General features: G+C 41.2%; 21 protein-coding genes, 3 long non-coding RNA genes, 1 other non-coding gene and 6 pseudogenes across 41 annotated transcripts in view; 12 read left to right on the top strand and 19 right to left on the bottom strand.

The window, feature by feature from the left end:
* Window positions 1-74,417: 74,417 nt before the first annotated feature.
* On the bottom strand, window positions 74,418-76,532 carry LOC146511035 (uncharacterized; annotated as a pseudogene). Its single transcript, XR_014876257.1, has 7 exons — window positions 76,511-76,532; window positions 76,083-76,254; window positions 75,921-76,014; window positions 75,481-75,820; window positions 75,236-75,352; window positions 75,063-75,154; window positions 74,418-74,690 (listed from the first exon to the last, which is right to left on the bottom strand). The product of XR_014876257.1 is annotated as an uncharacterized LOC146511035 (transcript).
* A 377-nt stretch (window positions 76,533-76,909) lies between these two features.
* On the bottom strand, window positions 76,910-81,487 carry LOC146511034 (uncharacterized; annotated as a pseudogene). Its single transcript, XR_014876050.1, has 3 exons — window positions 81,407-81,487; window positions 78,936-79,532; window positions 76,910-78,584 (listed from the first exon to the last, which is right to left on the bottom strand). The product of XR_014876050.1 is annotated as an uncharacterized LOC146511034 (transcript).
* Window positions 81,488-90,017: 8,530 nt separating this feature from the next.
* On the bottom strand, window positions 90,018-161,010 carry LOC146511028 (protein NLRC3-like). 2 transcript variants are annotated; one of them, XM_085172458.1, is made up of 9 exons: window positions 160,775-161,010; window positions 160,517-160,633; window positions 157,204-157,282; window positions 101,846-102,074; window positions 99,913-101,707; window positions 99,264-99,437; window positions 95,931-96,104; window positions 91,558-91,604; window positions 90,018-91,385 (listed from the first exon to the last, which is right to left on the bottom strand). In XM_085172458.1, the coding sequence occupies exons 1-9, from the start codon at window positions 160,861-160,863 to the stop codon at window positions 90,856-90,858; spliced, it is 3,234 nt and encodes a 1,077-aa protein (XP_085028584.1). In that variant the 5' UTR covers window positions 160,864-161,010; the 3' UTR covers window positions 90,018-90,855. The 2 variants fall into 2 exon arrangements, with proteins under 2 accessions (XP_085028584.1, XP_085028585.1); XM_085172459.1 differs by lacking the exons at window positions 157,204-157,282; window positions 160,517-160,633; window positions 160,775-161,010 and adding an exon at window positions 102,198-102,445.
* LOC146511033 (uncharacterized) lies at window positions 102,530-110,637 on the top strand. 2 transcript variants are annotated; one of them, XM_085172457.1, is made up of 4 exons: window positions 102,530-104,337; window positions 104,437-104,499; window positions 104,598-104,660; window positions 104,764-110,637. In XM_085172457.1, the coding sequence occupies exon 4, from the start codon at window positions 105,310-105,312 to the stop codon at window positions 109,378-109,380; it is 4,071 nt and encodes a 1,356-aa protein (XP_085028583.1). In that variant the 5' UTR covers window positions 102,530-104,337; window positions 104,437-104,499; window positions 104,598-104,660; window positions 104,764-105,309; the 3' UTR covers window positions 109,381-110,637. The 2 variants fall into 2 exon arrangements, with proteins under 2 accessions (XP_085028583.1, XP_085028582.1); XM_085172456.1 differs by having other exon boundaries at window positions 102,530-104,499.
* Window positions 117,806-119,723, top strand: LOC146511032 (uncharacterized; annotated as a pseudogene).
* LOC146511031 (uncharacterized) lies at window positions 128,899-133,908 on the bottom strand. Its single transcript, XR_014876057.1, has 2 exons — window positions 133,258-133,908; window positions 128,899-131,186 (listed from the first exon to the last, which is right to left on the bottom strand). It is a non-coding gene; the product is annotated as an uncharacterized LOC146511031 (long non-coding RNA).
* On the top strand, window positions 137,531-143,702 carry LOC146511030 (uncharacterized). Its single transcript, XM_085172520.1, has one exon. It carries the CDS (start codon window positions 137,812-137,814, stop codon window positions 138,682-138,684), a length of 873 nt encoding a protein of 290 aa, XP_085028646.1. The 5' UTR covers window positions 137,531-137,811; the 3' UTR covers window positions 138,685-143,702.
* LOC146511029 (NACHT, LRR and PYD domains-containing protein 3-like) lies at window positions 154,067-155,228 on the bottom strand. Its single transcript, XM_085172521.1, has 2 exons — window positions 154,773-155,228; window positions 154,067-154,611 (listed from the first exon to the last, which is right to left on the bottom strand). The coding sequence occupies exons 1-2, from the start codon at window positions 154,999-155,001 to the stop codon at window positions 154,082-154,084; spliced, it is 759 nt and encodes a 252-aa protein (XP_085028647.1). The 5' UTR covers window positions 155,002-155,228; the 3' UTR covers window positions 154,067-154,081.
* LOC146511014 (leukocyte elastase inhibitor-like) lies at window positions 156,305-414,889 on the bottom strand. The gene is made up of 10 exons (XM_085172525.1): window positions 414,675-414,889; window positions 412,218-412,399; window positions 411,580-411,720; window positions 411,230-411,309; window positions 409,993-410,179; window positions 409,343-409,420; window positions 409,129-409,218; window positions 401,102-401,282; window positions 397,387-400,494; window positions 156,305-156,649 (listed from the first exon to the last, which is right to left on the bottom strand). The coding sequence occupies exons 2-9, from the start codon at window positions 412,392-412,394 to the stop codon at window positions 400,250-400,252; spliced, it is 1,179 nt and encodes a 392-aa protein (XP_085028651.1). The 5' UTR covers window positions 412,395-412,399; window positions 414,675-414,889; the 3' UTR covers window positions 156,305-156,649; window positions 397,387-400,249.
* On the top strand, window positions 172,867-176,147 carry LOC146511027 (uncharacterized; annotated as a pseudogene). Its single transcript, XR_014875961.1, has 2 exons — window positions 172,867-173,873; window positions 174,292-176,147. The product of XR_014875961.1 is annotated as an uncharacterized LOC146511027 (transcript).
* LOC146511026 (uncharacterized) lies at window positions 180,897-192,514 on the top strand. Its single transcript, XR_014876056.1, has 2 exons — window positions 180,897-184,918; window positions 191,466-192,514. It is a non-coding gene; the product is annotated as an uncharacterized LOC146511026 (long non-coding RNA).
* Window positions 204,386-207,177, top strand: LOC146511025 (uncharacterized; annotated as a pseudogene).
* Window positions 207,631-219,773, top strand: LOC146511024 (uncharacterized). 2 transcript variants are annotated; one of them, XM_085172497.1, is made up of 4 exons: window positions 207,631-209,105; window positions 210,471-210,575; window positions 214,736-215,332; window positions 216,178-219,772. In XM_085172497.1, the coding sequence occupies exons 2-4, from the start codon at window positions 210,558-210,560 to the stop codon at window positions 216,856-216,858; spliced, it is 1,296 nt and encodes a 431-aa protein (XP_085028623.1). In that variant the 5' UTR covers window positions 207,631-209,105; window positions 210,471-210,557; the 3' UTR covers window positions 216,859-219,772. The 2 variants fall into 2 exon arrangements, with proteins under 2 accessions (XP_085028623.1, XP_085028621.1); XM_085172495.1 differs by lacking the exons at window positions 207,631-209,105; window positions 210,471-210,575 and having other exon boundaries at window positions 212,739-215,332; window positions 216,178-219,773.
* LOC146511023 (uncharacterized) lies at window positions 229,613-240,470 on the bottom strand. The gene is made up of 4 exons (XM_085172498.1): window positions 240,118-240,470; window positions 237,561-237,665; window positions 233,645-234,241; window positions 229,613-230,921 (listed from the first exon to the last, which is right to left on the bottom strand). Exons 2-4 carry the CDS (start codon window positions 237,576-237,578, stop codon window positions 230,241-230,243), a joined length of 1,296 nt encoding a protein of 431 aa, XP_085028624.1. The 5' UTR covers window positions 237,579-237,665; window positions 240,118-240,470; the 3' UTR covers window positions 229,613-230,240.
* Window positions 248,975-257,181, top strand: LOC146511022 (uncharacterized). Of its 2 annotated transcripts, XM_085172494.1 has the most exons (4): window positions 248,975-249,227; window positions 250,609-250,713; window positions 254,842-255,438; window positions 256,281-257,181. In XM_085172494.1, the coding sequence occupies exons 2-4, from the start codon at window positions 250,696-250,698 to the stop codon at window positions 256,959-256,961; spliced, it is 1,296 nt and encodes a 431-aa protein (XP_085028620.1). In that variant the 5' UTR covers window positions 248,975-249,227; window positions 250,609-250,695; the 3' UTR covers window positions 256,962-257,181. The 2 variants fall into 2 exon arrangements, with proteins under 2 accessions (XP_085028620.1, XP_085028619.1); XM_085172493.1 differs by lacking the exons at window positions 248,975-249,227; window positions 250,609-250,713 and having other exon boundaries at window positions 254,143-255,438.
* Window positions 268,845-270,285, bottom strand: rps20 (ribosomal protein S20). Its single transcript, XM_085172522.1, has 4 exons — window positions 270,126-270,285; window positions 269,449-269,548; window positions 269,194-269,267; window positions 268,845-269,068 (listed from the first exon to the last, which is right to left on the bottom strand). Exons 1-4 carry the CDS (start codon window positions 270,126-270,128, stop codon window positions 268,886-268,888), a joined length of 360 nt encoding a protein of 119 aa, XP_085028648.1. The 5' UTR covers window positions 270,129-270,285; the 3' UTR covers window positions 268,845-268,885.
* LOC146511021 (small nucleolar RNA U54) lies at window positions 269,338-269,403 on the bottom strand. Its single transcript, XR_014876273.1, has one exon. It is a non-coding gene; the product is annotated as a small nucleolar RNA U54 (small nucleolar RNA).
* On the top strand, window positions 271,934-281,463 carry anks6 (ankyrin repeat and sterile alpha motif domain containing 6). 2 transcript variants are annotated; one of them, XM_085172461.1, is made up of 18 exons: window positions 271,934-272,636; window positions 273,454-273,672; window positions 273,765-273,966; window positions 274,066-274,216; window positions 275,777-275,821; window positions 275,917-276,121; window positions 276,403-276,509; window positions 277,022-277,173; window positions 277,262-277,499; window positions 277,633-277,682; window positions 277,763-277,957; window positions 278,057-278,219; window positions 278,310-278,536; window positions 278,656-278,848; window positions 278,987-279,054; window positions 279,205-279,321; window positions 280,143-280,239; window positions 280,334-281,463. In XM_085172461.1, exons 1-18 carry the CDS (start codon window positions 272,308-272,310, stop codon window positions 280,381-280,383), a joined length of 2,808 nt encoding a protein of 935 aa, XP_085028587.1. In that variant the 5' UTR covers window positions 271,934-272,307; the 3' UTR covers window positions 280,384-281,463. The 2 variants fall into 2 exon arrangements, with proteins under 2 accessions (XP_085028587.1, XP_085028586.1); XM_085172460.1 differs by having other exon boundaries at window positions 271,935-272,636; window positions 277,630-277,682.
* Window positions 291,525-355,198, top strand: ahrra (aryl-hydrocarbon receptor repressor a). The gene is made up of 9 exons (XM_085172471.1): window positions 291,525-293,547; window positions 294,028-294,120; window positions 296,021-296,202; window positions 339,171-339,289; window positions 344,208-344,297; window positions 347,285-347,429; window positions 348,346-348,479; window positions 349,720-349,928; window positions 352,411-355,198. Exons 2-9 carry the CDS (start codon window positions 294,059-294,061, stop codon window positions 353,552-353,554), a joined length of 2,085 nt encoding a protein of 694 aa, XP_085028597.1. The 5' UTR covers window positions 291,525-293,547; window positions 294,028-294,058; the 3' UTR covers window positions 353,555-355,198.
* Window positions 357,996-366,815, bottom strand: pigm (phosphatidylinositol glycan anchor biosynthesis, class M). Its single transcript, XM_085172502.1, has 8 exons — window positions 366,024-366,815; window positions 365,024-365,197; window positions 364,776-364,902; window positions 364,443-364,692; window positions 364,080-364,183; window positions 363,693-363,847; window positions 363,495-363,596; window positions 357,996-362,684 (listed from the first exon to the last, which is right to left on the bottom strand). Exons 1-8 carry the CDS (start codon window positions 366,192-366,194, stop codon window positions 362,517-362,519), a joined length of 1,251 nt encoding a protein of 416 aa, XP_085028628.1. The 5' UTR covers window positions 366,195-366,815; the 3' UTR covers window positions 357,996-362,516.
* LOC146511016 (leukocyte elastase inhibitor-like) lies at window positions 366,939-376,180 on the bottom strand. Of its 2 annotated transcripts, XM_085172500.1 has the most exons (10): window positions 376,029-376,180; window positions 375,344-375,525; window positions 371,489-371,587; window positions 370,607-370,747; window positions 370,317-370,434; window positions 370,011-370,153; window positions 369,277-369,354; window positions 368,237-368,326; window positions 367,965-368,145; window positions 366,939-367,816 (listed from the first exon to the last, which is right to left on the bottom strand). In XM_085172500.1, the coding sequence occupies exons 2-10, from the start codon at window positions 375,518-375,520 to the stop codon at window positions 367,590-367,592; spliced, it is 1,254 nt and encodes a 417-aa protein (XP_085028626.1). In that variant the 5' UTR covers window positions 375,521-375,525; window positions 376,029-376,180; the 3' UTR covers window positions 366,939-367,589. The 2 variants fall into 2 exon arrangements, with proteins under 2 accessions (XP_085028626.1, XP_085028627.1); XM_085172501.1 differs by lacking the exon at window positions 371,489-371,587.
* Window positions 382,200-387,297, bottom strand: LOC146511015 (uncharacterized; the record flags this gene model as incomplete). The annotated part of the gene is made up of 3 exons (XM_085172523.1): window positions 382,200-382,866; window positions 382,960-383,085; window positions 386,934-387,297. Coding segments are annotated over 3 exons (648 nt in total), but the record flags the coding sequence as incomplete, so codon positions are not given.
* A 1,669-nt stretch (window positions 414,890-416,558) lies between the features above and the next one.
* On the bottom strand, window positions 416,559-438,769 carry LOC146511013 (leukocyte elastase inhibitor-like; annotated as a pseudogene). Its single transcript, XR_014876051.1, has 9 exons — window positions 438,702-438,769; window positions 426,968-427,149; window positions 425,814-425,954; window positions 425,426-425,543; window positions 422,251-422,394; window positions 421,583-421,660; window positions 421,367-421,456; window positions 420,379-420,559; window positions 416,559-419,768 (listed from the first exon to the last, which is right to left on the bottom strand). The product of XR_014876051.1 is annotated as a leukocyte elastase inhibitor-like (transcript).
* Window positions 438,770-439,470: 701 nt separating this feature from the next.
* Window positions 439,471-441,000, bottom strand: LOC146511012 (uncharacterized). Its single transcript, XM_085173605.1, has 3 exons — window positions 440,723-441,000; window positions 440,323-440,616; window positions 439,471-439,823 (listed from the first exon to the last, which is right to left on the bottom strand). The coding sequence occupies exons 1-3, from the start codon at window positions 440,772-440,774 to the stop codon at window positions 439,471-439,473; spliced, it is 699 nt and encodes a 232-aa protein (XP_085029731.1). The 5' UTR covers window positions 440,775-441,000.
* Window positions 441,001-455,249: 14,249 nt separating this feature from the next.
* On the bottom strand, window positions 455,250-464,799 carry LOC146511011 (leukocyte elastase inhibitor-like). The gene is made up of 9 exons (XM_085172524.1): window positions 463,799-464,799; window positions 463,267-463,448; window positions 462,095-462,310; window positions 461,636-461,753; window positions 460,337-460,479; window positions 459,711-459,788; window positions 459,490-459,579; window positions 458,211-458,391; window positions 455,250-457,606 (listed from the first exon to the last, which is right to left on the bottom strand). The coding sequence occupies exons 2-9, from the start codon at window positions 463,441-463,443 to the stop codon at window positions 457,362-457,364; spliced, it is 1,248 nt and encodes a 415-aa protein (XP_085028650.1). The 5' UTR covers window positions 463,444-463,448; window positions 463,799-464,799; the 3' UTR covers window positions 455,250-457,361.
* A 26,937-nt stretch (window positions 464,800-491,736) lies between these two features.
* On the bottom strand, window positions 491,737-500,561 carry LOC146511010 (leukocyte elastase inhibitor-like). 3 transcript variants are annotated; one of them, XM_085172506.1, is made up of 9 exons: window positions 499,864-500,561; window positions 499,317-499,498; window positions 498,172-498,312; window positions 497,781-497,898; window positions 496,476-496,618; window positions 495,854-495,931; window positions 495,637-495,726; window positions 494,283-494,463; window positions 491,737-493,673 (listed from the first exon to the last, which is right to left on the bottom strand). In XM_085172506.1, exons 2-9 carry the CDS (start codon window positions 499,491-499,493, stop codon window positions 493,435-493,437), a joined length of 1,167 nt encoding a protein of 388 aa, XP_085028632.1. In that variant the 5' UTR covers window positions 499,494-499,498; window positions 499,864-500,561; the 3' UTR covers window positions 491,737-493,434. The 3 variants fall into 3 exon arrangements, with proteins under 3 accessions (XP_085028632.1, XP_085028631.1, XP_085028629.1); XM_085172505.1 differs by having other exon boundaries at window positions 499,870-500,561; XM_085172503.1 differs by having other exon boundaries at window positions 491,739-493,673; window positions 499,860-500,560.
* Window positions 500,562-501,156: 595 nt separating this feature from the next.
* On the bottom strand, window positions 501,157-520,939 carry LOC146511009 (uncharacterized). Of its 3 annotated transcripts, none has more exons than XM_085172474.1 (8): window positions 519,258-520,939; window positions 519,079-519,114; window positions 506,504-506,833; window positions 505,544-505,819; window positions 505,143-505,436; window positions 504,279-504,602; window positions 502,890-503,015; window positions 501,159-502,796 (listed from the first exon to the last, which is right to left on the bottom strand). In XM_085172474.1, exons 1-8 carry the CDS (start codon window positions 519,340-519,342, stop codon window positions 502,528-502,530), a joined length of 1,740 nt encoding a protein of 579 aa, XP_085028600.1. In that variant the 5' UTR covers window positions 519,343-520,939; the 3' UTR covers window positions 501,159-502,527. The 3 variants fall into 3 exon arrangements, with proteins under 3 accessions (XP_085028599.1, XP_085028600.1, XP_085028601.1); XM_085172475.1 differs by lacking the exons at window positions 519,079-519,114; window positions 519,258-520,939 and adding exons at window positions 506,928-506,957; window positions 507,102-510,032; XM_085172473.1 differs by lacking the exon at window positions 519,258-520,939 and having other exon boundaries at window positions 501,157-502,796; window positions 519,079-519,251.
* Window positions 520,940-525,420: 4,481 nt separating this feature from the next.
* On the top strand, window positions 525,421-530,962 carry LOC146511008 (uncharacterized). The gene is made up of 4 exons (XM_085172499.1): window positions 525,421-525,555; window positions 527,529-527,632; window positions 529,176-529,772; window positions 530,075-530,962. Exons 2-4 carry the CDS (start codon window positions 527,615-527,617, stop codon window positions 530,750-530,752), a joined length of 1,293 nt encoding a protein of 430 aa, XP_085028625.1. The 5' UTR covers window positions 525,421-525,555; window positions 527,529-527,614; the 3' UTR covers window positions 530,753-530,962.
* Window positions 530,963-531,882: 920 nt separating this feature from the next.
* LOC146511007 (uncharacterized) lies at window positions 531,883-542,223 on the bottom strand. Its single transcript, XR_014876052.1, has 3 exons — window positions 541,044-542,223; window positions 532,935-533,004; window positions 531,883-532,735 (listed from the first exon to the last, which is right to left on the bottom strand). It is a non-coding gene; the product is annotated as an uncharacterized LOC146511007 (long non-coding RNA).
* A 7,696-nt stretch (window positions 542,224-549,919) lies between these two features.
* Window positions 549,920-553,731, top strand: part of LOC146511006 (uncharacterized) — a 3,907-nt gene continuing 95 nt past the window's right edge. The window contains exons 1-4 of one of the 2 annotated variants that reach the window (XM_085172514.1): window positions 549,920-550,202; window positions 550,338-550,445; window positions 550,562-550,595; window positions 550,809-553,731. The exon at window positions 550,809-553,731 is cut by the window's right edge and continues 95 nt beyond it. In XM_085172514.1, coding sequence (XP_085028640.1) covers window positions 550,113-550,202; window positions 550,338-550,445; window positions 550,562-550,595; window positions 550,809-551,452 — 876 coding nt within the window. In that variant the 5' untranslated portion in view covers window positions 549,920-550,112 and the 3' untranslated portion in view covers window positions 551,453-553,731. Of the gene's footprint in view, window positions 550,203-550,337; window positions 550,446-550,561; window positions 550,596-550,706 lie in introns of both variants that reach the window. The other variant, XM_085172513.1, reaches the window with a different exon arrangement.
* Window positions 552,138-553,731, bottom strand: part of LOC146511005 (leukocyte elastase inhibitor-like) — a 13,255-nt gene continuing 11,661 nt past the window's right edge. For both annotated transcript variants that reach the window (XM_085172491.1, XM_085172492.1), the window contains exons 6-10: window positions 553,561-553,703; window positions 553,103-553,180; window positions 552,856-552,945; window positions 552,599-552,779; window positions 552,138-552,476 (exon numbers count right to left, since the gene is read on the bottom strand). In XM_085172491.1, the coding sequence (XP_085028617.1) occupies window positions 552,250-552,476; window positions 552,599-552,779; window positions 552,856-552,945; window positions 553,103-553,180; window positions 553,561-553,703 (719 nt within the window). In that variant the 3' untranslated portion in view covers window positions 552,138-552,249. The remainder of the gene's footprint in view (window positions 552,477-552,598; window positions 552,780-552,855; window positions 552,946-553,102; window positions 553,181-553,560; window positions 553,704-553,731) is intronic.

The raw sequence follows: 553,731 nt of genomic DNA, 5'->3' as shown, positions 1-553,731 counted from the left end.
GACTTTAGATCCACTTTAAATATATTTTTATTAACCCAAACTAACCACAGCTAACAGAGGCTAACAGTGGCTAACAGAAACGCTTAGGATATCCTCAACAACTACCTAAGTACTGTTGTTATCAGACAGAAGTGAGATTAAAATGACAGCCCACACTCACTACACATGAACAGCGGCCTGCTGTAGCTAGGTTTATCTGCTTAAACTAAAGTAATTTCACTAGATTCTGCAGTCTAGTAATATCTAACAAATTAACAAATTTCCCATGTGTGGGACTAATAAAGGTTATCTTATCTAGAGGTGAGATTTCAAGCACTGTAACTTCAGTATAGCTTGTTTACTTTATATGTAGGTACATAAGAAAGTATACCTCTGAAGAGGTTGACTTGAAAGCCTGTAGCACCAAGTATTGAAAAAGGTGAACATCCAGTCTGACCTTGTTCAAAAATCCCCTTTAACAGCCCCCCATGTTGTTTTTACTCCCGAATTGAAGTATTTATGCTAAATAAAGCAAATACCTGCTATCCACAGCTTCATATTTTTTCCGTCTTATCTCACACCAACCAAACAAATATATTCCCCCAAATTTCAAGCAATTTTTTCGCGACTAGTCAAAGCTGTCATTTACTTTAGATCCAGCAGTAATCACTGCTACATTTTTTAATCCAGACACTAAAACAGTTAATGCTTCTCGGCTGTCACCGCTCATCCTTTATACTACACTGAACATGTGAGTTCAAATTATAATGGGAAATTGATTTAGTATCACTTCCTGTTGTTTTATGGATGGAACTACTAACCCATTAATCAAGAATACAATCAAGGAACATAATTACATGCACTACATCTAGTATCAATAATACATTTAAATTAGTTTGAAAATCCAGAGCAATGTCTCACATTGCCGCCAGATATCCAGTATTCCAGTCCAGCTTCTTTCGGTGCCAAGTTAACCTTGTCAACCTTTTGGAAGATTCATATGCTGTTCCTCCTCAGAGAAGTAGTTTGTGAAGCCTCCTGGTAGACAAATGTTGAAGGACTGACCTTTTTCAGCTCTCCTATGCAGCTAAAAATAAGCACAGTAATAATGTACCTGACTGACGGGTGATGGTGAGAAATCAGAATGATTCAAAATGTTCCCTTGCATTTTTCACAACACACAACACAACACATCAAACTTTTCAGTGTGTAGTTCCAAGAGGATGTTAATTTGCTTGCAATTTTCAAGAGTTTTTTCCAACCAGGACCTCTTCCAACAGAAGTACAAGTCAGACATTAAATCCAGTGAACCATGCAAAGTGCTTGCAAGTAGCCAGAGACACTTCAGTGGAAAATGTTGTATTGCAATAGGACTGGAAGTCTTCCAGAGCTTCTGACAAATATGAAAAGGATCATAAAACAACAGGTTGCTGTTCAGTTATCTTTTTTTATTCTGCCCTAAGGCAAACTGTCTAAGGTACACTCAGAACTTGCTGAATCCCTGCATTGCAGCCATAACTGCTGCTTGCGCATCAGTATTGTGGAAACTTTTACGATGACAGTGCACCTGAAGTATGAGAGCAATAATAATAAACCTCATCCTAATATGCAGAGAAGGGCTGTAAGAGGACATTAGCCCCCTGCTGTTTGTGTCACTTGCTTTAGGAAGAAGCCATGAAAGTGTCTCGAAGAAAGAAAAACACCTAATCATCATCAATAAAATCCTTATACACCACTGCTTGTGTAGCAATGCCAGTTATGAGAGAACATGAAGATTTTATGAAGCCAGAGTATGCTGCGGCATAAAAATCAAGCTGGTATGATTGCCTTAGGGGAGTGTTTTTATATCCAAACCCTGAAAAATTGGACACGCTGGGGGGTTATGAGTGTTATCAACCCCAGACACTCTGACGAAGATTGTCAGAACAAGTCCCATCTTCCTCTGTGAGTCCTGCAGAACTGTAGATTTTCAGCGGGGTCGCAGAGCACTTATAGGAGCAAGTAATTGAGTAGAATTTGATTCAACAAGCATGCCCCTCACCAGGTAGGAAATGCTACTCTGAGTCTCAGGGGGAGGTCAACTGAGACAGTTTACGATTTAGCTCAATATGTGCGATGAACTGCACTCGAGCCAAAAGGACAGAATCTCTTTCACTGACGAGTCTTGCTCGGAGTAGTCGCATTGACTTTGCTGAACAGACTCAAACTCAGCTCCTGACAATTTTCAGTGTGGACTTGGTTTGTCAAGCGTGGGAGAGCTAAATAACATGTATGTGGCACTCACAGCTGTGCCCTACACTTCAGTTATAGCCCTCGTGTCTCTGATAGAGGGCTTCGGCCGACTGACAGCATCTCATCTGATCTCACTCTCCTCTTAAATCCCAAAGCATAGATATGTGTGACACGTACCAAAAGTGTCTTAAATGTGGGCAGATAGACCAGAAACTGATGAGCAGATTTAGCCACAAGACACAAACATATCCTGGTGTCACACAGACAGAATCATCTCATTACACTCTGACTTTCATGTCTGAAGCCGGGCAAACACAAAAGAGGAGAGAATGGTAAATCAGGCCTTGTAAAAGTGTTGACTCGGCAGGGATATTATTAAATAGAAAGAGTTCGGAATAACTATTTAAAAGTAATACAGAATACCAGAGGGTCTTGCTGTATAACACTCCAGTACAGGTTATGTGTAATTTACATATAATTATATTTCTACTATACAGTGATGCAGAAAAGGTACAAAAAATTGGTGTACAAAACTCCACAAGAATGCAAGAAATGGAGGTGATAATATGTCTCACTGATTGCACAAATTAAATCTATGCTCATGGTTAATCTCTTTAGGTTAGTGCTTCCATAGAGACTACTGTACATGTTCTTGGTTATATCCTTGTTTGTAACTGCAGGCTTTCTCAAGGGTAACCCTGCATTCAAATGGCTTATTCTTCATGTGAGTGACTGGCTCAGTGAGACAGTGAAGAATGCCATCTATTCAGTAGCCCCTCGAGGTGAACAGGACGACACTCTAGGAAAGTCAGGCTATAGATTCATTCAATGGAGCTTTTTTTCTGTAATATGGCAGTAGTTCTTTTTTGGAGCAATTGGAGCAAAGAACTGAAACTGGATTTTAGCTACATGCTGCCAAGTTTTGTAAAGTGTATTTTCTAATACGGAGAGGAATAGGCCTTTATTTGATGTCTTAGTTACAGTCACACATCAAAAACAGTGTTTAGAAAACGGAGCACTGACAAAATTATTGTGACTACAGTGGGGCAAAAAAGTATTTAGTCAGCCACCGATTGTGCAAGTTCCCCCACTTAAAATGATGAAAGAGGTCAGTAATTTGCACCAGAGGTACACTTCAACTGTGAGAGACAGAATGTGAAAAAAAAAATCCATGAATTCACATGGTAGGATTTGTAAAGAATTTATTCGTAAATCAGGGTGGAAAATAAGTATTTGGTCAATAACAAAAATACAACTCAATACTTTGTAACATAACCTTTGTTGGCAATAACAGAGGTCAAACGTTTACTATAGGTCTTTACCAGGTTTGCACACACAGTAGCTGGTATTTTGGCCCATTCCTCCATGCAGATCTTCTCAAGAGCAGTGATGTTTTGGGGCTGTCGCCGAGCAACACGGACTTTCAACTCCCGCCACAGATTTTCTATGGGGTTGAGGTCTGGAGACTGGCTAGGCCACTCCAGGACTTTCAAATGCTTCTTACGGAGCCACTCCTTTGTTGCCCGGGCGGTGTGTTTTGGATCATTGTCATGTTGGAAGACCCAGCCTCGTTTCATCTTCAAAGTTCTCACTGATGGAAGGAGGTTTTGGCTCAAAATCTCACGATACTTGGCCCCATTCATTCTGTCCTTAACACGGATCAGTCGTCCTGTCCCCTTGGCAGAAAAACAGCCCCATAGCATGATGTTTCCACCCCCATGCTTCACAGTAGGTATGGTGTTCTTGGGATGCAACTCAGTATTCTTCTTCCTCCAAACACGACGAGTTGAGTTTATACCAAAAAGTTCTACTTTGGTTTCATCTGACCACATGACATTCTCCCAATCCTCTGCTGTATCATCCATGTGCTCTCTGGCAAACTTCAGACGGGCCTGGACATGCACTGGCTTCAGCAGCGGAACACGTCTGGCACTGCGGGATTTGATTCCCTGCCGTTGTAGTGTGTTACTGATGGTGACCTTTGTTACTTTGGTCCCAGCTCTCTGCAGGTCATTCACCAGGTCCCCCCGTGTGGTTCTGGGATCTTTGCTCACCGTTCTCATGATCATTTTGACCCCACGGGATGAGATCTTGCGTGGAGCCCCAGATCGAGGGAGATTATCAGTGGTCTTGTATGTCTTCCATTTTCTGATGATTGCTCCCACAGTTGATTTTTTCACACCAAGCTGCTTGCCTATTGTAGATTCACTCTTCCCAATCTGGTGCAGGTCTACAATTCTTTTCCTGGTGTCCTTCGAAAGCTCTTTGGTCTTGGCCATGGCGGAGTTTGGAGTCTGACTGGTTGAGGCTGTGGACAGGTGTCTTTTATACAGATGATGAGGTCAAACAGGTGCCATTCATGCAGGTAACGAGTGGAGGACAGAAAAGCTTCTTACAGAAGACGTTACAGGTCTGTGAGAGCCAGGGATTTTCCTTGTTTGAGGTGACCAAATACTTATTTTCCACCCTGATTTACGAATAAATTCTTTACAAATCCTACCATGTGAATTCATGGATTTTTTTTTCACATTCTGTCTCTCACAGTTGAAGTGTACCTCTGGTGCAAATTACTGACCTCTGTCATCATTTTAAGTGGGGGAACTTGCACAATCGGTGGCTGACTAAATACTTTTTTGCCCCACTGTATGTGAAATAAACTTGCCGTCTTGTTGCCGTTTAAATGGCTGATTCAAAGATGGGAATGTGGTTTGCGACTGTTGTTGTCATCAGTCAGTCTGCTATCAGTTTGTGATTCGATTTGCTCAAGTTGGCAATCTGTTTGTGGTAATACGGTGATTAACTATGACAAACTGTGATAAATTCACAATATGTTGCTGTCTGTGTATACAGAAATTCATACTAATGGCTTACATTCAGAGTCCTGCCAAAACTTCAGAAATGACAAAATTACCCTTCAAATAGTGACTAACTGCAATATGGCATAGGAGCTCAGCAACCTTGCTTTTGTATAGGAATATAACCAGATCATAAGCAGCTCCCAGCTCAGAGTCGAGTACCTACCGCAAATCGACGCATTGTAGATGAATTGTAGTCATGTACACAGACCAATCTGGATACAGTCAATCTGAGTAGGACTACCTGTGCAGTCACCTTGCGATAGAAAGTTGAAGACTCTTGGCAACTAGGTGGTCGCCTCAGTAATTTGTAATCAGTCACAGACAGCAACAACCACAGATTTTTCCTTGTCCCAGGGAAGTCGCCATCCTGTTTTGACTGCAGTGTGACTGATTCATTTGCCTCCATGTGCAACACTGTAGCCAGCAGACATCCTTACCGTCCTGTGCACATATTTTTTAGGAAAGACGATACATTTATAATGTTGATCAAATGCTTATCAAATGACAGCTGATGATTTTGAGAGTGCATATCAGCAAATTAGTTCTTATGCTCTGTACAAAGAGCATTTACCTGTGTAGATCCAACACCAATAGTACTGGAGCGCCAACAGGCTACAAATGAAAACCAGGAAGTTTTCTGTACTAACAAGCTTGGATTTTACCAATAGATTCTGGATATTCAGACGCAGATGCCGAGGTGCTAGTTGTTAAAATCCATTTTTGTCCCAGTTGTGTGTTGGGAAGTGTTACCTGTCACAGAGTTCTGCTTTTTTTGAAGAATCATCCCAGTTCGATTCTTATTTTTGGCTTCTTGTCGTTGAACGCATGTGTATGGAACTTGTTGAAATACTGGATTTAAATGTTGTTTCACAAAGCATCTTTAAAATTATGAAAATACCATCACATATACAAAATATTAAAATATTTTAAAATATTATATAGATTTTTCTGACACTGTTTTTCAGCTAAAAAAGCAGATAAAAATATTCTAACTGCAAATAACTGGCACATAAGTAACCAGGTGATGGTAGTTGATTAATGCTATACCAAATCCAGCTGTAATTCACCCACAAGGTGCTCAACGAGTAGTTTAGCAAATGTCTGTATGTCAGAACTGCAATAATAAAAACAATACTAGCATCAATAGAGTTTTGCTAATGTTTTTTCTTTCTGGGTGGTTAAGAATTCAGGATATGATAGACAACAGGAATGTGGTTCAATCTAAATAAAAAGTTAAACCTGCTATATCAGTAATAATATACACATAGTTTGTGGTGGCAAACGCTGGCTGCTGTTAGATCAACGATCAGCTTTCGTTGTTGCTGATGGTGGCTTTGGTGTGTAATTTCACTAATACTTATACTACATAATAATACATATATAAAGATATTTTAGGACAATTTCAAAACTGTAATAATACTCTGTGCATTTTCTCTCAGGCAATTTGCTCGAGTTTTGCTCCCTTTGTGACTATATTACATTTTGTCTCCATTGTTCGTTATTCAGATATTTCACTCCCACTGCAGTCACAAAGGTTATGACAGCATACGCGTTTAGTCATTTTCTCATAAATATGGTTATTTAACACACTCGTTTTGATGAATCCATCATTTGATTGAACAAACAGAACAAACACCACACCTACACCTTACACATGTCTCTACTGATCTTGTTCCCTAAGGTTTCTATTTAATTTTCTGGAAAAGCACATCTTTGATAATCATCGCTCCTGGTTGTATAATTGCCCATTTGGTAAAAAAGTAGTTGGAAGTGTCAAAACATTCTGCTGCTTATCTCAGCAGCAAGAAAATGTTCCTTTTTTTCCCCTTCACAGCCTGAAAGGTTCTTGTTTTATCCATCTGGTACTGCAGTCTTGGGCCAAACGGCCGATGACGAGATACTGCCTGCACTGTGCACTCTACGGGGAGAGAGACGAAGAGCCGAGGAATCATACATAAGACAAGGTGGGTGGGTGAAGTCATCACGGCCTGTCCAGTGAGCATCAAAAACAGAACATTTGGGCCAAAGTTTTTCAGCTCAGTCTGATGGCTTTACATCTATACTCGGTATTTGGCACGATGCAGTATACACAGCATGTGTGTTTGATTATATCAGCAACAAACTGCTTTTCAGGAAATGTTTTAGGAGTTGTTTTTTTTCTTGGCCTACATAAGACTATTTCATGGAATTTGCCTTTCAATTGCTTTCTATATGCTTCACCACAAAAATGCATCTGTACTTTGGAGCAGTCGTTACACATGAAACGCTGAGCTTTCGTGGGTCCCTTCAATCAGCGTCAGTTAAGATGAGTAATTAACGCTGGGCGGTCAGGGTTTTTGAATTGTATATTTGTGCCCAGTTAAATACAGTACCTTCGGACGAGGGGGGTTTTCTTTTAAATGTGGAATGCATTATTTTTTGTTTTTGTTTCTGACTAGCAGTGCAGTGTTTTAGCAGACAATACTTGAACTTCTCAGTTCAGAGAAAGCTGTGAGTGACTCAGCATGTACTGAAATAACAAGCCAAAAGTAACATCCAGTGGACACAAGTGTCTCCAAACTAGGGCAACCAGCTTTCCATTTCTGAGTGAAAGATAAGAGCACCAAACTTTGGTAAGAAATCAATAACTGAGAGAACGAGTGCTATGCAGAAATGTGCCAAATGAGTCTTTTGCTCTCTTAAACAACAGAACGGTCATTAAAATAAATATCTAAAAAGTGTGCTGTGAATATTTTTTAATCAATATTCTTTTTATGCACTTCCTACAAGGAGTGATTTCCTTCAGTATTTTTTCCACAGACATTATAGAGTCATGAATTCAACTGGTTAAATAACTTCAACAGTGAAGGTTGGATTTCAAAGTCTTTCTGTGCAGCTGTAGTGAGGAACTCTTCAGCAGTTGTGGATTATGTAAGCTTGTTGTGTGCCCACTGCTCTACATCCAGTTGTAAAAACAGAACAGTTGTTAGTAGCCTTGAAAAAATGTCCAAATGTTCAGAATTCTGACTGAAGCACATGTTCAATACAAGCAAATCATTGTCAGTTTCTCCTCAAACTGCCTGCGTGTTTCAGTGCGTGGAACATTCTGGCCTTCCCGAGCAGAACTAAGTCTAAGTCTCTCCACTCGAAACCGTTCTGAAAGATGAATCTCAGTGACGAACAACGTCAGACTAGCTTTTCAGCTTGAGCAGGTGTTTTAGCTTAAAAGCTGCAGACACGAACAATGGCGATGATGTTCAACACAGACACAGAGGATCCCTCTCCTAGAATGGTATTTCCCCTTTTCTGTCGAAGCTGGAAGCAATTTTAACAAAATGGGTTGGCCAGCTCTGTCTCTCTCTTTCCCTACGCTCACAGGCATATCCTATATCACAGGATCTCTGTAATGCACTTGCACTCGCATATATAGATCTGTCTACTCACACACACGTGGTCCCTATACAGTATTTCTGCTTCTTTGCAGTCTCTGTAGCTCTCCGAGATTTCCCTTTGATCTGCTTGACGTGTTTCTGTTTTAAAGACCCATTTATGGTTTTTGGATAGAGAACGAGGCCAGATGAGGATCCAGGAATAAAGTGAAGAAGGTTTAGAAAATGTCTGAAAGTCTGAGATGACCTCCTGCCACTAATAAGATGACGAACTTGCACTGTTTCCATTAAGATTATGGTCAGCTGATACCACTCCCACTTTCAAAACTCCATTGGTTTGAAACAGTGTGGCTGAAGCAAAGTAGACAGATGAATATTTACTGTAAAAGATGTTGCCTAAGACATTTTGCACCATGTGGATTAAATTTAGGCTTGAGTGAGTGCACCACTGCAGACTAAAATGAAGTCCCGTGAAAAAAGAATGTTTCCACAGGACACTATGTGAAAAACTTAGTATGTCTTTACTGTTTTCATAGAAATTAACAGGGTAAGTAGGAGCTTGTAGAGAAATGTGAGCTTCTTTACAAAATCCATCCATCTTCTTTTGGATACAGGTGTGAGCCCATCCCTAAGCCTAGCCTATGTATATATGTAATGACAATATATTTACAGGGACACATCAAACTCCTTCCAATTAGATCCACTTCAAGCACTTTTAAAAAAATTCAAACATGTTTGCCAGTTGTCCAACAACCCAGGTTAAAATGGAACTATTTATATTATTATTATTATGAAAAATTGATAGCATGGCATTTGTTTCCAAATCCAAACTTTCACAAAGCCAGAAGATTCTCTGTGCATAGCTTGAAAAAAGCGTCCTAATTTTGTGCTCTGTTTATTCTCAAACAGGGACGTATAGAAGGAGCTACAGTTGTAAGTCATAACTGTTCTGAAGGAAACCTCTATGAACCAATAATATATACAAAATTACACTTCAGAGTGGTCTAGTTTGCATGTGACCTGGTTACTTTAAATTCATTCCCGAGGTCTCTGTAAGGCAGTGCTGGATGGGACTGAAGCTGAATATTTAATAACTACATGTTGTTTCATTGATTGCTTGTGAAACGCTGTTAGCCCAGTTTTGCAAGAGCATGGACTTTCACTCTGTGCACCGGGGAGGGCTGTGTGTGAAAGAACACGGGTGTTCTCCCCGTGACAGAGTGTGCATGCTTAAATAAAGAGAATGACAACTGGAAATGTCTGCTTCTGTTGGTAAGCAGTGGGAGAAGTAGCTTTGTAGTAGCTTAAATTCTTAACTTTCTGTTTTTACAGATTAATCAGTGTGGGATAAAATGTTATATAAACAGAACACAATGAGTTGAAACATGCTTCTTAAAAAATGGAATATGGTTTGTTTTTTTGTTTTTTAAGTTTAGTTTTTATGCTAAGCTATGATATTGCTTGCTAGTTGAAGACTCATAGCATAATGTTGTTAGCATACCATTGTGCTAAAAGTGTTTTGCTTAAGTCCTCACCAAAAAATGTTCAAATATACATTCACTCATTTTGTTAGGTGGGTTCAGCTGCTCATTAACACAAGTATCTACTCAGCCAGTGAGATGCCAACAACTTAATCCCAGGAAAACATGGTCAAAACAAGGGTCAGTATGGGGAAGGAAGGTGATTTAAGAGACTCTAAATGTGGCATTGTTTTTGGTGCCAGGGGAGCTGGTTGAAGTATTTCAGAAGCTGATCTACTCCCACATAATCACCTCTAGAGTTTACAGAGAAAGAGAAAATATCCAGCAAGCAGCAATTCTCAAAAATGTCTTGTTGATGCCAAGATATTTTTGATGTCTTGGCATCAATAAGATAGTTTGGTCATTCTCTCCAGAGGTCAGGGGAGAATGACCAGGCTGCTTCAGGCTGAAAGGAAGGCAACAGTAACTCAAATGACTACTCATTACAACTAAGGTATGCAGAAACTCACACCTCTCCCATCACCTAAGAATGGGAGTCATCAAAATTGGACAACATAAGACTGGGAAAACACTTCCTGGTCTTCTGAATCTCAATCTATGTCGCAACATTTGGTAGTTACGGTCAGAATTTGCAATAATTAAAGCATGGATTCCTCCTTATCTTGTACCAGCAGTTCAGGTTGCTGGTTGCATAATGGTGTAGGTGATATTTTCCTGGCACATGTTGGTCCCTTTAGTACCAACTGAGCATCACTGAAACACTGCAGCATACCTGAATATTGTTGCTGACCATGCCCATTGTCACCATGATTACTGCATCCAGCAGGGTGATACGGCACATCACAAAGATCAAATCATCTCAAACTGGTTTGTTGAGCACTCGAATGAGCTCTACAGTCACCAGATCTCAATCTAAAAGACCTTTAGTGATGTAGTGGAACAGGAGCTTCGCATCATGGATGTGCAACTCATAAATGCTATCATGGTAATATGGATCACTGCTATCTGAGGAATATTTCCAGAACCTTGCAGAGTCTATGCCACAAATAATTAAGGCAGTTTTGAAGGCATAACAGATTTATTTCAAGGAAAACTTTCATTTCAGGATGATGCATCTTAAGGGTGTCTGTAGTAGGCACATAAAACATTAGCCTCTATAGACATAGAGCAAATATGCACACCCCCAAAAACATGTCAGTTTGAGACTAACCATGCATCAGGTTATCCTTAAAAACCTCTGCACAGGGCGCACTAAAGGTTATGGGAGGCACTGAAAGGGCGACAGGGGTCTCCATGTTTATTTAAGGTGAAAACATCACTCAGTTTACATTCCTGCTTGGACTGAATGGACAAGGAGGACTGATTTGTTTTCATAACCAGTAAGCTGGTCTGTAGGACTTTTGTGGGTGCAGAGAGCGGATCTTCTTATAAAATTCTTTATTTGGTCCCAGCAGGAAAAAATAACTACAGTCACTCACAGAAGGACACTTCATACTGGAAGAGGAATGCCTGTTAGTTAATCAGCAGCAGAGTTAGTTTTTCTCTGCTGCTGATTTCTGTGGCCTGGCTGTTTTACTTGCATCCGTACAATGAAATTTACAGAGATAGCTCCAAAGACAAGAAAAAAGTAGTGGTTCTTAAGATTTAAAAGAAAAAAACTTCCAGTGATGACATTTTTTTTTTCTTTTTTAGCCACATGTGGTTTTTGAAGAATATTTCACTGAGCAGTCCTGCTGTGCTGTTGATTGAATGGCTGTATAAAAACTGATGGAAAAGTGTGTCAGAGCCGGTCACATTTAGAAATCTGTGGGAATGTGTGGAGAATTGCTACCTCTCAATGGATTGCATTGAGAGGTAGGAATGGGAGTTGACAGAGATTCCCCCCTCAAGAATCTCTGTTTGCCCCTGCTCTCTGACCACCCGAATGTCCCCTGATCACATTAAATATTTATATGACATTTGACACAAAGCCGGCATCGAGAGAGGCGGTGTGTTCGGAGGGGTGATACAGGCTTTGCCCTGAGCTGTGTGGGGACACAGTAACACATAACTGGACTGCTGGCCAGGCTTTGCTTTGACTCAGGACCCTGGGGTGTCTGCCATCTGCACCCTGGCATCAATGCATACTTTATACACATTGTGTCATGAAGTGCCATCGGGGATGCAGTTACTGCTCCTTTGAAGACAGCACGCACCCTTGAGTATGTACCCCGATCTCTGGCTATGACCTGTCCCATCTTAACACTAGCATGTGCTGTTAACAGTGTCTGCAGCATCTATTCCAACCCAGGGGTGCATACAGTAGATGGGTGGATGAATGAAGTTGAGATAAAAACACTAATACATAGAATAATACATAGAATCACCAAGAAGAAAAGCAACAAGTGCTGCAGAGTTGTGTTTGTGGAGGAAAACAATGCAACTAAGTTAGTCAGCCGCCTGAAAAGACACCACAACTTCAAGTATAAAGAGTGCATGAAGGCCAAGATCAAACAGTGCAGTGGTTGCTAACATGACGTGTACCACACCAACTCAAACATCCATAATAATGAGCGTGTACGGAGCATCAAGTTCACACGCTGAAATCACTAACCAATCGCATGTGAGCAAACAGGGTGAGTAATGATGGCTTCAGGAAAATGATCAACAACTGGAAAAAGATGAGTTAACCGCCGATGCAATTATTTTTCCAAAGTGTAAAATGTGCACGGAAATAGCAAGAGATCTCACAGCTGTGAGTACTTTACTGCAACTTTTATTCACATCCAGAGAGCAGGTACAGTGAATGAAGTAAAAGATTATATTTTACTTCTAGGATATGCAGTTAGGTCAGGTGAATAAACATCTTATTTGGCTGCATAGACTAATTAACAGGAATGTAGTATAATGGAAAACTTTAAGCAGTACCAACAATTTGTCACGCTCCTATGCGTCTCATAGTAATGCGAAAGGTCCCCTTCTGCGTCCTTATGAAACGCTCTGGGTTCCCATGTGAATCCAATAGAATGCTGCTCGCTGCCGTAAGACAGGCTTCAAGCATCTGTCCATTACAGCCCAAACCCGAACCTTAACCCGAACCTTAACCCTGTCACATAGTGTTTTTCCAAGTGATTCAGGATCAGAACGTAAAACACATTTACATTTATAGATTCATTCCAACCGGCTCTCATGCCTCCAAACCTGTAACGACTATTTGTCACATAGAGTTGGTATGTTACACGTTGGAATGAGAATGTGTTGCACTAGTTTTAGGTGAATGATTAGGGTCAGTTTGATTTTCATATACAAAGATTTGTACATCGGCAGTAATGCTGCACAGCACTGATGTGAAAGCAGCGTCATGCTTACAGTGATGTGTCGGTCGCGAACGAAACGGCTCTTAGAGCCGGCTCTTTGACGTGAACGACGCGAGCCAGCTCCTTATTGGAAGCTGTGGGTGTTTTTTTTTCTTTCTCTCACCCTCTCTCTCGCCCTTTTTTCCGCTTCACTCTGCACGCGAGCCTTGTGCTTTGCACTGGGAAGAAGGGGGAGGGGTAGTTACACGGTAGTTACACTTGAAGTAGCACAGGAACTGAGCCGGAGGGAAAGAGAGAGAAAGAGAGCCAGGGACAACAACGTCACATTAGAAAGGTATAGTAATCATCCACAACTATTGTCAGTTGCGGATGATAAAGGATACAGAAAGTTTATTCATGCAGGTCCATATGACAGAGAATAGGCATGTTCTTTTTGTTTTCATATTTTAATTTATATTTAATTGTGTTGTGGTTTGCAGTGTTTTGTGTTGTTTCACTTTAAATTTGTTTAAAAGGAAAAAGATGAAAATCTAAATAGTTAAAAGTTGAAATGTGAATAGTTGGTTTTTGTATTATATAATTCATTTATTACATTTTATGTGAAGTGAATAAATAAAAGTATATTTACGGTGGCCCTATAGAGACAAAGCATGTACAAACTTCAAAACACGTACAAAACACAACAGAAGTGCTCCAGGATGCTAGGCGCAGTGCTGAGCTTTTGTTACCTAGTGGCTACACAAGCCAGCAAGTACCAACGACCGGATTTGGTGTGTGGTAGTAACAGGTAAATAAACTTTTTTTTTTAATTATTTGAATATATATGAGTGCTTGTGTATAAATACACAAACAATACACATATGCTTTCAATTGTGTATTTTAAGTGATCTAGTAGCTCTGTTTTGAAGTTCAGTTAACTCTAGGAATGTGTTTTGGAGTTTGTACGTGTTGTTTCTAGGGGCCACCGTATATATTTATATATAAACATATATAAATAAAAACACAGGTTTGTTTTTTTTACATTAGTAATTCCTTTTGTGCATAATTTTATATTGTTGTTAAAAATAAATAAATTAAGGCAACAAAACAACCTGAAGAGCCGGTTCTCTAAAAAGAGCCGGAAATCCCATCACCACATGCTTACTTTTTTGTCATTTTTTAATCATGACAAATAATCATGATGTGTAAGCCCTGATCAAGGCTTGTGAAACGTAACAAAAACAGCAGCAAAAAATGACGTTTTGTGTTATTTATCACGGTCGTTGTTCATTAGGAAGAAGCCTTTATAGTCATGATAACTGGCTGGTTAGTTTGTAATGGAAATGGAAAAAGATGAAAACTGTAAAAGAATAAAAAAAAACAGATTAGTTAACTGCCACTTTACAAATACATGGTTTAAAAAAAAAATTAAGTCATCGGTGTGTTTAACAACATACAATAAAAAAATTTAAAAGAAGAGACAAAAGTAAAACAGCTCGTAGTTACAGTTAAGCGAGCTGACAGAAGCACTAGTTAGCATAAAGAAAATGAATAATTGCGACAAAGCTAAGAGAGTACAGTAGTTGAGATGATCTAAAACACTATAAAGCATTTTACGGTATTTTATAGTAAAGTAAATATTAGTTAACTAATACTAATAAGCAGCTATTCAGAATTAGATTTATAGTCTTATTGGATAGCACTGTGAAGGTACAGACGAAGAAAACAGCAACCGCTACACATTATCTTTATCTGGCTTCCTCTTCTTCTGCATATAGACTACTGGGACTTTAAACACCTTTGCTTTTAAGTTCTGCTCTTGGGTATTGGCAGGAGATTTCCCTTGCTCAGGATGCTGATCAGCGGTGTATAATGTGCATTATCCTCTGTAAGAAGTATTAAGGGCTTATTTCGGTAAGACACTCCAGCTCTTTAAATCAGAAGCCAGTCTGCTTGCTAGCTTTCTCTACCAGCTTCATTCAATAAAATGCCCACCAAAGCCAAGAACATTTTGGCAGAGGATACAGGGTTTTTTTTTTTTTTCCATTATTCTAATTGACTTGAACCTGTAATCAATATTTATGGCACAGGCAACCTAAAGGCTTGGAGGACTAAGCGTTTCTCCCTCTTCTCTCTGATTTGATTAAAACTGTAGCTTAGAGGGAAAGGATGCTTCCTGGTTACACTGTAGCTCAGGACAATGGGATTTTTTTAGCATCACAATGTGACATAATGTGATCTTCACTGTACTTTTAGCAGAATGGATCGTCAAAGAAATCTAATGGCACGGCAAACTGAACAAGCTACTGAGATGCATCGATAACTGACATCTACTGTTTATTGAAATGTAAAGGGCTAAAATCTGAGAACAAAATGAAAGGGCTGCGCAAAAGAAAAAACAAGGTGAAGTGTGTTGACATAGATGAGAGCGTGAAGAAGAAAGAGGGTAAGTGGGATGAGGGAAGAGAGGAATAAGGGTCGGTGAAGGAGAAGAAACAGTGAGAAATCAAGTCTCCAGAGTGTGAAAGGCCAACAGCCCACGCTGTGACTCCATCTGGCCTCCTTGCTCAACGTGTGTGTGTGCGCGAGTTTGTGTGTGTGTGTTTGCAAGAGTGGAAGAGTGCCAGCGTGAGACCTGACCCCGTATATGCGTTTGTGTATGTAAGTGCAAGGCTGTGAATGTGTGTTTTTGTGCATGTACATGCCTGTTTGTCTGTGTTTGATTGCAAGTGCATGCAATTGTGCATACAGTCTCAGTGTGAGTGTGTGTGTGTGTGCACGCGTGACGTGAACATGGCCCTTTGGCGCTACAGTGTGTGTCATTGCCTGACCTGTATACATACAGTGAAACAAGTCAATGAGGACACTGTGGTTCTGACGTGAAACACCCGGAGCTGCTTAGTGAGTGGGTGAAAAACATCAACTTGATTATTTGAGCTTTGTTGTTTAGAAATTTGCCTTGTAAAGCTGATGTGCAGATTTGAGGACCACAGGCATACATAAACCTTTTAAACAAGACCTGTTTGTTTCACTATTTCTAAGAAACCAATCCTGCATCTGCACACAGACAAATCAGTTTGGTTTATTTTTAATTTTCCGAGTGACTTCATCTAATTGGATCACTAAAACTGAATCAATTTCTACAGTTCAAACATGACAACACCAAAAGGAAGCTTAATAAAGCAAAGAGGTGGGTTTGCATTTGTACTGTATATTTATTGTATGTTCGTCCTCTCACAGAATTTTGGAGTCTATATGTGGAGCCCCAGATAGTACAAACAAGCCTGGCAACACTAACTATCGAAGCAGCTCATTATGTAAATAGCTTACAGAAAGTTGGAAACCTCAAAAGAATCTCTTGCATTATACAGCGCTTTGCCCTTTTGGCCCAATTCGCCTGGAAATAGTAAACATCCGCACTCGATAATGCTTAAAACTGTGATAAAAAAAAATGCAAGCCTAGCACCATAATCCCCTCTGCATCAACAAACAGCTCTTCAAATCCCGAAGAAGCTTCCCTTCCTCATTCCCTGCGCTTCATCTTGTCCCTAAATATCCCCTGACCCACTTCAGGCTTTCGCTGCAGACAGTTTAAACTGTCTTGCATAAAAGGCAGTCTGGGCTAGTTGCTGTAATAATGTCAACAGTCTGAGGGGTTGATCTGCCCCAACTGTGTTTATGGAGATGTGAAGAAAACTGTTACGTTTTTAATAACTGTTAAAATTTAAGTAAACAAAAGAGATGAAGCTTGTTTGTGCAGGTCAAGTGGTGGCTGTGTGGTAGAGCAAGGAGACAAGTGTAGGATTTGGCTTAAAATGCAGCTTTATTGCAGGTAACAAAATGAATTAATAAATGAACAACATGGCAGGAACCAACTGACTGGCTGAGAGACTAAGATTAATTGACAAATACACAGCAAATGATGACAAGGTGAAAAAAACAGCAGGAGGCTCAGAAAATAGATACGGAAGAGGGAATCAGGGAAGGGAGGACACACCTGGGAAACACAACTGAACTGAATTTAACTGACAAGACACAGGAAGTAAAACGGGACGTAATGCAGATGAGACAAGAGACTATCAAAATAAAACAGGAAACTACCACTGAGACACACAGACTTGGCGATGGTAGAAAAAACAGTGATAAAACTCACAGCAAGAAGGTCTTGAGTTCAGTTCTACCAACGAGCCTTTCTGTATGGAGTTTGTATGTTCTCCCTGTCTTTGTGTGGGTTCTCTCCCACAGTACAAAGACATGCAGTTAGTGGGGATAGGTTAATTGGTTATTCTATTTTCTCGAGTCATGGATAGATAACTGACTACAGAGACACAGCACAGAGACATGACCGGGGAAACAGACAGGGAAGAAAAAAGAGCAAACGATCAAGTGTACCTAATGGAGGTATGGGGTCTTCACACACCCCCGTTCTCTGTTAGCCATCGGGCGGAGGGGCTGGGCAAAGGTGTTGGCCTTCCAATTGGGGTCAGGGATGCAGGGACTCCCTGCTGCAGGGCCGGGGGCGGTCTGCTTGTCTCCACCCTGGGGGAAAGGGTAACATCTCCTGGGTCTAGGTGCGATTTCCTCCTCTGGGGCGAGGGTACCTGGACCTGGGGTATAGAGTATGCTTGAGGAGTGTGATTGTGTGTACAATGTCCATAGAATGCCCCCCCCCCCCCCCCCCCCCCCTCGAAAAAAAAAGTGTAGCTAATATCAGCAGAAGTTTTTAGTTGCTCTTACAATTCTTATGTGGAAGATCTAAAGTGCCAAAAATAAAATAAAAAAAACACTCCCCAAACTGCAAAATAGAGTCAAATACAAACTTTTATGTATTTTACCGTTATGTGTGTAGCTGCTGTGTCAACGTCTGATTTTTGACTGTTCATATTTATAGCTAAGCTGATTCCTGTAAGCTGTCTGCAGGGCCAGAGTGACAGTAAGTGAAAGGCTGCACAATAAACAGCTGAACAAAAACATGAGACACACGACGTGCTGGAAAATGTTAGAATTTGTTAAATCTGGACAGTCAATAAGTTGCTTTAAATCAAACCTGGATCCTTGATCTGAAATCCAAAAATGTTGACTTTTCTGCATCAGATTGGTGTAAAATCAGCTCACATAGTTGAATTATTGAATAATTAATATAAAAACACCACCGATGTAAATGGGCAATAAATAAATACACTGTCATATTCATAAATGTGAATTAACTGAAATCATTTTTAAATCTGTTTTTATTATGTGTGGACAAGTTGATACTTTCTGAGTTATTAGTATTTAAAAAGTAAGATTTATCATTGTATTTAAGGAATTATGAGTTAGGCCTCCTTCTGTATGCATGTGTCAAAACCACAGCTTCTATTTCCCTGGTCTTGGAAGATTTTAATGTGCATCGATGTAGGAATGTGACTGGTTACTTTGTATGTCTTGTGAACCTCTTGACTGATTTAATATGATTTCAATAATAAATGGCTGATTTTAATGCAGCAGAAAGAAGATAAAGGTCAAAGCCTTTAATATTTCAGCTTTTAAAATGTGAATATATCACACTTTTCACACTACATGCAACTGTCTAGTTTAATCAATTATATGTACAATGAGTCCTATTTTCACCCAAGTTTGAACACTTCTTTTTGGAGGACATTTCTTTAATTCTTCAGTTTTCTGGGGTTACGGTCTGATCCGCTGCCACGTAACATGACTCTGTGAGAGTTTGTCATCTTTGGTCTTTACATGAGACCAAAGAAGACAAACACAACTCTTGATAAACATATTTTTGTGACTGCTTCTGTTGCAGCTCAAATGGTAATTTGAAGTGCCAGTAGTCACTAGCTGGCGCAGCTGAGATGAATTCATTAGTAATTTTAAACATGGTGCCAAAAACTGTTGGCAGATGAACATGATGACAATCAAAAGCCAACGGTTTCATCGCCCCCCTTCTATAGTTCCTCCAAACCCCCGGTCTGCCTCGGATTGACATTTACTTATTTTAGTTATCTTAGTTATTGGCACTGAACAGACGCCGCTCCAGTCTGCTTCTGTACACCAGTGACCTTCCTGTGGTGCGTCACAGATGAGTTACAGGAAGGAGAAATATGGAAAACTGATTGAAAGGCGAATACAAATAAAGACATTTTGTCTGCTCTCAGGTGGCCCTTTAAATGTGTCTTTCACAGCAGCCGAAAATGACATGAGTACATCTTTAATGCGACCATCTGAATTCATTGAAATCCAAAGAATTCCAGCGTGCTGATTTGCACAGTCCGACCAGATGCTGCCGGAAAGATTTTTCTTTTTCTGCCTGGTGGATCCAGACAGAGTGGCCTTTCACTGGGCTGCGGTAAAGAACGCCTGCCTCCTCCAGCTATTCATTATCTTAAGTGTGTCTGCTGCAGACAGTGAGCACCGAGCATTCAAATGCATGATGGGAAGGACTGCTGCAAGCAGCGTTTTAAAAGGGAAGCTCTCACAGGACACTATTAATGAATGAGAGGATGTGATGATGCCTCTGAGATGAGTGACATGTCCAAATCGTGAATTTTAAAGTCACGTTTTACTCTAATTGATTTAAAAGCCTCAATTTTACTTTAGAAATTTCCTGTTTTTAATTCCAGGGGATATTTGTGGTCCATCAGTACCAGACCTGAAGAATATTTACACCCTTCACAACAACAGATTGGAGTGTAGAGAGATAGAAAAGGAAAAGCAGCACTACTTACTACTACTTAAACTGGAAATCCTTTGTGGTGCCTTGAAAAAGAGAACATGCCATGCTGGGAAGTTCATGCTTCGCTTGTTTTTTGTCTAATAAATAATTTGGTCAAAGGGGTGCTTCAGTTTTCTGTGATCACTGAAAGTCAGTTAATTACTGTACTTTAAGTACAAATTAAATTCTGTAGGATACGTTCTACAGGATAGGATAAATGAAAGTAAGCAGACTCTGAGTCATGGTTTAGATAGGACTTGATGAAGAGCTCTTTGAGGTTGATATAGGTGGGGCTGCTATGGACATGCACCTCGACATGTGTCGGACCATTAGTACTGTATAATGAGCCAAGAAGAGAAGCAGGTCGGAGCTGATTACACTAATCTTATAACAGACTTCCTTCATCTTCTGCTGATTAAAAGACCATAAATGTTAAATGGCTGCTGTTGCCTAGGTGTGTCTTCTCATCCAGCAATGTTACGTCCTCATTACATTCAAGATTTATTTATTTTTTGTTCTTTTGGTCATCAGCATTAATTTCCACTTTGATTCTGGTTTGTATATTTGACATTAGATCTCCATTTAACTGTATACAGTTAAATGGAAAAGCCCTCAGGATGAATGGAAGGTAAGTCATTCTGATCAGGAAAGTGTTCACAGATAACTCTCTAATCTGTGGAGGAGGTGCAGGGAAAGGTTGGTGGTTCAACCCTCGGTCTCACCAGTCTGCATGTTGACGTATCCTTGGACAGGATACTGCCCAAGTGGCTGTTGGAGTGTAAAAGATAAAAGGGTAGAAATGCTGTATATAAGTACCAGCCCATTAGCCTTGGAAAAGTTTATTTATATAACATCAGTCGCCATACTAGTGTAATGGAGGGAGAAAACCCCAACAATCAGAAAACTCCCTAAAAGCAATCACATGGTGATAATAGGAAAAAATATTCAGGAGAACCAGGCTCGGGGAGAGGCATCCATCTGTCGTGACCGAGTTAGGGTAAGGGGAGAGCGACAGGACAACAGATACGTTGTGGAAGAGAGGCGGAGCTTAAAACTGCTCAGGTTAGGAACCAGCAGGAACAAACACTCCTCCTCCTGTTCCTCTGAGTTTGGGTTCCACTACTTAGAGTTTTAGAGATCAGGTCAGGCAGGTAGGTTTTTTCAGCTGTTTCTTCTTCTGGTGTGTAATAACCATTAGCCCAAGTGTATTTCCAATTCTGTTCAAACACTTCCGTAGCTTTATTTTCCAGACATTTGGCCTAAAACACAGAAACCCCTCGGAGGGATGAATAAAGATTTCTGAATTAATTTACACTAAAGTGAACTGAACTTTAAGATCTCACAGTCACATTATGATGTTGGCAGCAGCAATTACAGCGGAGCAGCAGAATGTTGATGTCGCCTAAGAGGCAGGCTGGAAATTATATATATATATATATATATATATATATATATATATATATATATATATATACACACACCAGGCAAGACCCCAGGTGCAGGCTGTGTAAAGATGCCCCAGAGACAATCCAGCACATAACAGCAGGGTGCAAGATGCTAGCAGGCAAGGCATACATGGAACGCCATAAACAAGTGGCCGGCATAGTGTACAGGAACACCTGTGCCGAATATAACCTGGAAGTCCCGAGGTCAAAATGGGAGATGCCCCCAAGGGTGGTGGAGAATGACCGAGCTAAGATCCTGTGGGACTTCCAGATACAGACGGACAAAATGGTGGTGGCTAACCAACCGGACATAGTGGTGGTAGACAAACAGAAGAAGACGGCCGTAGTGATCGATGTAGCGGTTCCGAATGACAGCAACATCAGGAAGAAGGAACACGAGAAGCTGGAGAAATACCAAGGGCTCAGAGAAGAGCTCGAGAGGATGTGGAGGGTGAAGGTATGGTGGTCCCGGTGGTAATCGGAGCACTAGGTGCGGTGACTCCCAAGCTAGGCGAGTGGCTCCAGCAGATCCCGGGAATAACATCGGAGATCTCTGTCCAGAAGAGCGCAGTCCTAGGAACAGCTAAGATACTGCGCAGGACCCTCAAGCTCCCAGGACTCTAGTAGAGGACCCGAGCTTGAAGGATAAACCGCCCGCAGGGGCGTGCTGGGTGTTTTTATATATGTACATATATATACGTATATATATATATATATATACATATATATATATATATATATATATATATATATATATATATATATATATATATATATATATATATATATGTATATATATATATATATATATATATATATATGTGTGTGTGTGTGTAGAGAGACAGAGAGAGAGAGAGAGCGAGAGAGAGAGAGAGAGAGAGAGAGAGAGAGAGATATGCTTACAATACAGTTCATTTGTAAAAGTACCCACTAACCTGGAAAGGAAAAATAATTTGCTCTTCATTTATTCCTACAGCCTTCAGCTGATACGAGTTAAATTTCAGAACAGCAGTAGCTGAAGATTAGCAAAAGTCAAATGAGGTGAAAGTGTTTCGTAGCCTGAAAAAATGCACTGTTTATTGCTGTGAGTGTACTTATAAGAGGATTGTTGTTCACTCTAAGCAAACATCTTTGAATGTGGCAGCGATGCACCCTTCCAAACAGGTTTTTGATTTATGTGCATCATCAGAATGGGCTGTTATTCAAAAAAGGAAGCTAATCAGTTTTGTTTGTACTACTCGATGAGAAAATGTCACGTCGAGCCAAGACAGTCAATGTTTTCGGGGGTGTTTTTTTCCTTTTGTATGGGAGGAGTATAATTTTAAACTAACCGAGTGCTGATTTAGGATCAGATCGTAATTTACATGTGGAGGCTTCTGGAAAATATTCACAAATCATATAAAAGGCAGAGCAGGGGGACGGGAACATTTGTTTAAATTGGTTTTAAAACACTGATATCTGCTGGTGGTGGGCAGATGTAGAGTTCGTTTAGTTCATGTTCATTAGCATAGCCGGTGATGAAAAAGATTTTTTTTTAAAGATTTCAAAAGACATCTTGGACCAGAAGTACAATAAAACAACTTATTGTTGGGTTTACATCAATCAGAGCGAAATTACCTTCCAATCAAACCAAACAAAGAAACCATTTGGGAACAAAAGAGAAGGACACAGATAGAAAGTTGCCTCTTGGGTTGAAACAAAATGAGTGTTTTCTTTGAATGTGCGGTTTTCAATTTTCACAATAGCTCGAAAGGGTTAGGGAAATGAAATTACAATCAAAAATGAGAGAAAGGCGACATCTGTTTCATGTCGTATCTCTTCTTCGCTCTCCGTTCGTAAGAGTCGCCCGTGCTTTAAGCAGCACAAAGCCAAGGAAATCCTCTCAGACAAAAAGAGGTCCTTATCTTGCACTCTCCATAATAATGGAAATCCAATACATTTTATTACTTACAGAAATTCTAATTAATGCCGGGTTTATAAAATGAAGGCAATCAGTCAGTATAATCAACAGGAGGAGGAATGAAATGCAGTTGAGGCAGTGGAGCAAAACAAGGACTCTGAAGATGCAGAATATAATATATCATTTCTCAGTCAGAAACGTAGGGCCGGCGCTGCAGACATATCAGACTTCTGTGCTGAGAACAGCCTGACGCTGCATCTCAGGCTGATTCTTTCTGCTTCACTTCACTCACTTTGCAGATGAGGTTGGCAGCAGCGGCCCACTCCGTATTTCAGACTAATTTATGACCTCTGCAGAGGAGGGTGCATTAGGATGATCAGCTGCATCAAGCCTTGCATTGCTGCTACAACTGGACGCGAGACGGTTGAACAACACACCACCACGGACACGGCGTGGGCATTCGATTAAAGCTGAGGTTTATTAAATTTACACAGATTTAGCCGTAATCCAAGTCGAGCGCCTCCTCAATCCGTCAAAATCTGTTTACTGGTCGTCTTTGCTGATGTTCAAAAACAAACAAATAATTGTAAAAGAGTTGTTGAGTCATTTCAGTAATTTAGAGTCATCAGTCTTATTGCCAGACTCAGTCGTTCAAAGCAAAAAGGGATGAGATCTGCACACCCATCCATATCCACCCTTACCTCCTCCCTATTACTGATTATCAGTGAATGAGACAAATTTAAAAAGGTTGCATGCACAAATTAATAAAGTCAAAAGCAGCTGAGGCTGAGATTTTTTTTTCCTCCATCACTGGTATCACCCCCCCCCCCCCCCCCCCCCCCCCCCCATGTTCCTATATTCCCTGTGCAACTTCACAGCTTACACAGGCATAACTTTATGACCACCCCAACCCATCGAGGCACGGACTCCACTGGACCCCTGAAAGTGTGCTGTGGTATCTGCACCAAAATCCTTTAAGTCCCAAGTTGTGAAAAAGCATCCACATGGATGGCAGGACCCAAGGTCCACTATACCTTCACCGACTTACCTTCTTCCCATAGTGCATCCTGGTGCCTGGTGTTCTCCAGGTAAGTGTTGCACACACACCCAGTCATCCACATGATGTATCAGACCAGACCACCTTCTTCCACTGGTACTGTACACGGTCTAGTTGTGATGCTCACTTCCTCATTGTTGATGGTTTCAACAGTGGGCAGGGTTTAGCATGGGCTGCCTGACTGGTATGCAGCTATACATCCCAATATGCAACAAACTGTTGTGCACTGTGCATTCTGACATCTTTCTACCAGAACCAGCACTAACCCTTTTCATCAAATTGAGCTTCAGTAGCTCGTCTGTTGGACTGAACCACACGGGCCAGCCTTTGCACCCCATTTGAATTAATGAGCCCTGACCACCTATGACTTTGTAACTGGTTCTGACCAGTTACTGACCACTGCACACTGCAAACACCCCATGAGAACTGCAGGTTTGGAGTTGCTTTGACTCAGTCGTCCTGCCGTCACAAGGTGACCCTTGTTTAACACACTCAAATCCCTATGCTTCCCCTTTTTTCTTGCTTCTTACACATCAACTCTGAGAATGAAAAGGTTCATTTGCTCCCTAATATGTCCCACTTAGTAACAGGTGCCATAATTATAACTCTGAACTGCATTTTAGGACTCTTTACAGAACGTTACAACACCCGCTGATCAAGAAAAGTAATGAAAAGGAATAATGTGTAAATTAGGGGAGTGCTCCTTTAAGGCAAGTTTTATTTTGACTGACTTTAATTGACAGTTTGCTCAGCAGACAGTTCTACACGATGGTCCAATCATCCCTATTTTCAGTTCATAACCCGTCTCACCCCTAACCAGGATGGGGAGGGCAGATGTAGCCAACAGAACACAGCTACTCTTTGCCTCCAGCACTGACCTCCTCCGATGACAACCATATGCTTCTATATTAAATATGTATGGGTGTGGGAAGAAATACATTTCAGTATGGTCCACCATATAAATGAGTCAGAGCGGTGAAGCCTCATGCTCCCATATGATCTCATGTAAGAGCTGAACGTACTGACACATTTAGCCCCAGAGTACAGACTTTCTATGTACCCCCTATGCTATGAAAAACATATACTTGGCATTCCTTTTCTATTTAATTTATCTGTTTTTCATTACAAACAAGCTATTGATAAGTGGTCTGTAACATTATAATACCTGCTAGCAGGATTTTCTTTTTTCAGTGAGATACTCTCCTCCTGTAAAACAGAATGGGAGAGAAAATAGGCCAAAAAATTGTCAGATGATTACATTTTTTTAGGTCATCGTAGGACTATCTTTCATAGTGAGTAGGGAACATAGTTTTTAAAAAAAAGAACCAAAAGTCAAGACATGGTTGAGATATGTAAGCGCAAGTGTCTGCCATCTGCAGAGCCACAAATCATTTCCTCATGATGAAAATTAAACTGTTTATGTAGTAGTGGAGACGTAAAGTGTCTGAATACACAGATTTCCACCCACATGACAACTCAAGAGGTGCTACTACACATATCTCACTGTTATCAATATAAGGTAATACAGTATCTGTACTGCAGATGAATACATTAAACTTCAATGGCCAACCCAGTGATGCTGCTCAACCAAGCATTTGACTATCAGTTTCAGTTACTCTAGTCTACTGTTGGCAAATATCAGCACACAACCACGAACAATTTAGTTGACGTTAAGCTGTTTTGACCTGTGTGTTATTTTTGAGAGTGCAAACACAGACTGTGCACAAACACTGGATCTTGCAACAGTGGCACCACCTTCTAGTCTATAGCATTTTAATTGCTTTACGATGGAAGATATCGTGGTGGACCACCAGGTGGCTCCACTCACATCCAGTGTAAGCAGATGTGAGAGGGCGAGGTTTTGGGGCTTTGACTGCTCAGCTGTGTGAAGCCGTGAGTAAAGTTGGAATAAAATGTTGGGATCTCTCGTGTCATCTTTACATACCTCCACAACATCATATTTTGAGTGGAGTGTCAAGTTATCAGCTAAAGCTAGGAAACTATTTCCACCAATCAATCATTGAGTTGTTATGGAAAGGGTTACTATCCAGAGAGGCTAATGATGTTTTTTTATACCATGCTGTTAAGTTAGTTTTTAACATGGGAGTCTACAGGGGCTGATCTTCTTGATTATAGGTTGACGGTTTATTCCTGTTTCAATGTCACTTACTTTTGGTCATGTCATATCTAAGTTCCTGTCTAGTAGAACAGAATAGAATAAAATAGAATTCAACTTTATTGTCATTGCACATGTCACAAGTACAAGGCAACAAAATGCAGTTTGCATTTGCCATGTGCCTTATCATCAGTGCTTTCGCCATGATGTAGATATATTACAAAATATATATTAGCAATAATATAGATATATTACAGAAATAGGTCTGTTATAGGTATGAGGGTACAAAATATGGGTCTATTATGGGTATGTTACAATGTACACGGTATGAAGGTATGTTATGACTATGCTATAACTATAAGTATGTACAGGCTGTAGTGGGTGTACAAGCTATGTACAGGCTATGAAGAGGATATAAATATGAAAACTACACAGAAATATGAACTATGCAAGTTATAAACAGTTGTAGAATTATAATTATCGTATTGTACAGAATGATTACAGCATTAGTAGTTTTAAGCTGAACCTTTGATAGGATGATTTATTCGAGTATGTGATTTTGTATATTTGTTTTCTTCCTTTTAGCTTCTCTCTTTTTTTGGTGATTGCTGCTCACTTCCTGTTTTACTTTTTCAGCCCGTTCTCTCCCATGGCCTGTGTCTTGTATTTACTTTTACTGCCAAGTCCCATGTTACCCCTCTCTTTCCACTTTCCTTGACTTTCCTTCTCTGTATGGTGTACAGGTGTGTACATGATGTGTACTTAAAATCACATCATGATATTTGAAGGAAATTGGCAATAATGATAGGTATGCCTGTATTAAAATATACTAACAACATTTTATCAGTGTTTGCAGCTTGCAGACAACAGCACTTCTTAGTGCCAAATTTTACATCCTTCTTGTCCAATCAGCTGCTGCCACTCATAACAGACTACTTCATTTGAAGTTTGAATCTTCTGAAACAAAATGCTGTAGTGTGATAGCAGTGCGACAGCATGTAAGCACAAAAGTAGCCCAGGTAGTATTTTCCCTGGATATTTTAAGTAAAAGTACAAGATAACTTCTTAACAACTTCATTTAACAAAATATAATAAATAATAAATAAATAAATAATAAAATAACTTCTTGCATGGCGACCTAGCATTGTTTTACTCAACAGTGTGTTTTTTTCCTCAAGTGGTGAAACAAGTTTGTTGTTTCCACCTTTAGGATGAACAATTTTGCATATTTTAGTAAGTCTTATACTTTGTTGGACGTTGTTAAAATAACTCCCTTTTTGCAAAATCTACATCGGGGGCTGGTATGTGGCTCTTGCTCTCAGACATGCCAGGGCTTGTCTCTTTGTTGTGTACATGGTGTTACTATAGCAATGATAGCAAGATAAGGCACTTTTTATTATCACATAAAAATTACACCGCAGTATTCTCACAACAATATGATATGGCACAGATTTAGCATGGTGTCAGTCTTCCGTCTGTTCCTTTCGTTACATGTCTGTATGTTCACTGTTGTCTTGTCTTTTTTCAAGCCCAGACAATGGTTCATATATTACAAGCTGAATGAATCACGCCAGCCTCAAGTGGCTACGAGAGGAACTGCAGTTATTTTTTCTTGTAATGTTCATCCCATCTGAATGGAGCTTTAGTCTTGTATTTGTAACAGACCCAGAGTGTGAACTATGAAGTGCATCAGATTCATTTGTACACACTGCATCTTTTACCCGTCCATGCTGCTCAGTAAAGAGTGGACCATCACACTCCGGCCAGTGGCTGTGTTTTTGTTTTTCCCCTGCCTCTGTTGGCTGCAGATGGAATTATATTAAATTATATTTGGGTAATTTTATTTTTTTGAGATGTGGAGATGCCTGTTCATTGGAACTGAGTGGTCAGTGATGGATTACAAAGGGTTAACACCCTTTACTCTATTCTCTGGTGCTCTGTGGTGTCACGCTGCTGTGATGCACCTTTGATGTCTCAGGTTTCCATCATTTTCAGATCCAGTATCAGGTTATTAACAGGCACATCAGAGGTGTCATCATCCAATAGAAGTTCACTCCATGATATCACTCCGTGAGTACACCTCTCTGAGGACAATATGGATCCATACAGGGTGTACTCACAGTAATATGATATCACAGTGGGGAGAGCAGTTACCGTAAAATACGTGTATTGAAGGGGGAAGCCTTAAATGTCAAACACCTCCTGCAATGTTTGTTTACAGAGCATAGGGGCAGCAAATCACAAGATATTACTTTATTAGAAGCACTATAAGTCAACAAATAATCTGGAGAACACCTGAAAGCTTCATCAGTGGACTGTCATTTAAACCTCCTACATTTCTGGCACATTTGTGAATGACAAGCAGCTATTTTAAGAGCTAAAAAAAAGAGCTTAAAAGAAAACAAAACAAGAACAAAAAGGCAACAAATAGTAAGAAAAATGAGAATGAATGGGGAAGGAATGAGAATGGAGGGATACGTGCACTGGTCATTGTCCTGCATGTTCCATTTTCCAACTCTAAAATACTTTAAACTTATTTTTTCGTTGATACATAGACACGGTGACGTCAGCATGAGCCGCTCAGAGACAGGTGTGAAACTGTTGGCAAGTAAAGAATAGCAGGACACATGAAAACAGAAACTGTGGGAGGAGATTGCATAACAACAGTGCACCAATTCTAATGGCTCTGAAACATTTGCATCATACAATCAATTTAAACATTTAGAGAGAAGTTAATGAATCCAAAATCTGAATTCTTTCTTATATAAACAGGCACACTCTGTATAAGTCATGGGTCTGTTTGTGAGAGACAGAGGACACCGGAGAGGTGAAGCAAGTCATTCTGATGCACATTAAAGTGGCATTACAAGGGCTTTGACCTTTAAGCGCTTCATCCTCGACAAAATACCAAAACACTTACGTTAACCGCTGTGGCACCAAGACGACGCTGCCTTCCATTTACCTTAATAAATGCATTAAATCTGCAATCACAGTGGCTTCACACATCAGTGCACGTAATACACACACTACACAAACAAGTGCATGTGTAGACTGTATATGCATTCATGTATCCTCCGTATATGCCTTTGTTTAATGCCACACTCTTAGTGTTTAGTCTGTTAACTGAATTGTTCTGTTCGGTGTTCGATTATTTTCTGATAAATTCATAGCTATTTTTGTACCTTATAGCAATCACTCAGATCAATTTCTGACAAATTCATAAATGTGCAAAAAGCTTTCAACAATGTGTGTGCTAGCGTTTTGTTAAACTTTGGGGTTTCCTGTCATAATGGCAATGTGCTACTTATACATCATTGCAAAATATCACTAATGTATTTTACCCTTCTAAATGTAACCTTGGTTCTCTGATTAAATAAAAAACATATTTATGTTTGTTTTTATGATATTTATATGATATTATGCCAGAACCCAATGTGAAGATACCTAAAATTAGGTCTCTGTTTAGCTTTTGCACTACGCAAAAGTTCTGAGCCACTCCATGAGCCAGACTTTCTTGTTATGTTTTTTTAAAGTAGTCTTGAACAAGAGATCTTCAGACTTCTCTGGAGGTCTTTTAAAGTTCTTCTTTGGGCATTGGCTGCTTTTTCACTCATTTGCCACCAAGTCTTTGTACCTATGAGTGTTGTGTCTACACATAAAAGACAACTTTGACAAACAAAGTGATGTTAAGAAGAACGTCTTTCAGCTGAGGCTCCTCAGTAAGGTGAACACCTACCTCCCAACCACATGACTTTGAGAGAGTAATTCACTTTGATTACTTCTTGTCTAGACTTTTGTAATCTTCTGTATGTTGGCTCTGGTCAGTCTGGTCAGTCATTACTTCGTTGCCTACAAGCTAGCTATTTGCTAAAATGAAAAGTAGTAAATTCTTTAATGTAACACCTGATGTACCCGCTAACAAACCAACAAATCATTCTTTTAGGTAATAAAGCTGAAACTAATTACACTGAACAACATTTCACTTAAAAAAAGTTAAAGTAATGTTAAAAAATATTGGTGTATAGAAATGGTTGAAATTTATTTATGGTTTAAAAAAATGCCTCCAGATCTAAACTAATAACACTGATTCTTCCTCCATACATGAACCAGATGCCATACACCAACATAACGAGTCACTACTCTATGGTTTATCAAATGAGCCGATGATGATAATAGCAGCACTTAAGGAATTATGTGCAGTACAAAGCAAAAACATAATAACATATTAAGAGAAAGCAAGATGTCTCCCTTATTTAAGAAAAACAACAACAAATTCTTCCATTTTCCTGAGAGTCCAAGTAAAGCTTCTGTTGTTGTCTTAGTTCACAGGATGTCATATTTGATGCAATCAGTGGTGATTATGTGCAGAGTCACCACAACAGGAGCTCAGAAAGAAGCCTATGAGTCATGGGCTGAAAAAGGTTAACTGAAATGGACATTTAGCAACGAGAAGGCAGAGAAGAGAAGAGAAGAGAAGAGAAGAGAAGAGAAGAGAAGAGAAGAGAAGAGAAGAGAAGAGAAGAGAAGAGAAGAGAAGAGAAGAGAAGAGAAGAGTCCTGGATCTTCACCATAAAAACTTGCTGACATCTCCGGCATGATGTTGCACCCTGATGATGAAATGACTACAACTTGAAAAGAGACATAAAGCTACATGCTGGGAACGACGTGTGATAAGTGTTCTGAATTGTTAATTCTGTTAATATCGATTAGATTATCTGGCAATAATCCAGGCTTATCTGCAGAGGATTATGCAGGTTGGGGTATGCATAACCAACTCAGGGGGGCAAATTAAAATAACAATCTTTTCCTAATGAATCGTGGAGATGAACATGCAGAGTCATTCACCTTCCTGTAGAGCAGAATGGAAACTTTATAATTTGCTGTTTCCATCGCCCTCGGCAATCAGGTTTCTTATCCGCATTGCTCGTTTCTTTTATGGCATTGTTTGTTTGGGGGATGTGTTGATTTTGTGATGATGTTTACTGCAGTTAAGTGGACGCCCAACAGCTCACCACAAACACTGCCGTGTGGGAAAACCCTTTATTTATTTTTTCTTCCTTTGTTTTTTTTGGGGTTTTTTTTTAACATAAATCCCCGATGGCACTGAGAGCTGCTTTGCGACCCCATGGTCTGTCTGTTATGTTTATCTGCAGCAGCACATCTCTTTGGTTTTTATAGTCTCTGTTTCTCCTTAGGATCTGTTTATGCCTGACTGGGCCCCACACCTTTAAAATGATGAAGGGGAGTGCATAGTGTTTAGGATGGCAATCTTTTATTTGTATGAGATTTTTATGGTTATTGTTTCCATTTGTTATCGGTTCGCAGCAGCTGGATACAGATGTGTGAGGAGAATTAGAAGGAGAGTAACAAGTTCAGTCCAACTGATTTGTTGGCTCTACTACAGTGACTGACATCAGGCGTCTGTTCCAAACTGCTGCAAAAGTGAGACAACCTCATTCAAAAGCCCGCTGGCATTTCTAGTAACTCAGAAGCAGCTTGTGCACCTTCACTCAAAACAGTGTAGCGTGGTTTAATCCTTTAGTTAGATCGGAACTGTTACAGGTTAAATATTAGCTATAAATCAGTCAAGTAATCACTGCTAGTTCAGACTGTAGTTTTTGAGAACCAAATGGACCAAATTACATGTGACCAAATGCAGTAATGATGACATAAGTGGGCTTGGTGCTTCCTGCTTATGAATATGCAGAATCTGCAGACATGGAACAAGATGTTTTGTAATGGGAGCTTTTGGGTTTCCCTTTGTAATCCTATGGCTCTTTCTTTGTCTTGTGTTTTTTGAATGAAGCAGCAGCTTGTGACTATTTCTTAATCACCTTTATCATTGTGAAACGGCTACTTTATGTTCTGTAAACTGTCTCTTTCTCCAAGTCTTCTCATGGTTTTTCTTCATATTATACTCTTCACCAGCTGATCACCAGTTTGACACCTCAGAGAGGAGCTACGGGTTTGAGGCTGGAAGTAAGTGGAGAATAAGATAAGGTAATAGAAACTATGTTTTTCAGCTATCATCATGAGGGATATGAGGTCGTGGGTCGGTATGATGGACAAGCTTGGTGAGCTGATTAAAACCCAGAGTTCAGAATGTGTTTCACAGACACATTTCCACACTCGTGCTTCCTGGACCACAGTGTGAATGTACCTGACTTGGGGAGTTTTTAGGATGAAGACATGAGGAGGGACTGCATTAGTTGTGACTCAAAAGTAGAGTTGCTGACATGTTACAGAGAAGAAGAGTTTTTGTGGCTTGAACAATGAACTGATAGCTGCAGGAATACATGCATATTGGTTGCTGAAGAAATTCATGATCGTTGTGTTTGAATGGTTGCATTTGTGAATTCAGTTTGCATTCAGGTTTGAATCAATGCACCTTTTGAATTCCTCCATCCAGCTGCACTGCCACAAGGACAGAAACAGGAACTCCTTCCTGTCTCACACCACAGTGCTTACATCTACATGTCGAAGTTTTACTTTTATATTTTCATTAGTTCAGTTCATTTTTTGTGCATGTTTTTTTTTTTACTTTCTGAGTAATCTTGTTGTTTGATAATGTATGTATTTATTTTTGAGCTAGTTTGATTTTCATGTTTTGGTCCTGATGTAGGTGGGATATATAAACAAAATATATTTTAGCTTATCTTGCTTTTATTAGGTAATCACTTTAGCACAGATTGGTGGCCTGCAGGCAAAGAGCTCTCTGGAGAGGAGACACTGATAGATTTTATCTGATGATGATTTGCTTTCGAGAAAAATTACATTTGCAAGCAAAGACCAATATGCAGAAGATTTCTCTTAATATGCTGTCAGCCGGTGATCAGCTGATCGCCAGCTGCTCGCCAGCTGATCACGGGGCCGGGTTTAAAAGAGAGACGCCACCCACCTGTTCGCCGCTCAGACATCGTTCTCCTCGTGTCAGAAGCTCCAACTCTTTGCCGACGTCAGTGTCCTTCTGATTCAGCAACCGTGAGTGTTTTCCCTCTCGATTCTTTTTCTGTAACGCCAGTCCGAAGCCACGCTTCGTGCACTGACGTTACTAGATTAACTGCGTGTCTGTTCCTACCCATCGCTAGCCTTCCCCGCGTTTGGGTCTAACCAGCACGCCACACGGGCACGCCGAATTACCGTGCGTAGCCCGCCCGTTCGTGACAGGATGTCTGAGCCGCGAATAGACCCAGCGGAATTCGAACGGCTGAAAGCCGAAGTGATATATCTTCGCGGTGTGGTAGATCGGATGAGCACGAAAATGGAGTCCCTCACCGAGAACCTCCTCCAGCTGTCCACTTCCGTCACCAAGCTGCAACGCCAGCCAGCGCCGGTGAGCGCGGAGCCCCGGATCGGACTACCAGATAAGTGGAATGGAGTCGATGGCCGGCCTGATGGGTTGCTTGCCACTTTAGACATGCTGTTTGAATGTCAGCCCACTAAATATGCCACCGCCCGTGCAAAAGTGGCAATGCTGACTTCTCTCTTGTCTGGCCAGGCTCAGGAATGGGCCGCGGCCCTCTACAACAACAAATCTGCAGCTTGCAATGATTATGCCCTGTTCGTGGAGGAATTAAAAAAGACATTTGTCCCCCCGAGCAGTGAAGTGGAAGTGGAGTCACAGCTGCTTCATTTACGCCAAGGCAGTCGACCCGTCTGTCACTTTGCTTCCCACTTCCGTACCCTGGCCGCTAAGCTGAAGTGGGGTGACGCCTCTCTACGCTCCATTTTTCTGGAGGGACTGGCTGGTTACATCCGAGATGAGATGACCGGCCGTGAGGCCCCCAAGACCCTGGATGAGGCCGTGGACCTCGCCCTGAAGATCGACCAACGCGTGATGTCGCGGCCTCGCCACACCCCCCGGGCCTTCAAACCCCTCCAGCCTCAGAGGGCCACGTCTTCGCAGTCTCCTCCCCCCTCTGAAGGAGCTGCTGCCAGCTCACGCAGCGCATCCAGCGAGGAGCCCATGCAGCTGGGTGGACTCCCTAAGGGAGAGAGAGAGAGACGCTGGCGAGAGGGCCTCTGCGCCTACTGTGGATCAGCTCGACACCGCCGTCCCCAGTGCCCGCTACGTCCGGGAAACGACGACGCCAGGTAGGCTGCAGGGGAGTCCCACCTGGCCCTTCACACTCCTCTGGCCCCTCTCGTTTTCTGTTACCAGTAACATTCCACCTGAAACACCGCCAGTTCTCCTCTGAAGCCCTCCTGGACACCGGAGCCGCTGAAAACTTCATCGACCAAACACTAGCCTCCCGACTACGCATTCCGTTAACTCCTGTCGATCGATTTCTCCCGGTGACCTCAGTCGATGGGCGACCCCTCCAACCCTACCCGATCCAGTTCCAGACCCAGCCGGTTCACATGTCTATTGGGGATCATCAGGAGGAGATCCGGTTCCTTGTAGTCTCGGCCACCACCTCTCCTCTCATCCTTGGATACCCCTGGTTCCGTCAACACGACCCCCACATCTCCTGGTCTTCCTGCCAGGTCCTGGATTGGGGTCCCCAGTGTCCGCGCCGCTGCCTTCTCTCTCGGACCAAAAAGGACCCGGAGTCAGAAGAGGCCTCACCCCCGGAGCCCACTGATCTGGATAAGATCCCTCCGGCTTACCATGACCTGTCTGAGGTCTTCAGTAAGAGGCGAGCCTCTACTCTACCGCCTCATCGCTCCTACGACATGACCATTGAGCTCCTCCCGGGAGCGGTCCCTCCTCGTGGTCGCCTGTTCTCTCTGTCTCCCGCAGAGAATAAGGCCATGGAGGAGTACGTCGCTGAGGCTCTCCAACAGGGGTTTATTCGCCCTTCTACTTCTCCTGCTGCTGCTGGATTCTTCTTCGTCAAGAAGAAAGATGGCGGGCTCCGCCCCTGTATAGACTATCGGGGCTTGAATAAAATCACCGTCAAGAACCGCCATCCCCTTCCTCTGCTATCCACCGCCCTCGATGCCCTCTCCCAGGCCTGCGTCTTCACCAAACTGGACCTACGCAGCGCCTACAATTTGGTGCGCGTCAGGGAAGGGGATGAATGGAAGACGGCCTTCATCACCCCTCACGGGCACTGGGAGTACCTGGTGATGCCCTTCGGCCTCTGCAATAGCCCTGCTGTCTTCCAACATCTAATCAACGACGTCTTGCGGGATATGCTAGGCCGGTGGGTGTTTGCTTATCTGGATGACATCTTGATCTACTCCCGCACCGAAGTGGACCATGTTCGCCATGTGAGGGCTGTGCTGAGCAGGCTGCTCGAGTACCAGCTGTTCTGCAAACTGGAGAAGTGCGCTTTTCATCAGCGGTCCACCTCCTTCCTAGGCTTCACCATCTCCTCTGATGGCCTGACCATGGACCCGCAAAAACTCCAAGCCGTGACCCAGTGGCCTCAGCCCTCCAGCCTTAAGCAGCTACAGAGCTTCCTGGGCTTTGCCAATTTCTATCGGCGTTTCATTCGGAATTTCAGCACCGTTGTCGCCCCACTGACATCCCTCACCAAACCAGCTAACCTGCCTAAGCCCTTCTGCCTCCCCCCAGGCGCAGAACGGGCATTCCGCGACCTCATCCACCGGTTCACCACGGCCCCCGTCCTGCTCCACCCTGATCCTGCCAGAGACTTTGTGGTGGAGGTGGACGCCTCCGATGTCGGCGCTGGCGCCGTCCTCTCTCAACATGGTCCGGATGGAAAACTTCACCCATGCTGCTATTTCTCGAGGAAGTTTTCGCCCACGCAGCAACGGTACGGAGTCGGGGACCGAGAACTCCTGGCCATCAAGTGGGCCTTAGAAGAGTGGCGGCATTGGCTCCTGGGGACGAAAGACCCTTTTCTGATCTGGACTGATCACCAGAACCTAATCCACATTCGGTCTGCCAAGCAGCTCAACCCAAGGCAGGCCCGTTGGGCCCTGTTCTTTGAGCCTTACAACTTCCACCTCGCCTACCGCCCTGGTTCCAAGAACGCCAAGGCAGACGCTCTCTCCAGACAGTTCGCCCAGGATGGCCTCACGTCAGACCCCGGACCTATCCTACCATCTCAGTGCTTCGCCGCCCCCCTTCGGTGGCCCCTGGAGGACTCTATCCGGGATGCCCTGACTGCCGAACCGCCTCCGCCTGACACCCCTGCTGGGAGGCTCTATGTACCTTCCCGCTGCCGTCAGGAGGCCTTGCTCTGGGCTCACTCCTCCCCGCTCTCTGGTCACCCGGGGCCGGACAGGACCCTGCAACTCCTCCGTCGCGCCTTCTGGTGGTCCTCCATGGCCCGGGACGTCCGTGAATTCGTTTCTGCCTGTGACACCTGTGCTCGGGCCAAGTCCTCCACTCAGCCTCCCACAGGCGACCTTCACCCTCTCCCTGTGCCGAGACGTCCCTGGTCCCATGTCGGCCTTGACTTTGTTACCGGCCTCCCATCCGTGGGCGGTCTTGACACCATCCTCACCTTTGTGGACCGGTTTTCGAAGGCAGTGCACCTGGTCGCCCTGGCTGGCCTCCCTTCTGCCAAACGGACGGCCGAGCTCTTCCTGGACCATGTCGTCCGGCTTCACGGGTTCCCCAAGGACATCGTCTCCGACCGGGGGCCCCAGTTCACCGCGAGGTTCTGGAAAGCCTTTTGCCGCCTGATTGGGGCCTCTCCCAGCCTCTCGTCCGGCTATCACCCGCAGACCAATGGGCAGGTTGAACGGACCAACCAACAGTTGGGGCGCTTCTTGAGGTGCTTCGTCTCCGCCCAACCGTCGCTTTGGCCTCGTTACCTGCTGTGGGCTGAGCTGTCACATAACCTTCACGTCTCTTCTGCCACCGGTCTCTCGCCCTTTGAAACCTGTTATGGTTTCCATCCTCCTATCTTCGGCCATCAGGAGGTGGAGGTCGACGTTCCTGCTGCTGAACAGATGGTCCGCCGCTGTCGTCAGGCCTGGATCAAGGCGCGGGCGGCCATCACCCGAGCCAACGCTCTGTACGCCAGACAGCATCGTCGCCGCCATCGCCCGGGTCTTCCCTTTCAGCCTGGGGATCGCGTCTGGCTCTCCACGAAGCACCTGCGGCTCCACACCGAGTCCAGGAAGCTCACTCCCAGGTTCGTTGGTCCATACGAGATCGCTGCCCGGCTCAACCCCGTGACTTACCGTCTCCGGCTTCCGCCCGCCATGAAGGTCCATCCGGTGTTCCACGTCTCGCAGCTTAAGCGGCGCGTTACTTCCTCGCTGGCGCCCCCCTCCCCGGCCCCGCCCCCGCCAGGTTCGTCGATGGGGGCCCTGTCTACGCTGTCCGGCGGATCTTGGGTTCCCGTCCCCGGGGTCGGGGGGTCCAGTATCTGGTGGACTGGGCTGGCTACGGTCCTGAGGAGCGCTCCTGGGTGCCGTCCCGCTTCATCTTGGATCCCTCCCTCATCTCGGATTTCCGTCGCCGCCGTCCTGGCCCGTCGGGTGCCGGTCGTCGGGGGGGGGGTCCTGTCAGCCGGTGATCAGCTGATCGCCAGCTGCTCGCCAGCTGATCACGGGGCCGGGTTTAAAAGAGAGACGCCACCCACCTGTTCGCCGCTCAGACATCGTTCTCCTCGTGTCAGAAGCTCCAACTCTTTGCCGACGTCAGTGTCCTTCTGATTCAGCAACCGTGAGTGTTTTCCCTCTCGATTCTTTTTCTGTAACGCCAGTCCGAAGCCACGCTTCGTGCACTGACGTTACTAGATTAACTGCGTGTCTGTTCCTACCCATCGCTAGCCTTCCCCGCGTTTGGGTCTAACCAGCACGCCACACGGGCACGCCGAATTACCGTGCGTAGCCCGCCCGTTCGTGACATATGCATTATTAATATGAGCAGAAATCTAAATGTCTTCTCTGTAGCAGTGGACCTTCCCTGGGTCCAGGCCACATCAACTACCCAGTGAGTGTTCCTTTTTAAAAAAGCACGTCACCTTTACCAGAAGCACTTTGAGAGACTTTGTACAGGTACCTGGTGGACTGGCTAATGCTTGATAAAATTAAAAATTAAAAACTTGACTGAGTAAAAATGCATTTTGAATGTTCTTTGGTTTAAAAAGAAAAAAGGAAAAACTATTTTTCTCAAGGATGCTGAGAACTAGTCCTGGATTGTTTCCAATTTAATTTTTTTTTTTTAAATTCTCTAATCTACCACTTGTCACTAAAAACAGAACATGATTCACCTCCTCTGCCTTTATTGACCAGCCTCCTATGATATTTTTAACACTAAAAACTTTGGAGTTTCCTAACTTGCTCGCTGTGATATATCTTTGCTGAATGCTGTCACGATAAAGTCATTTGTGCTACACGAGATTTTCTTCCACCTCTACCCCCATGCACTCTGAATTTCTGTGAAGTTACATATCCAATCAATTGTAAGTGAATTTAAAATTTTGGCCAGTCAAATATCAGCAACATGACACTTCTCCACTTCTGCTCTGCACTGACATAAAGTCAGAGAGAGTGAGGTGAATTTAATCAAATGATTCCCTGTAAATGAAACCTCTCATTACACCCACTCAGTCAGAGAAATGTGGAGCATTGATATGGGCAGCAGTTGGTTGCCACACTCAAGTGCTGTTATAATTAAATTCACCTTAAATGCATTTTACCATCAGCTGTTGACATGGTGTCCACATTCTCCACTATCTTCCCTCAAGACACATCCACTAATGGTCACACCCCAGCAACTGCGTGTTAAATGACTGGACATAATAATAATCTTTATTGCTTACTGGATAACAGCCAAGAGCTATACTGACGTTTAAGACACTTAAAGTGGGAACAGCGTGCTTCATGTTTGGGGCTTCACACAGTCCTTATTTTGCTGTCGTGTTATGTATTTGTGTTAGAAACTGTCTGGTTTCGCAGTGACTTTCTGCTAGTGACTGTTGCTTTCCTGTTTATTCTTCCTTTTGAGGACATCCTGCAAAATGAGTTATTGTGGTTCTGCTGTGTGTGGGCTGTCTGCTGAATAAACTAACACCTCTCTTTATGAAGACACTTCGTCACGCTGGCCTACTCAGAGACAAGTTTGTATGAGTACACCCAAGAGAATATTAAGGAGTGCTATACATGTTAACACCCCACCTCCCCCACCCACTCTCCCTGCAAACCTTGGATTCCTTAACCCAGTTCTTCGTTCCAGTTTGCGTGTGAAAAAACGCACTAAAGTGCTGTACAAATACAGGCCATTTACCATTTTACTTATAAACTGTGTTCAGTCAGAAAATGTGACCGCTGAAGCTGTAAGTGATCTAGCAGCTGATTCACCGTGTACATGTGCATGTGATTGTTTTTGTTAATGCCACCATCTCCAAGCCATACATCATAGCAGGTCTCACTACCATCTTGTAAACCTTCCCTTTTACTCCCCCTGACACTCATCTGCTCCACCCTGCCTTCACTGTGCACTCTCCGTTGCTTGGGATTTACCATAGATACTTAAACGTATCTACCTTCACTAACTCTACTCCTTGCAGGTTTTCTCCCACTTATTCACACACACTTTCTGTCTTGTCTCCACTGACTTTCATTCCTCTTCTCTCCAGAGCATACCTCAGATCACAGTGTTGTCTGCAAACATCAAAATCCATGGAGACTCCTGCTTGACCTCATCTGTTAGCCTGTCCGTCACCACTGCTAATAAGAAGGGCTCAGAGCCAGTTCTTCGTGTAGTCCCACCTCCACTTTGAACCCATTTGTCACTCCTACCGCACACCTCACCACTGTCTCACTGTCCTCATACGTTTTCTGCATCACATGCTTCTGTCACTACTGACTACCTCATGCAGTACCCCATGTTGAACTGCATAAGCAGGGTCTCTTGCAGCATGCCATTGCTGCTGAGGTGGGACACAGTAAGACAGTCATTTGGAATTTCTTAAATGATCCTGAGGGTTATGGAACCACAAAGTGATGTGGAAAATCCAAAATAACTTCACCAGCACTGAGCCAGAGGATCCAACTGGCTGTCCGTCAAGGCACTGGACGAGCACCTTGACCCAAATTAAAGCCATTACTGGTGCCAACTGCAGCCCCATAACCATTAGACAGCATCTGAGACCGAAGGGCTTCAAAATCAAAAAACATCTTCATAGACTTCGTCTCCTTGAACGCTAACAGAACTGACTGTTTGGACTTTGCAAAAGAGCACCAAACATGGGACTGGGATTGAAAGGTAGAAGAAAGTTTTATTCTCTGATGAAAAAAAAAATGTAACCTTGATGGTCCTGATGGTTTCCAACGTTACTGGCATGACAAGCAGATCCCACCTGAGATGTTTTCTACGCGCCACAGTGGTGGGGGATCCATTATGGTCTGGGGTGCTTTTTCCTTTAGTGGAACAGTGGAGCTTCAGGAGGTGCAGGAGCGTCAAACGGCTGCTGGCGATTTCCAGATATTGCAGAGAGCATCCTCATGACTGAGGGTCCTCGTCTGTGTGGTCACGACTGGGTTTTTCAACAGGACAACGCTACAGTACACAATGCCCAAAGGACAAAGGACTTCTTTCAGGAGAATAACATCACTCTTTTGGACCATCGTGCATGTTCCCATGATCTAAATCCAATTGAGAAGTTTACAAAAATGGAAAAGAGTTCTAGACAGTAGATTCCCTTCGTGCAAACGTCTTCACCACTTGGAAAAATGTTCCCTCTCACCTCATGGAAATGCTTGCATCAAGCATGCCGCAATGAATTTTTGAAGTGATCAACAATAACGGTGGAGCTACTCATTACTGAGTTCATGTTTGAAACTTTGATTTCTGTTTTGTAGGGGTTATGGGTTTTTTGGATGTGTGGTCCTAAACTTTTGATCAGCTGTAAAACAGCCTGTTTCAGTTTAAGTGTTGTTTTCGATAAATTGTATGCTCAAAAAAATGTTTTGCCTCACTCCCATTTATTCTTGTTGCATGTTGAAGCTCTACTTGGATCCTTGTTAAGATCCGACCATGCAAAATAGGATTTCTTTGCCATTTTTCAAGTGGTCTTAAACTTGGGACTGTCTTTAATTCTTGGCTCTACCTTCACTCACTTTCTCTTTTTGGTTTCCAAAGCCGTCCTACAGATTACCATACCAGAATGCCTAGCTGCACCACCTTGTAGTCTGCTACCTCTTTCACATTTTACTTTGTGCTTAATGGCAATCTAATACTGTTTATTTTTTTCTAGCAGGACAGTTCAGCTCATATTGCTCTTACATCAGAGATCGAAGGTCAAAATCTTTGAGTATCCAAGCTCTCGAATCCATCGGAGTGTCCCGAAAACTTATCTTTCTGCAACAAACAGCAAAGCAGAAGTTGAGTGGATGGCTGAGACCGCACATTAACTCTCCAAACAAGAGAAATGAAGAATGCAGCAATTCTGCAGCTGAGGGATTATACCCTAATGTCCAAAGTCAGGCCAAGGTTTCTATGGACTTTAATCCCTGTCTGATGTGAAATCTGTTTATGTGGAGACACTTTCTTTTTCACAACTTTTCCCAATTCCCTCAGAGCTGCTGTTGATGCCGTTCTGGAGGGAGTGGACTTAAATCTCATCAGGACTTTTGGGGGAGATTATGGGTAACACTTGGGGTTTGAAGCCTGATCCCTGAACAGCCTGCAGCGTGAATGCGAGCGTATCCACAATCTGTGTCATTAGGACAAACACAATCAAGCGTCTGGCCTGAATTCCCCCCAGCCTATGAGCAAAAGGCGGAAACATATTTAGCCTCCTGGCAGCCTTTACTTAAGGAAATCTTAGGTTTTACTTGACCTTATTCAGCAGTGCAGTGATAAAAGAGAGAGATAAAAGATCCTTTTCTCATATGTAGTGTGATTTATTACTTATAAGCTCAATTTCTAATATGATGATGAAGAGCTGATCAGTGAGCATAAAGAAACATAAATCACAAGAATCGCTGATCTTATAGATCGTTAAAAAATAAGCACAATCAGCTAAAAGATGTGAAAGTGTGAGATGAGACATTATTTGAACCCAGTGTACTAAACAAATACATGCATTTGACAACAGTCAGAGAAGCAGTTTTCACATGAAAACAAAGATCTTTAAACCTACAGATGACTCCTACACACAGTCAGAAGTATTTCTATTTTGCCCTCCCTGCATCACTTTCTGCAAACGGACACACACACACACACACACACACACGCTTGCACATGTGTTTGGTCAGCCCTAGGGAGGCATAAATCAAAGCAGGACTCTAAATGTGCCATGCTAAGTGAGAAGACTAATTTCAATCTTCTCAAAAAGTCTATCCTGCAGCTTTTCCCCCTCGCTCGCTGTATAAAAACATCTTCAGCAGATGAAAAACACAAAAATGGTAAAAAGGAAAGCTAACAGCCCAAAATAGGGCTTTGCTGCTGCCACTCGGAAGAAAAAGACTGACATCCGTTTGCGACGTGAAGACAACTGATGTGTCTTGTAATTGAATTCCTGTCAGATTTGCTTAATGTGCTGGCTGTCAGCTTGTCAAGACGTTGTCATCCGCACATCTTCCAAAACTTTCATTATGCCTGTTAGTGTGCCCACACAATTGTGCCCGCATGGAGAAAGACACAGTTACGCACGCATATACACCCACAAAGCGCTTCACGTCTTTTCCTTTCAGCAGCACTTCCAGGCCTAACCATCCGTCTTCTGCTGCGGTGGTCTTTATTCAAAGCAGTGTTTGACGGTTGCTAGTTACAGTGTCATCTGACTTCCCTGTGATTCACTCCAGGACCACAGATGGCTTTGCCTTTTTAGATGCCTTCACAAGTTGCAAAAGCCATACCATCAAGATGTTTAGCTAAGCTCACGCCTTGTAAGGCATGGGGAAGGCTCTTCGGAGATGGCGCGGAAGCTGGGTGGGGGTGGGGAAAGCGACAGGTTATACTTTGTTTACGGCTGATCTCTCAGTAGTGTCAGTGCAAAGGAGTGAATGGACTTACTGCAGTTTATATCTGCAGGCGCTGGCGCTTTGATGTACTCCAAGCTGGAAACAAAGGTGGATTAAAAGGGAAAGCCTAAAGAAAATATCAAAAAGCCACACAAATTGAAATTTCGGGGATGGAGAATGGAATTTTATCATTTCTTTCACGTGCACTGTGATTTTGGTAAATTGGCCCACCATAGTGATCATTTGTCTTTTTGTCTTTCCTCCAAAAAGCCTGCTTTCACCTCTGCCAGGGATTATTGACACATGAATGAAAAGCATGTATAAATTAGCAATGCAGTGTGCCACTTCAGGTGTTGGGATGCAAGAAAAAAATTTAACTTCATGAGAGCCTTTTGTGGAGACGCACAATAGCTCCAAACGTGATCACACACTCACGTTGTTAGCAAACTGGGCATGGGTAGCAGGCAAAGAGAATAATGAGAGGCCTGATGTAGCACTGCAGACTCTCTGGCCACAGACTGATGGGCCAGGGAACTCATTGCATTAGGGAGAGAAGGGGATGAGGAGTAGAGCACTACACAGTGTAGCAGTCACCACACATACACGCACATCACTAGAAAAGCATCCCACAAACACAAATTACCTGCCAGCATCAATACCAGCCTCTGTATGTCACGTTTATGTGAAAGGTTAAACAGAAACAAATGGCTGATTTGGTGCGGCGCTGGAGCTTGGCGGGGGACAGACTCTATTTCTCCGAGGGGATCCCAGGACAGAGGTGACCAGAGGCTGAGGGAGGGGGGGTCACGATCCACTGTGAGGGCTTAAGTGCTGATTTAAGAGCCACATTGTAGAAAAATGCAGAGCTGTGGCTTGGATGCAGATGAACTGAGCAATATAGTTTGGTTTCTAGATCCAGTTTACTGTGACACCACTGTCTCGCCTTCACTCAGAGTTTGAGGTGAAGGGTCTCAGTTAACCTCAACTCGCAAATCTGCCAGTAGTTTTACTGACTTTTCACACCCCCACATTCCTCTTAAACGAGGAGCAGTTTGACACTGAAGGCTCGAGGTAAAACAACAATAAATAGGGAGTCTGTGTACTGTAAGATAAACTGTATAAATAAACACTTCCTGTGAGGAGTGTAAGAGAGTATTTAATTTGTGGTTTATAAGCTTCTGTTTTTATACACCTTAAACTGGAACGGCAATGGTGAACACATCCATGCAAAACACCCGCACGATTTCTCCCACTGCTCGTTCCCTGCCTGTTCATCAAGTTTCATGAAACTTGCAGACAAAACGCGATATTTTCACCTTAAAATGGCAGATTTTATTCAGACAGAGTCAGCCCAACTAGCATTCGAGCATGCTAGCCGCTGTAACATGGGTGTGAAACCGTTTGATCCGTGCCTGTGGCAGTGTGACTGCATATCATGGGTGACCTACATTCCCTTTGAGCACCTTTTAATTAGCAAACTATGAAATGCATTCACCACTTCGCTAACATCTTATTAACAAATCAGTTGCTCAAGTTTTAATCTTTTAGATTATTCGTAAACTAAAGCCGGGAGTGTGGGAGGCAAACATGTTTTTTCAGCACATGCTGTCACAAGTGAGGAGACTTGCCAAGAGTTCTTGCAAGTTAGATATACAACCACTGGTAAGCCTCTACAGGGAAGCTCCACTGATGTCGAGGTCTTACAGTAGGAATGAACGCAGCAGCACAGAAATGGAAATGAATCCCTGGGAGGCTGCGAGAGCGTGAGTGGGCACTACTGCTGGATCAGTTGTACTTTATCCCTCTCAGACACTGAGCCTCACCCACCTACTGCTCCTACTGAAACAGCTACTACTACTGATGCTAAAGCGACTCATGTTGCTGGTAATACCCTGCCAGTGTTGGGAAGGTTACTTTTAAAATGTATTCCATTACAGAATACAGAATACATGTCCCGAAATGTATTTTGTAACGTATTCCGTTACGTTACTCAATGAGAGTAACGTATTCTGAATACTTTGGATTACTTAATATATTATCATGCTGTTTACAACTACATGAATGTACTATTGCTGTGATTTATTACTGTTACTGAAGGTCCGCGGCTCCGAACCGTAGTAAAGGGACCTCTGGCTAATACGGTGGGTTCTGTGTCAGGCTCGTAGCCGAAAACTAGCTTTACTTTGTTGTCTGGGTCAACTTTGCTTGCGAGAAACAAAGAGAGGCGTTGAACGGCTGCTCCAAAGGAACTTATTGTTTTCAGAGGAAAACACGAACACGGTGTACAGTCGAGTCTTAATAGCTTACTTACAACTGGGCTCGTCAGGCACTCTTCTTGGCTGCAGTGGTTATTATTATATTTACATGCTTCCAGCTCCCGTTTTTGCTCGGTGGCAGCTCGTACTTTTCCTTTATCTCCCTCCCTCGCTCACAGACACATAACGTGTATGGCAGTCCATTCTCCCTGCAGCACGGACTACACTGCCTATGATGCTACATTCTTTAGAGCTATACCTGTAGCATTCTGCCTATTAGCTTAGCACAACAACAACAAAAAGGCGCTCTCTCACCCAGGAAACACGCAGAGAGAGAGCGTCACCCTGTAACCATGGCAACCGTAACGCTGCCGCCTGGAACACCAGAACGTAGCTGTCAAACAAAACCCAAACAGGCCTGACCCTCCACAATATGAAACAGGAAAGTACCGCCGTGTAATCCATTTATTTCAACAAAGTAACTGTATTCTAAATACCACCTTTTTAAACGGTAACTGTAACAGAATACAGTTACTCATATTTTGTATTTTAAATACGTAACGGCGGTACATGTATTCCGTTACTCCCCAACACTGTACCCTGCTGACACTAAAAGTACTGCTGCTGATTTTAAATACTGCTATTGCTAATGGTGAAACAATAGTACTGCTGCTGATGGTGTTGGGGGGAAAAGACCAATGACAGAACATTTATTACTGAATGTCATTAAATGGGTTTAATAAGAACGAGCAAAACAAGCTAACGCCTTATACGTGGATAAACCGTGCTGAAGGATTTCTTCAACAGAGTTAAGACGGCTGCAAAGAGCCATTATTTTGGTCTATTTTCATAGCATTTTGAGATTTAATGGTGGGTAAACACAGATGTTACGAATCCCATTAATAAGGCTCTGTACCTCATTAGAACAGGACCTTCATTAATATGATTTGTTACATCTGTGTTTATCTACTGTTGTACCTCAAAGTTGCTGCTGTAAGAATGGCTTATTGATTCCTCCCTGATTAATTATTTGGTCTAAAAAGCCCCATAAAAACTCTATGTTCAGCCTTTTGTATAGAAAAGTACTTAATGGTTTTGATTCATTATTTGGTGATCGCTTAATCAATTAGCGACCGTGACCTTTGGAACAAAGTTATGTTGCTGAAACTGAAATAACCTCTGTTAGTACCGCTGAAACCAAAAACCACTGCTGCTGCCTGTGAATCTGCAAGCACTCACTCTACAGCCTCTATTTTTTTACATGTTGTTCTTATGTATAGTACATATTATATAAGCTGTTTCAAATATGTGGACTCTGTGCAAATACACCCCAGATTCAGCAGCTTGTACAACCACTTTTTGCAGCAATAACTTGAAGTGATTGTTTTCTGGTCGACTTCATCAGCCACTCGCATCGATGTGGAGGAATTTTGGCCCACTCTTCTTGACGGCATTGCTTGAGCCCTCTTGAAGTCAACCCACAGCATTTCAGTCAGTTCGAGGTCTGGGCCATTGCAGCACTCTGATTCCTTTCTTTTTCAGCTGTTCTGTTGTAGATTTGCTGCTCTGTTTGGGATCACTGTGTTGTTGCATGACCAAGCCGAGTTTTAGCTGTCAGACAGATGGCTTTCCACCGCCATGCTGGACAGTTGGTATGAGGTGTTTGTGCTGATATGCTGTGTTTGGTTTCTGCCAAAAGTGTGGCACTAGACATCTCCACTCTGGTCTCATGTGTCCAAAGGATGTAGTTTCAGAAGTTTCATGATTGTTCAGATGCAACTGAATGCTGCATGTTCGTGTTCTTTCTCCAGACAACTCTTCCAAACAAGCCATGCTTATTTTGTCTTTTTCTAACTCTACTGTCATGAACTTTAATGCTCAACATGCTAACTGAGGTCTGTAGAGTCTGACATGTAGCACTGGGCTTTTTTGACGTTTTCTCTGAGTACCGTGTTGCAGGTTGATGTTACAAGGAATTTGCCTCCTCCTGCTCCTTGGAAGATTGTGTTGAGACACACTCAGATGCTCCCAACCAGCAAAACGCCAAAACTTCTCCTTTTATAGAGGTGGTCACACTTGCTGATGATCTGCTTTTTGAGCTCATTTCATTAGCAGCATCTGGTTGCTACTCTAGAAATGGAAAGGGTTTATTTTTCCTGTGATTGTACAACTCCTCCCCTTCTATATGTTGTACGTTTTACAGATAGCCTGCTACTAGATCTACTACTTCTAAAGTTACAAGTATACCAGTAAAACAGCTGCTCCCACTTAAGAGCTATTAGAGTAGTGACTATGCTGCTGACTAATACTGCAGCTACTAATACTGTCATCTGAACTGTAAATGATCTCGTAAATTCATTAAAGTAGGATTACGAGTTGAAGCTGTAATCATGGTTTTAAGTCTACAAATACAACAACCCAGTGGTCTGAAGGCTTTTTGCGCTGAAGGTGATTGATTTCTCACTAAAACTCAGGGAATTACAATAATCAAATCAGCCTCGTACTTAAACTTTGGGCCTCGGCATAAACGGGAACACGGTGGCATTTCCAATGTGCCGGCTCATTCCTTTCCCCCTTTGTATTTCGATTTTTCTTTTCAGCTCAGCCAGATCAGATGTACCAATGCACTGACTCAAAATGTTGTTATTGACGTCTTTGATGAGTTAATTGCACATTTGCATAAAGGTCACAAGCATGAATCACTGAAGTGTATACACTGTAGGGGGTCCACCCCTCCTGCCGTCCTCTACCTACACCACTTCTCCTTAGCCAGCACTGGCTGGGGTTTATTTTCACATATCACGTCATCATGAATGGCAGATTGATCCGTTAATAGACATTGACATTATCCAGTGTAGCAGGCTGCTAAAGTGATGCTGGAGAAAACGGAGCATGTTGACGAGCTCATCAACTGAATTAAATCAGCAGTGTTGATGTAACAAAACAACACCTAGTGCGATGTCATTTACAGTACTGTCAGTGGTAATGTGTTATAATAATATAATATAAAAACTGTGGTCCATCACTGAGGTCGTGATTACCCTGTTATGAAATTAGATTTCACTTCAAATTACAATGTAATAATTTACCTACAAATACTTAAAGGTAGGCACAAAAGAAAAAGAGGGTAAAAATTCAGATTTTTACAGGAAACAAAGAAATAATTATACTCGCAGTAATTTTAAGTACTAGCTCTGTGCAATTTCATGGTAATTTTGCAGAAAACCAAACAATTTTCCCATCTTACACTGTAAACATGCCTTTTTTTAGGGTCACAGGGTGTAATATGGATTGGATTAACCCTTCATTTTTGCATATTCTTTTTATTTGCTATACAGTGGTCCCTCGTTATTCGCAGCCTCGCTGTTTCGCAGATTTTTTTGTGCAATTTTGCAAGCTTTTGTTTTTGTTTTTTTGTTTGTTTGTTTGTTTTTACAGCGGATTGTGTTCTGCGTCTTGATTGGCTGTAGACCATTGTCAGTCGATGTCGTGTCCGTATCTCCTGTACAGTACAGAATGCGTTCAGCTTGTCAAATTTACATAAATCTTCGATCGCTAGCAGTGTGACTCTAAAGTGCTGCACTGTATGTTTGTAAGTTTTCTCCCCAGCAAACACAACAACGTCGACTAAACGCTTTGCACCATCAAAGGCGCCTGCAGTAGCACCCAAAAGGCAGAGGAAGATGCTAACCATCACACAAAAAGTTAGACTTCTGGACATGTTAAAGGAAGGTAGCAGCGTATTTTTCGGATTATAAGATGCATTAAGTGAAACAAAACAGCAAGGTAAGTCAAACTTTACTCAACTCATTCTTCTTGCTTCCTCTACTTGCGTACCAGTGATTCATTAATGCTGAATTCTCTCACAGCTGCTGTATTCCCATGTTCTGGACCAGAAAACAAGGTTTGATCTTTGGTTTCCTTCTATAATACTGGACTTTTTTTTTTTTTTACAAAGGTCTAAACTTTGAGAGTGTTTAAACAAGAGAGAAAAGTCTGAAAATGTTCATGCTTGTCTGAGAAAAAGTGTATAAAGTGTGTAGTGAAGGGTTTAATAGCCCTAAAACATCTATAATTAATGTTAAAAAAAATAAAGTTGGCTACTTCGGATTTCACCTACGGGTTATTTTTAGAACGTAACTCCCGCGATGAACGAGGGACCGCTGTATTTAATATTCATTATGTTGATTTGCATGATGGCTTTTCTATTATCAAATTCAATTCAACTCAACTTCAACTTTTTTTGAAAATGAATGTGACAACGACTGATCTCCATTACCAATTCTCAAGAAAAAATAATACCATCAAAATGTGCAAGCTTATGTGGTCCTATAATGATGGAGTCAAGTCAGACTTACTTTTTTCTTCTTTCAGACTCACTGTTCAAAAAAATGAGTGTGGAGGAAACAAGTGTCTCCTTTCTAGTAAAATACCTGAAAGTACCAAACTTAAGCCACTCTGTCACATGACCTGAAAGGCAAAGTGTACTCATAATGTAAGATCGGGAAATATTGATTGTTTTCCCCAAATTACCAAGAAATGACACAGTACTGAAAATTACTGCATTTAAAATTAACAGTGTAAATATTTGGTTCCTGTAAAAGCCTGACTTGTCAACTTCTTATTTCAGCGTCCCATCATTTATGTATTTCAAATAAAAGACACTGAAAGGGGAATTACTCCCTCAGTCATGGTCATCAGTTACTGTACAGTTACTTAGTCAACATGACAGTTGCCAGTAGTTTTTAGATTATTTCTCTTGGCAACTGTGTTTTTTATAAACTCAGCTTAAGTAACAAACTAAATATACCCTCATTTATTGGTTAAAAACAGCTTCTATGAAGGAACACGTGTGAAAATCAACACTTTCAAGTCCTACTTAGCAAACTTACCACCTTCAACAGTGGGAGTTGCATACTTTGCTACAACAGCTGTAGCAAGGTTGAGGTGAATATTCTTAGTATTGAAACAGAGAGTTTTTCGGTCCGTTTTAAGACTATTTATGAGGATGAGCAGACACAAAGCCAGAAAGAGTAAGATATGAAAACAAACAAAAAAAGAACCGGCCATGCTGAGCTCACTGTGTGGGCTGGAGTAAAACTGGGTTAGGACAGTCTACAGGGCCTGAGGAGACATTGAGCTTTGGAGGGACTTCAGAGCAAAAATGCGATCAGAGTAAGACAACACCTACACCAAGACAAACAGAAAACTCACCTGCAAGGAAGAAAGACTGAAGAGAACCCAGGAAACAAAAAGACAGAGAGGGAGACAACGAAAGAGTGCACTCCCTGCTGGAGACACAGCAGGTAACGTAGCAAATCTGGAATACAGGGCAAGGATGCAGAAGGAAGCATTGATTCGAACAAGAGTGACAAATCATTAAAGCCTAGCATTTGCACTGTGAGAAACACAAGAAGTTCATCAATTCCCTGCAAAGCCCGGGGATCTGGGAAAGGTGGTCGATGTCAGCAGTCGGTCAGCTGAGGAGTCGGCCTCAGCTAAAGGTTTCACAGCAATTACATGCCAGCCGTCCGTCCAACTCTGTGGTTTTCCCACACTGATGTGGAGCAGTTTCAGGAACCACAACCCAATGACTAGTCAGGGGATAACAACCGCTCAGACTGCTTTGCAACACAGAAAGTGCAGTGCTTAAACGTGACTACCAGCATGCTTTGCAAACTGTAGCCTGTGGCACTGTCGAGCAATATTTTTTATGAGTGGGTCCCAGTTTGTTTGCATTATGCAATCACAAAGTGGGTGACACAATACAGCAGTCACGCTGTTGAGTTCACATTATTCCGCTGACAGTTAGCAAGCAGATAACATGCAGAAAACAAAACCTCAGTGCCAACAAACGCAGCAGGAAAAAAGACTGTAAATATGCTTCTCAGCAAGCTGGGGTTTAAAATTTCATTGTTTCAGTTTTCTGTGATAAAAGAGTAGAATCACACACTGCATTCTGGTCAGTGGAAGCACAAAGTAAAATGAATACTTACACAGGTTATGCATGTTCATGCTACTGAGCTTTAACTGACTAGATATGTTTTTGGGTGACTGAATCGGATTCACAGCATCTCAAAATATCACAATGAGCCTTTTGCTTGTTTGCAGCGGTATCTAATATACTGCACTTATAACAATGAACTGATGATGGCACAGGTTGCATAGTACCGCGTTAGAAGGTGTATGACCTGATTCATATGATCATCTCCAAATTGTTCTCATGTGCACATAAATGATTGGATTATATCAAACTAATGCTTTAGCCGCGTGAACCCACTCTCTTAGACGCTCTGCTGTCATCACACTTGATGGGTGGTAGATTTGTGACAAAGTATAACAAACTGACAATCCATTATAAAAGCATCAACTCTCATAAACTTAATTTTAAAAAGAGGTTTCTTAATAAGCTTCTACAGTTTCAGACCTACCTTTGTGCACTATAACACTGTATCTTTACTAAATGTGGTACAACGTGGCTCCACAAATGCTGCCGTAAATTATTCATTTGAAGTGAAGGCTTGACTCTTTAGTCTGCCATGTAGCAACTTTTTTGCGTGAATAAAACAGCTGAGTCTACTTAATAGCTTAAATTATTGAACTCGTTTTTTAGGTTTAAAACTACTTCAGAGGGGACCTATTATGCTCATTTCTAGCTACATATATTTTATTCGTGGACTCTAATTAGAGTTCTTTTGTATGATTCACAGTTTAAAATTATTCCTATTCACCTTATTCCGGGCGTCATTGTAGCGCAAATCACCCACTGACTAATAGAAGCCACTTTTGCTAACGTCCCCTTCCACTAATGCCAGCTTTCTTCAGATTAGCTTTCCCTCACAAAGACAGCATTTGAACGTCAGGTGGGTGGGGCTTCTGTACAGTCTGTCACAGCCATAGCTGTGTGCCTGAGATGACAATATTAGGGATAATCGCTCGTAGGTCATAGAGAACCATGCAGAGTCCGATCATTTACAGTCTGCAGCCTGAGCTTTTGGCTCATAGGAATTACCTGCACATATGCTGATTTAATTGATTAAAAAACTCTGACCATGTGCAGTTTGAGCATCCGCCGTTGAAGCAGTATATACTGAGTATGACTGAAAATAGGAAAAAGCATTTCAGATCTGCTTTATACCTCATTTCATTAACTATATTGCATATTGTCATTGACATTGTTGAAATAGTGTCATTTTGATTATAAATGTTTACTGAATTACATAAATAACAATACTAGTATATGGTCATCTGCTTATAGTATAGTAGTATTATGTCCCATAATATAATATTACTAGTACACTAAACACCAATGGCAGTATGTAAGCAGTAATTGTAGTTAATGTCTCAGTCACACAAGGATGAAAATAAAGCCGCCCTGCAATTAGGAAACTGGATTCCTGGTGATTGCACAGAGTTTTATTTGCATTCAGCTACTGATTGCATGTAGTTGCGGCAACCAGCTAATCAACATCTGAGGGACCAGTAAGTCATCATAGCTACATGTGATCCCTTTCAATCATGGAGTGTTTACACCGCTCAGCTGATGGGAGGCAACCTGTTTCCAAACAATTGCAGTCCAACTTGGACCGACAGCAACGACTTTCAGACAGACGAAGGTTTGTAAATAATTGTCATCTCATGCTACAACTACTTTACAGTAGGTGACACCAGCCAACTGGTTTCCAACTGGTTGTATTGTGGTTACATTGCTATATAAATGTAAGGCTGCTGGGTGCTGATGTCAGCAGCAACTCCATCACTACTTATGGAGGAATTTCTGAATCTATATTTCAAATCTATGATGTTGTGGCTGGCTCTGAACGTCAGTAGTTAATGAGAATTTCTGCTTACCTATGACCACAGATGTTATTATTATTGTTATTGCCTTTTTACTAATGATGGTAAATTTGATTCTTTTTACTGAATCGAGCTTTAATGAGTCACTCACCATAGTGAATCGGGTTTCTTGAGTCATTTGAGTCACTGAGTCAGTTGACCAGAGTGCAAAAATGTATATTTTCACTCAAACTTAATTTGTTTCTCTTTTAATGTAAATCCTACTGCTAAGATGAATGATTGTAAAAGAAAACAACTATTTTATAGAGAAAAAAAAGAGCAAAAAAAATTCTAAAGGGAACATTTATTTATTTTTATTTTATTTTATTAGTATTTTCCTTAAATGTGTAAAATATATTTTCTCATTTAAATGTCCACTGAGCTGTGAGCCAGGGGGCAGTAATGCGCCTTAACATTGGTTGCCAACCAAGAAGAAGAAGAAGGTGTGCGCCAGGAGGGAGGGGGTGAGTGAGTGAGTGATTCGTTTACGCTATGATTCAGCACAGCAAGGGAGGGGATGAGTAACTCAAATGTGCTGTTCGCATGTTAGCTGAGCGATGTTACTGTGAACCGAGGAGCTATTGTCTTGATGTGAGCTTCTACTCAGGGTTTTTCCTTCCAGTTCAGAGCAGAAATGTTTTTGTTAAGAAACTGGCTGTTGTGTTTTTTCCCACACAATTTTAATTGTAAGCTAGATATATTTCTACTAATGGAATTAGTTTGCTAACAGCAACAGGAATGAGTCAGTGAGTCAGTTGCGCTTGTGAATCATGATTCATGACTCAGTAAAGTGATTCTCGAGTATTGAACGATTTGTTCACGAATTGAACATCACTACTTTTTACAGCCATCTCTTTGCAACAACTTCTCTTGAAGACTGCAACTGCCAGACCTGATCCCAGTCTTTGAAGCAACGGTTACAGACATTTCAGTTGCACTGTGGTCTCCAACCACTGTTTTCCCTAATGTGACTGTAGCATAACCTGATGTTAAATATCAACATTTCACAGAGTTCCTTTGATTCCTCAGAGGCATCTGATGGAAGACAAAACACTGCTCAGTAGACCATTTAACGCTTTATTACTTCTAGATGGGAGCTGCGTCCTGCATGACACGTTTCCGCGGATCTCAAAGTGGTGGTGTGCCCCTAACAGTTTTATTACCAGCTCTCTCACTTTAGTCTAAACAACAGTGTCTCAGTAACTTTCCACTAGAGATGGTTCCCTGTTATCCACAGGCATGCGTGAGCGAGAGTCTACAGCATTCCACTCCCCAAGGACACATATTCTAATGCCTTTATTTTTCAGGGCTGTGTCCACTTAATACTACACTATATAACTTTATAACACTTATTAATAAAAAGCATAGCATTATTGAAGCACTTCAAATAATTTTATCTCAACACTGACTTCTGTCATGGTAACTCAGCCTGAATAGAGATATGTAGCTAAAACACTCAATAAAAGTGAGCTGTGTAGTTAGTTCCATTAGGTTTAGGTTTATTTGTGGCATTCGTAAAGAGATATTAAAAATATGCTCTTCCACAAAAAGAGTGAGACAACATTAAAACTTGAGCAGATCCATAACATACAAATACACAGTTCACATACAATACAGCATGTCATTTACTAAATGTGAAGGCCTGCAGAGGCATCGTGGGACTCTATTCTAACTGTGATAAAAGTTCTTCCTGGTAAACAGGCTTCATGGGGACTTGTGGACACCAGCTGTATCTGAAGGACAGAAAACAGCAGTGAGCTGAGGGTAGGTGGCAGGTACACATTTCCTGCTGCGCTCTAAAAAGTGTGGGGTTTCATCAGGTCACCAGTTCTCTCAAGAATCCAAGATTTCAAAGACACAGTTTAATGTTCAAGCTACATCTCTTTGTAACATTATAAAATAAAACCATTTTCTGAACAGCTGTCTCAGGCCGACGTGTACACTTTTATAGTGCAGTCTTTGTATATTGCTGGAAAGTATTTAACATTAATGGGAAAATCAGCCAAAACAAAATCCAAGCGGCGGTGTTTACTGTGAGTTATAACTCAAGTCAAAACTGAACATACAGATTGATATGCAGACAGCAAGTCTAAATTCTGTGCTCTTTGTGAAGGAACATCAATAAATGAAAGAAAGAGATGCTGCGTAGTCCCGCTGAACTTTCTGGAGAAACATCATGTCATTATCCCTTCATTCAGAGGGACACAGTTGCCTGAAAATGGGCTCAGCAGTGTCTGACTTTGATAAATAATGGACCAGATGGTGTTTACCGTATAATCTGTAGGGGGGTAGGGTTCATTATAGCATCAGAAGTATTGTATTATTGTTAAAGTCATATTAAAAATTCCCTGGTAAATGACACGACAAAGAGTTGCTCTTAAAAATTCAAATAGATCTGTATGAAGCTGCCATGAATTTAACAGCAAAACAACATTAGGCTCCTCAGTGAATCTTTAAACTGCTAAGAGGTTGAACAAGTTGCAAATAAAACCAATAAATCAAGGACTGACTTTTTTCCAACAGCACTTTCACCCTCTCTGTGTTTGAGTTGTGGCCCATTGTACTTGGCTGAGGTGTATAAATGGGAGGTGTGCAGTAAGAAGAACGACGTTTAAGTGAAAAGTTTCTCCAAACAAGTGCTGTGCCTCCGAGGAATTCTCCTCGTGTCCTTGAAAGGCATCATGGAGTGTGACTTAAAGACTTTTTATTCCTCCTCCGCTCCCTCATTTCACCCCTCCTCCTCTCCTCTATACTTCTCTGTCTTTTCTCCTCCTCCCACTACTTCATGGTTGCCGGAGGGGGGTCTCTCCACGCTCTGATTGGTTTTATTGGCAGTGGTTCAGTTGTGGAGGATGCCAGCGTAGCTCTGGATGTTGCGCTTGATAAAGATGGATCAGCACATAAAGTTGGGCAGAGCAGTTTTCTTTTCAATCTCATTAAAAAGACAACATTCAATAAGAAGAGGAACATCCTGCAGTGTCAGAGAGATTCATGTTGGCTTATTCATCTCCTGACTGTGTTTTCTACAATGTCACATGATGTGCTTTTTTAAAACAGCATAGAAGTCGTGGCACAAGTACTACATTAAAAGGAGGTTTTTACATGAGACGCACAACCACGTGTCTCCTTTTCTAGTATTAAAAGAGTAAACAAACAGTGGAGTCATGTCTGGTAAGATGAAATTTAATTATAAGATTTGATATACTGTGTCATGCAGTCTTGGGAGCTCTCGGTATGATACATTTTCCATTTGTTCAATAAAGACTTATTCACTGTTTCACTTGTTCTGCCACACAGAGGCACCGAGTACAGTACCACAGGAGCGATGCACTTGAAAAGAGAGCATTTAAAGGTTTTACTTTGTCGATGCAGGAGCTTCACAGAAGTATGCATTATCTCTACAAACCAGATATGTTGCCTCAGATGATTCCAGCACCTTTTAAGTAGTTTAAGAAATCTAACTTTAATTATTTAGCTTCGAGGAGTTTGATGAAGAGTATTTACATTTTTCAAGCTGTCTGCCAGTCTGTTTATTATTCATATTCATGTTCAAAACTGTTTGAAATATTGAGTGACACTGACTACGCAGCACTGGGCTGGACCTCCTTTTGCCTGCAGAACTGCCTTAATTCTTCATGGCACAGATTAAAAAGGTGCTGCAAACATTCCTCAGAGATTTCAGTCCATATTGACATGACGGCATCACATAGTTGCTGCACATCCTTGATGTATAGTTCCAGCTCCACCACATACCAAAGATTATCTGGTGACTGTGGTAATTTGAGTACAGTGGTTTAAAAACCAGCATGGCATTATTTGAGCTCTGTGACACTGTGTGTTATCCTGTTGGAAGCAGCCGTCACAAGACGATTACACTGTGGTGGTAAAAGGATGGACATGGTTACAACAGTACTCAGATAGACCGTGGTGTTAAAATATGTGCACCAGAAAGTGCTAAGAATATATCTGCACATCATTACACCACTAGCAGCCTGAACCACTGATATAAGGCAAGCTGGATCCATGCTTTCTCCTCATTGTGATGGTCAGTTTGTTTTCCAAGAGGAACATGAACATGTCTACATGTTGCTGATTGGCTAATTAAATGTCTGTTAATGAGCTGTGAAACCTAATAACATGTATCTCACTTTGTCATTTAAAGATATTTGACTGAATTCAACAAGAGGAACAAGATCCTATTTCATTAATTGGTTAAAAACACACACAACAAATAATCAAGAAACATCAACTGTATCTAAAAGATGGATGTAACCAATGTGAAGGTGTTGCTAGCTTGAAGTGACCATATTTAGATGCAATAGTAGACTATTGTTGCACCAGAAAAAGCAGATAAAAATGAGTTGCAATGTCTAAATTTAACACATGGATAGAAAATTGTTGTGGTCCTGAGTTTCTGAAGTAATATTTTGAATTTTCTGTGCTACTTCAATTTCTGTGCTGTCCTGGTCTCTGTGTTGGTCAATTTCTTTTTTATTTTGACAGTTCCTCGTCTCATGTGTCTCGTGTTCAGTTTAGCTTCCCCTGTTTCGTTGGTTGGATTCTGTTCACCTGTGTTCCCCAGGTGTTTCCACACTGCACTAATCCCTCCTGTGTATAAATTGTGTGTCTGTCCTGTGTCTGTTCCCTCTGTTCTTTGTTGCACTCTCCTTCTTCCCTGTCAGTCTGTTTTGTCTCGTCTCTCTTTATGTCTCTCTTACTCTGTTATTGTTTCTGCTCTTGTTTTCCTCGCCTTTATTCCAACGTTAATAAAAGCTGTGATTTTGAGTTTATGTTTGCCTGCCAAGTCCTGCATTCTGGGTTGAGCCTGTCTCGCCTGTTTACATGACAGAAAAAGGGTTTTCCTTTTGTTCTTTTTTTCTTTTTTGTACCAGATCATAGACATTTTTTTCCTGTTTTAAAATTGAGCATATTTACATGAATGTTTATGTTTGGGAGTTTCCCTCTACTGTAGATATGTTGGTTAGTGTCATTATTTAGCCCCAAACATTACTGCTTTGAAAAAAATAGTAAGGTTGGTTAGCTTTAGCTTTAGCTTTAGATTAGAAACAAATATCTTACCTGCTAGCATAAGCTAGCTAACTTTATCATAGTTAAGCCTCGTTATGTTGGCTTTTTACTGTTTTGAGGTTTTATATGACAGAACAAACAAAATATGTGTGGTTAATGCATTCACCTAACATGACAAGTTCTCAAGACCAGGAAGAGAAACAAATTACAGGGAGGGTTGTGTCCAGAACTGCATCCAACGTGAAAATCAGTGCCAAATCAAATATGTGGATCCATTTCTCTGGGGACCCCTTGTGAATAAGGGATCAGCAGAAGTAAGCTTTTATATAATAAAACATCTGCCAACCCCTACTGGGTCATTATACAGCATGTACACAGTTTGTAGTGCATTGTTATGGTAGTAATACAGCATGTCTCAGCTTGTTCTTTGTGTTTGCTATTGTTTTGCAGGTCTGGAAAAGACTATGATAAGTTAAGGGAAAAAAACAAAACAAGATGAGAGTGACAAATAGATGTGAATGAGGTGTTTTCAGCAGCAGATGGAAAGATGGAAGCGGTCAAGAAGGCAAAGCAAAGCCGAGAGGGTGTTTAATGATTGAGTGGGAGGTGGGCCTGTCCTAGAAGGCGTGGGATGCAGGTTCGCATTGTGTTGCTGCACTTGGACTGATGGAGAGATGTCCACCCCCCACTAAGAAGGAGACATGAGGAGTGAAAAGCGGGGAGAGTTTAACACCCACAACAAATTGATGTTAGGCTGCCCGCTATCAGTCAAAAATCAGAGGAAGTTTTGACTGGATAAATCATGCATCATCACAAAGGATTGGCACTATGACCTGTGCTTTTTCTGCTTATTGAAGACTTTGGTTTTTTAAAACAGTCTAAAACTCAAGTGGGTTTTTTTAATCATAAAATGTCCTAAAATAGGAGGGTTGGGCGGGGGAAGCCTCCAGTTTTCCTGTCAGGGGGTGCTGCTGAGGCGCAGACCGTCAATAAAAGGCCTGAAAGAACCAGTGTGGAGAATAGCATCTACCACCCACTGAGGCTCCACAGGAAAATAGCTATTTGAGTGCAACAGCTCCAATCAACGCCTATTTAAAGACCGTAGCATACAGAGCGTGGGCAAGTCCATGACGATGCTCTGGAAGGAAACTTTGTTTGTTGTTTACCATATACAGGTCAATGTGAGGGACTTATTTTAGCCACATATCTGGTGGTTAATATGGTGGCTTTCCGTGTTAATTGTAAAAACAATGTTTCTATATATTGTTTATAAGCTACAATACTTGTGTCTATGTGCATTCATTTAGCTCGATTAAGTGCAATGAATGCAGGTTGGCTGATCATTAGCATTAATTAAGACCGATTTCATTCTCAGTAAGTTGAAATGCATCTGTGGCCATGGCAACCCACTGCCAAATGGTGAGTGGCAGTGAGGCCCGCTGCATCTCTGTTCCCCCCAGCAGTCATTGTGATTTGTAGAGCAATTACCACACAGCTAGAGGAGAAGGAGCACTTCAATGAGACAAGTCGGTGTCCCGCCTAATGCGTGACATCCATCGAGGACTAGAGTCTGGAGTGGAAATTGTACCACATGTTACGTTTCTGTTGAGGCTGCAAGAAGGTGAACGGCATCTATGCACACGTTGCTTCATGGCTGCCGTAAAAAGCAGAACGCCAAAGCTGACACATGAAATGTAACAGTAGCATGATCGTTTTACCTAACATTTAAAAATAGAAGTGAGGCTAAATGAACAGTTTCCTGCAACAACGATCGAGTGGTAGTGTGTGTGGTAACTCTTCTCGGCAAAGCAACTCAACAAAATCCAAACACCAAAACCAGGCTTATCTGAACAAACTTGAAAGCAACATTCAGATACTTTAAATAAGATCAAACAGCTAATAACCACAGTGAGAATGTAGGTAAATGTCCGGCATTTACACCTTCTTTAAGTAAAAGCATTTACTTTGAATATGAAAGCTACTTATATATTATAATTATGGTTTACACATTCACCTTACAAGTGAAACAGGTTTGATTCCAGGAAGACAAACCCAGCCTCCTAATCTGTGCCAAGGAAAGACATGCGGATCCATCCGTCTGCTTAGAAAATAACTGATATGCCAAAAGTACCTCCTGCTTCTTCTTTCTTATTGCAACTGTATCAGTCTTTTTTTATTTATTTTTTGAACTTTAAAGCTTTAGATATTTAAGGTGGAGTGATATAGATTGACTCTATATGCTGTTGGGTAGTTTAGCAATGTGTCATATTCAGTAAGATTGTCAACTTTTTATAAGCTAGTTGACAAACAGACCAGATTTCACATTTTTGACTGAGCATGTGGTTCTTACTCCGTCAGTTTATCACAAACATGCACACTGGGAAAGAAAAAAAAGATTTATACCTAGCTATTATACTTATGAGTACAGAACTCATCTTGATCCATCATGACCCTTAGACTGGTTGAATACTTAATGCTCCAATCATAATCATAAATGCTCAGATGCTCAAACTTGAAGGTGAACTTCCTCTAAAAAAAGAACTCATAATGGACTTAAGGGGGCACATATAGGTCCACTTCCCTCTGGCCCAGCAGCGAATCCACTTCCACCATGTCAAAAGGGCTATTCTATTCTATTCTATTCTATTCTATTCTATTCTATTCTAAACAAACAGCACTAAGTCATGTAAGGCTGAATTGTGAATGTATTTAGAGCAGCCTGGTGGCTGGACCACCACGGTTCACCGTGGTTTTCAGGGTTTTTTCTTTACATCATAGTACCCGGTACAAAAATAGTTCCCACTCAGCCTCCAAGTGTTCTGAGCAGGTACTAAAATGTAACATTGTCAGACTGCATGACACTGACTGGCTGGTCATGGCATCACTCCATAAGTCAAAAGATTGTCTCATTCACAAAAGTCAAAAAACCATTTTTGAAACATGGCAATGAGGGAAATGGCTATACAAAAGAATGCCGTTTTCTCTGAGTTTGACGAAAAGCCAAAGATCGAGCAACTGGTCTATGGTCGCCTCGACGTCCACCTTTCATGATGCATGCTAATTATGTCATGGGACTCTTGGATGTGTTGCTATAACAACGACCACGCACATTAGATGGTACTCAATTGTAATGGAAAACCAGTAGATCCGACTTGGTGCATGGTGAGTTGTGGGAAGTCGATCCAAGTAGGTACTAATGGAAAAGGGACTTAAAGACAGCAGCCCCTTGATCTTGTGATATAGTTCACCTCCTTCGTTATAAAACCAGAGGGTTTTCTTTGGTTTAAAGTTCTGTTGCCTACGCAACATGTGCACTACTGTTTCCCCCACATATTCTTGTTGTTTACACTGGGATTAAGTAAAGAACACATTTCTATGCTTGGGGAAAATGTTTACAAAGAGAGGCTCTTTGTTCATAATGTTCATCAGTGGGGAAAATTAGCAGCCAGCACAATATCACAGCTCCAGTGCAACCTTTGACTGTCTTTTTCTGTGCTACCTTTAGGGGTCGCCACAGCAGACCATCTGCTTCCATCTCACCCTATCCCTAGCATCCTCCTCTGTTACACCCACCCTTTGCATATCCTCCTTCACTATATGCTTCAATTTCCCCAGTGCGCTTCGGCTTTTCCTTCTGCCTGGCAGCTCCAAATTCAGCATCCTTTGTATTTACTATCCTTCATCTGAACAAACCATCTCAGCCTTCCTTCTCTAGCTTTGTCTCCAAACCGCTCAGTTGCCCCTCTGATATACTCCAAATCATACATCATAGAAGAGCTGTGATGAACTATTTCCAAACAGTCTACAGCAAAGATTCATTTTACATTTTGGGCCACATGCAGCCCACTATGATCTTAAGTAAGCCAGATGAGTGAAACTCCCTTTCCTGTCAGTGTAAAGAAGTTTAACTGCACATATAATCCCTGAGATCTTAACATAAGAAAAAGAAGTGCAATTTCAACAATACATTTCACTCTTTTTACATGATAAAGAAATGCTCTTTTGGGTTTAAAATGTAAGAAATAAATGTGTAAAACTGCAGAAAAAGCTCTGTTAGCTCAATGTGTAGACTGTCCTGTAACTATAAAATTGAAAATTTTTGGTTAATTGACAGAATTTGACTTTTCCTTGTTTATAGTGTGAGTTCACTGTAAAAATTAAAAATTTCTATATAAAAACATTGTGTTATTTAATTATTTATCTACTACTTCTATATATTAGTGTAGCAGGAAATGGGGAGCTCTTTATCAGTAGAAAAAGCTGTAAAATGTATAAAAATACAGTTAAAAGTCTAACATTTATATCCTCCCTCGAATTTTTCAAAGCTGTCCAAAAGGCCAGATTTGAGTCTTAGGTGGGCCAATTCTGACTCCCAGGCCTTATGTTTGACACCCCTAGTCTAAAGACTGTACTTTAGAACAATGATGGTCTGAACTAAATACTAATATACTCACTACGACTATGTCAATATCCAGCTGTTTAGCAGGTGTAGGTGTTTGGCTAGCATGCTGACATTTGTCAGTGGGACACCTGCAACAGATTTTGTGGCAATTCAGATAACTGCTGAAGCACATATCATTCAAGCCCTAAGAGGTGGATGAGCTGACACCGGCTCTCCATCCTCAAAGCCACACCAGCGTACTTGGCTTGAAGGGGGAGCATCATTCCTGCTATAAGTGATTACAGAATGTGATAGAAAGGTGGAGTCTATATACTCTGATAGCTTAACTATAGTGTGGAGTACCCTACCACACAAGGGTACATTAACTGTAAAAACTGGCAGCAGGCCACGATCAAAGATGCGATCAAAGCGCATTTCTTCTCCAAGCACAGAGTGCAACTGAAAATGTCTTTTTTTACAGTTACATAAGGTCGATGATTTTAATGGTAATACTGTATGTTTTCACTTTGCATATATATCCCGTAGGTGTATCCAAATCTCTTCTTTAACAACGGTTCCTTGATCACTATGAATCATACGCACAAACTTACCTCCTTTGTACAAAACAACAATACATTACTCATTCACTGAATCCACCTCAGCTGTCTTCTTTTCTCAGAACTCGCCCACAGACTGAACTACACCTAATTACTCAGTAGAAATCTGCACACTGTACTCTTCGACTCACCGCACTTGTGTCGCCTGCAGTTTGTGAGACAGCTTAGTGTTAATGACTTCTATGCTTGAGGTCTAATTTTAATTACTACATATTGTTGTATATGATGGTTTCCTTCAGCACACATCACCAGAGCAGTGCACTCTTTTGTACTGAAGGATTACATCATTTTAGGCATTGGACTGCATCTCATTTGGTCCAGCACGGGCAGCATTGCTGGACAGGTCAGCAGGGATTGGATGGGCAGGGTGCAAACAGGTTTGCTGTATTACAGTATGAGTTGCTGCTTCCAGCTGACCCACGAGGATGGCTATTTGTTGTCGAAGGCAGCATTGTGAGCCTTTAACAGCCTCGGGCTAAGCTGATTTCCAGTTATGTATGCCAAGGAACATGAGGCTCTCTCCTGAGTTTCCTCAGGCGCTAACAGCAGAACGTCCAGGGCCGAGGTTTTACCAACACAAGACCTGTTTTTATGATCTGGATCAGAAAGTGGGTTAGAAAGAAGCTGGGAGGGGAGGGGGGGTAATCCGGGCAGCTAAATTTGGATCCATACTGCCATCTTGTGGTTGGAGACCAAATGTAAACAATGCTGCTGCTGTTGCAAAGTGAAAGTCTGGATCATTGTTTTACACTCTGTTTGACAAAATAAACGAGGAGAGTACCAGAGAGGTGATCATTGCACCATTTGTTATCTTAAAGGGCCACTCCACCTGTTTTACACCTGGACATATCACAGTTTGTGTTTGTGGGGAAATCTTACATGTATAAATTGCATTTAAAAAAAAAAAAGAAAAAAAAAAAAGGGTACCCTGTTATCGTGCTTGTAAACAAACAGATCTCAGCCGAAAACATGCAATACAATAAGATTACATCTGTGAAGGTTCTCAGTCATCCAGGTCATCGTAGTCAAAGGAGCTTGCAAAGAAAAGCGTCTGGACTTCTTTAAGTTACTTGAAGACGTTTCACCTCTCATCCGAGAGGCTTCTTCAGTTCTAAGGTCAAATGGTGGAGAGTCCCAGATATAAACCTGGTGGGAGTGTCCCCCCACAGAGGGACAAAAGGACCCCCTGATGATCCTCTAATCGCCTGAGCCAAGGTGTGGAACTGGGTGTGGGTCCCAATCAGCCAGAGTTTCGGGTGAGCTCATTGTGAAACCTGGCCCCACCTTATCATGCGAATTCCTGAGGTCAGATGGCCCAGGGTGTGAGTGGGAGTTAAGGCGTCTGGGAAGGGATCTCAAAACTGGATTATAGATGGCAGAGAGTTGGTGTCGTAAACCACCGCCTCTGTTCAAAGATGGTCGCTCACAGTGGACATAGATGGCTTCTTTCACTCCTCTTTCAAACCATCTGTCCTCTCTGTCCAAAATGTGAACATTGGCATCCTCGAAAGAGTGTCCTTTATCCTTAAGATGCAGATGGACAGCTGAATCTTGTCCAGTGGAGGTGGCTCTTCTGTGTTGTGCCATGCGCTTGTGAAGTGGCTGTTTGGTCTCTCCAATGTAGAGGTCTGGGTTTTCTCCTCCTGAGGTCTGGGCACTCAGGAGGAGAAAACCCTCCTGAGTTTCTCTGAAAAACTCAGGAGGGTTTTCTCCAAGCATGACATCCCGGTGTACTTCAGACCCAGCAACACACTCGGACAAAAACTGGTTCACCCGAAAGACAAAACGCCAAAACACAGACTTAACAATGTGGTGTATGCCGTACAGTGCAGCGAGGAATGCCCAGACCTCTACATTGGAGAGACCAAACAGCCACTTCACAAGCGCATGGCACAACACAGAAGAGCCACCTCCACTGGACAAGATTCAGCTGTCCATCTGCATCTTAAGGATAAAGGACACTCTTTCGAGGATGCCAATGTTCACATTTTGGACAGAGAGGACAGATGGTTTGAAAGACGAGTGAAAGAAGCCATCTATGTCCACTGTGAGCGACCATCTTTGAACAGAGGCGGTGGTTTACGACACCAACTCTCTGCCATCTATAATCCAGTTTTGAGTTCCCTTCCCAGACGCCTTAACGCCCACTCACACCCTGGGCCATCTGACCTCAGGAATTCGCATGATAAGGTGGGGCCAGGTTTCACAATGAACTCACCCGAAACTCTGGCTGATTGGGACCCACACCCAGTTCCACACCTTGGCTCAGGCGATTAGAGGATCATCAGGGGGTCCTTTTGTCCCTCTGTGGGGGGGATACTCCCACCAGGTTTATATCTGGGACTCTCCACCATTTGACCTTAGAACTGAAGAAGCCTCTCGGATGAGAGGTGAAACGTCTTCAAGTAACTTAAAGAAGTCCAGACGCTTTTCTTTGCAAGCTCCTTTGACCAATAAGATTACAGTTTTGTTTCCTTTTTCTCTTTTTGTATTTACTTTCCTAAATCACACTGCATATCCTTCACATCTGCTTATATCTGTATGATTGGATGCTTGTTTTTGCCAAAACTACTGTGAAACCCAGTGATAGAAATTTCTAAAACATAAAAAAATAATTAATTTTAAAAAAAATTAACGGCAGATGTGATCACGTGGCTAAGTGAAGTCCCATTATGTGGGTTTTCTTCTTGGCTTTCTTGGCGTTTTGAAGCCGGATGTGACGAGTGAGGAAGCGTTGGCCCGGATTGTAAAACCGTACTCTCATTGGTTAACAACTTGAGACTGACAAGACATTAATTACTGGACTAATTCATTTTAACGGACGCGTTATTCATTCCGTATGAACTGAAATTAGCGACTGAGCCCATAAAGTAATGTTTACTGAGGTCACAGAGCCAAGAAGTCAGGGCCCGCTTTCCCTTAGGCTTCAATATAACCAGAGGTTTTTCCACTCTTTGCAGAAATTAAAAAGAAGTTAGGGTAACTCAATTCAACGCTGGCTACATTTTAGAATAGCAAAGCTAGACAATGGCAAGTGTTGTGTGGCTCAGGGGAACACATCTGATGTTACCACGGGTATGTCAGGCTTAATGCAAAAGTGTTACAAAAATAAAGGATGGAATTTGAAATGCAGTTTTAATTAAGCTTATCAAATACAGACTTTTATCAAACATGTTGATTACAAAGGGAACTTTAAAAAAAATTGTTTTCTTAATTAGACCCTTGTGACACAGGAAGATGTCTGACCTTTCACAGTAAAGGTCTCAGCAACACAATAATGCCGAAAAGGACAGATTATAAGGTAAGTGAGTACTATGTCTTGCCCTCATTCCTTAGGCTTTTCATATATTTTATAGTACTGCATTAAAATGAATAATATTTAGCTGCACAAAAGTGTCTGATGAATCCCTTACACTTTATACATAATGATTATAATAGCTGGTCATGTTTGGTTTCTACAGGTTGGCTACAGCAATAACGCGATCAAAGTAGCTTTAAAGTGGTCAAAGGAGCTTGCTTTAAAGTGCAAGCTGTTTATGATGAAAAACACTGATTTGGCTGATTTCCCATAAGAGTAAAACATGTAAATTTTAATCATTTGTGAAGTTTTACATATTCCTCACAAAAAGGAGGAGGGGGTAGAAGTTCACATCTGAGGGAGTGAAGCTTCTCTGCAGACGTTCTGTTTCATCAGATGGTGTAGGGTTGCATCAGCAAACAGCTGGATTCTAGTTCATCAATGAAGCAGTAAACTAATCCACCGAGTTCTGTCACTGCAGATCTGAGGGCCCCAGTTTGATTAAAGGAGGGGACCAGGGGAAATGGCTTTAAATAAAAGCATTATCAGTTATTTATTCAATACATGGGATGATTACTTCAGGATAACAAAGAGGTGAACAGACCTATCAATACCATGGACACAAACGAATTATCTAAACGTTACTCAGTGTTGCTCAAACGTTACTGGGACATAAAATCTGCACGTGAAGGATCATCAGTCAAATCTGGTGATAAAAAAAGAAGAAAAACATCTCCCATCATCAAAACATCTCTCTGCTATAACAGCTCTGAATCGGACAAAGGGACTTGATGGCCGGCGCATGCGCGTCTGCCTATGCCCTCATCCACCGAAGTCCAGCGAGGAGCCATGGAGGCGGCTCTGCTGCCTGTGTGCGGCTTTAACATGGTCACACTCGCTCGTATCGTGATCACACACAGCTACGCCACACTCCGGTCTCAAATTCATTTACCTGGAGACGCTAGAACCACTCATAATCAGTAGCGATCACACGTGCACGCGATTGGTCAACTTCTCCCTTGCCGTGACGTATTTTTCCCAGCATGCTCTGCAAGACCAGCTCTGGCTCAAATTTTCATACACGACGCTATTAAATAGCGGTAGAGATCTTTTATTGCAAAGTGGACGTGCTCCGGTTACCCACGGGTGTAAGTGGGCAGGGGTGCATAGAGACAGTCACCCCTTTGTAGAAAGTAACGCTAACACAGGGCTATAAATAAGCCCGGACAACGAGCGGATGTTCGGCTGGTCCGATGGTGGTGAGATTTCAATTGATTGCTACAGTGAGTTACAGAACCTCTACGTTTCTTCTCTCCCCTCCCTCACCTCCGGCATTGACTAGCCTTTTGTGGGATTTAACAGACTAAACTAAAATGTGAGATATACTTAATCACACCAGCTTTACTGCAAGTAGAAGATCAGGACATTTTAAGAAAATGAATTCTGCTTTTTCCTTTTCAGGTATTTCCTTTTCCACAGATTTATTACACCTGACAGTGCAGCAGGTGTACTGCAGAGTCTCATCATCTAATACTTTTGTCTCTAAAATCTTGGCTGAATTTTCTCTTCCGGTAAATCTTTGCGTTTTTATAGAACTTTTTTCAACGATATGTCTGCCACACAAGAGAGTAGGCAAGATTTATAGCATGACCTGATAGACTTCCCCTGGGGCCTCAGAATATCACCATGACACACTGACTACGATAAAAACACTCAGAGGAATCTTACTCTGAGTGGATGAGCAGCAGCAGAGACAAGCTGATAGAAAACACAGACACAGTGACACTGAACACTGGATCATAGAGTGTATGTATGAGAATACAGAAGCTCAACATCTATGTTGACTCATGTTTGTGTGATTTACAACAGTACTTCAACACAGCTCACACTGTTACACTGGAGGCAAAAAATAACCCCCCAAAAGAACAAAGCAGGTGATTCTATCAGCTGTAATGGTGTCATCTGTCCACAAGGTGTCAGGATTTATTGGTCCATTCACTGTTCAATCCTTTGATATCCATGAATTTGAAACACTTCTTGAGGCTATTACATCAAAGTGTGAATGCTTACACTGGGAACATTAAAGCCAAACTTTTCTGTCTTTTTTTAAGGATGTTTCAAAACCAATATTTGCAGAAATAATGCAATTTGTTTGTCTGTGAAGGTTCTCAGTCATCCAGGTCATCGTAGTCAAAGGAGCTTGCAAAGAAAAGCGTCTGGACTTCTTTAAGTTACTTGAAGACGTTTCACCTCTCATCCGAGAAGCTTCTTCAGTTCTAAGGTCAAATGGTGGAGAGTCCCAGATATAAACCTAGTGGGAGTGTCCCCCCACAGAGGGACAAAAGGACCCCCTGATGATCCTCTAATCGCCTGAGCCAAGGTGTGGAACTGGGTGTGGGTCCCAATCAGCCAGAGTTTCAGGTGAGTTCATTGTGAAACCTGGCCCCACCTTATCATGCGAATTCCTGAGGTCAGATGGCCCAGGGTGTGAGTGGGCGTTAAGGCGTCTGGGAAGGGATCTCAAAACTGGATTATAGATGGCAGAGAGTTGGTGTCGTAAACCACCGCCTCTGTTCAAAGATGGTCGCTCACAGTGGACATAGATGGCTTCTTTCACTCCTCTTTCAAACCATCTGTCCTCTCTGTCCAAAATGTGAACATTGGCATCCTCGAAAGAGTGACCTTTATCCTTAAGACTGCGCTGTGCACATTGAAGAGAATGGCAACCTCAACATCGAAGTTTACCGGAAGCCCACACACACGGACCAGTACCTCCTGTTTGACTCCCATCACCCTCTGGAACACAAACTTGGAGTGATCAGGACCCTACACCACCGGGCAGAACATGTTCCCTCTAAGCCTGAAGGGAAAAAGAAGGAACACAAACATGTAAAGGAAGCACTCAAAACGTGCGGCTATCCTAAATGGGCATTCTTAAAGTCAGCAAAGAGGCACAGAAAAGAAGATCAGACACCAGCGAGGGAGGATAAGAAGGACAGACGCAACAACATTGTCATCCCCTATGTAGCCGGTGTATCAGAGAAACTCAGGAGGGTTTTCTCCAAGCATGACATCCCGGTGTACTTCAGACCCAGCAACACACTCAGACAAAAACTGGTTCACCCGAAAGACAAAACGCCAAAACACAGACTTAACAATGTGGTGTTTGCTGTACAGTGCAGCGAGGAATGCCCAGACCTCTACATTGGAGAGACCAAACAGCCACTTCACAAGCGCATGGCGCAACACAGAAGAGCCACCTCCACAGGACAAGATTCAGCTGTCCATCTGCATCTTAAGGATAAAGGACACTCTTCCGAGGATGCCAATGTTCACATTTTGGACAGAGAGGACAGATGGTTTGAAAGAGGAGTGAAAGAAGCCATCTATGTCCACTGTGAGCGGCCATCTTTGAACAGAGGCGTTGGTTTACGACACCAACTCTCTGCCATCTATAATCCAGTTTTGAGATCCCTTTCCCAGACGCCTTAACGCCCACTCACACCCTGGGCCATCTGACCTCAGGAATTCGCATGATAAGGTGGGGCCAGGTTTCACAATGAACTCACCTGAAACTCTGGCTGATTGGGACCCACACCCAGTTCCACACCTTGGCTCAGGCGATTAGAGGATCATCAGGGGGTCCTTTTGTCCCTCTGTGGGGGGAACCTCCCACCAGGTTTATATCTGGGACTCTCCACCATTTGACCTTAGAACTGAAGAAGCTTCTCGGATGAGAGGTGAAACGTCTTCAAGTAACTTAAAGAAGTCCAGACGCTTTTCTTTGCAAGCTCCTTTGAATGCAATTTGTTGTTGTTGTTATTATTATTGAAGCTATTACAAATGATTAAACTGCTGCTGAAGCAGTTTTCATTGAACAAAAACTGAGCTGAGAGTGCTCCACCTGTCCACCCGGAGTCTGCTTCTGTCTTGGTGACACAGGTCTGTCAGTTTGGTTTAGGGTTTGGCTTTGGGTGAGAGGGGGCCTGCTTTCAAATTCCATAGGAGCCCATGTGGTCCTTAGTTAACTCTATGAAAATTTATGCAATCCTTGTTTAGCTAGCAATTGATCCAGGTTTCGTCAGTGTTTTACTTATGTTACCGGCAGCTGCAATTCACAGATGTTCACTGAACACCTTATTTAGGGTCAAATAAGAGGTGTGAGAAGAAGTTTCCAAAATACAAGAAAAAAGTCATTCAAACAAATTAATTCTCAATTAAAAGCTCTGTTACATCCCGTTTGATGAGCAATGTGTTCTGATTATTACAGTCCTACCTGAGGAGAAATGACCTGCTCTCATTATACAGAGTGAACAAAGAAAACAAACAGTGAGACCTCTCATTCAAGAGGCTTCTTCAGTTCTAAAAGCAAAGGGCTGCTTTTTTAACCCTAGTAGGAGTTGTCCCTTAAAGAAGTCCCATCATTTTTCTGTACAGTGACCTGACAACTAAGAACAGACAGACAGCATCTACTATCTTTTAGACACTACTGGGATTTGAGCCCGAGGACCTCCGGCTTACTATATTGCTTTCTAGGCTGGCACTTTAACCAACTTAGCCACAGTGCAACCTAACCTCCCACAAAGATACGTAGCTAATCAACACTGAGAAATCAGGTATGTAAAAGCTCTGCGCTACAACCAGATCATCAGGATAACAGTCTGGTGAGGAGTAGTGGTGGAGACCAGGAGTGCATGCCAAAAGTACCTATGATCTCCAATTCCTAACCTCTTTGAAAAGTTGGTAGGGGATTTGCTAAGGACATAGGAAAAGAGAAGAGACATTCAGTGAGATTTGGAGAGACCTTAAACTAGCCTGTCCTTAACAGTGATGTTCACCATTATGAAACTACAATTTGCATAAGATAGGCTACAAAACAAAACACTCAGTCCGCACACTGAGCAGAAATTAAATGAAGCTTATGCATAAGTTCAGTAAGGAAGATCTGTAGTCATTCATATGCCTGCTTTCCTGGGTGTTTGGTATCACATGTCAGCGCAACAGGGACAAATGTCAACATAGTATACTCAAATAAAAGAAGAAATGTATCAATTAAGTTCAGTAAGCGTAGTGTTGTGTTTGGAGTAGTTTGGGTTACTGTCCTGGAGCTGTATATGAAGCACACAGGGAACACCGGTAGCTAGAGTTGTAACAAAGATTAAATTATTCATGATGGGGTTTGCTATACGCTGGCAGAAAACTGCAGAGTAAACAGTGAAAACCATGAACCCAAATCACGAGCTCCTTGAATTCCATCTTTTTTATCAGCAGAAACTCCAACAAGTCTGTGGCCAAATTCTGACTTTAATAACATGAACAGTCCAGTCCAGCAGGTGGTGGTAATGCACCTTAGAGCTTTAACCGCCAATACACCCAAAAGAAGAAGAAGAAGAAGCCGCGTTCCCGCTTTATGGCCTTTTTCTTTCAATTTAATTTTGGGTACGACTGCCACAATTAGTCGACTAGTCACGATTACGTCGACTATCAAAATCGTCTACGACTAATTTAATAGTCGACACGTCGTTTGAAGCTTTGTAAGATCCCAAAAGACGCATAGTACATAAGACATAAGTATTTGGGGGGGTATTCTCTCATACTTTTCTCCCCAGTTTCCCCATGAGGATGTTTGCAGGGCACCGTTTGGAGCCATGGGCCAGTTTTGTCAAGCTCAGCACAAAGTGTGCAACGAGAATCCCACTGAGGACAACCACCAGGGTAATACAGGATACCAGCATGCTGAATTAGGCAGTGCATTGTCTGCTGTAGATTCAGTATCAAAACCACCCCAGATCAAATAAGTTTCTAAACAGAGATAGAAAGTTGCATATAGATTTTATGTCCTGGAACATTATACCCACTTTGAACTCAGAAATATTAGGGTGACCATATTTAACAGTATTTTGTCTCTATCTGCCACTGTAGAAATTCATCTAATGTAAACAATAATTGGCGCACAGCGTGATGTGAAAAAAGGCACACACCTTTGACGTTGCGTGACGAACTCTGTATTCCTCATCCAAACGTAAACACAAAAACTGAGTTTTAAAAAATCTCCATTTTCAGTGATTTGAAATGCTGTTTATGTGTGGACGAAAGGCCTAAACACATAGAAACAGCTACGTTTTCATAAATACCTGTGTAGGTGTGGCCGTAGCGTAAAAGAGTTAGTAGTGTATTTTATTACTACCTGTAATTTATTGCAGTTTACTTTTATTTGTTTAATTGTTTACTAAATGTTTGACTCTGAACCGAAGCCTGAATTTTATTTAAGGTACCAACTATTCAGGCAGTAAACGGCTAATATGAGAACCCAGTGTCTTAAATATAAGTACCAGCGGTATTACAGTTAGCTAACCAAAACTTAACAAACATCAGCTAGCTTATTTACAGCAGTCATGTCAAAAAGTTCCCTTGTAGCCGGGCAAAGTAATGCTAACGTTAACTTTAATAATACCTGCTGAATAACTTCAATGTCAGGCTGTGTCAGCTCTGACAGAATCTGTTCCAGCTTTTCTGTCATCTCGACCCCTCAGCTACCACCTTTGAGATGATGGTTTTGTGATGATAACGTTACCGTTAGTTAACGTTGACTCGTACACAAAACGAGTTGCCTCCACTTAGTGTGCCTTCTTCCGAAGTATGCGACAGCTGCCAAATATATCAGCAGAGTCTCTCCTGGTAGTTTTGAAAAAATCTGCTCGAGCTTGAGCCCTCAGCACTACCACCTTTCAGATAACTGTTTAACCTATAGTCTGCGACACCTGCCAAATTTGTCAACAGAGTCTCGCTGGGTAGTTTATAAAAGTTAGCTACCGAATTTGCCTGAGAGGAAAATCAGTTTTAAATAGTGAGGACCAAAAATAAAGACTAAAAGATTCAAGCATCGAAACTCAGTCCGGTCTGCCAACGCTCCAACTGCCAGCAGATTTCAGGGTTTTTTACATCCCCCACTTTGCCATGCCAGATGTGCCACCTCCTTCAGCCACTGAGCAAGTCTTTTCATGATTTTGTGTTGACTATTTTTCTACAAACAAGTAAAATATAATGCCTGCAAACTGTAGTTGTGTACTGTCTATGGGGAAAAGTGTCAAAAATATCAGGTGAACTGATTGTGTTCATTTTAAGCAGTTTGGTTAGAAATGTTAGACACATATTTATACTTGTTTAAATGCATTGTGTTATGCAAAAACCTTTATCTTGTGTTGTTACCTACAACAGTAGTTCTGTATTCTTATCTTGAATGTTTTAATTCAATATTTTAATGTTTTGTACAACATTTGTTTATTACATTCTGTAAAAAGTGAGTGTCGAATGTGAAAAGTGGTTCGCATCACTGCATTAACCGGGTCCTTTTGACTGTACTGGGGGCTGTAATTCACACAGTCAGTGTCCTGTTGCCATGAATATGATCTGAAACCAGCAACTGAGCCCATAAACTCATCACTCTCTTTCCTTTACTTTCTCAAATAAAGTTGGCATTAGAAGCATGTATATTTTGTTTAGTTATAACTATGAAGGCTGGTGTAATTGTATTGAGTACTGCTACTGCAAATCAAAATCAAAAATCTAAGGTTCATTGAGATGTGCGAACTTGTAGTACTTTTTTATGTTGAGACTTAAAGTTTCCATTATTATTATTATGTAGTATAAAATTTAGAATGTTATGACAAATACGTTAAACATAATTTATGGAAATATGCTATAATTTAATGACCAATACATTAATTGTCTTTAGTGTATAGAGATGGTGGCATTTGGACTTTGATTGATTATTATGTGCAGATGAACTGACTGAAATTTTGTATGTATGCATAACTTAAATACATACTTTTAAATATGTCACTGGCAGGATGGCTCTTTCAGGGTATCATCATAAGTTGAAAGAGATTTCCAGTGATGGTCCATCTCTCTAACAACAATCTTCTTTTCCTCCTCGAGTCTTCTTACTGCCATGATGATATCGAATGCCCTTCTCTTTGCTCTGAGGCTGACAGAGTCTGAAATGCATTTAGAACAAAGTTAGAGATCAGTTCACAAAGAACGTCTGAAGTCGTAAGTGATTTTAGGTTGACAGCTGAAGCTTGTGCTTCACGTGTGCTTGTTGTTGCTGCTTACAAGAAATAAGATAGTTGCACTTAACATAAAGTCATTGTGCAATCAGCATCAAATTTTTGAATCTGTTTTTGCTCAACTTCTGCCCACTCCTTTACATCACTGACACAGTCATCCAGTTGACTGTCAGTCACTGCCAACTGAAGCTGGCTTAGAAGAGCTTTTGTGGCCCACATTAAAAAGTTGGGATTAAAAAACAAAACATTAAAGACATGTTTACTCCAAATATTTAGAACACAGAGGAGTAAGCATCTAAAAATACAATACCAATATCATTACCTTCTGATATTGGTGGGTCAGAGAGGTGGCCAGGTTGTCTAACGTTTGTTGGTTCCAGTGCATGGCCATAAGAGTTAGCATGTCTGTCCTGCAAACAAAGGAAACATAATGTTACCATTTTCTCTTATCATAGTTAGACACTTCAAATCTAGTGCAGGATTTGGCCTTCTCGCGTGCTTTGGACTAATGTTTTGTGGTAACTGCAATCCTTGAAAGAACGACATTGCTCCACCTCCTCTCCTAGTGTCAAACCAGCCCTATCCTGATGTGCTCCACTCCATTTCACCTGGATATAAGCACACACACACACAGATGCACATACACACAGAGACAAAAGAAAAATAAATGACTTAAAAGGTGTTTGTGTTGCTGTGCAAGTGTTCAGATAAAGTGATTAAAGTCAGAATTCCATAACTGACATTTGAAATCATTGACTTTGGCATGAAATACTGAAAGAAATGGCTTCATGCTAAGAAGGTGCTGGAGCTCTGGACAGCTTTTTGTTACTCTTTCACATTACGGCCAATACTCGCAGACAACATCCATGCAGAAAAAGTGATATGTCTATTGGCCAGCTTTTGTTGCAGGTACAAGGCATAAGCAAAAATGTCACCCCTGTACATATTTAGAGCACTGAGCAGCACTCCATACCTACACACTGCAAGCTCCAGTCCCTCGTCATCTACCTTGTTGCTGGATCTTTGGGAGGTCTCTCTGGCTGCTGACCACTCCCCTCCACAAACACCTCGTCCACAGACCTAAAATGCATTTAATTGCTGCTGACAATGATTTACGCAATCTCTTCAGGGTTAAAGGTTACCGTAATTCTATCTATGTAATTATAGTGTTCAGTCTTACATGTCTGGATGTGCTGTGTATGTAGTCCGCACATCTTCCCACATCTTCATCCTTTGCTATGAAGCTGCCGTCAAACATGGCCTGTTCCTCGCATCTGAACAAAACAGCAATACATAATACATAATGATACAAACATTGCTACTACACATATTTTTGCTGTACCCAGCTGCATTCTTGAAATGGTAATGCTTGCGGTTTCCATCCACTGAAATTGGAAGCATGTCTGGGGCACATGCATGACATGTGAAGGGATCCTCCTTTAAAATCTTGTCTAATTCATATCACACGGCTTCCCACTCAAAACAACCTTTCTGACAGTGGAGATCTTCCCCATCTGGTTTAAAATGAAAGACGTCAACAGAAAACAAATACGCTATAAGTGACTTTTAAATCCCCAATAAGATTCTGTGGTTTGTTTAATGTGCTTTTGTGTCAAAACAAACAAATGATTTTCTTGTTTCTCTGTACAGATATTTCAATTAATTAATACATTAAATGTATGGATTTGTGTCCATACAATCTATATCTTCAAATTATCTTGAATGAAACAGTACTGACCCTTATGTGAGTGAGTCCTGGTTGATCTTGACCTCGCATAGAGTCCATTTCCATCTTTCTCTTTTTTTCCAGTTTACTGTTGGTTCAGGTGGTTTCACTGGTACTGGAGCTTTCTTTTGCTTCAGCTCACCAAGTAAGTCATCAAGGTGTTAAAGCTCATCAATTAGTTCCTGCTGATCAGTCAGATTATCTAGGACAATTAAAGGTTGTTGAATTTTGAAGTCAACCATGGCAATAAGCAGAAACACACACACACACAGTTAAGTGTGTTAAGTTGAAAAAACCCAACGTTGGCTCGGTCCATATTTGACCCAGCGTTTGGTTACAAAATACACAATTTTTCTTGTGGTATATTTGAACTGGAAGGCTCTCAACCAGTTGTGTGTGCAGTAATTAAAAGACTGAAATTGTGTCTAAAAGGATTGGATTATAATAGTTGGTGATTTTAATATTCATGTCTGTTGCCCTGATGGTCTGCTTACTCAGGACTTTTTAAATTTATTCAGTCTTTTTCCGTTTACAGTCCGTTGAAGGCCCTACACATCAGCAGGAGCACACTCATGACCTGGTGTTATCATATGGTTGTAATTGACATTTCTCGTGTGCATGAGTTTAAAGCTCGCCGCTGCTCTCTTCTCCTCCACTTTTATGAAGAAAATCTTTACCGACCCTGAGATTACTTATTGGGCCCACCCCAGATGAACTGCTTTTGCAGTTCCAGGAAACCTGTACTCAGACCCTGAACACTGTGAACCTATTAAAAACCAGGCGCCCGAAACGTATTCCACAGCCCTGGTTAAATGAATCCACCCGAGCAGTCAGACGTCAGTGTAGGAGAGCAGAGTGAAAGTGGAAGAAAGACAAATTGCAGGTTTCTTTTGAAATGTTAAAAGAATGTTGGAAATTTGATCAGAATACAGTGAAAATGAGAGAAACAGATATTTTTCTCAGATCATTGTGTTAAATTGTCATAATCCCTGTGTTCTCTTTAAGACTATCAGCTCTACTCTAAACAACCCTGAAAGCCTCTGCTGACACATGTAATCAGTTCCTTTCTTTCTTTGTAAACAAGGTCGAGTCTGTCAGGTCAGCAATAGTACTTCCTACAGATGACCCATCAGTGTTTATTCCATGACTGTAAACATGTTTCCATTTGTTACTTCAGTCTTTACTCTGAAATACAGGAAATGACAACATGGCTCAAAATCTTTGTCGTTAAACCAATTCTTTATTTAACATTTTTTAAAATTTATTTAAGAACTTTATTTAATAAAATACATTCAATAAAAACTTGAGAACAGGAAACTGATTTTTCATCCAACCACTGAAAAAAAAAAGGTGACCACTGAACACAAACAGAAGAAGAACAATTTCTAAAGATTAACATTGAACTACAGGAACATTTTGATTCATAGCCTCATTAGATCTTTAAGGAGAGCCGATCTGAACTCTGTGGAGCCTGATCTCCAGGGTTTTAAGTTGGACCCTGAAACCAGAGGATGTTTCTCTTTCTTCAGATTCACTGTCGTCCTGTGATGGGAACGATTTCAGCCCTGCGTGATCACGCTGATGTTTGCACAGAGCAGATAATGAAGTGAATGTTTTGGCACATTGGTAACAGTGAAACAGTTTATTAGTAACGTGGGATTGTTTGTGTGCAGAGTATGAACTGAGATTACTGAAGCTCTTGTCACACTGCTCACAGCTGTAGTTTCCTTCCATGTGTGTACGTTCATGCTCGTTACGACTACCTGAACGTGAGAAGCTTTTGTCACAGTGTCTGCACTTGTATGGTTTCTCTCCTGTGTGGACTCGTTTGTGTGTTTTAAGCTGACCTGCAGTGGTGAAGGATGACCCACACTGATCACAGAGGTGCTTTTTGACCCCACTGTGAAAGAGTTCATGTCATTTTAACTCACTTGATGTGGGGAAACTTCTCCCACATTCTTTGCAGTATTTCAGTTTGTCTCCAGTGTGTTTACGTTGATGTATTTTTAGGCCGGCTTGCTGACTGAAAGTTTTTCCACAGATGTCACAACGAAAGTCTTTCCCACCACCACAGCGATGACAGGGTTGAGAAGTGGATCCATCTGTGTCGCTCTGCTTCTAAACAAAGACACAAAGACAGTGTAAGTCAGTCCTTCAACACTTTTATCCTGAACGTCGCCTGAAATAAAGAGCATCTCTGCAGACGTCCAATTACATTTTACTGTTTCAATTAACACACTCAGTTTACTGGGCTACAATAATTACAATACTACCACCATAATACTACAGGAATACTTATTTAATATTACAGTAACATCTGACGTACACTTAAATGAAATGAAAATCTGAATATTGGCTCAGAGCTACTCTTCGATGCAGTAGAAGTGCTAACATGCTAACACAATTTAATGAGCAGACTTGTTCCAAACAGTCAGACTGAACTTACAAGAATAAAATAAAAATACATACCTCACAGTAACTGCACTTGTAGAGTCTCTTTCTGGTGTGGATCTGTTGGTGTTTTCTCAGGTACTGTGGAGCTTTAAAAGTGTTCTCACACAGGTCACATTGATAAGGTCTCTCCTCAGTGTGGGTAAACATGTGGCTTTGTAACTGTGCGTCTGTTGTAAAGTATTTGCCACACTGATCACACCAGTACACATCTTCTCCGGAGTGAATGCGTAGGTGTATATTTCGGTACTCTAGCTGGCTGAAAGTTTTTCCACAGATGTCACAGCTGTATGCCTTAATTCCAGAGTGGGTAACTAGATGACTCTGTAAACTGCTACTGTGAGCAAAAGCTCTGCCGCACTGATCACAGCTGTAAGCTTTAACTCCACTGTGGACGACTTGGTGTGTTTTCAGGGCTTTCTTCCAGGAAAACGACTTTCCACACAAGTCACAGCTGAACGGTCTCTCTCCAGTGTGGACGAGCTGATGTTGTTTTAGTTCAGACTTCCTAGTAAAATCCTTCCCACACTCATCACAGGTGTTTTTTTTCTCTCGCTTTCTTCTGTGAGGTTTGTCGGCCTCCTGAGAGCGCTGACTTCTCGGTCTATGTTGGTCCTGCAGTGACAGAGATACAAGCAGAGGCACTGAGTGAAATGCATTCATCAAACAAACTGAAGCTTTAAACTCCCTCCGTTAACACTAGTCAGGGCTTGCAAAATTTCCAAATTCCTGGTAGCCCTTCGGGCAGGGACTCAGACAAAACAAACAAAACATTAATCAAAAAATTGTTGAAAAACAAATTACAACATTGTATAAAAATTACAATCATCAACTCAAATACTTGGTTCTAATTGAACAGAAATTTCTATGAACTTGCAAGAACTGTGTAGAACATGAATCAGTCTGTGTCAGATCCTGAATTTGACATTTCCACTGAAGGGCAGAGATAGATTTTGGTAGCCCGACTGGAAAAATCGCTAGCCCCGGGACGTCGGGCTAGCGATTTTGCGAGCCCTGCTAGTTTTAAACCTGAAGGTGGAGTGTGGCACCAAACACCTGAAAGGTCTCTTATCCCCACCTACTGGTACTAGTACACATTACATCCAACCTGGTGTTAAAGATAATTAATCATTGTTCAAACACTCTAAAATCATGCCCATCTCTCCTACTTGTACACAAATATTAATGCTAACACTCAGAATTGTAATAACTGTTTACCAGGTCTGTACTTTTTTATATTTCCTGTTGCTCTTTCCTATTATGTATTTCTATAATTATATATATAATTGTCTAATTTATTCAATAATAATAAATCAAATGTAACAGTTACTAGCTTGATTCAGTGAAGGATGATGTCAGAGTCTGACTGTAACCTGAGGGGTTTTTTTTACTTTTACTCGCTACATAAAAAAAATAATCTGTATTTTCTACTCCTTACATTTTCAAAACAGGCTTGTTACTTTTGGTTTAAGTCATTTGAGGGGAGTTATTTCATCACTGTGGGCATCAAAGATCAAATTGATTTGAGCCTAAACAATAACATATGAAATCCAATCCTGATCATGTACTAACGATAAGAGATTAAAGAGGCAAAACTGTGTCCCATAATCAGGGGTTAAAATGGGCCAGCGTTTATGTTTTTTGGCACAGAATCTGAACGACTGCAGGTGCTGATAAGTTGCGGTCGCTGTATTTCAACATCTAGTTAACAATACAGAACACAAGCGAGAATAAATGGAGTAATATTTTTTATGTGGCAGGTAATTTCAATTGCAGCGATTCTATCAGCCCAATAAACATCAGCAAACACACAAACTGTTTGTGTGCAGTTTGTCTCACAATGTGATTAAAGACTGCAGTAAAATCCTCTGCAGGTTAGTGCAGGATAAGCAGGCAAGTTTACTGTACTGTGATGGATTTAAAGTAAAGAACAGTGTGTTACTGGTGCACAGTGACTGTGGTGCTCATGTCAGAGTTAGATTACAACAAGTGTAGCAGAGATTAACTTAAACTTAAGCTCATGATGCTGACATTCATTCACTGAGCTCCACCCACATACCAACAGTTTAGTGTCTGATATAAAGACAGTGTACTGTCAGTGCAGAGAATGGAAATCAGCCCGGACAACTCATGAAACATCTGCTGACATCTGGATGAATTCACAGAGAGCAGCAGGTCAGCTGATCACAGCCTGCACATTAAAAAAAATCTACTGGAGCTCTCAATAGAAATGATTGTGAGCTGTGATTCTTTTCCCCACACTGAGACACTACAGCTGATTTTAGGGTTGAATCCTGCTGAATCCCACTTTCACCTCTTCCCTGCTCATTTTGATGTTTAGAGGCAAAGTCATGTAGGCATTGTATACATTGTATACATTATTTCTACATTACATTAATATTGCACAAGGTTCACTTAGTTTAGCATAAAATATATATATCAGTACTTCAGCTTTTAACTGAGTATTTCTTAACACTAGTATCTGTCACCTTCTGTGTTGAGCTCATTGTTTTCTCTGCAGTGGCTGAAATTTCCTCTGCTGCTCCGTGAGACTCTTCTCCTCCTATTGATCAGCTGGGACAGAAAACAGAACTTTGTTAAGCTCCACACTGCACTGAAGAGTCAAAGTGTCTCATATGTTCATCTGACAACACAAAGAACAAATTTTAGCTTCCTTGGGTGGGCAACTTGTTTGAAACAAACACAAAAGTTTTGAGCACCGATACCAAGCAGTATGGCACACCAGTACCAGGAGAGCAATTTCTCTTTACAAAAGGCCCTGGCAAAAAACGAAAACAGAACAATCAATGGAGCTGCATAAACGAGTAGAGTGTTTCCCAACCACTGTGCCGCGGCATATATACGTGTGCCGTGAGAAATGATCAGGTGTGCCGTGGAAGATTATCCCATCTGAGTGGGTGTAGAAATCTGAGCCATGATCTGAGTAACCCCCATCACTCAGTCACACTCCGATTCTCTACTTGTATCAAGTCCACTGTACTATTTTCAAGCATTCTGCAACCTGTCCTCTAATGTCTGCCTTTCTCTTCTTTGTATATACTCCTCTTATATGTTATTTATTCTTGCTGTCTTACTATTTATATTGTTTTCCATGCACAGTTGGTGTGGAGCACCCACAATTTAGCTGAATATGTACAAAGACAATAAAAGACTATTTTATTCTATTCTATATATCTTTGTTCCTCCATTTCAGTTTTGTTTGGAGCTTTAAAAAATCTGCAGTACATTTAAATGTGATAAAATTAGAACACAGATCCCCTCTTAGGGTTCGAGGCTGTATTTGTTTTTAAAAATGCATCTCTGGTATCTCTGGCCTATCATTATTATTTTGCTAACAGTTAATCAGGCTCATTTACTAAATACTGATCAGAATATATCAAATCATCTTTGAAATGATTCTAATAACAGGCCTCTCAGAGTGAGGCCAGTTTTTACAATCAAATGCCCTGTGGGCGACACAAAACACAGCTGATAAAGGCAGCTGTGTTTTAGCCTGGAATACATTTATTTTTACCTTTCTTTTAAATGGATTTCATTATAGCACTTATACCGCCAACATGTTGGGTCTTTTGGAGCCGGAAGTGACCTTATATGGATGAACAGTGGCGCTAGCTAGCTTGGTTAGCAAGCTGCATTCATAAACTGTGCAGGTGCCACAGAGATGCTAAGTAGCGCTTAATAACAGACTAATAAAATAACAGAAACTCTGATTACAATAAGCTCATATAAAAGATTCTCTGTGTTTCACAAATTTTTTGCTGATATCTTTCTGTGAATTAGTTTATAGCAGCTTGATTTAATTTAGTCAGATTTTTTTTCAACTGGTTCACAAAAACTTGAGAAGAGACACAGAAGAGCAACAGAAAGCCTCATTCAGGAGCTAAACTCAAGATTAACTAAACTCGGATTAATATTAGCTCGGTGCTTACCCTTAAATCAGTCTTGACAATAAACTGAGAGAAAAACGCCATAAAGCGGGAACTCGGCTCTTCTTCTTCTTCTTTTGGATTTTTTTGGGCGGTTAAAGCTTTAAGGCGCATTACCGCCACCTGCTGGACTGGACTGTTCATGTCCCAAACATCATCAATTGGCCACAAATTTGTTGGAGTTTCTGTTAATGAAAAAGATGGAATTCAAGGGTCTTGTGATTTGGTTTCTTTGTTTCCACCATTTACTCTACAATTTTCTGCCAATGTATAGCAAACCCCACAGCTCAAATCAATGAAGAATTTAGTATTTTTAAAATATTGCTTAAACTGGAACCAGCAGCTATATAGGCCTAATTTTTAATCCAAACATGTGATAGAGGTTTACCACCAGGAGAAGCAGACTGTAAATAAAAGACTGTGCTACTGAAAACCGTTAGTCTGACTTTGGATTGTAAATATGTTTCCATTTGTCACTTCTGTATTTGTATATGCAGTAGCGGTTTTTGATACGCGCGACACGGGCGGTTGCCCGGGGTGGCATAGTGGTGGGGGGCGGCATCACGGGCATCGGCAAAAAATAAAATAAAATTAAAAATTAAAAACAGCTCGTACTCATGCTGCCCCGATGTCATGCCAGCGCATATTGGGAATGGCATAGGCACCAATCGGTTTTCTATCGCCCATTTGCTGGGAGTAAGGGTGCCCTCCGTTTGCGAGGTGCGCCTGCTGCTTGCGGCACAAGGAGGAGAGGGCGGGGTGGCGGGGGATTCTCTAGCTGCCTGGAGCAGCATCTAACAACCAACTCGCAAAATAAAACAAAATAAAAACAAACTAACAAACACCAGAGATTATGATACAGACTTATCATTTGCACCGATGTTTTTTTTTTCTATACGCGAAAAGTGAGCGCTGCTGAAGTCAAAGTAAACTTTATTGTCATCTCCACTACATACAGTACAATATATAGAGAGAGGAGACGACGAGGCTCCAGTTACAGCAGTGCAAGTAAACAAACAATATATAAAAGAAGAGTAAGAAAATAAACATGCACTTTAGGACTAGGGGTAAAGGGATCAATGACAATTTAAAATTCATAATTTACAGTTTGATGATTTAAAGTCTCACACACAACCCGTCGAAAGGGGAGGGGAACCCTGCTGCTTCCAAGTAGAGCACATTTCATTCATAATGTTGTGTAAAATCCCAGACATAAACCCTAGACAAAGTGAATCTGTGAACTAAGGTGTAGGTCTATTAGGTTATGTTGTGGTGATCCCTGAGTTGGAGGATGGGTGTTCATACTAGAGTGCAAAATTAAAACCAATGGAAGATGGACAAGAGAAGTTCAAAGCCATCATGCCTTCAGTTTAGAAAAAAGAGAAAAGAAGAGGAGGAGAAACGAGCAAAAGATACAGGTAAGCAGATGTGTCATTGGATCATGGCAGGTCATCCTGAAACAATCAGAATCAGAATACTTTATTAATCCCTAAGGAAATTATGTGGATTACAGTTGCTCCAAGAAGAAATGGTAAAAATAGTAACAGTAAGAGACTAAACTCCAAGCAATACATTTTGTTACAGATTTTAATATTAATTAGTCATTGTCAGTTGTTCATTTGTTCTGTTCTCATTGTATGATGAATTATGATGGCTGTTTGGTAGCTGTTTGCATACTATGCATACTCTCTCTCTCTCTTCATATGTGTGTGTGTTTCTCTGGTGAAATTCAGTGTGGTTCCGACAACAGTTTTATGTTAATGTACAATCCTTAATATGCTTTATGTGTGTGTGTGTGTGTGGTGTTGGTGTTGGTGTTGGGGGGAGGGGGGGGGCTGTAGAATGCATTGAGATCATCCAGAAGACCACCTGCAGAGCTGATGGTGCTGGTGCTGGTGTTGGCCCTATACTCTGTGATGTGCTGCAGGCCTTGCCACACCCGCCTGGGGGCAGCAGAAGAGTAGAAGCCATCCAGCTTCTCTCTGCACTGCTTCTTAGCCGCTGTGGAAGTCCATACTTCGCAGCTTTGTACTCCGTCTCATTGCCTGATCTAAATGCGAGAGACCGAATGTGTCGTTTGTTCTGACTTGTGTGGTGGGTATAATATTGTCAACACAGGTGCGGATGTACCAAGTCACATATTCAGCGTAGTCCCGTATGTTGACAGAGCAGTTCTCCATGGTGGCTGCAGTTTGAAACACATCCCAGTCTGTTTGGTCAAAGCAGTCCTGTAGGATGCTCTCAGTCTCTGGGGTCCACAGTTTAACAGGTTTGATGACATGGTTGGATTGTTTCAGTTTCTACCTGTAAGCTGGGTACATGACCAGAGAGATGTGGTCAGACTGTCCAAAGTGGGGGCGTGGTGCAGCCATATATGTGCCGTGTATGTTGGTGTAGACATGATTCAGGGTGTTCTTGTCACGGATGGGAATGGCCACGTGTTGGTGGTATTTTGGGAGTACAGTCTGTACAGTCTGTACAGTCTGTACTCGTTTAGACGCTGTAAAAACAGCTACTAAGTAGTCTCTAATGCGCTGATGACGTCATGGAGTTTGCCGAGCACTGCCGCGGAGTCAGCTGGTAACGGGATGTAAACAATGGCCAAAACCACAGCTGAGAACTCTCGCCGCGGATAGTAGGGGCGGCCTTTCAGCATTAAAAACTCCAAAGAAATGAAGTGTCTTTCGTGTGTTGAAAATCCCTCACTCTGTTAAAAAATTGACAGATTGTGCATCCAAGTTGTGTGCTAAGAAAACACATACAGATCATTCAGTTGGCTCTTACTTGCAAGACAGTTTGGACATCATTCATTTGCTATCTGATCCTCTGCTGGACGACACAAGAGGCTGAGACCACTGAAGACTGTCATCAGAACTGTCTAAATTATCTGAATGGAAAGAAAAAGGTTTGAAAAGGGTTTATTTGTACCATCAACTACTTACAGACTAACAAAGAGCATCAGGAGAAGAAAACATGGAGTAATAACGTGAGCAGCAACCAGCAGAGGGTGCACTATCCTTCAGTTGAGCTGCTGAGCAAGGTGAGCTGTAACGTCCTGTGAATATTTGAGCAGAAATGCTGCAGCATCCACAGGTTTCCTTCTTGAAGACATGTGATCTGACAGGCTGAAAGTTTCCTTGGTCCAAAAGAAGAAAAATCTGATTGAAAGTTTTAACCCTCTCAAGGCAGGCGTTGCAGATTTGCAACAGTTAAAAGCTAACAAACTGATTACCCCACATACATATTTTATGAGTTATTTTTTTTACTCAGAAGTACCACTGCACTTATTATTTTGTGCATTAGCAACAAAAACTTAATTTGAGCCTGAGAGGGTTAACAGGGAGAACAGCTGGACAACATATGGAAACACAAAGAAATGAGAGGTTAGGGATTAGCCTGCAACAGAGGGTAAAGATGATTGCGAAAACTGTTTAAAAACGGCTTTGGAGACACAGGTGAGAATGAAATGGTTTCAGGTGACAGAGAGGCAGGATTTCAGGGGCCACATAGAAACTGTTGAACCTGTCACACCATAAGTCTTTGTCTGTGGAGGTTCTCAGTCATCCAGGTCATGGTAGGATAAGGAGCTTGGAAAGAAAAGAGACTGGACTTCTTTAAGTTCCTTGAAGATGTTTCAAACACCCTTTTGAGAAGCTTCTTCAGTTTTAAAACCCAATGGTGGAGAGTCCCAGGTATCAATCAGAATTTTCTTTTTTTTTTTTTTTCGCCTGTCCCATTTGGTTCTTTAGCCGTCAGAATTGTTGTCTGAAGACCAACAAGGATACCCAATGGATTTATTTTGCCAAATGGATCATCATGGCATTGCCGTATTGGTCCATTTGATCGACCTTTGTTTTTATTATTTATTTTATTTTCAGTTGTTACAGACGGGACAGACATGAGTGAGGGATAAGAAAGGGAGAAAGAAAGAGGAAGGAAAAGAAAAACAGAAGGGGAGAGGGACAGTGAGAAAGGGGGGAAGAAAAAATATCTCCGGGATCACCTGTTGAGAGAAAAAGAATAGAAAACAAGCAAAAAAACAAAAAACAAAACAATGCAACATACTATACACAACACCATCGCATTAATCTAGCTAAGTGTAAACAGCAGTAAATACTAAATATTGAATGTTGTTGTGCAGCACGCAGGACATACAGCGCACAATGTGCTTTGAAGTAGCAGCCAAGAAAGGTGTGATTTAAGTCTACGAATAGTGAACACCCATGTGCACACCTGTGTGGATCGGCGCGCTTGTATTCAAATGGTTTCCCCATGTAATGGTCTGCTAGAGGATGTAGAGAGCCATAGCCCCGTCCCCCAGGGCATGAAGCAGGCATGGAGGAGATCCAGGCCCCAGACATCCAGAGGCCCCAGAGTGCAAGAGCCCAAGGAGGACCACCGGAGGGGCATCCGTGCCACCTTCATGGGAAGGGCTGAGGATCCCCAGATGAGGGGTCACCCAGTAGCCACCGGGCAGAAGCTAGAGGGGGCTGCACCGGCGTGCCCGCCGGCTCTGCCGGCAGCCAGCTGTGCCAGAGTGAACCGAGCCGCAGGCACAGAGGCCGGAGGCCCGAGGGCCCCCCGCGCCCCGGAAGAGGCCTGACCGAGCAGCAGGCGCCAGGCCCCGCCAAGTAGTCACCGGGAGTGAGCTGGTACATACCTGAGCGCCCAGCCCCGGACACCAAGAACCACCAACGCACCGACCCCTGAGGGCATCAGTCACCGGCAGGGAGTGTGGTGAGGGGAGATAGGCCTCCACACTTTGGAGGGCCTTGGAGTTCCCAGAGAGGTGAAGTCTAAGACCCGACCTGACATATAGACACAGACAAACAGGCACACACAGACACAGACATGCATTCCCACCCTCATGCACACATATACAAACACTCAGCACTCACCCAACGCAGGAATAAACGTAAATGGACATGTACACACAATCACACTCCCCAAACATACTCTATACCCCGGGTCCAGGTATCCTCACCCCCAGAGATGGAAACGGCACCCAGACCCAAGAGATGTTACCCTTCCCTCCGGGGTGGAGGCAAGCAGACCGCCCCAGGCTCCGCAGCAGCAGGGAGGCCAATCGGACAGCCAGCATCTCTTCCCAGCCCCCCCGCCCCGATGGCTAGCAGAGAACAGGGGTGTGTTAAGACCCCATACCTCCCTCCTCCCGCTCAAGTGTAGTGTTGCTGCGTGTTGCTCTAAAGTGTATTTAAAACAAGGGAGAGCATGGTGCTGCTGCCAGAGAGCAGCAGGTGTTAGCACGGCCCCTCCCGAGAACCAAGATCAGAAGATGAAGAAAATCAGAATTTTCTTCAAACACGACCTCCCAGTCCACTTCAGACCCAGCCACACACTCGGACACAAACTGCTTGATCCCAACAACAAAACTCCCAAACACAAACTAAACAATATAGTGTTTGGTGTGCAGTACAGAGAGGAGTGCTCAGACCTATACATGGGAGAAACCAAACAGCCATATAATTTGGTCCAAGAACGATTTCAGCTGTCAAATACTTGTCATTTTTTCTCACATTTTTAAAACATTTTTTTCCCTTTCCAATTTTCAAAAATACACAATGGCAGTAGAACAATATCAACATCCATTGTGTGTGTGTGTGTATGTGTGTGTGTTTTCTTGCCTTGTCTCCTCACCATATAGAGTTGTGACAGACTTCCTGTTTCTGGCTTTAATCCCTCCACATAGCTACATTGCATTTTGCCCACTGCTGACTTTACCGTCTTCATTACTTGAAACTGAAATCAATCTTCTTCTTTGTGCTTTGTCCAGGCTGCTTTTTTCCTCTGGCTGAGTTGTGTCTTTTGTCACCGCACACCTTCTCATTGCTTCAGTGATCGGGGTTTACAGTTGGGGATGACCTTCCAGCCAATTTCTCAAATGTGTTGCTACGAGCTCCTTTGAGAGCTTAGTAAGAAAGAGCCATCATGCACTGCTGATGTAAAAATGGCCATTCTTGAATTCAAGGTGCTGAGCAGTTGAAAAGGTGTAGGGTGGCAATGTAAACTTGTACCACAGCACCATGGGCCACCTCTACAGCAGCCACTCCTTTCTTGTTCTCCATCTTCTACAACACCTGATTCATCTTCTCAGTCATGTGACCTGCCTCCGTCATCCAAAGGTTCCCCTGAGTGGGTCCTGCAGGTTCAGGGATGGACTGGAAGGAGACAGCATGGAGAGGGCCTGAGAGAAGTCCACACACAAGCAGCAGTGTAATGCTGTGATTTTACTATTGGTTCTTACAGCTGCGTTATTGAACATGGAGTTTCCTCTCAGTGTGTCATGTTTTTATTAGACCTGAAACTCATTCGGAATATTTGGCCTCGTAGATATCATCTTGCTCTCTACATAATTTGGACTGTTTGAAGCTCGAGCAGCTCATAAAATTGAAGGTTTTTAATTTGATTAAGAGTGAGTCAGAAGCTTGATTGAAGTCAGTGTTATTAATGATTTTTATTGCTCTTTGTTGTAATATATATATATTGGTTAGAAATGCTCTTCATTAAGGACACCACCTGTCACTGGTTTAATATCATGCAGTTCCTCACTGTGACCACCTGAGGGCAGTAACATGTCATCAGTCAGTAAATCTCTGCTGACAGTGTCAGTGATTCTATCAGTTTAATAATATCTGTGTTCACATATAAAGCATCATTATCACACTAATGAACATTAGTGCTGAAACACTGCAGTGAATGTGTCCTAATGCCAGTATTATTGTATGTGAAGAGTAGTAGTTGCTGACAGTGACCACTGGAGGGCAGTGATTCTGATAGTTTCTCTGAAACAGTCCAGAAGCCTCTCAGTGAAGCAGGATTGGACGCTCAGCCACGTAACTTCAGCTATAACTGTGTGTTTTCACTGTGATGAAGGTGCTTCATTACCATGGAAACCTCACATTCACTAAATACTCTTTATACAAGTTATACACTCTTAGTTTAATACTAGATAGATTCAGACATTTCCCCCAATTCAATCAAATGTTTTTACAGCTTTTCTGTTTCTTATCATGGCTTTTATTGTGAAACATCAGCAGCAAGAAGTGTGTTTTTCTCTGTGAACACAAACGAAGTGTAAATCTGTGTGTTGGTGAGTTCACAATCAGTGATTGTGCTTCTCTTTTCTTTCCAAGGCCTCAGAAATGCTCTCTCTGTTTGTACATCACTTATTGTCAGCAACAGAGCTCATTCTGCTTTGTGGACATAAACACATCTGTCATCACTTCCTCTTTGTTTTTCATGCAGCATTTTATCAAATTGAAAAACAAAAAAAAACAACAAATCTAATGTCTGTCAGAAATTTCACCAGGACACTTTGTGATAGTTTTCATATTTTAGACAAACTAAAGTGAAACACAACATATGCAAACATATGCAACATTGGAAAAACACAAGACTACTTTCAAATCAGGATTGAAGCCTTTGCTGTTTATTAGATAAGCCACATGCATCCATCAAAACAATCATATTCTGGTTACAACTGCATTTAAAACTATTGGGCCAATATTTTCAGCTTATATGGCTGAAACATTTTCAAATTATGAGCTTCCAACAATGAGTGAAACAGTAAGAGCATGTGGAGACTTTGGAAAAATCCCATTAAGAAAGAGAAATCAAACATTTGGATTCATTTTAATGAGCTCAGGCTTGATGAAAATGCAAAGGAGCTGGTTGTGAACTGAGCTTCAGAGAAAAACAACAAACTGATATTCACTGTGAAGCTTTGAGTGAAAAAAAGACAGAAAAACAAAATGTGGATCGTGAAATAATGGTAGCTTCCATCTTTAAAGGCCTGAAGATGAAGAAATTTACAAGGAATCAGTCACTTCATCAATCAACGGTTTAAAACATCAACTGAATCCATGAATCTGAAAACGTGTTTCCGAGTGAAAGAGACAGACATGTACAGACTGAACTACCTGTTCAACAGTCAGTGTTTCTCTAACAGGAGGACACTCTTTACACTCAACTCAGCACAGACACACTGAGGCACCCATAAAGACTTTTAATCCAGGATAAAGAGGTTCAGTGAATGTGGTGTTGAAGGTGTGGAGATGGATCAGAGTGTCAGAGGAGACTCTGTAGAAGGATAGAGTGCCAGCAGGAGAGTCCACATACACTGCTACTCTGTTAGAGATGGAGGAGGAGGAGGTGGTGGTGGTGGATACGAATTTGGTATCGTGACAAACATACATAGGACCATCATTAGTGCAGTACAACCTCCAGGAATGATCATTCTCTCCAAAATAACAGTCATAGCCGACTCCTTTCCTTCTTATTCTTCTGTAACTCACTGTCATCCAAACCTCTCCTTTCCACTCGACCTCCCAGTAACAACGACCGCTCAGACCATCTCTACACAGCAGCTGATGAACATCAAATCTGTCTTCATGATCAGGATACGACTGAACCTCATGCACATGTGTCACCTTCCTGTTGTTGTCAGACAGTTTGAGGTTTCTGTGTACTGTGTTTGTGTCAATTGTGAGTTGACAGGAATCTGGTGGAGAGAACAAACACAATCCAGCTGCAGTTATTGATCCATCATCTGTTCACTGATTGACACTTTGATGTCTCCTGACATCAGAAATGTGAATGAGTGATGTGACAGTTTGAAGATGGTTGAATGTGTGCTGCTTTGTTTTCATGAATCACATTAAAAACACACTTACACTTCCTCAGACCTGGTCTCAACCACTGGACTCCAGCAGGCTTCACCCTGAAAGGAGGAGGGGGGTCAGACCAGCACAGTCTCTTTCAGCATGCACACATGGACATTACATCGCTGTCATACACATAATGTTAGACACTGATAATGGAACAGTCCAACAGTTTCACAAATACACTTCAGTCCCAACAGGTTCTCCCTCCCAAAGCATAACATTTTACGCTAGGTGAAAAATTGTCAATATATTAGGTTTCCGGGCACCCAACACGTCCCCATGTTAGGAGATCGGAAAAATGAGGAAACATGAGGGCTGTTTGGAATTAATCTACGGATAAGGTATAGGTAAATACCGGAATTGATGGCTGCAGCCAAGTCTCTGTGAGTAGTACAATGCTGCTGTCCTGTACATTCTTGTTGACTGCAGTTTGTAATCTCAGTTTGTCATTTTTGTTGGTTATGGACCTGACGTTGAAGAGGAAGATACTCGGAAGCGGTGGCTTAAATGTTTTTTTCTTTAGCCGTGCTAGTGCAGCCACGCTTTTGCCTCCTTTGTTTATGTTTCCTCTTTGGCTTACCGCTGGGAAGAACCAACCATGGAGACCCTGGAGTTCTTATTATGTCCTCCGGAATGCCATGGAAGTGGTGATAGTCCGACATAATGTTCCTTGCACAGTGTAAACTCAAAAGGTCCTGACAACTGCAAGTGGAATCCACTTGATGTATAGTAATAGAAAACACATACACCCACACATATACATATGGAAAAAGTAAAAAACAAAGAACTGAACGTGAGGAGCAGTGAGCCGCTGCATCTGTGTGTGGCAGCATCTTTAAATTTTCTGTTAAGTAGACTGAACTCAGTTTTTATCAACTTGTTATTAGAACTCAGTTTAAGTAAGTGTTACGTCCCTCTGCAGCCTCTAATCTGCTCAGTGTGTTCAGCTGGTGCTAATTGGCCACACCTAGTCAGGTGTGGATAAAAGCATACCTGAGGCAAGCTTCCCAGGGAGCTCACTTGTCTTTGCCTTGGTGGCACCAGCCATTTTAGCCGACCTGATATTCGATTTTAAGACAAAACCTCTGTTCACCTACACTCTGGTATTCGTCTCCTTTTTTTTTTTATGTTGCGGCTTTGAGCCGGGTCGTAACATAAGTGGGGGCTCGTCCGGGATATTTGGACATTTTAGTGGAGATTGAATATCAGTTTTTTGTATTGCTTTTAAGTGGGTGAGTGATGGTGTTCACTGTAATTGAGCAAACTCCCTTTAGTAAGTGTGTTTCAGCTGGGTAGCTGTGCTGCCCTTCCAGCGAAGCACTTGTTTGTTGTTTTGCTTTGTTGTTTTAATTTGTTGTGTTTGGTGGCTATCCTGGGTGGGGGTACGCTTCAGAGTTTGGTAGGAGACTAAAGCTGTGGTCTGCTGCCTGCTCTCGAGTTCGCGTTTAAAGTTGCCTCGAGCCTGGTACACCACTGAAGACTAGACAGGTAAAGTTTTGTTTTAGCGTTTTAGGTTGGGAGTTGCTCATAGTAAATCAGTGGCACCAAACTTGGCTAGAGGTTTGAGACCATTCAATAATTATGGTCTTGTGGCTGAGGCAGGTAGACCATTTTTAAGTTGGCATAATGTGTACTGTGTGTGCATATGTCAGTGTTGATGGATGCTAATGAGATCCTCATGAGGTGAGTGTGACCTTTAGTGTTGTGGGGAATATGGTATTTTGTTGGATCACTTGTGAGTGTTGTTGGCCAGGTGATGGCAATAACACTGTGGGGTGCTGAACCACCCTTGATGTGATCATTGTGTGGCCATAGCTCTCCATTTTGTGGTTGGTCACTAGCATGCTTGCTTTACTGAACTTTGTGGATTAAGTAACTTGTTGTGGTATAGGGCCACTCATATGTGACCGTTTGTGTGGTGGAGACCACAGATCACTTGTGTGATTATTCATGGCTGCTTTCATTTTGTGTTGTTGTAATGGGCTGAATAATCATTTTGGGTTTGACTGTTGTACTCCTTTGTGTTGGTCACATGTTACTTTTTGTGTGTTCAGTGTGGCAACTTCAGATCCTCATGTAGGGGCATCCATGCTTAAAGATGCCAACTTATTTTTGAGGGATCAAGGCTTCAGAGGGACTTTTAATTTGTTTAGGGGTCCTAGAGGAACCCTTTTAAGGGAGGAGGTGTTACGTCCCTCTGCAACCTCTAATCTGCTCAATGTGTTCAGCTGGTGCTAATTGGCCACACCTAGTCAGGTGTGGATAAAAGCATACCTGAGGCAAGCTTCCCGGGGAGCTCACTTGTCTTTGCCTTGGTGGCACCAGCCATTTTAGCCAACCTGATATTCGATTTTAAGACAAAACCTCTGTTCACCTACACTCTGGTATTCGTCTCCTCTTTTTTTTTTTTTTTTTTTTTTTTTTTTTTTAATGTTGCGGCTTTGAGCCGGGTCGTAACAGTAAGTTACCAGTACTTTTCATCCAAAAAGTCGATTAACCCAGTTTATTTGAGTTGTCTTAAATTAGAAAACTAAGTAAGATGGAAATTTTGCTTCTCAGTGCGGAAGGACAAAACAATATGGTTTGAAAATTCCATGTCACTGCTTTCCTCCTCTCTGACATAGATCAGTTCGCATGTTCATGGTGCACAGGGTTTTTTTTTTCTTCTGAAATATGATGAGCAAACCTGGAGAAGCTTCACCCTTATGAACCTTTATAACATTACATATTCTTAAACCCTGTATTTATGTTAAGGCTTTTTTTTATTGCTTTTAAACATCTGTAGCATCTATTAATGTCAAATCTAGCCTTTTTTTTAACAACATAAGCAATCTGCTTTTATATTTAATGAACATTTCTGTTTAATTACATGTTAAATAACAGCAATAATAATAATATAATATTTTTTATTAAAACAATGTGTTTAGATACATGTTTGGTTGTGAAAGTGCAAAGCCATAAACTAGATTAGTGGCCTGTTAAATAGTTAAAATCTACATTGGCCTTGGTAATTCTCTTCTCTATGGTCTACCTCATTAATCTCTTTTACAAGGTGTGGGGGCAATTCCTGAAATACTTTTTCAGCCTTCAGGTTGAGAACCTGACTTCCAGCATTACTCAGTAAATCTCTCCCCCCCTTTTTTTGTCTTTTTTTTTTAAAGTTATTTGTGTGTTTGTTTTTGTTTCGTCCTGTTGTATTTGCAATAATGTTTTTTGTTTTTTTGTTTCTGTTTTTTGCTTCTTTGTTTTTTACCTGGCCTAAAGGATAGGGCTACTGTGTGGTATGTCTAGGGGATAAACTGGTAAAAGCAATTACCAGATTTGTGAATGTGTCATTAATCTGTATTCTATTATTTCACTTCAAACAATCATTGTAAACCCTACTTGCTTGTTCTTCAACAATTCTGTGTGTATCAGTTTTTCTTTTAACCCATCTAACCCTAAAAATATCTTTGAGAAAAAAAATATAGTGGATAAATATAGTAAAAAAAATGCTAACAGACTACTGGTAACAGTTGCATTTAATGAATTTGTGTGTAAGCAAAAAAAAAAAGTAAATTAACACAAAGTTCTTTTTTAATTTAGTAGAACTTGATATTTTTATCAGTAAGTAAATGATTAGTATTTTACCAACAAAAACATCCAATTATTCTTAGTACTGTGTATTTGCAATGAATAAGTTGTCTTAATGTAGATATGTTAACTAAGCTTTACTTAGTTTTTTTGAGGCAACGAGTTGCATATTTTTTTAACGTCTGGAAAGTAATTAGATTTTACAGTGAAGTGGTTAAATTAATTTGTTTGGTACTAAGTAATTAAGTAATGTACTGCATTATTTTAAGGAAATGGACAATGACTGTGTAATACATTACTGACCACAACACTAATAATGATAATTTATTGTTATTTTTCTCTTATCATTTTAATCCCCACGTTTTCCTCTGCTCAAATGCGTTAATTGTGGACTGAACATAAATGAGTACCCTCACATTGACTACATGCAGCCACATTTAAACCTCTCATATTTTCTTTACCAGCTCTGTTTTGTCAGATTTTTGTGTTCAAGTATCTTTCCATTTTCATGGGATTTCGTACTCTACTTTGTATGCTGTATTTTTCAAAACAAAGTTTAAAAAGAGGCAAAAGCACAGGAATTTATTATTTGTCCCAAACAGACTTGAGGCTGTAATTGCTGCCAAAGAAGTTTCAACAAATTGAGCCACAGCTGTAAATAATTATAGTTAAATAATTAAATATAGATAGAAGTTTGCTGTGTGTTTGTTTATGTCACATCTACATGAAACAAACACAAATTAAAGAATTAAATTATTTAAAGAAAATGTTTTCAGCTCTTCCTCCTCTATCAGACACTATTCCCATACCTGAGAGTGTCGAGTCTCCAATTTGGATCCTTCAGTTGAGATGAAAGGAGCTCCACTCCTGAGCTCCCCGGATGATTGTAGCTCAGGTCCAGCTCCCTCAGATGGGAGGGGTTGGAGCTCAGAGCTGAAGCCAGAGAAGTACAGCCTTCCTCTGTAATCAGACAGCCTGATAGACTGCAGACAAAAGTAAACAAAAAAAAAAGAAAAAAACAATCCATCTGTGAATACTGCACGTAAGGATTGTTTTATTTGTTCTTCTCATCTCCAAATACAGGGCCATCCATCCATTTGTCTAGATAAGACTTGTTATGTAGTCAGATTATCACGGGGGTGGCTATAGCTCAGGAGGTATAGCAGGTCATCTGCTGATTGGAAGGTTGGTGATTCGGTCCCTGGCTCCCACAGTCTGCATGCTAAATATCCTTCGGCAAGATACTAACCCCCATTTGCATCCATCAGAGTATGAATTTTAGAAAACAGTGCTTAGGTGAATGTGGGATGTTGTATAAAGCGCTATATAAAAGTTAGTCCATTTAACACTATTGTTTCAAGTTTAATTATCTAATTCTACTTTTTGGAAACACTAAGAACCACAATTTTAACCTGCAAAAGTGAATATGCTATTATTGTTTGTTTATGGCCTGATCATTCGGGAAATCATGAGAAAAGGATTTTTATAAACTCTGAATTTAAAAGGAAACCGCAGGTTTACACGGCCACTCAGGGGCTCACTCAGTGAGCTAAACTTCCTGGCAGCCTACAGGTGTCTCGTTCACGAGTTCACTCTTGCTGCTCCTCTGTCCAAGGACGGTGCGGAGTGGCTGCTTGGCTCTCAGGACGGACCTTCGGGTCACATCCCTTGCTCAACCTGCTGTTGCAGGCTGTGTCCCCTGGTGTGTTGCCCGTGGTTCGCCGGTTAACGAGCCAGTCGGAACTCACTGTGTCTGACACCTCAGCCAGCAGGTGACAGTTCTCCATCCTCCACCATCCTCTCCCTATCTAGTGTATTGCCCGCGTGTCATGGGTTTGCGCGGCCAGCAGGGGTCCCAGTCAGTGGTGAGCTACACTTCTGCTCCTGATGTCCCAGCCTCGGGCCGTGTCTGCAGACAGTGTGGGGCAGTTTCTCTGCTCTCGGGATGGGCCTTTGGGTTGCATCCCGCAGGCTTTTCCCTGACGTTCCGATCAAACTATCACCGGTGTCATGTTTGCACAGCTGTTTTAACTAAGCCCGGGAAGAGTGCGGCTACATCTGCAGCCAGTTCGCAGCTCAGACACAAGCATTTCACTACATGTTGTACTCATGTTGTGTGATTGTGTATGTGACAAATAAAGTTTGTTATAAGGCACAACTTGTTGTTGTGCCTTATGATCCGGTGCACCTTATTTATGAAAACAGACCCATTCAGTGACAGTGTGCCTTAGAGTCCAGAAAATGGGGTAATAGAAGCTATTATGGGAGAAGTACAATCTCTTTTTCAATGCCCGTGTCTCTGTAATCTCACTGCAGCATTTTGGAGAAACTGAAAACTTCTGTGGGAGCATTTAGAAGATAATGATTACCGTCAAAGTCAAACCTCAAAGTAACAAATGCTCAAACTGTTTTTTCAGCATCACTTTGAGAAAAAAATCTTTTCAATTTTAGCAGGAATATTTTCAGAACAGTGAAGTACCTTTAGTGTTGAAGAGGCAGATGAATAACTAAACATTTGACACTGAGCAGGAAAGTGGTGGTGACACAGCTGGAGAACCACAGACCATACTGCTACTGACATACTAAGAATTTAATTTGCTGGTGGTTCAAGTGAAACTTTGCTCTCAAAAGCAGATGTAGATCACAGTATAAAATAAGTCAATATGTAAAAGTTTGCAATTATTGCGCTGAAAGGTTTAAGCAACACAAAACACCACATTGTGTTGTAACAGGAAGTAATACATTAACACAATGAAAGCAAAGATTACAGCACATATGTTATTAAATCTTCTCTACCATAATGAAACACCTATGGGAAGGACTTACACAGTAAGACAATAATTTATACTACCATTCACAGCTACAGCCAATTTACAGCCATCACATGACAAGAGTAGCCAGAAAGAATTCACACAGGAACAGGGAGAGCATGCAAAATTGCTTTGTGGCCCCAATTTATCTGAGGCAAAAACATATCGATTCTCAAGGTGGGATACAAAGGTTAAAATGGTAAATGGCCTGCATTTGTATAGCGCTTTAGTAGTCCCTAAGGACCCCAAAGCGCTTTACACATCCAGTCATCCACCCATTCACAAAGCGCACTGACAGAGGCAAGGCTGCCGGACACTGGCGCCACCGGGCCCTCTGACCACCACCAGTAGGCAACGGGTGAATTGTCTTGCCCAAGGACACAACAACTGAGACTGTCCAAGGTGGGGCTCAAACCGGCAACCTTCCAATTACAAGGCAAACTCCCAACTCTTGAGCCACGATCGCCAATCCTTAAAAGGAGTAACCAATTGATACGCATAGATTCCTATATAAAGACACAGAGGTCATCGGTTATGGTTAATGGCTATATATCGTAAATTGATAAACCGGACTAAATTCTGCAAAAGACAAAAGAGCACTTTATCTGTTTCAACTTCATTGCCACAGGATCAGATATGGAAAATGTTTCCTTTATTATATTTAGTGCCTTGTTTTGTGTAATTTTTGACCTTTCAGAGCAATTTGTTTGTGTTATTGAATGTTTTTTTAATTTATTTTATCCATTTTTACAATTGATAGGTGCTGTTGATTTCTTTTTTTACTGCCCTAAGGTTTTGTCAATACACAGGTTATGCTTTTATTTCTTGTGTTAAAAACATCAAGTTTACAGTAATGAAATGTTCTGTTATACAAGCATGTTATACACACAGGTTCATAGTCAATGATTTAAATAAAATGATGTGAAGATGAATAAATAAAATTTGTAAATCAGAGGCTAAGAGTCTTGGTCGTTGTGTCGTTGGGCAAGACACTTCACCCGTTGCCTACTGGTGGTGGTCAGAGGGCCCGGTGGCACCACTATCCGGCAGCCTCGCCTCTGTCAGTGCGCCCCAGGGCAGCTGTGGCTACAATGTAGCTGCCATCACCAGTGTGTGAATGTGTGTGTGAATGGGTGGATGACTGAACGTGTAAAGCGCTTTGGGGTCCTTAGGGACTGAGTAAAGTGCTATACAAATACAGGCCATTTACCATTTACCAATTAATATAAATATGAGTAATAGGTCAATTTGGAATTTAACAATGTTTTTCTTTGATCAATAATATAATCCAGATTATAAACATAAATTAATGAAAAAAGCTTTAATTCTTACCTGAGAGTTTTCAGTAAACAGCTTGGACTCATCAATCCAGCAGATAGAAGCTTTACTCCTGAGTCACGCAGGTCATTGTTACTCAGGTCTAGTTCTCCCAAACTAGAAGACAGGGAGCTGAGAACTGAGCACAGATCTTCACAGCTTATCTCTGTGAGGTTACAGCCAGGCAGTCTGAAATTATATTTGTGATCAAATTAAATAACTTATTTTCAACTTGGAAAAAAGAAAGAAAACAGAACTTGCTTCAAAATATCACAGTTACACCAATGTATCTGTTAAGCAAGTGGAGATCTAGTACTTTTAGTGATTACAGATCAATACCCACAGGCATCTATACTTTCCTAATTAGAGTAGGAGTGATTGCTGTTGCTAGATACAGTTCAAAATAATCCTTAATTATCACATACTGAACCTTGATGAATCCACCATTCATCCTCTGTTAGAAAACAAGTTGCCTTAGCTCTTTCCAGGAATTTTTTAAATAATTTTCTTTTTATTTATATTAGTTTTTGAAGAGTTAAAGAAAAGCTCTGGGTCCACTTTGATAAAGGTTAAATACACAAATGGTTTAGAAATGCTAAGACTTTCTGTTGCTATAAACCGTACTTGCATAAACATTTCAAAGTGTATATAGATGCATACATACAGAGCTTTGTTGGAGGCTTTGACCACTGGCAGCAGCCTCAGAAGAGCCTCCTCTGAAGCAGAGTATTTCTTCAGGTCAAACACATCCAGATCTTTTTCTGATGACAGTAAGATGAAGACCAGAGCTGACCACTGAGCAGGAGAAAGTTTATTTTGGGAAAGTCTTCCTGATCTCAGCGACTGTTGGATCTCTTCCACTAGAGAACAATCATTCAGTTGATTCAAACAGTGGAACAGATTGATGCTTTTCTCGGCAGACAGATTCTCACTGAGCTTCTTCTTGATGTACTGAACTGTTTCCTGTTTGGTACTTTCCGTCTCTGTCAGAAGGCCTCGTAGGAGAGTCTGATTGGTCTGCAATGAAAGACCCAGGAGGAAGCGGAGAAACAAGTCCAGGTGTCCATTTGGACTCTGCAAGGCATTGTCCACAGCACTCTGGTAGAAGTGTCTCCCTGCAGATTCTTCTCTTCTTTCAGACATCTGGGATGTAATTGCTTGTTCTACCAGCAGATTGACTCCAGAGTTGATGAAGGTCAGATGGACATGAAGAGCAGCCAGAAACTCCTGAACACTCAGATGTATGAAGCAGAAGACCTTGTCCTGGTACAGTCCTCTCTCCTCTTTAAAGATTTGTGTGAACACTCCTGAGTACACCGAGGCTGCTTCGATATCGATGTCACACTCTGTCAGGTCTGATTCATAGAAAATCAGGTTTCCTTTCTGCAGCTGATCAAAAGCCAGTTTTCCCAGAGACTCAATCATCTTCCTGCTGTCTGGAGTCCAGTGTGGATCTGTCTCAGCTCCTCCATCAAACTTGACCTTCTTCACTTTGGCCTGAACCACCAGGAAGTGGATGTACATCTCAGTCAGGGTCTTGGGCAGCTGCCCTCCCTCTCTGGTTTTCAGCACATCAACCAGAACTGTAGCAGTGATCCAGCAGAAGACTGGGATGTGACACATGATGTGAAGGCTTCGTGAGGTCTTAATGTGGGAGATGATGGTGCTGATCTGCTTCTTATCTGTGAATCTCTTCCTGAAGTACTCCACCTTCTGTGGGTCAGTGAACCCTCTGACCTCTGTTACCCTGCCAAGACATTCAGGAGGGATCTGATTGGCTGCTGCAGATCGTGTGGTTATCCAGAGACGAGCAGAGGGAAGCAGTTTCCCCCTGATGAGGTTTATCAGCAGCACATCCACTGAGGAGGACTTTCTAGGGTCAGTTAGGATTGTAGTTTTGTGGAAGTCCAGAGGAGGTCGACACTCATCCAGACCATCAAAGATGAACACAACCTGGAAGTCTTCAAAGCTGCAGATTCCTGCTTCTTTGGTTTCAGTAAAGAAGTGATGAACAAGTTCCACCAAGCTGAACTTTTTCTCTTTCAGCACATTCAGCTCTCTGAAAGTGAATGGAAATATGAACTGGATGTGCTGGTTGGCTTTGTCTTCAGCCCAGTCGAGGGTGTATTTCTGTGTTAAGACAGTTTTCCCAATGCCAGCCACTCCCTTTGTCAGCACTGTTCTGATTGATTCTGATTCTGATTCACGTGAGTCTTTAAAGATGTCTTCTTGTCTGATTATTGCTTCTAGACTGTCTGGTTTACTGAATGTTGTTTCAATCTGTCTGACCTCATGTTCATTGCTGACATCTACAGTCCGTCCCTCTGTGATGTAGAGCTCTGTGTAGATCTGATTCAGAAGGGTTTGGTCTCCTGCTTTAGCGATCCCCTCAAACACACACTGGAACTTCTTCTTCATGTTAGATTTAAATTCATGCTGATGCCACTGAGTGCAGGTTTCTGAGCGACACACACCCACACACAAAATCAAGGATTCATCACATATGTTGAATGTATTTTTTTCTATTACTTGAAATATTGTTGAATGTTTTAGCATGTTTTTTTAGAATGTTTTTTTATTTAGAGAATAATTCTCACCTCTCAGCAAACACTCAGCGAACTTATTCTGCTTCATTCTCTTCAGGAAGTCCACTGTAATCATCATAAATGCTTCTCTGCTGCTCGTACTCTGTTCTTCATCCACACTCTGTAATACAGCCTTTTCCTCACATTGACTCTTAAAACATTGTAGGTCATCTGGACTCAGACCTGTCTGGATCTTCTTCAGCTCGTTCTTCACAAAAGAGATTATTTTGTCCTCCAAAATCTGGAACAAAATATTTTATGAAATTCTGTTCAAAGGAAAACTCACTCGAGCTTCTGAGCCAGAACCCAGCATGAGTTCTATGAACAGAATAGATGTAAAAGTAATATTTGTATATGTACAGACCCTAAATATGGAGTCCAGGTGCTGCTGGGCACCTCTGAACTTTCCCGGTCCACGCTGTGGATACATCATGAAGACTCAGAATAATACAACATAACTAAAAAGAAAAACTCCTACTTGATAATGGCTATTAAAATATGAAAAGGTAAAGACTCAGTATCCTCAAAGAATTTGCAATAAAACTTTGACATTTTTCATAGATATTATCAAGAACCTCAGCAGTCAAAGAGAGGAAGAAGAGTGCCACTGATTCCAGTAGTAGTAATACACCTGCACTTTTTTTGCCCCCCCCCCCCCCCCCCCCCTCACCCCCCTCACCCCCCACCCCACACCTCCCACCCCACACCTCCCAGACATTGAGGAAACAGGACCTCCAGACTAGGTGTCTTTTGTCTCTTCGAGAACTCTGGGAAGTAGCTTGGGGAGTGTGAACCTTAAGGTGTGAAGCAGTTGTGTACTGAGGCTAGACTAATTTTATAAATCTGACAATATCTCAGCTTGCTGCGATGCATGCAATTTATTTTGAAAACGGCACAAGTGGGAATTTCTTCCGAATGGGTAATGTCGGCATGTTCACAAGCGTTTTATTTAATTTAACTAGTTTTCTTTACAGGGTTGATGCGATCATTTTATTTAAAAATCGGGATTTCGCAATGTTGAACTAAGACTTTTGTCTCTTCGAGAACTCTGGGAAGTAGCTTGGGGAGTGTGAACCTTAAGGTGTGAAGCAGTTGTGTACTGAGGCTAGACTAATTTTATAAACCTGACAATATCTCAGCTTGCTGCGATACATGCAATTTATTTTGAAAACGGCACAAGTGGGAATTTCTTCCGAATGGGTAATGTCGGCATGTTCACAAGCGTTTTATTTAATTTAACTAGTTTTCTTTCCAGGGTTGATGCGATCATTTTATTTAAAAATCGGGATTTCGCAATGTTGAACTAAGGCAAACCTGTCTAGACAAATGGTAGGGGGAGGGTGGGGTGTAGTAAGGTTGATGGTGGGAAACAGGACCTCCAGACTAGGTGTCTTTTGTCTCTTCGAGAACTCTGGGAAGTAGCTTGGGAGTGTGAACCTTAAGGTGTGAAGCAGTTGTGTACTGAGGCTAGACTAATTTTATAAATCTGACAATATCTCAGCTTGCTGCGATGCATGCAATTTATTTTGAAAACGGCACAAGTGGGAATTTCTTCCGAATGGGTAATGTCGGCATGTTCACAAGCGTTTTATTTAATTTAACTAGTTTTCTTTCCAGGGTTGATGCGATCATTTTATTTAAAATCGGGATTTCGCAATGTTGAACTAAGGCAAACCTGTCTAGACAAATGGTAGGGGGTGGGGTGTAGTAAGGTTGATGGTGGGAAACAGGACCTCCAGACTAGGTGTCTTTTGTCTCTTCGAGAACTCTGGGAAGTAGCTTGGGGAGTGTGAACCTTAAGGTGTGAAGCAGTTGTGTACTGAGGCTAGACTAATTTTATAAACCTGACAATATCTCAGCTTGCTGCGATACATGCAATTTATTTTGAAAACGGCACAAGTGGGAATTTCTTCCGAATGGGTAATGTCGGCATGTTCACAAGCGTTTTATTTAATTTAACTAGTTTTCTTTACAGGGTTGATGCGATCATTTTATTTAAAAATCGGGATTTCGCAATGTTGAACTAAGGCAAACCTGTCTAGACAAATGGTAGGGGGAGGGTGGGGTGTAGTAAGGTTGATGGTGGGAAACAGGACCTCCAGACTAGGTGTCTTTTGTCTCTTCGAGAACTCTGGGAAGTAGCATGGGAGTGTGAACTTAAGGTGTGAAGCAGTTGTGTACTGGCATTGTTCCTGGAGAAGGTATTTAACCGAGACCTATGCGAAGCTCAGGGTGAACTCAGCATTCGTCGCGACAACATCACTTTCTTTGAGACCATCAAAACTATCATCGTTCTTTATAACATGGACATCTTAAGCGGTAAGTAAAACAAAACCTATTATTGTATTTTTAAAAGTGTTATGTTAACATATTATAGGATATTCAAACTATCTTTTTCCTAAAACAAAAGCTTAATTTTCAGGAGTTCGGGAGAACGGCACAGCACCCTTTTCTTTAGAAACGGTGGATTTTAAAGATGGAACAACATCTCTAACAGGCACAAGGTGTGTACAGAATTACGCGATTTTTAATCGTATGTATGTTTTAAGCTTGCGATTGTTTTAAATTATATAATAACAGAGTTTTTCTTTGATTTGTTCCAGGGTTAACAAACTGAGCAGGAAAACATTCAGACACCGCGACCACAGAGCCCATCCTTACAAAAGGTATGTATACAACGGGGTGTATAATTGTGTATTTAAAAAACAGCAAATGGGTTTAAACAATTCCAAATGTTCTAAAACCGACCGTTTTACACATACAGAGCCACGCCAGAGAACCTTATGTGCGGAGAACCAGGGCCGTCAGGAATAACGCACACTACAAGGTATATATATAAATTAGATAAAAAGAGATAGAGAGGGAGACACGCTTATTCTGTTTGAAATGGGTGCTTGTATAAATGTTTTAACACATATCTATCTTCACAGACTGCAGCACAGTACCCCTCCACATAATGATCAGGACACCGTACTCCAGACGTTTTTGGAATGTTTAAGCAGTATCGACCTCCCAGAACAACAAAAACCTGGAGCTTTGTGCAACAGTGGAGAATCAGAAGCGATCTTCATCAGCGGTCCTGCAACACCCCCGAGTGAGTGCTTGCCTCGTGATTTCTCTGATGTTTTTGAATACAGTATATCAGATTTCGATCTTGTTCATATACCCACCCCACCAGAATGTGTCAGAAATAGCATTGATTCACACGTAGATTTTGAAGACGACGGTATAACAGACTCTCAAATATCAGCGGCGTATGATGCTTACATGAAGGTTTCAGACGCTCAACCTGTTGAACAGAGTCATATAGCTTCATTAGTTGATAAATTATGTTTGATTGAAGCTAGACTCAATCAATACCACCAAGAAGCACAGATACAAAACCAACAGTTTATCAAATTCATAAAAAAAGTGTGTAGTACATTAGACATCATCTGCAGCAAAATTTCAAGTCCCTGACTTTTAAAATCCAGACCATGGACCCTCCAAATAAATTATTTAAACATAATAACGGAACCTCCAGTCCTGTTAGATGTTTTGACTTAGAGGCTTTTATGCAGTGGGCTGAAGAAACAGATAACAAATTAGACAATATTATAGCTAGACTTAATAGTGTGCCTGCATCAGCCTCATCTGATACACATCCTCGTCAGACTGTTCCTACGCCTGCTATTGCTGATGGGTCTATTGTTGTTGTTAATAATAGTGGTAGTACATCAGGTGATGCTCGGACCACTGTTGTTACTGATGCTAACCGTATTGCTGCTGCTGCTGCTGCTGTTATTGAGTCTGTTACCGCTTCTACTAGTACTACAGACGCACATGCGTGTCCGGGCACCGCTGCAACACCACACACCCCCTCAGTCATTGTAAATTTCTCACAAAGTGATACTATCGTGATTGAGCCCGTTGTGCAATCTGGATCTGGCAGGCGCTCCCAGCCACACATTAGAGAGATACCTAATTTTAATGCTCGCGAATTGCGTGAGCGCCTTGATTTTAGGGGTATAAGTCTTGATCATCCAGAACAAGTACCTGCGCGAGTGCGCGAGTGCTTAGCCAATGTGGTAGACCGAGCTGTGGCTGGATCTCAACAGGGCAGCGTTCTAAACGTAGTCCTGCGTGGCCCCTCGCTGGCTTCAGATGTTCAGGCTGTTTTAAACGCTGATGATCGGTATGATCCGGAGCTGTTTCTCGATCGAATTGCACAAGTTATGCAGAGTAATGATGAATCTATCGGTGATGATGAATTAGAGTTTATTGTCACGGTAGCTCAGAACAGTAGTGGTGGGGCTCGCTTAAGACTGGCACAAATCCCTTATGATGAGATTCTCTCAAAGAAAGGCAGACATTTATACACACCAAACAACACACACAACAATTTGTGCTTCTCCCTATGTATAGCACATTCATTAAACTCATCAGCCTCTGAGCTAGAAAAACTCGCTACAGCTAAACGGATGCATGCTGAAGTAGGTCTATGCGACAAGCAGCAAGTATCATTCACAGATGTCAGTAAATTTGAGAAGCACTTCAACATTAAGATTGTAATCTATTACCACACAGAAGGGCGTAAACGCCTGGAATGTTTTTTCACACATGAAGAGCCAAACACAAACACGTTGATGATGTATCTCCATAATCAACATTACCACATGATTTTAAACCCAACCGCTTTTCTTGGTGCATCCTATGTGTGTAATTTCTGTTACAGTACATATAATTCACCATTACATCATTCCTGTAAACATAGATGTAACACATGTTATACACTCTGTCAACACCACAGGGGTCCCACAGTGAAATGCAGCGACTGTAACCGCATCTGCAAATCACAACACTGTTACCAGCAACACAAATTACCAGAATTAAAACACAACATGATCCCCTGTGATAATATGAAACATTGCATGCACTGTGGCACCACATATAAAGAATCCAAGAAATCGCCACACAGATGTGCCCAGCCTAGATGCGAGCACTGCCACGAGCCTAAATTAACCGGAGACTCCGACCATCAGTGTTTCATACAGCCTGTTGAAAAACAGAAGCCTACCGATAAATACATTTTATATGATTTCGAGACTAGGTACCACAACGGTAAACACGAGGCTAACTTTGTGTGTGCGTCTGATCTGAAGGGCAATAAGTTCACATTTAACACATTAAAGTGTGTGGAGGCGTTTGTGCAACATTACAGACGCCCAAGGTTTCGTGGGTACACTTTCATAGCACATAATGCATCTGGCTTTGACAACTACATACTCCTCGAGTACTTTGTCAGACAGTGCATAACACCTAGTGTCATAATGAGCGGCAGCCGTGTGATTTTGATGTATGACAGGGACTATGACCAGCGATGGATTGATTCGTTCAGCTTTTTGCCCATGGGCCTTGCCAAAATACCCTCTGCTTTAGGTTTTCAAGACCTGCAGAAGGGCCATTTCCCACACAGGTTTAATACGAGGGATAATGAGCATTATGTGGGCCCGTACCCAGACCCCTCCTTCTACGGCTATGAGTACATGTCTGAAAGCGATAAGGTGCGATTCATGGAATGGTACCAGGTTGCCTCACAGAATCCCTTTGATTTTCAGGCTGAACTCAGGCGTTACTGTGTTAACGATGTTGATGTCCTGCGTAAAGCATGCAGCATTTATCGTGACACGTTACTGGGTTGTACACAAGTTGATCCATTCATGTATACCACCTTGGCTGCATTTAGTATGGGTGTGTATAAAACGCTGTTTCTGCCTAGAGACACGCTCGCTCTCACGTATGACGGGGCATACGTTGAGCAGAATAAGACGTTTTCTAACGTCTCTATCGAATGGCTTCAATACGTGTCCCACACCACCAACAAAGTGGTAAAACATGCTCTCAGAGGAGGCGAACAGAGGGTTGGACCGTATTTTGTGGACGGTTTTGACCCCACAAGTAATACAGCTTATGAATTTGCAGGATGTTTTCACCACGGCTGTGTTAAATGTTACCCCGAGAGCGAAGTTAATCCTGTCAGCAAAGCATCCTATGGACTGCTGCATCGCATGTTTTGTGACAAAGTTGATGCACTGAGATCACAACACAGTGTGAACGTAATAGTGATGTGGGAATGTGAATGGGCTGCCTTGAAGCAGACAGACCCTGCAGTTGTGGCTTTCATGCACACATACAGAAAGCCAGAACGCATGAATCCCCGAGACGCTCTTTTTGGAGGTCGCACAAATGCTATAAAGCTGTACCACAAGACTGGTTGTGATGAAAAAATATTTTACTACGACTTCACCAGTCTCTATCCCACAGTGCAGTCTAAAAAAGACTATCCTGTAGGACACCCTCAAGTCATTTACACCAACTTTGACAAGCTAGAAAATTATTTCGGCTTTGTTAAATGCACAGTGCTCCCCCCTAAGGGTCTTTTTCACCCCGTCCTTCCCTACAGGTGCCACGGAAAACTGATGTTTCCACTCTGCAGCATGTGTGCTGAAGACCAAAACCAGCATACTGCATGTGGGCACAGGGACAGTGAGCGGGTATTGAAAGGCACTTGGGTCTCATTTGAGCTTGAAAAAGCTGTTGAGAAGGGATACAGGGTTATTGCTATTGATGAGGTGTGGCATTTCCCCAATAAGACCGACACATTGTTTAAAGACTATGTGAAAGCCTTCCTAAAACTCAAACAGGAGGCCTCGGGGTATCCTGAACACGTCAAGACACCTGACGAACAGAAGAAGTACATAGACGAGTATTATGAGAAGGAGGGAATAATGCTAGACCCATCCAAGATTTGTGTAAATAAAGCTGTTCGTAACTGTAACAAGCTGTTGCTAAACTCGTTATGGGGTCGTTTCAGCATGAGGTCAAATATGGCATCATCTGAGCTCATTACAGACCCTTCCAGATTTAGCCAGCTAATGTTTAGCGACCAGTACGACGTGCGTCAGTTTTGTTTCATCTCTGACGACGTCGCAATGGTGCAGTGGCGGCATGCTGATGGTAGAGCTTCCCGTGTTAAGGACGTTAATGTTTTTGTCGGGGCCATGACCACTGCACACGCCAGACTCATGCTGTATGATTTGCTAGACAACTTGCAGCAGCGCGTGCTGTATTGTGACACGGACAGTGTCATTTTCACGGCACGCCCTGGCGAGTGGATGCCTCCTCTAGGTCCGTTTCTGGGGGATCTCACAAGCGAATTAGACTGTGGAGAGGGTGGTGTGGAGGATTACATAGCGGAATTTGTTTCCGGTGGGCCAAAATGCTACGCGTATCACACATCGTTGGGCAAGACCCAGGTCAAATGTAAAGGCGTGACACTGAACGCACTAAACTCAAAAGTTGTCACCCATGAATCCTTGAAAGGTTTAGTCCACAAGTTTGTAACCAATCAGACATCAGACGCACACCTAGTTGCCGTGTCTGATAGCATCAGACGCGATAAAAAGAAGCTTCATTTGAAGAATAAAACCATTGTGAAAAAAGTTAAAGTTGTTTACAATAAGCGCCGTGTGCTCCCAGACTATACAACCGTACCTTATGGATTTTAAATTAGAACAGGGGTTTGACGCCCGGTTGCAGCACCCGTTCAGTATGGTGGTCAGCGGTCCCAGTAACTGCGGCAAGACTTTTTTTGTTAAAAGCATAATTGAAAATTCTTCCAGGATTATATCATGCAGCATTGACAATATTGTATATATATACTCATGCTGGCAGCCATTATATGACCAGCTTCTTAAGATAAGAGACATAAACTTTGTTAACGGTATACCCGAATCTCTTGCTGATGACACCCTTCTTCCTGCAGAAAAGAACAATTTGTTAATTATAGACGATGTAATGAACGATGCAGCTAACAATTTAGAAGTTCAAAATGTGTTCACAAAGTATGTGCATCATAGGAATTTGAGTTGTATATATCTAGTTCAGAATTTGTTTATTCAAGGAAAATCCAGTAGAACCATTTCCTTGAACACTAACTATCTAATATTGTTTAAAAATCCGAGAGATAAATATCAGGTTATGCTTTTAGGTAGGCAAATGTTTCCGGGTAATACTAAATATTTTATAGAAGCGTTTAATGATGCCACATCCACAACATACGGGTATCTTTTAATAGACTATAAAGCTAAGACCCCGGACTATTTAAGACTCAGAACAAATTTACTATCAGAGCGTCCGGTTGTTTACATTCCAAAACAAAAATCAGCAAAGAGGTGAAAGGATGTCATCACGCATGCGGAGGAATCTGTCTCTGTTGGAGATGATATACAGGGCTCCTCCTACTCTACGCAGAGTTATTATTAGTAATTCAAACTTAGATTTTATCAATGCGCTGTGTGAGATAGCCTTTAATGTATTGCATGGTAACATACCACTGACCAATCAGCAGTACAAACAGCTGAAAAAGAAAAAATCAATAATCAGACTGATTGCAGACAAAAAAATAAAAACTTTGAAAAAGAGAAAGACAATCAACCAATCTGGAGGGTTTTTACTGCCGCTATTAGGGGCTGCAATCCCTTTCATAACCAGTCTGATAGCAAACAGGTGAAAATGGAACATGTGCAAAAGATGTTTTTGGTACCCCAACACCAGTTGGACTTAATAAAGCAACAGCAGCAGCAGCAGCAGCAGCAAACAGACAGCATCAGACAACAGTCTCAGAACGAGTTGGACAAGGAGATGTTACAAGTGTTACAAGATTCTGACATAGATGTGTATGAGAAGGCTAAAAAATACAGCGATATTCTCCAAAGATACCTTACCCTTGTGAGACAAGGTGCCCGTGAAAAGAATGTATTGTCTTTATCATTACCTGAACAATTTAACAGGGATGTGCAACCCCAGTCGACGGACACATCGCCTGTTCATGGTGATGCAGGGGTGAGGGATCTTGTTGCGGAGAATGTTTTAACATACATACCTAAAAGGTGTAGGAGGAATGCAGAACTTATTCTATCAGCGGTGAGCCGTTCGCCACACTTGATCTCTTACAACGACAAAGGCGAAATTGTTGTTGATAAACACACCATCCCTGGTTCACACATTTATGATCTAATTAAAGGCGTCACAACCACACACGCACCCTCTGAGGGTTTGAGACCTATCGGCTGGACAGAGTTTTTAAAAGCTGTCTCAGATTTAAACGTACCGTTATCAGCCATATCTAACACAGGCATACGTAAGACCGTCGCCATGTATAAAACCGATCACACACTGTCTGAAGACCCTGGTTTTTTAAAACACACACCAAAAAAGATCACCCCTGGTGGACCGCTGCGACATAGTACACTAAAAAAAATAAAGAATAAAAAAAACAAATTAAAGGGGGGTCCTGTAGAGTGGTTGGATTTTTGAATTCAGGTTTTTTCTTATTGCACCTGAAATTGTTTTTCTGCTAAAAATATTTGCTGTTTGGTGTTTTTTCTACTGTAATGTTTTTTTTTCACTTATTGCTGCTAAATTGTTTTGTTTTGTTTTATTTTATTACTGTTAAATATATTATGTCTTTATTATTGTTAAATATATGTTTTTCTTTTTTATTACGGCTTAATGTTTGATTTCTTTTATTTATGTTTAAACAATGTATGTTGTAAATCTATATATTTATATACGAGATTTGATAATAAATACCATTGACTCGATTATCATGCTCTCATGTTGTTTTTATTATTCTCATTAGTACATGTCAGTATCCGCATTGCACACACACGTAATCACTGCATACAGCAACAGGTTGTATGTTGTTGACAAATCGACACACCATAGCATCATTACAAATTAAATCAGACCCATACATGTTAAGCACACGCTCATAAGATACACCATTTTGCACATGATATAAAAAAAATACACAATGTTGACCGCATGTGATGGAGAAGTCGTTCTGCACTTGTTTTCCTGAATATAAAACAGTGGAACAGTTTTTTAGAAGAAACATCTTTATTGCTGGGGGAAAACTGTCTAACGAGTGACCAAAACTATCAAAAAAATAACCGCGTCTGTCTCTCGAAATATAAACAGCAAGCCAATGTTCCCCGGGCATCGTAGAAGGGTGGGTGTTTACAATACTCATAGCAGGGAGTCTTTGAAGCCGTTCAGTGGTTAGCTGATCATAGGCTAACACGCCTAGGAAATGTGTGTTTTTATTGATAATGCTGCCGATCACGGCTGATAGTTCTATAGTGTTCATGACCGTTTTTGTCTCAATAGTAGTCCAAGAGCACCTGTCTCATGTTAGATATTTCAATGACTGAATCAAATACCGAATAACACAAGAGGTTCACTGTACGGGGTAGTGGATTTCTGAAACGGGTTTCCAATCTCACGTTCCCTGTTTTAATTAACGACACATTCCCTGAATGTCCTTCGTCAGCTTCCAGATTGAAACAGAATAAAGTGTAGCCGTTACCAAAGTCCGCACGCGTAATAGCTAAGGACCTGTCCTTTAAATGTCTTCCTGTGGTTTGTATCAGCTGGTAAAATTCTCTGGTATAGTGTTTTCTCTGGAAATTGGGCTGGAATGGTTTAGCAGGATAAGCCTGACTATCAGCATATAAAGACATAAATTCTATATCGCAGTTTTCAAAATGAAATGGATTACGCTGGTAGGAGCCAGTGTATGCTTCATTGTCTATAAATGCAATGATCACAAATTTAGGTATCCTACCCATAAATAAATTGTCATTTGTTGATATTCTAGCCCCTGCAGGTATGGAGAAGGTCTTTAAAGACACTCTGTCTACCGTGTATTTTGCGTTTGCATGGTGCAATGCCTTGCTGTGTGCAAGTCTGACGGTCGGTGATACACTAACTTTCTTGACAAAGAGACTGGCTGAGACAATTTTAACTCTGTATGCATTGGCATCCGCTGTCATGAGAGCAAATTCGTCTTTAGAGCGCACAAATTTCAGTGACAGGTCGATTCCATTAAGTAACAGTTTTTCTTGAAAAAATAGGTCTGCATGTACTGGTGCAATCAATTCAACAATACTGCTATTTGCTGTGTAGCCACCTCTGGTCACCAGGCCCTGGTTCTCTCCTTCTATAGATGTGTCATTCATGTGTGATGATGTATCCTTACAGAATAACCCGGTGCTGAACTGTGTGTCTAAAGTGTCCTTATTATAATTGATAAGACATTCTATCACACCTCTGTATGGATATGTGTTGGATGATTGACTAATGAGCCGGTCTCCCAAATTAACATCAACTTGACTAAATATGCTGCATCCAGGATAATTAATAAATCCTACATTAGCGTCCCTAGCCAGGTTTGAGCCATCAGCGTTTGTGATTCTCACACGTGTGTAGATATATGAGTCATTTAGATCCAGGTAATCTTCACCGGACGATGAGATGTAAAACTCAATCGGCCCTCCATCAGTGATTGCAGATACAGGTGGGATTTCGATAAATGTACTTTTCTCAATGCTAGTCTGTGTGTAGGGAACAGTAAACAGGTCCAGCTCTGTTTTTACACATTCTCCAGAATGACTGTGTAACAGTGCCATTTAGAATATGTCAAACGCTGCAGTTTTAGAACGACTGGTTCTGGGTCTTTTCACTCTGCGTGGCGGTGTCCGTTTGCTAGCTCTCCTGCTAGGTTTTGTGGTTTTACGCTTTTTAGACAACGGTTGCCCTGGGGGTGGGGTCTTAGATGGTCTGGGCGTATACACATACAATCCGCTACCGTCCTGCTTAGTGGTTGAGGGTCTGGTTATGTTGGTTATGACATCAGACACTATGCCCGATGCGGCTGTTTTTAGGTGTGGTTTGACTATGCTAACTCCTTTTTTAAACAGTGGTACAGCAAATCTAAACAAGCTGCGGAACAAACCACCCAGCCCTGACCCATATTGCGTACTGGTCCCAACATACCCTCCGAGCTCTCCACCAGCCTGTGATAAGTAGTATTTTACATATTTTGAGTCATCAGTGTTGTAGACGGCCATCCTTTTTTTCAAAAATGGTGGGTTATCGGTCGGAAGTGTAACTTGACAAACACCTTGCCGTATAAAAAGGGTATGTGTTGATTTCGATCGTCTTTCAAATCAATTTCTATGTCGTCGATCAATGTCTTTGACACAGGTGTGTAGTGTGGGCTGTCAAATTGTAGAATAGGCAAGCGGCGGTCATCGTCCGTGATATTTATAGCTCTTAATAGCCTCGCGTGGGCGTCACCCACAAGCTGGTAATCAACGATATCTGCATAAATAAAGATGTTATATTTTCCCCCGTATATGTCTGCGGGGTGCGGGGCATATGTGTTTTTATAATGAAGTACAAACGGCTCTCCTGTTTCGAATCCTAGGATTTCCGCCAGTCTCCCTCTAAATGTGAGAATAGTGCCCCTAGGTCCCATAACACAGGCATGGTTAGTAACTGTGTTGTATTGCATTTTAAGGTCTCCAGTGGTTTGGTACTGCTGACATTTAAAATTAAATTCTTTTATTATCTGTTCCACAGATGCATAATGACCCACAGACAGTTCGATCATGGTTACGGCGATGGTTCCATCTTTGACTGGGTCATGAATTTCCACTTGCGAATCTGATTGTGGAAAAGACATCCATATGCGTGGGTACTGTATCTCTATAACAGCAACCTCATACGGCTGATCCAAAACGATAGGTTTTGCTAGCTTTGTTCTAAAATTAGATATCTTATTACCCGGGTAAACATGCGCCGAAGCATTCGAGAAGAGGCTTACATAGAAGCCTGCATTGTTGTTGTTCTTTTTATTCATGCTTTCTCCGTCTATGCTCAGTGTTGAATGAATGTGTGTAGAGCTGCGTCATCTGAGTTAATTACGCCTCAACGATGTCTTTTTCTGGAATCCACGAATTAAAGCTGTCGGGCCATCCTAGCCATTTCACTAGCACATGCTTTTTCCGACCCACTTTTTTTCTAGCCAATATGTTTTCAATTTTAAATGTTTTGTTTTCATCAACAACCACACGTTGTATCTCAGGCTCATAAAATGACCCTTTCAATACCTCTCCAGCTAGATCCGCTAGTCTGTACACTGGGGGCTGTCTCCCTATACGTTCCTTGACTGTGAAAATCTCATCGGTGTAGGTCTGCTCGTATCCTTTTCGAAACTTTCCTCTCAGTTTTGATATTCGTACAGTGTCGCCAATATTAAATTTAAAGCACAGTTCCCTCTGAGGCCTCGTTTTGTACAGCGCGTTAAACACCGACTTCTCATTATCCTTATTCACCTCTGCCGGAGCCATTTGGATAGATCTGTGATAAGCATTGTTATATGCTTGTGTGAGATCTGGTATGACATCTACATATCTCCGGGAGTTGGCTGATGTTAAGTACTTCCACATTCTACCCTTGAAGCTACGATTGAATCTCTCGACAATACTGCATTTAACCTCGCTAGCTGTTGAGAAATGTTTGATATTATATCGCTCCATTAGGTGTTTAAAGGTTGTATTATAAAACTCTTTGCCTTCATCTGTTTGTAGTTTCACAGGGATCCTACCCTCACTAAGTATATCCTCAAAAGCAGCTGATACAACATTCGCTGTCTTGTTTGTTAGGCATCTAACCCATGCGTATTTTGAGAATACATCTATACATGTTAGCAGATATCTCACATTATCATTATCTGACACATATTCACACATGTCAACCAGATCGGCTTGAAACTGTTTGTCGATCCCTGTCACCAATACTCTATTTCTGGGGAAATGGATCCTCACAGGTTTATGGAGTGTGTAAGTGTCGTCTTGTTCTAAATAATGTTTGACCTGAGATATTGGAGGTGTTACACCTGATGCCTCCCCTGCCGCTATACGTAGCTTATTTAAACTGGCCAACCCCGCAGGATGGGCTGGATCATGATATATTTTATGCAATGTGCTTTCCATGACTGTGCAAACCACAAATGACTAAGAAGTTGGTGTTAACACGTCTTTTTATTTAATTTTCACACAGACACAATCACAGACAATGGATACTTGAACAGCACACATTAAACCAGGTGTCTCCCACCCCAGTAGTTTCCAATCATGCGGAGCATGGCTGGTTTAACACGTCGGGCGCAAGTACTTGCTTCTAGCAGGTCCACAATGTTGTCATTAATGGCGCATACTATATTTCGCTCTGATCTCAGTTCACACATGAGGTGTTCTGCAACTCTGCGGATTTGTGTTCCAGTCCCATCTGTGGTGTTTGAGCGTACAAACAGCTGGATGGCTGGGATGAATCGGTCAGTCTTGAGCCTTATCATCACATCGTCATAGTAGGTGTCGAAGAAATACTCAGACAATTCCTGCAAGCAGCTGTGTTGCACCTGACTGGGGTGGCCTGTTTGGCATCCGTAACATGTCTCTTGTAGAAACTCATTCAGCGCCAACATCAACAGGTGGAGAGTTGCGAGTTTGATGTCGATTACAGTTTCCTCCCACAGGTCTGATATGAGGGGGGTCCTGCGAGCATGATGGTGAGGGTGGTGGAGTCTGGGGGGTCGGGATTAGCAGCCCTATTGATGGTGACTCTGACAGGTCCCACGACGGCGAGTCATTCTCTGTAAAATGAAAACCACAAGCTCTTAATTTGTCACATAGATACACACGCAACCCCACACACACCCCTCACATTAAACCTACCAGTTTATTGTTTAGTTGTCGGAAGGTCTTATGATTTTAGGTTTGCACAGGGTAGCAGGCAAACCAGTCTTCGGACAACTCGCCAGATCGTCAAAAACAAGGCGTTTTCTAATACTCTCGTACGCAGTGTTGAGTCTGTCCCTCTTGATCGCGTCGTCAATCTGGCTAAACAGACGCGACAAACCTCTCCAGTCGCACCACTGTATAAAAAACAAGTCCTTAAACCATCTTGTGCGCTCTTCAAGGTTTAGAGGGTAAGGATTTAACCTCCAGTTTTCAAGCCCTCTGGAAGCAATAAGACTATCCCTGTCATCACATGCACTGAGAAAAATAAAGTCTTCAGGGTTGCGATTGAAACGATCAGCCTCAACCCTGTAAAGCTCAGGGCCTGATGCACTGTTCCACTGGGAAACATACAGCACCTCTGGGAAGCCCACATTGTCCAGGTCCGCACACACTACGGTCCGGAAGAGCTTCCAGTTTTTGGTAGAGATGCTTTGGGGTTCCCCCCAAAACAATCCCTCGCCACAATCTACACTAAGCACAACTGTCCCTTCGGTATATTTAATGGTATACACATACCCTTCAGCGCCGCGATATTCTAACTTAAATACAGTCCCATCTACGGCATTTTCACAGCGTTGCTTTTTACGTTGAGGACCCCGGCTGCATACTCCTGTAGACATACCTAGAGCGGCTGTGGCATGGGCGATGTCCTGGCTGGGTGTCATGGTTGATACAGATGGTATTCTGTGCTCCTTAGGTCGGTGAGTCGTTGGGGTCCTTAGCGCGATGTGTCTGTGCTCCTTAGGCCGTGGCGGTGATGGTCTTAGAATGTGAAAGGATCACTTTTATACCTATATAACCTAAGCCATCCCACTAGGAGGAGTCGATACCGCCCAGAGGGTGTGTTTTCACACCTGAACGCGCATGCGCCGAGCACATCTGAACGCGCATGCGCACACGCACGAATCCGACCAAACGGGGTGGGAGGTGTGGGGTGGGGGGTGAGGGGGGTGGGGGGTGGTGTGGGGGGGTGGTGGGGGGGGGGGGGGGGGGGGCAAAAAAAGTGCAGGTGTATTACTACTTCCAGTGTTTTTTGTATGTCTGGAATGTCACAGAAGACCACTTTCTTAAACAGAGCTGGCTGCTCTTTTTGCTATTTTCACTAATTCATCCAGCATGAATGGTGATCATTTCGTGTCAGATGGGCTATAATGTTTTGGGGTTTTTTGCCTCTGGTCAGTTACAGATATTTCAAATATTAACAAGTCGACTGCTTGCTTTTATTTATATACGTAAATCTTTATCTCTTATATCCATAGATAGATAGATAGATAGATAGATAGATAGATAGATAGATAGATAGATAGATAGATAGAAATCAAAGGCTTCTTTTTAAGAGACAGTTTAAATGGGATTGAGGGAATGATTTGTTTGCACTGCAGATTATATACAACAACACCAAGCAGTTAAATCAAAGAGTTCATGCAATTAACAGCTCACATTTTTGCTGCAGACAGATGCTGGTCTTTAAATTTAATGCCCTCTTCTTTAGACTTGTCACTCCATAAGGACTCACAGCTGGGTTCACGTCCAGGTTGGTTCCTGTGAATAAAGATGGAGCAGTGATGTGAGTGCTGGGTTGTGACATGGAGAAGAGTAATGGAGAGTTAGAGGTGGTCATCTCACCTCTGAGCTTTGGTCTGGCTCTCATATTCCCCACACAGAGTGGGTTTAGAGGGAGGGACTCCCTCCTCTCTGTACTCACACTGATCCATGCTGCTGAATTCACATCCACATCAGCTCACATACACTTTCTACCTTCACCTGTAGAGGAAACACAAATCATTCATGTGCACATCAACAGAAATCCTCCTTTCGATCAGCTGCTGCGGTAATAATATTTAAAACATATTTTGAAAATCTGACCATCAGTAATTGTATTTCTTTATAGCATTTCTTCTGTCTCATGGTACGTGGAGTGGTTCTTGTGTAGAGCTCTTTCAAAACGCTGTACACAATTAGTCTCATTGACTTGAGCCCTTTTTGTGTCTAAGCACCCTCTACCAGACATTCACACTCTGATGGATGCATTGGAGAACAACTTGGGGTGAGTATCTTCCCCGTTCGCTCTCTCTGCGGTAGAGTATCACTTCCTGTTCCTGTTTCAACACACAGTGGTGTTTTGAGTAGCTTATCTGCATAGCAATTTCATTAAAAACTTTTAGATACCTTCTTTTTTCATAGTATAATCTTCATGTGCTTCATCCGAAGCACACTCTCTGTGTACTCACTCCCTAACTTATAGCCAAAGTATTCACCCACTCTGTCTTTACTGTTTCGCTAGCTTAGCTTAGCTTGTAGCCGACTCGCTGGCACCATGACCTCGTCACCTGTCCCTCCTGCACTTTCCTGCTCATTGTGTCAGATGTTTAGTTACTCCTCTGCCTCCTTTAGCAATAATGATACTTGTAACAAATGTAGCATATTTGCAGCTCTAGAGGCCAGGATTACTGAATTGGAGACTCGGCTTCGCACCCTTGATACACCCGTAGCTAGCCAGGCCCCTGTAGCTGGTGCAGCCGAAGGTAGTGTAGGCCCCGCTAGCTGTTCTCCAACAAGCCCTGTGCAGCTGGGGAAAGAGGACGGCTGGGTGACGTTGAGGAGGAAGCATAGTCTTAAACAAAAGCCCCAGGTACACCACCAACTTGTTCATGCGTCTAACCGTTTTTCCCCACTGGGCGACAGACCCGCCGGGAGTCAAACTCTGGTAATTGGTGATTCTGTTCTGAGACATGTGACGCTAGAGACACCAGCAACCATAGTCAATTGTCTTCCAGGGGCCAGAGCAGGGGACATTGAGGGAAATTTAAAACTGCTGGCTAAGTGTAAACGCAAATTCAGTAAAATTATAATTGGCATCAGCAGTAATTACACATGGTTATGTCAGTCGGAGGTCACTAAAATCAATATTGAATCGGTGTGTAACTTTGCGAAAACAATGTCGGACTCTGTAGTTTTCTCTGGTTCCCTCCCCAATCAGACCAGGAGTGACATGTTTAGCCACATGTTCTCCTTAAATTGCTGTCTGAGTGGTGTCCTAAAAACAATGTGGGCTTTATAGATAATTGGCAAACTTTCTGGAGGAAACCTGGTCTTGTTAGGAGAGACGGCATCCATCCCACTGTGGATGGAGCAGCTCTCATTTCTAGAAATATGGACAAATTTATTAACCATCCCAAAGTGTGACTATCCAGAGTTGGAACCAGGAAGCAGAGTTGCAGTTTTTCACTCCTCTCTGCAGCTTCTCTCCTCTTGCTACCCCCCCCCCCCAAACCCACCCCCCCATCTCTATAGAGACTGTGTCAGCTTCCAAAAAGACAGAAAACAAACTAAAAGCCAGCAACAAACAACTTAAACATAAAAAATTACAAAGAAAGAACAATACAGTATCCACATCTGAACCAAAGAATAAAACAGTGAAATGTGGATTATTAAATATCAGGTCTCTCTCCTCCAAGTCTCTGTTAGTACATGACTTAATAATTGATCAACAAATCAATTTACTCTGCCTTACAGAAACCTGGTTGCAGAAGGATGATTACGTTAGTTTAAATGAATCAACACCCCCAAGTCACTCTAACTACCAGAAATCTCAAAGCACAGGCTGAGGGGGCGGTGTGGCAGCAATTTTTCACACCAGCCTATTAATCAACGAAAAACCAAGGCAGACTTTTATTTATTTGAAAACCGGATGCTTAGCCTTGTCCACCCCAGCTGTAAAACTCAAAAACCAATCTTATTCGTTATCATCTATGTGTCACGGTCGTGGCTCGGTGACCCAAGGTTTTGAGTTTCTTGTGTCTGAGTTTTTGTATTATGATCTTAGTTCTCTTTGTTGCCCCAGTTTATTAGTCTAGTGTCTTAGTTTGGCTTTCTTGTATTCTCTTTAGTTTTCTGAGTATTTAGTTAGCCGCCCTCTGTGTCTCCTTGTCATTGTTCTCTGTGTTTCTTACTTGCTCTGTCTCCCCTAGTCAAGTCTGCGTCTATGTTACATTTCCTGTTTTATTTTGAAGGTCTGTGTCCTACGTGAATGTATTGAGTTTTGCTTCCCTTGGGTCTCGTTATGTCCGATTTCTCCCAGCTGTGCTCCCCTTCTGTGTCTCATTCCCCTTGTTATTTCCCAGTGTATTTAAGCCCTGTGTTTCTCTGTGTCAGTGTCGCAATCTCCCTCATGCTGTATGTGAGTCTCCCTGTATTTCCTGGTCAGCTTTATATTTAGTTTTTCCCAGTTTAGTTTTTTATAACTTGTGATCTGTTTTTCCAGCAATAAAGCTGTGCTTTTTTAGTTTATCCCCCGTGTCCCTGTGAGTTTGCATTTGGGTCCAATTCTTGCCTGCCACACAGCTGAATCATGACACTATGTATGTATGTATCATCTACATGCTAAAAATGACAGCCTCAGCATGGCATTTAATCTGTTTAGACTTAATCGGCTTCTCTCAAAATGTAAAAGAACCCACCCACCACTTTAATCACACTCTAGATCTTGTTTTAACATATGGCGTAGAAACGGAGCATTTAACAGTGTTTCCGTAACCCACTGTTAATTTGGATATCTGATATTGTGTGATATTCAGTATATATGTATATATCTATATTGGGTGTTCAGTTCTAAAATGTTCTTCAATGATTTTGAGTTTTTGTTATTGCTATTGGTTTGCGGCTGCTTTACGACAGTCGACTGTGGTAGTACATCCTAGCGGGAGGGGCTATGAGCTCACGTGGCTTGTAGCTGTGCCAGAGAGCAAGCTTGGGTGAGCTAGCGGGGAATATCTCCTTCTGCAGTAGCCTTAAAAAAAAAGACTATTGTTTGTTCTCCTGCCAGCCGCCTCGCTGCTGTGTTGCCTTGCTGTCTCGCTGGTGCCATTAAAGGACCGGCAGCTGCCATCCATTCATCCATCCGGACCTCGATTACTTGGACCAAAGTACTCACACACACAGCTAACATCATTGTTTGTTTTTTTTTCTTTTTGCATTCACAAAGACTATCCAAAGACATTTTGGTTATTGTCAAATAGACACTCTCTGATTACGGACTGAGGAGGTTGTGGTGTTACAACCCCAGGACTGAGAAAAAAGACTCTTTACATAATATATTCACTTGTCTCCTGGTTAGAAGAAGTGGCTATTGATGAAAATATTTTTTTTTCTTTTCTTCTTCTTGTCTTTGTCTTTGTTTTTAAGTTGTTCAGGTTGAAACATTTGCACTTAGAGTTGGTTAAGTTTCCTTTGATGTATCAGTGTCAAGCTGATGTTTAATAGGGTATGTTAAGGACAGATGTGCTCCAGTCCATCAATCCTTTAAAGTGCTGGACACCTATGGTAAATTTCCATCAGACCCTAAATAAATTGTCCTCTGCTGTTATCCATATTGCTTCACTTATTCTTTGGTGAGTAGACGTATTGGTTACAACTAAAAGTAGTAGGAAAAATTGGCGCCCAAACAGGTATGGTTTTGATCCAGAGTACACTGTTTTGTTAAAAGGGGTTAAAGCCAAGATTAAACTACAAGAGGTGCAAAGAGCATTCGCTTTGCTGGATCACGTTGTCAAAATCCAACAAATAGTCTCCCTGACACTATTTTGTGTCAGTTCACTGAGTCCATTACCCCAATGCTCTTAGATGGAGAACATTCAGCAGATGGGGAGTGTTGGGACCTCTTCCTCTACACGTCACGCACACTTTAAGTTTCGATCAAACACTCTACTTAGTTTCACTTTCTGCCTGCAGCTCATATTCTCTGCAAAAGCATGCAGTTTCCTGTCAGCCTGCGACCTAGTTTTACACCCAAGTCTGGGCCACTCATAAAACAATCTAATCAGCAAATAAGCATTAATAATATATATTTATTTCTTATCACAGATCATCTGCAGAGAAATGGCTTATTTGAAGAGTTTCAGTCAGGTTTCAGAGCTCATCACAGCACAGAAACAGCTTTAGTGAAGTTTACAAATGATCTTCTTATGGCCTCTGACAGTGGACTCATCTCTGTGCTTGTCCTGCTCGACCTCAGTGCAGCGTTCGATACTGTTGACCATAATATTCTATTAGAGCGATTAGAACATGCTGTAGGTATTACAGGTGCTGTGCTGCAGTGGTTTGTATCATATCTATCTAATAGACTCCAATTTGTACATGTAAATGGAGAGTCCTCTTCACACAATAATGTCAATTATGGTGTTCCACAGGGTTCAGTGCTAGGACCAATTCTGTTTACATTATACATGCTTCCCTTAGGCAGCATCATTAGAAGACATAGCATACATTTTCACTGCTATGCTGATGACACCCAGCTCTATCTATCTATGAAGCCAGATAACACACACCAATTAGTTAAACTGCAGGAATGTCTTAAAGACATAAAGACCTGGATGGCCGCTAACTTTCTGCTTCTTTATTCAGATAAAACTGAGGTTATTGTACTCGGCCCTAAAAAACTTAGAAATATGTTATCTAACCAGATTCTTACTCTGGATGGCATTACCTTGGCCTCCAGTAACACTGTGAGAAACCTTGGAGTCATTTTTGACCAGGATATGTCCTTCAATGCACATATTAAATAAATATGTAAGACTGCTTTCTTCCATTTGCACAATATCTCTAAAATTAGAAATATCTTGTCTCAGAGTGATGCTGAAAAACTAGTTCATGCATTTATTACTTCTAGGCTGGACTACTGTAATTCATTATTATCAGGAAGTCCTAAAAAATCCCTGAAAAGCCTTCAGTTAATCCAAAATACTGCAGCAAGAGTCCTGACAGGGACTAGAAAGAGAGAGCATATTTCTCCTGTTTTGGCTTCCCTTCATTGGCTTCCTGTTAAATCCAGAATTGAATTCAAAATCCTGCTCCTCACATACAAAGTCTTAAATAATCAGGCCCCATCTTATCTTAATGACCTTGTAGCACCATATCACCCTATTAGAGCACTTTGGGAGACAGACACTATCTCTACTTTCAAGATTAGGCTTAAAACTTTCCTTGTTGCTAAAGCATATAGTTAGGGCTGGACCAGGTGACCCTGAATCCTCCCTTAGTTATGCTGCAATAGACGTAGGCTGCCGAGGATTCACATGATGCACTGAGTTTTTCCTTTCCAGTCCCCTTTACCACTCACTATGTGTTAATAGACCTCTCTGCCTTGAATCATATCTGTTATTAATCTCTGACTCTCTTCCACAGCATGTCTTTTATCCTGTCTTCCTTCTCTCACCCCAACCGGTGGCTGGTCCCAGACCTCCCTCTCCCCAGCCACCTCCTCCAGCTCATCCGGGGGAACACCAAGGCGTTCCCAGGCCAGCCGAGAGATATAATCTCTCCAGCGTGTCCTGGGTCTGCCCCGGGGCCTCCTCCCGGTGGGACATGCCTGGAACACCCCACCCAGGAGGCGCCCAGGGGGCATCCTTACCAGATGCCCAAACCACCTCAACTGGCTCCTTTCGATGTGGAGCAGCAGCGGCTCTACTCTGAGCCCCTCCCGGATGGCCGAACTTCTCACCCTATCTCTAAGGGAGATGCCAGCCACCCTTCGGAGGAAGCTCATTTCCGCCGCTTGTATCCGCGATCTCGTCCTTTCGGTCACTACCCACAGCTCGTGGCCATAGGTGAGGGTAGGGACGTAGATCGACCGGTAAATTGAGAGCTTCGCTTTTACACTCAGCTCCCTCTTCACCACGACGGACCGGTGCAGCGTCTGCATTACTGCAGCTGCAGCCCCAATCTGTCTGTCGATCTCCGGCTCCCTTCTCCCATCACTCGCGAACAGGACCCCGAGATACTTGAACTCCTCCACTTGGGGCAGGACCTCATCCCCGACCCGGAGTGGGCACTCCACCCTTTTCCGGCTGTGAACCATGGCCTCAGATTTGGAGGTGCTGATCCTCATTCCCGCCGCTTCACACTCGGCTGCGAACCGCTCCAGTGCGAGCTGGAGGCCCTCACCCGATGAAGCCAACAGAACCACATCATCCGCAAAGATCAGAGATGAGATCCTGAGGCCACCAAAGCGAAAGCCCTCCGCCACTTGGCTGCGCCTAGAAATCCTGTCCATAAAAATTATGAACAGAACCGGTGACAAAGGGCAGCCCTGGCGGAGCCCATCACCCACCGGGAACGAGTCTGACTTATTGCCGGCAATGCGAACCAAGCTCTTGCAACGGTTGTATAGGGATCGAATGGCCCGTAGCAATGGGCCAGACACCCCATACTCCCGCAACACCTCCCACAGGACACCCCGAGGGACACGGTCGAATGCCTTCTCCAAGTCCACAAAACACATGTAGACTGGTTGGGCAAACTCCCATGCACCCTCAAGTATCCTCGAGAGGATGAAGAGCTGGTCCAGTGTTCCGCGACCAGGACGAAAACCGCATTGTTCCTCCTGCATCAGAGGTTCGACTAGCGGACGAACTCTCCTTTCCAGCACCCTGGCATAGACTTTCCCAGGGAGGCTGAGGAGTGTGATCCCCCTGTAGTTGGAACACACCCTCCGGTCCCCCTTCTTAAAGATGGGGACCACCACCCCGGTCTGCCAATCCACGGGTACTGCCCCTGATCTCCACGCAACATTGCAGAGGCGTGTCAGCCAGGACAGCCCTACAACGTCCAGAGCCTTCAGGAACTCGGGGCGGACCTCATCAACACCAGGGGCTCTGCCACCAAGGAGTTGTTTAACTGCCTCAGTGACCTCGCCCCCAGAAATTGGCGGGTCATTCCCCTCATCCCCAGACTCTGCTTCCTCCTTGGAAGACGCGTCAGTGGGATTAAGGAGGTCCTCGAAGTATTCCTTCCACCGCCTGACAATTTTCTCAGTCGACGTCTGCAGCGCTCCGCCAGCACTATACACAGTGCAGGTAGAGCACCGCTTTCCCCTCCTGAGATGCCTGACGGTTTGCCAGAACCTCTTCGAGGCAGTCCGAAAGTCTTTTTCCATGGCCTCTCCGAACTCCTCCCACACCCGAGTTTTTGCTTCAGCCACTGCCCGAGCCGCATTCCGCTTGGCCTGTCGATACCTGTCGGCTGCCTCCGGAGTCCCACAGGCTAACCAAGCCCGATAGGACTCCTTCTTCAGCCTGGTGGCTCCCTTCACCTCTGGTGTCCACCATTTGGTTCGGGGATTACCACCACGGCAGGCACCAACCACCTTGCGGCCGCAGCTCAATGCAGCAGTTTCGGCAATGGAGGCGCTGAACATGGTCCATTCGGACTCGATGTCCCCCGCCTCCCTCGGAATGCTGTTGAAGCTCTGCCGGAGGTGTGCGTTGAAGATCTCGCGGACTGGGGCCTCTGCTAGTCGTTCCCAGCACACCCTCACTACACGTTTAGGTGCACCAGGTCTGTCCAGCATCCTCCCCCGCCACCTGATCCAACTCACCACCAGGTGGTGATCAGTTGACAGCTCAGCCCCTCTCTTTACCCGAGTGTCCAGAACATATGGTCGCAGGTCTGGTGATACGATTACAAAATCGATCATCGACCTACGGCCTAGAGCATCCTGGTGCCACGTGCACTTATGGACACTCTTATGTTCGAACAAGGTGTTCGTTATGGCCAAACTGTGATTAGCACAGAAGTCCAATAACAAAGCACCGCTCGGGTTCAGATCAGGGAGGCCGTTCCTCCCAATCACGCCCCTCCAGGTCTCGCTGCCGTTACCCACGTGAGCATTGAAGTCTCCCAGCAGGACAACAGAGTCTCCAGGTGGAGCACCTTCCAGCACCCCCCCCCCCCCCCCCAGGGACTCTAAGAAGGCTGGGTACTCCGAACTGCCACTCGGCGCATAAGCGCAGATGACAGTCAGGACCCGTTCCCCGACCCTAAGGCGCAGGGAACAAACCCTCTCGTCCACCGGGAAAAACCCCAACGTACCGGCAGCAAGCCGAGGGGATATTAGAATACCCACCCCAGCCCGCCGCCTCTCACCAGGGGCAACTCCAGACTGAGACAGAGTCCAGCCCCTCTCCAGGAGACTGGTTCCAGAGCCCAAGCCGTGCGTAGAGGTGAGCCCGACTATATCTAGCCGGTACCTCTCAACCTCACGCACTAACTCAGGCTCCTTCCCCACCAGAGAGGTGACATTCCATGTCCCTATTGCCAGTCTTGGCAGCCGGGGGTCAGTCCGCCAGGGCCTCCGCTCCTGGCCGCCACCCGGCACACAATGCACCCGACCCCTATGGCGCCTCCTGCGGGTGGTGGGCCTGCGGGAGGATGGGCCCATGTCTCCTCTTCGGGCTGTGCCCAGCCAGGCCCCATGGACTAAGGCCCGGCCACCAGACGCTCGCCCTCGGGCACCCTCCCCGGGCCTGGCTCCAGGGCGGGGCCCCGGTAACCCTATCCCGGGCAGGGTAAACTGTTCCCTCTGTGTTTTTTTCATAGGGGTCTTCTGAATCGCTCTTTGTCTGGTCCCTCACCCAGGACCAATTTGCCATGGGAGACCCTGCCAGGGGGCAAATGCCCCCAGACAACATAGCCCCTGGGATCCCTGGGACACACAAACCCCTCCACCACGATAAGGTTGCGATTCACGGAGGAGTGTATGTATTATTATTACATAATAATAATAATACATACACTCATAATAATAATACATACAGTATGTATTATTGGCATTATATAAATAAAATTGAATTGAATATAAGGATACTTGGCTTGTAGACCTTAAGTAGCCAGGAATCGAATCATCATGGCACCAGTTTTAGCTGCTATGTACTTCTCTATTTTAAATTTTCTTGTCATTAGCAGACACATGTAAATGACCAGTTGGAGCTGCCATGGAGTTGAGCTGTGTCACATTTACAAAATCCCAAAATCATATGAATGAAACCTCTGCTAACAGGTTTTTTACTGTCTCTGTACAAACTGATGCCTGAAGTCTGTTTTTTAACCTTTATTTATACACATAGTCTCATTGAGACTCAATGTCTCATTTGCAAGAGAGACCTGTTCCAGACAAACAAAATAAAATTACAACAAAAAAGCCAAGGCTGTCTAATATACGCAGTCATATTAAAAAAGAGGAACAAGTTCCCAGAGATGATTTTACAAAAACATTGCAAACCAGCTATCTGAGAAATGAATCTTTAATTGAGGCTCATGAATTCATTGTATATTTGAGTGAATATTTATTTTCAATTTAATTACATATTTTGTTTAGCCTGTGCAGCATTTTGTTCAACTAAAGTTGTTTAAAATATGCCAAGGAATATTTTAATTAATTTAACACAGATCATCCTCTATATGAAAGCAAAGGATGAACTGCTGAGGAAGAAAAAAAGATTTTCTCATTTGTCATTAGAATTATTATTATTTTTATATTACATCAGTACATTTTGAAAGCAGAAATATTAGAAACTACAACAGCACAAAGATCTCAGCAGGATGTTTGGGAAATATTCCAGTCATTCCCCTGAAGCTGGTTGGCGGACTAAGTCAGTGCTTTATCAACAGATCCTACAGCTTGTAATATGAAAACATGTTCAGCAGCTCTCTGTTCTCTGATATGGAGAACACACTTCTAACTCCTGTCAAATCTGATTTAAGCTTTCAGATTCAGATAAAAACTAACAGACTTGATCTGGTTTTGGATTTCAGATCTGAGCCTCACATGTTTCTGGTCCTGGGAGTTTAACACAACAGAGCCTAATTGTCACAACCTGCAGATTCCTTCTCACAGACTCCTGTTTGAAGATAAGGAGCCACATAAAGCCACACAAAGAGACATTAGATACAGAAGGACTGGCAACATAAAGGGAGCTGCTTATTGAGAGAAACCCAAGAAAGCAGAACACACAAGAAGCTCTCTTCACTGTCTCACATCATATTCATGAGAAAAGGATTTTCTTTATGATGATGGGTGTTTTCAGTCAAGGAAACATTCTTCTACTGAAGTTTAAACTAGAAAAACTAGTAACTGCATGCAGCATAGTTTATAGCTTGAAGCACGCCTTATCGTTGTGAAGCATCAACAGTATCAACGTTATTTAACAGAGCCATGAAAACACTAACACACATCAGGGATTTGTTTGGTCATACATTTTATGATTATATATCAGATTTATTGTACTTTAAGTACATTTGTATTTCTAAAGTTCCTAAAGACAAACTGTTAAAGGAGGAAACAAATCAAACTTACAGTTTCTTCAAACACACACACGAACAACAACCTCCACTCCACACCTCGACACTAAACACGGACACACAGGTGAGCTGGAAGGAGGCAGGACTCCACGTGAAACATGACAGTTGGGAAGAGGCAGAATTTCAGAAGACTTTCAGACTGTTAAACTTTGTGTTTAGAGATTTAAAGTGGCCTCAATCTTGTCTCATTTCATTCCTTTTTCCTCTGAGCAGTTTCTGTTCTTAATTTTTAAAAAAATGTATCTTTGTCCAAATTCATAATTATCATCCAAGTTCACAAAAGAATATTCAGATTTATTACCTCAGTGTAAAAAAATCAACCTAAGTAGGTAGTGACAAATAAACTCTTTTTCATGTCCGTCATTCAAAGTGATAGAAGCAGTTGTTCAATTCAATTCAATTCAATTTTATTTATATAGCGCCAAATCACAACAAAAGTCGCCTCAAGGCGCTTCATAGATACAGAGAAAAACCCAACAATCATATGACCCCCTATGAGCAAGCACTTTGGCGACAGTGGGAAGGAAAAACTCCCTTTTAACAGGAAGAAACCTCCGGCAGAACCAGGCTCAGGGAGGGGCGGCCATCTGCTGCGACCGGTTGGGGTGAGAGAAGGAAGACAGGATAAAAGACATGCTGTGGAAGAGAGACAGAGGTTAATAACAGATACGATTCAATACAGAGAGGTCTGTTAATACATAGAGAGCGAGAAAGGTGACTGGAAAGGAAAAACTCAATGCATCATGGGAATCCCCCGGCAGCCTACATCTATTGCAGCATAACTAAGGGAGGATTCAGGGTCACCTGGTCCAGCCCTAACTATATGCTTTAGCAAAAAGGAAAGTTTTAAGCCTAATCTTAAAAGTAGAGATAGTGTCTGTCTCCCGAATCCAAACTGGAAGCTGGTTCCACAGAAGAGGGGCCTGAAAACTGAAGGCTCTCCCTCCCATTCTACTTTTAAATACTCTAGGAACAACAAGTAGGCCTGCAGAGCGAGAGCGAAGTGCTCTAATAGGGTGATATGGTACCACAAGGTCATTAAGATAAGATGGGGCCTGATTATTTAAGACCTTGTATGTGAGGAGCAGGATTTTGAATTCAATTCTGGATTTAACAGGAAGCCAATGAAGGGAAGCCAAAACAGGAGAAATATGCTCTCTCTTTCTAGTCCCTGTCAGTACTCTTGCTGCAGCATTTTGGATTAGCTGAAGGCTTTTCAGTGAGTCTTTTGGATATCCTGATAATAATGAATTGCAGTAGTCCAGCCTGGAAGTAATAAATGCATGAACTAGTTTTTCAGCGTCACTCTGAGACAGGATATTTCTAATTTTAGAGATGTTGCGCAAATGGAAGAACGCAGTCTTACATATTTGTTTAATATGTGCGTTGAAGGACATATCCTGGTCAAAAATGACTCCAAGGTTCCTCACAGTGTTACTGGAGGCCAAGGTAATGCCATCCAGAGTAAGAATCTGGTTAGATACCATATTTCTAAGCTTTTCAGCACCGAGTACAATGACCTCAGTTTTATCTGAGTTAAGAAGCAGAAAGTTAGTGGCCATCCAGGTCTTTATGTCTTTAAGACATTCCTGCAGTTTAACTAATTGGTGTGTGTTATCTGGCTTCATGGACAGATGGAGCTGGGTGTCATCTGCATAGCAGTGAAAATGTATGCTATGTCTTCTAATGATGCTGCCTAAGGGAAGCATGTATAATGTAAACAGAATTGGTCCTAGCACTGAACCCTGTGGAACTCCATAATTAACCTCAGTGTGTGAAGAGGACTCTCCATTTACATGCACAAATTGGAGTCTATTAGATAGATATGATACAAACCACTGCAGTGCAATACCTGTAATACCTACAGCATGTTCTAATCGCTCTAATAGGATATTATGGTCAACAGTATCGAATGCTGCACTAAGGTCAAGAAGGACAAGCACAGAGATGAGTCCACTGTCAGAGGCCATAAGAAGATCATTTGTAACCTTCACTAAAGCTTGTTAAACTCTGAAAAACAGCATCTCTGAAAAGCATGGACTTTATACTCTAAGTTTCATATGACTTGACCACACACTGATCATGGGAAGTCGTTTTTCTTATGAACTTTGTCGAGACCCATGAACAATCCAACAGGACTACATAAAGATGGTGATCAGGATGAGAATTCAGAAAACTGTTGATAGAAAAAGATCTAGGAGCTGCTGAACTATTAATAACTCTCTGTTGAAACTTGTGCAGAAATAATATTAAACAACAACAGCACTGGTATGTACAGTGAACCCCCCCGTAATAAAAACACAGAGATATAAGCTTATATTCATGCAGTCATTAAAACAGTATTTTTTGGTAGGAATACCAGAGGAGCATAACACCAGCTGCTGGTAGACCGAGCAGTTGTCTGAGACTGCAAGACCAGGCTCACTAACCTTTGCACTGCCTGGATGCACTCCAAGAAGGCTTATGACTCAATTCTCCACAATTCTGGATCGTGGAAGAAATATGCCGTCTGACTGCTCAGACTGAGTCTCAGTCAGATTAACATTCACATGCTGTGTTGGGATGGTTACTCAAAAAGAAAGTAAAGTATTACACATTACTGGTTTCTTAAAAGTAATGCAGAATGTTACTTAATTACTTACAGGGGTAAGTAGATTTTTAAACCTGGGCTCAAAAACATAGGTGAAAGACTCTTTTTTTTTTTTGGTGATTCATAATATTTAGACTGCCCTTTCATATGAAACCTGCCTAATCTGACTTTCAGCTCTAGTTGACCAGTACAGGTTTGCTTTAATTGTGTAAATACAGTCTTATTTACTTCTATTATTGTTGGAGGGTCACTTCATAACAGAGGTTTGTATTTTAGTGAATTTTGAAATTCAAAATAATAAATTCTACCCTCTCTTTAGTCTAATCCAGTTCTGCCAGAGAGCCATTTCAGTTCTCCTCTCTCTGTTTAATCCAACTTTCTTCTCATTGTTGCTTAGATTTTGGTCCAAAATATGCTGCTTGAGGGCAACATCTCCCCCACCCACTGCAGTGGAGAGTCAGTAAAATATATTTGAAGCAGACAAACAAACGATTTTCTCTTTTGTTAAATCACGTTGTTTTTCTTTTGTTTTTGTTTATGATGACACAGAAAATCAGACATGATCAACCAGCAGTTTTGAACACACTAGAAGGGAGGAGACAGAGCTTTGGCTGTGATTTCTATTTCATCATGATTTGGATTAAAATACAACCTTTAGCAACATTGACTGGTTATGGGTGAGGATACATATAAAGCAGACAGACCAAGAGCACCTTGGGAGAGCCTTCAGTTTTCAGGCCCTCTTCTGTGGAACCAGCTTCCAGTTTGGATTCGGGAGACAGACACTATCTCTACTTTTAAGATTAGGCTTAAAACTTTCCTTTTTGCTAAAGCATATAGTTAGGGCTGGACCAGGTGACCCTGAATCCTCCCTTAGTTATGCTGCAATAGACGTAGGCTGCCGAAGATTCCCATGATGCATTGAGTTTTTCCTTTCCAGTCACCTTTCCCACTCAGTATGTGTTAATAGACCTCTCTGCATTGAATCATATCTGTTATTAACCTCTGTCTCTCTTCCACAGCAGGTCTTTTATCCTGTCTTCCTTCTCTCACCCCAACTGGTCACAGCAGATGGCCCCGACCCTCCCTGAGCCTGGTTCTGCCGGAGGTTTCTTCCTGTTAAAAGGGAGTTTTTCCTTCCCACTGTCGCCAAAGTGCTTGCTCATAGGGGGTCATATGATTGTTGGTTTTTTCTCTGTATCTATGAAGCGCCTTGAGGCGCCTTTTGTTGTGATTTGGCGCTATATAAATAAAATTGAATTGAATTGAATTGAATTATAATACAATCAGAATTAATACTCTAGACTTTACTGATAGAAAAAAAATTAATGTGCAGATATCAGTTATTTACATCACATAATCAAATGAATTGATGGACACAGACAAAGAAGTATATTATACTGAACAGGCGTGGGTAGCAAACCCTGATCTTTTGGACACAACCAGCTGATCTATGGTTCTGATCTTCAGTCCTGAACATTTCCAACAGACTAAGATTCACTGAGTGTATGATACAGAAGGATAATCAGTGCTGAGTAATGTTTATTTTTGATTACTTGAGCTTCTGATTGTATCTTGTGTGGTGACTTTAACCATTACAACATGAGTATACCTACTCTAAAGAGACAGACGTTTCACAGAATAATGTACTGGCTGCTGAGCACAGACTGAAGGTGAAAAGACTCAGTGGGCCTCTGGTCTTATCTAAGAAATAAAATTCACAAAGGGACAAAAAACCACCAAAGACCATCTATGTACAGTTATTTTGTGTTTAATTTAAAACAATGAATTTTAACATTCATCAGTTCAACTATTTATTTCATCTAACTGTACCATTGAGTGGCTATATAAATGTATTTGATATAAGATTATTGACATTAGCTGGCAGAGGTTAATGCCAAATCCAGGACAACTGACTCAAATAACATCAAGCAAACCTTCATTCAGACTGAAAACTGTTCAAAAGGAACAAAATTCAAAGTGTTTATAAACAAGAAGGGGAAACACACAGGCAAACACGAGAGACCAACTATTAAAGATTAAAACCTTCAAACGCTAAAAGAAGAAAACTCAAACTCAGATCCACTGATTAAAACACAACATTTAAAGTGAACATGACTGCAATACGACACAAAACAAGTCCAAATACTTTCCTGCACATTATGTATGACTGAAGTCACAGCCTCCATATGAAGGTATATTAAGGTTCAGGATTTTTCAAAAATGCTGTAAATGTTAATGGTGTTTGTAAAATTCTATATTTTCTTTAAATGAACTTTGTTTGCAGTAACCCTGAACTGAGCTGGAGCTGCTTTATTTTGTATTTTTTCAAAGTCACTTCAGTAAAACCTGAATGTTGACTTCTTAAGAACGAACCAATTTTATCTGGTTGTTTCCAGTTAAAGGGAAAAACAGTGTCTGATGGGTCTAAAGTTTCATACAAATCCATTTAAGTTGTTTATCATAGAAACAAATGTTCCACTGCAGAGTTACTGACTGATAACTAGTGTGTATTCAGTCGGTCAATCTCTAATCATGTGGATTTGTCTTCAAACACAAGAGTGATCAAAAGTTTGTCCTGAAGTAAGAGCTGAACATCTGATCCAAACATTACAGAGCAGAAACAAACAGTAAAGTTGTTAAAGGAGGAAATAAAGCAAACTTACAGTTTCTTCCAACACACACACAAACAACAAGCTCCACTCCACACCTGGACACTAAACATGGACACACAGGTGAGCTGCTTCCTACAAGGAAGTGGGATTCCACCTGAAGACTGTGAGAGAGCCACACCTTCATATGCTGATTTCAAAATATGTCGTCTGACTGCTCAGACTGGCTCAAACCGAGCCTAAGTCAGCGTAAAGTTCACATGCTGATGTGTGAAGACATGAAACGTTGTTGTAGATTGCAAGTGTGAACACGCTGATCACTGATCAGCTCTGCTATATTTAGAACATGAACATTTCTACTGCAATGCTTTAAATGTTCAACATGTTTCCCTGTTTCCAGTCTATAGATCCAGTCACACCTTCTACCTTCATCTGTGCAGAGCAGAGCTAAAACCAACCGTCCAATCAATGAGCAGCATCAACCCCTGAACTTCATCCAAACTCTGTTATTGAAGATGTTGTTGTGTGAATAAAATGAGTGAAATGATGTAAATATTCAAACATGTATCTTGCAGTGTCAGGGTTAAATTAAAGCTTTGTGGGCAGGTCAGCCAATGAGGATGGTGGCCCTCAGCCAAATATGTGAAACGTGTAGCCAGCATCAAAAATCAAAAAGAACTTTTCAAAATAAGAGAAATTTACAGTTTTAACATTTGATCTGTAGACTTTGAACTATTGTAAATAAACATCAGATTGAAGTGATTTCACATCATTTCATTCTGTTTTATGGACATTTTCCAAAGAGTGGAGGCACAAACACACCCTGTAAACATGAACATAGTTGTGCACATGCGAGCTCACTCTAAAAACAATGAAAGATTGTTCCATGTTAACAATGTTGCGTGCAGAGTTGTGGAAAGCTTTTATGCTTCTCCAACCCTTTTTTCAAGTTCAATATTAAATAATATTTATTGTCCTTTTTCTCAATCATTTAGGAGACTCGACTCCAAATATGAGACACAAAAACTCAAATGAGAACAAAAATCAAACAAATGAGAAAAGGACTCAACTTCTTGTGTGTAGAATGAAAACAGAAGGAACACATCAGGTTTCAAACACTTTATACATTTATTGCACAGTTACATTCAGGGACCTTCTGGCCTCCCAAGAGCTGTCTCTTTCTCTCCTTTTGTGTTTCAGCTCAGCCTCAAATAAAAAGGTGTGAGGGTTGAGCTGTGTGGCAGTCAAAGTGGTACCCTTAAGGAGACAGATCAGGGAGAAAACTAAGGAGTAAACATTCAGGTGGTTTGGTAGATGGCCGGCGTTGGTGTCGCTTGGCAGGTGCCTCGAGACAGAGCCCTAGAGCGGCTTGGCTGAAAGCTCTAGCAGATCATTACACGGAGAAACCTTTTGAATACAAGCACACACAGGTTTGCACACAGGTGTTCACTGTTCATAGACACAAACCGTACCTTTCTTGGCTGCTACCTCAAAGCACATGCGCTGTTGGTCCTACGTACTGCACAACAACATTCAATATTTAGTATTTACTGTTATTTACACTTAGCTAGATTAATGCGATGGTGTTGTGTTTATTATGCTGCTCTCTTTTTTTTTGCTTCTTTTCTTTTTTGTCTCAACAGGTAATCCGGGTGATTTTTTTTTTCTTTTTAAGTGCAACCTGAATATTTGAAACAAACTCAGTAAAAGAAACAAACAAAACAAAACACAGTGCTAAAAAATTAATCAGTTTAATCAGATTAATAAAAGGTTACTGAAGTACAAACTTTTCTTAAGTTGGCGTTATTGTCTTTACAGATGTGACAGATGTGACCTAAAACATGCTGCTCTTTGCACATATTTAATAATCAGCTCTGCACAGGAACTGAAGGAGAGTCCAGTAATTACAAAAGATCCTCTCTGGATTGTTGGATTTACGGTTTTCAGCATGAAAATGAATCGAGCCGTGACGGTTCTCTCACAGTGAAGCTTTTATAAGGATTCTGTGATTATCCGCTGAAACAAAAAACACAGTTCAATACAAAAAATGCTGGAGTCCACGGAAACAGAATCCAAAAACCAAAATCCCAGTTGCAAGCAGTGTTGGTCAATTTACTTGAAAAAGGTAATCAGTAACTAATTACTGATTACTTCCCCAAAAAGTAATCCTGTTACTTTACTGATTACTTGGGCGATCGTGGCTCAAGAGTTGGGAGTTCGCCTTGTAATCGGAAGGTTGCCGGTTCGAGTCCCGGCTCGGACAGTCTCAGTCGTTGTGTCCTTGGGCAAGACACTTCACCTACCGCCTACTGGTGTTGGCCAGAAGGGCTGATGGCGCGATATGGCAGCCTCGCGTCTGTCAGTCTGCCCCAGGGCAGCTGTGGCTACAACTGTAGCTTGCCTCCACCAGTTTGTGAATGTGTGTGTGAATGGGTGGATGACTGGGTGTGTAAAGCGCTTTGGGGTCCCTAGGGGGGACTAGTAAAAAGCGCTATACAAATACAGGCCATTTACTTAGTTACTTTTTAAAAACATGATTTACAACCTGAATAGGTGATAAAGCGATAGATCTTTCAGCCCAATTCTACTTTTTCTGCATAATCCACAGTGTTGGGTAAGTTACTTTAAAATAGTAACTTAGTTACATTACTAGTTACTTCTATCAAAAGTAACTCAGTTACTTCAAGTTACTCGTTACTTTCAAAGTAACTAGTTACTAGGGAAAGTAACTTTGGTTTTACTCAGAATTCTCTTATTAATGTGTTGCTTCCATAACTTTGCCAGTCTTCTAGCTTGCTTACTTGCCACAAGTGCACTGTGCCACCTACCAATAGAAAGGAAAAGATAATACATATTTCCACGAGAGAAATCCCACGCCTGGACCGTCATTGACTGCTGCCATGATTCTAGCCTACGTCACAGCGTCATGTGCGCTTTTTACATCCAACACAAAAACTGCAGTCGTGGTGCTTTTGATTGTACTCAGAACTCAGAAATTCTGCCTTCTGAATAGGAAGATGTAGGTAACACCAGACTGCAGATGAGCTGCATACAGGGCTGGACTGGGACAAAAAATCGGCCCGGGCATTTTGGCTAGAGACCGGCCCGCCATTATTGGAAAAATCATAAAGTCTTTGAATGAAAACAAACACTGTTGTGACAGTGATGTACACTGTTCTGATGGTATATATGCATCAATCTATCAATCCTTTGTTGTAAGATTCAGATAATTGTTTTTTAAAAGCGAGACATTTTAAATGACAATAAGAAAGAAAAGTATTTCTTTGTGCCCACCTCTCCCTGTTAATGCCCTGCCTGGCCCCCCTGGCAAAACTTAGCTAGATCCGCACCTGCACAGTTACCAGCTGTCAGCTACGTAAAAAACAGGATCCTGGGGTTATCTGTCTCTCAGAAACAGTTCATAACTTCCCTTCAACTCATTCATGTCACCTAAAAGGTAAACCTGTTTCTCCATCACCTGTTCAGCTCTGATGATTCAGTAAGGACATCTCCTGGTTTCATCTTCATGTTTCCCTCTCACCAGATAACCAAACCGACATCATGACCAGCAGCTTTTTTGCAGCTGTGGCTCCAGCAAACATCAGCTGATACTAGAAAATATTATTAAATAAATTCTAACAACAGCTGATCAAGCTTAAACGTGCTGCTGTTGTTTAACGGTGGCGCTGTCACTTGGTGTTCGCTCGCTCTGTGGTATAGTATCGCTTCCTGTTCCTGCTCAAACACAGTGGTGTTTCTGAGTAGCTTATTTGCTTAACAGTTTAATTAACAACTTTTAAATACATTCTTTTTTTTTTCACAGTATAATCTTCACGTGCTTCATCCGAAGCACACTTTCTGTGTACTCACTACCTAATTTATAGCCAAAGTATTCACTCACTGTCTCTGTACTGTTTCGCTAGCTTAGCTCGTAGCCGACCCGTTAGCACCATGGCTACTTCACCTGTCCCTTCTGCACTTTCTTGCTCATTGTGTCAGATGTTTAGTTACTCCTCGGCCTCCTTTAGCAGTAATGATATCTGTAACAAATGTAGCATATTTGCAGCTCTGGAGGCCAGGATTACTGATCTGGAGACTCGGCTCTGCACCCTTCTCTCACCCTTAGCTAGCCAGGCCCCCGTAGCTGGTGCAGCCGAAGATAGCGTAGGCCCCGCTAGCTGTTCCCCGGCAAATCCCAAGCAGCTGCGGAAAGAAGGCGGCTGGGTAACGGTGAGGAGGAAGCATAGTCCTAAACAGAAGCCCCAGGTACACCACCAACCCGTTCATGTGTCTAACCGTTTTTTCCCACTCGGTGACACACCCGCTGGGGGTCAAACTCTGGTAATTGGTGATTCTGTTCTCAGACATGTGAAGCTAGAGACACCGGCAACCATAGTCAATTGTCTTCCAGGGGCCAGAGCAGGCGACATTGAAGGAAATTTAAAACTGCTGGCTAAGGGTAAACGTAAATTCAGTAAAATCATAATTCACGTCGGCAGTAATGACACCCGGTTACGCCAATCGGAGGTCACTAAAATCAATATTGAATCGGTGTGTAACTTTGCCAAAACAATGTCGGACTCTGTAGTTTTCTCTGGTCCCCTCCCCAATCAGACCAGGAGTGACATGTTTAGCCGCATGTTCTCCTTAAATTGCTGGCTGTCTGAGTGGTGTCCCAGAAACGATGTGGGCTTCATAGATAATTGGCAAACCTTCTGGAGGAAACCTGGTCTTGTTAGGAGAGATGGCATCCATCCCACTTTGGATGGAGCAGCTCTCATTTCTAGAAATATCGACAAATTTATTAAACCCCTCAAAACATGACTATCCAGAGTTGGGACCAGGAAGCAGAGTTGCAGTCTTACACGCCTCTCTGCAGCTTCTCTCCTCCTGCTACCCCCCCAAAAACCCATCTCCATAGAGACTGTGTCTGCTTCCAAAAAGACAAAAAACAAACTAAAAACCAGCAACAAACAACTTAAACATTTACAAAGAAAGAACAATACAGTATCCACATCTGAACCAAAGAGTAAAACAGTGAAATGTGGATTATTAAATATTAGGTCTCTCTCCTCCAAGTCTCTGTTAGTACATGACTTAATAATTGATCAACAAATTGATTTACTCTGCCTTACAGAAACCTGGTTGCAGCAGGATGATTATGTTAGTTTAAATGAATCAACACCCCCGAGTCATTCTAACTACCAGAAATCTCGAAGCACAGGTCGAGGGGGCGGTGTGGCAGCAATTTTTCACACCAGTCTATTAATTAATGAAAGACCAAGACAGACTTTTAATTCATTTGAAAGCCTGATGCTTAACATTGTCCACCCCAGCTGTGAAACTCAGAAACCAGTCTTACTTGTTATCATCTATCGTCCACCTGGGCCTTACACAGAGTTTCTGTCTGATTTCTCAGACTTTATATCTAATTTAGTTCTGAGCTCAGATAAAATAATTATTGTGGGTGATTTTAACATCCATGTTGATGCTAAAAATGACAGCCTCAACATGGCATTTAATCTGTTGTTAGACTCAATTGGTTTCTGTCAAAATGTAAAAGAACCCACCCACCACTTTAATCACACTCTAGATCTTGTTTTAACATATGGCATAGAAACTGAACATTTAACAGTGTTTCCTGAAAACCCTCTCCTGTCTGATCATTTCTTGATAACATTTACATTTACAATAATTGATTACGCAGCAGTGGAGAGTGGACTTTATCAAAGTAGATGTCTTTCTGAAAGCGCTGTAACTAATTTTAAGAATATAATCCAGCCACTGTTATCATCGTCAATGCCCTGTACCAACATAGAGCAGAGCAGCTATCTGAACGCTACCCCAACAGAGGTCGATTATCTTGTTAATAATTTCACCTCCTCACTACGTACGACTCTGGATACTGTAGCTCCAGTGAAAACTAAGGTCTCTAATCAGAAGTACCTGACCCCGTGGTATAATTCTCAAACACGTACCCTAAAGCAGATGACTCGTAATCTGGAGAGGAAATGGTGTGTCACAAACTTAGAGGATCATCATTTAGCCTGGAGAAATAGTTTGTTGCTTTATAAGAAAGCCCTCCGCAAAGCCAGAACAGCTTACTACTCATCACTGATTGAAGAAAATAAGAACAACCCCAGGTTTCTCTTCAGCACTGTAGCCAGGCTGACAAAAAGTCAGAGCTCTTTTGAGCCAACCATCCCTTTAACGTTAACTAGTGATGACTTCATGAACTTCTTCACAAATAAAATTTTTATCATTAGAGAAAAAATTACCAATAATCATCCCACAGATCTAATATTATCTACAGCTACTCTTAGTTCCATTGATGTTAAGTTAGACTCTTTTTCTCCAATCGATCTTTCTGAGTTAACTTCAATAATTACTTCCTCCAAACCATCAACGTGTCTTTTAGACCCCATTCCTACAAAACTGCTCAAAGAAGTCCTGCCATTGATTAATTCTTCGATCTTATATATGATCAACCTATCTCTAATAATCGGCTATGTACCACAGGCCTTCAAGGTGGCTGCAGTTAAACCTTTACTCAAAAAGCCATCTCTAGACCCAGCAGTCTTAGCTAATTATAGGCCAATCTCCAACCTTCCTTTCATATCAAAAATCCTTGAAAGAGTAGTTGTCAAACAGCTAACAGATCATCTGCAGAGGAATGGTTTATTTGAAGAGTTTCAGTCAGGTTTCAGAGCTCATCACAGCAGAGAAACAGCTTTAGTGAAGGTTACAAATGATCTTCTTATGGCCTCTGACAGTGGACTCATCTCTGTGCTTGTCCTTCTTGACCTTAGTGCAGCATTCGATACTGTTGACCATAATATCCTGTTAGAGCGATTAGAACATGCTGTAGGTATTACAGGTATTGCACTGCAGTGGTTTGTATCATATCTATCTAATAGACTCCAATTTGTGCATGTAAATGGAGAGTCCTCTTCACACACTGAGGTTAATTATGGAGTTCCACAGGGTTCAGTGCTAGGACCAATTCTGTTTACATTATACATGCTTCCCCTAGGCAGCATCATTAGAAGACATAGCATACATTTTCACTGCTATGCAGATGACACCCAGCTCTATCTGTCCATAAAGCCAGATAACACACACCAACTAGTTAAACTGCAGGAATGTCTTAAAGACATAAAGACTTGGATGGCCACTAACTTTCTGCTTCTTAACTCAGATAAAACTGAGGTCATTGTACTCGGCGCTGAAAAGCTTAGAAATATGGTATCTAACCAGATTCTTACTCTGGATGGCATTACCTTGGCCTCCAGTAACACTGTGAGGAACCTTGGTGTCATTTTTGACCAGGATATGTCCTTCAACGCACATATTAAACAAATATGTAAGACTGCGTTCTTCCATTTGCGCAACATCTCTAAAATTAGAAATATCCTGTCTCAGAGTGACGCTGAAAAACTAGTTCATGCATTTATTACTTCCAGGCTGGACTACTGCAATTCATTATTATCAGGTTGTCCAAAAAACTCACTGAAAAGCCTTCAGTTAATCCAAAATGCTGCAGCAAGAGTACTGACAGGGACTAGAAAGAGAGAGCATATTTCTCCTGTTTTGGCTTCCCTTCATTGGCTTCCTGTTAAATCCAGAATTGAATTCAAAATCCTGCTCCTCACATACAAGGTCTTAAATAATCAGGCCCCATCTTATCTTAATGACCTTGTAGTACCATATCACCCTATTAGAGCACTTCGCTCCCACTCTGCAGGCCTACTTGTTGTTCCTAGAGTATTTAAAAGTAGAATGGGAGGGAGAGCCTTCAGTTTTCAGGCCCCTCTTCTGTGGAACCAGCTTCCAGTTTGGATTCGGGAGACAGACACTATCTCTACTTTTAAGATTAGGCTTAAAACTTTCCTTTTTGCTAAAGCATATAGTTAGGGCTGGACCAGGTGACCCTGAATCCTCCCTTAGTTATGCTGCAATAGATGTAGGCTGCCGGGGGATTCCCATGATGCATTGAGTTTTTCCTTTCCAGTCACCTTTCTCACTCACTATGTGTTAATAGACCTCTCTGTATTGAATCATATCTGTTATTAATCTCTGTCTCTCTTCCACAGCATGTCTTTTATCCTGTCTTCCTTCTCTCACCCCAACCGGTCGCAGCAGATGGCCGCCCCTCCCTGAGCCTGGTTCTGCCGGAGGTTTCTTCCTGTTAAAAGGGAGTTTTTCCTTCCCACTGTCGCCAAAGTGCTTGCTCATAGGGGGTCATATGATTGTTGGGCTTTTCTCTGTATCTATGAAGCGCCTTGAGGCGACATTTGTTGTGATTTGGCGCTATATAAATAAAATTGAATTGAATTGAATTAACGCACATCGGCTGGTTTCCTGTTTCTGGCGCAAAGTGGGCGATAAACAAACAAGAGAGAAAAGCTGATCATTGATCAGTTTTCATGATTGAAGTAGAAACGGGAGAGAGAGGGGGAGAATGAAAGAAGAAGAGGCAGCTGTGCAGCAAAGACACAGAATAACTCCAGCTTTGTGTCTTTTTCATTGCAGCTGAAGTCCGGGACAAACTGTTCCTGTTCACCTCAATAAGAAACGCGTAATATTTTCTCTGAATACCAGACAGGACGGTTGGCAACTCTAATAACTTATGAACAAAATAAAGTTCAACATCATTAACTTCATAGCACCCACCCAGCTGTATATAAACTCCGTCATGCTAGCTAGTACGCAGTACGGAAAAAGTCAGAATAACGAAAATAAACTCCACCTAAACTTGGTTTATATCTGACCCAGATAGACTTCAGGTCATAACTCCTTACCTGAAGTTCAGTTCACACTTGGACCGGCGGCCGCCTCGGGTCTCTGCTCCTCCTGTCTCCCCTTTCCCTCATCCACCTGCTGGCCTCCACCACTTGCTAATGTTACTGAATCTGTGGAAGCTCCGCGATAGCCACCACACGAAGTAACGAGTAACGACCCTATCTAAATCCCAGTAACGACTAACGCGTTCCTGATTTTGGCATAATAACTAGTTACCGTGCTTGTTACCACAATAATAACGTAGTTACTGTAACGCGTTACTTAATAACGCGTTAGTCCCAACACTGATAATCCATCATACAAAATGTAATCAAATGGAAAAGTCTCTTTTTAAAACTTGTTTTATTAGTTTTAATCTTTTAACTTTATGCATCAAGCAAAAAATTAATTATATGCAACATTCTCTGACTGGAAGAAATTTGTTTAATATTTAAAGCTATTTTCTGCACATTCCAGCACATAAAATATTTTTTTTTTTTGTGTTTACACTCAATCTTTCAAATAGATGCAAGTAAAACACAGCAGAAAATAAATAAAATCAAAGACTAGCGGTTCTGTTGCTCTATTTTCACCTGTAAAGCAGGAGTAGGGTAGGCGAAGGTTTACCCTGGTGCAGGTGTGCCGCAGCGGTCAGCTGAAAAGTCTGCGAGTTTCTCTGTGAATTTCCCATTACGTTGTAGCGCACTCGGTGCTTCCTTGGAAGTTTAGGGTTTTTTTCGCTGTAAAAAGAAGTTTTCTTCCCACGCACAATGGACGCTAATGTTTTTGTCAGTTTTTATGGAATCAAACTCAAAGTAAGGTCAGTACTTCCACGCTTTAAATGCGGCACGCTCATACTTTCTACCGCACTCGATATATTATCCATTGTTGATCTGCACACAGCTGTTGTCACCAGTGTTGGGTGTAACGCGTTACTAAGTAACGCATTACTGTAATTGAATTACTTTTCCACTGAAAAAGTAGAGTAACTGATTACTGTTCATTTTTAGGTATTTTAATTACAGTTACTTACAATGTACTTGTGTTACATTGTAAAATAATTAAACTCGCTGAATATAATTTAATTTCAATAATTTATCTTCTAAAGGTAAAAGTAAACTCTGCCGCTTTAACATCATTGTAGTGCAGGTGCACGTCATTTCGTGCCAGTTTGCTGCATAGTCGTATTCTAAAGCGGAAGATGTCGGACTCGGCTGAAGCGAGTGGCTGTTTTTTGAAATGGACATATTCCCGTCTCTTCACTTTTTGAAAGAAGCAGACAAGAACATTACAGTAATATTTAAGCTATGTCCTGGGGAGAAAAAACTATCGGCTGCTGTTAATAGCACGAGTAATCTACTGAACCGCCTGACACGAGAGCATAGACGGACACTTCTGAATGATTCTTGTTCATCATCCATGGAGAACACCGCGGCAACTCCTGCTAAGCAGGCAAAACTTGATTTTACTTCAGCAGAACAGAAAGCGTCTGAAGGTGAGCTTAAAGAAATGATTGCAGGCTACATTGTGGAAGACATGCTACCGCTGCGTACTGTAGAGCAGGGGCGATTCTAGGATCAGAGCTTTCGGGGTGCTGAGCACCAGGAGAGCTGTCCAGCCAGGCAAGATAAACTTTACTTGTCACAATGAGACTTCTTCCCCATCTCTGTCAGTCCCTGCATCCCTAAATGCCTCCAGTTGTCCCGAGTTCTCTCTGACTGTCTCCTTGGTGCATTTAAACCCCTGTTCCTCCCTGTCCTCGTCATCTTTTGTCTTCGTCTCCGTTATCAGTCATCATAATTTTACCCTCTCTGTGCACGTCTGCAAATTTCTTTATTAAATCATAAGATTCTTAAATTCATCAAGTCTCTCTGTGCCTGGGTCCTCGTCACAAAACATGACATCACTGTTTTGTACATTTTAACACAATTTAATCCCCACATTTGTGAAAGAAAAGCTTTTTTTGAAAAGTCTGTAACAAAACCATCAAATCTAATAAAGGTTATTTAAATGCTGCAAAAGAAGAATGGATTGGAATAAAAAAATACATATCCTAACCTTAATTACTGGGGGAGAATAACGAATGATGCTCATAGTGAGTAAAAAGTAAACTGAGTGCATTTTTTGGACAGATTCACTTTTAATGTGTATGTATAATATAATACAGATGCATAAAAAACACTCCCAAAACAGAATAAATGATTACAAATAAATTATTACAAATATTAAAAAATATATATAAAAATGGAGGCAACTTTGCCTGTGGTAGAATGTATACAATGTATGAAAAAATCTTTACTGCAGATACTAATTTTACTAATTTAATAATACTAATTTTGTGTTGTAAGATTTATGAGTTTCATGCTTTCATAGTGGTCCTTAGGAGAGCTTAACATTTTCTCAGGTGGTACACACTGTAAAAGGTTTGAGAAACACTGATAAGTGTATGTGTGCTTTTGGAAAACATTTAAAGCTGCCGTACAGAATCTTTGAAACAAGCTTAAAACATTTTTAGAATATAAACAGAGCATCTGCTTCTCTTTACAGCTCTTCACTCCACCAGGGGACCGTTTGGCACTTTCTGATAGTGTGCAAATGTGATGTACGTACTGCGGCAGTCATACAGACAACTGGACGGTCCAAATGTTGGCCTACCTATTACTGGCTGAGGTTTTAGTAGAGTTGTGGCTGAACCACATAAAAATATATAATTAATTTTAATCTCCCCGATCAATTATAATGTTATGTTGGAATGTTGTTAAAGAGGGTCAAAAATGTTTAAAACCAGTTTGTTTAGCAGATTCTGTATAGCAGCTTTAATATAGGGAGGACACAACTTCCAGATTGTGTGAGTAAAATCAGTTTTTTTGTCTTTTTGTTCTTCCTGACCTTGTACTTTCTCCTAACGTTCCCCTCTTTCCTCTCTCCCTCTTCGGACTGACAATCATACACAAATAGATTGTATTCAATTAGATGAAAATTTACATTAATATGAAAAAAATACTATTAAGATCACTAACAAAAAGTCCTCTCTCAGTGTACTTTCAACCAAAAGGCAAATAACCAAACCACATAAAAGATATAAATACTGAAACACTGATCCAACATTATTTTTGATTGACGGATCATTTGATTTTACACTTTTACACCCTAAGGCACAGGGAACAAAACCTCTCATCCACCGGGAAAAACCCCCAACGTACCGGCAGCAAGCCGAGGGGATATTAGAATACCCACCCCAGCCCGACGCCTTTCACCAGGGGCAACACCAGACTGAGACAGAGTCCAGCCCCTCTCCAGGAGACTGGTTCCAGAGCCCAAGCCATGCGTAGAGGTGAGCCCGACTATATCTAGCCAGTACCGCGCAACCTCACGCACTAACTCAGGCTCCTTCCCCACCAGAGAGGTGACATTCCATGTCCCTATTGCCAGTCTTGGCAGCCGGGAATCAGTCTGCCAGGGCCTCCGCTCCTGGCCACCACCCGGCACACAATGCACCCGACCCCTATGGCGCCTCCTGCGGGTGGTGGGCCTGCGGGAGGATGGGCCCATGTCTCCTCTTCGGGCTGTGCCCGGCTGGGCCCCATGGACTAAGGCCCGGCCACCAGACGCTCACCCTCGGGCACCCTCCCCGGACCTGGCTCCAGGGCGGGGCCCCGGTAACCCTATCCCGGGCAGGGTAAACTGTTCCCTCGATGTTCTCTTCATAGGGGTCTTCTGAATCGCTCTTTGTCTAGTCCCTCACCCAGGACCAATTTGCCATGGGAGACCCTACCAGGGGGCAAAAGCCCCCAGACAACATAGCCCCTGGGATCCCTGGGACACACAAACCCCTCCACCACGATAAGGTAGCGATTCACGGAGAAGATGATTACTATACCTTTCTAATGTTACGATGTTGTCCCTGCTCTTTCTCTGTCTCTCCCTCCTGCTCTGTTCCTGTGCTACTGAGTGTAACTACCGCCCCTCCCCCCTCTGCCCAGTGCACAGCACAAGGCTCGTGTGCGGAGTGAAGTGGAAAAAAAGTGCGAGAGAGAGGGTGAGAGAAGGAAAAAAAAAACACGGCTCGCGATAAGGAGCAGGCTCGCGTTGTTCACGTCAAAGATCCGGCTCTAAGAGCCATTTCGTTCGCGACCGACACATCACAATTGGCCATATTGCCCTGCCCTAGAACCAATCTTGTGATGGTTTGTTTGGGATCATTGAAAATAAATACCTTATTTTTGGCGAGACCATCATTTTTATAGTGGCGACCCTTCCCATGAATGATATGGGTAGGGATTTCCATCTAGTCAGATCGCCTTCTACTTTCTTCAGAAGTGGGATGTGGTTTAATTTAGTTAAATCTGCAAACTTAGAAGATACTTTTGAAAATAGGTTTATTAGTGTAATCACCTCAGAAAGGTTGGTTTGTGAGTTTTGGAGAAAAAGCAACATATCATCCACATAGAGACTGATTTTCTACTTTCTTGCATTTCATGCCCTTAATTCTTGTAGCCTGTCAAATTGCTGCTGCTAGTGGTTCAATGACAATTGCATGGTCATTTGTTCTGATACAAGATGTTGGGGAATTATATAATATTTTTAACCAGTTAATGAAAGAGGTTCAAAACCAAATTTGTGGAAATGTGCAAATAAAATTTTTCAGTTAACCCTGTCAAATGCGTTTTCTTCATCTGGAGACAATATTGTGGTTTCAGTGTGTTTACTGCATGAGTAGTCTATTAAATTAAGCAATCTACTTGTATCTGTTGCTGAGTGCCTACCTGTTATGAAACCAGTTTGTTTAGGATGAATTAAAAGGGGGGTTATCTTCTCTAATCTTTTTGAGAGAGCTTGCAGGTTATTTTGAGGTCTACATCAATAAGGGATATTGGACGATAGCTTGAGGGAAATATAGGGTCTTTGCCTGGTTTTAGCAAGAGACTAATATTGGCAGAATTCTTATTTAGTGATAGTCTGCCATTTTCCTTGATTTCCTGCAACATTCTGTGGAATACAGGTGCCATAACTGTCAAGAATTCTTATTTTAGAATTCTGCTGGAAAGCCGTCTGGACCTGGAGCCTCATTATTGGGCATTCTTATCAGGGCTTCCTGGAGTTCACCTGGTGTCAGCGGCATATCCAGTGCCATTGCTGTTTAGTAATTTTGGAAGAGTTACATTGTCAAGAAACTGATCAATTTCATTTTTAGTTTATTTGTGGCGAATATAACGTTTCATAGAAATCCCTTTCATAGTAATTTATTCTTTCAGGGTCATATATTATGTTCCAAGATAAATCTTTAACAGCACATATAGTTGTCTTTTTTATTTATTTATTTTTTGTCACAGTTCTCGGTCATTTTAACCCAGCATTTTCAGTTTCTTAGATTTTGGTATTTTTCTGTATTATGATTTACGTTCTGATTCTTTAAGTTGTGCTGTTTTGATTATTATTATTATTATAGGTTTAGTTCAGTGTCAAGTTTGCGTCTTTGTGATTTGTTTCTTGTTTCCTGTTTTACTTTGAAGGTCCATGTCTTATGTCAGTGTATTCAGTTTTACTTTTCCCTGTCTCGTTAGCCCTAATTTCTCCCAGCTGTGTCTGCCTGCTGTTTCCCATTTCCTGATTAGGCCTCTGTGTATATAAGCCCTGTGTTTTCCTTTAGTCTCTGTCAGTTCCAATCGAGTTGTCCTGACCGACTGCACACAGCCTATCATGACAGAACGACGCAAACACTACATGGACCCAGCAGCCCTCGCCCCATCTGATGAGCTTTGGGAGTAGGGATGGGTATCGTTTAGGTTTTATCCAATACCAGTACCAAACCGGTACTTTTGAAACCGGTGCTTAAAGAATGGAGAACACAAAATTGGTCCAAAAACCTCTCATGTTTAGCTGTTTTTTTTGTAAAAAGATAACAATGTTAGCCTTTTCTGCAGCTATAGGGGATTTATGGTATCACTCTTGGCTGGAAGCAGTGCTTAATCAATGGAAAAAATACAAACTTTGTCCAAAAACCTCTCATGTTTAGCTGTTTTCCACTTTTTCTTTGGTCATTTTAGCCTTTTTGGCCAGGGTGAAGGGAGTACCTGCCATCAAACAAGAAGACAGCCTCATGTAACTACGACTGTGTTTGCTAGTTCACCTTACATGCATTAATTCTATAACGTGGTTAGCTTACACACGAACAACATTAAGCTGCTCACGCAGAGAAGAATGGCTGCTGTTGCCATCATCATCCGTCATCATTAGTTGTGTAAACTGTGGCTGGATCATCCAGAGGAGGAGTTTCAGTAGCTAGTGATGGCCAAATGAAGCACTGAAGCTTGTATTGAAAAACTGTTCATTACTCGAAGCTTTTCAACACAGTCCTCTCTGGTGACATCTGGTGGCCAAAAATATGAAGAGCAGCTTGAATCCACAAAATAAAACCAACTGCTTCATTAAAATTGCCCACTCTACAGAGTGGAATTCTGTCTGATATCGGGCCGCCGTTGTGTTGCTTTGAACATGTATTTTTTGGTGGTTAAAAAATGTGGTTTATTTGTTTAATAAATAATTTTGACCAGTAAACTTTCTTTGTTTAAACATGCACCATTGTGTGGTCTTTCTTTGCTTGTGACTTCTTGATGTTGGTAAATACAATAATTGAAAAATACCACATTACATATAATATACATATGATAATGTACAACACATTATGGAGTATGCTTCTGCTGTGAGGTCCTGCCTCCATGCACTTATGCAATTAACTGCTAGACGGGTATATTTATAAATAATATTATATCATTGAAATTTTCCCAGACATATTTTTGACCTGGGGGTAGAATTGATTGTGAAATGGAAAGGGAAAATGCTTATGAACTTGCAAATTAAAAACATGATGCATTTAAGGTAACCCTTTTTCATTTTTATTTAAGAAGAGAATTTGTTCTAGTGTGCAATGGCTGAACCTGTTCCTTTTCGTGGAGATAATTTCTCCTGCATTAAGGAAAATCCCTTCACATGGCACAGAAGAGGCTGGAGTGCAGAGAAACTGGTAGAGATGCAGTTATACAGTCTACCTGGGCCCCACAAACTATCAGATAAAGAGAATAAATAAATTCAATTGCTGCACATTTGGCAGACTAACATTTTCAGATTAATTAAACAATAAAATATATATTTTTACAACATTACATGTGAAGAGTCAAGTGGAAGTTTTTCTAAAGTTATTTAATAATATTTATATTATGGAAGCAGATTTTTTACATTTTACCTTTTTCCTGTTTTCAGATATAATAAACACACACAAAACAAAAGCACACGGCCAGAACACAAAGCTGGAAAACCCACCCGATTGACAAAAATCAACTCAAAATTCTCCCACACAACAGAACCTCCTCTAATCCTCGCTGGCTCCAAATCTCTCAGTGGAATGATCAGTGGTTTGCTATCTGTCACCATCAAAACACTCCACAAATCCCGCGAATGATTCATTTCCTTATAAATCATTGACTCAGACACCGAAGCAGTTAGGTTCTAAATGAAGCTTCAGACGTCACTGATCACGTGACTCTGGCCAAACGAATCAAGCTTCGACATAGTGCTTCTGAAGCAGTGTGTTGTTTTTTTTTGACACACGCGCCGGAGCTTCAGCTTCAAGCAGGCCATCACTAGCTGTAGCCATCCGACGACTGGTTTCCGGTCTCCCCTGGCTTCTGGACTCGCTTTACCCACTCATACAGGATTTCTTTCTAAATGAGCTTCATCTTCACCCCCCGCTGCTACCGCTTACCTATCCAGCTTGGCAAAGGATGCACTGCCCAGCACCCTTTGGAGTGTCAAAGCAGCCAGCTGTAGTGAGTGAAAAGGATACTTTTTCTGTTTCTTCAGACTTTGTGACTATTTATTCTGGGCCTATTTTTTTTTTTGTGCAGCAAGTGAGGACAGCGGCTGTCATTAAGATTGCTTTTCCTGAGACTGCTCTCACTCAGCTTATAGCTCAGCCAGCTGCCCAGTTATCAGCTCGGCCCCCTGCTCAGCCGCCCTCAGCTCGGCCCCCTGCTCATCCCCCTGCACAGCCCGGCCCCCTGTTCAGCTCGGCCCCCTGTTCAGCTCGGCCCCCTGCTCAGCTCGGCCCCCTGCTCAGCAGCCCTTAGCGCAGCCTGCAGTTCATTTATCGGCTCAGCTTGCAGCTCAAAGGTAAGGACAACCAGCTTAGTCTGTGCCAGAGGTCTCCATGCCTGCCGGTTCTGTCTCGTCCCCGCCAGAGGTGTCTGCACCTGCTGGTTCCGTCTTATCTCCATCAGAGGTTTATCAATAATTTCATTTAATTCTTGTTTTGTTTTGCGTAGGCTTCTTCTAAGGATTTGATGTGGGGGATTTTTTCTAGTTCCTGAATTGTTTTCCTCTTTCTTTTTCTGTGATGAGAAAGAAATTATTTGACCTCTCATCACAGCTTTCCTTGCTTCCCAGAGAACAGATGCTGATGTTCCAGGAGTGTCATTATAGTCTAAATATAGAGTCCACTCCACGCCTGACTCACCAGCCTAACGCGAGCCCTTGCTGCCCTCTACATGTACTACTGTTTGGCTGGTCACTGCATTCAAGTATCTGCCTTCTCAAGATGCCGACGGTGTGCACAGTGCCAAGCAGGTAATCACAGCTACTTTTCTGGCACTGGGCTGTAATTTGTGGCCCTGTGGCATGCTGGCTAACATGGTTTAACCTGTTGTGTGAATAAATGAAGAAACTATGATTCCCCTTTTAACTATCTGCTACAATATGCCTACCGTTGCAAATCTAGAGGTGACAGGGCTTTCTCCATTGCCGCCACGTGACTCTGGAACAGTCTTTCATCTTTTATAAAATGCTCTTCCTTCTTGGAAATCTTAAAATCCAATCTGATTCCCTACCTATTTTCCAAGGCTTTCGGATCTCTCTGACACCACTTTTATTGTTTCAGCTATTCTAGTTTTTTGTCTCATTGGATGATGTACACATATACACGTATTTTATGTTCACATATTTGTGCTTGTGTGTGTGATTGTGTACACTTTTGTATATGTATGTGCATATTTGCATCTACACATATATTTTTACAAACATATATTAATGTGTCACAATGTTTTCTATAATGTTGTCATCTTATTGGGGCGACCGTGGCTCAGGGGGTTGGGAAGTGCATCTGTAATCGGAAAGTCACCGGTTCGATCCTCTGTCCTAGTGTCTTGGGCAAGACACTTTACCCTACCACCTACTGGTTTTGGCCAGAGGGGCCGATGGCGTGATATGGCAGCCTCGCTTCTGTCAGTCTGCCCCAGGGCAGCTGTGGCTACAACCGTAGATTGCCTCCACCAGTGTGTGAATGTGCGAGTGAATGAATAGTGGCATTGTAAAGTCCTTTGGGTGCCTTGAAAAGCGCTATATAAATCCTATCTATTTTAATTAATTTTTTTTTAAATTTATTATTATACCATCCTTCTTTTCAGCGCTTTGGCGGACACTTGACAAAATATGATGCGATTCTAGTTTGATCAAACTCAGGGCATGAGGAAACCCGCCTCCATATCCCTACAGTCATGTGACGGACATGGAGAGGTGGACAAGGCCCAAGACATGTCCTCACCCCAACACTCCAGAATAAAATTATTAGGTCATTAGCAATACTACAGTACTTGACTGGATGCTGATGTAGCAATTCAGCCATTTAATTCATGCGTGTTGGACTAGGGCAGTGGTTCCCAAACTTTGTTTTACAAGAAAAATATTCGCGCCCCCCCCCCCCCCTTCCTGCCGCGTGTGCACGCGCACAAACACATCCTCCAACCACACATACCCTTATTTTGCTCCATTTCGGTTTATTTCACACCTCAAACATTTAGTAGACAATTAAGCAAATACAAGTAATCTGCAATAAATTACAGGTAGTAATAAAATAAACTACTAACTCTTTTATGCTGCGTCCACACCTACACGGATATTTTTGAAAACACAGCTGTTTCGTCCACACGTAATCGGCGTTTCGAATCACCGAAAACGGAGATTTTTTAAAACTCCTTTGTTGTGTTTACCTGTGGACGAGAGTTCATCACACGACGTCAAAGGTATGTGCCATCCACGTCACGCTGTGCACCACGTTATTGTTTAGATGAGATGAATTGCAGAATGGCAGGTAGAGACAAAATACTGTTACTGACTATTTTTACAGGCTTACATACACACACACAGTTACTGTCCCTCTATTTAGAAAGGCAGAGGTGTCACGGTGTGATTATTTTATGTGTAGTTGCTTTTATTTTCCAAACATAAACAGCTGTGGGATACTGTTTGTCCGTGATTTGAACCGAGGGAACAAATTGTGGCAGGATCAGCCTGATATTATTTGTATCCCGCTGTACCTTTACTGTATAAAGAGCTAACATCTCCAAAATGTCAGGAGTAGTTAGTCATTACAACAAGTGTTTGTGAACTAAAAATCAAGAATGTGGGATGCTGTTTGTCCGTGATTTGAACAGCCCAGCGCTGTTCCCGACGAAGGGAAAACCAATTTTGCAGGGGAGACCTACCTTGGCACTTGTGCAGGTGAAACCAAAGGGAAGATATGCTTCACCATATTTTCTAGTCTTTGGCTTAGAATGAAGTTGGTTTGAAAACATATTCAGCGATGCTTCATCTCCTGCTTTGTGTTTCTGTGGCCGCCCCGTGCTAGCAGTGTCCAAGCGTTGTTGTTTTTTTCCCCCCCCTTTTCATACTGCACCCCCCCCCCCCTCCCTGCAATGGCTCTGCGCCCCCCCCCCCCCCCCCTAGGGGGTGGGCCCCACACTTTGGGAAGGTCTGTTGTAGTGCAAGGAACTAGCAGTTTCTTTCCAATAATGCCATCCACTGTCTCTGCAGCCACTGTTGAACGACTGGCCTTGTTCCATAACCCTGTGCACTTTGTGGTAGCGCTTCTATATACTGTTTTTTTTTCTGTTTGTGAAAGTAGCCACTTGTCAACATCATTACAAGAAACAAGATTTAATGTGTGTGATGCACATCTCTTGTGTGGCGGCAGAGTGATCATCACAACTACATTTATCATCGTTATCGTTATCATCACTAACACCATTTTTTAAGGCATCGTTCGTGTTTGTCAAAGTTACCTCGTCTTCATCATTCTCAGAGTCATCTGCCTCAACTGGCTGGTATATTTTGAAGGCCTTGACAAAATTAGAGCCATTGTCCATCACAGTTGATGTTATTTTGTGGGATATGCCATAGTGTGAGTGAATGTTGTCCAACTCAACAGCAATATTATCACGCGTATGGCGACCCTTGAATCTTCTGCATGCCAGTGCTGCTTTCTCTCTCTGCATGCTGTGTGGATTTATCCAATGTACTGTTACACCAAGATAGCTTTTATTATATGCAGTCAAGATGTCTGCTGTAGTAGAGACATAGTCTAACTCAGGGGTGTCAAACTCATTTTAGTTCAGGGGCCACATGGAACCTGGAAGTCTTCAAAGCTGAAGATTCCTGCTTCTTTGGTTTCAGTAAAGAAGTGATGAACAAGTTCCACCAAGCTGAACTTTTCCTCTTTCAGCACATTCAGCTCTCTGAAAGTGAATGGAAATATGAACTGGATGTGCTGGTTGGCTTTGTCTTCAGCCCAGTCGAGGGTGTATTTCTGTGTTAAGACAGTTTTCCCAATACCAGCCACTCCCTTTGTCAGCACTGTTCTGATTGGTTTATTTCTTTCACGTGAGTCTTTAAAGATGTCTTCTTGTCTGATTATTGCTTCTAGACTGTCTGGTTTACTGAATGTTGTTTCAATCTGTCTGACCTCATGTTCATCGCTGACATCTACAGTCCGTCCCTCTGTGATGTAGAGCTCTGTGTAGATCTGATTGAGAAGGGTTTGGTCTCCTGCTTTAGCGATCCCCTCAAACACACACTGGAACTTCTTCTTGATGTTAGATTTAAATTCATGCTGATGCCACTGGAAGTTCCGAGTGCCGGTTCCTTAAGGACCCAATACACACACACACACACACACACACACACGAATCAAGGATTTATCAAGTGTACATATTTTGAATGCATTTTTGTCTGTTACTTGAAATATTGTTGAACATTTTGGCACTTTTTTTAGAATGTTTTTTTATTTAGAGAATAATTCTCACTTGTCAGCAAACGCTCAGCGAACTTATTCTGCTTCATTCTCTTCAGGAAGTCCACTGTAATCATCATAAATGCTTCTCTGCTGCTCGTACTCTGTTCTTCATCCACACTCTGTAATACAGCGTCATCCTCACATTGACTCTTAAAACATTGTAGGTCATCTGGACTCAGACCTTTCTGGATGTTCTTCAGCTCATTCTTCACAAAAGAGATTATTTTGTCCTCCAGCATCTGGAACAGAATATTTTATGAAATACCCCAAAACCTTTCTCACTTAGGAGAAAAACAAAGAACATAGAAGGAGGTGCGTTTTTGGAAATCTGTTTAATTAGGCTCAATATACACAATCCCTCAATGAAATTCAAACCCTGGTTATCTAAAAGAAGTGGGAAAAGGTAAAATCCACATTTTGTCAGAATATTTTCCACATATCTATCCCTTTATATTGTTGTTAAAGCTAAATGTTGTGTAAATATGTCAAGTTAACAAGTTATGTCTCATGTTCTTCATAAGAACATGTCTCTCACACACACAACTATAAGGATTCTCTATCCGCAGCTAAATCTGGATATTATGGAACATTTATCAGATCTGGTGAAACGAACAGTAGAGCTCTTTTCTCTACTATAATAGTATCTTTCAGCCACCTGAAATGTTCCACCTCTGTTTTATTGCGCTTACTGCTTTATACCCTTTTCAGTACTATAATTTTTACGATCCCACAGCATGTGGCAGGTAGTCCATATAGTACATTGTATGTCCATGTTTCTCTTGATAGTGCCCTACACTTTGAAATACTTATCAGTATTATTACTTGGTGATCATATTTCCAGCTACATAATATTAGTTATCATTCTTGCTCTAGGTAATATTCCATATGGATTATTATAATTTTATCCTTTCTAGATTATGTGAGTACAAGAAAACAATTATTAGAATATGATGTGTTAAATTTGTTTAGATCAAAGGAATAAGGAAGGATTTGTCTGCGTTTCAGTTTGGTTTAGCTGTAGGCTTGTGAGTGTGTGTAATTGTTTAGAGGGAATGGAATTTATTGACACTCGGGGTCTGCTGTCATAAAAGGAGACAGGAAGCTACAGTTGGGGATTGCGGATGCTGATGCTTGTACCTTTATAACAATTATGAGTTTTTATTAAACTTAGAAGTAGGTTTGCAGGAGACTCTCCACCTTAAATGTAAATGTAAGACAACAAGAGGCCAATGGTCCAGTGGATGCAGAGTGGGAGTCTCAGTGTTTGTAATATGTTAACTCTGTTTTCTATGTTGTGTAGAGGAATTTGGTGTAGCTTGGGTGAGGAGATTACTTTTATGACCGACAGGAAGTCACGTACACAGAGACACACACAGTGCTTTGACTGTTACGACACACCCACACCTACATGCACACTCACTCACGTGCACTCACATGCACGCGGTACGCGCACACACAGGCACTCACGTGCTCGTGCATACACACAGAAACACAGAGTTTGCAGCACACCATGGGGGTCTGTGTTTCACAGACAAAGGAGTGAAGATTTGCAGAGGGACACCGGCCTTGCACATCTCCCCTTCTAGAAGATGCATGCTTAAATGAAGATGAATAAAGGTTTTGTGAAAATGACTACTGAGTTCCGGTGCTGTCTCTGGATACTCGAGGAATAAAAAGAACCGGGGAAAAACTGATTTCTCAACAGTTTCCACACAAATATCTCCATAGACTTCAGCTGGTGCAAAATTCAGCTGCTTGTGTCATTAATAGAACCCATTACTACTGCTCTTCAACCATTTCAGTGCCTTCCTGTGAAATATTACATTGATTTTAGATTCTGCTTCTTATTTCAAAGTATCTCCATAAAGTCACACCTCCATATCACATCTTCTGCACAGCTCCACTCCTTCCCGTACTCTGACTTCATCCTCCTCTGCTACTGTTATTTTCCCATCTGCTCAAATTACCCTAAAGTACTTTCAGCTGAGTGTCCACTGGAACTTTCTTCCATGCCACTTTCACAACATTGGTTCTCTCCCTATATTTAAAGTAGCTTTAAGACACCTTAGGCCTTAAGACATCTTTTTAAACCTGCCTTTTCTGATTAATGTTATGCAGTATTCACTGCAATACTACCCAATACTATGTAGCATTATGTAGTATGTTCTCTTTCAAGTGGTAGCCTTGAAAGAGTAGCCATACTGTCTGTTATTTAACTGCTTGTAAGGTGTACTCGATTCTTGAAAGGCGCTTTTTAAATAAACTGTTTTGGTTTTTTTTTTTCTAAAATACTAGATGCTAGATATTTGCCTATGTATTTGTAGTGGAGGCAAAAATCTGACCACAGCATTCTGTTCAGCTCACTCTACCCTCTGAGCCAGAACCCAGCAAGAATATGTCTGTCAACAGAATGTAAAAGTAGTTGTTGCACATGTACACACCATAAATATAGAGTCCAGGTGTGCCTGATGCTGCTGGGAAGACTGACCACTGGGAACCTCTGAGCTCTTCTGGTCCACTCTGTGGAGACATCATAAAGAATCAGAATAATACAACAAAACATTGCAACCTAAAATGCAACCTGCTGGTCCTCTGCACTATAAAGAATATGAAATAAAAAAAACAACAACAAAACAAAAAAAAACAAAAGCAAAAAAATAAACCTCGATAATACGTGAATTATCAAGTAAGAAGTTATTTTATGTGACATGATGTCTTTGTCTGGCACAAAAACATCATGTCAGCTCTCTTATCTTATAATTCTCTTGTTATCTGAACATTAACAACATGCAACTCCAATAACTGTGCACATCTAAACCCTGATAACAAAAGTTGAACAGTGATTTCTGGTTTTGTAAAAATCCTGTTAACAAAAAAAGACTATTAATAATTATGAACAGCTCAGTATCCTCATAGAATTTGCAATAAAATTATGAAATCTTTACCAAATATTATAGAGAACCTCAGCAGTCAAAGACAGCAAGAAGAGTACCATTGATTCCAGTGTTTTTTGTATGTCAGAAATGAAGTGTAGAATGTCACGGCAGTTTAAGAAACTGGAGGCGTAGTATGTTACTGATGGTAGCCTTTGTTACTTTGGTCCTAGCTCTCTGCAGGTCGTTCCAGAACCCGTGTGGTTCTGGGATTTTTGTTCACTGTTCTTGTGATTTCACCCCCACATGGTGAGATCTTGCGTGGAGCCCCAGATCGAGGGAGATTATCAGTGGGTTTATATGTCTTCCATTTTCTAATAATTGGTCCCACAGTTGATTGCTTCACACCGAGCTGCTTACCTATTGCAGATTCAGTCTTCCAAACCTGGTGCAGGTCTACAACCTTTTTTTCTGGTGTCCTTGGACAGCACTTTGGGCTTGGCCATCATGGAGTTTGGGGTGTGACTGACTGTTTGTGTCATGATTCACTGCGTGGCTGGCAGGAAATAGAACCTAAAAGCAGGGACTCAAACGCGTGGAGGGATGAACTCAAAATGGCAGTATTATTGCTGGAAAAAACACACTGGTACTAAACTAAACACAAGGAGCTATAAACAAGAAACTCAAATCAAAAACCCAAGACACGTAGGGAGCTACACTGGGAACACAGGGAACTAGGAGCATGGAGGTGAGCATGGTGAGGGGACGACACTACAACAAATGGAGGTGAGCACAGACAATAAATACAGAAGGAGAACAGGGCAACAGGGAACAGCTGGGAGACACGGCTGAGGGCAATTAGACACGAGACAAAATGGGGAGGACACAGAGACGGACTGGAAGGTGAGAGAGAACATGGAGGGGCACGAGAGAGCACAGTCACGACAGGATGAGGGAAACACTGAACATAAGGAGTGGACACAAGGCACAAGAACTCACATAACTGTATAAACTTAGAAACAGAGGGAGACACAGGGGTCAGCTATACAGAGGGAAATTACTAAACAATCAGGGAACTAAACTGGGACCACAAGAAATTAGACCCTATAGAAATAAACTATAGACTAATAGAGATGTGCCGGTCGCGAACAAAATGGCTCTTAGAGCCGGATCTTTGACGTGAACGACATGAGCCGGCTCCTTATTGCGAGCCGTGGGGTGTTTTTTTTCCTTCTCTCACCCTCTCTCTCTCTCGCACCTTTTTCCGCTTCACTCCGCATGCGAGCCTTGTGCTTTGCACTGGGAAGAGGGGGGAGGGGCAGTAGTTCCACACGCAGTAGCACAGGAACAGAGCAGGAGGGAAAGAGAGAGAAAGAAAGCCAGTGACAACAACGTCACATTAGAAAGGTATAGTAATCATTCACAACTATTTTCAGTTGGAGATGATAAAAGATTCAGAAAGTTTTTTCATGCAGGCCTATATGATAGAGAAGATGCATGTTCTTTTTGTTTTCATATTTTAATTTATATTTAATTGTGTTGTGGTTTGCAGTGTTTTGTGTTGTTTCATTTTAAATTTGTTTAAAAGGAAAAAGCTGAAAATTTAAATAGTTAAAAGCTGAACTGTGAATAGTTGGTTTTTGTAATATATGATTTATTTATTACATTTTATGTGGAGCGAATAAATAAAAGTATATTTACGGTGGCCCCTAGAGACAAAACACGTACAAACTCCAAAACACGTACAAAACACAACAAAAGTGCTCCAGAATGCTGGGCGCAGTGTTGAGCTTTTGTTACCTAGAGGCTACACAAGCCAGGAAGTACCAATGACCGGATTTGGTGTGTGGTAGTAGTAACAGGTAAAATAAACATTTTTTTAAATTATTTGAATATATATATGAGTGCTTGAGTATAAATACACAAACCATACACATATGCTTTCAATTGTGTAATTTAAGTGATCTAGGTAGCTCTGTTTTGGAAGTTCAGTTAATGCTAGAAATGTGCTTTTGAGTTTGTATGTGCTTTGTCTCTAGGGGCCACTGTATATATTTATATATAAACATATATAAATAAAACCACTTTTTTTTAACATTAGTAATTCCTTTTGTGCATAATTTTATATTACTGTTAATAATAAATAAATTAAAGCAACAAAACAACCTGAAGAGCCAGTTCGGAGCCGAAAGAGCCGGCTCAGAGACCTGGCGTTTTGAGTTCCCCACAGGAACTCAAAACGCCAGGTCAGAAAACCCAGGTTTAAGGTTGTGGACAAGTGTCTTTTATACTGATAAAGAGTTCAAGGAGGTACCATTAATACAGGTAACAAGTGGAGAAAGGCCTCTTACAGAAGAAGTTACAGGTCTGTGAGAGCCAGAAATCTTGTTTATTTGTAGTGGACCAAATACTTATTTTCCACCATAATTTGCAAATAAATTCTTCAAATAAAATCAGACCATGTGATTTTCAGGATTTTGTCTCTCATAGTTAAGGTGATGAAAATTACAGCGCTCTCGCAACATTTTCAGCGGGAGAACTTGCACAACTGGTGGCTGACTAAATACTTTTTCCCCACTGTATATAATATCTCTCTCTATCAAACTATCAAACTCTATATCTCTATCAATTAATAAACTATGGAGCAGCAACTGTCTGTTAATTTCAAAACAGTTATTACCGAGAAATGTATACATTTTCTGCTGGAACTCATTTAATTTTAAATTACTGATTGTGGGTTTTCAGTTGTTTAGAAACCAAAGGCTTGTTTTTAAGAGACAATTTAAATGAGATTGAGGGAATGACGTGTTTGCAATGCAGTTCATATCCAACAACATCAATCAAGTCAGGTCTCAAAGAGTTCATGTTACTAACAGCTCACCTCTCTGCAGCAGACAACTGCTGGGCTGTAAAATGAATGGGGTCGCTCTTTAATGACACACAGGTGGTATCGGGTTCTTTTCCATGTTTATGTTTTCTCCCACGTTTCCGTCTTTTCCTGGGAATAATTGATTGATTGATTGATTGATTGATTGATCATACTTTATTCATCCCGAAGGAAATAAAGATGGAGCAGTGATGTGAATGCTGAGCTGTGAGTTGGAGAAGAGTTATGGACAGTTAGAGATGTTCATCTCACCTCTGAGCTTTGGTCTGGCTCTCATTTTCCCCAAACAGCGTGGGTTTAGAGGGAGGGCCTCCCTCCTCTCTGTCCTCAGACTGATCCATGCTGCTGAATTCACATCCACATCAGCTCACACACACTTTCTACCTTCACCTGCAGAGGAAACACAAATCATTCATGTGCACATCAACTGAAATCCTCCTTTCCATCATGTGTGCTGTCCAAATATCAGGTGTTTCTTTTCTGCTTCATCTCAGTGTCAGCTGAATGCAGTCAGACAGCAGTGTGAGGCAGAGGAAGCCATCAGCTGCTCTACTTCTACTATCAGTCCACTAGATGGAGACATAAAGCACACACGAAGCATTCACTGACACACACTGATTCACTGTAAATAAGAAAAATAAGTGACTCTGTCTCTGTAAGTAAACACTTATTGCGACACAAGAGGTTCTGCTATCAGCAATAAACACGGGGATTGACTGGACTGACAAAAACTTGACTGACTTGACACCAATATGCAAGATTGCACCTCCACCCAGAGAGACAAAAGGGTGGATGTATATATGTATGTTTCTTTTTACAGGAGCAGAAAGGTGACAGCAACATCCTGGGTTGCATGGGCTTTTGAGCCGTGCTGACTTAACCTTTTAATGCCACTTTCTGTGTCTTTGTGAATTTACAAGCGGTGTGTTATTCATGACCTTGTATTGTTTACAGTGCAGAGGTCACTGTGAGAAAGTGTGCATACAGACGCGCTGCGCTAACATCTATATCACTTTTTCCACAGCAGAGGGTTAATCATATGATCTAATCACATGATTTACAGCAGGACACACCACTGGCTAATGTTTTTTTCTTACAACAGGGCCTGGAGTGAAGCTACTCTAGGGGAGAAGCCCTGAGAATTTTTAAGAGACAATGCACAACTTTATTGTGCATGTCTAATTGTGCTAAGCTAACATAGGGCAAAAGAGGGTTTTTCCGGGGAAGTTTTCATTTTTAAATTGCAGGAACCATGACATGAGGGATATGGAAGGATTGACTGAGGCGCAGATGCAAACTGTGACTAGGAGACAACACTTCAAGTGGACCAGTGAGAAGCAGGGACCATCTGCAGGACAACAGACAAACGACAGTGGGCTTCCAAAGGATTGTCACGAGGAGATTTTGAACAGAAAAATCTTAAAAATAAAATGAAAGAGTTTCGTCGTTGACGCTGAGGAAGACAACTAAGGTGTACGACGTGCTCTGCCTTAAATCTACAGCTGCGTTGGAACAGAAATCGAGGGATGGAGAGAGCGTGCCAAGCTCCAAAAGTGACAGCGCAAGGAAGATCAGCGTTGGAATTATGACTCTGTAAATGGCACAGACACCAGGAGCCATAACTGTGACAGAGAATGACCACCTAATGCTGTTTCACTTTGCCATGCAAAGTACTTTGACACTCTGGAAAAGACCTTTCCTCTGTATCATTGTTGTTTCCATTTGCATGTGGGAGCTTAGATTGTGGGGAAGATTAAAGATGAACAAAGGGTGGTGGGAGAACAGTGAAGTGAGGATACACAGTGTGAAACTCCTTTAAGTGTACAATAATGTTGATGTGATATACAGAATGTCAGGAAAGAAATTCTGGTTTTAATGTGATTCTTGATTTTAGAATCAAAGGGTGGGATTGTAGAGGAATTTCTTTCACTAAGGTATTAATCACATTATTTCATTGTTTTAACATGTCTGACACTCATACTTAAGACAAATGGTAGGGGGTGTAGCAAAGATGTTGGGGAAACAGGAACTCCAGAGGACCAGTCTTTTGTCTCTTGAGGACTCTGGGAAGTAGCAAGGGAGTGTGAACTTTAAGGTGTGAAACAGCTGTGTACTGCCTTTGTTCCTGAAGAAGGTATTTAACTGAGAGGTTGACTTTGGCTCAGTGAGAACTCTGCTGACCGTCTGTCCCGCGGCCATGGAGGGCTCCACAAGCTTGTTTGGTTGTCTGTTCTTTGTGTGTGCATGGAATTAAAGAATGTTAGCTACCGCTCACCGCTCGTCTGCAGGCTTTATTTAAGTGGGAAAACTTCCACAACACACTGTAATTATAAAGACCCCCGACCTCCAACCGCTGTTCACACTATAACTGGTTATGGTCAAAAAGATGTGTCCACCTAACAGCAGTTACTGTGGAACAGCGACCGAGCTCAAACTGCAGTTAGTGTGTCAGTGAGAGCAGCAGCTCCTCTCCGCCTTCTCCACAGACTGACGGAGGCAGCAAAATCACTCTGGATTCAAATCATTAACAGATTAGTCCTGTGTTTACTGCCATGGAGCTGACACATGCCATACATGAATCCTGAAATCACACGAGTGTACTCACTTTTTTTGCCAACAGTTTAAACATTAATGGCTGTATGTTGAGTTATTTTGAGGGGACAACAAATTTACACCATTATACAAGCTGTACATTGGCTACTTTACATTGTATTAAAGTATCATATCTTCAATGTTGTCCCATGAAAAGATATAGCAAAATATTCACAAACATATGAGGGATGTGCTCACTTTTTTGACAGACTGTAAATGCAGTTTTTTACTGTCTGTGTACAAACTGATCTTTGAGTCTTGCATCAGACTGGATTTGTGTCTGTGAGCCACACCTTTATGTGTTCACTCCAAAAAAAATGTTGTCTAACTGCTCAGAGTAGACAACTCTGAGTCAGAGTAAAGTTCACACAGTGATGTGCACTGTTGGGGTTGTTGTTCAAGAAAATTATTACTCTATTACACAGAACTTCTTGCTTTTCTTAAAAAAGTCGTGCAGTACCGTAGTACTTGCTCTAGTAAGTAACTACCTGTCATATTCTGTTCCTCAGGCCAAGGGGTCTATGAACCAACTGCACTTACACATTTTTAGATCTGGGCTCTAAAAAACTGCTTACTGGCTGCCAGCTCTAGTTAAGCAGGATATCTTTGCTCAACTGAGGTTGTTATATGCATGCTAAAGAAACAAATCTTGACTTATTTTTCACTCAGATGTACTGTGACATTTAAATGTTAAAAACATTTTATTCGAGGTCTGCAGGAATAACCTTATATGATTCAAAGTTCAAATAAATCCTTTCTATCCTTTGTCTTCTATGGAGAACAAACTTAAATATCAGACTTGTGTTAAATCTGATTTAACCTTTAAGATAGACATGATCTCCTTCTGGATCTCAGAGCTAAGCTTCTGGTCCTGGGATTTAAAACAGCAAAGCAAAACTGTCAATCTTCAGGAGTTATGTGCAGATATTAGATACAGAAGGACTGAGAACACAAAGTGAGCTGCTTATTGAGAGGAACTCAAGAAAGTAGAACACAAAAAGCTCTGTCCTTCAATATATTCATGAGAAACAAAGCTGCCTCAAGTGATGTGTGGTGTTTTAAGTGAAGGAAACGCTTTTCAGTGGAAGTTTAAACTAGAAAAACTAGTAACTCTATGCAGTAGAGTTTCAATTTGAAGCACACCTGATCTTTGTGAAGCAGTAACAACATGTTATTTAACAGAGCTGAAAACACTATCACAAGCCCAGGAGTTTGTTTGATTTACAGTCCAATTCAAATCAAACATCTGATTTATTGTATGTTATGTAAATACAAATGTCTCAATTCACATTCTCTTCCTAAAGTTCCTAAAGACAAATTCTAAAAGGAGGAAACAAAGCAAACTTACAGTTTCTTCAAACACAAATACCAACAAGCTCCACTCCACATCCGGACACTAAACACGGACACACAGGTGAGCTGCTTACTAGAAGGAGGCGGGACTCCACTTGAAACAGGACAGGTGGGAGGGGGAGGAGGCACTTTTTTTTTATATGACTTTCTGACTGTTTAACTTTGTGTCGTTACATTTAATCTTTTAATCATTTGTGTTTTTCACTGAGCAGATTCAGCTTTTTTTAAATAACGAAGTGACTTTGTGTCTTTCTCCAAATTCCTAATTATCAGTAAAGTTCCCTGAAAATTACCTCAGCGTTAAAATCAACATAGCTTAGTACTGATACAAAAACCTCCTTTTAATCGCTGTCATTCAAAGTGATCCAAACTGTTTCTCTACTGTAGGGGTCTCTGCTAGCATACAGGGCACTGAGAGGGTACAAGATGACAACTCTGGATCATCAACGATCATTTTTTGGCACATCAGTCATTCTTACATATGTACTGTATCATATAAAATATATAAACTAAATATCTTTGAAACGTATAAAATCTAATCTTTTGTTTGTTTGTTTTTACATAGCACTTTATCAAACTGTTGCCTGCTACAGAGTTACAAGTATTATACTAATAATATAGCATGCACCATCTCCTGCTTGCATATTTCTGAAAACATCTTAGTGGTGTGGCAGCCACAAGTGAGCCAGCCCTGCAAACCCTGTGGATGGACGATGCAGGTCTCAGTTGCAGCACCTCATCCATCCATGTCTGATATTGCTCGGGCAGATTCTATCACAATGTTTGAAACGGACTCACGCGCAGGCCAGGTATCCTTGGTAAAGAGAAAGTGCGTTTATTTACAGTGAGACACCAGGTGAGAATATATATACAGTGTGGTGGGGGAAAAGGGTGCAGGGGGAAGCAGGGATTAATCCAATACACGCTCTCAGTGGGTTCCAAACTCACACACGCTCGCTCGGGTCCAGGGCAGATCTATATACACACAGAGAAAGAAGACTGACGCTGATGGCTCAATGATCCAGAGAAGGATGACACAGGTCCGCCGTCATAAATAGTGCTCTAAAGTTGATCGAGTAGGCAGGCAAGCCATCCATGAGCCGGGCGGGAGGCGTGGGCCTGAAAGGAGGGCACAGAGGACTGGACAAGACAGGTTTAATCTGGGAAACATGAAAGACGTTATGTATCTTCATATTGTGTGGCAACTTGAGCTTGACGGAAACAGGATTGACCAGAGCTGAGACCTCAAATGGGCCGATAAAGTTGGGGGAGAGTTTCTTAGATTCTGCCCGAAGAGGTACAAAGCATGTAAAAAGCCATACCTTCTGCCCCACGGCGTCGTCAGGTGCTGGCGTCCGGCGGCGATCTGCTTGTTTTGGTCCCGGGTGCGGAGCAACGCCGCCTGGGTGGCCCGCCACACCCAGCGACACCTGTGCAGATGGGCCTGAACTGAAGACACAGGGTGGTCATCCTCCACAGAGGGAAACAGTGGTGGTTGAAAACCCAGAGAGGCTTTAAAAGCTGTCCCGCAGGTGGTTGATGAGAAGGTTTATTTCGGGCGCAGACAGTACAGGCGGAGGCGTACTCCCGCACATCTCGGGTTAGAAATGGCTACCAAAAGTACCGTTGGAGGAAATTAATGGTGCGCTGAACTCCAGGGTGGCAAATGAAGCGAGCTGTATGAGGCCAATGCAGAACCTGGGATCACGCAGACTGAGGAACAAACAGCCGATGGAGCAGCACTCCTCCGGGGTCACACTCTGTCTCCTGCGCCTCCCGAACAATTTCCTCAATCTCCCAGGCAATGGCGCCCACAGTGCACGTAGCAGGAAGAATGGAGGCAGGAACGGTCCTTCCGTCCGAGGCCGAGAATTGACGGAACAGGGCGTCTGCTTTGATATTTCGGGATCCGGGTCTGTAGGTGACAGTGAAATGAAAACGAGTGAAAAACAGGGCCCACCTTACTTGTCAAGCATTGAGTCTCTTGGCAGATTGCAGGTAGGCCAGGTTTTTATGGTCGGTCCAAACGACGAAGGGTGAATAGTGCTCCAAATCAGCTGGGATCGCCTGCAGGTGTGACGGTGAGCACAGGTGTGTGGGCCAGGGGCGGGAGCCCGTAATGAGCACCAGGAGAGAGAGAGCGCGAGGGGAAAAAAATAAACAAAACATGTTGCCAAACAGAGTCAGCCAACGAGGCACGGGGACCATGACAGATTCAGCAACACTGCCAGAGACTTCCTGTAATCTATTACAGTTGCTAAAGAAACGGTCCAGGAACAGGTCACTTGGGTTAATCCTGTGTGAACAACTGTAAATTGTTTAATCAATTAATTGTTATTGTTATTTACTTTATTGCTATCAAATAAATAACAATATTGTTCAAAGTTAGCATCATGTTCATACATGTTAAAAATACCTGTAAATCAAATTGACTTCAGTGACAATTACTGTTTGTTTGAATATATTTATTAATAATATAAAACCTTTAAACTAATGCAACACATATAACAATGTAACAAATATATTCAAATAAATAAATTTCTCAATACATAACTTATTTTGGAACTAATCTTTCTAGAAGTGAAAACAGTCTGTCCATCCTCTCCCTGCTCTCCTCTCCTCAGCCTCTCTTTGCTGCCTAGCAGCTCATCATCCCCGTCTATTTTCTTCTTTATCCCTGTTGTAGGTGGCTGAGCTGCTTCGTCATCGCTGTCGTTTTGGTCACCCACTGCTGTGCTTGGCCCTGGAGTGTCCTCGGGGAGAGAGGACATTAGGACAGGAGGCTTAGTGGAAGGCATCTGTCCTATCACCTCATCCATGAGGGCAAACCATGGCCAAGTAGCAGCAGTGGGCTTCCCACTGACCCCCTCTCCTGAGCCTGGATACTTGCAATCCTAAAGGTAGAGGAAATCAAAAATTATAGGGGGCAAATAAAAACACCACAACAACTCTTAGTAATTGCACATTTATTAACTTGTGTTCTTAAGAATTATCTTCTTGATAACACACATACGTACGTACTTTACGTACTTTGTATTCTTTAAAGTTATCCCATGTCTTCTGGCCTGCAAGGAGGTGACTTTCACCTGCAGGCCCATCTTCTCCAGAATTGTCCTGAATCACACACAACAAATAAGAGAAGAAAGGAAACCATGGACACTATGTTAATCCCTAAACCCAAAGGTTTTCACAGCAGAACACCAAAGGAACACCATCTGGACATCACAGGTTCTGTACAGCAGCGGTCCGTGAGTCGTTTGGTACCGGGCCACGAGAGTTGAGGCTCCGGTGTGAAATTTATGGTTTTCAGGGGTTTTATCATTAACTCGGTTTCCTTGGGTCTTTTCCCTTGTTGTAGTTGTGTGTCTTATTTTGAAATAAATATTTACACGTTACCATAGCGACCAGCGAGCAGTAAGCGGCAGAGAGGAGGATGTTACTCTCAATGTTGGCGCATTTTCAGGAGGACGCTGCTAATAGAGTTACACAATTACACAGTACATTCACGTTTATTATTATATTTACAAAATACCACAGTATTTGTCTTGGTCGGATCATTTTATGTGGAAAAAAAGGTGGGGGACCGCTGCTGTACAGCATGAGGGTGGCTGTAGCTCAGGTGGCAGAGCAGGTCAGCCACTAATCAGAAGGTCAGTGGTTCGATCCCAGGCTGCCTCCTGGCTGCATGCCAAATATCCTTGGGCAAGATACTAACCCCATGTTTGCCTACTGGTGGTGGTCAGAGGGCCCGGTGGCGCCTGTGTCCGGCAGCCTCGCCTCTGTCAGTGCGCCCCAGGGCAGCTGTGGCTACAATGTAGCTTGCCATCGCCAGTGTGTGAATGTGAGTGTGAATGGGTGAATGACTGAATGTAGTGTAAAGCGCTTTGGGGTCCTTGGACTAGAAAAGCGCTATACAAATGCAGGCCATTTACCATTTACCATGAGGGTTAATAGAACCGTACTCCGTAGCGGCCCAATTCTTCACCCCAGTGAAGAGGTGATCGTTTTCTCCTCGTTTTAATAAATTAAGGCGTTTGGTCTTTGTTCCCCACAACATATCATCAATACGAAAAAATCCAAATTAGCTGTATATAAGCAGCAATACATGAAAAATCGCGGGACCCACCATACGAGCTGGTTTATGGTTATCTAAATAAAATTAAAAAAAAAAAAAACATGTCTATGCAGATGCCCAAAGCTTAACAACACAACCGCTATAACAATTTAACTTTTGTACAACCAGATTTTCATATACTTACATTTGAAAGTGTTTTCCTCTCCCGCTTCAACCACCATCGTTATCAGAAACAAATCTCCTCTATGACCCGCAATGAATCCTGGGATATATTAGGACACGAAGGATACATTGGACCCATCCTTAAAATTCGGGGCAAAGTAGGACGCATTTGTCTCCACATTTTGAGCACTCTTTGAAATCGGACAGCCTTCGTTGCGTCGCCGTGACGTCATTGCCTCCAAATATGGTATTGGCGCATCCTTCCCCTGAAATCAGACACAGCTGTAGTTCTATTAATCTGCGCTGATTACTCTTGAAACGGAACCGGATGCAAGTCCCAAAAAACTGGATTTTGGAAATGAATTTGTATTGTAGAACTGAAACTGAATGGTGACCGGTGAAACTGAAATTATTCGAGAGCTAAATTTGTAAAGGATAAAATACGGTTTCAAAGCAAATCAATTCATTTTTAAAATATAAAATTCAATTTCAATTTAGTGATGATAATTTTCAAACCAATAAATTGAATTTCAAATTAGGTTAATTCATATTCAGTTTTTTTTATGGGTCCCATTTGCCTGTCCCGTTTGGCTCTTTTGCCATCAGAATTATTGTCAAAAGGCAAAGAAAGATCCCCAACGAATTTACTTTACCAAATGGACCATCCCAGCCTTGCCGTAATGGTCTATTTGATTCACCTTTTATTGTTTATTTTATTTTATTTTCACTTGCTAAATACGGGACAGACTTGACTGGGGAAAAGAAAGGGGAGAAAGAAAGAGGGAAAGAAAAACAGCGGAGAAGAGGGTGGGGATAAAGGGTAAAAAACAAAAACTAACAAAATAAGCAGACAAAAAAATGTATATATCAATCACCTGGATCACCTGTTGAGAAAGAAAAAAGAGAAAACAAGCAGAAGAAAAAGAGAGCAATATAATAAACAACATCATGATGATCTATGGGAATATAACAGTAAATACTAAATGTGCCAAGAGAGATTAAATAGTTGGAAGAGATGACAGGACTGACCTACAAACAGATAAGTGTCTATCAGCTTACTAAAACATAAGAAATTGAATTCGTGTTCAATCTTGTCTCCATTGTACTGATTAGATGTTTTCTATTTTCTTTCATCTTTGGGTAAAAACTTGGTTTCAAAACAGAAGGAGAAAGTTTAGGAGGAGGTCACATCCTCAGCATCTCAATCAGGGTGTCCCATTTCATGTAAGTATCTCCTATTATTGTCATGAATCGCTGTGCGGCAGGCAGGAGTTGAACCCAAAATGCAGGCACTCAGGTACGAGGTTTAAACACAAAGAACTCAGCTTTATTTGCTGGCAGGAGACAGCCATACAAAACTAAACTGGAAACTCAAACTAAACTGGAAACTCACAAACTAAACTCACAGGGAGATTCACACAGCATGAGGGACAACGCGACACTGACTCAGAGAAACACAGGGTTTAAATACACTGGGAAGTAACGAGGGGAATGAGACACAGTAGGAGGGCACAGCTGGGAGAAATCAGGACTGACGAGACAAGCAAAGCAGGACGCATCCACATAAGACACGGACCATCAAAGTAAAAGAGGAAGTATCACACAGAGACGCAAACTTGACACCGTGGAGACAGCAACTAAGAAACACAGAGACATAAACCATAAGGCAGAGGACTCTAAGAACCGAAAGACACAGAGGGAAACTCAAACATGCAGACACAGACTTACACAGAACAGAGGGGATGCAGAGAAACATGAAGGGCAAGGGATCGAAACTAGAAACCATAGAATAACTCACACAAGTGCAATAATACAAAAATCACAAAGAACTAAACATGCTGGGTCAGGAGACCCAGGACCCTGACATTTATTAAACTTTGATTCAGACATCTGGGTAATTCATTCATTAATTTCGTTTGAAATGTATTGAGTATAATTTGAAACAAGAACTTTGTATTGTACTTTTACTGACTGTGATGTCTGTGATTCAGTTTCAGGGAGAGGGACAGCCCCCACTCAAGCAGCAGTACACCCAGCACCTGGAGATCAATTTAATCAGAAGTGGTGCAAATTATCAGGCTGTGGGCAATTTTGCGGTTGGACCTCAATGGATCTTTCCCACCTCACCACAGTTGTTTGGCTGGTCAATGTCACCAGGCAACGGCAATTATGAATTCAACCCTGTTGATCAACAAAAACTTTGGTTTTCACAACACAAGTTTTGAAGGAGCAAGTAGAGAGGCTTGCCAGCAGCTAACGATCCTTTAATTACAAATATTGTAATGGATTTTTTTGTATTAAGTTTGAATCTACTTGTCTTCATGTAGCTCAACACAACAGAGTCTCAGATTTGATCTCTTCCAGTAAATAAAAGGAATGGGCTGAATTTTCGGACCTTTATTTTTAACCGTTGGATTTAAGAACTATTTGAATTCAGTCGACTCTGGCTATTGTAAATACGTTTTAGTCGATCCAAAATACATACTGGGAAATCAGAGAGAGGTTTTGCATATAACATTAACAGATGAATTCATGAAAATTTGTTTTGTTTCGGTTTGTTGTACTTCCAGTATTTGTAAAAAATAATTACATGAAGAATATTATCTGCCTTGTGTATGAGAAACTGTAAATACAATGTTCGTTTCAACAATTCAAAACTAACTTTCTACATGTGGAAAGTTGGAAAGTGTTACTGGAGGCCAAGGTAATGCCATCCAGAGTAAGAATCTGGTTAGAGACCATATTTCTAAGATTTTCAGGGCCGAGTAAAATAACCTCAGTTTTATCTGAATTTAGAGGCAGAAAATTAGAGGTCATCAGGTCTTTATGTCTTTAAGACATTCCTGTAGTTTCATTAATTGGTGTGTGCTTGATGATTGTTCTGTATTTGCTGCTATGACAACTAATTTTTCCTCTGGGAATAATAAAGTCTCTGTGATGCTCTCTTATATATATATTTATATGGCTATTTATTCCATGTGAAAAAAATGGACATCAACATACCTGCCTGGAAATGTGTTTTCATTCAACTATGCACTATTGGATTATAAACAGAATGACGGAAAGTACCTCAACAAATATCTCAATGTGGGACTGACATCAGTAAATCAATAATCTGCAGATGTTCGGTGTAACAGAGACACAGAGCAGGTTTGAAGCTGAAGACTTTATTCAGAAGAAACAGGGCAGAACATTTTTTATATTTTGTTTTAAGTAGAATTTAAATGCTGTTTGGGGGAAAAAATCATTTAAAAGTGTGAAGGAAGTTTGTCTTTAGGGATGATGGTTTGTTTTAACTCCTCTAACCTTTACTGCTACTGCTCCTCCTGGAGCCTCCACCCCTGTTTTTACTGCTGCTCCTCCCCCTGCTTCCCCATGTACTTCCTCCTCTGCTTCTTCTCTTGCTACTAAGTTTGCTTCTCTTCCTGCTGCTCCTGCCTCCACCTTTGTGTTTTCCAGCTTTTTTACTGTTTCTGCTGCTGCTCTCACTCTGACTCCTGTACATGTTCTGCTTGCTGCTGCTGCCTCCACCCATGTTTTTCCTGTTGGGCCTGCTCCCACTGCTGCTCCTGTTTCCCCATCTTCTTTCTACTCTGCTGCTCTCACTCTGTCTCCTTTGCCATCTATGGTTTCCTGCCTGTTGAGGGCTAACATTGTTATTAAAGATTGTGAAATTATTATGCAGTTTTAGTTTGCATTATTCTCCTGACTTAGAAGAGGTGATAACTATTAGATTTATTAAACTGATTTGTATTACATTAGACTGCTGATTTATTGTGAATGAATGATATTATTTTTATGATGCATTATACTGCTGAAGTATAAGAAATACTGTGTGCAGAGAGTCATCACCTTATTTGTCTGATTAGAAAAGAACAGAACATACTGCACAGGAAGCCAAGGTCATAACCTAGGCTCACTGAGAGAGAGAAAGAATGTGGATGTTTAGGTTTTATGACTAGGTGGAGGGGGGCTGAAGCTATAAGAATGTGAGGATATCAGACTCCTGAATAGTATGAGTTTTGTTTTGCTCAGACTCAGTGTTAACTGATTATAGAAATAACCGAGAATTCAGAATTCATTTTCTAGTTCATTCAGAAGTTGTTCCAAGTTACTTCCACAATAACTTTGTGTCATCTGCACATATGACGACTTCTGTGTCTTTGAAATTACTTCAAATCAAGACATGTTAACACAGAAACCTTTATTTATTTCTCATGGCCATGGTGCCATCTGTCTGCATTGACCTGATAATTAATCAGAGGTAGCAGGGTGTGATACAGGAACTCTAAAAGACACATTAGCGTATGTTTAGTGGTCACTGGCTGAACTGGGTGCGTCTCTTTAATTCTGAATGAGCCAGAGGAGGCCAGATGCATGTGTCCGTGGGTTTATGACGAGCGTTGTTGTGGATCGTTAGCCTTGGTATTGTTTGCATTGACTTATGTGGGTGTTTTAGTGTCAGAGACTTTTACAATGTAGAGGTGCATTTCAAAGGTGAAAGCTACCATGTGCTACCTTATAAACTCAATGTTCTCCACATGATCACAAAGATCTTAATTATGTAAGTCATTAGTTGTATGTAATATTGGTATAATTTTGCTTATTTTAAAACATTTTCAAAGATGCTGAGTTCAATTGATGTAATTTCAGTTGCCACTTTTAAACTGTTTCATTTAATAAAGTTAATGAAGACAAAACGAGTGGTCAGTGGTCATCGTGATATTCAGTGTGAGATTTTTTTAATGGTTTGTCAGAGTTTGAAAAACTTGTTTTGACCTTAAAAAGATGCTTTGGGGGTTTACACAAAGGTGCAACTGAACGCCTGGAGATCAAATTAGTGTGAGGATGCATTTGCAAAAATGATCTATGTGAGTGGGAAGAACTCACATGTTGAATTTATTTATTTTTTGCTATTTTAAGAGCAGTTAAAACGGACACTAAAGTAATGGGTAGGAGGTTTAATTGAAAGTAGAATAGTAATTTTAGGCATTGCAGTTTTGAGATTTTATAAACTGTGAGCTGAAAGCCCAGGAGAATTGCTCTTAAGTCTTAATTCACCTTCCTGCTTGGTTTGGAGCTCTTTCAGCAGAGATACTTTCTCCAGCTTTCCTGTTTTAATCACTGGGATTTCAAAGATGGAAGATTATGGGATGCACTTTTCTCCAGGTATGTACTCAGCATTGTTGCCTGGTGAGCTACATGAACAGAGTTGGCTAACATCTAAGACAACTTGCAAAAATACTCTTTCACTCTGTGTTGTAAATCCTGATGGCAGAAGTCACTCTTGGTTCTGAATAATGTACAAATATTCCACTTTTTTGGGAAACTGTTGTGTTTCAGGCTCAGCAATTTACCTTTTTAAAAACTTTTTTTCCTGCTGTCTCAGAAGAGAAACAAACACTACAAATATCCGACCACTTTTTTCCCCAAGTTTGTGTGAAACTGTTGTGTTTTAAACTCATCACTATTCCCTTTTTTATTATTTCTGTTACAAAGTCAATCGTGCCAAAACATATCAGTAACTGACCCATGTGGACCATATAGACTTGTTCTTACTTGGCCTCTTGTGTCTTTACCCTCACAGACTCGTGGAGTTCAGGCAGCGGGCTTGAAGGGAGTCTTTCCTTGGAAGAACTCTCTACATGGGCAGAGACTGCTCTAAGAAAGGAGATGGGCAACAAAACCTTTGCTACCTCTGAGACAGTTTCCAGCTCTGTCTCAGAGCAGAAAACAGCAGAGATTTTGCTGTCCCAAGAAGCCAGGATGGCAACATCACTGCCACTCTGGACCATCCCAGCACTGCTCCAGAGAAACCTAAAGGAAAGGCCCGGGTGGTGTTCACAGAGAGACAGTTGGATATTCTTGTCCATCAGTTTAATTTGAAACGTTACTATGAGCCAACAGAGATGAAAGAGTTGGCAGAGATGACAGGACTGACCTACAAACAGGTGAGTGTTTTTCAACTTACTAGAATCTAAGAAATTGAATTTTGGGTCCATTGTACTCATGAAATGTTTTCTGTTTTCTTCCATCTGTAGGTAAAAACTTGGTTTCAAAACAGATGGAGTAAGTTTAGGAGGAGGTCACATCCTCAGCATGTGAAACAGGGCGTCCCACTTCATGTAAGTATCTCCTATTATTGAAAAGCACTGTTTCTGCTTCTGTCATTATCTGGGGAATTGACTGTATTTAAAAAAGTGTAATGCCAATAATTTAAAACAACTATTCTCGTTTTACTGACAGTCCCCTTGTCCCCTTCAGTTTCAGGGAGAGAGACATCTCCCATTAGAGTATCTCCTATTATTAAAAAGCACCATTTCTGATTCTGTCATTATCTGGGGAATTGATTGAAGTATTCTTGAAGTGTTCTTATTTTACTGACAGTCCACCTGTCTGTGATTCAGTTTCAGGGAGAGGGACAGCCCCCATTCAGGCAGCAGTACACCGAGCACCAGGAGGTAAACTCAATCTCAAATGGTGTAAACCATCAGGGCCCCTATCATCATGCTGTGGACAGTTTTGCTCCTGGACATCAATGGACCTTCCCCAACTCGCCCCAGATGTTTGGCTGGTCGATGCCACCAGGCAACGGCCAGTATGAATTTAACCCTGCTGCTGGTATGAATGTACATGAAGAATACAATATGCCTTTTGTATGAGAAACTGTAAATAAAATATTTACACCCATTCAAAACTGAACTTTCTCCCCCCCCCTCCTCTTTATTTATAGAGTTTTTACATGTAAGTTGACATATCAGGCCCAATAAAGCAAGTACCACAGATACAAAGATATATCTCAATACAGATTAGGCCATTAAAGTTAGGATGATAACAAATAAAATAAAAATAAAAGGGGGAAAACACACAGAGAACAAAACAAAAGAAAAAGCAAAGAAAAAAAAAAAAAGAACAAACAAAAACAAAAAAACAACTCCCCCCCCCAGAACAAAAGAAAACCCCATGGTACTAAAGTTTAGTCTGTTGGAAGTGTTTTCAATGAACTGAAGTAAATAATAAAAGGCTGCCACATCTGTGAGAACTTATTAACATTTCCTCTGAGTCTGAATTTTATTTTCTCCACTTTTAAAAAGAACATAACATCTTCCAGCCAACGTGATCGGGCTGCAGGGTGATGAGCTTTCCAACACAGCAAAATCCTACATCGTGCCAGCAGTGAAGTGAACAAAACATCCAGCTGTTTATGACTAAGGTTCAGGGTGGCATCTTCAAAAACACCAAACTAGTGGGCATGGTTGGAGTGTAACGCTCAAAACATGAGAGAACACTTCAAAATAAAAAGTCCAGTATAACTTAAGTGTCGGGCAGGCAAAAAACAGGCGTTGCATCTGTTGCACAGGTCAGGAATGCTGGGGTATATTTTAGATAATCTAGATGTTGAGAAGTGTAATCTGTATACCGTCTTAAACTGAATAAGGGAGAGTCTTGCACATGAGGCTGAAGTATGAATTTTGTCAATTATTTTGTCCCAGTAACCTTCCCCAAATGTAAGACCCAGTTCCTTTTCCCGACTCAAAGCAATTATTTGGTTGAGTAATTGCCCGATGCCATAATTAAAGTATATACTTGTGATATTAGAGCCTTACTGTGAGGCTTCAACTGGAATAAGTCTTCCCACCGAGGCTTGAGAGGCTGACTTGGAAACTCTGGCAAGATAGAAGATGCAGTGTCTTATTTGAAAGTAGCAGAACAAATGATACAAGGGCAAATCATACAAAGAACAAAGGTCACTAAAGCTGAGAAAAATGTTATCTTTAAAAAAGTCATAAAAACATTTGATACCTTTTCTTGCGCATATGTAAAAGGAGGAGTCCACCAACGATTGGGGGGGGGTGGGGGGGTGGGGGGGTGGAGAGAGAGAAGAGGTAGTTGTTGCAGATTAGGGTCAGAGCAGAAGCAGAGACTGAATTGAAGTGACACTGGAATTGATACCATATTTTTAGAGAGCCAATTACAACAGGGTTGTCTGTAAACTGTAACAGGGAAACAGGAAGGGATGAAAATAATAGTGCTGAGAGTGAGAAAGAAAAACACGATTGAGTCTCAAGGCAACACAAAGTAGCTTGAGGATTATTCAGCCAATAGGTATACTTTTGAATGTTGGCTGCCCAATAATAAAACATCAAGTTGGGCAGAGCAAGACCCCCACTGAGCTTAACCTGTTGTAGTGAGGTCATACAAATCCTGATTCACAGATTTGAAAAAGGATTTAGGTAAAAACAGTGGGATACACTGAAAAAGATCAAATTTGGGTAGAATATTCATTTTTATAATATTAATCCTGCCAAGAAGTGATACAGGAAGGTTTGCCCTCCTTTGAAAAGACAACTTTACATAGGTCAGCAAAGGGTTAAAATTTGCTATTTGCAAAGCTTTAAATAACTGGTAATATGCACTCCTAGATATCTAAAGCCTGAAGAAGCTAGTTGGAAATCAAAATCGGTTTGTCTAAGCTCTTGTGCAGCTGGGTTTATGGGAAAACATTCACGTTTTGTATATTAATCTTGTACCCAGAGAAAGAGCCAAAATGTAGAAGTATTTTCATTATAGAGGATAAATGAATTGTTGGATTTGTAACATATAATAAGTCACCTGCATATAAAGCAACCCTATGTTCCGTACCACCACGAATAACCCCTTGAAACAGAGGAGAGGTTCTGAGAGCCACAGAGAGAGGCTCTATTGCTAAAGTGAAAAGTAAAGGTGAGAGTAAAATACTCCGAAACCAGTGTCAGTACAAACAGATGCCAGTGGCGTATTATATAAAAGATGAATCCAAGATATAAAATTGTTACCAAAACCAAATTTCCTCAAGACTGCAAAAAGATACTCCCATTATACTCGATCAAATGGTTTTTCAGCATCCAATGAGCTTACCACCTCATAACAGTGCTATGATTTTTGGAATATATTATTTTAAGAAGGGACCGTATATTAAAAAAGGAATGTCTTTCTTTAATAAAGCCTGTCTGTTAGTCTGAATAATAGAAGGGAGAACTCTTTCCAAAAGGGTTGCTAGCAGTTCGGATAAGATTTTAAAGTCTACATTAAGAAGACTTATTGGTCGATAGGAGCCATAGCTGGACTGGCCATCGGGCATACCGGGCATTTGCCCGGTGGGCTGCTGGCGATTTTTTGTTTTTATGGGCCGATCGACTTTTTTATTTTTTTTTTGGAAGGGTATAAATAATGAAAGGTGTTGGATTGGCCAATTGGTCATGATCGACTCTGGGCTGGACCAATTACAGCCGAGGAGGTCGGATGCACCCTCCCCCTTGTTTAGCAATCTTATAGGCCATCCATCGGCTTTGTTACTTCGGAAACATGGCTTAAACAATTTCCACGACGTAATCCGATAACCGATCTCTTTACCCGTCGGCTTCCCGTGGCTGTCATGCAACAGGTGTTGTGCCAAAAACTGATTTCCAATGTTTGCGTGTATTTTTTAAATTGTAATATCTATGTTGGTAAATAGACTTCGGTGAACAGCGTTTACAAAGGGGCTATATATGGAATTAAAAAATTATTTGTTTTTTCAAGTATCTTTACAACTCTGTGTTATTGTACTTACATTATAACCAATCCGGTCCTTTATTCCCACTTTAAATATTTTTACAGAACTGTTGTAATATTTGAGCCATTTCTGCTGTCCAACTACTTCTTACAAAAGACATTTTTAATGTTAATTAGACTTTTTTTTAACGGCATAAATAAAGGTTATATAAAAGTCACTGCCAAAGACTGATTGCGGCTTCTACCTTGTTACACTAATGTTGTTTGTAGCTCAATATGACTTTATGTCATCCATGAGGGATGCATTTGACATATGTTTCACATATTATAGCCCAACAAGTTACTTATAGCAATTTAAATACAAGCAATCAGTTTTTGGCAAATACCGGAAATCAGTTTTTGGCACAACACCGGCTATTGCAGTTAATAATTCAACAGCTTCTTGCCATTTTTTGTGTTTCTTTTTATCGCTGTGTAACTGAGTTCAATTGAAAGCCTGCATGCGCTAGTACCGCTTGCCACAAGTTCCCAGAATCCTTTGCGGTTTTACCCCTGAATGACGTCACATTTTTGGTGGGCCGGTCTCTAGTCAAAATGCCCGGGCCGATTTTTTGTCCCAGTCCAGCCCTGATAGGAGCTACAATAGGTAGGATGCTTTCCTTCTTTATGCAGTATGAGATAGAAGCCTGTCTTAGTGTCTGAGGGAGAGAGCCTTGTTTCAATGACTCCTTTGTTAAGAAACTGGTTCATATCTGTGGAATTAGAGGGGAACTATGATGCATACAGAGCACTATAAAATGACTCAAAAATTGAGTTGATTTCAGTTGGATCAGAAGTCAAAGTTCCCGATTCATTTTTAATTTGCAAAATTTGGCGAGATGCCGATTGGTGACGTAGCTGGTGGGCTAGCACACGAGAGGCTTTATTACCATGTTCATAATAGTTGCCACGGGACCGTAATATCAATTGCTCTGCATCATGGGTCGACAGGAGACGGAACTCCGATTGCAGGTTAAGATTCTGCTTATATATTTCAGGTGAGGGAGTTTGAGCGTGTTGCTGGTCTAGAGCTTGAATTTTGGCAGAAAGTTCATTTTGCTTAGCTTTCTTTGATTTAGATAGGTGAGATAAATATTATAAATAATAATTATTTGGCCTCTGAGGTAAGCTTTAAGTGTTTCCCATAGTAGAGAATTTGAGATGTCCTCTAAAACATTTGTAGTTAAGAAACCATCAATTGCAGATGAGATAGTCACAGAAAGCTGAATCAGGCAAGAGTAGAGAATTCAACCTCCATGGATGCTGAGGTCTATAGTCAGGGGACAATACCATATGCAGGACTAATGGAGCATGATCAGATATAACAATTGGAATATATTCAGAGTTGCAAACTTTAGAAGCCATGGAGCCATTTATAAAAAAGTAATCGATGCGAGAATATGTGTGATGAACATTTGAAAAAAGGAATATTCTCTGGCTTGGGGATTAAAAAAACCTCCAAGGATCAATGTATCCATTTTGGGTCATAAAATGTGAGAAAGCCCTGGACATAGCAGATGGTGCTTTAGAGCCAGTGGCAGATTTGACTAAAGCTGGGTCAATAACGCAGTTTAAATCACCTTGAAGATCAGGAGGTGCGTCTTTAAGTCAGGAATCATCCTCAAAAGATTATTAGCAAACACAGCATTGTCAAAGTTTGGGGCATAGACGTTCACTAAGACAACTGGGTTATTCATGAGGGTTCCTACAACAATTAGATATCGTCCATTTTTGTCAGCAATCTCCGTCTGGCCACCACAGAAACCTTAACCGATCTGAGTCATCTCTTTGTACTCTGACCTGATAAAACATGGATTCAATGTCTACCATGAGCACCACAGGTTCTTTTCGGAACCTAGTTATGACCTCAACTAGCAAGCTAGTAGAACTGGGCCTTTCAGAAGTTGTCCATTCAGAGACACTCCCTGAAATGAAGCACCACAATCAAAGACAACTCGCAACTTCTTCTTCTGTGGGTGATGCACCCCATGATGTGGAATGTACCACAATCCTCCATCACAGCGATCAAATTCTTCAGCAGGCACCTTCTCTGCATACCCTTTAGAAATGATTTCAGTCATAAAACTGGTGTAATCGACATCAAATGAACCATCCCTAATAAACTTCCGTTTAAGGCTCATAGCTCGCTGTTCTACAGCCTTCCTATTATTTGGCATTTTTGATTTAGATTGCACCTAAAAGGTAAACCAATGATGTAATGACCATCAACCAACTTAACATCACTGACTTCATAAACTGCTGATCTTCTCTAGACAAAGCAAACTGCTCATCCTGAATACATTCTGGAAAATCAGCCTTCATTTGACGTTATCAGTGACTGATTACCTTTCTTGGACTTCACTCTAACTGGTATTACGGATAGAGCACTATTTTGCTCACCGGCCCCAGTAACACCACTGCTTTGCACCGCACATGAAGGACCTTCATCTGGTGGTTCTCCCCCTCCTTTAGTTTGCACTGAAAGACTTTCCCTCTGCTTGGAGTGGATATGTAAGAGTGTGGGGTGTTTCTGTTTACAGACTTTACACAAGAGATGTTTCCTACAGTCCTTGCTTCTGTACCCAATGTGCAGACAACCAAAACACACCATTGCAACTTTCTTTCAAATGAAGGACACAAATCCAACATCTGCCCTGCTCCACAAAACAAGCAAACCTTGGTCACAACTGAACCACTCTCTCGCCTCAACACTGGCTCAATCTTCCCTTCCACCTTGGCCACTGTAGTAGCAAAACTACTCCGCTTAGACTTACCATTCCTCGCCTCTTTTCTGATGGCTGTAGGAGGATCCTGTATATCTCCAAACAGTGGGTCACTTGCGATCTTAACTTGCCTTTCAACAAACTCAACAACATCGCAAAAAACCACTTTACGTTGAAACCTCTCCTGCAGATTGCAGACAACATTCCTCCACTTATCCCTGAGCTTATAAGGCAACTTTTTTATAACTGCTTGCATATTAGCAGAGACATCCAACTCATGCAAGGACTCAACGTCTCCCATTGCATTACAACATTGCCTTAATAAAAACCCATATTCCTGCAAAGCCTTCACATCATCAGATTTTATAGGTGGCCATTTACTGACCCTTTCAATATAGGCAGCAGCAATTCTCAGCGAATTGCCAAAGTTCTCTTGGAGCAAAGATTTAGCTTTAGCATATCCACACTCAACAGGCATATACTGACAGCTTCTGACCATTTCTCTTGGATGGCCTCTAGTATATTGCTTGAGAAAATATAAACAATCCTTAGCACTGTGAGCTTGACTCTCCATGTGCTCAAAAGCTCTCATAAATGTTTGATATTGCAAAGGATCACCATCAAATAACTAAATGTCACACCTTGGTAGCAAAAACAGACTGCTGCTCAGCCAATAAAGTTGTACTTTCATTTTGTTTCTTCAAAACTGTGACTAGATGATCGTTACCCTCACTACCTTGCGCTGTATGTGTAAGAGGTTTTGATTGTGCGTGAGACTGCGACATCATCCGATTAGTCGAAACTGCACCTGGAAATACTTGATGTAACTTCATCTCTGACTGTTCCAACGAAACGACCTTGAGCTGAGAAATATTTTTAACCTTGGGCCTTACATCCAATACATGCGCTTGATGATCACTTGCATCAACACCCTGATATGGTTGCTCTGGTAACACAGGTTTGAACATCGGAGCGTTAGGATTTAAAATGCCTAAACGCCCCTGCTCTCGTTCTAAATACGAATTCATTCCATCAGATTCACCATTAACAGCACTTGAGACTCGGGACATTTCAGAAGCTTTTAAAACATTCACCTTTGCTGCTGAAGCTGCTATTTCCGTTTCTAAGTCAAGCAGCTCCTTTCTTTTCTTAAGCTGTATTTCTTGTTCTTCCAAAGCATGCCTTTCTTTCAACAACCTCTGTCGAACAAGAAGGGCAGCCATATCAGCCTCTGCCATTATGCGTGCTGACAAGGCAGATGAAACCATGGAGCTACTGAGTGATGATTTGCTTTTCCTACAACTTCTGTTTCCAACATTAGAGATGCTATCACTTGGATTAACATCTATCACAGCACCTTTACTAACATTCCCGGTGTGCCTAGAAGCACCAGAACCCTTTCCAGTAGGTAATACATCAGAAGAATCAACACCAGGTGGATTTAAATGTGGCAAATCAAGCTCAGACACCTGATTTTTACTCTGAGGGTTTCCCTTTGCATCATGAAGCCATTTCTTTATCTCTTCCATAAACTCAGTATTATGTGCCCACACACTTACAAACCAAGCAGTTCGTTTTTCTTGCTCTTCTTGAGGAAGCAAAGGAAGCAAGGTTTCATGCAGATGAGTTGTCTCATTAAGCAACACAGACAAATTCTCTAACTGAGCCTGAACAGTGAAAACATTATCTTTAGATTGCTTTAATTCTTTAATAACCTTTATGACCTTTTTAATTTTATTAATCTTAGTGTGACGTTCTGTTTGAAGCCTTTCAATCTGATTCTCCAAAGCCTTAGCAGTCGGTTTCGGCTGTCTTTTCTTTCCATCCACATCACCACATTGTATTAATTGGTGTGTCTCCATTTTTCTTCAAAACATTACAAAATCCAAACTCTGAACTGCACCTATGCCACACAGCTTCATTCCAACACATCAACTTGATGACATTCCCTACAATAAACCTTAAACACACACCATTAACAGGAGCAATATCCCCCACTATCTGCCTATTAAACCTAACTAACTCAACCTAGTCTTCAGTACATACTAGCGGTGGGTATTTATGTACCTCCATACCGTCAGCTGTGAGGAAGACAAACTGTCTTAAACACAAACTGCGGCGGTACTCCCAAGCCAATGGCTTCAGCCGCCTGATGCACAATAACTAGAAAGCAAATCAGTACAACGCCTAGCGCAGCTGTACTGCTGAAACCTAACAGGGGAACAAGACTCCTGAAAGAAATCTGTTTTGTGTAGCCAAAGGCTTAATCTAAAAGCTGCGTGGACAAAGGCAACAGCAAACTATAAAACTCTCACTAATAAAACTCATCTATATATAAATAATCCAATAAAACCTACAAACTTTTCTGTTGACAATTTGTTGCGGCTCCTCCAACCTATGGCCGCGGCAGGCTAAACATGAGGACACCGATGACGCGCAACAATGAACACATAAAATACACTTCTGTACCATTTGCTCCTTTTATTCCACATGCAACTGTCCAATATACAAATCAGTGCCTGGGATTAACTATTAGACAAATGCACAGACTGCACAAACAAATAACTACAACTCACCAATAAATGCACTAACTACTATGCCAAATTACAACATTGGCCTATGGCATCAATTAGTGCACAAATATACAAAAACCATCAAGTTCCAGTTAAAATACATCAAAATCATTCAAGCTGCGCTCAAGCTGCGCTCAACAAAAAGTTCTGCCTCATGCTCACCCTACCTTTCTGCTCATCAACATCAGGTGCTGTGAACAGGTGAGTGCAACCACATTTATCATCTACCACACCCATGAGACACGCCCCACACCCGTGCACCAATACAGTGAGTCCATTTAAACCAACCCACTTAGTCAAAAAGGAACAACTCATATGGCTCCTACAACATTTTTATTTGATTAATCTAAAGTTGTTCTTCTGTGTCTGAAAACACTCACTCCCATTTACTCAACCTGTGTTGTCGGCTGCTGCTGTGGCCTACAGTAGCAAAAGACAACACTGCAACTGTAACGAAACTGATTACAGCATTATTTTTAAAACCTTTAGTGAATTCAACGTTCTTCAAAATTTTGTGTATGCTACTGTTGTATATAGTGTATTATGTTATTTATTTTGTAGTTGTTTATATTTTATTTCTATTTTTGGATTTTCTTCTGCTATCTCTACCTGAGCTGAGGTAACGCACAAATTTTCCTGCGTCGATCAATAAAGTCTAATCTCCTCATTGACTGCATTTCTGATGGAGATGAGACTTCATGCAGGACAGAGGTGAGAGGCGTGACATCACGGTGCCGTGACAATAACCTGGTGCTTTACATCAGCAAAACCAAGGAGCTTGTCGTGGGTTACAGGAAACCAGCAGTAGCAGAGGTGGAGAGAGTCAGCTGCTTCAGATTCCTAGGCATCAACATCAGCGAGGGTGTCATGCCATATTAAACCATTATACACCTTAATAGTAAAATAAAAAATGTGTTTAAATTGCATGAATTAATATTTATTAACGTCTCTTTGTGACGTCATACTATGATATGACTGCCACAAACAGAGCGTCCTCCTGTAACCATGGTTACGGGAGTTTGTTGCAAGAAGTGTTGTGAATCTCGCTGAGACAGGGAACCACTGAGAGCCTCAGATGAACCAATCAGCCAGATCGCTGTCTCCACTTCTCCTCCTTCGTTCTCTTTGTTTTTTTAAGTACCTCATATATGTTAGGATTCTTTAGCTAGTTAGCCATCACATTAGCTAGTTAGCCATCACATTAGCAAACTGCTTCGGAGCACAGCTGCCGGAGTCGCGGGTTTTGTTGAATCAGGCGTTGGACCTGCTGGAGGAATGCTCTGCGATGATGGTGGAAAACAGCCGCCATTCAACCCATTTGAGAGCTTCAAAGAACTGGCTGCAGGTATGATTGAAAGTTTGACAACACCGACTTCAACGCCGGCGCTGAAGCTAAAACACTGTTGATGCGTCTGTGATTTATTAGTGATCGCTCACTTGTGTGCACGTGAATGTAGGTGAACGCTCGCGGCATGACGTCACACAGCTCAGTTCCTTTCTGCTTTGATGTCACAGTACGTGCCTTTGATCTTGCAGCACGTGACCTCCACTTGAGTCCCTAAATAGGAGCGAAACAGCGGGCTTTATACTTGAATCTTGCATTTTGCATTTTTAGTTGTCGTACGCTAAATGTACAGACCGCGATCTTCCCTTTCTGAAAGCTTTCTGAAAACGGATTTCCAAAGTAATTGTAGCGAAAGTAAGTCATTGACAATGTCTTTATCCAGTGTTAGAACCCCTACCCCCATTAATTCAGAGCCTTTTTCACCTGCTATCAGCGGGTGTTTCCATAGGCTCTCTGGATTACAGTGGGGCTTGATAGAAAATGGGATCTGGGACTCCGATGTCCAAGTAGCACTGGCTGATATGATTACTGATGTCATTCAGTCAGTTAGTGCAAGCACCATAAAAACTTTACTTCTAGGAGGTCAGGACCAATTAAATGATGCATCATTCCAGACATACCTTAGCATAGCCGTGAGAAAAATAAGCCCCGTATTGGGAGACTCTTTCTCAACCAGCTTTGCTGCTGCTCTTAATGTCACCCATGAGGAGTGTGAAAGCGCTGTGGTGCTGACACAGATGATTGAGGAGGAGATCTCAAATAAAGTCAAGTCGGGTTGGGTTCTAGTCCCAGAAAACCCGGATTCTATTTATGTCACCAGAAAAATAACAAAAAACCTCAGATGCATGGTTTCTCATGCTTTCTCATGTCTGAAGACATATAAAAGTAAGCTGAGCGGCCTGTTCATGAGGGGGGCTTTACCCACTTCCTTTAGTTCAAGTGATGAGAGTCTTGAATCCAAGCTCTCTGAGATGGGAACAATTAAAGAAATAAGTATGGCTCTCATGAGGTGGAGTACAGACAGAGAGATAAGTAAAGATGACCAGGACTGTCACATAGAACTGCAACCCGTGGAGGAAAAAGAAAGTGATGAGTTTGCAGAAGCTGAGGAGAAAGCTCAAAGTGATGTTGAAACAATCCTCAACAATCTGAATTATTTACATGATGAAGATGATGCAGATAAAGCTGCAGTTGACATTGTAAATTTGTTAATTGCTAACATTGAGTATCCTGATGCAGAAGATATCACATTAAGTGAGAAGTGTAGCTCACCCAAGCCTGCTTTTGATGTGGACCTGGTGATCAAAAAGGTGAAAGACTTTTTTGCATCATGCGCCCTAATTATGAAACCAGATGAAGTAAAACAACACTTCTTCAGGTTTGCTAAAAAGGAATTTGAAAAAATGAACAGTGAGCTGAAAGATCATTTGAAGAAAAGCAAAGGATTTTTGACCTTTCAGAGACAACAGGCAAACTCCCCGGAGAGTGAGAGAGCTGACTCCAGGAAAAGCGAACACATGAATCCCTCAGAAGTTCCCAGAAAATCACCAACCTTAGAAACCACAGTTAAAAGTTCTTCTCCGCTCAAATTTACAACAGTCGTGCCGGTTCTGAATAAACTGTTTAGTAAATTAACCCAGGCAGGACACCTTGGCCTGACAAGTAAGGAGATGTTTTCAAGGGAGTTGACAGAAAATGTGTACGCCCATGTCGAGTCAACATATCCAGCCCCCACAATGCAAATGGGTAAAAGTCTCTCAGAGTCTGACTTCTCTAAGACTTCACAGGGTGACTGTAATGTACCCTCTGCTCCTGAGGTGCCATATGTGCTCGTAGAAGATTCAGTGGAAAGGTTCTTACAAAACCTTCTTTTCTGGTTGGAGAATGAAACTTTAACCCAAACTATTATAAATGACAAAATTTCTGGTGCCGTGGAAGATATAGTAAGAGTGCTGACCCCATCAAAGGAAGAAGTTATGATTGGACCAGATGCTGGTGAAACAAGCGACAGACTGTTTACATCACGGTCATGTCCAGTTACTGATCTCACCAAACAGCCAGTCTGTGTGAGTGCAGAAGACCCGGACCTGGTTTCAAATACAAGCAGTGATCAGGCATCAGTGTCTTACTCTGAACCCACAGAGGGTCAAAGTCAGCCAGCAACCTCTGAAAACCCAGAGGAAGAACTGTCAGAAACATTAGTTACATCACAGTCAAGTCCAGTTACTGATCTCACCAATCAGCCAGTCTGTGTGAGTGCAGAAGACCCAGACCTGGTTTCAAATACAAGCAGTGATCAGGCATCAGTGTCTCACTCTGAACCCACAGAGGGTCAAAGTCAGCCAGCAACCTCTGAAAACCCAGAGGAAGAACTGTCAGAAACATTAGTTACATCACAGTCAAGTCCAGTTACTGATCTCACCAATCAGCCAGTCTGTGTGAGTGCAGAAGACCCAGACCTGGTTTCAAATACAAGCAGTGATCAGGCATCAGTGTCTCACTCTGAACCCACAGAGGGTCAAAGTAGGCCAGCAACCTCTGAAAACCCAGAGGAAGAACTGTCACAAACATTAGTTACATCACAGTCAAGTCCAGTTACTGATCTCACCAATCAGCCAGTCTGTGTGAGTGCAGAAGACCCGGACCTGGTTTCAAATACAAGCAGTGATCAGGCATCAGTGTCTCACTCTGAACCCACAGAGGGTCAAAGTCAGCCAGCAACCTCTGAAAACCCAGAGGAAGAACTGTCAGAAACATTAGTGTCACCTGATGATAGGCTAATTGCCAAACAATTTAGCACTCTTGTAGCCACGAGAATCGCAGAAAATTTGCACAAAAATGCCAGAAAACTTCTGGATCCAGAAAAAATAGAGTTATTTATCAACCGTCTGACAGATTTGGTACTTTCTGAAGTGAGATACACCGAATGCCTGGAAATTCTTAAAAATAACAGGGTTAAATTAGTCAAGGCCACAGCTGAAGGCCTTATCAAGGAGTTTGGATCTGCAGACAAGTTCTTCGATGTAATGATATCAGAAGATTCATCTTTTGACGACACTATTCTGAAGCACCTAGCAATGAATCTCGGTGATCAGGCATCAGTGTCTCACTCTGAACCCACAGAGGGTCAAAGTCAGCCAGCAACCTCTGAAAACCCAGAGGAAGAACCGTCAGAAACATTAGTGTCACCTGATGATAGGCTAATTGCCAAACAATTTAGCACTCTTGTAGCCACGAGAATCGCAGAAAATTTGCGCAAAAATGCCAGAAATCTTCTGGATCCAGAAAAATTAGACTTAGTTATCAATCGTCTGACAGATTTGGTACTTTCTGAAGATAGATGCACCGAATACCTAAAAATTCTTAATAATAACATGAATAAGTTAGTCAAGGCCACAGCTAAAGGCCTTATCAAGGAGTTTGGATCTGCAGAGAAGTTCTTCGATGTAATGTTGTCAGAAGATTCATCTTTTGACGACACTATTCTGATGCACATAGCAATGAATCTCGGTGGCTTCATGAATCCTCCAAAGAAATCCAAACTTGCCAGGTTTTTTTCAGCAGTGTTAAAAGCTTTTAAGAAGCTGTTCAGCTGCTGCTATAAAGGCAGTACTGATGACTAAATTGTCATCTTGATTTTTTTCAAATACCTCTTTTAAAATCTTAAAGCAGTCTGGCCTCAGAGTTAACATCTCAGGTATATTTTATTTTAAAACTATTTCATTTGACTTTAGTTAGACTGAGAAATATTCTTCATCGTGTCTCCTCGTATTATCGTTACCATCACCCCCCACCGGCCGAGGCAGATGGCCGTCCCTTCTGAGCCTGGTTCTGCCGGAGGTTTCTGCCTGTTACAGGTAGTTTTTCCTCCCCACTGTCGCCAAATGCTTGCTCATAAGGGATTATTAATTAATTGGGGTTTTCTTGCTGCTACTGAAGGGTCTCTATCTTACAGTATAAAGCAACTTGAGGAGACGGTTGTGATTTGATGCTATATTACAAATCTTAAATTCAACTGAATCTTAAAAACATGTAATATAGCATCACATCACCATCAAATCAAGAACTGAAAAATAAAACAAAATAAAAAACCAAACCTACATTGAAAACTGTTTGTGATTTGTCTTGTGCTTTCAAAATATATTGTCAAATATGAAAAGCTGCATTTATATGCTCTGGTCATTAGTACTGGTATTTTAATGTAAGCAAACACAAGGAACATACACCGATGTGTAAGTACTACAGATGAAGAAGCAAGAGCGTTTGAACAGCCGGTTCCGCTCTCTTAATTCTCCGATAAGCCAGGGCCAAGCCAGCTCCGATCAGCAAGAACCCTGTTATCATGGTTCCGAATAGGTAGATATCTTCAGCGTCCTCGATCGACAGTCCCACCAGGCACATGATCCTCCAGTTCTGCCACCCGTCCATCGTGTATCCGGCAGGGAAAGTCCCTCCAGGGCACTCGGGCTCTCCCGAACCCAGACTTCTCGTTGAGAAAAGGGTGTCAATAGCATTCAGAGACCAGTTGATCAAATCCATAATTCTCTTTAGGTTTTAGAGAACGACAGTGAGAGACTGTTCGAGGGAAAGTAATATACACGAGACAAGACAAGGACACAAGAGGCTAAGCAGGGAAGATAAGGGGAAGGAGGAGAGGAGAAAAGTGCAACTGCCTTCGCCAAGAGCCAAACGAGAACCTCGTTACCTGATCGCAGCCTTTTCTGGCTGCCTGTACACAGCAAATTCAAAAGTGTTAAATGTTTTGGTGTTAGTAGTCTTAGAGTTAATTTTACTCTAAGTAGAGTCACATTCTTTTAATGTAACTCTGAGGTGTAAAATGATAGTAGTTAAAATCGAGTGTTAAAAATGAGTGTTTCTATGTCAAATCTGGAGGTGTTACAATGGAAACATTAACTCTTGACCTCTTAACTCTGAACTCCTACAGGGGCTATGACACCAATAGAGTAAATTCACAGACTCCGCCCCCAGCACGGCTCCAATCGAAGCTGAAGTGAAGCCGTTTCAGAACATTTTGCTCTACATATTTGAGTTGTTTGCCATGCTTGGTAAGTCATGTTTTCAAAGATTGTTTCAATTATTGTTATTAGCTTTTACTTCTGTGGCTCTTTGGAGTTGAGACAAAGCTGTGTGAAAGGCATTAGCCATGTTGCTCGGTGATAGCATAATATTCTGTTTTAGCTAGCTGAAAGGTATTGTTTGCGGGCAAATACCACAGCCTTGAAAAAAAGCTTGCATGTGAATTTTCAGTCAAATTTCTTGGTCAAATACACTTAAAACAATGTCTAGAATGTGAAATGTTGGTATAATGGTGCTAATTGAAGCCTGAAAACGATCTCCCATAAAAAACGAGCAAACAGCAGTAGCAGACGTCCCGACTGAGTTCTACGTTAGCACTTAGATTCCTCCAGTTTTGTGCACACGGTTTAGGTAAAAATGAAAAAGGTTGAGGTTTTACATTTAGTTCAGTATTACCTGTTGTCTGTGTCCTTGTCTTTTGGGAAAATACTTTACACAAGTAATCGCTCAAAAAGGATTCCTTTTTTTTTTTTACTGTGCTGCAATTGATTTGTGCCATTAATTAGTGTCAACTAATTTTTATTCACTCTCCTCATAGGATATGCTTGTGAAGATGGAATATGGGGGAGAGCAGAAGTGCGTTGAAGTTCCACAAAGTGATGAATGAAGGACATGCATATTGTATTGAAGAAATAAGTGATGAGAATGCTGTTATTTGCATTTACCAGCTCACCTATGTCAGACCTTTTGATAAACGAAATTCTAATGAAAGTGAGAACATGTACACTGTTACATCTTTCAGAAAATGTTTTGAAATTGTGGTGCACAGTTCAGAATAAATGTTTTTCAAAAACCATTGCATCTTTTTAGTAAATGTTTATTTCCAAAAGAAATTTCTAGAAGTTCAGAACAGTAAAATTCCCGCTTTTTAGAATTAATTAGAAGATAACTCTTACGTAGTTAAACTAAAATACTCTTTGAGAGTTAATATATAAACTCTTAACACCAAGTGTTAAATTATCAACTCCAGAGAGATTTGGTGTTTAACACTAAATCAGAGTTAACATACCAACTCTCCAAAAAGAGTTAAATTAACACTCTCTGGTGTGGACCCATATAGACACTTTAAAAGTGTTGAAATCAAATCTGACAGTGTTAATTTGGACATGCTGGATTTGCTGTGTACGCCGGCTGCCTGTACACCGGCTGCCTGTACGCCGGCTGCCTGTACGCCGGCTTCCTCTACGCCGGCTGCGTTCCCATCACAGTGCGACTGCCTCACCCTCAGAACATCTCCACCACCCTGCCCACTGTTAAGATGATTGTCGAGGTCAGACTCTTAATTTGTCTGTTAAACCGATGCGGTTTCTCTTTCAGTCAGAACTCCAGGGCTCAAGCTCTCGCTCCCAGCTAATTCCAGACTCGTATGGCTCTGGCTGACTTCTGATCTCCTCTGGGGAAAAAAGGGAGCTTAATTTCTTCTTCTGTCTTTCTCTTTCTAATTGTGCAGGTGAGTCACTCATCTGTAAGCTGCTGCGCTCCAAAGAGGCCATGGCCACGATGGACATCAGGAACTGGCCCCCAGTGCTGGACACCAGTACAGCGTTTCATTCATATCCGCACAGGGAAATCACGCTCGCATTAAGTACTTTAATTTAACATAAATGCAGGTCGTGCACAGCCGCCTCACAATGCAGTCTGAGTAGTTCTGGTTGCAGATATAAACCTAAAGAATGCACATTAAATGAAATCCTCTGCTGTGATGAAACCTGCCTTTATAGCTCCATCACTCTGTGATTTATCGAAAAATAAAAACTTGCTGTAGCTGCAAGTCTGTGGAGTTCCCCACCACTGCTTTAGAGAATCAAAGCACCAGGAAGTGGGAATAATTTCTCCTAAAATAAGGATTTTTAGGTCCCTGATAACAAAAATGAGCAGATTTTATCCAGTTTGGTAACGTTTACATCACTAGAGAAGAAAATATAGCCACATTATTATAATTACTATGGTTATTTTTGTATTTTTGGAAAAGAGGTTGCCCAGTTTTGATACACATGGAGGTTTGCAGCAGAGACAGAATCATGTTTTCTGCTTATTTTAATGATATTTTAATGACTTTAGAAACCAGAAGCCTGATTGTTTGTTTTTTTTACATTGAGACAAAGTTTACACAGAAGGACTATATAGGGTCTTTTTTAAAGTGACTTTCAGGGATTTGGGATCTCTGAAGAAAAACTATCAATTTTTATTACTTAGAGATTTTTCAACATCTAACAAGGAGACGAAGTTAAATTGACCTGATTTTTGCATAACTTTAAGAATTTGAATGTGAAGAGAAGAAAAGATCCATGAACGTAATGATTCAAAGGGTTCAAATATCTTTGAATGTACGTGCTTCAATATATTTTTTGGACTGAGGAAAACAGAAAAAAGGTTAAGTATTCTGAAGAGCGTAAGATTATGAAAAAACTAGAGATATGAAATATCCAGATTTTAGAGGCCCAGAGAGGTGAAGAGCAAAGCAGCAAACAGAGAAAGCTTTGTAAAGTAGCTTTATTTTTTATTTTTTTGTCAGCTGGCAGAAAGGCAGACAGATGTTTTTCTTGCCGTTTCTTCTCAGCAACGTTGCTGCAGTTCCTTCCCCAGGTGGAAGAGATGGACATCTCCTGGAACGACTTGATTGGTGGATTGGTTCATCCACTGTGCATAAGCCCTCAGTTTTACAGCTTTGATCATTCATTTTGATTTACTGGCTCACAGAGAAATTTCAAACTAACTCACAGAAAAAAAATCTGTCTTGAGAGGATAGCTTTAGCTAATTTATCTGAACTCTGAACACTTTATGAGGTAAAGATGACCATATAAGGAATATCCTCTCTCTGTGAGATGATAAAGACTCAAGGGTAAAAAGACTGAATCTGAGTGTCTAAAGCGGGCTGAAGATTAGTTTACCTACACCGACCTCATTATTAGTTAGATGTATAGTATAGTTATATTATAGAAGAGAACATAAGAAGCAGCAGTTTGGATCCATTTTAACAGTGCTGTCAGTTGGTGTTTTATTATTTTCTTGTCTGTTTTTTTGCTGTCTCTTCGTTGATACATTTGTATGGATGAGGTTTTCCTGTTCATAAATATGGAACTCCAAAGTGTTCAAAATTAAATAAATAAACAAGTCATGATGAAATAAATAACTATGTGAATAAATAAGACACAGATATGTAATGTGAGAATGATATTGTGAAATAATGGAACACATTTTGAAAAAAAATGCTCATTATTGTGAAATATATTACATTCTGCTATATAAATGTACTTATTATTGTGAAATATTATTTCATGGTCATTATTTTTCACAATAACAGAGATTATTCCTGAGGCATTTTATTTATTTCCAGCCGTTTATATTCCAAAATGTTTTTTTTTTTTTCAAAGTCAGTCTTTATTTCAAAATCCCGTTTTTCCCGATGGTCTATTTATTTCATAATGCGACTTTTCAGCAGAATTACTTTGTCTGTCAATCAAGAAAGACAGGGCGGAGCCAGTTGTGTGATTGGTTGCTCCTTTACTCAGACGTAAGTAATAGCACATGAATCGTCGATTTAGGTTTAATGGTGCAATGCGTCTCCTATGCAGCTGGCGGCAGTATGTAGCTCAAAATAAACTTAAGGCACCGATAAATGCAAAACACTGGGCGCGAATAACATTACAGGTGTATCAATTCTTGTGAAGGGCATGGCTGCAGGAAACAAGTCCCTTTCTGAGTTACTCAGAGAACTTGCTAACCGCTTAGATTGTACGTCTTCACCTCAGTTATTGCAGCAGTGTACTGGAGATGAAGTGGTCCCTGGTCCAAATTCTCATCACAACCGCACAGTGTTAACGTTAGCAAATGCTAATGCTATCACAGCTAGCTCCACTCCACGAAACGCTGTTCAGGGAAAGTAACGATATGTTATTACTGCTCAGTTAGTCTGTCTGTCTGCCAAAAATTAGCTTTTTAATCAGTTCAGTCACAGATTTTTTTTAATACTGTTTTTTACGGTAGCCCTGAGAGGCCAAACGGACTGCAACTTCAGAAAACACTTGCAAAAAGAAAAATTCTGCAAAAAGAAAAACGCTGCAAAAAGAAAAACGCTGCAAAAGCACACAAAACAACGAAAATAGGAAAAAAGACAACGGAAATGTTTCTGGGGAGACAATAACCGGACGGACCAGTTGCAAGAACCAAAACATGTATGTATGGCTGTATCCCAATTCAGGAACTGTTTCCCAATTCAGGGTCTGCAGCCTTAAAGTACGCAGCCTTAACGGTCCTCAAGGGCCTCGTACTCAAAGACCGCTGAGGCTGGAAGTGCGAGGCTTGTAGGCTTGCGAAATGGGACGGTCTAGCCTCCGTCGCGCTGCACAGGTTGCCTAGCAACCATGATACTAACAGCTGGAAACGTTTCATACAGCTTTGTTTGACAGAAATGAAGGAGAACATATTTTGTACATTTGTTTCTACATGAGCTCTGTGTGATTTGATAAGTATCTGAGGCTGAGACCACAGGACTGTAAAACATGATTGTTGGGCTTCATTTCTGTACTGAACAGTCACATAAGATTAGCTAGTAAATAACAATTAGCTAATGTTGTTCATGAGACTAAAGTCATCTCACTTTGGTAATGTAAATATAATATGGCCAATATTATATTAATCATTATTAGTTATTACAGCAGTGAACATGAACTCTGTGCCAAACACTGAGCTTCAATAAAGATTCAAGTTGCATTTATTTATATTTCCTGTCACCTTAAATCTTCACTTAAAGACAAGTATCTGTGACAGTGTATATATAGATGTATTATATATAAGAGACAAATATTGTTCTTTTAATATGTTGGCATTACTAAATTTGGCTCAATGCTTATATATGTGTGGAAGAAGCAAATGTACGAGCTGTGATAACTGTTTCTGATAGAATGAAGAGTAGACTGATATATGAAATATTCCTTTATTGGGTGTGAAAATCAGACCATGTCATAACTGCTTTAAGTCATACAGAATAGATATCAGAGCCTTAAACAGGCTGACTTCTGTTAAATGGGTCAAACTGGGCAGAAAGTATCCAAACACATAACATCCTTATAGAATATGATGTAACTATAGATCAACTTACCTCAGAATATATAAAGCATATAAACAATTAAAGCAATATGATGCAACAAACACAGCAGTGCTACTAATCCAAAATACTCAAAGCTTCATAGAACTGAAACAAACATTTATTTTTAGCTCCATTCTGCTGCTGATACATACTTTAGGTTTCTGAATATTAAACTTGTTTCTGCCTTTCATAGTGTGTAACTTGAAGGCCCTGAGTACTTTCTCCCACACTGAAAACACTGGGATGATAAAATTATTTGAACATTACCTAATAAGACTGATTCAGGACAGACAATTAGTTATTCTAAACTTTCCTAGCAGTCCTTCACAAACAGGGAACAGTCTGTCTATTCTCTCCATCTGTCAGCTGCTGCTGGCTCTTCCTCCTCCTCTTCCTCACACACTGCTGAGTTTGTCCTGGTGGATCATCAGGGGTGCAAAGCCTCACAGGTGATGTGCAGCAGTGGGTCCCTCAGTCTGTCCTCACTCTGGACACTTGCAATTGTCACACATGGAAATCAAATGTGTGATAAGCTGCAGGATTCAAACACAAGTGTAACTTATAAATACATGTTCATACTTTTATTCCACAATCAGAGAGAAAGAAACAGAGAGAGTGCAGGACAGACAGACAGGTGACAGTCTCAGGTGTTTACACTGCTACAAAACAGCACCAGAGAAGGAGGATTTAGTGTTTGTGTTATTACGAATGCTAAACAAGAAGAGTTCCCAGATGGTACAGTGGACACATGTGTGACTCCTGTGATTACAGCATCTTTCTTTCAGCTTAACGAGTGAACTGTCAGCTCGTTCAAACACACGTTAAAGTCCATTTGGCTCGACACCACCGAACAGAGGCAGCAATGTAACATAGCTAACATTAACAGTGCAGTGAATCCTGCTTGTGCCGTGATATTCAGGACTGCAAACCGAGCAGCATCACTGACTTAGCTTGTTGTGTTTGTGGATATATGACTGACTTTAATTATCCACAAAATCATCAGTTTCTCTGTAAGATTAAGGTCGACTATCGTATTATTATATTTTAAAGGCTTTAAAACCAAGTAAAAGCTGAACGTACAAACATCACTAATGTCACATAACTTTGCCGACATGTGGCCAACAGTAATATTTTAATGTTCCTCATTATTAAACATTTGCACATAAATACGCTTCCACTTCTTTGAAGTGTCTCTCAGTCCCAGTGCACTTGTTAGCATGTTTTGGTTCGTGCAACTGGTCCGTCCGGTTATTGTCTCCCCAGAAACATTTCTGTTGTCTTTTTTCCTATTTCCGTTGTGCTTTGTGTGCTTTTGCAGCGTTTTTCTTTTTGCAGTGTTTTTCTTTTTGCAGCATTTTTCTTTTTGCAAGTGTTTTTCTTTTTGCAGCATTTTTGCAGCACATAAATAAGTGACATAATATTCAGTACTTACTTTTCACAGTTACTCTTCGGCCGCTCCACTTCTGCCGTCTGCGGCAAAATTATCCACACCGACTGCCGCACTATGAATTGTGGGATATGTTGGGCCACGAAGTCTACACTGCCACATCCTTAAAATTCAGGGAAATGAAGGACGCATTTGAGGGCCGCATTTCAAGCAGCCTTTGAATTGGGACAGCCTTCAGCGCACCGCTGTGACGTAATCGGCCTTAAAATGCAACCTTTAAGGATACAGCCTTGGGGCAGCCATGTATCCCAGAATGCATTTCAAATCACAGGCAGCAATGGTGGTGGTGTAGTTTTAATACCCTGTTTTTCTGTCACCAACTACACATTTAATAGTGTTTTAGCCGCGAATATCGCGGTGTAATCTTCACATGTATGGTCAGGTTGTCAACATAGAACATGCTTGCAAAAGTGCTCAGATGTTTTCAGAGATGTCACTCGCTCTGCTAACAGTCAGCTGACAGAGTGCACCGAGCTCACAGCCCCGGTGTTACAGCTTAACTGTTTATTTTGTGTGTATTCGTTTGTTTTGGAGGGGGGGGGGGTAGGGGGGTGGGGGTTACGTTAACCGGTTTGTTTACATATTCCACTCTCCGTGTTCCACATGTTGCATTTGCAGATTCATTTTCACCGAACGATCGTCTCTTTCTGCCTGGTCTTGTGTCTCTGTGCTTCTGTAACATAAAGAACGAGCTGACGTGTTTCTCACGACACCAGCGATCAGCTCAACAGGCCCTCAGTTTACCTGCATGCATCCAATGTCCAATCACCAGCACACAGCTTTGAAACCTCACCTTAGTTTTAGCTCTCAGTGGTTAAACGCTGGACTTAATTCACTCGGGTTTTGTCCGTCGGGTCACGTTTACTTTGCTGTTTTATTTACAACTGAGCAAATCGGTTTGGCTGAGGTTAAAGTTACGTTTAACCTGCATAGTTTTACAGACGTTTAATGGTTCACTGACACATGTGTTAGACTGAACCAGGGGCGATTCTAGGATCAGAGCTTTGGGGGTGCTGAGCACCCAGAGAGCTGCCCAGCCAGGCAAGATAAACTTTACACGTCACGATGAGACTTCTTCCCCATCTCTGTCAGTCCCTGCATCCTTAAATGTCTCCAGTTATCCCAAGTTGTCTCTGAATGTCTCCTTGGTGCATTTAAACCCCTGTTCCTCCCTGTCCTCGTCGTCTGTTATCTTTGTCTCCGCTATCAGTCATCATAATTTTACCATCTCTGTGCAAGTCTGCAAATTTCTTTATTAAATCATAAGATTCTTAAATTCATCAAGTCTCTCTGCCTGGGTCCTCGTCACAAAACATGACATCACTGTTTTGTACATTTTAACACAATTTAATCCCCACATTTGTGAAAGAAAAGCAAAACACTATGTGGAATATGGAGACACTCCTGGTTTATATGAGCAAAGTGAAACTCTTTTTTTAGGGTTTGTGGAGATGAGTGTGAAGATCCAAACAATCCCTGTCAGTGATGGAGAAGCTTTGATGAAAAAAATTTGGCAAAAAGTTCACCAGCATGAAGGAAATGAAGTTCTCAAACTTTCCTTAGGAGGACCCCAGCACGCCTGCTTAAAGAAAAGTAAGTGTGCTGATGTGGATGCTTGCAGTGACTGCTGTATAGAGGCCATCCTGCTACACATGAAACATATCAGTGTCATAATTGTTAGCTTAGTCATGTGTTTGTTTATTATCCTTATTGTTTTATCTGGGACTGTTTGCAAGCATCTCAGAGAGAGGAGACACCAGCATCTGAACAGAGACTCAAACCAGCAACCTGCAGGTCCCTGCTTGTCTGCTCCAGTTTTCTCCTCACTCATGTTGCCCACCAGTGATTTCTAGCTGCCCACCCACACAGCAGGCTAGAATATGCACTGAGCCTCAGCACCATGGTTGCAATACTTGGACATGTTTTCTTTATTAAATAATCAACCAGACCCCAAAAAGTAAACAGCTGTTATTGCTAGGCAACAGGAGCAGCATTTGGTGATGCAGCACCTGACATTCCTGACCATGTGGGCGGAGCTTGCATGGAATGGAATGTTTCGTAGAACTGCGCAACACAAGCACTTAGTTACAGCATTTTTCATTTTATCCAGCCACAGCTAGAGACACATCTACAGCAGCATCTCTGTGCAGGACAGACGACAGTTGAAGAAAAAAACACATCGAAAACTTCACTTCTCTACAATACGTTGGTTCCTTTGTTTAAAAGGCCAAAATGAATCAAGGGAGATCGAGAAGAGGATTGGTGAGTGCGTCACCATACAGTACAGTACAGTCTGAGCTGATTAACCTACGAGAAGAATTTCAAATAATACAGGCTGAAAATGTCAAATTAAAAGAAGAGGCAGAAAAATCAAGAGGAGAAGCTAAAAATTCAAAGTTTGAAACTGAAGTAGTATTGAAGGAATTACTGCATGTGGGTCTAAAACTTAAAGGAGAGAAGATGGGAAAACAACAAGCAGAAAATGAGAATGAAAACATTAAGAAAGAACTGTTGGAAGCTCAAAAAGCATTGCAGGAAGAGAAAACCACAGCACAAGAAGCTAAAAATAAATATCAAACTGCAAAGAAGGAGGCAGAAAATGTGATGCAGGAATTACAGGAGGTGCAGGAAGCTTTTGAAGAGGAAAAAAGGAAAATGCAGTTGGCAACACAAGAAGCTGAAAATGTAACGGCTGAAGCTGAAATACTAAGGAAGGAATTACTGCATGTAAAGCAACAACTTGAAGAGGAGAAAAAACGTAAACATGAGGCAGAAAATGAGATTGAAAATATGAAGAAAGAATTGTTGGAAGCTCATAAAGTGTTGGAGGAAGAGAAAATTAAAATACAGGAAGCAAAGAAAGAAATGGAAAATACAAAGAGTTACACTCAAAACATGAAGAAGAAGTTGCTGGAAGCAGAGGAAGCAATAGAAAAAGAAGCTAAAGAGCTCCTCAAGCAGAAAGTCAAACTGGCCAAACAGCAGCTGAAAGAAACATTTAAAGGCGCCGAGGAGCAGCTAAACAAAACCTTAAAGGAGCTGAAGGCAAAAGAAAAAGAAAAGAAAGCCGAGGACAGGAGGGGATTCTGGAGCAGACTGCTGAGAAAAAACTGACCCAGCAGCATCAAGTTTAAGGAGATCAATAGTTTCTTCCTCCTTCCCCCTCTCTCAACCTTTCTTTCACAAAAATCCCCCCAAACTTTACTTGGGACGTTTGTTTGTTTTTAAAAACTTTATTCTGAATACATGTACTGAAATACACAAATAAAATTGCCATAACTTGACCTCATGTTGCTTCTTTTCTTGTGTGTCTGTGGATGTAAAACAGTAACACACTTTCTGCTCTGTGTGTTTTTAATTGTAAATAAATGCAATATATGTTCATTTTAAAAACTTCTGCTCTAAATCGTTTTTTAGCAAAATGCTTTTTTTTGCCCCTTCCTGATTTCTTATGTTTTAACATGTTTGTTACATTTACATCAGGGGTGTCCAAACTCCCGCCCGCGGGCCAACTGCGGCCCGCGATCCATTTTTAATTGGCCCGCAAGTAATTTTATAAATAGAATCGAATATGGCCCGCACTTCAACTTTTGCTTGAGTGTATTGCACTTCTTAGTTTTAACACCAGGGGGAGCTACTGTCGATCAAGGCAGTTGCTCCACCAAAAAGGACAATCACAGAAGAAATTTAGCCCAAGTTAGTTACTAAACATGGCAGAACCAAAGAAGCGAAAGGTAGAAAGTGAATGCAGAAAATTTCAGACATGGTCGGAGAGTGAATATTTCTTCAAAGAATTCAAGGGGAAGTGTGTCTGTTTGATCTGCACTGAAATTATGGCAGTTATGAAAGAGTATAATGTACGACGTCATTATGAAACCAAACATCAGGCCTATGCATCCTACACTGGTGCTGAGCGAGAGCAGAAATTAAAGCAAAGGGTATCTCTCCTGCGGGGTCAGCAACAGTAATTTTTTCGTGCTCAAAAGGTCCAGGAAAAGGCTACAATAGCCAGCTATGAGGTCGCCCAACTCATCGCAAGACATGGCAAGCCTTTTTCAGATGGAGACCTCATAAAACACGGCCTCGTTAAAGTCACCGAAATAATGCGCCCGTCAACAACGTCAGCATGTCCAGAAATCCAGTTGCTGAAGACTTGTCAGGCAACATTAAACTGCAACTGTCTGATAAAGCTGTGCTTTTGATCTTTACTCCATCGCATGCGATGAGAGCACTGATGCCACAGACACCGCACAGCTGCTATTTTTTTGCGGGGAGTGGACGAGCACTTTAGGTGAGTAAAAAATATATTCCACAAAAAATATATTCCACAGTACCCGTGTGTTAATGTGCAGGTACACATGCTTCAAATATCAATAATGCGCATCAATTCTGTCACTACCCTGCTTTTGCACACCACTTTCTTATATGCGCTTTTCTTGTTAACACACAGAGTACACACCGCTGTGCACTGCCCACGTACACGCAAAGTCAGCTGATCTCATCTGATGCAGATTTGCTCCTTGATCAAGTGACATTTGTCTGGATTTTTGGCACGAGTGGCGATCAGCACCGCGGCTGGATGTCCCGATTTACATACCCAGCGCAGCTGATACTCACCAGAATAATTTACTAAAATTATATGCACTCCTGTTATTAAGTCCAGTTCAGTCTGTTAATGTTGATAACGGTTTCAAACGAACGTTAATAGGTGTGTTGCTAAGCCTAATAACTTAAATAACAAACTTGAAATGTACTCGTCCCATTTCCCCTTTATTGTTTTTTCTCTGTGCTGTAAATCTTCTGTCTAAGAAGAAATCTGAGGCTGCTGTTCTGAGAATGAGCTACCAAAGCTTTTTCTGAATAAATTAATAAAGATCCATTTATGGAAAGCTGTGATGAAGGCAGTTTTGTCTTTAATTATATTCAACAATATAATATATTCGACCACTTGTAAGTGATTTTTCTAAGTTTAATACACTAAAGTTAAGGTTATATACCTAATTTCTAGTAAGTGGCCCAGCCCCTCCTATATTTTTATGTATGTGGCCCTCAGTGAAAAAAGTTTGGACACCCCTGATTTACATGTTTCCGATTTCAAGTGTTAACACAGATGGTCAGAGACAGAGGTTTGGACAGCTCTTTCCCTTTATTTGTATTTATTCAGGTTATTTTTATACTCAAAAATCCATCCACAAGCTTCAACGCGTCCAGAACTCTGCTGCCCGTATCATCAAGAGGACCCCTTCTATCCACCACATCACTCCTGTTCTGCAGCACCTTCATTGGCTCCCGGTCAAATATCGTATCAATTTCAAAATACTCTTGTACACATTTAAGGCTATTCATCATCTCTCCCCTCCATATCTTTCTGATCTGGTTAAGATCACCGCCCCATCTCGTTGTCTCAGATCTACTTCTTCCTTTTCACTCTCCGTGCCACCATGGGGAGCAGGGCTTTCAGCTGCTCTGCTCCACGACTCTGGAATTCCCTACCTCCTGATTTAAGAAATATCTCTTCCTTCTCTCTCTTTAAGTCCCAACTCAAAACTCACTTGTTTAAAATAACTTATCCCACATAACCTCTCCACTCTGCTCTTTTAAATTAGTTTTTGTCTTATGCTTTTATGATTGTGTAAACTGCTTGCTTTTATGTTGCTTTATATTCTAATGTGTACAATGACCTTGAGTGTTTTGAAAGGCGCTTTCAAATAAAATGTGTTATTATTATCTTAGAAATATCTCAGTGTGACACTGATACTGTACATGAGTGTGGTAGGTTTTGAAAACAGCATCAGCACAGTACACAGCAAAGGTGAAAGGAACAATTGTTCCTTTCAAATTTTATACAAAACATCCAATCCTGGATCATATCCGTATCCACTTAGGATTGAGTGATCCAAATGCACCACATTGTGACAATAACCATGGCATAGCAGCTGACGAGCAGCAGATAGATACTGGTCATGGTACCACTGGTGCAACTAGACTTGCAGTCAAGACCACCTAAACCAAGACCAAGACCAGAGGGTATCGAGACCAAGACAAGACCAAGAACAAGTCGAGACGAAACCAAGACCGAGACAAAAAAAGTCTTTAAACTGCAGCCAGATGCTGCTTCGTTTACGGATGTCAGGCATATTTATGTGTTTTTGCTTTCGCACAGCCCTCCTCACTTGACTTGACGCACTTGACTGTCACGTCCATCACCCTCTCTGTTTTTCACGCAATGATATTATCCTATATCCTCGCATGTGATTGGCCACAATATGGAGGGATTGGAGCATAGCTGAGCCACTGTGTGAGAGCTGAGCAGCGAAAGGAAATAAAGTGAGGGTAGAAACAACTGATAGATTAATAGGCTCTGTTTTGAGTTTTGTTCAAAAAAGAATGACTTGATATAGGAAAAAATAAATATCACATATGCAGGACACCTTAAACTAGTTTTTTAATTAAGCAGCAAGGCAGAACAAAGTCGGGCTGTATCAAGACACAGGGACTAAACCCCAATTCAACCAGACCCAGAACTGATCTGGAATTAAAACAGGACTACAACAGTTCAAAATCAGGACTACTTAGGACTTAACCAAAACAGAACCAGAATAAAAACTAGATGATAGTAGCACAAAAAATCATCATAGACCTGCACTACACTTATTTTTTAATTCTACCAAAGTAGACTATTTAGATTCATAAAAGTTTAGATAATTATTTAGCCTTGTTGTGCAAACAAGCCAGCATAACTTAATAAATATAGAATTTGAAAAGTAACAAATGGTATCTAAAAAGTTACACTAGGTACGAGATACATGTTCTGATGAGTTTTGGCAAACAACCATTTAACTAACATGTGGGTCTCACCTGCTCTTGTTCCCTCTCTGTTCCTCTCTCTCCCTCTCTGCTCCTCTCTCCCCCTCTCTGTTCCTCTCTCTCCCTCTCTGTTCCTCTCTCTCCCTCTCTGTTCCTCTCTCTCCCTCTCTGCTCCTCTCTCTCCCTCTCTGTTCCTCTCTCTCCCTCTCTGCTCCTCTCTCTCCCTCTCTGCTCCTCTCTCTCCCTCTCTGTTCCTCTCTCTCCCTCCAAGTTCCTCTCTCTCCTCTCTGTTCCTCTCTCTCCCTCTCTGCTCCTCTCTCTCCCTCTCTGTTCCTCTCTCTCCTCTCTGTTCCTCTCTCTCCTCTCTCTCCCTCTTTGTTCCTCTCTCTCCCTCTCTGCTCCTCTCTCTCCCTCTCTGTTCCTCTCTCTCCCTCTCTGTTCCTCTCTCTCCCTCTCTCTCCCTCTTTGTTCCTCTCTCTCCCTCTTTGTTCCTCTCTCTCCCTCTCTGCTCCTCTCTCTCCCTCTCTGTTCCTCTCTCTCCCTCCAAGTTCCTCTCTCTCCTCTCTGTTCCTCTCTCTCCTCTCTCTCCCTCTTTGTTCCTCTCTCTCCCTTTCTGCTCCTCTCTCTCCCTCTCTGTTCCTCTCTCTCCCTCTCTGTTCCTCTCTCTCCCTCCAAGTTCCTCTCTCTCCCTCTCTGTTCCTCTCTCTCCCTCTTTGTTCCTCTCTCTCCTCTCTCCCTCTCTCTCCCTCTTTGTTCCTCTCTCGCCCTCTCTGCTCCTCTCTCTCCCTCTCTGTTCCTCTCTCTCCCTCTCTCTCCCTCTCTGTTCCTCTCTCTCCCTCTCCGCTCCTCTCTCTCCCTCTTTGTTCCTCTCTCTCCCTCTCTGTTCCTCTCTCTCCCTCTCTCTCCCTCTCTGTTCCTCTCTCTCCCTCTCTGCTCCTCTCTCTCCCTCTCTGTTCCTCTCTCCCTCTCTGTTCCTCTCTCTCCCTCTCTCTCCCTCTCTGTTCCTCTCTCCCTCTCTGTTCCTCTCTCTCCCTCTCTGTGCTGACAATCAAGCCAAACACCAACATCATCAAATATACAGTTGAAACCAGATATTTACACTCTTCAGATAAAAACACAAAAACCTTTTTAATCGTAACATTGAATCAGACTAAATGTTTGTTTTTTTAGATAGATAAATATAAAAACATATTTGTTAAATTTAAGAGTAAAGAGAAAATTGTCTGTACTTCTTAATTGCAAATGGCACCAAATTGTATTCAAAATTGAGCCACACTTATGGAGCTCCACAATTCTTTTCCTGGTGTTTTGGTTGACATCTCTTGATTTCCCAATGTCAAAGAAACAGGCTCTGTGTTTTGCCTTATATGCACCCACAGGTGTGCCACCAGTTTACTCACATGGACTCTACTAACCAATCAGAAGCTTCTTCAGCTCAGAATGGAATCGTCTGCAGTTTTCTTATTAATTAACAATAAACTTAGTGTATATGTACTCCTAAATTTGATGTAAGTAATAGAAAATAGACAGCTCTGTCTCTCTTTATTCTGACATTTAACTAATTCAAAATATATTTCAATATTTATTTATCCAAAACAAAACAAGTTTACTCTAAATTGATGTTGTACAGTAAAAAAATGTTCTTGTGTTTTCCATAAAGTGTATGTAAACATCTGGTTTCAACTGTGAATATACTGCTGTGAATTGAAATTCCTCGTTTTGCATAGAAATATACTGAACAACATACAAAGCATAATATATAAAATAACATGTACCCGAGTTTTTTTTAATATGAAGGCAATATGAGCAGAGAGCACAAACTTGTTGAGGGATTGGCTGTTAGTTCAGTGAGAGAGTAATTTGTAAAGAAAACTATTTTCACTAACAGTCAAAACTAATGTGCACACATATGTCTGCATTTTTATTTTGTTAAATATGAACAAAAGAACTGAAAGTATCGACCCACGTGATGTGGATCGGCACGAGCACATCACGATAATGACTGGGTAACAGACGTCTCCGAAAACGTCAGAGCACTTTTGCAAATATGCAATGTCTTGATAAACCAAATAGATATTTGAAGTTTATACGGCTACTTTCTCGCCTGAAAATATGTTAAAAGTTTATTTTGTGACGCAGAAAGATAAATTAGAGTAATATTGAAACTCAGTCGCGGCCTCCATTGTTGGAAACTGTTGCACTGAAATGTGAGATTTTAAAAAGGAGAATGTGGCTGTTTCCTGTGACTTGTTGGTTTTTGGGGATGATCCTCAGTTTGAGTTTCTTATGTTCAAATCCCAGATGAGCCCATTTGTTGTTTAAGACTTTGCCACCTCCCTGTTGATTACTGTAATTTGTTACTATCAGGATGTCCTAAAAACTCCACGGAAAGCGTTTAGCTTCAGAGAAAAACTGTCAGGAAACAGAAAGACAGCATTTTCTCTTATATTGACTTTTCTCCACTGGATTCCTGTTAAATCTAGAATTGAATATAAAATACTATTTTTTATATTACTAATTTTACTTTTAGCTTCTACTTTTTTACATCACACTGTGCACAATCTCTGTGGAATTAATCCTAGAGTAAAAACTAGTATCAAACACAGAAACCGATGACTTTCTGAGCTTTCAAAACAATCTTTCATACATTCTTCATTTTTTTTTACTCTGATGTGTGACTTTGGGAAAATGACACAAAGAATTGTTTGGCTTGTTGGTCTAGTTTCAATGGGAGAAATGTCCCTGTCTCCCTTGCAGGGAGTCGTCCCTTGGAAGAACTCGCTACAAGGGTGGAGAGTGCTCTTTAAAAAGGAGCTGAGCAACAAAACCGGTGATACTTCTGAGGCTGTTTCCAGCTCTGTGTCAGAGCAGAAACAAGTTTTTGCTGTCCCAAGAAGCCAATATGGCAACATCACTGCCACTCTGCACGATCCCAGCACTGCTCCAGAGAAACCTAAAGGAACGGCCCAGGTGGTGTTCACAGAGAGACAGTTAAATATTCTTGTCCATCACTTTCATTTGAAACATTACCATGAGCCAAGAGAGATTAAATAGTTGGAAGCGATGACAGGACTGACCTACAAACAGGTGAGTGTTTTTCAGCTTACTGAACATAAGAAATTGAATTCGTGTTCAATCTTGTCTTCATTGTACTGATTAGATGTTTTCTATTTTCTTTGATCTTTGGGTAAAAACTTGGTTTCAAAACAGAAGGAGAAAGTTTAGGAGGAGGTCACATCCTCAGCATCTCAATCAGGGTGTCTCATTTCATGTAAGTATCTCCTATTATTAAACTTTGATTCAGACATCTGGGTAATTCATTCATTAATTTCATTTGAAATGTATTGAGTATAATTTGAAACAAGAACTTTGTATTGGACAGCCCCCACTCAAGCAGCAGTACACCCAGCACCTGGAGATCAATTTAATCAGAAGTGGTGCAAATTATCAGGCTGTGGGCAATTTTGCAGTTGGACCTCAATGGATCTTTCCCACCTGACCCCAGTTGTTTGGCTGGTTGATGCCACCAGGCAACGGCAATTATGAATTCAACCCTGTTGCCGGTATGAACAACAACAACTTGTGTTTTCACAACATAGGTTTTGAAGGAGCAAGTGGAGAGCCTTGCCAGCAGCTAATGATCCTTTGATTACAAATATTGTGATGTATATCAGATTTTTTGTATTAAGTTTGAATCTTCTTGTCTTCATGTAGCTCAACATAACAGAGTCTCAGATTTGATCTCTTCCAGTAAATGGGGGGTGAATTTGGATTTAAGAAATATTTGGATTCAGTCGACTCTGGCTATTGTAAATACATTTTAGTCAATCCAAAACACATACTGGGAAATCAGAGAGAACACATTCAGAAGTTTTGTATAAAACATTAAGAAATGAATTCATGAAAATGTGTTTTGTTTCAGTTTGTTGTACTTCCAGTATTTGTAAAAAATAATGTACATGAAGAATATTATCTGCCTTGTGTATAAGAAACTGTAAAAAAAAATATTTGTTTCACAAATTCAAAAATAACTTTGTCTCCAAACCTTCTGTCAGAGACTGAACATCCAAAAGTTTTAGAGACTTTAGACCTCTTATCTTTCCATGTTAACTTGAGCTACAATCCTCTAAACTCACAGTCAAAATATGAGACCCCGTGTCAAGCTCGTGTTGTCACAGTCTACGTCTCACTGTGTCTCTTGATTTATTTTTTACGAATATGTTTTATAAATAGAAAAACTCAATGTATCGACTGCAAGATAGCTGCAATAATGGCCCCCAGGAGCCCAGATGGGGCTCCCCCAGACGAAGGCTGAGAATCACGGAGAACCACAGGCCAGGGGCAGCCGACTCCACTAGTGGCCGACCACCACTTTGTATGACCTGCACCAGGCGCCCAAGAACACCTGCCTCCATGACCATGTCCCACAGGACCCAGGCCATGCACGATCACACACAGGCTAGTCATTCAAAACAACTTTTCTTTGTCGTCTCTTTTTCTTTATAAACTGGTGGTGTTGCCACAGTAGAGTGTCTCGTGGTTTGTGGGCTCATCTAAAGGTAAGCACCGAGCAAACTTTAATGTGAGTTCAGTTAATCTTGAGTTTAGCTCCTGAATGAGGTCTTCTGCTGCTCTCCTCGGTATTTGTTCACAGTTTATTGTGAACACATTGAGAGAAGAGTGAGCGAGTGTTTGGAGAAAAACACCAACTAATCATTAGCTCAACACGCGGGGAGAAGTTGAGCGTTTGCTCGCAGAAACTTGGAGCAGAAAAGTCTTTTCTGCTGCAGTATCAGGGTCACAATAAACGTTATTGTCCAGCTGCTGTGGATGAACACAAGCGTGGAATTCAATTAATGAATTGATTATATCCATTTCTCTGATTCCCAACGAGGATAAGGACATGACAGGATGTGGGGAATATAGACCAATGTGAAATTGAAAACTGAAAACTATTGTGCTGATGAAAAGAAGCATTACAGTTGGTTAGTTTGGGGTGTGAAACTGGAGCTTTGTGGATTCCGTTAGTATCAAAACAAATGAAAGAAAAATCATTTTCTTCTAAACATTTGTTGGAGAATTCTTATTGTAAAAAGTGAAAGTTATACAGTCTGTAAAGGAGAATTAATTGGATGAGATTTTTGGAATTTTTTTTTATCAAAACTCTTAGTTGCCTCCACATTGCAGCTGCAGGCTTATTGTTAAGTAGTTGAATGTGGTTTTAACCAAGAAATATGTAAGATCTAATGTCTTCATAGAGACAGAATGCCTGTAATTATCAGGCTGTACTCAAGCCCATTAATTAAATCTGAAAACTGTGCTGTGACTCCAAACCCAAGTACCCTCCTGGGAAATTATGGCTACACTTGGATCTGCTGATAGAGGAGTTAGTCAGTGTAACCTTTATTAAATCAGGCAAAACAACACATACTTATTTACTGTGGCGGCCTGCAGAGAGCAAAACCTCTTAAATAAATGGGGGTAAGGGTAAGCTGAAGCCATCTGATGTTTATGTTCATGAATATAACACACTGACACATTTTGACTTTGTTTTTATTGTTTATTAAAATACTTTTAAATCTCTAGTTTAGTTTAAGAACCATCTAGTCCAGCAGGTGGCGGTAATGCACCTTAAAGCTCTAACCGCCAAAGAAAAACCCCAAAGAAGAAGAAGCCGCAGAGTTCCCGCTTCATTGCTTTTGTGTTTTAGTTTATTTTTCTTCCTCATCTAAAGTGAAGCACTAAGGTAACTTTGATCTGAGTTCAGTCAATCTTGAATTTAGCTCCTGAGTGAAGTTTTCTGTTGCTCTCCTCGGTCTCTGTTATTTGTGAACCAGTTGAAAGAAAAAGCCTCTACATCAAGTCAAGCTGCTATAATCTAATTTAAAAGAAAATATTAACAAATGATAATGAAACACTGAGAAGAAAACAGAAGAAAGCTTTTATATTAGCTAAGTGTAATCAGAGTTTGTATTATTGTATTAGTCTGTTACTAAGCGCTAGTTAGCATCTCTGTGTCACTGTGTGGCACCTGCACAGTTTTTGAATGCAGCGTGCTATCCAAGCTAGCTAGCTAGCGCCACCCTTCATCCATATAAGGTAACTTACAGCGCCAAAAAATCCAAATATGTTGGCGGTAAAAGTGCTATAATGAAATCCATTTAAAAGAAAGGTAAAAATAAATGTATTCCAGGCTAAAACACAGCTGCCTCTATCAGTGCAAAGTTGTGTTGTCCCACAGGGCATTTGATTGTAAAAACTGGCCTCACTCTGAGAGGCCTGTTGTTAGAATCATTTCAAAGATGATTTGATAAATTCTGATCAGTATTCAGTAAATGAGCCGGATTATCTGTTAGCAAAATAATAATGATAGGCCAGAGATACCAGAGATGCATTTTTAAAACAAATACAGCCTCGAACCCTAAGAGGGGATCTGTGTTCTTATCACATTTAAAAATACTGCAGATCTTTTAAAGCTCCAAACAAAACTGAAATGGAAGAACAAAGATATATAGAATAGTCTTTTATTGTCTTTGTACATATTCAACTAAATTGTGGGTGCTCCGCACCAACTGTGCATGGAAAACAATATAAATAGCAAGACAGTAAGAATAAATAACATATAAGAGGAGTATATACAAAGAGGAGGAAGGCGCACATTAGAGGACCGAATGCTTGAAAGTAGTGCAGTGGACTTGATACAAATAGAGAATCGGAGTGTGACTGAGTGATGAGGGTTACTCAGATCATGGCTCAGATTTCTAAACCCACTCGGATAGGATAATCTTCCACGGCACACCTGATCAGTTCTCACGGCACACGTATATATGCCGCGGCACAGTGGTTGGGAAACACTGTACTCTCCATTGTAATCCATTGATTGTTCTGTTTTCGTTCTTAGCCAGGGCTTTTTTTTAAAGAGGAATTGCTCTCCTGGTACTGGTGTGCCATACTGCTTGGTATCGGTGCTCAAACCTTTTGTGTTTGTTTCAAACAAGTTGTCCACCCAAGGAAGCTAAAATTTGTTCTTTGTGCTCTCAGATGAACATATGAGACAGTTTGACTCTTCAGTGCAGTGTGGAGCCTAACAAAGTTCTGTTTTGTGTCCCAGCTGATCAGCAGGAGGAGAAGAGTCTGACGGAGCAGCAGAGGAACATTTAAGCTACTTGGACTCAGCTCAGCCACTGCAGAGAAAACAATGAGTTCGACAAAGAAGGTGACAGATACTAGTGTTAAGAAATACTCCATTAACCCTTTAAGGCCTATTGGAGCAGGAACACTCCGTTTTGCGTAACAATTTTAAAATCCCGGTAGAACTGCACTTAAGCTAACACAATTATTTTATTTAGGAATAGTTGTACTTACATCTTATGCCATCAGCTTGCCCTTGGTCACGATTTCCTTCCACATATGTATTTGCAGAAATTACATAAAAAGCACTTGCAGCAAAAAAACATAACGTACCGGAATCACACTTTGCCGTTCATAGCACTTCCTACGTTAGAATAGATGTCAGCACGAACTATCGCATGTCCGACTTTACCTGCCAAAACCTGCCTTCAGCGATACCTATACTGGTGTTTTTAAAAGTCATGTTTGACTTTATTGTTTTCTGTATTGTTTCTGGGATGCTTAGAACTCAAATTGCACTGTTGGCAATAGTTTATTTTGATGCACATGCTGTTTGTTTTGCAAATTTGCATTGTAATATTTATTTTTATTTTTCTTGCAGTATATAAAAATCTCAAAAATACTCAAAACAAATTTCCTGTGGTTGGAAACAATGTGCAACTTTTTTGCATTTACAGTTTTGAGGGATAATCCTCTGAAATTTCTTTAACTAGAAATATGTGTACAGGGCTGCAAAATCGCTAGCCCGACGTCCCGGGGCTAGCAAATTTTCCAGTCGGGCTACCAAACTCTATCTCTGCCCTGCCCGTCGGGCTATCGTAGGAAGGAAAATATATGTCAATGCTTTTGCATTCTTTCGGAAATGTAACTGGGTAATTATGTCATTGGCATCGGTGAGCCACTGTCAATATGGGACATATTGAAATCGTGTTTGAATTTGCGCTTGTTTTTTGCTTTCACTTTGCAATCGCGCGAACTGTGTATAGAGAGCAACAGCACTGATTGGTGAGTGATGATAATTTGCGCACCAATTCCTCTGACATCGTCTTATCAATCGTTAGCTTACTATGCAAACATGACAAGTGAAATCTCCCGCAGCAAGCTTAAACATGTGAGAGGTTGATCGCACAGAGAATCGCTGAGCGTTATGTGAGTGCGTGTGTAAAAGCAGCAGGATATATATTTTAGTTCTGCTGAGCCAAATAAGACACGTCAGCGTGAAGAAGGGACAGCCAAAGAAAAGCTTACCACAAAACGGAAAAGTTATGACAAATCAGACTATAAGGCAAAAAGAAGGTGCAGCTTTATGGTTTCATGGACAAAAGAATTTCTGTGGCTGCATTATGACGAGCTAAATAACCAGGGCTGCACATAAGTGGTCCGCAGGTGCGCATTCGCTGTCAAAATAAAAAACGCGCACAAGATAAGAAGTTGCAACGCCTGTTTGCATACATAAGATTTTCTGGAGGAGGACAGACATTTGTTTAGAACTCTTAAAGATGTTGAAGAAGCTCCTTTAAGCAATTACTTTGATGTTCCTCCACCTCCAAAGAAATGTCAGAAGGAGTCCGAACCACAAAAGAAGCGCGTATTCTCGGAAAAGTGGTTGCAGGAGGTGAGCTGGCTTCAAACAAATGATGAACGCACAGAGATGTGGTGCAGAATGTGCCGTGAAAATCCCACTCTAGCGGGCAAAAACACTGCCTTTTATATGGACGCAAACACGCGCTGCAACTTCTTATCTGGTGCGTGTCTTTTAATTTGACAGCGAATGCGCACATGCGGACCACTTATGTGCACCCGTGTAAATAACATAATGTTCTGCCGGGTGTGTTGTTGGTTTTCCCTCGATTTCTGAGTCGACAAGAGCCTTTGTTACTGGGACCAGTCATTTTAAGAAAGGCCCCCATTAGAACCCATGAGAAATGCAAGAAATGCATTATTGCTCAGTCTGCAATATCTTTCCCAGAACAAACACCAATAAACCTGAAAATCCGTTTAAAACAGCGTGCAATGTATCAAAGAGTGAACTACCACTGGCACAATTTAGCAGTCTTTGCAAACTTCAAAAAGAAAGTGGCCTAGATCTTGGTTCCACTTGCCTCTTACCCGTGACTTCAGTGGAAATTTCAAATTCAGGATCTGACACAGACTGATTCATGTTCTACACAGTTCTTACAAATTCATTGAAATTTCTGTTCAATTAGAACAATTAGTATTTGAGCTGATGATTGTAATTTTTATACAATGTTGTAATTTGTTTTTCAACAATTTTTTGATTAATGTTTTGTTTCCTTTACAATATTATACTTTAATGTGTAATATTGTAAAGGAAACAAAACATCAATCAAAAAATTGCTCTCTTTTTTATTCGGGCTACTTAAATTTATTTTGGGCTACCAAAAACTGAACAGTCCCTGCCCGAAGGGCTACCAGGGACTTTGAAATCACAGTCACAGAGTCACAGCTCACAATCATTTCTATTGAGAGCTCCAGTCGATTTTCTTAATGTACAGGCTGTGATCAGCTGACCTGCTGCTCTCTGTGGATGTACACAACTGAATTCAACCAGATGTCTGCAGATGTTTCATGAGTTGTCCTGGCATATTTCCATCCTCTACACCAGGGGTGTCAAACTCAATTGCACAGGGGACAAAACTCAAGGCACACTTTAGGTCGCAGGCCAAACAAGATAAACATTTATTGAACACACTAAAACCATGTTTTTTAAACATATATATGAATAAAAACAGACAGGAATATTATTCCAGAATAAATAAACTTTAAAAAAATCAACTTTAACTTTAAATGTTTTGATCTTCATAAAAATATATCCTGTCAAAATTATGCAAGTTAGAAATGTGAACATGCTGCCAAAAAACCCAGAAAAAATAAATGAAAACAGACACAAGGTTGGAGCTGCATGTAGACGGAGCTGGGGCATTGCTGCAGGAATGGAACTAATAAACTGTGCGGGCCATTCAGTGTCGTACTTTGCCTTGAGTGTATCATTACACTGCAGCTCCATCTGAATCTGCACAGGTGCAGTTTCCATGTAAAGAAGAAGCTTGAAATTCTTTGTTTGTGCTTCACAGTCACCAAAGCGCCGTGCGAACTCAGTGCGCTCAGTTTATCAGCAAAGTGCGCCGACTTGGTTCAACATTACTTGGCAACAGGGAAAGTGAGACAGGTTGCACTGGTGCATTTGTGACAGCTTCACTTGAAATGCCTTCACCGCATCATACATGCCATGTCCATTGTTAAACCTCCCAATTCTTTTGATCTTTGGGCTGAAGGAAGGACAATTCTCGGTGTATAAATGCTCAATCAACAATCTTTTATTCCATACAGTTCAACACTTTTGAGCATAAACCATCCGGAGGGGAGATGAGCGCGGGAGGGTGTCCGTCTGATCTTGAAGTGTCTGAGCGTTTCTCACATTCTTATAGCTTCAGCCCCCCTCCACCTAGTCATAAAAACCTAAACATTCACATTCTTTCTCTCTTACGGCGCCTAAGTGACGGCCTTGGCTCCCTGTTTTATCTCCTCCTGATGAGATGGGGCAGAAAACCTCTCCGGTATGCTCTGTTCTCTTTTAATCAGACAAATAAGGCCATGACTCTCTGAAAACAGTATTTCTTATACCTCATCAGTATAATGCATCATAAAACAATATCATTCATTCACAATAAATCAGCAGTCTAATGTAATACAAATCAGTTTAATAACAAGCCTGTTTTGAAAATGTAAGGAGTAGAAAATACAGATTTTTTTTTTTTAATGTAGCGAGTAAAAGTAAAAAAAAAAACCTCAGGTTACAGTCAGACTCTGACATCATCTTTCACTGAATCAAGCTAGTAACTGTTACATTTGATTTATTATTATCGAATAAATTAGACAATTATAGAAATATATAATAGGAAACAGCAACAGGAAATATAAAAAAGTACAGACCTGGTAAACATTTATTACTATTCTGAGTGTGTTAGCATTAATATTTGTGTACAAGCAGGAGAGATGGGCATGATTTTAGACTGTTTGAACAATGATTAATTATTTTTAACACCAGGTTGGATGTAATGTGTTACTACTACCAGTAGGTGGGGATAAGAGACCTTTAAGGTGTTTGGTGCCACACTCCACCTTCAGGTTTAAAACTAGTGTTAATGGAGGGAGTTTGAAGCTTCTGTTTGTTCAATGACTGCATTTCACTCAGTGCCTCTGTTTGTATCTCTGTCACTGCAGGACCAACATGGACCGAGAAGTCAGCGCTCTCAGGAGGCCGACAAACCTCACAGAACAAAGACAGAGAAAAAAAACACCTGTGACGAGTGTGGGAAGGATTTTACCTGGAAGTCTAAACTAAAACAACATCAGCTCATCCACACTGGAGAGAGACCGTTCAGCTGTGACTTGTGTGGAAAGTCGTTTTCCTGGAAGAATGCCCTAAAAACACACCAAGTCGTCCACAGTGGAGTTAAAGCTTACAGCTGTGATCAGTGTGGCAGAGCTTTTACTCGAAGTAGCCACTTACAGAGTCATCTAGTTACCCACTCTGGAATTAAGGCATACAGCTGTGACATCTGTGGAAAAACCTTCAGCCGGCTATGGAGCCGAAATATACACCTACGCATTCATTCCGGAGAAGATGTGTACTGGTGTGATCAGTGTGGCAAATACTTTACAACAGACGCACAGTTACAAAGCCACATGTTTACCCACACTGAGGAGAGACCTTATCAATGTGACCTGTGTGAGAAGACTTTTAAAGCACCTCCTCACCTGAGACAACACCAACAGATCCACACCAGAAAGAGACTCTACAAGTGCAGTTACTGTGAGGTATGTATTTATATTTTATTCTTGTAAGTTCAGTCTGACTGTTTGGAACAAGTCTGCTCATTAAATTGTGTTAGCATGTTAGCACTTCTACTGCACCGAAGAGTAGCTCTGAGCCATTATTCAGATTTTCATTTCACTTATGATTTTTGTTTACACGATCATGAAAAACTGAAAATGCTGAAAATTTATATGTTGCTGTTATTTAATCTTCAGGCAGCTTCGTGGTATATCATGGTGTTGTTATTATTTCTGCATAAATGGCCTTTGGTTTACAGCGGCTCATTCCTCTGTCAGGTGTAAATAGAATAAAATAAAACATAAATTAAGTACAAAACCAAACCATTCAGTAATCTTCTCTTATGGTTAACAAAGTTGTATCGTTACGTAATGGTGTTACAGCTGTAGTATCATTGCTTACATATAGCTTTAGTACTTTTAAACATTAGTGTTAAAATACCCATTTAATGTTATAATTGCAGTTTCATTGGGGGTAATAGTTTTTCTTGTATCCCGGTCAGCTGAGTGTTATAACTGCACAATTACAGTGTTGTTAATGCAGTATTAAATTAGTATTATTGCAGTGTTACAGTAGTTTACCATGGGTACCCTAAAAACAGCAGCGTGGTAGTACTTAAGTGTAAGTCAGATGTTACTGTAATATTAAATAAGTATTTCTGTAGTATTATGGTGGCAGTATTGTAGTTATTGTAGCCCAGTAAACTGAGTGTGTTATTTGAAACAGTAAAATGTAATTGGACATCTGCTGAGATGCTCTTTATTTCAGGCGACTTTCAGGATAAAAGTGTTGAAGGACTGACTTACACTGTCTTTGTGTCTTTGTTTAGAAGCAGAGCGACACAGATGGATCCACTTCTCAATCCTGTCATCGCTGTGGTGGTGGGAAAGACTTTCGTTGTGACATCTGTGGAAAAACTTTCAGTCAGCAAGCCGGCCTAAAAATACATCAACGTAAACACACTGGAGACAAACTGAAATACTGCAAAGAATGTGGGAGAAGCTTCCCCACATCATATAAGTTAAAACGACATGAACTCTTTCACAGTGGGGTCAAAAACCACCTCTGTGATCAGTGTGGGTCATCCTTCACCACTGCAGGTCACCTTAAAACACACAAACGAGTCCACACAGGAGAGAAACCATACAAGTGCAGACACTGTGACAAAAGTTTCTCACGTTCAGGTCATCGTAACGAGCATGAACGTACACACATGGAAGGAAACTACAGCTGTGAGCAGTGTGATAAGAGCTTCTGTAATCTCAGTTCATACTCTGCACACAAACAATCCCACGTTACTAATAAACTTTTTCACTGTTACCAATGTGCCAAAACATTCACTTCATTATCTGCTCTGTGCAAACATCAGCGCGATCACGCAGGGCAGAAATCGTTCCCATCACAGGATGACAGTGAATCTGAAGAGAGAGAAACATCCTCTTCTGGTTTCAGAGTCCAACTTAAAACCCTGGAGATCAGGCTGCACAGAGTTCAGATCGGCTCTCCTTAAAGTTGTAATGAGGCTATGAATCAAACTGTTCCTGTAGTTCAATGTTAATCTTTATAAATTGTTCTTTTGTAGTGTTTGTGTTCAGTGGTTACGTTTTTTTTCAATGGTTGGATGAAAAATCAGTTTCCTGTTCTCAAGTTTTTATTGAATGTATTTTGTTAAATAAAGTTCTTAAATAAAGTTAAAAAAAAGTTCAATAAAGAATTGTTTGAACGACAACGATTTTGAGCCATGATGTCATTTCTTGTATTTCAGAGTAAAGACTGAAGTAACAAATGGAAACATGTTTACAGTCATGGAATAAACACTGATGGGTCATCTGTAGGAAGTACTATTGCTGACCTGACAGACTCGACCTTGTTTACAAAGAAAGAAAGGAACTGATTACATGTGTCAGCAGAGGCTTTCAGGGTTGTTTAGAGTAGAGCTGATAGTCTTAAAGAGAACACGGGGATTATGACAATTTACAACAATGATCTGAGAAAAATATCTTTTAACATGACCGGTACCGGTCCGTGAGTCGTTTGGTACCGGGCCGCGAGAGTTGAGGCTCAGGTGTGAAATGTATGGTTTTCAGGGTTTTTATCGGTTTTCAGCGTTATTTTGTTATAGTTTTTCATCGTTAACTCGGTTTTCCTGGGTCTTTTCACGTGAAAAATTAAACTTCAAATCTGAACAAGCACCTAGCACGCTGCCATGGGAACGGAAATTCACAGAGAAACCACCGGATCCCCCCACTGATATGACCACCGGCCCCACTCCTGCTAAACAGGTGAAAATAGATTTTTTCAAATAGTTTTTTTTTTTCAAAAACTGTTGTATAGAATTACATTTTTGCTTGATGCGATTTCCCTAAAATTAAAAGATTAAAAATAATAAAACAATTTTTAAAAAGAGACTTTTCCATTTGACTGAATTTTTATATGATGGATTATGCATAAAAATAGAATTGGGCTGAAAGGTCTATTGCTTTATTAAGTATTCAGGTGTGTATCAAAAAGTAACTAAGTAATAAGTAAGTAATTACTTTTGAAATTAAGTAATCAGTAATGTAACGGTATAACATTTTTTGAGAAGTAATGAGTCATGAGTAACTAATTACTTTTTTCCAAGTAACTTGAACAACACTGATCCACACACAAACACTAGAGAACAATCAGCCACCGCTTCTATTCTTACAAACGTCACAATTTGCAAAAACACACAATAATAACAGTTTGAATGTTTTTATTCACATGAAAGTGTTTCTACATATGAATCATTAACAACTGTCAGATTTAATGTGATTTCTAAACAGAGAAAATCTCAGCTTAGTGTTTTGTGTTCGCATTAGATCTGATATAACAAAGAAAAGAAAGAAAGAAAGAAAGAAAAGATTTTTTTCTCATCAAAGTTTATAAATCAAGTGTACAGTTAGCTTTGATTTAGAAGCAGCACAGTATGAAAGAGATGTTTCACAGAACATTTACCAGAGACAGACGCTGAATAATATGCTACAGTTATTCTTTATTCTTTTCTACTTTTGTTAGTGTTGCCATAACTCTGCGTAGTTTCTCTTCATTGTCATTGATTTCTGCAGCTGTTGTCTTAAAGTACTTATTCATGTACTCCTTGCCGGCTCCCACGAAAGTCTGTAGGTCATCCATTAAATCCAGCACTGGTGTAAGCAGTGATGTAAAATGTTTCACTGACTTCAAAAGTTCATACATGAGACGTTTAACACCATCAAGGACAGCAGGAACATAGGCTTTGTCTAAATAATTTTCAGCCCGGAGGACAAAAATAAACCAAATTCATGTAACAAAATATACAAAAGTATGTAGTGTAAAGAGTGCAAACAGACTTTTGTATGATGGGAAATTGTTTTTTTGTTTTGGTTGTCATAGCAAAGCATGTTTTTCTGTTTGGAGTCTGTCAACATCCATGTCCACGACATGGATGTTGACAGACTCACCTTCCTTCTTGCTGTTTCCTTTTGTAATTTTACAACGTTTCCCTTCAGCTCCTCCTGCAAAACCAGAAAGAACGTCAACAAACATGCATGTGAAACATGTAACTGGGACAAAATGAGCATTTTAAAAGTAAGGAGAAAAGCTTAACCAGTGATCGGACGGTCATGATTTAATGGTAAAGGTGCTTAATTAAAAGTTACATTCTTTATTAAAACAACAACAACAACAAGAAAGTTAACAGTCAGTTTACCAGTTCGCCCTTGTTTATCAGTGAACTTGAAAGATGGAGCAGACACAGCAAAATCATAACTAAGCCTTTGGTAGTTGTGACACCACTCATGGTCAACTGTGCTGCTGCCATCAAAGTTTCTGAAACACATGAGAAAGTATCAATAAGGATTTAAGGAAATAAAGATTTGTAAAGAAATGTACAAAGAGAACTTTCTAAGTTTAAGAGATGTTGCATGAAAATCTGCCTGCAATATGTTTTGAGTCAAAGCACCTCTTTCATTTGAATTTCAAAAAGTCACGTTCTGCTTACATGAAAATATCAACTTCTTTTACATGAACTACTGTGACCTTGAAAGACCTTCCACAGTGAACAAAACGAAACAGAGACTATATTCAGAATATGCATGTGCAAGCATGGATTTATACTAGCTATACTAGCACCTAAATGCACAGACACTGTGGGTACATCAGGGAGTGCATCAGAGATCAGATATAAGATAAGATAAAGATAAGAATAATTCGTTATTGTCATTGCACATTCATAATTGGTACAATAGTACAACGAAATTGGAAACTGTCCCACATCGGCACTAAACACAACTAAACACAACACAACATGTAGTGGATTTTTAAAAAGTGAAAATAAAAAAAGTATGAATTAATAAATGACACAATTAATGTTTATTGCACATAAAACTAAAACTAAAACCTCTGGAAAAGGCTGCTGCTGCCATCGCTTGTAAAAGTGGACCAAGTGCTCAGCTTGAGAAAAAGTTGAGAAAACAGAGAAATTTGGAACAATAGGTGTTTAAAAATGCTGCAAATGCTTTATATACAAAGTAACTCAACCCACAGGGAACACAGTCAGATGTGAGTCGCGCTTTCACTTTTGTTTTCAACAAAGTGTTTCTGTCCAGGCTGTACCCCGCCTCTCGCCCTATGACAGCTGGGATAGGCTCCAGCGCCCCCGCGACCCTGAACAGGATAAGCTGAAGCGAATGGATGGATGGTTTCTGTTTGTCTAGTCTGCTTTATAGGAATAGAAGCCCATCAGCCATTGTTATGACCATGACAAAACACGCTTTTCTTTTAGGTTGACACTTCATAATACGTGTCATAAGTGGATTGTGAATCATGTTATATATTTTTATTAGTGTTTAAGAAGTTCTAGCAAAGTTACGATTATATTTACTTATTTGATTTGTTTCCTTTAATTAAATATTAAAATTAAATCCAAGCTGATAAAAAGCTATAATGAATATATTCTGATGGCACTGGGTCAGACTAACAAATATCAATCTTGTTTTTGTAAACAACCCTATACAACCGTTGCAAGAGCTTGGTTCGCATTGCCGGCAATAAGTCGGACTCGTTCCCGGTGGGTGATGGGCTCCGCCAGGGCTGCCCTTTGTCACCGGTTCTGTTCATAATTTTTATGGACAGGATTTCTAGGCGCAGCCAAGTGGCGGAGGGCTTTCGCTTTGGTGGCCTCAGAATCTCATCTCTGATCTTTGCGGATGATGTGGTTCTGTTGGCTTCATCGGGTGAGGGCCTCCAGCTCGCACTGGAGCGGTTCGCAGCCGAGTGTGAAGCAGCGGGAATGAGGATCAGCACCTCCAAATCTGAGGCCATGGTTCTCAGCCGGAAAAGGGTGGAGTGCCCACTCCGGGTCGGGGATGAGTTCCTGCCCCGAGTGGAGGAGTTCAAGTATCTCGGGGTCTTGTTCGCGAGTGATGGGAGAAGGGAGCCGGAGATCGACAGACGGATTGGGGCTGCAGCTGCAGTAATGCAGACGCTGCACCGGTCCGTCGTGATGAAGAGGGAGCTGAGTGTAAAAGCGAAGCTCTCAATTTACCAGTCGATCTACGTCCCTACCCTCACCTATGGCCATGAGCTGTGGGTAGTGACCGAAAGGACGAGATTGCGGATACAAGCGGCGGAAATGAGCTTCCTCCGAAGGGTGGCTGGCCTCTCTCTTAGAGATAGGGTGAGAAGTTCGGCCATCCGGGAGGGGCTCAGAGTAGAGCCGCTGCTGCTCCACATCGAAAGGAGCCAGCTGAGGTGGTTTGGGCATCTGACAAGGATGCCCCCTGGGCGCCTCCTGGGTGAGGTGTTCCAGGCATGTCCCACCGGGAGGAGGCCCCGGGGCAGACCCAGGACACGCTGGAGAGATTATATCTCAGACCCGGACAAGCTGGAGGAGGTGGCTGGGGAGAGGGAGGTCTGGGCCTCTTTGCTTAGGCTGCTGCCCCCGCGACCCGGCCCCGGATAAAGCGGATGAAGATGGATGGATGGAGGTGTCAGTACTGATAACTGAGTCTGTTATCTGGTGAAACGATAACTAGTTCAGTCCGGTTAAAATTGTGAATTATTGTATTTCAGCAACTACACAGGGGAGTGCAGATCTGCAAAGCTTTCTTTATCAACAGCTGGTCATTTTCCGCAGTTACTTTTAGAGAAATGGGTTTGATGCACATAACAGGTGTTTGTTTGAAATCAGCATTTGAAACAAACATCTGTGTACGTAGAAATATATCGGTTAATGGGTACTACATTACAAATACTGTCTATGATACACATAAAAGCAATTGCACATTTATAGCAATAATACATAGAAAAAAGCAGATCTGACAAGTTTTGGAATGTTTCAATGATTACTGTCTTGTTAGTATCATGTTTCTATAAGCAGACAGGGAGAACTGTGTGGTGCCTCCTTAAGTTTGTTTTCTTTTGGTACAGTATGACTCTCAACTTGCTGTACTAGTTGCATACTTGTAATTTTTTCAGTTTAAGGGAAGAAAGAAAATAATATATACTAGGCTTTTATAAAGCATGTCTGCTATATTCAAATGATAGAAGATGTAGAAAGATTCTTTAAAAAAGTACACACAGAGCAGTTAGTATGATATGATTTATTTTAACTTTATTAATTTAGGGCCAGCCCTCATTGTTGTTGTTGAGAATTCAAGTTAAATAGAATGTGTCCTTACAGTATGTCCAATAAATCTCTACCGAATTAATCCTAGAATAAAATCTAGAATCAAGCACACAAACAGATGATTCTCTGACAATCTTTCACACATTCTTCTTCATCTAGTTGCTCTGATGTGTGACTTTATGTATAAAGACTTGCTGGACTGCTTGTGTAGCTCGTTGGTCTAGGGGTATGGTTCTCGCTTTGGGTGTGAGAGGACCCGGCTTCAAATCCTGGACAAGCCCACGTGTTGTCTATCGAGCCTCTCAGCTGCCACATGTTGTTTAAGCTCCATTTAAAAGAATCTCTGCAGCTGCACACAATGTGAGTGAAATTTGCCCTCCCACCTTCTTCAAATCCAACAAAAGTGGTATCAAACTTTTGTGCTGCTAAAATTGTTGTTTGTGCTGCTTCTGTTTTAAAGATATTAATGAAAATGTAAAGGTCAAAAGGTCAACCAGCCCCCCCACATTACCCAAATCAAACAAAATTGATGTCAAACTGAGCGCGTGTGTGATTTCCCCGTTTTCCCTGGACCCCTGCCCCTGACGTCTTGTATATAGCACTAACCCCGCACTGTCTGTACAAACACTTGGTGAAGATCTGTAAATAAACCGTCTTTGTTTAAACGCTACTCATGAGTCCTGCGAGTGGATCCTCTAAGCAACCCGTGACACCTGGTCTCTGTGACATCATCGATGCATTTTGGGATGTAGGCAGTAACAGTTTCTGTATATTCCTGAAAGTCTGTGGTGGAAAAGCAGTCTTCCAGTGCCTCTGAGGACCCTTCTGGCCACACCTGTACCTGCTTACAGGTTTGGTTTGGTGACTTTGATCAGGGGGGAACCCATGGCACACCTAGGTTTCTGCCTGTACTGACCCTTATGCAAAATAGGTGGAATTAAGACACAGTTCCAAAAGCAAACACAACTGATCAGTGCTGAGAGCGGTGCTGTTGCTGAGGTTGGGGTGATCCTGTAATCTCTTATGAACTACCTCCAACGCTTCTATGACTGGGATGCAAGTGAAGACAGATGTAACATCTCTCTCTCACTGTACATATACTGTTTATAAAATTAGGGAAACATAACCTGCACAAACAAAATAATTTGCAGGACAAATGTTTGACATCAATTTTGTTCGATTTGAAGAAGGTAGGGGGGCCAACTTCACTCACATGTGTTTATAAGGTTGGGGAAACCTGCAGTCAGCTGAGACTGAAGATGTCACTTGGATGAGTGACGAAACGTTTCTCCAACTGAAAATGTCCAGATGAATAGAATCAACCTTTTGGGATTTACTTACCTGGATGATTAAGCACGCATCAAGACGTTATTTTATTAAAATTTTTAAAATGTTAGCAGCACAAACAAATTTTTTACAGCACAAACCAGCACAAATGTTTGACATCAATTTTGTTTGATTCCATTAATGTGGGGGGGCTGGTTGACCTCTGTTGACCTCTAGAAATTTTTATTAATATCTTTAAAATGATAGCGGCACAAACAACAATTTTTGCAGCACAAACCAGCACAAACGTTTAACATCAATTTTCTTTGATTTGGGTAATGTGGGGGGGCTGGTTGACCTTTTGACCTTTACCTTTTCATTAATATCTTTAAAACAGAAGCAGCACAAACGACAATTTTAGCAGCACAAACCAGCACAAACATAGCACAACTGATTGACACCCATTTTGTTTGATTTAATTAATGTGGGGGGGCTGGTTGACCTCTGATGACCTCTAGAAATTTTTATTAATATCTTTAAAATGATAGTAGCACAAACAAAAAATTTTGCAGCACAAACCAGCACTAACGTAGCACAAACGTTTGATAAAACTTTTGTTGGATTTGAAGAAGGTGGGGGGGCCAACTTCACTCACATCTGCACACATGTTCCCATGGTACCTCATACAGGGACAGCTAACAGATCTGATATGAATGATGTCATTAGCGTTGTTCTTGTTTTTTGATTGAGTTTGTGAAACAGTTGTACGTCTGGTCAGATTGTTTTGTATTTGTGTGTGGATTGAAGCACATGCCTGAGAGCACATCAATCACTGCACATATTTGTTCAATCTTAGTTTATATTTGTGGATCATACTGTATTCATTTGTAACACTTTTGAGACAGATTTCTCTCCACATAAATGACCGATGTTCCCTGAATGCCTCACATACAGCTCCAGCACATTTCAACACAATCTTTCATACGTTCTTCTTTCATGCTTCATCTATATGCTCTGACATTCAACATTGTTACAGCTGGTTCTCACCTGTGGTTCGTTGGTCTATGGCAGGGGTCTCAAACTTCAATGAGCTGTGGGCCACTGCTCGCACTGTCATCTCATGTGAGGACCACTTTACTGTTCAAGTAGTACAAAAAACAAATAAACAAACAAGTAAACACGCACAAATATTTCCGAAATGTGGTTTTGTGTTTGTTTTTACATTTCAAATCATAAGAACATCTGACACATATCTACTTGACATGAAAGCAGTACAGTATCATTTGTTATTAGAGGAAGTCAAAGAAGTGTGTCAGTGAAAAATATCCATCAAAATGATTACTGTGGGTAAAAGCCTTGCTGCTTCATTTTGGACCACTTGAAGACGATTTAAGGTAGCCTTAGACAGACAGGAAAAGAGTGCGTTACAACAGTCTAACCGGGAGGAGATGAAGGCATGGACAAGCATCTGCATTTCGCCTCCATGGAGACAATAGTCCTAAGTTTAGAGCTTAAAGGAAAAAAGTAGGAGCAGGTCACAGACTTGATATAAGCATCAAAAGAAAGAGACTGATCAAAATTTATCCCAAGTTTCTGAGCAGTAGCTTTTGTCAAGGAGTTGTCCAGGAAAGCACAGGATTTAGTCCTAATGATCTTGTTTTTGTTTTTGCACACCCAGCCTCCCAAACTGGGTGGTACTGGACTAAATGATTGTAGTGGTGGATGGGTAAGTAAAAGTTTTGGCCAAACAAGATGTATGTGAGACATTTACATGCTCAGTTGTAGCTACAGTTGGAACACAGATTATATTCTTCATGAATAGAATAATACAGAGAAGAGTGAACACAGTCAATAAGCTTGTCACTTCAGGAACTCGAATTTGAACCCAGGACCACACGGACAAGATGAGGGAATCATATACATACAGTTGTGAATGTGTCCTTACAGTATGTCCAATAAATCTCTACAGAATTAATCCTAGAATAAAATCTAGAATCAAGCACACAAACAGATGATTCTCTGAGCGTTCAAGACAATCTTTCACACATTCTTCTTCATCTAGTTGCTCTGATGTGTGACTTTGTGTAAAAAGACTTGCTTGAGTGTTTGTGTGGCTCGTTGGCCTAGGGGTATGCTTTTTGCTTTGGGTGTGAGAGGTCCCGGGGTCAAATCCTGGACGAGCCCACTTTTTGCCTATAGAGCCTCTCAGCTGCCACGTGTTGTTTAGGCTCCGTTTGAAAGAATCTCTGCAGCTGCACACATGTTCCCATCGTCCCTCATACAGGGACAGCTAACAGATCTGATATGAAGGATGTTGTTGGCCTTGTTCTTATTGTTTACCATTTGAATTCTCCAAAAAGTTTTTCTAAGGTAATTATTTGTTATTCATGTCGGCCTAACAAGATAACACAGAGTTTTATTTTAGATTAAATAAGAGAATTTAATTCAAACTTGTACACAGAACTATTACAATACACAGTTATGTATCATATATTATAAATGTCTAACTCTCTCACACGACATTAACAATATGCATGTGGAAAAACGCACATCAGTTTTACTGATACACAAAAGGGCCAAAAATAAACATCAGTAAACATTAGTACTTCAGTACCACAAAGGAATCTCTTTCAGTGCATTATGCACACATGTAACTTATGTACCAAGTGAAATAAAATATTACAGATGAAAACTATGTGATGATTTTAACTGCAAAATTCAGATTTTAGGGTCAAAATTTGACTTAATTTGTGGTGTAAGGTTTCTGGTTATAAAGCTTGACGCTGTCATGCTCATCTGTATGACTATATGCTCATGCCACTGTGTTGATTGCAGGTGGGTGCATGCTCCATGTGTCAGGGTTTTTCTTCAGGTACTTTTTTGTCTGCCATGATCTAAACACATGCACCTCATTGGAAGCTCTAAATAACCCACCTAAATTGGTTCTTAATTTAAAATTAAAAGTGATCATCTGAAAATTAGATGAAAGCTTATTTGTGACAATCTAAGAAACGTGTAATTGAAGCTGCTCCTCTTTGCTGTGCTCAGGTTTGAGAGCAGCCACCTGGGCTTCGCTGGAGAGCAGCAGGAGCAGCCTCAGCACCTCACTCCTCCTCGGCCTGCAAGCACACCTCTGCCGTGACCTGGAAAATGCCTAAGGAAGCTTTTCCCTTTTCACTTTGGGTGTAAGTGGTCCTGGGTTCAAATCCCTGATGAGCCTGTTTGGTATTTGGGGCTTTGCTGTTGAACTGTTCATGCAAGTCCTGGGCAACTGTAATTTGCTATTTTCAGATGTCATAAAAACTCCCTCAAAAGCCTTCAGCTGATCCAAAATGCTGGAGCAAGAGTACTGGCAGGGCCTAGAAAGAGAGAGCATAACATTCAAGACTCAAGATTTTTTATTTGTCACATGCATAGTCATTAAATTACAAAAACAAACAGTGAAATGTCTCCTGAACTGCTCCTTTTACTGTACAAAAAAAAAGACATTATATACAATAAGTAAATTAATTTTAAAAGTCTGGAAATTTTAAATCAAAAATCTGAAAATGTACATTGTGCAAATGGAGTGTTAAAGTGTCGTGTGCCATATTAGCACAGCAACGTATTGACAGAGCAGTGCAAGTAAACAAGTGACCAGAGTAATATAAACAGAGTAATTCAACAGAGTGACCAGAGAAGTGTAAACAGTAATGCGACCTGGGTAGTGTGAACAGATTGATATAAGGTCTTGTTTCAGTCACTTATTGATGCTATGAGGGGAGTGGGGGCATGTTCTGATTTAGGACTCGTATGGCCTGAGGATAGAAGCTCCTCCTTGAGTCTCTCTGTTTTTGCCCCGATGGTGTGGAACCTTCTGCCTGATTGCAGAAGTTGAAGCATTTTGTTACTGGGATGGGACCAGTCCTTTAATATCTGAGATTGTCATGTCTGTGTGTAGGCAGGCAGGAGGAGAGGACCCAAAATGCAAGACTCGAGGAGGTGGAAGAGACTCAAAATACAGAGCTTTATTGCTGGGAAGAGGCAGAACAGAAAAACACTAACTAAACTGGGAGTACCGAATAACTAGACAGGTTGGCAAACAGAACACACAGAGGGCGAGAGGGTAAAAGACATTAACAAAGCGACACTGACACAAAGACACACTGGGCTTAAATACACTGAGGAGTCAACAAGGAATTAGAGACAGAAGGGGAACACAGCTGGGAGGAATAAGACCTAACGAGACAGGGAGAGCAAAGCTGGAACACTGACATCAGACAGGAACAAGAACCTTCAAAGTAAAACAGGAAACAAAACACACTTTACTAAGACACGGACTAGACAGAGAGAGACAGACTTGACACTGACCAAAACCTACTAAATAATAATCATAATCAAAACAGTATCACTGATAAATCAAATCATAAATCATAATCTAGAAAAACACCAAAACATGAGAAACAGAAAGCTGGGTCAACATCACCCAGAACCGTGACAGAGATGCTCTGGACCAACATCTCCTGGTGTAAATGTCCTGTAGGGAAGTTATATTTGTGGATCATACTGTATTTGCATTTGTAACACAGCAGCGTTCTGACGCACGGATCACTCTGCTTTTCAATCCTGGACACAGTTATTCCCACACCAGGAAGTGATGTTCTGTGTGAGGATGCTCTCCACAGCGCCTGAATAGAAAGTTCTGAGGACCACTTGAAAAACCTGCTGACTTCCTGAGTTGTTGGAGACGGTACAGGCGCTTGCCTAACCTTTTTGGACTGGACGTGAATGTGAGCAGACCATTTCAGGAATGAGGAGATGTGAACACCGAGAAAAAAAAGAAGCAGAAACTGCTAGAAGTGGGTTTCAAACCCACACCTCCAGGGGAGAGTGAGCACTAAACACAGCACCTCAGACCACTCAGCCACCCTGAAACAGATCTAACTGAACTGATTTTCTGATAAATCCAGAATCCAGTTTAAAACCCTTTATAGCACAGAATCTGCATTCTTAGGGGTCTTTAATAACATCCTCCTGGCATGTGGTTCTGGTAACCACGTTGTTCTGGTCTTGATTGACCTGACTTCTGCCTTTGACACAGTAGACCAAAACATCCTATTATCTTGATTAAATGATCTAGTGGTTACTGGTGGCACTGCACTTAATTGGTTTAGTCTTATTTGGCAAACAGAACTTTCTCTGTCAGCTTCTTGGTTCCAAATCATCGTCTGCTTCTCTGTCATGTGGCGTCCCAAAGGTGTCAATTGTAGGGCTCTTTTTACTGTATATATTGCCTTTGGGTTTCATCCTTAAAAGGCATGGGATCTCTTTTCATTGTTCCACTGATGACTGTCAAATTTATTTGCCGCTAAAGCAGAAGGATGGACTCTCCATAAAACCTCTCTTGACATGTCTAGATGACATTAAAGCTTGGTTGGCTTTAAACTTCTTAAATTCTAATGATAAGAAAACAGAGGTGTTGGTGTTTGGACCTAGTGGTCCTTGTGAGTCCTCCTCACATGGGCCTGGATGTTTATGTTTGGGACACCTGGAAGTTTATCTTTAACCTGTTATTACTGACCTTGGTTTTAAGTTGGACAGTGATTTTAAATTGGGCAGCCAAGTTAGAGCCTGTGGTGAAGTCCAGTTTTTATCATTTAAGGTGACTGACAAGAGTGAAATCTTTTCTTTCTCTGCAGCACTTTGAAGGGTTTTACTTTTATTTCCTCAGTTAGTTATTATTACTCTCTTGCTCTCTAAACTAAACTGAAATACATAAACTCACAATAGAAAGTAAGTGAAACTAAACTAAATTAAAAACAAATGAAAAAATGAAAAAAAAAATGAAAATGCAAAACTAGAATAACTGCAGTTAACCCTCCCACCTGTCGTAGAAGCTGACTAGTGTGAGTGGGCATCAAGGGGCAATGGAGGAGGCTGACTGTAGATGAGCAGCCTGAAGTTTAGAGTGTCGTGGAGAGTTAGCAAAACAAAAACACCGTCCCACTTTTAACCTCTGACTTTGACAGACGTCGTCTCTTTTTATGCGACAACCTCTGGTGATTAATATAAGAAACAAGATTACCTTTAATGTGTTTCTGTTTAGGCTCAAATTGATTTGATGTTTGGAGGTTTTCTCAGTGTTCATCAGTCACTCTTGACCTGGTGTTATCATATGGTTTATCTGTTTTATATTTGGAAATTGGGGTTTCAGTGTTCTCTCATCACAAACCTGTTTCTCTTGTGCATGAGTTTAAAGCTCGCGCTCCACCTCGCCGCTGCTCTCTTCTCCTCCACTTTTAAAAAGAAAATCTTTACCGACCTTAAGATTACTTACTGGATCCACCCCAGATGAGCTGCTTTTGCAGTTCCAGGAAACCTGTACTCAGACCCTGAACCCTGTGAGGGTCAGGCGTCAGTGTAGGAGAGCAGAGTGAAAGTGGAAGAAAGACAAATTGCAGGTTTCTTTTGAAATGTTAAAAGAATCTTGGAAATTTGATCAGAATACAGTGAAAATGAGAGAAACAGATATTTTTCTCAGATCATTGTGTTAAATTGTCATAATCCCCGTGTTCTCTTTAAGACTATCAGCTCTACTCTAAACAACCCTGAAAGCCTCTGCTGACACATGTAATCAGTTCCTTTCTTTCTTTGTAAACAAGGTTGAGTCTGTCAGGTCAGCAATAGTACTTCCTACAGATGACCCATCAGTGTTTATTCCATGACTGTAAACATGTTTCCATTTGTCACTTCAGCCTTTACTCTGAAATACAGGAAATGACATCATGGCTCAAAATCTTTGCTGTTAAACAATTCTTTATTTAACTTTTTTTAAAATTTATTTAAGAACTTTATTTAACAAAATACATTCAATAAAAACTTGAACAACAGGAAACTGATTTTTTATCCAACCACTGAAAAAAAAGGTAACCACTGAACACAAACAGAAGAAGAACAATTTATAAAGATTAACATTGAACTACAGGAACATTTTGATTCATAGCCTCATTAGAACTTTAAGGAGAGCCAATCTGAACTCTGTGGAGCCTGATCTCCAGGGTTTTAAGTTGGACTCTGAAACCAGAAGAGGATGTTTCTCTCTCTTCAGACTCGCTGTCATCCTGTGATGGGAACGATTTCAGCCCTGCGTGATTGCGCTGATGTTTGCACAGAGCAGATAATGAAGTGAATGTTTTGGCACATTGGTAACAGTGAAACAGTTTATTAGTAACGTGGGATCGTTTGTGTGCAGAGTATGAACTGAGATTACTGAAGCTCTTGTCACACTGCTCACAGCTGTAGTTTCCTTCCATGTGTGTACGTTCATGCTCATTGCGATTACTTGAACGTGAGAAGCTTTTGTCACAGTGTCTGCACTTGTATGGTTTCTCTCCTGTGTGGACTCGTTTGTGTGTTTTAAGGTGACTTGCAGTGGTGAAGGATGACCCACACTGATCACAGAGGTGCTTTTTAACCCCACTGTGAAAGAGTTCATGTTGTTTTAACTCACTTGATGTGGGGAAGCTTCTCCCACATTCTTTGCAGTATTTCAGTTTGTCCCCAGTGTGTTTACGTTGATGTATTTTTAGGCCGGCTTGCTGACTGAAAGTTTTTCCACAGATGTCACAACGAAAGTCTTTCCCACCACCACAGCGATGACAGGGTTGAGAAGTGGATCCATCTGTGTCGCTCTGCTTCTAAACAAAGACACAAAGACAGTGTAAGTCAGTCCTTCAACACTTTTATCCTGAAAGTTGCTTGAAATATCTCTGCAGACGTCCAATTACATTTTACTGTTTCAGTTAACACACTCAGTTTACTGGGCTACAATAACTACAATACTACCACCATAATACTACAGGAACACTTATTTAATATTAAAGTAACATCTGACTTATACCTAAGTACTACCATACTAGGGCTGCGCGATATGACCCAAAATTCATATCTCGATATTTTTTAGCTGGATATATATATCGATATAAGATATATACCTCAATATTTTTTTGAAGCCATAAAGTAAGAACAAAAAGAGAGTTCTTAGTCAAAGCTGTGTCCCAGATGTCACACAGGCACTTTTATGAACATACAGCATAGATGTACATGAAAAAAACTACTCAAAAATAAATTATGAGCATTTATTAAATAATAATGCTCCATAAATAAAAGAAAACTATGTTGTTTTTGTGCATAACAAGGAGCTCACAATTGTGCAGTCAAAATGTAAACTAAAAGACGCTGAGCATAATAACATAGACAGATGTCACAGCTGCTCTGTTCCCAACTTCTACTGCGTGACTGACAGCCTGGAGTTTGAAATCCATTTCGTAACCATTTCTCTTAACAGGTGCCATTTATGGTCCTTATTAGGGCTGCACGATTAAAATTAGAAAATCGCGATCTCAATTCATACTTATGTGCGATCTCATTTCCAAATGACAACGATTTAAAAAAGAAAAAAAAAAAGATTGTACCGCATTTTGATCCGGGATGTAATCTGCATGAAAACAAGCGCGAGGGCGGAGCCTTATAGCACGTGATACAGAAGCTGTGCCGTGTGATGCTAAAATTGGCAGGGAAAATACAACGGAGAGCACGTCAGGGATGACGAGAAAGTGACTGGAGAAAATCCGTCCCGGTCAACCACCCAAACATCAATAACGGGAACCTTATACAGTGCTTCCCTATACCCGTCGAACTCTCGCAGGCACAAAGAATTTACGGAGGCTGTTACTTATCACCTGACCAAAGATATGGCTCCCATCAACACTGTGCAAAACGAGGGATTTAGGAAAATGATCAACACCCTAGACAAACGCTACACAGTGCCGTCCCGCAACTATTTTTCTATTGTTGCACTACCTGCTCTATACACGCAGTGTCGAGCAACGGTGGAGACGGAATTTCAAGCAGTACAACATTTTGCGGCAACAACAAAATGTGAGACATTTGTTGTTTTTATGTTTATTTATTGTTTTTATGTTCAGTCTCAACTGTTACGAAGTTGATGTGCAGTTAATAAGCGCTATAAATATTTATACTGGAAAAGAAAATCGTGAGAGAATCGTGATCTCAATTCTAAGCAAAATAATCGTGATTCTCATTTTATGCAAAATCATGCAGCCCTAGTCCTTATACACACAATATGGCACTATTATGTTGAAGCACAGTACGTATCACTCCGCGAGGCTCCTCGGTAGCCGTAATGGATCCGACAATCCATCAAGCGGTGCAGCTCCGTAGCTTACCAAAGTCGTACTAAAACATTTTTTGACAGATTGGTGAGCGCTGTACCACATAATATTGGTTTGCGGTGATCAAGCACAACCAGAATTCATACAAAAGGCGCACTGTCAACTTTTGAGAGAATGAAAGGATTTTAGGCTGTGCAGCCCCTCTGGGCTGCAAGGCGTTAGCATGGTTAGCTCGTTAGCATGGTTAACTCGTTAGCATGGTTAGCTCGTTAACACGTTGACGCTGTCCAGCCCCACACACGGGGCGATGCGCAGTAACTCGTTAATGGAGATTTGCTGTGTTCACCTTGTCGTTGCCTGCAGGTGAAGCGATGGGGGAGGAGGGTGAGTTGTGTTCAGTGAAGGAGAGAGGCGAGGTCATGTAAAGTTGCGTAAAGACAAAAGTGGACAAAAGAGAGGCAAACTTGTGGCTCCACAACTATAATTATAACGTAACATAGACTATATCGATATAAAGGATATTGTCACATCTTATATCTCGTATAAAAATATATCGATATTTTTTAAAAACTCGATATATCGCCCAGCCCTATACCACACTACTGTTTTTAAGGTACCCATGCTAAACTACTATAACACTGAAATAAGACTGATTTAATACTGCATTAATAACACTGTAATTGTGCAGTTATAACACTCAGCTGACCGTGATACAAGAGAAACACTATTACCCCCAACGACACTGTAATTATAACATTAAATGGGTGTTTTAACACTAATGTTTAAAAGTACTAAAACTATAAGGAAGCAATGATACTACGACTACAATACTGCAATACCATTACGTAACGATACAACTTTGTTATACATAAGAGAAGATTACTGAATGGTTTGGTTTTGTACTTATTTTATGTTTTATTTTATTCTATTTACACCTGACAGAGGAATGAGCCGCTGTAAACCAAAGGCCATTTATGCAGAAATAATAACACCATGATATACCACGAAGCTGCCTGAAGATTAAATAACAGCAACATATCAATTTTCAGCATTTTCAGTTTCTCATGATCGTGTAAACAAAAATCATAAGTGAAATGAAAATCTGAATAATGGCTCAGAGCTACTCTTTGGTGCAGTAGAAGTGCTAACATGCTAACACGATTTAATGAACAGACTTATTCCAAACAGTCAGACTGAACTTACAAGAATAAAATAAAAATACATACCTCACAGTAACTGCACTTGTAGAGTCTCTTTCTGGTGTGGATCTGTTGGTGTTTTCTCAGGTGCTGTGGAGCTTTAAAAGTCTTCTCACACAGGTCACATTGATAAGGTCTCTCCTCAGTGTGGGTAAACATGTGGCTTTGTAAGTGTGCATCTGTTCTAAAGTATTTGCCACACTGATCACACCAGTACACATCTTCTCCGGAGTGAATGCGTAGGTGTATATTTCGGTACCATAGCTGGCTGAAAGTTTTTCCACAGATGTCACAGCTGTATGCCTTAATTCCAGAGTGGGTAACTAGATGTCTCTGTAAGTGGCTACTTCGAGTAAAAGCTCTGCCACACTGATCACAGCTGTAAGCTTTAACTCCACTGTGGACAACTTGGTGTCTTTTCAGGGCATTCTTCCAGGAAAATGACTTTCCACACAAGTCACAGCTGAACGGTCTCTCTCCAGTGTGGATGAGCTGATGTTGTTTTAGTTTAAACTTCCAGGTAAAATCCTTCCCACACTCGTCACAGGTGTATTTTTTCTCTCTCTTTCTTCTGTGAGGTTTGTCGGCCTCCTGAGAGCGCTGACTTCTCGGTCTATGTTGGTCCTGCAGTGACAGAGATACAAACAGAGGCAGTGAGTGAAATGCATTCATTGAACAAACAGAAGCTTCAAACTCCCTCCATTAACACTAGTTTTAAACCTGAAGGTGGAGTGTGGCACCAAACACCTTAAAGGTCTCTTTTCCCCACCTACTGGTAGTAGTAACACATTACATCCAACCTGGTGTTAAAGATAATTAATCGTTTTTTAAACACTCTAAAATCATGCCCATCTCTCCTGCTTGTACACAAATATTAATGCTAACACTCAGAATAGTAATAAATGTTTACCAGGTCTGTACTTTTGTATTTTTCCTGTTGCTGTTTCCTATTATATATTTCTATAATTGTCTAATTTATTCGATAATAATAAATCAAATGTAACAGAAATCTGTGTCCCATAATCAGGGGTTAAAATGGGCCAGTGTTTATGTTTTCTGGCACAGAATCTGAACGACTGCAGGTGCTGATAAGTTGCGGTCGGAGTATTTCAACATCTAGTTAACAATACAGAAGACAAGCGAGAATAAATGGAGTAATATTTTTTATGTGGCAGGTAATTTCGAATGCAGCAATTCTATCAGCCCAACAAACATCAGCAAACACACAAACTGTTGTGTGCAGTTTGTCTCACAATGTCTCACAATGTGATTTAAAGACTGCAGTAAAATCCTCTGCAGGTTAGTGCAAGATAAGCAGGCAAGTTTAATGTAATGTGATGGATTTAAAGTAAAGAACAGTGTGTAACGAGAGCACAGTGACTGTGGTGCTCATGTCAGAGTTAGGTTACATAAAGTGTAGCAGAGATTACCTTAAACTTAAGCTCATGATGCTGACATTCATTCACTGAGCTCCACCCACATACCAACAGTATAGTGTCTAGGGATGGGTACCGGTATCCGGTGCCATGATGGCACCGGTTCTGACATAAACGGTAGTAACCAGACCGAAAAGCAGCGCACATTTCGGTCCTTTTTTTTCCCTGAGCTGTGATACACTTTAGATTCTAGCCAATCATTTTACATTTCCGAGGATAGTAGGCGGGTCCAGGTACGTACGTTCTTTTAGAGCAGAGCTACAGATTAAAAATGCCCAAGGCGAAGCGGTCAAAAGTCTGGCTGTACTTCACAGCAAAATATGCAAACTCAGCAGCCTGCAACAAGTGCTTTAAGCTGATACTGTCAAAGGAGGTAACACCTCAAATCCAATGACACACCTGCCGACGCATAGCGTTTTTTTTTTTAAAAGCCGAGAAATGCGCCATATTTAATAGCTTGCTGCGAGACCTCACACCGTGCACATCTACTGCGGGTGGGTTGCCTGTTATCGGACCCGGAGTTAGCAACATGAACCCGAAGAGGAGAGTCCTGGCCCCTAGCCCTGCCAGTGTAGCAGAAATGATGACGGATGATGATGATGGCAGCAGCCGTTCTTCTCTGCGTGAGTAGCTTAATGTTGTTCATGTGTAATTTACGTTGAGTAAATCACGTTATTACATTAATGCATATAAGGTGAACTAGCAAACATCATCATAGCTACATGCGGCTGTCTTCTGGTTTGATACTCCCTTAACCCTGGCCAAAAAGGCTAAAATGACCAAAGAAAAAGTGGAAAACAGCTAAACATGAGAGGTTTTTGGACAAAGTTTGTGTTTTTTCCATTGTTTAAGCACTGCTTCCAGCCAAGAGTGATACCATATATGCCCTATAGCTGCAGAAAAGGCTAACATTGTTATCTTTTTACAAAAAAGACAGCTGAACATGAGAGGTTTTTGGACCAATTTTGTGTTCTCCATTCTTTAAGCACCAGTTTGAGCACCGTTTAAGCACCGGCACCGTTTCAAAAGTACCGGTTTCGCACCGGTATCAGATAAAACCTAAACGATACCCATCCCTAATAGTGTCTAATATAAAGACAGTGTACTGTCAGTGTAGAGAATGGAAACCAGCCAGGACAACTCATGAAACATCTGGATGAATTCACAGCTACATTAAAAAAAATTATATATTTGTATTTTCTACTCCTTAGATTTTCAAAACAGGCTTGTTACTTCTGGTTTAAGGCATTTGAGGGGAGTTATTGCATCACTGTGGGCATCAAAGATCAAATTGATTGGAGCCTAAATATGAAATCCAATCCTGCATTATACACCAGGCTATGTGGTAAAGTCCTCAAAATGGAGCATGTAACGCAAACCGTAAATTTTATCTGAGCTGAAAGGTTTAAATCACCGTCAATTTCATCCTTTTATGTGAGAAATAGATTCAGAGTTTGCTGACATTCCTTATCATACAGAGGTCCATTGGCTAAGTTGGGAAAAAGGTCAGCAAGGAAATCTGTCAGTTTATGACTAGGTGGAGGGGGGCTGAAGCTATAAGAATGTGAGAAACGCTCAGACACTTTGAGATCAGGCGGACACCCTCCCGCGCTCATCTCCCCTCCAGATGGTTTATGCTCAAAAGTGTTGAATTGTATGGAATAAAATCATTGTTGACCAAGTTGGCGCACTTTGCTGATAAACTGAGCGCACTGAGTTCGCACGGCGCTTTGGTGACTGTGAAGCACAAAAAGAGAATTTCAAGCTTCTTCTTTACGTGGAAACTGCACCTGTGCAGATTCAGATGGAGCTGCAGTGTAATGATACACTCAAGGCAAAGTACGACACTGAATGGCCCGCACAGTTTATTAGTTCCATTCCTGCAGCAATGCCCCAGCTCCGTCTACATGCAGCTCCAACCTTGTGTATGTTTTCATTTATTTTTTCTGGGTTTTTGGCAGCATGTTCATATTTCTAACTTGCATAATTTTGACAGGATATATTTTTATGAAGATCAAAATATTTAAAGTTAAAGTAGATTTTTTTTAAGTTAATTTATTCTGGAATAATATTCCTGTCTGTTTTTATTCATATCTATGTTTAAAAAACATTGTTTTAGTGTGTTCAATAAATGTTTATCTTGTTTGGCCTGCGACCTAAAGTGTGCCTTGAGTTCCACAGAGAGCAGCAGGTCAGCTGATCACAGCCTGTACATTAAGAAAATCGACTGGAGCTCTCAATAGAAATGATTGTGAGCTGTGACTCTTTTCCCCACACTGAGCCACTCCAGCTGATTTTAGGGTTGAATCCTGCTGAATCCCACTTTAACCTCTTCCCTGTCCATTTTCCTCTTCAGAGGCAAAGTCACCCTCTACAATGTAGGCATTGTATTATTACATGATTATTACATTACAATAATATAGCACAAGGTTCAGTTAGTTTAGCAAAAAATATATATCAGTACTTCAGCTTTTAATGGAGTATTTCTTAACACTAGTATCTGTCACCTTCTGTGTTGAGCTCATTGTTTTCTCTGCAGTGGCTGAGCTGAGTCCAAGTAGCTTAAATGTTCCTCTGCTGCTCCGTCAGACTCTTCTCCTCCTGCTGATCAGCTGGGACAGAAAACAGAACTTTGTTAGGCTCCACACTGCACTGAAGAGTCAAAGTGTCTCATATGTTCATCTGACAACACAAAGAACAAATTTTAGCTTCCTTGGGTGGACAACTTGTTTGAAACAAACACAAAAGGTTTGAGCACTGATACCAAGCAGTATGGCACACCAGTACCAGGAGATCAATTCCTCTTTAAAAAAAAGCCCTGGCCAAGAACGAAAACAGAACAATCAATGGATTACAATGGAGAGTACAGTGTACTGCTGTGCCGCGGCATATATACGTGTGCCATGAGAAATGATCAGGTGTGCCGTGGAAGATTATCCCATCTGAGTGGGTGTAGAAATCTGAGCCATGATCTGAGTAACCCTCATCACTCAGTCACACTCCGATTCTCTACTTGTATCAAGTCCACTGTACTACTTTCAAGCATTCGGTCCTCTAATGTCTGCCTTTCTCCTCTTTGTATATACTCCTATTATATGTTATTTATTGTTACTGTCTTTCTATTTATATTGTTTTCCATGCACAGTTGGTGTGGAGCACCCACAATTTAGCTGAATATGTACAAAGACAATAAAAGACTATTCTATTCTACAGTGGCGGTCCTAGCCTGTTTGGCGCCCTGGGCAAACTTGTATATGTAGTGAATTTTAATAATCAGTGGGTTTTCATTTGTTTGGTTGCTATGGTGATGTGTAATGGGAGTCACGTGGGTGCTAGCGGCGACATTAAGAGGGCGTTGTCAGTCTGTCTTTCACTGGTTTGATTTTGACAGAGCAGGGCTGGGTAGCCGTAGTTTTTGTTGACCGCAGCACAACGAGTTTCCCCTTGTTGCATTAGAGCCTGTGATGTTTTAAGAGTTTGAATCGCGAGCCGATCACATTGCTCTGTAAATTTTTCAAGCACTTTAATAAACAAGCAAGCAATTCCACCTCTGGCATTATTGCGTAAAGTTGACAGGCAAATAGGCAGACTCCATCCCCGGCCTCTAGCGACTGTGGAAGTCGCTACGCTCCTCCTCTTCTTTTCTCTTTTTTTAGAGTTTAAAAACGGGTTGTGTGTGAGACTTTAGATCAACAAAATATAAAATATACATTTTCAATTGTTATTGATCCCTTTACCCCTAGTCCTAAAGTGTATATTTATTTTATTACTCTTCTTATATATATTGTTTGTTTACTTGCACTGCTGTAACTGGAGCCTCGTCGTCTCGTCTCTCTATATACTGGACTGTATGTAGCGGAGATGACAATAAAGTTTACTTTGACTTCAGCAGCAAGCAGGCGCACCGAGGGCTCTCGCGCTCACTTTTCGCGTATAGAATTTTGAAAAAACATCGGTGCAAATGATAAGTCTGTATCATAATGTCTGGTGTTTTCGTGTTTGTTGGTTTGTTTGTAATTTGTTTTATTTTGCGAGTTGGTCATTTTTGCTGCTCCAGCCAGCCAGAGCATCCCCCGCCGCCCCGCCCTCTCCTCCCTGTGCCGCAAGCAGCAGGCGCACCTCGCAAACGGAGGGCGCCCTTACTCCCAGCAAATGGGCGATAGAAAACCAATGCCATTCCCAATATGCGCTGGCATGATGTCGGGGCAGCATGAGAACGAGCCGTGATGCCGCCCCCACCATGATGCCGCCCCGGGCAACCGCCCGTGTCGCCCGTATCTAAAACCGCTACTGCTATTCTATATATCTTTGTTCCTCCATTTCAGTTTTGTTTGGAGCTTTAAAAAATCTGCAGTACTTTTAAATGTGATAAAATTAGAACACAGATCCCCTCTTAGGGTTCGAGGCTGTATTTGTTTTTAAAATGCATCTCTGGTATCTCTGGCCAATCATTATTATTTTGCTAACAGATAATTGGGCTCATTTACTGAATACTGATCAGAATATATCAAATAGTCTTTGAAATGATTCTAATAACAGGCCTCTCAGAGTGAGGCCAGTTTTTACAATCAAATGCCCTGTGGGCCGACACACCTTTGTGCTGATAAGACAAAGGCAGCTGTGTTTTAGCCTGGAATACATTTATTTTTACGTTTCTCATAAATGTATTTCATTATAGCACTTTTAACGCCAACATGTTGGGTCTTTTGGAGCCGGAAGTGACCATATATGGATGAAGGGTGGCGCTAGCTAGCTTGGTTAGCAGGCTGCATTCATAAACTGTGCAGGTGCCACAGAGATGCTAAGTAGCGCTTAATAACAGGCTAATAAAATAACAGAAACTCTGATTACAATGAGCTCATTTAAAAGCTTTCTTCTAATAAAATAATTTTTCTGATATCTTTCTGTAAATTAGTTTAAAGCAACTTGAGTCAATTTAGTCAGAATTTTTTTCAACTGATTCACAAAAACTTGAGAACAGACACCAAGGAGAGCAACAGAAAGACTCATTCAGGAGCTCAACTCAAGATGAACTAAACTCGGATTAGTTAGCTCGGTGCTTACCTTTAAATCAGTCTTGACAATAAACTGAGAGAAAAACGCCATAAAGCGGGAACTCAGCTTCTTCTTCTTCTTCTTTTGGATTTTTTGGGCGGTTAAAGCTTTAAGGCGCATTACCGCCACCTGCTGGACTGGACTGTTCATGTCCCAAACATCATCAATTGGCCACAAATTTGTTGGAGTTTCTGTTAATGAAAAAGATGGAATTCAAGGATCTTGTTATTTGGTTTCTTTGTTTTCATCATTTACTCTACAATTTTCTGCCAGTGTATAGCAAACCCCACAGCTCAAATCAATGAAGAATTTAGTATTTTTTAAATATTGCTTAAGATGGAACCAGCAGCTATGTAGGCCTAATTTTTAATCCAAACATGTGATAGAGGTTTACCACCAGGAGAAGCAGACTGTAAATAAAGGACTGTGCTACTGAAAACCGTTAGTCTGACTTTGGATTGTAAATATGTTTCCATTTGTCACTTCTGTATTTGTATATGGCTCAAACTATTTGTTATGAAAGCAAAACAAACAAACTGATGTTGTATAAATTGATTCAGGATTATTTACTTTGAGTCCAGAAATCATAGCTGTCTCATCAGATCCAGTTGTGACATTAGCTATAGTTTCCGCGGAGGGTACCCGGTTCTGTATGACAGCACAGCTTTTAGGTTGAATTCAAGCGCTTGAGTACAGCCTGATAATTAGAGGCCTGCAAACTGTTTGCTGATGAACTTTGGAGGTAAAAGTACAGACAGCTTTAGAAGACACAGGACACGAGATGGGTTCAACATTTCTTTTGAGTTCTATGTAACAATCCCTAACTCTGTAATTAAAGAATGTGCCATTTAATCTTGGCTGGCTAAAATTGGGTGGCTGCCGTTCAGGATTTAGCACAAGTCAGCTTTTGATCAGAAAGTTTTCTGGTTTGATCCCTGGCTGCTCCAGTCTGCAGGCAAAATATCCTTGGACAAGATTGTAATCCCAAGTTGCTTTGTGATGCATCCATTGGCATGTGAATGCTTTATAGAGTTTGTGAAACAGTTGTACGTCTGGTCAGAATGTTTTGTATTTGTGTGTGGATTGAAGCACATGCCTGAGAGCGCATCAATCACTGCACATATTTTTTAAATCTTAGTTTATATTTGTTGATCATACTGTATTTATTTGTAACACTTTTGAGACAAATTTCAATCCACATAAATGACCGATGTTCCCTGAATGCCTCACATACAGCTCCAGCACATTTCAACACAATCTTTCATACATTCTTCTCTCGTGCTTCATCTATATCCTCTAACATTTAATCAAGTGTAATAATACACATTGATTAAATGTCCCAAAGTAAAGAAATCTCTCTGTGAACCTTTAGTTTGCTGCCATCTTGTGGCAGCAGCTGGCTACTGTTATTTGCATATGTGCATTGTGGTTTTTTTATTTTACGTAATAATTTGAAACAAACCTATTAATTAAATTAGTAAGTTGAAGTAATATATGAATTATTAGTTTGGGTAAGTCCCAGTCATCACAACAACCAAAATGTTAGCAACACATTATAAAGTTTATTATTATAACTATGGTAACCATGTTTATGTTTGATTTAGCTGTTTTAGCCTTAGCTGCTAACTCAAACACATTCTGTAGGTGATACATTTAGAGGACTGTAAGTTCACACACTTTCAGACTTTTGCAAACCAGAATTGGAGATTGCAAAGAGAAGGAGAAGTGTCTTGTAAAAACTTTACAAGTTATACAGATTATTTTCTCAAACAGCAACCAGTGCAAACATGTTTTGCTGGACTCTAAGAAGGAGAAAGGGACAGCCTGATATGTCATGTTTTTTCTTCTTCAGTTCTTATTTAATCACATGCTCTTTGATTTATTTGAATCAGATAATAAAGGAGGTTATTGTGGGTGTTGAAGAGGGGAAGGCCCCACTGAAAAAGTAAGATCTTTGCTCTGTGTCACATTTTTACTATGATGAAAATTATGTTGATGTGTACATTTGTAAATACACACATAAACATGCATGCACAGTTTTCTCGTTTGAAAGTAAATATTTGTCTGAATATTTGAGCTGAATCCGTTTTTACTGTTATCAAATCCGCTTCTTTTAAATTCTTTCACCGACTCAGTGTGGTCAAAGCTCACAAAATCATCTTTATTCTACATTCCCGGAAAAGGAGAACTGCAGACGCTAGCCAGCATCCACAGGTCTGAAGCATCACAAGCCAAAACGAGCATAACATAATCACTCATATGTCACACATAGTCACACATAGTTTCGATCAAAACAACTCTGCAGTGCACTCTGCCTAGTTTCACTTTTCTGTCTGCACCGCTTCCTGTTCTCTGCACAAAGCGTGCAGAGTTTCCTGTCAGGACTCTTTGACCTTTTACACACTATATAACTCAAAGTGGCGTTTTCCTACACTGGCCTCTATGAAACAATATAAATAGAAAATAAGCAGTAAGAATATATATTTATTTCGTAACACTGTGTAAGTTGTAGATTTCTTCCCTCTGTGGAGTCCACAGCTTCATGCAGTCGGTTCAGATGACTTTCTTGAGGCACTGAGTGCAGTTTGAGTGCATTACAGCAGACTGATCTTCTCTGTTATCATTGTGTTTCCAGTGTGAGTGCACGAAAGGGTCTCATAGATCAACATGTGGTCCCTGGGACTCCAGCCATCTCTGCTGCACAAGTCTCACCTCGAGCTGAGACTCAGAGGAACAAAGCAAAGAAAGCTTCCTGGTGGCTTCCTTGTTGACCCACTGACAAACATTTTGAGTTCTACTAAATTAAAAAACAATTTGTGGAAACCTGATTATGATTTAAAAAGAATGATTAACAACACTTCTTGTAATGGTGTTAAAATCAGCCCAATGTTTATTTTCAAATGCAAAAGCTTGATAAAGCACTGCAAAGAAATAAAGATTTCCTTCAAGAGAAAGAACAGCAAGACATGAAACAGAAACATCTGGATTGCAAGCTTCAGAACATCGAGAAACACAACGAAGGCTTGAGAGTACTTCTTGATGAAGCTCTGCAAAAGATTAAAGAAATCCTTGAAGAGAAAGAAAAACTCGACATTAACCAGAGAGACATGCAGTGCCAACTCCAAGGTGTGCAGGAAAAATATGGAGCGCTGCAGGCAAAGCTTGATGAAACACTGCACAAATATCAAGAGCTGCTTCAAGACCAAGAACAACAGGAAATAAAGCAGAAAGAAGACAAAGAAATTCTCCAGGACTTTGAGACGAAAAACCAAAACCTGCAAAAACTTTATAACAAACTGAACTACAAAACAACTCAACTGGAAGAGGAAAAGGAAAAACTGCAAAACCAATGCTCAGAGATGCAGAGTAAGCTCAATGACATGCTGCGAAAAAACACAGAACTCGAGGAACTTTCAGACAACTTGAAGTGCAAAAACACTGAGATGCAGGTGCTAAAGCAACAACTAGAGAAAACAAACGAAGACCTGCAGTGTACACTTCAGGAAATCGAGAGGAGAAGTCAGCAGTCATAAGACACGCACAACAAATTACAACAGAGTTATACAGAGCTGGACGAGGCAAAGCTAATGCAGGAGGCAACATCTAAAGAAATGAAAGAAAGGCTCGAAGACAAACAAGCCAAATTAGAAGAAGTGGAGAAAACATGCAAGAAACTTGAGCAGGAGAATACAGACACAATTGATCAGTTGAGAACCCTCATCCTAGAGAAAAAAGTGCTCGTGGAAAAGCTCATGGAAAAGAAGAAAAAACGCTTCCGCTTCTTCTGGAGGAGGGACACTCCTGCTTTTTCTACTTTTTCTACTGCTGATGTCACCTCGTCTCCCTCCACCTCTGTTCCACCTTAATTTTCACCTCTCCCTCCGCTGTCTCCCTTTAACTCCTATCACCTGTCCCATCTCCCTCCCCCCTCTCTCTCTTTTCACCCTCACCCCCCAACCAGTCCCGACAGTTGACTGGCTCCTCTAGAGCCTGGTTCTGTCATAGGTTTCTTCCTTTAAAGGGAGTTTTTCCTATCCACTGTCGCATCCATCTATACTTCTCCTATGAAAAAACCTTCTAAAGCTGTCTATAGTTTTACTTCCAAAGTTCATCAGCAAACAGTTTGAATGCCTGTAATTATCAGGCTGTACTCAAGCCCATTAATTAATCTGAAAACTACTGTGACTCCAAACCCAAGTACCCTCCTGGGAAATTATGGCTAATGTCACAATTGGATCTGCTGATTGTCGTGGTTTTAGGCAAGGATTCAAGCGACACCTTGTAGAGCACACAAACTCCGACCTTTATTAATCACTTCCTGTTTCCGAACCCCTTTCACAATAAAACAGGTTATACACAGATTACACCACATCCTCCTTTCGCTGAAAACATCAAACTTACAAGAACATTCTGCATATATGAAAACTGTACTTTTCTTTTTCTTAGAACCTTTCATAGAAACTTTTCTTTCTCTTCAACCTTTTTTTCTTTACTTTTAAACCCATGTTTTTCTTTTTTTGTTTTGTTTATTTTCACAAGTCCAGTCTTTGTGGTTTTTTGACAATCCTGCCAGCCCTAGTTCTGACAGGACCTGGGTCTTCTGTCTTAGGAGTCAGAGTTGTAGCCGCCGATAGGTTTGAAGCAGGCAGGGCGTTCTCTGTTGGACTGACAGGCATAATTGGGGTTTGTAACTTTGGAGTGGCATCTGGCAATGGCTGGAGGTGATGCCTATTTCTCCTGATGGCTCCTGAAGGGGTCTCTACAATGTATGAGCGGGGTGTGGAGTGAGAGGAGATGACAGTCCCTTCACGCCTAGTGTCTGTAATCCACACAGGTTGTCCCGGTGAGAGTGGAGGAAGTTCTGTCACACGATGTCTCCTGTTGTACGCAACACTGTCCTTCATCACTCTCTCTCTCGCTTTTGTCAACACTGTAGCCTTGTTGGGCAGGCTGGGATTGAGCAAAGAAGGAAGTTGGGGAACTGATGTGCGCAGTCTTCGTCCCATTAGTAGTTGCGCAGGGCTATATCCATTAGCCAATGGGGTTGCTCTGTAAGCTAGAAGTGCAAGATATGGGTCTTTTGCTTTCTTTAGCAGACTTTTCACAGTTTGGACATGACGCTCAGCCTCACCATTGCTTTGTGCAAATCTTGGACTGCTTGTTACATGCCTGAACCCATAGGCTGCTGCAAAGTCTTTGAACTGTTGGCTTGAAAACTGAGGTCCATTGTCACTGTAGAGAAACTCTGGAATCCCATGTCTGGAAAAGATTGATTTTAGATGCACTATAACATCCTCCGATCTTGTGGGAGTAAGTTTGGCTATTTCCACAAATTTAGAGTAGTAGTCCACCAGAAGCACGTAGTTGCCGTTGTTAAACGTAAAAAGGTCTGCTCCAACTTTTTGCCATGGTCTCTCAGGGAGTTGGCTTGGCATTAAAGGTTGTACTGGGTTGGTACGCTCTTTGATGCATATGGTGCAGTTTTTCACAAGTTCATTTATTTGCCCACTCAGACCAGGCCACCATACTGTCTCCCTGGCTCTCTCTCTGCATCTAGACATTCCCTGATGTCCCTCGTGTAGGGCAATGAGGACAGAGTGGCGCATAGCAGTAGGGATCACTAGTCTGGTGCCTTTCAGTAGCAGATTGTCGTGTACTGTTAAGGTGTCTCTGTGTGGCCAATATGCTTTAATTGGGCCTGTGAGATGGCTGTATTCTGGCCAGCTGCTCTGACAAAAAGCCATGACATCTGAGCATATGCTGTCGGTTTTTAGCTGTTCCTTTAACTGTGTGATGTATGTCAAGGTAGCAGGCATGCATTTGACTATTTCATCCACATATATATTTGTGTCATCCAGAAGTTCAGCTGTAGCCTTAGAATCAGGGTCTTGGTTAACGGGTGCACGTGACAGTGCATCTGCTGTGAGGAGTGCTTTGCCTGGAGTGTGTGAGATGGTGTAACTGTACCTCATGAGCCTTAGGCGGAACCGTTGGATTCTGGGTGGAAGCTCGGTTAGAGCTTGCTGTCCTAGCAGGCTGACGAGTGGCTTGTGGTCAGTCTCTAAGGAGAAGTGTCTCCCGATGAGAAAATCTTTGAATCTTTCACAACCCCATGTTAGTCCAAGCGCCTCTTTCTCCACCTGTGCATACCTCTGTTCTGTTTCCGTTAAAGAACGAGACGCATATGCAACAGGTCTCCATTGCTCTCCCTCTTTTTGAAATAGGACTGCTCCCAGTCCATAGGAGGAAGCATCTGCAGACAGTTTTAACTCTTTGTTTGGGTCATAGAGTGCAAGAATGGGAGTTGACGTCAGATCGCCTTTCAGCTGATTGAATGCTTTTTGCTGTGCGCAGCTCCAAACCCACTGATTTTTCTTCGAGAGCAGGTCTCTTAGAGGCTTGTCTTTTTCGGCCAGTCCTGGGATGAATTTGCCTAATTGGTTAACCATCCCGAGAAAGCTGCGCACTTCACTGACGTTTGATGGCTCTTTCATTTCTGTGATCGCTCTAATTTTGTCTGGGTCTGGCTGTACTCCCTCCGCAGACAAAACGTGTCCGAGGAACTTCACTTCCAGTTTGCTCAGGTCACATTTCTCCAGGTTTAGTGTGACACCGGCCTCTTGCAGTTTATTGAGCACTGTGTGCAGCCTGGCATTGTGCTCCTGCTGATCCTGTCCCCAAATGAGGATGTCATCCATGTGACAAACCACACCTGGCAGCCCATTAAGGATCACTGACATTCTACGCTGAAAATGTTCTGGGGCTGACGCTATTCCAAAGGGAAGTCTGTTAAAGTGGAAGCGCCCAAAGGGTGTAATGAATGTTGTGTAGTGTGCTGACTCTGGTGACAATGGAACCTGCCAGAAGCCTCTGTTTGCGTCTAACTTACTGAAGACTTTTGCTCCCGCCAGGGATCCAAGTGTCTGTTCAACCGAAGGCAGGATGTACTTTTCTCTGCACACTGCTTCATTGAGGTGAGTGAGGTCAACACAAATACGCACAGAGTCGTTTTTTGTTGGCACTGGGACCATACCTGCACACCATTCTGTTGGTTCTTCAACTCTGCTGATTACTCCCATGGACTCCATTCTTTCCAGTTCCCGTTTCACCTTTCCTAACAAAGGGATGGGGACCCGTCTTGGTGTGGCCAGGGAAAAAGGCACAGCATTGGGTTTCAACCTAATCGTATAAGGTTGTTGCATTAAACCTAATCCCTGACACAGCTTTGGGTAGTTCTCATTCAACACATTCATGTCAATACTGTCAGCTCTACACACAAGGTTCAGCTTGACACTAGCTGGCCTGCTTAACAGTGCTATGTGCAAATCTTTGATAATGTACACATTTTCCTGTATTTCCTGTTCACCTTTGCAAATTGTTTCTCTGCTCATACCCAACACATCAAGTGGAGTACCACCTGGACCAAACAGTGGTCTATCTGGTTTACTTAACTCTGTCTCATTTTGGTTTATGCAGTAATACATCTGGGCTGGGATAACAGAGACGTCAGCTCCTGTGTCTATCTTAAATCTAACTTTGTGGTTTCTGATAGTAAGGTCTGCATACCAAGGATCTGAACCTGCGTCTACAGAACCAAGGAACACGGGTGTATCATCACTTTTGTCTGTTTCTATCACATGCACAGATTTAACAGATTTACACACTTTACTGAAGTGTCCTCTTTTACCACATGAGTGACATGTTGCATCTTTTGCTGGGCATTGTCCTTTACCATGCGCAGGGGTTTTCCCACACCTGTAGCATGATCTCCCATTTGGTGTTTTGTCCTTTGTTGTGCATTTACGTTCTCTTCGGGGTTTGAATGTTGAATGCTTTTGTTCCCTGTGCTTCGCTGTCACAGCATCTATTTCCATCTTATTTTCCCCTCTGATGTCTGTCTGTTGTTTTTTGACGACTTCAGACTGCCGGGCCTGATTAACCGCTTTCTCCAATGTCAAATCTTTGTCCATTTGAAGTCTCTCCGCTAAGCTGATGTCCTTCAGACCCACGACGAGGCGATCTCTTATTAACTCATCGTGCAGTGCACCATAACTGCAGTTTTCAGCTAAAGCATAAAGTGCGGTGACAAACGAGTCAACAGTCTCATTAGCTTGCTGTGTTCTTTGATTAAAGCGGGCTCTCTCATAGATAATGTTTTTCCTGGGAACAAAGTACGTATCCAGAGTGTCTCTTACTGCTTGGTACTGCTGCCTTTGTATGTCCGATAAAGCTTGCCCTCGGAGGATATCATCTGCTTCATCCCCCATGCAGTAGATGAGTGTGTTTACCTGGTTAGCCTCTGAGCTAAGGTGCAGGTTGCTTGCAAGTCGAAATCTTTCAAACCTCCTTATCCACTTTTCCCATTGCTGTGGCCTTGAGAAATCAAACAGCTCGGGAGGCTGGATGGTGAATGTGGCATTCGGGGGTAAGTTGGCGTTAGCATTATAGCCGCCGTTAGCTTGCTGGTGGGGCGGTGACGTGCGAGGCTGTGTAGCTGTTGCGCTAGCTCCCGCTTCTTCGTCCGACATCTTATCGTCTGGAGAAAAACTCTTTACCGCTCCCAAAGCCGCTTGCTGTCACTCCCCGATGACAAGGCTTTTACTGCAATCCCACTTCTGACACCATGTCGTGGTTTTAGGCAAGGATTCAAGCGACACCTTGTAGAGCACACAAACTCCGACCTTTATTAATCACTTCCTGTTTCCGAACCCCTTTCACAATAAAACAGGTTATACACAGATTACACCACACTGATAGAGAAGTGAGTCAGTGTAACCTTTATTAAATCAGGCAAAACAACACATACTTATTTACTGTGACGAACTGCAGAAAGCAAAACAATAAATAAATGGAGGTAAGGGTAAGCTGATGTCATCTGATGTTTATGTTCATGAACATAACACACGGACATATTTTGACTTTGTTTTTATTGTTTATTAAAATACTTTTAAATCTCTAGTTTAGTTTAAGAACCATCTAGTCCAGCAGGTGGCGGTAATGCACCTTAAAGCTCTAACCGCCAAAGAAAAACCCAAAAGAAGAAGAAGCCGCAGAGTTCCCGCTTCATTGCGTTTGTGTTTTAGTTTATTTTTCTTCCTCATCTAAAGTGAAGCACTAAGGTAACTTTGATCTGAGTTCAGTCAATGTTGAATTTAGCTCCTGAATGAAGTTTTCGGTTGCTCTCCTCGGTCTCTGTTATAAGTTATTTGTGAACCAGTTGAAAGAAAAAGCCTCTACATCAAGTCAAGCTGCTATAAAATAATTTATAAGAAAATATTAACAAATGCTAATGAAACACTGAGAAGAAAACAGAAGAAAGCTTTTAAATTAGCTAAGTGTAATCAGAGTTTCTATTATTTTATTAGTCTGTTTCCAAGCGCTAGTTAGCATCTCTGTGTGACTGTGTGGCACCTGCACAGTTTTTGAATGCAGTGTGCTATCCAAGCTAGCTAGCACCACCCTTCATCCATATAAGGTAACTTCCGTCTCCAACATGTTGGCGGTAAAAGTGCTATAATGAAATCCATTTATGAGAAAGGTAAAAATAAATGTATTCCAGGCTAAAACACAGCTGCCTTTGTCTTATCAGCACAAAGTTGTGTCGGCCCACAGGGCATGTGATTGTAAAAATGGCCTCACTCTGAGAGGCCTGTTGTTAGAATCATTTCAAAGATGATTTGATAAATTCTGATCAGTATTCAGTAAATGAGTCCGATTATCTATTAGCAAAATAATAATGATAGGCCAGAGATACCAGAGATGCATTTTTAAAACAAATACAGCCTCAAACCCTAAGAGGGGATCTGTGTTCTTATCACATTTAAAAGTACTGCAGATTTTTTAAAGCTCCAAACAAAACTGAAATGGAAGAACAAAGATATATAGAATAGAATAAAATAGTCTTTTATTGTCTTTGTACATATTCAACTAAATTGTGGGTGCTCCACACCAACTGTGCATGGAAAACAATATAAATAGTAAGACAGTAAGAATAAATAACATATAAGAGGAGTATATACAAAGAAGAGAAAGGCGCACATTAGAGGACAGGTTGCAGAATGCTTGAAAGTAGTACAGTGGACTTGATACAAGTAGAGAATCAGTGTGACTGAGTGATGAGGGTTACTCAAATCATGGCTCAGATTTCTAAACCCACTCAGATAGGATAATCTTCCACGGCACACCTGATCAGTTCTCACGGCACACGTATATATGCCGCGGCACAGTGGTTGGGAAACACTGTACTCTCCATTGTAATCCATTGATTGTTCTGTTTTCGTTCTTTGCCAGGGCTTTTTTTAAAGAGGAATTGCTCTCCTGGTACTGGTGTGCCATACTGCTGAATTTGGTATCGGTGCTCAAACCCTTTGTGTATGTTTTAAACAAGTTATCCACCCAGGGAAGCTAAAATTTGTTGTTTGTGCTCTCAGATGAACATATGAGACACTTTGACTCTTCAGTGCAGTGTGGAGCCTAACAAAGTTCTGTTTTCTGTTCCAGCTGATCAGCAGGAGGAGAAGAGTCTGACGGAGCAGCAGGGGAACATTTAAGCTACTTGGACTCAGCTCAGCCACTGCAGAGAAAACAATGAGTTCGACAAAGAAGGTGACAGATACTAGTGTTAAGAAATACTCCATTAACCCTTTAAGGCCTATTGGAGCAGGAATGCTCCGTTTGCGTAACAATTTTAAAATCCCGGTTAAATGCACTTAAGCTAACACAATTATTTTATTTAGGAATAGTTGTACTTACATCTTATGCCATCAGCTTGCCCTTGGTCACGGTTTCCTTCCACATATGTATTTGCAGAAATTGCATAAAAAGCACTTGCAGCAAAAAAACATAACGTACCAGAAACACGCTTTGCCGTTCATAGCACTTCCTACGTTAGAATAGATGTCAGCGCGAACTATCACATGTCCGACTTTACCTGCCAAAACCTGCCTTCAGCGATACCTATACTGGTGTTTTTAAAAGTCATGTTTGACTTTATTGTTTTCTGTATTGTTTCTGGGATGCTTAGAACTCAAATTGCACTGTTGGCAATAGTTTATTTTGATGCACATGCTGTTTGTTTTGCAAATTTGCATTGTAATATTTATTTTTATTTTTCTTGCAGTATATAAAAATCTCAAAAATACTCAAAACAAATTTCCTGTGGTTGGAAACAATGTGCAACTTTTTTGCATTTACAGTTTTGAGGGATAATCCTCTGAAATTTCTCTAACTAGAAATATGTGTAAAAAACAAAACAAAAACGATTTAAATTTCTTTGTATTTTATTGCAGTTTTTTTGCACTTTATGTAGTTACTATGGACTTAATGCATAGATATTATTAACATTTGGGATATAATGGTCATATTAATGTATAGCAACTTGAAATGCTCCCAAAAATGGCATTAAGGGCATGTAAAAATTAGAGATGGACCGATCCGATATTAGGTATCGGTATTGGTCCGATACTGACGTAAATTACTGGATCGGATATCAGAGAGAAATAAAAAATGTAATCCGATCCATTAAATATCAAAAAAGCACCTCACAAAACTTGCGACATGGCATAACTCGGCTCATGCCGTGCAGCACGTCGGAGCAGTGTGCTCACGTGATAGAGCGGGTGTGTGTATTTGTAGCCTCGCTATCAATCCGGCATTTCATCTCCGAGGAAGTTATCCCAGAGAGAAGTAAAGCAAGTGTATCTCTGAATGATTGTAAAGCATTCCCGTGATGGAACATATATGGAGCGACTACCTCTTCCCTCCCCCTCCCTCTCCTGCTGCTACTTCAATCATGAAACTGATTAATGATCAGCTGATCGGCTTTTCTGTCGCGAGTCCGTCTCTCTTGTTTGTTTATTGCCCACTTTGCGCCAGAAAGAGGAAACCAGCGGCTGAACAACAGCAGCACGTTTAAGCTTGAGAAGCTGTTGTTAGAATTTATTTAATATTACTTTCTACACCAGGATCCTTTTCTAGCTGACGGCTGGTAACTGTGCAGGGGCGGATCTAGCAAAGTTTAGCCAGGGGGGGCTGATAGGGCAACAGGGAAAAGGGGGGCACAAAGACATACTTTTCTTTCTTATTCTCATTTAAAATATCTAGCTTTTAATAAATAATTATCAGAATCTTACACCCAAAGTTTTAATCTGATGTAAAATGTATAGAAGTCCATTACTGTATATAGTAACTATTAAGTCTAATATACCCTAGTAAGCTATAGTACTTTTCCTTTGGGAAGGGACCATCTGTGCAGTCTGCAATTGTGTTGAAGAAAGATGTTGAATCTATTTAATTATTCTTGAAAAATAATTGATTTCTGTGCATTTTTTTTCCACACTGCATCAAATTATAGTTGATTATGTTGATTAAGCATCATGAGGTGGAGGGTGGGTGGTTCCCTATCTATTTCATTTATTTAGTTATTTATTTTGCTGGGAGTTTTAGAGCCTTATTATTTAGGTTGCTTACTATTTAAAATACCAGAATAGGGAGGATGGAGTAGGTTTAAGTTTATTAGATTGAGCAGTATTGCTGAACTATGAAATATTTAGGTGCTGTTTTTTTTTTTGCATACAGGTAAAACAGTTTTATTGATTAAAAAATACACTATATCGGATTCATATCAGTATCGGCAGATATCCAAATTTATGGTATCGGTATCGGACATAAAAAAGTGGTATCGTGCCATCTCTAGTAAAAATATAAACATAAGCTCTGACAAACTTGGTTCTATGGTAGGTCTTAAAGGGTTAAAAGATGAAGTACTGATATATATTTTATACAAAACTAACTAAACCTTGTGCTATATTATTGTAATGTAATAATCATGTAATAATACAATGCCTACATTGTAGAGGGTGACTTTGCCTCTAAAGAGGAAAATGGGCAGGGAAGAGGTTAAAGTGGGATTCAGCAGGATTCAACCCTAAAATCAGCTGTAGTGGCTCAGTGTGGGGAAAAGAGTCACAGCTCACAATCATTCCTATTGAGAGCTCCAGTCGATTTTCTTAATGTACAGGCTGTGATCAGCTGACCTGCTGCTCTCTGTGGATGTACACAACTGAATTCAGCCAGATGTCTGCAGATGTTTCATGAGTTGTCCTGGCTGATTTCCATCCTCTACACCAGGGGTGTCAAACTCAATTGCACAGGGGACAAAACTCAAGGCACACTTTAGGTCGCAGGCCAAACAAGATAAACATTTATTGAACACACTAAAACCATGTTTTTTTAAACATATATATGAATAAAAACAGACAGGAATATTATTCCAGAATAAATTAACTTAAAAAATCAACTTTAACTTTAAATGTTTTGATCTTCATAAAAATATATCCTGTCAAAATTATGCAAGTTAGAAATATGAACATGCTGCCAAAAACCCCAGAAAAAATAAATGAAAACATACACAAGGTTGGAGCTGCATGTAGACGGAGCTGGGGCATTGCTGCAGGAATGGAACTAATAAACTGTGCGGGCCATTCAGTGTCGTACTTTGCCTTGAGTGTATCATTACACTGCAGCTCCATCTGAATCTGCACAGGTGAAGTTTCCATGTAAAGAAGAAGCTTGAAATTCTTAGTTTGTGCTTCACAGTCACCAAAGCGCCGCGAACTCAGTGCGCTCAGTTTATCAGCAAAGTGCACCGACTTGGTTCAACATTACTTGGCAACAGGGAAAGTGAGACAGGTTGCACTGGTACATTTGTGACAGCTTCACTTGAAAAACCTTCACCGCATCATACATGCCATGCCCATTGTTAAATCTCCCAATTCTTTTGATCTTTGGGCTGAAGGAAGGACAATACTCGGTGTATAAATGCTCAATCAACAATCATTTATTCCATACAATTCAACACTTTTGAGCATAAACCATCCGGAGGGGAGATGAGCGCGGGAGGCTGTCCGCCTGATCTCGAAGTGTCTGAGCGTTTCTCACATTCTTATAGCTTCAGTCCCCCTCCACCTAGTCATAAAACCTAAACATTCTTTCTCTCTTACGGCGCCTAAGTGACGGCCTTGGCTCCCTGTTTTATCTCCTCCTGATGAGATGGGACAGAAAACCTCTCCGGTATGCTCTGTTCTCTTTTAATCAGACAAATAAGGCCATGACTCTCTGAAAACAGTATTTCTTATACCTCAGCAGTATAATGCATCATAAAACAATATCATTCATTCACAATAAATCAGCAGTCTAATGTAATACAAATCAGTTTAATAACAAACCTGTTTTGAAAATGTAAGGAGTAGAAAATACAGATATATTTTTTTAATGTAGCGAGTAAAAGTATAAAAAAACCCTCAGGTTACAGTCAGACTCTGACATCATCTTTCACTGAATCAAGCTAGTAACTGTTACATTTGATTTATTATTATCGAATAAATTAGACAATTATAGAAATATATAATAGGAAACAGCAACAGGAAATATAAAAAAGTACAGACCTGGTAAACATTTATTACTATTCTGAGTGTTAGCATTAATATTTGTGTACAAGCAGGAAAGATGGGCATGATTTTAGAGTGTTTGAACAATGATTGATTATCTTTAACACCAGGTTGGATGTAATGTGTTACTACTACCAGTAGGTGGGGATAAGAGACCTTTAAGGTGTTTGGTGCCACACTCCACCTTCAGGTTTAAAACTAGTGTTAATGGAGGGAGTTTGAAGCTTCAGTTTGTTCAATGACTGCATTTCACTCACTGCCTCTGTTTGTATCTCTGTCACTGCAGGACCAACATAGACCGAGAAGTCAGCGCTCTCAGGAGGCCGACAAACCTCACAGAAGAAAGAGAGAGAGAAAAAACACCTGTGACGAGTGTGGGAAGGATTTTACCTGGAAGTTTAAACTAAAACAACATCAGCTCATCCACACTGGAGAGAGACCGTTCAGCTGTGACTTGTGTGGAAAGTCGTTTTCCTGGAAGAATGTCCTAAAAAGACACCAAGTCGTCCACAGTGGAGTTAAAGCTTACAGCTGTGATCAGTGTGGTAAAGCTTTTGCTCACAGTAGCAACTTACAGAGTCATCTAGTTACCCACTCTGGAATTAAGGCATACAGCTGTGACATCTGTGGAAAAACTTTCAGCCGGCTATGGTACCGAAATATACACCTACGCATTCACTCCGGAGAAGATGTGTACTGGTGTGATCAGTGTGGCAAATACTTTACAACAGACGCACAGTTACAAAGCCACATGTTTACCCACACTGAGGAGAGACCTTATCAATGTGACCTGTGTGAGAAGACTTTTAAAACTGCACAGAACCTGAGACAACACCAACAGATCCACACCAAAAAGAGACTCTACAAGTGCAGTTACTGTGAGGTATGTATTTTTATTTTATTCTTGTAAGTTCAGTCTGACCGTTTGGAACAAGTCTGCTCATTAAATTGTGTTAGCATGTTAGCACTTCTACTGCACCGAAGAGTAGCTCTGAGCCATTATTCAGATTTTCATTTCACTTATGATTTTTGTTTACACGATCATGAAAAACTGAAAATGCTGAAAATTGATATGTTGCTGTTATTTAATCTTCAGGCAGCTTCGTGGTATATCATGGTGTTATTATTTCTGCATAAATGGCCTTTGGTTTACAGCGGCTCATTCCTCTGTCAGGTGTAAATATTATAAAATAAAACATAAATTAAGTACAAAACCAAACCATTCAGTAATCTTCTCTTATGGTTAACAAAGTTGTATCGTTACGTAATGGTGTTACAGCTGTAGTATCATTGCTTACATATGGCTTTAGTACTTTTAAACATTAGTGTTAAAATACCCATTTAATCTTATAATTGCAGTGTCATTGGGGGTAATAGTTTTTCTTGTATCCCGGTCAGCTGAGTGTTATAACTGCACAATTACAGTGTTATTAATGCAGTATTAAATTAGTATTATTGCAGTGTTACAGTAGTTTACCATGGGTACACTAAAAACATTAGTGTGGTAGTACTTAAGTGTAAGTCAGATGTTACTGTAATATTAAAGAAGTATTCCTGTAGTATTATGGTGGCAGTATTGTTGTTATTGTAGCCCAGTAAACTGAGTGTGTTAATCGAAACAGTAAAATGTAATTGGACATCTGCTGAGATGCTCTTTATTTCAGGCGACGTTCAGGATAAAAGTGTTGAAGGACTGACTTACACTGTCTTTGTGTCTTTGTTTAGAAGCAGAGCGACACAGATGGATCCACTTCTCAACCCTGTCATCGCTGTGGTGGTGGGAAAGACTTTCGTTGTGACATCTGTGGAAAAACTTTCAGTCAGCAAGCCAGCCTAAAAATACATAAACGTAAACACACTGGAGACAAACTGAAATACTGCAAAGAATGTGGGAGAAGCTTCCCCACATCAACTGAGTTAAAACGACATGAACTCTTTCACAGTGGGGTCAAAAAGCACCTCTGTGATCAGTGTGGGTCATCCTTCACCACTGCAGATCACCTTAAAAGACACAAACGAGTCCACACAGGAGAGAAACCATACAAGTGCAGACACTGTGACAAAAGTTTCTCACGTTCAGGTAGTCGTAACAAACATGAACGTACACACATGGAAGGAAACTACAGCTGTGAGCAGTGTGACAAGAGCTTCAGTAATCTCAGTTCATACTCTGCACACAAACAATCCCACGTTACTAATAAACTTTTTCACTGTTACCAATGTGCCAAGACATTCACTTCATTATCTGCTCTGTGCAAACATCAGCGCGATCATGCACGGCTGAAATCGTTCCCATCACAGGACGACAGCGAATCTGAAGAGAGAGAAACATCCTCTTCTGGTTTCAGAGTCCAACTTAAAACCCTGGAGATCAGGCTCCACAGAGTTCAGATCGGCTCTCCTTAAAGATCTAATGAGGCTATGAATCAAACTGTTCCTTTAGTTCAATGTTAATCTTTATAAATTGTTCTTCTGTAGTGTTTGTGTTCAGTGGTTACCTTTTTTTTTCAGTGGTTGGAGGAAAAATCAGTTTCCTGTTGTTCAAGTTTGTATTGAATGTATTTTATTAAAGTTCTTAAATGAAGTTTAAAAAAAAAGTTAAATAAAGAATTGTTTGAATGACAAAGATTTTGAGCCATGATGTCATTTCCTGTATTTCAGAGTAAAGACTGAAGTAACAAATGGAAACATGTTTACAGTCATGGAATAAACACTGATGGGTCATCTGTAGGAAGTACTATTGCTGACCTGACAGACTCGACCTTGTTTACAAAGAAAGAAAGGAACTGATGACATGTGTCAGCAGAGGCTTTCAGGGTTGTTTAGAGCAGAGCTTATAGTCTTAAAAAGAACAATTTGTTAAATTGTCATTGTTAAATAACAATTTAACAAAATGAACTGAGAAAAATATCTGTTTCTTTCATTTTCACTGTATTCTGTTCAAATTTCCAACATTCTTTTAACATTTCAAAAGAAACCTGCAAATTGTCTTTCTTCCACTTTCACTCTGCTCTCCTACACTGACGTCTGACTGCTCGGGTGGATTCATTTAACCAGGGCTGAGGAATATGTTTTGGGCGCCTGGTTTTTAATGGGTTCACAGGGTTTAGGGTCTGAGTACAGGTTTCCTGGAACTGCAAAAGCAGCTCATCTGGGGTGGGCCCAATAAGTAATCTGATGGTCGGTAAAGATTTTCTTTATAAAAGTGGAGGAGAAGAGAGCAGCGGCGGGGTGGAGCGCGAGTTTTAAACTCATGCACAAGAGAAACAGGTTTGTGATGAGAGAACACTGAATCCCACATTTCTAAATATAAAACAGATAAACCATATGATAACACCAGGTCAAGAGTGTGCTCCTGCTGATGTGTAGGGCCTTTCTACAGACTGTACAAGGTCAAATCACTGAATGAGATTTAAAAACTCTTGAGCAAGCAGTCCATCAGGGCAACAGACATGAATATTAAAATCACCAACTATTATAATCTGATCCTGTTTCGGCACAATTTCAGCCAAAAAACATAAAAGTCATTCAAAAAATCTTTGTTAAACTTAGGCGCCAATACATTACTGCACACAGTAAGAGCGTCCCCAGTTCAAATATGAGAAGTTCAAAGCTGGAGGGGAAACCAGCACATGGAGTTGTTTGTAGTGAAAGTTTTTTCTTAAAAACAGTCAATATTCCTCCTCCTCTACCTGATCTCGGAGCATTAAGAAACAAGCAGTCAGAGCGTAACAGTTCAGAAATAATGCTAGGCTCACCAACGCTCATCTGTGTCTCAGTCACAAACAGGAGATCCAATCCACTGGAAGAAAGAAAGTCATTTATAAAACCACACATTCATCAGAGCCATCCTTGTTGGAGCTGGAGCCTGGGCAGAAGTTGTCTCTGTAGCCCACGTTAATGGGCGCAAATTCAAAAGGTTTATTCCACGACCCCTGTTACGCCCCAGTCTAGGGGTACAGGAACATAACATAAGGGTTAGAAAGGACGTGACCCCAACCTGGTCCCCAAAACCACACCCAAGTGAAAGGTGATTTATTGTCTAAACTGAAGCTGAACTCCAGGGTGAACAAAGGCCAAAATTACAAACAAAAGCCTATGTGAAACAGAAACCAAACAAAAGACAAATGCTACACCTAATCAATGTTCCCTCTAGTTTTTCATGTGTCTGAGCGAACACACAAACTCCCTGAGCAGTCCCTTGGACCACTGTGAGCAACAGCAGACATGTGCACTGTGGTCACGCCAGCATTGAAGCCATCCAAGTTACATGGTTTATTAAAATAATCAAATTACAGCATTTACATTTCTGTTAGACTACTTTTAATTAACTGCTTTAGCCCACTTACAATGAAATTTTTAAAAAAAAATGTTCATGACCTGTGTAGTATGTTAGCTCTATTGGAAGTAAAAATAACTTGAACTCCAATTTTGAAAACAACTTTTTTATATATATATATAAAGCTCTGACTTGTATTATGAGTCTGTGGTCTGGGTGAGAGTCTTGTAACTCTGTCTGCAAAATACAGCATATAATGAGCAATGTTGGGTAATTAATTATGTCGTTACTTCTTCAAAAAAGTAACAGAGTTTTGAAAACAACAAAGTTTTTTGCAGCTGCTTACCTAAAAATGCAGCCAAGACGTTTTTAAATAAACATTTCAAACTACTTACAGAACAATCAGCTGTTCTGCATCAAATCTGATGCCACACAAATTATTTGCACCACTCCAAAAAATAATTTCTGTCCACTATGAGATAAAGGAGAACAACAGCCTGATACCTGCAGGCCCGACAACAGATGTATCACTCCTGTAACACCTGTAACATTCAGCAGTCGCCTCATTGTTCTGACACACACAACAAAACTATTGACTACACTACACACTAACTACACAAGATTTGCGCTAAACGTTGCAAATCTCTCACATCTCAAAACACCGCCGTCACTCCTAAAGCTTCCCCCCTTCCTAAACAACTGTTGCGATATCATTTTTACCTATGAAGCGCCTTGTATGGAACGCCAGGACTGCCATAATGAATTAATTAAATACACCATTAAATAATTAATTAAATGTGGCAATAATTCATTAAAATCAGAAATAATTAAATACATAAATATTTACAACACATGTAATCAATTAATGACACATTTCATTAATTATTGACATAATTAATTAATTAATAACACATTAAAATAATTATTGAAAGTTTTAATTAATTATTTAATGATTTTTTTATTTAATTCATTTTGGCACTTTTGTCCCCTTCATCTCTCTCCTTGAAATAATTTTATCTGTCAAACTAAGTGGGCGGGGTTAACGCTGCCATGCAGCTTCTCTAACATTTGATTGGTTGCCGTGCAAAGTAAGTCAATACAGGTCGATCCTAGATAATCGATTGCTTGCGTAGACTTGGGCTGTATCCCAATTCAGGGTCTGCAGCCTTAAAGTACGCAGCCTCAACGGTTCTCAATGGCCACATACTCAAAGACCGCTAAGGCCGGAAGTGTGAGGCTTGTGAAATGGGACGGTCTAGCCTCCATTGCGCTGCCCAGGTTGCCTAGCAACCATGATAGCTGGAAACGTGGGGTTGACAGAAATGAAGGAGAACATATTTTGTTCGTTTGTTTGTTTCTACATGAGCTTTGTGTGATTTAATAAGTATCTGAGGCTGAGACCACAGGACTGTAAAACATGATCGTTGGGCTTCATATCTGTACTGAACAGTCATTTAAGATTAGCTAGTAAATAACAATTAGTTAATGTTTTTATTGAGATTAAAGTCAGTGTAAATATGAGATGGCCAATATTATAGTTATTATATTAATCATTATAAGTTATTACAGCAGTGAGTTTGAACTCTCAAATCAAATCACTTCTATTGTCACATCACATGTGCAGGTACACTGGTACAGCACATGTGAGTGAACTCGGTGTCAAATACTGAGCTTCAGTAAAGATTCAAGTTGCAGTTATTTATATGTCCTATCACCTTAAATCTTCACTCAAAGACACTCAAGTGTCTTTGACAGTTTATATGTAGATGTATCATATATCAGAGACAAATGTTGTTCCTTCAGTATGTTGGCATTACTAAATTTGGCTCAATGCTTACATATATGTGTAAAAAGCAAATGTACGAGATAACTGTTTTTGATAGAATGAAGAGTAGACTGATATATTAAATATTCCTTTATTGGGTGTGAAAATCAGACCATGTCATAACTGCTTTAAGTCATACAGAATAGATATCAGAGCCTTAAACAGGCTGACTTCTGTTAAATGGGTCAAACTGGGCAGAAGGTATACAAACACAAAACATCCTTATAGAATATGATGTAACACTATAGATCAACTTAGCTCAGAATATATAAAGCATATAAACAATTACAGCAATATGATGACCCAAACAATCCCTGTCAGTGATGGAGAAGCTTTGATGAAAAAAATTTGGCAAAAAGTTCACCAGCATGAAGGAAATGAAGTTCTCAAACTTTCCTTAGGAGGACCCCAGCACGCCTGCTTAAAGAAAAGTAAGTGTGCTGATGTGGATGCTTGCAGTGACTGCTGTATAGAGGCCATCCTGCTACACATGAAACATATCAGTGTCATAATTGTTAGTTTAGTCATGTGTTTGTTTATTATCCTTATTGTTTTATCTGGGACTGTTTGCAAGCATCTCAGAGAGAGGAGACACCAGCATCTGAACAGAGACTCAAACCAGCAACCTGCAGGTCCCTGCTTGTCAGTTTTCTCCTCACTCATGTTGCCCACCAGTGATTTCTAGCTGCCCACCCACACAGCAGGCTAGAATATGCACTGAGCCTCAGCACCATGGTTGCAATACTTGGACATGTTTTCTTTATTAAATAATCAACCAGACCCCAAAAAGTAAACAGCTGTTATTGCTAGGCAACGGGAGCAGCATTTGGTGATGCAGCACCTGACATTCCTGACCATGTGGGCGGAGCTTGCATGGAATGGAATGTTTTGTAGAACTGCGCAACACAAGCACTTAGTTACAGCATTTTTCATTTTATCCAGACACAGCTAGAGACACATCTACAGCAGCATCTCTGTGCAGGACAGACGACAGTTGAAGAAAAAAACACATCGAAAACTTCACTTCTCTACAATACGTTGGTTCCTTTGTTTAAAAGGCCAAAATGAATCAAGGGAGATCGAGAAGAGGATTGGTGAGTGCGTCACCATACAGTACAGTACAGTCTGAGCTGATTAACCTACGAGAAGAATTTCAAATAATACAGGCTGAAAATGTCAAATTAAAAGAAGAGGCAGAAAGATCAAGAGGGGAAGCTAAAAATTCAAAGTTTGAAACTGAAGTAGTATTGAAGGAATTACTGCATGTGGGTCTAAAACTTAAAGGAGAGAAGATGGGAAAACAACAAGCAGAAAATGAGAATGAAAACATTAAGAAAGAACTGTTGGAAGCTCAAAAAGCATTGGAGGAAGAGAAAACCACAGCACAAGAAGCTAAAAATAAATATCAAACTGCAAAGAAGGAGGCAGAAAATGTGATGCAGGAATTACAGGAGGTGCAGGAAGCTTTTGAAGAGGAAAAAAGGAAAATGCAGTTGGCAACACAAGAAGCTGAAAATGTAACGGCTGAAGCTGAAATACTAAGGAAGGAATTACTGCATGTAAAGCAACAACCTGAAGAGGAGAAAAAACGTAAACATGAGGCAGAAAATGAGATTGAAAATATGAAGAAAGAATTGTTGGAAGCTCATAAAGTGTTGGAGGAAGAGAAAATTAAAATACAGGAAGCAAAGAAAGAAATGGAAAATACAAAGAGTTACACTCAAAACATGAAGAAGAAGTTGCTGGAAGCAGAGGAAGCAATAGAAAAAGAGACACATGGAAAATGGGAGGCAAAACAGGAAAGTGAAACTCTGAAGAAGGAACTGATGAAAGTGCAAGAAGAACTTGCAGAAGAGAAAATTGAGGTGAAGGTATTCAAGAAAGAAACGACAGCCTCTGAGGTGACCAAGAAAGACTGCAAAGATGCACTTAAACAAATACAAAAGCACAAAAAGGAAGCTAAAGAGCTCCTCAAGCAGAAAGTCAAACTGGCCAAACAGCAGCTGAAAGAAAAATTTAAAGACGCCGAGGAGCAGCTAAACAAAACCTTAAAAGAGCTGAAGGCAAAAGATAAAGAAAAGAAAGCCGAGGACAGGAGGGGATTCTGGAGCAGACTGCTGAGAAAAAACTGACCCAGCAGCATCAAGTTTAAGGAGATCAATAGTTTCTTCCTCCTTCCCCCTCTCTCAACCTTTCTTTCACAAAAATCCCCCCAAACTTTACTTGGGACGTTTCTTTGTTTTTAAAAACTCTATTCTGAATACATGTACTGAAATACACAAATAAAATTGCCATAACTTGACCTCATGTTGCCGGCTTCTTTTCTTGTGTGTCTGTGGATGTAAAACAGTAACACACTTTCTGCTCTGTGTGTTTTTAATTGTAAATAAATGCAATATATGTTCATTTTAAAAACTTCTGCTCTAAATCTTTTTTTAGCAAAATGCTTTTTTTGCCCCTTCCTGATTTCTTATGTTTTAACATGTTTGTTACATTTACATGTTTCCGATTTCAAGTGTTAACACAGATGGTCAGAGACAGAGGTTTGGACAGCTCTTTCCCTTTATTTGTATTTATTCAGGTTATTTTTATACTCAAAAATCCATCCACAAGCTTCAACGCGTCCAGAACTCTGCTGCCCGTATCATCACCAGGACCCCTTCTATCCACCACATCACTCCTGTTCTGCAGCAGCTTCATTGGCTCCCGGTCAAATATCGCATCAATTTCAAAATACTCTTGTACACATTTAAGGCTATTCATCATCTCTCCCCTCCATATCTTTCTGATCTGGTTAAGATCACCGCCCCATCTCGTTGTCTCAGATCTACTTCTTCCCTTTCACTCTCCGTCCCCTCCCCCCGTCTTGCCTCCATGGGGAGCAGGGCTTTCAGCTGCTCAGCTCCACGACTCTGGAATTCCCTACCTCCTGATTTAAGAAATATCTCTTCCTTCTCTCTCTTTAAGTCCCAACTCAAAACTCACTTGTTCAAAATAGCTTATCCCAATAACCTCTCCACTCTGCTCTTTTAAATTAGTTTATGTCTTATGCTTTTATGATTGTGTAAACTGCTTGCTTTTATGTTGCTTTATATTCTAATGTGTACAATGACCTTGAGTGTTTTGAAAGGCGCTTTCAAATAAAATGTGTGAATAAAATGTGAGATATTTCAAATTATCTTTGAAATATCTCAGTGTGACACTGATACTGTACATGAGTGTGGTAGGTTTTGAAAACAGCATCAGCACAGTACACAGCAAAGGGGAAAGGAACAATTGTTCCTTTCAAATTTTATACAAAACATCCAATCCTGGATCATATCCGTATCCACTTAGGATTGAGTGATCCAAATGCACCACATTGTGACAATAACCATGGCATAGCAGCTGACGAGCAGCAGATAGATACTGGTCATGGTACCACTGGTGCAACTAGACTTGCAGTCAAGACCGCCTAAACCAAGACCAAGACCAGAGGGTATCGAGACCAAGACAAGACCAAGAACAAGTCGAGACGAAACCAAGACCGAGACAAAAAAGTCTTTAAACTGCAGCCAGATGCTGCTTCGTTTACGGATGTCAGACATATTTATGTGTTTTTGCTTTCGCATAGCCCTCCTCACTTGACTTGACGCACTTGACTGTCATGTCCATCACCCTCTCTGTTTTTCACACAATGATATTATCCTATATCCTCGCATGTAATTGGCCACAATATGGAGGGATTGGAGCATAGCTGAGCCACTGTGTGAGAGCTGAGCAGCGAAAGGATATAAAGTGAGGGTAGAAACAACTGATAGATTAATAGGCTCTGTTTTGAGTTTTGTTCAAAAAAGAATGACTTCATATAGGAAAAAATAAATATCACATATGCAGGACACCTTAAACTAGTTTTTTAATTAAGCAGAAAGGCAGAACAAAGTCGGGCTGTATCAAGACACAGGGACTAAACCCCAATTCAACCAGACCCAGAACTGATCTGGAATTAAAACAGGACTACAACAGTTCAAAATCAGGACTACTTAGGACTTAACCAAAACAGAACCAGGATCAAAACTAGATGATAGTAGCACAAAAAATCATCATAGACCTGCACTACACTTATTTTTTAATTCTACCAAAGTAGACTATTTAGATTCATAAAAGTTTAGATAATTATTTAGCCTTGTTGTGCAAACAAGCCTGAATAACTTAATAAATATAGAATTTGAAAAGTAACAAATGGTATCTAAAAAGTTACACTAGGTACGAGATACATGTTCTGATGAGTTTTGGCAAACAACCATTTGACTAACATGTGTGTCTCACCTGCTCTTGTTCCATCTCTGTTCTGTCCTCATGCTCCAGCTCCCTCTCTCTCCCTCTCTGTTCCTCTCTCTCCCTCTCTGTGCTGACAATCAAGCCAAACACCAACATCATCAAATATACAGTTGAAACCAGATATTTACACTCTTCAGATAAAAACACAAAAACCTTTTTAATTGTAACACTGAATCAGATTAAATGTTTATTTTTTTAGATAGATAAATATAAAAACATATTTGTTAAATTTAAGAGTAAAGAGAAAATTGTCTGTACTTCTTAATTGCAAATGGCACCAAATTGTATTCAAAATTGAGCCACACTTATGGAGCTCCACAATTCTTTTCCTGGTGTTTTGGTTGACATCTCTTGATTTTCCAATGTCAAAGAAACAGGCTCTGTGTTTTGCCTTATATGCACCCACAGGTGTGCCACCAATTTACTCACATGGACTCTACTAACCAATCAGAAGCTTCTTCAGCTCAGAATGGAATCGTCTGGAGTTTTCTTATTAATTAACAATAAACTTAGTGTATATGTACTCCTAAATTTGATGAAAGTGATAAAAATAGACAGCTGTCTCTCTTTATTTTGACATTTAACTAATTCAAAAGATATTTCAATATTTATTTATCTAAAACAAAACAAGTTTGCTCTAAATTGATGTTTAACAGTAAAAAAAAATGTTTTTTATGTTTTCTCTCTAAAGTGTATGTAAACATCTGGTTTCAACTGTGAATATACTGCTGTGTGTTGAAATTCCTCGTTTTGCATAGAAATATACTGAACAACATACAAAGCATAATATATAAAATAACATGTACCCGAGTTTTTTCTTTGAAAGAAGCTCCTTATGGCCATTGTTGTGTTCATCAGTACATTACTGAAACCGATTTAGAGAGCTTTGTTTAGCCGTGGAGGGTAACAACTGAAAATATGAAATAAACACACATGTAAGCTAAGACTCTCTAAAAAGAAAGCATTGTTGTTGTTCGGCTTTTTATTCATCCATTTGTTGATTCACTCGAAGAGTAAGTAACGTAATATGGGTCAAGTGATCAGTTTGATATCAATCTTTTGTGAAACACCGTCAGTGGCGGTCCTAGCCTGTTTGGCGCCCTGGGCGAACACTCCCTCTGGCGCCCCCCCCCCCCCCCCCACACACACACACACACAAACACACACACAAAACATATTAAGGGTTGTACATTAACATAAAACTGTTGTACACACACACGAAGAGAGAGAGAGTATGCATAGTATGCAAACGGCTACCAAACAGCCATCATAATTCGTCATACAATGAGAACAGGACAAATCAACAATTGACAATGACTAATTAATATTAAAATCTGTAACATAATGTATTGTTTGGAGTTTAGTCTGTTACTGTTACTACTTTTACCATTTCTTCTTGGAGCAACTGTAACCCACATCATTTCCTTAGGGATTAATAAAGTATTCTGATTCTGATTGTTTCAGGATGACCTGCCATTATCCAATCACACATCTGCTTACCTGTATCTTTTGCTCGTTTCTCCTCCTCTTCTTTTCTCTTTTTTCTAAACTGAGGACCTGATGTCTTTGAACTTTTCTTGTCCATCTTCTATTGGTTTTAATGTTGCACTCCAGTATGAACACAAATCCCCCAACCCGAGGATCAGCACAACATAACCTAACAGACCTACACCTTAGTTCACAGAATCACTTTGTCTAAGGTTTATTTCTGAGATTTCACACAACCCTGGATTCAAATCATGAATACATAATGGGCTTGGATTTACAACATTATAAATGAAATGTGCTCTATTTGGAAGCAGCCAGCCCCCTCCCCTTTCGACGGGTTGTGTGTGAGACTTTAAATCATCAAACTGTAAATTTTATTTATTTTTTTTTTTTATTATTATTTTTTTTTTCGCCTGTCCCATTTGGTTCTTTAGCCGTCAGAATTGTTGTCTGAAGACCAACAAGGATACCCAATGGATTTATTTTGCCAAATGGATCATCATGGCATTGCCGTATTGGTCCATTTGATCGACCTTTGTTTTTATTATTTATTTTATTTTCAGTTGTTACAGACGGGACAGACATGAGTGAGGGATAGGAAAGGGAGAAAGAAAGAGGAAGGAAAAGAAAAACAGAAGGGGAGAGGGACAGTGAGAAAGGGGGGAAGAAAAAATATCTCCGGGATCACCTGTTGAGAGAAAAAGAATAGAAAACAAGCAAAAAAAAACAACAAAACAATGCAACATACTATACACAACACCATCGCATTAATCTAGCTAAGTGTAAACAGCAGTAAATACTAAATATTGAATGTTGTTGTGCAGCACGCAGGACAGACAGCGCACAATGTGCTTTGAAGTAGCAGCCAAGAAAGGTGTGATTTAAGTCTACGAATAGTGAACACCCATGTGCACACCTGTGTGGATCGGCGCGCTTGTATTCAAATGGTTTCCCCATGTAATGGTCTGCTAGAGGATGTAGAGAGCCATAGCCCCGTCCCCCAGGGCATGAAGCAGGCATGGAGGAGATCCAGGCCCCAGACTGTAAATTTTAAATTGTTATTGATCCCTTTACCTCGAGTCCTAAAGTGTATGTTTATTTTCTTACTCTTCTTATATTTATTGTTTGTTTCCTTGCACTGCTGTAACTGGAGCCTCGTCGTCTCGTCTCTCTATAAACTGGACTGTATGTAGCGGAGATGACAATAAAGTTTACTTTGACTTCAGCAGCGAGCAGGCGCACCGAGGACTCTCGCGCTCACTTTTCGTGTATAGAATTTGGAAAAAACATCGGTGCAAATTATAAGTCTGTATCAGGATGTCTGGTGTTTTCGTGTTTGTTGGTTTGTTTTTATTTTGTTTTATTGCGAGTTGGTTATTAGACGCTGCTCCAGCCGGTCAGAGAATCCCCCGCCGCCCCGCCCTCTGGTCTCTGCGCCGCAAGCAGCAGGCGCACCTCGCAAACGAAGGGCGCCCTTACTCCCAGCAAATGGGCGATAGAAAACCGATCGGTGCCTGTGCCATTCCCAATATGCGCTGGCTGACGTCGGGGCAGCATGAGTACGAGCATTTATTTATTTTTCGCCGATGCCCACGATGCCGCCCCGGGCAACTGCCCGTGTCGCCCGTATCTAAAACCGCTACTGAACACCGTCATATTTACATTATTCGAACAGTGCGAATGATTTGCTTTGGTACCTGGTCAAACTTAAGCTCTCCTCTGTCGGCAGCAAACTCGCAGGGAGCAGCTTCTCCCCCCTCACTCACAGGCGCAAGTGTTGCGCTCAGTCTGCTAGTGCCTGAGCTCGGATCATACCAAAATTAAAGGGAATTTAGTACTGTGCGCTATGTGCTTCGAATCTTATGTGTAGTTTTTGTTTTATACAGTTGTCAGTCAGGCATCTTACTATGAAACAAATTACACTCCAGAAGACCCCGGGCTTCTGAAAAAAATGACCCGGCCTTAAACCCAGTAAGGCTGACTCCTAATCTCCCAAACACTGTGTCAATCTGAGAAAGCAAGACTGGTCTCGAGACATCCAACTCTAGTTTACAGTTGTCATATCATGTCACTAGCCCCCTTAGTTCAAGGTTTCTCTAATAATCCTTCAACTGACAAATGTTTACACTTATTTTAACTTAAGTAAAACCTTTGGCACTTTCTTTCCTTTAAGACATATTAATAAAAGGCAAATTTATATCTATTGCTTTTGAAAACTACAGCCATTCAGTGAGCGTCTAAGACTGCCTTTTCGGGTTCCTTTATGTGTACCTGTAGGTAGATTTTGCTTAAGTTTACAATTAACATCTAGACACTCATCGCAAACTTGGCCCTTTTGAGGTTTCCCACCATCACAAACCCAAACACCACCACGTCATAGTTTGCTCATTCATTGCTTTATTGAAAAATCTGGGTCATTTATGCATCAGCGATAGTGACTTCGACCTCTACACCAGGTTCGATGCTGATGGAGGTGATCTGCTTTACAATTTCAGATGGGCTGTGCAGATCAATCAGGCGCTTATGGATCCTCATCTGGAAGCGATCCCAGGTTTTGGACCCTTCACCACAGGGAGTCTTTCTGGTGGTGATGCGCAGAGTCTGGAGGGAGGAAGAGAAATGCATTTTACTTTAATAAAATGATCAAGCATTCAGGATATGCAATCAAGAAAAAGCAATTTATTCCAATGTGTTAGATAAGAGTTCTGAGCCATGGTCTTCAGTACCTTGGTTGGCATGCGGACAGGTCCCTTCACCTTCAGGTTCTTTTCCTTAGCCCCACGGATCAGGTCTGCGCAGACTGCAGAACAGAAATGCACAAAACTTGAAAACACGGCCAGTCATCACTTTGCCTTGATTTGCTTTCCAAGCCGTGGCTCAGAATAGCGTATACATAAATCAGGGTTTATCAGTCAAAATTTTGTCCTCATAGCTCAGGTCAGGTTAAACTCACAACATTAACTAAATCTGAGCTTAATTACCCTTCTCCAGAGATTTGACGTTGCGGCTGGTGAGGGTGATGCGGATGCGGTGGATGGCAACCTCAGTGTCAACTGGTGCCTTGCCGGTGTCCTTAAAAGCCTGGATGTGAGGAGGAAAAAGCAGTTACTCAGACCCATCTTTGATATTGCAGGACGATGTAAAAAAAAAAAAGACAAAAAACAATAGTGGTCCAGAATATTACACAGCATGGCTTACAACTACCCCCCCCCCCCCCCCCCCCAAAAAAAAATAAAAAAAAAAAATAGGGGGAGATCTCAAGAACACGCGCAGCGAACTAGTTTAGGTTAGATTCCTTTTACACTGATTCGGAAGCCCGGGCAAAAGCACCTGAACGCAGCGGCAGAGAACTATAATTTGGGACACCCCGATGAATAACGACACCCAGATTATTTACTTTCAGCAACAACCAGTCAAGAGGAAGCTTGAACTTTATATAAGCGAGTCTTCTGCCTCGCTTAGAAATGCGCCGAAAAGTTAACTGTGCATTTAACATCCACAGCCGGAGGATCTACAGCTTTCTAACGTTATGGCGAGCGCCATTAGCTGTCGGCATTAGCAGCGACACTCCGTAAAACTCTTGAGTTCAAATTATCAAGCAATTAGCAAAAACCAGCTGCATACAAGTTGTTGGTTGATATACTCAAACAGCACATACCATTGTGAATATTCCTGACCGACTTATTCGGAAAAAAATTCAAGCGAACAGCGGTGAGCCAGGAAAGCACTCCACCAACGTGGTTAGCTCTCGGTGAAAAGACCGAGCACAGGCCCTTTTCCTCATATGTACTGCTCATCCGGGAGTCTTCTACTTCTTCGTTGGTGTTTCAAGCAGCTCCGTAACTAATAGCGACATCTATTAACGTGACTTTGAAATTGCAGTGTGATCACGTATGTGCGTTTTAGATAAGACTGTAACTGTTACTTTTACTATTATTCCAGTAATAGTGATTTGTACAAACTGATAATGCCACAAATTTGTTACAGTAGTTATTGTGTTGTTACTCGTAGTCTATGGCAAATTCTTCATTCCAAAATGTGCATTTAGAAGCAAGAATCAAAATCAGAATATTTTTTAATCCCAGAGGAAAATAAAAGGTCACAGTTGCCCCAACACAGTAACAACAGTAACAACCAAGTTAAAGTATCAATATTAAATAATACAATATTTGACAAAATAGTTCTAATGATATAAATGGTTTAATTACACAAATTTCCGCAAAATATATCCCACAAAATTGAAATATAAAGTTGACACTGAGAAGCCTCTATCGTCACATCAAATAAAAGAAACTGTTATTCCAACGCCCAGGGCACACAGTAAATAAATATTAACCTCCAGTAAACATGAAGCAAGAATTTTGAGTAAAATGCAAATGAAATATATGAAATCAAAGATTTATTTATTTAAATTAGCAATCATCACGGAAAATATACTTGGTATAAACTAAATATATGCCAATCAAGAAAATTTCATTTGACCAGATTCCATTAATTCTAACGTTTTACAATGTACAAATTGTATATGTAAATGAATTAGATAAATTTAAAAACATTTCCGTTTTGTTTTTGTGTTTTTGTTTGTTTGCTTGCTCTGACTGTACTGGGTGTGAAAACAAGCTATGAAAACAAATCGAATCCTGCAACAAACAAAATATTTTTCATTAAGATATTGCTTGTTTTTTCTACTGAGAGAAAAAAAAGATTTTTAAAAAGATTTTTTAAATATATTTATTTATTTAAAGTAAACCTTATTTCAAAGTTTACATTAAAGTTATATTTGTGTATATTGTGCAAATAATAATGCTCACTGTAAATACTGCTATTTGGTGTCTGTGGTTTGTAAAAAAAAAAAAAAAAAAAAAGGGAATAAAGTGAATAAAGTGAATTGTTGCATTTTTCCACCACTGGAGGGCAGTGGAAACACGTTTTTCTGCACATCTGATCAGTTGCGCGTTGGCAGGACATAAATAACAATAACAATCATGACAGCATTAAAAATAAACCAGAAACCTCGTGTTTTTAGCACTGTTAACCTCTGTATATCTACAACAACGAAATAACCTCTAAGTATGTAACGCAGAAACCTCAGACAACAACAGCAAACAGAGACATAAAAACCAGAGAACACTTCCGGTAAAAAACGTTTCAGAATAATACAATCATTGTTTGTAACAATTATGTTGAGGCGAACAAAAAGTTCAGAAATATGTTGATAGCCGAGTGAATAATATCACTATCAATACTATTCTGTGGAACACTGCCCTTTTCATATTTACATTTTTAAACTGTAAGATGTGTCATTTGCTTTGTGTCACAAAGTATATATTAAGGTTTGTGACACTGTATATTTTAAAATATTATCTTGGCTAGTAATGTATCGGACACTAGTCATATACGAATGTGGAGTGAGGATATACAAATACAATGTAATGAACTATACTACGCAGCCGAGCTATAAGTGGGTTTGACCAAAGTACCCTAAAAGCTGATCGTACCTGAGTATGCTTTTGTTTTGAAAAGCAGAAGTTGCGCCGTGTAGCCACTAACTTCACCGTGATCAGATTCCTAAACAAGTAACGGAACCGGGCATCGCTGGCTGATGGCCACAAAGTTGTTTTGTGAAGAACATTAGACTAAATGTAGAGACTGGAGAGGAGCTCCTTGGCGTATTGTTTGAAAGGAAGAACATTAACAACAAATCTGAACTTCATTTTGCTGTGCGTCATGATTTCCAAACACAGGCCGCCGCCAAGTGACAGAGGAGAACTTTTTCACGGTTATCGTCGATAAAACAACTGGAAACTGAATGGAGGCGAAACAGCGCGGTGAATAAAGACATGAATTTCGGGGTCCCCGTGAATTCGCGGCTACTTTTACGTGCCTGCGATGAGGGGGACTATGAAACGGCCCGCAGCATCCTGGAGCCCGGAGCCCCGAAGGAGTCCGGGCGGCAGAGCAGGCTGCGGTCAGAAGCGGGTTCGGAGTGTGACGCTGCGGACATGTTGTCTCTGGTACCTGTGGACTGCACCGACGAAGAGGGAAACACCGGCCTGCAGTTCGCCTCGGCCAGCGGACACGAGAACCTGGTCCGGTTCTTGCTGAGAAAGGGGGCCTCAGTGGACAGTCGCAACAACTACGGCTGGACCCCACTGATGCAGGCTGCGAGGTGGGGCAGCTTGCTGGAGCTCATGTAACTTGTCAAGAGGGTGGCACCAGACTCCTTCTAAAAATGTGCCTTTTTTATTTGCCACCGTGTGTTGTTAATCATAAAGTGGTTTATATTAAAGGGCAGGAATCATCCGATGCCCCTCCCCAATTCGTCGCATAAAAACACACATTTTAGTGAACATGAGAGGGAGCAGATTGTGTTTAGTCTTGTTTCCTTTAATATCACAGGCCGATCGGGGGTTTAACATTTGCGGAACTTAGTGGAGTTTCGTAGGTAACACTTTATAATACAGCCAGCGACAAATTCCACTGTAGTTAAATGGTATTTAAATTATTTTACAATAAATTCAAATGTAATTATATTTTACCAACAGTTAATTACAAGAAGGCACATTATAATAACGGGGTAACAAGTCAGGTTTTTACAGGAAACAAAGATATCATCAAAATTTGCAGGCCAGTGAGATTTCATAATGATGGAGCCAAGCCTAGCTAAATTGATCTTAAAAGAAACAAAACCTTAATTTATGCCCTTATGTGCAGGCCATATTATAAAGTAATACCATTGTTATCTAGAGATTTCAATGAGCCTTCAACCTTTATAGAGGAAATTCAAGTGCTTTGTAGCAAATTACTGTTCACTTTTATCCATTTTCTTTTTCTAATTTCGAACATACCTGTAGTTTTCTACACAGTCCTTGCTTAAATTCCACTAGCATCTCTTTTGGGGCCTGTGATAGCTGGCTTAAAAAGAGCATCCTAATTCACCTGGAACAACTTCTACATGCAAAGTTCTTCCTCTGTCCTCCTCCCAGGTTTGGCCACTTGACTGTCGCCCACATTCTTTTGGAGAACGGGGCAGAGATTAATGGGCGCAACAGGCTTGGAGCAAGCGTCCTGACCATGGCGGCTCGCGGGGGACACACTCATGTAGTCAAGCTGCTTCTGGAGAGCGGTGCGTACGTGGATGACTTTGATCACCTGGCTGTTGCTGCAGAGGCGGTCTCCAATGGCAACAACAACAACAGCTGCAGGTTTATTTCTCTTTTTCAAGTAAATTTGTAGCCCAGTGTGATATCTAACTAACATCCTCCACTGTTTTTTGTTTTGTTTTGTTTTTTCACAGCGGAGCCAGTTTTGGACCCGGTGAAAGCTGTCTGGGAGGAGGAGGTGGCAGAGAATTCATGGACATCACAGCGTTGATGGTGGCGTCTCAGCACGGTCATGAGGCCGTTGTGTGCCTGCTGCTGGAGTGGGGCTCTGATGTAAACTTCTCTCAGAAGACCACTGGATGGGGACCACTGATGCTGTCCACTCTAAGTGGGAAGGTAGGGTTTAAAACATTGATGGTTGGATGGATAAAAAAAGATATATATATTTAGCACATTGTGGTGGTGATTAAAGCTGTGTGTGTGTGTTTTGTAAAGGTGGCTGTGGCTCAGCAGCTGGTGGAACGTGGAGCTGACCCAGACCGAATCAACGTTCTGTCCAAGACAGCCTTTGAACTGGCCATGCAGCTGAAACAGAGAGACATCAAGGCTTATTTGGACTCCATCACTACTGTCAGACCACAGACAGGTACGGCCTTCCCTAAGTTACTGATTCAGACTTTGCTGTCTCGGCCTGATGATAAAGTACAGTAGTGCCATCGCATATTATACACGCCCTTGTAAAAGAACAGTTAAAAACTCATCTTTTTAAACTTGCTTTTGGTTGATTTTTGTTTTTATGTTTTAGCTTGAAGCACTTTGTGATTTTATCTTGAAAGGTGTTATATAAATAAAAATTTACTTACTTACATCTTCCAGTCTGAAAAACTTTAGAAGCAAACTGAAGGAGCTGAGCAGCTGATACTTGTGTTACATGTTTCCTAAAAAGGACAAAAGGACAAAGGACCTGTCTTCCTTCCCTCACCCCTTAGCGGTCGCAGCATGACTGCCCCTCCTGGTTCTGTTGGAGGTTCCTTCCTGTTAGAAGGGAGTTTTTTCCTCTCCACCGTTGCCAAGTGGTTTTCATAGTGGGTCATCTGATTGTTGGGGTTTATTATTATCATTAATACTAAAATTAAATCAGCCGAAGCAGACACAAATAACATGGATAACATCAGTATAAAACTTCAACTTCACATGTATCTTGAATGCGTATAGAACATAAAAAGAACATATGTGGTTTCCTGTATAGTATAATGAAGGAGTCAGTTGAATGTTTTTGATCATCAGAGAATAGCAGAGTGATGTAATAGTGCAAAAAGTGTTTGCAAAAAGACAAAATAAAGTAAATACTCAACTTTTTAGTGTTTTCTGAGAGTGTGTAGTGCTTTGAAAACTTTTGAATTTTATTTTGGGAGCACCATGTCGACAAGAGAATCCATCCCCCACCCCAGACCCCCTGCAGGTTGCGAATGCACTTCAGTTAACGTTGACGTGAGAGGGGCCAGAGGATCTCAGCCTCTTTGTTTCATGGCTCTTCTTACAGGTAGTTTAGGTTTTTAGCTCAACTTACCAACGTAGCCACACGCAGTGTATATTTCAAAGGTTTTAATTGCAGCATGCAAACAAGGAAAAGTGTGAAAAGGCAAATCAAGCAGATTTGTTTGCGAAACCTACAAGTTTTAGTTTCTAACGATGTACAAGTTCTAGTGAGGTTCTTCTTACTCTTATCTGAAGTTCAGGAGTGGGCCCACACTTCAGACATCGCTGGTTTACTGCTGCAAATGCCCACCTGCCCTATGCAACTGTTTGTGGGAACTGAGAGGGATTTATCAGGATTCAAAGCCACTGCCTTCCCCAAACCACAGCGTCAGTCTCTGGCTTAGCTCTTTGCTTCTCATTAACGTGTCATCTTCATTAGCAGTACATACTGGTGAATCACATTTGGAGCTTTAGTACTTCCTAGTGAATGCGTCTTTCAACTCTCTACTTTTCTGCCTTTTTTCTTTTTTTCTAAGCAGTCTCGCACATAAATTATAGTTGATGTGATTTATGTGTGTGTTGAACTCTGTAGCATGTAACAGTTGTGTACTTAACACCCCACCCCCCACGCTGCCTGATTTTTGCTGAGCTATGCGGAGTCTGGCCAAGCGGGGCTGTTTTGTTCCAGATCTCTTTCCTCTTCTCATTCTCACTTGTTTCTTCGCAGATGATGAGAGAAGAAGGCCAGATGTGCTCAGCGCTCTGAAATTAGGTAAGCTGAATCGAACTGATAAACCTGGAGGAAACGTTTTCGGGAAACGAATGACTTTACATGCCTCTACATCTGTAAATATGTTTTCTTCTCAGGAAATTCACAGCTGGTCAAAGAAATCCTGGAGGAGGATCCTGCTCAGGTGAATTTGTCCAATCAGGAGGGAGCAACGCCTCTCATGATGGCAGCAGTAAGCGGCCAGTTAGAGGTGGTTCAGCTCATGGTGGAGAAGAATGCCGACATAGATAAACAAGATGGCGTCCATGGGTGGACCGCTTTAATGCAGGCCACCTACCACGGGTGAGGAGAAGCTGCTGGTTTGTTTCAACCAGAAAATTGCTTTTTGATTTTTTTATTAGAATGATTTAGATCAATTTAAGGTTAGGAAGTTTAGCTCAGGTGTTAAACACTGTTGTTGCTGTCCTGCTGATTTTGAATATAAATTAGAACAGGTTCCTACTACAGAGTGACAAAAAGTCTATACCATATTTAATATCAGGATGTCTGACTTCCAAAGTCATACACAGAGCATGTATCATTTCTTACACTGTCTTTTGTTTTCTCTTCCACCCTCCATTCAGCAATAAAGACATTGTCAAGTACTTGTTGAATCAAGGTGCTGATGTCAACCTCCGAGCTAAGAATGGATACACAGCGTTTGATTTGGTTATGCTGCTCAATGATCCAGGTAGTTCTTCCTGTCATTGCTCCGTCTAATAACACTTTGGGAAAACCTCAGCTAAAGACTATAATTCATTCATTCACCAAAAGGCATCCACCATTTGTGAAATCCCTTATTTAAACCTTTTAAATAAAGTAGTGTACTTAAGATGAGGATATAGGACACACGTAGTGATTTCATAATATCAACCAATCAAAATTTAGAAGCGTGAATTGGAATAAAAAGAATTGAATCTTTTTTCAGTTATATTTGCTTTTAGAAAAGCTCATCCCTGGACTTTGGTTTTAGCAGTAAGTGATGAGGTTGCTTTTTGAAGTATTAGCTGTGTGAAACGAGCTGTTTGAATGTGATGGGTGTTTATCAGTTTGTCTAATCAAACAATTCATCTATTAATAGAGAAAATAATCAGTAGAATAATCTATGATAACGATCATGAAACAGGTCGACTTAAATCCCTCGCTTTTTGCAAGTTATTAACTTCATATACTCATAATTGTTTCCCCTGTGTTTTCTGTCAGACACTGAGCTGGTACGTCTGTTAGCATCCGTGTGCATGCAGGTAGACAAAGATAAGTCGAAACACCGCGCCAGAACTTTAATGACGCGCTCCAAGAGTCGACAGTCCCTCAACAATGTCCCCGTGCCGCCCGATGACAAAGGAGGCCTTAAGGTAAAAACGTAATGTGCAAAGTTGCTTCCTATCAAGGGCATCATAATAGTTTTGGTTATAACGCTCCTTTGTGTCCACCCTCTTCCAGTCCTGGTGGAGTAGGATGTCGAACCGCTTCCGTCGGCTCAAGTTAACTCACACCCTCAGGCATGGCCTCTCAACCAATCGCCTGGCTCCATTTCCAGACGATGCCGAGAGTTCACTGGATGCCACGATGAAGGCGAACAGGAAGTCCGCTGCTGTTTCCAACGGGGCGGTGGCACCTACTCCTGCTGTAGCAGGGAATGACATGAGCACCGCCTGGGCAGTGAAGACCAAAGATGGCGGTGAGTCGGTTTCCTTAAAACCATGAATGACATCACATGTCCATGAGATGTTTAGGGTAAATGTAGCTGAGCATATGTCCAGCTTTATGTGAGCAAAGTAATGTATAAATGTGATGTATTCTCCTTTCAGCAGGTCACTGCAGGGCATCCTCAGAAAAAGACGACTTTCTAATAACCACGATGGTAGGAGCACTATCCTGGATTAGGGTTATTTTAGTTTTAAGACGTGTTTGTGACTCTTAATATGCGTCTGACTAATTTAGTTGAGAAGCGGTGCGCCCTTGACTCGGCTGCCAAATGACAAGCTGAAAGCAGTGATTCCTCCCTTCTTGCCACCCTCCAACTTTGAGCCGTGGAACTCGGACCGCTCACGCGTCCTCAGGGAGGGCAAGAGCGAAGTGCCCCGCCTGCCCATGCCACCACAGAGGAAGCTGAACAGCAGTGGAAACTCAGATATTGTGAGTCCTTTTGGGTGTTAGACAGAGAGGGTTTTAGTTCAGGTCGGAGAAGGCGAAATTTGTCCTTATGCCGCTCCTTCTCTCTCCTTTATGGGACAGACATCCATCAGCCGTGTGGTCAGCAGGTCCATTAAGTTTCCCAGTATCCCCAAGGGACCATCTTCATCCTCTCCTTCCAACTCTGGTCACTATCACTCCCCACACTCCTCCGGAGGCTCAAATGGAGTGGCGGGACTCAACCGGGACTCCCACAACCGTTCAGGTTCGCAAGCAAAAACATTAAAAGCAAAAAGTGATTGCATGACACAGGGGCTGCATAACACATCGCAATCTTGCTTTCTCCTTACACCAGGGGGCAGTGCAGACAGCGTGCTCTCCCAGATAGCAGCCCAACGGAAAAGAGCAGCTGGCCTTATAGAGGTAAAGAGCCAACCTCCGGAAAAACAGCACAACCAGACGCCGAGTCAAGCCCCACTACCACCACCAGTTTCAGCACCTGGTTTGCCCCTGCCTGACATCAGCCTTCCTGACATTCACACCCATCCCAGCCTTGTTGCCTCAGACATCCATTCCAGAAAGGTCTCAACTTTCTTTCACAGGTTTTCTTTGACAGTAACTCTTAATGTCTTGTATAACTGTGTAAAAACAGCCAGAGCTGAACAAATACCACTGTCCACCCTCACTGTCCTCCTTTGTAGAAAATGGAGTTGAAAAAGAGACCTCAGTCTGGGAATTCCTCGACTTCCAAGAGCACATCGCCCACTCTCACACCGTCTCCTTCCCCAACACCTAAGATTCCCCCCGTGCCAGGAGACTCTCTGTCCTCAGCCTCTTCTCATCCACGCTCCAAGAGCAGCGGAGGATCCAGCAGCGGAACCATCACAGATGAAGGTGTCGGCCCAGTTTATTCAGCATTAACCCAAATCATCATCATGCATGGATTGTGTTCTTTTATGTACACCATGTGCTTTGATGTAAAATAAGTATGAGTGGTATCAGTTTTCCTTATAGTTTTTTTTACTTTTTCAGATGAGCTGTCCAGTATTTTGAAGAAACTGTCCCTTGAGAAATACCAGCCTATATTTGAGGAACAAGAGGTACTCCGTCTTTTCTTTCTTAGCCTTCTAACCATACGTTTTCACTCTTAAAGCCCAAAAATGCATCACTTTTCTTTTCTTTTCTTTTCTTTTCTTTTCTTTTCTTTTCTTGTCTTTTCTTTTCTTTTCTTTTCTTTTCTTTTCTTTTAGGTGGATATGGAAGCATTCCTGACTTTAACCGATGGAGACCTGAAGGAGCTGGGCATCAAAACAGACGGACCCAGACAACAGATCTTGGCTGCCATATCAGAGCTCAATGCTGGAAAGGTACGTTCGGTTTAGCGTGGTTATGTATTTCAAAGTTGCCTCCAGCAATCTGTTTTGTGCTGTATCTTTCTAATGTATATCCTAACATTATGTCTTAATAATAAACTGCCTGAGCCACAAGAGACATATAGGCTACGTCCACACGTACCCGGGTATTTTTGAAAACGCAGATTTTTCTATGCGTTTGCACCTTTCGTCCACACGTAAACGGCGTTTTTGGTCACTGAAAACTGATTTTTTTTTAAAAACTCCGGCCAGGGTGGATATTTTAGAAAACTCAGTTTTTGCATTTACGTGTGGACGAGAAAAACGGAGAAAGCGCAGCGTCAAAGGTGTGCGCCACGTTATTGTTTCGGTGAAATGAATTTCTACAATAATGTTACTGTTAATTGTTCTCTCTGCAGTGTTTAAATGCTTACATATACACACACAGTTACTGTCCCTCCACACCTACGACTCGGTTCTGCTTCTATGCCCCAGCTTTGTTTACTTTTTCCAACCGAGGCTTCTAGACTTCTGATTGGCCAACATTTCTGCACGGTTAGGAATATAGCGCCACCTGCTGCTTTGGCGTGTTCCTAGCAGCGTTTTCCTTCATTTCTGCCTTTACATGTGGACAGGATTATTTTTTAAAACGAAAACGGAAAATCTCCATTTTCAAAAATACCCGTGTACGTGTGGACATAGCCTTAGAGGGAATATAACATATATAGTGTTACAGTGGATTCATACCAGATATGGCTACTTTTAAAGAACACTTACAGCATCTTTGTCGGAAAATCTGCTCGTAATGCATAATGATCATTGTTGTCTGTCATCAGGGTAGAGAGAGGCAGATCCTTCAAGAGACCATCCATAACTTCCAGTCTTCTTTTGGTAGTAGTGCCAGTAACCCCAGGCAACCAGGACAATCACGCTGTAAGTAGTGAAAACAAGTTTGGGGGCCTGTTGAAAGACTTCATAAAGACAACATCTTGACCTGTTTATCTGTCTACCTGCTGTCATTCTTTAGCTCCAACAAGCTGGATGAGACACCAGGTTCGTTCCTCTAGCAAAAGGTAACCCCATCGACTTGATGCACATGTGGAAGAAAACCAAAGGTACTTAGAGTAAGAGTAAAGTGCTGCTGACACCCTGCCAAGATGCTAACGACATGGAGACTTGGCGCGTTCTTGACCAGTAGAGATCTCAGTGCAAGAGGACCATGCATCAAAAAGACCAATCAGGTTGTAATAAACTGCCTGTGTCGGACCCTCCTGGATCAAAGTGTCTCTGTCATGTATGGGTTTAGTGCCCTGCTGCTTTGAACAAGCACATGATGTTACCACGGTATGAGGCTTTCATGGTACAGTGACAGTGTCAGGAAAGCGCGTTACACAGATGTTAAAGTCAGGTACAAGGAACCTTAAAGGTAATAAAAGAGATTTTTTTAAATTTCTTTGGTTGACCAAAGGCTTTATTGAAAGTAAAAATTATTTTTAAATGCTAAAGAAGTTATAAGTAAAACTAATCTTCTTTAGAAATAAATAGATAAAATAAATAATAGTTTGTGTGTGTGGCTGAAGCTGACGAGTCTGGCAGATAGTTAAGTAAGAAAGAAGATCCTTTGTCGTGCTGCTTCTTTCAGTAGTGTGGATGAGTAAACAGTGTGATCACTGTCAGTTTTCATTTATTGTATACCGTGAAAAACAGGAAACCCACTGCCACCTTAGCTGCAAAATATACTTTGAATAATGCAGCAGCTAACAGCAGCTGGGTAAAGCAGGGAGTCGGGATAGTGAAAGACAAGAATGTTACACACAGCAGAGTGAGCGCGAGCCATGAGAGATATTTATTTTATCTCGACGAATGTGAGAAATGCAACAGATGTATTGTAAAAGCGGCAGGTGAAGTCGAGAGGAAAGAACTAGCTGTTAGCTAGTAAGACTGTGACTGAGATTTATAGGCTGTGCTACAAGTGAGGAGGTGCACTGATGAGGAGAGCCGATGGAGAAGGGAAAGTGAACTATTTTTAGTCAGCCAGTCCCCGGGACTGCTTTATACTAGTTTATGTATTGAATTTTTAAACCACTAATGTACACAGATGACTTTATTAAAGACTGTGCTGTCATGAATAAATAAAACATTACGATGATGTAACAACATGTTCTTTTTTTGTTTCTGTTTAATACTTTATTGGATTTGTGATGAGAAAACTTTGGCAAAAATATTTTGGGAACATTTTATGAGGAGTATAAATTTAGTTTAAAAGAAGCAACAGTTGAGCAACAGTTTCCACTCAGCTCACTCCGTTCATCCCACTGGCCCTGCCGTGAAACACGGAGAGACAGACGGACTGCTATATCATTTCTGAATATCAGGTATTCCTGTTCCAAGTCTTAAATCCAACCGATGGCCTGTGGTACTGTTCGGGATTGGTCAGTTAAGGTGAAATGACGCTGATGCAATATCCTGTTTAGTCATGTCCCAAGTCTGGGAAACATAAATTAGAGGATGAATCACTAAACAAACTGAATACAACTGGGTGTCCATAATTAAATGCAACAAAATGAAGTAAACACAGAATACAAAGTGCATTCAGCGGGGCCTTGGTTTTATAGCTGGAAACCAGGTTTAAGATCTAACTTTGCTTGTTTAAGAACTTCATATGAAAACAAACGATGTAAAAACAGTCTCCCATCCACAAGATGGCAGCGATGTGCAGTTGATGCAATAAATTATACTTGGTATAATAGCATGTAATGTTGTTCTGCACTGATTTAGGTGTGTGATAGTGTCTTCTGCTTTTTAAATGAGATGCATTAAAGTAAAATTTAATCCCATCAATGGTCATAAAAAGTGGCTAATGTTTTCAAAGCCAAGAAGCCAAGTCGGTACCTGAGTCAAAAAATGAAACTTTCAGGATTGATTTAAATTATTGATTTAAAACTATAAAAGTACTAATGTAAATAATAGCTTCTTTTTGACAGGCACATTGTATCCAAAATGACAAAAATATAAAAAATTACAGAAGAAAATGTGCTATTGTAAGAAATAAGTGGGCACATAGATGACGTCATCTGAACACAAGTCTGCTAAAACACAGCTTAACAAAACAAAGTAACTCACCAAACTGATCCAACTTAATAAAAGAACTGAAACTTTATACTAGTAGAGGAAATGATTTAGATGCAACTTGGGGAAAACTACTGAGAAGATAACTAAATTTAATAAAAAGGCACCTCGTTCCCCATGCTGTCACCAGAGACGGTTCAGTGAAGGCAAATAGAGAAGAAATGGTCAGTGTATCACATGAGGTTCCCCAGCAGCTTGAGCCTATAGCAGTATTAAAGGTTAAAAGCAATTTAATTAAAGCAAGTAAAGGTGCTTCGGGACACCTAGTCAAGCCCTAACTATTAGCATTATCAAAAAAAGGAAAGATTTAAGTCATCTTAAAAGTAGAAAGGAAGTCTGTCTCCTGAATTCTCCTGAATTACTTTTAAATACTACAAGTCATCCTCCAGCCGAAAGGCGCTGTGCTCTATTAGGTTAATAACAATGAGGCCTTTAAAAAACGATGGGGCCCAATTATTCAAAACGTTGTCTGTCAGGAGAAAAAATTTAAATTAAATTCTGTATTTATGAGGGAGCCAAAGAAGAGAAGTTAATATGAGAGAATATGCTCTTTCTTTGTATGTCTTCAGGCATGCTCAATCACCCAGGTAAGGAGCTTGATTCTGTTCATCTGGACGTGGGAAAAATGTGACTCATCCAAGTGACTTCTTCGGTCTCAGCTCACTACAGGTTTCGCCAACCTTATAAACAGTACATTTGCACAGTGACTGAAACTAGCACCACTGACGAACAATGAGATGTGAGGTCAGTTTCTTCATCATTAATATGGAAGTTGTCATAACCATTTATCAACAACAACTGATTGATCAGGGAGTGGCTGCAATCACAGCATTGTAGGATGATGAAAGATGGACCCTTAGGCCCCCTCCTCGATTCAGAGATGGTCTTCCTCTTTTCACGTAAATGGCCTCCTTGACTCCCCACTCAAACCAGCGTTCCACCCTGTCCAGGATGTGTACATCCTCGTCACTGAAGAGTGCCCACTGGCCTGTAGGTTTAAATAGACTGCAGAGTCCTGGCCTGATGAGGTACCTTGTCTGTGTTGTGCCATCTGCTTCGCCAGAGGTTGTTTGGTTTCCCTGATGTATAAATCATGGCAATCCTCCTGGCACGTGTTGGGGGACCCAATCCTTGGGGTGGACCAATTTTTGACGCAGTGTATTTTGGGGTTTAAAAGCCACCGAGACTCGGTGTTTAGAAAAAATGTATCTCAACTGTTCCGAAACTCCTGACACGTATGGGATCACTACAGGTTTTCTTTTAGGCAGCAGTTGTCCTTCTCTTCTGGATCGGCTGGAGCTTTCTTTAAGTGCCTTCCCAGTTTTGACAAATGTTCAGGTGAAATAACCACATTTACTCAGCACCTTCTTGATGTGATGTTCCTCTGCTTCCCTGGCTGCTGTATCTGTAGGGATGGTGTTCAATCTGTCTTGTAGCATCCTGATGACACCCTGTTTGTGCTCCAGTGGATGATGAGAGACGTCGGATCTGTATGTGTTGGTTTACGATACACATCAACTGTTCACTGTCCCCCATTACTGCTGGAAATCTCAGTCTAAGAATGGTAACTTAGACTGAGATTTTCATATCCTCCCTGGTGAATTTGATGTGTTGGTCTAATGAGTTAATGTGATCAGTGAACTATGCTACATCCTGAGATTTGAGTTTCACCCAGGTGTCATCCACATACCTGAACCAATGACTTGGTGATGTTCCAAGGTAGAATAACAGAGCCCTTTTTCCCCACTTCTTCCATGTATACGTTAGCCACAATGGGTGAACATGGGGAACCCACGGCACACCCATGTTTCTGCCTGTAGTACTGAACCTTGTATGTGAAAAATGTGGAATAAAAACACAGTTCAAAGCGCAAAAACACTTGATTGGTGCTGACAGTGATCCCTTTGCTGAGGTTGGGGTCATGAAATCTCTTACGAACTACCTCCACTGCTTTAGTGACAGAAACACAAGTGAAGAGAGATGTAACATTGTACAAGACCATTGTTTCATCTGCTTAATGACATCACTCACCTTCTCAACAAAATCCAAAGTTTTCTCAATGTGGTGTTTAGAGCTGCCGGCCTAACAGTTGAGGATCAAAGCCAGAAACTTTGAGTTGTTATAGATGACCGAGTTGATGATACAGACAGTTGGTCCTAAAGGTCTAGTCTTTCTGGTTTACCAAACCATGCACCTACACTTGTCTGCCGAAAGGATGATAATATTATTGTCATTACCAAGCGATGTGAGATATGATTTCTCCTCCATGCTGTTCGATGCTGGGGGCTTTGCAATGCTGGGACAGGCTAAAGCTTTCTCCACAGATGCTCTGCTTCCACATCTGCAATGTTGTGCTAAGATGAGTTCCACTAGCGGGATATGTCTCGGCATCACAGCAAATTTCAACCCTTTTGCAAGGATGTTTTTCACTGTTTGGGTAAGTTGTCTGTCAGACAAATTTTTCACCCACTTGTCCACATCCTCGGTGTGGAATCCGTCCCTCTTCTGGCCACTGAAGACACTGTACATATTTTGCTGATGTTTCCAATACAAAACAAGTAGGTCGAAGTTCTTTTTTTGCCTGGTCTTAGAATTTTCAAGCTGTCCTTGATGAGCCTTCTCAGTGAATTCAAACACCTTTTGAAGAGTATTCTCATCTAGAAGTTCCTCTTTTGATTTTAGCACATCAATGGTAAAATTTGTTTGTTTCACCCATTCATTGAGCATCTGGCTCTGTGCCTCCTGGAGGATTCTTGTTGCTCAGAGGCCCTAAATTGACCTCACGGCCCATTGTTCATCAGTCGAGCTAGTTTCAGTCATTATGCAAGTGTATTGTTTGTAAGGTTGGGGAAACATGCAGTCAGCTGAGACTGAAGAAGTCACTTGGATCAGTGACAGAACGTTTCTCCCACTGAAAACGCTACGTTCAGATGAACAGAATCAACTTTTGGGATAGAAGTAATAATGCATGAACTAGCTTTTAGCATCACTCTGAGAAAGGATGTTTCTAATCTCAGCAGTACTGCCCAGATGAAAGAAAGCAGTCATACATATTCGTTTAATGTGCACATTGAAAGATATATCTTGGGGAAAAGAACCTCCAAGATTGGAGTGCCATCTCAGTAAGTATCTGGTTCAAAATCCACGGTTTCAAGATTTTTAGGGCCGAGTCCATTAACCTTGGTTTTACTTGAATTTAGAAGCAGGAAATTACAGGTCATCCAGGTCTTTATGTCTTCAAGAAATGCCAATAGTTTAACTTTTTTGTGTCATCTGGCTTCAACTAGGTATAGTCATCAATGCAATGAAAATCTATGCATTATTTTCTAATAATGTTGCCTAAGGGAAGCTGGATATATAATGCAAAAAATAGTGGTACCAGCATAGAGCCCTGTGGAACTCCATGGCTAACTTTCATTTATGACATGCACTTCATATTTACATGCATAAGCTGGCATCTGTCTGAATGCAATGTTGAATCATATTTGCTATTAAAATTAAAAGCTTGTTGTTTAAAACTAAAAGTTGGAATGATGCACAAGAGTGAAACTTTAAATCTGGAAGTCTGATTGATATGATTGCATGCAGTAGATAAATGTTACCAAATTGTTATAACAATTGTGTGGTTATGGATATGCAACTATAAATACCCCATGTTAATACTGACCATTGCTTCAACAATCAAACATAATAAGATGCAAAGCCAGATATTTTTGTGATATGAAACTGCTGTGAGCATGTGAGAATGATCAGTGGAAAGATGTGTTAAAACAACGAGCATTTCAAACCACTTTCCCTGAGGTTCAGCAACACAGATGATCCTCAAACATGACCAAATAGCAACGCACTGGCATTGTGGAAATCATTATTGATGACCTGGATATAGACTGGCCCGACAGGCAGGCGACAAGGTTCCTGCAGAGTTTAATGAAAAGCATCACTCAGTAGAGGAAAGCAGTCCTCTCCAGGACTGTGGCAGATTGAGTGCGCAGTCATCTGTGAGCTGTAAGAAACTGGTGGGGAGAGAAGTACATTTGGAATATATTAACATCGCTGTGGCATGTGGGCAGCAAATGGAGTGACTCATTCAATTTCCTCCCAATTGTTTTCACTCACATAAGGTTTCAATTGGATTGAATAACATTTAATAATATTGTTTGTAGCTGTCAATACAGTAGTCATGCAGTAGTGATAAACGACAGACATAGCTCTAATAATGTTGCTTAAATGATTAACACAACAGAAACCTTTCATTATTTGATATAAAATAAATTAGAAACTGAGTTTTAAATCTTTATATCTTACTATTCTGGCTATCTTAGCCATGTTTTAGCATAGTGTCCGTTTTAAATCCTAGATTTAAAAGAAGATCCTCAGTAGAGATCTGTGGCAGTGGCAGTTTTCTGATTTCTGATCCCTGCACTTTGCTTTAGAAGGCCTCATGTGAAAAAGAAAGTTTTCACAGCACTGTGCTATACTTTGGAAAACTAAATCCTGCCCTTTTGTTTTTTTGTTTTGTTTTCTGTTCTCATGCTGTCCTCCCATAGGAGCCCAGCATGAGTAGAGGTCTCTTTTTCCTCCTCCCCGACTTGCCTATTGTATTGAACATTTCAGTGTTTTTCCATAATGCTACCGGTCTCCAACCTGTCTCCCCTGCTGTCTTCGCTGCAGGGCAACTTGCATGTGACAATTAAAGGCTTTATTGACTCTTGTAGATTGAAGTAGTTTGAAGAACCACCTTTAGCAGCAATAACATGAAGTAATTGTTTTCTGTATGACTTTATCAGTATCTCACATTATTGTGGAGGAATTTTGGCCCACTATTTGTTACAATATGCTTCAGTTAATTTAGGTTTGCAGGATTTGTAAGCTCCCATCACAGCATTTCAGTCATTTTGAGGTAGGGACTTTGACTGGCTCATTGCAAAACCTTCATTTGTTTCTTTTTTAAGTATTCTGGGTTAGATTCAGTGCTGTGCTTGGGATCATTGTCTGGTGCAAAATGCAAGTTGGGCCAAGCTTTAGCTGTCAACAGACAGTCTCAGATTTGACTCTAGAATATTTTGGTATACAAAAGAATTCATGGTTGACCCTTCACATGCAAAGTACCCACATCCTGCGACTGCAAAACAAGCCAAAATCAGCACGCCTCCACCACTGGGCTTGATAGTTAGTGTGAGATGTTTGTGCTAATATTTCGTGCTCGGGTTTCTTCAGATGTGGCCAATCTGCTTCACTTTGGTCTCACCTGTCCAAAGGTTTGTGTTCTAGAAGTCTTTGTAGTTTGTTTAGATGCAAAGTTGCATCTAAACATGTTATTTTTAGAGAGAAAAGGCTTTTTGCTGCTAACACTTGCTAACATGCCATACTAGTTCAGTTTTTTTCTAATAGTGCTGTAACTGTAACATTTAACACACTAACTGAGGTCTGCAGTCTGAGACCAAGCTTTTGCGGTTGTTTGCAATTTTTCTGAGCGTTGCATGATCTCACCTTTTGGCAAATTTGCAGATGTCCACACGCATTGCACAAAATGCTGTGGACACTTTTTTTCCCCCACATATCTGTACTCTTTTGTGTATTCCCCTTAAACAGAGATGCCGAGGACAAACAAAGACAGAGTCAAAAAATGTGTTGCAAAATCTTGACAAGTAACTTGCTTTCGATTGATTACCAAGGATCATCTCAAAAACATCTTAAGAAACATCTCAAAGCTGCCCCAACTGTTTCTCAGAGTTTTAGAATAAGGCGACTCAAATGATAAACTAAGGCTTAAAAATCCTTCCGCCTCTTACCCATCCCATAACCCATAAAGGACATTTTTTAAAGCTAAAGTCCTAAACTTAATGACTTATGATCTTATGATGGTTCTGTGTGTGTGTGTGTGTGTGTGTGTGTGTGTGTGTGTGTGTGTGTGTGTGTGTGTGTGTGTGTGTGTGTGTGTGTGTGTGTGTTAGTGAGAGAGATTTGGTATTGCAAGTGACCTAGCCTCAGTCAGTGGTGACACAGTTTGCTTAATATGACAGGCATAATAGAATTTTCCCAGCGTTTGGAAGTCTTCCCAAAAAGCTTTGTTCCTTTACCATGAAATTTACTTTGTGGCCATCGGCCTCTGGCTGTACAAGCCATCGCGGTTTTCAGAAGCACATCACCTAAGGCCATGCATCTTTACTGTGTGTGTGTGTGTCCTCATGTGCATCTTTTGATACCTCTGTTGTGTTATATATTGCAATGATTGCAGGTTTAAAGCTTCTGGAGCTTTCTCTACTTAACAGTCTCTGTTTTTTAATTAGCTCACTTGCCCACTGAAGACCTGTCAGTTTGTTTAGAAAAACTACAGTACATCCAAAAAGCAGCGTCCATAAATATCATAGCCTTGTGTATTGTTGTGCAAACGATGTGCAAGTAAACAGTTGCTGCTTGAGTTCACATTTGTGCTCCACTGTCAACATTTATCACTGCAAAAGTGACTCATTTGCTTGCAGGGTTTCCCAGCATCTTGGGTGTTACACAACACCACGGCCTCTGTCGGCCTCTCCGTGCCCTTTTTTTTTTCCGTGCACTTCACTCAGATAGAAGCAGAACCACAGCTGTGGGATGGAGCAGATTACAGAGGGATTGATGGGAGCAGAAAAAGGAGTCAACCTCCATCTAACCCTTGCTTTGGCCATAAAATGACCTCTGGAAAAAAACCAAAACAAATCCAAACATCAACAAAAGATTATCCCCATCAGAGTTCCAATACACAGTTTTCCCTCTCAAACCAATTGACACAGATCTCAATACAGGGAGAGACAGAAACGTGACAGCAACGCACGAGTTTGAAGATGTATTCACAGGCTGATTTTTTATTTTGTTGTTGTGTGTGTAACCAGCAGCATGATGTCCGTCCTGATGCTGAGCTGCACCATAATGTATGTTACTGTGAGCTGGAATTTGATAATGAAATGAATGCAATATTGATTTTAGTACACAAAAGCATCTGTGTGGAAAGTCTTCAAATGGTCACCAGGGCTTGATACCAACCCCTCACATATTTTCAGTGGATACGTTTTGTGGTTGTACGTTGTCAGAGCGTTTTTTTCTGCGTCATCGTCTTTTTCAATCTGTGTCTTTTGCATTTTATTGTCAGAATTTGTCCCAGATTTGTGATCCGTGGTTTTATAAGTTCAAAGGTGATCTGTTCATTGTCTCCAAATAAACACGAGTCTGTTCAAATGTGGTATTAAACACTTCAGGGTCAGTGTGTGATTCTTGCAGCTTTTCTGCACATCTAGAAAAAAAAAAAGAAAATGAGTAGATGAAACCTCGCTATTGTTCTTGTGCGCGTGCATGCTCACTTTTGTGCCTGGGCAGTATTTCCCACAGGTCCTAACTTCTCAACCTCTCGAGCTGGTCTTTTGGTTGTCATGGCTTATACTCAGACTCCACAAATCCTGACAACACAATTGTGCTTTTCCGCTGCACTTGTCAGGCCATGAACTCTGCTAGTACTCTGTGGTTCAAGGCTCCACTGCAAGTGCAGTCAGCACCTCTGTTGACATCACTTTTTATAGGGATTGTGTAAAATGATGTCCGGGATGAAGCTTTGTGCTTGAAACATTGCACAACAAATAAAATCCTAATGTGCACGCTATCCGGTGTGCCGATCAATCTGCTGGATAAAATGTGTGTTTTTTTAAGTTGTGCTTTTTGTTATTCCTAACAATGAGCACTCATGTAGCACATAAAGGACAGCGAGCCTTCTCTAAATGACAGTGACAGCGAGGGGAAATGAGTGTATGTTTGGTACTTTCCGATATCGACCTTCCCATCAATTATACATGTCCATTAGAATCAGACTTGTCGTGTCACAGCTCCCCATGTCTCCTGAAATCCCACACTGATGTCAACAGAGACATCTTAATCAATGAAAGCCACACTATTGCACCTGGCAGATGGCTTTTAGTAAGTCCTATTTGGCTTGCCAGTCATTCTGAAAACTATTTAGCCACATACACATGCACTTCTTAATGTATGCACACAATAGCTTGCTCGCAGAGGCGTGCACCCACGCACACAGTAAACAGTTGCGTGCAAAGGTCTGCCCCAGCAGCGCTGCCAGAGCTCTAAGCCTGGGCTAATCTGGAAGGCAGCTTGGATAGTGGTGCCAGCAGATTTGCATTGATATCAAAGCTCCCTGTAGCTTTAATGGTAGCCACCGACAATGTTTACAGGACCTTAAGATCTCTTTAGATCCCCAACTACAACTGTCACAACAAATAAAACGCCTCCCCTGATGGACACTTTCATACAACAGCACGCTAAACAAGCATTTGCTCTGTCTGTCGTGCAGTCTGACTCTATGTGTACTTTGAATTATAGAAGACAAAGAGATAGCAACAAAGTGTGTCAATACGGCGTTTGGCAACCAGTTGTCACCTGAATAGCTTAAATGCAGCTTAGCATTGAGTCTCCAAGTGTCTTGGGAGCAGTTTTCTATCAGATATTCCCTAAGTGGGTGTTTTGATGATGGTGTTGAAGAGGGCAGGGAGTCCACAATCTCCTACAGGTGTTCATCTGGGTTGAGAAACATCATTTTCATAGTGATCAAACCATTCAGTGAGCCCTCATGTCTTTGCCCTTTATGGTTCATTATAGGATAAGAAAAAAGGGTAACTGTGTCTCCTTCACTGTAGGATACAAGGGTTGTTTTTCTTTTTAACTTTTGTTACCCATCTCATATATTCCACAGCAATCTGTAGACTAGGAAAACGACTGACAAATGTATCTTGTCATGTCAGCCCTCAAGCCCGAGGCCACCACTGTCCTTGGTTGCTGTTTTACACACTGCATACATTAGTTGTGACATTACCGAGGACCAGTGGTGATTAAACAGTGATTTACTCTGCTCTCATCCTGTTGCCAAAACGCTCACTGGGCTGCTGTATGCTGTCAGACGGCTTCATTAGCTCAGATTAAAGCTTTAGTTAGACAAACATTACTCAAAGCCTTTCAGAAGTAATCCTATTGGGTGACATAAACCCTGGTAGGTTGGGCCACACCACATCATCACATCTTGTCTATGTGGCTCCAGAGTATCTTGGTATGTTTATAATGCAGTTAATATATTTCTGTTTAAACGCCACGTGTCCCTTTTCTTTTTTTTTCTCTCTTCTTATTGCTAAATTGAGTTTTCCAATGGGAGCTGTCCCATCAACACTGGAGGAAAGTGACTTCACATAATGTCTGGGGTATGTGGCACATCACAGCTGAAGGTTTTTCCCTTGCACTATGTCATCTTTCTTAAAAGAACTGTGTTGTGGTGGAATTTGGCTTGCATGGTTTACTACACACTAATACACACTCAGCTACTGTGCTTTTCAGTTTGCTGTGCATGCTTTGTACACTAGGGTGCGGCAGAGTAGACCATCTACGTGTGTGTGTTTAGTGAGTGTGATGCGTTTCAGTGACAACAGATTGAGGCAGTATACTTATTAGGGTACAGTTTCACAAACAACGATTAATCAGTGAATACATTAATACATTCATCAAGTACGTTTGAAACATGTTCATTGTGATATTTGACAGGACATCGTCAGTAATGCCAAATATGATCGAGAGGGGGATTCTGCAGCAACAAATCCTTGCAAACTCTGCTTTGCCTGCCTCGTTTTGTAAGCATTGTGCGGGTAGTGATAGTTTTATAGCCCACAAATAATATAGCTCAAATAAAAAATATGATTTTCTTTATTTTTAAGGACGATTCGTTCAAGCAAAAATAAAACCTGGAAACCATCTTTCACTGTAAGCCTTGCTTTCTTATGTATTTCTTTTTAACTTAAAATAAACAATAATTATATCCAATTGACATATAAACGCGGATCATAAATCCGACAGGTTGTCCAGATTTAAGCGTTTCCGGTTTAAAACAAAGACCACATTTACTCGAAATTTTCCATTACTTAAAACAGACTGAATATGAATCGACGATCTTGCTTAAAATCCTCTCACAAGCTTCGGCTTTAAGTCCAGAGATTGTACAAGCGAAATCCAGCGGCTCAGTCGTTACTTTTATTTTGACAACGCATTCGCCTAATTTCCGGTGTAAGCATGGCGTCTGTCGGTCTGTAAAAACTTGACGCAGCGGCCAAACCGGTCCCGCAGAGCCCGTTTCTGGAAGCTGCATCCGCTAATTTAGTAAGAAAAGGCTTAGTCCAGTCGAGCGCACATTACACTTGAATATTTTGGGGTTTCTTTGCAAAATGTGTACGTCTCCTTTAGCCCTTAGTTAGCTAAATCCCTCCGATCTGCGAGCGCCCTGACCCACCATCAGCGTCGGTTTTAAGGGGCAGATTTGTGCCTCCTCTGCCCTTCGCGTGCGACCCCTCCCCTCTCTACTACTCTCAGATCGGGTTGGGCTAATGGTGCATTTGAGTACTCTTCGTAAATTTGCTAATATATCACGAGTTTCGAATAACTGTGCTAAAACCACATACATTTAAACAAATATAGCACCACCACAATGTGGACATTAGCTATTATCTCTAGTGATTTTATGAAACCGAACAGAAGCTCTGTTCTGCAGAATACAGGAAAAATTCCTATCGACACGTAACTTTTCATGCTCCTTTCAAGTCTTGAAAGTAGCCCGCATGTATAACTAAAAAATGAATAATAATCAGCTATTATTCATCCAGAATTAATTACGCAATTACGAAAAAACCGCCATGTTAAAATACATAAACAAAACAAGTTGTTTGCCAAATTCAGACAGGACCTGAATGCAACATAAGCCTAGCGTGTGTGCGCTCGCGCCGTGTTTGTGAGGCAGAGAGTTGCGTGCGAAGAGCTCGACATGTCATTCAGAGGAATCCGCCACCTGAAACGCGAGGAAGTGAAGGCGACTCAATTGGGTATAAAGCATCAGCCAACATCTGCCCCGAGCAGTGCAAAGCTGATGAAAACATCAGCTCGGAGCTCATACAGGACCACTCAGATTTATTTGATTTCCCCTGGATTTATCGCTGGGAGTCGGTGCACCCTGGGAGACGCATCTCTTTTCAGCACTTAAAGTGAATGTGACTCCACAGCCAACACTATACTGGAATTAACAGAAAGCCGCAGATATCTCAGGTCAGTGCTCGCATTTGTGGCGCTTTTTTGTCATTTTAAATTTCCAGTTTCTTTATTTAATTTTCTTCTGATTTTAAGCATTCAGCATGTCTTCTGCAGTTTTGCATACAGGCTATCCAAGTTGCACCGGCGTGCTCTACTTATTTATTTTACTTTTTTTGTATTTTATTATTGTTTAATTTGTTTTATTCATTTAGATGTTTGCTATTTTTTTAATCACTATCGAGTAATAATAAAAATATTAAACCTATTTTGCAATTTCCCTAATATTTTTTTCTTTAAAGCACTTTAGGCTGTTTTAAGTGGATTGTTGTATTTACTTTTCGGGATGCTGGAATTTCCTGCGTATTTATTCCAAACTGAGGACTTTTCAGTGACATATAACTGCGAGTGTGTATATATTTGAATGCACTCTCCCTTCCAGCGTGGGTCAGGGTACTTTCTCCAGCCTCACGTAAAGCTATTCTGTGTCCTCCGCAGCGCACCTGTTACCTCCACGGAGCGCGAGATCATGATCCCGCCTGGAGACTGCATGTATGCGGGCAGAAAGAGGAGGAAGCCCATCCAGAAACAGTTAAGGAGCGCTCTTCAGTATTTATTTTTTTATGTGTTCACATCTGTTCAGTCATTGTTTCCTGAGGCTGCACACTTTTGTTGGTTCAAAATAAACTTCTTCTCTCTGCCCTGTGATTCTAGGTTATAATGAATGACAGGAAGTAATTGAGGTTCTAGCATGAAGGTGTGAAAATTATAGCACAAGTTGGTATGGGTTTTTTAATAGAAGACTTCACATCTATCACAACTTTCATTTAACACAGCTGTCAGCAGATCTGGTGCAGACCCTGCTTTAAAGTTAATTAATTAGAATTTGACTGCCCTCTGTGAGATGTCAAAAGTTTCTTACGGACTTGTTTCCAAATACGCACAAATGGGGTTGATTGATCAATGATTAAAATTAATTGAATTTTTTTAGGTTCTTTTTTTTTAAAGCCTTGCATGTCCTTTTCAAAATAGTTTTAATGCAGTCACAGGAGTCACAGTATCATTCGTTTGGTACTGTTTTAAATGTCCACGGCTTTTAATTCCAGGATACTTTTTGTTGGACAGTTATGTCAGCTGATGTCATGAGCAGTGGCTGGCAAGTTGTATAAGATTTTGAAGAGGGAAGTGGTAATTTAACGAGGCCGGTAGCGTTTTTGACAGTGCTGCTAATACAAGGGGGAAATCTTTGCCACGTCAAACCGAGTCTGCTAATTCTGCCATTAGAGTCTTGAGGATTTAGAGTTATAGTTAAAGGGAAGTTTTAATTATTATTTAATACTGAATTTGTGCAACTCAAAGTTTGTCTAAGTAACAGGCGATTTAAACTGTAGTCTAGACCACTCCGTGACTTTTAAACATATTTCTTTATGCACTTTTTCACTGGCAACAAGTGGAAAATATATTAGACCGTTAATGTAAACGTCTCGGCGCGGCGTGAGCTGAAAAGTTTAAACTCTCAGCTGTGGAAATCAGAGCTGACCGTCGCGTATGTGGATCGTGTTAAGGTCAGCTGGTAAAGCCGTGGTACACCATACTAACGTTCACAAATAACTAGGAGAGTTTTATGCTCTCAGGGAAAGATCGTGCCGTCTGTGGTACCTCTAATATCACATCTCTTTAATGCAAAGTTACAAAGCTACAGAAACGCTTGATATCAGAAAAATGCCCAAATCGCTTCCTTTTATCCGGTGGTGAATGCACACATCTTTTTTTTTTCTTCTTTTTTTTAAAGGGAAGCAGAGATGATTGATGTGCATGCTGTGTTGTTGAAGGCTGAGTCAAAAGGAACTATGGTTTTAAAGAAAAACGGACTCGTACACTGTGTGGTTTATCTGGTCATGTGTCTGTCCTTGGTTTGCAAGTTGCCATGCTTGCCATACGTAAACAAGGCAAAACACCATCCTATTGTTTGTGTCATCAAAATGAGGAACAGCTATTTAGCAAAAAAAACCAATAGGTATCTATTTCAAAAAAAGTCCTCAAACAGTGAGTCAGTAATCACTTTACTGTAACCTCAGAGAGTCTGACACTGTGTTGATATGAGTGTGTTTTGGCGTTTTTGCGGTATAGCGTGTTAAAAACTGGCTTGTTGCCACACTTCATACTTCATATATTACTGATACAATCAACAAGTGTGTGTGTGCACGCTCTGTAAAAAAGGCCTGCATCATGTCGTTTCCACCGTCTTTGCTTTCACCAGTAGCGTAGCTCCAACAAGGGAAGTTAAACAAACTTAATCCTCTTCTTTGTGCTGCTGCTGTCGCTTTTGGGGAGTGTTGCGCACGCACGCACGCACACACACACACACACACACACACACACACACACACACACACACACACACACACACACACACACACACACACACACACACTCCGATGTCCTCTCAGACCTGGGATCTGTCTTTACCTTATATCCGTCTCATCATCAGGAAGCCATCCTCTGCCAATGAGAAAACCAACCCATCCAAGCGGCACCGGGACAGGCTGAATGCTGAACTGGACCGCCTGGCCAGCCTGCTGCCATTCCCCCCAGATGTCATCTCCAAGCTGGACAAGCTGTCAGTGCTCCGTCTTGCTGTTTCCTACCTCCGCGTCAAGAGTTTCTTCCAAGGTAAAGGAGGTACAAAAGGCGGCATTGTTGCAGTAGTGGTTTAGGGATTTTGCTTATGTGGAAGTGTGTGGCTTTGAGTTAGCTGGAAGCTCCTGAGTGGATGTGGGTCAGGCCAATAAATAGCTTTAAATTTTCTTTTTTGTTTTGTTTTGTTTCGTTTTTTTGCATATGAACATAGAGGCCTCTGTTGTCCACTTCTGATTCAGTTACCTGGACATTATTGGAGTGAAGCGGAGGGTTGTGACCTATTCACTTTTACTATGCAAACACAGAAATAGTGGTAACAGAGCTATAGGTAGTAATGTCTTCCTTTCAGCAGGAAAGCTGGAAAGAATGCATAGTGTTTTGCAACACTTTGACATGTAAATTGTAATTTCAAAAGCTTTAAATGTCAGAATACTGAGCTAAAAAAAAGTGTGTTGGAATAACCTGTGCACTCTTTCTGTCAGCCTCAGGAGTGAGATTCCCCAAGGCTCCGTAGCAAAAACGTAGATAAGAAGATCTGTGCATGTTGCCATTACACTTCAGATTACAGTGATTTACGATGTGAAAATGCTTTCTAGATACGAGGAACCGCAAATAACTATTATGACCTTTATCTCTTTTAAACGCATGTAATTAGAAAGCATTTTGAGTTTTCCCACCCTCCCACTGTCAACTGAATGCCTCCCGTCCTCTCCTCGTGTTCCTCCACGATTTGCTTCAAATATTTATGCGCTGCTTTAGAAAGTATTTTGTTGCCAGTGGCCTTGGCAGCTGCCTTATCAACACAGCGGTTACTGGCACAGCTGGATGTGACAGGCCTAGAAACAAGAGGCACTTTTTTATTATTACAAAAAACGAGCACTCTTGCAAGGAGAAAAAGCATTAGTAGGATAAAAGGGAAAGGCAGGGCAGTGAAGAAGAAGCAGCAGCGGAGCTCCCGTGAGGTTCACTACCTAGCCTGCCCTCGGGGCTGAAAGAAAATTCTCACTGAAAGCTCTCTTCTTCGAGGAGACGGCAGATGAATTTGTGAGGCTCCGGTGTCCTCAAAGTTTTGCAGCTAGTCTTTAACCTTCTCCTCCTCCTCCTGATCCTCCTCTGACGCTTAACCTCCATCATTTGTTGCCGTATTCAGCTTAGCCACCACACAAAGTTGGCAGGCAGGTGCTGAATGGAGTTATTAAAGGGGCACTTCCCAGATCAGGGCTCACGCAGAGATAAAGACCACAACCAGAGTGATACCGAGGACTGTCGATGCCATCTGAGAGCTGCAAAGATAAGGAGACGGTTCAGTTCAGTCATGTGTGGAGGCTGGTGCAAGTGTTGAAAGGTTTGCAGAAGCCGTTGCTTGAGTGGCAACGCTGCTGGGTGAAAACTACCCTCACAGTGGGAGTTTTCTTGAATATATCTGTGCAGGGTTTTTTAAACATTACAAAAAAGGTAAATGTGGAAAAGATCATTTAAGATCCTTTATTCTGAACTCTTTGAAGATGCGTTCAGGCCAAAGCTTCTGTCTGTTTACCCCACCTCTGCTGGGTGCCTTGTTATCAGTGGCAGTTGTGACCGGCTTATCTGTCTTTTGATGCTCGGGTAATGAGATTAATTAGTGCGATTTGAGTCGGTATACATGTGGCATCTCTTGCCCTCCTTAATTTGATAAACTCGTTTGGGCTTTCCACTGATATTTACACATGGAGTGTTGATCAGAGCTTTTCCAGATAAATCTGGAGATGAACAAGTAAGTTTCCACATCCTTCCTGTGGTTTTCAGCGACCGTCATATTTGTCTGTTTCTTTTTTTCTTTCTTCATTTCAAAAGTGAGTCATTGAGACAAAAACACATTATGAAAGCATGAAACCAGCAACCTTAAGTTTCATTTGTTCTTATAACCACTTTTTCTGGGGGAAGCACAGACTTTTAAAGGTGCAGTTACTCTGTATTTCCACCGGAGGGACTGTGTGAAGCTGCTACTGAGCTGAGCTATGGCTGATATCCTTTTCAGTTTGTTCAGAAACAGCAGTGGATGTGAAATTTGACTACAGTTATACCATTTATCTTTGTAAAAGCATACGTTTATCAACTTGATCTGAGACTATTCAGGTATGTCAGGCAAGGTGTGCTGAAAGGTGCAGACAGGCAGGAGGAGAGGGAAACCGTGCAGCAGCAGGTGTTCTGGAAGCTCCCTGAGATTCTATGCTGGTTGTCTTTGTTGCGTGACAACTCGAAGGTGGAGCTCATTGAACAGTGTGTGGCCACGTAGTTCATGCAAATATACCCTAAGGGTGTGTGTGTGTGTGTGTGTGAGAGAGAATAAAAAGCTCGCCTGAATCATCATATTCCACTGGGATCAGAACTTCACCTGAAATTTAGATGATTTGTTTAAAGGCCCATGACTGAGATCACTACATGCACTATTTCATGTATCTATAAACTGCATCTATAAACTAGCAAATAAATAAATAAAGAGTGAAAGTATTTTGCATACATAAACAATTTTCTTTGTCTGCTTGTAGGCAGGTGCATGGCACAGGAACGTTTTCACAAGCAGGCCTAACAAGGAAATGTTTTTACAGATAAGAAAATAAGGGACACTGTTAGAAATGTGACTTTAGAGTTGAAGCTACTGGCTAATGGAAACCACCACTGTGCAAGCATTTGCCCTTTAAAAATCTTTTTTTAAAGCAGGTTTGTTTTGTTGGTACTTTTACTGATTTATTTTACTCTCTTTGTGACCCCTTGTCTGTGAAAGACACATTGTAAGTAAGTATTACTTAATTGATTATTATAAACTTATAAAATGTACCCGTCTTCTGACATCCATGTGAAAACTGAAAACTGGTGGCCTAGTTTCATTTTCTTTGTCAACGTTGAGTTCTGCTGCCACATTTTTCCCCGAGTCGAGACGGGACGCAGCAAAAAGTCATATTCTCCTCTTTCTATAAACCATTACTCTAGCAGTAAAGTTTGCCGAGCTAGTGAAATGGCCCCAGAGGGGCAAACCTCTCCTTTAAAAATAACAAAAATAATAAGAATAAATAAATTTTAAAAAAAGGAAAGAAAGTCATCAGTTTGTAGCCTACAGGCTGCGTGGAACTCTTTGTCCCATGTTTTTCATTTAAATTTGATTATAGGCCAGAGTAGGCTTTTTTTCCTGCCTTTTAAGGCAGATGTCCAATCAGGTAGGTCCGCATGAACGTATGTGAGAGCTGACAGTCAGCAGTTGTAATTCTGCTCTTTTCTATGTTAGGTCTCTGCCCTAGCTGTAATAGCTGAGCTTGTTAAATATTTACCCTTAGGATTAACTATCTCTCCTCATTTGTCTTTCTGGCCCGATTGCCTGTATTTCTCCTGCGGTGCATATGTATTTTACCCTGTTTGTGTGATTGTGTTTCTCATTATTTTAAAGTAGAATATTCTTCTTCTTCTTCTTTTTTTTTTTTTTAAATTTTAATAAGGTTGCTGCATTTTTTTCAGGGATTAGGTAATTAAAGGCAACTCTTAAAGGGAACATTCCCTTTTTGAATGATTGTAATGAGTGAGATGCTGGCAGGGGGTTGTATTTTTCTATATCAATGACATTAAAGAGATCCTGATAAAATAAAGTTGGATGAGGAGTCATCGCTTTGATTAATGGTGTTCAATAACTTTTCTTTTTCCTTTATTACTCTTCACCCCCACTTTCCTCTGAGAAGATATGAATTGGATCTTCCTTTAATGAGAGTGGAAAGTCAACAGAGCTAGAGATAATAATAAACTGGGCAGCATCTTCTTTGCTAGTGCACATGCTGCCTCTCTAATAACTAGGGTTGAATGCGTTGCACTGTTATGGGTTTTATATCGGTTGATGTAATTCATAACGATGCACTAATACTAGCTGTTGGTACGACTTATATTTTAAAAATGTCAGGGATCATTATGCTCTGTTTGTGGTCTTTGTTTGCTTATAATGTGGTCACACGTTTGCAAGTTGGAGTGCAGCTTGTGGTTGAAATACTGTTGCAGCCACGTTCCACATCAGCGCGTCTCCGATCGAGCGGAACATTTTCAAACGTGAATTGTGTGAAGAAAAAAAACTGCAGTTTCAGTTGGTCCTGAAACTTCTCTTGGTGTTTTGTGCCTGCGAACAAGGCTCTAAGACCACCACACTTTCCCAGTAACCAAGAATAGACACCTGACTGTATCAGGAAGCGTTCTCCTAACCAGAGAACATGGCATTGAATAAATATGATCTTAAACCTTTTGCTACTGAACCTCTGTAAATAAACAGTTAATTATGCCACACTCGTTTCCTGCGTGCTATTATTTGCAGCCTTTTTCTGTACTCAGAGCTACCACGTAGACTATCAAACCTATATTAAATCTGTATGGATAATGCAGATATGTATCAGTTGTTAGCTAGTTAGACAGTTCTTCTGTGGTGTGAACAGGACAAAAATGAACTTTTTGGGGCCAATATGTACTTTCGATGCAGCAGGGAAGTTGTTTGCACTTTAAAATATAATCACCGAATGATATCCAGTGTGCTTATAGGATTTTTGTGTGTGTTTTGTTTTGTTTTTAAATCCATCTGCAATCCTGCCAAGGACATATTGCTTCATGCCTTCGCGCCTCATGCCGGCAATCAACTTTATGAAAAACAACTAAAACTATCACAAAGTTTGGTAGAACAACAGTTATTTTAATAGTTTTTCTGCATCTTTCTTGGTACTTAAACGAGTTACAACTACAAAATCTTTTTTTTAATCAAAAACATGATAAATAGTGAATATAGAGTCAGCAGAGTTAGAACGGATCCTTCTCTTTAATTCTAGAAATAAAACCCTCTACACACAGTTCTCAGCAACCTGTAAAGCTGAATCATCTGATCTGAAAGCTTAGCACTGTCTAGGATTGCATGTCATAACACTCCCTAATGTTACCACCAAAAACAGATTTCAGTCCAAATATAAATACCTGTGGTGTAAATGTATCCACACTGCAATGAAGTATATTTAGAAATCTGTGTACGTGTGTGTTTCTGGAAGTCCTTAATTAAAACCCAACCGTCCCTCATACGCTGTCGTCCGGTCGGGGTGTTGACAGCGTATGAGAACATACCCAGACAAATGTAACGAGAGACTTCAGTGCAAGTCTACCAGCTTACGCCAAGTTGGGTGGCCTGATGTGCCCACCATCCCGCTGGTATACTGAATTTTGTTTACCAGCCATCAATGCGCAGATCTGCTAATAGCAGACAGGTTTATATATGCGTGTTGTCTGACTCTAAATGCTGGCTGAGCTATAATAAAAGAGGAAGAGAAAAAAAGACCACAGAACCCACAGACTCACGCCAGGCACACATCATTTGTGACGTCAACCAGCAGACAGGAGACAGTTTTGTAACTCGCTGTGCAAATGAGGAAGGATGGAACAGCACAAAATCAGGTTCTTATTAGATCACCTCCTAATTTAAGAGAATTTCACGGACGTAAGCCCGATCCTCATTGCTAATTGGGTTAATCCTTTTTATGTCAAGTCTGTATCAAATCTGGGCAATAAAAGTGCGGACCATTTGATTTCCCGAAGAGGGAAGTGCTGCTGCGTGATAGCTGTTTGTGAATGGAGTCTTTGCCCATGGGTGAAAATGTGTATCAGGTCACATTACAGATGGACTTTGTGTTTACTAAACTCTGAGTGACCCCACACTCTTTCCTTCCTTAATACTTTGCAACCCAAAGGCACACAAGATGCAGAGGCAGAGTCCGAGACAAATCGGTGATCTGAGCAGACTGTAAATGAACTGAAAAGGTTTAGCAACAGAAAGGTCAGCATGTGGTCAGTTTATTGCGGTTTGAGTTTAGGAAACAAAAAGCTTTCTCCCAAAAAATTTCCGGTGAATCATAGACGGCGTTCACAGCTGTTCCCATTTTTAAACCAGGCTATTAGAAAGTATCAACAGCTTGTTCAATTTGTATTTGACCCATTTAGTCCAGCGCAGTACAGATCTATGTGTCTGTAGATGTTAGCATCCTAGACTCAACACACATATTTGTGCCTTAATCTGTCTATCCTGTCTAGACTATTCCTGTTTTTTAATTTCAAAAATGTTGCGGACGTGGCAGCTACAAACCTAAAGAGTTGTGTAATCATATAGAAAATATTTTTGAAAAGCCCCATCAACTGTAATCTGTAATTGCGATGGAACATCTCTTAATAAACAAGGTTAACTGAGAACAGCTTAGGACCATAAGCGAGTATAAAAAGACATTGCAGACAGGCTCAGTGTTTCAGAAGTAAAGGTGGGCTGGCGTTTTCACCCCTGTGGTGTTCAAATAGACAGTTTTTTTACTTAAGATTGCAAAGAATTTGAAGATTTCATTATCGGTGGTACGTAATATCATTAAAAGATTCAGAGAGGCTAAATAAATCTCTGTACACAAGGAAGAAGGCCGAGAATCAATATTGAATGAAGTGATCCTTGGACGAGCATTAAAAACCGACACTTTTCTAATGTGGCGATCCCAACATGAGCCTGGGAACAGTTCTGAAAACTAACAGTGTTTTTATAAATTCAAGTTAAAAGCATGTAGAAACAAAGCAAAAATGGTCTAGAACAGCGGTCCCCAACCCCCGGGCCTTGGACCGGTACCGGTCCGTGAGTTGTTTGGTACCGGGCCGCGAGAGTTGAGGCTCAGGTGGGAAATGTATGGTTTTCAGGGTTTTTATCGGTTTTCAGCGTTATTTTGTTATCGTTTTTATCGTTAACTCGGTTTTCCTGGGTCTTTTCTCGTGTGTTATGAATAAATCTTCTTTTTTTTCAGTACCGGTACTAGTTTTATTTTGTTGTATTTATCTGCGACACCTTAAAGGCTGGTCCGTGAAAATATTGTCGGGCATAAAGCGGTCCGTGGTGCAAAAAAGGTTGGGGACCGCTGCTCTAGAAAAGCCACTGTCTCGTCTGAGCCCAAGCTCAGTAACTTGCACATTTGCGAAGCCTTCATCAATGCTAAACGATATATATAAAAGTCTGGAGTAATATATGCAGGTTTCTTTTTCATGGAAGGCTTTGCTTATTTTAGCAAAACAATGCCAAACCACATTTTGTAGATACTACAACATCCGAATGTCACCCACATAAAAGATGTAAAAAAAAAGAAAACAGAAACAGCGGTTTTACTAGAGGCCTCAAATAGTTTGCTCTCAGCAGCAAGTCCCCTCAGGACGTGTAGAAAGTGCTAAATAGTAAAAAAAAAACCCATCTCATCTGCTAGTCATTTCATTCAGTTTTTATTTACATTTTTACACATCATCCCAACTTTTTGGAAATGTTTTTATTTGTTTGGTTTAAAAAAAAAGAGAAGATATTCCTGTCAGGTTCACTGAAACGCTGGTGTCTGTTAATGATTCAGCTGCTGGGCATTGTTATAAATTATACCTGTGAAATGTCAACATGAAGATGTTGGACACGTTAGCTTGAGGGCATATACACTGACTGGTTTTGCTGCTCAGCTTGATATTCATGTTGTATTTATCTATAGTTTTTGTGTGTGTGTGCGCGCGTGTGTTTTAAATAAACACTTCACTAGCTGGAATGGCGGGTCCTGTATAGACAGAGAACCAAAAAAGTGTATGGAGGTGTGGTTGCGCTCCTTAAATTCAAATAAATTATCTCCAATTAGACCCTCTATTAAACCCCTTTTATTTATTAATTCATTTATTTTGACTCTTGACTTCTTGAGTAGCTAAAGCAAGTCTTACGAGCTGATTTAAGATGCCATGTTTGCGTATATTTAAATGTTTAAGTGCATCAGAAGCAATAATATGTTAGCGTGGACGTTAACATGAATCTGCCGTTCGTGCCAGTGAAATGTCACATGTTGCAACAAGCCTTAAGACGGATACAGACTGACTGCCCTGCTGATGTCAGCTGCATGAAATCTCCAGTTCATGCCGAGCTGCTGGATTCCAAGACTTTCTAAAAGTAGGAGCAAAAGTAGGAGAGTGAGAGGTGATGGTGTGAACGCCATGTTTCTGAAAGTGGACAAAAGCTTCCTTTGAGCGTTCGTGACACACAGTAACCAGAGCTCAAGCCAGCAGCTTCCATTCTCACGATTATTTTTTTCTGGGTAATTCATTAAAGCGTTTCATGCAGCTTCTCATCGTTTTCCGATCAGCACACATCAGTACATCCTCAGAAGAGCTACTTGTGTGTATTGATTACGAGCATCCATGGAGATAATGGGTCAAAACATCTCAGCATGTGCTGTTGAAGCCGTCAAAATTTGCTCTTGTGCATGATTATCATCTTCAAATGAGGGTACACATCCACCAGAGCCCCCACCCCCTTCTTTTCTACCCATCCCTGTCTTTTTTCTTTGCCTAACATTTCTTTCTTTTTATCTCTGTCTTCTCTTCTTTTCCCCTTTGTTGTGTTCTGCCCTCCTGTAATTTTCTATGACCTCTTTGGAAGAAATTCACCTATCGTCTCCATTTTTGCTTCATGAGGAGTGCGTGATCGAGCTAAATGCCAGTGGTCAGGCTTTTTTCTTCTTCCTCTTTCCTTTGCATGCAATGTCTGTATACAAAGGTAGATGTATGGCCCCTTAATACATTTCCAGTGTAAATATTAAGGTGTTCTCACTGTTATGACTAACCTAAAGCCTGTGCTCATGTTCTTATCATTCTTTCCATTTATTTTGGCGTGCAAAAATCCAGCTGATTTGATGGGGAAAGGGTTTGACAGAAGGATTTATACACACAGTATAGTGACAAAGATACTTCTACTGACAGTCTTTGTTTTTTAATGTGAGCACTTTTCCCCATGTAACTTTCCCAAGCACCCAATGGTAGAAAACTTGCAGATCAAAAAATCTAATCCAAGATGATGAATTGCTCTGACTGACTGTTAGTGTTATTTACTGTTTACTTTAAAACATAAGAGATTACAGGGTGTCCGCTCCAACTTAAACTAGTCTGTTAATGTCCCAATCTTTGGACTAATTTTAACATTTTTTGCCATTAAACTCACCATTAAAATCACACTAATCAAATAGTTTTAGGTGGGATAAGCACCTTAAGTGGGTGATACCATTTTTATTGCATAATCCAGGCAAGTTGTAAAAGAAAAATTGCCCTGGATGCGTGCATATTTTTAGCTTTGAGTAGTTTTATGGCTAACATAGAGGTATTGTCTGCCCTTGAGTCTGTGTTCAGCAGCACATTAGTTGCATGTCAGCTCACTCTCCCACCCTCGTGCATGTGTTTCCCCCCCCTTTGCAGTAATCAGCCACACAATAGCTGTTAAGTAGTGCGACTGGCCAGCCATGCTAATCCCTTGTATATGTCAAAAACCATGAATGGAAATGTCGCCGTACGCATTCAGCATCCTCACAGTTAACTCATTAGTTGCTCGAATCTAAAGCATGACACTGGCTTTGTCTCTGCTTGGCCTCTTGTGCCATAGACACTGAACTCACTTGAGTAGAGTTGGAGTCTGTAGACCTGGGAGGCCCCCCAAGAGTCCCCTGGGATCACTGAAGGCCATAAGTGAATTGCTCAAATCAATGCAGAATAGGAGCCCCGTTAGATGCCAACTGTAACAGCTAGTGGAGACCATTCAGTGGTCAATGGGAGGTGTAAGAGTGTGTGTGCGTGCCTGCATGCTGACTGACGGGTAGAGTGTGTGTTTCAGTTTGAGTGAGTGTGAATAGACAGTCAGGGCTCATGCAGAGGGAGCAGCAGCCTTTGTTGGCCCAACACTATTGTTTGAAGCTGTCTTGTGTAATCACTGTCACAACTACCGCTTAGTGCGATACGCAGCCTGAGCGAGTTTGGAGGGGGGCGGGTGGGCAAGGAGGGAGGCAGCAAGCAACCCAAAACCCCTGGAGATTAAGATGATAATAATATTATGGGAGCACTTTAAGGAAGCGGCGCAGCTACAAACACGCTGACATAGCCCAGCTGGTGTTTTACATTGTTTAGAATATTATTGCATGCCATTAGAAATGTTAACATGCTACTCTGAAGTCAATGGTATTTAAAGATTGCTGGTTGTGCAGTGATCTACAGTAACGGTAACGCTGTTGGCAGACTTATTTCTCATTAAAAAGCGCTTTTTTCTTTGGGTTTGCACGGTGCCGTTTATTTATTTATTTATTGTTACAAGCATGCATTTCCTGCAATGCTTCACTCCAGCTACAACCTTTTACCCTTTTTCATTTTTGGATTAGATTAAATATTTTTGAAATGCCAATTTATGCTAATTCTTTCACAAAACAAACAAATAGACAATGTTGATGTCCCTGCAAACATGGAATATGGCTTACAGGTTTAGTACTCCCTAAAGCCACATGTTGAAAGCCCATTTGATAACTCATTAAGCTTTTTTTGTTTATTTGTTTGTTTGTTTTTGTGGCATGCGAGCATTTAAACAGAACGGCTTCCTGTAAAAGTCTTGCATGTGTTTATTGTGGAATTACCGGATTTCAGAAACTTAATCCATTTTGCAACATTGCTGGTAGGGAACTAAGAAAAAAATAAAGAATTGAAAAAAATATATATATTAAGGCAGGAATCAAAGCATCCTGCTTTCATGGACTAACCACAGGGAGTGCCTGATGGCAAACTGAGAGACTCTTTACAGTTGCTAGTGAATGAGTGGTCAATGTTATACCAAGAAAATCTGGTAATAAATATCAAAATAACACAATTAAGGTCAAATTCAACAAACACACATGTAGTCCACAGTTGCGCCTAAACGCATCGTCATTACAGACTCCTGAACCTGGTAACGCTCTACAAACACCAGAAGCAATGCGTTGAGGATTAAATGCAAAGGAGCCAAAGAATATGCTCGTTATAAGCAATATTAGTGATAACGATCGTGTTGGTTCTTAAAAGAAGGCCACTGGCATGGCACGACTACCACGTGTACTACATGTCGTCAGGCTGTGTCTATGCGCTGGTCTCCCGAGCATACTGTACATCAGACCGTTTGTTTTGTCTGTCACCTCCATTTATCTTAATTGAAGCATGCTTCAGTGTGCAACAATGCCCACACCCGGTCCCTGCTGTTGTTCCCTAATGTAAATCGATATGTTTCCATGCGGTTGGAAAGATCACTAACCAAAGGTGGCATCTGACCCGATACAGCTCGATACGCTAACTACCGTCAGCCAGATGAGGTCCCCTTTCATCAGCATGTGATATGGGAAAAACAGCAGCCTGAGTAAAAATAGAAAAATAGTTCCTTAGATCATGTCATATAAAGTTAGGGTTATTTGGAGAAGCTTTCAGAGGGGGGAAGATTTTTTTTTCCAGAATTACATAGTGTGTTGCAGATTCAACCATGCAAATTGAAATAATACTAAGCGAAAACATCTTCCTGTAAAAGGCATATATTCCAGTGAGAAAGGGCATAGTAAGAGCTAATTAAAGAGGACAAGAGAATGTGATGCAAGAGGGTGTTTAAAAGGGTTTGTGTGTGTTTTTTTTTTATTGGCTGGCAGGCCGTTGCTGCACTCTGCGCACCCAGAGCAGACTGAACTCTGAGTGAACTCCTGCTCTCTGCCGAATTATGATCGAATGAGTGAGCCTGACAAAATATTTTTAGTTTGGAGATAGACGCAAGCAGAGGGTACAGCGAGAGGGAACGAGGGTAATGGTAGGGCGCTTTATCTCTCACAGACACAAACACACACGTATGTACACATGCATTCACTTGTACACGGCCAAAGCAAAGGAAAGACGAAGGGAAGCTGAACATCAGTTAACAGCTTCAGAATCGTCTGTGACTTGACAGCGTCCAGGCGCATTGTTAAAGAGGGAAGGCTCTGCAGGGGCAAATGTCTCACCAAGGCAGCCAGGTATTCAGTCAGTCAGGAAGATGAAAGTGTGTGTGTGTGTGTGTGTGTGTGTGTGTGTGTGTGTGTGTGTGTGTGTGTGGGAGGGAAGAAGCAACTGAGTGAGAGAGAGAGAGAGAGGCAGTTGCGTGACTTGTGCTCGGCTCAGCCCTCAAGCCCTCCGGGTGTTATTTGTTAGCCAGGAGAAAGGAAGGTATATCTTAAGTGTTCTACAGTAAACAGAGCTGTGACGGGGGCCCTAATGCTTACCGGGATTTATTTGGGATGTGCACATTTGTGTGCATGTGTGCGCAAACAAGACTATCAGCAGGGCAGGGAGTTTCATCTCGCATCCCCAGAGTATTAACTGGACTTGAAATGACATCGTAACGTTATTCAGAAGAGCTAAAGTGGGGATTATAATGTAGCACGACCGCACATTTAACACAGACGTTACAAAATCTTTAGCGAGATGCTGTTAACGCAGGAAACTCAAACAAGTGTTTGCTTTATTTGTAACTGGGTTCACAGTAGTTAATTCCTCTGCAGAGCTTGAAACCAGGGCAGTTTTCCTGTTAAGGAAGCTGCTGGACGCACTGGAGGTTTTCACTAACATCACTAGCAAACCAAAGGCCCACTGTGGGAGTTCATGGTGAAAAGCTGTCTGGGGCTTTCTGGGCATTCTGAACTTTCCAGTGTGAACTGGAAATAAAGAAGAGAAAAGGAGAAAAGCATAAAAGATGTAATAACTGAATAATGAAGGGGAAGGATGCTATTTTTAACAGCTGCGTTGCAGTTTTATGTTGAGGTGAGTTGCTTTGGTTCACTCTGGTCTTTACACTGTTTGATTTTTAAGACAGGAATTTGAACTATTTCTTTAAGAAGGAGTCTACAAATACATGCCTGTGAATAAAAAAATAAAAGCTACTCTTTTTCCATCACTTAATGATTCTTTAACACACATTTTTTAAAGGCTGTCAGTGTTAATGCTATATTAAAGGAGATTTAAATACTTTTAGTGAGGAGCTGGTACTCTCTTTAGTGTTTCATCTCCACTCCTTTCATCTCTTCAAAGTACGCTTCAGCTTCAGCTGACGCGTTGAATCCTTGCGGGTGTCAGATCTCTGCTACCAAAAACAAGCCTCAATCAGCTTTTCTGAAGGTTTTTTTTCACAAAGTTCCTTTGTTTTTTACTACAGCTGCTTTCATTGTTTGCACTCTGGCCACCTTCAGCTGACGCCGTCTTTTCATCTACGCCAGGGGTGTCGAACTCCAGGCCTCGAGGGCCGGTGTCCTGCAGGTTTTAGATCTCACCCTGGGTCAACACACCTGAAACAAATGATTAGTTCATTACCAGGCCTCTGGAGAACTTCAAGACATGTTGAGGAGGTCATTTAGCCATTTAAATCAGCTGTGTTGGATCAAGGACACATCTAAAACCTGCAGGACACCGGCCCTCGAGGCCTGGAGTTCGACACCTGTGATCTACGCGCTTGATACGACATACGACGTGTTTTCCTTCACTTTATACGACGTCCGTGTCAGTTTCTCTCCTTAAGCTAACATTTCAGCTCCTTTCAGTGATTAAAATCTAACTTTGTACTCAACCTTGTAGTGCACATTTACTTCACAGCATCACTCGCACTTTAACTGAACCTTTCTCAGTATTTGTCTCTTGAGCGCCACTTTCCATTCAAGCTTCTGCAGCGTTGAAATATTTGAGCAAGGAGCAAAACTGGGCTTTTCTACTTAAATAGGATCTTTTTATGTAATAAATACTTGGGCACGGCCGTTTCCCGTCACCATGGTTCGTGACCTTAGTAGAAGTGGAGCCACAGGCAGCGAGGCTCTGGACCTTCCAGGGATAAGTGCAGGACTGATCACATGACTTATTATTCATCAGGCACGGCGGCTTGACCTCTTAAAGTTGGTACATGACAGTGAGCAAAGAGATCAAGTCAAATCAGGTGCCTGAGCTTATCATGTATACCGCAGCAATGCAGGCGATTTACGCTGTGAAACTTGCGCACGGCGAATAGTTTCAACAGCATGAAAAAAAAGAAGAGGAAGGAGAAAAAGAGCGAAAATGACAAAGTGATGGTGAAGAGAAGCGTTGGACTCTGTTTCTGTCCCTGAGGATTGTTTAAATTGGCATGTTGTGGAGAGAGCACTGTTAGAGTGGATTTAAACAGCTGCTGGCTTCACCCACAGCAACACACACACACACAGACACAGACACACACTCTCACACTGGGGCCCTCCCCTGCTCTAAGTTTGCGTGCGGAGCTGGGAAATTATCCATGCTAATGTGCCAGGGTTTGTTTTCATCATCAAATTGCAAACGTTTTAAATATGCATCACACACACAACACACATAAAACCTCCCCCCACACACACACATGTAGTCACATTTATCTAGCCGGAGCCCCGACGCCGTCTGATCTGTGTTTTCATACACTGTCATCTGTCAAATATAGAGCTGGAAGTGGCTTCCACTCATGTTTATTTTTCATACACCACTCCCATAATTTTTCAATCATATTTGATTTCTTACACAGGATTCTTTCGACTATAACGCAGCTCAGTGCTTTTCTTGGCTCCGTGTCTAAATTAATACATGCAATGTGGAATCACAATTAGTGTGAGCGCTGGAAGATTAATGGGAGAAGTGAGTGGTGTGTTGGCATGTTTGTGTACTGATAAAGCCACAATGCAGAGACTTCTCCTTTCAGATTCTCTGTTTGATGACTTGGCTTTATGAAACACATGCATACGTTTATGATATACCATAGAAAAACTTAACACAAGATAAAGAGACAAGAAGAAAGACATCATCACCTCTGTTTGCTTTACAGCACCTAATACTCAAGAAGGCAAAAATTTTGACAAATTAATGTGACTTAAAAAAAAAAGCCATTCTGATGTTTAACCCACTTTCTTGCTGTCAAAAGTCAGCCTGGCCCAGCACAGATTCTGACACCCAGAAGATGTTGATATGACAGCCCGCACCGAGGCTGAAAGCCCGAGTAAATATAGCACAAAAATCAAAGCTGAGTCACATCCACTCGTCGTCCGTAGCTGTCTGATACAAGTTCAGAGAAGCTCTTTTCACATACTTTTACTGTGGCAAACCAAAATATTGTAAAAAGTTTGGTTTTGCTTGGGGATAAAGTTAAATTTTGCTACCACTTAGAAATTATTGCCTTTCAAATCTTTACTGAGAAGCTGTATTATATATAATCTTGGCTCAACGATATAGACAGCCCACTTAAGGATGAAGGGATGTGAAATGCTTTTTTTTTGTGGCTAGGGTTGCTTAAGGTTATCGCTTTAAAAACAGCCAAATTATCACAGCAGAACTTTTTCATGTGTTTTTCCATTACACCCTACCAAATTATCCCTGTTTACCTTTAAAAACAGGGATGACTTTCTCCCCCCACCTCCGCTGAAAACCACATGGCCATGATGCCCAATGTTCTGCGCATTCTTTTGCTCATTGAAATAAATGCTGTAAATGCAGTTTGGCCACGGGACAGGGGGAGAAAAGGGGATTGTCATAGCGATAATTCAGTTTCCATCTCTAGAGGGAGTGATAACAAAAAAACATCTTATTTGAAATTGAAGCGGGGATTCGTCCAAATCCTACCATGAGTAATATGAGGATAAACAACAGATCACTGGAGACTCCTTCCTTGTGACTCATGAGCAACAAGTTCTCAGAAAGAAGAGAGAGAAGGGAACAGTCTTCAGGGAGGAGGGGGGGTTGGGTGGTGGTGTGGTGGTGGTGGAGGGGGGCACCATAATAACATCATTGTGGACGTTTGAAGTCGCATCAGGCCTGTTTCCCACATACAGTAAGTACAGGCTGTCTACATGTCTACTGGTCTCTCACCACTCAAAGGCCACATTCATGGAGGCACTGCCGCCCTCACAGAGGGCAATTGGATCCACCAGATACCCTTCCCTTCTCACGCAATGTTGTGTAAACCCGGGGAAAATGACCTCAATATGTCCTAAACGAATTAAGGATGAAGATGCCGCGACTGCTCACATGTCTCAGGCATGATAATGTGGTGATAGTTTTATAAATACCCGCTCTCATGCGCACACGCACACATAGACGCGCGCACGCACACAAACATGCAGCAACAGCAAATACTGATTGTGTCTGTCAGTGTGTCGCACTTGAGTTGAAGCTGCTTCTTTGAGCGGCTAACAGATCGCTTTTACCATCTGTTCATATGGGAATCTGTTGTCTTTCATGTTTGATCTTATCCAGATACACCGCACAGGTTTGCCTATGGACCAATTTGAATTACTGGCATGCAGATTAACCTGAGATAAACACTGATTATTTTATACAGGGATAGAAAAAATGTAACCAAAACAATGTGTTACACCTAATATTTCACTTTCACTGTTTCATTTCTTAATTTATAATTGTGTGTAGTTATAATCTAGACGAGGCAGGTGTTTTTTTTGTTTTTGTCTTTGTTTTTACTCACGCTGAGCTTGTTAATCTCCCATTTAATCCTTCCTCTATTGTGGTGCCACCACACCTTGGCCTGGAGGCCTGGACAACCTCAGCTTGACTGCCTGCTGGTGTGGATTTAGCCTGCCTCTCTCGCACTTTTTCCCAGTAACTGAAGCTGCACACGCTTTCTTTTTTTTTTCCTTACTTTACTCCCTCACCTCTCCTGTTGCCCTGCACTTCTTCCCGCTTCCCAGTATAGAGGAAAAATCGACAGTCAGAATTATTTCATAGCTGCATAACCGGATGCGTCTTACAAATAGGTCAACGCGTCACGAAAGACCCAGCGCTATGAGTGGTGTTCAACAGAGGTCAGTGGGGGGTTGGAAACATATGAAAGGAGGTTTAAAATAAAAGGCGGAAAGGAGGGAAATCGTCGTGCATAATTCATTGGGCCATCGCAACACCAATTCTCCGTTCATCCATCACTGGACCACCATCTTTATTAAAATGTCAGATGGGTTAATTCATGTAGAAACAGGCTTGACCTAATTGGCAGACGTTACTGATGAGGTTGGCGCTGCTGTGGTAGACAATTAACTATGATTCAGAATTTCCAGAAAAATGACCTTAATTATTTGCTGAAAGTTTGCATCTGGTTGACTCTTCTGTTTATCCACTTCTGTTTATCCATTAACTCAACTCTTTTTTTTTTTGGTAACAGTTCTTCATGGAGTTGTTTTGGAGCTGTATCATCTCTGATTGGACTGACTTTTCATACCTGTTATATATTGGAACAACCTAGACACAAGAAATGTCCCACGTTTTGCAATACGATATGCTTTACCGTCACTCTGTAGTAGTTGGTAAAAGTAGCTAGAACAGAAGATTACTGAGATTAGAGTCTGTCTGTACAGCTAATAGATTTTCTTGTAACACCTCCCATGTTTTTAGTCAGCAGCTGGATGGATAGCAGAGACAAAACACCTGCCAAAAGCCTTCAGGCTTGAGCCTTTACTTTTTGGCAAGCCTCCCCCCCTGCTACTTCAAGTCTTTCCCCTTCTCATGCAACCTCTCCTGGCCAAATTCTCTGTCAATTTCCAGGCCATATTGAGGCTGTATGGTGGCCTCCACTCCCTCACTGGTGATGTCATGACAAAAAACACAAACTGAGATTTGATGAGCTGGAAAATCTCATTCCAGCTTGTATAGAATTATTGTCCAGTCTGCCTAGAGTATGTGTCAAAATGTCAGCTTTGATTATACAACTTCAGCGCAGGTAATAATATTTGAACTCAACAAAGTTTGTGTGTGTTCACGCATGTCTATGCATTTACGCTGCTGGGTGCGTGCTTATATGCGACAAATGGACGTTGCTGAGATCTTTAGGCAAAGCTAAGACGATTGAGCTTAGTAGTGCATGGCAGGGCTGTTGGGATTTGGATTTGGCACTCTGAATCTCTGTGTATGGGCTTGTGCTAAATACCTTCTGTTGTAGTGTAGTTTGTGTGTAGTTTGGTTTCTATTTTATCCTCTGAAATACAGGAAAAAAACAGCAACAGATTAAATATTTTAAATGATTTTATATAAGCTAAGACCTGCCAGTTTTTAGTAAAGCAACCCAAATTTACTCTTAAGATAAAGAATGCAGTTACATAGTTTCTAAAAAATGAAAGTAGCCATTTAAGGCTAACCTTTTCACTTAATGCTAATGCTAATGGATTTGACCTGCTCTCCTGAGTCACCATTATTTAAAACTTAAAGTTATAGTGCTGTCTGGTTAATTTCTGAAGTAAATTAATTCAAAAATTCAAAGTTCAAAGTTATTTTCAAATTCAAAGTTTACATCATTTTTATAGTTCCCACTGTAAACGTAGTCTCCTTGAAACAAAAAGCCAACAAGCAACAATATTTTCGACTAGCTAGCAAGCAAATTTTAGCTTGCTAAGACATTTAGCAGAATAGATTAAATGGCTGCATATTGTCCAGTTCGGCAGAGATATATAAAGCTTAGCAATGGAATATGAAAAAAATGACCTGAAGAAGTATTTTAGGAACTATTAAAAGTAATGAAATTTGTATATGAGTACTGAAATGCTGAGTATCTTAAAAACATTTTTAGAATAATGCATTATTTTCTAAGCAAAGTGTTTTTCTACCTACTTAGACCTTGAAGAAATTAATTAGCTTCATCACATTACCTTTGCATTACACTATTTACATGGCCCGAGGTATATTTTCACTTAATTACCAGCTAATAAAATAAACCTGCGGCTACACACTCGCATCCTAAACAGGACAGACTGAGATCTTTCTATTCTATATTCTGTTTACGTCTGAGCACAAAGAAAACAGGAAAGAGGAATTCACAGAAATTTATTGCATTATTGTGACCGCAGCTATTCTTTGTTAGAAATATAGGCCACGATGCCACAAGAGCAGCTGCTCATCAGTGCTTTTGTTACCTGTTGAAAATCAAGCTTTGACTTATTGGGTGTGGTCAACCGGTGCTCAGCTTTCAAGTCACTTCACTTCCAGGGTTCTCTGCTAGATTTGCGTTGCCATGTTGCCCTTGCAGATTTGTAAGTCGAAAGAGCTTTGAAGGGATTTTGAAAGCATTTTAGAAGACCAGCAGTAATAATGACTTCTTTGTTTCTCTTTCATGCTGTCTGCTCAGAAGCACTAGCACTCACTTTCTCTGTGCACACTTTCCCCTCTGGCTCCCTGTCATTCCCAGTTACTCTGTATTCCTCCTTGGGCTATCCTGGTAGTACAGAGGTGATGAGAGGATGGAGAGGTGTTGGGAACAGGAGCAAGACAGAGACAGGAGCAGGACAAACACAGATTGGCAAATGTAAATACGTCCTGATCAGGACAGGACAGTGTGCAATTCTGTTTTCTGGCATCTGAAAGAATACAGTTTTTTCTGTGTGTGGTCATAATCAAGTTGGAAGTACACAGAAAGAGTTCACAGAGTAAGACTGAAAACTCATTCTGGTTTTGCTTCAGTGATCTTAACATGTAAATGTAAAACTTTCACCTGCTCTAGCAGCCTGCAGCACTGATTCAAATGAGGTTTGAGGTTAAAAGGTAAAGGCAAAAATAGTGTGTCTTAAGTGTGCTCTAACCACACGAAGAGATCCTTTTTTAGCACAATATTACGTAACATGTATATCACTGTGTGAATAATCCACTGAATACGTGTTTTGCGTGCATGAAAATCTTTTTTTCTCTTCTCTTTTTTTTGTTTCCATTTCATTCTAAAGAAAGCATAAAATTGTTGGCACCGATTGCAATGAGAGGTTTATTAGGGAAACCGGCTTTTGACTAGTGTTACGTTTCCACGCTGCATCCACAGGTTGTGTGTGTGTTGCCAGCGAGCGCAGGAATGCTTTGAGCGCGCACAGAGCCAAAAATAGACATGCTGATCCTTTAAAAGCAGAGCCCGTAACATGTTGTGGCTACAGGGAGCGAGATGCACACTGTCTCTTTAAGACAGCGCTCTTTGTGTAGCATAGTGTAGTATTTGCTGTGGTAGTGTGAGTATGCGTGCATAGACTCTGTGTGTGTGTGAGAGAGAGAGAATGTAAAGCTGACTGAGCAGGCGAAGGGGTTGCGTGACTACTGCAGACGAGGCTGCGACCTCAGAAAAGTGGTTATGAAAACGATCTGTCGAAGCAAGCAGAGAGAGAGAGAGGGAGTAGGAGTGAGCGAGTGAATGAAAAACTGAGGGAGTCAGTAAAGAGGGCAGAGAGAGAGAGAATAAGCGAGCAGGGCTGCAGAAATTAGTTAATTTGGACCCAGCACTATCACCGAGTGGCACTGAGGGCTGCCCCACATGCACATATTTATGGTATTGAATGCATATGCACATGCAGCAAACATACACTGTGGTGTGCTTATAGCGCTTAGAGCCAGGGGGTGATGCCACTAAAGTTTACACATGGGAGCAGATAGCATGCACGGACAGAAGCAATAGAAAATACACAGAGATTTAAAAAGAAAGCCAGAGAGATAAAGGAATGGGAGTATTTTGTCACTGAGACTGAGATTGGGGGAAATAAGCAGGAGGGAGGTGGGGAGAGAAAGTCAGGTATCATATTCCTACTGTGGCATTGGTATGCTCTAAACATCCAGGAGAGATTCCTGAGGCTGACCAGATGGAAACAATCAGAGACCGACAGAGGACTGTAAGGACTACAGTATATACTGTCCAATTAAGACGGCTCAATTTGCATCCATTCTTTTTCCCCGTGCATTTATTGTAATGCTGGAATTTAGAAAATGTCGATTCAGTGTCTGTTTCTAGCGTGTTGACATTTTTAAGTTTTGGAAACTCTCCGTTTTCTTAATCACTTAAGAGTTGCGGTGGGGGCTGGAGCAGCCATCAACATGTGAATGTAAATTTTCCTGAAATAAAAATAAAGTGATGTAATGTCCCTGTTTGTTGAAATCTTTCCACAATCTGACTGTGTTAGGATCAGCGAGTGTTTGGGCTCATTCCTTGGCGAGCAGCAGAGCAGTAAACCTGGAACCGTGTAATCAAAGAAACATGTAAGCTTTTAATTTTCTTTGTCGCAGGAGACGTTTGCTGACCAAGCTTTAACCAAAACAAGTAGACGTAAATGTTCCTCTGAATGTTTGTGCATCTGTAAGAAGTCTTTGGCTTCTTTCATTACCCTCATAAATGTTTTAGAAAGTAAACAAAAAAAAAAAATCAAGGCATGGATAGTTTGTCAAATGTTTCTTTTAGTAGAGGGTTAAATATCACCAGGAGCATACACAGATGTGGCAAAAGATGGGAAGAAAAACAAGAGCGGGCAAATTATATCGGTGTTTGGTGCAGATAGCGTGTCAACAGTAATGCTCGCCTTCAAAGAGCACATTGTATCCGAGTATGAGTCGCTCAACAGGGACAGCAGCATGACGGAGGGAGGGAGGGCATACCAGGACAAGGGGCTGAGAGAGACGGAGAACGAGGGGCGAGGAGGAGGCTGAATGAGTCTGAGTCATCACAATTGTGATCTTTGTTTTGTACGAGGTTGCCAACTCTCACGCTTTTGGCTCAGTCCCATCAGACCATGCAGGTCTTACATCAAGGAAAGTGTAATTATAAAAACAAAGGTGAGCTGTGGAAAAACACTTGAGAGATTTTTTTCGTGCCACTTCAACGTCAGTGTATTAGTGATTGTGGTTTTGTATTTTTTAGTAAAATAAACTAAAGCTGTGGGGAAAAAAGCCTAGAATCAAGTGTAGAAAATACCATTTATTAATGAGGAAGGAGTCAGTGAACTGAATATCTCACTGCTTAAATTATTACATTTTTATTGTTATCATACCTTTCATCAAAGGGCAGGCTTATGTATTTTATCGATGTGGTTAAATTGCCTGCAAATAACAAGCAATAGCAGGATTCATTGAAAGTAGGAGAAAGTAATACCTTCCTTAAAAATACTTAAGCATTGGTGCTCATAGATGGTGGGGATTCCAAACGCTAGCAGTCGCTGAGCTGAAAGCTCATTCCTACAAAATGGGTTAGTCACGGGGAGCAAAGGGTCAAAGGGTCATCTGATATAGCGATACAGAGTTTGGAATTTGTCTTTGGTTGGCTCAATGCAGTTTCACACACGTGCACATTGATAGGTCGAGAAGAATTCAGGCAGGTTTTCTTCTGCATATTAACATCACTCTTCTGCTTAGAGACATGAAAGAGGGGTGGATGAGAGCGCCTCAGCCTTTTCAATTATAAATGCTTGAGAGTTCAGCGTGTGTGTGTGTGTGTGTGAGATATGCTTTCCCTGCTGGTGCAGCATGACTGTTTTACCCTCCTCTTCAGGGTCAATATTTACAGTTCATCTTCTTCTACAAAATCACTCTGTCACAGCGCTTTACCATCTCTCTCTCTCTGTGCATCCACCCCTCCCCCCCTCTCCCCCCCTGCTGCCTGTCACATTTGCTGTATGTCTCAATGGCTGAGCGTGATCAAGGCCAATTATAGCTTGTTTTGAGCGTGCGGGGCATCTTGTGGAAGCAATACACTACTGGCAACTCACTCGTGCCGCTCCATCCCTCCCTCCATATGCGTCCCCTGTCCCCTATCTCTCTCTCTCTCCCCCCTGTTCCTCATGCATGTACAGCATGTAGTAATTCTTCACACAGCTCCTGCATGCAGCTGGAACGTGGCTAAATGCAAATTCACTGGCGTGCGGTTTGTTTTGTACGTACTGTAGGGGCATGCCTCTGTTGTCCCAGGGCTTACGTGACGATATTCAGTACTTCGCTTACTCTTTGCTCAAGGTGATTCCCCAGCTTTGTGTCTGTAAAAACATTAAGTAGATTACCAGACCTGGGATAGGTCCAAAGTAAAACAGTGCAACTTGTAACTTTTAACTCTCACAGAAGAAAAATAATAAAGCCTTTCCTTCTGTACATATAGCAGAAATGATGATATTAGCTAAAACAGGTGTTATATTTTCCTTACTGTTTCAACTGCTCACTCGCTACATTTAACTGTATTGGTACCATTCGTGCTTTGAGGCTCATCTGCTCTCATGTTTGCTTTGTGTTTTGCAGCAGGCTACAATGTGGATGTATTTTAAGTATTCTTTTAAACAGCAGCAGCAGTCCCTCGTGGAAGGAAAAAAAAGAGAAGGAAAATATGTTGTTGTTTTTTTTTTAAACATAGTGTATTTTTTTTTGTTCAAATGGGAAACTTTTTAAGCAGAATGACTGCTAAAATTAATCAAGGCTGAAGGAAGGGAGGAATCTGGTTTCTTGTTTATCCCCCAAAATGACTCATACTTGCCTTGCATTTTTGTGATCCAGTGATACAGATCTATCAGCGTTACAGCGCATAGATCTCCAGAACTCGGTGCAGATGCTGAGGGGGAAAAAAACTCCTACTTTCTATTGTTGTGTGTCCGTTTCAGTAAAAGCGTTGGTGAGGCGGGAGGTAGGAAGGAGGTGTCGACACACACCAACACAATGGTATGGTTTCCCTATGCTTCTCCACAGGATGCTGTCTAGATCCACACACAGACAAACTCAGAACAATGGATCGACACATGGTGCTTTCATTTTATTTACTGCTGCTGACTCTTCTTCTGTTTAAAAAAAGAAAAAAATCAGATGTCATTTATAGTCTCACATCACCTGCTGCACCAGCTTTCAAGCTTATCATGAAATGTCGCTTATATTTGCCTATAAAGACAAAACAAATAAGGAATGTTAGATTTTTCTAAGATTATTGTCAGTATAGAAAGAAATGTTGATCTCTGTGTTTAAAATACTGGCGAATGTGAGCTGTATTGGTGTATAATTACAAAGCAGAAAAAAAAAGGGAAAAAGACAACCCTCTGTCTGGCTTCCTTCCACTCTGATGTGTTAGCTATTACATGAAAATGGCCCAACATAGAGACCTCAAAGAAGCAGCCACATGTTTCCTATCAGTCATTAAGTACACACTCCAGTTCTGTTCAGCCGCCTCCCATCATCAGGGATCATCACCTCATCATCAGGATTGGTTCCAGTTCATTTTGTTGCATTGTCACTTTCTGTTCCCTCTGCTGTCTAGTCCAACTTGTTAACGGATTCCTCCTGTTAATCAGTGACTCCAGGAGTAAGACGTTGTGTATCCCTGCTCCAGTGTTCAGTCTATTTAAGGTCTTGACGTATGTCAGGAAAAACTCTGTGGCATGTTGCTGAGGTAATAATATTTGACCGCTTTCCCTGTAAAATGTGCATGTAGTCTTTTGGGAAGAGGGAGCAGGTAGATGGATGCGGTAGGACTCTACAGTGAATAAAATGACCTCTCTCCCATTGCGTGCCATGGTTTGTTTTCACTACAGGCCACATGTTTGAACATTGCATAACTTCTGAGATTTGGTTTGTAAGTCGTGGATTATTTTGGGTATAGAGGTGTGTGTGCTTTAACAGACACCTTACTGAAAACTTTAGCCTACTTCTTCTAATCAAGATAACCTTTTGAATTTAAAGATCCTACATCTTAATGCATGTAGTTCTTAGAAATGCTGAATACACCATTTAAAATGACTGATTACTGAGTGGTTGATGTAGGAAAAAGTAATTTTCCAGACATTCACATGCTTAATCTCTTTTACTGCCCGCATTCATTCCACAGATGGCTGGTTGTCTCTCGTTGTCCTAACGGTGGGAGTTTTAGCCCAATTAAAGGCTAATTAAAGGCCCAGCCCATTAAAACAAGGAAGTCTTTGTAGTGCTGTTTGCACAGGTGGTGTGCATCACCGTGTTGTAATAGTGTCAGGTTAACACATCAAGGCTGCACACATGGACACACATTCGTGCTTGTGCAGGATATACGCTTTCAATAGCATCATTTTCTTAATCGTATTAATTTCCAGGCAGAGGCTGACTTATGGTGTCTGTTTAACAAATCAATCAAAGAGATTGAAGCCTCAGCAACACTTGTGGTATGAAGAGCAGCTTCATTACTTGACCAACGTGTTTCGGTTTGTGGTCTTCAGATCAGTTAAACCTGAATTTCAGGCTTTTGTTGAGGAAAAACAACTCGAAATATGACCAAGTTTTAACTATAATTTTTAGATATACCTCCACCAGAACATGGTATATTAATTTTTTGATGACATGGGCTTCTTATGTCAACTAGTCAGCTATTTTACTGCTATTCAGCTGTTGCAGTCACATGACCAACGACTACATAACGAGAATTTGTCCCCCATTTTGAACATGTGACGATGTATGGCTGCTGTCACACAGACCTAGAGACCTGTCGATTACCTTCTGCCAAACTCTGGTTGCGAGGGAAAAATTTGCATTCTCCGACTGGTTGGTGGGTTCCTGGCAGTCGCTTGGTTAAATTGGTCACAAAGAGGTAAGCAGTGCTGCAACAAAATAGTTTCTTGCAATTGCTTTGGCCGCCAGCAGATTACCACAGTGACCCATAGTTTGCATGTGAGATGCCAACTCGTCTGTTCACCAGCTACTCTTTGAGCGACAGTGTGATGCACACCAGAAATCTATTAGCTGCAGTGCTGAGGCACAACTTTTACTTTGAAGGTAAATTATTTCCGGTTGCATGCAAACAATCCGCCGTCTTCTGTGCAAACTACACAGGACCATAGATCTTCTAGCGACCAAAGGAGTCACATTTTTTGGTGTAGAACCCTCTTTGCAGCCAGTTTTACCAGCAACAACTCAACAACTGGTTGGGGAATACATTTTCCCTAGAAACAGAGGTTGCCAGACGATCGCCCACCAATCTGTTTGACTTAGCCCTAACTGAACCTCATAAACATTAAACTTAATAAGATAAAATATAACAATGTCTAATTTAACAAGTGGAAATCAGTATTTCAAAGCTTCCAAAATAGTTGCCATGTTTGTCGCGATCTCATATTATCTCGTTATTGTCTAGCAAGTGCTCGATATAGATCATCAATTATACAGTGAGTTCCTCTCAATGTGAGGTGCTTGTGTCCAGAACACAGGGAACAAAACAACTAATCGTCCTGCGAGTCGTAGAGTTGCTGGTGGTTTCTCTGCAGCACAGTTTGTAAAGATCTCTTCACAGTGCTGGTCACCTTGATGCCAGCGGATCCCCAGTTTGGAAATTACAGCCGTACTCATCGGCCACATCAATGCACGGGAGCATTTGTACTAACAACTCACCGTCTACTGGGGTTCGTATTTCAGCACTTTCCAATTTGAAATCCAATTTCTCCAGTAAATGTTTCAATACTCAAAGCAAGAAGCAGACTTTGTTTATCTGGACGTCTGCAGTATGCCACTCGAAATCAAAAGCCTTCACTGAAAATAGTCTGGAGGTGGAGAACCAACCATTTCTCAGCAATGACATGTTTTGGTGTAGTCGACCATAATAGGCTGCACTCTCACCCTCAAACACACAACCACCACTAAAACACGGCCTCACACGCATAGAAACAGTTCAAACAAGTTTTTCTTGTCAGTCTTCTGATCTGTTGTGGACTGACCACCCACACTGCAACCAGAGCTTCCTCTACATGTGAGACTCATCAGCTTTACTGTTCTTTAACCCATGAAACCGCATTAGTCTTCAGGTGTTTCTGCCGTGGCTAAATCACAAGCACATTGAAGATCAGCTCAGTGATATTCTTTGCAAAGGATCTTTGCTCTCATTTTTATAAGATAAGTATCATTCTGTTTCCACAAGTGCTGTCGAGACCGTACGGGGGAGGGGGGGGGGGGTATGCATTTCCACTGATCCACTGATGAGGTTGACCAGATGCAGACTGTAATAGAGATAAAAGGTCTCATTTGGTCACGGCAGGACCAGCTTGGGGATGACAGGTGAATAAATGGATGAAGTCCATTAACCCTCCCCACGGTACCAGCTCAAGCCTTACACCTAACTGTTACGCTGGTCCGTGTTACCGTTCCTCCTGAGTAGGTATGTGTGTTCGCAGTTTGCGTGGGGAGGCGGGGTTTCGCTTGGGAGTCCCGCCCTGCCGCACGCAATGCCTGGGAATCCGTGCTGGTTGAGGATTTACTGAAAATGCTTTAGGGAATCCCAGCCCTTTCCCTCTCACATAGACACATACATATTCATATGCACGAAAACACACACTCACACACACACTCTGCTGACGTAGTTGACACCGATCAGGTATTCATGAGGATGGCACTCCTACACACGCACATTTCACTTAGTTACAGAACAAAATAAATAGATACAGCGCCGCACAGATGCTCCCCAGATCCCACGAGGATGCGAGGTGTCTTTCCAAACGATGATCAGATAAGATCAGTCACACACACACACACACACACTCTTCACCTGGAGCTAGCCATCAGAAGCAACATTTTTCTGCCTCTTTTCTTCCTTCCGTTGTTGGCGTATCTTTCTTTTTTATTTCAAGAGCACTGACGCTGATGTTGCTGTGTGATCATGTGCCAAATTAAAAGTAACAAAAGTAGTACACAGAAAATGCCTTTAGCATAACAGTTTACGTTCCAGTTGGCAGATTATCAATCAGCTTCTCTGGCTCTGGGTCAAAAAAATGGGAACTGGAGATACAGAAAGGCTGCTATGGCTTCTTTAACTGTAGCTTTAACTGTGTTTTAATCCAGCCATCTTCTAAGTACATGTTTGACATGTGAGGGAAAGGACCTTTAAAAGAATTAGCTACAGCAATTGTGGTTTCTGTTTTTAAAGTTTCTAATTCAAAAAGAAGTTCAAGAGCAGAGAAAATGTTTACAATCACAATCACAATCAATTTTGGAAAGCAGTGTGCACGATTCTTTTCTCGATGCAGTGTTTTAGTGGTCTTACTTTAAAGAGGGGATGTATCAGTAAATATTTCTGCTGATTAAAAAATAAAATCAGCTCTGATCCTCAGACTAATTTCTTTAAAATGGCCTAAACAAGGTGGTTCCAGTTTTATATATTTATTTTACATAATCTGTCCCCCCGTGCTGTCTTGACCTTTCGCTGCCTCGGTGATTCGCTGCCGATGATCAAAGGTGAGTTTCTCTGTTGTGGCACAGTGACACTAAATGTTTGGACAGGGAGAAGCTGTGAGCATCGAGCACAGAGAGGAGGAGACAGAGGCAGGAAGGGAGAGGTGATGTCAGACGCTGAAGTGTTGAAACCGAGGGAGAGGTGTCACCGCATCCTCATCCTGCGTTCGCTGGGAGCCTTTGAGAATCTCTGACTTGTAGAACTTAGACGTATTTTACACGTGCATCAGAAAAATTAAAATTGAGCATTCGCATCCACACGTGATGGTTGGATGCTGTAGATCAGTTTCCACAGCTGCTGACAGATGCTGTGGAAATGGTGTTTGGCATCTACTTGGTAGCTACATAATAAATCAAAATAATTTGAGGGGTGCTGCGTATAGTTTTGTTTTCTTTGTTTTCTTTCTTTTTTAAGGATAAGTACACAGTTGATGTCAAACTATGCTTCATATGTTAGCCATCTGGTTGCGCGTGAACCTAAGCCAGGCTGGATTCGGTTTAATGCGAACCCCGGGCCCGCTCCTCTAAGACCCACTAAGTATCACAATGAAACTTGAAGCATGTTTGAGACACATCTGGAGCTCTCTCTGACTCTCCTTCACAGTACGGCGGAGCCACAGAGGATTTCTCCTTCCTTCTAACACACACACTTTTTCATGTTTTATTGTCCAGTGGGAAAAAGACTTTGAATCTCATTCTCTGTTCTTTTTTATGATAGTTCCCATCCTGGATTCTCTTTATCTTTCCCTCCCTCTCTTTTTTTATCTTGCAAAGGAATTCCATTCTTTTATTATTACCCTCCTCCCGTGACTTTCTTAGCTTGGAATGTGAGTTGGTGCTGGTGTCGCAGCACTATATTCAGCCACCCTTTAGTGTAAATTTGGTTGTTCTTCCGTAAACAAGACAGTCATGAGGATCAGCTCACAGACTGTCAGGAAGTTTTCTTTTATCAGTTTTAAAAGTACACGTACTTAAACAGGAAACAGCGTCTCGTTTTACATATACTACGTTAATGGTTTTCTTCCACCGCAAGAGAAAGTGAACTTTCCATTTATTTAAAGGCTCCATCATTATGTGCATCATTCTTCCGGCTCCCAGTGATAGACGTCAAACGGCACCGTGCAGTGTAAAATTTGGTCTGAAACTCGATGTGTCTGTGCTTGAATGGACAGATTATAGCAGGCTATTTAAAGATGAGAGGCCACAGTGGAAACAAAGAGTGAATGACAAGACCACACACTGATCTGAGAATAGACTTCTACAGAGCTCGCTCTCTCTTTCTCTCTCCCAGTCTATTTGTGCGAAAGATTTCATATAGATTGCTACGGTGCTCCTGTGTGCGTTTGTGCAAACTCAAGCACGCATGGGTGTGATTTGTCACTGATAATTCGGAGCAGGATGCTGAAACTTCTGCTATCTCGAGATGTCTTTCTCCAGAGACTGTGATATCATCAGTCTTATTTAAATATCACTACTGTGAACACGTTGAAAAGCCCTCCGTCTAAAGTTACTTGCCAGGTGTCCGTTTGGCTCGGCCTAACTACTGCAGACAGATACAAAGGTTTTTTTCCAGCCCTAAATGGGCTCGCGGTGGCGCGAATAATCACTGGTGTCGGCGAGGAAATGGATTGGCTGACCACAGAGCTCCTCCTGCCCACAGTGTGGACTCTTCTCTCCTCTCCTCTCCTCTCCTCTCCTCTCCTCTCCTCTCCTCTCCTCTCCTCTCCTCTCCTCTCCTCTTCAGTCACAGTGATGAATAACTATAACCTGTGATGGCACTGAAAGAGAGCCTAGGGGTGGGGGCGATGGGGGGGTTCTCGTCCTCCCTCTCTCCTCTCTCCTCCATCCCTTTTGACATGGAAAGCGTGTAAACTTGGCAGGGCCAAATTTGTTGATTGCGGGCTACTGATGTGACCCATCTGGGGTTGAAACATTGCATTAGGTCTTCGCACGCTATTCCTCGCCACTCCCTCGACTCAGCAGTTCCACCACCCCACCCCCCCACTCTTCTGTCACATGAGAAACAGTTGCGGCACTGTTGTTGGGTGAGGAGGATGTGGGTGTTTGGTGTGTTTATTTTGTGTGTGTGTGTGTGTCTGGGTTTAACGGGAGACTTGCCTACCGAATGGACAGTGGTTCAAACCCAGCAGCAGCTGTGCGCTGAAGTGTCTTCGAGCAAGACCATATCCCCAAACGGCTAAAAATGTAACACACTTGCTCGAAGTGTGTTGACGTGCGAGTAGGTGTGTGTGCATTATTAAGTGTCAGTGCATCTGCATATTTTCTCTGACACTGATTTCGATCCCAGGACACTGAAAAACCTGACCGATTTAAAAATGACACATAATTTAAGGAAGATTAAAGCACCGAGCTGACATAGGGAGTTGCTACATCAAATATTCACAATGAGATGAATAAAAGAGCAGAAAGTGCAGTAAATCTTTGTTCAGCACAGAAGAGATGAGGCTCTGCATTGGCTTGCGTGAGCCGCTCGCAGTAACGGCCGTGTTTTTGAGCTGCTAATACTTTCTCTAATCAGAAATGCTCCTCTTATTGTGGAGACATCCTGAAGCTATTGCACAGGAATTTCTGTGGTCCTGGTCATAAATCAGCTGAAAAGTCAAGCAGAAAACACAGGAGGACTGGCCTGCAGTGTGACGCTCAGTCCAGCACAGCATGGCCCTGCATGGAATACTCTGGAAACACATGTTCGTCACTTTCACCATGTTTGATGTGTCTTGCTGCATTTTCTCTGATGTAGATTGCATACGTGCTTTCATATATGCAGAGTTAACTCCAAGCAACAAGCTAAAAAAACAAATCTGGAGCCTAACAAGTGATTTCCAAGGTTTAAAATGATTTTAGTCGAGTTTACATAGAAGCAGCTGCTTCAGTTTCTGGGTCAGGGTTTCAAACCACAACACTTCAGCCTGTTTTTAAGGAGAACTTTATCTCATGAATGCTGCCACGTCACATCTGACTCAGCACAGCAGTTAGATTTGATTAGATCAAACTCTGATGATGTCTGTGAGGAAACAGGGTTGCAACATCAGAGAGTAAAGGTGATAAGAAGAACAGAGAAGAAACTTGGAGTTTGCTGTCTGCGAGCAGAGCGTTTGTAGATGAGATTTAAAGCACCGTGAGGTGAATGCTATAAAATTAGCAATGGCTTGAAAGCAGCCAGATCTGCAGCCTTAGATGGGCAGATTGTGGGCGTGGGTCTGGCAGTGTTACCCGCAGGTCTCAGCTGCAGGACACCACCAAAGGGCCGATGTGGAAGTTTATATGTTGCCGAACCTAAAAGGCGGTTTTAATGACACGGGTGTAATGTGAGGTTCATTAGTGCAGAGGCGATAATTGCAAGGGTTGTTTAAGGAGTGGGCCACACATTAGGTCCCGATGTTCAGCATTTCCGCAAGGATTCCCTTTCTCCAGAATTCTCTGACTTCTTCCAGATATAAAACCTCCAAAAGTCACTTCAGGACTCTGTACCCGACCATTGTTGGTTTAAAAAAGAAAAAGAGTTTGACAGATGCATGTTTGTTTGATTACATTTCAATCTGCAGCTTGAAAACAAATATCAGATGCACATGATCTCATCTCGCATTTTCATTCAAAGGATGTCTTTATAAATAATATAAATCTCAACAAACTGAATTATGTAATGAACGAATCTTGCCTACTATTCCCATAAATCAAATTATCTAGCAATATTTTCTCTGAAAAGTTTTTCCACATTTATTTTGCCTCTGATTTACAGAGTTGCTCTTTACCATGTGCAGATTTCTTTATAGGGCAGAAGCACAAAAGCATGATTTAGGATCCAGATAAATCTATAGCTTAGGCCGAGCCTAGGTCAAAATTTAACTAAGGTGATCATTGTGCAATAATAACTCATTAAAAAGAATTATCCCCAATATCTGTTTGTACTTTCTTGCATTTCAGCATCGCTTTAAATGCAATATTTCCATTTGTGTTAACCAAAATCAAAGATGACGTACATTAGCACACAAGATTGATATCCCAGTTTAAGTTCCAGTCAAACACACTTAAGACTTAATATATTTTGCACATTGAAGGCAGTGAAATATGCAGTTTCTCTGTGTGTGTGTGTGTGTGTGTGTGTGTGTGTGTGTGTGTGTGTGTGTGTGTGTGTGTGACTCTGGGCCGCAGAAGCTTTTGGGTCAGTGGATAGAGACACTGGATTCTGTCTGCTGACCCTGCTGCGCCCTACTGTACTCTGCTTGGCTGTCTAAAACAATCCCTCTTTCTCCCTGATTCAGACACACACACAAGCATGCACACACACACGCACGCGCGTGCGCTTGTCACCGCTTCCGACCTTGCTTCCGTGAGAAGCAGGCTCTTATTTTAGTGGACAAGGAGGATTTTACCACATGGTGATGAGATCATTACCAGGCTGAAACATACATACACAAACAACTGCTGTGTCATATGCACGAACACTTGCAGTGTGCGAAAAAAAAAAGAATCCTGGCCTGTAATGACTCACAAAGCCACACACGCAAGGTCAATGTGCTGTAATTTTTTTTAAAGACTCATTTGCTTACTGCTTAAAGTAGCTCTAGTCCTCGCTGTGGCAAGAGCTAAAAAGCTGTGTTACACAGGTGCCCTCACCCCAGTGGCTTCAGCCCTGTGATCGAGTTCACAGGCGCTTGGAGTATCTGCTTTTTCTGTTTTTAAACCTGCTAAGCTTGTTCAGGTCATCAGCACAATAAAAGGTTTTATATGTTGGCAGGAGGCTTGTTTTACTGTAACTACAGCTTTGCTTTCTACACGCAGGAATTCAGTACAGCTACCCATGCATTTTTTTGTCTTGTTCAGTTAATGTCAGTTGAGACTTCCTGAGCTGCAGGTCTTATGTTGAAATGGAGTGGGGGTTTCTTCTTCTTTTTGTTAGAAAGGACGCTCTTTCATGGTCTCCCCAAAGAAAGTCTCCTACATTTACTATATGTTCATATAGTCATGCCATATGCAAGTGTTATCTTGCTAAATGCTAAAATAGCAGTAGTGAAATCCCTATGATATAATCATGGGTCATTTCCCCAGACTTGACAAAGACCTGCTGTCATGCAACTGTTTTCACAAGACTCACATTAAAGGGTAAGGTGGAGCAGGTGGAGTGCCCCTTAAAATAAAAAGGTATGTCCTCCAACTTTTTGGTGTGTTGCCTTCTAGATGGAGTACAGGTTGGTGTGCTGCATTTTGCAGCTTTGCACATTCGGTCACAAAAATAGCCTTCCTATTTAGAGCAACAGCCTGTTTACAGAGGCCAGACAAGTCCGTGTTTGTTTACACCCTGCAAATCTCATCAGTTGGTTGGGAATTCAACATAACACACACAAACATATGTAAACTCATATTAGCACACTAACACCAGATGCCAGGAAATAAAGTGGTGACTAGGTGGCATCTGCAGCGAGTCCTGCCATCCGTGACTTGCCCCCGTCTTTACCTCATTCAGCAAGCTTGCGTGATCCCACCATCACTCCCCTTTAAGCCCTCCTCATCTCACTACCCGACTCCATATCCTACAGTCTCTCTCACGCACACACACATAGTAGCATATTGCCTGCTGGGCGGCGACACAGGGGGAATACGTCCTCCCTCCCTGTGCCAAATGAAGTGATAGGAGCAAACACTTATAAAGAGGCTTGGATTGGAGTGTGGTTGTGACGTGCAAGGGGGCACGGATGGGAAAATGTGAAGTGTACAGTCACGATATGTATATACGTGACAGCAGCTATCCCACCTGCCCTTCCCCTGAGGGATTATAACTACAACAACTTCCCAGTTTTCTATAATAAAAAAAAAAACCCTCATTCTTCACATGGTGGACACAAAATATTCTCTCAAAACAAGCTTTATAAAAGTCATCCCAAAGGGCTCTTTGGGATATTTTGCCACTTGAGCTTTTCTAAAAGAGCAAGTTGTTACATGTGGAGGCAGTTTAAAATGAATAGATGCTTGCCATCGTCTTATTGGAGAACAGCCATGTAGAAACATTTTGCCTCATTTGCAGTCCACCACTATTATCTTAACAATAGTGAGGTAGACCCCAAAATTAAACAGTTTTAGTATTTTCTTTTGTCTTACAACTCCAGTCAACCTCATTGTGAATTTGATGTTTTTTATGTCAAAGCAGTCAAAATGCCTTAAGGGTGTTTCTATGAACATCCAGTGTTTTCTTGCCACACTAGGCTAATGGGATGAGGTGTTGGATAATCAGATTACTGTTGGGTTAGAGTGTCACTGGCCAAATGGGTTTGTGATATTTTTAGTGAGGAAAACAAAACAAAAAAAAAAAGGAGATGAGTGTTAAAATGTTGGTAATGGGTGATGCAAACGAGTGTTAATCTGGTTAAAACCGCTTCAATCACTCGCTGAAATGTTGTTTTCTTGGTCTGAAATATTTCTTTCAATTTAAATTTTATTGGATTGAGTTTTAAGATAATAGAGTGGTAAAGATAAAGTGAACCGATGCCAAAATAAATACTTTATGGAGCCATTGCTCTTGATTACCCGCTTCACAGATTGATCACACTGACACCGCGGACATGTAACACCTATGGTAGCATCTAGTGATTGACAGGTTAATGGCTTTCATGCATTAAGGATGATCACCATCATGGGTCACTTGATCCTCCTCAACCCTTGGCTCATTAACCATCTCACACCCATTTAATTACACATTGATGATATGCTGCCAGCACACCACGCAGCCATCGGATGGTAGATAAAATAAAGAGTTCAGAAATGTATACACACGTGATTGTTGCTAATGCTAATCTTGTACGAAATGCAATGTTTCAAAACAGCAGACGTAGTAAAATGAGTGAAAACAATGAATGAAAGAAAAGCAGTGATGTTATAAAAAGGATGTCACTGCGTTCAGACGAATATTCAAAAAGCGGAAGAAAAGTGTGGTGCAACTGGAGTCATGTGCGTAAAAAGCGATCTCAGTGGGGAGTAGATGTTTGCAAAAGAGTATGAAAAGTGATGTTTAGTAATAAAGGACTGGTATTTCTCTAGTCCTCGCCACGAGCAGACAGATCATCTTGAAGCACAGTCATTAGGGGAAGAGCACCGGGTGTGGCTGGTAACTGTAACTAACTACTGGTGCTACTCCGTTAGGTGCAGGGTAACCACTCGGACGACACCAGCTTAAATGAGAAATTCCTACCAGGGTAAAACCCTTTAGGAGTAGAGACCTCTTGTACTTCTCTTTCCACTCCCTTCTTTACATGCTATGGTAGGGCTACCATTGTCTGATCTTGAACCTTTTAAAACTTCCAGCTTTGAGCCACTTTCTGCGTTCACCAAACCCACTCTCTCCCCTGCTAAAAAACGTCTCCTTCAGTAAAATTTAAGCAACACGTATTTTCTGAAGCTGTGAAACAGTCTTCCCACCACAAGTCAGTGGTTAGCATTTGTTTAGCATTGCGTGCTACAGCGGTATTAGTGTAGTTTCCCTCCCATATGGATTGAGCCTCAGGGACCATCTGCCCATTATTACTTGCCTCAATGGGCCGAAACGGCACCCTAATCTTTTTAACAGATTACCCTTTCGTTATGGAGAGGTTTTACACATGAAAAAAAAGAAAATCTAATTGGATCACTGAAGGAATCAAGGTTTTAAAAAAGGTGTGGTTCTTTTTCCAGAAACCTGCTTAACTCCCTGTTTATGGAGACTGAAGTGAGGAGTGCTTTTGGCTCTTAAACAAGGAGGAGAATACCAGAGTGATAATCTTGGGCTTGTTGTGGTTCTTTCACTCCCTCTCATTTTAAGTAAGAATGACATTAATTGGCACACCAACCAAGAAACCACCATTTTATTTAAAGTGGCAGCGCACATGATGCTGCAGACTCTTATCTGCTTTCTGTCTTCCTCTTGCCTTCCTCTCCTCTCATTCAGAATTCAGAGAAACCAAAGTTTAGGGATATAAGACAAAGAAATATTCCCCAAGTTTGTCTCAAGTATTTCTTTCTTCAGTTAGAATAAGGATGAATGAGTGAGAAACACTTTATAGTTGCTTACTTTATACATTGTAAGCTTGATTTTGCACCAAGGCCTCATCTCTTCTTTCTCTTCCTCTTCATTATCTCTCCCTTTTCACTGTATTCTTAAAAAAACACATTCACCTCGTGGCACGTCTGTTTGTTTAGAAAAAGAGGATAGGTTTTCATTACAAATTTACCCACACTTAAACGTAAAGTCAGCAATTTATAGCAGCTCACACATAAACATTAGAGTTTAACGGACACTGTATGGCAACTTCAAGCTCTTGAATCTCAGACTGCTCATGAAAACGGAGATTGTGCGAGTACAAAAATAGGAGGCCTGTGCTTTATTGTGGCCAGGTGGTGTTCCTGAATGCAACTTTTATTAACCACAAGCTCCTTGAGGGAGCAGTGGGCCACAACCATCTTCATCAAAACAGGAATCCAAAGAACAGCTATTTATAGGGTATCCATGCAAAACGCATACTGTATATGCGTACAAGAGCTGATGCCTCCTACAGTAGTGCAGCAGATCTGAGATGTGGGATGTTGCACTCATTTCAGTGCATGCATTAGAAATGTATTCACTCTTGTTACTTCATTTTACAGTTGGCTAACTGGAAAACAGACTGTATGGCAGAAATCGAACTAAGTAAAATTAAAAAAGTACTCTGCAAAGAAGTGCGTCACCAAGGCTAAATTGTGTCTGGACACTGAGGTGCCTGAAAGGAAATATATTATGTCATGATTTGACCGTGCATGTCCACGGAGGTTTGACATAAACAGGGAAGCAAAGGAAGCAAATTGAGGGGAAAAGACAATACGCCTTATAGTGAGGTTTCCCCTCCTAAATCCACTTGTACTGTGTGTGTTTGTTTGTGTACATGCAGTGCTCACACACATGTTGTCATTCTGCCTCTTGGCAGTTTTATTGCTGGAATATACTGTGTGACTCACGAGGGAGTTTATATCCTGAGTTCAACCCCGTGGAGCTTTACCGAGGGCCAGGGTCGACGTTTGGCTGGTGGAACATTGCCGGCCACGGGAGGAAAACTACAGCGTCTTGTTGTCTTCAATTAGAAGACACACTGTTGCATTCATTTGGGTACAGTCAAATAAAAAGGTTTCCTGCATAACTGGCTCATCTCACGCGACACATGCCTGAATGCAGCGTGCGCGTGCGAGGAGAGCGAGCACATCGTTTCGTGCCGAAACACATTCTCCTTGGGCCTGCGTCCGTTTGCATTCTGTTAGCTTTTCTAATTGTCTGTATAAATATTGCACCACATTGAGCTGATGTTGCGGTTAATTTTCCTAGGGCTTGATGAGCCAAATTTAGGAGTGTTTAGACAGCCCTTTTGCTGGCTCCGCTTGTGCGTCGCTCATTTCAGCGGATTCATCAGAGAAGCAATTTTCCCAGCAGACAAACATCGCGCTCACATATAAAGCTTGTGCGCCACAATCAGTCATGTCCTCTATTTATAGAAGCAATTTGATGACTTTCAATTTATGATCGCTATAATAGTTCTCCAGTGTGTGTGTGTGTGTGTTTGCAAGGAAAAGGTGCGTGGCGCCAGTTTTATGGTGCACCGTGCAGACAGAGCCACATACAGTAGCAGTAGTGAAGAAGTTACCATGCAAGTATGTTTTGCCCAAAGGCTCATGTGTGGAGACGTATTACTCCTGTAGAGTGTGGCGACTGCTTGCTAACCAAAACAGAGAAGTGGAAACAATTGAATTTACATCTTGTCCTCTATTCTGTGTGATCCCATTTGCTCTGTCATAATATCACTTCCCTTCTGCTTCAGTATCTAGGCGCACAACCAAGGCCTTTGTTTACGTTCTGTTCGGGAATCAGGGTTCTGTTTTTTTCCTGCTTCAGAGATAGGCTTCCCCCAGCTGCTCAAACTACAGTACATGTGCATGCTCCCCCAGGAAAATAAAAATGACTCGCTCGCATTATAATCTCCTCTGAAAGGTAAATATTTCTAATTCCTGTGCTGCCTCCAACAAAAGTGCTGTTTGTAGTTGTTGTTTTGTTAGCAGACAAAGAAAGTTGCTCTAAATCTCTCCATTCATTTAAATGTAATCTCACATAGCAGGTCACAGGGGAACCAAAACATTAATCTAAAACAATATCGGTGAGCTTACGAAGCTCATATTTAAAGTTAATATTGTTACGTGGGATGATTGTGTGCTGTATGTTTCCTCATCTGCTGGAGTTAAAAGCAGTGGAAAAGTCTGCTTCTGTTTGTCTTTAGAACAGCAGGGAAATGCCCCCAAACTTTTCTAGCTGTAAATCCTTTTTTGTGTTTTTTTTTTTATTGCAAAAACAAGAGAAAAAAAAGTTCAAATTTGGACGAGGCGAGATCCGGACATTTGATCTCTGGCATAATGAAGTATTAGCTTCCATTACAGAGGAGGCTTAACCTTTTTGCAGAGCGACATTGAGCGCTTGCCAGCAGTCATCAATATTTAACAGCTGTTGCTATTATGAAATTCTTTATGGGCTAATGTGGCTCGTCGGCTTGCACGCAAGGCCTTGGCTGTCCGCCAGCAGCCTGTCAGGAGGAAGGGGGGGAGATTGACAGACGGCTCGCTCGCGTGACAACCAGCCCTTGATCAGCCAGCTCCTCTCTCTCTCTCTCTCTCATGCTGCCTCTCTCTCTGTTAGTATTGCTCTCTCTGCTGTGGATTTCCTGTGCCGGCAGTGAGAGAGAGAGAGAAGAGTGCTAAGGGAAGGGGGCGGGAATAGGCAAAGGAGGTGGCAGTGAGCCAACCCAGCCTCCACACACACATATGAAAACACACACACACACATAGTTTTCTCTACTCACGCAAGCCTTGTGGGAGGGGAAGAACTGCTGTGCTGTACTGCGCTCCCATGTTCATGTCTGGAGCTCTTCTTGGCACAGCCGTGGATCAGCTGCCAAAAGATGGCACCCCTGCTACTCCAATGAGGGGCGCACAGAGATGAATGGGTGTAGGTGTCCCTGCCATTCACCAGAAATGAGATTTTATCTGATAGATGATGACGTTAATCTGAAATTACCTTTCAGTGAAGTTTGCTGGGAGTTTCTTGGGTTTTTTGTTTTTCATTCATTATAAATAATGAATAAATATTTTTAGTATCTCTCGTTTAAAGTGTATATATACTTTGCTAGGTGCAGTGATTTAGTGAAATGTGCAAAAATACTGGCTATAAAGTCAATATTTGGTATGACCATATTTATTCTTCAACACAATCTGAACCCTCTTAGCTTTCTTGTAATTTCTTTAATGTAAAGTAGTCTTCAGGAATAGTTCTCCAGGCTTCTTCTTCTTTGGACCTTGACTGCTTTTTGTTCTGTTCTCTATCAAGATGATCCCACACTGCTTCAATAATGTTGAGCTCCAGGCTTTTGGGAGGCCTTGTGCGTGATAGTGTTTCACTGTGTGTTTTTCGATCCTGGTATGCTTTTGCTGCATTGACGGTGTGTTTCGGATCATTGTCATACTGAAAAATGAAACTGCTGCAGATCACATGCTCTCCAGATGGCGTGGCACAGTGGTCTCAAAAGATCTCAAACACCTGTGGCTGAAATGCAGGCCCAAATCATGATAGCACCTCTGCCGTGCTTTGCAGATGGCTGAAAAAACTCAGTGTTGTACATCTCTCCCGACTTCCTGCGTATATATTGATGACAGTTTGAAACAGAGATTTAAACCACGAATTCATCACTCCCATCAGATCTGTTGCCACTGGTTTTCAGTCCAGCTATTGTGTATTCTCCCTGTTTTCTGTCATTAAGAATGGCTTCTTGACATCCGCCCCTCCACTCTAACCCTTTTTAATGAGGCTTCAGTAACCGGTTGAAGGGCCAGATACACGTCTTATGTCTTGTGTCAGATCTTTGCTGGATTTTTATAGACTCTCAGATACTGTTCATCTGCTGTAGATAGTTAGTCAAGCTAATTTTAACAGTTGTGTATATTGTTACCTACAACAGTTTTAACGTAACGCTAAAATTGACTGGACCAACTTCTACTAACATTTACTTTAAATGTAACATAGTGAAAAACTACAGAAACAGCAGCTATAACCACCTTACTGACTCAGCTTGGAGCAGGATGCCTGCTGGTTTCGTGTCTATGAGCCGTGTAAAAGCACTTACTCGCTCCTCACTGCGCATTGCTCTGTTTAGGAACATGATGTTAAAAGTAGACCAACCCTTGTGCATGACTTGAAGCAATTCACAAATTTGCATAGTCATAAAAACTCTTCTGCAGCATTATGTTTAAGCATAATGTCGTGACATCTTTGATTCCTGCATTCAGCATTTGGCATCAATTTGTAACTATTTTTTTTGTCTTTTATCCCCATTATTTTAAAAAAAAAAGCATGTCAAGCCCTCAGATACGTTACACCCCTCTGCTGAAACAACTGTCTCTCCCTGTCTTTTCTTCTTATTGGATGCGGCCTCTTCTTTTATCTCTTTTCTGTTTTCTCTCTGTTTTTGTTCTTTCTTTTTTTCTTTTGTTTTGTTTTTTTTAAGGTGTTCTTGGTGGTGTTACAGGAGGAAGTGGCTTTAGAGGAGAAGCAGTTGAAAACAGACAAACAAACCGAGCCTGTGCTCTACACATCCGTCTGCTACAGTGCCAAACCTCACCTCACCCCCTAGAGGCCGTTTAAGTTAATACCTGCTTCACACAGGGCTCTGCTCTGCTTACAGGCGGCATCCAGCAGGTTGTTCAAAGTTTTGTGAAAGTCCTTTGGCTCCCTCTGAATTACAGCACTTCTCATAATGTTAAATCAACGCATCTAATATCACTATAAGCTCCTCTCGTCAGTCATCCCAGAAGTTCTGTTTGGTGATTGAAGTGCTGAGACAATTGTGCCTTAGACTGTGAAAATGAAGTCACGCTGTGTTATGCTCGGTGTTTGGCGGGTGGTCCTGAGATTCTCAGTGAAAGTGGAAAGACAGACGGTGCTGACTAAAAAGGAGCTAAACACTTTCAGCCTCACCCTTTGGCACCATCTACATCCCGCTACTTGTCACTTTTTACTTAACACCCTGTCCTCATGCGGAGCACATAAACGCCTCACCATTACCTACTCTGTTTTCCTTTTTCGACCAGAGAGGGAGAAAATAGAGGCAAAGAAAAGCAAACCCGAAGACATGAGCGGCGATGAATAAAGCCCGTATTGTTGGCAGAGGAAGTGCCGGTGCCGATAATTAATCATCCCGTATGTTTGTCTTTCCTGACGCTGCATCCTCTCCAAAAAGCTGCCGTAAGAGAGAAAACAAAAAAATGCACCAGGCGTTGAAGGAGGAAAATAAAGACGGTTATTAGATTCATTTCCCTCTGCAGTGGTTTCCACTGGTTGGATGATGTTGCGGTGATTGGACAGAATGGGTTTTGTGAGTGTTCGCGTGTCTGTGACTGAGTCTATTTGTTTGCATGCATTTGCACCTGCAGAGGTTATGACAAAATACTTAACATTATTACTGGCTTTTTTAAATGTAGCTGTCTGTCAAAGCTGTTGCGCTTGCACACGTTAGGGCATTTATTTCCTCGTACAGCTTGAATAAACCTACTTTTCCAACTGGGGGAATGAATTATTGCACGTGAAAGAAATTCATCCTGACAAACTGTACGGGCGCAGAAAAAAAGGGTTTGCAAGCTTCAGCGTGGATTCAAGAGAACGCAAACTGTTCCAACAAAATCCGTGAAATCAGTCGTCGATGGACTGAAACAAAGGCGGGGTGGAGAGAGGAGGAGGGAAGCTGTGATGGGGTTATTCAGTGGGGGTGGGAGCTATATGAAGCATCAGTAGATGTATAGATTTATATGCTCTCAGTGTGTGTGTGTGTGTGTGTGTGCATGTGGCGTGACTAATCCGTGCCTGCTACAATGAATGATGGAGTGAAGGGCCGGTCACTCGGAGTGAGCTGCATGCTCCCTGACAGCACGCCTGTGAGAGAAACACGCAAACATGCCTTCGACACGCAATGCATACGTCACCACGTGTGCACATGTGACGAATCGACATGCCACAGTCACGTAAGCTAATTGCATGGGCTTAAGCATGCAGGTGGCATATTTCACCTTTGAAGACCCAGGTTACTGTGCTTAGATACGAGACAGTGTAGCGAGAGATTTGATGGCCGCTCATTACATTGTCGGTCTGTAGGAGCCCTCTTTGTGATCCACAGAGAGGCCAGAGGTCAGGCTTAGTTAGTCACTGGAACCAGAAGGCTTTTACTTATTCGTCAACGACACTTTCGTGCACAAAGGACTTTGTCATATTGTGTCTCTATGTTATAACATGTGAAATAGTGCAAAATGTAATTGTGTTATTCTCGTGATGTAGTACAAATCAGCTTTAATGTATAAAACTCCACAACGGCAACTGCATAAGTCAACTTAAAAAAAAACTATGATGCTTTATTCAGGGGGTTGCTTAGACAAGATGTTCTTATTTTAGCAGCTGAGTATATTTGTTATTGTTGACTGAGAACCTGTTGCACAGTTCAGTAAAAGCAGAGAGCATGAGCATCCACAAGTGAATGCTCTATGTCTGGTTAACCACTTCCCATTCAAATGTCGCTAAAGCATTCAATTTTTTTTGGCCTGGCTTTCTGTAGCCCAGTGAGATTCGCATGTGCATGTGGCTGTATCGTGTGTAAGAAATCCTCTAAAGTCATGAAATCTTCCAGTGTTTTGTCTTGTAAAACCAGCCAACCACGCAGAGTAATACCGGGCATTAGTGCAGCGCCTAAGAAAGGGAGACCAATACAGTTAATGTGTCGGCCACATGTCTGAGTGCCGGTCGTGTTTTCTCGCTGCCATATCAGAGAAAACAGAATTATTATTGTTATTAAAGTCAACTGTTTCCTGTTTTGACACGGGCCTTGTTATATGCTCTGCATTCTGAATGTGCATTGAATTAGGTTAAGAATTCAGACCTTCAACAGCACATATGAGCGCATAACCCTATAAGGATGCATTTAAATCAGGGCTGTATCCAGCGTGTGTGATCTTCTCGTTTTGTTTGGGGATTTTCTTTCCACCTCTTCTGTTCTCATTTTTAACATTCTCAAACCGGCCGGTGGCTTTTGGATTATTGTTTTAAACAAAACCGAGTCCTTCGTGCCAACCTGTTTACCTATTTTCTTTTCTTTTTTTTACAGCGAGCCAAGACAAGACCAGCAGGAAGCACATCATGAGCACAGCATCCTCTAACCCTGAACCCAGGAAAGAGAGCCTTCCACTGGGCACAGGCGTGAATGAAAGCAGCCTCCTCCTGGAAGTAAGAAACCACATGGGTGTTGTCTGTATGTGTGGCGATCATGTGGAACATTTAACATGCTACATCTGTAAATACAGCACCAAAGCAGTTGTATTAATATCAACTGTTACCACACTATGTGCCATATTTTAACCTTTGGTTGGCACTTACGTTCCTGCCATGCTCTGGTTTGCATACATTTGCTTCTGAATTAGTGATTGGGAATATGGGACATGGGGGGATTTTGTTTGCATGTGTGTGTGCCCTTTGCCCTTTGGTCCTGCCTTCTTTGCAGGGCTGTGCTGTTGCGTGACATATGGGTGAGACAGGAGTGTCAGAGCTGATGAATTAGGTGGGGACTCTCACATGTTGGCGGCTTGAGCATCCAAGGGAAGTGTGCTTCTGTGTGTGGTCGGACCTCCGTCCGAAAGCACGAGAAAGCGAGAACTAGAGAGCGAGAAGGCGTCAAGCCTGTCGACATTTATCAGAGAACATAGGAGGTCTGTTCAGCACTCACTTGACCCGAGACCTTTAATCAGGTTTTTAACAGCACGTTTTACGAGGGCATTTATTTCGCGTGGAGTAACAAACAGCATGTGACAAGCCGTTTGTGTGACTCATTTAAATGCACGTAGCCATATGCTACATGGGAATTGCTCGGGCATTAAGTCGTCATTGCAATATTCCCATGGCTCTCGGTCAAGCAGTAAATTACGACAGAGATTATGGCACAAAAACTACACGGATCTTCATTCGGAGTGCAGAAGCGATCCACTGATGCTTTTGTTAACGTGTCAGGCTTCTCAGTGGGACAGGAAACAAAAGGTTAGATTGACCGTAGTGATGTGCTGCCTCCTGTTACGTGACTCAACCTGCAGCGGGGCCTCATAGCAAACTGCACATTACTTATGGTGACGAGATCCCAAGAGAGGGAAGAGACGGATATTTGAGTGTGCGCGTGTCTGGGGGAGATTGCATGTCTTTGTCTGTACGCATATGTGTTTGTACATGTTTATCTGTTTGCATATGAACTGTGTTTGCAAATGTCTGAAGGCAATTCTTTGGAGATTGATGCAGATCGAATGTGCTGGAAGTTGCAGGATTTATTGCATAAATTGAATTCGCATGATGACAGTGTTGTGCTGTGTTGTGCTGCAGCAGTGTTTTTGGACATTTAAACATATTTCCATCCATGGTTTTTTTTTCATATTTAATTATCAACACTTACCTAGGCTAATAGAGGAAAATGTGTTGTAATGGCTGTTTAGACTCAAAAGAGGTTCAAGGGGGAAGCAAAGATACTAACAAAGTCTTTAATATTTTACATTTCCCGCATTAAAAGGCAACTCTTTATATCATTTTAACACATTTCAGTCAGAAGTAACGCAGTGGACTGATGGACAGACCACTTCTTTTAGTCTTTTAATGAAAAATGTTTGTCATGTGTGACTCTGGTTTGAGTGGCTTATCAAAAGTTTTCTAACAACCAGTCAATACAACACGATCCTATATTACTGCAACCCTATTGCGTGTATCACCACGGTTGCTGCGACCTCCCCTCATTTCTCACTGTCGACACAAGACAGCAGGAACACTAAAGAAACTCCTTTGAAACATTGATACAAGGCAATAACGCCATGCCCGCCACCAACATCCTTCTCCCGCCCCAATCGCCCTACAGCTCCCCTGCTGCTTCCAAGTCCAGCGAACATATATTTTATTTTGGGCTCTGCGTGCAAAGGGCCTCTTAAGATTTGTAAGTCAAAGCTTTTAGTCTCTCAGGGCCAGTTATGAGAGCTGGGGGCGTTGCGGTTGCAGATATGTGGTGGAGCAGGCCAGCAGCAGGTGCCTGTTTCCATTACCTAAAGGCTTTAGTATGCAAGGAACCAAGGGGAATGTGAATGGAGAAACACACAAAAACAGCATGCGGCAGTGCAGCCAATATCATAACAGTATTTCTGTTTCTGGAACTTTTTTTTGTTGCCTAGTTTACAACAACAGAAGAACAGGCAGTGTTTAGATGTATTTAGCTGATTCATATAAAGTGTTTGGTTTTATTTATATAAAAGCAAACACTAATTGTTATTTTGAGTAATAGAGTTCTGATGTTCCTTCCAGCTCTTTAACTGGAAATGTAGTAAATAAGCTGCTCTATTCCAGCATAAATGACGGATGTTCTCTTGAAGTTTTGCACATGTAAAAAACAAACGCAATTAAAGCTATAGAACATACACTTTTTGCTTGTGCATACTCTTTCAGGTCACAGGTCTGAGGCCTATTTGTTCCAGAAGAATAAAAATGTCAAAGTCCTTTTGTAAAGAATTTGGGTTGCAGAAATTTACTGGCATTTCACTGACTTGGAAGAGGAGTGGGGAAAGGTGAATGGGCTAAATAAATCTGAATGAACCTTACATGTAAATGTCGACCTTTTTATGGCCTTGTACGACCTCATAAAGTCAACCTAGCTTTCCAGCATGCTTAGGATGTTTTCACGAGTTTTTGGACACATGATCCAAGGACCTTCAAGTGGCCCATGCTTGAGACCTTTATAGCTACATGTGAAATAGTCGTGAAAAAGCAATCTGTTTGTTCAAGTTCATGGTCATGCATTGGCATATTTTTCTGTGACAGTCAGCATGACAGTGAAACTATTATTGCTAAGAAATGAGAGCTTTCAGCTGTTGTATTTTAATCCACAACAGGATCTTTTTTTAAACCAAACCGCAGCTTTACAGCTTAAACGTAACCAACTCGCTTTTATATCCTCACCCTCAACAAGTCGTTTTTAATGATAACCAATAAAATATTGTTTCATATTAACGTGCTGCTAAACATTTTCTATAATATAAATAATGTCACTCCATGACTCAAACTGAGGTCAAATGATCACTCCAAGGCCAACCCCGTCTGTGACACCCTTTCAAATAGCGGAAAATATTCACTTTGTGTACACGGACATGAATCAGGACATCTGAGGCCAGACAGATGAAAAAATGTCTTCAGGGATACAAAGATAAGGGTGGGTAATTATGTCCAGAAACCCGAATAAGTACATTAGATGTTGTGACTATCTGATGAACTGCCGCGACACTGCGTTGGCGGTGTTGGATTTAGACATAAATATATCACATCTGGCACTGACATGTTCCCAGATGTTTATTGAAGTACTAAATACATTACATAGCTACATTAAATATTAATCTACTAATGATGATTGATCGCTACCCTCCAGAGGGCTCCAAAAATGCTGGTCTGAGTAACAAAGACTTTTAATTTGTACAAATGTTGCACATTAAATGCTGAGTGAGGACCTGTATTAGAGGAAAGATGCTATATCAGTGTGCTTTATTTCCATCTGCATCTGTTTTGAATGCTGGAATAAGTTGTGCATCTATGTGTGTTTATGTGTACCCCCCCTGACGTTTGAACATGTGCCAGTTAAACTTGTCAAACATCATCTGCATCTATGCCACAGAGGACTTGACCCATCTTCCAGTCTCCACTGCTGCCGTCATGCTTTCATATACTGTTTTCAGATGTCATCATGTCAGTGTCTCAATATTTCTGTCTCAGAGGCTTTGCTTTGCTGCAGTTTGACTTCTACGCTGATAGGTTTTAGGGCTACAGATTGCTCTGCTCACAGAGAGGTCACAGAGAGGGGTTTATGGGACAGGTAAGGACAGGGCGCGTACAGTGAGCATTCACCTCTCGCTGAGGCAATCAGATCACTGCTGGGTGTAAGTGACAGAGACGTGGAAGGAGCGGGCACTGGGGTGAAGTGAGGGGCAGCTGGGCTTTCTACCTTATAAAGTACACAGAAACACACAGAAACACACAGAAACACATAGAAACACACAGAAACACATAGAAACACGCAGAAACACGCAGAAACACGCAGAAACACGCAGAAACACACAGAAACACATAGAAACACACAGAAACACGCAGAAACACACACACACACCAGGAAAGACCTGCATAGTCTCGCAGTAAAATAGAGGTGACAGACTCTGGCAGCAGCAGTCACGCAAGTCAAGTAGCCTTGCAGTTGTCACGCTATCACAGCTGTGCGCACACTGCACACTGGAAGGCCTCTTTCCCGTCTCCTTCCTGTGCTTTTCTCCTTCATGTGCTGCCTTTTTTAAATATCTCTCTCGCACTCTTTCTTTTCCTCTCCATCTGTCCATCTCTCCTCATTTAACAGATACCATTTGTGTATTTATTTAACATTTTCTTTCTCTGTATCCTCCGCTGGCCAAACACGTTATCCCCCCCCCCCCCCCTCCCTAGCTTTGTGTGGATGGGTGTGTGAGCAAAGAGGGAAAGTGGGAAGAAGTGTGCTTGTGTCTGGAGTTTCTCTGCTTTTAATCAGTGTGTTTGCTACGACAAATCAAAGCAGCTGTACCAGTCAAACAGACTTAATTATTAGAGTTTCGAGCTTATGAAAAGCGTAACTTTAAAGGAGCGCAAATAGGCGCGTAAGTCATCTGTGAGCTAACTGCTTTAAAAAATACCATTTTAACCAGAGAATATGAGGGAAAAAAGTCTTTCACAAGCAATATTTTGCATTATAAATCACTAAGTTTTATTTGGCTCGCTCTGTAACACAACCATCTGTCTTTCATTCCCTCACTTGTGTTGTAATTTTCTATCTTTTGTTCCATTTTTACAGTTTTTCTGCTGTTCTGAGAATTATGGAAAGAAGTTGAATATTACATTTTTAAAGGTTTTACAAGCAAAAATTATTTTTTTAAGGGCGTAGTAATAACTTCAACCACGGTTAGGTCACAAATTAGAACATCTGACTATATTCTTACACCTGTATTACGCTTTTCACAGACAGATTAGAGAAGTCATGTGTGTGTTTGTTGCATTTGAGTTTATTTGCTGCACGAGCTGCCCTGACTCTCTTTCTGTGTGTGTTTGTGTGTGTGTGTAGTCTCTGACAGGCTTTGCCTTGGTGGTGAGCAGTGACGGGATGGTTTTTTACGCTTCCTCGACCATTGTGGACTATCTGGGATTTCATCAGGTGAGTTGAACTTCTCCCTTGTGTTTTCACACGAACACAGTAAAAACATTGTATAATCTATGTTTAATATGTATAAACGAAATGCACGCTGTGCATATGATTATCCATAGATAAGCTGATAAGCCTTGACTGTTCTGTAGATGGGGGAATCAGTGTGCCAAAACTCCAACAGATCAGTAGGAAATGTGCGCTTTGAGCCAGAATATATAAAATATAAAAATGAGGTATGGGTTGCTTTTTTTTTGTACTTTAGCTGGTCACATGGCCTCGTAATCAGTGATGATAGCATCCATAAAAGTGTTTTAGCACACAAACCCTCTTAAGGTTACGAATCTGCAAATCTCATAGGACCTCATTGCTGTCATTATTCAACAAGGTCACAATTGCCGTTTTTAGTACACTCCATTCTTCTGTTGCCATCCATCCCATCCAGTTTAGGATCCGGAGTAAACTGCCTTTCTTTTAATTCTGACTTCCTGATGCCTGATAAGTCTTTCAGAGGGCAAAGTAAACCCACAAGGTTGCACCTAAGGGGACCACAGAAGGGTGAAGACCTCTGTTTCACCCTGAGATACACTCTGCGGGCGTCTGTTATGTGTGTGTGGGCACTGATAAGTCACCGACGGTTTAACTCTTTTCCTTTCCAGTGGCTATACCCGGCCAGTCATTAATTATGAATGAAGTCAACATGGGCTCGCCTGTCCCTCGATACTGAAATCATCGCTCTCCTTCAAAGCCATAAATAAAGTGCTTTTCACTGTTAAAATTCCTCCTGTTGCCCTCATGCCTTCTCTTTCTCACACACACACACACACACGTCACGATAGACATTCTTCTGCAGCGCTCCCACTTGGCTCACAAGCAGACAGGGGCAGCCATGAAATTGACATGAAAACCAAAGTGGTCTGAGACGCCCTGCCACAGTATGTGCATAGGTGTGTGTGTGTCTACAGATGGCACGGAACCACCAGGCAAAGGAAATTAAAACTCCAAGGTGCATTTGCGTATGCACGTGTGTCTTAGCAGCTCAGTCAACGCTTTTTAATTTGTAACGTCTAATTTTTGTTCCCATAAATTTCCACTCAAATGATCAGATTTTGCTAGCTAAGGTTTCACTTTATGCCAGCTTCATTGTCACGTGCTCAGAAAAAGACCCGAGCGAAAAGTTAATGTCAATAATTTTGCAGGAATCAAACCAAAGTAATGGGGGAAAAAATCAGTTTTGAGCTGATGATTGCACAGAACCTGAATATGGCCTTGGCTGAATTTCACAGCAAACCATCCCAGCGTTGAGTCGAGTTGCTGCCATCCAGTTGTTGCCTTTCATAAACACATGTGACCAGCACAGTTAAAAACAAAAAAATGAACAGCTGTTTTTTCATTCATTCAATATGCAACAAGTGCTCGAAGAATTAGCAAAAATCGTATCCATGTTGGGAAGGACCGGGACCGTTTTGCAACGTGTTAGCTGCTGATTAAATATTAAAGAGATGTAAATTTACCAGCTCACAGTAGTAGAATCACAACTGGCCCTTTGTGTGCTCAGATCTCGGCAGTGACTGTATGTAAGACACTTGGCAGCGGATCAAGCGAATCAAGCCACCGCAGTATGTTAAATTGCGTACATGCAAAACAGTTATTTTAAAGAAAGAAAAAGAAAAGGAATTACCACGCAAAAGGTTTGGCTGTGAGCCATAGCACTGCAGCATGCAAAGCATTTGGTGTGATAAACTAATGTATCATCAGCATTAGCTCAAGGTTGAGCTCAGAATTCAAATCAGGTGTTCTTTGTAGTCAGCGATGGCCATATTTAGAAGTGAAAAACAAAATGCAGGTGACTTTGAGCATAGAGAAGATGAATAGGAGTGAACGGGTAGTTGACAGCTTTTCTACATTTTTCTACATTAAAATTATGGCTTTTTAAATACTCACAGATCCGCGTGTTGTATTTTCAGACTGTCATGAAAACATTCTTTTATACTTTCCCACATGTTCAGCTCTCGCAAAGGAGCTGTTGTTTTTAAGCCACATGCTTTGCCTCTCAGGCTTTGACAGCATGTAACATAATTTTGAGCCCACAGCTGTATTCAGAAAGACACTTATCCATAATATACCACAGGAAATAAAGAAGAAAAGACATGGCTTTGCTAAGTAGCACCACAAGAAAGCGCCACAGAAGAGCAGAAAACCTCCACTGGCCTTTGATCCAATTTGTTACAGGGGCAGTTAGCCTTTGAAGGTCACTGAAAATATCACTTATTCTCTTTTTCCTCCCCCTCTTCTTTTCCTCTCTGAGTTTTTTTACAAGAAACATAAACAATAGTCACTCGATCCTTCTGTCTGCCTGACTGCCGGTAGGGAACCCAACCACAGGACGAAGCGCTCGCCGAAGACAGTGGGAACAGATTGTGTTTGCAGAGGCAGGCGATCAAAAAGCCTCGCGTGCCACCAGTGTGGAAATTATGGAGCGAGGGCAGGGAGGAGGGAGAGAGGGAAGAGGAGAAGGTTGAACATTTTAGTGAGGAATCTGTCATGGAATGACAGAAAACACAGCTATTGCTGGAAAAGAGAGGGAGGAATGACGAGAGCGGGCTGGAACCCTACTTACTGTGTGTTTGTGTGGATGTGGAGAGAAAGCTGGGCTGGACTGCCGTTCGGGAGCTGGTGTCACGCGATGTTTGACAAACACAGCTGCCCTCACTGGCCCCGCAGCTGCCCTTAAGACTGTTACTGTACTGGGGCAATTCTCCTGCCTTTGTGCATGTGTATGTAACTGTGCGAGTGCTCTGGTTGTCTGACTTTCATCGACTTTGTATGTATAGCGTTGACCTCCCCAGGAATGGTGGGGCAGAATTAGCCCTGAGAGCGGCGAACAGCTGTCAGCTACAAGAATGGAAGCAAAACTCGGCCGTCCAAAGTCATAAATCGGATGTAAAACTAAAAATTAAAACTGACTAACCAAACTAATCCGAATCTCCTCTCCACAGACTGACGTGATGCACCAGAATGTGTTTGACTACATCCACATAGACGACCGTCAGGAATTCAGACGCCAGCTGCACTGGGCCATGTGTCCTCCACAGCACCAAGGGACGGTGGCACACCAGGATAACCAGCTAGCTGCAGGAACTGGTGGGTAGCTCACTATGAATTTAGTATGGGAACATAAAACTTGATAATTTTGTTTCTAGGTAGTTCTAGTTTCTATTATCGAACAATGCAATAGGTTTGAGATGATGAGGTCAGCTGCTGAGATTTCTATTCCTGTATGATGTTGATGAGAGGAACTGTCTATGCTAGGGTCATGTCTGGTATCTATCTCAATTCAATTCAGTTCAAATTTATTGATATAGTGCCAAATCAAGGCAATGACCCTACAAATATAGAGGGAAAACCCCAACAATCAGTAGACGACCCCCACATGGCGAAAGTGGGAAGGAAAAACTCCCTTTCAACAGGAAGAAACCTCCAGCAGAAACAGGCTCAGGGAGTGTCGGCCATCTGCCGCGACCGGTTAGGGGTGAGGGGAGAAAGACAGGACAAAGACGAGCTGTGGAAGTAAGGCAGATGTTAATAATAACTAATAACTAAATGCAGCGAGGCATATAAACACATAGTTAGTGAGAAAGGTGACTGAAGAAGAAACACTCAGTGCATCATGGGAAGCTCACCAGGAGCCTATTGCAGCGTAACCGAGGGAGGAGTCGGAGTCACCTGATCCAGCCCTAACTATATGCTTTATCAAAAAAGGAAAGTTTTAAGCCTGATCTTAAGGGTGTCTGTCTCACATTACACTCATTATTAACAGTTTTAATGATTCATTAATTAAAATTGATGAATGCTGACAGATAAATGCTTTAAACAGCAGTGTATTAAAAATACAAAAAAGAAGTCTGTCCCAGTCCTTTGCTTACTATAAATATTGTTGTCATTTAAAAACATCATCATATTTATACATATGTATTTTGTTTTCTCCTGTATTATTACACAAATTGCAGTACAAATTGTATTACTCATACCCTCCCCATATTTCTTTACTAAATTACAGGTGAAGACTTTGTAGTGAGCAGCCTGTTCCATTCTCCAGATGCAGGGGAAATCCCTCCCGAGCTCTCCTGCTTTCTCAACAGATGTTTCATAGCCAGAGTCCGATGCCTTTTGGACAGCACCTCTGGATTCTTGGTGAGTAATTGAACCAACTCAAACTCAAAAAAAAAAAAAACCCAACAACGTTACTTCAGTTTTCAGTTCATTAAAGTTTACGCAAAATATAAAAACTGAGCAGGGGTTGCCCACTCACTGGAAGAAGACCCAGGGCTATAAAAAGTGTTATAACACCTTGGTACTGCAAGACTTCACTTATAATTGTAGTATGTGCAGTTATTTATAGGTGTATTGAAGGAATTATAAGGTAATTGGGTGCATGGCCACAGTGGCAGAGAATGAGCGTGGTTCATCCCTCATGGCTGTGACTAGAGTGGTTTGGAGACCAGCAGTGGAAAAGCTGAAGGCCCTGATGACAGAGCAACGAGAATATGAGTTTGGACTGTTTCATCAGGGTCAGTCAAGTTTACTGTCACCAAGTCCTCTCTGGTTGCACTGAAGCTGGCCGCACAACTGAAATTTTAGATGGCAATTTTCTACATATACTGTAGATGCTGGTAGCCAAGTAGTGAGGAAATACTGGTTGGAGGCTTTCCTCATCAGTCAACATAATTGCAGTTAGGACACAACAATTTGTAATGTAACGCACAGTGCTCAATCTGCTCACAAATAATCTGGCAACAAAGTCTCGGTTTCATAACATTTGGACCACTTACGAGTGTTTTCAGACACAGTAGCAGCATTATTTCATGGACAGGAAAGTCAGTCAGTTCCTTCACAGTGTTAGCCAAAAATTAAATGTCCACCAGTGTTGGCTAATAAAAGTTAGCTGACAGGTTTAATCAAGATGTTGAACACTGCACACAACATCTAATTAAACTTGGTTAAACTGGACTTGAGGGGAGGATCACCAGGTTTAAGTTAGCTAACATTAACAAGCCTGGCTAGCTAAATGTTTACACCACACGCGTGCATGCCACAGACACAGATGCCTCCTGATTTGAGGCTTTATTGGATGGAGTGTCGGCACAACTGACTTCATAGGAACCCATACTGTTTGTCTGAAAGTGGCACTAACTGTGCAGATATGCCAGAGAGGTTCAGTTCAGTGACTCAGATTAAAAGAGGAGAAACTTAGCAGAAGCCTAGCCAACAATATGAAACTCTTTGCCACTGATTGGTCATAAAAATGGCCCCATAATAGTCGATACCTTTAAGCCTTTATACAAGGGCAGAAAAATAAAGCCTAGATGTTTGTGTAATTGTATTATACATTAATCAAGGCCTTTGGATGGGTCCTTTCTTTCTTCTGTTCCAGACGATGCAGTTCCAAGGTCGGTTGAAGTTCCTCCATGGGCAGAAAAAGAAGTCAGCCTCTGGTGCTCCAGTGGCCCCACAGCTGGCTTTGTTCTGCATAGCTGTTCCCCTCCTGCTCCCCTCCATCACGGAGATGAAAATGAAGAACATGTTAATGCGGGGAAAGAATAAAGGAGCAGTAGGAGGAATCATCTCCGGACTGGAGCAAGGGTAAGAAGGAATAAACTCTCACACATGAGCAGCATCTTTACAGCTTTAACTAAGTTAGGAGAGATGATGCGTATTGACACTGTGTCACAGTTTTGGACACTGATTGCTTTAATAGGGGTACTATGTAGTAACTAAAGGTGAAGTGTTTTAACAGTCTTGACACTGAGGTTTGATGCATTTTGGCATCTTGTTATAGCCTCTAGAGAACGACACTGATTGGCTCTATGGGAGCTCTGAGTAAAGGTCAACATTTGAGTGTCCGTAGGTCACAGCAGCTCACAGTTCATAAGGGATGACGTGTTTATTTTGTTATTATACACTTTACTTGTCCTAAGATTACCTCTTGCCTCGGTTGTGGTCCACATCGCACGGGCACAGGAAACATAATTATTTGGAGTTACTGTGAGAAAATACATTTGCTCCAGCCCTCATGTGTCATTTATTGATTTTATGAGGTTTGTCTTTTTTTTCAAAGATACCAACTGCCCAGCAACAGTTTTATTAACACACAAGCATTTACACTGAGACCCAGTTACCAACACAAACATAAGCCCTCTCCTCACCCAGTAGGATCTGATACCAAACCAAACAAGCGCTGGACGCCGTACCTGTGGCCAATTAGGAGCAAATACGCGTCTCAGCTTGGATAAGGCCCTCTGTGATTCATGCATCATTAACAACTTTAGGGAGTCAGAGAGGCCAAGACTTATGTAGTCAGTAAAGCAGAGCTCCTCCACCCCCTCCTGCTGTTCAGGCTTCTTTCTTCCTTCACACATTATCCAGGGCAACATGGTGAATAATGTAAATGGTAAATGGCCTGTATTTATATAGCGCTTTACTAGTCCCTAAGGACCCCAAAGCGCTTTACATATCCAGTCATCCACCCATTCACACACTGGTGATGGCAAGCTACATTGTAGCCACAGCCACCCTGGGGCGCACTGACAGAGGCGAGGCTGCCAGACACTGGTGCCACCGGGCCCTCTGACCACCACCAGTAGGGAACGGGTGAAGTGTCTTGCCCAAGGGCACAACAACCGAGACTGTCCAAGCCAGGGCTCGAACCGGCAACCTTCCGATTACAAGGCGAACTCCCAACTCTTGAGCCACGATCGCCCCCATTTACCATTAATGTAACGATAAACCGGTTAACTAGACAGCAGATTAGATTGGTTTAACCATTCTTAGGGTTAAGGTTCAGAATTAAGTGTATAGCATGTACAGTACATGTAGCGCCTGGGTCTGCTGCCATATAGAGAGACGTAAATATGACTTGGATGAAACTTACAGTCAGATTCCCGAAAGCCTGCTGACTTTATTGTTGCACAACGATCTCCGGTTCTGCTCTAAATTCTGAGTATATGTAGACTTTTTTAAAACTAGGAAACACAAGTGGCAGTGAAACTGCGTCAGGCTATTATAACAAAAAATAGAAAGCAATACTTCTCTTTTTGGTCATTTCGTGTCACTAGTCAGCAGATGTCACTGAAAACTTGTCCCTTAGTTCATTTCTTTGCGAGCCTGTTATAGTGAAATTGTAGCTACTGCTAGAACAATCTAAGAGCTAAGAAAAGACTCATTTTACAGCTTGGTTGTATTAAAGACCTTCAGCTGTGCTGTGCTCAGGTTGAGAGATATTTGAAAGATAGGAAAAATGCAGAAACGTATTTGGAAGCAGACAAACAAAAAGAAACATTTGCCTTTAGAATTCCTGAATAATCACTCACAGAACCGCAAATTAAACCCTGTTATTACCACTGTAGCCATGCACTGTAATTGGGTTTCCATATAAAAACTGAAAAGATGAAGAGGGGAAAAAAACATATTTTGATTATTGTTTTTGTGGGGGGGCACAAAGAAAGCCGCAGAAACAAGTCAAACAAGTACGGGAAAAACTGGAAAAAGCATTTAACGTATGAATGCTGATTAATCAGAATGCTGTAATAGTTATAAATATAATTTAGCTCTTGTATCTTTTTTGATCAATCGCTTACTCAGCGTTCAACAAGATCAATTTCAAGCTTAAAATCATAAGAAAATACAGTTTGAAAAGGCTTTCATGCAGTTACTGAACACATTCGGGTTCAGCTACTGCACTGTGTAAACATGAAGATATATTGCATTGTGCTGCCTATAAACTAGGAGACCGGGCCATCATTGATCTTTGGGGTTCTGGATGTTGACTCTGTTCTCAATTTTCAGATGAGACACATCCCGGAAAAGATGAGTCACTTTTGGAAAGAGCCTCTCGTGAACTAAATTGAACCAAACTTAGAATTTTTATCCTTTGAGTCATTCGGCAGAAAAGAAACAAAAACATTGAGTATGCTGTGGTTGCCATATGGATACATGGGTAGAGAATGGCTCTTTGTGGACTTTGTTGAAAAACAGTAAAACTTTGTAAGTTTTGTGTCTTTGTTTTGTGACTAATGATCTATTTTTTTCCTTCTCTTTCCACTTTCCACTCTTTCCCCCTGCACAGCGAGCGTGGAGAACACCTCCGGAGACACTCCTTCAATGGAGGAATGGGTGATGCTGCAGATTCTCTCCGGCTCTCCTGTCCCACTCCTGGTGCAACCCAGCGAGGTCACCACACTCCGTGGACCCCACTCTCCAAAGACAACCTCAAGTTCCGCCCGGACGGTTACTATAACCAGGAGGAGCCCCTAAACTACTGCAAGTCCTCCGTGGGTCCCCATAAAGGTCTGAGCCCAGGCGTGGGTGGCGGCTGGCCTCCACGACAGAACTCAGGACCCGTCAGGGCAGGCCAGGGCGTCGGCTACATCCCCTCTAACCGCATGAACAAGACCGGCCAGTACGGGAAGCCGTACCGTCTCTCGCCCAGCTGTCACAGCGGCAGAGGTGGTGAGGTGTTTGTCTCCAAACTGTACGGCAACGTCCAGCTTCCCACAGACCCAGACGCCTACTGCGTGGACCTGGTGAAGAGCGAGAATGGCTACGGAGAATGCTTCGACGGTCACCTGATGCCCGAGATGCCCCCCATAAAGGTCGAGCACGACTCTGATTCGGAGAATGGCTGCGACGCGTACGGCCGACCCTGGACGTGCCGTGACCAAGTGCCCGTTGACCGTCGCTATGGTAACGGCCTATATGACCACACCGTTGGCCTGCAGCTGAAATCTGAAGCTGATTATTACGATCCACAGTATTCGCCCTGTCAGCGGGGGAAGGCTGGGATCAGCCCGCCGTACAACAACGGTAACTATCAGAACTATGCAGTGAACAACGGGAACGCCAACGCACGCCTGTTAAAGTGCGACAAAGACCTGGGCAGTAACAATGACTCCAGTCAGTTTAGTCCTCAGAGATTCCCACACTCAGACTCTCTATGCAGCAGCCAATCCGTCAACCTCATGGACTCACACGTCTACTCACAGGATCCACACAAGGCCTACATGCAGTCTGACTACAACAAGCATGGCACCTACGAGTTCAAAGGTCACAGCCTGATCCATTCGATCAAGCGGGAGCCCATGGACTCGCCGCCGTGGCCTGAGAGCGGCCATGACATGAACCAGTCCATAATGGTCGGCTCCAGGAACGTTATGCCATGCGTGATGAGCACAGGACACCACAAGTCCAGTCCATATATTTACATGCCGTGAAAGTGAGACGTCAACACACCTGCAGATACTTACCCTCTCCACAAACACACACACACACAAAGAACACGCAAAGAAATCAGTGCGCATTAAAGTACTTTGTCTTATGGTTTTCATACACCAGCATTATAAGAGAAGAGTTATTTTTTAAGGGATTCCCAGGATGTCACATACTTCTTCTGTTTGACGAAGAAGCTCAGGTTCTAGTGTTGTGACAATCAAAATTAATACGAATCCAGTTTATGCATAGATTCGTTTGTTTGTAAGGATTAAACTTTGTAGCTGGTTCCAAGCACTTTTAGATTTAGCGACGACAAGACTTTTGAAACACAGTTTTATTTTATTTTTTTTAATATGTTGTGGACACCTGACTTTTGTGGAAGAAACAAAGATTTAGCTGTCAAGAAATGTTTTGGTTTTCTTAACGTTGCACACAGGGGACGACTTACGCTTACGCTGGTCTCAAGATGACGAGTGAGTATGAGAAAAACAGGTGATTTTTGCATGTTTTCATGCTTTTAAATTACTGCCAGGGCAGTTTAAAAAAAACAAACAGGGTGAGCAAAGTTAAATTGGTGCCACAAGATAATACGTAAAGCACCGTAAAACACTTGTTCATTCATTCGAGGATATTTTAATGCATGACAAAATCCTTTTTGATCCTTCACGGGATGCCCGTTTGTTTTGTGCTCTGAATCGTCTAAAAGCGTAGCTTTCGATGCAGCATTGGAAAGTTTTAAAAAGTCATCCTTGCTTGCTGCAGAACTGTTCAGAAAACTGGAGACCAATTAATACTGTATAGTGTAAAACATGTCAAACTATCAGTAGAGCCAAAGCTTTAAACTTTAAGCATATTTTTTTGTATGTTACAATCAGCCAGAACACAAGCCCTGTGTCCTGCTGAAGTCTCCATGAGCAAGGCATTGATTGGTACCTTGTTAGTGTGCTGCTTTGCATTGGCTGCTGGGCTTCTTTGTGAAAAAGGATAACGGAAAGATGAAATCCAGAGTGCACAAGATCAAAGTTTAAGAAGGCTGGTAATTCAAAAGTGATACTAACTGAAATCATGATGTAACTGCTGTTTTTTTTTAATTGTCAAACAGTAAAATATTTTAATTAAAATCTTTCAAACGTCATCATTTTAGATCATAAAACTCCTGTCGCACCTTCTCTTGGAGGTAATATTGTACAGCATAGGCGAGTGTTCATGACAAGTTCTGCATTTCAGCTCATATACCCCCCCCCCCCCCCCCCCCCTCCGGGTTTTGACGCCTTTCATGTCGTCCATTCAGCCCCGAAACATTGGACCTTGTGTTCACATCAGTATTTTTGCACTAGTGAATTTTTTAAAAAGCACCAAATTAAATCAATGTCAGTCTCAGTTTTGTGAAGCTGAGTTGCACTACTGGGAATAGCTCAGTTGAAGTTCAGCCTATCCAGAAAGGTTTTGGAGTCGACACGCACAACTGTACATGGTGTCACTGTTTTGGATTTGTCTTTTTCTCTCTCTCTCTCTTTGTGTGTGTTCATTTCAATAAATGTTTGAGGATTTGTATTTATTGTAAGACGCAAATAATTTAAAAACTACAGTTTTGAAGGCTTTTTTGTTTCTGTTTTACTAACGTAAATAAATATGGCTTTCCCCCCTCCTCGCTATCTGTTTTGATAATTGTAAAAAAAAAAAGACTCATACTTATCTGATGGAGGAGGTAGCTGCAAGGTAGCGAACACAGTGTGTGTATGTATATACGTATATATATATGTATGTATATATATATATATATGTGTGTGTATATATATGTATATGTATATACATATATATACACACACACACACATACATATATATATATATACATATACATATATATGTATATGTATATATGTGTATATATATATATATATACATATATGCGACGTGCAGTGTCTTCCAATGTTTCTAAGTGTTTTTGCAAATGGGAGTTATCTATTAAAAAATCTTTTCTTTATATGAAAAATCTGTTCCAAGTGGTCATTTTTTTAGTTACTGCAAGAATAACATTAAATCATCAGACTCATCAGACTTTGTAATGTTATAACAATATCACAGAGCTAATGTGAAATCATGTACAGTGAGAGGTCATTTTACCAGACTTCATGATTTCCAGCTCTTTCTTGGATCATCAAAACACAAATTCTGCTGTTCAGTTAACATCCTTGTCTTTTTAGCAGCTTTTGAATTTTTCACGCACACCAAATATGGTTTCATCCTTCAGATTTGTGTCTCAATTAATAATAAATATTCAGCAGAACAGGATACAGAGTATCTCTAACCACATGCCCTGTATGATTAATGTGCTGCAAAGTTGGCACGACAACTTCCTTCACACGATCTGGGAAACTTCCCCATTTCTCACCACTGCCTGGGATGAGGGCTAGAGCCAGGGGAATGTTGGCGGTCACCAAAAGGTGGAGGGCAGAAAAAGAGGCAGTGGACATGAGGGGAAAGAGATGTAGCCTAAAAGCTGTGGTTAGATCCCAACCCTGTGGGATTCCCAGAAGAGCTGGACTCCAGTCCATCCAGGCAGTTAATTATATTTACTTGGCACATATGGTTTAAAGTACTCCCTGAATATTTATGCTCATCTACTGAAATTATCATAGGTATTCATTCAGCATCGCTTCCTTTGAACGTGACTGTAGAAGTGCAGTATGTGGTATTTGGATTTTTTGCTTGTCCAAAAATCAGTCAGATTTAAAGAGTAAATAATAAGTGGCTTTAAGGCCAAACTCAGAATTCAAGTGGTTGCAGATAATGGGACACAACAATTTAGCATCAAGAATGGAGGAAATCCACCAGACAAACAATTGCAGCACTGGAACTAAAAATGAAAGTAATATCAGAAATGACAGAAACTGATACTCCGGAAACAATTTGGCTATTTGGTAAACTGGCCAAAGTCGAACCTTTGGGTCCTGGGACACCATGGGAACTTTTATGATACGCGCTTCGTACTTAAAAGTAAATGTTAGTGTAGACTGTATATGAAAGATGGATGTAAACCACTATGATGGCTGATCACTCCACAATCTGAAGCATCAGTGATAGTATTTTACATGCGACCAAAGTATTTTAGAGGTTGTCCGTTAATTAATATTAATTATGAAATATCAAGATTTTTTTAAAATTATATTAGTATGTGCACTTGGCCAGTGGATAAATGTTTTTCTTGGATACTCTTGTTTTATTTACAAGCTGGTTGCTGCCCAACACTTTTTAGGATGAGGGGGAAAAAACTTTTCCAGATCAAGCAAATGTCAAACAGAATTGAGATTTTGTGCAACAAATACACATACTGGTAAGAAAGAACTACTTTCTCTCACTGCCAACTACAGTATCATAATTCCTTCCCTCTAATCCCCCCCAGAAGGTTGTGTTTGTTTTACTGTGGGGAGAGTATAGCTTATAGGGAATTACGGGATACACGAGGATCAGCCAGTAGGATGACTTTGAGTGTGTACATACATTTGTGCATGTTTGTGTGCATGCTAGTACATCAAGTAAGCGTCACATAGTCACGTCCCATGTTTGTCTGTAAAGCACAAGAAATCCTGTTATGATTTCCACCATCATCCACTATGTATTTACAAAAATAAGGTCTAGGGCCAGCATTCAGCTATACCACAGATCCAGAACACTGAATAATGGTTATTCAGTTTGTTATGTTTCATTATTAGGTTTTTGGAGATAATAAAGTTAAAAAAACAGGAAAAAAGTGACCGTAAAATGGTCATTTCAGACATAATTTAAAATCTATACAAAATCACAGAAAATGTCTGTAGCCTCACAACAATATGATAAAATTCGTATTCGTAGTTCAACCTGAGCATCAGAATAAGGAACAGTGATGATTTAAGTGACTTTGGAGATGCTCTGCCTGGTTGTTGGTTGAGTTGGGGCTGGTCTGAGTATTTCAGAAACTCCCGATCTAACGGATCCATGCTGCCTTGAATCAAGAGTTAAGGCTGCTGGTAATACACACCACATCCTACCTGAGCACTGTGGCTGACCAGTATACCAATCTAATGATGGCTGCTTCCAGCAGGACAATGTCCATTGACTCAAAGCTCAGATCATATCAAACTGGTTTCTTGAGCATGTCAGTGAGTTCACTGTATCCAAATTGCCTCTACGGTCAAGAGATTTTAATCCGATAAAAGCACCTTTGGGATGTGGTGGAACAGGAGATTCACATCATAGATTTGCAGCCAACAAATATTTGAAGAATGTTTCCAGCAGCTTGTTGAATCTGTGCCATGAAGTATGAAGGCAGTCCTGAAGGCAAAATAGTCTCCAACTCAGTGCTAGTAAGATGCATCTTATAAAGTGTCCAGTATTGTATGTTTTAGTGTATTTAGTAAATAACTAGACATTTTTACATAACTGTGAAAGTGTATAATTAGCAAGGCAAGGCAAGGCAAGGCAAGTTTATTTGTATAGCACAATTCAACAACAAGGTGATTCAAAGTGCTTTACAGAGACATTAGAAACAAAAACAAATAAAAAGCATGATTTAAAATTGATTAAAACAAGCAAACAAACTAACTAACTAATTAACAAACAAACAAACAAACAAACAAAACAGTATATAAAATCAAAACAGATAAAATCAGAACAGTAGATAAAATCAGTAGTTAAAATGTAAGTTTTGAAATTTAAGCTTAAGTGCGGATTTGGTGCTTTATTCAAATGCAGCTGAGAACAGGTGAGTCTTCAACCTGGATTTAAATAAACTGAGTGTTTCAGCTGATCGGAGGCTTTCTGGGAGTTTGTTCCAGATATAAGGAGCATAAAAGCTGAATGCGGCTTCTCCGTGTCTGGTTCTGACAGTCTCCAGAACTAGTATTTCTACATTATAAACTACACTTCCCATAAATTCTTCTAAAGAATTGTATTTTGATACTGTCCTATTGAGCAATTACCATGTGTGTGTCAGTACTGATGTGTTTTTACACGCACAGACTGGGGCAGTTGTACATAATGACTTTCTTCCTCTTGACTTACAAAAGGCAAATTAAGATCCTACTTCCCATTGGTGCTTCACACACAATGCGTTTATGTTTCTAGGAAACTGCATTTGCAACATGTTTTTCATACAAAAGTGCAGGGCCACCTGCGCTAGGTTGTTTTGACTGTGAGAAAATGAATGCGATTTTTATGTTTTTACTTAGCAGAACTATAGGAACTACAGTGTAGGAGAAAGTGTAAACGCTATTCACAACCCATTGTGATTCATAAATAGTGTGTATGCAGTGTGCCAATAGGTCAATAGCTTTGGCCCCAAAAAGCCTTGTTGGTGACACGGGCTAATGTTTTGGGACTTCCTGTTCCTTTCATTTTTAATCTTCTTCTTCTAAGAACCTTCCCAAATGGCATTGATGATCATACTCCTCCAATATGCCTGCGCTCTCACAGCATTTCAAGCAACTGGTTTGATGTTTTCTTCATTCAGTCCTTTATTCCGTCACTGAAGGTTTTTGGTGTTCACAGTTGATGGATGACAGTCGGGGGTCTCCTGTGACAGATGAGCATTTATGCTCTTCAAGACCATAATTATCCTCCTATCCATTCTCTTCCATTTATCTAACTGAGGGTCGCAGAAGGGCTGGAGCCTATCCCAGCTACCACAGGTCAAGAGGTGGGGTACCCAATCTGAACTGGTCACCAGCCTGTCGCAAGGCTAACACATAGAAACAGACAACCAATCACACCTATGGGCAATTTAGAATCACCAGTTAAACCAATGCCACTAACTGCATGCCTTCGAATTGTGGGAGGACACTGGAGTACCTGGAAAGAACCCACGTGGAGAACATCCAAACTACACACAGAGAGGCCCCAGACTGGATTCAAACCCAGGACAATCTTGCATTAAGGTGACTGTGCTGCATAATAATGTGGAAAAAGTCTCGAGTGTCTTTCTCAAGATTGCTTTCCCGTAAATGCATGCTCCCTTTTGCTCTCCACTTTTACTGCATGTACGCAAAGCCTGCTTAAGCATATTACGTCAAAAGTACTGAGGAGGCTTTTACTGACAATACTATTACCACAAAACTCCAGGTAATCCTTGCAGATCATGCACGCACTGCATGTTAAGATATCCACTTGCACTCAGACTGTTGACACTAAATTGTAAACAGAATAATGGAAACAGCCTTAATTATATTGTTAGAAATACTCTGAACGATAAAGCATTCTGCTCTCGTCTCGCAGGGATCAAACTGCATAACAGGAATCACGTTCAGACACAAAGTCCTCTTCATGACGAGTAACAAGTAACTCGTGACACAGTGTTTGATACTGCTACAAGATTTCAGTGAGCCATTTGTCTCACTGTAGCTTCATATCAGATGTTGTGACAATGACAGGGGGGAGGAGCGGCTGAGGCTGACTTTAAATGTTTAATATTCACTCGCATGCACGCAACCTTTGATCACGCCATCTCTACAATGCTCGTTCGGTACAGGAAGGGGAAAGGATGAGGACGAGAAAAAAAAGAGAGAGGGAAGTGAGATAAATTTGAGAGAAGAAAAAACAGAAGTCAATTTGGGAAAAGGGCAAATAAAAAAAAGGAGTAGTGCTTTAAGGCAACTGTAGTGTAACCAACGTGTTTGACGCTTGCTGACAGCTGATCCGTGAGCCACGGTGTGTGTGTGCGTGCAGATCAAAACCTTTAATCCTATACCATACAAGGTTGCGTGACCGTTCATACCCTGCTGTTCTCTGCTCCACACACCATTTGGCCTAACTGGTCACTCCCTCTCTCGCTCCATCTTTCTCATACACGTTTAAAAAAAAACACACAGAGATAAAGGCAGATGAACAAATACATGCATACATCCCCCTCAGTGACAATGAGGAGAATTCTTCAGGGTCTGGCACAAACAGGCATCTGCATACACATGCATACACTTCATTAAACACACATATACACATTAGCATATGGGACATAGTCACACAACCCATAACCCCCCTCAACCTTCCCACTTCTTGCTTCCTGAGCACAATTAACAAATATACAGTGAACGCAGTGCCTTGTTTTCTTTATTTGTCCACATCAGCGCTCCTGCAACAGAACAGTGCTTTCCACCCTTTTTAGACTGTTGTGCCTACAGAGTGCTGTTACCCTTCACTCACCAGACACATCAGGTTCATCTGAACTGGTTTTAGTTTGCCTCCATAGTTCACCAACTATGATGGTATGATGAAACTCTTAAGGGGGCAAGTAGCTGTAATTTGGATTGGCTGCCACAAAAAACTGAAATTGTAATATAGGGGGAAAACATATTCATATTAATTTGTAATCCTAAGAATTTGCAAATAAACCCCTGAATGTGGCCGTCAGTTTTAAAATAAGATGGTTTAAGCCTGTGCCTGGGGGGCAACTAGCCAGTTGAAAGGTTACTGGGTGCATCCTGGTGATTCATAAACTAGATATGCAGGCCGCAGCTGACCATGACTCACACACATGCACATATGCAACACACAACCAAGACCTTATACTCGTACAGAAAAGCAAAGCAATGTGCAAATGTCTAAGGAAAGCCACCGATTTGACCCAACCTGCTGTGTATCTCAAGCATTCATAATGCGAATCCAGTAGATTATAATTATTATGCACTTCCACTATCAGTCCCAGGATCAACAGACACGCTCAGAACCAACAGGGCTAAAGTGAATGCTCTAATAATTTCCATGTGAGATTAGAGGGAGAGTACAGTGAGATTATGGAGCCACTGCCAGCTCTGTTTGTTTTAGGTTGTGTTCATGCTCCAGTTGACTGATTAATCTGCGAGGGTTACATGAGGATGTTCGCTCAAGCTGTCCCTTCTGCTTGCAAATGCTCCTGCCTACTGGTCACAGCTGCAAACTGCAGCCAAAGAAGCTGCAAGTCAAACAGCTGCCTTGACAGAAGATTATGCGTTAGTGGCCTAGACTGTAAATACTGTGCTTGTCTGTTTTCTTACAGTGTTAACAGTAAACACAAATGAAATTATTAGCTCCAAGATGTAACCAAGGATTTGAAATTACACAATGGCATTCTCAGGGAATTACTTATTTGATTTTATTCATTTGTGAAACTGTAAAAAATAGACATAAAGACAACAGTGCATTTGTTTACTGTCTCTAACAGTAGAACTATTTAACATATTCTCCCTCAAACCAAGAAACTATCTCCTACCTGTCAGATTAATGTGCAGGTCAGCCTCAATTTACACCGGTCAGGACAAAAAACACAACACAATTTAGGACAGATTTTGCTGGATTTTGTAATGGTAATTCTCCTCGGTGCAATCTAATCCATAGTTCAAGTGCTGAAAGTACCAACAATAATGTCAACATGAAAGTGAGACACTCAGACTGAAGGCTTCTCGATTCCTAGCAGCATACAATTGGATTATTTCTCCCTCTGGAGTTAGAAAATGCTTTCCGTCACCACGAGGTCAAAATGCCACCCAAAATAAAAAATAAAATCCCAGAGGGGTGCGTTAAATACTTTGACCCAGAGCTGTTTATTAAGACTGTTTGTGATCTCTGATCTGCAGCAGGTGTTTTGCCCTGTCAGCAAACTTTTGACAAATGACTTGGCCACAGGTGGAGCAGACTTCAAAGTTACCATCCAATAAAAACCTGGGCAACAGTCAGTTTCTGCTACATGTCATACACTGTGGATTTAAGTGTTTTGACCGGCAGTGGCGAGCATGTAATCCACAGGTTTAACTCAGAAAAACTGAAAATCCACCTAAGCCTTTGTCGCTCAGAAAACATAGTGTTCTTTGCTAAAGTGATTTAAATTATTAGAGAAAGTAATTAAAGTCTGAGGAGATTAAACTTTGGTCTACATGGATCCACAGTGCATGATCTGAAAGAGCATCCTTTGAAGTTTCAAAGACAAAATTTCTTCCACTTTGAATACATTTGGGTTTTATTCAGCTTTCAGTCTCAGTGGAGTTTTTGTTGGTTTGTAATGAGTTACAATCTGGATCAGAATAAAGCAGTTGACGACCTGGAAGAGCAATCCGGCTAGCCAGATCCATAAGAAGGTGTTGTAGCCTTCAAACTCCAGGAAGTAGGCTGGGCCCAACCAGATGGCCTGTTTAGGGGAGAAAATATGACAGTTTATTTTAAAAACATTGCCAGATGACTTCAGTTCTATGTATCCTATCACTCGTGTAACTTTCAACTCAGCATGATCAAGATCACAATCAAGAAAACAAACTTCAGGGCTCTGAAAACACCGCCAACTAGGAGGTGCTACAAAATAGTGACTACTTGAGGCTAGCTCTAAACATTAGTCAATCCTCATAGAGCTACATATTAAAACGCACAAGTTTAAGGCAGAAACGCACTGTTTTCTGCTTTCATTCTGGCACAAAAAAAAAATCCTTGTAAACAGTTTTACCCTTTGTGAAAACTACAGGTGGGTAAATTTGTACAAGGCTCATCCTATCAAGCCGTTCTGAGGCTTAAAAATTTTATTTCCGTGGCTAGTTGTCAAGCTGTAGCTAACCAAAATTTTGTCTTGCTGTGTAGTTGATTGTAGTGAGTGGTAAGTGACACTAAGTGGTGAGTAAAACTGTAGTATTTTTCTAGTGTGTAAGCACTCGTCAGAAGGTATCTGTGTCTGTGCAATGCACCTGTACACTCCATGAATGCACCTTGCTAACCAAGGTGTTAGCTAATAGTGTAACAATCCTCCCTCTTGTACAAATATGGTCACTTCTGGCTACAAAACACTAATATTAGAATTTAAAACACTAAAATTAGAATATTAAACTACTAGTCTGGGATTTTAAATGGAGAGCCCATAGATTCAGTCTATGGTATGAAATCTGATTACATTAACAAATGCATATCTGAATTCATATTTAACTGTAATTTTAAATGTGCTTAACTTAATTACCTGTCCAGCAAACCAGAGGAGCAGTAGTCCCAACCCTTGTTTTACTGTCAGACTCAGGTTAGGGATGACCAGAGGAAGTAAGCACAGGTACCAGAGGAAGTACTGTGAAAGGATTACAAGAAACATTGTTAAATTTGTAAAGTCTGTGTGTTATGTCTAGGGCAGGAGGAACAAAGTGAAATTATGTTAGGTATGTACCTGAGAAGTGCACACTTTGTTGAAGGTAACAAAAATGGCTGTGTGCAGGAAACAGCAGAAGGCCAGGTCTTTGTAATACATCCATGATGTTACCAACAGCAGGGCGAACTGCGGCAGGAATGCTGCCAAGCCGAGCCACTGGCTCCACGTACTCTCTGCAAGGCCGAAAGAAATGGGCTCATTTAAAAAACAAACATTTAAAAAACAAACAAACCAAAACCAACAACCTGTATTACCCGCTGTACGTTTGCTCAGTATAACACAAAAGACAGAGGAAAATAACTCAACACACCTATAAATCAGATTTAACAAGCATTTTATTGCCTTCAATCTTCATCATTTTGCATGCTACACACTACAGGCGTGAATGGTTGGATGGATAAATACCTGCAGTAAGGTAGAGCATGTAGAAGTATGGAGAGAAGTTGTGTCTGATGTCCCTTCTGGTCAGATGGTACAAATAGGTCTCATAAAGAAACTGCCAACCATACCTGCGTTTATACGAGAGGACACACGTGTGAGTAAGAGTGTTGGTTCAAATAATGGGTCACAAGAGAGGCTAGCATTAAGTCAAATCAAAAACAGTACTTAGCATTGTTGAAAGTCATTCCTAAACAACAGTTTATCATTTTCAAAGTAATTTTTATGGCATCTGAATATTAACAAATAATGCTAATTCCAATAGCATTAGTTGCAGTAATAGAACAGTCATTTCTAAATCATGAAAACAGTTTGTGGTGTCCATCTCACATGTAATAGAAGAGTGCTGTGAGTGTAAAGAAGACTCCGCCAGCCACGCTTGCAAATAGGAGCAGATCTCGGTTGAAGAAACCAACAAAAAAGCCGACAAGCTTCTTGAATCTTGAAACCTTTTTGGCTTCATCTACCCTGATTTCAGCTGTGCGAAGGGTCAGGGCAATGGGCAGAGCATACGTAACAGGGTAGATCTTCATATGAACCGATAAACCATACAGCAGCGCTGCCCAGGTCAGACGCTGAGCTGGAAGAAAACAAAAAGAGCCAATAAACACAGAAGCTGTGAAAACACATGATCAAATTAATACTGATATATTTAACCCACACCTCTGCGTTCCATGCAGAGCAGAGTCCCCAGCACCAGAGCTGCCAGGATTGACTCGGCATTTCCTCGGCTGGACACTCCCATGGGCAACGGGTTGAGAAGCCACAAAGAAGAAACACAGCGTGCAGTCTGAACATAAACAAGCAAAATGTATTTTTGTATTTTTATCTGTAAAAAAAAAATACCCCCCCCCAGCTCATCTAATTAAAAAAAAAGAGACACATGATGAAAGAGTACCAGAGTCACAAACCTCAGCTCTTAGACCTCGCAGGCAGAGGACTTTGTAGATGAGCAGTCCTGACAGCACATCGCATACAATGAAGAGGATCTTTCCAAAAACCATGTTAAGATAGATGTTTGGGGTGAGAAGCCAGGCCAGCAGAGGAGTGTAACGGTAGGTTGACCTGTTGTATGGGGACTCGCCCTGTAAAAGGAATTCCCCACATGAAAATGCTGAATGTGATATTAGGTTAAATAAACGGGTTATATATGATAACCAGCTAGAACAGCCATTTCATCCAAAAGCCTGACAGAAATTTTGTCTTCTGTTGACGGTTTCATACACCATTCTTAAAGTGCTAGAATAAATATCATATCTTAAACATTGCTTATTTTGTTAACATAGAAATGTAATAAGGACCTCACTACAAAAAATATCCTAACATAAAAATAATATTTTTTTTATGTTTCACTCTCCGCATCTCTGGAAAGTTAAACAACAGCCCCATAAATTGGCCGTATTTGATACAACTCCAACTAACTTCATGTGTTAAATATCCAGGTGTCCAACACTGTCTGAACTTCACTTAAAAGTCAGGCATTCTCCTTGATGTGTGTGTCTCTTAATATTTTTCTTTTCTCCTTCCACCGATCTTGTGCCATAGAGCTACTCTCTAGCCTAGCTCTGTCGGAGGCTTCTTCCTGTCAAACGGGATTTTTTTCTTCCCACAATCTCCAAGTGCTTGCTTTGGGGAGTTGTTTGTTTTCTCCCGAATAACTGCGCTTTATACCTCCTTGAGGGGAATCCTGTTACGATTTGGCGTTATAAAAATAAACCTGCATTGAACTGAACATACTAAGCTTTGGTTTGGTGACCTAACAGCTTCAATTCAAGGTAAATCCTAGTTCATAAATTCTCCATTTCGCTCAGTATTAAGTAATGTTACCACCCTTATACAACTGGTGCTTCTCACTATTTTTCATTGTCAACGTTATATCAGCAGGACATTCCGTTTTGAGACAGTTGTTACCTCAGTAATGAACCTCGCAGCATCTGTGAACACATGGTAGTCAATGTCAGTGTACTTCACCGCCATTGTCCTGTCCTGGTAGTCTCCATAAGCGACCAAAGCCAGTCTTATAACGAAGGAAGCCGTGAAAAGGATATGCTTTTCAGTGAGTTTAGATATTAGCTTCTCCATCACCAGCCACGGAGTGATTAGCAGGCAGGACTGAGAGCTACGTTGGCTATTTTTCTATGTTTAACGTTTCTCCGCGTCCATATCCCTTCTATTTAGTTTACGGACTTATCAAACATTAATACTAGCGAGTATTATTCCCATTTGAATGCCCCAATTTCAAATATGACAACACGGAAGTTATCCGGAAGTGGCATTAGCAAAATTGTCTTCTTCTTATAAATTCCACAAAGGGCTTCAGCGAGCACAGCTAATGCAATAGCACCACCTACTGTGTTGGAGTGGGACGGCTATTTAAAATGGGAAATTAGGAAGCTATTTTTAACACACTGTTATTATTACTCTCTTTGGCTAAGATAAGTATTATATTGCATTTAAACAATATGAATAACTTGTTTGAGGATTGAAAGTTACTGCCCAAGGCTTGGCTGATACAACTTTTGTTGTTTCAGTTGGTTACAAAGGCAATATTTTTTATTTATTATTTTTAACAGAAGTGTAGAAAGTAATCCAGTGGCCAATTAGAAACTGCTTTAAGTCTCATTTTTTCCTACTGGAACAAAACAATGGCAAAATGCCCCCCTTAACATTTGAAAGGACTAATATGATGTTAGAGAGACTGACGGTGACAAGTGTAATACCAAAAATTCTACATTAAATGGTTAAACAGCATTAGAAACCCCATCCTATAACACTTGGCTGAACCAGGTAAAGGAAAATGTGAGTAAAAGGCATTTTAATCATGGAGAAGTTGCAAACCACACACTTTATTCCACATGTAAGTCAAGGGATACATAAAAATGACCTGGACTCAATGCCAGTTCAAGCATTTATGTACGTTTTTATAAATTCTCCAATTATTATTTGCATTTTATAATTCCATATAAAATGTATTACACTGTTATAATTATTATCTTTGGCTAAGCTAAGTATGATATTGCATGTTTTCAGATAAAATGCATAGCACATTTTCTAACCAAAAAAGGTGCAGCTGGTATATAGCAGGTTAATAGAGGCACATTGTAAACTTTTTCCTAAGGTGTAAGGCATACGATAACAATCTAGTCTTCAAGATAGATAAAATAGGGTATATGACTGCAGCAAATAGGGCCATACATGCATTACGACATAAATCAAAAGATCAAATTAGGTTAAACAGTGCAAGATGACAGTGTTCAGAGAAGAGACACAAACAAGGGGTGAAATTCTTTATAAAAATTCCACACCGTCATTTTTAATTCCTCATCCTGGTGCTGTCGATATACAGGCCAGGAACATAGGGTGTGATTAGCATAATGAAACTTTTGAGCAGGAGCTCTCAGCAACAACACCAAATTCGATTTTACACCAGTCATGTTGTAACCTCCCTCCAGCTGAGAAACACCACTCTAAACGCGCTCACACGGGGGAGCTGTATCGGCCAGCGAAGAGGATGCTCGAGGAAGGGTTGTGCCTGATGAAGAAGAGGAAGGGGTGGTCGGCGATGAATCTGGCTGGAATCCTGGCGCAGCGCAGCATCATGATAGCAGCGGTGGCAGCGGCAGCCTCCGTTCCCTCCTCGTTGACCTCCACGAAAGCCTTGTGCACGACTTTGGACAGCACCAGGTCATTGGCAGGAGACATGCCTGTCACAAAACAAAGCAAAATAACATATTTGATTTATGTGGAATATGGAGGTGATGGAAATTACGCTGATTTAAGAGAACTGCAGCAGTCCGTTCATGTTTTGGGCTCCTGTTTTATTGTGCGGCATGTTCCAAGAATACATCATACCAGAGAAGTCACTCTTTTGCATGTCGAAGGCGTCCACCATGCCCATGCTGACCAGGACAGTCTTCATGTCGTAATTCTCCTCTAGCTTGAAACGAGGCAGGCCCACCGTGACCTCAATTTCATCCATCATATTGGGATTAGTCCACTCCACAAATTTCTCAAAGGTCAGCTCGTTCTCCAGCTAGAGATGGGGAAAAAATAAAAAAAAATAAAAAAATCATCCACTGTTTATGTATTTCATAGGTTTCATTATCCAAGTGTGCTTGTTATACCTTCTCCAGACCCGTTGTGCCGTCCTCGATATTTTGGGGCAGAAAGACGAGCATGCTGAGCTCATTCCCTTTGTAAGGAAGCTCGATGATCTGTCGCACAGGTTTCAAACATTAGCGTGAATATATAATAGTGGCTATGCAACTGTTAGACTTAATCATCTTAGTTTATTATAACATGCTTCCAAAAATGTTAACATGCAATGCCGTGTAATACAATAACTTATACAATAACAAATCCAGAAAGCTGGGACAGGGGCAACATAGCACTAAAATAACTTCTAGACCATTAAGCTTACAACAGTCTGGTGTTAAAAAGAAAAAAAGGCACTAAAATCCTTGTGCACAAGAGTCAAGGGTAAAAAAAACAAACAAATTGATATTGGCGACAATCTTTGGCTCGTCAGATTGCACTATGTTACAAAACCGACATGATTTTGCAAGAAAAACAAGTTCACAGGCTCTGGAAGACTTCAGACCACCGTTGGCAGTAAATACAGTTCATTCCTGCATTTCTGCAAATCCAACTTTATTCTCTACCTTCCTTGGACTTCCTTGGACTGAGGAGAAGTGGAAAACGATTAACCATCTTGTATGTGCAGTTCACAAACCAGCATCCATGATGATGCAGAGAGCATTAGTCCACATGACTTAACCACTAAAGCTGAACTCACCAAGGTTTTGAAACAGCCTGAGCTGCCACCCAGACAACATCGTATTTAGGGTACGTCCTACTTAATAAAGCAAGATGCTCTTACACCACATGCAGCTGCATGGCTACATAATAAAGAGTTCTGTCTGCAGTTCAGAGCTGCCATAACTGTCTGCAAAACTATTTGACAGGTTGTTGTTTTCATTTAAAAATCATTGTAGTTATTTGTGAAGTTTTTATTTACAATATAGCATCCCAGCACTTTCAGAAACAGTTGTATATATATATAATAAATATATATAACCATAATCTCAAATCAAACTATTTTAAATGCTGCCAAGTTAACAGGTGATGGGTTGCCGGCTATACTGACTGATTCACTGCAAATTACCTGACAGTTGACTTCATGGATGTAGGTCAAAGGGAACTTAGACTTTTGGTACATCATCTTCACTGGCTTAGTGTCATTCTGAAATATGAAAAAAATAACATGTGAAACATCATTAGCTGAAATCTTTTTCTTTGTCACGAGTGTTCTGTTCAACCTGAAGTTGGTGTTGAGTGTATACAGAAGTGTATGAGAGCAACCACAGTTAGAAGCAAACCTGCTCGAGGAGAAAAAGTGACGTTTTAAATGATTGGCTTGCAAATAAATAACGTTAAAAATAGTTGTTGTTTCTTTAAGGCTTGTTGAGCTACTCGAGAAATACGAACAGCAGTGAGAGTGTGACTTTCATTCATCAGGTGAAGAGCAAACCACTGCCAGCCCCACTTCTTCTAGATTTCCAACTGTTTGCTGGCAAGTTAATAATAACAGCTTGAAAGGCTGAGATATATCAAATCAAGTTAGATTTGCTCTCTTTAAGTCATGAGACGGTTTAACATCACTTCATGCAGTTATAGGATTTTGTCAGCCAGGTCGAAGCATAATGACTTTTTAATCACTCTGAGCAAAGTCTAATGTGTTTTTTACTGTGTTTCATCACAGATAACAGAAATATCTGATCGAGAGGTGCCGCTAAGAATGTGTGACTGTGAACACCATGTGATCTTACATCAAACACTGTCAGGATATATTATATTTAAAAAATAAAATCAGCAGTATTCATGCAGCTGCTGTATTACCTTGTTGACTCGAAACTGAGCATCTTGTGTTTGATCCTGCTTAAACTGCTTGTTCCAGAGGCCCTTAAAGTAGATGGCATTGACCAACACCAGCCTGGTCATGGGGTCCAAAACACCCTGAGCCAGCAAATCCTTAATTTTACCTGAAGGATACATTGACACGCGTGAAGCAACAACACAGACGTATGTAATAAATACTCTAACATCTCACAGAAGAACAGTTCTGCAGGACTACTAACCAACACACTAATACTTCATTACAACTTCTAATTTTATATCAGTGGACATGTTTAGTGTGTTACCCACCTTGTGTTGCCGTCTCCACCCAGCTGTTGATGTTGAGCCTGGCAGCATCGAAGCTTTTGATGAAGTCCACGGCCTCCAGCTCAGCATTGTAATGCTTCTTGGTTTTTCCCAAGAAATCCTGAAATCAGTTAATGACACACTTATAAATTCTGAACAACCAAACAAAATAACCTGTTAGCTCTGTGGGATTTTACAACCTAATCAACTACCTCATTCTTTCCTCCACAGCTTAAAGATTCCTCTCATTCTTTAGGAAAAAACAAACAAGCCACACAAACAGAGACACACACCTCAACAAACTGGTAGGATTGCTCCCCATACAGTCTGTTGGCAACGCTGAGAGAATATGGAGCATCTGACTTGTTGAGCACACTCAGCAACTGCGCAAAGCTGCTGTGGACATCATCCTGACAATCCTTCATTTTCAGGCACTGTGAACAAAGCAGACAACTGTTCAAAAAACAAAACAAAAAAAAAAAAAGCACTGGATTCAGAGAAGCCATGACCCAAGCTTAGAGAAGCCTTTCCACAAAGCATTTACAGCACATAAAGACCCACACCATCCCACCACCGTGTTATCATTTATGTGGTCATCTTCAAGTCCAACTGTTTAATAAGAATGAAGTAGAGTGTGTTTTTACGTGGTGCACATCCACAGCTAAAGTCACAGACAGCTGTAATGTTGGGTGCTCAATTTGTTAACAGAGTTTTCTCTCTTTATACAAGAGTGATTCTCTGGAATTAAACAAACAGGAAACGGAAAAAGTGATGCGCTGTCATAGGTTCAAACTTTGAAGGCTCAAGTGACATTTACAGCATCTGCTAATAAGAGATAAAAAGAAAGAAAACACACAGAAAGAGGTCATAAAAGGACACATATGCATCATGTAATGCTGTGGGGTTTGAAGCTGTTGGACTCGCCACATACACATTAAACCTTTAGTAAACATGTACCCTCACATTGCTGCTTTTACCGACACAGTTCAAGACAGCAGCATAAAGGACATCAGCAAAGCAAAAACAGAGTGCAAACACAGATGTGAAATGCTCTGTGAAGCTCTAACATCTTTGTTTCCATTGATCCCCTCACCACACGGCACTGTTAGATCAGCTGTTAGTAATATTTCCCCTTTTGTTAGTGTGCAATTCCTGTATTGCTGCTTTGTTACCACCTTCTTCCGATTCGGCAGCACAGACTGGGCCTGCTGTTGCATGTGCATCTGTCCCGCCGGTGCGTGCTTAGGCTTCTCTGCCTTGGTGAAGCAGAGAACCTAGAAGTGCGATTCCAAGTGCTCACCGTTACATTCAATGTTTGTTTTTCTTCTTTTAAAAAAACAAAACAGTAATTTATGAGCGTGTCCTTAAACTGACGTGTGGGCCGAGCTGTAGACTTCAATCTGATAATGTTCAATGAAACACTTTTACACAGTTGTGACAAACCCCTCAGTTGAAAAAACAAAACAAACAAACAAACAAACAAACAAACAATAGAAACAATTATAAACAGTATGATCATAACTTCCCTGCATTCATTTGCTTTAAGCATAAAGGATATTTCCTCTACAGAGGAATTTTTTGAGAACCAAAACATTTTAGCCAGAATCAAAGCATTATCATTTTAAGTAATTACAACATTTCATTTTGTGTTATAAACTCTTTCTTTAAAAAAACCCCAGCAAAATATACAGTCTTTCAAATAAGCTAACAGGCAGCCAGCTGTCCCTACAGTAGGTCCCCAGATGCCCCTCTGAGCTAGAATCAGCTCCAGCTCTCGTCTCCCACAGGCTCATCTTTCTGCGATGGTACAGCTGAGCCAAGCTGACTCAGAGTAATCACACCCAACAGCCTTGTCTGGTTGCACTTAGCACAGTAGTGTATAAAACTAGGCTTGGGAAAACAACATTCACAGTAAGTCGCTCTTTTAAAATTACTTGCACCAACTCGCAGAGAGAGAATGTAAGCCAAAAAACAACAACTGTGTTAGATCTGGATTATTAACATAAGTCATTTTTGACAGCAGTGGATTTACTGCATGACTTTGTGGGGTACATCATTATTTAAACAGGCATCTCGTCATTCCGTAAATGTATGACAGAATTGGTTATGGATTTGTTTCTTACCAATAATTAACTCCAATTTAAGTTATTTGGCTACATGTTTTGAACCAATGAATCCTAACCATGGGCGCTTGTAGCTCGGGAAGTGCCTCCGCTCTGGAAAGGCTGATTGTCGTTAGCTGCTGTGCAAACTAACAAAATAAAAAAAAAAATGCAACTTGTTTATAGGAATATGCATATATTATGTTAAATAAGAGACTAGTCAGCCAATGACCAGAGCAGTCTGAGGTGAGTTAAAGTTCCTCAAATATGTATTTATTATTGAAATGATTGGAATAAATACTGATTTAACAGACAGAGTAGACTGGGAACCGCCCAGTTAGATGTTATTGTGTTGAGATGATCTTGCCATACATAAGCCAGTAGCTTGTGGCTTATGTATGGATACAAGGTGTCCTGTTTCAGTCTATCAAGAGAAAAGAAATGTCAGGCAACAGTGTTGGACGAAGAAAACAGGCGGCATAAGCTACACAGATTAATGTCTGATATATCAACTGTCATCATAATCATGACAATCTGTCATGATAATCTTCAAACTTTTTCTTCCACGTAATCTCTAATAAATCCATTATGTTTCAGAGTGTTATCACAACAAATGACTGGATACAGGTGGAGGTTCTTTCCCTCCCATATACCCACACCCACCAGCATGACTTCACTGGGTGTGACTTGGCTTAAGAAACAGTTCAGTCCTGATGTTCTTACAGAATTACGAAAGTTCAATAACCTACCGAGAGAGGCCCAGTAAAGATAACCACTGAACGAGTGAAAGAGTCACGAGTGTCTCACAGTCTGGCCTGTGCAGTTTCACGAGGTTTCACCATCATGTGGATGGTTTTTAACTGGTTCTTTAAGTTCTGCTGGGAGATCTCGGATCCCGACATTTACGTGGATGCTTCTTTGAAAACTACCACCTACTACAGGACACGTTCAGAGGTCTTATGGAGTTCGTTTGTCGATGATATGGAAGTGTTTGGGCTTGGTTTTAATGTATTCAGTCATAATTTAAACTTATTTAAATGCTTCCATTCATCCATTCTCTTCCAATACAGGGTTGCAGGGGTGGGGTGACTGGAGCCTATCCAATACATTCCAGTATGTGTGAGGCAAAAACATTTTATTTCATAGATTCAGAATTGTGGGTGGTCTCTAGCTACACCCTGATTGAGTAATCACGCCCACGTACGTGCATTGCTAAACAGGACTGAATTATTGCACTAATGTTGTTTGTTGAGGAGATAAATGACAAGTTTGTGCAAATTTAGGGAACGTCGGTGCTCCTGTGTGCTTCTTACTCACTCCAATGGACTGCAATATTTGTCAAGCGAACGATTGCCCAACGATCATACAGTAACTGACACTTACTCACAAAATGAAGAATGTGATTGCACTTTGTTTTTCCACTTGAACTTCTGACGCAGGCTTTTTTTTCCCCTTTTTTTTTTTTCTTAAATACACCCAACAGAAAGTTTAACTATGCATCAAATCTTAATTACCACTCTTATTAGCCTTGATAGTTATCTTTTAGCTCCTTCCCTGCTTTGACTCTTGGTGCAGCTCAGTTGCAAAAGCCACATCTGTGTGAAAAGTAGCTGTTTACCTACAGCTACACAGCAGTTTTTGAATGAACCCAGGCAACGTGCATGCACATGGGCCCCGACCTCTTTGATTTGAACAGTGAACCATTTTATTTTATTTTACTATCTTCTCTCTGATCCTGTCAAACAACCAGGTAATATTCTAAAAGTATTGCAACGGAAGGCATAAAGAGAAGAAAAGAGACAGCTTGCATTAATCTTGCTTTTCTATGTCAACTGCTGTGATAGTTTTCAAGGAATTTCTTCAAACTTTTCGTTCAAGGTACTCTCTAATAAATCCATTATCTTTCAGAGCATTATCATTTCAAATGACCAGATACACGTGGAGGCCCTCTCTCTCCCACACACCCGCACCCACTAGCATGACTTAGCTGGGTGTGGCTTGACTTCAGGAATCCTTTTGTCACAATCTTCTTATTGAATGTCAACTTCCACCTACATACCAGCTACTCCTGCTGAATATAAAGCCTCTCTGCTGTTTATTTAACCAGATGGGCAGTTCTTTAAAATCCCTCAGTATCTCTTATTTGATTTTTACTCTAACAATACACTGATTGTCAATCTCTTGTCTAAAGACCTTTGAAATGCAGGCCATGCTCCACAGCGTGAGCCTTCTTCTCCATAAGGTGCTAAAAGCATAGCACTAATTTCTATAAACAATGCAAATTCAAATGCATTTTATGTTTCCACAAATGTGCCTCAGTGCCTGATATGTCTTAATTAGGGTAGTGTATTACGTCTTCATAGACTGCGTCAAATATTCTTCCAGCCGTTTCCATTTAGTGCCTCAGCTTTGACAAGTGCTGCTTATGAAATCCAGGCAGCCAGACAAATGGGCATGCGCGCTGCACAAAGGGAACTGATAACCCGTACGGATTACCTGAAGCTTTATTGCCCTTACACTTCCATTTTATGGATCCTGTTCCCCGAGTAACGCAGCACATGGCTGACCCTCATAAAGGCTGAACAGTACAGATCTTTGTCATTTTTTCTGACACTGAAAGTCAGAGCTTGGTGAGTCACACAGTAGCGTGGCGGCTTTCAAAAGATCAAATTCGACGCCCTATCATCATGGAGCTTTAATGTTCAACGTTGCTTGAAACTGCCTCTTAGAGCTCTTTAAGTAAATGAAAGGGGTCATTTCAGAAGCTATGGATTTTAACAGTGTTTGTAGGGAAATCCACAAGTGCGTAAAGCAGAAAAGCAATGAAACACATCACAAAATGTAAGCTAACAAGCTTCATAGGGTAGAATTGAACCAGCTTCAACAAGCTGCATACAATCTTTAACAAAGGCAGCTGCACGACTGTACCTCTGACATCTGTGTGGCTGTGTTGCCTCTGGCCCCCAGCATCACCATAGCCAGGGCTGAAGAGATGCTGAACGGGGAGAAAAAGATGTTTCCCGTCTTATCGTTATTGCTCAGCTCTTTGAGCAAAGTCAGAGAGAAGGCACTGTTTGCCTTGGACAGAGGGGTTGCAGATGCCATTGTTTCTGGTATAAAAAAGAGAGGGCAAAGGTGTTAATTATTGCACTAAAGTATGATTAATTAAGTGAATTAAGGTTCACTTTACCTACCCCCCCCCCCCCCACCCATCTTCCAAAAAACACAACAACAGAAAAGAGGTGATTATTGTTTCAGGAATTAGAATGACGTGCATCTTTGGTGGTGTGTATGCAGATTTACCTGCAGACTGCAAATACCAAGCAACAGTTCAACTTCCACATTTGTCAGTCACATATAAACATCCCTTTTTTTGAGTGCACATGGGGGAAGAAATCTTATATTGCTATCATCGATCACTATGATTAAAGTTCTTTACACAGAATTTAAATTAAGTACAGGGACTGCATAATCTGAGCGGCTATAAAACTTTGATTTTTCCACATATCTCGTTGACGTCATCTGAAAATTATTGTGCCGCATTCAAGTAACACCAACCATCTGCACACCAGATAATAACAATGCGTCCCACAGTTCACATTGTGTCACTTACCAACGCGGACTTTTGTCGAGGTCTTCAAGCGATCAGGAGTCTTTCTGTGACGGGAAGCCTTCTGTGTGAAGCATCGCTTTTTATTTACAAATCGGCACGCCCCACGTGAACTTCCGCGTTCTCGAACGTCACTGTACGGAAGCCGAATGGAAAAATTCCAGAGAAAAACCACTTCGTCACTTACTGTCCAGGAGCAGGGGTAACGCCTGTTGGAAGTTTTAGGTACAATATTGTATTGTACCCCCTGAATGCAAGGGGGTGAAACTGTTTCCACTTTAACCTCCTAAGACCCGAACTCTTCCACGACATGCATTTTTAATTTCTCTTTGATATTTGGGCATATTGTACAAAGAATTACCAGATTTTTTTTTCAACCTTATTTTTGTTTTTAAGAAAAATAAGAGCCACATATGAGGATATTCGTTTAAAATTTTGATAGAACAGTAGCAGTATAATGTCCTCGTAAGTGGATATCAGGCCCTTGTAGAGCAAAAATGAGTATTTTAGTCTAAATAACCCAAAATGTGATGTCCACGTATGTGGACGCCTGGTCCTAGGAGGTTAAAATAAAGTTTAAAGTGAGGTTTAGTCAGTGAGGTACAGCGCATGCGCCCGACAATGCCATCGCACCTCGAGGCGAAGACGTTTTGCAGAGACTGACGACTAAAGTTCAGAGGCTGGCGCTGTGCGATACTGCAAATTTTAGTGTCGATCCTATACCAAGTAGATATGGGGCCAGTATTCCTTCATTCAGTAATAATATTTATTTATTTATTATTCATTTATTTATTAAACAAAACTCCGTGGATAACATACTGAACTTAGAGGACAGAAGCAAACTATCAATCCAATACCAGCATTTTTCTTAATACTATGGATATTTGGAGTGATCTGTCCACCTCTAGCAGAGGCCTGTGCAAGAAGCTGGATTTTGTCTTTTCCAGACAACTTCAAGGTTAACCCTGGGTTTAGGTGGTTGATTTATTGCCTGTGTATTTCACTATGGTAACTCATTCTGGATTACCGATCAGCAGGTATACCACCTAATGAACAATCAGTTGTTTGGAAAATAGTGTCACTATTCCTGAAAGATCCTTCAAACATCTGTGTGCAGCGTGGGAGAGTCTTAGAATAGCCTCAAGACATTTCTCAGTTCTCTAATGTATGAAATATTTTTTTTTGTTGCAGACAATTTTATAATTTCATTGTTTTATATTCTATTACAATCTATATTTGTACTTTCATCAAATTTGCATGTTGACTATTTGAATTCTGTTTTTCTGTACTTTCTCTCAGACTGAGGTAGGACGTGACAGAATAAAAACTAAAACAATCTTTACAACATTTATGAAATATTCAGTAATAATCAATCAGACATCTTATTTTCTCTTTTTTGGCTTTCTTTACTTGCTTCACATAAACAAGACTTTATTCATAAAGCAGATCTTATCCAGTCTTAAAGAGCTCACACATTCATACAGTGCTTTTTCCTCTCATACACTCACAAACTGGTGATTTGTCTGTAGCAACTGTGTTTCTTTCAGTCTGTGTTGTATATTTAACCTCTTCATATGTTCTAATATTGTAGCTTTATCTTCTATCCATCCATTTTTTTCCACTTATTCAATCCAGAGTCACAGAAGTCCAGCTGTGACACACCCTGGATGAGTCACCAATCTGTCACAGGGCTAATACATAAAGGCAGACATCTATTCACACCTACAGGAAATTTAGAATCAACAGTTAATCTAACCCCATGCATGTCTTTGGACCACCAGAAGAAGCCAGAGTACCCAGTCAGAGCATGCAAACTGTATGCAGACTAGATTCAAATCCAGGACCTGTCGTATCAACCACCGCACTACCCTAGTTTTAGCATTCAGTGAAAAATGATCCTTATTGCCTATGTTAGGTTAGGTAAATCCAGATCACATAAAGTTATTCAAGCTAAACTGAACTTGCATCGTAGGCTCTGAAATAGTTTGGACAAGTGACACTACATTAAAACACAGTTATGCAACGAAATTCAAATTTCTGGTACATAAGAAGAGAGATTCTTTGGATTCAAGGCAAGCAATGTCAACCAAGAAGAGATGCAAAGGGTGCACAGCGCAGCACAACTAACCTGTTCAACCGCCACAGCCTGCAGTATAATGAATGAAGGCTAAAAATAATAATGCAGTGGTTGCTAATGTGAATCACCCAACATTAACTTAGACGCCCATAAAAGGAAGCCTGTGCAGCATGTCATCCATGCAGCTCACAAAGACTGAACTCTTCCTACTGCAAAGAACAATGTGCAATGTACACGAACACAGTGTACAGTTGAGTCCTAATAGCACTTACAACTGGGCTACACTGCCCATGAGGCTACATTCTTTAGGTCTATGCCTGTAACACTCTGCCTATTGCCTTCATATTAAATAATTTTTTGAATAATAATTTTTTAAAATATTTCGTCACGTCATTATGTGGGGCAAAAGTAGAGCTGACATGGGCCGCGAGATTGAGACAGAAACATAAGAGTCTCTTAATGCGTGTTTTGTTCTGGCGTGGAATTACCAAAAATAGAGAGGGGACAGCCTAACATATGTAACAGGAAAAGACCGCCGTGTAATCATTTATTTAAGTAACTGTATTCTGAATACCACCTTTTTAAACGGGAACTGTAACGGAATGCAGTTACTCATATTTTGTATTTTAAATACGTAACACCGGTACGTATATTCCGTTACTCCCCAACACTGATCATACACACTACCATCGAGTACTTTTCTGTGAGTGAAATACTTGATATTTTGCTTCTAGGAGCTGCACTAGTGTCAGGTGAATAAACCTCTTATTAGTCTGCAAATAAGTTGTAATTAACAGGAAGGAAGCACAGTGTCAAGTGTATATTTTATTTTTTATTGTAACAGATATGCTGAATTTAAATGAATGAAGAGGACCAATTTGTACAGATGTCACAGATGAAAATGTGAATATTTGCTCTTACACAGACTGGTATCATGCTTTCCTTTATTTCCCTCTTCAGAAATATGTTTCATTGTTTCGTCGTGTTAAGAGATTTTGTCCACATAACTCACTTTGCAGGATGGAAATAACAATGGAAGAATTATTGTTATATATATTTTTTTTATGCCTGACAAAAATTTCAAACTTCCAAATTCCTGCATCCTCATCTGTCTGAAAACAATTTCTTTGTTCCCACACTTTGCCTCATGCTTTCATTTTCCGTGTTGTGGTTCTCAGAGACTTCTTTTGTTCTCTTCCATCTAGCTCGAATTGCATTTTCAACAGAGAAAGAGCTCAACCGATGAATGCACACTGTATTACTTTCACTGTATACAATACATGCTAAAAGTTGGTTGTTGGTTTGTTTTTATCAAGCTAGTTAACACAGACTTATGAATCATTCATGCATTGAGAATGAACTAGTGTTGTGTATTCACAGAACAAGAAACAGCTTTAAATTGTTTTATTAGACAGTTACTAGCAGCTTTTTACAAAAACACAATTTGTCACAGTTTCTTTGGTTGAATCTATGAAAAATGCCAAAGATAACAAAGACATTAAACAGTTTTGTTTTGCTTTTTGCAACAAAAACCTGATTCTAAAAGAGCTGCTGTGTCCAAACTGGATGTCACAGAACACGGAGTGTTCAGGTAACAGGACCCCAAAGCAGACTCAGCACACCGCAGCTCAGAACTATGTACAAGTTTTTATCGAACTGAAGAATCTTTTAACAACGTTAAGGAAACGAAAAACTAAGGCTCATGCCACGGGGGGAAACGAGGAGCGTGGAGCCCAGGAGCACCGCAATCGGGACCGTGGGGAAACTGCAACAGAAAGGGGAGACACAGTTAACAGCACGCACATTGTCAAGAAATAAACAGCTAGACTTCATAAGTTGCCGAGGCTTACAGGTAGAGCAGGACCGTGGAGCTTGGAGGGGAGAGGTGCCCGTGAAGGGAATCCTAGGGAGGGAAGCAGTCAGGCAGGAGGACAGGCAGGCCACAGGCTTCCACGTCGAATGCTGGTCACACTGGGAGGAGACTTACAGACTGGCGAGGAGAAGCCGTCAGAGCTGGCTGAAGTAGTCCTCCGGTGATTGCCTCAGATGAGACGCAGGTGGTTTGAAGGCGGCCCAGCCCGAGGGTGTGGCCACCGCAGCCTCCCACGGCTCCCTGGATGCCGAGCCACGGGCCCTCGAGACTGGACAAGTTGAGGACAAAAAACTATATGGCTGAAGAGTTACCTCACAGCCAAAGAAGAGTTTTGAATGTCCTTCAAGAATATTTTGCAACACATTTAGCTTCATACTGGGGAAATATTCCCGATGACTACTTAAACAAATGACAAGAAAGCTGCCTAAGAGAGTTCAGGATGTGTTGAAGAATAAAGGTATTCAAGCTTGATAGAGCTGTAGAAACTCTGTTTTTGCCTCATAGACTATATTTCAATGCATGTTTGCACAGTCTAAGAAATCGCTGCACCTACTTCCCATTTTATCAACAAAATATTGAAAAATGAAGAGTGGTTCCAGACTTTGGCACAGTATTGTAGGACACTGAAAACTTACTCCTCCTGCTTGTAGATGTCTGGTATTATTTGTCAGTAACTAATTCACAGTAGGATGACTGACACCAGATTCTGACTGTCATGCCTCTGTTTGTTGGTCATTGAGCCTCCGAGCTAAAACAAACCATCCAACCAATAGAGGTTACTGGTCACTGGTTTGTTATGTTGACTTCCTGTAATTTCCTTCTACCTTACATGTCCATTAGAGAAATATAGTTTAGCTAACAAAAAAAGAAGTAAGGAATCAGTAGATCAGTCAGTTTAAATGTCTCTATTGCTTTATAGAGACAATTAAATCTCCTTTGTAAATATTTTGGTTAAGCACAAACATATCTTTATCTGATATGGCCGGTCACAAATCAGACAAATACAGTATATTAAAAATATAAAAGAAGAATCAAAACATCATCAAACTGTTTACTTTATAGAGATACTGGACAGCAATTAACAAATACTTAAAATGAGCACAAGTAATGATTGAGGTACGAATTAGCAAAGTTTGGCACTATGAGCCGATGCACATCAACGTCTCAGTCTATAGTAAAACATAAGCTCAGCAGACCAGTCAGTGTGAAATGACGACAAACTTACTCAAAAGCAAAGACTTGTCCCAAAAACATGTGCAAATGTTTCAGGCACTCAGATCAGACCTCTGATACGTTCAAATTTTCCACGAAGAGTGTACATTTATCAGTAAACTATGAACAAATGCAGGAAACAAAACATTCACGATCTTTTCACTTCTCAGATTTTACATCTCTAATTACTTTCCTCCTCTCTTTGGTGCATCTTAGAGCTCCCACCAGTCAAGCAAACACAGGAGAGAAGCAGCTAACATGACACATCACTGCTTCATAGCTGTTATTTTAAAGCCATAAATGTAAGGCATCCGTCAACTCTGTCATGACCTCAAATGAGCAGAAGTGAGGTCTAGACAAATGACATTATATAAAAAATATATAGGAAAGTTTGAGTAAAATAAATGCAGAGGGTCTGTGTCTATAGAGCAGTGTTTCTCAACCACTGCTGCCATGGAAGATTATCCAAATTCACCTGATTGGTACTCTGAATGAGCAGAGTGTTGTGACAGGCAGAACAGTTACTGTTAGAGAATTGTGGATCAATATGATTGTCATTGTGCAAGATGATTAGATCTTTAGCATGAATGCTCACCTCTGTTTTCTACACACCAACACACACACACACGACCCATGCTTACATGTGAGTGTTTTATCTGTCGCATGATTAATGAGATTGTTGTGTAAACACTGAGTTAATAAAAGAACTGCGAAAGGGGGCCAGAGTTGGAGTCCTCTGAGGCTGGGTGCAGAACTTACATGAATAAGTCTGAGTCAGCGGGGTCTATAAGTGTAGACCTAACAGTTACATTCTCTTCCACTTGAGGGCAGTATAGCTTCTTGGTCAAATTCAGTAAGCAGCAGGTATTAGCGGTGGATAATAGCTGCAGCATGCTCAGCTGGATTTTCTGAAATACCTCACCTGCTACCTGAGCGATATTAGTTATTGTAGAATTTCATTTGTTTGTTGTTAATTCTTTCTTTCAATTCTTTCATAGATAAATAAAACTTATTTATCTACTCATATTTTGGAAAAACTACAAAGAAGCAAAAAGCAGTCATTTGAATTTTTCAAAGACAGAAAAGAGGTGGTTTGATGCCAGGAAAGAGGAAGCTATTGGTTAAAAGGTGCCATAATGCACACAGGCTTGTGTGTATCTGTTTGTGTATATCTGTTGAAATATGTGGTTAATACTGAGGAACATCTCATGCTAAGTTGGCTAAAGATGCATTCTACATGATGAAGACTGAGACTGTATGTATGTAACAGTCAGACAAGTGAGTGGCCTGAATGATAAATACAGGTGTGTGCTGTAGGTCACTGTATTAGGGATAGTAGCAGCTATATTGTGCAATTAATTTCCAAATACTCCAAGAAGTTTTTTTTTTTTTAACTAATAATGAAAAAGACAAATCTTTTTCAGGCTTCACAATAAAAACAACTTTGCTTTATGTATTATTTTACTCTACACTTTAAAAAAATGTAAGTACAATATATGTACAGCTCAATTTAGACTAAAATCACTTCTGGGATTTTATCTCTTTCTCTTCTGTTTCTTCTTCCTCCGCTCCTTCTGGTTGTTTGGTAAAATTCCTGTAGATGTTCAGTGTCTCAACATTCATATAGATCCTCTCCTCGTCACTGACGTCATCTTCTTCATTGCAGGTTTTTGGAGTGACTGAAACAGAGCAGAGCAGATTCTTCCAGAAATCATGATCTAAACAAAGCTGCTGTTTCATCTAATATATTGTTTGTTTTGGTGAGCACTGACCTCTGCTGTGGATGTGGGCCTGCTGTGTTTGCCTCCTTCTCCTGAGCACCAGTAAGACCACCAACAAGACCAGCAGGAGCAACAGGACCACACAAACTACAGACGAGACCAGCAGCATCCGAGGAACTAAGAGAGAAAAGGTTTCAGTCAAATATGAACAGTGATGGAAATAACGGCGTTACAAGTAACGGCGTTACAAATAACGGGTTAATAACGCCGTTACTTTTTTCAGTAAGGAGTAATCTAACTAATTACTATTCCTATCGTTACAACGCCGTTACAGTTACTAACAAGAAAATGCGGTCCGTTACTATTTTTCAACAAACAGACGGTTGAAGCTGTGTTCAGCTTACCGCATCTTATATCAGTTGCACGGAAGTAGCTGTAAGTAATCTGGACGCTACAGCTTTAAGCAGCTGCGCGCGCTCCCGCGGACGGTAATCACGATCACTGTCTAGCACAACACCTGGAGCTAAGGTGGCAAAACAATCGCATGAGTGCTGCTGTTTGACTGAGGAAGAATAAAGTAGTCGTGGTAAGCCAATCACATGACCACTTAAAGACAAAGCAACAAGGTGATATTTACCAGTTTATAAACTGTGTTGATAGGCCACGTAAAACCATGATACCATGAGTCATGATAAACAATATATACGCGTGTTTTCTCCTCAATAGTTTCGTCACGTTTACTGTCTAAGGACAGCGCAGCGAGCACTCTCTGCTTATGAGCAAAAAAACCAAAACAAAACAAAAAAACCCAGAAGTTTTAGGAGTGACGGAGAGAGAGAGAGAGAGAGAGAGAGAGAGAGAGAGGAAAGAGACGTTTAGCGTGTTTGGGGTGTGTAGTTAATGTGTTGTCTTGTATTTATTTACATTTATTTACATATTATTGAATTTACATCTTATTGAATGCAGAACAGCTGATTGTTCTGTAAATAGTTTGAAATGGTTATTTAAAAAATCAAGGTAAAAAGTAAATGGATGCAAATAACGTTGTTGTTTGCAAAACCTGTGCATAGGATTTTAAAATTGACAATTTATATTTGCATTTAAAGTTATGAAATATGATTCATTCATCATTGTGGTTGTTACAATAAAAAATATAACTTTTTATACTCAGATTTTATGTTTTTTTTTGTCAGATTTTAGATCAATTGTGTTAATACAGTATGTCAAAATGAAAACATAACTGTAAATTCAGACACGTGAGGTTGTGCTGAAAAGACTGATACCAAACAAGGCAAAGTAAATAGTTTTTAAACTTCTTGCTTTTATGTTGCTTTTATTCTACTGTGTACAGCGACCTTGAGTGTTTTGAAAGGCGCTTTCAAATAAAATGTATTATTATTATTATTATTAAAGGTGAAATGTAAAGGTCAAATCAAAAGTGGTTAAAAATGGCCAATTATACCCTGGACCCCAGAGGGTTAAAAGTTTTTTTTTTTTTTAAGTAACACAATAGTTACTTTTCAAGTAATTAATTACTTGTAGAATATTGTAACGCAGTTACTTTTTTGAAGAAGTAACTAGTAACTATAATTAATTACTTTTTCAAAGTAACTTGCCCAACACTGAATATGAACGATAGAAAGTGGTTCTGCATGAATTATTGGGACTTTCTATTTTCTTTGAAATTATGGTTTTACATAGTAAGGAGGCTGTTTTTTGGCAAACGTGTGTTAGTCGGTGAGTTCAAGACACACTACAGACAGGTCATTGGATGAATCTACAGTAGTATAGAGCTTTTTATTTATTGTTTAGAATGACATTTGTATCTAACATGCATGTTTGGACTGTTCGAGGGAGCTGGAGCGCCCACAGAAAATGATACACAGGCAGGTGCTAAATGCAAACACAATTAGCTCAGGTAACAAACACACTCAAACCCAACCCAACCCTATATTATTATTACTACTATTATCCTACTATTTTTGCAGTTTTTACATCCTATGTATGGTGATACATTACAGTGATTTTTTTAACCAGAAGCAAAACAACGCTCTACCCCAGTTGTGTGTGGCAATTAGTTTGGCAGGAGCATGAAAATCAAGAGCTTTATTTTTTTTATGACTTTTTATTTAGATTCTGTGAAACTGCGTTGGATTAATCTTGTAAGACTCCCACATTTAAATCAAATCAGTAATTTTCAAAGCATTTATGAAAGCTTTAGCCAAGTAAAAGTATTAAACCTACTTACCAGTTTAAGGATTTAAGCATGAACTCTTTTATAATGCAAAAACTTCTTGTCATAAAGGGATGAATGTGTCAAAAGGCAAAAGCATGCCACAAATGCAAACCAAATGCAATCAGTGCACTTTTGGGTAAGTGAAATAACCCTACTGTTGTCAGCACTTATAGCTTATATATAACTGTTAACAGTTGATGTGGATTCATAGAGGCATCTGCAAGAGCTAAAAAATTTGTCTTAGTTTACGTAGACCTAAAAGCACATGAACTGAACCCCCCCCCCTCCCCCCCAAAAGAAAACAAACACAAGTACAATAGAGAGAGAGCACTGATCAAATTTTTGTTGATGCCAAACCTGTACAGTGAGAGACTCCAGACTCCAACATGTTTATCAAAGGACTGCTGTAGTGAGAAGGGTTTTTTTGTGCATAAATGTATTTTTTTAGCACTCTATTGCGTCACCTGTGCCCATCTGCTTTTACTTCCCTTTCTACTTTTAAAATTAGAAATTTAAAACAGGCACTATTCTGGTATAGTTCAAACATTCAGCTGTACAGGTATTTCTAAATGTGAATGTTGGTGTCCTGAGTAATTATCAGCCTATTTTAAAACTGTCATTCTTTGTTAAAGTTTTAGAAAAAGGTGTTTTAAATCAACTCTTGTCTTTCCTAGATGAGAACAACATTTAGAGGACCTTTCTGCAACTTCTGCATGTCCATTTCAAAATTTGGAGAGGTAAATGTGAAAAGAACACAGTAGACCGGCATGTCTATTACATGCTTTGCCGTGGAGAGGTTGGAGGACAATGAACAAGATCATCCTCTCTACTTAGTGTGGCAGGAGCAGAGGTGGAGGCCTGAGCAATTGGTGGAGAACTAAACGAAAGGAGCAAAAAAGCAAAAGTGTGGAACAACAGCTATAACAGGCAAACAAAGACGATACTAACATACTAGCATAAGCACCTCCGTGTCCTGTCAGACATCCCTGCAGCATAAAACCTGCTACAGAGTTTAACAATGGCCTGTTTTTAGGCCTGTTCCTTTTCTCTGCACATCTCTTTTCACAGCTATGTAGATAACTTACAATTATATTTACCGTAGATTTTGGAAATCTTTACTCTGTGTGAAAGCTCAGTAACTGAATATTTTATATCAAAAGTTTGAATGTGTCATAGTTTCTTACAATTAAACAACATATTTTGTTTGTCCCTGAAGTTGTAGCTTGGACATTAAACCCCTTTTTAGTGCAAAACACAACTTAAAAAGTTTAGGGTAATCTTTGACATGTTTAAAGCCATAGATACTCTTTTTCTTGTAGGTTTTTCAAGATCTTTAAGGTCTGCACTCCAAACCCTCTTAACAAAAAGTGGGTCACACTTCTGCTGTAGTTGTAGGGAGACTCTGGAATGATCTCTCAAGGGACCTCAGATATGCATTAACTGTGACTGTTTATAAATTTAAAATGAATACTTTTTTTCTTTTGTCAGTCATTCGGTAACAACTGAAACAGCAGATGGAGGTGTATAGTTGAAGTTTGGGAACCTATGTTTTTTAATTTATTTTCTGTCTTGTTTTGTAAAGCATTTGGTTTAAATGTGCTTTATGAATCAAATTGACTTACTTAAGCATACATTTATGTGAACAAATGAGACTCCTTTGTACAGATACACTGTGTAAAGAGTTAGAGAATATAGTAGCCACAGTGTGCACATCACACATAGCTACACTGTCACTGTGGGCTATATGCTGTTCTGTTATTTAAAAAGATAAATTCAATGCTATACTTACATTTAATGATGACAGTAATGGGTGCTGTTGCAGTAGAACTGAATGTCTGTGTGGACACTGTGACTTCATACACACAGCTGTAGTTGCCTTGGTGTTCATACTCAGCTACAGGGAAACTAAAGGAGGCTGAGTTGTTGATTGCTGGCTCGCTGTCTGTGATGTTGGAGTCAGAGAAGATGAGGATGAATCGTCCACTGGAAAAACTGGAGTTAATGGAGCAGGTGAAGACAAAACTGTAACCTCTGGTGATCTCTGCACCTTCAGGACCCCAGACCAGACCTGCACCAGGAGAGGTCAGGGAGATGTTGGGTGTCTGCAGTCTCACTGGGGAATAAAAGGTACCAGGATTAAGAAGAGAGCAGAATCAAACACAACACTTAGTTTCTTGTTTACACATCCAGCAGTTATGGAGCAACATTAACATATTATTGTTATTCTTCTTGTGATTTCATTAATGAATATTCACTCTTATAGATCTTTGCAAACTCTAAATTTGATTCTTTCATTGCTAAACGCTCCACAATCACTAATAATTAACCTCTAATACTGTTTGATTGCTCCTTGCTACAGTGGGCTTTGAGAGCATTTAGTGAAAATTGAAGATAAATTAAGAGACAAAAAAACTATACAGAATAACAGATCCTGTATTTAATACATTTTTATATACAACAATAAAATATGTTTAAAGCTACGATTGAAAAACTCTTTCAATAACTTTGTTACAGTTTCAAAAAAAAAAAAAAAACCCAACAAAGCAAAGGATCTGTGATAAAAATGATTTGTTTTTTCTTACCAGTAACAGAAAGTCTGACTGAATCAATTAATGGGGAGCTGAATTGACGACTTGGGCCTCTTTTCTTATACTGACACTGGTACAATCCCTCGTTATCAAAGTCCACGTTGGGAATATTGAAGGTAGCAGAGTTTGTGTTGGAGGTTTGGCTCCTCCTGAATGAACCCTGAATTTGACTCAGAGTGAACAAAATACCTAAAACCTGAGTTGAGACTGAACATGTGATTTCAACAGTCTGACCCCAGGTCACCTCACCAACAGGGTAAATGCAGATACTGGGGTTCGGAAATCTCACTGAAAAAATATCAACATATGAAAGCATTCATCTCACCAGGTTACTGATTCTGTTATCGAAAGAAGAGAATGAAACAAAGAACTTGGCAAAGTGGATTTTTTCTTACCAGTAACAGAGAGTCTGACAGGGGAAGAGCTGAACCTTTGACTTGTTTTCATGTACTGACACTGGTACCGTCCATCATGATCAAAGTTCACATTTTGACGATTGAATGTAACAGAGCTCGTAGAGGATGGTTGAGTATGACTGAATGAGCCTGAAGTCTTCTGGAGGATAAAAGTTCCACCTGAGAACTTGTATGAAACTGAGCAAATGATGCTGACGCCATGACCCCAGGTGACCTCATTACTGTACAAGGAGAGGGTGGGCTCTGGGAGGGTTTCTAAAAAATGATACAGTATTAGATAAGACAGGACACAGTCAAGATCAGATCAGATAATCTTAGTGCCTGTCATATTGGCTGATGGCTTAGCTGATACTATTTTATGTATGTCAATGACAAATCTCATTTAAGGAGTCCTATTTGAAAACCACTCTGCAGCCCACTTCTTTCTTTTCATTTTGCATCCGATTTAGTGTCTGCTCACAATTATGTACAGGGCTGTTACTGCTGGTTAGACTACCTCCAGCTTCTGATATACACACAGAAACATGAGGGAGATGTGCTCTCCCCTGAATACCACAGTAATCTCTATCTTTGTTTCTCTTCAGAAGAGAGGTGGGAGTAACACCAGAAACTTTGGTGTGTCTAACTCCCTCTGAAGTGTAAGTTGCTGTGTTCCCAAAATCTAATTAGAGAAAATCACCTTTAAAGATATGTATTTTCATGTTTTTTTTTATTGGAGAAAACTATTTAAAAAAATGTCTAACTAAGAGAGTTAACAGGTTAAAATTAAATGTTTAAATGAGCCAAATGAGGTGTTATCTAATTAAATATGCACTACACTGCAGACATGTTTAAAAGACAAAGTGTAGTAAAACAAGGGTTTTTAACATCTTTTAATAACTGGGAAAGTAAAATATTGATGGAATAAAAAGAAACCAGAAGTATTGACCAGTACATGAAAGAAAACGGTTATTCCACAGTGATAAGACCATAAAGACTATAAACTTTATGGAAAAGTTTTCTTACCTGAACAGACGACGCCAGCATCCCGACCATGGGTACAGTTATTTTTAATAGAGCTGCTGTACCTACAAACATCTATAGTAGTTTCACTTCTTGAACAGTCCACATTACTGCGCAAGATTTTTCCTGTACCTTGACCAAAGTAAGCAGACCCAAGAGCCTCCAGAGCTATCCCACAGCTCTGCTCTCTACAGACCACCTCAGCATCTTTTAAGTCCCAGCCATCATCACAGACTGTTCCCCAGGAGTAGACAGAGTCAGAGACAATGTAAAGGACTTCAACTCTTCCAGAGCACCGAGTGGACCCAGATCCAGTGAAATTGATCAGACCTATCAGGAAAAAACATGAACATCTGAACTTTAGAGCACCAAAAAGAAACTGCAGCACTCAAACAACACATTTACCAGTCCGGGGCTTAAAAATAAAAACAAATATGTCCCTTTTTATGGATATGCCTTCTTTTATATCTCTGTGCATGCATTAACATCTTAATTTCTTAAATAAATACTAAATACTTAAATTAAAAGTTACAGAAAATCAGAGCTCTAATTCAAGTTGCAGTTAGTATTAATTTTTGATATATATTTTTCTTATCAATGACTCAAATGAATTCCTCTGCAGCAAGTGTCCTCCAATCCTGAGACTCCTAAGAGTTTTTCATGACATAGACATTTTATGACGTAAGACATAGACAGTGGCGGTCCTAGCCTGTTTGGTGCCCTGGGCGAACACTCCCTCTGGCGCCATCTGTGCATCTGCTTACCTGTATCTTTTGCTCGTTTCTCCTCCTCTTCTTTTCTCTTTTTTCTAAACTGAAGGCATGATGGCTTTGAACTTTTCTTGTCCATCTTCCATTGGTTTTAATTTTGCACTCTAGTATGAACACAAATCCCCCAACTCCAGGATCACCACAACATAACCTAATAGACCTACACCTTAGTTCACAGATTCACTTTTTCGAGGGTTTATTTCTGGGATTTCACACAACCCAGGATTCAAATAATAAATACATAATGGGCTTGGATTTACAACATTATGAATGAAATATGCTCTATTTGGAAGCAGGGCCCTCCCCTTTTGACGGGCTGTGTGTGAGACTTTAAATCATCAAACTGTAAATTATAAATTTTAAATTGCTATTGATCCCTTTATCCCTAGTCCTAAAGTGTATATTTATTTTCTTACTCTTCTTATATTTAATGTTTGTTTACTTGCACTGCTGTAACTGGAGCCTCGTCATCTCGTCTCTCTATATACTGGACTGTATGTAGCGGAGATGACAATAAAGTTTACTTTGACTTCAGCAGCAAGCAGGTGCACCGAGGGCTCTCACGCTCACTTTTTGCATATAGAATTTCGAAAAAACATCGTTGCAAATTATAAGTCCATATATTAATGTCTGGTGTTTTCGTGTTTGTTGGTTTGTTTTTATTTTGTTTTATTTTGCAGGTTGGTTATTAGATGCTGCTCCAGCCAGCCAGAGAATCCCCCACCGCCCCGCCTCTTCTCCGTGAGCCGCAAGCAGCAGGCGCACCTCGCAAACGGAGGGAGCCCTTACTTCCAGCAAATGGGCGATAGAAAACCGATCGGTGCCTATGCCATTCCCAATATGCGCTGGCTGACGTCGGGGCAGCATGAGTACGAGCAATTATTATTATTTTGGCCGATGCCCGTGATGCTGCCCCCCACCACGATGCCGTCCCGGGCAACCACCCGGCTCAAAAACCGCTACTGGACATAGACATAAAATGACTATGTCTTATGTCATTTTATGCCGAATGGTCCTGATCCCCTGGGATCACCAGAAGGGACTGGAGCCATCCAACTTCCAACCAACAACCTGCCTCAGCACAACACGGAAGCTCCTATCAGGCATCACACACACACACACAGCTCAATGCATGAGCAGGGCTCAGAAGGGAATTGGATAAACATTAGAAGGGCAAGAAACCACCTGTAGACAGAGCAGTCACTGGAGTCGAGACCGACCAACCTATTCACTGTCTGGAATGACTACAAGAAAGCCTGTGACTCAGTGTCTAACACATGGATCCCGGCATTGCTTAAACTGTAAAAGATCAACAGGACCCTTACACCCTTTATCAGGAATTTGATGGTGATGTGGAGAACCATTACAAAAGTTTTCTTCAGAAGAGGGAATACCAAATGATACTCTCAACAAAGATGGTACATTATTATCTATTATCTAGGCTAGTGTTTGCAGCAGTTCTGGGCCTATGGCACTGCAGATATGATGTGTAGGGGTGCAACGATACTCGTATCGATATTGAACCGTTCGATACAGTGCTTTTGGTTCGGTATGCATATGTATGAACAATACAAAATTTTTAATTTATTTGATCAACTTTTCTTCTGACGATGCTGTCTGTGTGGAGCGCTCAGAGGATCTGCGTTCTACTACTCCGCCTAGGCTGCACTGTCGAGCGCAGATCCACTGAGCGCAGCGCAAGCTAGCAAGACAGAAGTTAAGCTCTCCTTGCAACATGGCAAATTGAACCTCCCCCACCCTCATTCAGATCTGGCCTTTGGAACTATTTTGGTCTTCATGTGACGTATGACCCTGAAGGTAAGCGCGTCATGGACAAAAGTAAAACAGTATGTCGGATGTGCCACGCAATGCTCAATTACATTGGTGGGAACTAGTGGTTAGCGCAGTTTGCTCGTTAACGTGTTGACACTGTCCAGCCCCATGCACGGGGCGATCCGCGGTAGCTCGTTAATGGAGATTTGCCGTGTTGTGGCGTTAACGTCATTTCAGATTAACGCTGACAGCACTAGTGGGAACACAACGAATATGACTGCACATTTACGCCGACATCATCCTAGTGCAAAGACAAGTGGAAGCAGACAAAAACAAGCACACATGCTACAAACTTTACCCGAGTTAGACAGCCGTTAGCACATGATTCTCCTTATGGGGACCTGATATGTTTAATATGCTGCTGAGAGTATACCCCAGAAGAAGCGTATAGTATAGCTTTTATTTTGGAAAGAGCCATTTCTCTGTAATAAACTCTCTTTTCCAAAGATGAGTGATTTCTCAATCAGATTATCTGATCGAGAAATCACTCATCTTTGCAAAAAACTAAATCTATCTGATTCAGATAGATTTATTTTTTTTATTACTTTGTTGTTTCAGCAACATTAAATTTAAAAACTGTACTTTTGGGTTAAAATATATATTTATAATTTTAATAAATGATTAATTAAAAAAGCATGAACATTTTTTTGTATCGAAAAAATGTCGAACCGTGACACCAAAGTATCGAACCGAACCATGAATTTTGTGTATCGTTGCACCCCTAATGATGTGGTGTGACCACAGAGACTGTCCCTCTCTGATGTAATTAAATTGGAATTTCTTTTAAAAAAGGGAGCAAAGTGGAGGACTCAGATAAACAGCTAAACTTAAAGGCAGCTGGAATTACAAAATAAGGGAAATAGGCAGAATATACTGAAGTGCAAGACACCAAATGAACAGAACATAGAGCAGGGGGAGGAGGAGATCACTACAGAGAACAGGGACAATCCGGTCGTTAAGTGATGACATGACGAATCCTACTTTCGGGCCTAAAGTAGTCTGCTTTAATATGGCTTTTGTGTTGTTAACATGTTTAATGTTTTGTATTTTCTTCTATTTAATCTCAAAAAGCTCCTAAAACAGTCAGTGATCACTGTTGACCTCCCTCGGCTTTTATTACCGCTAATAATTTATTTAAGCTCAGTTTTTAAAACCTTAGGATGTAACTACAGCCCAGCCCATGCAGCAGTATATGAATGACTAACCTCTTATTGTGGATGGATTATCTCAGTTGTTCTCCTGGCTGAAGTGTGGTCCCTTTACAGCATCCTGCCATGCGATTACATTTGTTCCTGACAACCGAGAACACTCACGTTAACTTTTATCGAGTGGAAAAAAAGTTAGCTTGTTTATATTATGCTAACATAGCTGTGTTGCTAGCGGTCACGTAGCACATCATTATATACCAGCTAGCCAAACTTCAGTAACCCTACAAACGTCACTGCTGTTTAGTTTTCTGTCTTCATTTATGTTGGAAGTGATAACAGAGCTGTACGTTTTAATTTGTTTCCAAAACCCCGCAGTCAGGACATGCTATATTGTATTTAGATAGAAGCTAGCGAGCTAACTTTCTACCAGCTTCTAAGTCCGTTAAATGTCATAAATTCCGTTTTCATGGATGCCTGGATGTTAAACTCGATTGTTACACCTGGTAGAGCAGAACGCTGATCATTTTATTAAAGATGAAAGACTTTAGACAGTTTTTCAACTCTCAGTAATGCCATAGTGATCGTTTGATATATGGACCTGCAGCAGAGGTTAGGCCCAGACACAGCTAGTGACATCAGACTTAACGACTGGATACTAACACAAGAGGGAATCATGGCTGAGAGGACAGACCTCCTGTCTCAGTAACTTTGATTACTATTACCTACGTCTCATTAACCAGCTGTTTTCACTTCCACTTCATTCCCCTCTTGTATATAAAAAGTGCTGTTGTCAATTTATGTGTTTGTCTCAATGTTTGTTCACCTGCCTTCATATTCTTTGGGCTGTGTCAACTAAAGGGGTGTTTTGACTTCAATTCTGGTCTGTTCCCACTCCCTGCATTTGGTTAGTATTTTGCAGTTTACAGAACTAAGTTTCCAAAGATAAATCAAGCCTTTATTGTGACTGATGGCATGAGAAAAACACTAGAGACACACTAAAAAACAGGGAAAACTAAGTAGACTAAGAACACTGCGTAGAGTAAAAGACTGTAACATTCTGTGAAAGAACTACAAAAAACTATGAACACAGAGTAACTAGGAATGCTAGGAAACACAGTGACACACTGAGATAAACCTATGAAATCTGTGGTGAGGATAACAGACGATCAGACAAAGACTGAACTGAAACACACAGACTAAATACCTACAGGGATGATTAGGGGAAGTGGAAACACATGAGGGAGAACAGCTGACCCACATAAACCTAATGACAGGACCAGGGAAGTGAAACTAAACACAATGAACGAAGAACACTTGACTCTTTCAAAATAAAACAGGAAACATGGAGACGTAGAGATGACACAAACTTGACAATGAAAACCTTACGGACTAGAAATATGACAGATAAGACACATACAACAACAAGGGGAACTTGAACATAGGGGTGATAACACAAGGGGAACCTGATAAACCATGAACTAAAACTGTAAACTATGCATGGCTGAATTTAACTAGAAAACTGAAAGGAAACTGGAATACAGATGAAATAACAAAATAACATGGAACTCAGAAACACTGGGTCGAATGACCCAGGACAATGAAAGTACAGTGCAGTTGTTTCAGGCACTAAGCTCAGAGAGGGGATCCTTGAAAATAATTTCATTAAGAGTTTATATTTAATCAGTGATGAATATTCAGAGATGCAGGAAGCTTTAAATGTACAGCAGTGAAAGTCATTACGGATTTTCATGTGGGTCGATGTACTGGGACACAATTTCTTGGAGTAGCAATGTCTCCAGAGGACAGCTCCAGTCTTTCGGATTGGAGCTGTCCTGATACCTGGAGTCTGAAAACATGCTCTATCATTACGTTCTGAGAATCTGTCTATCATAGAGACAATTATTTTTTTTTTCCATTTGAAGGAGGCAGGCCAGTGATGAATGAGAGTAAAATATGAACAATGTCTATGAGGAAGAAAGCAGTTATAAAATACGAGAAGAACTGAGAACTGCTTTTACTACAGGCAGAGATAGTGCAGGCTGAAATATATTGACTGGCTTCTTTTCCAATGATGTCCAATAAAAGTAAAGCTCTAGGTTAGTTATTATACTGCTCAATGACTGACAGGTGAGGAAGGGACATTTATGCTGTTGGGGGGCTGCAATTTCCCTGTTTTAACAAACAGTTGAATAGTCTGAATGGGCACTAGGACATATCAATGTCATTAGTTTCTTTCAGACAAATCATCTTCACCTCATTTTTATTACTAATGCTATACCTGAACTGGTGTTGATCTAATTCAGAGCCTGTCTCATCCTCACTCACTGTCTAACTAAAGCAAATACAGTTTCTACTTTCTTTTAGCCAGTCCTGAGTCTTCTTTGTGGTATTTTTTGTTTCAGGCAGGGCAGTTCAGCATCCAGGCTCTTCTATGATGAAGCAATGCTGTTGTAATATCTTCAGTTCAACGGTGACTTCTTGAAATATGCAGAGCTTTCCCTGAAAAAGACTTCTTCACCATTTTATACTGATAACATTTTCTGAATGTTTTCCACGATTTGTAGACAGTTTTTTGCAGAATAGTGAACTTCTATCCATCTTTACTCCTGAGAAACTCTGCCCCTCCCCTCTGGCATGTTTGACACTAATTTCTGGGGGGCATGCACCATACTGCAACAGTTGGGAAATTGTTTGTCATATTTATTTAATTTTATGATTGTGAGTATTTTAATACAAGTGCTGTCAATTTTTCTCATTTTCTTTATGTTGTATTTGTCCAACAATTCCTCAGAGTGGCACATTTAGGGCCCAGAGCCAAAAATGTGACACATAGTGGTAACCCCCCCCCCCCAAAAAAAAAACAAAAAAAAAACCTGGTTTCCGGAGGGGGGGGGGGGGGGGGGGAATAACTGTGTGAATAACAAGTCTGTGTGAAATAACAAGAGGACAAACTTAATCAGAACCAAAAATATTTCCAAAGAACATGACGTACTGTTTCAAGCACTCAGATCAGACCGGGGATACTTCCAAAAATAATGCCATGAAGAGTTTATATTTATCAACAAACTTTATTTAAAATGCAGGAAACAGAAAAAATCTCCCTTAGTTTAATTTATGAGATTGTTCATCCTAGATTCCTTTCCTTGCCTCCTCTCCTTGACATTAGTCCCTTCCACCAGTGATTCAATTCAATTTTATTTATACAGCATCAAATAACATCAACAGTCACCTCAAGGCACTTTATATTGTACGATAGACCCTACAATGATGCATACAGAGAAAACCCAACAATCATATGACCCCCTATGAGCAAACACTTTGGCATGCTCATAGGAAAGCTGTGGAAGAGAGGCAGAGATTAATAACAAGTATGATTCAATGCAGAGAGGTCTGTTAACACATAGTTGCTGTGTCCCATTTCAGGGTCTGCACGCTTGAAGTACGCATTTTAAGTGCGGTTACGTCACCGCCACGCGACGACGGCTGTCCCAATTCGAAGTGTACTTCAAATGCATACTCCAAATGCGCCGTCGATTTCCCCAAATATCAAGCGTGGTCCGGTGCACGCTTTGTGGTCCCATATATCCCACAATTCATAGCGCGGCGGTGGGTGTGGATAATTTTGCCGCAAAATACGGCAGAAGGGAGCTGCCGAAAAGTGAACTGTCAAAAGTAAGTACTGAATATGACGTCACTTATTCATGTGCGAATGTTTAATAACGAAGAACATTAAAACATTGCTGTTGGCCACATGTCGGCAAAGTTATGTGACACTAGTGATGTTTGTACTTTCAGCATTAACTTGGTTTTAAAGCCTCTACTTGTAAATATACATATAGTCGACCTTAATCTTACAGAGAATCTGATGATTTTATGGATAATTAAAGTCAGTCATATATCCACAAACACAACAAGCTGAAAGTCAGTGATATATATATATATATATAATCTGACAATACTATAATATTGGCCATATTATATTTACATTACCATAGTGAGATGACTTTAGTCTCATGAACAACATTAACTAATTATTGTTTACTAGCTAATCTTAAATGACTGTTCAGTACAGAAATGAAGCCCTTGAATCATGTTTTACAGTCCTGTGGTTTCAGCCTCAGATACTCAACTAATCAAAGTGATGTCATGACAAAAATGATTGACCAACAAAACATTTTTCTCCTTCATTTCTGTCAAACAAAGCTGTATGAAACGTGTCTCGCGGTTAGTATCATGGTTGCTAGTCAACCTGAACAGCGCGACGAAGCATATACCGTCCCATTTCACAAGCCTCTCACTTCCGCACTTCCCGTACTTATAGTACGCACCGTCCGTAGTACGCGTAGTGTGCGTACTTCAAGCGTGCATACCCCGAATTGGGACACAGCAAGTGAGTGAGAAATATGACTGAAGAAGAAATCCATCTGCAGCCTACACCTATTGCAGCATAACTAAGGGAGGATTCAGGTTTACCCGATCCAGCACTAATTATATGGACTGGTTCTTATATAGCGCTTTTCTACTCTGTCCGAGCACTCAAAGCGCTTTATACAGCTAATTCATTCACCCAATCACACAAGCACTTCTAAGTTTAAGTGCTGAGTATCTAACATTCGTACACATTCACACTCCGATGGATGCATCGGTGAGCAACATGGGGTTAGTATCTTGCCCAAGGATATTTGGCATGCAGACTGGAGCAGCCGGGGTTCGAACCACCGACCTTCTGGTTAGTGGCTGATCCGCTCTGCCTGAGCTACAGCCACCCCATATGTTTTAGCAAAAAGTAAAATTTTAAGCATAACTCACTAAAAGTAAAACGGATCCTTTTGAGCAGTCTGAAATCTGAGCTTTGGCTCACAGGGATCACTTTTACATTTGCTGCGTAAAACATGTACAAAGGAAGCAGGGAAGAGACAAGGAGAGAGGAATCAAAGCAACAAGGATTTAACGTGACACATTATTGATTCAGAGCTGGTATAAAGCCATGTCAATATAAGACATGACACAGCTCCATCATGATCTCAGTTATTTGTGGTCATGACTTCTATATACCGAGGCCTAATTACTGTATATTGAAATTCACAACCTGCCACAATGAGAAAAGAAAGTACAGATACCATCTCCTGGTCATCATCTAGTGCAGAATTAGGCATTGTATGTCCTGTGGGCCACATGTGGCTCGTTGGTTGTCCCTAACCGGCCAGTGTGAGGTCAATGACAAATTAAGATTCAAACGTAAATTATACATCATGCAGCAGTTCGTCTTATTTCAGCCACTAAATTTCTGATAAATTTACGGGACATCTGAAGAGTACGGTATAAACATCTGAAAGGATAACATTTAAAGGTGAGAAAGTTTTGTGATGAGAAAAATACACAATATAACAAACAAACAAAAAAGGACAAAAACTTATAGTTAGGGATGGGTATCGTTTAAGTTTTATCCGATACCGGTGCCAAACCGGTACTTTTGAAACGGTGCCGGTGCTTAAACGGTGCTCAAACGGGTGCTTAAAGAATGGAGAACACAAAATTGGTCCAAAAACCTCTCATGTTCAGCTGTTTTTTAGAAAAAAGATAACAATGTTAGCCTTTTCTGCAGCTATGGGGCATATATGGTTGTCACGATCCTGGGTCTTATGACCCAGTGTTTTGAGTTTTAGTTCTTTTGATGTTTATAGTGTATGTTTAAGCTTATTAGGTTTCCTATGTTCATTTGCTTATTAGCTCCCCCTTGTGTTTTCAACCCCTGTGAAGTCTCCCTTGCCCTTCGTGTGTTTCATGTCTGTGTGTCTTATGTTGTCATGTCTGCCTCTCATGTTTCCTGGTTTATTTTGAAGAGTTCTCGTGTTTTTAATATTATGGATTATGTTTTGAGTCCTTTGTTGTACTGTTTCTTGTTTCCCTAGATTTCAGTTATGGTTATCATAGGTTTAGTTCTTTGGCTTTGTAATATGGCTTCCCTGTGTTCAATGTTGTGTCTACTGTGACCTTTTTGTACCATGTTTCTGGTCCCTATGTTCTGTCTCAGTTGCTGTTAAGTTTGCATGTTTAGAGTTCAGTCAGTGTGTTTCCTGTTTTACTTTGAAGGTCCACGTCTCATGTGAGTGTTTCTAGTTTTGCTTCCCTTGTCTCATCCAGCCTGATTACTCCCAGCTTTGCTCTCCTTCTGTGTCTCATTCCCTCGTTATCCCTCTGTGTATTTAAGCCCTGTGTTTCTCTTTGTCAGTGTCGTGGTCTCCCTCATGGCTGTGTTTCCCTGTGTGTCAGTTTATCCATGCCCCAGTTTAGTTTTGTTATATTTTTGTGCCATTCTGCAATAAAGCAGCTTTTTGAGTTTTATTCCTGCGCGGTGAGTTTTGCGTTTGGGTCCTTCTCTTGCCTGCACACAGCCGAAACATGACAATGGTATCACTCTTGGCTGGAAGCAGTGCTTAAACAATGGAAAAAACACAAACTTTGTCCAAAAACCTCTCATGTTTAACTGTTTTCCACTTTTTCTTTGGTCATTTTAGCCTTTTTGGCCAGGGTGAAGGGAGTATCTGCCATCAAACAAGAAGACAGCCGCATGTAGCTATGATGATGTTTGCTAGTTCACCTTACATGCATTAATGTAATAACGTGGTTAGCCTACTCAACGTAAATTACACACAAACAACATTAAGCTGCTCACGCAGAGAAGAGCGGCTGCTGCTGCCGTCATCATCCGTCATCATTTCTGCTATACTGGCAGAGCTAGGGGCCAGGACTCTACTCTTCGGGTTTTTGGGGGATGTTGCAAACTCCAGGTCCGATAACAGGCAACCCACCCGCAGTAGATGTGCATGGTGTGAGGTCTCGCAGCAAGCTATCAAATACGGCGCATTTCTCGGCTTTTAAAAAAAACGCTATGCGTCGCCAGGTGTTTCATCAGAATTGAGGTGTTACCTCCTTTGACAGTATCACAGTATCAGCTTAAAGCACTTGTTGCAGCTGCTGAGTTTGCATCTTTTGCTGTGAAGTACAGCCAGACTTTTGACCGCTTCGCTTTGGGCATTTTTGATCTGTAGCTCTGCTCTAAAAGAACATACGTACCTGGACCCGCCTACTATCCTCGGAAACGTAAAATGATTGGCTAGAATCTAAAGTGTATCACAGCTCAGGAAAAATAAAGCACCGAAATGTGCGCTGCTTTTCGGTCTGGTTACTACCGTTTATGACAGAACCGATACCGGTACCCATCCCTACTTATAGTATAGAGCTGTATATTAATATGAATACAGCGCTGTTGTGCAGTGATTTTGAAAGGTTCTCCAACTAAACACTAAAGACTTCTGGCACTGAGCTGCTCTAAAGGACACAGAGCTCACACAGGGAAGCAGAACTGACCAGCAAACAGGATGTTCATGGTGGGGTTATGTCTGATGAAGAAGAGGAAGGGGTGGTCTGCGATGAAGGATTTTAAATCAAAATTGCTCCAGCTTTTCTTGCCTGAATGAAACTCAACCCAATCCATATCCACAAAAGTAGCCTCAGTTGCCTTCTCGTGGACCTCCACAAAAGCCTTGTGGATGACTTTTGAAAGTACCAGATCTTTGCGCCCAGACATGCCTGTGACAGAGAAGTGAAAGGAGAACATTTTAAATGAACATAATGCTGCATTTTCATTTTTTATCTGAGAGGATTTTTTCAAATTAAAATCTGATAAAGCTAGGTGGTGATATAGATCATCTGACTGAGCTGACAACTAAAATACCAAAGGTGCTGCAGGAGCCTGGGTTTGAGTGTTTCCAGACCATTTACTGCATGCCATTCAACTCATCCTCTCCCGTTCTTCCTCTCAACTATTTTGTCAAAGTGTTATATCTGCAAAATAACTATGAAAAAAAACCTTCATAATGTCACTTTAACAGCCTGTCATTAGTGATTAGTGTCAGAGAGTACAGCTGGTTTAGGCAGGATGAACCAGAACACCTCCCTGACTGTCTGTCAGTATTACAGTATTAAAAGTCATGTAAAAGTCCACCAGTCCATTCAAAACCCAGCATCAAAGCTTAGATCCTGCTTTCAAAATCTCACAGTAGTAGAATCATCAAACAAGACAAACAATCTGCTGAAATAAGCAGCTCCATTCTTTTGGAGAACTCTTTCACTGCTGGAGCATTGTTGCTCTACACTGTGTTCATAAACACCAACAAACTGCAAACGTATGTCTCACCAGAGAAGTCACACTTTGTGTGATCAAAGGCGTCCACCATGCCCATGCTGCTCAGGACTGTGTTCAGGTCATACGTCTCCTCCAGTGTAAATCGAGGCAGCCTCACATCAAGACAACATGTTTGCATCTGGCCTGGATGAGTCCAAGCCACAAATTTCTCGTAGGTCAGCTCCTTCTCCAGCTGGGATGGAAACAATATCAGTCATTAGAGATTGTGTGCGTGTGTGTTGGGGATGTACACAACTAGTCAACTACTGCTATTGTCACTAGTTAGTACCAGATTTATAAAGAAGTAAACTTACCAATAAATTGTACATTTTTGTGTCCTAAATGTTATGCAGCCATCTGCCACCAAATAGAGCAGTGTTGGTGAGAAACGCCTTAAATCCATTAATCTAGGCCTGATCTTTTTGTTAAAATTGTTTAATTAACTATTATTGCTACTGTTGGATTATAATATTATTTTATGCCATGTTAGACCCCTAATTAAAGATTGTGAATTATTATGTAGTTTTAGTTTGCATTATTCTCCTGAATTAGAAGAAGGTGATAACTATTACATTTGTTAAACTGATCTGCATTACATTAGACTGCTGATTTATTGTGAATGAATGATATTGTTCAGACCAGGAGTGACATGTTTAGCCGCATGTTCTCCTTAAATTGCTGGCTGTCTGAGTGGTGTCCCAGAAACGATGTGGGCTTCATAGATAATTGGCAAACCTTCTGGAGGAAACCTGGTCTTGTTAGGAGAGATGGCATCCATCCCACTTTGGATGGAGCAGCTCTCATTTCTAGAAATATCGACAAATTTATTAAACCCCTCAAAATATGACTATCCAGAGTTGGGACCAGGAAGCAGAGTTGCAGTCTTACACGCCTCTCTGCAGCTTCTCTCCTCCTGCTACCCCCCCAAAAACCCATCTCCATAGAGACTGTGTCTGCTTCCAAAAAGACAAAAAACAAACTAAAAACCAGCAACAAACAACTTAAACATTTACAAAGAAAGAACAATACAGTATCCACATCTGAACCAAAGAGTAAAACAGTGAAATGTGGATTATTAAATATTAGGTCTCTCTCTTCCAAGTCTCTGTTAGTACATGACTTAATAATTGATCAACAAATTGATTTACTCTGCCTTACAGAAACCTGGTTGCAGCAGGATGATTATGTTAGTTTAAATGAATCAACACCCCTGAGTCATTCTAACTACCAGAAATCTCGAAGCACAGGTCGAGGGGGCGGTGTGGCAGCAATTTTTCACACCAGTCTATTAATTAATGAAAGACCAAGACAGACTTTTAATTCATTTGAAAGCCTAACATCCATGTAGATGCTAAAAATGACAGCCTCAACATGGCATTTAATCTGTTATTAGACTCAATTGGTTTCTCTCAAAATGTAAAAGAACCCACCCACCACTTTAATCACACTCTAGATCTTGTTTTAACATATGGCATAGAAACTGAACATTTAACAGTGTTTCCTGAAAACCCTCTCCTGTCTGATCATTTCTTGATAACATTTACATTTACAATAATTGATTACGCAGCAGTGGAGAGTGGACTTTATCAAAGTAGATGTCTTTCTGAAAGCGCTGTAACTAAGTTTAAGAATATAATCCAGCCACTGTTATCATCGTCAATGCCCTGTACTAACACAGAGCAGAGCAGCTATCTGAACGCTACCCCAACAGAGGTCGATTATCTTGTTAATAATTTCACCTCCTCACTACGTACGACTCTGGATACTGTAGCTCCAGTGAAAACTAAGGTCTCTAATCAGAAGTACCTGACCCCGTGGTATAATTCTCAAACACGTACCCTAAAGCAGACGACTCGTAATCTGGAGAGGAAATGGCGTGTCACAAATTTAGAGGATCATCATTTAGCCTGGAGAAATAGTTTGTTGCTTTATAAGAAAGCCCTCCGCAAAGCCAGAACAGCTTACTACTCATCACTGATTGAAGAAAATAAGAACAACCCCAGGTTTCTCTTCAGCACTGTAGCCAGGCTGACAAAAAGTCAGAGCTCTTTTGAGCCAACCATCCCTTTAACGTTAACTAGTGATGACTTCATGAACTTCTTCACAAATAAAATTTTTATCATTAGAGAAAAAATTACCAATAATCATCCCACAGATGTAATATTATCTACAGCTACTTGTAGTTCCATTGATGTTAAGTTAGACTCTTTTTTTCCAATCGATCTTTCTGAGTTAACGTCAATAATTACTTCCTCCAAACCATCAACGTGTCTTTTAGACCCCATTCCTACAAAACTGCTCAAAGAAGTCCTGCCATTGATTAATTCTTCGATCTTATATATGATCAACCCATCTCTAATAATCGGCTATGTACCACAGGCCTTCAAGGTGGCTGCAGTTAAACCTTTACTCAAAAAGCCATCTCTAGACCCAGCAGTCTTAGCTAATTATAGGCCAATCTCCAACCTTCCTTTCATATCAAAAATCCTTGAAAGAGTAGTTGTCAAACAGCTAACAGATCATCTGCAGAGGAATGGTTTATTTGAAGAGTTTCAGTCAGGTTTCAGAGCTCATCACAGCACAGAAACAGCTTTAGTGAAGGTTACAAATGATCTTCTTATGGCCTCTGACAGTGGACTCATCTCTGTGCTTGTCCTTCTTGACCTTAGTGCAGCATTCGATACTGTTGACCATAATATCCTATTAGAGCAATTAGAACATGCTGTAGGTATTACAGGTATTGCACTGCAGTGGTTTGTATCATATCTATCTAATAAGACTCCAATTTGTGCATGTAAATGGAGAGTCCTCTTCACACACTGAGGTTAATTATGGAGTTCCACAGGGTTCAGTGCTAGGACCAATTCTGTTTACATTATACAGTGGGGCAAAAAAGTATTTAGTCAGCCACCGATTGTGCAAGTTCCCCCACTTAAAATGATGACAGAGGTCAGTAATTTGCACCAGAGGTACACTTCAACTGTGAGAGACAGAATGTGAAAAAAAAATCCATGAATTCACATGGTAGGATTTGTAAAGAATTTATTCGTAAATCAGGGTGGAAAATAAGTATTTGGTCAATAACAAAAATACAACTCAATACTTTGTAACATAACCTTTGTTGGCAATAACAGAGGTCAAACATTTACTATAGGTCTTTACCAGGTTTGCACACACAGTAGCTGGTATTTTGGCCCATTCCTCCATGCAGATCTTCTCAAGAGCAGTGATGTTTTGGGGCTGTCGCCGAGCAACACGGACTTTCAACTCCCGCCACAGATTTTCTATGGGGTTGAGGTCTGGAGACTGGCTAGGCCACTCCAGGACTTTCAAATGCTTCTTACGGAGCCACTCCTTTGTTGCCCGGGCGGTGTGTTTTGGATCATTGTCATGTTGGAAGACCCAGCCTCGTTTCATCTTCAAAGTTCTCACTGATGGAAGGAGGTTTTGGCTCAAAATCTCACGATACTTGGCCCCATTCATTCTGTCCTTAACACGGATCAGTCGTCCTGTCCCCTTGGCAGAAAAACAGCCCCATAGCATGATGTTTCCACCCCCATGCTTCACAGTAGGTATGGTGTTCTTGGGATGCAACTCAGTATTCTTCTTCCTCCAAACACGACGAGTTGAGTTTATACCAAAAAGTTCTACTTTGGTTTCATCTGACCACATGACATTCTCCCAATCCTCTGCTGTATCATCCATGTGCTCTCTGGCAAACTTCAGACGGGCCTGGACATGCACTGGCTTCAGCAGCGGAACACGTCTGGCACTGCGGGATTTGATTCCCTGCCGTTGTAGTGTGTTACTGATGGTGACCTTTGTTACTTTGGTCCCAGCTCTCTGCAGGTCATTCACCAGGTCCCCCCGTGTGGTTCTGGGATCTTTGCTCACCGTTCTCATGATCATTTTGACCCCACGGGATGAGATCTTGCGTGGAGCCCCAGATCGAGGGAGATTATCAGTGGTCTTGTATGTCTTCCATTTTCTGATGATTGCTCCCACAGTTGATTTTTTCACACCAAGCTGCTTGCCTATTGTAGATTCACTCTTCCCAGTCTGGTGCAGGTCTACAATTCTTTTCCTGGTGTCCTTCGAAAGCTCTTTGGTCTTGGCCATGGTGGAGTTTGGAGTCTGACTGGTTGAGGCTGTGGACAGGTGTCTTTTATACAGATGATGAGGTCAAACAGGTGCCATTCATACAGGTAACATGTGGGGGACAGAAAAGCTTCTTACAGAAGACGTTACAGGTCTGTGAGAGCCAGGGATTTTCCTTGTTTGAGGTGACCAAATACTTATTTTCCACCCTGATTTACGAATAAATTCTTTACAAATCCTACCATGTGAATTCATGGATTTTTTTTTCACATTCTGTCTCTCACAGTTGAAGTGTACCTCTGGTGCAAATTACTGACCTCTGTCATCATTTTAAGTGGGGGAACTTGCACAATCGGTGGCTGACTAAATACTTTTTTGCCCCACTGTACATGCTTCCCCTAGGCAGCATCATTAGAAGACATAGCATACATTTTCACTGCTATGCAGATGACATCCAGCTCTATCTGTCCATGAAGCCAGATAACACACACCAATTAGTTAAACTGCAGGAATGTCTTAAAGACATAAAGACTTGGATGGCCACTAACTTTCTGCTTCTTAACTCAGATAAAACTGAGGTTATTGTACTCGGCGCTGAAAAGCTTAGAAATATGGTATCTAACCAGATTCTTACTCTGGATGGCATTACCTTGGCCTCCAGTAACACTGTGAGGAACCTTGGAGTCATTTTTGACCAGGATATGTCCTTCAACGCACATATTAAACAAATATGTAAGACTGCGTTTTTCCATTTGCGCAACATCTCTAAAATTAGAAATATCCTGTCTCAGAGTGACGCTGAAAAACTAGTTCATGCATTTATTACTTCCAGGCTGGACTACTGCAATTCATTATTATCAGGATGTCCAAAAAACTCACTGAAAAGCCTTCAGTTAATCCAAAATGCTGCAGCAAGAGTACTGACAGGAACTAGAAAGAGAGAGCATATTTCTCCTGTTTTGGCTTCCCTTCATTGGCTTCCTGTTAAATCCAGAATTGAATTCAAAATCCTGCTCCTCACATACAAGGTCTTAAATAATCAGGCCCCATCTTATCTTAATGACCTTGTAGTACCATATCACCCTATTAGAGCACTTCGCTCTGCAGGCCTACTGGTTGTTCCTAGAGTATTTAAAAGTAGAATGGGAGGGAGAGCCTTCAGTTTTCAGGCCCCTCTTCTGTGGAACCAGCTTCCAGTTTGGATTCGGGAGACAGACACTATCTCTACTTTTAAGATTAGGCTTAAAACTTTCCTTTTTGCTAAAGCATATAGTTAGGGCTGGACCAGGTGACCCTGAATCCTCCCTTAGTTATGCTGCAATAGATGTAGGCTGCCGGGGGATACCCATGATGCATTGAGTTTTTCCTTTCCAGTCACCTTTCTCACTAACTATGTGTTAATAGACCTCTCTGTATTGAATCATATCTGTTATTAATCTCTGTCTCTCTTCCACAGCATGTCTTTTATCCTGTCTTCCTTCTCTCACCCCAACCGGTCGCAGCAGATGGCCGCCCCTCCCTGAGCCTGGTTCTGCCGGAGGTTTCTTCCTGTTAAAAGGGAGTTTTTCCTTCCCACTGTCGCCAAAGTGCTTGCTCATAGGGGGTCATATGATTGTTGGGCTTTTCTCTGTATCTATGAAGCGCCTTGAGGCGACATTTGTTGTGATTTGGCGCTATATAAATAAAATTGAATTGAATTGAATTGAATAATGCATTATACTGCTGAGTTATAAAAAAATACTGTTCGCAGAAAGTCATCGCCTTATTTGTCTGATTAGAAGAGAACAGAGCATACTGCCCCATCTCAGCAAGAGCAGATAAACAGGGAGCCAAGGTCGTAGCTTAGGCGCTGTGTGAGAGAAAGAATGTGAATGTTTAGGCTTTTATGATTAGGTGGGGGCCACTAGAGGTTATAAGAGTTTGATCAAGGCTCCACCATTTTGAGATCTGATGCTGTCTGCTGTATGGTGTCCATCTCCCACGCGTGTGTTCATTAAATCATCGTTTGACTCAACCCGGCCGGACCAGTGTTGTTATTTTGGTTTTCCTCTTGTATCCATCCCCAATATTTGAATCCGTAACACTACTTAAAGATTAAAAAAATAGGATTGAGGATGCAACCGGTAGAAAATAGCTTTCTGCAAAAGGTAAATGGGCTTCTCCTTAGGGATAGGGTGAGTTCAGTTTTTGGAAAAGGGCTCCGAGTAAAGCTGCTGGTACTCCACATCGAAAGGACACAGCTGAGGGGGCACCTCCAGGGTAAGGTGTTCCCACCAGGCATACACTGTGACCTGCTGGAGAGAATAAATCTATCGGCCAGACTGGGAACACCTTAACATCTCCCCAGATAAGCTGGAGGAGAGAGGGAGGTTTGGGCTTCTCTGCTTCAACTGCTGCCCCTGCTACCCAACTTCAGATAGAAAAGAAAATGGATGGATGATTTATTGCTTTCCATCCATCCATCCACTTACACTTATCCTTTTTAACTAAACAGAAGAAAGAATAAGAGAAATAACAATTTAACATAAACCAGTGACACACTCTGGGGCCTGATCAACCCTGGCAGGGCTTCCTTGGATGAGGGTGTCTAGTCATAATGGACGAAACACATGATGAATCCAAGGTCCACTACTGATGACGTGTCCCAAATCTTAATATGATAATCTAGATCAGATCCCCTGCAGTGCGAGAGCAAAGTGCTCTAATAGGGTGATATGGTACTACAAGGTCATTAAGATAAGATGGGGCCTGATTATTTAAGACCTTGTATGTGAGGAGCAGGATTTTGAATTCAATTCTGGATTTAACAGGAAGCCAATGAAGGGAAGCCAAAACAGGAGAAATATGCTCTCTCTTTCTAGTCCCTGTCAGTAAATGTGAAATGTGGATTATTAAACATTAGGTCTCCCTCTTCCAAGTCTCTGTTAATATATGAGTAAATAATTGATCAACAAATTGATTTACTCTGCCTTACAGAAACCTGGTTGCAGCAGGATGATTATGTTAGTTTAAATGAATCAACACCCCCGAGTCATTCTAACTACCAGAAATCTCGAAGCACAGGTCGAGGGGGCGGTGTGGCAGCAATTTTTCACACCAGTCTATTAATTAATGAAAGACCAAGACAGACTTTCAATTCATTTGAAAGCCTGATGCTTAACATTGTCCACCCCAGCTGTGAAACTCAGAAACCAGTCTTACTTGTTATCATCTATCGACCATCTGGGCCTTACACGGAGTTTCTCTCTGATTTCTCAGACTTTTTATCTGATTTAGTGCTCAGCTCAGATAAAATAATTATTGTGGGTGATTTTAACATCCATGTAGATGCTAAGAATGACAGCCTCAACATGGCATTTAATCTGTTGTTAGACTCAATTGGTTTCTCTCAAAATGTAAAAGAACCCACCCACCACTTTAATCACACTCTAGATCTTGTTTTAACATATGGCATAGAAACTGAACATTTAACAGTGTTTCCTGAAAACCCTCTCCTGTCTGATCATTTCCTGATAACATTTACATTTACAATAATTGATTACACAGCAGTGGAGAGTGGACTTTATCAAAGTAGATGTCTTTCTGAAAGTGCTGTAACTAAATTTAAGAATATATTTCAATGTGTTAACACCTCTTGTAGAAACATGATTTCATATCATGTATAACATCAATCATTTGAAGTGTTTGTCTTCTTTATTGTCCGTTTGGTGTATAACATGCAGTGTTAATGCACGATGTGAGGTGCTGCACAGTTAAGCAGCATGATTCATTCAAGAATGTCATTAAAAGTTTCAAATCACTTTGTTTACACAGTTTGATATTGAGCAGCTTTTAGATTTAACTTAATATCTGTAATAATTCGGTCAGTCTAGTTTGTTTTCTTCGTTTAGTTGACTAAGAAATGAGTCACCAGGAACATCCCGAGTGTGTAAGTGTTCTACCTTCTCCAGTCCTGTTGTATCATCCTCTATCTCTGCAGGTAAAAAGATGAGCATGCTCACTTCCTCCCCACTGTAAGGCATCTCTAGAATCTGTCCAGCAGAGGGTTTGAAACATTACCGCAAATAAATCTACTGATACACACATACATTACAATCACTCAGTCTTGCAATTAAATCTGATTATTCCAGTGATTTATATAAATATAATGGTAACCTTGCAGTTTGCTTCTTCGATGAAGGTACACGCAAAGTCTTCTTCCTGTTTCATCATCTTCACAGACTTTGAGTCGTTCTGAAGACAAAAGAATTTACATTTAGCCTAAAATAACATTTTTTATTCACTGAAATATGTTTTGTGGATTAAAGAGGATTAAATGACTCTCAAAACGAAAGGGATAATTTGCCTTTGAAGCTGTGTGTCATGAATAATTATTCCCAGTCACAGATGTATTCTCATGGCTTTAATTAAAGTAGTTTGTAAAGAAGCTTTGCATGTCGTACACTTCCAAATAAATCTATCTCACACTGGGCCTTAATGCAGTCTCACATTAATCATTTTAACTCCCCACCTTTAAAGCTCCCTCCTCTTGAGGCCATTTTGATTGGCTGTCCCTCTTTAACAAAAGGGGAGGGGCTGATCTTTCTGACATATCACGCATAGCCGAGAACAGAAAAACTGAAACCGATCCTTTAGAGCAGTCTGAAAACTGAGCTTTGGCTCACAGGGATTACTTTTGCTCACTTCATGATTTGAAACTGTCCATGTTGACCAACCACAACTGCAACAGTATATACACTTTATAATGTTATAGTTTCAGAAACTCACATTTCATAGTCAGTGTTCTTTGTTTTGATGACTTTTACCTTGTTGAGCCAAAATTGAGCATCATAAGTTTTAGACCACGAGAAATTTTTAATCCAGAAGCCTTTGAAGTGGGTGGCAGTGAACAACACCAGCCTGGTCAGTTCATTCAAATCATCTTCATCCACCACCTCGTTGATGTTACCTGGTGACCAAAGTAAAACCAAATGTAAACATTGAGAAGTAAAGCTTCAAAGACTGCAGCAAAGTTTTCATCCACAGATCTATGAGAACATGATGGAGCCCACACTCTTTCAGCCTTTGTAGGCCAGAGAAACGTGATGAGTTTTACAAATGCTGTTTAATATATTCTTTGACTATTAGTGAAACCTGAAGATATTATTCTTCAGCACAACATGTGAATATTTAGAACAAGTAACTGTGCACAGCCACTCTGGCTAATCACTACAGCACACATGTAACAACTCATTATTGAAATATTTAAAAATCCTGCTTTCTCTGTAAGATGAATGAAGTAAACAAGGGACATCAGATAAGCAGGTAAAGTTACATTAATTTGCTGTTCCACAAGATGGCGCTCCTCCCTATATTTCTTCATAATTCTCAACATTCGGCATATACTTGAGTTGAGCTTCAGTCAAGGTCAACACATCTGGATGTAAACAAAGTATTCTGGTGCCTGGCAGCCACCTTGGAAGTGAATGAGACTACCATTAATGCTGTGCCAGCACAAACAGGCAGGGAGCCAGAAACGCTTTTCATAGAAGGAAAGAGTTAATATTTAAATCTGATGGTATTTTAAGCTGTGCTGTAGTCTAACTTTCACAAAACTCATTAAACTCAACTACCTGAACTCATATTGACCTAAGATATTGGGACAGGAAGAGTTTGAGAGATAAAATATAAAAAGATACATAAACAAGACGATTAAAAAATATGAGAAGCGGCAGTGAGTGAGTTTGGCTGAAAAGAAACAAGTGAACAGAGGACTGTGCAGACACTGAGGAAGGTGGTTCTGGGATCCAGAGATCACTGCTGAAACTGCCTGAATCACTGTGGGTTAAATCAGGATTAACGGTGGAAGGAGCCCTTTGACAAACCCTGGTCACAGGTCTGTAAAGCTTCTTCACTCTTCAAAACTATGTTAAGTACATCTACCATCACTTCTGAACACCAGAAGGAGAAAATAAATTCAGTATTTTCATGGTATCCTTACAGGTGCACACTCCTCACCTTAGAGGGACTTAGCAGGAGCAGTGAGTCCTGCTTATGAAAAACATGTGAACTTGATCACATGTTTTGAAGTCCACAGACTCCAGCTGTGCTCTGTAATGTTTCTTGCTTTGTATTAAGAATTCCTGAAACCACAGATGACACATTTATAAATTCACTCCAGCAAAGTCTCTGACATCACTGATTCTGATTTACTTCAGGCTGACATGATAAGAAAACACAGTTATATCCACATGAACACACATGCTGAATCACACATGCCTCATTTCAATCATTAACACAGTTTTAGATTCTGATCAGTCAGAACTCACAACATTTCTCTCTCTGCCTCTCATTTACTCCAAAACACACGAGCTCATGAAGAATCAAACTCTACATAAGAAGAAGAAACAGACCTGAGTAAAGGGGCAGGACTTCTCTCCGTACAGTCTGTTAGCAACACTGAAGGTAAATGGAGCATCTGGCCTGTTGAGTACAGTGAGAAGTTGGGCGAAGCTGCTGTGAACATCACCCCAACAATCCTCGGTTTGCAAGATCTGTGGACAAAACACATAAGTGGATTCAAAGAAGGACACACAGGAAAAAAAAAATACTGGAACGTGTGTGATGATGTTAATGCTTCAAAAACAACTGACTGAGAGATTGAATTATATTTGGTTTAAAATTTGTGTTTAATTGCCTTTCATTTTAGGTAAGTGTCAAACTAACTTTTGATTTTCTTTCTTTGTTGTTGGATCATTTGTTTCCCCTGAGTGTCCAGCTTCTTCAACATACCCAGGGAACCTTTCTGTTATCTGGATTCACTTAGCCTAACATTAGCAATGAGTGGTCACATGAACAACTTTAAATAAGTAGGTTAGCACATGGTGGGAGAAAAGCAACCAGGTTTCAGTCTGACCTGTGCCCATATCTGTTGCATAACCTCGCTGCCCAGATTAACACCAGAGCATCCTGCATGTGTTAAATGAGTACCACTACAATAACTATTCTGCACTATAATTTTAGTGTTAGTGTGAGAGCATGTGTACTGTACCTCTGACATCTGTGTGGCTGTGTTGCCTCTGGCCCCCAGCATCACCATAGCCAGGGCTGAAGAGATGCTGAACGGGGAGAAAAAGATGTTTCCCGTCTTGTTGTTATTGCTCAGCTGTTTGAGCAAAGCCAGAGAGAAGGAAGTGTTGTCCTCTGACAGAGAGATTGCTGATGCCATTGTTTCTGGTACAAAGAAGGGGGGTGGGGGGAGTTCTTCAATGCACCAAGCAAGATTAATTAAATCTAACTGAGCTTCACTTTACCTAAAACTACAAAAACTACGGCAGCTGTTATTCAGGGTTTTTGTTTAAAACGACATCCTTCATGGTGTGTATGCAGATTTAGTCACAAAGCTCCCAGAGAAGTCAGTGAGTTATAAACAGCTCGAAGGGTTAGCATTACTCTTTGAGTGCACATGGGAAGAATCTGCAACAGGATTACAGTTATACACACAAATGTAAATATAGTATATAGTAAGGGCGTAGATTTGGTTTTGGCATTAGTGGGGACGGATGATTCAACCACCGAACCCTGCCCTGTTTCTTTTTTTTCCCCTTTTTTTCTTTGCTTCTCAATAAAAGTATTTTAGGCTTTAGTTTACTTCAGCCATATTCCATATAAATCAGGTATCATACAAAAATAAAAATAGCTTCAAATACAGTCATGACAATAAAAGAATATGACTTTAAGGACTTAATAACATTACTTCAGTTATACTACACCAACATCTCTGATACATTAGCACTAAGGGAACACTGAATGACCTGGTGGTTTTTGTCCATAAAACTACTCATCTAAGATTACCACAAAGTAAAAGATCTCTCAGCACAATTAGCAACATTGTAGGCACTATTGCCCCGATTCAATCAGTGAGCTGAGATTTTTTATTCTAAACTGTTACAGCAACAGACATGAACTACATGCCCCACACAACAACTCAATGTCCACTATGTGAAGGAGCCAAACACATGCCTTCTCCTCTTTTTAGCTGAGATAAACTACTGGCATATTTGTTTTACATCTATACTGTCCAGTCTCTGCTGGTGGACATACAGCAGCATTGTTTAATCTCATTTGACTCATTGTTGACCTTAGCCATGTTTTTAGTCTTCTGAGAGCACTGAAGCTTCTTTCAGCCTCAGTAGATGCGTTTTATCCTCAGATTAAAATTATTACTATGTGCTTGATGTGCCTCACCTTTGGCCCTGGCTCTTCCCCTCTGACTGCACTAGGACATATAGCCACCTGATAAAATAACACATGGATTCGTGCCATATAAAAAGTGAGACCTGTCAATTCAGATTGTTTGTCAAATATACACTAATGAAACAATTTACATCAGCAGCCTAATAATTGTCATGATAATAAATACTAGTTAATCTATAGCACCAAACCATCAGTCAGTCACCTGTGACTCGCCTCTTCACCTCTGTCTGAGCTACAACATGGCAGAGCTGCCTCTGTCACCTGATAAATAACAGTGAGACATTCACATACATGCAGTCACACATGTGCTTCAAATACAGTCATGAACCAACAAGTCATCATCCAATTTCACCTGTGATCTTGTGTCACCATCACTCTCCGAGCTTTGTGTTGGTTCTTCTGTCACCTGACAAATAGGACATACATGACAATAAGAATAAAATGTGGAGCTGCTTCAGTGTTTCTGTCAGTTTGTGCAGATCTTGACTCATCAGTAATGTTTGTAGGGTGAGGGCATTTTTTAAAACACTTTGTGCAAACTGCACTACAAGGTGGATATTTGCAAAATCATGACTACCTCATGATATTTTGTCTCAAAAATTAACCCTATGAATGTTAGTTCCATTAGGATGAAATTATTGTGTCACCAACATTTTAACGTTAGACATATAATTTTAACAGCCTCTGTAAACTAATATCCTGCCTTGCTCGAGGCTGCCGTTTTCTCTGACAGCTTCAATCAAAATTAGAAATGCTGCTCTGAGACTGAGAGAACTAATAGTGCTGCATGTTGTGCAGTTAGTTTCCCAAACACGTTATTCATGGTTACATACAGTTTTAGACTGATGTGGGCCAAAGCCTAGCATAGCCTGTCACTTTATTGTGACGGACACATTTTATGAGTGAACTTGGCTTTAAGCGACTCACAAGTTTCTTTGAAAAACACTTTCTTATATCCAGGTTCTTCCTTTTTGCTGCCATCCTCCTCTCCTCCTCGCAGCGCAGCCTTGTCGCTGCTAAAACTACACAGAGCTCCCTGAAAGGCACAGCCAATCACATTGGCCATATTTGTCACATGATGTAGGACGCCAGTAGAGAAAGTAATTTAACTCTTTCTGCACCGCTGCGTGAATGAGACGTTGACAGATCGTTTTGTTTCTTCTTTCTATCGGGTTTGTTTTTCTTTAATCGCTGGTGGGGACATGTCCCTTCCGTCCATGCCAAATCTACGCCCTAAAGTTACGTGACTTACTGACATCCACTTTTCTTTCGTCGTCAGACGGTCAGGAGTCTTTCTGGCTTCCGCTTGAAGCGTTTTTAATTTGTTTGCGTTTCGTTGACCATAACCTCCCCCGGCGCTGATTATGTTCTGGATAAGAGAAGTAACAGGCATGAACTCGTCACCTACTGACCAATCAGTTAACTGGAAAACAGCGTCACCATGCCCTCCGATCTCTCTGCCTGAGGAGTAGGAGGATCTAAAGGTTTCAAGTCTTCACGTTTCCGTAATGATCAGAAAATAAAATAAATGCTTATTGCTTTCTTTTTTCCACATTGTGTGAATTTTCAAGGTTTTATATTTCCCATCCATAATGTCTTAAACCTGATAACTGAATATATTTGCACAGGTCTTTTTGTCCCTCTGAATAAGCACGAGGATAATTTGAAAAAATCAAAAAGCCATTTTTACTGTGCTCAAAATGCTGTTTTCATATGCTAAGCAGGTTTTTAGCAGTAACTAATTTCATTCGTGTACCTCAGTTCTTATCTATTTAAAGGGTGAATTAAAAATGTCCTAAATATCTTTGGGAAGCATTATTATTTTATTGTTAATTATTTACACAGGTGTACAGTAGCGGTTTTTGATACGGGCGACACAAGCTCAGAAGTTTAGGGGTTTTTTCCCCACTGTGAATCCTTGGGCTACTCAGAAACAATAGTTGTGGGCCTTTTAAAGAAGTCCAGGAAAGGGGACCACAGTTTATAAAATGTGTTTTTTGACCCACAAACTGTATATTTAATTTTTTTCTAGATCCATACAAGACATTATATCTTTTACCCATTGCGCATGCAAGAGTCTTTCCACTAAAGCAAAATAGCTCGCCTGGCCAGCAGTAATGAAAAGTTTAACGCTCCGAATCTAGAGTTGGGCAGATTCAGGTTCTGGGCCACATCAAAGATAGCACAGAGTGGCTCTGCTTTAATTTGGTCCTTGATTCTCGTCCCTGGTTTTCCCGAGTGTGAGTAAAGTGAAGAGGAGCGTTTTGTGTGGCAGGAGCAGAGCGTGTGTGGCGTGGCCGAAGAGCAGCTTCGGAGTGAACTGGAGAGAATGTGTGGAATTTCCCCTCACCTACCCCGTGGAACCCCAGAACTCCCCTCACATTCTGTATATAGTCAATCAGTTTTGTTTTTGTTTTGTTTTTTAAATAGAAATGAACTCTCCTTGCTCTTTTCCTTAAGTCTGCACCTGAGTCTGTTCCGTCAACCCTGACAGAACGTTCCAGCCAAACCATGGACCCCGTAAATTGGTGGGTCATCCCCCTCGTCCCCAGACTCTGTTTCCTCCACATAAGTGGGATTAAGGAGGTCCTCGAAGTATTCCTTCCACCGCCCGACTTCAGTGCTGATGCGGGCAACGACAGTACCTGGAAGGGCGTGGTTGGGAGGAACGGCCTCCCTGAGCTGAACCCGAGTGGTTTTTCATTATTGGACTTTGCCATTGCCGAAGCTGCTTCACTGAGCTGCGGCCTCAAGGTGGTTGGTGCCTGTCGTGGTGTCCATACAGACAATATTGATTTGTAAATGATTAAATAACAATCTTGTCAACACAAAGTTCTTTATTTGGAGCCCAGTTCTACAAGAAAGAAGTTACTGAATAAGTGCTTGTGCTTAAAGTGCTTTGGCAGTATTTGAGACAATGTTAAACTTAATCATCATCGACCTGTTTGCTGCTGCCTGCCGCTGAAAGGCATTGAGGAGAGGGGACATTTGGGCATTGAGGAGAGGGGACATTTGGGCAGTGCATTTATCGCATATTATGTGTTTTCTGGATATACTGTGCTTTTTCACCGTTCAGAGGTTGATGGCTCTGAACGGTGCAAAAAAAAAAAAAAAAAAAAAAAAAGAGGTTGATGGCTCCATGTCAGAGCACTGGCTATGAATTTCAGATGGATCAGGCCTTAACTTATGTTATCAATCGTTCTTTTCATCTTTTCTGATTACCCACAGCTACATCCACTTCTGTCCGGCCTAGGCTCCTCACTAGGGCTTGGTCATGGATTTCTATAATACATTCGATTATGATTCGCAAGGTCCCGATTCGATTCAATTTTGCCTCAGATAGTCAGAAATATTATAATTCTGATCATTTATCAGTACTGACACTTGTGAGACTTCATCAGAGGTGTGAGCATCACAGCAGATGTCTTTGTGTCAAAGTAACTGAGGATAAAACACAGAAAAACATGAAGATTTTCCAGGCCTGGCTTTTTATAGCAGATAACTGTCTTAAAAATATTCTGCAATAGAACAAATCAACATATGAACATTACCTGATGCTGCTGAAGTGAAGCAGAGCAAAGTTACAGAGGTTTTATTAAAGACACAGCTAAGCATTTTGCAATTTGGCATAATTTTAAAAATGAGTTTCTTTGCTATTAAACAGCAGAAATTAGGCTTTCTTGTTGGAGGTCATTTTTGGGGAAAACAAAACCAGTGGCTGACAGCACTCTACATGACTTGTGCGTAACAAGTGAACAAATAATGCAGAAAATAGATTTAGGATGGGAAACTGTTCTTGCAGTACACTGAGAGAGAAAGCTGTGCAGGAAGTAGGGCTGGGCGATATGACCCAAAATTCATATCTCGATATTTTTTAGCTGGATGGCGATATAAGATATAAATCTCGATATTTTTTTAAAGCCATAAAGTAAGAACACAAAGAGAGTTCTTAGTCAAAGCTGTGTCCCAGATGTCACACAGGCACTTTTATTAACATACAGCATAGACATGTACATGAAAAAAAATTACTCAAAAATAAATTATGAGCATTTATTAAATAATCACGCTCCATTAATAAAAGAAAACTATGTTGTTTTTGTCCATAACAAAAAGCTAGACAGATTGCACTGCTGCTCTGTTCCCAACTTCTACTGCGTGACTGACAGCCTGGAGTTTGAAATCCGCTTCAGGTGCCATTTATGGCCCTTATACACACACAATACGGTAATATTACGTAGAAGCACAGTGCGTATCACTCCGCGAGGCTCCCCGGTAGCCGTAATGCTCCGACAATCCATCAAGCGGTGCAGCTCCGTATCTTACCAAAGTCGTACTAAAACATTTTTTGACATATTGCTGAGCGCTGTGTACCACATAAAATCGGTTCGCGGTCATCAAGCACAACCAGAATTCATACAAAAGGCGCGCTGTCGATTTTTGAGAAAATGAAAGGATTCTAGGCCGTGCAGTCCCTCTGGGCTGCATGGCGTTAGCGCGGTTAGCTCATTAGCGTGGTTAGCTCGTTAGCGCGGTTAGCTCGTTAGCATGGTTAGCTCGTTAACACGTTGACGCCGTCCAGCCTCACGCACGGGGCGATGCGCAGTAACTCGTTAACGGAGATTTGCCGTGTCCATCTTGTCGCTGCCTGCAGGTGAAGCGATGGGGGAGGGGGAGTTGTATTCAGTGAAGGAGAGAGGCAGGCAGAGTAACGTTGGGTAGAGACAAAAGTGGACGAAAGAGAGGCAAACTTGTGGCTCCACAACTATAATTATAACGTAACATAGACTATATCGATATAAAGGATGTTGTCACAGCTTATATCTCGTATAAAAATATATCGATATTTTTTAAAAACTCGATATATCGCCCAGCCCTAGCAGGAAGTGTGATTTTTATCATGGTGAAAGCAAAATAGCAAAAGTAAGAGGGAATTAATGACGATGTTTATCAAATGTGAAGCCTAGTTTTGATCTTCTTTTGCTGCTTGTTCAGTTAATTTTGGTTGGAGAGAGACAAAACCCGCAGCACCAGAATCTAGTGCAAAAAAAAAAACCCAAAGACGTAAACACAAAGTGAGCTGTCGGCTTTCAGCACTGACGGCGTATGTGCCATCGGGTGAGAAAGCCACATTTCACTGATTCTGATGCGTCAGGTCCGCGTTGCCTTTGTGCGGAATCCGTTTACCTGTTCTCATTTACTGTTTTAGCTGTTTGGTGGTTGTCAAAATAGTTTTGTGAGCTTTAACCTGAGATTCTGGCATTTCTCAGTAAACCCTTTGTTTTCACTCTGTCCTTTACGACAACAAAAGCAAAAACGTACTTCGTGAACAATATCAGTTTAAATGGTATTTCACTCTCTAGAGGTTCATTTCTCCAGCTTACCAATTCAAAACGTTTAAGCCCGCCTGCTCTGCTTGGCTGTAGAAAGCAAGAGACTGAAACCATGGGTGCTGGCGCTAAGAAGGGACAAGAGCTGGCTAGAGATTCAGCAATTGGCTGACACGAGATGAGTGGAATAAAACAATAGGCTCCCCTCCATCAACATTTGGAAAAACTAGGCCCTTGTTTAACCAAAGCATGTATATAAATCTGCGTCCCGTTTATGTTTAAATAAATATAGTGATTTTGTTTCACTGTCATTAAAGAAAGACAGTAAGAGCAGAAAGAATGAACATGACATGTTTTACTTTTCTTTTTTTTCTTCTTTTTTTTTTTTTTAAAAGATGTTTTTAGCAACTGGGCCACATGTGGCTTGTTGGTTGTCCCTAACTGGCCAGTGTGAGGTCAAGGAGAGATAAAGACTCAAACATAAATTATACGTCATGCACTTTGTCTCATTTCAGCCACTAAACAGTCTTTCATAAATTTCTGATCAGAAGATGGGACATCTGAAGAGTACGATATAAACATTGGAACAGATAACATTAAAGATGATAAAGTTTTGAAAGTAGGAAAATACAAAATATGAGATACAAAACACAGAAAAAAATGATAGTATAGAGCTGTATATTAATATGAATACAGCGCTGTTGTGCAGTGATTTTGAAAGGTTCTCCAACTAAACACTAAAGACTTCTGGCACTGAGCTGCTCTAAAGGACACAGAGCTCACACAGGGCAGCAGAACCGACCAGTTAACAGGATGTTCATGGTGGGGTTATGTCTGATGAAGAAGAGGAACGGGGTGGTCTACGATGAAGGATTTTAAATTGGCCCGCCTTATCTTGCCCGACTGAAGCTCACAACAAACCCAATTTTCAAAAGTAGCCTCAGTTGCCTTCTCGTGGACCTTCACAAAAGCCTTGTGGATGACTTTTGAAAGTACCAGATCTTTGCGCCCAGACATGCCTGTGACAGAGAAGTGAAAGGAGAACATTTTAAATGAACATAATGCTGCATTTTCATTTTTTATCTGAGAGGATTTTTTCAAATTAAAATCTGATAAAGCTAGGTGGTGATATAGATCATCTGACTGAGCTGACAACTAAAATACCAAAGGTGCTGCAGGAGCCTGGGTTTGAGTGTTTCCAGACCATTTACTGCATGCCATTCAACTCATCCTCTCCCGTTCTTCCTCTCAACTTATTCTGTCAAAGTGTAATATCTCCAAAATAACCATGAAAAAAAACCTTCATAAGGTCACTTTAACAGCCTGTCATTAGTGATTAGTGTCAGAGAGTACAGCTGGTTTAGGCAGGATGAACCAGAACACCTCCCTGACTGTCTGTCAGTATTACAGTATTAAAAGTCATGTAAAAGTCCACCAGTCCATTCAAAACCCAGCATCAAAGCTTAGATCCTGCTTTCAAACTCTCACAGTAGTATGATCATCAAACAAGACAAACAATCTGCTGAAATAAGCAGCTCCATGGTCTTTTGGAGAACTCTTTCACTGCTGGAGCATTGTTGCTCTACACTCTGTTCATAAACACCAACAAACTGCAAACATATGTCTCACCAGAGAAGTCACACTTTGTGTGATCAAAGGCGTCCACCATGCCCATGCTGCTCAGGACTGTGTTCAGGTCATACGTCTCCTCCAGTGTAAATCGAGGCAGCCTCACATCAATATAACATGTTTGCATCTTGCCTGGATGAGTCCAAGCCACAAATTTCTCGTAGGTCAGCTCCTTCTCCAACTGGGATGGAAACAATATCAGTCATTAGAGATTGTGTGTGTGGTTTATGTATATTGGTGGATGTGCACAACTAGTCAACTAGTCAAGTAATCATTGCTATTGTCACTAGTTAGTATCAGATGTACTAGTTATTTAATCAGTTTTACTGTTTACATTTTATTGATGAAGTAAATTTACCAATAAATTGTACATTTTTGTGTCCTAAATGTTATGCAGCCATCTGCCACCAAATAGAGCAGTGTTGGTGAGAAACGCCATAAATTTGTAATTCTTGGCCTGATCTTGTTGTTAACATTATTTTATTTATTACCTATTATTGCTACTTAAAGATGAAAAAAAAATAAATAGGACCTGCAACCGACAGAAAATAGCTTTTTCTAAAAGGAGTTTAGTTTTTCAAAAAAGGCTCAGAGTAGAGCTGCTGCTCCTTGAAAGGAGACAGCTGAGGGGGCACCTCCAGGGTAAGGTGTTCCCACCAGGCATACACTGATCTTTTGTAGAAACATGTTTTCATATCATAGTTAATATATTTGAAGTGTTTTTCTCCTTTGTCGTCTGTTTGGAGTTTAACGTGTAGTGTAAATGTGCGATGCGAGATCCTGCACAGTTAAGCAGCATGATTCATTCAAGAATGTCATTAAAAGTTTCAAATCACTTTGTTTACACAGTTTATGAAGTCAAGGAGTTTTCAAATGTGACTTGAATATCTGAGTGTTTGTCAGTTTTCAGTCAGTCTGATTTGTTTTCTTTGTTTAGTTGACTAAGAAATGAGTCACCAGGAACATCCCGAGTGTGTAAGTGTTCTACCTTCTCCAGTCCTGTTGTATCATCGTCTATCTCTGCAGGTAAAAAGATGAGCATGCTCACTTCCTCCCCACAGTAAGGCATCTCTAGAATCTGTCCAGCAGAGGGTTTGAAACATTACTGCACATAAATCTACTGATACATTTAATCATAATCACTCTCTGAGTGAAATCTGATTATGCCAGTGATTTATATAAATATAATAAATATGATGGTTACCTTGCAGTTTGCTTCTTCGATGAAGGTGCACGCAAAGTCTTCTTCCTGTTTCATCATCTTCACAGGCTTTGAGTCGTTCTGAAGACAAACAAGAAATTACATTTGACATTCAATAACATTTTTTAATATATTCATTGAAATATTTCTTGGATGCAAAAGTGAATTATATGACTCTGAAAACGAAACACAAAAATTTGGCTTTGAAGCTGTGTGTCATGAATAATCATTCCCAGTCACAGATGTATTCTCATGACTTTTATTAAAGTAGTTTGTAAAGAAGCTTTGCATGTCATACACTTCCAAATAAATCTTATTTATCTAACACTGAGCCTTAATGCAGTCTCATATTAATAATTTTGGCTCCTCATCTTTAAAGCTCCCTCCTCTTGAGGCCATTTTGATTGGCTGTCCCTCTTAAACAAAAGATGCGGGGCTGATCTTTCTGACATATCACGCATAGCCGAGAACAGAAAAACTGAAACCGATCCTTTAGAGCAGTCTGAAAACTGAGCTTTGGCTCACAAAATTTACTTGTACATTTGCTCACTTCATGATTTGAAACTGTCCATGTTTAATATAACTAACCACAACTGCAACAGTTATAATGTTATAGTTTCAGAAACTCACCTTTCATTGTCAGTGTTCTTTGTTTTTATGAGGACTTTTACCTTGTTGAGCCAAAATTGAGCATCATAAGTTTCAGACCACTGAGAAATCTTTATTCCAGATGCCTCTGAAGTGGGTGGCAGTGAACAACACCAGCCTGGTCAGTTCATTCAAATCATCTTCATCCACCACCTCTGTGATATTACCTGGTGACCAAAGTAAAACCAAATGTAAACATTGAGAAGTAAAGCTTCAAAGACTGCAGCAAAGTTTTCATCCACAAATCTATGAGAACATGATGGAGCCCACACTCTTTCAGCCTTTGTAGGCCAGAGAAACATGATGAGTTTTACAAATGCTGTTTAATATATTCTTTGACTATTAGTGAAACCTGAAGATATTATTCATCAGCACAACATGTGAATATTTAGAACAAGTACAGATGTGCAGCCATTCTGGCTAATCACTACAGCACATATGTAACAACTCATTATTGAAGTACTTAACCCTTTAAACCCTGACCTAATTTAGCCTTTAAACCAGGGGTAGGCAACTCCAGGCCTCAAGGGCTGGTGTTCTACAGTGTATGGTGTATGGTGAACCAATACAGGAATTGAACCATACATTGGGTGTGGGGGAGATTACCCCCTTTATGACTAGGATGTTGTTAGAAACAGTTGTATTCAGGAAGTCACGCACACAGAGACACACACACACACAAACACACACTCGGTGGATGGTCGGTGTATTCCAACCCACGTCTGGCGCTGGTGCCCTACCCTCAATTTTAAATGCATATAGACACTAAGGGTTTTCAGGAGGAGCCGTGCTGCTCTCTGAGCGGAAGCAAGTACCATGCTCTCCTGTGTTTTAAATGCACTTTAGAACAGCACACAGCAACACTACATATGAGCGGGCGTAAGGAGGTTTGGGGTCTTCACTCACCCCGGTTCTGTTAGCCGTCAGGGCTGGGGGGCTGGGAGGAGGTGCTGGCCGTCAGATTGGGGTCTGGGATGCGGGGCCTCCCTGCTACTGCAGATAAGGAGGTGGTCCGCTTGCCTCCACCCCAGAGAGAAGGGTTACATCTCCTGGGTTTAGGTGCGGCTTGCCCCTCTGGGGGCGGGGGTACCTGGACCTGGGATATAGAGTATGTTTGGGGAGTGCGACTGTCTGTGCAGTGTCTATTTGTGTCTGTCTACACGTTGGGTGAGTGCCGAGTATTTGGTTGTGCATATGAGGGTGGGAATGCACGTTTGGGTCCGCGTGCGCCTGTTCGTCTGTGTCTATATGCCAGGTTGGGTCTTAGACTCAACCTCTCTGGGTACATCTCAGGCCCTCCAAAGTACGGAGGCCTATCTCCCCTCACCACACTCCCTGCCGGTGGCTGATGCCCCCAGACGTTGGTGTGTTGGTGGTCCTTGTCGACTGGGGCTGGACGCTCATGTATATACCGGCTCACTCCTGGTGGCCGATTGGCGGGGCCTGGCGCCTGTGGGCCGGCTGGGCCCCTTCCAGGGGATGGGGTGCCCTCAGGCCTCTGGCCTCTGGGCCTGAAGCTCGGTCCTCTCTGGCACAGCTGGCTGCCGGCAGAGCCCACGGGCACGCCACTGCAATCCCCTCTGGCCTCTGCTCCGTAGCTGCTGGGTGACCTCTCGTTTGGGGCTCTACTCAGCTCTTCCCAGGAGGGTGGCACGGTTCTCCCCCTTTTTGGTGGTCCTCCTCGGGTCCTTGTACTCTGGGGCCTCTGGATATCTGGGGCCTGGATCTCCTCCATACCTGCTTCATACCCTGGGGGACGGGGCTATGGCTCCCCACACTCCCTAGCAGATCGTTACATGGAGAAACCTTTGGAATACAAGCATGCTGATCCACACAGGTGTACACACGGGTGTTCACAGACGCGGACAACACCTTTCTTGGCTGCTGCCTCAAAGCACATTGTGCGCTGTCTATCTTGCGTACTGCACAATATCGTTTAATATTTAGTATCTACTGTTATCTACTGCTAGCTAGTTTATTGTGATGGTGCTGTTTTTATTATGTTGCTCTTTTTGTGTTTGCTTTCTCTTCTGTTTTTTTTTCTCCATACAGGTGATCCAGGTGTTTTGTTTGTTTTTCTTTCTTTCTTGCCCCCTTTCTCACCGTCTCTTCTCCCCTCTGGTTTTCTCTCCCTCTCTTTCTTTCATTCTTTCTCCCTGTCCTATCCCCCAGTCATGTCTGTCCCGTTTGTAGCAACCGAAAATAAAATAAATACATAATTATAATAAAGGTCAATCAAATGGACCAATATGGCAAGGCCATGATGATCCACTTGGTAAAATAAATCCGCTTGGCATCTTTCTTGGCCTTAAGACAACAATTCTGATGGCTAAAGATCCAAACGGGACACAAAAAAAAAGAAAAAAAAAAAAAAGGAACAGTTGTCACACACACACACACACACACACACACACACACACACACACACAGCCTTGTTTTTGTAACCAAGGGGCATTTACGAGGGGAGGTACTTGTGTAAACTATTGTTTATTGTGACAGTTTTTCAATAAAAGGCAGCGAGCGGAGGCCGGAGTCGGGGTCATTCGTGATAGGATTCGAAGTGCGTTTCTGAGATAGCGACTGAGAAGTAAATCGATCGATCGCTGTTGCCTTGTTTTTACCTTCATGGGAATAAGTCTCTGAATCAGCGGGGTCTGAGTTACAGACTCCACACTGTGCTGTAGTCTAACTTTCACAGAACTCATTAAACTCAACTGCCTACACTCATATTGACTTAAGACATTGGGACAGGATGACTTTGAGAGATAAAATATAAAAAGAAGATTAAAAAATATGAGAAGCAGCAGTGAGTGAGTTTGGCTGAAAAGAAACAAGTGAACAGAGGACTGTGCAGACACTGAGGAAGGTGGTTCTGGGATCCAGAGATCACTGCTGAAACTGCCTGAATCACTGTGGGTTAAATCAGGATTAACGGTGGAAGGAGCCCTTTGACAAACCCTGGTCACAGGTCTGTAAAGCTTCTTCATTCTTTAAAACTATCTTAAGTACATCTACCATCACTTCTGAGCAGCAGAAGGAGAAAAATGTATTCAGTATTTTCATGGTATCCTTACAGGTGCACACTCCTCACCTTAGAGGGACTTAGCAGGAGCAGTGAGTCCTGCTTATGAAAAACATGTGAACTTGAACTGGACATTAGATGAAGTGATTGTGTGTACATGTGTAAATGTGATCCACCTGGTGTGTGTTGCTGCACCCAGTGGTTGACATCAATCCTGACTTCTTCAGACCTGGTCTTGAAGTCCACAGACTCCAGCTGTGCTCTGTAATGTTTCTTGCTTTGTATTAAGAATTCCTGAAACCACAGACGACACATTTATAAACTCACTCCAGCAAAGTCTCTGACATCACTGATTCTGATTTACTTCAGGCTGACATGATAAGAAAAGACTGTTATAGCCACATGATCACACATGCTGAATCACACATGCCTCATTTCAATCATTAACACAGTTTTAGATTCTGATCAGTCAGAACTCACAGCATTTTTCTCTCTGCCTCTCATTTACTCCAAAACACACGAGCTCATGAAGAATCAAACTCTACATAAGAAGAAGAAACAGACCTGAGTAAAGGGGCAGGACTTCTCTCCGTACAGTCTGTTAGCAACACTGAAGGTAAATGGAGCATCTGGCCTGTTGAGTACAGTGAGAAGTTGGGCGAAGCTGCTGTGAACATCACCCCAACAATCCTCGGTTTGCAAGATCTGTGGACAAAACACATTAGTGGATTCAAAGAAGGACACAGAAGAAAATTCTGGACTGGATCTAAAACAAAGAAACTAACTTGTTGTTAGATGATTTGTTATTATTTGTTTCCTCTGAGTGTCCAGCTTCTTCAACATACCCAGGGAATCTTTCTGTTATCTGGATTCACTTAGCCTAACATCAGCAATAAGTGCTCACATGAGCCCTGCGTTTCCATCTTCACTATCCAATAAAAGCCACAAATAACAAAAAACGGAGCTTACTGTGTCACAGCCTAAAGGAGACACAGAAATAACTTTAGTTTCTCAACAAAGAAAGTGAAATTAATTTTATTGATTGACAACTTTTCTTGGTGTGTGTTTCACTCTCCTAACCTCTGTGTAGTAACAGTATGTAACTGTAACTTCCTGTAACTTTGTGAGTGCGTGAAAATGGGAAAAACAACTAATTGTAAGCCGTATTCAAGCTCATGATGCACTATGTGTCTTCATTCATATCAGGCTGTGGTAACTCAAAGATGAAGACTGTATCCACACAGTGGAGCTGTTATTATTTTGTGTATTTCTCAAAGCTAGTAGGAAGACTGTTTGTGCAGCATTGATCCCGTTGGAAAGATTTGAACTTTCTGTTAAATCTCAGAAAACTGGTTTGGTTTCAGTTTCTTATTTTTCCACATTACTCTGGAGTTACTTTCTCATTTAGGTTGTCATGTTGACTTGAGTTTAGCTTATTTGACCTCTTTTAAGGGTCCAACATTATCGCTTTTGTATGACTTACTGTGCCCTCATGTCTAACCAGCTCAGTCCCTCACATTAGGTTTCAGACTATAATAATATCACACTGATACACTGGAGACAAGTCAGGGTCATTTATACGGTTATAATGGTCACAGTGGTTTCCAGCAGCTGCCCAGATTAACACCAGAGCATCCTGCATGTGTTAAATGAGTACCACTACAATAACTACTCTGCACTATAATTTTAGTGTTAGTGTGTGAACATGTGTACTGTACCTCTGACATCTGTGTGGCTGTGTTGCCTCTGGCCCCCAGCATCACCATAGCCAGGGCTGAAGAGATGCTGAACGGGGAGAAAAAGATGTTTCCCGTCTTGTTGTTATTGCTCAGCTGTTTGAGCAAAGCCAGAGAGAAGGAAGTGTTGTCCTCTGACAGAGAGATTGCTAATCCCATTGTTTCTGGTACAAAGAAGTCAGGCAGTGAGTTCTTCAATGCACCAAGCAAGATTAATTAAATCTAACTGAGCTTCACTTTACCTAAAAACTACAAAACAAAAAGTATGGTGGCAGTTATTCAGGGTTTTTGTTTAAAACGACATCCTTCATGGTGTGTATGCAGATTTAGTCACAAAGCTCCCAGAGAAGTCAGTGAGTTATAAACAGCTCAAAGGGTTAGCATTACTCTTTGAGCGCACATGGAAAAAAAAATCTACAATAGCATTAGTTATACACACAAGATATAAACACTGTTTATGGGTAATTTATGAGTAGTAGCCACGTAGACGTGATTTGTAAAAACTGAATAAAGTTACATGACTTACTGACCCTCACTTCAGACGGTCAGGATTCTTTCTGGCTTAGTAAATGATTAGTAGGAAATCTAAATTCTTAGAGGCTGATGCGAGATGCTCTATTGAAGCAGAGTGACATACAACCAAAAGCGAGGGTGGCGAGAAACAGAACTAAGAACGAGTCCGAACTGGGAAAACTAATAAAACAAAACTGAATCCGCAGGAAGACACGGAGGGAGTGACGCAGGGAGGTAACACAGCATGGAGGAACAAAGACGGACCAATAACGCACAGAAGAGGACACCTGCTATAAATGCACACAGAGGGAAACGAGGAAACAGCACACAGGAGGGAGATACAGCTGAACCCAATCCGAGGAGACAGGGAGGACGCAAGCTGAATACACTGACATCAGGAACGGACCTTCAAAGTAAAACAGGAAATACACAGACTGGACTCAGAGACACGGTACAGATAAGGAACAGAGGGAGCACAGAACCAAAACCCTAACAACTAAAAAGTCTAAACCCAAATACATACACAGAATAAACTGGAACATAAGATCATAATAATAAACACAAAACGCTGGGTCAAATGACACTAACCAGGTTTTAAACAGTAACTAATTTAATTCGTTTACCTCAGTTCTTCATTATCTATGGGTCTTTGGGAAGCATGTTAATTATATAGTCAGTTATTTATTTACACAGGTGTAAATTATATCTTTAATATTTAAGATTTAAGATTTAATAACCATTGTGTAAATCAGGAAGTAATATTATTTGTGAATGTATCATTTATCCTCCTCTTCATGTTCAACAGGTGAGCGTATTTTGTATAGACGCATGCTGCTACAAGCTCAAAACAGCATTAAGGGCAATGCCAGTTGCTGGTACATTTTATACTCACTAAAAACTTACCTGCAGACTTTTCATGTTTCTTTACAGGCACCGAGACAAAATAAATGTAGTACTAATAATAATAATAATAATGATAATTATTTAATTAATGCTTTACATGGTCAGTGTGCGATATCTCATCTTTGTGTTTTTACAAATGACAATTTTTAAAGCTCTAAAGCCACCTGTTCCACTTCTCTTTAAACGAGAAAAAAGATAAAAACCAACACCTGTTCCTACACACACGTTACACACTGATTACTAAAATAAGTCTGATTTCTAAGAATTACAGCAAGTTAACTTTACTTATGTCTTCATATAGTTTTCTTTTGGGTGGGGGAGCTTCCACAGAGCTTTCCACAGCTAGTTCACAGGTAAGAGGCGGTTAGTTGCTAAAAGTTTCACAGTGTATATCACAATCATCTGGGGATGTATGCGTGAATATGTGTATGTATATCTAATGAAATATGAGCAAGCTGAATTTCTGTTGATTACAGATAGATACAGATACGTGCTGTGCATTCATACTTACATACATATCACAGTGATACATTAGTCTGCTAGTGCATGTATGTAACAGTCACGTTTCTCATTAATGCACCCCGAATAATAAAGCAAACACAATGTTTAATTAAAGGGGTTAACATTTTCTTTTTCTCTTTAAAAAAACAGAAAAATGACAAAAGAGCAAAGAGCAGCAGTTTGGGTTTCCACTGATGATTCACAGACAAATCCTGATCTGATTCCAGGAAATGTGTCACAGCCTTTTATGTTCAAACATTTAAAAATGGCCACAACATTCTGGCCCCTAATTCCTGTGTAACATGAAGTATGTCTAAGTGGCCATCACAAAAAGCAATACCAATAATTTTCTTCAGTAGTCCATATGTCTTCTTAAAAAAAACAAACAAAAGGAAAGGTCAATGTTCTATGATTTGCTTTGTGTGTATTGAAAAACGTGTATGTTGCATAATGGAGTGTAGAGCAAAGTGAGTGTCAGTGTAAATGTAGAGCCAGAGGTTACAGAACTTGGCTCAGTTGGAGGCAAACATTCATTGTTTCCTCTAGATGGCCTCCACCAGGAGACATATTTTGTTGATTGGCCTCTCCAGCTCATTTGTTCGTGTCTTAACTCGAACACAGCGAACTACTCCGTGTGCATCGGCCATGGTTTCAGTGATGCGGCCAATGGGCCAAGAATTTCTTGGTGCAGCTCCATCAACAATAAGCACAACATCACCAATGCAAAAGTTCCTACGAATCTTGTTCCATTTCTGTCATTCCTGCAACATAGGAAGGTATTCTTTCACCCACCTTTTCCAGAATAGATCCACAATATACTGGGCTTGTTTCCATCATCTTCCATCACAGATACAGATCATCTTTTTTGAGTAAGCCTGTTGGTAGCACAGGTTTGCCTTTTAATTGGAGCAAGTGATTTGGAGTAAGAGCTTCTACATCATTGGGATCATCAGAAGGAGGTTTGATTGGGCGGTCATTCAGTATAGCCTCCACTTCACACAAAACTGTATGTCAGGTTTCATCATCTGGTACTTGCTGGTTTGTGATAGAGCATAATATTCTCTTTATTTCTTGCACCAAGCGCTCCCATACTCCACCATGATGGGCCCCATAAGGCAGGTTAAAGGTCCACTTTATGCCATCCTGTGCTAAACCTTTTTGGATTTTACTTTGGTTTAGCTCTAACATAGCTTGTTTTAACTCACGATTTGAGCTGACAAAGTTGGTTCCATTGTCTGACCGGATTGCTTTGACCTGTCCTCTGCGGCAGATGAATCTCCTGATGGCATTAATGCAGGAACCTGTCTCAAGAGAATGTGCCACCTCAAGGTGAACTGCACGACAGGTTAGGCATGTGAAAATCACTCCTTACCTCTTAACAAGACTCCTGCCTCTCTTTACTTCTATTGGTCCAAAATAATCAACACCAACATAAGTAAATGGTGGAAGATCAGCTGAGATTCTGTCAATAGGAAGATCAGACATTTCCTGCTCACCTGGCTTTTGCCGTTGTCTTTGACACACTATACAGTCTTTGATTATTTTTCTAATAATAATAAATAAGAATACATTTTATTTGAGGGCGCCTTTCAGAAACCCAAGGTCACCTTACAAAAAACACAATTAATAAAAGGAACAGTAGTCATAAAATACATAAAATAAGTTTAAATTACAAAACAGAGCGTGACAACAGATAAAATCAGCATTAAAGCGAATAAGCCAGTTTAAACAGGTGTGTTTTGAGCTGTGTCTTAAATACAGAAAGGGTGTCAATATTTCTTAGTGCAGGAGGGAGAGAGTTCCAGAGCCGGGGAGCAGAGCGACTGAAAGCTCTGTTCCCCATAGTGATAAGGTGTGAGGACGGAATGGTAAGATGAGTAGCAGATGATGATCTGAGAGGGCGGGAAACAGTGGTGATATGGAGCAGGTCAACAAATATGAAGGAGCAGATTTATGGATACATTTGAACGTGAGAAGTAAGATTTTAAAGTTTATCCTGGCTTCTATGGGCAACCAGTGAAGCTGCTGAAGAACTGGGGTAATATGAGCACTTAACGGAGTACGGGTTATGATCCGAGCTGCAGAATTTTGAAGAAGTTGGAGTTTATGAAGGGACCTTTTAGGGAGACCAAATAGGAGGGAATTACAGTAATCAATACGGGATGTAATAAGACTATGGACAAGGATGGCAGCAGCATGGGGAGTAAGGAAGGGATGGAGTCGGTTAATATTGCGTAAATGGAAGTAAGCAGACCGAGTTATGTAATTAATGTGAGACTGGAATGAAAGAGTATTATCAAGTATGACACCCAAACTCTTAACCTGAGGGGAGGGAAGGGTGGGAGAATTTTCAATATTAATGGAAAAGCTGTGGGATTTGGTTAAGATAGATGGTGTGCCAACAAGTAAAACTTCAGTTTTATTACTGTTGAGTTTGAGGAAATTGGAGGAGAACCAGGATCTAATCTCAATAAGACAGTTTGAGAGGGAGGTAGGTGGGAGGGATGAATTGGGTTTAGAAGAAATGTAGAGCTGGGTGTCATCGGCATAACAGTGAAAGTTTATATTATATTTTCGGAATATATAACCAAGAGGAAGAATATAAATAATGAATAAAAGAGGCCCCAATACTGAACCCTGGGGCACACCAGCAGAAACAGGATAGAGAGTTGAAGAATGGGATTTAAGTTGGATAAACTGAGTGCGGTCTGAGAGATAGGAGGTAAACCAGGCAAGGGGGGTGTGACTAATACCAATGGAAGCTAACCGGTTCAGGACAATATTGTGAGAAATGGTATCAAACGGCGCACTAAGATCAAGAAGGATGAGAATGGATAGGAGACCAGAATCAGCTGCCATCAGAAGGTCATTGGTAATTCTTAACAGAGCAGTTTCTGTGCTATGATTGGGGTGGAAACCAGATTGAAATTGTTCATAGAGATTATGGTCATTGAGATGTAAATGAAGCTGGGCGGCGACAACTTTTTCAAGAATTTTTGAAATAAAGGGGAGATTTGATATAGGGCGAAGATTATCAAAGTTATTGGGGTATGCACCTGGCTTTTTGAGAATTGGGATAACAGAAGCCTTTTTCAGTGCTTCAGGAACAATTCCAGTGTTCAGGGAGGAATGAATAATATTGGTTATGAGAGGTGCTAACGAGGGAAGACAGGCTTTAAATAACACAGTGGGGAGAGGGTCAAGTTGACAGGTGGATGACTTAGATTTTTTAATGAGATTAGATACGTCAGTTATGGAGGGAAGAGTAAAGCTTGAAAATAACTGACAGGAAGACAGTGGGGGAACCAGGAAGTCTACTTCAGAGTCAGGAGCTCCTAAAGAGTTAAGTTGACGGTGAATGTCTGAGATTTTAGAAGTGAAAAAAGAGATAAGAGAGTTGCAAAAATCAACAGAATACATGTGGGAGGGGAATGTGTCTGGAGGTTTTGTAATTTTACTGAATAATGAATAGAGGGACCTGGAGTTACCTTCATTAGAACTAATTAAACAAGAGTAGTAAGCAGATTCGGCTGAGGCAATGCAGTCCTTATAGAACAAAACATGATCATTGTGCATTTCTTTATGTACAGTAAGTCCGGTTTTCTTGAATAGACGTTCGAGTTGGCGTCCTTTAGCTTTAAGGTGACGCAGGTCGGAGGTAAACCATGGAGCTGAACGGGAAAATGAGACAGTTCGATGTTTAAGGGGAGCAAATATGTTAAGAAGGCTATGAAGGTTGACATTATAATGACAAACGAGTTCATGAGGGGTTGAGGAGCTGTGGATAGAGGCAGGAGGTAAATTCTCTGGAAAGAGGGATTTTATTATTGTCCATATGAATATTGAAGTCACCAGCAATGATCAGATTTGGAGAAAGTACAGAAAAATGAGTGAGAAGAGCAGAAAATTCATTTAAAAACTCCTTGTTTGGCTTAGGTGGCCGATAAACAGTACATATGATGGTGGGGGTAGATCCAGGAAGCTGTAGTGCAATGTATTCAAATGAATGGGAGGGAGGGGCAGAGACAGGGAGCACTTTCCAGTGCCTCCGGTGAATTATCGCGAGACCTCCGCCCCTCCCCGAGATGCAAGGTTGACAGGTGTAAACAAACTCAGATGGAGTAGAGTCGTTGAGAGAAATAAAGTCATTAGGCTGTTGCCATGTTTCAGTCAAACAAAGAAAGTCCAACTTACGATCACAGAGGAGATCATGTACGAGATGTCCCTTACCAGTGAGAGAGCGGATGTTTAATAGACCAAACTTGATGCTGGAGTTACCATGCCTGACAGTAGGCTTAGCTGATCTAGCCAGGTGGGCCAGCACACTGTGGTCGACAGTCCGGTCAGTCTTGCAGGGAGGACGACGAGTTTTTGACCAGATGGAAAATATTGAGTTAGTGTCACTGATGTTGAACTTCCGCCGAAGCCTCGGTGGATATACCTGCGGCGGGGCTGGAAGGCGATGTCCGGGTAGAAGTATATCCACAGGTGGAGAGACAGCCAGGCAAAAGATCCGTAGCAGAATACTGGAGAAGAGCTGTCGCCGGGTGATAAAAAGTTATGACCTGCAGTTTATCTGAGTCAGATATAAACCAAGTTTAGGTGGAGTTTATTTCGTTGTGCTGACTTTTTACTGTCAGTTACAATAACTCATACTGCGACTCAACTTTTTCGTACTGCGTACTAGCTAGCATGATGGAGTTTCTATACAGCTGGGTGGGTGCTATGAAGATGTTGAACTTTATTTTGTTCATAAGGTTAATTATTAGAGTTTCCAACCGTCCCGTAAAAAACAGAATCGTCTGGTATTCAGAGAAAATATTGCGCGTTTCGTATTGAGGTGAAAAGACACAGTTTGTCCCGGACTTCAGCTACAATGAAAAAGACACAAAGCTGGAGTTATTCTGTGTCTTTGCTGCACAGCTGCCTCTTCTCTCATTCTCTCCCCTCCCTCTCCTGTTTCTACTTCAATCATGAAACTGATCAACGATCAGCTGATCGGCTGTTCTCTCTTGTTTATTTATCGCCCACTTTGCGCCAGAAGGAAACTAGCTGATGTCGCGTTAAACAACAGCAGCACGTTAAAGCTTGATCAGCTGTTGTTAGAATTTATTTAATATTAATTTCTAGTATCAGCTGATGTTTGCTGGAGCCACAGCTGTAAAGCTGCTGGTCATGATGTCGGTTTGGTTCTCTGGTGAGAGGGAAACATGAAGATGAAACCAGGAGATGTCCTTACTGAATCATCAGAGCTGAACCGGTGATGGAGAAACAGGTTTACCTTTTAGGTGACATGAATGAGTTGAAGGGAAGTTATGAACTGTTTCTGAGAGACAAATAACACCAGGATCCTTTTTCTATGTAGCTGACAGCTGGTAACTGTGCAGGGGCGGGTCTAGCAAAGTGTTGCCAAGGGGGCAGGTAGGGCATTAACAGGGAGAGGGGGGCACAAGAAATACTTTCTTTGTTATGTCATTTAAAATGTCTCGCTTTTAAAAAATAATTATCTGAATCTTACAACAAACAATTGATAGATTGATACATATAAATGATGGATAAAAAACCCCAGGTGAGCACGAGCCACACCAACACCCTGTGGATCCGCATCTTAATCAGGGCCGAGCACTGAACAGGACCGAACAACCAGCTGACAGCTGCAGCGCAAGCAATAGAAGCCCACAAATATTGCGAAAACAAGTCAAAACAGCGTCGCGCCTTAGATACTTGATTTAAATTGTCGTCAGCAACTTAAGAAATATAGTAAAAATAGTAATAGTAGATAATAATAACCGGTGAGCAGCGGAAGCCAAGCGCGCCATTTTTGTTCAAGCGCACAGCTAAAACTGCAGCAGCCAGCTCAAGACGTGGGATGGTGACTTGTTTTAACGGCGCCACCCTTGCTTTACCAATAATAAAGGAAACACACACACTTCCTGCTTGCTATTAGATAGCCTAAGATATGATACAGCACCATACCCAGTTTCACTGGCATCACAAAAGTGATGCAGCTGTGCACCTTTTATCTCCCCAAATCCTTTGGGTGTGACACATCTACTAATACTAAACTTGTTAAGAAGAACTAAATCCTCAACCCATTTTTGCCAAGCTTTAGCTGCTTGCCACTGCCGTTCTTTTGAGTCTATGTAGAGAACAGTAGAGTGATTTTTATTACAGGTGTGGCACGTCAAACGATGTGGACAAGCTTTACTCATGTGGCCTTTCTGTAAGCAACCAAAGCATAAACCTTTACTCTTAAGGAATGTCACCTTTTCTTTGTTGGCTTTTAGTTTGAATGAGTCACATACGTCCAAAAAAGGATTTTGGTCACTGTTGCGGCTCCTCCAACCTATGGCTGCGGCAGGCTAAACATGAGGACACAGATGACGTGCAACAATGAACACATAAAATACACTTCTGTACCATTTGCTCCTTTTATTCCACATGCAACTGTCCAATATACAAATCAGTGCCTGGGATTAACTATTAAACAAATGCACAGACCACAAACAAATAACTGCAACTCACCAATAACTGCACTAACTACTATGCCAATTACAACTTGGTCCATGGCATCAAATTAGTGCACAAATATACAAAACCCATCAAGTTCCAGGTAAAATACATCAAAATAATTCGAGCTGCGCTCAAGCTGCGCTCAACAGAAAGTTTTGCCTCATGCTCACCCTACCTTTCTGCTCATCAACATCAGGTGCTGTGAACAGGTGAGTGCAACCACATTTATCATCTACCACACCCATGAGACACGCCCCACACCCGTGCACCAATACAGTGAGTCCATTTAAACCAACCCACTTAGTCAAAAAGGAACAACTCATATGGCTCCTACAGTCACAAAACGAGCACCAAGTTTGATCTAACCCTTTATCTAACCCTTCATGGCTTATTTGAATCCGTTCCAGTTTGTGTTTGTCATTGTTCTGTTCTGAAGCTACTGCTTTTAGTTTTAAACTGTGTTTTTGATGGTTTTGAAGCCATCTTTTCTTTTGCGTTTTGACTCTCTCCAAAAACAGGATCTAATGCAGCTCTTGTTTGCTTTTCAAGAAAATCAAGAAGATCTTTAAATCTTGCTCTGCGATTGCACTTTTCTGTTATATCAACAACTATTATTCGCCATTTATCGCAAAGTCTAAAAGCCAAATTCGAAACAAGAATCCTCATATTGGTTGAATTTTCCAGCTCATCAAGAAACCCGGCTTCATCCATTGTGTTGAAGCAGCTTCTTAGAAAGAATGTGTAAGCTCGTAATGCTGAAGCATCATCAGACTTTAAAACTGACCAGTTAAGAGCCTTGTCTATAAATGCAGATGTTATCTTTGCTCTGTTACCAAAATTCCACTCAAGCTGCTTTTTTGCCTCAACATAAGCTGTCTGTGGACTCATGTGCATGCAACTTCTCACTAAAATTCTGGGATGTCCTGTAGTAAACTGTTCTAAATAATAAAGCCTATCCTGCATGTTATCAGTCTTAGTTTCTATTCCTTGCTCAAACGCCTTAAGAAAGGATCTAAAATGCAAAGGATCACCACCAAAAACAGGAATTTCTATTGCTGGAAGCAGTGACAACCTCTGTTGTTTTACAAGCATCTCAGTAATCTCATTTTGCTTTCTCGTGATCTCTGTTAGGGCACTGCTGTGGACATCAACCTGAGAAGAGATTGGCCTTGGGCTTTCCCCTTCTGGTTTAACCTTAGGTGCATGTGTCTCTAGGGGCATTTGCAAAGGTGAATGAACTAAAGGGGCTTTCTTTGTTCTTGGAGCCTTTTGAGCTGTAGCAGCAGGTATAAACTCAGTAGATGTTCCAGAAGGAGCTGTAATCCTGCCTTCTGATTCAACCTCAGCCCTGGAATCAAGGCTCTGCTGATCCTGAGCAGAGGTGAAAATTTACTTAGTTCTTAGAGCCAATGCTTCTTTTCTTGCTTTTAATTGAACTTCTTCCAGTTCGAGCGCATGTTTTTCTTGCAGTGCGTCCACCTCCGCTTTCAAAGCGGCTCTTTCCAACTCAGCTTCCATCAGTGCCATTGAAGCTGCACACGAGCTTTTACTCCTTAAACTTAAGACTCCAGTAACATTACTGGGCGCTTTACTAGAGCCCTTGCTGACAGGTTTAGCAACTCGTTCAGAAATCATGTCGCTCGTTTCTTGCGCTACTTGTGAGACACTATCATGCGGCGCAATCAGTAGCGGTTTTTGATACGGGAGACACGGGCGGTTGCCTGGGACGGCATCGTGGTGGGGGGCGGCATCACGGGCATCGGCAAAAAAAAATAAAAAAATAAAAAATGCTCGTATTCATGCTGCCCCAACGTCATGCCAGCGCATAATGGGAATGGCACCGATCTTTTTTCTCTCGCCCATTTGCTGGTAGTAAGGGCGCCCTCCGATTGCGAGGTGCGCCTGCTGCTTGCGGCGCAGAGAGGAGAGGGCGGGGCGGCGGGGATTCTCTGGCTGGCTGGAGCAGCATCTAATAACCAACTCTCAAAATAAAAACAAACCAACAAACACGAAAACACCAGACATTATGATACAGACTTACAATTTGCACCGATGTTTTTTCGAAATTCTGTACGCGAAAAGTGAGCGTGAGAGCCCTCGGTGCGCCTGCTTTATTGTCATCTCCGCTATACAGTACAGAATATAGAGACACAAGATGACGAGGCTCCAGTTACAGCAGTGCAAGTAAACAAACAATAAATATAAGAAGAGTAAGAAAATAAATATACACTTTAGGACTCGGGATAAAGGGATCAATAACAATTTAAAATTTATATTTTACAGTTTGATGATCTAAAGTCTCACACACAGCCCGTCGAAAGGGGAGGAGAACCCTGCTGCTTCCAAGTAGAGCACATTTCATTCATAATGATGTAAATCCAAGCCCATTATGTATTCATGATTTGAATCCTGGGTTGTGTGAAATCCCAGAAATAAACCCTAGACAAAGTGAATCTGTGAACTAAGGTGAAGGTCTATTAGGTTATGTTGTGGTGATCCCCGAGTTGGAGGATGGGTGTTCATACTAGAGTGTAAAATTAAAACCAATGGAAGATGGACAAGAAAAGTTGAAAGCCATCATGCCTTCAGTTTAGATAAAATAGAAAAGAAGAGGAGGAGAAACAAGCAAATGATACAGGTAAGCAGATGTGTCATTGGATAATGGCAGGTCATCCTGAAACAATCAAAGTCAGAATACTTTATTAATCCCTAAGGAAATTATGTGGGTTACAGTTGCTCCAAGAAGAAATGGTAAAAATAGTAACAGTAACAGACTGAACTCCAAACAATACATTATGTTACAGGTTTTAATATTAATTAGTCATTGTCAATTGTTGATTTGTCCTGTTCTCATTGTATGACGAATTATGATGGCTGTTTGGTAGCCGTTTGCATACTATGCATACTCTCTCTCTCTTCATGTGTGTGTGTGTGTGTGTGTTTCTCTGGTGAAACACACACACGTCATGCAATTTTTGAACTGAAGTCTGTAAGTCCATAAACTCTCCCAAATAATCATTAAATGTTTTCATGCGTCCATCTATGGAGGCTTTTGATTCTCCAGCATCAATGAGAGCATTAATGTCATATCTTTTTTTTTTTTTTGTCAGAACGCCAAGTTTCGCTCTGCGTTTTTTAATCAAATTAAAAAAGCTCTCTTTCTTGTTCCTCCATTCTAACCACGAAATTCGTTTCACAAGGTCCAAAAGATAATTGTTTAATACAAACGTTTCATGTTGCAGCTCAGAGTCTTGGCTCATCCAAACAAAGTTTCGCATTTACTCACGAACTTTGCGTCATTTTTTCAGTCCATTCTGCGAAGATCCAATCTTCCAAATCCAATCTTGCAAGTTTTCCCAGCTTCCAAGTTGACATACAAGCGAGTTAAATTACTTTTTGACTTAAATGTCACCGCATTTTATGTTCCAAACACCAAAAAAGTTAAGAATGGAAAGATTTTTCTGTGTCCATCTACAATCCCTAATCTCCTCAGTGTGTTCAGCTGTTGCTAATTGGCCACACCAAAGCATACCGGCAGCATACTGGAGGCAGGCTTTCCGGAAGCTCACTAGTCTTTGCCTTGGTGGCACCAGCGATTTTAGCCAACCTGCTATGCCATTTTAATATAGAACCTCCTCTCACTAACACTCTGGTATTCATCTCCTTTGTTATAAGGCGTCTGATGAGCCGGGTCATAACACTTACTTCCTATATATACTTTATTACTTTATTGATCCCCATGGGGAAATTCCTCTCTGCATTTAACCCATTCACTCAGTGAAGCAGTGGGCAGCCACCAGTCCGGGGAGCAGGGTGTAAGGACGGTACCTTGCTTTGGATCATGGGGTGACCACTCTACCTACTGAGCTATCCCAGCCACTTGCATAGTTATACAAGTATCACACGCAGTGAAATGTATCAGTATGTATGTGACTCATTTCTTTGTTGGGACAATAAAAAGAGATACACTGTCACTAACTCGTTACACAGGTTAATTGTGTGCTGTTCACACTGTGGCCACTATGTGCTCTGTGGGCTATAAGTTGTTCTGCTTGTTAATACATAAATTCAATGCTATACTTACATTTAATGATGACAGTAATGGGTGCTGTTGCAGTAGAACTGAATGTCCGTGTGGACACTGTGACTTCATACACACAGCTGTAGTTGCCTTGGTGTTCATACTCAGCTACAGGGAAACTAAAGGAGGCTGAGTTGTTGACTGCTGGCTCGCTGTCTGTGATGTTGGAGTCAGAGAAGATGAGGATGAAATGTCCACTGGAAAATGTGGAGTTAACAGAGCAGGTGAAGACAAAACTGTAACCCCTGGTGATCTCTGCACCTTCAGGACCCCAGACCAGACCTGCACCAGGAGAGGTCAGGGAGATGTTGGGTGTCTGCAGTCTCACTGGGGAATAAAAGGTACCAGGATTAAGAAGAGAGCAGAATCAAACACAACACTTAGTTTCTTGTTTATAAATGTAGTAGGTATGGAGCAGCATTAACATTTTTTTGTTATTCTTCTTGTGATTTGATGAATGAATATTCACTCTTATAGATCTTTGCAAACTCTAAATTTGATTCTTTCCTTGCTAAACACTCCACAGTCTCCAATAATTAACCTCTAATACTGTTTGATTGCTCCTTGCTACAGTGGGATTTGAAAGCATTTTTGATCATGGCCAAAAATAAAGGAAGCAGTAAAAATATCAAAGAAATCAAGTGACTAAAATCTATACAGAATAACAGATTCTGTCTTTAATACATTGTTTTTCTATAAAACAACAATTAACTAAATTTAAAGCTAAAGCTGAAAAACTTTTTCAATAACTTTGTTACAGTTTATAAAAAACAAAGGATCTCATTTTGTTCCAAGAGTTAATCCATACTTGTTTTTGTTTTCTTACCAGTAACAGAGAGTCTGACAGAATCACTTAATGGGGAACTAAATTCACGACTTGAGCCTCTTTTCTTATACTGACACTGGTACAATCCCTCATGAAAAAAGTCCACGTTGGGAATATTGAAGGTAGCAGAGTTTGTGTTGGAGGTTTGGCTCCTCGTGAATGAACCCTGAATTTGACTCAGAGTGAACGATCCACCTAAAACCTGAGTTGAGACTGAACATGTGATTTCAACAGTCTGACCCCAGGTCACCTCACCAACAGGGTAAATGGAGATACAAGGTTTTGGAAAACTCACTGAAAAAATATCAACATATCAAAGCATTATCTCACCAGGTTACTGATTCTGTTACTGAAAGAAGAGAATGAAACAAAGAACTTGGCAAAGTGGATTTTTTCTTACCAGTAACAGAGAGTCTGACAGAGGAAGAGCTGAACCTTTGACTTGTTTTCATGTACTGACACTGGTACGGTCCATCATGATCAAAGTTCACATTGTGAAGATTGAATGTAACAGAGCTCGTAGAGGATGTTTGACTCTGACTGAATGAGCCTGAAGTCTTCTGGAGGATAAAAGTTCCACCTGAGAACTTGTATGAAACTGAGCAAGTGATGCTGATGTCCTGACCCCAGCTGACCTCATTACTGTACAAGGAGATGGTGGGCTCTGGGAGGGTTTCTAAAAAAAAAAAAGATGTAGTATTAGATAAGACAGGACACAGTCAAGTTCACATCAGATCATATTAGTGTCTGTCGTATTGCCTGATGGCTTAGCTGATATCATTTGCATGTATGGAAATGAAAAACTTCAGTAACTTGAGGGGCTTAGGTGGAAACTTTTTTTTTGAGCCTGCAGCTTTTTGAACAAAAATGTGTCTCAATGTGACGCGGCTATCATGGAGAGCAGCTATGAGCAGGGTGCGGGCGCACCGCTCAGCGAAGTCACATTTACCAGAGCATTGGAGGTTGTGAAACGGGACCTCTGCGACAAGCTTGACTGCAAGATTGATACAGTTACCCATACACTGCGGTCAGAAATATCATCGGTGAAGGCTGAGTTTAAAGCTGCAATAACCACCTTACAGGCCACCGTTAATGCGCAACGGACCACCATTAAAGAGTTGGAGCTTTCAGCTACAACTTGCAGTGACGACCTGACTTCTCTTCAATCTGCTGTAAGTGTCCTAAAGGAGGAGGTCAGACAACTGCAAGCTAAGGTCAATAATATTCGTCTTATTGGCGTCCCCGAGGGTTTGGAGACATCTAACCCTAGGGAGTTTATTTCCCATCTCCTGCAAGATCTTCTGAAACCGAATGAAGCACCTCTGTTGGATTGGGTTCACAGATTGCTTGGACCAAAGCCCAGAGATGGAGCGCCTCCTCGCCCACTGCTCATTAGAGTCCACTACTTCCATGTCAAGGAACAGCTGCTACGTCTTGCAAACTCTCCTCTACTTTACCAGGGCAGAAGGATTTCCATTTTTTCAGACTTCACACCTGCAGTGGCTGAAAAATGTTCACAGTTTACTAGTGTCAAGCGCCTTCTGCACTCTTGTCCTGGGATCAAGTTCGGCCTGTTCTATCCTGCGGAACTGAGGGTGACACTTCCAGATGGAGTTGTACGTAAGTTTACTGACCCTGCGTCTGCCATGAACTTTGCCAATAAGATCCTCGGGGGCCCTGCCTCTCAAGACACATAAGTGCCTTAGCCCATTGGGCTGATATTTCCATCTTGGTTAACTTCTGTGCAATACATTGTGGCGTGTTGGGGGAACAGCTAGTTCTCTCCCATCATGCCTTGGGACATGTGCTGCTGTTTAGATGTTCTTGTTTTATTGTTTATGGTTACGTTACTTTTAACTGTTATCTTGAATGTTGTGTTTACGCTGTGGTGCAGAGCCACTGACAGTAAGCAAGTGTTTTAATAAAGAGTTCCCCTACCAGCTTGGGGTTGAATAACAAGCTCAATCTCTCTCTGTGAGCTTCTTTGTAAAGATTCCTCTGCATGCCACATTGGTGTCAGAAGTGGGATTCCAAGAGCATGGCCACTATTCTGAAAGAGGAAGAGGAGCTAAGGAAGATTGAGGAGCTTATCACTCGCCTGGAAGTGGTGAATGGAGCACGATCGAAGAAGCGGGGAGAGCCCCGGACAGCAGCAAGCCAGCCAGGGGAAGATCTGTGGGGCTTACCAGATGGAGCCTCACACCCCAGCTCACTGGGGAGCTGTCGGAGCCGCCAAGGCATGCCGCAGGCTCCAAGACCACGAGCGGCCAGCCTCCACTCATGGCGATGCCTGGGAGCAGCACACCCTCATTGCTGGCAGCCGAGGGGGACAACGCCAACTGTCTCCAGGACCAAGTGCAGCCACCGCTGCCATCAGGGGCTCCTGTCCAGGGGAGCATGAAGCTGCCACACTATAATGGGGAGGCACCTCCAGAGACCTACCTTATCCAGGTACAGCTGGCTGCTCAGCTAAATGGATTTGGTCAACAGAGGAGACAGCTGTCCAAGTCGCCCTCGCCTTGGAAGGCAGGGCCCTGCAGATCCTCACAGATCTTCAGCCAGAAGAGTGCTTAAGTTGGCCTGCTGTTGCCAGAGGAATGCAGAGCAGGTTTGGCCTCTGTACACATGCAGATGATGCCCGAGATAAACTTGCTAGCCGCCCACGGAGACAAGAGGAGAGTCTGGGTGCCTATGCTGTCGACCTACGTCTTTATGCACGTAGAGGGTACCCTGCTTTTGATGCTGCAGCACAAGAAGAGCTTGCTCTCCAGGCTTTTGTCCGGGGTCTCCAGCCAAAACGACTACAAGAGCACATCCGTCTGCATGCACCAGAAACCCTGGCGGCAGCTCTAACTGAGGCCGAAAGAGTGGAGCATGTGCTCAGCCCAGGTGCACGCAGCCCTGGCATAAGTCACCAAGTGCGCCAAACGGACTACGAAAGGAGCAACCAGGAGGAGGAGGCCCGCCAAATCATCAACACACCACCCTGGCGATCTCGGCGAGGGAATAGACGAGCAGGAGGCCAATCCAGGGGTAACTGCCATCGGTGCGGAGAACCAGGCCACATCGCACGCTACTGTCCAGCACCAAACCCACAAAGCCTGGCATCCCAGCTGCCGTTAAACTAAGGCGGGGTGGCACAATGGAGGAACTGCCCCCTGCCACCACTCTGTCCTCCGAATCACACTTGCGGGCTGGCCGGCTCGGCCAGACACGGGGACTGTATCTGGACTATGACCTTGCCGGCACCACCTGTAGAGCCCTGATAGACACTGGATCCACGCTTTCCTTGGTACAGGCCGGAGTCCTCCCTGGTACTGATGGCCCAATACCGCAGGGTTGGCAGCCTACTCAGCTCCACATCACCACAGTCACGGGGGAGCGTGCCAAAGTTAAGGGGGAAAGATCCCTCCCGGTGACTGTTGCTAACTGCACTGTGGATCACCAGTTCTGGCTAGCCAGCATCCAGGACCAATGCATCATTGGCCTGGACCTGCTAGCCAAATGGGAGGCCACAGTGGACGTGTCCTGAGCAATCCTTTACCTGGGCACGGAGGCTGTGAAGCTCCACACCACAAATGAAGTCCCACTGCCTGCCTCCACTTTTTATAGGTCAGCAAGCTGTCGAGGACCTATACCAGAGGAGCTGCGAGGGTCTCCAGGCTGATCAGCGACGGCAGCTGCGAGAGATACTCGACTTGTTTGCCGACATCTTTGCAGCCAAGGATGAGGACTGCATGCAAACCAGCCTGGTACAACAAGACATTGACACTGGGGATGCACGGCCCATCCGCCTCCGCCCTCGTCGCCTTCCCCTTGCCAAGCGTGCCGCAGCAGAGCAGAAGATCAGGGAAATGGCAGAGGCGGGCATCATCGAACCCTCAAACAGCCCCTGGGCAGCCCCGGCTGTACTGGTTCGGAAAAAGGATGGTACCTGGCGGTTTTGTGTCGACTATCGTCTACTCAACAGCATCACACGCAAGGACTCCTACCCATTGCCCCGGATTGACGATGCCCTTGACGACATTGCTGGGTCCTGCTGGTTCAGTTCCCTCGATTTGCGCAGTGGCTACTGGCAGGTGGAGCTGACGCCAGAGGCCCGCCCAAAGACTGCTTTCTCCATTGGCCAGGGACTGTGGCAGTTTAAGGTGATGCCCTTCGGCCTCTGCAATGCCCCAGCCACATTCGAGCGCCTAATGGAGAGGGTTCTGGCTGACATCCCCCGTGACCGCTGTGTGATCTACCTGGATGACCTCCTCGTCCACGCGACAAACTTTGAGAAAGCCTTGGCTAACCTGACTGCTGTTTTCCATGCTATCCGCCAGGCTGGCCTTCGCCTCCACCCCAAAAAGTGCCACCTTTTCCGAAAGGAGACAACCTTCTTGGGTCACGTTGTGAGCGGAGCAGGGGTTTCCACTGACCCTGCAAAGGTGGCCGCTGTGAAAGACTGGCCCATTCCGGGCAACACTGCTGAGTTGCGGAGCTTCCTCGGCCTGGCATCATACTACCGGCGTTTCGTCAAGGACTTTGCTACCATTGCAAGCCCCCTGCACTGGCTCACACAGAAGGGCCGGGAGTTCCACTGGAGTGAGGACAGTGCCGTGGCATTTGATCGGCTCCGATCTGCACTGGTTGAGGCACCGGTGCTAGCCTACCCAGACCTGCAGCTCCCTTTTGTCGTGGACACCGATGCCAGCAACACAGGGGTGGGGGCTGTACTGTCGCAGGAAGGCCCTGAGGGGGAACGGGTCATCTCCTACTACAGCCATTCCCTCAGCAGACCGGAGAAGAACTATTGTGTCACCCGTCGAGAGCTGCTGGCCATCATCCTGGGTCTCCGCCATTTCAGACCCTACCTCTATGGGAAGAAGTTCCTCCTGCGCACAGACCATGCATCCCTCACTTGGCTGCTCAGCTTTAAAGAACCGGAGGGACAGGTGGCCCGGTGGTTGTAGACATTGCAAGATCACCACTTTGAGTTTCGTCACCGGGCGGGACGTCTCCACACCAATGCAGATGCCTTCTCCCGACGCCCTTGTGAGGAAAAACAGTGCAGGTACTGCCAACGCTTGGAGGACCGGGAGGGCATGACTTTAGTGATCGCGTCACCACAGGGCGGCCCTGAGAATGACGCTGTTCCAGGTGGGCATTGTAGCAGTCTTCAGGTCCAGTCTGCTGCAGGGGATACTGAGGGTCTGGAGGCCATGGATCCCCAACAGCTGCAACATGACCAGAACCAAGACCCTGCCCTTTCCCAGGTTCAGTGTTGGATTGGAGCCGGTCAGAGACCATCATGGCCAGAGGTATCTGCACTGGACCTCGAGACCAAGGCTCTCTACTCCCAATGGGCCAACCTCACAAACCGAAACGGCCTCCTCTATCGCCGCTGGCAGGCTCCCGGGGGTCACCGTGAGGTCTTCCAGCTCGTGGTACCTCAACAGTTGCAGTTCAGGGTGCTCCAGCTGGTCCATTGTGCGGCTGGGGCAGGACACTTTGGACTTACCAAGACTCTGCGGCAACTTCGGTTTCGGTTCTACTGGCCCGGGTGTTGCCAGGACGTAGAGCTCCATGTCCATCGGTGCAATGCCTGCACGGCTCAGAAAGGGCCTTCCCAACGCTCTCATGCCCCCTTGCAGCAGTATCAGGTGGGGGCTCCCATGGAGCGGGTTGGTGTGGACATCCTGGGACCCTTCCCCACCACTGACCAGGGGAACTGCTACGTCCTGATTGCCATGGACTACTTCACTAAGTGGCCTGAGGCCTATGCAGTCCCTGACCAGAGTGCTGTTACCACTGCTGAGCGTCTGGTCAACGAGATGTTCTGCCGGTTCGGGGTACCAGAGGAACTGCACAGCGACCAGGGCTGGAATTTTGAGGCTGCGGTGTTCAAGGAGGTCTGTCAGTGGCTGGGTATCAGGAAGACCCGGAAGACACCACTGCACCCCCAAAGTGATGGGTTGGTGGAACGCTTCAACCGCACCCTGGCCACCTAGCTTGCTATCCTGACCTCCCGTCAGCAGCGTGACTGGAATCAACACCTTCCCCTGGTCCTAATGGCCTACCGTTCTGCAGTCCAGGAATCTAACATCCTCGTATCCGTACAACATTAAAAAGTTTTTGTATCTCTGTGTGTGGAGTGAAACTGTGGAACAGACTAAGTAAAGATATAAAGCAATGTCCGAGCATGGCACAGTTTAAAAAGCGGTTTAAGGAGATGGTTTTTACAGGGTACAGGGAGGAGGTAGAGATTTGATAGGGTGTTCTTGTCTAATATTTTCATGTGTGTGCGGGTGCACGGGTATGTTGGTATGGATATATATATATTTGTAGGTTGTGTATCCTTTGAGGTGTTAATGGGGTTATTGAAAATGTGTATATGTGCGTATGTGTAAATACGTATGTATGGATAGATAGAAACATATATGTATATATATTAAAAATAAAAAAATAAAATAAAATAAATAAATAATAATAAAAAAAAAAAATACACATGACATATAATGTGATTGCAAGGAGGTATTTCGGTAGTCTATAATTTTACTAGATAGTGGAAAAGGGGTGGGATTAAATAAGCTCATGCTTCTTCCTGCTCCTTTTTGAACATAAAAGATATTTGTAGTTGTGGTTGCTCGTTTTCTTTTTGTTTTGCTTTGTTTATTTGTCTCTTTTAATTCTATGTTGTTGTACTTTTTTAACATGTTCAAAATAAAGATTCAATCAATCAATCAATCAATCAATCAATCAATCAATCAATCAATCAATCAATCAATCTACTAAGTGCAGTCCAGCAGCCTTGATGTTCAGTCATGAGCTTCATACCCCAGTGGACTTGGTGTTTGGATCCCCCCCCCGAGCAGGAAGTGTGCGGGGACCCCGGGTTGGACTACCTCCACAACCTCCTCGCCCGGCTCCGAGAGGTGCATCAGTTGACCAGGCAGGCTCTCCGAGATGCAGGTTCCCGGCAGAAGCGAGCTTATGATACCCGCTGCAAGGGGGAAGGACTTTCGCCCGGTCAGCATGTGTGGGTCTACAGCCCGGAGAGGAAGAAAGGGCTTTCTCCCAAACTGATGAGCCAGTGGGTTGGACCCTGCACTGTTCTCGAGAGGCTGTTTTTATATATGTGGTCCTCATGTGTTTTAATAAAGAGCTCCCCCTACCAGCTTGGGATTGAATAACAAGCTCAATCTCTCTCTGTGAGCTTCTTTGTAAAGATTCCTCTGCATGCCACAATATATATATTTTTTTATTTATTTATTTATTTTTTTAGTATTTTAGTAACATACTTATGTTTATTTGAGGTGAACTTGATTTATAGGATGTGTCTTGTTCTAATATATTTTAAAACAATCTTTGATTTGTCTCTGCCTTGTATTGTAAGGATCTTGAACTCAACTGGGACTTTGAATGTTTGGGAGGAAGTGCTCTGGGGTGTGTTTGGTGGGGGGTGTGCGCATCTTGTTTGTGAAGAAGCTTCAGCATTTAGGGGGAAGTTTGGGTGTTCTCTTTGTTTTTTATGTTGTACTGTACTGTACACTGACTTTCTGTGCTTCTCACCGGTCAGCTTAATAATATTAATATTTCCCCTTGTGGGACTAATAAAGGTATATCAAATCAAATCAAAATCAAATCAAATAACCAACAAGCAGGTCACTCGTTCAAGGTCTGAACCAGCCTATTAAAAGGAGCAAGGTCCTCCATCATTTGCAATTTTTGGGCGCCCACATTGAGTTTTTACAAGAAACACACCTAAAAATTTCAGATCATTTTAGACTTTGTAAGGGGTGGGTAGGCCAACTGTATCACTCTACATTTAAATCCAAAGCTTGTGGTGCTGCCATTTTAATACACAAATCAGTGAAATTTGTTTCCTCTAATGTTATAGCAGACCAGAACGGTAGATACATTATTGTGGGTGGTAGTATTTTGAACACTAAATTCATTTTTGCCAACATCTGTGCTCCCAATTGGGACAATCCAAATTTTTTTAGCACTTTTTTTTCTAAAATTCCTGACTTGTCTTCCCACTATTTGGTCCTTGGTGGTGATTTCAATTGTTGGCTCGGTCCGCTGGATCGATTCTCAAATAAGCCTGGTAGGCAATCAAACTCTTCCAAAATGATTAATATGTTGCTTCAAGAATTTTCTGTTATTGATGCCTGCCGTTTTCTCAACCCTACACGCAGAGAGTACACCTTTTTCTCCCCAGTCCATCATACATACACTCGTATTGATTGCTTTCTACTGGACAGTCAACTTACTTCACAGATTCGCTCTTGCTCTCATAATGAGGCCTCAACGATGAGGCTGCCTACAGGGAGGAGGTGGATCGTCTGGCTGAGTGGTGCGACAGAAACAACCTGTTGCTTAACACAGAGAAGACCAAGGAGCTCATCGTGGACTACAGGAGGAATGCTGACCCACATCCACCCATCCACATTAAGGGGACGGCTGTGGAGCGTGTGAGCAGCTTCAAGTTCCTGGGAGTCCACATCTCCGAGGATCTCATCTGGATGACCAACTGCTCCAAGCTGGTCAAGAAGGCTCACCAGCGCCTCTTCTTCTTGAGGACTCTGAGGAAGAACCACCTGTCCCCAGACATCCTGGTGAACTTCTATCGCTGCACCATCGAGAGCATCCTGACCAACTGTATAACGGTCTGGTATGGGAACTGCTCTGCCTCAGACCGGAAGGTTGCAGAGGGTCGTGAAAACTGCCCAGCGCATCGCCGGAGCACCACTTCCGGCCATAAAAGACATATACAGGAAGCGGTGTCTGAAAAGGGCTGGGAAAATCATCAAAGACCTCAGTCACCCATCACATAGACTCTTCATCCTCCTGCCCTCTAGGAGGCGCTACAGGAGCCTCCGGACTAAGACCACCAGGTACCGGAACAGCTTCTTCCCCACAGCTGTCAGACTCCTGAACTCTGCCTCTTGACATCTGACCCACGTTAAACTCATGGACTGGACATACACACACCCACAACCACCCACACACACACACAATGGACAACTGTACCCTCATACACACAATAATAACATGGACTGAACCACCACTCACAACCACCAGCACTTTATATAGCCTCTGTAGAAATTATCCACATATCTCACTTATCTTAACTGCACTACTGTATAGCTCTGTGTAAATAATCATTCTGTACATACGATAATTTTTAATCCTACAACTGTTTATAACTTGCATAGTTCACATTTCTGTATAACTGTATATCTCAGATTTCTGTAGTTTTTTTATTTCATATTTATATCCTGTTCATAGCCTGTACATACTTATAGTTATAGAATATTCATAACATACTTCATACCGTGTACATTATAACATACCATAATAGACCCATTTCTGTAACATACTTACATATCTATATTATTGCTAATATATATTGTAATATATTTATATCACTAAAGCACTTCTGGATGGATGCAAACTGCATTTCGTTGCCCTGTACCTGTGCATGTGCAATGACAATAAAGTTGAATTCTATTCTATTCTATTCTATAATGCCATAGCTATTTCAGATCACGCTCCCTTGACTCTAGATTTGGCAGTGGGCCGAAGTTCTCCACCGGCTCCATGGCGTTTGAACACACGCTTGCTGTCAGACGATAAGTTCATCACCTTTGTGACTTCCAAGATAGACTAATTTATAGAAACAAACAGTACACCAGGAATATCACCCTCCAGTTTGTGGGAAACGTTTAAGGCTTTTATCAGGGGACATATCTTATGCTGGTTTTGAGACAAAACAAAGGAAAGAAAAGTTGTCCGAGCTCATGCAATTAGATGAGTTGTATGCTGTCTGTCCAGCACCAGAGGTCTATAACGACAGGCTGTCCTTGCAGACTGAGTTTAATCACCTGTCCTCTGCTCGGGCTGAAGAGATGCTGTTGAAGTGTCAGTACTCCCAGTATGAGTATGGGGATAAGGCCAGTAACTGCTTTCCTATCAGCTTCGTAGTGCAGCAGCTGCACATTTCATTCCTTGGATTCGGACATTTGCTGCTGTCAAAACAAATGGCACATATTCTGACTTTTTTCCTCTTTTCAGAGGGACTAGGCAGAGCTGTCCCATGTCGTCATTGCTTTTTGCAATTGCAATTGAGCCCTTGGCCATATCGCTGAGGTCTAACCCAGGTATCACCGGCGTTACTAGAAATGGTATGGAACAAAAGATATAAAGAAGCAGATGATTTGCTTCTTTAAATCTCAAAACCAGCATCCTCAATTCCTTCGGTGCTCTCAATGCTTGAACAGTTTAGCCTTATTTCTGGCTATAAGCTGAATCTCGGCAAGAGTGAACTGTCCCCTCTGAATGTTGCTGTACAGAAATATCAGTGGACAGCACTGCCTTTTCGAGTTGTATCGGACAACTTTACATATTTAGGGGTTAAAATTACAAGTCAATTTCATAATCTTATCAAGCTTAATTTCGACCCACTTGTGGAGAAAGTTGGGCAGGTTTTGGACAGATGGTCTCTACTCCATCTGTCTGTAGCAGGGCGTATAAATACGATTAAAATGAACATCCTTCCAAAATTTTCTTTTCTTTTTCAGTGTGTCCCTGTATTTATGCCAGTTTCTTTTTTTTGTTTTTGTTAAATTAGACAAGATTCTCTCTGGGTTCATTTGGAACAAAAAAACCCCTAGAATACGCAAGACATATCTTCAAAGACCGAAAAAGATGGAGGGATGGCTTTACCAAAATATGGTATTGATATCGTCCATATTTTAAGCTGAACTTTTTTTCCCTTCATTCACCCATTTTGAAAAATCCCTATTTTCAGCCTTCTTTAGTTGATGGCGCTTTTTATTTGTGGGCCTCCTTGGGTATCAAGTCGTTCTCTGATCTTTATATTCAGAACACATTTGCCTCTTTTCAACAGCTCTCATTGAAATTTGGGCTTCCAAAAAGTCATTTCTTTCACTATTTACAAATCCGGAGTTTTGTTAAGGAGAAATCCTCCCAGTTCCCATCTAGACCTCCTTGTCATGACTTTGATAACCTTTTATCACCTCCCCTTTTATCACAGGGCCTGATCTCTTGTCTGTATGACAGAATATGTTCCTTTGGCAACTCCTCAACCTTGGTTATTAAAATGGCATGGGAGCAGGATTTGGGGTGTGTGATTCAGGATGACTTTTGGGATAAAATTCTTTACCGGGTCCATGGCTCCTCATTATGTGCCAAACACGGGTTAATTCAATGTAAGATTTTACACCGTGTACACTGGACTAAAGCCAGACTAGCTCAAATATACCCCAACCTTAGGCCTGATTGCGACCGCTGTCATCAAACACCTGCCTCTTTAATACATATGTTTTGGTCATGTCCATCCCTTAAACAATACTGGATTAATATTTTTCTGACTCTATCCAAGATCATCCAGCTACCCCTCCAACCTGTGCCCTCAACTGCTTTGTTTGGGGTTCTTCCTGATACAGTTGTCTTGACGACGGCCCAGGCGAATTTGGTAGCATTTCTCACCTTATTGGCAAGACGCAGATTATTGTTATGTTGGAAGTCCCCTTCTCCCCCATCCTGGGAAATCTGGACTAGAGATGCTTTGCATTTTAGCAAACTCGAATAGATTAAATTCAGCTTGCGTGGGTCTATGGCCAAATTTTTTAAGATCTGGCAACCCTTTTTTGATCATGTTCAGACTTTGTGGTCCCGCAACACTCCCAGTTAGCCAGCTCAGACTTTATTCTATTGTATCTTATGCTTAACTATACAGATTCTGTTGTGCCTGCACTTTATGATGGCATTTATTCATCTACTTTATACATATTTCTTTTTTCTTACGGATTTGACTTATTTCAACAACTAAGCTGACCACTCATTTTGTTTGTGTTTTTCATTTGTGTAGGGGTGTGGGTTCTGAAACTCTGCACATCTCTCTTGTCCACTCAGGAACTGCCAGTGTTGGGGAGTAACGGAATACATGTACCGCCGTTACGTATTTAAAATACAAAATATGAGTAACTGTATTCCGTTACAGTTACCGTTTAAAAAGGTGGTATTTAGAATACAGTTACTTTGTTGAAATAAATGGATTACACGGCGGTACTTCCCTGTTTCATATTGTGGCGGGTCAGGACTGTTTTGGTTTTGTTTGACAGTAGTTCCAGGCGGCAGCGTTACGGTTGCTATGGTTACAGGGTGACGCTCTCGCTCTGCGTGTTTCCTGGGTGAGAGAGAGCCTTTTTGTTGTTGCTGTTGTTGTGCTAAGCTAATAGGCAGAATGCAGAATATAGCATCATGGGCAGTGTAGTCCGTGCTGCAAGGAGAATGGACTGCCATACCCGTTATGTGTCTGTGAGCGAGGGAGGTAGAAAAAGGAAAAGTACGAGCTGTCATCGAGCAAAAACGGGAGCTGGAAGCATGTAAATATAATAATAACCACTGCAGCCAAGAAGAGTGCCTGACGAGCCCAGCTGTAAGTACACTATTAAAACTCTGTACGCTTTGTTCGTGTTTTCCTCCGAAACAATATGTTCCGTTGGAGCAGCCTTTCAACGCCTCTCTCTGTCTCTCGCAAGCAGAGTTGACCCAGACAACAAAGTAAAGCTATTTTTCGGCTACGAGCCCGACACGAACCCATATTATTCAGAGGTCCCTTTACTACCGTTCGGAGCCGCGAACCTTCAGTAACAGTAATAAATCACAGCAATAGTACATTCACATAGTTGTAAAATGCATGATAATATATTAAGTAATCCAAAGTATTCAGAATACGTTACTCTCATTGAGTAACGTAACGGAATACGTTACAGAATACATTTTGGGGCATGTATTCTGTAATGGAATACATTTTAAAAGTAACCTTCCCAACACTGGGAACTGCTGTCTTGTACTGCAGGATTTACTATTTGTATTATTAGCTTTGATCCTTTTTTTTCTTTCCTTTTTTTCTTTTTGTATACCTACTGGTACTCTTGTAATTATGAGGTGGGAATGTATGTTTCATATTGTTTTACGTTCTTCAAAAAGAGAAAAGCATATTGTTCAATTTGTCTTCTGTCAAATGGATGCAGAAAATTCAATAACAATATCTGGTGGAAAAAAACTGTAATACATGTCAGAATTAACTTGTTGTGTTACTATCCACCTCCCAATTATCATTATGCATCAATCTTTGAATTCTAAATGACAATAACTACTGTACCACCATGCTTCCCTAAATACACATTAAAATTTCACTCTGCTGATGTGAAAACAATTCATCCAGTTTTGTTTGATTTTATGATTGTTTTTGTTTTTATACAGCTAGAGTTGAAATCTTTTATTTTCTTCATGTTGTACTTTTTGAGCATTTTGTCAGAGCAGCACCTTTGGGATTCAGAGCTTACAAAAGTGACACATGATGTGTTACGTGCCAAGAGATGTGGCTTTGCTCTTGTGTTCTTTTTGTCTTTCAGGTGTCAAGCCTCCACCTATTGGCCAGTTCAAAGTTGATTGGAATGAGTCTATTGGTGCAGATTACATCATATAATTTCCTATGGTGTAATAGTCAGAAGCATCTTTAAAAACTGGAAACATGCAGGAGCCCAATTTCTTGGAGATGGAACGTCTTCAGAAGACAAGGTGGGGGTCCTCCTTCAATCAGACAGGCAATGATTTTGCTGCCTGTTCTGCTTCCAAACCCAGCAGCTTCTCTGCAGGTGATGCTGGACTGCTCCAGAGCAGGAAACATGAGGGGCTGATATCTGGAGTCTGAAAACATGCTCTATCACTACGTTCTGAGAATGTGTCTATCATGGAGACAGTTCCTTAATTTTTATGAGGAATGCAAGCCGTTAGAAAAGACCAGAAGATAGCTGAGAGCTGCTTTTACTACAGGCACAGAAAGTGCAGGTTTCTTTTCTAAAGATGTCCAATAAAAGTAAAGCTCTAGGTTAGTTATTGTCCTGCTCACCTCAGGGTGGGCCTATTGAATGACCAACAGGTGAGGAGGGGACATTTATGCAGTTGGGGGCTGTTTCCAGTGTCTGGTTCTGTTAGCAGGGCTTGTTGTCTCCCAGCAGAGGGCGCCAGTGGTACTGTTAGATGGGAGGATATTTTCAGGTTAAGTTGCTCCATCTTCAGGGGCAAACTGGCAGGACAGAGCATCTGACTTGATCTGAGCTTGGAAACTAAAATCTCTCAATGCAAATCCTCCTTTTTACAAACAAAATAAAATACTTGCTACAGTATTTTATACTTACAGATGTCATGTTGACAGAGTGATCATATCAAAAATGTATATAAGTTCATTTTTTGTGTATGTGTGTTTGTTTGGAAACTAGAACAGCCCCAAAAGGAGATCTAGTGCATTATTTGCTTAAAGACTGAAACTGATGAGGAATGTAGGACATTTGAAAAGGGTCGTAAAAGACCATAAGTTAAACCGTCATGAGAATGGAGCAGGCTGCATGTGCAGAATGACCTTCGTCATAGAAAGACTCCAGGTGGAAAACAACTTGTTCTGCCTGCCATTTGTAGTACAAACAAACTGTCCTCTCACACCTGCACGATGATATTGGACATGTTGGGGTTGAGAGAGTTCTTAGCCTAGTTAGAGAACATTTATACAGACCTTTTATGAAGAGAGAGGTTGAGGAATAAATCAGCAGATGCTGGCTATTTCTACTGCATAAAGAAAAGCCAGCATCACATGACAGAGAACCTATAGGAAGTATTACATCAAGCTGACACCTAGAGCTCATATGTATTGACTCGTTCCACCATGAGGCCAGCCAGCTGCTGAATGTGGTCTGTACACTCAAAATCCTGCAATTTCCCTGTTTTAACAAACAGTTGAATAGTCTGAATGGGTGCTAGGACATATCAATGTCATTAAATTTCTTTCAGACAAATCATCTTCACCTCATTGTTATTACTAATGCTATACCTGAACTGGTGTTGATCTTATTCAGAGCCTGTCTCATCCTCACTCACTGTCTAACTGAGGTCAATACAGTTTCTACTTTCTTTTAGCCAGTCCTGAGTCTTCTTTGTGGTATTTTTTGTTTCAGGCAGGGCAGTTCAGCATCCAGGCTCTTCTATGATGAAACAATGCTGTTGTAATATCTTCAGTTCAACTGTGACTTCTTGAAATATGCAGAGCTTTCCCTGAAAAAGACTTCTTCACCATTTTACACTGATAACATTTTTTTCTGAATGTTTTCCACAATTTGTAGACAGTTTTTTGCAGAATAGTGAACTTCTATCCATCTTTACTCCTGAGAAACTCTGCCTCTCCCCTCTGGCATGTTTGACACTAATTTTTGGGGGGCATGCACTCTACTGCAACAGTTGGGAAATTGTTTGTCATATTTATTTAATTTTATGATTGTGAGTATTTTAATACAAGTACTGTCAGTTTTTCTCATTTTCTTCATGTTGTATTTGTCCAACAATTCCTCAGAGTGGCACATTTAGGGCCCAGAGCCAAAAGAGTGACACATAGTGGCAAAAACACAACAAAAACCTGGTTTCTGGAGGACTGCACCACAGCTCAGTGCAGAACAGTCTGGGTCTTCTGATGTGGCTCTTCTCTTCTTTAGCTTAACAACTCATTTACCATAATATGTTTTAGGTGATTGTATAAATCATATGAATTTTAATAACCTAAGATACACAAATAGGAACATGAAGTTCATCAGTCTGTGTGAAATAACAAGAGGACAAACTTAATCAGAACCAAACATATTTCCAAAAAAACATGACGTACTGTCCAAAAATAATGCAGTGAAGAGTTTATATTTATCAACAAACTTTATTTAAAATGCAGGAAACAGAAAACATCTCCCTTAGTTTAATTTATCAGATTGTTCATCCTAGATTCCTTTCCTTGCCTCCTCTCCTTGACATTAGTCCCTTCCACCAGTGATTCAATTCAATTTTATTTATACAGCGCCAAATAACATCAACAGTCACCTCAAGGCACTTTATATTGTAGGATAGACCCTACAATGATGCATACAGAGAAAACCCAACAATCATATGACCCCCTATGAGCAAACACTTTGGCATGCTCATAGGAAAGCTGTGGAAGAGAGCCAGAGATTAATAACAAGTATGACTCAATGCAGAGAGGTCTGTTAACACATAGTGAGTGAGAAATATGACTGAAGAAGAAATACTCAATGCATCATGGGAATCCAGCTGCAGCCTACACCTATTGCAGCATAACTAAGGGAGGATTCAGGTTTACCTGATCCAGCGCTAACTATATGCTTTAGCAAAAAGGAAAGTTTTAAGCCTAACGTAAAAGCTGCTCTTTCTGACATATCCCGCAGGGATAAGAGCAGAAAAAGTAAAACGGATCCTTTTGAGCAGTCTGAAATCTGAGCTTTGGCTCACAGGGATCACTTCTACATTTGCTGCGTAAAATCTGTACAAATGAAGCAAGGAAGAGACAAGGAGAGAGGAATCAAAGCAACAAGGATTTAACGTGACACATTATTGATTCAGAGCTGGTATAAAGCCATGTCAATATAAGACATGACACAGCTCCATCATGAGCTCAGTTATTTGTGGTCATGACTTCTATATACTGAGGCCTAATTACTGTATATTGAAATTCACAACCTGCCACAATGAGACAAGAAAGTACAGATACCGTCTCCTGGTCATCATCTACTGCAGAATTAGGCATTGTATGTCCTGTGGGCCACATGTGGCTCGATGGTTGTCCCTAACTGGCCAGTGTGAGGTCAATGAGAAATCAAGATTCAAACATAAATTATACATCATGCAGCAGTTTGTCTCATTACAGCCACTAAACACTCTTTCATAAATTTCTGATCATAAGATGGGACATTTGAAGAGTACAGTACAAACATCTGAAAGGATAAAATTTAAAGGTGAGAAAGTTTTGTAATGAGAAAAATACAAAATATAACAAACAAACAAAAGACAAAAATGATAGTATAGAGCTGTATATTAATATGAATACAGCACTGTTGTGCAGTGATTTTGAAAGGTTCTCCAACTAAACACTAAAGACTTCTGGCACTGAGCTGCTCTAAAGGACACAGAGCTCACACAGGGCAGCAGAACCGACCAGCTAACAGGATGTTCATGGTGGGGTTATGTCTGATGAAGAAGAGGAAGGGGTGGTCTGCGATGAAGGATTTTAAATGAAAATTGCCCCACCTTCTCATGCGTGAATGTAACTCCTCCCAACGCATATCCACAAATGTAGCCTCAGTTCCCTTCTCGTGGACCTCCACAAAAGCCTTGTGGATGACTTTTGAAAGTACCAGATCTTTGCGCCCAGACATGCCTGTGACAGAGAAGTGAAAGGAGAACATTTTAAATGAACATAATGTTGCATTTTAATTTTTTATCTGAGAGGATTTTTTCAAATTAAAATCTGCTGGGTGGTGATATAGATCATCTGACTGAGCTGACAACTAAAATACCAAAGGTGCTGCAGGAGCCTGGGTTTGAGTGTTTCCAGATAATTTCCTGCATGCCATTCAACTCATCCTCTCCCTTTCTTCCTCTCAACTATTCTGTCAAAGTGTTATATCTGCAAAATAACCATGAAAAAAAAACCTTCATAATGTCACTTTAACAGCCTGTCATTAGTGATTAGTGTCAGAGAGTACAGCTGGTTTAGGCAGGATGAACCAGAACACCTCCCTGACTGTCTGTCAGTATTACAGTATTAAAAGTCATGTAAAAGTCCACCAGTCCATTCAAAACCCAGCATCAAAGCTTAGATCCTGCTTTCAAAATCTCACAGTAGTAGGATCATCAAACAAGACAAACAATCTGCTGAAATAAGCAGCTCCATGGTCTTTTGGAGAACTCTTTCACTGCTGGAGCATTGTTGCTCTACACTCTGTTCATAAACACCAACAAACTGCAAACGTATGTCTCACCAGAGAAGTCACACTTTGTGTGATCAAAGGCGTCCACCATGCCCATGCTGCTCAGGACTGTGTTCAGGTCATACGTCTCCTCCAGTGTAAATCGAGGCAGCCTCACATCAATATAACATGTTTGCATCTTGCCTGGATGAGTCCAAGCCACAAATTTCTCGTAGGTCAGCTCCTTCTCCAACTGGGATGGAAACAATATCAATGATTAGATATGTGTGTGTGGTTTATGTGTATTGGTGGATGTGCACAACTAGTCAAGTAATCATTACTATTGTCACTAGTTAGTATCAGATGCACTAGTTATTTAATCAGTTTTACTGTTTACATTTTATTGATAAAGTAAATTTGCCAATAAATTGTACATTTTTGTGTCCTAAATGTTATGCAGCCATCTGCCACCAAATAGAGCAGTGTTGGTGAGAAACGCCATAAATTCGTTAATCTTGGCCTGATCTTGTTGTTAACATTATTTTATTTATTTACCTATTATTGCTACTTAAAGATGAAAAAAATATAGGACCGGCAACCGACGGAAAATAGCTTTTTCTAAAAGGAGTTCAGTTTTTCAAAAAAGGCTCAGAGTAGAGCTGCTGCTCCTTGAAAGGAGACGGCTGAGGGGGCACCTCCAGTGTAAGGTGTTCCCACCAGGCATACACTGTGACCTGCTGGAGAGAATAAATCTACTGGCCGGACTGGAAACACCTTAACATTTCCCCAGATAAGCTGGAGGAGAGAGGGAGGTTTGGGCTTCTCTGCTTCGGCTGCTGTCCCTGCTACCCAACATCAGATAAGCACAAGAAAATTGATGGATGATTTATTGTTTTGTTATTTTAAATGTAAACTTTTACTGAAGTGATTGTCATGAATTCTCGAACGGCATCCGTCATTCATGATGCACGGCACAATGTGCCACACTTTTCAGCTGCAGTTTATTCATTTTTCAGTTGTTACTTTTTCATATTTCAGTAATGAATGAGCATCTTTAGTAGAAACATGTTTTCATATCATAGTTAATATATTTGAAGTGTTTTTCTCCTTTGTCGTCTGTTTGGAGTTTAACGTGTAGTGTAAATGTGATGACATGATTCATTCAAGAATGTCATTAAAAGTTTCAAATTACTTTGTTTACACAGTTCTGGACGTCGAGCAGTTTTCAAATTTGACTTAATATCTGGGTGTTTGTCAGTTTTAGACTATTCGGTCAGTCTGATTTGTTTTCTTCGTTTAGTTGACTATGAAATGAGTCACCAGGAACATCCCGAGTGTGTAAGTGTTCTACCTTCTCCAGTCCTGTTGTATCATCCTCTATCTCTGCAGGTAAAAAGATGAGCATGCTCACTTCCTCCCCACGGTAAGGCATCTCTAGAATCTGTCCAGCAGAAAGTTTCCAGCATTACTGCACATAAATCTACTGACACATATACATTACAATCACTCAGTCTCTCAGTGAAATCTGATTATTCCAGTGATTTATATCAATATAATAAATATGATGGTTACCTTGCAGTTTGCGTCTTCGATGAAGGTACACGCAAAGTTTTTTTCCTGTTTCATCATCTTCACAGACTTTGAGTCGTTCTGAAGACAAAAGAAATTAAAAACATTTTTAATATATTCATTGAAATATTTCTTGGATGCAAAAATGAATTAAATAACTCTGAAAATGAAAGAGACAAAAAAATGCCTTTGAAGCTGTGTGTCATGAATAATCATTCCCAGTCACAGATGTATTCTCATGACTTTTATTAAAGTAGTTTGTAAAGAAGCTTTGTATGTCATACACTCCCAAATAAATCTTATTTATCTCACACTGAGCCTTAATGCAGTCTCATATTAATAATTTTGGCTCCTCATCTTTAAAGCTCCCTCCTCTTGAGGCCATTTTGATTGGCTGTCCCTCTTTAACAAAAAGAGAGGGGCTGATCTTTCTGACATCATGCAGAGCAGAGAAACTGAAACCGATCCTTAACATTAGTCTGAAATCCAAACTTTGGCTCACAGATATTACTTGTACATTTGCTCATTAATTGAAACTTTCCATGTTGAACAACCAATACTGCAATGACAATAGACTTTACAAGGTTATACTTTCATAGTCAGTGTTCTGTTTTGATGAGCACTTTTACCTTGTTGAGCCAAAATTGAGCATCATAAGTTTTAGACCGCGCAAAATCTTTAATCCAGATGCCTTTGAAGTGGGTGGCAGTGAACAACACCAGCCTGGTCAGTTCATTCAAATCATCTTCATCCACCACCTCTGTGATGTTACCTGGTGACCAAAGTAAAACCAAATGTAAACATTGAGAAGTAAAGCTTCAAAGACTGCAGCAAAGTTTTTATCCACAAATCTACGAGAACATGATGGAGCCCACACTCTTTCAGCCTTTGTAGGCCAGAGAAACATGATGAGTTTTACAAATGCTGTTTAATATATTCTTTGACTATTAGTGAAACCTGAAGATATTATTCATCAGCACAACATGTGAATATTTAGAACAAGTAAGTGTGCACAGCCACTCTGGCTAATCACTACAGCACACATGTAACAACTCATTATTGAAGTACTTATAAATCCTGCTTTTTCTACACGAGATAAGATGAATGAGGTAAACAAGGGACATCAGATAAGCAGGTAAAGTTACATTAATGTTCCACAAGATGGCGCTCCTCCCTATATTTCTTCATAATTCTCAACGCTCGGCATTTACTCGAGTTGAGCTTCAGTCAAGGTCAACACATCTGGATGTAAACAAAGTATTCTGGTGCCTGGCAGCCACCTTGGAAGTGAATGAGACTACCATTAATGCTGTGCCAGCACAAACAGGCAGGGAGCCAGAAACGCTTTTCATAGAAGGAAAGAGTTAATATTTAAATCTGAAGGTATTTTAAGCTGTGCTGTAGTCTAACTTTCACAAAACTCATTAAACTCAACTACCTGAACTCATATTGACCTAAGATATTGGGACAGGAAGAGTTTGAAGATAAAATATAAAAAGATACATAAAAAGAAGATTAAAAAATATGAGAAGCGGCAGTGAGTGAGTTTGGCTGAAAAGAAACAAGTGAACAGAGGACTGTGCAGACACTGAGGAAGGTGGTTCTGGGATCCAGAGATCACTGCTGAAACTGCCTGAATCACTGTGGGTTAAATCAGGATTAACGGTGGAAGGAGCCCTTTGACAAACCCTGGTCACAGGTCTGTAAAGCTTCTTCATTCTTCAAAACTATGTTAAGTACATCTACCATCACTTCTGAACACCAGAAGGAGAAAATAAATTCAGTATTTTCATGGTATCCTTACAGGTGCACACTCCTCACCTTAGAGGGACTTAGCAGGAGCAGTGAGTCCTGCTTATGAAAAACATGTGAACTTGAACTGGACATTAGAGGAAGTGATTGTGTGTACATGTGTAAATGTGATCCACCTGGTGTGTGTTGCTGCACCCACTGGTTGACATCAATCCTGACTTCTTCAGACCTGGTCTTGAAGTCCACAGACTCCAGCTCTGCTCTGTAATGTTTCTTGCTTTGTATTAAGAATTCCTGAAACCACAGACGACACATTTATAAATTCACTCCAGTAAAGTCTCTGACATCACTGATTCTGATTTACTTCAGGCTGACATGATAAGAAAAGACTGTTATATCCACATGAACACACATATCTCATATAAATCACTAACACATTTACAGACTCTGATCAGTCATTCTGAGCAGCCAGAGGAGTACATTGAGAGTTTCTACTTTACTTACTTATATGTTGACCTGCTGCTCTCATCATCCTTCTCTACAGATTTCACAGCATTTCTCTCTCTGCCTCTCATTTACTCCAAAACACACGAGCTCATGAAGAATCAAACTCTACATAAGAAGAAGAAACAGACCTGAGTAAAGGGGCAGGACTTCTCTCTGTACAGTCTGTTAGCAACACTGAAGGTAAATGGAGCATCTGGCCTGTTGAGTACAGTGAGAAGTTGAGCGAAGCTGCTGTGAACATCACCCCAACAATCCTCGGTTTGCAAGATCTGTGGACAAAACACATTAGTGGATTCAAAGAAGGACACAGAAGAAAATTCTGGACTGGATCTAAAACAAAGAAACTAACTTGTTGTTAGATGATTTGTTATTATTTGTTTCCTCTGAGTGTCCAGCTTCTTCAACATACCCAGGGAACCTTTCTGTTATCTGGATTCACTTAGCCTAACATCAGCAATAAGTGCTCACATGAGCCCTGCGTTTCCATCTTCACTATCCAATAAAAGCCACAAATAACAAAAAACGGAGCTTACTGTGTCACAGCCTAAAGGAGACACAGAAATAACTTTAGTTTCTCAACAAAGAAAGTGAAATTAATTTTACAACAACTTTTCTTGGTATGTGTTCCCCTCTCCTAACCTCTGTGTAGTAACAGCATGTAACTGTTACTTCTTTTTAAAACTTTCTGAGTCTGTGAAAATAAAAAAAACAACTGTAAGCCGTATTCAAGCTCACTTTGTGTCTTCATTATCAGGCTGGTCTCTACATGACTGTGGTAACTGAGCTCACTACAGATGAAAAGACAAAGACTGTATCCACACAGTGGAGCTGTTATTATTTTGTGTATTTCTCAAAGCTAGTAGGAAGACTGTTTGTGCAGCATTGATCCCGTTGGAAAGATTTGAACTTTCTGTTAATAAATCTCAGAAAACTGGTTTGGTTTCAGTTTCTTATTTTTCCACATTACTCTGAAGTTACTTTCTCGTTTAGGTTGTCATGTTGACTTGAGTTTAGCTTATTTGACATCTTTTAAGGGTCCAACATTATAACTTTTGTATGACTTACTGTGCCCTCATGTCTAACCAGCTCAGTCGCTCACATTAGGTTTCAGACTATAATAATATCACACTGATACACTGGAGACAAGTCAGGGTCATTTATACAGTTATAATGGTCACAGTGGTTTCCAGCAGCTGCCCAGATTAACACCAGAGCATCCTGCATGTGTTAAATGAGTACCACTACAATAACTATTCTGCACTATAATTTTAGTGTTAGTGTGTGAGCATGTGTACTGTACCTCTGACATCTGTGTGGCTGTGTTGCCTCTGGCCCCCAGCATCACCATAGCCAGGGCTGAAGAGATGCTGAACGGGGAGAAAAAGATGTTTCCCGTCTTGTTGTTATTGCTCAGCTGTTTGAGCAAAGCCAGAGAGAAGGAAGTATTGTCCTCTGACAGAGAGATTGCTAATCCCATTGTTTCTGGTACAAAGAAGTCAGGCAGTGAGTTCTTCAATGCACCAAGCAAGATTATTTAAATCTAACTGAGCTTCACTTTACCTAAAAACTACAAAACAAAAACTATGGTGGCAGTTATTCAGGGTTTTTGTTTAAAATCCTTCATGGTGTGTATGCAGATTTAGTCACAAAGCTCCCAGAGAAGTCAGTGAGTTATAAACAGCTCGAAGGGTTAGCATTACTCTTTGAGCGCACATGGAAAAAAATCTGCAACAGGATTACAGTTATACACACAAGATATAAACACTGTTTACGGGTAATTAGTAGCCACGTAGACGTGATTTGTAAAAACTGAATAAAGTTACATGACTTACTGACACCCGCTTTTCTTTCGTCGTCAGACGGTCAGGAGTCTTTCTGACTTCTGCTTGGGTTTCGTCTTGACCATAATTCATGACCGCTAATTATGGTCTGGATTAGAGAAGGAATGAACTCGTCACCTACTGACCAATCAGTTAACTGGAAAACAGCGTCACCATGCCCTCGGAGTAGGAGGATCTAAAGTTTTCCGGTAGCGTCTAAAGTCTTCACGTTTCCCAAATGATTAGTAGGAAATCTAAATTTCTTTCTTTTTCCTACATTGTGTAAATCTTCAATGTTTATATTTTTTCGTAATAATTTGCACAATTACGCATGGCATGATTTCTTAAACTTGATAACTGAACATTTTTGCACAAGTCTTTTATCCCTCTGAATAAGCACGAGGATGACGCATTAAAGTGGCATTTTTACTGCATTTTTACTGTGTCACGCTAGCGAAAGCAAGCCGTGTGGAGGTGAGATAAGGACCCAAAACGCAGGCACTGGCTGAGATGTGAGATGCTCTATTGAAGCAGAGTGACATACAACTAAAAGCCAGGGTGGCAAGAAACAGAACTAAGAACGACTCCGAACTGGGAAAACTAATAAAACAAAACTGAATCCGCAGGAAGACACGCAGGGAGGTAACACAGCACGGAGGAACTCAGACGGACCAATAACGCACACAAGAGGACACATCCTATAAATACACACAGAGGAAACGAGGAAACAGCACACAGGAGGGAGATACAGCTGAACCTAATCCGAGGAGACAGGGAGGACACAAGCTGAATACACTGACATCAGGAGCGGACCTTCAAAGTAAAACAGGAAATACACAGACTGGACTCAGAGAAACGGTACAGATATGGAACAGAGGGAGCACAGAACCAAAACCCTAACAACTAAAAAGTCTAAACCCAAATACATACACAGAATAAACTGGAACATAAGATCATAATAATAAACACAAAACGCTGGGTCAAATGACACTAACCAGGTTTTAAACAGTAACTAATTTAATTCGTTTACCTCAGTTCTTCATTATCTATTTAAAGGTCTTTGGGAAGCATGTTAATTATATAGTCAGTTATTTATTTACACAGGTGTAAATTATATCTTTAATATTTAAGATTTAAGATTTAATAACCATTGTGTAAATCAGGAAGTAATATTATTTGTGAATGTACCATTTATCCTCCTCTTCATGTTCAACAGGTGGGCGTATTTTGTATAGAAGATGCTGCTACAAGCCCGAAACAGCATTAAGGGCAATGCCAGTTGCTGGCACATTTTATACTCACTAAAAATTTACCTGCAGACTTTTCATGTTTCTTTTCAGGCACCGAGACAAAATAAATGTAGTAGTAATAATAATAATAATAATAATTATTATTATTATTATTAAATTAATGCTTTACATGGTCAGTGTGCGATATCTCATCTTTGTGTTTTTACAAATGACAATTTTTAAAGCTCCAAAGCCACCTGTTCCACTTCTCTTTAAACGAGAAAAAAGATAAAAACCAACACCTGTTCCTACACACACGTTACACACTGATTACTAAAATAAGTCTGATTTCTAAGAATTACAGCAAGTTAACTTTACTTATGTCTTCATATATTTTTCTTTTGGATGGGGGAGCTTCCACAGAGCTTTCCACAGCTAGTTCACAGGTAAGAGGCGGTTAGTTGCTAAAGGTTTCACAGTGTATATCACAATCATATGGGGATGCATGCGTGAATATGTGTATGTATATCTAATGAAATATGAGCAAGCTGAATTTCTGTTGATTACAGATAGATACAGATACGTGCTGTGCATTCATACTTACATACATATCACAGTGATACATTAGTCTGCTAGTGCATGTATGTAACAGTTACGTTTCTCATTAATGCACCCGAATAATAAAGCAAACACAATGTTTGATTAAAGGGGTTAACATTTTCTTTTTCTCTTTAAAAAACAGAAAAATGACAAAAGAGCAAAGAGCAGCAGTTTGGGTTTCCACTGATGATTCACAGACAAATCCTGATCTGATTGCAGGAAATGTGTCACAGCCTTTTATGTTCAAACATTTAAAAATGGCCACAACATTCCGGCCCCTAATTCCTGTGTAACATGAATTATGTCTAAGTTGCCATCACAAAAAGCAATACCAATAATTTTTTTCAGTAGTCCATATGTCTTCTTAAAAAAACAAACAAAAGGAAAGGTCAATGTTCTATGATTTGCTTTGTGTGTATTGAAAAACGTGTATGTTGCATAATGGAGTGTAGAGCAAAGTGAGTGTCAGTGTAAATGTAGAGCCAGAGGTTACAGAACTTGGCTCAGTTGGAGGCAAACATTCATTGTTTCCTCTAGATGGCCTCCACCAGGAGACATATTTTCTTGATTGGCCTCTCCAGCTCATTTGTTCGTGTCTTAACTCGAACACGGCGAACTACTCCGTGTGCATCGGCCATGGTTTCAGTGATGCGGCCAATGGGCCAAGAATTTCTTGGTGCAGCTCCATCAACACTAAGCACAACATCACCAATGCAAAATCTACGAATCTTGTTCCATTTCTGTCATTCCTGCAACATAGGAAGGTATTCTTTCACCCACCTTTTCCAGAATAGATCCACAATATACTGGGCTTGTTTCCATCGTCTTCGCAGATACAGATCATCTTTTTTGAGTAAGCCTGGTGGTAGCACAGGTTTGCCTTTTAATTGGAGCAAGTGATTTGGAGTAAGAGCTTCTACATCATTGGGATCATCAGAAGGAGGTGTGATTGGGCGCTCATTCAGTATAGCCTCCACTTCACACAAAACTGTATGTAAGGTTTCATCATCTGGTACTTGCTGGTTTGTGATAGAGCATAATATTCTCTTTATTTCTTGCACCAAGCGCTCCCATACTCCACCATGATGGGCCCCATAAGGCAGGTTAAGGGTCCACTTTATGCCATCCTGTGCTAAACCTTTTTGGATTTTACTTTGGTTTAGCTCTAACATAGCTTGTTTTAACTCACGATTTGAGCTGACAAAGTTGGTTCCATTGTCTGACCGGATTTCTTTGACCTGTCCTCTGCGGCAGATGAATCTCCTGATGGCATTAATGCAGGAACCTGTCTCAAGAGAATGTGCCACCTCAAGGTGAACTGCACGACAGGTTAGGCATGTGAAAATAACTCCTTACCTCTTAACAAGACTCCTGCCTCTCTTTACTTCTATTGGGCCAAAATAATCAACACCAACATAAGTAAATGGTGGAAGATCAGCTGAGATTCTGTAAATAGGAAGATCAGACATTTCCTGCCCACCTGGCTTTTGCCGTTGTCTTTGACACACTATACAGTCTTTGATTATTTTTCTAATAATAATAGATTTTATTTGCGGGCGCCTTTCAGAAACCCAAGGTCACCTTACAAAAAACACAATTAATAAAAGGAACAGTAGTCATAAAATACATAAAATAAGTTAAAATTACAAAACAGAGCGTGACAACAGATAAAATCAGCATTAAAGCGAATAAGCCAGTTAAAACAGGTGTGTTTTGAGCTGTGTCTTAAATACAGAAAGGGTGTCAATATTTCTTAGTGCAGGAGGGAGAGAGTTCCAGAGCCGGGGAGCAGAGCGACTGAAAGCTCTGGTCCCCATAGTGATAAGGTGTGAGGACGGAATGGTAAGATGAGTAGCAGATGATGATCTGAGAGGGCGGGAAACAGTGGTGATATGGAGCAGGTCAACAAATATGAAGGATACATTTATGGATACATTTGAACGTGAGAAGTAAGATTTTAAAGTTTATCCTGGCTTCTATGGGCAACCAGTGAAGCTGCTGAAGAACTGGGGTAATATGAGCACTTAACGGAGTACGGGTTATGATCCGAGCTGCAGAATTTTGAAGAAGTTGGAGTTTATGAAGGGACCTTTTAGGGAGACCAAATAGGAGGGAATTACAGTAATCAATACGGGATGTAATAAGACTATGGACAAGGATGGCAGCAGCATGGGGAGTAAGGAAGGGACGGAGTCGGTTAATATTGCATAAATGGAAGTAAGCAGACCGGGTTATGTAATTAATGTGAGACTGGAATGAAAGAGTATTATCAAGTATGACACCCAAACTCTTAACCTGAGGGGAGGGAAGGGTGGGAGAATTTTCAATGTTAATGGCAAGGGGGGTGTGACTAATACCAATGGAAGCTAACTGGTTCAGGACAATATTGTGAGAAATGGTATCAAACGGCGCACTAAGATCAAGAAGGATGAGAATGGATAGGAGACCAGAATCAGCTGCCATCAGAAGGTCATTGGTAATTCTTAACAGAGCAGTTTCTGTGCTATGATTGGGGTGGAAACCAGATTGAAATTGTTCATAGAGATTATGGTCATTGAGATGTAAATGAAGCTGGGCGGCGACAACTTTTTCAAGAATTTTTGAAATAAAGGGGAGATTTGATATAGGGCGAAGATTATCAAAGTTATTGGGGTATGCACCAGGCTTTTTGAGAATTGGGATAACAGAAGCCTTTTTCAGTGCTTCAGGAACAATTCCAGTGTTCAGGGAGGAATGAATAATATTGGTTATGAGAGGTGCTAACGAGGGAAGACAGGCTTTAAATAACACAGTGGGGAGAGGGTCAAGTTGACAGGTGGATGACTTAGATTTTTTAATGAGATTAGATACGTCAGTTATGGAGGGAAGAGTAAAGCTTGAAAATAACTGACAAGAAGACAGTGGGGGAATCAGGAAGTCTACTTCAGAGTCAGGAGCTCCTAAAGAGTTAAGTTGACGGTGAATGTCTGAGATTTTAGAAGTGAAAAAAGAGATAAGAGAGTTGCAAAAATCAACAGAATACATGTGGGAGGGGAATGTGTCTGGAGGTTTTGTAATTTTACTGAATAATGAATAGAGGGACCTGGAGTTACCTTTATTAGAACTAATTAAACAAGAGTAGTAAGCAGATTTGGCTGAGGCAATGCAGTCCTTATAGAACAAAACATGATCATTGTGCATTTCTTTATGTACAGTAAGTCCGGTTTTCTTGAATAGACGTTCGAGTTGGCGTCCTTTAGCTTTAAGGTGACGCAGGTCGGAGGTAAACCATGGAGCTGAACGGGAAAATGAGACAGTTGTTTAAGGGGAGCAAATATGTTAAGAAGGCTATAAAGGTTGACATTATAATGACAAACGAGTTCATGAGGGGTTGAGGAGCTGTGGATAGAGGCAGGAGGTAAATTCTCTGGAAAGAGGGATTTTATTATTGTCCATATGAATATTGAAGTCACCAGCACTGATCAGATTTGGAGAAAGTACAGAAAAATGAGTGAGAAGAGCAGAAAATTCATTTAAAAACTCCTTGTTTGGCTTAGGTGGCGGATAAACAGTACATATGATGGTGGGGGTAGATCCAGGAAGCTGTAGTGCAATGTATTCAAATGAATGGGAGGGAGGGGCAGAGACAGGGAGCACTTTCCAGTGCCTCCGGTGAATTATCGCGAGACCTCCGCCCCTCCCCGAGATGCAAGGTTGACAGGTGTAAACAAACTCGGAGTAGAGTCGTTGAGAGAAATAAAGTCATTAGGCTGTTGCCATGTTTCAGTCAAACAAAGAAAGTCCAACTTACGATCACAGAGGAGATCATGTACGAGATGTCCCTTACCAGTGAGAGAGCGGATGTTTAATAGAAACTTGATGCTGGAGTTACCATACCTGACAGTAGGTTTAGTTGATCTAGCCAGGTGGGCCAGCACACTGTGGTCGACAGTCCGGTCAGTCTTGCAGGGAGGACGACGAGTTTTTGACCAGATGGAAAATATTGAGTTAGTGTCACTGATGTTGAACTTCCGCCGAAGCCTCAGTGGATATACCTGCGGCGGGGCTGGAAGGCGATGTCCGGGTAGAAGTATATTCACAGGTGGAGAGACAGCCAGGCAAAAGATCCGTAGCAGAATACTGGAGAAGAGCTGTCGCCGGGTAATAAACAGTGTTGGGACTAATGCGTTATTAAGTAATGCGTTACAGTAACTACGTTATTATTGTGGTAATGAGCACGGTAACTAGTTATTATTCCAAAATCAGGAACGCGTTAGTCGTTACTGGGATTTAGATAGGGTCGTTACTCGTTACTTCGTGTGGTGGCGATCGCAGAGCTTCCACCGATTCAGTAACATTAGCAAGTGGTGGAGGCAGCAGGTGGATGAGAGAAAGGGGAGGCAGGAGGAGGAGCAGAGACCCGAGGCAGCCGCTGGTCCGAGTGTCAGGTGAACTGAACTTCAGGTAAGAAGTTATGACCTGCAGTTTATCTGAGTCAGATATAAACCAAGTTTAGGTGGAGTTTATTTTCGTTGTGCTGACTTTTTACTGTCAGTTACAATAACTCATACTGCGACTCAACTTTTTCGTACTGCGTACTAGCTAGCATGATGGAGTTTCTATACAGCTGGGTGGGTGCTATGAAGATGTTGAACTTTATTTTGTTCATAAGGTTAATTATTAGAGTTTCCAACCGTCCCGTAAAAAACAGAATCGTCTGGTATTCAGAGAAAATATTGCGCGTTTCGTATTGAGGTGAAAAGACACAGTTTGTCCCGGACTTCAGCTACAATGAAAAAGACACAAAGCTGGAGTTATTCTGTGTCTTTGCTGCACAGCTGCCTCTTCTCTCATTCTCTCCCCTCCCTGTCCTGTTTCTACTTCAATCATGAAACTGATCAACGATCAGCTGATCGGCTGTTCTCTCTTGTTTATTTATCGCCCACTTTGCGTCAGAAGGAAACCAGCTGATGTCGCGTTAAACAACAGCAGCACGTTAAAGCTTGATCAGCTGTTGTTAGAATTTATTTAATATTAATTTCTAGTATCAGCTGATGTTTGCTGGAGCCACAGCTGTAAAGCTGCTGGTCATGATGTCGGTTTGGTTCTCTGGTGAGAGGGAAACATGAAGATGAAACCAGGAGATGTCCTTACTGAATCATCAGAGCTGAACCGGTGATGGAGAAACAGGTTTACCTTTTAGGTGACATGAATGAGTTGAAGGGAAGTTATGAACTGTTTCTGAGAGACAAATAACACCAGGATCCTTTTTCTATGTAGCTGACAGCTGGTAACTGTGCAGGGGCGGGTCTAGCAAAGTGTTGCCAAGGGGGCAGGTAGGGCATTAACAGGGAGAGGGGGGCACAAAGAAATACTTTTCTTTGTTATGTCATTTAAAATGTCTCGCTTTTAAAAAATAATTATCTGAATCTTACAACAAATAATTGATAGATTGATACATATATACCATCAAAACAGTGTACATCACTGTCACAACAGCGTTTGTTTTCATTCAAAGGCTTTATGATTTTTCCTATAATGGTGGGCCAGTCTCTAGTCAAAATGCCCGAGACGATTTTTTGTCCCAGTCCAGCCCGGTATGCAGCTCATCTGCAGTCTGGTGTTGCCTACATCTTCCTATTCAGAAGGCAAAATTTCCAAGTTCCGAGTACAATCAAAAGCATCACACTGCAGTTTTTGTGTTGGATGTAAAAAGCGCACGTGATGCTGTGACGTAGGCTAGAATCACCCTGTGGATCCGCATCTTAATCAGGGCCGAGCACTGAACAGGACCGAACAACCAGCTGATAGCTGCAGTGCAAGCAATAGAAGCCCGCAAATATTGCGAAAACAAGTCAAAACAGCGTCGCGCCTTAGATATTTGTTTTAAATTGTCATCAGCAACTTAAAAAAATATAGTAAAAATAGTAATAGTAGATAATAATAACCGGTGAGCAGCGGAAGCCAAGCGCGCCATTTTTGTTCAAGCGCACAGCTAAAACTGCAGCAGCCAGCTCAAGACGTGGGATGGTGACTTGTTTTAACGGCGCCACCCTTGCTTTACCAATAATAAAGGAAACACACACACTTCCTGCTTGCTATTAGATAGCCTAAGATATGATACAGCACCATACCCAGTTTCACTGGCATCACAAAAGTGATGCAGCTGTGCACCTTTTATCTCCCCAAATCCTTTGGGTGTGACACATCTACTAATACTAAACTTGTTAAGAAGAACTAAATCCTCAACCCATTTTTGCCAAGCTTTAGCTGCTTGCCACTGCCGTTCTTTTGAGTCTATGTAGAGAACAGTAGGGTGATTTTTATTACAGGTGTGGCACGTCAAACGATGTGGACAAGCTTTACTCATGTGGCCTTTCTGTAAGCAACCAAAGCATAAACCTTTGCTCTTAAGGAATGTCACCTTTTCTTTGTTGGCTTTTAGTTTGAATGAGTCACATACGTCCAAAAAATGATTTTGGTCACAAAACAAGCACCGAGTTTGATCTAACCGTTTATCTTCATGGCTTATTTGAATCCGTTCCAGTTTGTGTTTGTCATTGTTCTGTTCTGAAGCTACTGCTTTTAGTTTTAAACTGTGTTTTTGATGGTTTTGAAGCCATCTTTTCTTTTGTGTTTTGACTCTCTCCAAAAACAGGATCTAATGCAGCTCTTGTTTGCTTTTCAAGAAAATCAAGAAGATCTTTAAATCTTGCTCTGCGATTGCACTTTTCTGTTATATCAACAACTATTATTCGCCATTTATCGCAAAGTCTAAAAGCCAAATTTGAAACAAGAATCCTCATATTGGTTGAATTTTCCAGCTCATCAAGAAACCCGGCTTCATCCATTGTGTTGAAGCAGCTTCTTAGAAAGAATGTGTAAGCTCGTAATGCTGAAGCATCATCAGACTTTAAAACTGACCAGTTAAGAGCCTTGTCTAGAAATGCAGATGTTATCTTTGCTCTGTTACCAAAATTCCACTCAAGCTGCTTTTTTGCCTCAACATAAGCTGTCTGTGGACTCATGTGCATGCAACTTCTCACTAAAATTCTGGGCTGTCCTGTAGTAAACTGTTCTAAATAATAAAGCCTATCCTGCATGTTATCAGTCTTAGTTTCTATTCCTTGCTCAAACGCCTTAAGAAAGGATCTAAAATGCAAAGGATCACCACCAAAAACAGGAATTTCTATAGCTGGAAGCAGTGACAACCTCTGTTGTTTTACAAGCATCTCTGTAATCTCATTTTGCTTTCTCATGATCTCTGTTAGGGCACTGCTGTGGACATCAACCTGAGAAGAGCTTGGCCTTGGCCTTTCCCCTTCTGGTTTAACCTTAGGTGCATGTGTCTCTAGGGGCATTGGCAAAGGTGAATGAACTAAAGGGGCTTTCTTTGTTCTTGGAGCCTTTTGAGCTGTAGCAGCAGGTATAAACTCAGTCGATGTTCCAGAAGGAGCTGTAATCCTGCCTTCTGATTCAACCTCAGCCCTGGAATCAAGGCTCTGCTGATCCTGAGCAGAGGTGAAAATTTACTTAGTTCTTAGAGCCAATGCTTCTTTTCTTGCTTTTAATTGAACTTCTTCCAGTTCGAGCGCATGTTTTTCTTGCAGTGCGTCCACCTCCGCTTTCAAAGCGGCTCTTTCCAACTCAGCTTCCATCAGTGCCATTGAAGCTGCACGCGAGCTTTTACTCCTTAAACTTAAGGCGGGAGTAACATTACTGGGCGCTTTACTAGAGCCCTTGCTGACAGGTTTAGCAACTCGTTCAGAAATCATGTCGCTCGTTTCTTGCGCTACTTGTGAGACACTATCATGCGGCGCAATCAGTAGCGGTTTTTGATACGGGCAACACGGGCGGTTGCCCGGGACGGCATCGTGGTGGGGGCGGTATCACGGGCATCGGCAAAAAAATAAAAAAATGTAAAAAAAAAAAATGCTCGTATTCATGCTGCCCCAACGTCATGCCAGCGCATAATGGGAATTTCACCGATCGTTTTTCTCTCGCCCATTTGCTGGGAGTAAGGGCGCCCTCCGTTTGCGAGGTGCGCCTGCTGCTTGTAGCGCAGAGAGGAGAGGGCGGGGCGGCGGGGATTCTCTGGCTGGCTGGAGCAGCATCTAATAACCAACTCGCAAAATAAAAACAAACCAACAAACACGAAAACACCAGACATTATGATACAGACTTATAATTTGCACCGATGTTTTTTCGAAATTCTGTACGCGAAAAATGAGCGCGAGAGCCCTCGGTGCGCCTGCTTTATTGTCATCTCCGCTATACAGTACAGAATATAGAGACACAAGATGACGAGGCTCCAGTTACAGCAGTGCAAGTAAACAAACAATAAATATAAGAAGAGTAAGAAAATAAATATACACTTTAGGACTCGGGATAAAGGGATCAATAACAATTTAAACTTTATATTTTACAGTTTGATGATCTAAAGTCTCACACTCAACCCGTCGAAAGGGGAGGAGAACCCTGCTGCTTTCAAGTAGAGCACATTTCATTCATAATGATGTAAATCCAAGCCCATTATGTATTCATGATTTGAATCCTGGGTTGTGTGAAATCCCAGAAATAAACCCTAGACAAAGTGAATCTGTGAACTAAGGTTTAGGTCTATTAGGTTATGTTGTGGTGCTCCTCGAGTTGGGGGATTTGTGTTCATACTGAAGTGCAAAATTAAAACCAATGGAAGATGGACAAGACAAGTTGAACGCCATCAGGTGCTCAGTTTAGATAAAATAGAAAAGAAGAGGAGGAGAAACAAGCAAATGATACAGATAAGCAGATGTGTCATTGGATAATGGCAGGTCATCCTGAAACAATCAAAGTCAGAATACTTTATTAATCCCTAAGGAAATTATGTGGGTTGCAGTTGCTCCAAGAAGAAATGGTAAAAATAGTAACAGTAACAGACTGAACTCCAAACAATACATTATGTTACAGGTTTTAATATTAATTAGTCATTGTCAATTGTTGATTTGTCCTGTTCTCATTATATGATGAATTATGATGGCTGTTTGGTAGCCGTTTGCATACTATGCATACTCTCTCTCTCTCTTCATATGTGTGTGTGTGTTTCTCTGGTGAAACACACACACACACATGTCCATTGACATGGTTAATTATGTCAATGGACAATCCTTAATGTGTGTGTGTGTGTGTGTGGTGGGGGAGGGGTGTGTTCGCCCAGGGGGCCAAACAGGCTAGGACCGCCACTGGGCGCAATGTCACTGTCATGAGATGCTACCTTTGATTCAACATTAGAGGCTGCAACTTCATCCTTTTGTGGATCAGGGTCTGCATTTATCCAAGTGTTGATTTCATGCAGAAATTCTTTAAAACCGATCAGCTTAGGTTCATACCAATCGCTGTGATCCGTTTCCTTTTCATCATTGTTCAGCAATTTTTGAACTGAAGTCTGTAAGTCCATAAACTCTCCCAAATAATCATTAAATGTTTTCATGTGTCCATCTATGGAGGCTTTTGATTCTCCAGCATCAATGAGAGCATTAATGTCATTTCATTTTTTTTTTTTTTGTCAGAACGCCAAGTTTCGCTCTGCGTTTTTTAATCAAATTAAAAAAGCTCTCTTTCTTGTTCCTCCATTCTAACCACAAAATTCGTTTCACAAGGTCCAAAAGATAATTGTTTAATACAAACGTTTCATGTTGCAGCTCAGCGTCTCAGCTCATCCAAACAAAGTTTCGCATTTACTCACGAACTTTGCGTCATTGTTTCAGTCCATTCTGCGAAGATCCAATCTTCCAAGTTCAATCTTGCAAGTTTTCCCAGCTTCCAAGTTGACATCCAAGCGAGTCAAATGCTTTTTTGACTTAAATGTCACAGCATTTTATGTTCCAAACACCAAAAACACCAACACCAACCTGCTATGCCATTTTAATATAGAACCTCCTCTCACTAACACTCTGGTATTCATCTCCTTTGTTATAATGCGTCTGATGAGCCGGGTCGTAACACTTACTTACTATATATACTTTATTACTTTATTGATCCCCATGGGGAAATTCCTCTCTGCATTTAACCCATTCACTCAGTGAAGCAGAGGGCAGCCACCAGTCCGGGGAGCAGGGTGTAGGGACGGTACCTTGCTTCGGATCATGGGGTGACCACTCTACCTACTGAGCTATCCCAGCCACTTGCATAGTTATACAAGTATAACACGCAGTGAAATGTATCAGTATGTATGTGACTCACTTCTTTGTTGGGACAATAAAAAGAGATACACTGTCACTAACTCGTTACACAGGTTAATTGTGTGCTGTGCACACTGTGGCCACTATGTGCTCTGTGGGCTATAAGTTGTTCTGCTTGTTAATACATATATTCAATAGTATACTTACATTTAATGATGACAGTAATGTGTGCTGTTGCAGTAGAACTGAATGTCCGTGTGGACACTGTGACGTACACACAGCTGTAGTTGCCTTGGTGTTCATACTCAGCTACAGGGAAACTAAAGGAGGCTGAGTTGTTGACTGCTGGCTCGCTGTCTGTGATGTTGGAGTCAGAGAAGATGAGGAAGAAATGTCCACTGGAAAAACTGGAGTTAATGGAGCAGGTGAAGACAAAACTGTAACCCCTGGTGATCTCTGCACCTTCAGGACCCCAGACCAGACCTGCACCAGGAGAGGTCAGGGAGATGCTGGGTGTCTGCAGTCTCACTGGGGAATAAAAGGTACCAGGATTAAGAAGGGAGCAGAGTCAAACACAACACTTAGTACCTTGTTTACACAACCAGCAGTTATGGACCAGCATTAACATTTTTTTGTTATTCTTCTTGTGATTTGATGAATGAATATTCACTCTTATAGATCTTTGCAAACTCTAAATTTGATTCTTTCATTGCTAAACGCTCCACAGTTTCCAATAACTAACCTCTAATACTGTCTGATTGCTCCTTGCTACAGTGGGCTTTGAGAGCATTTTTGATCATGGCCAAAAATAAAGAAAGCAGTAAAAATATCAGATAAATTAAGTGACTAAAATCTATACAGAATAACAGATTCTGTCTTTAATACATTGTTTTTCTATAAAACAACAATTAACAAAATTTAAAGCTACAGCTGAAAAACTTTTTCAATAACTTTGTTACAGTTTATAAAAAACAAAGGATCTCGTTTTGTTCCAAGAGTTAGTCCATACTTGTTTTTGTTTTTTTACCAGCAACAGAGAGTCTGACAGAATCACTTAATGGGGAACTAAATTCACAACTTGAGCCTCTTTTCTTATACTGACACTGGTACAATCCCTCGTTATCAAAGTCCACGTTAGGAATTTTGAAGGTAGCAGAGTTTGTGTTGGAGGTTTGGCTCCTCCTGAATGAACCCTGAATTTGACTCAGAGTGAACGATCCACCTAAAACCTGAGTTGAGACTGAACATGTGATTTCAACAGTCTGACCCCAGGTCACCTCACCAACAGGGTAAATGGAGATACGAGGTTTTGGAAAACTCACTGAAAAAATATCAACATATCAAAACCTTCTTATCTCACCAGGTTACTGATTCTGTTACTGAAAGAGGAGAATGAAACAAAGAACTTGGCAAAGTGGATTTTTTCTTACCAGTAACAGAGAGTCTGACAGGGGAAGAGCTGAACCTTTGACTTGTTTTCATGTACTGACACTGGTACCATCCATCATGATCAAAGTTCACATTTTGAAGATTGAATGTAACAGAGCTCATAGAGGATGTTTGACTCTGACTGAATGAGCCTGAAGTCTTCTGGAGGATGAAAGTTCCACCTGAGAACTTGTATGAAACTGAGCAAGTGATGCTGATGTCCTGACCCCAGCTGACCTCATTACTGTACAAGGAGAGGGTGGGCTCTGGGAGGGTTTCTTAAAAAAAAAAAAAAAAAAAGATGTAGTATTAGATAAGACAGGACACAGTCAAGTTCACATCAGATCATATTAGTGTCTGTCGTATTGGCTGATGGCTTATCTGATATCATTGCATGTATGGAAATGAAAAACTTCAGTAACTTGAGGGGCTTAGGTGGAAACTTTTTTTTTGAGCCTGCAGCTTTTTGAACAAAAATGTGTCTCAATGTGACGCGGCTATCATGGAGAGCAGCTACGAGCAGGGTGCGGGCGCACCGCTCAGCGAAGTCACATTTACCAGAGCATTGGAGGTTGTGAAACGGGACCTCTGCGACAAGCTTGACTGCAAGATTGATACAGTTACCCATACACTGCGGTCAGAAATATCATCGGTGAAGGCTGAGTTTAAAGCTGCAATAACCACCTTACAGGCCACCGTTAATGCGCAACGGACCACCATTAAAGAGTTGGAGCTTTCAGCTACAACTTGCAGTGACGACCTGACTTCTCTTCAATCTGCTGTAAGTGTCCTAAAGGAGGAGGTCAGACAACTGCAAGCTAAGGTCAATAATATTCGTCTTATTGGCGTCTCCGAGGGTTTGGAGACATCTAACCCTAGGGAGTTTATTTCCCATCTCCTGCAAGATCTTCTGAAACCGAATGAAGCACCTCCGTTGGATTGGGTTCACAGATTGCTTGGACCAAAGCCCAGAGATGGAGCGCCTCCTCGCCCACTGCTCATTAGAGTCCACTACTTCCATGTCAAGGAACAGCTGCTACGTCTTGCAAACTCTCCTCTACTTTACCAGGGCAGAAGGATTTCCATTTTTCCAGACTTCACACCTGCAGTGGCTGAAAAATGTTCACAGTTTACTAGTGTCAAGTGCCTTCTGCACTCTTGTCGTGGGATCAAGTTTGGCCTGTTCTATCCTGCGGAACTGAGGGTGACACTTCCAGATGGAGTTGTACGTAAGTTTACTGACCGTGCGTCTGCCATGGACTTTGCCAATAAGATCCTCGGGGGCCCTGCCTCTCAAGACACATAAGTGCCTTAGCCCATTGGGCTGATATTTCCATCTTGGTTAACTTCTGTGCAATATATTGTGGCGTGTTGGGGGAACAGCTAGTTCTCTCCCATCATGCCTTGGGACATGTGCTGCTGTTTAGATGTTCTTGTTTTATTGTTTATGGTTACGTTACTTTTAACTGTTATCTTGAATGTTGTGTTTACGCTGTGGTGCAGAGCCACTGACAGTTGTTGTTTTGTAGAGAGAGTGCTGTACCATGAGTGACTTCTGTTGTGCTGTTGTTGAACCTTGAGGCACATTGTAGCACAAGCAAGTGTTTTAATAAAGAGCTCCCCCTACCAGCTTGGGGTTGAATAACAAGCTCAATCTCTCTGTGAGCTTCTTTGTAAAGATTCCTCTGCATGCCACATTGGTGTCAGAAGTGGGATTCCAAGAGCATGGCCACTATTCTGAAAGAGGAAGAGGAGCTAAGGAAGACTGAGGAGCTTATCACTCGCCTGGAAGCGGTGAATGGAGCATGATCAAAGAAGTGGGGAGAGCCCCGGGCAGCAGCAAGCCAGCCAGGGGAAGATCTGTGGGGCTTACCAGATGGAGCCTCACACCCCCGCTCACTGGGGAGCTGTCAGAGCCGCCAAGGCATGCTGCAGGCTCCAAGACTATGAGCAGCCAGCCAGCCTCCACTCATGGTGATGCCTGGGAGCAGCACACCCTCATTGCTGGCAGCCGAGGGGGACAACGCCAACTGTCTCCAGGACCAAGTGCAGCCAAATGGATGGTCAACAGAGGAGACAGCTGTCCAAGTCGCCCTCGCCTTGGAAGGTAGGGCCCTGTAGATCCTCACAGATCTTAAGCCAGAAGAGCGCTTAAGTTGGCCTGCCGTTGCCAGAGCAATGCAGAGCAGGTTTGACCTCTGTACACATGCAGATGATGCCCAAGATAAACTTGCTAGCCGCCCACGGAGACAAGAGGAGAGTCTGGGTGCCTATGCTGCTGACCTACGTCTTTATGCACTTGGAGGGTACCCTGCTTTTGATGCTGCAGCACAAGAAGAGCTTGCTCTCCAGGCTTTTGTCTGGGGTCTCCAGCCAAAACAACTACAAGAGCACATCTGTCTGCATGCACCAGAAACCCTGGCGGCAGCTCTAACTGAGGCCGAAAGAGTGGAGCATGTGCTCAGCCCAGGTGCACGCAGCCCTGGCATAAGTCACCAAGTGCGCCAAACGGACTACGAAAGGAGCGACCAGGAGGAGGAGGCCTGCCAAACCACCAACACACCACCCTGGCGATCTCCGCGAGGGAATAGACGAGCAGGAGGCCAATCCAGGGGTAACTGCCATCGGTGCGGAGAACCAGGTCACATCGCACGCTACTGTCCAGCACCAAGCCCACAAAGCCTGGCATCCCAGCTGCCGTTAAACTAAGGCGGGGTGGCACAACGGAGGAACTGCCCCCTGCCACCACTCTGTCCTCCGAATCACACTTGCGGGTTGGCCGGCTCGGCCAGACACGGGGACTGTATCTGGACTGTGACCTTGCCGGCACCACCTGTAGAGCCCTGATAGACACTGGATCCACGCTTTCCTTGGTACAGGCCGGAGTCCTCCCTGGTACTGATGGCCCAATACCGCAGGGTTGGCAGCCTACTCAGCTCCACATCACCACAGTCACGGGAGAGCGTGCCAAAGTTAAGGGGGAAAGATCCCTCCCAGTAACTGTTGCTAACTGCACTGTGGATCACCAGTTCTGGCTAGCCAGCATCCAGGACCAATGCATCATTGGCCTGGACCTGCTAGCCAAATGGGAGGCCACAGTGGACGTGTCCAGAGCAATCCTTTACCTGGGCACGGAGGCTGTGAAGCTCCACACCACAAATGAAGTCCCGCTGCCTGCCTCCACTTTTTCAGCCAGCGTCAGGAAGCCCGAGGACCTGTCGCCGCTGGCGGGGGAAGGGGCCTCCCCTTCACCAGCAGTACCGCAACTGTCTACAAAGACCAAGCAAGCTGTCGAGGACCTATACCAGAGGAGCTGCGAGGGTCTCCAGGCTGATCAGCGACGGCAGCTGCGAGAGATACTCGACTTGTTTGCCGACATCTTTGCAGCCAAGGATGAGGACTGCATGCAAACCAGCCTGGTACAACACGGCATTGACACTGGGGATGCACGGCCCATCCGCCTCCGCCCTCGTCGCCTTCCCCTTGCCAAGCGTGCCGCAGCAGAGCAGAAGATCAGGGAAATGGCAGAGGCGGGCATCATCGAACCCTCAAACAGCCCCTGGGCAGCCCCGGCTGTACTGGTTCGGAAAAAGGATGGTACCTGGCGGTTTTGTGTCGACTATCGTCTACTCAACAGCATCACACGCAAGGACTCCTGCCCATTGCCCCGGATTGACGATGCCCTTGATGATATTGCTGGGTCCTGCTGGTTCAGTTCCCTCTATTTGCGCAGTGGCTACTGGCAGGTGGAGCTGACGCCAGAGGCCCGCCCAAAGACTGCTTTCTCCATTGGCCAGGGACTGTGGCAGTTTAAGGTGATGCCCTTCGGCCTCTGCAATGCCCCAGCCACATTCGAGCGCCTAATGGAGAGGGTTCTGGCTGACATCCCCCGTGACCGCTGTGTGGTCTACCTGGATGACCTCCTCGTCCACGCGACAAACTTCGAGAAAGCCTTGGCTAGCCTGACTGCTGTTTTCCATGCTATCCGCCAGGCTGGCCTTTGCCTCCACCCCAAAAAGTGCCACCTTTTCCGAAAGGAGACAACCTTCTTGGGTCACGTTGTGAGCGGAGCAGGGGTTTCCACTGACCCTGCGAAGGTGGCCGCTGTGAAAGACTGGCCAATTCCGGGCAACACTGCTGAGTTGCGGAGCTTCCTTGGCCTGGCATCATACTACCGGCATTTCGTCAAGGACTTTGCTACCATTGCAAGCCCCCTGCACTGGCTCACACAGAAGGGCCGGGAGTTCCACTGGAGTGAGGACAGTGCCGTGGCATTTGATCGGCTCCGATCTGCACTGGTTGAGACACCGGTGCTAGCCTACCCAGACCTGCAGCTCCCTTTTGTCGTGGACACCGATGCCAGCAACACAGGGGGTGGGGGCTGTACTGTCGCAGGAAGGCCCTGAGGGGGAGCGGGTCATCTCCTACTACAGTCATTCCCTCAGCAGACCGGAGAGGAACTATTGTGTCACCCGTCGAGAGCTGCTGGCCATCATCCTGGGTCTCCGCCATTTCAGACCCTACCTCTACGGGAAGAAGTTCCTCCTGCGCACAGACCATGCGTCCCTCACTTGGCTGCTCAGCTTTAAAGAACCGGAGGGACAGCTAGCCCGGTGGTTGGAGACGTTGCAAGATTACCACTTTGAGGTTCGTCACCGGGCGGGACGTCTCCACACCAATGCAGATGCCCTCTCCCGACGCCCCTGTGAGGAAAAACAGTGCAGGTACTGCCAACGCTTGGAGGACCGGGAGGGCATGACTTCAGTGATCGCGTCACCACAGGGCGGCCCTGAGAATGACTCTGTTCCAGGTGGGCATTGTAGCAGTCTTCAGGTCCAGTCCGCCGCAGGGGATACTGAGGGTCTGGAGGCCATGGATCCCCAACAGCTGCAACATGACCAGAACCAAGACCCTGCCCTTTCCCAGGTTCAGTGTTGGATTGGAGCCGGTCAGAGACCATCATGGCCAGAGGTATCTGCACTGGACCTCGAGACCAAGGCTCTCTACTCCCAATGGGCCAACCTCACAAACCGAAACGGCCTCCTCTATCGCCGCAGGCAGGCTCCCGGGGGTCACCGTGAGGTCTTCCAGCTCGTGGTACCTCAACAGTTGCGGTTCAGGGTGCTCCAGCTGGTCCATGGTGCGGCGGGGGCAGGACACTTTGGACCAAGTTACCAAGACTCTGCGGCGACTTCGGTCTCGGTTCTACTGGCCAGGGTGTCGCCAGGACGTAGAGCTCCATATCCATCGGTGCGATGCCTGCACGGCTCAGAAAGGGCCTTCCCAACGCTCTCATGCCCCCTTGCAGCAGTATCAGGTGGGGGCCCCCATGGAGCGGGTTGGTGTGGACATCCTGGGACCCTTCCCCACCACTGACCAGGGGAACCGCTACGTCCTGGTTGCCATGGACTACTTCACTAAATGGCCTGAGGCCTATGCAGTCCCTGACCAGAGTGCTGTTACCACTGCTGAGCGTCTGGTCAACGAGATGTTCTGCCGGTTCGGGGTACCAGAGGAACTGCACAGCGACCAGGACCGGAATTTTGAGGCTGCGGTGTTCAAGGAGGTCTGTCAGCGGCTGGGCATCAGGAAGACCCGGATGACGCCACTGCACCCCCAAACTGATGGGTTGGTGAAACGCTTCAACCGCACCCTGGCCACCCAGCTTGCTATCCTGACCTCCCGCCAGCAGCGTGATTGGGATCAACACCTTCCTCTGGTCCTAATGGCCTACCGTTCTGCAGTCCAGGAATCTACTAAGTGCACTCCAGCGGCCTTGATGTTCGGTCATGAGCTTCGTACCCCAGTGGACTTGGTGTTTGGATCCCCCCCCCCCGAGCAGGAAGTGTGTGGGGACCCCAGGTTGGACTACCTCCACCACCTCCTCGCCCGGCTCCAAGAGGTGCATCAGTTGACCAGGCAGGCTCTCCGAGATGCAGGTTCCCGGCAGAAGCGAGCTTATGATACCCGCTGCAAGGGGGAAGGACTTTCGCCCGGTCAGCATGTGTGGGTCTACAGCCTGGAGAGGAAGAAAGGGCTTTCTCCCAAACTGATGAGCCAGTGGGTTGGACCCTGCACTGTTCTCGAGAGGCTGTCCGACGTGGTCTACAGGGTGCGGCTGGTCAAACGGAACAGGGTGGTCGTACTCCATCGTGATCGCCTGGCACCCTATCAGCCCTTGAGTCCATCCAGGGAGGAGTCAGGGTCCCAGCTTCAACTGCAGGCCCCCAACCTGGCCTCAGAGGCGGCTGGGGGACCCACGGAACGTCTTCAACGAAGCCATTAGTAACATACTTATGTTTATTTGAGGTGAACTTGATTCATAGGATGTGTCTTGTTCTAATATATTTTAAAACAATCTTTGATTTGTCTCTGCCTTGTATTGTAAGGAGCTTGAACTCAACTGGGACTTTGAATGTTTGGGAGGAAGTGCTCTGGGGTGTGTTTGGTGGGGGGTGTGCGCATCTTGTTTGTGAAGAAGCTTCAGCATTTAGGGGGAAGTTTGGGTGTTCTCTTTGTTTTTTATGTTGTACTGTTCTGTACACTGACTTTCTGTGCTTCTCACCGGTCAGCTTAATAATATTAATATTTCCCCTTGTGGGACTAATAAAGGTATATCAAATCAAATCAAAATCAAATCAAATAACCAACAAGCAGGTCACTCGTTTAAGGTCTGAACCAGCCTATTAAAAGGAGCAAGGTCCTCCATCATTTGCAATTTTTGGGCGCCCACATTGAGTTTTTACAACACACCTAAAAATTTCAGATCATTTTAGACTTTGTAAGGGGTGGGTAGGCCAACTGTATCACTCTACATTTAAATCCAAAGCTTGTGGTGCTGCCATTTTAATACACAAATCAGTGAATTTTTTTCCTCTAATTTTATAGCAGACCAGAATGGTAGATACATTATTGTGGGTGGTAGTATTTTGAACACTAAATTCATTTTTGCCAACATCTATGCTCCCAATTGGGACGATCCAAATTTTTTAGCACTTTTTTTAACTAAAATTCCTGACTTGTCTTCCCACTATTTGGTCCTTGGTGGTGATTTCAATTGTTGGCTCGGTCCGCTGGATCGATTCTCAAATAAGTCCGGTACGCAATCAAACTCTTCCAAAATGATTAATATGTTGCTTCAAGAATTTTCTGTTATATATGCCTGCCGTTTTCTCAACCCTAGACATAGAGAGTACACCTTTTTCTCCCCAGTCCATCATACATACACTCGTATTGATTACTTTCTACTGGACAGTCGACTTACTTCACAGATTCGCTCTTGCTCTCATAATGAGGCCTCAACGATGAGGCTGCCTACAGGGAGGAGGTGGATCGTCTGGCTGAGTGGTGCGACAGAAACAACCTGTTGCTTAACACAGAGAAGACCAAGGAGCTCATCGTGGACTACAGGAGGAATGCTGACCCACATCCACCCATCCACATTAAGGGGACGGCTGTGGAGCGTGTGAGCAGCTTCAAGTTCCTGGGAGTCCACATCTCCGAGGATCTCATCTGGACGACCAACTGCTCCAAGCTGGTCAAGAAGGCTCACCAGCGCCTCTTCTTCTTGAGGACTCTGAGGAAGAACCACCTGTCCCCAGACATCCTGGTGAACTTCTATCGCTGCACCATCGAGAGCATCCTGACCAACTGTATAACGGTCTGGTATGGGAACTGCTCTGCCTCAGACCGGAAGGCGTTGCAGAGGGTCGTGAAAACTGCCCAGCGCATCGCCGGAGCACCACTTCCTGCCATAAAAGACATATACAGGAAGCGGTGTCTGAAAAGGGCTGGGAAAATCATCAAAGACCCCAGTCACCCATCACATAGACTCTTCACCCTCCTGCCCTCTAGGAGGCGCTACAGGAGCCTCCGGACTAAGACCACCAGGTACCGGAACAGCTTCTTCCCCACAGCTGTCAGACTCCTGAACTCTGCCTCCTGACATCTGACCCACGTTAAACTCATGGACTGGACATACACACACCCACAACCACCCACACACACACACAATGGACAACTGTACCCTCATACACACAATAATAACATGGACTGAACCACCACTCACAACCACCAGCACTTTATATAGCCTCTGTAGAAATTATCCACATATCTCACTTATCTTAACTGCACTACTGTATAGCTCTGTGTAAATAATCATTCTGTACATACGATAATTTTTAATCCTACAACTGTTTATAACTTGCATAGTTCACATTTCTGTATAACTGTATATCTCAGATTTCTGTAGTTTTTTTATTTCATATTTATATCCTGTTCATAGCCTGTACATACTTATAGTTATAGAATATTCATAACATACTTCATACCGTGTACATTATAACATACCATAATAGACCCATTTCTGTAACATACTTACATATCTATATTATTGCTAATATATATTGTAATATATTTATATCACTAAAGCACTTCTGGATGGATGCAAACTGCATTTCGTTGCCCTGTACCTGTGCATGTGCAATGACAATAAAGTTGAATTCTATTCTATTCTATTCTATAATGCCATAGCTATTTCAGATCACGCTCCCTTGACTCTAGATTTGGCAGTGGGCCGAAGTTCTCCACCGGCTCCATGGTGTTTGAACACACACTTGCTGTCAGATGATAAGTTCATCACCTTTGTGACTTCCAAGATAGACTAATTTATAGAAACAAACAGTACACCAGGAATATCACCCTCCAGTTTGTGGGAAACGTTTAAGGCTTTTATCAGGGGACATATCTTATGCTGGTTTTGAGACAAAACAAAGGAAAGAAAAGTTGTCCGAGCTCATGCAATTAGATGAGTTGTATGCTGTCTGTCCAGCACCAGAGGTCTATAACGACAGGCTGTCCTTGCAGACTGAGTTTAATCACCTGTCCTCTGCTCGGGCTTAAGAGATGCTGTTGAAGTGTCAGTACTCCCAGTATGAGTATGGGGATAAGGCCAGTAACTGCTTTCCTATCAGCTTTGTAGTGCAGCAGCTGCACATTTCATTCCTTGGATTCGGACATTTGCCGCTGTCAAAACAAATGGCACATATTCTGACTTTTTTCCTCTTTTCAGAGGGACTAGGCAGAGCTGTCCCATGTCGTCATTGCTTTTTGCAATTGAAATTGAGCCCTTGGCCATATCGCTGAGGTCTAACCCAGGTATCACCGGCGTTACTAGAAATGGTATGGAACAAAAGATATAAAGAAGCAGATGATTTGCTTCTTTAAATCTCAAAACCAGCATCTTGAATTCCTTCGGTGCTCTCAACGCTTGAACAGTTTAGCCTTATTTCTGGCTATAAGCTGAATCTCGGCAAGAGTGACCTGTTCCCTCTGAATGTTGCTGTACAGAAATATCAGTGTACAGCACTGCCTTTTCGAGTTGTATCGGACAACTTTACATATTTAGGGGTTAAAATTACAAGTCAATTTCATAATCTTATCAAGCTTAATTTCGACCCACTTGTGGAGAAAGTTAGGCAGGATTTGGACAGATGGTCTCTACTCCATCTGTCTGTAGCAGGGCGTATAAATACGATTAAAATGAACATCCTTTCAAAATTTTATTTTCTTTTTCAGTGTGTCCCTGTATTTATGCCAGTTTCTTTTTTTTGTTTTTGTTAAATTAGACAAGATTCTCTCTGGGTTCATTTGGAACAAAAAAACCCTAGAATACGCAAGACATATCTTCAAAGACCGAAAAAGATGGGGGGATGGCTTTACCAAACTTTATGTTCTATTATTGGGCATGTAATATTCGTATTCTCAGGTACTGGCTACAGGGGGAAGATATGAATAATGCCCCGGCGTGGCTGAGCTTGGAGATTTCTTCCTGTGCCTCATCCTCTTTACCAGGTTTTTATAATAACACTATTGTGAAAGTTACCTTGAAAATATGGTATCGATATCGTCCATATTTTAAGCTGAACTTTTTTTCCCTTCGGTCACCCATTTTGAAAAATCCCTATTTTCAGCCTTCTTTAGTTGATGGCGCTTTTTATTTGTGGGCCTCCTTGGGTATCAAGTCGTTCTCTGATCTTTATATTCAGAACACATTTGCCTCTTTTCAAAAGCTCTCATTGAAATTTGGCCGTCCAAAAAGTAATTTCTTTTACTATTTACAAATCCGGAGTTTTGTTAAGGAGAAATCCTCCCAGTTCCCATCTAGACCTCCTTGTCATGACTTTGATAACCTTTTATCACCTCCCCCTTTATCACAGGGCCTGATCTCTTGTCTGTATGACAGACAGTGTTGGGGAGTAACGGAATACATGTACCGCTGTTACGTATTTAAAATACAAAATATGAGTAACTGTATTCTGTTACAGTTACCGTTTAAAAAGGTGGTATTTAGAATACAGTTACTTTGTTGAAATAAATGGATTACACGGCGGTACTTCCCTGTTTCATATTGTGGCGGGTCAGGACTGTTTGGGTTTTGTTTGACAGCTACGTTCTGGTGTTCCAGGCGGCAGCGTTACGGTTGCCATGGTTACAGGGTGAGCTCTCTCTCTGCGTGTTTCCTGGGTGAGAGAGGCCTTTTTGTTGTTGTTGTGCTAAGCTAATAGGCAGAATGCTACAGGTATAGCTCTAAAGAATGTAGCATCATAGGCAGTGTAGTCCATGCTGCAGGGAGAATGGACTGCCATACACGTTATGTGTCTGTGAGCGAGGGAGGGAGAAAAAGTACGAGCTGTCATCGAGCAAAAACGGGAGCTGGAAGCATGTAAATATAATAATAACCACTGCAGCCAAGAAGAGTGCCTGACGAGCCCAGTTGTAAGTAAGCTATTAAGACTCGACTGTACACCGTGTTCGTGTTTTCCTCCAAAAACAATAAGTTCTGTTGGAGCAGCCTTTCAACGCCTCTCTCTGTCTCTCGCTAGCAAAGTTGACCCAGACAACAAAGTAAAGCTAGTTTTCAGCTACGAGCCCGACACAGAACCCACCGTATTAGCCAGAGGTCCCTTTACTACGGTTCGGAGCCGCGGACCTTCAGTAACAGTAATAAATCACAGCAATAGTACATTCATGTAGTTGTAAACAGCATGATAATATATTAAGTAATCCAAAGTATTCAGAATACGTTACTCTCATTGAGTAACGTAACGGAATACGTTACAGAATACATTTCGGGGCATGTATTCTGTATTCTGTAATGGAATACATTTTAAAAGTAACCTTCCCAACACTGATGACAGAATATGTTCCTTTGGCAACTCCTCAACCTTGGTTATTAAAATGGCATGGGAGCAGGATTTGGGGTGTGTGATTCAGGATGACTTTTGGGATAAAATTCTTTATCGGGTCCATGGCTCCTCATTATGTGCCAAACACGGGTTAATTCAATGTAAGATTTTACACCGTGTACACTGGACTAAAGCCAGACTAGCTCAAATATACCCCAACCTTAGCCCTGATTGCGACCACTGTCATCAAACACCTGCCTCTTTAATACATATGTTTTGGTCATGTCCATCCCTCAAACAATACTGGATTAATATTTTTCTGACTCTATCAAAGATCATCCAGCTACCCCTCCAACCTGTGCCCTCAACTGCTTTGTTTGGGGTTCTTCCTGATACAGTTGTCTTGACGACGGCCCAGGCGAATTTGGTAGCATTTCTCACCTTATTGGCAAGACGCAGAATATTGTTATGTTGGAAGTCCCCTTCTCCCCCATCCTGGGAAATCTGGACTAGAGATGCTTTGCATTTTAGCAAACTCGAAAAGATTAAATTCAGCTTGTGTGGGTCTATGGCCAAATTTTTTAAGATCTGGCAACCCTTTTTTGATCATGTTCAGACTTTGCGGTCCCGCAACACTCCCAATTAGCCAGCTCAGACTTTATTCTATTTTATCTTATGCTTAACTATACAGACTCGATTGTGCCTGCACTTTATGATGGCATTTATTCATCTACTTTATACATATTTCTTTTTTCTTACGGATTTGACTTATTTCAACAACTAAGCTGACCACTCATTTTGTTTGTGTTTTTTGTTTGTTCTGTTTTGTTTTTCGTTTGTGTAGGGGTGTGGGTTCTGAAACTCTGCACATCTCTCTTGTCCACTCAGGAACTGCTGTCTTGTACTGCAGGATTTACTATTTGTATTATTAGCTTGGATCCTTTTTTTTCTTTCCTTTTTTTCTTCTTGTATACCTACTGGTACTCTTGTAATTATGAGGTGGGAATGTATGTTTCATATTGTTTTACGTTCTTCAAAAAGAAAACAGCATATTGTTCAATTTGTCTTCTGTAAAATGGATGCAGAAAATTCAATAACAATATCTGGGGGGAAAAAACTGTAATACGTGTCAGAATTAACTTGTGTTTCTATCCACCTCCCAATTATCATTATGCATCAATCTTTGAATTCTAAATGACAATAACTACTGTACCACCATGCTTCCCTAAATACACATTAAAATTCTGGATATTTTGGGAAAGCACTCTGCTGATGTGAAAACAATTCATCCAGTTTTGTTTGATTTTATGATTGTTTTTGTTTTTATACAGCTAGAGTTGAAATCTTTTATTTTCTTCATGTTGTACTTTTTGAGCATTTTGTCAGAGCAGCACCTTTGGGATTCAGAGCTTACAAAAGTGACACATGATGTGTTACGTGCCAAGAGATGTGGCTTTGCTCTTGTGTTCTTTTTGTCTTTCAGGTGTCAAGCCTCCACCTATTGGCCAGTTCAAAGTTGATTGGAATGTGTCTATTGGTGTCAATTACATCATATAATTTCCTATGGTGTAATAGTCAGAAGCATCTTTAAAAACTGGAAACATGCAGGAGCCCAATTTCTTGGAGATGGAACGTCTTCAGAAGACAAGGTGGGGGTCCTCCTTCAATCAGACAGGCAATGATTTTGCTGCCTGTTCTGCTTCCAAACCCAGCAGCTTCTCTGCAGGTGATGCTGGACTGCTCCAGAGCAGGAAACATGAGGGGCTGATACCTGGAGTCTGAAAACATGCTCTATCACTACGTTCTGAGAATGTGTCTATCATGGAGACAATTTCTTAATTTTTATGAGGAATGCAAGCTGTTAGAAAAGACCAGAAGATAGCTGAGAGCTGCTTTTACTACAGGCACAGAAAGTGCAGGTTTCTTTTCTAAAGATGTCCAATAAAAGTAAAGCTCTAGGTTAGTTATTGTCCTGCTCACCTCAGGGTGGGCTAATTGAATGACCAACAGGTGAGGAGGGGACATTTATGCAGTTGGGGGCTGTTTCCAGTGTCTGGTTCTGTTAGCAGGGCTTGTTGTCTCCCAGGAGAGGGCGCCAGTGGTACTGTTAGATGGGAGGATATTTTCAGGTTAAGTTGCTCCATCTTCGGGGGCAAACTGGCAGGACAGAGCATCTGACTTGATCTGAGCTTGGAAACTAAAATCTCTCAATGCAAATCCTCCTTTCTACAAACAAAATAAAATACTTGCTACAGTATTTTATATTTACAGATGTCATGTTGATAGAGTGATCATATCAAAAATGTATATAAGTTCATTTTTTGCGTGTGTGTGTTTGTTTGGAAACTAGAACAGCCCCAAAAGGAGATCTAGTGCATTATTTGCTTAATGAGCAGCATAAAGACTGAAACTGATGAGGAATGTAGGACATTTGAAAAGGGTCGCAAAAGACCATAAGTTAAACCGTCATGAGAATGGAGCAGGCTGCATGTGCAGAATGACCTTCGTCATAGAAAGACTCCAGGTGGAAAACAACTTGTTCTGCCTGCCATTTGTAGTACAAACAAACTGTCCTCTCACACCTGCACGATGATATTGGACATGTTGGGGTTGAGAGAGTTCTTAGCCTAGTTAGAGAACATTTATACTGACCTTTTATGAAGAGAGAGGTTGAGGAATAAATCAGCAGATGCTGGCTATTTCTACTGCATAAAGAAAAGCCAGCATCACATGACAGAGAACCTATAGGAAGTATTACATCAAGCTGACACCTAGAGCTCATATGTATTGACTCGTTCCACCATGAGGCCAGCCAGCTGCTGAATGTGGTCTGTACACTCAAAATCCTGCAATTTCCCTGTTTTAACAAACAGTTGAATAGTCTGAATGGGCGCTAGGACATATCAATGTCATTAGTTTCTTTCAGACAAATCATCTTCACCTCATTGTTATTACTAATGCTATACCTGAACTGGTGTTGATCTTATTCAGAGCCTGTCTCGTCCTCACTCACTGTCTAACTGAGGTCAATACAGTTTCTACTTTCTTTTAGCCAGTCCTGAGTCTTCTTTGTGGTATTTTTTGTTTCTTGAAATATGCAGAGCTTTCCCTGAAAAAGACTTCTTCACCATTTTACACTGATAGCATTTTTTTTTGAATTTTTTCAACAATTTGTAGACAGTTTTTTGCAGAATAGTGAACTTCTATCCATCTTTACTCCTGAGAAACTCTGCCCCTCCCCTCTGGCATGTTTGACACTAATTTTGGGGGGGCATGCACTCTACTGCAACAGTTGGGAAATTGTTTGTCATATTTATTAAATTTTATGATTGTGAGTATTTTAATACAAGTGCTGTCAGTTTTTCTCATTTTCTTCATGTTGTATTTGTCCAACAATTCCTCAGAGTGGCACATTTAGGGCCCAGAGCCAAAAGAGTGACACATAGTGGCAAAAACACAACAAAAACCTGGTTTCTGGAGGACTGCACCACAGCTCAGTGCAGAACAGTCTGGGTCTTCTGATGTGGCTCTTCTCTTCTTTAGCTTAACAACTCATTTACCATAATATCTTTTAGGTGATTGTATAAATCATATGAATTTTAATAACCTAAGATACACAAATTGGAACATGAAGTACATCAGTCTGTGCGAAATAACAAGAGGACAAACTTAATCAGAACCAAAAATATTTCCAAAAAACATGACGTACTGTGCAAATGTTTCAAGCACTCAGATCAGACCTGGGATACTGTCCAAAAATAATGCCATGAAGAGTTTATATTTATCAACAAACTTTATTTAAAATGCAGGAAACAGAAAAAATCTCCCTTAGTTAAATTTATCAGATTGTTCATCCTAGATTCCTTTCCTTGCCTCCTCTCCTTGACATTAGTCCCTTCCACCAGTGATTCAATTCAATTCAATTTTATTTATACAGCGCCAAATGGCATCAACAGTCACCTCAAGGCACTTTATATTGTAGGATAGACCCTACAATAATGCATACAGAGAAAACCCAACAATCATATGACCCCCTATGAGCAAACACTTTGGCATGCTCATAGGAAAGCTGTGGAAGAGAGCCAGAGATTAATAACAAGTATAACTCAATGCACAGAGGTCTGTTAACACATAGTGAGTGAGAAATATGACTGAAGAAGAAATACTCAGTGCATCATGGGAATCCAGCTGCAGCCTACACCTATTGCAGCATAACTAAGGGAGGATTCAGGTTTACCTGATCCAGCGCTAACTATATGCTTTAGCAAAAAGGAAAGTTTTAAGCCTAACGTAAAAGCTGCTCTTTCTGACATATCCCGCAGGGATAAGAGCAGAAAAAGTAAAACGGATCCTTTTGAGCAGTCTGAAATCTGAGCTTTGGCTCACAGGGATCACTTCTACATTTGCTGCGTAAAATCTGTACAAATGAAGCAAGGAAGAGACAAGGAGAGAGGAATCAAAGCAACAAGGATTTAACGTGACACATTATTGATTCAGAGCTGGTATAAAGCCATGTCAATATAAGACATGACACAGCTCCATCATGATCTCAGTTATTTGTGTTCATGACTTCTATATACTGAGGCCTAATTACTGTATATTGAAATTCACAACCTGCCACAATGAGACAAGAAAGTACAGATACCATCTCCTGGTCATCATCTACTGCAGAATTAGGCATTGTATGTCCTGTGGGCCACATGTGGCTCGTTGGTTGTCCCTAACTGGCCAGTGTGAGGTCAATGAGAAATCAAGATTCAAACATAATTTATACATCATGCAGCAGTTCGTCTCATTACAGCCACTAAACACTCTTTCATAAATTTCTGATCAGAAGACGGGACATTTGAAGAGTACGGTATAAAAATCTGAAAGGATAACATTTAAAGGTGAGAAAGTTTTGTAATGAGAAAAATACAAAATATAACAAACAAGCAAAAGACAAAAATGATAGTATAGAGCTGTATATTAATATGAATACAGCACTGGTGTGCAGTGATTTTGAAAGGTTCTCCAACGAAACACTAAAGACTTCTGGCACTGAGCTGCTGTAAAGGACACAGAGCTCACACAGGGCAGCAGAACCGACCAGCAAACAGGATGTTCATGGTGGGGTTATGTCTGATGAAGAAGAGGAAGGGGTGGTCTGCGATGAAGGATTTTAAATTGCCCCACCTTATCGTGAGTGACTGTAACTCACTCCAACACATATCCACAAAAGTAGCCTCAGTTCCCTTCTCGTGGACCTCCACAAAAGCCTTGTGGATGACTTTTGAAAGTACCAGATCTTTGCGCCCAGACATGCCTGTGACAGAGAAGTGAAAGGAGAACATTTTAAATGAACATAATGCTGCATTTTCATTTTTTATCTGAGAGGATTTTTTCAAATTAAAATCTGATAAGGCTAGGTGGTGATATAGATCATCTGACTGAGCTGACAACTAAAATACCAAAGGTGCTGCAGGAGCCTGGGTTTGAGTGTTTCCAGATAATTTCCTGCATGCCATTCAACTCATCCTCTCCCTTTCTTCCTCTCAACTATTCTGTCAAAGTGTTATATCTGCAAAATAACCATGAAAAAAAACCTTCATAATGTCACTTTAACAGCCTGTCATTAGTGATTAGTGTCAGAGAGTACAGCTGGTTTAGGCAGGATGAACCAGAACACCTCCCTGACTGTCTGTCAGTATTACAGTATTAAAAGTCATGTAAAAGTCCACCAGTCCATTCAAAACCCAGCATCAAAGCTTAGATCCTGCTTTTAAAATCTCACAGTAGTATGATCATCAAACAAGACAAACAATCTGCTGAAATAAGCAGCTCCATGGTCTTTTGGAGAACTCTTTCACTGCTGGAGCATTGTTGCTCTACACTCTGTTCATAAACACCAACAAACTGCAAACATATGTCTCACCAGAGAAGTCACACTTTGTGTGATCAAAGGCGTCCACCATGCCCATGCTGCTCAGGACTGTGTTCAGGTCATACGTCTCCTCCAGTGTAAATCGAGGCAGCCTCACATCAAGACAACATGTTTGCATCTTGCCTGGATGAGTCCAAGCCACAAATTTCTCGTAGGTCAGCTCCTTCTCCAGCTGGGATGGAAACAATATCAATGATTAGATATGTGTGTGTGGTTTATGTGTATTGGTGGATGTGCACAACTAGTCAAGTAATCATTGCTATTGTCACTTGTTAGTGTCAGATGTACTAGTTATTTAATCAGTTTTACTGTTTACATTTTATTGATGAAGTAAATTTACCAATAAATTGTACATTTTTGTGTCCTAAATGTTATGCAGCCATCTGCCACCAAATAGAGCAGTGTTGGTGAGAAACGCCATAAATTTGTTAATCTTGGCCTGATTTTTCTGTTAACATTATTTTTATTTAATTACCTATTATTGCTACGTAACCCTTGTGGTGTCCTTGGATCAAAAATGGTCGCTAGGTGAATGGCAAACAAGCATATGGGAATCCCGAGGACACCACAAGATGAAAAAATAGGACCTGCAACCGACAGAAAATAGCTTTCTCTAAAAGGAGTTCAGTTTTTCAAAAAAGGCTCAGAGTAGAGCTGCTACTGAGAAAAGGAGACGGCTGAGGGGGCACCTCCAGGGTAAGGTGTTCCCACCAGGCATACACTGTGACCTGCTGGAGAGAATAAATCTACTGGCCGGACTGGGAACACCTTAACATTTCCCCAAATAAGCTGGAGGAGAGAGGGAGGTTTGGGCTTCTCTGCTTCGGCTGCTGTCCCTGCTACCCAACATCAGATAAGCACAAGAAAATTGATGGATGATTTATTGTTTTGTTATTTTAAATGTAAACTTTTACTGAAGTGATTGTCATGAATTCTCGAACGGCATCCATCATTCATGATGCACGGCACAATGTGCCACACTTTTCAGCTGCAGTTTATTCATTTTTCAGTTGTTACGTTTTCATATTTCAGTAATGAATGAGCATCTTTAGTAGAAACATGTTTTCATATCATAGTTAATATATTTGAAGTGTTTTTCTCCTTTGTCGTCTGTTTGGAGTTTAACGTGTAGTGTAAATGTGATGACATGATTCATTCAAGAATGTCATTAAAAGTTTCAAATCACTTTGTTTACACAGTTTTTGACGTCAAGCAGTTTTCAAATTTGACTTAATATCTGGGTGTTTGTTAGTTTTAGACTATTCGGTCAGTCTGATTTGTTTTCTTTGTTTAGTTGACTAAGAAATGAGTCACCAGGAACATCCCGAGTGTGTAAGTGTTCTACCTTCTCCAGTCCTGTTGTATCATCGTCTATCTCTGCAGGTAAAAAGATGAGCATGCTCACTTCCTCCCCACGGTAAGGCATCTCTAGAATCTGTCCAGCAGAAGATTTCAAGCATTACTGCACATAAATCTACTGACACATATACATTACAATTACTCTCTCAGTGAAATCTGATTATTCCAGTGATTTATATAAATATAATAAATATGATGGTTACCTTGCAGTTTGCTTCTTCGATGAAGGTACACGCAAAGTCTTCTTCCTGTTTCATCATCTTCACAGGCTTTGAGTCGTTCTGAAGACAAAAGAAATGAAAAACATTTTTAATATATTCATTGAAATATTTCTTGGATGCAAAAGTGAATTAAATAACTCTGAAAATGAAAGAGACAAAAAAATGCCTTTGAAGCTGTGTGTCATGAATAATCATTCCCAGTCACAGATGTATTCTCATGACTTTAATTAAAGTAGTTTGTAAAGAAGCTTTGTATGTCGTACACTCCCAAATATTATTTATCTCATACTTGGCCTTAATGCAGTCTCACATTAACAATTTTGGCTCCTCATCTTTAAAGCTCCCTCCTCTTGAGGCCATTTTGATTGGCTGTCCCTCTTTAACAAAATGGGAGGGGCTGATCTTTCTGACATCATGCAGAGCAGAGAAACTGAAACCGATCCTTAACATCAGTCTGAAATCCAAACTTTGGCTCACAGATATTACTTGTACATTTGCTCATGATTTGAAACTGTCCATGTTGACCAACCACAACTGCAATGACAATAGACTTTACAAGGTTATAGTTTCATAGTCAGTGTTCTGTTTTGATGAGCACTTTTACCTTGTTGAGCCAAAATTGAGCATCATAAGTTTTAGAACACCGGAAATCGTTAATCCAGATGCCTTTGAAGTGGGTGGCAGTGAACAACACCAGCCTGGTCAGTTCATTCAAATCATCTTCATCCACCACCTCTGTGATGTTACCTGGTGACCAAAGTAAAACCAAATGTAAACATTGAGAAGTAAAGCTTCAAAGACTGCAGCAAAGTTTTCATCCACAAATCTATGAGAACATGATGGAGCCCACACTCTTTCAGCCTTTGTAGGCCAGAGAAACATGATGAGTTTTACAAATGCTGTTTAATATATTCTTTGACTATTAGTGAAACCTGAAGATATTATTCATCAGCACAACATGTGAATATTTAGAACAAGTAAGTGTGCACAACCACTCTGGCTAATCACTACAGCACACATGTAACAACTCATTATTGAAGTACTTATAAATCCTGCTTTTTCTACACGAGATAAGATGAATGAGGTAAACAAGGGACATCAGATAAGCAGGTAAAGTTACATTAATGTGCTGTTCCACAAGATGGCGCTCCTCCCTATATTTCTTCATAATTCTCAACGCTCTGCATATACTTGAGTTGAGTTTCAGTCAAGGTCAACACATCTGGATGTAAACAAAGTATTCTGGTGCCTGGCAGCCACCTTGGAAGTGAATGAGACTACCATTAATGCTGTGCCAGCACAAACAGGCAGGGAGCCAGAAACGCTTTTCATAGAAGGAAAGAGTTAATATTTAAATCTGATGGTATTTAAGCTGTGCTGTAGTCTAACTTTCACAAAACTCATTAAACTCAACTACCTGAACTCATATTGCCCTGAGAGACTGGGACAGGAAGAGTTTGAGAGATAAAATATAAAAAGATACATAAACAAGAAGATTAAAAAATATGAGAAGCGGCAGTGAGTGAGTTTGGCTGAAAAGAAACAAGTGAACAGAGGACTGTGCAGACACTGAGGAAGGTGGTTCTGGGGTCCAGAGATCACTGCTGAAACTGCCTGAATCACTGTGGGTTAAATCAGGATTAACGGTGGAAGGAGCCCTTTGACAAACCCTGGTCACAGGTCTGTAAAGCTTCTTCACTCTTCAAAACTATGTTAAGTACATCTACCATCACTTCTGAACACCAGAAGGAGAAAATAAATTCAGTATTTTCATGGTATCCTTACAGGTGCACACTCCTCACCTTAGAGGGACTTAGCAGGAGCAGTGAGTCCTGCTTATGAAAAACATGTGAACTTGAACTGGACATTAGATGAAGTGATTGTGTGTACATGTGTAAATGTGATCCACCTGGTGTGTGTTGCTGCACCCAGTGGTTGACATCAATCCTGACTTCTTCAGACCTGGTCTTGAAGTCCACAGACTCCAGCTCTGCTCTGTAATGTTTCTTGCTTTGTATTAAGAATTCCTGAAACCACAGACGACACATTTATAAATTCACTCCAGCAAAGTCTCTGACATCACTGATTCTGATTTACTTCAGGCTGACATGATAAGAAAACACAGTTATAGCCACATGAACACACATGCTGAATCACACATGCCTCATTTCAATCATTAACACAGTTTTAGATTCTGATCAGTCAGAACTCACAGCATTTCTCTCTCTGCCTCTCATTTACTCCAAAACACACGAGCTCATGAAGAATCAAACTCTACATAAGAAGAAGAAGAAACAGACCTGAGTAAAGGGGCAGGACTTCTCTCTGTACAGTCTGTTAGCAACACTGAAGGTAAATGGAGCATCTGGCCTGTTGAGTACAGTGAGAAGTTGGGCGAAGCTACTGTGAACATCACCCCAACAATCCTCGGTTTGCAAGATCTGTGGACAAAACACATTAGTGGATTCAAAGAAGGACACAGAAGGAAATTCTGGACTGGATCTAAAACAAAGAAACTAACTTGTTGTTAGATGATTTGTTATTATTTGTTTCCTCTGAGTGTCCAGCTTCTTCAACATACCCAGGGAACCTTTCTGTTATCTGGATTCACTTAGCCTAACATCAGCAATAAGTGCTCACATGAGCCCTGCGTTTCCATCTTCACTATCCAATAAAAGCCACAAATAACAAAAAACGGAGCTTACTGTGTCACAGCCTAAAGGAGACACAGAAATAACTTTAGTTTCTCAACAAAGAAAGTGAAATTAATTTTACAACAACTTTTCTTGGTGTGTGTTCCCCTCTCCTAACCTCTGTGTAGTAACAGCATGTAACTGTAACTTCCTTTTAAAACTTTCTGAGTCTGTGAAAATAAAAAAAACAACTGTAAGCCGTATTCAAGCTCACTTTGTGTCTTCATTCATATCAGGCTGTGGTAACTCAAAGATGAAGACTGTATCCACACAGTGGAGCTGTTATTATTTTGTGTATTTCTCAAAGCTAGTAGGAAGACTGTTTGTGCAGCATTGATCCCGTTGGAAAGATTTGAACTTTCTGTTAAATCTCAGAAAACTGGTTTGGTTTCAGTCTCAGTTTATTTTTCCACATTACTCTGGAGTTACTTTGCTCATTTAGGTTGTCATGTTGACTTGAGTTTAGCTTATTTGACATCTTTTAAGGGTCCAACATTATCACTTTTGTATGACTTACTGTGCCCTCATGTCTAACCAGCTCAGTCCCTCACATTAGGTTTCAGACTATAATAATATCACACTGATACACTGGAGACAAGTCAGGGTCATTTATACAGTTATAATGGTCACAGTGGTTTCCAGCAGCTGTCCAGACTAATACCAGAGCATCCTGCATGTGTTAAATGAGTACCACTACAATAACTACTTTGCACTATAATTTTAGTGTTAGTGTGTGAGCATGTGTACTGTACCTCTGACATCTGTGTGGCTGTGTTGCCTCTGGCCCCCAGCATCACCATAGCCAGGGCTGAAGAGATGCTGATCGGGGAGAAAAAGATGTTTCCTGTCTTGTTGTTATTGCTCAGCTGTTTGAGCAAAGCCAGAGAGAAGGAAGTGTTGTCCTTGGGCAGAGAGATTGCTGATGCCATTGTTTCTGGTACAAAGAAGTCAGGCAGTGAGTTGTTTAATGCACCAAGCAAGATTATTTAAATCTAACTGAGCTTCACTTTACCTAAAACTACAAAACAAAAACTATGGTGGCAGTTATTCAGGGTTTTTGTTTAAAACGACATCCTTCATGGTGTGTATGCAGATTTAGTCACAAAGCTCCCAGAGAAGTCAGTGAGTTATAAACAGCTCGAAGGGTTAGCATTACTCTTTGAGCGCACATGGAAAAAAATCTGCAACAGGATTACAGTTATACACACAAGATATAAACACTGTTTACGGGTAATTTATGAGTAGTAGCCACGTAGACGTGATTTGTAAAAACTGAATAAAGTTACATGACTTACTGACACCCACTTTTCTTTCGTCGTCAGACGGTCAGGAGTCTTTCTGACTTCTGCTTGGGTTTCGTCTTGACCATAATTCATGACCGCTAATTATGGTCTGGATTAGAGAAGTAACGGGAATGAACTCTTCACCTACTGACCAATCAGTTAACTGGAAAACAGCGTCACCATGCCCTCGGAGTAGGAGGATCTAAAGTTTTCCGGTAGCGTCTAAAGTCTTCACGTTTCCCAAATGATTAGTAGGAAATCTAAATTTCTTTCTTTTTCCTACATTGTGTAAATCTTCAATGTTTATATTTTTTCGTAATAATTTGCACAATTACGCATGGCATGATTTCTTAAACTTGATAACTGAACATTTTTGCACAAGTCTTTTATCCCTCTGAATAAGCACGAGGATGACGCATTAAAGTGGCATTTTTACTGCGTTTTTACTGTGTCACGCTAGCGAAGCAAGCCGTGTGGAGGTGAGATAAGGACCCAAAACGCAGGCACTGGCTGAGATGTGAGATGCTCTACTGAAGCAGAGTGACATACAACCAAAAGCCAGGGTGGCAAGAAACAGAACTAAGAACGACTCTGAACTGGGAAAACTAATAAAACAAAACTGAATCCGCAGGAAGACACGCAGGGAGGTAACACAGCATGGAGGAGCTCAGACGGACCAATAACGCACACAAGAGGACACATCCTATAAATACACACAGAGGAAACGAGGAATTATTAATTAATTATTATTTAATTAATTATTTAATTAATGCTTTACATGGTCAGTGTGCGATATCTCATCTTTGTGTTTTTACAAATGACAATTTTTAAAGCTCCAAAGCCACCTGTTCCACTTCTCTTTAAACGAGAAAAAAGATAAAAACCAACACCTGTTCCTACACACACGTTACACACTGATTACTAAAATAAGTATGATTTTTAAGAATTACAGTAAGTTAACTTTACTTATGTCTTCATATATTTTTGTTTTGGGTGGGGGAGCTTCCACAGAGCTTTCCACAGCTAGTTCACAGGTAAGAGGCGGTTAGTTGCTAAAAGTTTCACAGTGTATATCACAATCATCTGGGGATGCATGCGTGAATATGTGTATGTATATCTAATGAAATATGAGCAAGCTGAATTTCTGTTGATTACAGATAGATACAGATACGTGCTGTGCATTCATACTTACATACATATCACAGTGATACATTAGTCTGCTAGTGCATGTATGTAACAGTCACGTTTCTCATTAATGCACCCCGAATAATAAAGCAAACACAATGTTTAATTAAATGTTTAATTAAAGGGGTTAACATTTTCTTTTTCTCTTTAAAAAATGACAAATGACAAAAGAGCAAAGAGCAGCAGTTTGTGTTTCCACTGATGATTCACAGACAAATCCTGATCTGATTGCAGGAAATGAGAAGCTACTGCTTGAAAGGTTTCATAATGCAATTGCACAAGTCATTGTGTGTGAATAGTTCTGTGTATATCTGTTGAAATATGTGGTTAATACTGAGTAAGAGCTCATGCTGAATAAGTTAAAGATACATTCTACAAAATGGTATCGGGAGACTGAGACTGCTAATGTATGTATGTAACAGTCAGGTCAGTGGCTAAATGATAAATACAGGTGTGCGCTGTAGGTCACTGTTTTGGTGATATTTGCAGTTATATTGTGTAATTAATTTCCAAATACTCCAAGAACAAGTTGTTTTTTGTTTTTATTGCAAATTTATTTGCATTATATCATTTAAATAATCATCAGTAAGACAAAGATTAGCTTGGCTTCACAATAAAAACTTGCCTAATGTATTCTTTTACTTTATACTTAAAAAGATTATATAAAATATACATACAGTGCATCAATAGTGCTACACTGAGTTTTAGCAAAACAACTAAAATAAATCAAATGAGCAGGAAATGAAATATTAACTTTACACTTTTCTTGACATTCAGATCAATTTAGAGTAAAATCAGATGCAACCTTTAATTGATGTGATTCTGTGAGAAAATTCAACACATCACATTGGACAGAAAAACATGTTATTCCCTGTTGCTGGTATTTCAGGAAGGACACTTGTACATATTTGAATTGTACCTGAAACACTGTTTTACATTTCTACACACAACAAAATGAATAAGCTGCTTCAAACATCTCTAAAGTGAAATTTCTATGATTTCAGGAACATTTTTTTTAAATGTTCACAGTCTTCAGTGCAAACAACAGCATAAACACACAGGTGCACCTCTGCTCCACCTCTAAACTAATAAACTAACAACCACTGTCCAGCACACAAAGTTATCGCTAAGCCATTTCATTTTGTACAAATCCATCTTTTCTGAGGAAGCTTTTCTTTTCCTTATACTTATACTTATCACCACACTGTGTTTATGTGCTTAAAAAGAAATTATTTTTAACTAAAACCAATTCTGAACTATAATTTCACCAACTCATCTACACGGACATTTTATAGAAGGTATTATTAAAAGACAGAAATTCAAAATGTGTAGTCTGTGATAAACTAGTTCCCCCCACAATATTTACACTGATGACGAGCCAGAAAAGCTGCAATGTTCTGATCAATGATGGAGCCTCTAGCTTCCAATATTAAAATGTATTAAATATTATTCTGACTGTGTTAATCTGAATGGATCGATGTTAATCCTTATAAATCTAAATGTTTTGATAAATATCCTCTTGTTCTTCATAAAGGTCGACAGTTTGTTCAGCAAACATCTGTGTTACATATACATGATCATTTTCATCACCGCTGCTTTGTTCTTCGTCTGCTTCCATTTTTCTCTCTTTCTCATATGTTTCCTCTCTCTTCGCTCTTCCTGTTTGTTTGGTAAAATTCCTGTAGGTGTTCAGTGTCTCAACATTCATATAGATCCTCTCCTCGTCACTGACGTCATCTTTGTCATTACAGGTTTTTAGAGTCACTGAAACAGAGCAGAGCAGATTTTTCTAGATGTCATGATCAAAATAAAGCTGCTGATTCATGTAATATGTTGTTTGTTCTGGTGAGCACTGACCTGTGGTGTGGATGTGGGCCTGCTGTGTTTGCCTCCTTCTCCTGAGCACCAGTAAGACCACCAACAAGACCAGCAGGAGCAACAGGACCACAGGAACTACAGACGAGACCAGCAGCATCCGAGGAACTAAGAGAGAAAAGGTTTTAGTCAAAAATGAAAGATAGAAAGTGGTTTTGTATTATTTATTGGCACTTCCTATTTCCTTGGTAATCGTGGTTTTACATAGTAAGGAGGTTCTTCTTTGGCAAATGTGTTCATCGAAAATGAGTTCAAGACACACTGCAGACAGGTCATTAGATGAATCTACAGTCGTATGGAGTCTTTTATTTATTGTTTAGAATGACATTTGTATCTAACATGTTTGGACTGTTAGACGGAGCTGAGCACCCACAGAAAATGATACACAGGCAAAGGTGCTAAATGCAAACACAATTAGCTCAGGTAACAAACTCAAACCCCAAACCTTCTGTGAGACAACAGTGTTTATCATATCACCTGCCAGCCTTTAATATGATCTTCATCAGTCTAATACTGCGTTGGATTCATCTTGTAAGACTCCGATATTGAAATCAAATAAATAATTTTTAAAGCATTTACGAAGTCTGGTTTATAACTTTTACTTGGCTACTATTTACCAGTTTAAAGATTTAAGCATGAACCTTTGCTGTAATGCAAAAGCAGTAAGGGATGAATGTGTCAAAAAGCTAGAAAAATGTACGATAATCCCCAAAACTCTCTTCACAAGACAGTGTCCCGAGTAATTATCAGCCCTTTTTTAAACTGTCATTCTTTGTTAAAGTTTTAGAAAAAGTTGTTTTAAAGCAATTCTTGTCTTTCCTAGATGAGAACAACATTTAGTCCTTTCTGTCAGGTGTCAGGGCCGTTCACAGTACTGAGTCTGCTCCTTTAAAATGACAAATGATTCTCTTCTTAATCCAGATTCTGTTGATTGTTATTACTGCTGCTTCTGAGAGCTGCTTTTGACAATGTTGATCATGAGTTACTCACAGAGTGTTTGGATCGTTGTAGTTTAAGGTTTAGGTCTAAATGGGTTTAAAGCTTATAACAACCACTGGACATTCTCAGTCAACATCAAAATACTCTGCATCAGCAGTTATGATCTCATTATTTGAAATTCGTTGGTTTTTTTTCTTTGCATATCTCTTTTCACTGCTACGCAGATGACTTACAATTATATTTACCTCAGATTTTGGAAATGTTTACTCTGCATTAAGGTTCAGTGACTGAATATTTTAAATCACAAAATTGAAGTTTCTCACAATTACACAACATTTTTTGTTTGTCCCTTAGCTGAGACCTAGAAGGTCAGTCTGGGCTAAGACTGTCCTTCTAGGACAGTACAAAACATAAATTCAATGCTATACTTACATTTAATGATGACAGTAATGGGTGCTGTTGCAGTAGAACTGAATGTCCGTGTGGACACTGTGACTTCATACACACAGCTGTAGTTGCCTTGGTGTTCATACTCAGCTACAGGGAAACTAAAGGAGGCTGAGTTGTTGACTGCTGGCTCGCTGTCTGTGATGTTGGAGTCAGAGAAGATGAGGAAGAATCGTCCACTGGAAAATGTGGAGTTAACAGAGCAGGTGAGGACAAAACTGTAACCCCTGGTGATCTCTGCACCTTCAGGACCCCAGACCAGACCTGCACCAGGAGAGGTCAGGGAGATGCTGGGTGTCTGCAGTCTCACTGGGGAATAAAAGGTACCAGGATTAAGAAGGAAGCAGAATCAAACACAACACTTAGTTTCTTGTTTATGAATGTAGTAGGTATGGAGCAGTATTAACATATTATTGTTATGCTGAATTTGATTTGATGAATGATCTTATAGATCTTTGCAAACTCTAGATTTGATTCTTTCATTGCTAAACACTCCACAGTTTCCAATAACTAACCTCTAATACTGTTTGATTGCTCCTTGCTACAGTGGGATTTGAGAGCATTTTTGATAATGGCCAAAAATAAAGAAAGCAGTAAAAATATCAGATAAATAAAATGACTAAAAACTATATAGAACAACAGATTCCATATTTAATACACTCTTTTTATATGTAACAATTAAATAAGTTTAAAGCTACGATTGAAAAACTCTTTCAATTACTTTTTTACAGATTTTTAAAAAAAATCAAAGGAGCTGTGATAAAAATGCAGTAATCTCTTATTCATGTCACTATTATCAGTATCTCACTTTGTTCCAAGTCAGTCCATACTTGTTTTTGTTTTTCTTACCAGTAACAGAGAGTCTGACAGAATCACTTAATGGGGAACTGAATTCACGACTTGGGCCTCTTTTCTTATACTGACACTGGTACAATCCCTCATGAAAAAAGTCCACATTGGGAATATTGAAGGTAGCAGAGTTTGTGTTGGAGGTTTGGCTCCTTCTGAATGAACCCTGAATTTGACTCAGAGTGAACGATCCACCTAAAACCTGAGTTGAGACTGAACATGTGATTTCAACAGTCTGACCCCAGGTCACCTCACCAACAGGGTAAATGGAGATACGAGGTTTTGGAAAACTCACTGAAAAAATATCAACATATTTGGCATTATCTCACCAGGTACCAGATTCTGTTACTGAAAGAAGAGAATGAAACAAAGAACTTGGCAAAGTGGATTTTTTTTCTTACCAGTAACAGAGAGTCTGACAGAGGAAGAGCTGAAACTTTGACTTGTTTTCATGTACTGACACTGGTACAGTCCATCATGATCAAAGTTCACATTGTGAAGATTGAATGTAACAGAGCTCATAGAGGATGTTTGACTCTGACTGAATGAGCCTGAAGTCTTCTGGAGGATAAAAGTTCCACCTGAGAATTTGTATGAAACTGAGCAAGTGATGCTGACGCCATGACCCCAGCTGACCTCATTACTGTACAAGAAGATGGTGGGCTCTGGGAGGGTTTCTAAAGAAATGATACAGTATTAGATAAGACAGGACACAGTCAAGATCTGATCAGATAATCTTAGTGGCTGATGGCTTAGCTGATACCATTTTATGTATGCAAATGAAAAACCTCAAATACTTGAGGGGCTTAAGTGGAAACTTTTTTTTGACTCTGCTCTTATTTGAATACAATTGTTTGAGGTTATTGCTGCTAAAAATTAAAGAGTTCACTTTTTTGGGCAAGCACTGAAAATGCTGTGCTGCACACATTGTACTGCTGCCTGAAAGAAAAATGACTTTCTCTTAACTCCACATGAATTAGAAAATACTGTCACAGTCACATTTTTAGGCTCTTAGGATGGCACACTTTTTCAAGATAAAAAGTCTGTAAATTAGGCTTTAAGTGAAGTCTGAGCTCAAAGTTCTTCACAAGCCTTCAGTAAGAAATGGGTTAACATGGTATGTTTAATTATGCAAATCAGTTATCTCATTAAATATGCATTAAACTGCAAACATGTTCAACAGAAAGACTGAGTGTAATAAAACAACACCTAAATGTGTTTTAAACATTTGAACATCTTTTCTGCGAAAGTAAAATATGATGGAATGAGAACTAACTAGAATCTAAGTATTGACAAGTACATGAAAAAAACAGCTATTATAAAGTGATAAGACCATAAACACTATAGAAAAGTTTTCTTACCTGAACAGACGATGAAAGCGTCCCAACCATGGTTACAGGAATAACTAATAGAGCTGCTGTACCTACAATTATCTAGAGAAGTTTCACTTCCTGAACAGTCCACATTACTGCGGAAGAAATTTCCTGTACCTTGACCAAAGTAAGCAGACCTACTGGACTGCAGAGCTATCCCACAGCCCAGCTCTCCACAGGCCACCTCGGCATCTTTTAAGTCCCAACCATCAGCACACACTCTTCCCCAGGAGTAACGGTAAGAGTACAAGTAAGAGTTATAGATTTCAACTCTTCCAGAGCACCGAGTGGACCCAGATCCAGCTAATCTGATCCGACCTATGAGGACAAAGACAATATGGAGGGCAGAGAGAATATTGCAAAAATGGCTTGAAATTGAAAATGTAAGTATGACAGGTTAGAACAGACTGACCTGCAGAAGGTGAGACCACGAGATAAACAACTATGGGAAAATAAAACCATGGATTGTTATCAAGACAAAGTTATTCAGTCTAAAAATAATTTAAGAAAAAAGTTATTTGTAAAGTTATTCAGACTGTCTCTGTGATAAAGAAAAGTATTAAGCATTATGGAAAATCTGTTTTACCGAAGATCAAGAAGTGAAGCGCTCTCTTCTCTCTGCCCTCCATGACTGAGAAGAAAGGCTGCTGCTTCGTGTCATTTATGAGAACAGATGACAGAAACCTGAACTAAAACCTGTGGTTTACAAAAACACTTCACACTAGTTATCCTTCTGAAACACTTCTCCTTTTGATTTCTTTCTTTCTTTTTTTCCTTACATGAAAGTAACCGAGCACTAATACTGAACAACAAAAGCAAACTGCAGCACTCAAATAACACATTTACCAGTTCTGGACTTGAAAATACATACAAACCTTTTCCTTTATATGCACCTGATTCATTTTATGTACATCAGTGTGAATGTATGTGCATCAAAACTTCTGAGGTATCATGTGTAAGAAAATTGAATGTTGGCATTACTATCTCTGCCTGAAAAAAGAAAAAAAATAGAAAATAAAAAAATTACAAAAAACATAAAAAATAAAAGACACAGTAACAGAGCTCTAATCTACGGTGTAATTAATCAATCATTTCTAAAAACTAATAAGAACATTTTATCCTGGTGTTTTCTAGCAATTTTTGTGCATTTTACTTCATTTTTATTTTTCTATCCTCCACCAGCCTCCCTGGTCTGAGTTTTACATATTGCAGCTGGTAAGGTGAAACCCAACTGTTCCTCTTCTTTTTAATAAACTAAATGACTGAAAACAACACGTGTTTCCATATAATAAACACTCATAACTAAAACGTGATCTTTAATTCATTAAAGGGTTAGATAACAGTTTTGCTTCTGTATATTCAGGAAAATGTCAAAGAAGTAAAGACGATCAGTGTTGGTTTTTCACAGAAAGTTCACAGACAGGAGGTGGTTCAGTGCCAGGAAAGGAGAAGCTAGTGGTTAAAGTTTCACAGTGCAGCTACTTTAGTGTGCACGTGTATATGAATGGGTATATACTTTTATGTTTCTGGCTAACGATGAAGAGCAAGATGACCAACTGAATTTCTGTTGACCATAGATGGACACATATGTATCTGTACACTAAGACACACTAAATATGATGACACTTTACAAAAGTAAAGACACAGTTCATGAAATACAAGTCGACAACACGAGTTCATCCATAGGGTAGCTGGGCAAAGCCAGTGATGAACTCAGTCGAGCCAGCTCAGGTTGTCATGTCATGGGTCTTAGAAACAGAGTTTTGAATTTTGTGGAATTATGGATTATTATTATTTTTTACTGTTATTGTAGTTTTATGATTTGTGCTTCTGGTTCCTCTTTATGTTAGAGTATTTAGTCTGTATTTGTCACAATCCTTGGTTGTTTGATCCAGAGTTTTGAGTTTATATATATATTTTGATGCTTTATGATATATGTTTAAGTTCATTTAGTTATCTTCAGCTCCTACGTTGCCCTGTTATATTTCATTGTTTATTAGATTCCCCTCGTGTCTTCACCCCCTGTGTTTAAGTCTCCTTTGCCCTTCATCTGTTTCAGTGATGTCTTTGTCTCCTGTCCCCTCCTCTTGTTTACAAGTTTCCCTGTGACCTGTTCCATCTGTCATGTGTGTTTCCCCCCCACACATTATGTTCTGTTTGTGCTTAGTTATGTCCATGTCTCATCTCCAGTCCCCTTTCCCCTCTGTGTGTAGTTACAGTGTGCGTGTTCCTCGTTGGTTCATTTCTGCTTCATTTCTGCTTCATTTCTGCGTTTCCTATGTTGTCAAGCTCATGTTGTCATGTCTGCTTCCCATTGTGTTTCCATGTTCAGTGTGTGTTCAATTTCACTTCCTCTGTGGCATCACTATGTTCATTCGTATCAGCTGTTTCCTCATGTGTTTTGTAGAAATGTTTAGCTTATTTTAGAGTTTAGAAATGTGTTAACATAGAATGTAGAATTATTGTAGAGACACTGACACTGCCCTCAATGTGATAAAGGCCTGACTGTCATGAACTTAGGAGTAGATTGTAGGAGACCCCTCCCCCAGTTGAACTGTGAAAGGTCTCAACATTTGACCTGGATAACTGTGGTCTGGAAGGGAGATGGGTTTTTTATGACCTCTAGGGAGTCACCTACACCCACAGTGTTTTAACTGTCACGCACACTCACTTACGCACACACATACATACAGGTATGCGTACACAGTCACACACGAGCACTCACAAAGACAGACACAGAGTTTGCAGCACACTGTAGGGGGGGTTTATGATGGGGATGCCTCTATAAAGCTGGCTGTAACTAACAAAGGGGTGAAGATTTTGCAGAGGGACACACCGGCCTCGTCTTCCCTTCTAGAAGTGCATGCTTAAATGAAGATGAATAAAGATGAATAAAAGTTTTGTGAAAATGACTACTGAGTTCCGGTGCCGTCTCTGGATGCCTCGACGAATAAAAGAACAGGGGTAAAACTGATTTCGCAACAGTTTCCACTCCCCCTGATCACCTCCTGTGTGTATTTATCCTGTGTTTTCATTCATTCCATGTCCAAGCGTCTGCTACGTCATGACATGTTTCCAGGTCTTCATGTATGCATGCCCAGTTGTCATGTTTAGGATATTTCATGTTTTCCCGATTTTAGATTATTATTTAGCTTTGAATTGATTTCACGCTTTAAAACCAGCCTTCAATAAACGCTGGTTGTGACCTCTCTGGAGCGCTTGAAGACTGAACACGTGAAACACTCCTGACATGTGACTTTGGAGCATTGTTAGATGACACTTGATGTATTTATCACTAGCAGGGTTCAGTTTCTTTACCCACACCCAGGACTGATTACTGCCACATCTGCTCTCAATCAAGAAATCACTTAAATAGGACCTGCCTGACAAAGCGGAGCAGACATCATTCCATGATCCAAGGAAATTCAGGAACAAATGAAAAATAAAGTAATTGAGATCTCAGAGTCTGGAGTCCAGTGAGAGCCACGGTGGTTTGTTTGTTTTTCTAGTTGCCAAACAGAAGTCTTTCCAACTCTGGCCTGAAAAAAGGGGTGTGCCATCACTCAGTTTGGGAGATCAATCTTTATTAGGAGATTTGAAAGAATGTTGTTGTCACTTGTTACTTGCTCAAAAGGGCTGCAAGCAGAATAATTTCCAAATCCATTTTATTGGACGTGATGTGATTCTTCTTCACCATGTGACTCTTTATGAATTTGACACACCTGGTTAAAAGTATCATACAAATTGCTAATAATCGCATTTCACTGTCATTGTACGCAAAAGTCAATCACACAACATACAATATTGAATGACTGAGGATTTTAATGCAGTATTATTATAAAACAGAAACAGAATTTATAATCTGTCTAATAGGTTAGAACATAATTGTGTTTTTTTGTTATTATAACTGGTTAAAAGTGTAACAGAAATGACAATTTACGGTAAGCCAAGAAAAGTAGAAAAACTTAAATGATCAGTTAATGGACACTGAAGCTACTAATTTTAACCTATATGAAATATTTGACCATGTGGTAGTCTCATTGTAGTAAGATAAGAGAGTTTTAGTTTCTTCTGGCTGATATTCTGTGTTAAACTGAATGGATCAATGTTAATCAATATTAACCTAAAGATTTTGATAAACATCTTGTTCTCTACAGAGGTCCACAGTTTGTTCATCAAATGACCGAGTTACAAATACATGATCATTTTCATCACTACTGCTTTGATCTTCATCTGCTTTTCTTCTCTCTTTCTCTGCTCTTCCTGTTGGTTCAGTGTGATTTCTTTGGGGTTCAGTCTCTCAGAATCCATATCTTTTGTCACTGACGTCATCATCTTCATCACAGATTGTTAGAGTCACTGAAAGACAACAGAGCAGATTTCTGTCATGTGGACATCATATTCAAAACAAAGCTGTTGTTTTTTCGTGTAATATATTGTTTGTTCTGGTGAGCACAGACTTCTGGTGTGGATGTAGCCCAGCTGTGTTTGCCTCCTTCTCCTGAGCACCAGGAAGACCACCAACAAGACCAGCAGGAGCAACAGGACCACAGCAACTACAGACGAGACCAGCAGCATCCGAGGAACTAAGAGAGAAAAGGTTTTTGTCAAATATGCAAGATAGAAAGTGGTTCTGCATGAGTTATTGTTGTCCCTGCATCTTTGACTCAGGGTTTTTAGTTTTGGGGATGTTTTGGTTTTCTCTACTTTTTTATTTTTGATTATCTTTGAATCGTGCTTATTGATGTATGTATGCTTTATCTACCTAAGCCTGATACAGGATTATGGTAACAGTTTACATTCAAGCTCCATTACCTTCTATTTATTGTATTATGTTTACTTTCCTTGTGCTTATGAATTTCTTGTTATCTGTGCCTTAAGTTCCCCATTTTAGGTAATGCTTTAGTTTATTAACCCCTGTTTACGTTCCTGTTCTGGTCCTTGTATCTTGTCTTCTAATGTTATAATCTTTGTTTTATCTATTTTTCCAATTCAGTAAAAGGACTAGATGTTACAATCTCTGATAATGCATTGCTTTAAATGAAGAGAATCTTGAGGGATGGCTGTTGTGAGGAAAGGCAGCCCAGGAACTGTGATAATGCAATGACAGGACGATCTGACTTGAGCTTCAGCGTTTGTGCAATTTGCAACAAATTGTGTGATGCAGACTTTTTAATTCACATTTGTGCAATTCATTTAAATCTTCTGCTCTTGAAAGTGAAACTCTTACAACTACATATCCCTTTAGCTAACCCACCAAGAAAAAAAGCAATGGAAATTTTTTTTGTTTGCATTTCTTTTTTGTTGGTTTTTTTGCCTGTCCCGTTTGGTTTTGTTTGTCTGAAGGCCAACAAAGATACCCAACGGATTTACTTTACCAAGTGGATCATCACGGCTTTGCCATATTGGTCCAATTGATCGACTTTTGTTGTTATTGTCATTTATTTTATTTTATTTTATTTTTATTTTCAGTTGTTACAGATGGGACAGACATGGCTGGGGGATAGGAAAAGGAGAAAGAAAGATGAAGGAAAAGAAAAACAGATGGGAAGAGGGACAGTGAGAACACTGAGGACACTTAAAAAGAAAGAAAAAAATCTCCCAGATTACCTGTTGAGAGACAAATAAGAGAAAACAAGCAAAAAAGAAAGCAGCATAGTAAACACAACACCATCTCATTAATCCAACTAAGTGTAAATAACAGTAAATACTAAATAATGATTGTTGTTATGCAGCACGCAGGACTGACAGCGCACAATGTGCTTTGAGGTAGCAGCCAAGGAAGATGAGGTTTGTGTCTATGAACAGTTAACACCTGTGTGTACACCTGTGTGCACACAGGTGTACACACAGGTGTGGATCAGCACGCTTGTATTTAAAAGGTTTCTCCATGTAACGATCTGCTAGAGGGTGTGGGGAGCCATAGCCCCGTCCCCCAGGGCATGAAGCAGGCATGGAGGAGATCCAGGCCCCAGACTTCCAGAGCCCCCAGAGTGCAAGAGCCCAAGGAGGACCACTGGTTTGCATTTCTTATTGACTTGGGTCAGTAATAACCACAATCAATATTTTTTAAGACCCTATAGTTTTAAAAATATTGATCTCTACCAAATAGTTGAGATGTCACTTAATGGTTTACCTATGAAATGTAATGTTAATAAAACTACAGTAGAAAATACAGTTGAAAAAAGTAAATTCTGTCCATATGCTACTTATTTGCAGGGATGAGTGAGGAGCATGAAATGGTGATCTTTGCGTTGGACTCTTTGCTACATCCTATGACAGATGAAAGAGGCATGAACCCACAGGCATTGCTTAGAAGGCTGACATATTTGTTGTCAAACCTTTTTACTGCAATCAGACCTTCATCAGACCTCCATGGCCCTTCTTCATTAGGTCTTTGCCTGCCATCAGGGGAGCTCCACCCAGCGCAGTTTGGTCATAGAGTACCAATGCACCTGACACCCAAGGAGGAGTGCAACTTCTGGACCAAGCTGAAACTTGTGAAGAGCTGCGGTTCTTTTATGGGTTTGCACAATGTTTTTTTTTTTTACAACTTTGGCTTCTAGAGGTAGCTTCTGTTCCTCTACACTGTGGGAAGCATTGAAGAATGTGGATCTGCCTTACAGCAGCAAGTTATCGATAATCCAGATGAACTTGGCAGAACAATTTAAAACCCCACTCAAACAGTTTGTTGGCAATAATATTGGCGGAGAGTGGCAGCCCTTGTGGCTTCATGTGAGACCATGACCTCAAACACACTGTGCTTGAAAGTGGATGGTATCAGGAGACACCACTCACGAATCCACCACAGGAGCATGTGGTTATGAGCCATTCAATTTTTCAGCACCCATCTAGTACTTGTAAAGTATAAAATTATAATTTTGACAACTTAGTAATATTAATTTACCAGCTAGTGTAATTTAGTTAAAAGGTAATTAGTTGTGATATCTGTAATTTGTTATTTGTAACATGTTACTCTTGATTTTTACCATATTATTCTTTTAAATTTTTGTAACTTTCTGAGTTTTCTATATTAACTCAGAAAGTTACAAAAATTACTTACTGTGGAAATTCATTCAGCATATTCTTGCTATGCTAACACTTAATGTGATTTATCAACAGCAATGGATAAACAAAATGGGTCCAGATGTGTTTATTTTATGGCAAATAATACATTTAATAACATTTAGGTTAATGTTAGCATTAGCACCATAAAGTGACAAATTTTGAGCACAAAAAATGATTACACATTAAGAATTTTTTTATGTTATCAAGTCACATAAATCTGTTCAGTAAGTCCTCTAACATTATCACATATCAAAAAAATTATACCTTCCTACCTTAGTTTAATCAAAAACACTCAAAATATGTTAGGTGGTTTTTTGGTTTCTCACTTCCTGGTTGGGAGAGGAATAAGAAGAACCAACCATTCACAGTGACATCTGGTGGATTATTTCAGCACTGCATACCTTAACTAAGTAGTAGAGATGGCTCAGTTAGTTGGAGAGAAGTTAGGCACTTTTCTTATTGAAATATAAATGTGCTCGACCATTTGGTTGAGCAGGTTGTTAAAGTGATATGCCATAAGGCCAGCTGCAAAAATACTCCTGTTCACAATTTTTAGTTACAAAACACTGAGTCTCTTTAGTAATTCCAGCACCTCATTAGGCTTTGCGCTGCTGCAGACATTAATAAATCTGACCCCAAATGTTCCTTCTTCTTTAAATGTAATGAAGGGATATTTTTCATGGGCTGTTCTCATTTATATGACCTCAATAAAACAACAGGGATAGAACACATTGTGTAGTCATTTTGTGTAGTCATTTTGTAGTCCATCTTCTGATATTTGTAGATTCAATACAGGGACATCGTCACATTGTTAAGGACAGACTGGTGTAGAATTGTTCCAATTCTCAGCGCTCTTCTCTTTTCCCATGTTGTGCCATCTACTTAGCCAGAGATTGTCTCTCTTTACCCTCTCATTTCCCCCAAAGTTGTTATAGTTCACTTAAACTAACTAAATAATAAAACTTGATGTGAAAAATAAAAATTTCATTTCAAAAGACTACCTGATAGAAGCCTTGATAAGAGCTGTACCATCTAATTGCAATGTAATGCAGGTAAATAAAACTATTTTTTTTTACTTATTGTTATTGTTTCTTCAAAAAGCTCTATAGTTGACAGTTATTGTGTAGATTAATAATTACTTTTTTGAATTGTCTACTACAGGTTTTTGACTGAGCTTCTTGGAAAGTAAAAGAGAGCTGCCTTGAGCTCTGAAAATGTGAACAGGCTAGTTTGTCTAAGTAACTGGCTGAAAGAGATGGACAGTAAATGAGCATGGCGGTACTGTGAGTCCAGAGGATTTGTTATTTTTGCACTAAAATGTTCGATGATCACACTATTTTAGCCTAATGTACAAAATAATTTTGGCTAAGGTTGCTCAGAGTTTAAAGGTGAAGCTGGTCTAATAACCTTTTATGTTTCTGCCTTATTTTTTTAAGAAGAAAAACTGCACCTTATGTTAAAACTTTATTATTATTATTATTATTATTTAAAGACAATACCATTTTGAAAATGTACTTGAAGCACTTTATTTTAGGTCTGCACAATTTTGGCCAGAGATTTTTTTTTTTCTGTGATTTGAATTGAAATGCAGTTTAAAGACTTTTTCAGGAATTAAAAGAGCTCGAGTTTACAATGTTCATGTCCATGTCTATTATTTAATTCTGTCTCCCACTATTAGAAATAAAAAACGAAGCTCTTGAAATAAATCAAAAATAACTGAAATTAAAAGACCCGATTTTTTTTTTTGATATTGTTTGTTTGGTATACTTTCAAACAGAGAAAATCCATAAGGGAAAAATAGGGAATAGAGTGGCCAGTGTGCACAGTATGTTGTTCTAATTTTTAATACATAAATTTAATACTATACTTACATTTAATGATGACAGTAATGGGTGCTGTTGCAGTAGAACTCAATGTCCGTGTGGACACTGTGACATACACACAGCTGTAGTTGCCTTGGTGTTCATACTCAGCTACAGGGAAACTAAAGGAGGCTGAATTGTTGACTGCTGGCTTGCTGTCTGGGATGTTGGAGTCAGAGAAGATGAGGATGAATCGTCCACTGGAAAATGTGGAGTTAACAGAGCAGGTGAAGACAAAACTGTAACCTCTGGTGATCTCTGCACCTTCAGGACCCCAGACCAGACCTGCACCAGGAGAGGTCAGGGAGATGCTGGGTGTCTGCAGTCTCACTGGGGAATAAAAGGTACCAGGATTAAGAAGGGAGCAGAATCAAACACAACACTTAGTTTCTTGTTTACACATCCAGCAGTTATGGAGCAACATTAACAAACTCTAAATTTGATTATTTTGTTGCTAAACGCTCCACAGTTTCCAATAATTAACCTCTAATACTGTCTGATTGCTCCTTGCTACAGTGGGATTTGAGAGCATTTTTGATAATGGCCAAAAATAAAGAAAGCAGTAAAAATATCAGATAAATAAAGTGACTAAAAACTATAAAGAAAGGATTGATTGGAATAGTGATGATGATGTCTGCTATCACTGTCAATTGTCAGTAAACACTTCATCTGGCTGATGAATCGTCACGTGACATATTACAAAGTCTGTATTATTAACTCTGTAATTAGGCGCCATTCTTCTTATTTTACAGCGCTGTTGTTCAATCGGGGAACGCTCTCTGTTGAGGAGAAAAGCATGAATTTGTTTGTATACGGATTATCCATTGTTTAAAGGTCCCGGTAGTCGAAAAGGAGGCAGAGCTGTTGAGAAATGCTAGGAACTAACTGGGCGCTAACCGTTCAAACATATTGAATGTCGCAATGTTGGCAAAGAGAGGAAGTGACGTAAGATTTGCGCATGCGGGGTACCGATCGGGTTTCCGGTACGGATCGGGTAGCGACAACGACCCGTGATTTTTTTGCGAGAATTTCTCATGACAGTAACGTAAGCGAGTGCGACGTTCGTGGCAACAGCTTTGTGCAAGTCAACAATGGATAATATATCAAGTGCGGGAGAGAGTGTGAACATGCAGTGTTTAAAGCGTGGAAGTCTTGACCATACTTTGAGTTTGATTCCATAAAAAGTGACAAAAACATTTGCGTCCGTTGAAAACTTCTTTTTACAGCGAAACACCCCCCCCCCCCCCCCCCCCGTAAACTTCCACGCAAGCATCGAGTGCGCAACGACGTAATGGGAAATTCACAGAGAAACCCGCAGATTCTTCAACTGCCCGCTGCGGCACACCTGCACCAGGGCAAACCTCCGCCTACCCCACTTCTGCTTTACAGGTGAAAATAGAGCAACAGGGCCGCTAGTCTTTGATTTTATTTATTTTCTGCTGTGTTTTACTTGCATCTATTTGAAAGACTGAGTGTAAACACAGAAAAAATATTTTATGTGCTGGAATGTGCAGAAAATAGGTTTAAATGTTAAACAAATTTCTTCCAGTCAGAGAATGTTGCATATAATTACATTTTTGCTTGATGCATAAAAATAAAAGATTAAAACTGATAAAACAAATAAAAAAAAAAAGAGACTTTTCCATTTGATTACATTTTGTATGATGGATGATGCAGAAAAAGTAGAATTGGGCTGAAAGATCTATCACTTTATCACCTATTCAGGTTGTAAATTGTGTTTTTAAAAAGTAACTACGTAATTAATTACTTTTGAAAATAAGTAATCAGTAAAGTAACGGGATTACTTTTTTGTGGAAGTAATCAGTAATTAGTTACTGATTACTTTTTTCAAGTAACTTGACCAACACTGCTCGTGAATGAACCCTGAATTTGACTCAGAGTGAACGATCCACCTAAAACCTGAGTTGAGACTGAACATGTGATTTCAACAGTCTGACCCCAGGTCACCTCACCAACAGGGTAAATGGAGATACGAGGTTTTGGAAAACTCACTGAAAAAATATCAACATATGAAAGCATTATCTCACCAGGTTACTGATTCTATTATTGAAAGAAGAGAATGAAACAAACAACTTGGCAAAGTGGATTTTTTCTTACCAGTGAGTCTGACAGGGGAAGAGCTGAACCTTCGACTTATTTTCACGTACTGACACTGGTACAGTCCATCATGATCAAAGTTCACATTTTGAAGATTGAATGTAACAGAGCTCATAAAGGATGATTTAGTCTGATTGAATGAGCCTGAAGTCTTCTGGAGGATAAAAGTTCCACCTGAGAACTTATCTGAGACTGAGCAATTGATTCTGACGTCCTGACCCCAGGTAACCTCATTACTGTACAAGGAGATGGTGGGCTCTGGGAGGGTTTCTAAAAAAAAAGATGTAGTATTAGATAAAACATGACACAGTCAAGTTCAGATCAGATAATCTTATTGGCTACCATATTAGCTGATGGCTTAGCTGATACCGTTTTGTGTCTGCAAATGACAAATCTCTGCAGCTAAATACCAGAGCACTATTTTTTTTTTATGCTGTGTCTGATTTAGTGTCTGCTGGCAGTTATGTGCAGTATTGTTACTGCTGGTTACACTATCTCCAGCCTCTCGTATACACACAGAAAAATGAGGCAGGTGTGCTCTCTCCTGAATACCACAATAATTTGTACTGCCTCCTTCTCTTCTCCAATACACTGCTACTTCTTGGTTTCTCTCCCTGGACATCTTCGACATATGATCAATGACCATTAAGTCAAATTATAAAGAAAAAACATCAGATAAACACTCACTGAAACTGATCATGAGCTATAACAGTGTAGAGCAGGTTGGTAATGGTTTAAACTTCTCTGATTAGTTACTGGCACTGATTTTACAGACTTTAACTGCTCTTTTCATTCTCTCATCTCATATTTCCTTTTCCTCACAATATCTTGAGGTGGTTAGACAGAAACTTTTTTGACCTTGCTTCTATCTTATGAATGTTTCCGGTTATTGCTGCTAAAGGAGGAGGTTTTTAAATTATAGTTCATTTCAAGCAAATGTTGCAGTGCACACATTGTAATGATGCTTGTAAAAAAAAAAGTAAGATAAGCAAAATATGATGGAATGAGAACAAACTAGAATCTAGGTTTTAACTAATACATGAAAAAATCCCAGTTGTGACACCACCACAGACTTTTGGCAGTTTTCTTACCTGTACAGACCACACCAGCGTCTTCCCTATGGCTACAGTCGTGTGTCCTAAGTCCTCTGTGACGACAATCATTTAGAGAAGTTTCACTTCCTGAACAGTCCACATCATCAAGCATGATAGTCCCTGTACCTTGACCAAAGTAAGCAGACCCAAGAGCCTCCAGTGCTATCCCACAGTTCAGCTCTCTACAGACCACCTCAGCATCTTTTAAGTCCCAGCCATCATCACACACTGTTCCCCAGGAGGGGTAACGGTAAGAGTTATAGTTATAGTAAGACTTATAGATTTCAACCCTTCCAGAGCACCGAGTGGACCCATTTCCAGCTAATCTGAGCACACCTATGAGGAAAAAAACAATATGAACTATATTGCAAAAATGGCTTGAAATTGAAAATGTAAGTATGACAGGTTAGAACAGACTGACCTGCAGAAGGTGAAGGTGACACCACGAGATAAACAACTATGGGAAAATTAAACCATGGAATGTTATCAAGATATAAAGTTATTTGGTCTAAAAATAATTTAAGAAAAGTTGTTGTAAAGTTATCCAGACTGTCTCTGTGATAAAGAAAAGTATTAAACATTATGGAAAATCTGTTTTACCGAAGATCAAGAAGTGAAGCGCTCTCTTCTCTCTGCCCTCCCAGCCCTGGCCCTCCATGACTGAGAAGAAAGGCTGCTGCTTCATGTCATTTATGAGAACAGACGACAGAAAACTGAACTAAAACCTGTGGTTTACAAAAGCACTTTGCACTGGTTATCCTTCTGAAACACTTCTCCTTTTGATTTCTTTTTTTTTTTCTTACATAAAGTAACAGAGCACTAATACTGAACAACTCTGAAATTTAGAGCACCAAAAACAAACTGCCGCACTCAAACAACACATTTACCAGGGTTTATATTTATCTGGGCTTAAAAATAAATATAAAAATGTCCTTTTATATGGATCTGAGTACTTAATTGTAAGTAACGGTCTAACATCCAAGAAAGGGGGCAGATAATGGATTACAGATCTTCCTTATAAAACCAACACATAAGCTTATTTTGACGAGTCTCTTTTTCAGGCGCCGTACAAAAAGCAAAATGAACAAAACAAAACCAGAAGGAAACAGGAATAGATTTTAAAAAACAAGTAAAATACATAGTAGGTGCTAAACATACACATGACACAAACACATGAACAAATCAGACAGACTCAAATGCCAGCGGGAAATAAGTTTTGAGTCTAGTTTTAAATGACTCAGTGGAGGGAGCACAATTGACTATGAGGGCAATGCTCTTCCACAGGTCAGGGACAACCACAAGAATGCAGGTCTCTTTGACTTTAAATACAGAGCAGAGAACAGTCAGAAGCATCTGCTCAGCTGATCAGAGGGATCTGGAAGCTGAACAGGGCTGTAAGTGGCCAAAGATGTAGAAAGCAGCCAAACCATGAAGGGTTTTGTAGACAAACAGTTGGCAACCACTGGAGAGAAGTTAAAACAGCTGTAATATGATCTCTTTTGGGGTGTCTGTGAGGAGCCTAGCAGCAACATTTTGAACAAACTGGAGATGGGACAGGAAGGTCTGACAGAGACCAGTATAAAGTGAACTGCAGTATTCCAAGTAAGGGGAAATGAGAGATGTAAAAATCACAGTTTTAATGTTGGAAAAAAAGAAAAAGGAAAATACAAAAACTAAGCAGGGCAGAAATATACAAACAGACAGACACTACTTCCACAAAGGGGGAGAAAAGAACAGAGGGAGATTCAGACAATATATATGCAATAGGGAATTGGCACAGAGCGGATACACCTGGAAACACAGTTAGGGAATATAACCTGGCTGTTCAGACAAAGGTTGTCTAGCTTGGCTTGTCAAACCACTGCTTGCCTTGTCTAGCAATTATTCTGCATCAATAAATTGACACTAGTGAAAAAAAAAGCAACTTGAGATTTGGACCCTTTTTTTTTTAATCATTAGGTAGGTAAAAACCCAAAATTTTATCTGCAAATGTCATCCTACCCACTTATAACTAAAGTAAACAACATTTTCTAATTCTTAAAGAAATCAAAGATAGTTTTGATTTTCCACAGACATTTGACAGACAGGAGGTGGTTTGGTGGCAGGAAAGGAGAAGCTAGTGGTTAAAAGTTTCACAGTGCAATTATGTGATTTTGCATGCGTGGATATGGGAACTGCAAGTAAGTAAATTAGGTGGAAATGAACTTTTTTTTTCTTGATATGACCTATGTGAACTATCACAAAAAGATAGCTGATAGCTATCTTTAAATGTACTACAGTCAGAAAATGCTGCTTAAGTGCTGCACCTGGTCAACCAGTTTTATGAGCACGGTCAGAGCTGCTGTCCTCTCCTGCTAAACAGGTTAAAATAGATAAGATAAGATAAAATAGCGACAGGACTTAGTGTCGTGGAACTGAAGAAGCTCGTCGCAGGCTATATTGTCGAGGACATGTTGCTGATTTCCACTGTAGACTCTGAGTCATTCTGACGCATCGTAACTAAAAGTGGTGTCAAGCTGCCCCAGAGAAAGTCATTTGTAGGATACCTTGAGAGAAAATATAACAAAATGAACTCTATCTTGAAGGATACACTCAAAGAGGTAGAGTTTGTTTCCACCACCGCTGACATCTGGATGGTAAATAATAAATGTTTTATGGGGGTAACAGTTCAGCCCTATCATTTGGAGTCTGAATCTGAAAATGAAGAAGGTGATGACGAGGAACCAACCTTTACTGATGTCATAGAAGCTCTTTCAACCGCATCTGGTGATGCACAGTTTAGCCTCCCTCCACACTGCAGATGTGCACCACACACAATTAACTTGATTTCAAATTTCGATGTTGATAAATGTCTAAATTCCTGTGCAGACACCAAGGCTGTATATAGGAGTAGCATTGCAAAATGTTCTGCTCTTTGGACTAGAACAAGTCGATCAACATTAGCCTCTGAACAGGTGGAGGAAGTCAGCTGCAGGAAACTAATGGTACCAACATCCACAAGTTGGAATTCCCTGTATGAGGCCATTTCCAGAATCATCACAATTTCCTTGAATGAACTTAATGCCCTGTGTGTAAAACTGTTTTTCTGCCTTGTTTTTCTGTTGTGGTATTTAGCCTGATAAACGGCTCGCCTTTTGTTAACCTTCAGTTTTTTCCTCCTGTGTCTGCATCTGGGTCCACTCCACAAACATACTGGCTGATCAGTCGTGACAAAATATAGATGTATTGACTAAACTAAAACAGTACATAAATATAGCAAACGGTAAATAAATGGGCCATTATTATTGCTACTCCCCCTGGTGAAAACATATGTACAGTTTGACTTTTTGTTCGCTTAAAAAATGAAAAGTGTCACGGACCCGGTTCCGGGGACTCGGGGTCCGTGAGCAGTGTGAACTATAACCTCTACTTTACTATAGTTAAGGTGTGTTACCTTAGTTTAGTTCCTTGAGTGTTTTAAAGTTTAGATGTCTTATTTTTCTTATATTCAGTTTGGCTCTGTGAATTTCTTCCTCGATTTTATTCTTTAAAATGCTGAGTCTACATTTTTTGCTAGTTTCTCTTACTGATGATTTGTGGAGTGCTTAGTTCCCTCTGCGTTCCCTCTCATTTCCTCCATCTGTCTCATCTTGCTGTTTGTCTTTGTCTTCCACTGTTTCCTTGTATCTATGTGCACATTCTACATTATGAATCAGGCAGCTAATCAGTGGCTCCTGTGCGCTTGTCTTTGGAGGGTTTCTGGTTTTGATTACAGCCGCTGCTCACTGGAGAAACTATAGTAATGCAACTCATGCATTTCAAAAACTATAGTATTGGAATGACTAGATTCACGGCATTATGCTTATTTCAATTTTACACAGCCTCCTAAATTGGAAATAAGGTTGCCTTACTTTCCTCTGATTAAAAAAGATCACTTGTTTTATTTTAATTTTGATAAATTTTAGTGTTTTAGAAATTTAAATGGATTTAGTCATGCACAGAAACACAACAAACTCTTTGTCACTAAATCATAATTAGTAAGCCTGACTATGACTCTTTTTATCTGACAGTTTGCTGCCTATTACAGCCTGGTTTTAACAGATAGCAATCTTGTATTTAGCTCGCCCAGTTACAGTCAAAGCACCACAAACATGTTCAGCAGTTATATTACATAAAAAAAACCTGTGAATACTGTGTTTGAGATCATTTTAGAGGTTCGTTCTCCTTCCATGCTTCTTGAGACTTGGAGCCATGTTTTATTCATTTGATGGGTAAAAACTCTCAAAGCTCTAATATTTTATTTGTAAATGTAAATGTCATCTTACACACTCATGACTTAAACAACACCATGTTTAATTCTTAAAGGGTTAGATAGCGTTTTGTCTGTCTCTGGGCAAAGAAGTTAAGACAAACAGTTTTGATTTCCCAGAGAAAGTTAATAAAGAGAAGATGGTTTGGTTCCAGGAAAGTGGAAGCTAGTGGTTAAAAGTTACACAGTGAAACTACTTGGCTGTGTATTTGTAAATGTGAGTGTGTGTATATACTGACATTTGTGGCTAGTAATGTTGAGCAACATAACTAACTTAATTTCTGTTCTTTCTGTGTCCATCCTTTACATTACTGCAATCTTGTGACTGCAGAGGCTAGCAGCTTTTCCTGGTGGTTTGGGCATTCACATGATGGATAAACTGCTGGTCTTTCACAGTAAAGTCATGCTGCCCTTGCTCTGCTTTCACAGATCTGAGATCAGTTACGATCTGCGATTTGTGTGGAACTACAGCTAGCATTAGCAAATAAACAAACTTCAGTGATTTATCATTATAACACAGTAGTTTTCTCTGGCTAACTAGCTTGGCCAACATGTGTGATGTACAGACGAAACAAAGTTGTTAGCAAGTCCACCCCAAAGGGCAAGGGCTATACTAAAACTTATGTAAAAGATGTTTTATGGGGTTTTTATTACAACATGCTAACGTCACCATGCTTTTATTACTATATGCTGACATTAGCCTGCTTTATAAAGTCAACATCTGACATTTGACCTATGACTGAAGCGTTATATATTAAAATGGTGTCTTTTATCATTTTTACCCACAAGATTGGAGCAGGATTGGCTGAAATCTGTGACTTCTATAAGCCGTAGAAACTTGAGATTTTAAGATCATGAGGTGTGTTTTTGCAAAACTTATTGGCATCATTGTGATGTTGAACGGCATCATATTGAAAAAATAAAAACTGTTGCACAGCTCTCTCAGTGCCCCTTATATATTACTTGACATGGTTTCTTGAAATTTTTTTTCATTGTCAGCTTTAACCTTTGGCACTAACAATAAAGGTTACCTTGAACCTGACCTGAACCTGACACATAAATTAAATCACCTCAAGCTGTTATTAGTATTTACAATAACATAAAATTGGAACATGATATCTTTAAATCTGTGGAAGCTCAGGAATGATTGAAAAATTCCTCCACAAGGGGAAAGTGCCAATGGGTAAGTTGTGCCACCCCTTGTTTCTAGGGAACCATAGAAGAAATTGGTCTGTCACCCCACATTCTTGAAGAGTCAACAATTTTCAGTCTTTCTTGGCTCTTGATGGAGGCGGTCGCATTTTCTCCTTCTCCCTCTCCCTTATCTTTCCTGCTTGGCTTCTCATGTCTTTTGTATAGTCTCGCCTATCTCTAACCCTCAGAGAGTCTCCCAGACTTGTTCTCTAAAAATTTAAAGAAGAATTATGGATTTGACCAACTAGTCCCTTAACAAAATTGACAACTTCTTCACGATGAGAAGCCGATGATAGACCCATCGTCTATCATGTCGGTCAGCCTTATGGGATTTTGAACAGCTTTAGCCGCTTCTTGTTCTTCGATAAGCCAAGTCTGAGCCAGCTCCAGTCAGCCAGAACTCTGTTATCGTGGTTCAGATCGTGCATCAGAAAGCAACTTGGGATTACAATCTTGTCCAAGGATATTTCGCTTGCAGACTGGAGCAGCCAGGGATCAAACCAGAAAACTTTCTGATCAAAAGCTGACTTGTGCTAAATCCTGAACGGCAGCCACCCCATTTTAGCCATCCAAGATTAAACGTCACATTCTTTAATTACAGAGTTAGGGATTGGTACATGGAACTCAAAAGAAATGTTGAACCCATCTCGTGTCCTGTGTCTTCTATAGCTGTCTGTACTTTTACCTCCAAAGTTCATCAGCAAACAATTTGCATGCCTGTAATTATCAGGCTGTACTCAAGCACTTGAATTCAACCTAAAAGCTGTGCTGTCATACAGAACCAAATACCCTCTGCAGAAACTATAGCTAATGTCACAATTGGATCTGATGAGACAGCTATGATTTCTGGACTCAAAGTAAATAATCCTGAATCAATTTATACAACATCAGTTTGTTTGTTTTGCTTTCATAACAAATAGTTTGAGCCATATACAAATACAGAAGTGACAAATGGAAACATATTTACAATCCAAAGTCAGACTAACAGTTTTCAGTAGCGCAGTCTTTTATTTACAGTCTGCTTCTCCTGGTGGTAAACCTCTATCACATGTTTGGATTAAAAATTAGGCCTACATAGCTGCTGGTTCCAGCTTAAGCAATATTTAAAAAATACTAAATTCTTCATTGTTTGAGCTGTGGGGTTTGCTATACACTGGCAGAAAATTGTAGAGTAAATGGTGAAAACAAAGAAACCAAATAACAAGATCCTTGAATTCCATCTTTTTTATTAACAGAAACTCCAACAAATTTGTGGCCAATTGATGACGTTTGGGACATGAACAGTCCAGTCCAGCAGGTGGCGGTAATGCGCCTTAAAGCTTTAACCGCCAAAAAATACATGAGCAGAAAAAGAAGAAGCCAAGTTCCCGCTTTATGCCGTTTTTCTCTCAGATTATTGTCAAGACTGATTTAAAGGTAAGCGAGCTAACGTTAATCCGAGTTTAGTTAATCTTGAGTTTAGTTCCTGAATGAGGCTTTCTGTTGCTCTCCTCGGTGTCTCTTGTCAAGTTTTTGTGAACCAGTTGAAAAATAAATCTGACTAAATTGACTCAAGCTGCTTTAAACTAATTCACAGAAAGATATCAGCAAAAGGTTGTGAAACAGAGAAGAAAATAGTTTTATTAGAAGAAAGCTTTTAAATGAGCTCATTGTAATCAGGGTTTCTGTTATTTTATTAGTCTGTTATTAAGCGCTACTTAGCATCTCTGTGTCACCTGCACAGTTTATGAATGCAGCTTGCTAACTAAGCTAGCTAGCGCCACCCTTCTTCCATATAAGGTCACTTCCGGCTCCAAAAGACCCAACATCTTGGCGGTAAAAGGGCTATAATGAAATACATTTATGAGAAATGTAAAAATAAATGTTTTCCGGGCTAAAACACAGCTGCCTTTATCAGTGCAAAGTTGTGATGAGGCTTACTCAGATGATGGCTCAGATTTCTACGCCCACTCAGATATGATAATGTTCCATGGCATACAGATGAAATCAAGACAAGTACATCAATACAAAAATTCACACAATTGTTCAAAAATAATAAATTGCATGAATATAGGAAATCTTCCTCTCAGTGACTGAGTTGTCTCATTGTGTCCTTTTTATAGATCAAGGTCTGAGTAACCCAACCTTAAGTGTTCATTAAGGTGTTTGTCACATAGATAGAAAATAAGCTCAGAGATTAAGCGGCTGTTATAGACAGGGTGATTAGTTTATGTAAAAATGTAGTTTGTTGTTGTTCTGGTTTACGTGCTGAAAATGGTTTTATTTGTGTATGTTCAATGTGTTAGTGTAAATGACCTTTAAATTTGGTAAATATTTTTACATTTGTTTGAAAGGTACTTCGGTTTCATTTTGAAATCCATGCTTTTATTGTGAAACATGAAACTGGTGCAAAACCATTAAAGGGCTTTTTAGTAACGTTTCTTTTAGGATATGGTAATAGTGTGCCTTAAAGTGAAAAATATGTACGTTTCCTTTGCCAATTAGTACCTGGCTGACAGTGGCACAAGGTTTGTTAATGTTTCCTTTAACGGAATAAGTTATGTGCAATCAAAATGTCATTTAATAGAGTTTATGTGTTGTTAACCTTGACCTTGACCTTTATGTGTAGTTGTAACTTAGTGAGGTGATATAATGAATTGAGTGATGTAAATTTGATGTATATGCTATATGTGAGCAGGAGAAATTTGTTTCCTTTGATGTTATGGTATTAATATTGCTGGTTTTGTTTTGCTCCTATCTCTTACGGTGTCTTCACTGAATGTTTCAATAAAAACCCTTCCAATAAAACCTCTGTGAAGCATCAGTATAAGAAACCATCATTCAGCCAGGGATGCTACAGTTACACTTGTACATAGTTAACCATATATGATCAAATAATGTTGAATCCTGGATATGGATTTGTAAGCAATGAAATTTGAAATAAGGGGTTAGGAACAAGACAAGTGTAAACTTCATCCTACTCCTTTTCGAGCACACGCATTCTGTAGACATAGATATTTACATGAAAACTTGATGATTTTTAAGTTGTTTTTTTTGGGGGGTTTTTTTCTGTTGTTATTTCAATTATATTTGCATGTTCGAAATAAATACTATCTATCTATCTATCTATCTATCTATCATCTATCTATCTATCATTTCTCACGGCACACATATATTGTTTTTGTTTTTTTCTTGGCCAGGGCCTTTTTTAAAGAGGAATTGCTATCCTGGTACTGGTGTGCCATACTGCTGAATTTGGTATCGGTGCTCAAACCTTTTGTGTTTGTTTCAAACAAGTTGTCCACCCAAGGAAGCTAAATTTTGTTCTGTGTGTTCTCAGATGAACATATGAGACACTTTGACTCTTCAGTGCAGTGTGGAGCTTAACAAAGTTGTGTTTTGTGTCTCAGCTGATCAGCAGGAGGAGAAGAGTCTGACGGAGCAGCAGAGGAAATTTCAGCTACTTGGACTCAGCTCAGCCACTGCAGAGAAAACAATGAGCTCAACACAGAAGGTGACAGATACTAGTGTTAAGAAATACTCCATTAAAAGCTGAAGTACTGATATGTATATTTTATGCTAAACTAAGTGAACCTTGTGCAATATTAATGTAACGTAGGGATAATGTATACAATGTATACAATGTATACAATGCCTACATGACTTTGCCTCTAAACATCAAAATGAGCAGGGAAGAGGTTAAAGTGGGATTCAGCAGGATTCAACCCTAAAATCAGCTGTAGTGTCTCAGTGTGGGGAAAAGAATCACAGCTCACAATCATTTCTATTGAGAGCTCCAGTAGATTTTTTTAATGTGCAGGCTGTGATCAGCTGACCTGCTGCTCTCTGTGAATTCATCCAGATGTCAGCAGATGTTTCATGAGTTGTCCTGGCTGATTTCCATTCTCTGCACTGACAGTACACTGTCTTTATATTAGACACTATACTGTTGGTATGTGGGTGGAGCTCAGTGAATGAATGTCAGCATCATGAGCTTAAGTTTAAGTTAATCTCTGCTACACTTGATGTAATCTAACTCTGCCATGAGCACCACAGTCACTGTGCACCAGTCACACACTGTTCTTTACTTTAAATCCATCACAGTACAGTAAACTTACCTGCTTATCCTGCACTAACCTGCAGAGGATTTTACTGCAGCCTTTAAATCACATTGTGAGACAAACTGCACACAAACAGTTTGTGTGTTTACTGATGTTTGTTGGGCTGATAGAATTGCTGCATTTGAAATTACCTGCCACATAAAAAATATTACTCCATTTATTCTCGCTTGTGTTCTGTATTGTTTTGTTTTTTGTTTTTTTTTTCCTGTCCCATTTGGTTCTTTAGCCGTCAGAATTGTTGTCTGGAGACCAACAAGGATACCCAATGGATTTATTTTGCCAAATGGATCATCATGGCATTGCCGTATTGGTCCATTTGATTGACCTTTGTTTTTATTATTTATTTAATTTTATTTTCAGTTGTTACAGACGGGACAGACATGAGTGAGGGATAGGAAAGGGAGAAAGAAAGAGGAAGGAAAAGAAAAACAGAAGGGGAGAGGGACAGTGAGAAAGGGGAAAAAAATATCTCCTGGATCACCTGTTGAGAGAAAAAGAATAGAAAACAAGCAAAAAAAAAAAACAAAGCAACATACTGAACACAACACCATCGCATTAATCTAGCTAAGTGTAAACAGCAGTAAATACTAAATATTGAATGTTGTTGTGCAGCACGCAGGACAGACAGCGCACAATGTGCTTTGAAGTAGCAGCCAAGAAAGGTGTGATTTAAGTCTACGAACAGTGAACACCCGTGTGCACACCTGTGTGGGTCGGCGCGCTTGTATTCAAATGGTCTTCTGTATTGTTAACTAGATGTTGAAATACCGCGACCGCAACTTATCAGCACCTGCAGTCGTTCAGGTTCTGGTGGTGTTTGGTGCCACACTCCATCTTCAGGTTTAAAACTAGTGTTAATGGAGGGAGTTTGAAGTTTCAGTTTGTTTAATGAATGCATTTCACTCAGTGCCTCTGTTTGTATCTCTGTCACTGCAGGACCAACATGGACCGAGAAGTCAGCGCTCTCAGGAGGCCGACAAACCTCACAGAAGAAAGAGAGAGAGAAAAAACACCTGTGACAAGTGTGGGAAGGATTTTAACTGGAAGTTTAAACTAAAACAACATCAGCTCATCCACACTGGAGAGAGACCGTTCAGCTGTGACTTGTGTGGAAAGTCGTTTTCCTGGAAGAAAGCCCTAAAAAGACACCAAGTCGTCCACAGTGGAGTTAAAGCTTACAGCTGTGGTCAGTGTGGCAGAGCTTTTACTCAAAGTAGCCACTTACAGAGACATCTAGTTACCCACTCTGGAATTAAGGCATACAGCTGTGACATCTGTGGAAAAACTTTCAGCCAGCTATGTTACCGAACTATACACCTACGCATTCACTCCGGAGAAGATGTGTACTGGTGTGATCAGTGTGGCAAATACTTTACAACAGACGCACAGTTAAAAAGCCACATGTTTACCCACACTGAGGAGAGACCTTATCAATGTGACCTGTGTGAGAAGACTTTTAAATCTCCACAGTGCCTGAGACAACACCAACAGATCCACACCAGAAAGAGACTCTACAAGTGCAGTTACTGTGAGGTATGTATTTTTATTTTACTCTTGTAAGTTCAGTCTGACTGTTTGGAACAAGTCTGCTCATTAAATCGTGTTAGCATGTTAGCTAACAGTCAGGTTAAGTCAGATGTTACTGTAATATTAAATAAGTATTACTGTAGTATTATGGTGGTAGTATTATAGTTATTGTAGCCCAGTAAACTGAGTGTGTTAATCGAAACAGTAAAATGTAATTGGACGTCTGCAGAGATGCTCTTTATTTCAGGCGACTTTCAGGATAAAAGTGTTGAAGGACTGACTTACACTGTCTTTGTGTCTTTGTTTAGAAGCAGAGCGACACAGATGGATCCACTTCTCAACCCTGTCATCGCTGTGGTGGTGGGAAAGACTTTCGTTGTGACATCTGTGGAAAAACTTTCAGTCAGCAAGCCGGCCTAAAAATACATCAACGTAAACACACTGGAGACAAACTGAAATACTGCAAAGAATGTGGGAGAAGCTTCCCCACATCAAGTGAGTTAAAACAACATGAACTCTTTCACAGTGGGGTCAAAAAGCACCTCTGTGATCAGTGTGGGTCATCCTTCACCACTGCAGGTCAGCTTAAAACACACAAACGAGTCCACACAGGAGAGAAACCATACAAGTGCAGACACTGTGACAAAAGTTTCTCACAGTCAGGTCATCGTAACAAGCATGAATGTACACACATGGAAGGAAACTACAGCTGTGAGCAGTGTGACAAGAGCTTCAGTAATCTCAGTTCATACTCTGCACACAAACGATCCTACGTTACTAATAAACTGTTTCACTGTTACCAATGTGCCAAAACATTCACTTCATTATCTGCTCTGTGCAAACATCAGCGCGATCATGCAGGGCTGAAATCGTTCCCATCACAGGACGACAGCGAATCTGAAGAGAGAGAAACATCCTCTGGTTTCAGAGTCCAACTTAAAACCCTGGAGATCAGGCTCCACAGAGTTCAGATCGGCTCTCCTTAAAGTTGTAATGAGGCTATGAGTCAAAATGTTCATGTAGTTCAATGTTAATCTTTATAAATTTTCTTCTGTAGTGTTTGTGTTCAGTTGTTACCTTTTTTTTTTCAGTGGTTGGATGAAAAATCAGTTTCCTGTTGTTCAAGTTTTCATTAAATGTATTTTGTTAAATAAAGTTAAAACAAATGTTAAATAAAGAATTGGTTTAACGACAAAGATTTTGAGCCATGATGTCATTTCCTGTATTTCAGAGTAAAGGCTGAAGTGACAAATGGAAACATGTTTACAGTCATGGAATAAACACTGATGGGTCATCTGTAGGAAGTACTATTGCTGACCTGACAGACTCAACCTTGTTTACAAAGAAAGAAAGGAACTGATTACATGTGTCAGCAGAGGCTTTCAGGGTTGTTTAGAGTAGAGCTGATAGTCTTAAAGAGAACACAGGGGATTTTGAAAATTTAACACAATGATCTGAGAAAAAATATCTGTTTCTCTCATTTTCACTGTATTCTGATCAAATTTCCAACATTCTTTTAACATTTCAAAAGAAACCTGCAATTTGTCTTTCTTCCACTTTCACACCTGGCCCTAAAAACACCACCATCCGTGCATCACCCTTGTGTCAGTCTAATGAACCTAACATGTAAGTGATACATAACACACATTCACACTGGCTGCATATATCAGCCCGGGGGGGCAGAGCAGAACTCTGTGTGAATCACACGCGCTCACATATTCAGGCTTTCCAGAGGCGTTTACCATCAGAAGAAGCTGAACAATGAATCATCAGCACCCCGCAGAAGAGCACAGCAAGCAACAACTCTAACAATAAAGACGTGCTGGAGCCAAAAGGTGCAGATAGCGAGTTTTAAACGATAACGCACAGGACCAAAGGGGGAGAGGGTAAAAACCCACTGCCTCCTGAGATAAAGATCAGCAAGTCAAACAGGAGACAAACAGCTCCAAGAGGTCCTGTACAGCACCGAGGCCCACACTGACCGCTCCTTCTGCTGCCCTGGAAACAGACATGTGCAGGTCTAGAAGCAGTTTAAATCCAATACTGTTTTGATCTGTGAGGCTCTTAATGTCACGTCTGCAGCCATGAAAGTCAGCTCAGGGTTTCTTGATTCTGATTTTTCTTTGCTGTGTCACCTTTAGCTCATATCTGCATTGCCATGCCCTGAAAACAAGCTGCCGAGCTTTAGTCAGGCTCAGGGACAACGGGAGATCTGAGGAGCAACACAATGAGAACAACTAAAATTGAACAAATAAACTTAACATCTGATTAGCTTTTTTATTTGTAAGAAAAAGTTTAACATGAACGCTCCAACTGTCCACAGCAAAGCTTATTATGACATCACTGCTTTTATTTAGTGATGTCAAAGTGTCATCACTTCATACCTCTGAACTGACATTAGATGCATTGCATACCTTGTTAGAATTACACTGTTGAAGCATTTGTAAAGAGCTTCTGTCCTTGTTAATTTATGTTTTAGGATAAGTTTTTGGGCTGTGTAAGGTCACAGGTTGCATTTCTGAGCAGAGTACTAAAGGTAAAGTAAGTGTTTTCAAAACTAACCACTCAGCATGTGTACAAACAGTGAGAAATCTCTGAAGAAAACAGTTCGAAGGAGCAAGAACACACATGTTTCTCCACAGGTTAAAGCCCGCTGACTCCCAAAGGGCAATGGGACTGAAAAACTCTCCTTAGCAGATTAAATCCATTACTTCACACTCTTGAGAACAAAGCAAGAAGTGTGTCCAAACCGCGTAAAGAACAGCAGCAGCGATTTATAGTAAAGCAGGAAATCAAAATACAAAACACAGGATGGTGAACCCAAACTCCTAACGTAAGAAAAAGTAAACACGGCATGCACGTTAACAAGGGTCTCTGCTCTGCAGGAAGTGAGGTCACAGCTGCTTGGACCTCAGCACTGTGGTTCTGGGCAAACTTTCTCATGAGTGCTACTGAAATGTTCTGGCTTTCTGTGGAGGAGAAACAAACTGAGAGTTAGAGGTCAACACTGGAGACAGATCACTACAAAAGAACCAAATACTGATGAAAGTGCTGTGCATGACCCTAAGAGACATCAAATATGAAGCTCTGAGTCATGAGGGTTCATTCAAGGGAATTTTAACATGCAATCTGATAAGCTATTCTGCATGTGACCATAGAAATCTTCACCTTTATCAACATCCTTGTTGCCCACGACATGACTGGAAGCAGCAACTATGGGTTTCATTAAATTCACAACCTGAAAGACATAAAAAAAATAAATAAAAACATTTAAGAAAAAAAGTGTAATTAAAAATCCATCCATCCATTCGCTTCCGCTTATCCTTTTTCAGGGTCGCGGGGGGCGCGACAGGTCGCCAGTCTGTCGCAGGGCCAACACACAGGGACAGACAATCATTCGCAATCACATTCATTCGCACATTCACACCTAGTGAGAATTTGGATTATCCAATTAACCTATCCCCACAAGCTGCATGTCTTTGGACGGTGGGAGGAAGCCGGAGTACCCGGAGAGAACCCACGCAAACACGGGGAGAACATGCAAACTCCACACAGAAAGACCCCGGCCTGATGTTGGAATTGAACTCAGGACCTTCTTGCTGTGCGGCAACAGTGCTAACCACCGTGCCCGTAATTTTAAAAAATAATTAAAAATATTTTTTTAAATTTAGGGACAAAATGCACATTGTGAAGAAGTTCAAGATTTACATCAGAGCATGTCAAAGTTTCTGCATGTGTTGGATTGTAAGAATAAAGGATTTAACATTTAATAAAAGAAATTAGTTTTTCCTTTCAAAGCATCTTTCTAAACATGTGAACAGCTGCTCTTTAATAATCAATATGAATCAAAGACTTTGTGGGAGCCAAGTTAAGATAGTTCATATGTTTTAGTATTTATATTTCGCTGTTGTTAAGCTTGTTTGTGTAATTAATAATTTAAGAAGTAAATGCATGTTTATAGTGGAACTAAAATTATTTTATTGCTGTGTTGGTTTGGTTACGTAGTACCATGAATACATGTGCCTTAAAGACTCGTGTTTATAGTAAAATCCGGGCATCACGGATGTATGCAAATTAGCGCATGCAGTGCGGGAGGGGGGAGAGAGAGAAGAGGTTAACACGGCATAAGCTATACGCGGCAGCGAGGTAGATCAGAGCCACACGGTTTTCCTACCGTAGTAGGTTATTTTGTTGAGGAAAAGTTAAACTTGACCACTCCTGTAAGATGCAAACTGTGGAATAAATTTTTTGTTACATCTTTTCACATCGGAGTCCCGTGGAGTTCTTTCCTCTTCAAACTGACTTACGCGAGTGAAGCACGGGAAAACTGGTCTCGCGGCTTATACATTTTGTAGGAAAACCCGCTCGTTGTGGATTAATTGACGCGACTAAAGAAGGAAAAACCCCAAGCTGCTGCAGCGACAACAAACGTGAGTAAGTGGAGCTAATTCACGAGGAAAAAAGTGCTGAGTCATGGTGGATGCTGAGCTGTGTGGTAGCAAACCTGCATGATTTTTGGATGATAAAATAAGGATTTTGTTGTTGCTATTCGGGAAATTAATAGCATGAACGAAAAAGAAGAAGACACAGTAGCAGAAATGGAAGCTGGGGCAGTGAAAATCACACCAAAAGCTATGGAGGAAAGGCTGCAACGTGTTATCAATTTACGGAAGGCCAAGCTAGCCAAATTAACAGGCACAATGAAACAAGTGCGCCAGCTGATGGAAAAGGAATGTGATGCCAGCCTAACAGAAGCAACACAGTTGATGAAGGACTTTAATGAGCAGTTTGGAGAGTTTTGTGGTTTGAACACAAATGTTAAAGAGATGCTCCAGCAGATGCCGGAGGAGGATTTAACTAAAGACCAGGAAAAATGGTTCGAACCTAAGGCTAATTCCTTTAAGGCTTTTGCTGAGACAGCTTCGGCTTGGATTGACAAGATGGCCATGCGCGCTGTGGAGGCTGAAAAATGCAATGAAGACGTGGATCCATCTGACAGCGTATCTAACGCATCTGTCTCAAAACGCAGTGATAAGGCATTTTCAGAACGTGCTTCGTCATCGGTGTCATCCACACGCATGAAGGCAGAGGTGGAGCGAGCTACCTTATTGATTAAGGCATCGTCTTTAAGACAGAAACGCTTGCTGGAGGAAAGGGAGGCTAAGCTCCAAGCTGAAAAGGAGGAGCTAGAAGTGCAAACAGCTCTTGCAGCAAATGAGGCAAAGATCAAGATCTTAGCGGAATATGAAAGTCGTGCATCCAAGGCATCCAGTCGTGTATCCACTCGGGATGGAATGAACTCCTACGTGGCATCGCATAAGGTTGGAGATTTATTTACTTCACAGCAGTCAAATAGTCCGTCCCCCACGCGAGAAAGACAAGCACAGAAGAAGAACATTCTCCAAAATGCACAGCAAACACACACTGTTACCTCCCAGCCATCGCAGACACCAAGTGCTCTACAGGATGTGGTTGAAGTGCTAACAAAGCAGCAGAAGTTAGCTACATAATCCCCGCAGAACATTTCTGTGTTTAAAGGGGACCCATTGGAGTATCGGCTGTTCATGCGAGCTTTTGAACATGGTGTGGAGGACAGAACAGAGATCGACAAGGATCGATTGTACTACATGGAACAGTACACAAGTGGGCAACCACGAGAATTGATACGGAGTTGTCTTCATATGGAACCTACACATGGATATCAAACGGCTAAGAGACTGTTGGAAGAGCACTTTGGAAATGCCTACAAGATATCAGTGGCATACATTCACAAGGCTCTTAACTGGCCAACCATCAAGTCAGATGATGGGGAGGCTCTGCAGGCTTTCGGCCTCTATCTTACTGGATGTCATAATGCAATGATGGATGTGGAGTACATGGAGGAGTTGGACAACACGGCCAACATGCGTGCTATCGTTTCCAAGCTTCCGTACAAGCTGAGAGAAAGGTGGAGAACATTTGCTTGTGGGGTCTTAGACAAGGCAAAACGCAGAGTCAAGTTTGCAGATCTGGCGGAGTTTGTCAATAAGCAGGCCAAAGAAGTTTTGCATCCATTGTTCGGTGATATAAAGGACAGCACCTTAAAGGTCCAAGTTAGAGGGCAAGTGGATGAGAGGTTGCAAAGGAGAAGTGGAAGCAGAAAAGGATTCACCACAGCTGCAACTATCACCACTACACAGGACGTACCCTCTAAAGAAAGGAACAAGGTCAGCGGAAATCAGGTGTGTGCATTTTCTAAACCCTGTCTCTTCTGTCGTGGTGAAGAGCACACCATGGAACAGTGCAAGAGGATGAAGAAGTCACTTCATAAGGAAAAGATTGACTTCATGCGAACTAAAGGACTATGCTTCAGCTGTCTTAAGCAGGGACACATGAGTAGTTCGTGTAAAGAAAAGGCAAGTTGTCAGGTTTGTGCACAACTGCACCCCACAGTGTTACACATGAAGACTAAGCCCAGTGCTACAAGCAAAAGGGCAGCTTCTGAGGTGGAATCATTAGAAAGGGAAGACCAAACGGAGTCAATCGTGAATGGATTTGTTGAAATGGCGGCACCTGCTCACCGGCTGCAGAGAAAAAAAAGAGCCACATCTTGGCAATAGTTCCAGTCCAAGTGAACCTAAAAGAGGACAAAAGGTGGCATACACTTATGCTTTTCTGGACCCTGGCAGTACTGCCTGCTTTTGTACTGAAGAGTTAATGCATGAGCTTAACTTGTCTGGCAGGAAGACAAACATTTTGCTGAAAACAATGGGAGAAGAAAAAGTCATCAGTAGCCACATTGTGTCTGGGTTGGAAATAAGCAGTTTAGACAGTGATGACTTCTTTGGGTTGCCAGTGACATTCCTGCTTCTGCCGACAATGCTCCTTCTCAAGACTACGTGAACAGGTGGACCTACCTTCAGCAGGTGTCTATACCTAGGATTGAAGCAAAGATTGGACTGCTAATCGGGGCTAATGCACCTAAAGCTGTTGAACCCTGGCAAGTTATAGCCAGTGAGAATGGCGGTCCATATGCTGTGAAGACAAGGCTCGGTTGGACCATCAGCGAACCCCTCCAAGGAAGCAGTTCACAAAAGGCAGCATGCGGACTGATTCAGGTTGCAGCAAACCGAATATCAGTTAGCAAATTGAGACGAACTCTGGGACCAGCAGTTTAAAAAGTGACTTCCCTGAGCGTGAAAGAAACGAGAAGCAAGAAATGTCAAGAGAGGATTTGCAGTTTCTGGAGATAGCGACAGAGTCAGCTACTATTGTGGATTGACATTACAGCATCGCTTTGCCATTGCGGAACAAGCGCATTAAGATGCCCAACAACCGCAAAGTGGCTGAGCAACGTGCCTTACACCTAAAGCGGAAGTTGGAGAGGAATACTTCATTCCACGCAGAATACTCAGCTTTCATGAGTGACATCATAACCAAAGGTTACGCAGTGAAAGTGACAGAAAGGACCTTGGTCGTGACGATGGAAAGGTTTGGTACCTACCGCACCACGGAGTTTACCATCCCAAGAAACACAAGCTTCGAGTGGTCTTTGACTGTGGAGCATCGTACAAAGGCACCACCTTAAATGATCAGCTGTTACAAGGACCAAATCTTACCAGTACCCTTCTTGGGGTAATTATCCGATTCAGACAAGAAGAAGTGGTCATCATGGCAGATGTGGAAGCAATGTTCCACCAAGTAAAGGTGCCTGATGAGGATTCTGACCTTCTTCGGTTTCTGTGGTGGACATCTGGTGACATTACTCAGAAAATGGTGGAGTACAAGATGGTGGTTCACATTTTCGGTGCAACTTCGTCACCAAGCTGCGCCAGCTTTGCTCTGCGCAAATGTGCTGAGGACAACCGAGATCCAGCCAACAGCCAAGCGGTTGACACAGTCCTGCACAACTTCTATGTGGACGACTGTTTGAAGGCTGTGAGCTCAGAAGAGGAAGCCATACAGTTATACCACACTCTTAGAGCTGTATGTCAGAGGGGTGGATTCAGGCTCACAAAATGGATAAGCAATAGCAGAGCAGTTCCGTCTGCTATTCCGGAAGAAGAAAGGGCATCAGAGGTTAAAGATCTCGATCTGGATCAGGACACACTTCCCATTGAGAGAGCGCTGGGAGTCCAGTGGTGTATTCAATCTGACAGCTTCAGGTTCAAGATTGTAATGCCGGACAAGGCACCCACTCGGAGGAACCTCCTGTCCACTGTGAGTTCTGTCTATGACCCACTGGGTATCTTGTCACCAGTCACGCTTCAAGCAAAGAAGATTCTGCAAGAGCTTTGCAGGAGAAAGATTGGCTGGGATGTCATCATACCTGCAGACCTAGCTCACCAGTGGCTCAAGTGGAAGACCCAGCTTCATCAGCTAGAGAACATAAGCATTCCAAGATGTTTTAAACCTGTGGGCTTTGGAGAGTCAGTATACAATCAGCTGCAACACTTTGCTGATGCCAGTGAAGAGGGCTACGGTACAGTAAGCTACTTGCTACAGAGGAACAGCCGTAACGAAGTCTACTGCGCATTCATATTGGGAAAGGCAAGAGTGGCCCCACTTAAGCCCATTACAGTTCCCCGCATGGAACTTACCGCAGCAACAATGGCAGCACGCATGGACAGGGTTCTGACATCTGAATTGCAGCTTCCACTCCAACCATCTGTATTTTGGTCAGATAGTACCACGGTACTCAAGTATATCAGCAATCAAACAAGTAGATTCCGTACCTTTGTTGCTAACCGTGTGGATGCCATCTTGAAATGCTCCAGTCCAGAGCAATGGAGGTATATCAACACCTCACTGAATCCTGCCGACTTTGCATCAAGGGGGCTCCAAGCAGAGAGCTTCATGCAGTCCCACACATGGTTACAGGGGCCGGACTTTCTCACCAAACCTATGGAAGAGTGGCCAGAAGAGGTGCACCCAGTTGAAGGCCTGACTACAGATGACCCAGAGGTAAAGGGTAACCTGGTGTGTGCTAGTACAATCAAGGAAGGTGAAGATGTAGTGCTGGAGTTCCTGCAGTACTTCTCATCCTGGTTTAGACTCAAAAGGGCGGTGGCATGGATGCTTAAAGTCAAGAGCATTCTGCTGCAACTGTGTCGCAAAAGGAAGGAGTTGAGTGCTGTTAAAACTCACCCTGAAGTCGAGAGGGATATGAAAGGTTTCATGGAGAGCCTGTTTCAAGGGGACACCAACAAGTTAACTGTAGAGAACCTTGCCAAGGCTGAAGAAGCAATCATTCGCTACTGTCAAAGGAAGACATTTCCCAAAGAGATCACCGCACTTTCTAAAGGTCAAGGGGTAAAGAGGACTAGTAGTCTTTTCAAACTGAGTCCAGTACTTGAACAAGGCATCCTTAGGGTCGGAGGGCGACTCAGCAGAGCGGCTCTACCCGAGGAGTCTAAGCGGCCATCAATCCTGAACAAGGATCTTCACGTCACGAAGCTTATCCTCAGAGAAATACATGAGAACTTGGCTCATGGTGGTCGCAATCATGTTATCTCCAAGTTGAGAACAAAATTTTGGGTACCCGGTGCCAACTCTGCAGTACGAAAAATACTTGCTAGGTGTATTGCCTGTCGGCGTGAGCATGGAGTTGCAGGACAGCAGCAAATGGCCGACCTACCCCGAGACAGAGTTCTGCCAGATGACCCTCCATTTACTAACTGCGGAGTGGACTACTTTGGTCCGTTCGAGATCAAACGTGGTCGAAGTACGGTGAAGAGGTATGGAGTCATTTTCACCTGCCTAACTACTCGTGCAATACACTTGGAGGTGGCAGCCTCGCTGGACACAGATTCCTTCATCCATGCTCTCCGTCGCTTCATAGCCAGACGAGGCCAGATAAAGATCCTTCGTTCTGACAATGGAACTAACTTCATTGGTGCAGAGCGTGAACTTAAAAGAGCCATTGCTGAATGGAATGTGTCCAAAATTGAAGACCACCTAAAACAACAAGGCATTCAGTGGACGTTCAACCCTCCCTCAGGACCCCATCACGGCGGGGTCTGGGAGAGATTGATCAAGTCAGTGAAGAAAATCCTGAACGTTACCTTGAGGCTGCAGACACTGGATGAAGAGAGCCTGCATACACTTCTGTGTGAGGCGGAGGCCATTATTAACAGTCGGCCAATAACCAAAGCGTCCAGCGATCCAAATGATCTGGAAGTACTCACTCCCAATCACCTGTTGCTGCTCAGGAATAAACCATCTCTTCCTCCCGGACTGTTCGACAGGCAAGATCTCTACGCAAGAAGAAGATGGAAGCAAGTACAATACATGTCGGAAATATTCTGGAAGCGATGGGCAAGGGAATATTTGCCGCAACTTCAAGAGAGGCAAAGGTGGACCCGTCCATCTCGCAACTTTTTGGTTGGAGACATTGTGCTTATTGTTGACGATACAGCCCCACGCAACTCTTGGATCACAGGGAAAGTAATCCATACCATCTCGGACAAGGCAGGAATGGTGCGGCAGGTTAGGATCAAAACCAAAACGAGTGTACTGGACAGGCCCATTACGAAGATTTGCCTTCTGCAGGAATCGGACTGAAGTGATCAGCTGCAGAGACTGAAGTTTGTGTAATTTGGCTCCACAAGTTTAATTTGGTAATTGTGTAATAGAGTCACAATTAGGGGCCGGTATGTGGGAGCCAAGTTAAGATAGTTCATATGTTTTAGTATTTATATTTCGCTGTTGTTAAGCTTGTTTGTGTAATTAATAATTTAAGAAGTAAATGCATGTTTATAGTGGAACTAAAATTATTTTATTGCTGTGTTGGTTTGGTTACGTAGTACCATGAATACATGTGCCTTAAAGACTCGTGTTTATAGTAAAATCCGGGCATCACGGATGTATGCAAATTAGCGCATGCAGTGCGGGAGGGGGGAGAGAGAGAAGAGGTTAACACGGCATAAGCTATACGCGGCAGCGAGGTAGATCAGAGCCACACGGTTTTCCTACCGTAGTAGGTTATTTTGTTGAGGAAAAGTTAAACCTGACCACTCCTGTAAGATGCAAACTGTGGAATAAATTTTTTGTTACATCTTTTCACATCGGAGTCCCATGGAGTTCTTTCCTCTTCAAACTGACTTACGCGAGTGAAGCACGGGAAAACTGGTCTCGCGGCTTATACAGACTTCTTTCAACACAAAATAAATGTAAGGAAACACACTTTCCTGTGCAACATCCAGTTTCTACAACTGACAACGAGCTTGGACCACAGTGATCTAAACTCATCCTCTACATTGGAAATGTAAACAAATGTAAATGTGGTTTTTACTGTACCAGAGCAGGGCTGTGTGTAGAGCACAGGCAGGCAGCTGAAAACTGTTTTGTTCTCTTTTTGGTCCTCTTTGAGCGGGAGACGAGCCACCAAAGCTGGCAACACCTGTCAGTGAACACTTTCAGTTTTCAGGCCCCTCTTCTGTGGAACCAGCTTCCAGTTTGGATTCGGGAGACAGACACTATCTCTACTTTCAAGATTAGGCTTAAAACTTTCTTCTTTGATAAAGCATATATTTAGGGCTGGACCAGGTGACCCTGAATCCTCCCTTAGTTATGCTGCAATAGACGTTGGCTGCCGGAGGATTTCCATGATGCATTGAGTTTTTCCTTTCCAGTCTCCTTTCTCACTCACTATGTGTTAATAGACCTCTTTGCACTGAATCATATCTGTTATTAATCTCTGTCTCTCTTCCACAGCAGGTCTTTATCCCATCTTCTTTCTCTCTCCCCAACCGGTCGCAGCAGCTGGCCGCCCCTCACTGAGCCTGGTTCTGCCGGAGACCTTGGGGGCCATTCAACTGGCCCACGACGACCAATCCACTTTCCAGGAAACTGTTCCTCTAGGAATGCTCAGACCTGGCACCCATAATATGGTGGTGCAACATCTTGCTGGAAAAACTCAAGGAACGTGCCAGCTTCAGTGCATAAAGAGGGAAACACATCATCATGTAGCAATTTCAAATATCCAGTGGCCTTGAGGTTTCCATTGATGAAGAATGGACCCACTATCGTTGTACCCCATATACCACACCAAACCATCACTTCTGTTGTTCCAACCGTCTTGGAGGGATCCATCCAATGTGGGTTAGAGTCAGACCAATAGCGGTGGTTTTGTTTGTTAACTTCACCATTCACATGAAAGTTTGCCTCATCACTGAACAAAATCTTCTGCGTGAACTGAGGGTCCTGTTCCAATTTTTGTTTTGCCCATTCTGCAAATTCTGTGCGCCGATCTGGGTCATCCTCGTTGAGATGCTGCAGTAGCTGGAGTTTGTAAGGGTGCCATTTGTGAGTAGCTAATATCCGCCGAAGGGATGTTCGACTAATGCAACTCTCCAGTGACATGCAGCGAGTGCTACGCTGTGGGCTCTTGCTGAATGAAGCTAGGACAGCCACTGATGTTTCTTCATTAGTGACAGTTTTCTTGCGTCCACATTTTGGCGAATCCAACACTAAACCAGTTTCATGAAACTGTAGCATGGGAGATGGGTGGTCTCGTAGGGTGTCTTGCTTTGAAATCTGCTGCAATGACCCGGTCACTGCGTTCACCAGATATCAACATATTTTGATTCGCTCCTCACGTGTTAACCTCTTCGACATGTCAATTGCTGTGAACAAAGAGAAACTTGTAAATAACTCATGAAAGAATAAAGTTACATTGAAACCAAGCACACCATTGTTTTTCTTGTGACATTACCAATAAGTTTGATGTGTCACATGGCCCTCTTCCTGTCAGGATCCTGGGTCTCCTGTTTTCCTGCGTTTTTAGTTCTTTGATTCTTGTATTTTGTACTTGTGTGATTTATTCTATGGTTTCTAGTTTTGATCCCTTGCCCTTCATGTTTCTCTGTGCCCCCTCTGTTCTGTGTACGTCTGTGTCTTTGCATGTCTGAGCTTCTTGTTTTCTGTCACTCTGTATTGTGAATTATGTTCTCATGGTTGGTCTTTTGTTACTCCCTCGAGTCTAGTTTCTTGTGTTCCAAGCTTAGTATTTCCCTCTGTGTATTTTGGTTCTTAGAGTCCTCTGCCTTATGGTTTCTGTCTGTTTCTTAGTTGCTGTCTCCACCGTGTCAAGTCTGCGTCTCTGTGTTATACTTCCTGTTTTACTTTGAAGGTCCGTGTCTTATGTGAATGTGCCCTGCTTTGCTTCCTTGTCTCGTCAGTTCTGATTTCTCCCAGCTGTGCCCTCCTTCTGTGTCTCATTCCCCTCGTTACTTCCCAGTGTATTTAAACCCTGTGTTTCTCTGAGTCAGTGTCGTGTTGTCCCTCATGCTGTGTGGAGCTCCCTGTGAGTTTAGTTTGTCATTTTCCAGTTTAGTCTTGTTTTATTTTTGTATGACTTTCCCCTGCCAGCAATAAAGCTGAGTTCGCTGTGTTTAAATCTCGTGCCTGAGTGCCTGCATTTTGGGTCAAACTCCTGCCTGCCGCACAGTGATTCATGACACTTTCTATTGAAAAAACAAAAGTTGTATCCAAGATGGCCGACTTCTAAATGGCCACCATGGTCACCACCCATCTTGAGGAGTTTGCCCCCTCACATATACTAATGTGCCACAAACAGGACTTAAAATATCACCAACCGTTCCCATGTTATTACGGTGTATCCATATAAATGGCCCACCCTGTATTATTGTACGATCTAATGTACAATATAAAGCGCCTTGAGGCAACTGTTGTTGTGATTTGGCGCTATATAAATAAAATTGAATTGAATTAAGGTGTTTCTTGAGTGTGATTACCATGATCTGGATGTTTTTTCAAATACCTTAAATAACTGGGAGATTTTTGGGATACCTGTGTCTGAGGTGGTCGGGCAGGTCACCTACAAATTGGAAGGTTAGTGGTTTGATCCCCATTTTCTCCAGTCAGCATGACAAATTTCCTTGGGCAAGATGTCACGTCGAGTTTGTCTCTTACTCTACAGAATAAGATGAAAAATATTTTATTTGAAATACTTGCTAATTTTAAAGAATGAGGTGTTTTGATGGAAATAAAAATGGGAAGTGTCAGAAGAGTACAATGGCGTGAACTATCTTTAGTCAGGTTTCCTTGTCAAACATAGCTCAAGATGCCCTTTTGTATCTGAGTTATTATGTTGGATAATGACCAGAACATTATGTCACAGGGAACTTGACCTTTGACCGAGGAGGACGCTTGAGGACGTGTCATAGCCTGAATTGCATCATTGACCGGAGCAGCCAGTCACCGGTCACTTTCTGACTCACACTGCAAAACAGAATGAACTTTTAACGCATTTATTTTCATTAAAGTTCAGGTTAGATTTTTTTTTTGTGCGCAACACAGATTTTCTGTGCGCAGAGAACGTGCAGAGAAAGCACAGCTTAGAGGGAACATTGGTTTTAACTTAGGAATTTGTCAAACAAATAAATAATATACAGTGTGTAAAAACTATAAAATAAAAATATTTTTTGTTATTTGTTTTTAACTAATGTGGTAACAACGCTTCTGTAGCTGTCAAGTGCAATGAAAAAAAAAGCTGAAACTTACTCATGACTCCTCAGCCTCTCCTCTCTATGCAGTGTCAGTAAATTTCTTTCAGTAGAGCAGAAAATATATATATAATCCACTGTTATTGTGTGCTGACGATGCTCACACTGAATTAATTTAAATAGCCTTGTGGTAGTGAACAACAAGTCCACCTAAAAGAGTCCTTCTAAAAGCAAATCTCACAACAAAACTACCATTTTGGAATGAATCTGAATCCCTTACTGAGAGAAATTAAAGAGCTATGGGATTAATTTTAGTGGTCACTGGCATAATGGTTAGTGCATTCACTTGCAGGTTGCTGGTGTGAATACAGCTGGAGATGCACATCCTTTTTGGAGTTGAATGAAAATCATCTGGTGGGAAACTGCCAAATCAAGCATGCAGAGTTACACGCTGTGGTGACACCTTGGGGCAAAGGAGCAGCTGAAAGCAGCATTTTAGCTTTACTGGAATAGAAAAACTGCAGGTAGAAAATCAGCAGTTATATGGTGACATCTTTACCACAGTATCAAGTTCGTGGTGCCTTTTACCCAGTGTTGGGAAGGTTACTTTTAAAATGTATTCCATTACAGAATACAGAATACATGCCCCAAAATGTATTCTGTAACGTATTCCGTTACGATACTCAATGAGAGTAACGTATTCTGAATACTTTGGATTACTTAATATATTATCATGCTGTTTACAACTACGTGAATGTGCTATTGCTGTGATTTATTACTGTTACTGAAGGTCCGCGGCTCCGAACCGTAGTAAAGGGACCTCTGGCTAATACGGTGGGTTCTGTGTCGGGCTCGTAGCCGAAAACTAGCTTTACTTTGTTGTCTGGGTCAACTTTGCTTGCGAGAGACAGAGAGAGGCGTTGAAAGGCTGCTCCAACGGAACTTATTGTTTTTGGAGGAAAACACGAACACGGTGTACAGTCGAGTCTTAATAGCTTACTTACAACTGGGCTAGTCAGGCACTCTTCTTGGCTGCAGTGGTTATTATTATATTTACATGCTTCCAGCTCCCGTTTTTGCTCGATGACAGCTCGTACTTTTCCTTTTTCTCCCTCCCTCGCTCACAGACACATAACGTGTATGGCAGTCCATTCTCCCTGCAGCACGGACTACACTGCCTATGATGCTACATTCTTTAGAGCTATACCTGTAGCATTCTGCGTATTAGCTTAGCACAACAACAACAGGCGCTCTCTCACCCAGGAAACACGCAGAGAGAGAGAGTGTGTCACCCTGTAACCATGGCAACCGTAACGCTGCCGCCTGGAACAACAGAACGTAGCTGTCAAACAAAACCCAAACAGTCCTGACCCGCGACAATATGAAACAGAGAAGTACCGCCGTGTAATCCATTTATTTCAACAAAGTAACTGTATTCTAAATACCACCTTTTTAAACGGTAACTGTAACGGAATACAGTTATTTTGTATTTTGTATTTTAAATACGTAACGGCAGTACATGTATTCCGTTACTCCCCAACACTGCTTTTACCACACAGGTGTTTGCCATTGCTGCCATGAAACTAAAGCCTGGAGTGTGTTCGGTATGTGTGTGTGTGACATCACTGCCACAGGGATCTATTCTTGGGACGTTATTGTTTTCACTGTACCTTTTGCCTCTTGGCGCGATTTTCCGGAAACATAAAGTGCCATTCCATCTATACGCAGATGACTGCCAGCTCTACTTACCTTTTAGTCTCCCAACTCGACCTCTGCTTGACTGCCTTAAAGCATGGATGGCAAAAAACGTTTTAAATTTTAATGATCAGAAGACAGAAGCAAGGTTATTATCGTTAACGAAAACTAACGAAATAACGAAAACTAGAAGTGAAAAAACATTTTCGTTAACGGAAATAAAAATAAAAACAAAAAAAGGAAAACTAACTAAAACTATAATGAGTGTTCACAAAACTAACTAAAATTAACTGAATTTATAGCAAAAATGTGTTTAGTTTTCATTGATGTGTGCGTGTCATACAGTAGTCAAGGGTGAAAATGAAGTTTAGTTTACAGGTTTTTTTCTTGCTGTCTAATTATGCCAGCAGGTGGCAGTACGTTAGTCGAGTCGTCTGTGTTGCTATCCGTCCACGCGCAGAATCATGTCAGGAAAAGTCGGGAGCCAGAGTCCAATTTGGGATTACTTTGAATATGACTGTGTTTTGGATAAAGCAAGTGTCTTGTAGTGGAAAGAGACAAATTATGAGGGACATTTCTAAAGGGAAAAAAATCCCACAAACCTTAAAGTGCACTTGAAAAGCTCACACAAGAAGGCTAACCTAGCTTACCTTGAGAAGGTAAGGGAGCACACTCAACCCTCATCCCCAGAAAACAGAAGCTAACCCCAGGCAAGGCAGCGTGATGCATCCCGAGACAACAGGACGGGGATATCTACACAACTGTGTGAGTCAATTGCCTTCAAAAAGTTTATCAATTCACTTGAACCAAAATTACGAACACCCGGTGCTGCGAGAGTTAATAGTCTCATTGGGGCCAAGATATACATTTTATAGTTGCCTGGTATCAATGGTTGTTCATCTGCCTTTATTTATTTATCTATTTATTTATTTATTTAAAGAACCCATAGGTGGGAATGTGAGTTGTCTGTCTCTGCGTGTTAGCCCTGCGACAGACAGGCGACCTGTCCAGGGTGCAGTATGATAGCTTGAATAGCAACATACCCAAGGATGAGCAGAATGACTGATATGATGAAACTGGGATTTTGTTACACTTAATTATTGCAAACACAACTAAAACTATAACTGAAACTAATCAAAACTAAACTGAAACTAAGGATTTTCAAAAAAATAAAAACTAAACTAAACTAGCAAACAATTGGTAAAAACTAATTAAAACTGATATAAAATTGAAAATCTGAAGTCAAAACTAAATAAAAATAAAAACTAATGAAAATTGCAAAACTATTAAAACCCTGGACAGAAGCAATTTTATTTGGCCCAAATCGTTCTTCTCATACTCCGGATGTCGATCTTGCAGCTTTGACTTCCCAACTAAAGAGTTCGATCACAAATCTCGGAGTTAAAATTGATTCTGCACTTACCTTTGATGACCATGTAAACGGGGTGGTAAAATTAGCATTTTATCACCTCAGACGTTTATCAAAGGTTAAGCCCTTTCTTTCCAAGTGTGACTTGGAAAGTGTTATTAATGCCTTTATAACCTCACGTTTAGATTATTGCAATTCTCTTTTAATAGGGGTTGGGCAGGGCACTTTGTCACGCTTGCAATTAGTGCAAAATGCTGCGGCATGATTTTTAACTGGCAGAAGAAAATTTGATCACATCACTCCGATTTTGGCCTCTTTACACTGGCTTCCAATTGAATTAAGGATCCGTTTTAAAGTCCTTTTATTGGTTTTTAAATCTCTAAATGGTCTGGCACCTGTTTATTTGTCTGACTTGTTGAAGCCCCACGTCCCCACTCGTTCCCTTCGGTCAGCTGAGCAGTTGCTGCTTTCGGTCCCAAAGTCACGGCTGAAACTTAGAGGAGACCGAGCGTTCTCTGTTGCTGCGTCGATGCTTTGGAATAACCTTCCTCTCCATATTAGACAGGCTACATCAGTGCCAGTTTTTAAGTCTTTATTAAAAACCTATTTTTATTCTCTGGCTTTTAACTCTGTGGGTAACTGATTATTTTATTTTATTTTTTTATTTTATTGCTTTGTCTGGTTTTATTACTATGTGCATATTAGTATTGTACAGCACTTTGGTCTACCAAAGTGCTGTACAAGTGTGTTTTTAGGTGTGTTTTTAAAATGCTATATAAATAAATACATGATGATGATGATGATCACTGTGTAGAGCAAACGTGTGCTATGACAGGTTTATAACACAACTGTGTGTAGTGTCAATTCAAGGAGTTTGTAACTACCTAACAGATATTTTAGAAAATAAATGTAATCCAATAATCCAATTGAACTACTTTTTCTTTAGATGTTATTTGTTGTAAGGTTTGATTAATGAAGCATCATTGTGTGTTTGATGTGTATAGCAACTGTAGGACTTTATAAAGAACAGCGACGCAACAACTGACAGTTGTTTTCTTCAATAACTGAAGAATTTTATTGCAAATTGTATCAAATATAAAATATATTTAACCCACAAGCTCAAAACAGAGACAAACATGAACCTTTCTGTGGATTGTTTTGTGTCTGTACTTATGATTGAGTTACTAAGGGAATACGGACCCTGACCTGCACTGTGGGCTCAGTGGGGGCCCAAGAAAAAAGTTCTGCCCCGGGCTCCCTGAGGTGGTTGATCCAGCCATGATGATGACTGTTGATGAAGAGATGCTGGAAACAAACAGGAGTGTAATGGAATGTTTACCTGGCAACACAATGGAGTTAAATGGTAACTGACACATAACAACATTTTCTTCACCTTTAAACGTCACTGAGTGAACACATACTCTTCAGAGCAGCGGAAGAAAATCTTGAAACTTCACTTTTAAACTGGATTTTATAACATAGAACTGAACCATCACTGAAAATCATTGGTGAGTACTTACAGAGATATTTTAAGGTCCTTTTGGTTGATTTCATGGAACATCTAAATGATATACTTAACTCTTTCAAACCCACAATTTGTCCTTCAATGTTGTGTGATGGAGTAGTGAACCAGGGAATTCACATCATGTAAAAACACAAGAATCAAGAAACAAGAAAGAAAAATTGCAGTGGCAAAATGTACTTTCAAATATACCTGAAATATTTGAATAAATCTTTAAGCAGTAACTTCCTTCACACAACACACTGTTGGTACAGATGAATCAAATTTTGGGATGCTTTAATCTCTAACAATTCATCATATTGTACTAGTTTATCACAGGCGCGCCTGTAAAACTTGAATCTGCAAGTATTGAATCTACACCATATCCCACTGCAGCACAGTTCAGAAGTCAGTACTTTAATGCTGTAACTGGCTGAGCTGAAGCTGAACTAAAAGTAAAGAACAACTGAAATCCGTTCACTATATTATGTAGACGTGGGTAACTGCATGTGTAACAGTGGATTATGTTTTAAACTCTGATTGTGTCACATTTGAACAATTACAATATAAATGCAGTGAAGTCTTGAGCTAACAGAATTCATAGTTTGGGGTATTAATTACTTTTGATTTTTCATAGTTTTCAGTTTGATTTCAATTAGTTTGCAAATGCAGCACTTTAAATGTTTTTTTTTTAACTTCTTTGTCAAATAAATGTCATATTTTCAAGTGTGACTTACCAGTTTTTTCACTGATAAGTCACCTTGTTCACTCATAGTACTCGTCCTTTGTATAGTTCTGTATTATATAAGATGTCAGTCCCAGTCTAAGAGGATCAAACACTCCTTTTGTGCCACAGGATCCCAGACAGAATCGGTTCGAAATTCTTCTGGATGAGTTCAGATGCAAACATCACGAAAATGGACAACAGGGAAGATCTGGAACATAATGTTCCTTGCAGGGTTGATGATGTGATGTTTGGGCAAACACCCGACCCTCCACCTCCTCCTCCTTTGCCCACTGGAACACCTGTCCCCCCTCAGCCAGCAGCAGAGACTGGGTGGTTTGTTAACAACACCTTCCCGGGATCTTGTCTTCCTGTATCTCAGCAGCAAGTTCCACTCGCTGTTACTCCCGCATTATTGTAATGCTCCATTAATGGTGCCTGATTTCATTCAGTTTTACAGCTTGTCTCATGTTTTTGAACTGCCTTCCTCACAGTTGTACACCGTGCTAACATGTGCTCTTACTCTGTGTTTTATTCCTGAAGAAAAAGAAAGTGCCCAGCCCATCAGGATGAAGATGGGCCATACGTCAAGAAGCCGCCAAATGCCTTCATGCTCTATCTCAAAGAGCAGAGGCCAAAGGTCATTGCTGAACTCAACATCCCTGGAAGTGCAGCTGTAAATGCAGTGGTGGGACAGAGAGTAAGTGTGTAACTCTGCATACATTTATGCATCTGTTAATGTTGTCTGCTCATGTTTTTGCATGTGTCCCAGCTGTCCTGTAGTTATGTGTAGTAGCAGTGCTCACAGTGTGTTCTTATGATCTTCTGTCCACAGTGGAAGTTGCTTTCAAACGACCAGAAAGCCAGATATTTCAAGCAGGCTGAAACAGAAAGACAGAATCATGCCAAAGAGCATCCAGCCTGGTCGACCAAAGAAAACTATGTATGTCCAAAGTGCCAACATGCAGTTCATACATGTGTGCATCACTGCACTGAATGATGAAACAGTCACTGCACAGAGTTTGTATCAGCTAATGAAAACTCTGTGTTTGTTTTCAGGGCAAGAAGAGGAAAAGAATCAGACTTAGAAAAGGTGAAAGAAGATTTCTTGGTATCACAGCATTTTACATAAGAAATGTGATGAAAACGAGACAAAAATGTGTTGAAAAAAAGAAGACTTGATGTATTTTTGTTTGCGTTGCAGAATCTGCATCTGTACATGAAGAAGAAGCTCAACAAGCCAACAACTTGCGTATGAGGCCAGCTGAGTCACAGCCATCTTCTTCTTCTCATTCATTTCTGACAGAGCCACATGAGCAGCCACAGACAAAGCCAGATGACAGCAGCGTGCCTCGCCAGCAGCCAGTGTGTTTGCAACTGCCAAACACACAGGCATCACCCTACACACCTCTCTGTCAAGAAAATCAGGTCTCCCCTGCCTCTCACATGAATTTCCCTGAGGACACCTCATTGGACTCCCCTGTTGCAGCCCTTCAGTTCCAGACAGAGGAAGCCTTTGTCGCAGACAGTGAGGAAGAACTGCTGTCAGTGCTGGAAGAGCTTGACCCCCTCCCCATCACTGCGCAGTCTCAGCAGCCCTCACCCACCCCTGCCTCTCCTGTAGATGCCTCTCAAACTGCATCAGTTCAACCCCGAGTTGAATTATTTCAAGACCGAGATGAGCCCATCTGTTTTGCTGAAATCCAAGAAGACTTGTGGTCAGTGCTTGACTACCTCCCCATCTCTCAGCAGTCTAATGTGCTCTCCTCTCCTCATTCACACAACTACTCGACTCCTAAACAAAATCTCATCTGTCCTGCTGATTCCCCTCCATCCAAACTGGCGTCCTCCCCTGTTGCATTCACTGAATTGCAGTCAACAACCCCCATCTTCTGCGAACTAATGAAAAACAATAATTTCACTATAGACTATTGGACTGATTTCAATTGAATTAAACTGTTACTCCTGTTTTTTCAACATCTGTCTTTGTGTAAATAAATTTAAAAAACAAACAAAAGATGCTTCTGTCATAAGTTACAGCAGGATGAAATAACCTTCATGTAGTTTTTGTTTTTAACACTGCAAACCTTCTTTAGTTCTTTTGTTTCCTTTCATATTCAGCACACATCTGTCAGTGTCCACTAACTGTCAGGGAAAAGCCAGATAAAAACACTGTGGGGTCTTTTGGGACACATGCTCGTTGGGTTTACCCATAGATATCAGAAATGATCTGTTCTGTATTCAAAAGATACACGAAGGACGTTTGTATTAAATGCAATATATCGACTGATCATATGCTGGTTTCTTTGGGGGGTCTTCACCACCATGTTACACAAATCCAGTTTCTAACTGAAAAGAAAATCCTTTACCATTTTCTAATCAAATTCCCTGGTTTCCCATGTCAGAAATGTCATGGCTGAAAGGATCATCGCATATTGAGCTCAAACCTAGACTCTTGTGTAGGGCCTCTTTCCATGTTGTACCATTCATTTTAAAAAGTCCTGGTAACAAGAGACAGAGGTGACTTGATATATTACAGTTACTTCCCAATTTACAGAAATGATGTGACTTCTGACATTTTCCTAGCAGGAAATGTGCTACTGTGGGACACTGAAAGAATAAACAGCAAGGCACGTTTTGTTTTAATAACTTTTCTTTACTTCATTTGTATGAACTAGGTTTACCTTACAAAGTCTTATACTGTATATAATGTTTTATGTTTAATTCATGTCAATGTCAGCTCGTGTTTACTCGGGTGAGCAGTACCGGCCCACAAAGAGAATGCTCTTGGTGGGTTTATGTCGGATGAAGAAGATGAAGGGATGGTCGGCAACAAACTCAACGGGAATCGTTATGGAGCGGACTTCCATGTCAACCCCAGTGGCAGCAGCAGCCTCAGTTCCTTCTTCATTTACATCCACGAAAGCCTTGTGGACAACTTTGGACACTATAAGGTCATTTGCTGGAGACATTCCTAGTAGATGAAGAGCCCAGAAATCAGTTTTTTTCTTTCACAGAGGATGTTTTGCAGTTTTTGTGCTCTCAATATAACTGTATAATTGATTCAGTGTGTCTCATTGGTGCAATATTTCTCACCAGAGAAGTCTCTCTTGCAGATGTCAAAAGCGTTCTCCATTCCCATTTTGGTCAGGATTTTCTCCAAGTCATACTTCTCCTCCATCTTAAATCGAGGGAGCTTGACATCAACCTCGTTGGGGCTCATCATGTCTGGGCGAGTCCAGTCCACAAAGTTCTGATAGGTCAGCTCCTTCTCCAGCTGTGCGGATACAGTGTCACTAGCTTGTCTGATTGAAACTGGACATTTCCTTAAAGTACTGGTAAGTGCATCTTACCTTTTCCAAGCCTGTGGTATCATCTTCTATGTCATTAGGCAGGAATATGAGCATGCTGAGGTCATTTCCTTTATACGGCATCTCAAGAATCTGTCCAGAAACATTGTTTTTATTTATTACTCCATCAAAGATGATCTGACTTCCTAATCTAGAAATATAGGCTGATATTTGTAAAAGAAAAACAGTCACAAAAGTTTTGGATCATGTTGGTGAAATCCTGTAATAAACTGAAAGTGATGGATGTTACCTCGCAGTTGGCCTCAGGAATGGTCGCAAAAGGAAATTTACTTTTCTGCTGCATCATCTTCACCGGCTTAGTGTAGTTCTGAAAAATAGGGGAGACAAGAGAAATGTTTTTTGTGTTTAGTCCCAAAATGATCTCAAACATTTCTGTCATGGTTTAATTCCAGCCATTGAGTGGATTTGGATGTAGAGCACACATCACAACACAATTTATTCTTGTTAGCCGAAGTTTGTGATGTGCTTTTGTTTTAGATTTATTTGAGAACTTATTGGATATTACATGAATAATAAACTGCATTGCATAACTGCATAAAGCTGGAAAGTGATCGTCTTAAAAGCACGATTTTATCCCCTCAGAGCTCCAGGCTTTATGTTTTCATTCAGCAAAATCCACAGCTCGTTTGTAGCATTACAGATCAAAGTATAACTGCACCATCCTATGCTGCCTTTCTGCATTGTTACCTTGTTCAGTCGAAACTGTGCATCAGCAGTCATCTCCTCCTTAAACTGCGTGTTCCAGCTGCCCTTGAAGTAAACGGCATTCACGAGAACCAGCTTCGTCAGGCTATCCACTGCATCCTGGCTTAGCAAGTCCTTGATTTTATCTGGTAAAAAGAATTTATGAAAACTATT

This window comes from Neolamprologus multifasciatus, chromosome 9, assembly GCF_963576455.1.
Source record: "Neolamprologus multifasciatus chromosome 9, fNeoMul1.2, whole genome shotgun sequence".
Lineage (NCBI taxonomy): Eukaryota > Metazoa > Chordata > Actinopteri > Cichliformes > Cichlidae > Neolamprologus > Neolamprologus multifasciatus.
This window is presented reverse-complemented; position numbering and strand designations above follow the sequence as displayed.

Excerpts from the sequence above, each read along its gene's own strand:
- LOC146511033 (XM_085172457.1), top strand. The coding sequence starts at position 105,310 with ATGGACCCTCCAAATAAATTATTTAAACATAATAACGGAACCTCCAGT.
- LOC146511030 (XM_085172520.1), top strand. The coding sequence starts at position 137,812 with ATGGCTACTTCACCTGTCCCTTCTGCACTTTCTTGCTCATTGTGTCAG.
- LOC146511029 (XM_085172521.1), bottom strand. The coding sequence starts at position 155,001 with ATGCTGGAGGACAAAATAATCTCTTTTGTGAAGAATGAGCTGAAGAAC. Across the intron at positions 154,612-154,772 it reads CGCTGAGCGTTTGCTGACAA|GAACCGGCACTCGGAACTTC; the intron begins GTGAGAATTATT and ends TGGGTCCTTAAG.
- LOC146511028 (XM_085172458.1), bottom strand. The coding sequence starts at position 160,863 with ATGGATCAGTCTGAGGACAGAGAGGAGGGAGGCCCTCCCTCTAAACCC. Across the intron at positions 160,634-160,774 it reads AGCCAGACCAAAGCTCAGAG|GAAAAGACGGAAACGTGGGA; the intron begins GTGAGATGAACA and ends AATTATTCCCAG. Across the intron at positions 99,438-99,912 it reads AAAGCCTCCAACAAAGCTCT|ACTGCCTGGCTGTAACCTCA; the intron begins GTATGTATGCAT and ends ATATAATTTCAG.
- LOC146511024 (XM_085172495.1), top strand. The coding sequence starts at position 214,688 with ATGACTGCATTTCACTCAGTGCCTCTGTTTGTATCTCTGTCACTGCAG. Across the intron at positions 215,333-216,177 it reads ACAAGTGCAGTTACTGTGAG|AAGCAGAGCGACACAGATGG; the intron begins GTATGTATTTAT and ends GTCTTTGTTTAG.
- LOC146511023 (XM_085172498.1), bottom strand. Across the intron at positions 230,922-233,644 it reads ACAAGTGCAGTTACTGTGAG|AAGCAGAGCGACACAGATGG; the intron begins GTATGTATTTTT and ends GTCTTTGTTTAG.
- LOC146511022 (XM_085172493.1), top strand. The coding sequence starts at position 254,794 with ATGACTGCATTTCACTCACTGCCTCTGTTTGTATCTCTGTCACTGCAG. Across the intron at positions 255,439-256,280 it reads ACAAGTGCAGTTACTGTGAG|AAGCAGAGCGACACAGATGG; the intron begins GTATGTATTTTT and ends GTCTTTGTTTAG.
- rps20 (XM_085172522.1), bottom strand. Across the intron at positions 269,268-269,448 it reads CGTCAAATCTCTGGAGAAGG|TCTGCGCAGACCTGATCCGT; the intron begins GTAATTAAGCTC and ends TCTGTTCTGCAG. Across the intron at positions 269,069-269,193 it reads CTGTCCGCATGCCAACCAAG|ACTCTGCGCATCACCACCAG; the intron begins GTACTGAAGACC and ends TCCTCCCTCCAG.
- anks6 (XM_085172460.1), top strand. The coding sequence starts at position 272,308 with ATGAATTTCGGGGTCCCCGTGAATTCGCGGCTACTTTTACGTGCCTGC. Across the intron at positions 277,500-277,629 it reads AGTGAAGACCAAAGATGGCG|CAGGTCACTGCAGGGCATCC; the intron begins GTGAGTCGGTTT and ends TTCTCCTTTCAG. Across the intron at positions 278,537-278,655 it reads CAGACATCCATTCCAGAAAG|AAAATGGAGTTGAAAAAGAG; the intron begins GTCTCAACTTTC and ends CCTCCTTTGTAG.
- ahrra (XM_085172471.1), top strand. The coding sequence starts at position 294,059 with ATGATCCCGCCTGGAGACTGCATGTATGCGGGCAGAAAGAGGAGGAAG. Across the intron at positions 296,203-339,170 it reads CGTCAAGAGTTTCTTCCAAG|CGAGCCAAGACAAGACCAGC; the intron begins GTAAAGGAGGTA and ends TTTTTTTTACAG. Across the intron at positions 348,480-349,719 it reads ACAGCACCTCTGGATTCTTG|ACGATGCAGTTCCAAGGTCG; the intron begins GTGAGTAATTGA and ends CTTCTGTTCCAG.
- pigm (XM_085172502.1), bottom strand. The coding sequence starts at position 366,194 with ATGGAGAAGCTAATATCTAAACTCACTGAAAAGCATATCCTTTTCACG. Across the intron at positions 364,184-364,442 it reads ACAGCACTCTTCTATTACAT|GTATGGTTGGCAGTTTCTTT; the intron begins GTGAGATGGACA and ends GTATAAACGCAG. Across the intron at positions 363,848-364,079 it reads CATGCTCTACCTTACTGCAG|AGAGTACGTGGAGCCAGTGG; the intron begins GTATTTATCCAT and ends TCGGCCTTGCAG.
- LOC146511016 (XM_085172500.1), bottom strand. The coding sequence starts at position 375,520 with ATGGCATCTGCAACCCCTCTGTCCAAGGCAAACAGTGCCTTCTCTCTG. Across the intron at positions 369,355-370,010 it reads CTCAGTTTCGAGTCAACAAG|AATGACACTAAGCCAGTGAA; the intron begins GTAATACAGCAG and ends TTCATATTTCAG. Across the intron at positions 368,327-369,276 it reads TCCATGAAGTCAACTGTCAG|ATCATCGAGCTTCCTTACAA; the intron begins GTAATTTGCAGT and ends CCTGTGCGACAG.
- LOC146511014 (XM_085172525.1), bottom strand. The coding sequence starts at position 412,394 with ATGGCATCAGCAATCTCTCTGTCAGAGGACAACACTTCCTTCTCTCTG. Across the intron at positions 410,180-411,229 it reads ACATGTGATCAAGTTCACAT|CTTTACTTCTCAATGTTTAC; the intron begins GTTTTTCATAAG and ends CAGTCTTTGAAG. Across the intron at positions 409,421-409,992 it reads CTCAATTTTGGCTCAACAAG|AACGACTCAAAGTCTGTGAA; the intron begins GTAAAAGTCATC and ends TTTTGTCTTCAG.
- LOC146511012 (XM_085173605.1), bottom strand. The coding sequence starts at position 440,774 with ATGAAAACAAGTCAAAGGTTCAGCTCTTCCTCTGTCAGACTCTCTGTT. Across the intron at positions 440,617-440,722 it reads TGTCAGACTCTCTGTTACTG|TGAGTTTTCCAAAACCTTGT; the intron begins GTAAGAAAAAAT and ends ATATTTTTTCAG. Across the intron at positions 439,824-440,322 it reads TGTCAGACTCTCTGTTACTG|TGAGACTGCAGACACCCAAC; the intron begins GTAAGAAAACAA and ends TTTATTCCCCAG.
- LOC146511011 (XM_085172524.1), bottom strand. The coding sequence starts at position 463,443 with ATGGGATTAGCAATCTCTCTGTCAGAGGACAATACTTCCTTCTCTCTG. Across the intron at positions 460,480-461,635 it reads GGTGCAGCAACACACACCAG|GTAACATCACAGAGGTGGTG; the intron begins GTGGATCACATT and ends TTTGGTCACCAG. Across the intron at positions 459,789-460,336 it reads CTCAATTTTGGCTCAACAAG|AACGACTCAAAGTCTGTGAA; the intron begins GTAAAAGTGCTC and ends TTTTGTCTTCAG.
- LOC146511010 (XM_085172506.1), bottom strand. The coding sequence starts at position 499,493 with ATGGCATCAGCAATCTCTCTGCCCAAGGACAACACTTCCTTCTCTCTG. Across the intron at positions 495,727-495,853 it reads TCGAAGAAGCAAACTGCAAG|ATTCTAGAGATGCCTTACCG; the intron begins GTAACCATCATA and ends TCTGCTGGACAG. Across the intron at positions 493,674-494,282 it reads CACAAAGTGTGACTTCTCTG|GCATGTCTGGGCGCAAAGAT; the intron begins GTGAGACATATG and ends TCTCTGTCACAG.
- LOC146511009 (XM_085172473.1), bottom strand. The coding sequence starts at position 519,238 with ATGTTTAATACTTTTCTTTATCACAGAGACAGTCTGGATAACTTTACA. Across the intron at positions 504,603-505,142 it reads TGTCAGACTCTCTGTTACTG|TGAGACTGCAGACACCCAGC; the intron begins GTAAGAAAAACA and ends TTTATTCCCCAG. Across the intron at positions 503,016-504,278 it reads CATTACTGTCATCATTAAAT|TTCCTCGGATGCTGCTGGTC; the intron begins GTAAGTATAGCA and ends TTTCTCTCTTAG.
- LOC146511008 (XM_085172499.1), top strand. Across the intron at positions 529,773-530,074 it reads ACAAGTGCAGTTACTGTGAG|AAGCAGAGCGACACAGATGG; the intron begins GTATGTATTTTT and ends GTCTTTGTTTAG.